The sequence below is a fragment of the Cetorhinus maximus genome, chromosome 21 (assembly GCF_964194155.1).
Source record: "Cetorhinus maximus chromosome 21, sCetMax3.hap1.1, whole genome shotgun sequence".
Lineage (NCBI taxonomy): Eukaryota > Metazoa > Chordata > Chondrichthyes > Lamniformes > Cetorhinidae > Cetorhinus > Cetorhinus maximus.
In genome coordinates this window covers 61,546,265-62,122,980 of record NC_135899.1, presented here as the reverse complement: position 1 = coordinate 62,122,980, position 576,716 = coordinate 61,546,265, and the positions used below count along the sequence as shown (strand labels likewise).

Here is a 576,716-nt window from a genome sequence, read left to right as displayed (position 1 = left end):
TCCAGAGCGCCCTGGATGTCAAGAGAGATAGAGGTGAAGATGAAAAGGAAGAAGTGAACATACGACAGATGCCAGGTAGAAAATACAGTGGAGAATCAGGCTGAATATAGAAGGACCAGAGGGGAAGTGTAAAAACTAATAAGAAAAGCAAGGAGAGAGCATGAAAAGAGACTAACAGCTAACATAAAAGGAAATCCCAAGGTCTTCTATAAGCATATGAATGATAAAACGGTGTTATAAATAAGAATTGGGCTGATTAGGGATAAAACAAAGTAGCTTGCCGGTGGAGGCAGGGGGGATAACGGAGGTATTAAACGAGTACTTTGCATCAGTCTTTACAAAGAAAGAAGATGCTACCCAGTCTAGTAACTGATACACCAGGAGAATTTACAATTGAAAAGGAGGCGATTTTAGAAAGGCTATATTTACTTTAAATTAATAAGGTACCTGGACCAGATGCAATGCATCCAAGAGTACTGAGGGAAGTGAGCATGGAAATTGCAAAGGCATTAGTGATAATCTTTCAGCTTTCCTTAGACATAGGGGACGTGCCAGAGGACTGGAGATTGTAAATGTAATACCCTTCTTCAAAAAGGACTGCAAGGATAAAACTGTCAGTTTGACTTTAGTGGTAGGGAAACTTCTGGAAACTATAGTTCAGGCCAAAATCAATAATCACTTACATGCAGGATAATTAAGGAAAGCCAGCATGGATTCATTAAGGGAAAATTGTGTTTAACTAACTTGCTGGAGTTTTTTGAGGAGGTTGAAAACGGCAACACTGTTGGTGTGGTATGTATGGATTTTCAAAAGGCATTTGATACAGTACCACACAACAGACTTGTGAGCAAAATTTTTGCTCATGGAATAAAGGGAAAGTAGGCACTTGGATAAGAAATTGGCTGAGTGACAGGAAGCAGAGAGTAGTGATAAGTGGTTGTTTTTCAGATTGGAGGAAGGTTTGTAGTGGAGTTCCCCAGGGTTTAGAGTTGGGACCCTTGCTCTTCCTGATTATATATTAATGACCTAGACTGTGGTGTTCAGAGCATGATTTCAAATTTTGCAGATGATATGAAGATTGGAAATGTTGTCAACTGTGATGAGGACAGTCTTGAACTTCAAAAGAACATAGATAATTTGGTATTGAGCAGACAAATGGCAGATGAAGTTCAGTGCAGAGAAGAGCGAGATGATTCACTTTGTCAAGAAGAATATTGAGAAACAGTATAAAATAAAGGGAGAAACTCTATAAAGGAAATGCAGGAACAGAGAGAACTCAGTGTAACTGTACAAAGGTCATTGAAGATGGCAGGGCACATTGAGAGAGCAGTTAGTAAGGCATATAATATCTTGGGCTTTATCAATAGGGGCATTGAGTACAAGAGTAAGAAGGTCATGCTGAACTTGTATAAGACCTTAGTTAGGCCTCATCTGGAGTACTGCATACAGTTCTGGGCAACATACTTGAGGAAGGATGTGAAGGCATTGGAGAGAGTACAGAGGAGATTCACAAGAATAATTCCACGGATGAAGAACTGTAGCTATGAAGATAGATTGGCGATGTTCAGACCGTTTTATAGCGAGGGAATGTGAGAGGAACAGCGGGGTAATTTACAGCGAGAGTGAGAGGAGCAGGGCCAGTTACAGCGAGAGAGTGAGAGAGAAACAGCGTGGCCATTTACAGCAAAAGAGTGAGAGAGAAACAGTGTGGTCACTTACAGCGAGAGGATGAGAGAGAAACAGCGTGGTCATTTACAGCAAGAGTTTGAGAGAACCAGTGTGGCCATTTGCAGGGTGAGAGTGTGAGAGAAACAGTGTGGCCATTTACAGCGAGACAGTGTTAAAGTAACAGTGTGGCCTTTACAGTGTGAGAATGCGAGAGAAACAGCGTGGTCATTTACAGGGAGCAAGCGCAAGAGAAGCAATGCCATTTACAGGGAGAGAGTGAGAGAAGAGTGTGAGACCATTAAAGAGTACGAGAGGGAAAAGTGTGCGGACAGCAGCTGACTGGTGAGTAGGATTGGCGAGTATTTCTAGCCTTTAAAGTAAAAGTAGGTCTTCAGTTTGTGTTTAGGTCTCTAGACTTTTTTTTTCTTTTTCTTAAAGACAGCTTGTGAAGTATAAGATCCACACTGGTGCGTATAAAAAAAAAAAGTAATTATAATAAAGTATGAAGAGTGGGGATACTAGAGTAATTAATAAATTGAATAAAATACAATAGCGATGGCAGGACAGGTGATGTGTTGCTGCTGCAGCATATGGGAACTGGTGGACACCAAGGTGATCCAGAGCGAACACATCTGTACCAAGTGTTTGCAGCTCGAGGAACTTCGGATCCGGATTAAGGATCTGGAGTCCGAGCTGCAGACATTGTGCCACATCAGGAAGGGGGAAAGTTACCAGGACACTTTGCTCCAGGAGGCGGTCACACCCCTCAGGTTAGGTAAATCAAATTTGGTCTGTGATCAGGGACAGGAGGATGTGACTGCAGGTGAAGCAAGTGTGGGGACCCAGGGGGTAGCGTTCAAGGAGTCTCGGCCCCCGCAACTGTCCAACATTTACGAGGTTCTTGCCAGCTGTGTGGATGAGAGCAGGGAATTGCAGGGAGGATGAGCGAACTGACCACAGCACCGTGGTACAGGGAGCCATTCAAGTGGGCAGAGGAAATGGAAGCATAGTAGTGGTAGGGGACAGTACAATTAGGGGGATAGATGCTGTTCTCTGCCTGCCCGGTGCCTGGGTTAAGGACATCTCCTCAGGGCTTGAGAGGAATTTGGAGTGGGAAGGGAGGGATCCAGTTGTCGTCATCCATGTTGGTACCAATGACATTGATAGGACTAGAAAGGAGGTTCTGCTGAAAGAATTTGAACAGTTAGTAGCTAAATTAAAAAGCAAGGTAATAATCTCAGGATTGCTACCTGAGCCACAGGCAAACTGGTATAGGATAAATGAAGTCAAGGAGTTAAATGCATGGTTCAGAGATTGGTATTGGGGGAATGGGTTTCAGTTCATGGGGCATTGGCACCAGTACTGGGGTAAAAGGGAGCTCTTCCAGTGGGACGGGCTTCACTTGAACTGTGCTTGGACCAGTGTCTTGGTGAATCGAATAACTAGGGCTGTACAGAGGGCTTTAGACTAAATAGAAGGGGGAAGGGTTCTGGAAAGGGGATACGTAGGCTTACAAAGCAAAAGGATATGGCCGCCTTGCAGGGAAGCTTTTTAGGTAATGATACCCAGATTGTGACAAACATTTAAAAAAAGAGCAGCAAATAGGGTCAAGGGAAAAAATGGTAAAAAGGCAAAATTAATGCCCCTTTACTTAAATGAGTGTTGTATTCAGAACAAAATAAATTAATTAACGGCACAAATAGAGGTTAAAGGGTATGATCTTATAGCCATTATGGAGATGTGGTTACAAGGAGATCAAAGCTGGGAACTAAATATTCATGGATATGTGACTTTTTGAAAGGACAGGCAGGAAGGAAAGGGTGGTGGGGTAGCTACGTTAGGGAGATGGAATAAGTACGATAGCAAGAAAGGATCTTTGATTGGAAGATGGAGAATCCATATGGGTGGAGGTAAGAAATACCAAGGGAAAGAAGACACTGGTGGGAGTGGTCTATATGGCCTCGAACAGTACCTATACTGTAGGGCAGAGAATAAATCAGGAGATAATGAGGGCATGTAAAAAAGGCAGTTCATTAATCATGGGCGATTTTAATCTTCATGTAGATTGGGAAAATCAAATTGGCGGAGGTAGACACGAGCAAGAATTCATAGAGTGTATTCGGGACACTTTCTTAGAATATGTTGTGAATCCAACCAGGTATCAGACTATTTAGGATCTATTAATGTGTAATGAGGCAGGTTTGATAAATGATCTGAGTAAAGGATCCCCTAGGAAACAGTGACCATAATATGGTACAATTAGCATTCAGTTTGAGAATGAGAAACTTGGGTCAGAAACAACTGTGCTAAGCTTAAATAAGAGTAATTACAACGGAATGAGGGCAGAGTTGGCTGGAGTGGACTGGGCAAGCAGTTTAGCAGAAAAGATAGTTGATGAACAATGGCAAACATTTCAGTAAATAGTTCATGACTCTCAGTAAAGATATATCTCAGTGAGGAAGAAGGATTCAAGGAGGGGGATAAACCAACCATGGTTAATCAAAGAAATTAAGGACAGCATCATATCGAAAGAAAAGCCATACAATGTGGCAAAGATTAGTGGTAAGCCAGAGCATTGTGAAAGTTTTAAAAACCAACAAAAGATGACCAAATAATAAAATAAAGAGGGAGGAAATAAACTTTGAGGGTAAACTAGCAAGTAATATAAAAATGGACAGTAAGAACTTCTTTAAATATATAAAAAAAGAAGAGGCCAAAGTGAACATAGGCTCCTTGGAGAATGAGGCTGGGGAAATAATAATTGGGAACCAGGAAATGGCAATGAGTTGAATAAATACTTTGCTTCAGTCTTCAGGGTAGAAGATACTAATAGCATTACAAAAATACTAAATAATCAAGGGGCAAAAGGAGAGGAGGAAATAAATACAATAACTATCATCAGAGAAAAAGTACTAGGGAAACTAATGGGACTAAAGGCCAACAAATCCCCTGGACCTGATGGGTTGCATCCTAGGATATTAAAGGAAGTAGCTACAGAGATAGTGGGTGCATTGGTTGTAATCTTCCAAGAATCCTTAGATTCTGGAAAAGTCCCAGGGTATTGGAGAATGGCCAATGTAACACTCTTATTCAAAAAGGGAGGGAGACAAAAGACAGGTAACTATAGGCCAGGTGGCTTAACATCTGTCATTGGAAAAATGTTGGAGTCTATTATAAAGGATTTAATAGCAGAGTATTTAGAAATACGTTCTAATCAAGCAGAGTCAGCATGGCTTTATGAAGGGGAAACCATGTCTACAAATATATTAGGATTCTTTGAGGAGGTAACAAGCAGGATAGATAAAGGGGAACCAATAGATGTCATATATTTGGATTTCCAAAAGACATTCAATTATATACCACACATAAGGCTACTTAATAAGGTAAGAGCCCATGGTGTTGGGGGTAGTATATCAGTATGGATAGAGGATTGGCTAACTAATAGAAGACGGAGTTGGGATAAGGGGGGCATTTTCGGGATGGCAACCTGTAACTAGTGGAGTGCCACAACAATCAGTCCTGGGGCCTCAATTATTTACAATATATATAAATGACTTAAATGAGGGAAGTGAATGTACTATCGCCAAGTTTGTGGATGATACAAAAATAGTTGGGAAGGCAAGTGGTGACGATGACACAAGGAGTCTAAAGAGGGATATAGACAGGTTAAGTGAGTGGGCAAAAACTTGGCACATGAAATATAATGTGGGAAAATGTGAGGTTATGCACTTTGGCAGGAAGATTAGAGGAGCTGAATATTATTTAAATGGAGAAAGACTGCAGATGGATGCAGCACAGAGGGATTTGGGAGTCCTTGTGCATGAATCCCAACAAGCTAACATACAAGTTTAACAGATAATAGGGAAGGCAAATGGAATGTTGGTCTTTATTTCAAAGGGAATGGAAGATAAAAATAGGGAAATCTTGCTAAAACTATACAAGGCACTAGTTAGACCACACCTAGAATACTGTGAACAATTTTGGTCCCCTTATCTAAGGAAAGATATACTGGCATTGGAGGCAGTCCAGAAAAGGTTCACTATGTTGATCCTGGGTATGGAGAGATTTTCTTATGAGGACAGATTGAGTAGGTTGGGCCTGTACTCATTGGAGTTTAGAAGAATGAGAGGCAACCTTATTGAAACATATAAGATTCTTAGGGGGCTTGACAGGGTAGATGCTGAGAGGCTGTTTCCCCTTGTGGGAGAGTCTAGGACCAGGGGGTATAATCTCAGAGTAAGGGAGTGCCCATTTAAAACAGAGATGAGGAGGAATTTCTGCTCTTAAAAGGCTGTAGAGGCTGGGTCGTTAAGTATATTCAAGGCTGAGATAGACAGATTTTTAATCATTAAGGGAATTAAGGGTTTTGGGGAAAAGGCAGGAAAGTGAAGTTGAGGATTATCAGATCGGCCATGATCTCACTGAATGGCAGAGCAGACTCGTTGGGCTGAATGGCCTACTTCTGCTCCTACGTCTTATGGTATTACGGTTTTCCTTGGAGAAAAGAAGGCTGAGAGGAGGCATGGTAGAGGTAATCAAGATCCTGAGGGGTATTGACAGGGTAAATAGTGAGAAACTGTTCCCACTCAAGGGAGCATCAAGAAGTAGAGGGCACAGATTCAAAATAATTGTCAAAAGGAGTAAATGTGATGTGAAGAAAAATTTTCTCACTCAGTTCCAGTTGGAGTCTGGAACGACCTTCCTGAGAGAATGGTGTTGTCAGATTCGATCAAGGCATTCAAAAAGAAATTGGGTTGCTATCTGAAAAGAAATAATGTGCAAGGTTATGGGGATAAGGCACAGGAGTAGGACTAGGTAGAATGCTCTTTCAGTGAGCCAGTACAGACTCGAGGGGCCAAATGGCTTTCTGCACTGTAAAGATTCTGTAATAAGTGCAGCAGAGGTTTGAGTGAGCTCAAGCAGATGGGCAGTTGAAGATGGGAGGCAGGCCAGGCGAGTATAAGTCGAGTCTGCACGTAACAAAGCATGGAAGATGGTTTCAGCAGCAGAGATTCCTGAACCAGCAACTTTTCCAAAAGTAGAAGATCGATATATCCATAGAAAAGTATCACTCCAATAAAGTTCATAGGATTGGAAAATCGCCCATTCACACTCACACTTATTAACTTAGGAAATGGTTAAATGTATGATATATTCCATTGTGCCATCAACTTGTCACATCACACCTTTTTCATACAGGAAATACAAAGCTTCATTGTGATGGCTGCATGTTTAATCGCTCCAAAATTATTTCTGCAAAACAAACTCTTTACTTCTTTCATTTCTGCTGCGAATTAAGTCTGATTTTATCCCCTTTGAAATTACACATTGAAACGGTATACACTGATTACATCATCAGGAGAATTTGTAAAGGAAGAGTTACTAATCCTAACACTGTGGAAGAGCTAAATTAAAACCAATAATGAATCATTAACCAGACGTACTTCCACAATCATTACATTTGAATTGAGCATGTTAGTTCAACCTCCTGTGAGTATACTATTCTCTTATAATATGCAGTGAAGTAAGTTATCACTGTAATTAAAATGATGTTATGATAGCACTGCATATCAAACTGTGTGACTGGAGTATTGCACTGGCCTGTGTATCACCAACTGCCACAACATGAGTGCGCTGGCAAAACAAAGCTCCCCAAAATGGAATATTACCACTAAATCAACTGACCCTGTATGTAAAATGGTTTCAAGGATAAAGACAAATGGTTGGGTTCAGATAGAGTAGAGCACTCAGGCTTTGTTTCCACAGTTATATTATAACATCTGAGCTTCCTGTTACAAATGCCAAACACGTATAAACCGGACAACTGGGGGTTTGAAATGGAAAAATAGAATATCTAATGTGCTGTGGAAGTGTATTACCCATGACAAGCAGCCACGTCTCTTGACAAGCTCGCTCAATGATCAGGCAGCTGCAGAAATATATGAAACAGCTTTGATCATTGAACTTCCCAGTTGGAATCGTCAAATTCACTGCAGTGTCCAACACCTTCAAGTTTGATGAGCAAGATATCAGTGAAGCTGTTTGGACCAGTGGGTCAGGGTTTGATTTCAGTTTGATAAACAGCAGCAGAATCCTCAATCAGTGTCGAAGCAGCATCTGCACCATTCTGCAACCAGAGCGTTCATGTTGGGCCCCAGTTTGTGAGGAGCGCATGAAGCAGAAAGCAGATTCCAAACTCTAGAAACAGTGACTGACACATCAATTCAAGAACAACACCAAACAGCAAGCTCTCTACACTCAACACAAATTGCTCCTTAATTGACAGGGAGCAAAGCAAAAAATATATTTATGTCGAGAATCAGCTTTGTAACCTGGATTTTGTACTGAATTGTACATGTTGCTTTGATAAAGCTGCTCCATTGGCACCTTGTTCCATTAATATAATCACAGGCTTTCTTTTCATTCAAAGTAATACTTCAGGCAATGCTCACAAATATCATAAATTTAATTGAGGGCTAGAATGCAAAAATAAAACAAACTTGCAAACAATAAGACATTCAATGTTTCCGCGTTTGTTGGTAGCTGCATGTATGATGACCATTCTCCAGTTTACTGTGCTCATTGTTGGGGGCTGTTGTGATGACTAAGGACTGCCTGATGCCATGTTCACTATTCGTGGATTTCAGTGCTGACTCCCAGTAACATTTTGTTTCATCTGCAGACTTCTACATGGTGCTTTTACGTTTTGATGATATGGAAGCATTGGCTGCATTGAGGTTAGGGTAATTATGGAAATTTAATTAGAAGTCACTGCTGGGCTAGGCAATGAAGGTAAGAGACTTTTTGGACTCTGAATTAGTCTTTCCTCACATCATTTCATTTCAGGACTGCTGGTAAAATGGTCACGAGAACCCAAGACCTAGGTTGTCAATGTATTAAAATGGGACAGTGAAGCCAATTTAGCTTCCATTTTATTATGTAAGGATTTTAGCAAAGCCTCAAAAATGTTATTTTTGTGAACCTTTCTCTCAAATATTTCCTTCTCACTCTCTGTGGCTGAGGGTTAGGGTGAGTGACTGTTTGAGAGGGCAACACCACTATGAAGCCATTGACCAGGAAATTCGATAGCCTTCACAAACTGGCTCATGGATCGCGGTGCACAATTAACACATACCTGGTGCTTTTGATAAAGGCAATGCTCAAATTTGCATGCCGTCTATTAATTTCAATGATTGTACAGCACAGCTAATACTAAGTGCATTGTTGAGTGGCTGAACACCTGAACAAGGGGTGCAAAATCATGACAGGGTAGCTCAAGTTCAAGCTAGCTTGCAACTCTTAAAGGAGAAGTGCATTTTGGCTGGAGCAGAGGCTGGAAGGCATCCTAAAAATGATCTAGATGTGGAAAAGACACAAAAATGGAGCAATATGACTCAGAGGTTCTCTGACCTTACTCTGGAGGACTTGGTGCAAGAGGTAGAGAGGAGGAAAAATCTCATCTATCCACAGGGGGCCAGGAGGTCATCCAGACAAACTTTGTGAAGGCAGTGGGATCAAATATTTGTGACAATCAATGCCAGGACCAATTCCCTGAGAACCTGAATGCAGTGCCTTGAGAATGACCTTGTATAAGTGGTTAAGGTCAGTGGATGTTTCTCTAACTCAACATTAGCGTCACATATTTCTCAATGCACTACATACCCATCATTCGCCTTTCAATAATCCCTACAGTCACCAGAACTCTGTCACTTGAAGCTGAAATCAACATACACAATGCAGTAGTTATGTCCAAGCTGAGTAAGGGAGAGTGTGGAAAAACAGCAACCTAGACTGAGAACACCAAACTGCAAATCTACCAATCCTGTATCCTCAGCGCACTCCTTTGCAGTGGTGAGACCTGGACAACATACACTCAGCAGGAGAAAAGGCTGAACAGTTTCCACTGCTGTCTCACATGTATCCTTGGCATCTCTTGGCAGGACAAGATCACTGACTCAGAGGTCCTGGAGCATAGTAATCCCATCAGCATACACTCATTGCTCAGCCAATGACACCTGTGCTGGCTCAGCCATGTTGATCAGATGGATGACAGCCGAATACCCAAAGGCCTTCTGCAAAGTGAACTGGCCAATGGGTCATGGCCTCCATACCAAGGACATCTGCAAGCTACTGACAAATAGGAGACAGTCGCTGACAGCCGTGACCTCTGGAGGCTGCCTGTTTGGAAGGGCATCAGAAGAGATGAGCAGAAACAAAAGCTCAGCTGGCCGAGAGGAGGGCCCAGTAAAAACAAGGCCAGCAAATCATGCCCTTTCTCAGCCCACTGTCTTCCTCTGCAGCATATGGGGCAGAGATCGCCATGCCAAAGTGCGGCTCCTGAGCCATACCAGATGATGCCTAACATACAGCTGACCAGCACGCCACAAACCATCATCTTACGAGATGGAAGGCTGCCACCAATAATCTCTATCAATTGCAACATACCCAACATTCATAGTTTCAAAAATAAAAACAAAAAGCTAAAAGCTACTGTGGATGCTGGAAATCCAAAACAAAAACAGAATTACCTGGAAAAACTCAGCAGGTCTGGCAGCATCGGTGGAGAAGAAATCAGTTAACGTTTCGAGTCTTCATGACCCTTCGGCAGAACTGAGTATAGTTAGGAGAAAGGTGAAATATAAGCTGGTCATAGTTTCACCTCACCCTCACACACTTATCGCTGCTAGAAGTCTCATACCCGTGCTTCACAGCTTGTACACACTGCCAGCCATCGAACCATGCCAGACGTGTCACTCAATCACATTGTAGCACACTCACTGACACACTTCTAGCACACAACCAGAAGCAGTAGCATGCTGCATGTCCTTACTCCCATGGAAGAGACGGTGCTCTCCATCACTGGAGCTGACATGACTGAAGCCGTGGCCTATTGTGGGGTCAAAACTGTTAAAATTGTTTCTGTCCTCATACCTAATCTTCCTTCTCATGTTTCACTTCCCCCTTAACCCACAATCTCTTCTGGTTTACAGGCTATAGGCGCTGTAAGCCATTGGCAGGCCCACCAGAAAGCCTGCCATCAATGTTAAGAAGCATGGAGGAGTCTTGCCCCAGCTTGGCACAGGACTTTGCGCACAGCCTGGTGCCATCCTTTTCCATCAGCACGTTTGCGGAGCCAACCAAGGTGCAACATCTGATGGTGATTTCTCAGCTTCCACTGCAGCAGAAGCAGAAGCCACCCACCATCTGGGTGGAAGCTCAGGCTAAAGTCGTGCAAGCTCATATTGCTGCCATCATAGCTGTGGATATCAGTGCTCGAAGGGGCTTTGAGAGTCTCACAGCAGTCCGTTGCCAGGATTGGTGATGCATTGCCCCAGGGGAACGGCAGTGACTCCAGAGAACATGAACCTGCTGCTTTCTCCCAGGGTGACACCATTTATCCTCCCTGTAGTAGAAGGATCTGATACCTAAAGGGTTAACATAGGACTGAATACAGTACCACCCACAAGATGATGTAAGAAGGCACATGAGCAAGAGTTAAAGCCAGTCTAGAGATGGGTAGCAACTTGGAAGAACCGAGTATGGGGTCCTCTCCATACCTTTACCCTTTACTGTAAGTATGTACATAGTTCAATGCTGTTAATAGACTTCTTTGTAACTTCAACAAGACTGCTTCGCGGCGTCCAAGCAGTGACATCACGGGTAACCACAACAGAACAGATCACAGGTAGCCATAACAGAACAGATCACAGGTAGCCATAACAGGCAGCCAGAACAGATCATGGTGGCAGCAAGGGATAAAAGTCCACACCCTCTCTAAAAGGCTGAAGAACTCTCAAGAAAAGAACACCAGCAACAGTTCTGCCCTGAAACAACCTCATTCAAGAAGCAAGATATTGAGTAAACTCACCTGAGAAGCTCCAGAGACACGAGAGCCTGGCTGCAGAAAAAAGGCAGAAGTTAAGCTCCAGCAAACATCTCCACTGAATCCTGGTGGAAAAACAGCTTCCGCAAAACAGGGCCAGCAGCCAGCAGCCTGCAGGGTGAGATAAAATCCTTTTAAAGTTCCAGGGAAGCCAGTCCTGTCAACCATTTTGTTTTCTAAATCCAGACAGGCAGAAACTCTGTTTTGCACTTCGACACTAGCCCGAACTCTGACTTGGCGCCCTCCGCATCTGACACCCGAGTCTGGATCATCAAGGGAAAAAAAAAAGATTGAACACGGAGGATGTTTTTTTTAAAAAAAAAACAAATCGGGTGCCTTGTGATTCTCAGCTTCCCAGCCAGCAAGAATTCTGCCCTCATGACCCATCTCCAATCTGCAGCATAGTGTTGCAACTAAAACAACCCTCATCAGCAACCTGACTTGCAGCCATTTTGAGGCTTCCTCTTCCCCAGCGGACCACCGCCGCCATTTTGAATTTTGTGCTGAAACTGCAAAGAGTGCAAAAACCCCATCTTTATTAATACCGGTGGCGCCATCTTGAAATCCTCTTCACTCTTAAAGGGACATCCACACTTTAAAATATTTTAAAGATGGAACACAATTCTTCACTACCACCTCCGATGCGCCTTGCTTATGGCCCTGTTCAATCTCATAATTGGAGTTATTGACCAGAAGACCATAAGATATAAGAGCAGAAGTCGGCCATACAGCCCATCGAGTCTGCTCCGCCATTCAATGAGATCATGGCTGATCTGATAATCCTCAACTCCACTTCCCTGTCTTTTCCCTTGATTCCCTTACTGATTAAAATTTTGTCTATCTCCACCTTGAATATACTTAACGACCCAGCTTCTACGGCCCTCTGCAGTAAAGATTTCCACAGATTGACTACCCTCTGAGAGAAGAAATTCCTTCTCACCTCGGTTTTAAATGGGTGACCCCTTAGTCTGAGATTATGCCCCCTGCTCCTAGATTCTCCCAGAAGGGGAAACAACCTCTCAGCATCTACCCCGTCAAGCCCCCTAAGAATCTTATATGTTTCAATAAGGTTGCCTCTCATTTTTCTAAACTCCAATGAGTACAGGCCCAACCTACTCAACCTCTCCTCATAAGAAAATCCCTCCATACCCGGAATCAACCTAGTGAACCTTCTCTGGACTGCCTCCAATGCCAGTATATCTTTCCTTAGATAAGGGAACCAAAGTTGTTCACAGTATTCTAGGTGTGATCTAACTAGTGCCTTGTATAGTTTTAAATGTTCCTGAGTTATAGCACTGCTGTAGGATTAAATAAAAAGTCAGAGACAGAACAAGTTAGCACATTATTCCACTGGGCCGATTGCAGACAATATCATTGCCAGGCAAGCCATAGGTGAATCATCTGCTAAATTTAACGATGTTTTAAAATCTTTCAACCTTTTCTTCAACTGGAGATCTAACAAGATCTGGGAACGCATCAAATTTAATAGGAGAGTGCAGCAGCCTGGGGACTCTGTCGATTCCTTTATCATTGATCTTTACTGCATGCCAGAAGGATGCGAATATAGTGATCTAAAATCCAAACTCATCCGAGACAGAACCATGGTGGGTGTTTCAGACAACTCGCCCTCCAACCTTCTCCAAGCCAAAGATGACCTTTATAAATAACCATTATAGATAACCAACACAGGACCATTCTCAGAGTGGAAGGCGCTTCATGGGGTAGAAGCGACACCTCAGTCCACCACATCAAGCCACACAAGTGCAGGGACTGTCCGAGCCAGGGTAAGCCATCCCCCAACTGCCCAGCCGAACAACTGTGTCAGCTTGGCGGTGCGAAGCGCACTCACAGGAAGGACCAATGTCCTGCAAGTGTTGCCAAATGCTTCCACCGCCACAGAAAGGGACACTTCAGTAAGCTGTGCCAGCCATGACCTCAGCAGCACACAGACAACCAAGAGCCATCCACAAAGTTCAGGCCACCAAGCCAGAAGACACGCAGCCTTTATTCCTGGGCGACATCAGATGATGCGGCTCTTCCTTCTGGAACACAGATGGTTATTCACTGTGATGTCCAACTTTATGTTAGATTCCAGTGACAGTCCTATTGGATGAGGAACCATGGTTCCAAGGCTGCTGGGTCTGAATGGCGGACACCCAGTCTACGGTACAAGGGGAGTCATTGGTATGATTCAGAAGCCATTGAGGTATGACAACAAACAGATTAAGAAGCTGATGTACGTCGTGCAGAATCAGCCCTTTTCAATCCTCAACAGAGACACCTGCATAGCTCTCGATCTCCTTCAATCGGCAGAAGATGTGAAGACAGCCATAGTCCTCACTCAACCTGAAAGGCATCCTCCCGAAGACCCAACCACCACACACCATTCAAATGTTGACTTTATTTGTGACCTTTCTTCTCTGTTTATGGGGCAGGTCTGTTCTTCTTCATTTCAGATCCCAGAATCTATCCAAGGGCCAGATCAACCCACTGCGCAGGAGGTTACCTCACACCCCAAGTGGAGGTGACACCAGAGCCGGAACAACCTCCAGAGAAACCTCTGCCTCCACCAGCGACCACAGTGCAGAAGGCAGAGATACTGACCAATGCACAGTCCCAATAACTGCCAGCCCATGTGCCAAAATCACAGCATCAGCTGGAGCCAGGTAGCAGCCTCACGCAAACACAACTACACAAATGTGAGCTACTTCTCTACTCATCTTCCATCCACAGGAATGCTCTCCCTGAACGCAGAGAGCTTCCAGATACTGGAAAATGCAGAAGAAGCAGCAACCTGAGGACAACCTGAAGAACACCACTTTGATCAACCCAGAAAGAAATGATCGCCACTCACTACAACCAATCACCGCCACATCAACCAGACCGACCAGGCGTGGTACAGCATTCGTCAATGGATGAAGCGCATGAAGCCATGCCTACATTCAGATACAACCTCGAAACCACCACCACAATCAAGAACCTCTGGAGGTTCCACTCTCCCCACCGGACGGCAAACGAGGCGTGGCAGTGGTACAAGACTTCCAGACCACCCGAATTTCCAATTTCAAGGGCTTGAAGTGGGGTAAATGGTGTAGTAAAAACATTGTTAATGCATGCTGTTAATGTTGCCATGTTAATCATGAAGCAGTTTAGAGTTAGAATAGTTTATAATTGCAACACTAAAGTTAAGTACACAAGACCTATAGTGATGTAAGACTTGAAGCACACTGGAAGTAAACTAATGCCAATCTTTATCCAGGGGATAAAGGCTTTTGAGGGGCGAGGGGGGAAAGGTGTATTAGTAGGATCTGGTACCTAAAGGGTTAACATGGGACTGAGTACAGTACCACCCACAAAGTGATGTAAGAAGGCACATGACCTAGAGCTAAAACCAGTCTAGAGATGGATAGCAGCATGTAAGGAGCTAGTATGGGGTTCTCTCCATACCTTTACCCTCTACTGTAGATATATTCAGCACTGTTAATAAAGACTTCTTTGTAACTTCAACAAGACTGCTTCATGGTGTCCAAGCAGTACACATCATGGGTACTGACAACAGAACAGATCACTCCCATCACTGCCATTCCACCAATGCCCTTGCTATTGCCTGTCAGCCATCCAGCCCATACTGCTGCTGCTCATGCTGAGCTGGTGCCATCCGAAGTTGGGTCTTTTAGGGTTTAGACACTTGAGGTCATCCTCGAAGGTCATCTGCAGTTTCCCCCACTGAACGGCAGCAGCCTCCACCACCCATGCAGAAGCCAATGAGATAAAGGCAAAATACTGAGGATGCTGGAAATCTAATCTTGTCCGACCCATCTCCCGCGCCTCTGCCCTTACAGCTTCCTCTCCCTCCCACAACCATGATAGGGCCCCCGCTGTCCTGACTTTTCACCCCACTAGCCTCTGCATTCAAAGGATCATCCTCCACCATTTCCGCCAACTCCAACATGATGCCACCACCAAACACATCTTCCCCTCACTGCCCCCATTCGACATTCCTAGGGACTGTTCCCTCCGGGACACCCTGGCCCACTCTTCCATCACCCCCAACACCGCAACCCCCTCCCACGGCACCTTCCCATGCAATCGCAGAAGGTGCAACACCTGCCCCTTTACATCCCCCCTCCTCACTGTCCAAGGGCCCAAACACCCCTTTCAAGCAGCGCTTCACTTGCACTTCCCTCAATTTAGTCTACTGCATTCGCTGCTCCCAATGCAGTCTCCTCTACATTGGAGAGACCAAACGCAGACTGGGTGACCGCTTTGCAGAACACCTTCGGTCTGCCCGCAAGCATGACCCAGACCTCCCTGTCGCTTGCCATTTCAACACTCCACCCTGCTCTCATGCCCACACGTCCGTCCTTGGCCTGCTGCAATGTTCCAGTGAAGCTCAATGCAAACTGGAGGAACAGCACCTCATCTTCCGATTAGGCACTTTACAGCCTTCCGGACTTAACATTGAGTTCAACAACTTCAGACCGTGAACTCTCTCTGTCCATCCCTGAACCTTTTTGATCACTTTTTTCTATATTCATTTTTATTTTTTAATTTATTTTTCCCACTTACTTTCATTATTATTATTTTTTTAAATTTATGTCCATTTTTATTCATTGTTTTATTCCCAACTATTAGCCTATTTTCGATCCTTTTTTTCCCATCACCGTCCCCTCCCCCCCACCCCAGCCCCACTAGGGCCATCTGTCACTTTCCAGAGCGCTCACCCAGGCCCTGCCATTGTCACAATCTTGGTGTCAGCATTAGTACATCCTTTAGCCAGTACCACCAATATTAAGTACCCTTTGACCTTTTGTTTATGACATCTTTTGCAACCTCTCATTTGCCTCCACCTATCGCTGGCCTTCTATCCAGCTTCACCTGTTCCAATCCCCTTAAAAAGTATATATTTCAACATATTTCTCCTTCCCTTTAGCTTTGAAGAAGAGTCACACGGACTTGAAACGTTAACACTGTCTTTCTCTCCACAGACCTGCTGAGCTTTTCCAGCATTTTTTGCTTTTGTTTCAGAAGCCACTGAGGTTGTACTGTGCAGGAACACTAGGACAGGCAGAGGCACATAAAAGACATTCAGTAAGGGAATGCACAAGGGTGCTACGCAATGTGGCATAGTTTGATTTATAGAGTTGGTTTGGAATTTTAATTTTGTGGTGGCTTTTATTTTTGCTTTTGACCAATTGAACACTGTGATGAAAAACATGCAAGGAAAGATAAGGTGTGAGACCTTTGGCGAATGGGGAATTGGGGTTGTGTTTGTTGATATCACACTCTGATAAGTCGACCATGGACTGCCCTCCCTGAAAGGGACTGTGTTGGTTGCTTCCTCCCACCCTCAAGTACTTCCTCTTCCTCCTTAGCTGGTCATGGTAGAGCTGGCAGCAAGTCCTGTGCTGGCAAGGTCGTGCAGCATGCAGCAGCCCAGCATGAATCTTGACATGCATTCAGCTGAGTACTACAGGGCTCCTTCTGAGTGGTCCAGGGAGCTGAAGCATTGTTTAAGCTTTTATTTAAGGGTAAGGTATGCTGATTAGACACAAGCACTATACAGCAGTAAGATTGAGTTGAATCCAGTCATCTTTGTCGGATGTGCATCTGAGCCAGACCAAGAGTGACAAAAGATATTGGCTATTCAGAAAATCATTAGATTGATACTGGCACTAGAGAGAAAAATGACAGAGTCACCAGACTGAATGTTTTAATGACCTTCCTCCACTGCAGAATTAGTGTTTGGCATGAATATGGTTTACCACAGATTCTCTTGCATTACTTTGCCGGCCATGTCGTGCTATTTTAAGGAGCAATGTATAACTAGGTGTGGACTGTAGAACATCAATTACTTTTCTGCCTGTCAAAACATTAATGAGGCTTGCAAAGGTCAGAATGCATCCAGTAATCTATGTTATCCTTTACTTCTGCAGTTTGCAAAAGGTCGGGCAACTTTATTACCATCCCAGGCTGAAAACTGTGAAATTATCTAGATTAGCACAAAAGCACATCTATCAATATTAGTCAGCTCCTTGCAAGTGAATATCCTGTTCAGCCTGTCGAAAAATTCACTCAACAGAAACTCCCAGGAAACATCAGTAAGAATTGTCTGTCACAAGATCCCTGGTAAAATTTTGATTCTTCAAAATGTTAACAGATTGACTTTAGTTTTAACTCGACACAGTTAACTTGTGTTGCCTCTTACACACAAGCTGCTTCATATAAAGAGGCATAAAAATCACACATTCTGCTGAAATTCTTTCAGTTAGCAAAAGGAAATACTGTGATTGCTGCCACTTCTATCGTGCCTTATCGTTTTGTAATGTCTCAAAGCACTTCACACAAAGAATGACTTTTAAAGTGACGTGACTGCTAGCAAACAATAGGTATAGATAAGGAGTGTTTTGGGATTTTCAATTTCTGTTCAATTTAACAGTCCATATCACTTTAATTGAATTGCATAGGACAATACCATGGTTTGAACCATATAATATAGTTATGGGTGCCTGCCACTGGAGAAGTTCAATCTCTTTACCACTTTTACCAAAATCTGTTTATATAACATTATGTGTTAATCGCACATGGTATTTGTTGCTGTAGCAACTCAGGCCTATTAGCCATCATTGGAACATTGGGCATGGGAACATAGGACTCAGGAGCAGGAGCAGGTCATTTAGCTCTTCGAGCCTGCTCTGCATTTAATAAGCTCATGACTGATCCAGTTGTGGTCTCAACTCCACATTGCTGTTTGCCTCCGATAACCCTTCACTCCCTTGTTTATCAAAAATCTAACTCTACCTTGAATAAATTCAATGACCCAGCCTCCACTGCTTTCTGGGGAAAGAATTCCACATACCAACAACCCATTGAGAGAAAAAAAAATCGTCTCATCTGTGTCTTAAACAGCAGACCTCTAATTCTTTGTCCGCTGATTCTAGTCTCTCTCACAAGAGGAAACATCCTCTCAGTATCTACCCTATCAATTCCCCTCAGGATCTTATGTGTTTCAAAAAGATCACCTCTCATTCTTCCAATGTCCAATGGGTATAGGCCCAATCTGTCCAACTTTTCAATAAGCTCTCTGATGAAAGGTCATCGACCTGAAACATGAACTTTGTTTGTCTTTCCACAGATGCTGTCTGACCTGCTGAATGTGTCCAGAATTTCCTCTTTTGATTTCAATAAGCTCTCTAGGTTGCCAACAGCAGAGACAAATTACATTAGTGTTACACAGTTTAAGACATCATCATTCAACCTGTTACCATGACAACCACTGCACATCCTCATACAAACTTTTATTACGATATAATTAAAGGCACTCGACCAGGACGTACCGCAAAATGCCACTCAAAAATAAATGAGTAACAAAAACTACGTGCCTCGATGTTGGGTGAGACCATCATCAGGCTGCACTCTGAGTGCTCCACAATGCATGCTCATTATCTAGACTCACTTGTGGGGCAGAATCTTGTGGAGGCAATGGGGGTCTCAGCAGTCGGCTGAAGTGCTGGCGAGAGCCCCTCGTTGCCTCTTTTCAGGAAGGCCCGCTGCATCTTGTTCCACTCAGGCACTTGGCAGGCCAGCAGTGCATCAAGGTCCCTGGGGGCTGTGAGTCTTGCCCGCCAAGAGCTCCCGGCCAATCAAAGGCCAGCTGCTCTATTGAATAGCAGCACCACTGGCGAGGTGATGGGTTCTGCTGGTAGAACACCCAACCCGAGGCCCCTGATTATCGCTGGATCCCAAAGGCCAGAGGTGAGTGGTGGGGAGAGGGGATCACAGCGGAGGGGGGTTGGCAGAAAGGGCAGGAGGTGGATTTCAGTGGCTCCTCCCCATCCCAATGCTGACATTAATTGCCTGCTTAATGGCATCAATTGGCAGCTGGCAGGAAGGCCGTCCACAGGCGCTCCCAGCACAGACTTAATTGGGGTGGATGCGGGAAGGTGGCAGGGCCCCTACCTGTCATCGTCCCGCTTGATTAAACGTTCCTTTCCACCACAGGGAAGGGCACAAGATTCCGCCCATCAAATCGGACAACTTGTTCGAGGTACTGGAAGGTACCCAGCGTCCATGGAATAATATTCTAGGATGGTTTCCGGAGAGGAGGGGAGAAATTCAGCAAAGCAAAACCTGAAGTGAAAGGACCTGTTTGAAAAACCATCTGTGCTCTACTAGAAAATATCTTTACTTATGAAGTGCACGTCTATGCTTCTTCACCGCATTGCTGAAAGGAATATAGACTACCCCAGAAAATACTGACTCTTCTGCATGGCTTTTTCAACATTTAACTCTGACTAAATGATCACCAATATCCACCAAGCATAACCTTCCATTATGTCAATGAAAAGGAAAATCAGAAGAGATATAAAGTGGGGTTCTGACTTGATGGCACCAGTTTTACACTACGGCATAAAGCCCAGATCTATCCTTGTTAGTTCCATTAGAAGTTTCTTTATGACAGGAGTCAGTAAACCTCACTCCTGGCTTTTATTTTTGTTTTCCCAGTCTTCCCATTTTGTTCAGTCACCTGTATTTGCAAACAAGACTGAGTTCTAACAACCTGTCCTCCATGGCTGACAGATGAACCAATGGAGATTTTTCTCGACACCTGTAAAATGGCTCACACTGCCAACTCTCACAGTACCTCAAGAACCTGAGCTAAGTATCAGATAAACAGGAAAAAACACATTTATCATTGAACCCCAATAATCCCGGGTGATAGTTTGTGATTTTGGGAGAGGCTGAAACAGTCACTCTTAGGAACTATTTAAAGGAATTGACTGAAACTGACCATGAATGACAAACCCTGACAGACTCTCTGAAACAGTCAAATCACTGTAGAAGATCCAGGGCTACATATCTAGAGTTTCAAAAAGCCATCAATATACTACCAGCCAAAAGACTCCAAAGTAAGGCTCTGTGTTCTGACAGGTCCAATTTTTGCTGGTAGGGGAAAGGGGGAAGGGCGTGATTCACACGCAGGAAACCTGAACTCAGCAGGTCCATTTGAACTCAGTGCTGAGTTCAAACAGACCCCATGTTGTTTGTTGCAAGGGCCTTGACCTGGTGTGTGGGAATCACAAATTTATGGAGTAGGCCTAAATACTCTTGAAGAGCGGGCATGGTCTGTTTAACAGTCATGATGTAAAGTTATTTAAATCCCCAGCACTTTAAAAATGAAAAAGAACAGGCTGCGGGTGTTGTGAGAGTTAAAAAAAAACACTGTTTTAGTCGTCAATAGCTGTTTGTTGGCATTTCTCTAAGGGCTGATTATGAATGCTTGGCTGATTTCCGAAAGCTACAATTATCTCAGTGGGTCGGGAGGTGAGGGTGGGGGGTCTGAGTACACAGTTTAATCAATAGTTTAAACAGGCTATTAAAGGATTATCTGGCTTTGATGTGGTGTTTGATTAGAAGTTTCTTTGTTTTTATAAAAGATTACACATTTGAGATTAAATAAAAACGTTGAATGGGTTTTCTTGAATGTTTTATTTTTACTATCCAATCTGTACAGTGAAATCTATGTTAGATTTTTACAACTTTATTTTATTTCATCTCCACATTGCTTCTAAAGACTGCCCAGGATAGATACTGGATGAGTTGGCATGATGGTATAAGGGGCCTTGGGGGTTGGGTGGGGGGAGGCATGAGTTGGTATGGGTGTATAAAGGGCCAAAGAGGTGGGTGGGGGCATGAGTTGGCATGAGGCTGTAAGGGGCCATGGAGGATGGGTGAGATGAGGGGTGTGAGGGGTGAAGGCTAGTGGGGCTTAAATCTTACAACACAATTGGGATACAGACTTAGAGAACTGTGACGGGCCTAATAACCCGCCTGCCTCGGCACTTGGCCATCCGTGGCCACCTACGCTCTGCTTCCGGGGTTAGCAAGCCCAACTCCATGCTACATCGCACCCCCCTCCCCACCCCTATCCCCTCCTAACAAGCATTCCCCCCCCCCCACCGAGCAAAGGGCGTAACATTTGGGGGCTTTTCTACTGAGGAGGGTTGCTGCGAGCTGAGAAATTTCCTGACTCGAATGACCCACCTCAATAGCAAAAATCAGGCAATCATGTCTACCAGGCTTCTAGCAGCCGCCAACTTGGAAAAGTCCCCAGATAAGTCAGTCAAGTTAGTGAGTCAGTCTGCTCTGCATCCAGTGGTTTACATTTTCAATAGAATAAGGATTAGATTCTACAATGGGTAACCAATCTGCCAGATTATCATCCAGGCACAAAGATGGAAATTGCCCCCAGTATTTATTTGAACTTTGAGTTCTGATGCAGTCACTGTGGAGCTGTTTGGACGGAGTGACTGAGCTTAATGCAACTGAACTAATATTAGTTATTATCCCAGATTCTTTCAGTAATAATTTCTTTACAGTGTGTTGATGCAGCTCTCTCTGAAACGCTTAGACTCAGTAGCTCCTTCTTCATAAATAAATGAATCAACTACCTGCAAATGAATATTTTTATTAGTTTTGCAGTAAGGCCATTAGGGGGACAGAGATGAGTTAGAAGACCCAGGCATTATTTCCAAGGCAACTCGATTTCAGTTTTCCGAGCAAAACAGATAAAATCACAGGTACCTAAAACATCTGTAAATCCCATATAAAGAAATTGAATTTGACTTATTCAATCACCATGAACCATTGGCTGTGATTATAAGAGAATAGTGGTGCCTTTGTGTACTACGATCCCAAAACACCAGTAAAAATCTGAGTCTCATGTAATAAAACTGAAATTGGAATCATCATAAACCGGTCATTTTTGTCATCATTAGGGCTGAATCCTTTCCACAGACACTACTCTTCCACGTGGTGCTTGAAGTAATGATTTGCACAAAAACGGTTTGTCTGGACCTTTGCCCAAATCATCACCTTCTCCGCCCCAGAGTGTAGCAGATCACCTTGCAAAGAACACAGTTTTAATCATAGTCGTGTCACGTTCAAACCAACAATCACATGTTTGAATGGCACTTATGCCATTGCTCTGTGGTCATAGCTACTAACATATGGCTCATCAAATGGTTTCATAAAGGTCGTGTCCCTTTAAGATATTTCATGTATGCATCTGTACCTATGGACAATATAATTTCTTATGTAACTGTAAACTTCAACCCAGCCAAGGAAAAGTGAAAAGAATGAATTACTTTAATAAAATGAGGAATATGTGACTTTATACATATGTTAGGAGTTTAGCGTTTTAAACATGGTGTTAGTTTTTATTTGATGCAACATTTGTGAGTTGTTTCAGAACAGAACATTGCCATCTGGTGGAAATTATTTGTAGTGGTGTTTATGGTTATCAAAGGTCAAACAGAAGAAATGAAACCATGCACTTAGGACAGGACATCACAAAATGTTTCAGAGCTAATGAAGCTCTTTTTGAAGCGTTGGAATGTAGGGAACACAGCAGCCAATTTTGCACACAGCAAGGTCCCATAAACAGCAATATGACAATAACCAGACAGTCTGTTTTAGTGATGTTGGTTGAGGGATGAATATTGGCCAGAACATCAGGAAGAACTCGCCTGTCCTTCTTTGACACAGTGCAGGGGGATTTTTTTTAATGTTCGCCTGAAAGGTTTATCTTCTCATCCAAAAGATAGCACCTCTGACAGTGCAGCACTCCCTTCGCACTGCCACTGAAATGTCAACCTAGACTTTGTGCTCATGGCTGTTGAGTGGGTCTCAAATCCACAATGTCTGACTGAAAGGTCAGCTTGCTACCAACTGAGCTGCAGATGACACTTGGAATATAGTGAAGCACATGAGGGAGGAAAGAATAGAAGGATATGGTAATGGAGCAAAATAAAAATGGCTGGAAGGAGACCCATGTGGAGCATGTACATCAGCTTGGATCTATAGGGTCGAATGGCCTATGTCTGTATCTAAATACTGTGTAGGCAGGGAAGAAATATAACAGAAATTGAGTAAAAAAGGTAAAGGAACTACATCAAAAAGACTTCCTATAAATCATACTTAGCTTGAAGGCACCACAATCACTGTTAACAGTTGCTGTTACTTATGGGAACATCTAAGTTTGGCTGATTTTCGTAGTATCAGCAAATTTTCATGATTTTGTTTGAAAAGATCCTCTGTAATAATTGAAACTGTATAATAGTTGAGGAGAAAACAGTTTCCCTTTATGCAAAAAAAAAATGACCTTCTCTCATTACTTTTAATATCTGAGGGTCCTGTTAACAGACTTGTTTTAAAACATTGTCCTAATGGCACTTTGCTCTCACTATATCATCTCTTCCCAAAATGTTATTAAAATCTGACAAACAAGTCTGCAGGACACAATATGACAGGTCCTCTGGACCATTTATATCTCTAAACCTTCAAGAGTATGTTCAAGAAAAGTAATCACAGTGGACTGTTATGATGATGTTTATCAGCTGTCTTTTTCCTTTCAAAAAATTCAGACGTTTCTGGTTACTGAAGCTCATGTCAATATAAAGACAGCAGTTTGTGAGAAAGCAGAAAGAACTATCACTTAGAACGTGAAATTGCAGAATACTCAATATGCAAGGAATTAAATGCTTGTTTACTATTCCCTAAAGGAATAGGCAAAAGGAATAATGTGAATTTCTAAGCGTATTGTATTCCCCAACTAATGAATTCATAGATCCTTTTAACAAGCAATTCAATACACAGTACCTGAATGGAGCAGGCTGTCACAGACTTCTCACACAAGTCCATCAGTTTGGTTTGGCTCTTCTGCTCAATTGCCTAGAAAGTATTAACCGCAAACGATGACAGGCTATGGAACCATCTGTTACGGCAGCGCCTCGGTGAGCCGCTGAGTGACTGTGCTGTCTTTGGGAAGGCCAAGGTTTTTGGCCAAAGGGACAGCTGGATGTGCAGAGTAGTGTAGGAGGGCAGAAACAGCAGGACTGCTTGTTTCAGGCTTCAGCCTCTGCAGTGCTGCTGAGTGGCAGTGCAGAGCAGCCGTGCATAGCTAAAGAGATGGAGATGTGATGGGAATGCCTTGGGTCTCTGCCCTCACACAAAAAGCCACGCAACAGAATTGGAACATTTCTGTCCTGTTGCAAAGTGAATCAGACCAAAGACCAAATAAGCTTCTATTAGATGTAGAGGTGAAGGTTACAAGGCTAAGCATTGCTCCACATTGTGTGTCAGTGACCCACTAGGTTTAGTGTTAAAAACAGTCACTATAGGTTGTACATAAACAAATACAGTCACCACATTGTACTGTAGCAAAACCTTGGGTGTAACAAATAATATTTATGGCACTTTCATGAATAGAAACCACACTAAAATAATTTATATAAATTAACCACTCACAATAACATGCTGTTAGTGTAGCTTCCAGATAGAATTATAGAAGAATGAATGAATCATTGTCAACAGGAAAAGAGAAACCAAATTCACTTTGAATCAACCAAGCACTCAGAGATTGTTTGAATAGAGAGCATGTTTGTGCAGCCGGAGAGTTGATTTTCGTAAAACTCTTACACTTTACTTTCTGTGATTAAAATATCGATTAAAAATATCCATGAAAAATAAATTACTTTGTGTCGGTTTGTCCTTCACGGGATTTACAAACAAGGTATCACTTGATTTGGAACTATTTTAACACATTTCAATTTTCTTTTAGAATTAATGTTACAAAGAAAATTCCAGTCACAGGCTGCCTATATCAGCATTCTGACTGTCCAAAACTGTGCTGACAGCTTTTGTGAGCTTTGCAAATGATTCCATATAATATCTACTGTCAAACATATATCATAGCTTCTCCAGACGCTCTTAGTGCATGGGTTGAGTTTATGTTAAGAAAGGATTTGCCAAGAGAGAAGGCCTGGTTGATCCTACCTTGTACTGACTGTAGAATCTTCCAGCATATACACTGCTACCCATATCAGATCACTAGAGAGCACACACCTCACACTTAATATTACATTTGAGAAATTATATCAATAATTCTTGCAAGAATTCCTGGTATTTGTCAGTAACACTGATTGCAGAGATTTGTGGGAAAATTAAAGAGGCTGTTGTTTCATGATGGGACTGGGAGATAGATTAAATGAGTGTGACACAGTATTGCAAGGGTGCAAAGCAGGGATGATCTCAATTATGCTGTTGCCTTTTGTTTTGTCATTGCTTGACAATGGAACGTGAGCAGTAACAGCCCAGTGAGAACAGCCCAGTTCCACAGTTACTAACTGGTATAGTGTTCCACTCTGCAGTGCAGGAATGACAAAAAGTAATATTTAGAGGGACATCACTTGAGAATAAGTTACATATAGACATAACCAAACACTCTTTTGCCAGCCTGATGTTCAAGACTAAGATTTGTTTAAATCTTAAAGCAAACAGCCAGTTCAACTCCACAGAAATTGCAGATGAGAGGAGATTTTCTTCTTTAACATTTGGGAGGTAATCCAGTGAAGTGGACTTAACAGAATTAAAACTGGGTGGGTTCTATAAAGCGCATGTGATTCACTAACAAGTTACTGCCTAAATGGTGAGAACAAAATTCCACCAAAGTGTCCTCAATAGATAAAGTTTGATTAAAATTAGAATATTCAGAGAGTGAGAAACTGGCTAACTCCTGAAAATGGATAGTACGTGATTCATCTGTGCCTGCGACTTGTTTTGCAGGCAACATGTTAAGTTGGTGTTGCCTAGATTTCTACATGATTTCTGCATGCAGCCAGCACAACCCTTGATGTTCATTGGTTGTTTGCATCAGCAGGTAGCCTGATATTGCGAATGGCTGTCTCTACTTAAAGGCAGCCTTCACCACTTAAAGGGGAAGTGTATTGTGGCTGTAGAAGGGATTGGAGTTTAACCCAAATACATTATGTGCTTTGATACTTTGAGAAGTGGTTGATTATGCCAGAGAGAGTGAACACAAAGATCTTCTGACAATACACTTTTGATTGGTGCAAGATGTGACGTGAAGAAGAGACAGGCTATAACATTGGTTTGGGGTGGAGAGGGTGCAGGAGGTCCTCTAGAAATATCTCAGGAGGCAGTGAGAACGCGTATTAGTGAAGGTCAATGCCAGGAATGTTGCTCCAAAAACTGGGCTTGTCAAAGTGAGTGAGCTCGTCTTCAAATGGTAAATCCTGCCAATCACAGCACTAGCCTCATCCACTCACTTTTCTACACCACCATCACATACCTACTAAAATCTCTATCGATCATTCAATTCCTATACTTTGCCTCATTCACGCATTTTGCACACTTACAAGCCTCACATCCTTGCTCCTCGTACACAATGACAACTATTCAACTGTGACAGCCACATCACCCAAGCGTATTGCAGAATACTCACTGACATAATTCCACTTTCTTGCAGAAGGTGGCACATTACAGCAAGCAGCAAAAAAGAACTGGAGGAGGGAAAGCACGACTGCATGTTTTAACCTCCATGGAGGATATAGTGCTGGCTATCAGAGGGAGGGGCATCAATGAGGCCATAGCCATTGGTGGAGCTGCAGGGATCAATGTTGAGGGTATCTGCATATCTAGCCCTCCTTTCCTCCTCCTACCATCCCACTCCTCCCTCATCCCACAATCTCTTTTGACTACTGATGGTGTAAGTGTGATTTCTTAGTTTCTCGCCCCTCACTACAACCCTAAACTTGACCCTTTTTCATTTCAGGCACTCAAGAACAGGAACCTTCCCAGGAGGAAGTGGAAGAAGACAGTGAAGATGAAGAGATTCCTTCCACACTCAAACTTGCACTCATGGCCACCATTTCAAACACACGCGTATTTAGAGGCTAGCACAGAGTAGGGATCTGTGCATGTTGAGATACTATGCCCAAATCCACACAGCCAGTGTGGGGGATGATAGTATAGATGCCAGCTTGGCAAAGGGCAATGTTGCATGCTAGCTCCGCTGCATAGTAGTCAGATGAGAACTTCAATGAGCCAGGCCACGGAAGAAGTGTAATGGGTGGTGCACAAATGCTTGGTGCTCGGAAAACCTACCTTCAATGTCAAGGGGCGTAAAGAAATCCAGCACCAACTTGACTCAAGGCTTTGCACAGAACTTGGAGCCCAACCTTTCCAGTACGAAACAGGTGGTCACCCTCATCAGTATACTTATGGATCCCCCCACAATGCAGCATTTGATGGGCAATCTCACAGCTTTGCTCGTGGCACAGTAAGCATCCATTGCGGTGCGAGCAGCTGCCTTCGAAGTGTTAAGTGCTGCACTGAAGCTTAGATTGCTGCCTTGCAAGTTCAACAGCTGCCATTGTGGCTCTGTGCACCTGTTAAAAGGGATTTCCAATGCATCACAGCAGTCTACCAATCTGATCCCCAACAGATCCGTAGAATAGCTGAGGCGATGCCATGGGAGAGTGGCATTGGCTTTCTGCAGCATGAGCCTGCAGACCTCTCTCGGGATTACAGCATGCTTACTCTGCCAGGGTCCTTGCTGTTGTCTGTCAGCCAGCCAACTGAGAGCCACAGTGACCTCACTTACACACAGTACACAGCAAACTGCAAGATGTTGCTTATATATCCAGCAGCAGCCTGTAAAGTGCCAAACTGGTGAAGGTACAACACAGGACTACACGCATGCTAAAAAGTGAAAGCAGCATGATATAGTCAGAGCTAAACACGCCAACAACCAATGGATCAGATCTAAGCTCTGCAGTCTTGCCACATCCATTTGTGAATGGCGGTGGGCAAATACCAACTAACTGGAAGTGAAGGCTCCATAAATATTTACATGCTCCATGATAGGGGAGTGTTGCACATCAGTTCAAAAGACAAGGCTGAAGCATTTGCAAACATCTTCAGCCAGAAATGCTGGGCGGATAATCCATCTTGGCCTTCTCCTGAGATCCCTAGCATCACAGATGTCAGCCTTCAGACAATTCAATGCACTCCACATGATATCAAGAAATGGCTCTGGATACAGCAAAGGCAACAGGATCTGATGACATTCTGGCAGTAGTACTGAAGATGTATGTTCCAGAATTAACTGTACCCCTAGTCCATCTACCCGACAATGTGGAAAAATGCCCAGGGGTGTCCAAACCACAAAAAGCAGGAAATATCTAATCTGGTCAATGATCACCCTCTCAGTCTACTTTCAATCATCAGCAAAGTTATGGAGGGTATTGTCAACAGTGCTATCGAGAGGTACTAACACAGCAACAATCTTCTCACTGATGCTTAGTTTGGGTTCCGCCAGGGCCACTCAGTCCCAGACCTTATTACAGCCTTGGACAAAAGAGCTGAATTCCAGAGCTGGGGTAAGTGTGATTGCTCTTGACATCAATGTAGCTTTTGACCGAATGTGGAATCAAGGAACCCTAGCAAAATTGAAGTCAATGGGAATCGGGGTGAAACTCTCCACTGCTTGGAGTCAAACCTATCATAGCGGAATATAGTTGTAGTTCATCGGGGTCAATCATCTTGGCCCCAGGACATTGCTTCAGTTGTTCCTCGGCCCAACCATCTTCAGCTGCTTTATCAATGACCTACCCTCCATCATAAGATCAGAAGTGGGATGTTTGTTGATATTGCGCGATTTTCAGCACCACTTGCGACTCCTCAGATGCTGAAGCACTCCGTGTCCATATTCAACAAGACCTGGACAATATTCAGGCTTGGGCTGGTAAGTGACAAGTAACATTTGCACCATGATGGAATACACTCCACGCCTGGATGAGCGCAGCTCCAACAACACTCAAGAAGCTCAACACCATCCAAGACAAAGCAACCTGCTTGATTGACACCCTATCCAGCACTTTAAACATTGACCCCCTCCACCAGCAATGCACAGTAGCAGCAATATGTACCATCTACAAGGTGTCTTGTCTTGGATGGTGTTAAGCTTCTTGAGTGTTGTTGGAGCTGTGCTCATCCAGGCAAGTGGAGAGTTTTCCATCACATTACTGATTTGTGCCTTGTAGATGGTGGGGAGTCAGGAGGTGAGTTACTTGCCACAGAATTCCCAGCCTCTGACCTGCTCTTATAGCCACAGTACTTTTATGTCTGGTCTTGTTCAGTTTCTGGTCAATGGTAACCCCCCTGAATGTTGAAAGTGGGGCTTTCAGTGACAGTAATGCCATTGAATGCCAATGAGATGATTGGATCCTCTCTTGTTGGAGATGGTCATCATCTGGCACTTGTGTGGCACGAAAGTTACTTGTCATTTATCAGTCCAAGCCTAAATATTGTCCAGGTCTTGCTGCAGAAACTTGCCAAGACTCCTTCAACAGCATGTTCTAAACCTGAGACCTCTGTCACCTAGAAGGTCAAGAACAGCTGATGCATAGGAACGCCACCACCTCCAACTTTTAATCCAGACTACACCATCCTGATTTGGAACAAAATCACCGTTCCTTCACTGTCACTGGGTCAAGATCCTGGAACTCCCTTCCTAATCGCACTATGGGTGTACCTACACCACATGGACCACAGTGGTTCAAGAACGCAGCTCACCAACAGCTTCTCAGGGCAATTAGAAATTGGGTAATAAATTCTGGCCTTGCCACTGACACTCAAATCCCAAGAACAAATAACAAAAATGGTACGCGTAAAAGTTAAGATGCACGGTTCACTTGACAGGCACAGTCAATGCTGTCCTTGCCCTGGTTTGAAGTTATACTTGTGGCTGTAGCAGTTGGTGGATTTCATTCTTGACTTCTTTTTGAAGCAAAGACGATTCATAAATTGGTTTTCGCTGAAGTTGGGGTATGGCCTCCTGCTGAGAGCTCTTCTCCACCCTCCTCCCTCTTCCAGCATCTTGTCTTGCTTTGCACTGGTTCCTTCTCCCAGTCATGCTCACTTCCCAGAGGAAGCCCTACCAGGCAACCAATGTCTGGAAGCAACTTACTTTAGCACAAGCTTTAAATCAATAAAAAAATAATTTAGCACCAGTCAGGCACTCCATGTAGATTATTCAAACTTTCGGTTAGTAGAGGAAATCTTCAAAAACAAATATAATTGTACCAGAAAAAAAATAATCCAGTAGCTCATCTGTATGTAGTTCATGATCCCTTTAAATAGTGCTGGTGGGCAGTGTCAATCTTGTTTAATGTGTGTTCAGCCGTGTGAGGTTAAGACAGAGTGTAGATTGGAGCATGGCATTCAAAAATGGCAGTGCTGCCATCAAATCCAGGCTTCTCATTGACTAAGGTTATAAATTAGCTGCTCTGCATGCTATCAGTGGTTGGTATGTATGTGTGTGCGTCGCTAAGATCCAATCAGAAGTTGGCACCCACATCTCAGATAGCACTTAGGAAGCCACGGTGTACATCAAAAAAAATGGGCATTACACAGTCCAATTTCTCCCTCTTCATATTTCCTGAAATCTGTATTATGTATTTGAGGCTAGTTGAAGTCTATGGCACATACCACGCCTGGACATCTGCAGCATTAATTATTGTGAAGTGGTGCATGTCTGTTTAATAAGAGTAGTTTTACATACTTGAATATGGGCCACTAGGCTGAGGCAGTCAACCTTAGAAAATAAACCAGTGTAGGTTCCACAAACAAACACTAGAGCCAAGCCTCATAAATTTCCAAAAATTTGTTGTCCACAAGCCACTTAGTAAGTGTCCCTAGTTCATCACAATACCTTGCAGTACATGGAGTTTTAGATGTGATTCAGTAAATTATGCTTATTGATAAATTGATACTGAACTCAATTAGTTGCACTTTTAGATCTTCCAAAGCAATCAAGGGCCTGAATTGTTGCAGGGACGGAAAGGGTTTCCGGGTTAGCCAAAATGGCGCCAGATTCCCAATTCGGGACGTCCTGCCCCTGAACCTGGCACCCACCATTTTCACCTGGAGGTGGGTGGGGGGGGGTGGGGAATGGGGGCGAGTCATAGTTTGAACATTTGTGGTTCACAGAGATACCTGCATATGTTAAAGAGCAGCTGCCTTCAAACAGGTGCAATTTTCGCTAGTAGGATGTCCAAAACATGACTCGTGGGCCTTAGACATTTGAACAAAAGGTCTAAAGCTACCAGAGTTATTTGAAGAGGTAGGGTACCTTTTCAGATAGTAAGATGCCATTTTGGGTAGGTTCAGGGGCCTGTTTGGGAGAGGCAATCAAACCTTTGGGAGAAGTAAGGTGACCTTTCTGAGAGGCCAAATGCCCATTTTGAGAGGTCAAGTGTCCTTTGGGATTGTTAAAATTAGACATGAATGTGCATAAAAGTAGATAAGCTCCTTGGAACTGTCAAACTGCTAAGGCATTTAAATCTCCAAGCTCTTTTTAATTAAAAATAAACAACCTGCTTTGACTGCTTGCAATTTCACTACTTGTGGCTGTTGACATAAGCCCAAGGGAGTGAGGGGGTGTGAGCAGTGAGGGCTCGAGAGCTGTTTTTGGTTCTATAGTTTTTTTCACAGTTGGGACAATGTCCCAGACCACCGAAGCGCGCCTTTTAAAAAACCCGCCTCAGCACCCAGCAGCCCCTGTGGCTGTCTCTGGGCTCTTAACAAGGGCAGTGGGCCCAACTCAAGTTAGCACCCAACCGCCGCCCCCCCAAACAAAAACCCGAACATTTGGGACACTTACTCCCAAATTGGGTTTGCGGAGTCAGGAATTTTCCCATCTTGGGAGCAAAAATTCAACCCAAGGTTAAAGTTCAAAGAGCCGAACTGCATTGTGAATTACTAGTGTAAGGACCCAGTTATAAGTTGCACTAATGATAATAATCTCAGATAGATACCTGTGAAGTGTAGTGGGGCAGTAGGGTGGGGCATTAAATAGGGTGGGGTAAAGTGGGGCTTCAGACTGAGTAATACCTCCAGCTTTCTGCTCATACAGTGGAATACGTGGCTCCTTTCTTGCATTTGTAAAGCTCTGCTTACTGGCTTCCAGATGCCGCTTAGGTTTTAGCATGTGGAGAGAGCAGGCAGGTCCATTATCTCTGTCAATATTAAATAACTTTGCATTCCCAAAGTCTTTTGCATCAAGACAGAAGTAATAGTATAACTGTTACATTAAACTGACCATTCCTTAGTTTGAATTGCCCATCCCTTAGACCCTAGTTTCTTATGCAGTCACACTTCCCACTGATCATTGGCACCCATGGCCCAAATCTTAGGGTCTCCAGATAGTCGGAGACTGGATGTATTATGGAAGGCGCACTACTGGTCGCCTCAGAAGTCACAATGTGCTGAGTCTATGGGAATTGCTTGGGAAGTTTGAACATCCAATGGGCAACTCCCCTGCTCTCTGGTAACCTCTGAAAAAGTCTCCAACTCTGAGTTTGAGTCGGAGACTTTGGACGGTTCCAACTTACTTACCCAGGAAATGTTAGACAGAAAAAAACTTAGTCTAACCTCGGGTTATTATACAACTGACTCCCCCAATCACTCACATGACACCCCCCCCAACTCCGCCCTCGGCCGCTTGACTATACCCAACATGACCCGCCTTCCCCAACTCCCCCTAAACCCCCACCGAACCAACCTGACTAGACCCTCACCAACAGACTATCCCCTGACTACTCCCTGAATCCCCGGCTCTCCCCTAACTCCCAACTGCCCCCGACCCGATCTTACTGGCCCACACCAAACCACTCCCCTGAACCGACATAACATGACTCTACCATCTGATTCCCCCTAACACCCTGATTCCCCTGACCCAACCTGACTAGCCCCCAATCCAACAACTCTTCCTGACTTGACCCTGCTACCCCCCAACCCACCTACCCATTCACCCACCTGCCACCCTACTCACCTCACCCACCTGGCCATCTCAACCACCTGCCACCCTGCTGCCTCGCCCATCTCACACCATACCCCCATTCCCTATACCATACCCACCATACCCAACCACCTCACACATTTGCCACCCTGCCACTCTATGTACCTGCCACCCTACCCACCTGGCACCCTACTACTACCCACCTGGCATCCTACCTGCCTTCCACCCTGCACCTCACCCAACTACCACCCTACTCACCTGCCACCATAACCACCTACCTACCACCCTACCCACCTGCCACTCTGTAACTCACCCACCTACCATCCTACCTACATTCAACCTTACCACCTCACCCACCTGCCACTCTGCCATGCCACCCACCTGCCACTCTACCCTTTCCCCACTCACCTTACCCACCCTACCTCCTTACCTTCTCTCCGTAGCTTTCAAAGAAACTTTGTGTAGTAATTGTAGCTTTAAGGAATGTAGTGACTGTAGCTTTAAGACTTATTGTGTTGTATAGTATCACGTGACAGTACAAATGAATCAGCTCTAAGCGCCGGGAACCTTAGAGTGGGAGTTATTCTGCTAGTTGTGCAGAGTGGTGGAAGCATGTAACCTGCTGCTGCAGCCTGTAGATAAAGTTTGATGTTTCTAATGAGAAACTTGCCTCGAAAATCAAGTCCATAACACATTGGGACATTTAAATTCTTACTTACTGGAATATGGCAGCCAGTGCCATAAAAAGGGGGGGTATCTTGTCTTCCCCCGATGATCCAGTGCTATGAAGAAGCAGCTCCATTTCAGGTACGCTCCGATTTTCTGGAGAAGCTCGGATCAAAAGTCTTAGCCAGAAATGCGGAGCTCTGGTGTGGCAGAAAAATGTAGGAGCAGAGTAGCAACCTGATGGTGATTACCACTCCTTGGAAGATTCAGGCCATGTTTTCAGCCACTTGGAATTCTTTCCCTGAACCCTTGTGTCTCAACATTATTCTATCCTACTTTAAGGCCCTCCTCAAAACCCATGTTTTTTGACCAACCTTTTGTTCATCCTCCCTTGCATCTCTTTCTTTGGTTTAGTGTCCATTTGTTACTGCACCCCTATTAAATGACTGGGGACATTTTTTTTCTCTGTTAATAATGTTACACCAAAGCAAGTTGTTGTTGTCATTGGTAACAAAACATGCAACCAAAAGTAGCAATGCTGTAAATCCCACAAATCATACTCTATAAGACGTTATCACTATCATTAACAATATTACTAGACTCTTTTTTTAATTAAAAGACTTAAATTAAAAGATTATTGATCCCAAATGCTGGGAAACAGGAATGTTGTTTTATATCTTCAGAATATTTACTAGCCTTAATACTTTTTATACCAGGGGGACCCTTTGAGTACAAAATGATTGAGGCCCCTCCCTCTCACCCGGTTTAATTTGACACTTTCCAGTATTAATGAGAACAGTGATTATTTTTTAATGTTGCATTTTAAGTAAGTTTCAGCATCAATACTGTTTTTAAAAAAAATTAAATCAAAAGAATGATCATTAATCCCAAAGGATCTCCTGTAATTTCTAATTTAAATCATCATTGTGTAAATGGAGTAGCAGATAAAGTCTGACAGTGTGCATGAGTTGAATTATTACTGCTAGGCACTGACCAAGGTTGCTTCAAATACTGATGTGTACATTATTACCTCAGTAATTGCACAAACTCAATTCTCTGGTCACGTACAGAACTGTATGCTTGATGATTCTAATGGGGCAGGGTTGCCCATTCCCTTTCAAAGTTGTGCCAACTGGCCATTGTATCTTCTGACAAAGTTCTGATTGGGGAGCGGTACAAAATATTGAAATGAAACAAAGGATATGCTTTTAGGAACTTCGAGCTGAGAGCGGTGATTGTGCTGCTGAATACAATCAATTTCACACTTACAGAGCATGCCGCCTGCTTTCCATCATCACTGCCGCCAATGAAGGACACACAATTTAGGCCACTTTAGGTTTTGTTCCCTGCGCCTCCTTTCCTGACAACACTGATCCATGCTGGAGTACAGTTCCATTGACATTGGGTCCCCATCAGTAACTTGATCAAATGGTCATTCTTCATATGGGAATACAGACTTTAGCATGCTGTTTGACTATGGGAGGCAGCACTGCCAAGCCTGTTCTTATTCTTAAATGAATGGGGATCATGATTATTTCCCTATCCAGACCAGGAACACAAAGACTAATGTTAGTGCCCCAACTGCTGCTCCAGTGAAATTGGCTGACTCAGTACATGTTTGTAATTGCACTTAGTCTCTATAACTTAGTTGTGAATCTCCTTTGTCACCTAAAGCCTCAGGAAATTCGCTTCCCAACTTTTTCCAACACTTGACCCCTTGTGCAATGAGACTGACTCTAGAAACAGATAAATCGAATCCCATTTTTTAGCAATAAATGGCAGAGCACAGCTCTCTTTTTATTTCCATGATGCTATCTGCATGAGATTATATTACAAAAGTATTTTGCAGCCAGTGGGGAAGGAGAATGCTTATTTTTTTTGATTCTGGGTAGAAACTGGGGACAAAAAGAATCAATTTTAGGGCCATATTGGCTCAGGTGATATGCTGGCACCACCTATAGCAGAAATCAACCCCCCTGAATATGTTAATGACTGACCCAAATTCATCCTCTTGATGCCTAAATGGTGTTCATAGTTTGTGGCAATATGCTGATGTGGCCTAATTTTAAGCAAGCCTCAGGCCTTTGGCTTCTGGTTCGTGTTGCCAGTACATCACCTACTTCAGGGCCAAAAATGAGCCTAGACCAACTTCTAGCCCAATGCTCCTGTGTGTTCCTGAATCTTAGCAAGAATGTAGACACAAATAGAGAACAGCAGGACTACAGAAGAAGATGGGCTTTACTTCCAGGGTTTAGTGCTGTTCCGAGCACTCTTATTTTATATAAAAAAATGTTTAAGGGAAGTTTTAAACAGATAAATTTATTACTTTTTCAGATCTTTTTAGAGCTGCGTAAAGAACTAATGCAGAATTCCCCTGCTGCAGAAGCAAACTGAATGCTCATACAATTATGAGGTTGATAAGATTATTATGTATTGGGACTGCATTTTTAATCTACGATAAAATAAAGATTTTATCTTACCATAAACGTGTCTGAAGTCTGCACGACAGCAAGCCTGGGTAGTTTGATTAAAGAGATTAAAGGGGGCCCAGATTGTTTAGCTGGGAAGAAAGTGCAAGGTGTTTATGCTTGGAGACAATGGCAGCAGCCTGTGTGCTAACAGTGGATAGGCTGAGAGACTCCAAAGTCCCAATAAAGTGTTGAGAATGATGGATTGTAAAGAGTCATGCTTTAAAGTGTTCATTTGGCTCCAAGATGAAAGAGAGTTGGGCACTCATGGATAGCTAATCAGCATCTCTATCTGCATATAAGGCCCATGTGATTCATGTTGACATGGAAATGGGCTGTGAGCGGGGAAGGATTTCGAAGATATCCCTGCAAACTCAAAGACACAGTTAGGCTGTCAGGGCCTGGGAGAGAGAGAGGGCAGCAAGAGGCCAAAAGTCTCTATGGTTTGCCGTGTGGAATTTGGGTGGATGCTTGTGCTTGGATCGAAAAGAGCAAACTTGTGAGGATTCAAAGCAAAACTAGAAAGATTTGCCTAGCTTGTGCTGGCGGGAGGATCTCCGGCAATACACTCACCATGAAGAACAGTTCTGGGGTTAGAAGTTATCAGGCTGAGAAAGGAGAAGAACAAAAATAAGCCCTCGGTAGGTAAGAATCATTTTGGATTGATTCTGGGAGAATTGAATGTCTACTTAAAGAACAGCGTAAAGTTTTCTCAGTTGTGCTAAAAGTGAAAAGGGAAAAGTTTTCTTTTGCGGTTTAACATCTACAAAAATAATGTTTAGTCAATAGTGTTTTATCTTAGTGTTACTGTAAAATGTGAAATCTTGTCCTGTTATCCTTTCATCTATTAACTGGAAGTTCGAATTTCATTATTTTAAAGCTCATGGGTTCTATGGGAATCAGAACAATCTTAAGTATTTAATTCCACATCAGGCCTGGTATTATTTGGGATAACTGCTACGCTTTAGCATAGTTTTGACAAGGAGATATTGATGAATGAGTAATGCCTTTTACCCAAAGGACAGTAACTGGTAATATAATTCTGCTTTGTACTTTGTAAACTGCTGCTTAGAAACTGTAATGCATTAAGTTTCACTCATGCTGAAATAAAAGCCATAACTGTTACCAATATAAAGTCAGCATCTAATAATTGAACAGTATTAAAGTGACTACAAATTTATTAGACAAATTCATTCCCAGGTCTTACCTTGAACCCCCACTACTTTAAGCTTTCGGAAGCAGCTTTAAATGCATAACCCAAAGGCTGTTCAGAAGTCTAAGGGTTCCTCAAAGGTTCAAAGATATGGACCAGGATCTTTATCCTCCAAATTCATGCTTACTTCTATTATAAGAATAATTATTGCCTTCCAGGGTAATCTATTGTAACTAAAGTGCTTTAATACGTTTCTGAGAAATTTGACAGGGCACTAAATAATGCAAGTCTTTCTTTTATTGCAATACATAGAATACTCATGTTTAATCCTAATAATGGATCCCATTATTATACCCAATATTGCTGAGTATGTAAATTGTATCTGTTTTGGTCCCTTTTTATAATGGGCACTGCTCAGCTAATTGTTCATCAAATGGAATCTCTTCAGTATTCATTAGCTTTCTCACAATAACCATCAGCACCCCAAAAATCTCATCCTTTATTTGTCTTAAAACTCTAAGATTAATACAATCCGTCACTGATGTTTTACTTATGCCAGCTCTTTCAAGTCGCCTGAAGTCTCAATCCCATTTATGTCAGTCATAAATTACACTTCAGCCCAGCATTACTGAAACTCAACATTTTGACCTTAATGCCTCAGAAGAAAAAGACTGGGAGCATTCAGGACAGGTGTACTTAGTGGGCCTATTGTTTGTGCAACTGAGGTCTCGACTGGAGTTGCCATACGCTCGATGGTAAACTACAGAGTGACAACTAATGCTCCATTATATTATTCACATGGGATCTTGATGATGGACTGCTCCAAACTAACCAAGTCACTTTCAATATTATCTGCCAGGCTGCATGTCACTTCTCAGAATAGTGCTGTTGCTCGAAAGGACTCTGAGAGGAAGACCTCTAAGGTCTGTATCCTCAAGCAAGTCTATCCTCAAGGGGCATGAAGCACGCTCCCACTCTGAACCAAATGTCACTACTGCCCCTTCTTAATCTGTACTCAAAGACTCATCCAGTACTTCCTCATCAATATCAACATCTCCAGCAATGTGTACAAGGATACTAGTGCTCTCCATGGTGGCGCTCTGGTTTCTCGCTGCTGGGTAGAGAGAACAGGAGATTCATTACAAGTACATACTCATTCAGGTATTGCACTCTCTACTACTTGTTTTCTATAAATTATACTTCTAAACATAACAGCAGTAAGGGCTGAGATACACTGATTAAACAAAGGAAACTTTTTCCTATATAATTTCCCATTATTTGCATAACTGCGACTTTTTAATACCCTTAACTATTGTATGCTTTTCTACACTTTATTGTCAGTAGCATTTTGCATAAGTATATATATATAAATTTAAATTTTCATGTTCATATATATGTCACGTGTTCACACTCTTTAATAATATTGTCCCTTTGCCCCATTCCTCTCAAACAGTCAAGGCTTCTTCCTGATCTCTTGTGGTCTACTGAGCTGCAGAGACAGCTTTGACATTATACTGACGCTTTGTGCTTTCTTTGCGAGCAGGGAGGACCGGCCCACTCCTGTGTCCTGAGTTGCTCCACCATGATATGTACCAGAATTTGCAGAAACATTGGCACTAGAGCCAGATTTGTGCTGTGGCCAATGAGGCACTTTCAGCTGCAATGATGCATTCCACAGCTGAATTCCCAGAGGATAGAGTCTTCAGAAGCAGATGATGATTATTATTGCAGTACAATTATTGGCTGACTTTCTAACCTGTCTCATATCAGATGACAAAAATGTTTAGAACCAGCTATCATTTGTGCTGTCAAAATTATTGTATTTATTGCTTACACATGAGCTCAGCCAGCATAAACAAAAATGTATTATTATTGCCCGTCCATTTACATGAAGCTGAAGTTAATTGACAAAGCAATATGGGCCCAGATTCTGCAGTCAGTAGGGCAGGGATGGTGTTCCTCACTGACCTCAAAGAAACAGTCCACAAAAAAATTAGCAGGTTCTGGAGTGTGGAGTTCCTCTAATTCGAAATAACTTTGAATTTTGCACCATCTGTGGCCTCCCGCAGCTGGCAGGCTGATTGGCCAATCAGATGAAGGATTTGTCACAGATTGCAAAACATGGGGCTGAATTTTGACCCCCGTCGGAGGGGGTAGTGCAGGGGCAGGCGGGAGCAAGCGCGAACCCAATCGGCGCCCCCGATCGGATGCGCGCGGCCATTTTACATGGGCGGGCCTTAATTGGCCTGCTCAGCGTGATGCTTGCCCGGAAACGCTGAGCGCTCCCTGTGCAGACAGGGGGGATTCCTGAGTCGGGAGGGCGGTCTTTTGGGCATGCGCGCGAAAGAGCACAGAAATCTCCCTGAGGTACAGGGAGATGTGTTTAAGTTTAAAATTTCTAAATAAAGTATTTGAAAACTTTTTAAACGTGTCCCCTCATGTGACAGTAGCTGGGACTTATCAATGATTTTTTAAAAATTTTATTGACTTTTTAAACACTTCATGAAACCTCATCCCGCCCGTAGATGAGGTTCCAGGAAAAATGCAAAGGCCGCCTGGCCCTTTGCCTGCCCGCCAAACTTAAGGTTGGACGGGCAGCTCATTTAATTGTTTAAATTAGTTTTTAACCGGCCTTACTAGCCCTTTGACAGTTCGGCGGGCACTCAGCCGAGTCGGCTGCGTGCCCGCTGAACTGAAAATCTAAATGATGCGCGGTGACGTTGGGACGCACGCCCGACATCACCGTGCGCCATTTTACGCATTGGTGAGTGGGCCCCGCCCCCGCTCACCGACCGGAGATTTCAGCCCAGAATTAAAAATCAGGGATTATAATTCAAATTTTAATCATGGCAGATATAGCAAAAAATAGACTTGAGATGCATATATGAGATTAAGGGAGAAACTGAAGGATCATAAACAAACTTTCAAAAAATATTATTTTAAAAATTATATAATTTTGAAATGTTCTCTGGGAATGAGAGTCCACACTTGTAAAATTAAATTTTTAGGGACAAAGAGTTTGTTTGATAGCAATTATGACTTAGTATACTGTTTAATACTCGGTTACACATGATCAAACAATGCTTAACCTTTCCCCAGCAAGACTAGTATGTGAAAAGATGAAGTTCACGTCAATTCACTGATTCTGTGTTGATTGCTTCTATGAAGTCTGCAACAGCGCACCTCATAAAGGTGCAGGATATCACTTCTGGACTTAATATTTGACTGCACATGTGCAAATGTCAGAAATTGCTCTCAGTAATAACAGCAATTGCTGACAGGTTCGTTGTCATTACAACCACAACTTCCAGGCCATTACCTCCTTCTTGTAAGTAGGTGCCCAATCAATTCAAATGAGCTCAATAGTAAACTGAACAATTACACAAGAAATGCAACATCTTGGCCTGAATTTTCGTAAAGCCAGGGGGGGCTTCTTTACTAAAATGGCTGTGGAGGCCTGAATCTGCAATCCCGTCCCCGAGCATAGTACCTACCAATTTTGCGGGGGTTGGGAGTGGGAGCGCGTAGGGGCAGGTGGACATCTGTGGTTCACAGAGGTAGCTATGTATATAAAACAGCAGCTGCCTCCGGTAATGTTGGATTTTCTCCAGCTAGACTTGAAAAACATGATGTGTACAGATTAGTCCTGGTAGGAGCAGGACTAAACTTTCTGGAGTTGCTTGGATAGGTGGGGTGCCCTTTGGAAGAGGTAAGGTACCCTTGTGGATATAGCCAAAGGACAGCTTTGAAGGAGTTCAGGTGCACTTTGGGAGAGGTAAATTGTCCCTTGGGAGAGGTAAGGTGCCCTTTACAATTGTTAAAGGTAGAAATGAAAGTGTGTTAAAAATGCATAAACTCATTGGAACTTTCTAGCTCATTGGAACTGTCAAAAAGAATTGTCAAGCTGTCAAGGAATCTAAAGCTTTTGCCCTTTAAACATTTGGAAAAAAAAAAGTAGTGTTTAAAAAAATTCTGCTTTCTATTTCACTCTGTCTGTTGACATAAACCTGAAAAACTGAGGGTTATCATTACTGGATTAGTGCTGCATGGCTGATTTCACAATCTTCCATTATTACAGTGGGGTGCTTCTAAGTTCATTGTTTGATTGACAGCTCCAAATGGTTATCGATTCTTTGAAGTGGGATTATGAATTCCAATGCTTGTTTTTATAAGGAATTAAAGTAATTTAAATGTAGTCAATGAGTTTTTATCAATTAGAGTGGATTTTTTTTTTTGGAAATAGTGAATTCTGAATAGGCACTTAAGAACGTTATTTTATCACATCTCAGCATGGGTCCTGAGGTCTGCCCATGGTGGGTATTGGGTGAGTTGGCATGGTAGGTGTAAGAGCAAAGGGTGGTCCTTGAGGGCATGGATTGGCATGATTGGTATTAAGTTGGCATAGGGGCTTTATCGGGCCATGGGCGATTGGCGGAGCAGCATAGGCTGGCATGGAGGTTATTTGGGTCCATGGGGGATGGGTGGGGGCATGGTTAGGGCATGGAGAGTGTGTGGGATGGGTGACGGGATGTGAGGGGTGAGGGCTGTTTTATGTTTTATTGTTCTTTTTTAAAAACATCCACACAATGCTAGTGCACCGAGGCAGGCCATCTTTCCAGACTACCCCTATCCAGCAGTGTACGCACTCATTCCACCACAGCTCCCATTTTCACCTGCCATCTCCCCCCCACCCCTCAGAATGAAAATCCGACCTTCCGGGGTACTTTCTCCCAGGCTGGGTTTGTGGAGCCAGGAATTGTCTGCTCTCCTGGCTTGGGGTAAAACAAAAATATTCAAAGGACTGAATTTTATGGCTGACGTGCTGGTGGCGGAGCCCGCACGTCTGCGCTTAAAATGTTGCGCGCTGACTTTGGGCGAGCGTCCCAACATCAGCGCGTGCCATCGCGATATTTAGGTGGGTGGACGCTATGAAGCGCGACGCACGCCCGCCATTAATTAAAGGCCTTGTTAAGGCCCTTAACTCGGCAATCGATGGCGATTTTGAGGAACCCGTGCGAACTTCGGCTCGGCGCACGGGCCCAACGGGCAGGCGGGTAACTGATTTTTGAACAAACCTCATCCATGGGCGGTATATGTGGGCTCAGAGGGGTTGTTAATGTTTTTTCTGAAGTATTTATTGCAGAAAGTGTTTTAAAGTGGCCTGTGTGATTGTTAGCAGTTCAGATCGATTTCCAATAGCTTTCTCTGTACTTTGAAGCTTCAGATCACCAGTCTGCAGACAGTAATCTTTATTGGGCCTGCAGCTTTCCGGAGGCCTCCATTTAGCCTGAGTAAGGGTTCTGACATCTCCACTGGAGGCAGCTCCTCTGAGCAGGAAGGGAGGGACAGAATAAGGAGGAGGCCAGGAGTGGATAATCGGCCTCCAGGGGAGCCACCTTTGGGAGGCCAGGCGTACGCACAAGGGGTGCAGGGCCAAGAGGTTGTCCAAAGTGGAAGGGGCCACAGAAGACGCCACTATCCTGCTGCCAGGGTATACAGGTGGCGAAGCAGCTACCTCAATATGACTGAGGTGCAGTGCCGAAGGAGGCTCCGACTATCAGGGAGGACAGTGAACTATATCTGTCAGATGATTCGCCCTGAGATCTCCCCTGTGTGGGTGGACACCCCATGCCAGCGGCTCTGAAGGTCACAGTTGCCCTCCACTTCTATGCCTGTGGCTCCTTCCAGGACTCGGTGGGTGATCTTTGTGGTTTCTCCCAATCAGCTGTCCACACTTGTGTCAAGCAGGATACAGACACTCTGTTCAGACGAGCCTTGACCTTCATTCACTACCGCTGCGACCAGACAAGTCAGACACAGCGAGCCAGAGGATTCGCGGCCATTGCTGGCTTCCCCCGTGTCCAGGGTGCAATAGACTGTACACATGTGGCCATCAAGGCGCCAACAGGTGAGCCCGGTGCCTTCGTCAACAGGAAGGGCTTCCACTCCATGAACGTGCAGATAGTGTGTGATCACAGGATGCTGATTCTACAAGTCTGTGCCAGGTACCCAGGCAGCTCCCACGACGCGTACATCCTCAGACACTCCCAGGTGCCGGAGCTTTTCAGTGTTCCGGCTCGGCTGAATGGTTGGCTGGTGGGTGACGAGGGCTATCCCCTTAGAAGGTGGCTCATGACTCCTCTCCACCATCCAAGAACAGAAGCTGAGGAGCGGTACAATAGGAGCCACGGCACCACAAGGGCTGTGGCGGAGAGAGCCATCGGTCTTCTCAAGATGTGCTTCCATTGTCTGGACCACTCAGGGGGCGCACTCCAGTACCTCCCAGATCGCGTCTCTGTGATAGTGGTAGCATGCTGCGCTCTGCACAATCTTGAGCTGGAAAGGGGAGGATGCAGTTGACGATGAAGACCTTGACGCAGTGGATGAGGCTGCACATGATGAATCCAGCATTGGCTCAGAGGATGAGGAAGCACAGGGCAATGATGAGGGGCAGCACGATGACCTGCTACTACACCAAGGAGGCAGGGACACCCGGGACACTTTAATCCAACGAATCTTCAGCTAGCTCCACACACATGGATCTGCAGGACCAGCATTGCCTGGCACTTCCACACGTGGCACTTAGGTGCTACATCTTCCACCTCATCAGCTGCAACTAAGGGCTTAGTGCAGAAACATCAATGTCCACTCAAACACTCATGAGATGTCTGTGAAACATACAAATGCAGCACAAAGGAAACACCCTCAGCCATGGTCAGAAATGTGGACTTTATTGCCACCAAAATAAAACACAAACTTCACTCAGCCGTACATAGTGATATTTTTCCTAATCTCGGGCCAACACAAAATCACCGGTGACATACCCATGGAGTGCCTAACGTGCCTTATGCTTACGTTTGCGGGTGCTATGTCTTGGTGCCGCCCGATCGCTAGGAGTGGCTTGTGAGACAGCCTGCTGACTCTGCTGTCCTGTTGGCCTCGATGACCTTGGCGGTTGTCCTCTGGCCCGGGGAGCCTGTGCTGGCCCCGCCTGGGAGGGAGTGGCCAGTTCCAAAACTGGCACCTCCCCAGTTGTCGCAGCCTCAACGGATGCAACGATCACTGGCAGAGGGGCGGAGGAGCTGCTGCCCTCATCCGGAGCGCCCTGAGAGGAGCTCGCAGCAACGACAGGCAGCTGCTGTGCTGATGTGAGGTCACATTGGACCTCCCTGCTCACCGCAGATGGATGGGCACTGAGTTACAACACTTGGTGCCCAGAACATCTCCCACATTGCGAATGACCACCTGTGGCCATTAATGCTGTGAGGGTTTGCAGGTCAGAGCGTAACCCAATCAGAAGATTCTCAATCCGATTGAAGCCCCTCTCCGTGAAAGTCGCCAATCTCTCATTGGAGGAAGCCTGAAGCTCTGTCCTGAGGTTCCTGCCATCACTGACACTCTGCCTGGATTCCTCCACCACAGAGACCAAGTGAAGCACACCCTCATGCAACCCAGCCAGATGCTCCCGCGCACCCTGCCGCTTGTACTGCAGCTGCTGCATTGCTGACATCTCCAGAGGCACATCATCACTGCCGGACTCAGCATGTGCCTGGTCCCCTGCAATCCTCTGGCTGCTAGCGCCATCGGCACTCTCTGCCTGTGCCATCTCCTCCAGCAATTGTGAAGTGCCCTCTCCATTGTGCCCCGTGACACTAGCCGACGTCATAATCTCCACCGATGTGGTAGTTGCTGCGCTGGTGCCTGGCTCACTGAAATGATGTGACGCAAGTTGCAAGTGATGCCCCTCAGGTGTGGAGGGGGGGCTCTGGACGTGTTGGTGGCAGCCATGCGGTGGTGATGCTGAAATTAACAACAGGGACAGTGCATCGGTTAGCGTTCAGTCACTAACACCATTCATCCATTTCCCCCCCAGGCTCATAATGCACTCAACCTTCAAGAACCTAAGGAGACGAACATTGGTGGGGTGGTAAATAGTCAAGAGGAGACCCAAACATTACACGCGTATACAGACAGGCTGGTCAGATGGCTAAGGAATGCCACATGGAATGTTATGAGGATAAGTGTTCGGTTAAGCACTTGGGCAAGACAAACAAGGTACAAGAATGCATGAGTAACGGTAGGACCGTGGGAAGTCACGACGATTACAGGGATCTTGCTGGGCGGACCCGTTAAGGTAGCAGAACAGGAACATCAGGCGTTTAACAAGGTCGAAGCCAGACTTGCCTTTATTAGCCAAGGAATAGAATGTAGGAAAAGGGAGGTCATGTTGCAAGTGCAGAAAACGCTGTCGAGGCCACATCTACACTTCTGCGCTCAGTTGTGACCTGCACTTCATGGGAGGGATGGCATTGGAGTGGGGAGAGTGCAGAGGTACCTGACCTGGATGCATGCTGTCCTGGAGAGTTGCAGTGATGAGGAAACATTGCAAACGCTTGTGACATTTGCCGTGGAGCACAGGAGATTGACAGGTCACATTATTGACCTTCATACTGTTCTGAGGGGCATAGAACAGGTGGACAGAAGGCAACATTTCCCCTTGGTGCAGGGATGACTAACGTGGTGGCATTTATTTAAGTTGAGTGCCATGAGGTTGACTGGTGAGGTGCTGAGGACCTTTTGGACAGAGTATTGTGGGACGCACTGGCTGAAAGGGTGGTGGAGGTACAAACCCTCCTAAGATGCAATAAGTCTTTGGATGTGCAGCAGCGATGCCATGGCATATTAGGCCATGGGGATAGTGGTCACAAATGGGATAAGGTGACTTTGGAAGGTGCTAGAGACGCACATCCTCAAGGGGCCGAGGGACCTTTGTGTATGACCCACATGTCTAACTGTATCAGTCTGTGAATGAGCAGTGTTGCTGCATTAACGATTGCAGCAACCATCAGTGCTTTGGATGGTGGAGAGACAGAGTGGATGGGACTGTGGCCCTCAAATACCTGGCCGCTGCACCCCAGCCTCGCCGACACCTGCCGACCTGGCTGCCTGCCTTCTCCCCAGCTCCATGGCCTGCTCCTCGTACGTGGTGAGGTGCTGCAGCACGGCGTGTCCACCACCAGTCCACTGCCGCTCCTGCATATTCCTCTCAGTTTTTGCCTGCAGAACAGAGAAGAGCATTTATTGGGGCTGGTCGCTCATGTACTCTGCACGCACACGCCGCACCCCAACCACAGTGGCCCATCTGAGGCCTCCAGCGGCTCCTGTCCACACTACTGGTGATCAGTCACCAGAAGATAGTATGGCTGGTCCCAACCTCCTACCCCTAACGGCCAACTTGGACACATTCGGCGTCCATCACTTTGAATAACACACGGGTCTTAGAGTCCATGGCAAGGAGGCGCAACTAGGTGCAGCGCCAAGGCCAGCAGATGGCTCTTGGCCACGACACCTTAAGCCCCCCTTCCACCATCTCATCACCATCAATAAGACATGTGTTGGAGTTCTGAGTAGGTGTCTCGCTGCCTCCCCTGCAGTTTGCCCCCAGACTACTCAAATGCGACAAACACCAACATATGTTGCAGGGAGAACCCATCTTCTCCTCAGCCACTAAGGCTGGTGTAAGTATGGTCACTATCTGTTTGCCCACCCAGCGTGTGCCAAATGCCCAATGCAGTAACGACACTAAGACACTAAGTGGTGGTGGGGGGGCCTCAAAGGCTAAGGCTACCTGCTGGGTCAAATGGCCAAGGCTGACATGGTACTCACCCTTCCAGAGCACAGCAAATCATTGAAGCGCTTGCGGCACTGTGTTCCTGTGCACTGCACAGCATCACGGGAGCTAACAGTCTCCACCACCTCCTGCCACGCCTGCCTGGTCACGTGGGGGGCCCTCCTCCTCCCATCCTCCAGAAACAACACCTCCTGATGGTTGGACACCTCTTCCAGGAGGGCAGCAAGGCAGACATTGGAGAACCGAGGGGTACATTGCCCCCCCCCGCTGGCCTACCCTCCTCCTCCTCTGCCCTGACCTCCTCTGGAGCCTGGTCGCTGGCCATGGTGAACAGCCTAAAGGAGGCTGCCTGGCCTTTCTTTATACAGACTGCCGGATCCCCATTGGAACCGGCGGTCTGAACACGCCCGCCACAGATTTGAATTTCCCGCTGAACATGGGAGTCTGAAACGCGCTGGGCGGGCCTTAATTGGCCCGCCCGCACAAAATGGTGGCGCGGCCCGTTTCACTGGCGGCGATCGGATCCGCACCCGCCGCCGATTGCGTCGAGCCCGCCAAACACAAAATTCAGCCCCAAGTTAAATTGATAAAGACTGTCATCATTCCAAAATACTTCAACATTTTAATCAGAATAAAATTGGAAATTAAGAAAGACAAATCAACAATAGCCCAATTCAACCAAATAATCAAATGGCTAAGACTGTCCATCAGTAGCCACCTCCCTTGATTCAAGATATAACACCAGTCTCTTGACTCAGCTAGTGCTGAATTGGGTTTCATTTTCTGTTTTAATCCCTGTCCAGTTCTTTCAATTGTCCATTTGGCTTAGAATCTGTCATTTTGTGTTAACATGATGTTATTTTTCACTGAATTGCTCTTGAATTCTTCAGGATCAGGGCAGATGGGTCAGATCGATTTGCTTTAATATGCTTTATGGTGAGCTGCCCAAAATGTTGAATGGAAATGGAGGATGTCAAGACTGTATTTTTAAGAATCTCAAACAGTAAACGTCTTTAACTCCTGACCCAAAAGTCAGGTGTTTACATAGCAGACTCCCAATCATTATTCCCCATTCAACTCAGTTGGATGAAAATATTCAGTTCTTATTAAGGTGGTCTGATAAATTTTGGGAAGAAGAGGAAGAAATCTGACACAGGTTTTGCACTGTTATGTGCCCCAGTAAATGGTATTATGAACACCAGGGATATGTATAGGCCTAATTAATATATTCCAGTTTTACAGAATGGACAGTACATAGAATAGTTGATGAGAAAACTAGACTACAATGAAAAAGATACTTCCCAGGATCCCACTTGATAATTGCATGAGTAAATGATATGGGGCAGTAAGTCCGACAACAATTCCTTATTGTTTGGGTTCATAGTCAGTGATCTTTTTATTTTAACAAGGTTGAAACTCCCTCTTTTTTCCAGCATCACAGCATCTCCAATCCTAAGAGTAGGTAAATCTGTACCCAGGGGTCTATCAACATGCTCTGAAGTTAGCCTCTAAGAAGTGTGGGAGTGGATCTGTGGGTGATATTCATTCCCATTTCATTATTTTTCACCTGCGTAGCTCAAGTAATCTCTCCCTGTTGCCTCCCTTCAGCAGCCAGACTAAGATCTGGAATGTGCAGGTTTAATGTTCCATGGCACACATACTTGTACTGTACTTGTATTACATTCTTATATTCACTACTTATGCACAGAGATGGATTCATTTAAAATTTGTTAACACCCAAGCAAAAATAGTGCATAAAAGAATGCATTACAGAGACAAGCACAATGCCAAACTGAAACTAAGAATGCAGTGGGATGTTGAAATGTTATTCCCGCAATAATGGCAACCTGTTGATACCATGAACATTCATTCGCATCGAGTATTTGTGTTCCTAAAAGTAGTTTTGAGATTTCCAAGCTGACGATTACCAATCCTCCCAAAATTGTGAGCAGCTTGGTAGAACTCCGCATTGCCCATCCACAACACACTAAAAGTGGCAAAAGATACTAACGGTAAAAGTCCAATTGCCGCTTAAGATAAGCACTCTTATAGGCCCAGATTTTTGTCCCCAGGTCAGGTTTGCTGAGTCGGGAGATCTCCCGGCTCAGTGCACCCGACCTTTAAAAATGTACGCCTACAGGTGGGATTTTTGATGGCGGGGTTGGGTGGGGAGCGACACTGGAATGAATGCACAGGCTGCAAGTTGCAGAGGCGGCTGGGTGTAAGGCATGCCTCGCACTGTGTTTAAATAAATCAAATATAATAATAAAACAAAAAACATCGCTCCAGCCCTTACCCTCCTCACTCCCCACACACTCCTTATGGCCCATCCATGCCAACACATTCCCCCACCCACCCCCATGGCTCCCTAACCCCCTATGCCAATTTAGCATCCCTCCACCCACCCCCATGGCTCCCTAACCCCGTATGCCAATTTAGCACCCCTCCACCCACCCCCATGGCTCCCTAACCCCCTATGCCAATTTAGCACCCCTCCACCCATCCCCATGGCTCCCTAACCCCCTATGCCAATTTAGCACCCCTCCACCCGCCCCCATGGCCCCTATACTGCCTATGCCAAATTAAGGACTCTCTACCCACCCCCATTGTTCCCATAATCCCTATGCCAACTGATGCAAAGATAATAATGCAGCTTTAAACGACAGCATTGATACAACAGTTCACTTGTTACAGAGTAGGAAGAAATACCAATTAGCTTCATTAGTGGACTTACAATCATAAATAGCATAAAATAAATATAGGGTTGGAAAATTTCACTCAAGAGCCAACTTTGGATGAGCTGAAAACACAAGTAACTCAACCAACTTGCCCGTGATGTCAATGTTACTAATTCCTTGTTGTGTTTTTCCATTCTTCACTATTTAGCTCATTGCCTGTACATGTTTTTAAATTATTAATTTCCCCTAGTGTTTGGCATTTGAAAAGATAATTCCAGTATATTCATAAAGTATTGTACTCACCAAAAGGAAAATAACTTTATGAGCCCAAAGGCTACTGCAGTGTCCTTCAATTGTACAAATACAGTTTCATCACCAGAGTGAAGCCTTCTGCGCTGCCTGTGCTGAAGCCAAGCTCACAGGCTAGGTAAATGGACAGAGCCTTGCAACTGTTATTGATGCTGATTTCTTTTTCTTCATTTAACTTTGAATCTTCATTGTCCTCTCCATAGATTCTGAATGTTTTCTTGCTTATTCATTCACATCTACAGATGTGAACATTCAGCATCAAGGGGAACCAGAAAACAGAAATGAAGTCTCCCCCCGTTTCACAGCTTGACTTAAGATGACTGTCTTGAAAGAGTGACAGCTCAGAAGCAAGTATTACCAAGACAGAAGAACATTCCACTAGCTTTCTTGTACACAACACAATGGTCAGGAATGTTATAGCCAGAGCAGATTAACTTGTCTCTCCTACAAGGAATACTCATGTGACTTATTCAGGAACTTTAGTACTGATAAGTTATTCAGTGTTCATCAGACAGAACTTAAGATTCACATCCATGTGCTGTATAGGATATTGTCTATAATAACATAGTAGATTTATGAAATAGATTATAAAATTAATGGAATAAATTAAATACCTCATGTTCTTCAGGAAAAAAAAATCTATTTTAGACTTTTTTTAAATAGGAAATGTTTCATAATTTATTTTATGAAACAATTTCTCTGAATCCATTACTAACCATGATAGATTATTAGCTCATTACTGTGAAATGAAGACAATGCTTTTGAGTGAAATATTATCCCATTTTGCATGTGCTGATGGCAATTCATCAATTCATAAGCTGTTATGGTCTAAGTTAGGATTAATACAACTAATACCTGTCCTGAAAGTGAACTTGAAACTTAATTGAAGATCTGTTGCCCAGTGTATCTAAGATTTCTTCCCTGTAGTTTTTGTTCTGTTGAATGAGATAGGAAGACAAGAAGGCTAAGGGTTGAGTTCAAAGGACAAAACCTGTTGTATGAAATGAAGATTTACCTTACTATTCACCATTGGAATCTCCTGCATTATTTCAGATAAGCATTTGATGGGATAAGTGAGTGGTCAATTAAAGCTAAAAGCAATGTATGAACTAGAGCATTCTTAAAAGAATAAACACATTTCACTTATGTGATACAATGAACTTGTAAAGATAAAGGACCATTGTCCAAACAGGATGCAGGGGGAAGGGACTTCCAATTAAAATTGCTCAAGGCTACTCCCAGCCTTTACTGATGCTTGATGCACATTTAATCAATTCACTGGATTTAAGACATCAGCCTGAGTATGTAAAATCAAATTTACAAACAAGGCAATTTTTTTCTTCATTCATGGGATTTGGGTGTCGCTGGCTGGGCCAGCATTTATTGCCCATTCCTAATTGCCCTTGAAAAGGTGACGATGAGCTGCCTCCTTAAAATGCTGCAGTCCATGTGGTGCAGGTACACCCATGGTGCTGTTAGGGAGGGAGTTCCAGGATTTTGACCCAGCAACAGTGAAGGAATGACAATATATTTCCATGTCAGAGTGAGTGGGTTGGAGGGGAATTTCCAAATAGTGGTGTTCCCATGTGTCTGCTGCCCTTATCCTTCTAGATAGTGGTCATGGGTTTGGAAGGTGCTGTCTAAGGAGGCTTGGTGAGTTCCTGCAGTACATCTTGTAGATGGTACACACATGTGGAAGGCATGAGAAGAGATTCTTTCATGCCTCATTGTTTTGGGAATTGTTTTGCAAATTGTCTCAATATCCCCCACACAGTGGTGTTTTGTGTTCTCGAACAGTCAGGGGCACAAAGCTGGGAAAAAACAGATTACAATTGCTGAGCTCTAAGGACACAACACAGGCAAGGTGAGTTGAGTAGTCTTTTTTAAATCCAAACATCTAAGGAAAAAAGGCTTCAAGCTGGCTCTTTAACAAAGGTTTTGCTACCAAAGAATGGTTAAATATTATCCTTGATATAACTATTTGGAATGCTGATTTTTCCCAATCTGTATGGTGTTTGATCATTTTTCCCCTCTTTCTAAATTTTTGAGGGTGAGTAATGTTACTGCGGGTGAATGAAAACTTTCGATCTTTCATGTTCCAATGTAAAGAGTGAGAATCAAGCACTTCCGGGTGCAGAACAATGTGCCTTCTACTCTGCCTCAACAACATGCCTCAATCCCATCCTCAGAAGAAGATTCCTATATTGCCTGTATGGATTTGTTATTCATTTCACACAGAAACCATCCCCTGGCACCGAAATTACCAATTAATACTAAATTAGGGACAGGTTTGTGCTGTAGGCCATATACACTGGGAACCGAATTGTGATTGCCAAAGCTCATTGACCTGTTTTTAAAAAAAAGCCTGATCATGACAAATGGGGGTAAATTTCCATAGGGGTTCTTCAGATTATCCCATTTAACTTCAGCAGAAGTTCCAATGAAAAATGGTGTAAACTGTTTACCCAGTTTTTCCAGTGTTGCCATGGTGGTTCTTTTCAAGTTACCAAAAAATGATCAGGAGAAGCACTATTGTTATACAATTGTTATTTGTAGTATAAGGGTTTTCAGCATAGCAAGGGATAATGTGGGGCTGGTAAACAGTACCACCCACAGAATGATGTGGAGAGTCACATGATGGTAGACCATGTGTAGTGGAGTCTGGAAGCACCCAGCATGGAGACAGCATCCAGCACACCTTGCAGATGTATATAGTTATGTGTTACCAATAAACAGTTTATGTTCAAACATACAAGCCTCTATACCTCTTAGTGAGACACCAAACAACCTTACAACTTTCACAATTATGTAAAATCAATCAACATCATTGGACCAATCAGCTATCACATCCACTGGAGGTACAGTGGAACCATAACAGAGCAAGTCACAGGCATGGGGAGTAATCGTGAAGAACTGATAATCCAACCAATGCTTACTGGCTAATTCAGGTGGAGCAAGAGTAGGATGTAGATTGTAGTACACACTCAAATATAGCCCAATAATATGAATAATGCAAACGCACTCTATTTCAAAGTCCATTTTAAATCTAGCAGGGCTATATCTGAAGTAATCAAAATCAGGGTTAATGCATTGGTGAACAGAATACTTCTATTTTGCACTTAACAACTGAGTCAAGCACTCAGATACAAAACACCCCTTGCTCAGGCACTCTATTCAAGTTAAAGTAGCTGCAGATGGTCAAATAGTGAAAGAATGATAAGGAACTTATGAAGTGGAACATTTGCTTCTCGTCATGATAGCGCAATATTACTTTGTCTTTGACTTGGAAGCCATAAGGATTCTGTTTTGTTGATCTGAACAGATAGGAAATTGCACTCAGACTTTTTATTTTCTTGCAGGAAATGAATTGCTGATTGGTAAATATTAATTGGATTAATTGACTAATTAGTTTTGAAGTCATTTCACTTGGATGCATTTTGAAGTTACACATGCTCATTTAGTGTTTTGTTTCTTTTGGTTGTCTCACATTACCGGGCACAACACAAATGGATAATAAAAGCAAAATACTGCGAATGCTGGAAATCTGAAACGAAAACAAAAAATGCTGGAAAAACTCAGCAGGTCTGTAGAGCATTCTGTGGAGAGAGAGACAGAGCTAACGTTTCGAGTCCGTGTGACTCTTCTTCAGATCTAAAAGGAGGTAGAGATGTGGTGAAATATATATTGATTAAGGGGAGGGGGGGTGGAAGCAGTGAAGCTGGATAGAAGGCCAGCAATAGGTGGAGGCAAAGGAGAGATGGCAAAAGATGTCATAAACAAAAGGTCAAAGAGTTGTTAATGGTGGTGGTACTGGCTAAATGAGGTGCTAATGGTGACATTATGAAAGCAAAATGTGATAATGGCCGGACCAGGGTAAGCACTCTGGAAAGTGACAAATAGCCCTAGTGGGGGTGGGGTGGGTGGAGGAGATGGTGGTGGGAAGAAAAGATCGAAAATAGGCTAAAAGCTGGGGATAAAACAATGAATGAAAATGGAAATAAATTTTAAAAATAACAACAATGAAAATAAGTGGGAAAAATAAATTAATAACATTTTTTTTTAATTTTAAAAATAAAAATGAATGTGGAAAAAAGGGGGATGAGAAAGGGGGGTGGGGATGGAGAAGGGAGTTCATGATCTGAAGTTGTTGAACTCAATGTTAGGTCTGGAAGGCTGTAAAGTGCCTAATCGGAAGATGAGGTGTTGTTCCTCCAGGTTGCGTTGAACTTCACTGGAACATTGCAGCAGGCCAAGGATGGACATGTGGGCATGAGAGCAGGGTGGAGTGTTGAAATGGCAAGCGACAGGGAGATCTGGGTTATGCTTGCGGACAGGCCGAAGGTGTTCCGCAAAGCGGTCACCCAGTCTACGTTTGGTCTCTCCAATGTAGAGGAGACCGCATTGGGAGCAGCGAATGCAGTAGACTAAATTGAGGGAAGTGCAAGTGAAGCGCTGCTTCACTTGAAAGGAGTGTTTGGGGCCTTGGTCGGTGAGGAGGGGGGGAAGTAAAGGGGCAGGGGCACCTTCTGCGGTTGCATGGGAAGGTTCCATGGGAGGGGGTTGAGTTGTTGGGATGATGGAGGAGTGGACCAGGGTGTCCAGGAGGGAACGGTCCCTACAGAATGCCAACATTGGGGGTGAAGGGAAGATGTGTTTGGTGGTGGCATCGTGCTGGAATTGGCGGAAATGGCAGAGGATGATCCTTTGAATGTAGAGGCTGGTGGGGTGAAAAGTGAGGACAAGGGGGACCCTATCATGGTTCTGGGAGGGAGAGGAAAGTGTGAGGGCAGAGGTGTGGGAGATGGGTCGGACACGGTGGAGGGCCCTGTCAACCACCGTGGGTGGAAAACCTCGGTTAAGGAAGAAGACACTTGAGAAGCACTGTTTTGGAAAGTGGCATCATTATTTTTTTTAAATTATTAATTATTTTTCCCCCACTTATTTTCATTATTATTATTTTTAAAATTTATTTCCATTTTCATTCATTGTTTTAACCCCAGCTTTTAGACTCGATCTTTCTTCCCACCACCGTTCCCTCCCCCCACCCCACCCCCACTAGGGCCATCTGTCACTTTCCAGAGTGCTTACCCTGGTCCGGCCATTATCACATTCTGCTTTCCGCTCTTAATGTCACCATTAGTACCTCATTTAGCCAGTACCACCACCATTAACAACTCTTTGACCTTTTGTTTATGACATCTTTTGCCATCTCTCCTTTGCCTCCACCTATTGCTGGCCTTCTATCCAGCTTCACCTGTTCCACCACCCCCCCCCCTTAATCAATATATATTTCACCACATCTCTACCTCCTTTTGATCTGAAGAAGTGTCATACGGACTCGAAACGTTATCTCTGTCTCCCTCTCTCCACAGATGCTGTCAGGCCTGCTGAGTTTTTCCAGCATTTTTTGTTTTCACAACACAAATGGATCTGCCTTCAAAATGTCCTCAGGTTCTGTGGCTTCACTTGCTCCTGTAAGTGGGCTGTAAACCTTGCCTTTAAAGAAGTTGTTTGACACTGCCCTATATTGACTTGTATGGTAATGAGGCTTAAGGTCTGGCAATAAATGGATGTCCACGAATTCTGTCCAAATCTTCGAAGGAAGACCAAGTTAACACTACACGAGAGGAGTCTTTATTTGAATTGTTAAGCAGCTTTGTTCCACAATAAGGTGAATGCACAAAGCAATGATTAGAATCCAATGTTTTAACTTACCTCTGCACAATAACATAAGAATAATGAAGATGCCACATTAGAAGCTTTGGTACGTTGCCTTACTGTATTTAAGCAAACTAACTCTTTTACTTCCTGTCCTTCAGCCCAAGGCAGAGAACCTCTCTCCTGACAGGCTTCTGACTTCTTAACTTTCTCACAACACTTCATGCCTAAACTGTGTCACTGGGGCCTGTGTTTCATTTTTTGTAAAAGTTTGAATCTCGTGTCTGATTCCACCCCCAACCCACACCCATAGCAGCTCAACATGGATAGAATTGCTGCCGTGACAACAACAGTTGTCGGAATGTCAAATTATCTTTTACTCCCTTCAGGATGCTGGACCAGGTGCTCCATCAGAAATCTAAAATATACCTAGCAGCCTAGCTGTCCTGTAAATTCAAACTCTTGAGAGCTAAATGTAGCTCAATGGTACCATTTTCAACACATATTACATTAAGGTGCTCCCTCTCCACCATGGAGCCATGGGCTGAAATCTCCAAAATGTGACACTTGTCCTCCAATGAAGTAGGTAATATATAAGAGTGCAGAAGATGCCAGGATGCCGAATTAGTTTAAGGAGGAGATAGACAGATTTTTAATTAGTAATGGGTTGAAAGGTTATGGGGAGAGGGCGGGAAATTGGAGTTGAGGCCAAAATGAGATCAGCCATGATCGCAATGAATGGTGGGGCAGGCTTGAGGGGCTGAATTGCCTACTCCTGCTCCTAGTTCTTATGTTCTTATATAAGCCTTGACCCTCTAGCTACCAGCTAAAATCATTGTTTTTCACATGGAAGCCTGTGCGGAGAGTGTTGGTGATTTATTTGACTATGGGAGCCATCAAGTCTATGCCACAAAATTTACCCTCACCCCCCCTATCTGCATGCATGCAGTTCTAATCAGGAGCGTGACACTTGATTAACTATTCCCTCCTAAATATAATAATCTCATTGTAACACCCAACTGCAAACATACTTGAGACCAACCAACTCACTGTAAACAATGGGTTAAACCTGAGACGCTTTTAGTTTGTATGGCCTCACCTTTTACATTCAACCACTGAGCTAATGTGGAAACTTGTTTAGTATTTTTACCAGAAAAATCAGCAAACAAGCCTTCAATGAGTTTGTATTGGGCTTTATCATTGATTTTAAAGATCAAAACACCCTCCCACGCGCCATCTAATTTTTAGCCAACTTTTATTCCTCAACCGCCATCATTTTAAAAAATGGATTAACTGGTCATTTATCTCACTTCTGTCCCACAAACATTAATCCCAAAACCAACATCACTGAAAAAAAACAAACTAACTGTTCATTTATCTCACTGATATTTGTCAGACCCTGGTGTGCACAAATTGGCTGTGTGTTTGCCTACAAATCACCAGTGACTACACTTTAAAAGTAATTTGTTTTCTGTGAAGCACTTTGGGTGTCCTTAGGTCATAAAAGGTGCCATATAAATGCAAATACTTGTTTTCATTGCTTTATATGTTTATATTGAGGTATGCATACTTCATTTTTATTTACATAATATTGACTACATACTAATTTGCTATTCAGAAATCATCTAAAATGGAGCATTGGGTTCCAAATAATATTCTTCCAAGGAGACTTCAATGAATAGTTGTTCAAGATCTTTCTAGCAAATATTTCTCCCCTTCAATCAGTTCTTTCTTTAATGACGAAAACAGCCTTATGAGATTTCTGATTGTGTTGTAACCATGGAAAAGGAGCTTAACAAGAAACAATTAAAATTCTGGTCTTTTCAAGGCAGTTATATCACTGATGCTCAATTTAGAAGCATGCCTTATTGCTCAAAATTCCATTTACATTATGCAAAAAAAAACCTACCGTAATTCCAGTTGGAAATTCAAAGGAAAAGGAGAATATTCTGAATCAAAGTCACCTCCAGAAGCCCTAAAGTGTATATTTGGAAGCAAAAGTGAATGGCTCGACATCATCAAAGTTACAAGTTCCTCTTTATCGCTGCATCACACTGCTCAATGCAAGGCAGGGGAAGGTGTTGCATTGTCGGGCTAGCTAATGGATTTTGAAAATTCGGAGTCTGTTCAACTGAGGAAATAGGGCAAAGCTTTCAAATAGAAAACAGCTGCCTATATTTTGGTCAGAAAGTTATACAGAAAAAAAATCGAACAAAGATATTCATGTGCTTCTGTGTTGCACAGGCAAATTGAGGGTGGATGAGTGATATTATTTGAAAAGGCCTCTGACTCACACAAGTTGGTTCTATTAATAAAATGTCAGTTAGAAGTTTCAGCCACAGTGGCTTGACATCAAAAATCAATACATTATGAAATGTATTGTGCTTTAAAGAGGCAAAGCCTTTGGAGATAATCCAGAAAAGGTGAGAAAACCAAAAATGTGTGCTTGCAAAGCAAAGCACAGCTTGTTCATCATCTTGCATACAGAATTGCTATCTTGAATAATCAGAACAACGTTAGGTCCTGGCTGGAGAGTAAAATATAATTTTTAGCAAATTGTTTTGCGAACTATGTATAGGGCAAGGGATTTAGGATGGTGTAAGGTTCTGTAACAAGCCCTTTCGATTTCTGCAGGTAATGTGATTTCCAGTTCAAATAACAGCCAAGAGTTTGCTGTTGGTGGTGAAGGAATGACTTTTGCTGTTCACCTCGCGGACAGTTGCCCAGAGACTTTTTGTGGGTTTGTCAGGGGAGATTTCTACTAATCTAATGTTTTATCCAGTGTGATGCCCTCTGCAAGGAATCTGTGGTTCTTGGGAAAAAGGGAAGGAGCAGCGAGACTTTTCAATCAATCAGATTGAACTATCCTCACTGAGACTCGCAGACTACAAACCAGGAAGTTTAAAAAATAAAGCCATAATTACATGCAAATCATTGAATAGGAAGGAAGATTGAGTCATACTGATGGAAGTAAGGGAGATAGAGAAAAACAGGAAAACTAAAACAAAAGTGTTACTTAAAAAAAAACTGCAACATTAATTATCTTCTGAGAGTATGAGACTCCACACTTGTAAAAATTAGGTTTTTCAGGTTGTTCAGTGTCACTTGTTATGCTGCTAAAAACTCACTGACTCCTGAATGCACTAGCCTTATCTTTTATCAGTTGTTTTTAGTATGGGAATAATGGATATGCATGTTTAACTGCACGTGTGTGGATGGCAGAAAATGCTGTGAGAGTTACCCAGTAAAGTGGCTGATAGTCTCACTGTTATTATTAGAGTAAAATCCAGGCCATTGTATTTATGCATTAAAAATCCCAGGAAGCATTGAATATTATGGTTTCAGGGATAATTTCTGTGATAATAAATCACTCGTGTTAATCATTATTCAACTGGATTGAAATGCTCACTGACACAAAAACTGACCACTCAAATTACTTTCATAGAGTGCCAGGAAGAAAAACAATCAGGCAGCACTTATCCACCTCCTTTGCAGAAAGAAACATTGAGAGTGGCAGAGAAAAGGGCTCCTTTCCACTTCTTTCAGCCAGAAAGTGACCTGGGAGAAGACAGTTTACAAAAGTGAGGCAAAAACCCAAACATACAGATTTACCTTCAAACAAGTGTCAGAATGCATCTTAATGACAAAGTATTTTTCAAATATTCAGTTCATAACAATCAATAACAAAACACCAGGGCCAGAATCTTCAGCTCGGCAAGCGGGGGCAGGGCCTGCTCGCTGACATGTAAAATGACGCGCGGTGACATCAGGCGTGCATCCCGACGTCATCGCACTTCATTCCAATTTTCAGTTCGGCGGGAGGGCACCAGAGTCGGCTGCACACCCGCCAAACTGTCAAAGGCCTATTAAGGCCATTTAAAAACTAATTAAATCACTTAAACATAGCTGCCTGTCCAACCTTAAGATTGGCGGGCAGGCAAAGAGCCCAGGCAGCCTTCACATTTTTCACGAAACCACGGACAGGGTGAGGTTTCATGAATGATTTATAAGTGAAATCAAGATTTTCATTAAAATTCATAGGCAAGTCCCAGCTCATGTGACACTTTCACATGTGGGGACATGTCCTAATTTTTTTTCTTTTTCTCTATTAAAATTTTTTAAACTCAAACTGATCTCCCTGAGGCAGCTCTATGTCTCAAGGAGATTTCTGTGCTCTTCTGCATGCATGCACGCGAAAGAGCGCAGACCCCAACTCAGCCTACTCCCCCCGCCCACACAGGGAGCGCTCAGTGCTTCCAGGTGCGCGTCACGCTGGGCGGGCCTTAATTGGCCCACCCACGTAAAATGGCTGCGCGCCCGCCTGCGCCCACTCCCGTCCAACCCCCCGATGAGGAGAAAATTCACCCCCAGGACTTTTTAGGTGCCGGTGTTTCTCACCCCACCACCCAAAGAGATCACAGTAGGCCCAGAGCCTTTTAATGCTTCAATCTGATTGGTTGGCATTGCTGACGTCCCAGCAGCACCAGTGGTTAGGCCCAGGGCTACAGGCAGTCCATAGATTCTAAATCTCAGCATCCAGGACCAGGTAAGTGCTGGAGGGGGTGGGAGAGGGAGGGGGGAGGGGATCTCACAGCAGGGAGGGCGTGAGGCCTGGTGTGGGACGTGGAGAGAGAGTTGGGAGTCTTTGTTGATAGGCTGGGGGCGGTGGGGAGGGAACATCCGCGGGGAACAGGCCTTGGTGGGGGAGCGGGGGTGAGTGCCCAATGTAGAAAGGAGGCCCTTGAGGAAGGTGCCCGCAACACCCCACCCCCCCCCCCCACACTGCCTTTCCACCCAAAGCCTGAAGAGGATGACGTGCCAGGCTTCCCTGACCCCACCCCAAACTCTTCTTGTCGGCCTCAAGATTGAGGCTAGGCAGGGAGCGGCCCTTAAGTGGCTAATAATTGGCCATTCAAGGGCTTCATTTGGGGCAAAGGCGGGTGGGCCTTCCTAGGCCTTGCCTGCTCCCATAATATTGTGGACAGCTCGGGGCGGGTAGGAGGGCAGAGGGAGGCCTGCCAGAGAATTTTATGGGCCCTCCTCTGTCTACAAAGTGGGGGGGTCTGTAAAATTCTGCCCGTGATTCAATTCCTATTACTTAACACAGTTTAATTTGGTTAGTTTACAGCATAATCTGATGACTGAGTTTTTTAGTGGGTTAAAGAGAGCTAAATTATAATTTGAGAAGGAAGAAAATAGATCTTCATTCAGGAAAAAACAAAATCATGGTTACGTTACTCTGGTGTGAATCTGACAGCTTTTATGACTCAGTAAGGGTGACCATTAAAGTCCATTTCCTTCTTTATCTGTGAACAGCATTATCACAAATTGAAATGCCTGTCTGTTCACACCAGCAAAAATAGAAATGTTATTCTGAGCTTAAAATAACGCAGAAGGGATGCTGAAAAAGCACCACTCTGAGCATTTTTGAAATAGAATATGCAGAGGGATGGAAAAATCTTAATCTGTTGGCAGTTCATTTAGAAGGTAAAAAGGATTAGATCTTTGGACATTAAGGGTAAGAAATTGTGATAGTTTACACCCTTTTTCGGGGCACCAGTGCCCTTTGAGCTCCAAATTGGCATCCATTGTGTACCCACACTTTTGGGGTAAATCATGATTGATGCCATATTGGTGAGGGCATCAGTGCAGGTGGAGTGAACGGCCACCAGGAGTTTGCAGAGCAGGCAGGTCATGCTGTCAATAGTGTGAATTGATGATCTTTATGCCAGCGATGCCATTTTAGGTATTAACACTCTAACCAACGTCCTCTCCTAACCTGAACACATGTTCAGCAGCAGGATGGATCCCCCATCTGTGCTATTTAAAGGAATCACCAAAACGTACAGGTTAGTAACTCACTGACATTTTCTGGCTGCTGCTTTGAGTCTACAAGTGTTTGGTGCTGTTTACAGCTGTTTAAAGTTGGGAAAGTCTACAGGTGTGGCAGGAGCTGAATGCGTTTTTGCTGATTCCAAGGTTTCTGCACAAAGCAATTATTTCCAGACACGCCGACATGGTAGGCATCCCTGTTGGAATACAGTGTGACTGTGAGAATGAACAGAGGTCATGCAGAGCAGGACAAGCCACTGGAAGAGGGAGGAGGAGAAGGCTGTCAGAAGATCAAATCCACCCAGGGTGTTCAGGGGGCATTTTTCCAACCTGAATGTCAGCGAGAAACAATGTGAGAAACATCTCTGCTTCGGTAAGGATGTCCACTAAAATCTGTCACCTATTGCAGTTATAACTGCAACCTCAGAGTAGGTTAAGGATCACATTGCCATGGCAAGGATCTTATTTATGTCTGGCTCCTTCCATGCTGGAGCTGGAAGATATTTGCACTATCTCACTAGTGCCAACCACTGTTGTGTATGGGAGATCAGTAAGGCTCTCTACTCAAGAAAAGCTGACTACATTTTATTCTCTCTTGCCACAGAGGAGAAGGCAGAGTGCGTACACAGCTTTGATAAGATTGCAGGCTTCCTCATAGTGCTAGGTGCCAATGATTCCATAAACATCACTGTGGGTATTCATTGCATGTCAACTCTGTGCTATACCTGAATGGAAACTGATGCCAAACCCTCAACATCCATCTGGTGTACGACCAGGGGCAACAAATCATGCAGGTCAATGTCCAATATCCTGGGCCATCAACCACAACAACAACTTATATTTATATAGCGTCTTTAACTTAATTAAAAATCCCAAGATGCTTCACAGGGGCATTATAAACAAAGTTGACACCAAGGGCGGAATTTTCCATAAATGAGACTAAGCGTGGTGGCAGGCGGCTTTGGCAGTGCCCACCCAAACTCGCGCCCGATTCTGCGCTTGGAGCCTCATTAATTATGCAAAAGCACATATCACTCCAAATCACCTGGCAGGTCAAGAGTTGATTCATGCGGCCGCCATCAGTTGGCGGCTTCGAAGGTCCAGGCACCATCTTGAAAGGCCAGTCCAACACACAATCTCACTCTCTCTAGCCCACCAGAGATGTCTGGCAGCCAGAAGAGGAAGGCCACGAGCCTGAAGAAGGCGGCAGCACCTCGCTTCATGCACCAGGCCCCCCAGGCCTTGATCAGAGGGGTGTGGGTGTAAAGTCACACACTCTATCCCAGGGATGACTGCAGGAAGCACAGCAGCTTCACCCCTCTGGCCTGGGAGACCATCGTGGAGCAGGTCAGCGCGGCTGCCCAAAGTGCCACCCAGTGCAGGAAGAGGATAAATGACCTCATCCGCTCCTCCAGAGTAAGTCATCCTTCAACTCCCTCCAATATCGAACTCTCATCATGGCATCATGCACTCAAGCGGCTGCTCTCTTCAGGGATCTCACGTAACCATTAGAGGGGATACATATCAAAACTCATTCTCTTACCGAGACTTTCACATCACCACCACCCCATCTATCATGTTGCTCACACCCCATCCTCTGGCCCTCCTGGAAGGCTCACCACACACCGGGGACATGCATCTCACCCACCCTCTGCTCCATTCCTTCTCATCACACGTCTTTCTTTCTTCTTCATACAGGCCAAGCTGGCACAAAACAGGCGCGAGAGTGCAGGCCAGGGAAGGAATGGCCGACATCATTGCCCTCAGTGAGTTTGAGGAGGCTGCAGCTGAGCTAGCTGGGGAGGACAGGGATCGTTCCTGTGGGGAAGGGGAGATCAGCCTCTCCAACCAACCCAGTATGGATCACTGTTCCATCACCTCACCAAATCCTGACATTCACAGTGAGTCACATGCAGCCTTACATAGCTCATGCTCATTAACTGAAACTCTACTTTCTATTTTCTAGGCACCAGCAGATCGAGGTCCCCAAGCCAGTCCAGCACCAGTGTGAGCCCCCGGACCTCATCTGAGGAAGAAGTTCTGGAAGAACCATCACGGTGCTCACACGCACCCTCCACCAGCTCAGAGACACACACATCGGTGGGGCACAGCTGTAGATTAGGCTCTGCCCAGAGGGGGACACCTCACTGACATGTCCCCACAACAGGCTGAGGCAGGGACAGCCCAGGTCTCTGGCACTCAGAGGGCTACTGGAGACCAGCCGCGCACTTAGTCCGAGTCAGGCGATGGGCCTCCAGAAGCAGCCGCCAAATCAATGCTGGAGATACAATAACAGACGGCGGAACATCAGGCAGAGCTTCAACAGTCACTCGGCAGAATAGAGTGAATGATGGAGGAGTCCATCCGCGTTCTGTCTGATGTGGTGGCTCCGACATGTGAGCGCCTCGAGTTCACCATGGGAAGGCTGGAGACCGCCATGGAGAACTTTGTCCAGCAGCTCTTGCCGGATTTGCGCTTGGCCCTGCACTCCATGGCCACACACCCTGGTGGGTACAATCAAGATGTAGACAACATGGCAATGAGGCACCTTGACTTCCCTCCAGGTGCACATCTCCTGCAGGAGTCAGGATGGGGCCCTCGGGCACCCACAGGGAGGATGAGCGTCAGTCGGACAACCCGGGGGCCTCCTGTCAGCACACTCCAAGGGTGTGCAACCGCCCACAGCCCCCTCTGCCTGTGACTCCATCCACTCCAGCCTCTCAGGCTGCTGAGGGCGGATCTGCCCCTGAGCAGGTGACTCTTATCAGCCCGGGGCCCTCCAGGCCTCGGGCCACCAGAGGACGTCCACCACAGTGATCACAGACATCAGGACGTAGCAGTCAGCAGGCTACCTCCACCTCTGCTGATGCCGGGGCTGCACCCAGGTGTAGCGCTAGAGTTAGGAAAGTTAAGAAAAATTGATGTCACTTTTGGGTCACAGGTATGCTCGATATGTAAAGAAATTGCACTTCTGTTAATTTTTTTTGTTTTGTTTGGTTATGTGAATGTCAACTGAAGGCGTTGTGATCTTGTACTTTGGAATCTTCTTCTTTCCAGACTTGACCATCCTCCCACTCAGTGATAGTGTCCCACAGTGAGATTCACATCCCTGTGATGCCAACCTCAGTTGAACGAGTCTCCACACCCTTGTGTGATGTCAGGGAGACGTGTTTAAATCTTTATTGGAAGTGTATGATGTAAGCATTTCTAACCCTTCTTCCTCAAGGAACACCACTGAGTGAGGGCAGCTCATCAGTATTGATATTCTAGCAGCATTTGTGTCTCCTCAGTGGTGGTGGCAGAAGGAAAGACATACACGGGAGGAGGAGATCCCCAGGCATGTCCACATCTCAGTCACAGCAGTGTTGGCATCGTAGATGGTGGCGAAGGCTTCAAGTCTTCTCTTGCATCGCTCTTGTTCCTCAGTGGGCCCTCAGTTCCCAGAATGAGCTCACTCACAGAGCCCCACAGACCAAAGATCATGGCCTGGTGATTCATGAGACCAGAACGCGCAAGTGTGAATGTGGAACTCGTTCTCACTGCAAGTGGGTGGACATCCCCTGAGATGAAAGAGGATGGCATTGAGGGCTAGGAGAGATGTGGCCATATTCCCTCACTTAACTTTACTCTCCCTGGAACCTGTCAACAATTAACATATCACGGGCACATCTCCCGTGCATTCCTTCCCCTATGGCGTGATCGCACTCATACTGACCCTCTGCAGCCTCCTGAGGTTCCTGGGACCTCCGATGAGCTCTCATCCTCCTCCAGGTCATCCCCTGGCAAGGGGCCACCTCTTTACATTGCCAGATTGTAAAGGGTGTAACACACTATGATGATGCGGAAAACCCTGTCGGGAGTGTATTGTAGTGAGCCACCTGAGCAGTCCAAGCATCTGAAACGCATCATCAGAAGCCCTATGGTCTGCTCTATAAGGGAGCGTGTGGAGCTGTGAGCAGCATTGTACCTCTCCTCGGAATGACTCTGAGGGCGATGCACCAGTGTCATCAGCCAGCGTTTCAGTGGGTACCCCTTATCCCCAAGCAGCCATCCTTGCAGACGTAATGGCTCCTCGAAAATCTCAGGCACCTGGGGGTGACTCAGGATGTAGGAGTCGTGGCAACTCTCAGGATACCATGTACAAACATGCAGTATGTGCTTCCGGTGATCACACACCAGATGTACACTGATGGAATGACAACCCTTGCAGTTTATAAATATTAAGGCCTGCTACGATGGAGCCCGTCTAGCCACATGGGTGTAGTCTACTGCACCCTGCACTCTTGGGAAGCCTGAGATGGTGGCGAAGCCGGTGAATCTCACAGCCTAGCTATCGTTGTCCAGAGCAAACCTGACATAATGATGGGCCTTCCTGTAAAGGGCATCTGTGACCTTCTTTAATCATCAACAGTTACGGACTGCGAGATGCCGCACAGGTCATCTGTTGATCCTTGGGAAGAACCAGTGGCCACGAAATTGAGCGATGTGGTCATCTTCAAAGCCACTGGCAGGGGATAGTCTCCAACTCCATGTGGTGTCAGGTCTTCCTGAAGGATGTGGCATATGTGATGTACCAGAGCTTGGGACAAACGCAGATGTGCACGGCATTGCCTCTCGCTCATTTTTAAATAGAAACTCTTCTACAATAAACCCTAAGTCTGGCGAGTCGCCCCAGTTGTCTGGGTCTCGCCTCCCGACCCTCCTGCTCATGCTCTGCCTCCGCTTGACCATGTCCCTCCTGCTGGAGCTGCACCCGGAGTCACCTCTCCCTCCTTCGCCTCTTCCAGTACATTAGGGCCTGACAAAGACAGCATTGAGCCCTGGATCCATATCTGCTTTTGCCTTCCCTCTGAAAGGAAACATTGAAAACATTAATGATTCAACGGGCAAGAAAGTAAGCTCAGAAGATGACACATTTGCAAACTGGAAGGGTCCGTAATTTTTCCTGCCCTATTTGCGTGGCTGATGCCGCCTTGTTCCTGAGACACTGGCACACACATCGAGGTGACCAAGATGGCATCACGGGTGTAACATTTTGAGCCCTGCATGGGATGCTAAAGTTTCAGAGAGATGAGTGTCCCAACCTAACTCTGTGCTCCAATCTCTGATGTGGCATATTAATGACCAGTCAGTTGCTCATGGTCAATGAGTGGATGCCCTTTGGCCCGTTAGGAGTATCAAACCTGGTGAACATGTGACAGGCCTTCATTGATGGAATGCCATATGTGTTACAGCTGTGCCTCCTTCACTATTGCCTGCATTCCCAAATTCTACATCCCTATGTGTTACTCTTGAGATGCAGCAACTCTAATGTAAAGCCACTGAGTTCTGAGTAGCCCTTTAACAGTGCTCATGAAGCCATTGGCTTTCAGTGGTTTTCATCGCAAGGAGGCCTTCCTCCTTTCTTCCTAAGCAGGCTCCTGCAGCAACAGGAGGTTAGAGGGCAACCCAGAAAGGCCCCTCTTGTGTTTGCCCTTCCCCAGCCTTGCTTTCCTGTTGCCCCACTCACGTTTGCTCTTTCCCCTCGCTGCCATTCCACAGCCTTCCCTCCCCGTTGCTCACCTCGTGTTCTTCAATCCCACCCTTGCCTCACAGGCCACCCCAGTTGAAATGCTAGTTTCTGAAAGTGGAGGCCTGCGTGAGTACCACAGCACAGTGGTGTTCCTCAGGACAATATGGACAAAGAGTAAGAGCAGTCCAACTCTACAGCCCCAGCAGAGCGGCGTTCATCGCAACAAGACCGGCGCAGCGCTGTGGCAGGTAGGCTATGTTCCACTCACCTCGAAGCTACCAGTGAACTGAAGTCCGACTTGTCCGCGCCACCCCTCTTCAAATGGGTTTGAGGCCAACGTAATTTCCCGCTGGCATGATGCAAGATTGGAAGGCATGGCAAGATTCCAGCAAGCAGCTGTTTTAATGAGCTTTCGTGATATGTTAATGAATGCAAATGGCATTCTCGCTACTAGTTGGCGGGATAACTGACCAGCCATAAACTTGCCATCAGGAGAATTGCAACCTATTTTTACCATAGCGGATTTGCGACCTTTTGCCTGGCACCAGATTCTCCACTCCCGCCCCCCCATGAAACCCGCCGCGAGAGGAATGGGAAAATTCCACCCCAAGTCTCATATGAGATGAATTCTCAGATGGGTTCGGGCCCAGAGGACCTCTAGGAGGGCAGAGCTGCCTGCCTGGTGTCAATGGCAAAGGCGGGCAGCAGCCGCATTTGGGGCTGCTGTTGCCTTGCTGATTTGAGCAGGCAGCTCTGTGGAGGGAGGCTGATAATAACTACAACCTCAATTCTTCATTCACCATCAGCCTGACATCTTACCTTCCCTCTATCACTGGCCATCGCTGTGTCCACTTTGCCACAATACAAAAAAAACCACAAAATAAACTTTTCAAACAAATTTTATAAATGAAATTGTGCAATATTGCATTTAAAAGCCAACCAATTATTCTTGTGCATTCCCTTAGTGCCTGTCTTCTGTGTGCCTTTGCCTGTTCTGGTGCTCCTACACAGTGCTACCTCAGTGGCTGATCAGAAGGCTGCTGGCTTTCAGTGGGGGTAGCTGTAGGTGGACTTGGAGGATAACCTCGAGCAACTCTGGGCCTAGGAGGCCCGGCTGCAGACCGCACCATCTCAGTATGGACAGACGCTCTCTGGGCTGGTTGGCTGACAGGCAGCAACAAGGGCATTGGTAGAGTGGCACAGGTGGGAGAATGGATGCTGTCTTCCCGATGATTTTCTGATAGCCTCCGAGTCCGAAAGACCTGGGCTCATGATCTATGCTGTCACCTCAGTGTCACACATAAAATGTTGGAGATGTGGTCCTTTGGATGAAACGTTAACCTGATGCCCTAGTTTTGATTTCAGTTCAGTTAAAATCCCTTGGCACTATTCAAAAAAGATCAGGGAGTTCTTCTGGTGCGCAGCCAACATTCCTCCCTTAATCAAAAAACAGATTAATTCATCTCATTTTGTTGTACACAACATGCCTGTTACATTTGCCAATATAACATCAGTGATTGTACTACAAGGCAACGCATTGTATGTGAACCACTTCAGGACACTTTTGAGAGGCCTGATAACATGGTATATAACTCAAGTTCATTCTTTCTTCCTGACTTCACAAGTTTTCTTTAAACGCAGTGGTCATGCAATTTGTCGATTAGTACTTCTGCAGACCTGCACATCAGCCTGTCCCAACTGTATAATTCTGTACAACTGACAATAGAGGTAGGGGAAGGGATGGGGGCTGCATGGAATCAGAATCCTATGAGTACCTGCTACTCATGGATTAAAAAACATTCACAAATCCACAGTAACCACAGCAAAATCCAAATTACAGTAATCAGATTATCTATGTTGCCTACTCAGTTCCAACATCTAAAAATCCCTTAAAAGCCCTTTTTTTAAAAAACTGTACATTTTGGTTACCTTTGTTCCAAAACCCTCCCCAATTCCTTTTCTCCTTTGCTGCTCAATGTCTACTATTTCAATTTTCTAATGTGTATGTGCATCAAGATGTGTTCCTGCACCTGGTGAGCTCTATAGAAACTGAAATTCAAACTAATAACTCAACAACTTTCTAAAACATGCTTAATACTTTCATAATGACGGCAAAACTGTAGGCTTTAACCCACAGTTCATTGTAGTTTAATTGACGTTTGAGATTCACCAAGAATATCTTCTTCAAAGTATATTAAAACATGTCCACCAAAATAACAAAAAGAAAGGAAATCATCCACTTGTTTCATCCATTTCTAGTCAGATTAAGTACAAATCAGTTACCTATGGAATTATTGCAAACATTTTTGAAGCACACTTTCAAGTTAAGGCCAGCTTGAGCTTGGTCCCATCTTCATTTAGTGTTGCTTATCAATCATCCCTACCATCTCATTGCCTCTTTCCTAGTCCTTCAGTAATTGCTTTTAATTAAAGTATTGCACTTTAGTTTTACAGGAATCACAATGGCTTTATTTGTATTATACATCTCAAACAAACAGCTTGATTCATTCAGGAGATATGTCTTCATTCCTTTGATAATCATGCAATGAAATAACAAAGTACAGGCACCATTATAGATGAAGAATAATGTTATTTCCCTTGATAATTTGTTTTCGCAAGTGATTTTACTTTTGTTCTCTATCCTCAAGTCTCTGCAGGAAATACACCAATATGAAAAAACAGCATGCTCAGATGACCAGCAAACTCGAGGAGGGGAGGGTAGAAAGAAGCCTTAACTGATTAAGCTCCAAATGTTTCCTATTCAATATTTATTGACTGTTCTTAGAGGTGGTATTGAGGTATGTTCTTCCTAGTGATTCTTTTTTTGAAACAGAGTGTTCAGCAGGTAATAGGAGTCAACTGTTTGATATGAACTCAAGTTACATATAGGCCAAACTGGTTAGTGTTTGCAAGTTTCTTTCATGGAAGAGGATTAATGTACAAATTGTTTTCTTTTTTACTGACAATCCAGCAGCTTTCTGGTGCTGATCTAGAATTTAACAAATGTATTCAACTGCATAAATTGCCACAAGGTGGGATTTGAATCCCAACCTCTGGCTTAGCACAGTAGTATAACTGCTATATCACTGTACTCTCAGGCAAAGGACTTCCATGCAATACTTTCCCAGTGTTGTAGCTAGGGTCAATAATTCATTGCTGAAAAGTATCGGCATAAATCCTAGAACCTCAAGGATGGTGAAATTCCTCTTCTTAATAAAAGCTTGGGAGGATTCCAGACTTTTTCCGTAATAATGAAATGGGGGAGAAGCGAATTTACGAGATGTGCAGTTTCTGGGAAAGGGATTTGCTAGTAGATCATTAATGATTTCAAGCAGCTATGTTTATTAATAACTCATTTCCCTAAATAATATATAATTTAACTAAATAATTTCACTCTCCCACTTTTCTTCAATTTCTTTGAAGATCAAGCAAGGCTAAGCATTAAGTGACAAATATCAAAGCTCCATTAGCTAAATTCTGAAAATCAATGTAACTGCTTGCGATTCCCACTGCAGCTTCTGTATAACGTTCCTTTTCATTGAATGTCAATCTCTATTCTGTATGCAATGCTGTAATAGGCCCAAGCAGTACTGCAATATGCATTAACATTGGGGTTTAGTTAAAGGTAGTGCGGTGAATAACCCTGCAAGAGGACAGCCTGATATCATTTCAAAAGTAACAGAATCAATAAGCTACACTTAGCGATGTCAAAAGATATCATGTGTTCAATAGTCTATTTGCTGACAAGTGAAATTTTTATGGAAAAGAGCAGCAAATTTTAACTAGCAGGAGATTAGCTGGAGTGAACATTCCGTGCTTTTTAAGATATAAACTTTGGAAATGAAATGTTCTGCTCATTGCATACAGTATCAGTACAAACATATCTAGGAGATAAAAACAAAAAGCTAAAAGCTACTGCGGATGCTGGAAATCCAAAACAAAAACAGAATTACCTGGAAAAACTCAGCAGGTCTGGCAGCATCGGTGGAGAAGAAATCAGTTAACGTTTCGAGTCTTCATGACCCTTCGGCAGAACTGAAGCATAGTTAGGAGAAAGGTGAAATATAAGCTGGTTTAAGGTGGGGGGGGGGGCGGGGGGAGAGAGAAGTTGAGGGTGTGGTGATTGTGGAGATAAGCAAGCAGTGATAGGAGCAGATAATCAAAAGATGTCACAGACAAAAGGATCAAAGAGGTGTTGAAGGTGGTGATATTGTCTAAGAAAAGTGCTAATTAAGAATGGAAGACAGGACACTCAAGGTACAGCTCTAGTGGGGGTGGGGTGGAAAGACTAACAAAGTTTTAGTTTTAGATTTAAAAATAATGGAAATAGGTGGGAAAAGAAGAATCTATATAAATTATTGAAAAAAAAGGGAGGGGGGAGAAACGGGGTGGGGATGGGGGGAGGGGGAGTTTAAGATCTAAAGTTGTTGAATTCAATATTCAGCCCGGAAGGCTGTAAAGTGCCTAGTCGGAAGATGAGGTGCTGTTCCTCCAGTTTGCGTTGGGCTTCACTGGAACAATGCAGCAAGCCAAGGACAGACATGTGGGCAAGAGAACAGGGTGGAGTGTTAAAATGGCAAGCGACAGGGAGGTTTGGGTCTTTCTTGCAGACAGACCGCAGGTGTAATTATGTGCTCTCTACTCTGCACAAATATGCTGTCACCCTCAGCTAGCATCCCCTTTGTCAGCGGGCTGCAGGAAATGAAAAAAAGAAATTACCTTCAGTTTTCAGGAGTCAAGGGCTAGACCCATGAGGTGGGTCCCTTAACCACCAAGGAAAAGGCTGATAGGCCTTTCTTTTTGGTAGAATCCCCCTGCCTTCTCTTGCATCTGTGGTCTTGTGAGAGGCACATAAATGTATCACATTCCACCTTAGTTCAGAGCCCTATGCCTGGGATACAGCCTAAATTGCAGCTCTTCAAGCACTTTCCCATTGGAAACAAGATTACTTCAGAAGAGCTGAGCATTTTTGGTTGATTGCGCTTTCACTCAAAACTTAGGATTGCACCCTCTGCTGCAATGCAGTGCTCCATTTCCCAAAAAAGCATGTAGTCCTTCAATAAAATAGCCATTTTGGAGACAATGTATGGTGAGCAAAGTCTCCATGTTATTGGTGTGAAAATCATAAGAATTCTAAAGCCATATTCCTACCAACAGCAGTTTTTGCTTCTAAAGTTGTCAGATGTTCTATGGAAGTGGTAAGAATGTGGAACCCCTACCATAGGGAATGGTTAAGTGAACAGTGTAGATGTATTTAAAGGGGAGCTAGACAATCATATAAGGGAGAAGGGAATAGATGGTTACGATGGTAGATTGAGATGAGAAAAGATGGGAGGAGGTTCGAGTGGAGCATAATCACTGTCATGGTGGGGCTGAATGGGCTGTTTCTGTGCCATATATCCTATGTAATACTGTGTAAAGACAGGTCTAATCCATTAATCATTCATTCCATCAAAGCTCTTTCCAGTGAAATGCATTTAATCCATTAGGAAGATGAATGACAACAAAGCTTTTTTTTCACATGGTCATATAGACCATGCAAATTTGTATTCTATGTCAGTGGACAACTAAAATTAGTCTCTTCAGAAACATAGGACCAAATGTCAGTGTTGTAGATCACCTGGTTATCCCATTGGCATTATTCTTTGATCTTTTGTCTGTGAAATACGCAGAGTAATTGTCCTGCATTACCTTCCAACAAAGCTTGGGGATGTAATCAATTCAGTTGAAAGGTAGATTGTAAGTAAAAGCTCTGAGCACCTGAATCAATTGTTATAGCCTGGTCTAAGCCACATGATAAAAAAAAAATGGAACATTTAATATTAATTATCTTGTAACTCATCCTTCCCTGGAGCTATTCCACTCACTTAATTCTGATATCAGTGAATCTAGAGGTTATTTTCCTGATTGAAATTACAATAAAAGTAGGTGAGGCCAGACAAACTGCTTCACAATCATTGGACTTTGTTGATCTTGAAAAAGGAAGAGGTTTAATGACAGTTGAGTTCAGAAGACAGTTACTGGAGAATTCACAGATTGGACTCTGAACTCTCTGAGCACCTCCTACCTGCACAGATTCCAGTATTTCAGACATTTTTCAACACAAGTATAAAAATGGGAAGGGATTGACAAAACAATTTCTGCATTCAGTCAACTGAATACTTAAAATGGTTGAAGCATAAAGAGAATTATTGCAAAATTGCTAAACAAATGGCAGTAATTCTTCAATGTGTGCTTGGAGTACAGGAAGCACAATATCAAAAGGTAATTAATGCTGCAGCACTGGACAACTCCTACCAGAGATTGGCACAAAAGCACAACAAGGAAGAAATACAGTGCTTTGCAATCCCAGACTACAGAAGAAAGAGGATCTAAAAGGAAATTTAGTGGGGAAAAATGCTCAACGGAGGAAAACAGCAAGGAGGAGAGTGAGGGCTGGATTTTCATGATGGAGACAGGTATCAGGAGCCTGGAAAGTTCCGGACCCTGCAAACCCATCTCCTTTATGGAAGCCCTAATGCACCCTACTTTCATGTCAGGGAGGTAGGGGCAGAATGGAGTTTCGCCCATTGCCTCCAGAGCAGGACTGAGGCAGCAATGAGGCGGGTGGATGATGAGACTGGCAGGCTAAAGTACCCATCTCCATTTACTAGCACATCAGCCCAGTTATAATCATGACTATCAGTCCCTCAAGCCTTTAAACCTCACACCTCCACCCATGACCTCATATCTCCCGTCGCCCCTTCATTTGGCAACTGTGTCAACAGAAGGAGCCATCTGTTTTTTCCAGATGGCCTCATTATGAAAAATTGGCTGTGCTCCAAGAATGACAACTCAGCAGGAAACGTCTAGCTTGAAGGAGAGTGCAAGCCTTGTTCGATTGACTTCTCTATTACCTTGTAAGTAGCCTGCTCTTTCTTTGACATGGTTTTCCAATGCTTGTGTGTTTTATACAAGATTAAGAGATCTGAAGTGGATAAAAGCACTTTGAAATTGATATGATATATGGCTATGGTTGATTTACACCTTTAAGAGGTCGTAAGCTGAGTAGATATTTTCGAAGTGTCTTTTCAAAGCCTCTGCATATGTTGTCAGTTTCAGGATCATTTTAATGAATGATAGACTTCTCAATTGGTTCTGTACATAGTGGATACTGGGAGATTACGTATGGAAGATGCATGGGAGGCATGCAATAGTCATGGAGGTCATGAGATGGGTACAGAAGGGGTGTGGGAGATATGGGGGGGCATGGGAGGGATGAGGATGCACGGAGGGGAACATGGTACTTATGGGGGTAGATATGGGGACATGGAAGGATATAAGGGCATGGAGGGTCGTATGTGGCATGGGAGATATGGGAGCATGGAGGAAGCAAGGACGCACGGGAGATATGGGGGGCATGAAGTGTGTGTGAGTGGGCATGGGAGATTTGAGGGAGCATGGAATGGGCCTGTGGAGGGGGTGGGGGTTAAAGGGTGAGTGTTTCAGGGCCTGACAGCCATGATTACAACTGAGCCAATGTCCCCGTCAATGGATATCGAGGGCATCCTGCCAGCCTTGCCATCCAGCTGCCTCCATTGCTACCTTGGGCCTGTCTCCGGAGATGGCAGGCCCAACTACATCCCACCTTTGTCTACCCAACAGGAAAATAGGGAGGGGTGGGGCCTCCTTAAGGCAGAGGAGTTTGCGGGTTCTAGAACTCTCCTGACTCCTAATATCTGTCTCCTTCATGAAAATCGCACCCAAGTAATCTCACAGATTATTGAGAAAAGACGTGTGCAATGAAAGAATGAAAACAATAAGGACAGATAGAAGGAAAGCAAAGAATAGCTGTGGATGAGAAACTATAGCCGCGGATCACTTCGATCATTTTACCTTTATACACATGAGAAGAAACACCAACAAACGGGAAACTTTTTAAGTCACGTAGATTTTCAAAATACAATGTAAGCATACTATTAGGTGCAAGTTGACCAGTGCAGGAATTACATCCGATGGGCATGATGACTTCACACATTTTCTAGGCTCAGTATCATTGTGATTTGGTGCATTTGTTCCAGTCTTGTGACTGATAGGTCACCCACTGGTAGGTGGGAAACAACACGGTACTGCAGGATTTAATGTTGTGCAGAATCTGCATCACTTATACAAACAGGCTTGGGAATTTTCAAATTTGGAAGATAGCAAGCTGTACAACCAGAAAAGAAACCTGGAAAGAGCATAGGAGGGCTGAATTCATCCCATTTGTTGCAAACACATGGTGGGATTCTTTACTACCCATTTAGGACATTGTGTGATAAACAATATTGGGGTACGTTGGTTTAATCTTTAACAATTGGACCTTGGGAACATGAATTGGGAACAATGGGAACCCTACCACTCTGTAAACCTACACAACCCTTTCATGATACTGTTGGTTCATCATCCTCATATCTGCTCTGTCTGAAGGCAGGTCCTTGACTTATAGTAGTCTTTCCTTGTCTCTCTATCCTGTGCCGGTCTTTTCATTTGCCAATAACTTCCTTCAATTTTCAAACCATCCAGCGCTGATATTCTCTTCCTTCCTGTTCCTCTTTTTCCTTGAAATTTTCCCTCCATAATTTCTCTTAGTCCGTTTCCTCTTAAGATGTGCCCTACTCAGACTCCCTGCCTTTTCCTAATTATGTTCAACAAATTTCTTTGTTCATTCCCTCTCCACAACACATCATCATTTGTTACTTTTCCAGTTGAACTGGTCCTTTGCATTCTCCTCCAAACCCAAATTTCAAAGCTATTTAGCAAGTTGGTCTCCTCTTTCCATAAGGTCCAAGTCTCACATCTAAACAAAACAACACTCCAAAACTCAACTCTTTACAAGTTGCTTCTTGAGTTGTTTATTCATATTTCCAGTCAGCAGCCAGCTCTTCTTACCAAATATGACCTTTCCCACTACTATTTATCCTTGTTCTTATTTCTTTGTTGCAACTTCCATCTGCAGATATTATGTTTTTTAAACACTTGAATTATTGCATCTATTCTAGTTCTCTTCCTTCTATGAATATATGAATATTTTTTGGTGATTTCAATATATTGCAGAATCACAGAATCGTTACAACGCAGAAGGAGGCCATTTGTCCCATCTTGCCTGCACCTTCTCTCTGAATGAGCAATTCCCTTAGTGCCATTCTCCCGCTTTCTCCCCATAACCCTGCACATTCTTTCTTTCCATATAACAGTCCAATTCCCTTTTAAGTGCTTCAGGTGAATCTGCCTACACCACACTTTCAAGCAGTGTAGTCCAGAGCTTAACCACTCGCTGCGTGGAAAAGTTTTTTCCCATATTTGCTTTTGGTTCTTTTGCCAATTACTTCAAATCTACCCTTTCATTCTCGATCCTTTCACAAGTGGGAATAGTTTTTCCCTATTTACTCTGTCTAGACCCCTCATGACTGTGGTGTTGCCGTTATTCACTTCCACAGAAACACAGAATCGGTACAGTGTAGAAGGAGGCCATTTGGCCCATCGTGTCTGCACCGGCTCTCTGAGCATTTTAACTTAGTGCCAATCTCCTCCCTTTTCCCTGTAATCCTGCACATTGTTTCTATTTAAATAAGCATCCAATGCCCTCTTGAATGCCTCAATTGAACCTACCTCCACCACACTTCCAGGCAGTGCATTCCAAACCCTAACTACTTGCTGTGTGAATAAGTTTTTTCTCACCTCGCATTTGCTTCTTTTGCAAAACACTTTAAAACTGTGCCGTCTGGTTCTCGATCCATTTACAAGCGGAACAATTTCTCCCTATCTACTCTGTCCAGGTCCTTCATGATTTTGAAAACTTCTTATCAAGTCTCCTCTTAGCCTTCTCCTCTCCAAGGAAAACAATCCCAACTTCTCCAATCTTTCCTCATAACTGAAGTGTCTCATCCCTCGAACTACTCTCATAAACCTCTTCTGCACTCTCTCCAATGTGTTCACATTCTTCTTATAGAGTGGCACCCAGAACTGTACACAATACTCCAGCTGAGGTCTAACCAGTGTCTTATATAAGTTCATCAAAACAGTTCAGCAAGTTAGTTAGGCATGATTTTCCTTTAACAAATCCATGCTGACTCTTCCAAATCAATCCACATTTTTCCATGTGACTATTAATTCTATTCCGAATAATTGTTTCTGGAAGTTTCCCCACCATCGAAGTTAAATTGACTGGTCTGTCATTGCAGGGCAGATCTTTACAATCTTTTTTGAAAAAGGGCGTAATGTTTGCAATTCTCCAGTCCTCCAGCACGTCCCCCGAATCCAGAGAACATTGAAAGGTTATTGCCAGTTCCTCCTCAATTTCCACTCTCACTTCCTTCAATATTCTTGGATGCATCTCATCCAGTCCTGGTGGCTTATCAACTTTAAGTACGAACAGCTTATCCAATACCTCTTCATCATCAATTTTAAACCTTTCTAGTGACTGAGTTTCCTCCTCTGTCACCATGACCTGGGTAGCATCTGCCTCCTAAGTAAAGACAGGTGCAAAGTATTGATTTCACACCTCAGCCATGCCTGTTGCTTCTATGTGCAAATCATCTTTTTGGTCCCTAATCGGCCCTCCTCCTCCTTTTACCACTGTTTTACTATTGATGTGTTTATAGAATACTTTGGGATTTCCTTTTATGTTAGCTGCCAGTCATTTTTTGTAATCCCTCTTTGCTTTTCGTATTTGCTTTTTCACATCCCTTCTGAACCTTCTGTATTCAGCTTGGTTCTCAATTGTATTTGCTTTTCTTCTTTAGTTTAATTTCTATCTCCTTTATCATCCAGGGAACTCTGAATTTGTTTGTTCTACCATTCCCTTTTGAGGGAACATACCTTGACTGTACCCAAACCATCTCCTCTTTGAAGGTAGCCCATTGTTCAGCTACAGTTTTTCCGGCCAACCTTTGGTTCCAGTCTATCCAGCCCAGCTCCATTCTTGCCCCATTGAAGAACGCTCCCCACCAGTTGATTACTCTTACTCTGGATTGACCAATATCATTTTCCACCGTCATCTAAACCTTATGATAAAATGATCACCGTCCCCTAAATGTTCCCCAACAGTTAGTTGATCTACTTGGCCCACCTCATTCCCAAGAACCAGGTCCAGCAATGCCTCTTTTCTTGTTGGACTGGACACATATTGCTGTAGAAAATTCTCCTGAACACAATCTAGGAATGCTTGTCTGTCACTGCCCCTTACACTACCACTATTCCAGTCTATATAGGGGTGATTAAAGTCCCCCATTATGACTACACCAAGATGTTTACACCTCTTTGTAATTTCCTTGAAGATTTGTTCCTCTATATCCTTCCCACTAGCTGATGATCTATACATTGCACCAAGCAATATAATTGCACCCTTCTTATTCCTTAGCTCTAGCCAAATCAATTCTGTCCTTGAATCCTCTGACACATCTTCTTTCTCCAGTACTGCAATACTCTCCTTAACCAAAAATGCCTTTTTTCCCTTTCCTATCTTTTCTGAACACCTTGTAACCAGGAATATTTAGCACACAGATCTGCCCTCCCTTAAGCCAGGTCACCGTTATCGCCACAACATCATAATCTCACAAGGCAATCTGTGCCTGTAACTCCCCAATGTTATTAACTATACTCTGTGCATTCATATACATGCAGTGTAACTCTGATTTAAACTTCATTACTTGCTCCCTTACTCTGACTCCACCTACTAACTTACTATTCTCTATTTTAGTGCTATCTCCCTCTCCCAGCATTCTGTGCACCCTGGTATTACTTTCTAATACTGGTATTACTTTCTAATATTCTCTTCTGGTTCCCACCCCCCTGCTGAGTTAGTTTAAATCCTCCCCGGTAGCACTAGCAAAACACCCCGCAAGGAACTCAGTCCTGGCTCTGTTCAGATGCAACCCATCCGGTTTGTACAAGTGCCATCTCCCCATAGCCAGTCGCAGAGTCTTGGGAATCTAAAACCTTCCCTCCTGCACCATCTTTCCAGCCATGCATTCATCTGTCTTATCTTCCTACTTCTGCACTCACTTGCACGGGGCACTGGGAGTAATCCAAGGATTACTACTTTAGAGGTATTTCATTCCAAGGTTCATGCCTGCTGTTACTAATCCATCTTGTAATCCTTGTAAAACTATGGGCAGCATATTACAGGGGGAAGCAAAGTCGGCGTGGAGCCAACTTGCAGGACGTCAGCTGCCCCACAGCAATAACGCTCTGCAGGTGGGCTAACAGGCTAACAGTGGGATGCCTGCCCCTCACTGGGGAGAAAGCCCCACCCTCGGGAGCTGCTGGCCAATCCAACAGCAGTCCCAGCTGTGCCGAGAGCACATTGATCGGCGCTGCCGGGACTGCAAGCAGGCCCAAGAAGGTCCAATGGATCCTGGGGCCAAGTAATCCTGGGGTCTTGAGTGAGGAGGGTTTGGGCAGTTTAGGGAGGGGAGGGGTGGGAGGATGCAGGTGGTGTGTTTTATAGAGCAGGTGGGTAGGAAGAAAGGGAGGGTAGTATCTTAGGAGCACTGCCCCCACCCCCGCGATGAGCAAAGCACACCACTGAAGACGGTATCCCCTTCCTTCCCACCCTTTTAAAAAGTTTTTTTTTTAAAACTACTGCCTGCCACTCCACCCCAACTATCCATGCCAGCCGTTTTATGGCAGCATATTATCAGCTTGTTAATATGCTCAAATAACCCTTGATTATTTATTTAAATGTGGTGGGTGGGATGCCGATTTCAGTGCCCACTCACCTTCGTATTATGGGGGTGAGCTCAGGGGTGGGCAGGCAAGTGGTGGTGTTCACATCCGCGCTATTTGACACACTCCCTCACTGAAGACATGCCCAGCGGGGGCATGTAAAATCCAGCCCTATAGGCAAATAATCGGCTAATACTGCTGATTTCTCCCAGCTGAAATGATTCCTTGACTTAAAATGATCAGAAGCTTAAAAGTTAAAGAAATTGTGCTGTTTAAAGTTACGGGCAATATTGTGATGTGGAGTTCACCATAGGTCTAATTGGAGCAAGCAACTTAACTCAATTACCTTGTAACTTGAAGCCTTTGCAGCCATTATTCCTCTGCCAAATGGAGGTGTATGCATCTCTCCCTGTATCTTCTCGTATGCGGCTGGCAAGAGTTTGGTGCAAATACTTCTGCTCCAACTTGACATTAATGCATCTGTCCTCTTCTTCCTCCCTTACTCCAAAAGCCAAGATATCTTCGATTCCCTGCAACAGGGAACCCCATTGTTGCAATAATGAAGCTGTTGATGGGAGGAGCGGGATGGGGGGGTGGGTGGGAAGGCAGCAGCATAACAGTTGCACGTACTAAAAACCTAAGTGCAAGTAGCAAATAAAACAAAGAGAAATGGCCGAAAAAGTCTAAGAATTGTTCAAAGGGTTTTCTTTCATGGCTTTAAAGCACCTCAGTCCTAACCAACTCTGGCTGCCCAATCTATATGAGCAGGTACTTCACACTCAGCGGAGCGCATGCACAGATGTCACGAAGGTTTTGTGGATCTCAAGTAATACCATCAGAATATAATTTGAATGTTGAGTTGAAGCCATGGCCGGCATCTCCAATCCATGTTTCCAGTTGGCGTCACCACTTTACTCCTGAAAATCAGAACTGTCTATTGGAAAATATGCCTGGTTATTTCTTGGGCCTTCAAATTACACTGAGCAAATTTTTTATTAGCGACGTCAACCAATTTATTTTAAATGCATGTACTAAATTCGAGGTTAAAGGAAATCATATCACCGGATTAAGCATCAATATATTAATATTTGTGCAGTGTAATTTCAGGGCTTCCTTGTACACTTGTATGGGTGCAGGAAATATCTAGGAAAGTCAGAATATATTGGAAGAGGGGAAACAAACTTCTTAATAGGAAATCCCTGATCATAACCTTCTCTAATTTAAGAGAGCCAAATAATCTATTGTGTACCTGGAAGCCTTTAAGCTCTCAAAAAAGAGATCTTTAATTTAAAAGACATTTTCACTTACGAACATTGAACCTAATCAATTCACACATATCAAAAATCAAGAAATCAGTAATTGCTGAAAAGGGAGATACATTGCCAAAGCTTCACTCATCAGGACAAATGCAAGAATGCCAAATTTCAAATAATCACAACAATTTATACTACAGGAGAAAAAGGTGCTGATTGGCTGGTAAGTCAACTTTGATTGGCTGAGGCGTTGCTATGGAGAAAGCAATGGGGAACTATTGGCTTCCCAAGCTTCTGGGTAATTCAAAAAAAGTCACAAGCCTTGATCATATTCCTTTTGTTTGCAGAAAACGGGTCCCTGTAAACTTTTTTATCCAGAGAGTGGTGAGATTGTGAAATTCATTATCACTGGGAGCGGTTGAGGTGAACAGTATAGAGGTAGAATTAGATAGATTTATATGAGGGAGGATGGAAGGAGACTTGAGTGAAGCATAAATGCTGGCATGGACTGGTTGCACCAAAGGGCTGTTTCTGTGCTATATGTTCTATATAATTTTAAGTAATTAATTGGAAAAGTGTAGGTGGTGAAGGACACAGAGCGGGAGCATGATTAAAATGGCAAGCGATCGGTGGAGCAGAGCCTCAGTCTAGAGTTGTTTATCAAAGTGATTGGCCAATCTGTATTTAGTCTCTCCAATGTACACAAGGTTGCATTGTGAGAAGCAAATTCAGTGTACCAGCTCAGATAAAGTGAATTGCAGTCCCATCCAGGAGGAGTGTTTGAGGTCAGGACAGTGGTTTAAAGAGCAGGTGAAAAGGCAATGAAGCAATTTATCTTACAATTTGCTTTCCCTTCATGCAGTGGCTCCTTCATCTTCAAGGCCTTGACCAATCAGAGTCAGCTTGCCTTGTTTGAATTTGAACAAATCTGGGCAGTTAGCTGATTCATGCTTCATTCTCCATGGCAATGTCTCCACCAATCAGAGGCCACTTGACATCCAATCAGCATTCTCTTCTCATGCAGTATAAATTGTTGCTCCCCCGTTACTGTTGGAAATTCCTTGTGAGCTATCTTGATGAGTGCAAGATGAAAAGCTTCAACAACGTATCTCTTTTTTCAGCAATGCACCAGTTCTGTACTACCAAATGTTTATTTTCCTCTTTGCTTCTCTGCTGCTTCTACTCCTTATTGCTACTTTCTTTAATTTCATACAATCTCCCTCATACTTTTGACATAGACAAATTTTTGGTCTCTTGGGCAATCAAGCGTTATGAGGAGTAAGCGACAAAGTGGATTTGAAGCTGAAAATCAGCTGCAATCTTATTGAATGGTGGAGCAGGGTCTAGGGGCAATATGGTCTATGCCTGTTCTTATTTCGTATGCTCTTACATTTACTTATTTTCCCTTGTCTCTCTATTTCTGCTGTTTCTCTATCTCTCCCTTCACTCTTTCCTACTTCATTTCTCTTATCTTAAAACAATCTTCCAATCCCAGCATTCTTTCATTGCCTATACCTTTTTCCTTCCTTCTCTAAAATGGTTCTATAAATTTTCATTTACCCCTGAAGTGCATCTTATCCCAGCCACCAGTTTTAAATATTTCTAGAATTTCTAATACAGGTTGATTCTTTGCAGTAGCCCTACACATGTTGGATTAATGACATTGACCAAAATTAGAGGCCACAAACATAAGATAGTCATCAATAAATCCAATAAGGAATTCAGGAGATGGTTCTTTAACCAGGGAGAATTGTATGGCAGTGGAACTTGCTACCACAAGGAGTAATTGAGGTGAATAGCATAGGTGCATTATGGGGAAGCTAGATAAATATGAGGGAGGAAAAAGAATAGAAGGATATACTGATATAATGAAGAGTTGGTGGGAGGATGCTAACTTGCAGCATAAGCATCAGCATAGACCAGTTGGGCAATTACCTGCTTTTGTGCTGTACATTCTAAGTAATATGTGATGTTTGTTTCACCCCAACTTCAAGTTTGAGTCAACTTTTTTTTCTGATTTCATCTCATATAGAGAAAGTACAAATATTAGCATTAAAGTTGCTCAGATAATCACAGTAATGTTACAAGCTACAAAAATGCTTGAAATGATTATTTTTAAATGCACATTGATTTCCAATTCTTTTTCTCATGTTTTTCTTTAAGTTTACTGTTTAAATATTAGTTTTGCTCTTTCTAAATTTTATATTCCATTTTAACTTTTCTTTGTTTTTTTCTGATCATTTAGATTTACGCATTAAACTTACCCATTTTTTCTGGACCCCACACCGTCAATAGGTGAATTTTGGTTGGCTGAAAAACCACTGCAAAGTCCAAGTTTTCAGCCAATTGAGGTTCAGGATGTTATAGTTTGAACTGGTGGTTTTATTAAAGCAAGCAAATCAAATCTGGAATGAGGCTGGGTAGTAGCTGAATTCCCCTTTCCAATATAGATCTCTAATTTTATAAATATTATAATCAATGCATTCCCTGCCTATGCAAACTTTCCGTTGCAATTCTAGATCATCAAGCTGTGGTATCGAAAACAGGAATGATTTTAAAATTCTATGCAGTATCCAATAAACTGCATGAGCCAGTTGAAATATTGATTGGTTGGGGAGATCTCCTAGAATACAGAAGACAGGTAAGATTCAGCCCACCACAAATACTTCATCAGTTCACTATCATTCCTGAGGGTATCATAAATTGAGAAGCATCTTGAGTTGAAAAGCTCAGCAATACTGGAAGGCTAAACCTGCAGTACGGTTATGTTGTTTTTATGCAGCTGCAGAAAAGTGCTAAGTTTCAGCCTGGATTTAAACTGCTGCAGCCCAAGGTCCACTCAGAGAAGTGAAGTCCCTCTGTTAGGTTTGAAGCTGCGTGTAAAATAAACTCCAGTGCATTGTCAAGTTGAGAGTGGTCAGGCAGTTCTGTTGAACCTTCTGAACGTTTTATAAATCGAAGCAGTGTTTTATTTGTTCATATTTCGAGAGTATGGACTCGCCCTGCATGCCAAACAGGAAACTGTGCATTGTGCTGCCTACATGTGCAGCTACTGAGAACAAAGTGAAACTCTGCATTAGATAGCATCCACTTTATTTCACAGATGGTTGCTTCATCCCCAGCAAGTGATTTTAAATTGCTTCTCTGCCTATTTAATATATCTGTTGAGATCTGGATCAGTCACATGCAATCTAGGTAAAATAATTCATCTTTTAACTGCTCACTCCTGTACCAGATTAAAATGGACATAGACTCTTTGGTTTTATACAATAAAGAGAAAGGATTTGCATTTATATTGTGCCTTTCATGAACCCAGTATGTCCCAAATTGCTTTACAGTCAATGAGGTGCGATAACAAAATAGAATTGAGATCAATTATAAAATGCACATCAGAGCTAATAGGGGCACCAAGATACTTGATGCCAAAGAGCAATTATGTTGGCAATTAGGCCCATGCAGATACATGATCTAGATAAAGTGCTGGACTCAGGTCAGTTAATTTTGCAACCAGAAAAGAAATGAAAATGGTTCACAACCCATTGTGCATCCAGTTCTCAAAGGTTTAAACTGGCTGCACTCTGTTTCAGTTCAGTAACTTCAAAGCAGTACGAGTGACAGTTACTGTTGCACAATCTCTGAAAGAAGGCTGTGACATATTTTTCTCTGAAAGTGTCTGTTGAGAATTTATTATTTGTGAATTACTTGACATAGTAATGTTACTCATCAGAACATTAATTGTGTGTAACAAGATTGAGACAAATACGGCACATGGCTGTTTGACTACAATTCCCAGTGCCTGTAGGCAGTACCGCATGCAGCTCTCGCCAATTGTGCTACATTGAACTGTTGAAGTTGATGAAGCAATAAATAACTACTGTTTTCCACAATATAATAATATGAAAAGTCTGTGGATTCTCAACAACTGAATCGGAGGCAAACCAGCACACTCCTATGTATTCTACCTTCAAAAGCAGCTTGTTGCAAAACTTTTTTGAGGTAATACACAAGAAATATAACTGAAGCACCAAAACCTTCAACAGAGAAGACAGCAATGAAAGGAACAAGCTGACTGGTGCTCATGTCCTGTTGCGTTTTGTCACTCTTGAGTCCCAGTGAAAATTTTTTGGATGGAGAGTGAAAGGTTTTGCAGTGGGAGACTTCGCATGTTCTGCAGGAAATAATCTCCTAATCCTATATCCTTGCAATTGATAATACAGATCAGATATATCTTAGAACATTCAGTGCATGCACCTGCAAAACTTGTATTTTTACACTTAGAGCCCACAGGCAGATTCGTTTGCAACATCTGTTTTCTTCTCACCACAGAATTCAGCTACCTTTAAAGAGCCAGTCACACACCTGAAGGCTTGCCTTATGTGAGACCTGATATGAAAGGCCAAATGTACCGTAGTGATTATCATATTATGTAACAGAATCTTGCTGCAAATTTGAATTATTCATATACTTAGCATTTTACACAGCCACAGTTCTTGTTGCCTAGCCTTGGGCAGATTTAGTTTATAAGCATATTATATGATGCTGTCTGAAAGTGTGCCCCAAACCAAATTCCACTTCTGAAAGAATTAAATTGAGGAATCTACTGATCATTTTCTGTAATATGGTGATTATAATAACTAACAAATCATTTTGCCATAAAAGTCAAATTTCCACATCACAGTCAGTCATTTTCAATCGTATGATACTTTGGATAAAACTGGACAGAGCTTGCAACTCGCTGCAAAGAGTGCCAGGCTCTTCCCACAGGGAACTAGAGATTTAGTGTTTAGAACCCAGCGATAACAATGCTGTCACTAACATTGCTTTTGATTGCTAGCCAATAGAAATATAATTAACATGCTTTTAATGAAATGATTATGAAAAATGGGGACAGGTCAGTGCTCCCAATCATTATGTTATTCAGTAAATCATCCATATCTGTTGCCTACTGATTTGCCCATTATTCATTATTTAAAGAGATATTGTGTTTTGGGAAAGAGAGTGGACAGTGAAACTGCCATATTTCATATTTGTTCTCAATCTTGTTACACACAATTAATGTCCTGATGAGAACTTTATCATATCAAGTATTTCACAAACAACAAATTCTCATCAAACTTTTCTGGAGAAAAATAATTCACAATTTCACTGAGGAGAGACTCGGCAACTGGAGTGAACCAGCGCATGCTCGAGTTTGTAAAAAGTGAGAGGAAAAAAGTCAAGCTATGTCATCATCACAGGAAAGTTATGAATTAATTGGCTGATGAGTATTGTAGCTTTATATCCCTTTCTGAAAAGACAGGGGGCTAGACTAAAGAGCTGGGAAATGAAAACATTTCATTTATAAAAGCGTTAAATCAAACATCCAGCTAACTTCCCTATATTTAAGTGACATCAACAGAAGGGATCTGAGTAGCTGGTGAATCTTTTTAGTAAAGTTTATTAGTAGTAGCAAGGTTTATTGTCTAATAGATAGAAGAATGGCCTGGAAGCTCTGACCTCTGAAGTGCACATCCTGTGCTATGTGGTAACTCCAAGATGCTTTCCATGTCCTGGAAAACCATAAGTGCAGGTAGTGTCCATGCAGGAATTGTCAGCTGTAGAATCTCAAACTCCCAGTTTCAGAGCTTGAGCAGCTGCAGGCATCACTGCAGTACATCCTTGAGGTTAAGAACTTCATTGATAGGGTGTTAATGGACGTGGTCATCCTGCAGTTTAAGAGCATGTAATGAGAGAGGGAATGGATGACCACCGGGCAGTCAAGAAGACACAGGCAAGTAGTGCAGGAGTCCCTTGAGTGCATCTAATTCTCCAACCAGAATTCAGTTCTGGAAACTAATGAAAGTAATGGTTCATCCGGGGAATGTATCCAGAGCCAAGTCCATGGTGCCATGGTTTGCTCAGCTTACAGGGGACACGAAGAAGGTCGGAAGAGCAATTGTGATAAGAGATTTGATAGTTATAGGAACAGACAAGTGTTTCTATGGCCACAGACATGAATCCAGGATAATGTGTTGCATCTTTGGGCCAGGGTCAAGAGTATCACTGGAGAGCTGTAGAACACCCTGAGGGGGCAGGGTGAACAGCCAGCCATCATGGTCCACATCAGTGCAAATGATATAGGTAGAAAGAGGGATGTGGTCCTCCAGACAGAATTTAGGGAGTTCAGTACAAAATTGGAAAGTAGGACCTCAGAAGTAACCTCAAGATTACTTCCAGTATCATGTTCAAGTGTGTATAGAAATAGGAGGATAAAGCAGATAAATGTGTAGATAGAAGGATGATGCAGGTGGGAGGGCTTTAGATCAGTTCTGGAGGAGATGGGATCAGTACAACTGAGCGGGCTGCAACTAAACAGAGCTGGGACCAAGTTCCCGGGATGATTAGCTAGTGCTATTGGAGAAGGTTTAAACCTGGCTTGTCCAACCACCCTGCGAAGCCCCTCAATGTGGCCCATGGAGCGATTGTTGAAAATGCCAGAAAGACGGGTTTGTGAGTTTGAAGATTTCTGCAGGGGACTGCTCCTCCAATGACAGTCTGTTTCTCTCTCGCATTTGCTGCTGCTAGGGTCACTAACCCTATCAGCAACCAACAGGCTGTGATTAGAGGAGCAGCAAGCGCTGGCAACTGTGGGTATGTGAACATAGAGAGACTCCGGAGCGCGCTGGGCCTCCGCTCACAATGCTTTCCCATGGATCCGGCAGCTTTCTTCTGCTCCTGGTGCTTTGAACTGGCTCTAGCCGCATTCTCCTGGTTATCCCCGCATTCCCCCGATTCTTGGTGCCCCCCTGAGTGGCCACCCACCTTCAGGTGCTGTTAGGCCTCAGGCCTTGCACCAGGTCTCTCTTCCAGTCTCCCACCACCCCCTGCCCGCCTGCCCCCAAGCCAATTGAAAGTGGGTGAGTGAGCTTGTGTGAGGGTGGATAAATGAGCGAGTGTGAACGTGGGTGGGTAAGTGGGTGTGTGTGAAAGTGGCCAGGTTAGTGGGGTTTGTGAGGGTGGTCAGGTGCATGGATGGGTGTGAGGTTGGCCGAGCGAGTGGGTAGGTGTGAGGTTGGCTGAGTGAGCGGGTGGGTGTGAGGATTCCCGAGTGAGTGGGTGGGTTTGAGGGTGGGTGGTTTTGAAGGTGGCTGAGGGGTGTGTGTGTGAAGGGTGTGAGTGCGTGTGTGTGTGTGGTGAGGGGGGTGTGTGTGTGTGTGTGTGTGTATGTGTGGTGAGGTGTGTGTTTGAGGCGTGAGTGTGTGTGTGTGTGTGTGTGTGCGTGTGAGAAAGAGAGAGAAAGAGACAGGAGAGGTGAGAGGGTGTCGAGAGTGTGTGTCTAGCTTACTCCCAGTCTTAGGATTCTCATTCAACCTCACCCCCGCACACCAACATGCACTGTCACCCACTCCCACAATGGGTGGGTGTGAGTGAGTGAGCACCCTGATACTGGAGTGAGCGGGACACACACATTCTCACCCTTTCACACTGTAATGTTGACTTTATTTATTATTCATTTTTTTAACTGTCAATTTATTGTGACATTTTTTCCCAGCAAGTTGTTTCTTTTCATATGCCAGCTTTCTTTTGATATTCATGTTTAATGTTGTCAAACCTTATCTTTCTGAAATTTGCTCAACCACCCCCCAAGTGTGATAAAAATTAAAATGTGCTCCCCCTCCCCCATGCGAAAAAAGTTGGAAAAAGCTGGTTTAAACTAACCTGGTGTGGGTGTGAGAACCAAGAGGTAATAGTAGGTACAAATGTCAAGGTACAGAGAACACTGGGAGAGACAGATAGCACTAGAGTAGGAATTAGTAAGTTATTAGGTGGGTTCAGAGTAATGAGGCAAGTAATAACGTCTAAACAGAGGTTCCTGTGCATGTATGTGAATGCACAGAGCGTGGATTGGTGAGTTGCAGGCACAGATAGCCATGTGAACATATGATGCTGTGGCTATAATGGAGACCTGGCTCCAAGAAGGGCAGGACTGGGTATTAAATATTCCTAAATAAAGGGTATTCAGAAAAGACAGGAAAGGAAGGAAGGGTGGAGGGTTGGCAGTATTGATTATGGAGAACATTGCAATGCTGGACAGAGAGGATGTCTCAGAGGGATCAAGGACAGAATATATTTGGCTAGAGCTAAGGAACATAAAAAGTTGCAATTACGTTGTTCGGTGTAGCCTACAGGCCACCAACTAGTGGAAGGATGTAGAGGAATAAATTTGTAAGGAAATTACAGAGAAATGCAAGAATTATAGAGCTGTTATAATGAGGGACTTTAATAATCTAGATTTGACTGGGATAGTAGTAGTGTAAAGGGCAGAGAGTTCCTAGGGTATGTTCAGGAGAATTTTCTACAGCAGTCTGTTTCCAGTGCAACAAGAAGGGGGCACTGCTGGACCTGGTTCTTTGGACTGAGTGGACCAAATGGATCAAGTGTCAGTAGGGGAACATTTAGGGGACAGTGTTGATTGTATCATAATCTTCAGATTGGCTGTAAAAAAGGACAAGAAACAATCAGAGTAAGAATAAGTAACTAGGGGAAAGCCAACTACAATTGGGTGAGAATGGATCTAGCCCAGATCAATTGGTATCAAATGTTGCCAGGCAAAGCTATAATTGAACAATTGGCTGCCTTTAAAGTACAGTCAGGGTGTATTCCCACAAAAAAAGGATAGGGCAAACAAATCCAGAGCTCCCTGAATGACAAAAGAGATAGAGATGAAGATGAAGTGGGAAAAGTGTGCTTATGACAGGTGTCAGGTGGATAATACAGCTAAGAACCAGGCCAAACATAAATGGTTCAGAGGGGAATTGAAAAAGCAAATAAGGAAAGCAAACGGAGTATATGAGAAGAGATTGGCGTGTAAAATGGAATCCTAAAGTCTTCTATAGGGATATAAATAGTAAACAGGTGATAAAAGGAGTTGGACCAATTAGGGACCAAAAATGGGATTTACACACAGAAGCAGGGGGCATAGCTGAGTTTTTTTTAATTCATTCATGGGATGTGGGCTTCGCTGGCTCGGCTAGCATTTATTGCCCATCCCTAATTGCCCTTGAGAAAGTGGTGGTGAGCTGCCTTCTTGAACTGCAGCAGTCCATGTGGTGTAGGTACGCCCAAAGTGCTGTTAGGGAGTTCCAGAGTTTTGACCAGCGACCCAGTATTAAATGAATACTTTACATCTGTCTTCATCAAGGAAGATGCTGCGCAGATCATGGTTAAAGAGGTGGTACTTCACACACTTGAAGAGTTTAAAATTGATAAGGTGGTGGTATTGAATAGGCTGTGTGTACTTAAAATTGATAGGCAGCCTGGACCAGATGAGATGCTTCCAAAGGAAGTGAGGGAATTGAGGGTGGAAATTACAGAGGCACTGGTCATATTTTTCCAATCTTCCTTAGACTCAGGGATTGGGCCAGAGGACTGGAGAATCGCAAAAGCTACACCTTTGTTCAAAAACGGACATAAAGATGAGCCCAACAACTACAGGCCTGTCTGTCTATCCTCGGTGGTGGGGAAGATTCTAGAAATGATAATTCGAGACAAAAATAAATAGTGGCTTTGGCAAATGTGGGCTAATTTAGCAAAACCAGCATGTTTTTGTTAATGGCAAATTTTGTTTAACTAACTTGCTTGAGTTTTTTGATGAGGTAATTGACAGGGTTGATGAGGGTAATGTTGTTGATACACCATACGTGGACTTCCAAAAGGCATTTGTGACCAAAAGTATAGCTCATGCAATATAAAGGACAGTAGCAACATGGATACAAAGTTGGCTGAGTGGAAGAGAGTGTAGTGGTTAATAATGTTTTCAGACTGGAGGAAGGTGATTCCCCAGGGGTGAATATTAGGACCCCTGCTCTTCCTGATACATATTAATGACTGATGTACAGGGCACGATTTCAAAATTTGCAGATGATACAAAACTTGTAAGTATTGTGTACTATGAGGGGGATGGCATAGAACTTCAAAAGGACATAGGCAAGTTGGTGGATGGTGGAATGGGCACACAAGTATCTGATATAATTTGATGCAGAGAAGTGTGGAGTGATTCAATTTGGTAGAAAGAAAGCAGAGACACAGTATAAAATATAGGGTATAATTCTAAAGGGACCTGGGTGTATCTATGCATAAATCATTGAAGGTGGCAAGACAAGTTGAGAGACCAGTTGATAAAGTATACTGTAACCAAGGCTTTATCAATAGGGGCATAAGAGTACAAAAGCAAGGCAGTTATGTTAAACTTGTATAAAACACTGGTTTGGCCTCAACTGGAGTATTGCATCCAGTTCTAGACATCACACTTTAGGAAAGATGTGAACGCATTAGAGAGAGTGCAGAAAAGATTCACGAGAATTGTTTCAGGGGTGAGGAACTTCAATTATATAGATAAACTGGAGAAGTTGGAACTGCTTTGCTCCAAGAAGAAATGGTTGAGAGATTATTTGATAAAAGTATTCAAAATCATGAGGGGTCTGCACAGAGTAAATAGGGAGAAACAGTCCCCATTGGCTGAAGGATCAAGAACCAGGCACAGATTTAAGGTAATTGGCAGAGAAGCAGTGGCAACATGAGGAAAAACTTCATGCAGTGAGTGGTTAGGATCTGGAATGCACTGCCTGAGTGTGTGGTGGAGGCAGGTTCAATCGAGGCATTCAATAGGGAATTGGATTATTATCTGAAAAGGAAAAATCTGGCAGGGGAGTGGCATTAGGTGAAGTGCCCCTTCAGAGAGCCAATACAGGCATGATGAGCCGAATGGCCTCCTTCTGTGCTGTAACCATTCTATGATTCTATAAATAAAAAAGTGATCTGAAAATAAAACAAAGAATTATATTGCGAATCATAATGCTTAATGTCTCCCTACATGAAGCCCATGAGCAGTTTTACGGAGTGAAGCACTGTTAATAGCATGAACATTCATCAGTCACAATACATAATTTCTTCTCTTTTCCTTTACAATATTTGTGATTATAAGGCAATTCTGATGAACATTCTATAAAAAACATAGCCCCTCATAGTTTTATACATCACATTAAATCTCCTTTTAGCCTCCTCTATTCCAAAGAAAACATGCCCAACCTATCCAATCATTCTTCATAGCTAAAATTCTCCACTAAAATTCTCTCAAACATAGAGTGACATACATAGCATTCTAAAATTAGACTCCAGTCACTTTGATGGGTGGTGGTACAGCTTAAACCAAGTGATACAGTTAAAACACACCACCTGACCCTTAGGAATGACTGCATCAGTGTACCTTCTGCCTTGGTGAGTATGTGTCCAGTCTGATACATCCAATCATTGATAGTCTCAGCTTCGCATTTTGGGCTTTTGAAAACCTAAATGCTCAATTGTTAAAATCTGGCGCTAAACTCAAAATTACCCCACCCTCATTGGCAATGCTTCAGTATTGCACATAAGTGTGAGTGTAGATTACATACTCAAAACCCTAAAATGGGGCTCAAGCCCAGGAGAGGCAAAAGTACCACTGAGGCAAAGCTGGCAGACAGAGGCAGGTCCTAGAATCAGGGCTGCAATGGTGTATTTTTACCACCAGTCCATGCTCTATGTTATTGTGGATAAGCACAGGGTCATAGGATCAACACTGCACAAAATCACCAGTTGCCAGCAATGAAGTGATCACAAGAGGGGCCGATCTTTTGTTCACATCAATGACAGGCGGCTGTACTTGACAATGACATCACTTCTATAACTTGCATTTGATGGAACACCACTCCTCAGTGATTATGGTTAAATATGAAACATAATGGTGCCAACTGATGCAAAACCAATCGTGCCTCCTCAGAATGAACATTGCTGCAGCAGTTGACATTTCAATTGTCCACTCAGTTTACCTAGTGTCTTAGAACTTAAATAGAGTATTATCTCTCCTTTTAAGATGGATAAGTGATGTGAACCACAAAAGACTCTTTAAACACCTGGCACGTTTCTCATCTTAACACCTCTGCACTGTCATCTTTGATTTAGTCACAGGAACCTCGGATACTAGTCAATTTGCACAGAGTGATAGAACCATCCCAAAAGGAACTAAAGCGTTCAATCAAAACGACAAGCTGCACGTTTCAAATGTTTTACCATGTCCCCAATTTTCTTGTCTAAATTTTATGAAATGAGTTTCACTCCCCTCTTTTTAATTGGCATATGGTGTTTTATAAAAGGAATTTGTTCAGCGTGTTCACTAAAATAGTCACACTACCAATCACCATTTTAAGAATTATGTATAATTAGAACCAGCATTAACATTTTCCATTCTGTAAATTTCTTTTCTCAAAATAATTTTGTTCAAAAGTGTTCGCTAAACAGGTTTCACATTTATATATTGGACTAGATTTTAACTTGTTGATGCACTGGCAGCAGGGCAGCCCAGTAGCTTGTGGGGAACATGAAGATTTCAGCCACACATTTGTCAGTGATTTTTTAACCCAGCCACTGTGACATCTGAATTAGGGTTTCCTGGCCAACTCGTGTGAGCAGGTATGATGATAATCTGGGTGAGTGCACTTCAGCTGAAATATTTAAAGGGACCCTGCTAAGAAGAAAGCTGAACGATTGTCCAGGTGTTTGAAAAGAAGAAAAAACTGCAGCAACGAATTCCCGACATAGCAAGTCTGCAACTTGCCTCACTGATGCCCCCCACAAACCCCCGCTGCATTTGTAAGGGCCAGCAGGAGCTTTCTCCTTCCTGCTGATGGGTGAAAGAAGACCACCTCAAAAGGCATTTCTGGACATTACAGGAGAGGTTATGAGCAGGGGTGCAGCCATGCTCCTGGGTGCCAAGAGAAGTTTAATGACCTAATCAGGTCAGGAAAGTTGAGTCCAATGGCATATTCCAGTACATCCTACTGTGCATCTAACCCCAACCTTCACACTCTTCTTTCCCAATCCCACTCTTGCACATCACCACTCACACAAACTTATCTTACAGATGTACCTATCCCTATAGATGCACTTCCACACATCCACCACCGATACTCACCCTCATCTTAATGCAATATCACACTTATCCCTCAGTGATTCTAAACCAAATATTGGAGAGATGAGGACTTCCCAACTACCTGTTGACAGAATTAAATTTCACAGTCAAATGGCACACAAGACTCACTGTCATTTTGAAAGGCCCGGATTAATCAAGGACAGTCAAGAAGGATTTGTCAAGGGAAGATTGTGTCTGTCTGTAAGTTAATTGCTTTTTTTGAGGAGGTGACAAAGAGGGTCAATGAGGGTATCACATTTGAAGCAGTCTATATGGATTTTAGCATGGCTTTGTCAAAACCCCACATGGGAGACTATTCGATAAAGTAAAGGGCCTTGGGGTTCTAGGGCAAGTGGTAAGTTGGATCCAAAATGGATTCAGTAGCAGGAAGCAAGGGGTAATAGCCAATGGGTGTTTTTGTGCAGGGCACTGTACTAGATCCCCTGCTTTTCATGGTATATATAAATGATTTAGATTTGGGGACATGATTAAGAAGTTTACAGATGATACGAAAATTGATCATGTGGTTTATCATGAAGAAGAAAGCTGTACTCTGCAGGAAGGTATTAAAGGATTGATCAGGTGGGCGGAAAAGTGGCAAATGGGAATTTAATCAAAATTATGAGGTATTGCATTGGGGAGAGCAAACAAGGCAAGATAATACACAATAAATGGTAGGATGCTGAACTGCAGAGGAACAGAGGGACCTTGGAGTGAAAGACCACAGATCAGTGAAGAGAGCGTGACATGTAGATAAGGTGTTTAAAAAGACAAAAAAAAATACTTTCCTTCATTAGCTGAGGCACAGAGTATAAGAGCAGGGAGGTTATGCTAGGACTGTATAAACATCAGCTGCAGTACTGTGTACAGTTCTGAACATTTAACAAGTATGTTGCCAAGAATGGAGAATTTTAGCTATGAGGAATAATTAAATAGGCTGGGCTTGTTTTCTTTGGAACAGAGGAGGCTGAAATGAGATTTAATGTGGTGTATAAAACAATGAGGGGCCTAGACAGAGTGGACAGGAAGGACCTATTTCCCTTAGAAGAGATGTTAATAATTGGCTGATTAGAGGGGCGTGTAGTATAAGGGTCTGGCACAAAAGGGGCTAATGTGGGATTGAGTACAGTACCACCCACACAGTGATGTAAGGGAACACATGACCCACACCGAGGGGCCAGTGTAGTGTTGGACAGAGAAGTGTGTAGAAGCAAGCATGGAAACAGCTCCAAGCTTGGACCTTTACTGTACCTTTGTTTATAGTTTCTAGTAGTTAATGAACACTTATTGCTGAACACGCATGGGAACACCGCCACCTGCAAGTTTCCCTCCATGCCACATACCATCCTTTCTCGGAGCTATCTCATTCAGTCACTTGGCAGCACAGAACTTGAATATTGCTAACAGGCCCTTTTAGCCTGCAGTATAAATTGTTGAGATCGTTTGAAATTTGGCATTCTTGTGTTCATCCCTTTGGGTGTAAGATGAAAAGCTTTGGCAACATATCTCTCTTTTCAGCAATATACAACTATACCTCTGTTCCTTCACTGTCACCGGATCAAAATCCTGAAGGATTCTTAGCATCACTGTGGGTGTACCCACACTACATGGACTGCAGCAGTTCAAAAAGGCAGCTCACCAACACCTTCTAAAGGGCTTAGGGATGGACAACAAATGCTGGCCTTGTCAGCAACACCCACATCCCATGAAAGAATATATATAAAAGAAGAGCAACTCAGAAGTCAGAGCTGCTGCTCATTAACTTCTGCTGAAGCCACAGGGGTTACACCACGATGGAGTAATAGAAAAAGAAATTAAGATTTGTAGTTGCATGGTATATGCAAATGGGTGCTTCAGGTATTGTTAGATTGTTTGGTTCCTGTTTAATTTTTCTGTAAGATTAAAATTACTTGTTGGCACCATATTCCTATTTTCCCTACTGCCGGGCAAGTGATCTGAAGAAGAGTCATATGGACTCATAACATTGACTCTGTTTCTCTCTCCACAGATGTTGCCAAACCTGCTGAGCTTTTCCTGCATTTTCTGTTTTTATTCAAGTGCCCTACTCACTTGTGAAGAATAGTAAGGCAAGAGTGAAAGACGAACAACAGGTAACAGGGATATGATTGATTGTAGAACTGCTTGGTGTTAGTGGATGGGGAATAAAGCAGGTTCAGAATGCGCCTGTCGGATGGGATCACAGCTTCAGTTTAATTGCATTGCCGGAATTAGACTATCCCAGGCAGCTATGTGCACTGCTGCTGGTGCCCTTATTACATCACCTTCCTCCTCCCCCTCACGTTGCTCCTCTTCTTCCTCATCCAAAGAGGCAATGCGCTGAGCACCTTCTTCTTCCTGTAACTCTAGTCCTCATTGCTGCTGTACTGTAGATGTCAGCGTACAAGTCGACTTTTGAAGCCTCAATAAATCCCTCCAAAAAAAGGGGGTCGACTTATATGGCGAGTATAAAAGCAAATTGCTGCCATGGGTGTGGATGTTCCCCATCTTTTTGTTCACCATAGGGGGTCTGCTCTTTGTGGGCATGTCTTAAACTCTCACACATCTTTGCAACACAGCCCATAACAGCTGCTTGATCCCTTGCACTCAGTTATAAGGTACCAGGAAGTAAAACATCTTATTATGGGGTGAAAAATTGAGGCTGACTACCAATGTACGTGTAGCAAGTCGTGGCTAAAAAGGGGGCTTGACTTATACGCCGAGTATACGCAAAATCCTGTGCCAGGATGTTCCTGATGGTGGGGTTTCCCATCCCGCCATCCGAAGAGTTGGCAGGAAGACCTCCTCGTCAATGCTGAGTGCCCCACAGCCATTTCACACTCCAATGAGAGTTAATTGGCTGCAGGCGGGAGCTCCACCCCTCACTCAGGAGGAAGTCCCGCCTTAGATAGCTGCCGGCCAAACTGATTGGCTGGCAACTCTCTGGTCCCTGCAATGACAGAAGCTGCAGTGGACAGAAGTGAAATTTCATGAAGGTCATGGAGTCCAAGTCCTGGAAGTACACAGAAAGGTGACTTTTCGGGGTCTCAGGGCAGGGAGGGTAGGGAATGCCTAAGAGGAGTATAGTGCAGGGGGGGATTTGGTTGTTCGAGGAGAAGCCAGGGTGGCAGGGAGAGAGATCCAGCATCCATAGGTGCCCAAAGCTAGAAGGAGCTTCTGATGAATGCCGCCCTCTCCCCACCTGCCCCCCCTTACTCCCGCCCAAGACCTAACCCCGATCATTTTCAGGCTTCCCACACACCCAGGGAATAATCCCAGCAGTCTAAAAATTAAGGCTAGGCAGGAAATGGCCCTTAAGTGGTCAATAATAGGCCACTTAAGGGTCTAAATTGGGGCAAGGAAGGGCGGCCCATCTGAGGCCTCACCCACCACATTGTAAAATCGCTTAATGATCGGGGCGGGCAGGAACCCAGCAAGAAACCTATTTGTGCTATTTCATGCTCCCCCACCCCGCCTAAAGACCCACCAGTGGAGCAGCGTGAAATTCAGGCCATGACTTTTGGGGCCAAAGAAAATGGGGTCGTCTTACGCACTGGGTCGTCTTATACAGCACATTGTGCTAAGTGCATCACGTCATTATCATTCTCGATACCTGGACAGGTGTATACTGGAAAGCGTTCCCAGATCTCTCCATGTACCTAAAGCATAACTTCAGCATTTTAATTGTTGTTAGGTGACAGCTCTTATGATTGGTTGACTTCAACTGTATCTCTGCTGGGCGTCATTGTCTAGGCTCCTAACAAGTGTCATTAGCCAACTCACCAGTGGGTATCCCTGGTCTCCAAGGAGCAAGCTGCTAACTCTGCTTTGAGATGCAAAAAGCTTTAGGAGGGTTTATTGGTGCAGGGTAAAAGCATCAGGGCAGCTCCCCGGGAATCTTGCACAAACATGCATGATGATCTGTTTGTGGTTGCTGACAAACTGCACATTGATGCAGTGGAGACCTTTATGGTTAGCGCAGATTCCAGGGTGAGCTGCGGGCACCTTGATTACCAGATGTGTCAATTGATGACTCTCTGGACCCGTGGGAAGCCAGCCAGAGCCACAAAGCTGAGACCATGCTCATTCTAACCGGCCTCATAGGTTGCAAAATGCACATAATCCCCAGCCCGAGCTAACGTGACTCTGGTCACCTACGAGACGCTTTTGTGGGCAGCAGATTGCAAGATTCTGCAAATATCTTCTGCAGATCTAAGGAGCCAGAGATAAAGAAATTAAAGGTGCTGATACCTTTGACAGCCATTGGCAATGCGTGACCGCCTGGTCCACTTGGTAGGAGGACATCTTCCAGGAGGTTGGAGATGCCAATGATCATCTGATTTGATACTTGAGCCTCCTGAGGCATTGATGCGTGAAGCTGATCATTTGCCTGTCTGTCCTGTGTTGGGGGCACCAGCTCCTGTGAGGTGCACCTCTGTGCTTATCCCCTCTGTCCTGTGGAACAACAGGTTGGAGGAGAAGGCTGTGCTGCTGGTGCTGCTCATCCACATGCTCATCTGTGGTTCAAGGTAAAGCTCCATGCTCAAATGACAGTTAACAGATGGAAAGTGCAGATCAGAAGCACAAAACTCCAAAGTAGCAGAAATGACCTCCATAGTATTAGAAATCACCTCCAAAGCAGTGAAGTACATTCTCAGAACAAGCCCTGTGAGCAAAAGCCTTTCACTTAGACAAGGAAACAACTGTGAGTTTTGAGCACTTAGAGGAATTTTTTTTGCTTGCCATTTGGTCAGCCCCCTCAATTCTTGCTGTCTTCCCACCTTGCTTACACCGACAGGTTCCAGGAACCCCAGGAACCCATGCACTAAAGAGTTAGATTTGAAAAGCCCAGTTCAAATAGCTGCTAATCACACTTAACACATTTAAATTGGCAACCTGCCTCTCCCGAGAGAGTTTCTTGCACGTGGCTGAGCACGCTGTAGTTAAAAGTAAAAGTCGATGGGCAGTGACGGACTTCCTGACGGCACTATTAACTTCAGCGCTTTTCACCAGTCACCCGCTCCCAAACCAACTTGCATTTTCCAGGTAAAACCTCATCATCTTTTAAATCCTGAGGTCTCAAAGTGCTTCAAAGGCCAATGAATTATTTTAAAGTGTATTCACTGTTATGTAGGCAAACATGGTGCTACAATTTGTGCGCAGCAGAGTCCCACAAACTGCAAATGAGAGGAATAACCAGTTCATCTGTTTGTTGTAGCATTACATGAGGAAGGAATGTTGACCGAGGCACAGAAAATTCTGCTGCTCTCTTAGTGCTGTAGAATTTTTCACTTCTACCCGAAAAGGCCTCAGTTTAAGGCCTCAGCTGACAAAGACTACACCTCTGAGTCTGAAGTGCTCCCCATCAGAACTGCGTTTAAGTGACAGCCTAGATTCTGCATACAAATTCTCGATCGGCACCTCAACCCACAGACCCCTGACACACAGGGAATCATTTTAGACTAACTTGCTGGGCAGGAAAGTCACAGGATCGAGTGGAAATAAGACAGTTTTCAACCTCCCAATATTGCTCTCAATTGACTTCAATAGTGAGTAGAATTGGGCCTGGTGAGAAACTAGCTTTGTGCCTGATCCCACCCGTTTCTCAACATTTTTCCACTTAAAAGTGCCTCCAGATGTAGGAGTCATAAAAGCAATATCGCTGTACAATGTTGCTGCAAAAATGGCAGACATGACTCCCAACCATTCTCTCACCACAACACAGCCAAGGCAATGCTTCTTTAAATAGCTAGTGGTACTGACATCATTGGAAAAACTACTGTTCAGTAATTACTGAGTCTCATAATGTGACAAAATGAAATTAAAATCTGTAGATGAAGCCCCAGGGTACTTGAATAATCATGTCTGCATTTTAATTCATCTCCTCTCATGCTCAGTCCCCATAAACAGAAAGAGAGAAAAACACTATGTTGAAGTTAATTCTAATGTTTCCATTTTTCAATGTGTACGATTCGTGGAATCCCATCTTTAGAGTATAATAACGCATTATAGTAAGATGCAACATAAATGAATAATTCTAATGTGATGAAAACTTCAGCAAACATGAACAGCAATTGTACCTCAAAACTAATGGAGACTAATAGGGACCATAGCAACTTATTAAAGTATCCAACTCATTGATTTGAAAATGAGGCTGCTAATTAAAGAAACACTGCCTTCAAATGTTTGCCTGGAAATTGCCACTGGCACAATATTGAAGAATAAACTTAAGGTAAGCCTTGCATTTTGATGGCTTCAAAGCAAGCAGACCTTAACACAGACTTTATCCATTTTCAATACATGGCCTAAAATGCTGTTGCATAATCGTCGCACATTGAAAGGATAAAATCTTTCTGGCTCATAAAAAAACACATGGCAACTTAAGTGCAATCAATAACCGCCAAACTCTGGGAAAGTCAGAGGGCTTGTGGATTGTTTTGCCCTCACATGGCTGCTGTTGGTCTCCAGAGCAAGCAATAAAGTCGTTGCCCTGGTGAATAATGGATCTGTGGCCTCCTTGATATATTTGTGCACAGCAAAATTTGCTGACATTACAAATGCACCCAGTGCTAGTCAGGAAAAAGACAGCTGCATAAAGATTGAAAGCAAAGGTGCCTTTGTCAGTAGCACTTTATGGATTTTAGATGTATGGATTTTTCCTGGAGAATGTCGACACAGCTCTGTCACAGTCTCCCTTCTAAACTTCACACTGGACCAATACGTTTTCTATCAGTCATTCCCAGGAAGCTGAGTCAGTAAGATAAACCCTTTGTGCTGAGTTACAGCAAGATCTACGGCGCATCTCATGTGGTGACAACATTAGGTAATAGTCCTTTCATACTCTTGTCGATCTTCCTTTATCGAGCCCGGTGCCAGTGCAGCACTGAGCATAATCCTCATGAGCAATCAAAAAACCTCAGCTTTTAACAAAAGTACGAAACAGTTTATGTCTAGCTGCAAACTCCAGGTCAGGCTGATTCTATGAGTGGGCTAGCACATAATGCTTTAGCTTTGGAACCAGGTACATTGGACATTTACTCATGAATAACGCACATAACCACCGTAGTATATATCTGAACTCAACTTTCACTCAGCAGCAATTTCAGATGGTTTGAGAAACCGGTGTTATGAGATGCAAGCCCCCTTAAAATTTTATTTAAATATTTTTGCTTCGCAACACCAGTATTAAGACAAGGAGTAAACTATATGGGCTCTTGAGCTTGCTCTACCATTCAGTATGGTCATGGCTGATCTTTGGCCTCAATTCCACTTTCTTGCATGTTCTCCATATCCCTTGATACCCTAAGAGACCAAAAATCTATCAATCTCACCTTGAATACACTGAACAATGGAGCATCCACATTATTGGGTAGATGATGTCAAAGATCACCCCCCCGCCCCCCCCCCCGCACCTCGAGTAGGGAAATTTCTCTTCATCTCAATCCTAAATGATCAACCCCTTATCCTGAAGCTGTGCTCCCTTGTTCTAGATTGCCCAGCCAGGGGAAACAACCTCTCAGTGTCTACCCATGAAGCCTCTTTAGAATCTTGTGTGTTTCAATGAGATCACCTCTCATTTGTCCAAAACCCAAAGAGTATAGGTCCAATTGACTCAGCCTCACATCATAAGACAACCTTCTCATCCTAGAAACCAATCTAGTGAATCTTTGCTGTACCACTTCCAAGGCAAGAGTATTCTTCCTTAAATATAGAGACCATAACTGTATACAGTACCCATGATGTGACCTATCTTATTTCAAGATTTTCTTATTTTTGTACTTCAGCCCCTTCCAAAAAAGGCCAGCATGCCATTTGCTTTTTAAATTGCTTGCTGTACCTGCATGCTAGATTTCATGCTAGCTTTCTGCATTCCTTGTATGTTCCATAGCTTTTTAAAAATATTCTATTCTTACTACTAAATAAATAACCTCACACTTCCCACAATGTACTCCATCTACCTCCTTGTTGCCCACTTACTTAACCTGGTTATATATCTTTGCAGCCCCTTTCTGCCTTCCTCACAGCTTACATTCCCACCTAGCTTTGTGTCATAAGCAAATGTGGATACATTACTCTCAGTCTCTTTATCATTAATATAGATTGTAAATAGCTCAGGCCCCAGCATTAATCATTGCAGCATCTCGCTAGTTACAACCTCCCAACTTGGAAACGCCCTGTTTATCCCTACCTTTTAGTTACTTACCCAATCAACATTAGCTTGCTCTCTGCCCACAGCTGTGTGATTCATTTGTTAAGTTTAAGATTCCTGTTTTGGACTCGAGTATGTTGCTCTTGAATTTACTATGGAATTCAATTATATTATACTGACTTTTTCCCCCAGAAGATCTTTTACGGTGAGATTACTAATTAACCCTTCCTCAGTACACAACACCAGATCTAAAACAGCTTTATCCCTCATTGGTTTTGCGGTATATTGTTCTAGGAAACTGTCATAAAAGCATTTTACAAACTCATCTTCCAGATTACTGTTGCCAATTTGATTTTTCCAGCCTATATGAAGATTAAAAACATCCATGATTAATGCATTTGTTACAAGCTCCAACTATTTCTTGATTAATGCCCAATGGTTTAGTACATACGTGCATACGAATTAGGAGCACGAGTAGGCCACTCGGCCCCTCGAGCTTGCTCCACCATTCAATAATGGCTGATCTGAATTAGGCCTCAACCCCACATTCCTGCCTACCCCCAATAACCTTTCACTTCCTTGTTAATCAAGAATCTACCTAGCTCTGCCTTAAAAAAATTCAAAGACTCTGCTTCCACCACCTTTTGAAGAAGAGAGTTCCAAAGACACACAGCACTCAGAGAAAAAAATTCTCCTCATCTCTGTCTTAAATGAGTGACCCCTTATTTTTGAACAGTGACCCCTAGTTCTAGATTCTCCCACAAGAGGGAAAGAGGGAATATCCTCTCCACATCCAGCCTGTAAAGAGCTCAGGACCTTAAAGTTTACAATTAATTTGCCTCTTATTCTTCTACGAGCCTAACATGCCCAGCCTTTCCTCATAAGACAACCTGCCCATTCCTGGTATTAGCCTATTAAACCTTCTCTGAACTGCTTCTGATGCATTTACATCTTTCTTTAAATAAGGAGACCAGTTACTGTACACAATACTCCAGATATGGTCTCACTAGTGCACTTTACAACTAAGCGTAACCTCCCTATTTTTGTAATCAATTCCCCTCACAATAAATGATAACATTCTATTAGCTTTCCTAATTACCTGCTGTACCTGTATACTAACCTTTTGTGATTCACGCACTAGGACACCCAGATCCCTCCGAATCTCAGAGCTCTGAAATTTCTCACCATTTGGATAATAAGCTTCTTTTTTATTCTTCCAGCCAAAATGAATGATTTCACAGAACACAAGAGCTAGGAAAAGGAGCAGGCTATTTGGCCCATCAAGCATGCCCTGCCATTCAACAAGATCATGGCTGATCTGATTGAGGGCTCAACTCCACTTTCTTGTCTGCCTTCCACTCACTCGCTGATCAAAAATCTGTCTAACTCAGCCTTGAACACATTCAATGACCCAGTCTCCACTGCTCTCTGGGGAAGAGAATTCCATAAACTAACAACCTGCTGAGAGATAAAAAATTATCCTCATCTCAGTCTTAAATGGGGAACCCTAATTTTTAAGCCATGTCCCCTGGTTCTAGGCTGCCCTACAAGGGGAAACATCGTCTCAGCATCCCTCCTCTCAAGTCCCCTCAGGATAATGATTGTTGAGGGAGGGGAGCTATAAATTACCCACACCAACATTTATTTCTGACCCTTTTTACTCCCTAATTTCTACCTATATTGATTCTACTTCCTGATCTTCTAAGCTAAGATCCTTTCTTTTACGGTCCTTGTGTCACCTATTCTTATCAAGGCCAATTTTCCTCCTTTTCCATTCTGCCTGCCTTTTGAATAATAACCCCTTTTTCAGTTTATTTAGGTATATTTCAGAATGTGCTAAAGTCCCTGAATCTTGGTCTGTTTATACTGGCAAAACTCTTCCTATGCTACTGGGTAGGGCACTTTCTCCAGCTGGGGTTTTGCATGTGCTCATTTGTTTAGAATTTACTTTTCTTACTCTGGTGCCAGTAGCTTTCCAGAAGCTAATGCGTGCATCATTGACCAGGGCAGATTATCAGCAGTAAACATTTAACATTGGTGGAGTAGTTGCAACAGTAATTTCTCCCAAATACCATGGTGAAAATGGGGGATTATTTTTGCTGAATGTCCTGAACCAGCCAGGAACAGACTGTCCTCTGGCATGGTTGAATTGTGTTCTGTCATCCATCAAGTCAATTGTCTTGCAGCAAAGCCTGTTTTATCCATGTCTACTATTGGTGGGGAGTCATATCCATTGACTTTGGGAAAACACAGTTAACTCACCCGCAAATTTTTCATAGGCACAACCAACAGGGGACGTTCAATGCCAATACAATGCATTCATAAAATCAGTCCCTCCCTGCATGTTTACTTTTCCTTGATTAGGTAGCAGTTCATTGTATTTCATTCACTGCAAAGCACTTTGGGACATCCTGGTGTTGTGAATGGAGATGTATAAATCCAAGACAAAAACAAAAATTGCTTGAAAAACTCAGCAGGTCTGACAGCATCTGTGGAGAGGAAGACAAAGTTAACGTTTCGAGTCTGTATGACTCTTCATCAGAACGGACTCAAAACTTTAACTCCGTCTTCCTCTCCACAGATACTGTCAGACCTGCTGAGTTTTTCAAGCAATTTTTGTTTTTGTTTCAGATTTCCAGCATCTGTAGTATTTTCCTTTTATCTTAGTATAAATCCAAGTCTTGCTTTTTCTTTCTCTGCCCCTTTTCAAATGATGGCATTGTTCTGTCTTGAGCTTGGGATCTAGATCGGGTTTCTTCAGGGTTTGCCTATTTTCCTAAAAATGCTGCCACAGACTGTTATTCGTAAAAAACATTCTTGTTTATTTACAGATCATTATACATTTGAGTACTGTACATGAGGTTGTACTTGTGCTTCGCAACAGAGCTCAGCTATGTAGTCATGTGACATTGCATCATAGTTACATCAGTATCAGGTGGTCCTGATGTTAACCCTTTATTCTACATTGGCACCCCTCCCCCACCCCCCCCCCTTCCCCAACCAAGTCTTTATCCCAACTATATACATCCTCCTACATCTCCCGCCAAGTCTCAGACTTCACAGGGATATAGTCTCTGTGGTGCCTTGACCAATCTCCCTGATCTGGTTCTGATTTCATTTTGAGGTTGAGGATGAACTGCACTCTCTCATCAATCGATAGGAGTGTCTTCCACCTGGGTAGTTGTAGAGAATATATTTGTTTCTGGTTTCTTGTCCCCATTGGATCTAGATAGTTTGTCCAAGATTCCACTGGTTTCCTTCCCAATGATATCAAGGCTTTTTGGTTCCTTCTGATATTTCTCTGCTCTGTTTCAATTATATAAGATCTCGGCTGTGCAGCTCTTTCTATTACAATGTCTCTTTTCTATTGCTCTCGTATCCACACTCTTTCCCCTGGCTGTAGCACTTTCAAGTCTCGTGCTCTGTGCCTGAAGTTGAAATTATGAGCTTAACTGTCTCTTTGTTGCTCCTCACACATCCTAACTCTCATGATCATCTGAGGTAATGTTAGGTTGGAGTGTTTGTTGTAGAGCTGGAAGTTGTGTTCACAGCCGCCTTCCCATCAACACTTCTGGTGGTGAGAACTCATTTTTTTACTGGTCAAGTTCTGTAGTTAAGAAGGACTAAGTTAATATTTTCATTCCTTTTCATCAATTCCTTGACTGTTTGAACTCCTCTTTCTGCTTCTCCATTCGACGGAGGATACCTAAGTAAACCAGCCACCTGCATGAAACCATGGCCGGGATTTTCCGGTCTGGCCCACGGCAGGATTCATCGCGGGCAGGACAAAAAATTCAACAGACCAACCAAAGGTCTGTTAACTTCAGGTGAGAATTTCTGGTCCCGTGGTGGATGGGACTGGAAAATCATGGTCCATAATCGAGCACAAAGTTGTAGAACGATGGAGTTGGAACAGGGACCAGCAAGATGCTTTTGACAAGATCAAAAATCTCCTAAATTCACCAGAAAATCTAGTGCACCAGAATCCAGAGTTGCCAATAATTGTAGCAGCGGACACATCATCTACAGGCTTGGGTGCGGCTTTGTTTCAAGTTCAAAGAAGATGAACAAAGAAGACCAGTTTACATAAAAGCAAAATACTGCGAATGCTGGATATCTGAAATAAAAACAAAAATTGCTGGAAAAACTCAGCAGGTCTGACAGCATCTGTGGAGAGGAAGACAGAGTTCAGGTTTCGAGTCCGTGTGACTCTTCATCAGAACTGATGAAGACCAGTTTACAGTTTAATTTGCCTCAAGATCTCTCACAGGTATAAAGTCATTAACAAACTGAGGACTGTTGCTTGACAAAACAACATCTGGGATGCCATGAATCACAAAGATTCTTTTTAGTGACGTTATGACTGCCTCTGCCATGGCGCTGTGCAGTCTACTCAGTTCGAACCATCTGGAGTACTCATCAATGACAATGATGGAAACGTTGCCTTTAAACTCGAATAAATCCATTCTCAGGTGCTTCATGACCTCGACGGAAAAGTGGAGTGTGCCAGTGGTTTGCTCTGTTGTTGCCTATTCGATGCACATGTAAGGCAATTCGAGATTAACTCTTCAATGGAATGACCAATGCCCGGCCACCAGACTGACTGTTGGGCTCTTGCTCGGCATCTCACTATTCCCAAGTGACCTTGATGGATTTTCTGGAGGATTTCAAATTGAAGTGTTTTAGGGGTGACTAGTTAAAAACTAAGAACTCATCAATGATTGTAAGGTGTTTTCTCTGTTCAAAGCATTGGCGAAGTATTGGGTTATTAGGAATATAGGCTAGCTATTCATTCTGGCAATACTCTTTTACTGAAGCAGTCGGGTCCAAATGCAGCAAGACCTGGACAATATTCAGGCTTGAGCTGACAAGTAACATTCGTGCCACACAAGTGCCAGGTAATACCATCTCCATCACCCCTTGACATTCAGTGGCATTACCGTCGCTGAATCCCCCACTATCAACATCCTGGGGGTTACCATTGACCAGAAACTGAACTGGACTAGCCATATAAATACTGTGGCTACAAGAGTAGGTCAGAGGCTAGGAAGCCTGCAGCGATAACTCACCTCCTGACTCCCCAAAGCCTGTCCACCATCTACAAGGCACAAGTCAGGAGTGTGATAGAATACTCTCCACTTGCCTGGATGAGTGCAGCTCCAACAACACTCGAGACTTGACACCATCCAGGATGAAGATGCCCACTTGATTGCCAACCCATCCACAAATATTCACTCCATCCACTATCGACGCACAGTGGCAACAGTGTGTACCATCGTCAAGATGCACTGCAGGAACTCCTTAGACAGCACCTTCCAAATGCACAACCACTACCATCTAGAAGGACAAGGGCAGTAAACAGATGGGAACACCACCACCTGAAAGTTCCCCTCCAAGCCACTCACCATCCTGATTTTGAACTATATTGCCCTTTCTTCACTGTCGCTGGGTCAAAATCCTGGAACTCCCTTCCTAACAGCACTATGGGTGTACCTACAGCACATGGACTGCAGCGATTCAAGGAGGCAGCTCACCACTACCTTCTCAAGGGCAATTAAGGATAGACAATAAATGCTGGCCTAGCCAGCGACACCCATAACCCATGAATTAATTTTTTTAAAATTTGGATGCATTTGTCATCCTGCTGTTGTGCTTGTTCAACCTCTTGTAATCTCTTATCTGGGCTGGTAAGTGTTTGGTAAAGAGCGAAGTGAAGTGTATGCCTCCACTTCCTCAATAAAATTTAAATCTTTCAGTTTGACTCCTTCCACTGGTTTTCTTGCTAATGCATCTGCTGCCGTCTGGTACTTCCCTTTGTAACTAAATCGTATCTCACGAGTCTCAATCTAAAACATTGAATTCCAGGCAGCACTTTTGCCATCTCCTTTAGATTAAGAGTAACCAAAGATTTGTGGTCGGTTTCAATTTTAGACCTTAATCCCATAACATAATCAGAGAACTTCTTGCACGTCCATGTGCCTGCTAATGCTTCTTTCTCAATGGGTGCATGCCTTTTATCAATACCTGTGAGTGATCTTGAGGCATAATGAACTGGTCTTCTTTGTCCGTCATTTTAAACTTGAAACAATACTGCACCCAAGCCTGTAGATGCTGTGTCCGCTGCTACAATTGTTGGCAACTCTGGATTGTAACACACTAGAATTTCTGGTGAAACTGGGAGATTTTTGATCTTGTCAACAGCATTTTGCTGGTCCATGTTCCAGCTCCACTGTTGACCTTATCTCAACAGCTGTTGTAATGGCTCATTGATTTCCTCCAAGTTTGGTAGGAACTTGCCTACTTTTGATTGACCACCCCAAGGAACTTTCCTAATTCTGTGATGTTTTTAGGCTATGGGAACTTTCCAATGACTTTGGTTTTCTGCGGGTCAGCAATAATTCAAAAAGCCTGCACAAAGTGGCCTAAGAATTTTATGATAGACTTTGAAAATTCACATTTTTTGTTTTGTGTCTCTTGTAGAACCTTGAGGATTGCTCTCACCTGATGGTCATGTTCTTCTCTTGCTGAACCATGTACAAGAATGTCACCCATATAGCATATTACACCTTCCATGCCTTCCAGGGCCTGAACCATCGTTCTCTGGAATACCTCAGGTGCAGAAACAATTCCAAATGGTAACCTGTTAAAACATTAATGACCAAATGGGCTGATAAAAGTAGTTAGCAATCTGGATCCTTTTACCCAGAGGCAACTGGCAAAAGCTGCTGTTAGCATCCAATTTTGTGAAGAGGGTAATTTTTGCTAATTTGGCAAGACTTTCATCCACTGATGCCATCAGGGGGATCTTGTGCTCCACTGACTTGTTTAATTGAGTCAAGTCCACGCAGGTTCTAATTGAACCATTCGGCTCTGGTGCTGCGACCATTCCAGAACACTACTTTGTCGGTATGGTTACTAGAGGGATGACCCCCTTGTTGTAATATGTGTTCAATCTTGCTCTTGACTTTGTTGAAGAGTGGGTGAGGGACCTTCCTTGCTATGAAGAGACATAGAGGCTTAGCACCCACCCTTGTCTTCAGCTTTCCTAAGCCTGAAAATAGGGATGCAAATTCCTTCCTGAATACATTACTGGACTGCTCATCAGCAATTTCATCAAAGGAACATCACTTTCCCTGTGAACAACTACTCTGTTTTGCTTCCTAAGCTTGGTCTGTCATGCTATTTGTACTACCTTTAGGAGAGTTAAATCTTCTCTCGTTTGTAAGGGATCTGATAGAGGTTCATCTAAGACCCCCAACTAGTATACGATCATGCATTTATTCATCTCTGAGGATCCTGTAGTCGCAATTCTCCATGAACTGGTACAGGTCATTTATGAATGAATCCTTGTAAATCAGCCTCAACTGCAAGCATGCTTTTCTGCTCAATAATGATGACTCCTGGTTCTGTATAACATACAGAAGTTCAGTAATTTCTTTATCCGTGTATCTTTATCTCTCCAAGTGTTGGCCAATTACTTTCAAGTGTAGCCCCTCCTGGATCTTGCAACCGGATGGAGGATGGCTGTAACATCATATTTTTGAGCCACTTTACTTCACCAGATAATTCTGAAACACCTGCGCCTGTATCTAGCTTGAATTCTGTGGGGTGACCATCAACTTCTAATCTAATGCTCCATTAATTATTTTCTGTTTTGTTAACTTCTCCTGGGAAGTTTACTTGTTTTTTTTCCTGTGGCTGTTCCACTTGTTGAATTTGATTTGGCCTTGTTATTTTCTCTTTCTTTCTGTAAGTTACTTGTATTTTTGATCAGCAGACACTTTTAAAGAGTCCTAAATTTCCACAGTCGTGGCCCTTTGCTCCTCCTGCTGGGCATTCTTCCCACTTCTGCAGGATTTTCCCCGCCGTACCGAGAGCATATCAAAATGCTGGCTAGCACACATTTTTCCCAATTTCATGGGCTTTCGCTTCACTGCATGTTCTCTTTTTTTGTCCAATGGCTTCACTCATTTTTTCCCAAAGGAACATCACTTTCCCTGTGAACAACTACTCTGTTTTGCTTCCTAAGCTTGGTCTGTCATGCTATTTGTACTACCTTTAGGAGAGTTAAATCTTCTCTCGTTTGTAAGGGATCTGATAGAGGTCCATCTAAGACCCCAACTAGTATACGATCATGCATTTATTCATCTCTGAGGATCCTGTAGTCGCAATTCTCCACGAACTGGTACAGGTCATTTATGAATGAATCCTTGCATTCATTCGGTTTTGTTTCCTCTTATTAAGTTTCACTTGTTCAATGACCAAATGTTTTTGAACATGGAAGTATGAATACCTGGAGGACTTCATATTAGTTTGAAGCCTCATCGACCTCCCATCTCGCTAGTACATCACCTGTAATAGCCCCTTCTGCATAGAGTAAAGTACTGACCTGATTCTCTTGTTCCTACTTATGCAAACCTAGGCTGTTCTGTATCTGGAGAATCTCTCCCTCCAATTGTCCCAGTGTTGAGCCTGCTATGAGCCTTCAATACTTCGGGAATATTCTGGGAGTACCAATGTAGACTTCTTGCTTGTCCTAAGCTCTTGATCTGTTTCTGCTTCAGTAGTTTGCCTTGTAGATTGTGAGCTGTACTTACAGCTGTCTGGACTCCAGGTCTATGTGTGAGCTTGCATCTGCTGGACTCATGATGCTCCGTTCTCATGTGAGTCTTCAATCTTTTTTTCTTCTTGCCCTTTTTCCAAGGGTTTATATGTCTTTCAGGTCTGCAATCTTCACTTAGAGATTTTCTGAGTCTTTAACGCTCTGTCCACTGCCACCATGTTTTGTATTGAGTTCAGGGTCTAGATGGAGTTTCTTTAGGGTTTGCCTATTTCCTAAGAATGCTACCATAGACTGTTATTCATAAAAAACATTCTTGTTTATTTACAGATCTATATACATCTGAGTACTGTACACGGGGTTGTATTTCTGCTTCCCACCAGATTTCAGTTACTCAATCATGTGCATTGCAATATAAATACATCAGTGGTTACATCAGTACCAGGTGCTCCTCATGTTAAACCTTTACAGGCATTGCTGGAATTTCGAGGTGTCAACCAAAGCAACACCTCTGAAAATCAAAAGATTGTATTATCTCCCAATGTGGTGCTTGACATAGTTGCTGCAGTAAAAATGATAGTGTTCTGGCATAATGATAAAGCTCAATCAAATCAGGGGATACTGTTTTATTAGAGTATTTTCTATTCTGAGTTGATAGTGAAAGTAAGGCAGTTTGTGTAAGAGTCATCATAATTCTGATTTGTCCTGATATTTGCAGTTACTGTGCTTTACAATCCATTTCACAGAAGTCAGGCTAATTTTATGTCGTGTGACCCACTCACAGTATTAGACCCTTGCTGATGCATCCAGCCAAAGAGCAGCCCAGTTAATGCTAGCTATAGAGATGTAGAGATTATTTAAATGAGCAGGCAACACAAAGTTGATATTCCAATCAATGGGTGTGGGTTAATTGCACATCATGACCCCTGTGCAAGTTTGCAGGAACTATCTAATTTAACCCTTCCACCCCACCTTATCCCTATCCCCATGGACTTCACCTTAAATTGAATGAAAATGTAACGCCTCAGGCTGCATAGGTGGCCAAGACACTGGGCATTACCTGAACAGCATCCACAGAATGAGGCCCAATTCTGCACACCAACTTTTCAGAAAATTAAACTGCATAGGAGGAGGAGGTTACTCGGCCCATTGTACCTGTGTCAGCTCTTTGAAAGAACTATCCAATTTGTCCCACTCGGATACTCTTTCCTTGTAGCACAACAATTTTTTTACCCTTTAAGTACTTTGCTAATTCCCTTTTGAATGTTTCTATTGAATCTGCTTCCATCACTTTTCAGGTGATGCATTTCAGCTTGAAATAATTTACAGCATAAAATCAATTCTCCTCATCTCCCCTCTGATTAAATACTTGCATAGAGAACTCAGTTCCCATGTCTGAGAAGCAAATAGATCCTTTTATTAATCTACATAAAAAGAAAAAGGGAGATATGGCTTTTCTATTAATCCCCATTGATAGTAATAGGCAAATTCGAAACTGAAAGACCCAAGAATTCAATTCAACCTAAGACATTTTTTTTTTCTGGAAGTCAGAAATAAAAAGGTAAGGAAAGTGATCTCACTATTGTACATTGAATTTTTCCATTAGTAGAAAATCCGTCAAAGTCAGAATACTGAAACAGCTTGCAAAGCATCCACATTCACCCGAAGCAGGGACATGCCATTTAAGAATAATAGGGATCAGGCTCAAATGAGAAAGCTGCTGATGGGCTAACAACACGTTCACGGAGCAATGTTAACAGAAATCATAAACCAATTCACCAGAGTCAATCCTTTGTCACGAGTGCCTCATTGCTATCCCAGGGAGGCTTTGAAAACACGGTTCAACTTTGTGCTTTCTTGAAGCATTTGACTTACAAAGGTTCAGATGGAGTGCAAGGAACAGCTCTGACAAAAACAACAGAAGCACAAGAAAACACTGTTTTGGTTTGAAACACTGGACATGGTGCTATTATTAATTCACATGCCACATGCTGGCCACGATCTAAATGCATACTCTGCAGCCTTTTTCACCAAGCTTCACTCTGTGTCAAAGCAATTGAAGATATAACAAGCTATACATTCTTGCTTATTGTATTCTAAGAATTTATTGATCTCCAGTGGGACCAGAAACAAGGCACCTTAGGTCCATTTGCACAAGGCTCCAAATGGCTTTTATATTTGTTTATGTTAACCTTCGATTAAAATGGAAGCAAATAAATTTCACTTTAGTTTACATACAAACTTAGCATTCTTGTCATCCATTTTTGTAAACAGCTATATCTCATATCACAATACATGACATGGAGGAAAAGCTTCTTGGCTAAACTGTACAACATATATCTGAAGCATCCTGCTTTTCTTTATGTTAGCCAAAGTCGAGGGTTATTGAGTTCCTATTTTTTTTTGAATCATGGGTTTTGAAACACCGGAAGCGTCATCTTCCTTCTGGAGCTGAAGGAAACGAAAACAAATAGAAGTCCATCCACTTTCATGGTCACGCACATACGGGCCTTTCCAGAAAAGGCTCATTCAGCTCAGTGTCAAAAGCCATTCAAGCACATCAGGCTTCCCATCAATAATCGGGCAGAACTAATGGATTGTTTTATCAAATGTCATATTTAACTTGGTCAGCCTTAGTCCTTTTCTTGTAACTTGCCAATAAACACACTTACCAGAATTAGTGTGTTAAATTATATTTTTAAATATACTTCTTTCTAGGCTACAATCCATGCACAGAACAATATTTTAACATGAGGTAGGGAGATTGCCAGGTAAAACAAGTCACAAGTACTTAATGTATTAGAAAGAAATCCGATCCAAAACTGGAACTTGATAAACAAACCAGAGTTCTGAAGTCAATCCTCTCAGCTACCAACTGCATAAAGACTCTCTATATAAATCATCTCTACAAACTCTTGTAACCAAAACACCTATCAGTATGCCAGGCCCTGATTTACCACATAATTATAAGCATTACTAGAGAATAACTCCATGGATTCAAAATGAAGGATAGAGGAATAAAAGAATTGTGTGATACAAGTGATCAAAATCATAGGCCACAAGAAGACAGATAATGTCAGAACCTATTCTACACCAAATCAGCATGAACAGGAATGCCCTTGATACTTCTTTTCAGTCACCTAAGATTATCCTGTCATATCCACTCACACGTAGATCTTTAACATAATAACTTATATGAATGAAAGTACACAAAACTCTGCAACAATACACACAAAAGAAACAAAATCAGGAAATATACAGCTAGAATTGATAAATGTAGAGCCCCATAATTTAATAGATACTGTAATGATAAACATTGCAATATACTGGCAAAAAAGTAATTCAAAAATGTAATTTGGAAGAGGAGGGGGGAAGAGGAAGAAGGAAAGTTTAGAAAGGTGAGGTTCATCAGTGCTATAGAACATTGCACATTTTTGCTATTTATATCCAGCACCTCAAAAGTAGGAACACCACAGGCTGGATCTAAGGAAAAGCTCTGCTTCAATACCAAACTAAGAGCAGCCCTTTCAGCACAAGTGTTCCATTCAGCTGCCACATAATAGGTACCCTGTGGCTTGTCTGAATGAGACTATCAATTGAGTGCCAGTTAGTGCAAGTCGTTTTTTACAGCTAAGTTTTAACCAATGAGATTTAGCTCAGTAGAAACACAAACTATTTTTACTTATAACTCATACATTTGAGAGAGAGTAACCTTTCTTTCCCATTTTTGGCCACATTAAAACCTTGATTCCATAGCATGTGAATACAGCCACATTTGGAAACACAGAGAATTTTGCATGTAAATCTATTCCTTAACACTAGGAATGAAAGTATTGTCATTCTGGCCCCATTACCACTACTTAATCCCATCTTCTCCTGAAGGTATTTCATTCAAAGTGCTAACCAAATAGCCATTCTTCAGCTTTTAGCCTAGACAGTGAGTGTCTGAGAGTTATCTGACCATAATAGGGTGTCACAGCCAAGCTCAATGCCTTCTTCATCATCATTCAAATAATGTACACTTCCAACGGATGGGGCTGGATAGTAACCAAGGTTAGGAACCCAGGATAAATTTTTCTTGCAATCCAGGGCCTGCTAAAATGCCCCTACTGCCTCAACAGAGATCAGGTAAGTCATCAAAGGCTTATGAGTGAATCTGAGTACTGGTATCATGCACTGTTTCAAAGTTTCTTATGATTGTTTTGTTCTATATCCTTTCTATCAGAGGCTGCCAGTCAGCATGCTTTGATTCTCATTCAGGAAGATTAGCCATCATGATATCATTACTGCAGGTTCAATAGAAAGCCAGTCTCTTGTTGATTACCAAAACTGTTCATGTCCTCGGCTACAGCATGCGGCATTTATCCTGTGCATCACATCTTTACAGGGAAGAACAAGCTGCACAATAAATTCAAGACAATTCTATTTTTGTGGCAAATTTGGACATGAATTGTAACATCATGTAAATCATATAATATGCTTATGGAATAGTAGAAAATTGTTTGTCCTACTAAATTTCAGAGCAATAGAGATCCTATTCCGATACAACTATATTATTTATTCATTTTCTAAATAATACACCCTCCAAAGTTGTAATGTGTTGTGACCTCTTTTCTGCCTTAAAAATTGGAAACAGGGCTCCAGAAACAATAGTTTGTGTTTTTAGTCCTCCTCAGGATACACCTAAGAACTACACTTGAAGAGCAATCAACCAATAATTGAATCTAATAGCAAAGAAGTAGAGAGATTGTGTGAAAGTCAAAAGAAAAGAGTAGTCTTCTCTGGGCAGCAATAATATAACAGATCGAACTGGGTACTGGAGAAGCACATATATGATGAGCAGTCAAAGGAATACACGGAGTGGTTAAACGTTCCAATCCAAAGGTGAACAGAAAGAGAAATGGAAAATCTGTTGTTTCAATTATGGATGGTCAGAAAGATGAGATTGAAAAAAGAATACTGATGATTAACTTGTACCTTTGTAGGCATTACAGCTTAAAGTCCTGGGGAAGCTTGTGAGCAATTTTTTTACATGTTATGTATGTCAAATAAATAATGCATTTTCACTATCTCTATGGTAGGGGGGAGGGGATAAGGGTAATGGAAAAGAAAGACCCAAAAGGAGCATTTTTCTCATCCCAGAATTAGAGCACTATACACAGAAAGTTGTTGATTACTATATTTATTCTGTGGCTGAAGAATAACTCGTGAGTCATATACGTTTGACTTAGAAAGAGAAAAATCCCCTTTAAGTGGATATAAAGGAAGGGTGCAACAAAAGTAACCATTGGTCCTTTGGAGACAGAGGCAGGAGAAATTTTGGCCAGGGTTTTCTGGTCATCAGGCGGGCATGGCGGGTGGGCCCAGGAGCAGTTGGCTCTGCGATCAGGCTCCAAATGCGATTTCTCACTGGCTGGCCAATTAACGACCAGCCAGTGTGAATCTCACACTGCAGTGCTCAGAGCTGCTGGGGTAGGGGTGGGAGGAGGGCACAAGTGGAGGTTTGCGCGAGTGCTCCCAGTAAAAGCTCCCTGAGGCAGCTCTGTGTCTCAGGGAGCTGAAGATTTTTAAAATAAAAAATAAACATATTAAAAATAATGAAAACATGTCCCCTCATGTGACTCTATCACATGAGCAGGGACATGTTAAATATGAGTGTTAAAATGTTTTATGTTTTCTTTTAATCACTGGTTGAAACCACGTCCCGCCCGTGGATGGTTTCACCAAAAATGCAAAGGCCGCTTGGCCTTTTTGCCCGCCTGCCAATCAAATAGTTGGACGGGCAGTGAAAAATTCTAGTCAACTAATTGATTAAGGGCCTTAATAGGCCACTTAATTGTCGGCGGGCACAATGCCAACTCCCACACGCACCCACCAACCAAAATATTGTGCAAGTGCACAGTGACGTCGGGACGCTCACTCGACGACATGTGCTCGTCCGGGTCGGGCGCATCCCTCCCAACGAGAGAAAAATTCTGCCTTCTGAGGAAAATGGCAATGGTGTTAAACAAATACCTTGTGTCGGCTTTTATAGAAGAGATAACAAAAAGCATAATGCAAATAAAGGGGAACCAAGGGGAAAATGAAAGTGAGGAACCTAAAGTAATTAATATCTGTAGAGAATAAGTTCTAGGGCAATTAAAAGGACTAAGAGCTGACAAATCCCCTGGACCTGGTAGCCCACATCCTGGCATTCTAGGTAGCCCTAGAGATAGTGGTTGTGATCTTTCAAAATTTACTATGGTTTAGAATGGCCCATGTAGATTGTGAGATAGCTTGTCAGGACTAAAACACTGGTACCCAACTCAACTGGTGTATTCCAGTTTTGGTTTATATACATAAACCGAAATATTGTGCAAATGCACGGTGACATCAGGACGCTCGCTCGACAACATGCGCTCGTCTGGGTCGGGAGCATGCCCTCCCAATCAGAGAAAAATTCTGCCTTCTGAGGAAAATTTCTCCAACAAAAACTGATTTTACCCTCGACCGTCAATTGAATTTTTCACTTCATCAAACATGTCTGTCTGACTCTGAACTGTTTCAACAAACTCTAATGGTTGTCTAGGCTTTCAGCTAAGCCTCATTATGTATGTTTGGCTGAGAGCCCAGACAGCTATTAGAGTACTAGGACAACTGCTCCACAGAGGAAACATTGTTTGATTTGACAACTCAGGCTCTCCATCTCTGCTGTCAATTTCACATTGTTTGTTTACACAAGTTAAGTGATTCAATGGTTTGTGGTTTTTGATAGTCTAAAGGGCTTGGATGATGGACACTCTATTAGCTTGCAGTGCAAACTTATTTTTCAACATAGGATAAAGTTATCAATGACTTACATTTCTTGTTTTTTTCACACATCACACTATACACTATAGGGTTCAATGGTTCAAGAAAGTGTACAGAAGGTCAATGGGCATAGAAGCGCAATAGCTTGGCATAGTGGGCATGGGGGGGCTTAGGGATGGGTGAAAGGGCAGAGCTTGGCATAGGGGTAATGAGAGGATTTGGGGAGTAGGTTGAAGAACAGAGTTGGCATAGGGGGCATAAAGTGCCATGGACCAGATGGGGAGGCATAACTTGGAATAGGCAGAATGAGGATGACCTTTTGAATTTACTTTTTAAAAGGTCCCTTCATGCAAATAGAGGTTTACAACTCCTCTGAGGGGCTGTGAACCATGACTCTAAAAACCTGGCCCGACTCCATGAAAGCTGCGAAGGAGCATGACATGCCTATCCTCGCAAAGCAGCCAACCAGGTCAGGAGTGCCAGATGTGGGCTTTTGACAGGAATCAGCCCAAACCCTTTAAAGGCATTCCCAAAAATCAGGCATCCTGGGAATGGGTTTAGGAATCCCAGAATCAGGACCCATCTGCCATTTTTGAAGGACTCCTGACTCTGTGAAAATCCAGGCCAATGTTCTCAGTGCTCTTGCTCTACTTTCCCCCCTAGAGCATAGGATACTGGATGAGGTCTGCTATAAACTGGTCGGGCAGTCCTCTGAACCTGTACATTTATCTCATATCCTTCAATCGGTTAGCTGGATTCACTAAACACCTGAGGATACTTGTCAATCACATGATCGTGCAACGTGAATTACGCTTTAACACAAAAAAACCGTTCCAATTTAACTTAAGTGCTGCTAACCAGTTTCTTCCTAAAAGGCTGGTTTTTGACCCTTCAACACAATGATGGGCAATGTTGCACATTGCTCATTACATGTGACTGGAACCAACACACTTCCAACGATGTGAATTTTCTTTCCTCCATAACCTTGTAATTCAATGCATGATATCTCCAGCTGATGTTGACTCAACTTATCAAGATACAGCAATTCAGGAATCACGCTGACTGATGCACCCATGCTGACCTCTATGTTTACCAAAGATTCATGCAATGCCACTTGGTCCCAATGCCCTGCAAATTTCCATTAGACATCCTTGTGCTTCACATTGTATGGATCTCAACTGACTCCGCATTGACCTGCTGCTGTTCGACAACCATATGCAGTGGCTGCCGTTCCCTCCAGCCAGCGGTTTTTCCATTTACCTTCTTTCAACATGCCTTGGTAAGATGACTTTTCTTGCAGCTGTAGCACTCTGCCTTCAGAGACGGACAATTCTGCGCCCAGTGTTGGCAAAAGCACCAGTGATAGGACTTTGTAGTGTCACTGCTACTACTAACTGCCTTCAATGGGGCCTTCAACTTTTTCAGCTGCAGCTTATTTACTTCAGCAGACGATTGGCAGTGGTTCACACTGACTTCTCTCGAGTCACGTTCCACCAAGTCCATGGACAATGCTCTTTGACAAGCTACGTCGAAGGTTAACTTTGGCAATGTCAGCAACTTACTGTGAATGCATTCACTTTTCAAACTGCACACAAATCTGTCCTGCAATACTGTCTCTTGAAAGTCTCCAAAATTAGTACAATTGTGATTAGAAATTGAGTACAAAAATCAAAGCTGGCATTCCAATATCAAGGAGATGCTATATTTCAAATGACATATTAAACTAAACTCCTTTCTGCTTTCTCAGTTGGGTTTAAAAGATCCCATGACATTACTTCAAAGGAAAACAGGGGGGTTTATCCCTGGTATTTTTCCCAATATTTATCTCTCAATCAAAAACATTGAAAAAAGATTTTCTGGTCATTATCACATTGCTGCTTGCGGGAGCTTGCTATGCACAAATTGACTGCTGCATTTCCTACACTACTACAGTAACTATACTTCAGAAATAATTCATTGGCAGTAAACCACTTTGGAATGTCATGAAGGGTGGTATATGAATGCAAGTTCCTTTTTTTCTTTATGATTATGATGTCAAGCTACTGTAAAAACTCGGTTTATTTATTAGTAGCGAGTTAACTTCTGATCTCAGCAAAGTTTATCTAAATCTTAGAGAAACCATCCACTCTTTCCTAAAAGGCTTTACAATCTATAATTTATACCCCCACTAACAATCTTTCCTAATATGGTACATAAATATTTCATTAGTGCAATATTTTATGCAGATAATGAGCTTATTTGGCCAGTCTAAGATCCAAAAGAAAAAGAGAATCAACTTCAAGTACTTTAAGTTAAAAAGACTTAAAATGAGGAATAATTGAAATGATTTATAATTAATAGGGTATGGAAAAAGGAGATGATTTTCAACAATGGAATTCTAAGCACCCATCACTAACATCTCATATCCGCCTAGCTTCAATGAATTAAATTGGTATTTCTATGGTTTAGCTAATCAGACAGGTAGAATTTTTCTCTTTAATCTCCAATGTGCTTTGTTTCTTACTTATGCCAATATATATCCTTCATGTTTTCAGGAGTCAAAGATTTTCTTACTATCTCATAAATCATGCAGTGATTTAATCATTTGTTCTCCATTCATTCCCAGATTGTTCTTTTAATCTTTGTTTATCCACAAGAAAAAAGGCAAGATACGTTTTGATGTTGGCCTACTTCATCACATTAATAGTAAGCAGTAGGTGCAGTGGATTAAGAAACAATCTTTTCAGTTTTGGATTGGGTTGCAAATAATGTAATGAAAGTTTCCCCCTTTGGTGTTTGCTAGAATCCCGATAAGGTGAGTTTGGGCAGATTCATCAGATTTTCCACTTTGCAGGAGTCAATAGTACAAAGATCTCATTAATTTGATAGTCATTAGTTATAAGAATGGCTGAGGGAGGAAATAGAAATGACACCCCGGTGCAATACATCTTAACTTATGAAGTTAAGGTAAAGCATATCATTGGGTGGTGTAGGATGAACGTCAACTACAAATCTCACCTGAGGTGTTGTGAAAGTGGAACAATGTTGAATTCACTATGTTGAAACACAATGTTGAACAACACCAATCAATCTTACCTTGAGAATTACCATGAATAAAGAAGAAAAAATGTGCATTCAGTAAAACAAAGATTAGGTTAATTCATTATTTTGGGTGTGCACAGGTATCAAGATTCAACTGTAGCATGGGACCTACTTCTTCAATTCATACCAGTGTATGAATTTTTTTTTGTCATAATGGTGCACTGTTGTTTGATATATGCTCAACTAAGGGCTTGGTTTATTGAAATACATTGAACAAAATGACCTTCATCTGTTTCAAGTCACTGAATCATGACATTTTCATCTTTTATAGCTTCAAATATCTTCAATAATTCCACTGGAATCCAAAACGGTGAACAGAACCTGTTATTCCATTACCTTTAGGATGCATTTTTGTTTTGGTTAATGGTATAAATGGTTTGCTTACATGAAATAAAATATTTATACAAGCTTGCCATACTGAATAGCATATGACTGGCTAAGTTATTATGAGGCTAACTTACAAGTTAGAAAATATTGCATTCAAGGAGAATCCATCTCATTCCCAGGTTAGTCTGTTTTGTTTCAATTTCCAGGGTCTCATGCATTTTTGAGGTTAGTTATGCAAAAACTGAGGTTTATTGTTCAGAGCGAGCAGTTGTCCAATTGTTTCATGCAGCCCTTTTACATATTGCACTATGGTAATAGAATTGTGAAAAGCAATGCAAAATTATATCCAACATATGTCCAGAGACCAGTGCAGGCCAGGATCTGAAGGTAATGATCAATTAATAACATTCAAGATATTTAGTAGAACATCTTTAGTGTATACACTTGCATACCTAATCATTGACTTTGAGAAATTCATACATGATATCGGCATTAATATTTTATATACAAATGATACTTGATATGGAAGAAGAAATTAATACAAAAATATTTGAACTTTTAAAACATCAGGAACGGTAATTATTCAACAATAGAGTAAATTCAACGAGGAGGCAATCTGATCGCTGAATATTTTGGAGAAATATGTGAAAGTTGATATGATAAGGTCTCACAGTAATTTATTTTATTTACATTTCAAATGAAGATTTTGATTTACTGAAGCTATTTCCCATAATTCTTATTTTAAAAAATGACCCAAACACGTGACTGAGAAATAATGCAATCCTAGGGATGGACTTGTCATGTTTGGGTCATCGTTGACTATAATCCATAATCACCTACAATGTTTATGTCCTTCATAGCACTTCATTCACAATGTTTTTCCAGCACCCCTCCAGCTGCGAAAAATGATGGACATGCAGCCAACAAATCATTCACAATATATTTTAGGATTATCATGAAGGCAGACATGCTATGTAATCCAAGCTTTTGTTTCTACAATCCTCATGTGCATTTCTATGCCCCAAGCAGTCCAAAGTCATTTATACATAATTGTGACAATGTCTTCCCAGGGCCCCAAATAGTTTTGAATCACCGACACACCAATGTTAGGCTCCAAATAGACCCCTGTGCTATTATATTCTATAGATATGATTTAGCAATCTGTAGTGCCATTTTGATGGTTGATAAAAATTGACCAAAAATAGCAAACCATTTTCAAATTTAGTTAGGAATACATTATTTTTATATCAAGTCCAATAATTGGATTCTTTACCGTTAATATTTTTAGTACAGTTCAAAAACAGAATTGCCAATTGGTATTTATAGCCAGTCCCAGTGTGAGCAAATTTGTGATAAAATATCGGAATTCATCCTACACTGCACAACATTATCAAAAAGTTCTGTTTAAACCCGTCTTATTTTTTTAATATATAAAATATATATATACATATAAATATATTACCCAGTTATGAATCTTGCTAATTTTACATAGAAGTGTTGTACTCTTTGCTATTCCCAGGATTTGAAGTACAGGTACAGTGTCTCAAATCCGCTGTCCAAAATCAGGATTGTCTAAAAACTGGACATTTTCCAAATGTGCCATGCATCAATTTTAATTGTGCAAACTAAAATAAAATTAACTTACCTGGGCAATTTGGCTGGGCGCTACATTGTTGCAGTGTGGTGCCAGACCAGTTATTCATTTCACCACTTGCACGTTGGTCTATTCCTGCGCTCCAAGAGACCTTTAATCTCACTTGACGTGGCCTGCCCCAAACTGCCCATGGCCTGAACAGACCAACCCGAACTCCAACAAAATCCGAAATCCAGCACAGCCTCAGTTCCGAGGTGACCGGTTTTGAGACATTGTACTGTACTTCTGTACTGTTGGTGCTTCTGGATGTATAATTAGACCATCTTTGCTTTGGTCCAGAACCTTCATTCATTCTATATCTTTCTACTTCATGACCCAATCACAGAGGGGAGATATCATACCGTGGTTCATTGAAATTCCTGATGCACAGTGTCAAATTGTTACCTTCCACAGGCAGGTTCCAAAGTCAATCTTCAAACAACTAATTAAAAATGAGTCATTTTAATTTTCACAAATTTGTATAATTTATCTTCCTCAATCATTCTTTCTAAACTCACACCTTCAATCTTAGATAAAATTTCAAAGTGCATTACTGGAGCGGTATCAATCACTGAATCAATATGCAATCAGAAATCAGCATTAAGACAGCTTAAGCAGTGAAATATGAAGAGATTGCCATATAATGATAGTTTTTCAAAATGTCTACATAACATTTTAATATTTAATTAGTATGTATTCCAAAAATTCTCAACTTAAATAATTCATACAAAATTTACTTTTGGACAAGGAAGTCGTTAACTCTTTAATTATGATAGCATTTAGTGCAAAATTCTGCATAGGTCCTTGCAGCCGAAGGTAAAGTATCACATTAGTACCAAATGCTGTCACATTTGACAACTGTTATGTACTGTAGACTTATGTCCGACAGGAGTTGGATGGAAGCTGCCCAGACTCATTTCACTTGGGGAATTACCTTCTTTCAGACAATCTATACACAGCACACACTCAAAAGACACCAAACTAAGGACATCTGACAAGCAGTTGTCAGCATCAGCACACTTCCATTTTCATAACAATCTTATTTTTTAAAAAACAGTTTCCAAGATGCAAGCTAGATTAAATCATAAATCCATTCTGAAAACACTATGATGGTTAGCATTCTGAAATGACAGTCAGCCAACTTTGATTCCTTGAGAGGCTTTTTGGATTTGATGCAATTTCTTTACTAACAGGTATTTTCAAAAGTAGAAGTATTATTTGATTTGACGCGACTGTATAATATTTTCTTCAGATTTTAGAGCCATAGATAAGTTACAGCACAGAAGGAGGCCATTCGGCCCATCTTGTCCATGCCAGCCAGAGGACACCCAGGTGCCCTTTCTAATCCCACCTTCCTGCACGCGGCCCATAGCCCTGCAACTTACAGCACTTTAGGTGCAGATCCAGGTACTTTTTAAAAGAGTTTTAAGTTTCTGCCTCTACCACCAACTTGGGCAGTGAATTCCAGACATCCACTACCCTCTGTGTAAAAAAGTTCTTCCTCATGTCCCCCCTACACCTTCTGCGACTTATCTTGAATCAGGTTCATCCCCTGGTTCTAGAATTCTCCATCAAGGGAAACAATTTTATCCTGTCCACTCTATCTATTCCCCTCATAATTTTATACACCTCAATCAAGTCACCTCTCAGCCTTCTTTGTTCCAAGGAAAATAACCCCAACCTTTCCAATCTCTCCTCGTAGCTACACTTTTCCAACCCTGGCAACATTCTTGTGAATCTCCTCTGCACTCTCTCCAGAGCTATTTCGTCCTTCCTGTAATGTGGTGACCAGAACATTATATCCTTACTTTTATATTCTATATCTCTGCCAATGAAGGAGAGCTTTCTTTACAACTTTGTCTACTTGAACTGCTGCCTTCAGGGACCTGTGTACTTGTACGCCAAGATCTCTCACTTCATTTACCCCTCTTAGTATATTCCCATTTATTTTGTAATCCCTGTAACTGTTTGACCTCCCTAAATGTATGACCTCACACTTCACTATGTTAAAATTTATCTGCCACTTTACCGCCCACTCCACCAACCCATCTATATCGTTTTGGAGATTATCGCTATCCACTACACTATCCACTACTCGGCCAATCTTTGTGTCATCTGCAAATTTCTCAATCGTGCCCCCCACGTTCACATCCAAATCGTTAATATATAACACAAAAAGCAAGGGTCCCAACACCGAGTCCTGTGGAACACCACTTGGGACAACTTTCCATTCGCAAGGGCATCCAACGACTATTACCCTTTAAAACAAAAACAGAATTACCTGGAAACACTCAGCAGGTCTGGCAGCATCGGCGGAGAAGAACAAAGTTGACGTTTCGAGTCCTCATGACCCTTCAACAGAACTATTACCCTTTGTTTCCTGTTACAAAGCCAACCTTTTATCCAGTTTGCCACATTACCCTGAATCCCATGGGCTTTTACTTTCCTGACCAATCTGCCATGTGGGACCTTGTCAAATTCCTTGCTAAAATCCATGTACACAACATCCACTGCACTACCTTCATCAACCCTTCTTGTCACTTCCTCAAAGAATTCAATCAAATTTGTGAGGCAAGACCTTCCTTTAACAAATCCATGCTGACCATCCCTGACTAGTCCATACCTTTCCACATGACAGTTAATCCTATCTCTCAGGATTTATTCTAGTAATTTGCTCACCACCGGTGTAAGACTAACTAGCCTATAATTGTTTGGCATTTCCTTTGATCCCTTTTTAAACAATGGAACTACGTTTGCATTTCTCCAGTCCTCCGGTACCTCCCCTGTATCTAGTGAAGATTGGAAAATCATCCTCAGAGCATCTGCTATCTCCACCCTGACTTCCTTCAGCAGCCTCGGAAACAATCCATCTGGCCCTAGTGACTTATCAACTTTCAAGGATTTCAACCCTTCGAGTACTTCCTCTATCTTTATGACTATCCCGTCCAATATCTTGCAGTGTTCCTCCTGGACTACTATACCTACATCCTCCCTTTCCTTTGTAAACACGGAGACAAAATATTCATTCAAAACCCTTCCCACAGCTTCTGCATCTACACACAAGTTTCCATCTTCATCTGTGATAGGTCCCACTTTCTCCTTAACTAACCTTTTAGCATTAATCTATTGGTAAAACATCTTTGGGTTATCTTTAATTTTACTTGTTAATCTTTTTTCATGCCCTCTCTTTGATTTCCTTATTTCCTTTTTAACTTTGTCCCTCCTCTTCCTATATTCGTCTAGGCTATCTACAGTGCTAAGTTCTTTGTGCCTATCATACGCTTTCTTTTTCTGTTTGATCTTCCCCTGTATTCCTCTAGACAACCAGGGAGGTCTAGATTTGGCATTACCACTCTTATTTTTGTAGGGGACATGTCTACTTTGTACAATTAGGATCTCGCTTTTTAGTGCTTCCCACTGGTTTTCCACTGTTTTATCCTCCAGCAGTGCTGTCTAGTCCACTCAGCCAAGTCCCTTCTCATTTCTGCAAAATTTGCCTTCTCCCATTTCAAGACTTTTACTCCGGCTTTATCTCTGTCCTTTTCCATGGTAATGCTAAATCTAACTGAATTGTGATCACTGTCCCCGATATGGTCGCCAACTGTCATCCACTTGCCCTTCTTCGTTCCCCAAGACGAGGTCTAGAATTGCATCTCCTCTCGTTGGGTTTGTCACTAATTGGTTGAAAAAATTTTCCTGGACACACTCCATGAATTTTTCTCCCTCAGTGCCCCTTATATTGTTTGAATCCCAGTTGATATTAGGATAGTTGAAGTCTCCTACTATTATTGCCCTCTTGTTCTTACAAGCAGAAATTTGCCTACATATTTGTTCTTCTATCTCCCTTTCACTATTTGGGGGTCTGTAGTATACTCCCAGTAGTGTGACTGCCCCTTTTTTATTTCTAAGCTCAATCCAGAAAGCCTCGTTTGTTGACCCATTTAGTATATCATCCTTTCTCACAACTGGAATTGATTCTTTAACCATTAGTGTTACCCCCCCTCCTTTTTTATCTCCTACTCTATCGTGTCTGAAGACTCTATAACCAGGGATATTAAGCTGCCAGTTTTGTCCCTCCTTTAGCCAGGTCTCGGTTATAGCAATGACATCCTGCTGCCATGTGTCTACCTGTGCCCTTAACTCATCTACCTTGTTTGTAATACTCCTTGCATTGAAGTATAAACAGTTTAACCCCGTCAATTTCCCTTGCTGGACACTCTTTAAACTTTGCTTCTCCTGTAACTCCATGTCTATCACAACGTCTCTAGCTAATGTTCTACCTCCATTTTTCTGATCTGAGTCTGACCTATCTGATCCTACTCCTGGGATCCCATCCCCCTGCCACACTAGCTTAAATACTCCCCAACAGAACTAGCAAAAGCCCTTGCAAGGATACTGGTCCCAGCTCTGCCTGCGTGCAGCCCGTCCGGTTTGTACAGGTCCCACCTTCCCCAGGACCGGTCCCAGTGCCTCAAGAATCTGAACCCCTCCCGGCTACACCACCTCTCCAGCCACGTGTTCATTTGGTCTATCCTCTTATTCCTGCTCTCGCTAGCACGTGGAACTGGGAGTAATCCTGAGATTACTACATTTGAGGTCCTGCATTTTAATTTATCTCCTAACTCCCTGTACTGAGCTTGCAGGTCCTCATCCCTTAGTTTACCTATGTCGTTGGTACCAATGTGTACCACGACCACTGGCTGCTTACCTTCCCTCCCCAAAATGTCCTGCAGCCGCTCCGTGACATCCCGGACTCTGGCACCAGGGAGGCAACATACCATCCTCGATTCACGTTTACAGCCACAGAAGCGTTTGTCTGTGCCCCTAACTATTGAATCCCCTAACACTATAGCCCTACCACTTGTTTTCCTCCCACCCCTCTGAGCAGCAGAGCCACCCACGGTGCCGTGAACTTGGCTGTTGCTGCTTTCCCCTGAGAGGCCATCCCCCCCAACAGTATCCAAAGCGGTATATCTGTTAGAGAGGGCGATGACCACAGGGGACACCTGCACTACCTTCCTGAGTCTTTTACTGTTCTTGACGGTCACCCATTCCCTTTCTGCCTGTGTAATCTTCACCTGTGGTGTGATCACCTCACTAAACGTGCTATCCATGTGTTATTTTGTTGATAATGATGCTTTATGTTGGTTCTCCTCCTTCAGCTTAGATATTGCCTTTGTTTAACTAAAAGTTACCGGGCCACACATGCCATCTAAATTTTTCATTTCTTTGCATGTTTAAAACTCACCTTCATATTAGAAATTGACATTGTAATTTTGGCCAAAGGGTGAAAACAGGTGTTAGGCTGGTGCAGTGCTAATAGGAATGGAAGCTCATATCGAGCTTGGCTATACCTCCCTTTTCATGGGGTGTGTGGAACATTCTTCATTCCAGGCCTACTCAACTCCCCTCACATCTTTTTCTGGTACATTGATGACTTCATCAGTGCTATTTCCTGCTCTTGTCCTGAACTGGAAAATTTGATTAACTTTCTTTCCAATTTCCCATCTTCCCTCACTTTCAGGTGGTCCATTTGCGACTCTTCCCTGCTCTTCTGCAACTTCTCTGTCTCCATTTCTGGGTATTGGCCATCAACCAATATTCCATTCTCCCAGTTTCTCCATCACATCTGACAATGGCACCTTCCATATCAGCACTTCTGATATGTCTTCCTTTTCTCTCAACTGAGGATTTCCCTCTCTTGTGACTGACTATGTCCGCCCCATTCCCTTCACTCCTAGAGCCACTATAGGGTTCCCTTTGCCCTCACCTTCCACCCCACCAGCCCCAACATTCAACGGATCATGCTTGATCATTTCCACCACCTTCAGCGTGATTTCATCACCAATGACCCTTTCTCCTCCCTTCATATTTCAGTGTTCTGAAGGGACCTTTCCCTGCATGATATCTTGGTCCACCCCTCAATCACCCCCACCTTGCCAAGCAAGTGCAGGAGATGCAACACCTGCCCTTTTACTGCCTCCTTCTCACTATGCAGAGCTCCAAACACTTCTTCCAGGTGAAACAGTGATTTACTTGTACTTATTTCAATTAAGTATACTCTATTCGCTGCTCACAATGAAGTCTCCTCTACACTGCGGACACAAAACGCAGATTGGGTGACTGCTTTGAGAAACATCCACATTCTGTCCAAAAGTGTGACCCTGAGTGTCCAATTGCCTGTCTTTTAATTCTCCAACCAATTCCCACCTTGACCTCCCGCACTTCCAATGAAGCCAATGTAAGCTGGAGTAACAGCACCTCATCATTCAATTAAGTACTTTCTGGTGTTCTGAACTCAACATTGTGTTCAACAATTTCAGACCATAGCTTCTGTCCCCAGTTTTTGGTCAGCAGCCAATGGTGATGTTCCTGCTTTTTCCATTCACAGCTCCTCTTGACCTACCTTTTGTTCCTTTACTTGTCCTATTACCAAGTCCTTTTGCCTTACACCATTATCCCTTTTGTCATTTAATCTCTCCTGCCTTCCATCCTGACATAGGCTTTCCCATTTGTTCTTTCCCCACCTCTCACTTTTTCCTGCCTCTGTACTTGCTTACAACTGATTACATTTCTAACATTTTCCAGTTCTGATGAAAGATCATTGACTTGAAATGTTAACTCCATTTTTCTCCCCAATGATTGTGCCTGATATGCTGAGTATTTCCAGCATTTTCTGTTTTTATTTCAGATTTTCTGCATCGGTAGCATTTTTCATCAGTGTCTTTCCCAATAAGACTAACCTGTTTGATGTTGGTTCTATTTTTTTTATTCATTCATGAGATGTAGGCATTTCTGGCTAGGCCAGCATTTACTGCCCATCACTAATTGCCCTTGAGAAGGTGGTGGGGAACTGCCTCCTTGAACTAGTGGTGTAGGTACACCCACAGTGCTGTTAGGGAGGGAGTTCCAGGACTTTGACCCAGCGACTGTGAAGAAACGGTGATATAGTGAGGAGGGTGTGTGGTTTGGAGGGGAACTTGCAGGTGGTGGTGCTCCCATCTGTCTGCTGCCTTTGTCCTTTTAGATGGTAGCAGTCGTGGGTTTGGAAGGTGCTGTCTAAGGAGCCTTGTTGAGTTTCTTCAGTGCACCTTGTAAATCTAATTGCTGATTAACATAATTTGAACTTGCCTGGGTGTGCTAAACGCATACTGGCAGGTTTAGCATTCAAATGCTGGTTAGATGAAATTTTTGTGGAGTAGTATTTGTGGGCTCCTCACACCCACTTCAACTGAAGGCTCTGGCTAGCACATTGCAGGATGGCTCAGGGATACAGGAAGTGAGCACACAGGTCCCTTGATGCAGCACTGAAGGTCTTGGTGGTGGAGGTCCAGAGGAGAAGGGATGTCCTGTACCTGCAGGGGTGAAAGAAGCCACCTCACCTTCCTCTCTATCTCTCCTGTGGCAGCTGGTGCTGCTCTGGCCTCATGTCCTCTTCCCAATCCTCATTCAAATCAAAGGGGATCCCTAGCAAGATGCTGATGACCAAGCACTCCCTTTCTCCTGGTGACTGTTATATGTTATCAAATAACATGGAATAACATAGTGCTTATTCTTTATTGAAATCCTCAGAGAATGTACAGAATAAACATTTAGTTGTTGGTAACGCAGAACTAGAGTATTGCTGAGAAAAGAGACAAGTCAAAGCTTTTTGTCTTGCACTCATCAGGACACTTCACAAGAATGCCAATGTAAGGGGGAAACAACAATTTATACTGTATGAGAAGAGAGTGTTGATTGGTTGGCAAGTGGACTCTGATTGGTAGAGGCATTGCCATGGAGAATGTACCAATTGATGATGACAGACAGTTAACTGCTAAGCATTGTTCGAAATTTAAATCTGATTGGTCAAGGCTTTGCCCTAAGGAATGAGTAAGCGAATGGCTGTCATTTATTTTGTTTAGATGAAACAGAAGCCACATGTTTTTTCTGTCTGCAAAGAACAGGGCCCTGTGTATCAATATATGTTGCTTCCAGTACATGCAAATGAGCCACCCTGCAAACTCGAATGACAATCTTAAATTGGTTGTCAGCGTAATTCTTAGCAACTGAGGATTATTTAGCAAATGTTGTCCAACCAATCAACACTCTCTTCACCTAGCTTCACCTGTCGCTCAAATTTTTGAGATACCTTTCCCTTCCAGGATAACGTGTGATAGAATGGGCATTTTTTGGGCCGGCATTAAGCCCGCTCATGAGTTTGCACGATATACAGTGCAAAATGATCCGATCAGGATGACCATTATCTTGCAAGATGGCTTTGATGTGCCTTATTTCAGCATCAGGGTTGATGTTTTTTCCTTATATTGGTATTCTTGTGAAGCGCCCTGGTGAGTGCAAGACAAAAAACTTCGGCATATCTCTTTTCTCAGCAATACTCAAGAATAAACATTGTTCGAGTGTTGGCGAAGTCTTGGCAAAGTATCCCAGACAGTCTCCTAACATGTTTCAGAAGTCCTCTTCACAGCTCCAGCTCATGATGCATTCCTTTAATTGGTGAGTATTCCTATAAGCAGTACTTGAAATCGGCTTCAACATTGTATTCACTCCCAATTAGCTGGTCATAGTTAGAAGATGTTAAGTAGTATGTCATAAATGATCAGCTGTCCTTTTTTACTAACAGGCAGCTTGATGTTCATTCTTCATCATGCATAGCTTAGAATTATCAGAATGCAAAGCATGATTTTCTTTAAAAAATTAAAAAAATAAAGTTCAAGATTAAGATCATCAGGTTTTAAGTTACAGCCCATAAGGAACATGAGAGAAGCAGATTTGTTGCTGACATACAGCAGGTTGTGGATAGTTGCAGCACCAGCCACCAAAATGTTGTGCAGCCTCTTTATTGAGAGCAACGGATATTTTAACTGACAATCAGCCATTCAACAAACCTCGCTGAATTCAGCTTCAGCAACTACGACAGGGATTCTTAAACTGGGGTCCACAGACTCCCGAAGGTCTGTAGACACTTTCCAGGGTGTCCACAAAATAACATGAAATACAAGCTGGGGGTCAAGAGTGGAGTCCGGCTGTCACATGTGCAACATAGAGTGGGTTGGCTGTCTCACTGTGGAGTGGTGAGCGCAAGGACAGACAGGCTCAATAGTGAAAAGCAGGCACACCCATCTCACTGATATCTATAAACAAATATCTGTTTTGTTAAAAGGATTATGAAAACTATCTTTCCATGCAGCACCTTCATATCATGTGCATTATAATTTAGATAGCGGGTAAAGTTTCATATTTCCTACTCTATTTGAAGAGTCCTTCAAACAAAAAAGTTTGATGTTGAGCCGAAGGCTACCAACAATTCAGCACTAAATTGTCAATCTCAGTCCACCTAAAATGACAGTTGTGCAAACACAGCACAGTCCACCTCTACCACCTAGAAGGGCAAGGGCAGCAGATGCAAGGGAACACCATCACCTGCAAGTTCCCCTTCAAGTCACACACCATCCTGAGTTGCAAATATATCATTGTTCCTTCACTGTTGCTGGGTCAAAATCCTGGAACTCCCTCCCCAACTGCTCTGTGGGTGTACCTACATCACTTAGACTGCAGAGATCAAGAAGGAAGCTCAACACCACCTTCTCAAGGGTAATTAGAGGTGAGCAATAAATGCTGACCTAGCCAGTGACGCCTGCATCTCATGAAAGAATAAAAAAAGTAGAAGCAGTAAATTGATCCACATGGGTTAGGTCTTTTGAGCTAGAGATGAGGGCACAGTGTTGGGCTACAATAGGAAGGCTTTTAGTTTAAATGAAAAAAGTCCACGATCCAATACTTGCATCTAAAAAAAAAGTCAAAAACCTGATCAAACTATGTTTTCTTAAGATGAAAGAAAATTTACATTTTTCTCAAGGTAATTTGTCTGTAAATTTGTTGTCCATCTCCATGTCTCTGATGAGCTGTGTTACCAGGGCTGTTGTGGTAATTATGGTTTTATCTAAGGTATAATATACCTTTAAGAAGAATGTTTGTTAAGGAAGATCACATGATCTTTAATACCCAATAGGAGAGTAGCGCGGGCTACCTCTGTAGTTAGTAGCGTAGAGATAGAGTTTGAAGTGAAAGTACATGTATAGTTGCTGTTGAGTACCTTTGTAAATAAACTAGAAGTTTTCCACCTAAGAAGTGTCTACTGATCAACTCTATCAATAGTACCAACTCGGCCACCTCTCACAACAGTTGTCATCAGAAAAGTTGGTTGTAGAAGCAGTGGAATGTTCAAGGCCTGTTTGGTAAGGCTACTAAAAGTTTTACAGAGGGTGATGTATCTAAATTTGCTGATGATACAAAGTAAGGTGGAAATGTAAGAATCTGGTGAGTCCAAAACACGGGGACACAGCCTCAGGATATAGGGTCGATTAGGACTGCGATGAGAAGAAATGCATTCACTCAAAGTGTTGTAAATCTTTGGAATTCTCTACCCCAGAGGGTTGTGGATGCTCCATCATTGAATATATTTAAGGCTGGGATAGACAGATTTTTGGTCTCCCAGGGAATCAAGAGGTATGGGAAGTGGGCAAGAAAGTTGAGTTGAGGCACAAAAACAGCCATGATCATATAGAATGGTAGAGCAGCTTCATGGGCCATATGGTCTACTCTTGCTCCTATTTCTTATGTTCGTATCTTCTTAATTCAATTTTGTCTTTTATATTTCCTTGGCTGCATTGTGCTTTATACATTAATTGATTTTGCTTGGAAGATCTCCATAATCCCTCCTACATTCTTACTCATTACTTTTGGTTTCTGTTTGCTTCTATGTAACACCCAACACAGAGGCAAGGATGAGCTATTGGAAGTCCTGACTTCTAACGGCTGAATTATTGAAGTAAAAGTAATTTGTGAAGAATCTATCAATCCAGGAGCAAGTATGCAAAGTTATGTGCACAGTGTGATCACTCCAGCTGAACATGGCAGAGGATTTATGTCTTTGTCATCTCCAGTTCACCAAACAGGCTTCCAGTGTTGTGCCATCTTCTGCATAATGACCTGTGCACAACATCTGGATCAGGGATGGTTCATTCTGTAGTAGCAAAGGCAACCACAGCATCAAGCTTTAATGTCACTGCATCCTGCCAAAGTCATGCCAAGAAAGATCTACACATCAGAAAGACTGCATGCTGTTAACTGTTTATTAATTGGGTGTTTGATTGTATTAACTAGGGATTCACTTGTGCTTCTATATGTGGGTGCAAACTGCAACTATGGTTGCTGGAGGTGCATGCTTGTTATGAGAGTCTCCATAAATAAATGTTTATAAGTGTGTAAAGAGTAGTCATCACCTGGTTATTTGTAATAGACCATTGTTCGCTCATATATCAGGAAAATATTTGGCAAGTAGAAACACTTTCTTCACTTTTACTATGGAAACCTCCAAACAATTGAATAGGACTCCCAGGCCTCACAAGACGGCAGGGTTCTCACCTAACATCAGGGTTCTCCACATCAACCCATTCCTGAAGAGAAAGTGTTTGCAGTCAATTAATGTTCTGGTGGTATCACAACAGAAATACCATGCTGTTATCCAAAAAATGTTGTTCCTCAGTGAAGATACATGGGCGGATGATTCTTGGGAGAACCAGGCTGTTGTCTATAAGCATGACTGCTAAGCCCACTGATAAACAGCAGTGGAGGGCTTTAGACTAGAAGCCTGAATTTCTGTTTTCAGTTCCACATTTGCCACCTCCTCTAACAAGAGAATTCTGCCACATTGTTTGGATGCAAAGAGTGTGTGGAAGAGGTTGTGTAGAATGCTTGAAACAGTACCTCCCAAAGGGTTTTTTTCCGTTTGTTTGTGGGATGTGGGCATCGCTGGCTAGGCCAGCATTTATAACCCATCCCTAATTGCCTTTGTTCAGAGGGCATTTTTTTTTTTAAAGAGTCAAACACATTGCTGTGGGTCTGGAGTCACATGGAGGCCAGACCAGGTGAGGACAGCAGATTTCCTTCCCTAAAGGTCATTAGTGAACCAGATGCGTTTTTACAACAATCGACAATGGTTTCATGGTCATCATTAGACTTTTAATTCCAGATATTTACTGAATTCAAATTCCACCATCTGCCATGGTGGGATTTGAACCCGGGTCCCCAGAGCATTACCCTGGGTCTCTGGATTACTAGCCCAGTGACAATACCACTGCGTCACTGCCTCCCCCAACTTTTCCAAGCAACGTGCACTAAAAATATACAGCACAACAGGACTAGTGTTCTTCACCTGCAAAACAAGCATGAGGCAGCTGAGTGATCACATTGAGTCAGCCACTGACTTCCCTCAAAGGAGCTGGCACCTATACGTTTACTAAACAGTGGCTGCCAGCACCAAACAGGTTAATCCTTCTTCAGTGCATCAGCTTCAGCAGGGTCTCAAACCACCAGTGTTGTGTGTTACTCACATGACCCTGCAGTGCCATTTTGAACAAATTGGCAACTTTGTTGTCCCTAATTCTACTTCCCCTTGTATAGTGGGCTGTAGACTTTCAATTGAGCAGCAGCACCCAATGTTCTTTTATCTCCAGTCAAATGTACAATGTGCCAAGCTAATTGATGGCCAAAATAGGGAGTGGTGTTTACATAGGGAAATTGGGCTCAGGTGCACTAAGATTAGAGGATTTAATAAATTGGACTTCTGTTCAAGATTGGTATGAAAAATTAAATGTCACAGCGGCAGTTGCGCTCCTGACATGGAGGTTGAGTTGCATTATTAGATCAGGAGCTTTAAATTTATGGGCAGAATTCTCCCTTCAGCGAGCGGGGGCGGGGCCTGCTCGCTGACGCGTAAAATGACGTGTGGTGATGTCGGGCGGGTGTCCCGATGTCACCGCACATCATTTAGGTTTTCAGTTCGGCGAGTGCGCAGCCGAGTCGGCTGTGCGCCCGCTGAACTGTCAAAGGCCTATTAAGGCCTATTGAAAAGTAATTAAAACAGGTAAAGGAGCTACCCGTCCAACCTTAAGGTTGGCGGGCAGGCGAAGAGCCCAGGCAGCCTTCGCATATTTTATGGAACCTCATCCACGGACACTGTCACATAAGGGGACATGTTTTAAAAGTTTAAAATTCCTTTATTTCAAAGTTTAAAATTTAAACTAATCTCCCTGAGGCACCTAGTCATGCTGGTCGGGTCTTAACTGGCCTGCCTACGTAAAATGGCGGCGTGCACCCGATCGGGGACGCCAATTGGGTTCCCGCGTGCCCCCGCACAACCCCCCTGACAGGGGGGGGGGGGGGGGGGGGGGGGCGGAAATGCTGTCCTATATATAACCTGCATTATGTCTGACCTGAAAGCGATTGATCCTGACATTTGAATGCAAGGCATTGTATTTCCCTAGCTCTTGCTGTCATCACATTGATAAGCAACAAATTCACTAAAAACAGCAGCCAAGATCAGCTATAATAACTGTGTAAAGGTTAAATAAGGAATATCTTTGAAAAGAATATGTGGCTAGGAAAGTACATACATCATACATAAACAAATATGCGGCCAAGGCATCAGTCTGATTACAGGGTTCATCTTGTATTCAGAATGCACAAAAGGCCACAATGCCATTCAAATCCTTAACTGTATTCCAACCACATAAATCATTCCCATATATCTGTTAATCTCTATTCAGTGCCTCTGACCATGGCATATTCTTTAGCAACCCAGAAGCAGAGATGTATGTTTCAATGCAGAAATTACAGCTAATAGATTGATTTATACTTCTGATTCACAATAAACTACTGAGCAATGTCTTTCAAAATGCAGGGCCCCTTGGTCTCTTTCCATATCACCTAGAAATTCGGCTTTTCCAAGCGATGTTATTTACTGTCAGTCTCATGAAATAAAAAACAAATTGGCCATCCTATCACTGGTGGCCATTTTGGGTAGTGTTTCGAATTACCCTCAGCAGGGCCATCTGTGCTTCTCATTTTGTTTCACCTGGCTATGCTTTAAATGTTATTTCTATCTGTTTCTTCCACATGAGTATTCACTTCAATTACTAAATAAAACTATCAAATCCAAAATTATCACTTCACTGCCCTATTCTACACCCCACCCCAAACCAGATTAACTGACGGTAGGTTTTGCATGACTCTCCATCTATGGTGTCATGTTTCACACAGCTTTGCCCTATCACTATGCCTACCATCATAACCCGGCAGTTTCTCCTCATATCTTTCCTTAAAGCGAGAAATAGAATTTTTAAAATTTAAATTGATTGACTTATTTTTCTATTTCTGATGAAAGGTCATCAACTTGAAATGGTTAACTCTGTTTCTTTCTCCACAGATGTAAGCAGACTTGCTGCATGTTTTTCAGCATTTTCTGTTGTTATTTCATATTATGACAGGATAACTGAAAAATGGTTATGAGTTGAAATGGCAAAAATTGACTTTGTTAATTCCTGAAATGAGAGAAATTAATTAAGATTTTAAAAAAATTCAAGAGATGTGGGCTTTGCTGGCTAGGCCAGCTTTTGTTGCCCATCCCTAATTGCCCTTGAGAAGATAGTGGTGCGCTGCCTTCTTGAATCACGGCAGTCCAGGTAGTATAGGTACACCCATAGTGCTGTTAGGGAGGGAGTTCCAGGATTTTGGCCCAGCCACAGTGAAGGAACAGCAATATATTTCCAAGTCAGAATAGTGAGTGGCTTGGAGGGGAACTTCCAGTTGCTGGTGTTCCCATGTATCTGCTGCCCTTGTCCTTCTAGATGGTAGTGGTCTTGGGTTTGTAAGGTACTGTCTAAGGAGTCTTGGTGAGTTTCTGCAGCGCATCTTTTAGATGGTACACACTGCTGCTACTGTGCGTCAGTGGTGGAGACAGTGAATATTAAAGGTGGTGGATGGGGTGCAAATCAATTGGGCTGCATTATCCTGAATGGTGTCAAGCTTCTTGAATGTTGGAGCTGCACTCATCCAGGCAAGTGGGGAGTATTCCATCACCCTCCTGACTTGTGCCTTACAGATGGTGGACAGTCTTTGGGGAGTCAGGAGGCAAGTTACTCCTCGCAGGATTCCTAGCCTCTTGGTGAGGGAACCAACAAGAGGGAAAAACATACTTGGAAACATAGAACCATAGAAAAGTTACAGCATAGAAAGAGGCCATTTGGCCCATCTTGTCCATGCCAGCCCTTTCTAATCCCACCTTCCTGCACCCGGCCCAATAGCCCTGCAGCTTACATCACTTTAGGTGCAGATCCAGGTACTTTTTAAAAGAGTTTTAAGTTTCTGCGTCTACCACCAACTTGGGCAGTGAATTCCAGACACCCACTACCCTCTGTGTAAAAAAGTTCTTCCTCATGTCCCCACTACACCTTCTGCCACTTATCTTGAATCTATGTCCCCTGGTTCTAGAATTCTCCATCAAAGGAAACAATTTTATCCTGTCCACTCTATCTATTCCCCTCATAATTTTGTACACCTCAATCAAGTTACCTTTCAGCCTTCTTTGTTCCAAGGAAAATAACCCCAACCTATCCAATCTCTCCCCATAGCTACACTTTTCTAACCCTGGCAACATTCTTGTGAATCTCCTGTGCACTCTCTCCAGAGCTATTACATCCTTCCTGTAATGTGGTGACCAGAACTGCACACAATACACCAGTTGTGGCCTCACCAGTGTTTTATACAATTCCAACATTATATCCTTACTTTTATATTCTATACCTCTGCCAATGAAGGACAGCATTCCATATGCTTTCTTTACAACTTTGTCTACTTGAACTGCTGCCTTCAGGGACCTGTGTACTTGTACGCCAAGATCTCTCACTTCATTTACCCCTCTTAGTATATTCCCATTTATTTTGTAACCCCTGTAACTGTTTGTCCTCCCTAAATGTATGACCTCCCACTTCTCTATGTTAAAATCCATCTGCCACTTTACCGCCCACTCCACCAACCCATCTATATGGTTTTGGAGATTATGGCTATCCTCTACATTATCCACTACTCAGCCAATCTTCGTGTCATCTGCAAATTTCTCAATCGTGCCCCCCATGTTCACATCCAAATCATTAATATATAACACAAACAGCAAGGGTCCCAACACCACTTGAGACAACTTGCCATTCGCAAGGGCATCCATCGACCATTACCCTTTGTTTCCTGTTACAAAGCCAACCTTTTATCCAGTTTGCCACATTACCCTGAATCCCATGAGCTTTTACTTTCCTGACCAATCTGCCATGTGGGACCTTGTCAAATTCCTTGCTAAAATCCATGTACACAACATTCACTGCACGACCTTCATCAACCCTTCTTGTCACTTCCTCAAAGAATTCAATCAAATTTGTGAGGCAAGACCTTCCTTTAACAAATCCATGCTGACCATCCCTGACTAGTCCATACCTTTCCACATGACAGTTAATCCTATCTCTCAGGATTGATTCTACTCATTTGCTCACCACTGATGTAAGACTAACTGGCCTATAATTGTTTGGCATTTCCTTTGATCCCTTTTTAAACAATTGAACTATGTTTGCATTTCTCCAGTCCTCCGGTACCTCCCCTGTATCTAGTGAAGATTGGAAAATCATCCTCAGAGCATCTGCTATCTCCACCCTGACTTCCTTCAGCAGCCTCGGAAACAATCCATCTGGCCCTGGCAACTTATCAACTTTCAAGGATTTCAACCATTCGAGTATTTCCTCTATCTTTATGACTATCCAATCCAATATCTCGCAGTGTTCCTCCTGGACTACTATACCTACATCCTCCCATTTCCTTTGTAAACACGGAGACAAAATATTCATTCAAAACCCTTCCCACAGCCTCTGCATCTACACACAAGTTTCCATCTTCATCTCCGATAGGTCCCACTTTCTCCTTAACTAACCTTTTAGCATTAATCTATTGGTAAAACATCTTTGGGTTATCTTTAACTTTACTTGCTAATCTTTTTTCATGCCCTCTCTTTGATTTCCTTATTTCCTTTTTTAATTCGTCCATGCACTTCCTATATTTGTCTAGGCTATCTGCAGTGCTTAACTCTTTGTGCCTATCGTACGCTTTCTTTTTCTGTTTGATCTTCCCCTGTATTCCTCTAGACAACCAGGGGGGTCTAGATTTGGCAGTACCACTCTTTTATTTGTAGGAGACATGTGTATTTTGTACAATTAGGATTTCCACTGTTTTATCCTCCAGCAGTGCTGTCCAGTCCACCTCAGCCAAGTCCCTTCTCATTTCTGCAAAATTTGCCTTCCCCCAGTTCAAGACTTTTACTCCTGCCTTATCTCTGTCCTTTTCCATGGTAATGCTAAATCTGACTGAATTGTGATCACTGTCCCTGATATGGTCGCCAACTGTCACTTCACCCACTTGCCCATCTTTGTTCCCCAAGACGAGGTGTAGAATTGCATCTCCTCTCGTTGGGTTTGTCACTAATTGGTTGAAAAACTTTTCCTGGACTCACTGCATGAATTTTTCTCCCTCGGTGAATTAGAACTCATGCTCACCAACCTGCCTGCCACAGATGCATCTGCCCATGACATTATCGGTCGGAAAGGCCACTGCACAGTCCTTGTGGAGACAAAGTCCCGCCTTCACTTTGAGGGTACCCTCCATCGTGTTGTGTGGCACTATCACCATGCTAAATGGGATAGATTTCGAACAGAACTAGCAACTCAAGACTGGGCATCCATGAGGTGCTGTGGGCCATTAGCAGCAGCAAAATTATACTCGAACACAATCTGTAACCTCATGGCCCGATATATCCCCCACTCTACCATTACCATCAAGTTGAGCATCAACCCTGGTTCAATGAAGAGTGCAGGAGGGCGTGCCAGGAGCAGCACTAAGCATACCTAAAAATGAGGTGTCAACCTAATGAAGTTAAAACACAGGACTACTTGCATGCCAAACAACATAAGCAGCAAGTAATAGACAGAGTTAAGTCATTCCACAACCAACAGAGCAGATCTAAGCTCTGTAGTCCTGCCACATCCAGTCGTTAATGGTGGTGGACAATTGCTCAACTCACTGGAGGAGGAGGCTCCACAAATATCCCCAACCTCAATGGTGGGGTAGCCCAGCACATCAGTGCAAAAGCTAAGGCTGAAGCATTTGCGACAGTCTTCTGCCAGGAATGCCAAGTGGACAGATGCCAGTCTTCACAATTCAATTCACTCCACATGATATCAATGAACAGCTGAAGGCACTGGATACTGCAAAGGCTATGGGCCCTGACAATATTTCGGCGATAGTACTGAAGACTTGTGCTCCAGAACTTGCTGCAACCCTAGCCAAGCTGTTCCAGTACAGCTACAACACTGGCATCTACCCAGCAACATAGGAAAATTGCCCAGGTATGTCCTTTACACAAAAAGCAGGACAAATCCAACCCAGCCAATTACTACCCCATAAGCCTACTCTCGATCATCAGTAAAATAATGGAAGGGGTCAGCAACAGTGTTATCAAGCGGCACTTGCTTAGCAATAACCTGCTCACTGACACTGACTTTAGGTTTTTCCAGGGCCAATCAGCTCCTGACCTCATTACAGCCTTGGTTCAAACATGGACAAAACAGCTGAACTCCAGAGGTGAGGTGAGAGTGGCTGTTCTTGACAACAAGGCAGCATTTGACCGAGTGTGGCATCAAGGAGCCCTAGCAAAACTGGAGTCAATGGGAATCAGGGGGAAACCCCTCTGTTGGTTGGAGTCATACCTAGCATAAAAGATGATGGTTGTGGTTGTTGGAGGCCAATCATCTCAGTTCCAGGACATCACTGCAGGAGTTCCTCAGGGTAGTGTCCTAGGCCCAACAGTTTTGGGCCAAGGACACTACCCTGAGGGCAGCAGGGCAGGTAGGTAAGGTGGTTAAAAAGGCATATGGGATACTTGCCTTTATTAGCTGAGGTATAGAATACAAGAACAGGGAGGTTATGCTGGAACTGTATAAAACGCTAGTTAGGCCACAACTGGAGTACTGCGTACAGTTCTGGTCACCACATTATAGGAAGGATATGATTGCACAGGAGGGTGCAGAGGAGGTTTACCAGGATGCTGCCTGGGCTGGAGGGTCTGAGCTATGAGGAAGGATTGGATAGGCTGATGTTGTTTTCCTTGGAGCAGCAAAGGTTGAGAGGGGACCTGATAGAGGTGTATAAGATTGAGGGGCATAGATAGGATGGATAGGAAGGCATTTTTTCCATTAGTAGAGGGGTCAATAACCAGGGGGCATGGATTTAAGCTAAGAAGTAGAAGGATAAGAGGGAAGTTGAGGAGAATCTTTTTTACCCAGAGAGTGGTGGGAGGGTGAGGAACTCACTGCCTGAAAGGGTGGTTGAGTCAAAAACTCTCATAACATTTAAGAAGTATTTAGATTTTCACTTTTGTTGCCATAGCCTCCAGGGCTATGGGCCAAGTGCTGGAAAATGGAATTAGTGTAGGCAGATCTTTGTTGACTGGTGTGGACACAATGGGCCGAAAGGCCTACTTCTGTGCTGTAAACGTCTATGAGACTTCAGCTGCTTCATCAATGGCCTTCCTTCCATCACAAGGTCAGAAATGGGGTGTTTGCTGATGATTGCACAATGTTCAGCACCATTTGCACTCCTCAGATACTGAAGCAGTCCATGTCCAAATGCAGCAAGACCTGAACAATATTCAGGCTTGGGCTGACAAGCAGCAAGTAATATTCACACCACACAAGTTCCAGGCAATGACTACCTCCAACAAGAGAGAATCTCACCATCGCTCCTTGACATTCAATGGCATTACCATCACCGAATCCCCTACTATCAACATCCTGGTGGTTACCATTGACCACTGGAACTGGAATAGCTATATAAATAATGAGCAGGTCAGAGGCTAGGAATATATATGTTTGAATGCCAACAGATGAGCTTCCTAAAGCTGACTGCATCCATCTCCCAATGGATGCATTCAGGCAAGAGAAGACTGAAAATGGTTCACACACCTAACTTATTAGGTATAGCTTCAAGGAGACCAATCGAGCTCAAGAGAAAACAATTCTCCCTAGTTGGAAGAAAAGGAGTAGGAGAGCGCAGCTAAAATGGAGCAGCTCCAGTTCCTGCTTGATTCCTACTGACCTGAACTTAAAATGCAGCTGTTTGCTGTTTTTTGGTCGGACTCCAGTGGGAGACTCATTAATAAATTTATGTTCCCACGGAATACATGGAACCCCCAACGAAATGTTAAACCGCTCTCGAATGGAGTGCCTGTCGTGAGAACACAAGAAATAGGAGCAGGAATAGAACATATGGCCCATCGAGCCTACTTGGTCATTCAACAGCTGATCTTGGGCTTCAACTTCATTTTCCCACCTGCTCCCCATATCCCTCGACTCCCTGAAAGACCAAAAATCTGTCTATACAAGCCTTAAATGTATTCAACAATGCAGCATCCCCAGCCATCTGGGGTCGAGAATTCCAAAGGTACACAACTCCTGTGTGAAGTAATTTCTCCTCATCTCAGTCCTAAATGCTCAGCCACTTATCCTGAGACTGGGCCCCCATGTTTTAGATTCCCCGACTAGCAGTAACAATCTCTCTGAGTCTACTCTGTCAAACCCCTTCAGAATTTTGTACGTTTCAATGAGAGCACCTAAAAATATATTTCTTACTGAGACTTGAAGGATCAAGAGTGTTGCTCCTCCTCCTTCACACTGACCCCCTTCCCCCATAGCCTGCATACCCTTGCACATCACCATCCCCTTCATGGATGCCCCTTACCGTCAGCAACCTTCTCTTGATGCTGGCAGCTGGCTTCTGGCTGCCTGATTTTCATGCTACCCACCTGCCAGTTGCCACCTTCTGCTGGGATACCCAAAAGGGCCAATCCGCAGCCTTCAAAAGAAGCCCAGCAGTTAAAATATGTTGTGCTTTCTGCCAGGAATTAAAATAGGACTTACAAACACTACTAAAAGAAAGAAGCCCTAATTATGAAAGTTTTCCAGTAATCTCATTCTTTATAACATTTTCTCCCCAAATCATCCTTGCCCTCATCTATAATTGTCTCTTCTGTCTCCTATATCCTAAGAAACTGACTGGGCAGTATTTTACAGGCAGTGGGGAACTGTCAGTGGGAAATGCATACCTGCCACTGCTGTTGCCGCATTGCCATTTAATATTCCCAGGAGTGTTAATTGGTTGGAGGCAAGATTTTCACCCTTCACTCGGGAGGAAGTCCCTCTGCAGAGAGATTGGTTGGCAGCTTTGTGGGACTACAAGCAGTGCCTAGATTCTAAGGTCCAGAGCCCAGAATGGAGGTAAGTGTGGAGGTCTTGCAGCAGGTATGGGAGGGGAGAGCCAGGGATGATGAGGAGAGGAGGTATGGAGGTCATGATGGCAAGGCAAGGTGGGGAAGAGCACCTGGGGATGTGCCAAATCTTAAAGGGGGGCCAGTAATGGAGGCACTCTGCACCCTCCCCCCCACCTTTCCCACCCAAAACCTGCCAGACTTCCCCATCCACTGTCCCTGAACTCCTTCCGATGGCTGAAAGATTGCAGCCAGGTGAGAAATGGTCCTGAAGTGGCCAATAATTAGTGACTTAAGGGCTTGAATTGGGCCGAGGATGGGTGAGAAGGTGGCGGTAAGGCCGCCTGGGGAATTTTACGGGCCTCCCAGCCTGTAAACCCACCAGTGGGGTACTGTAAAATTCTCCCATTAATTTGTATTCTTTCAACTCTGCTCTTTTTTTCAACATTAATAAATACTTGTACCATTCTCCATTGCACAGTTATTAATTTGTTAATTGCTGAAGTAGTTACACTTATCCTGTAACATAGGACCTCTTTCTAGCCACTTTCAAGTTGGCACCTACTGTTTCTCTATGAGATTAGAGAACTCTTCCAGTTCCCTTGATTTCTATACAGAAAGGAGCAAGCAGAATGATTGAGTGTATAAAAGGATTGTGTTATGAGAAGTGATTATGTAAATTGGGTACGTTATCATGATAGATTTCTTTCAGAAAAGTATGTGCATAATTTGAGACATGACATGTAGTAAGTGCAGCATGCTTGGAGGACCAATGTGACTTTGAACCTATGGTTCCCAACATTTTCAACCACTGAGGCTTTCCTTGTGTCAAGTCTAGACCTGATGTCGACTAACTGATAGGTATTAAATGCTCTGATTAGCCTATAACTCTATTATCATCATATCATCGTAGAAAGCAAACTAGGTGGACCTTGGTCTTTTATCATCTGACAGTTCTTATACTCCTACGTAGCCCCCTTTTTATAGGCTGATTAACTGGAGCTTTTTTGCTTCCATTGCAGAATAGAGAATCTTAAGGGTATTGATGTTTGTTACCTTTTACATTATACATGAGATTGGCAAGTGTTGGTTCTGTTTATATATTTTAAAAGTCCATTCTTTAAGAAGAAAATGATGTTACTGTTTTACTGCAGCAGTTAATTGGTGAGTTTTAATTCAATGTGTCATTCTCTATTACAACATTAGTAAATGAAAATTTAAACTTGATGATTAAAATTGTATTCTCTCTTCCCACTGTGGCTTCCTAATATGCTACATTAAACTCTACCCAACAATTTTCTGCTGTAAATCCCTGGTTGAACTTAGCAACAGCAGAAAACTGTTTCTATTAAACCAGCAGGAACTCCATGGGCTGAATCTTGTGGAGGCAGTGGGGGTTTAGGCTGCTGGCTGGAGACCTGGCATGATTCCCACGTTGCCTCTTTGAGGGAAGGCCTCCCGCATCTTGTTCCGCTCAGGAACTTGACAGGCGAGTGGTGGGTCTTCCTCTGGGATCAAGGACCCTGGGAACAAAAGTCCAAACCACCGAAGGCTGCGGCCAACCAGAGGCCAGCAGCTCCATTAAACGGCAGCGCCACTGGCCAGGGTGGTGGCTGCTGCTGGTACGTCACCCACTCGAGGCTTAGGATCATCGCTGGATCCCAGGCCAGAGATGAGTGATGGCAAAACTGGGAATCGCAGGGGAGGGGTTTCAGCAGCAAGGGCAGGGGGCTGGCTCTCAGTAGGCACCCCCGATACTAATGCTGGGTTCCTCTATCAGACACGGAATCCTTTATGCGAGGGACCACCCACCCCCTGCCCCTCCAGGGAGCCCGCAAGCAGCACCGTGGTTCGCTTGTCATGCTCCCTGCATGGCAAGCCCCCTGCCCACGCAGTGAAGGGATGAGGCCCTTAAGTGGGCATTAATTGCCACCTTCCCACCAGACTTAATCGGGGTGGAGACGGGAAGGCTGTGGGATCCCCACCCTCCTGCCTGATTAAATGCTTCCATCATCAAACATGTCATGAGGGCGGGCACAAGATTCTGCATCATATGTGGCTTATGTAATTATCTTCCTTTTCACAAATATGCAAGACGCACTGTGGGAGACTATCTTTGGGATCTAAGTAAAAACAATCTTTTAGGGCAGAGGTTGCAGTAGACACGACATGACATAATTTTCAACTTCACTGCTCGGGCACTAGACTGGTGGAGTGGATTGACACTCTTTATAAAACCATCCAGCTTTTATCTCCATCTGTCTCCGTCGGCCTACAACACTTATATAAAAACAATGGCCCAAATCTTCTAGTCTCCGGATCATCGGGGACTGGAAATGCAACCATGTTGGGACCCTGAGGAAATCCTGACATGCTAACCCATGTGGGAACTGCCCGGGAAGTTTCAACTTCAACAATAGTTACCCAGGAAATGTTAGAAAAAAACCTATTCTATCTCCCAGGTAATTCCAGAACTGACCCCTCAATCACACACACTGACAACCTCCCCCACCAACCCGACTCCCCCACTGACCTTCTGACCACTATCCTGACCCCCTGAGCACCCCCAACTACCCACCTATGCCCCAACTATCCCCAGACCCAACTGCCAGCTCACCCACCCTACCCACCTCACCCACTTATCCACCCTACCCATTCACTCATTCATCCACTCATTTACTCAACTATTCACCCATTCGCTAACATTCAAACTGCACATTTAAACTTACTAAGATAGTGCCATAAAAAGGGGGTGCGCCCTGTCTGCCCCCTGACTCTACTCCGCTGTGACGGAGTTCCCCAAGGCACATTGTGCTCCGCATTTCTGGTAAAGCTGGGTTTGGAAGACCCAACAAGAAATGCGGAGCAGCATCAAGTCGAGGGAAGTTAAAGCTGAATTGCTGCTCCTCAGAAGATCTGGGCCAATATGGTGAGCATTCCCCCAAATAGCTCTGTTGGTTAATACATTGAATGGCTAAGTCAAACAGGCTGAGGAAGCCTGAGGTTCAAGGCCAATTATGTGCTGAATTGGCTTATCTCAGCCAGTGAAATGGTCGGGGTACCACAATCTGGGGCAGAATGACTGGTGCACGTTTCAGTGAACAAGACAAGAGTAGCCACTTGGACAAGCAATTAGTGGATAAGTGCCATTCCTGTAGCAGTACCTCAATTAAGGCTTCAGGAGAGGAAGAGGGGAGTCATTTATAAAATTAAAATAAAATGGCGTTACCGTTGCTTGTTACATTTCATCTTGTTTGGATTCGATGACTACCTCACGATCACAGTGGCTGAGTATGAAAGCACAGTGCTACTATAAATCCATGCAGTCACCATGGCCAAATTTACACAGCGACACTAAGTTATTTTTCAGGACACATTAGTGTTCTGTTTTGATAAGGGATGGATACAACAATTAAATTATACTGGGAGTGTTTGCTCTTTTACATGTAAAGCCATTAATAACATTTGCAACATTGGAGGTCACCAAACTGTTGTAAAAAGGAGTTTGTGATAGAAATATATTTGATGTGCTCTCCTTTTTTTAATGAGGGTGTCATTAACAATGCATGTTGTGTCAGAGAGGGTTATATAAAGTACAATTGTACTAACATATCAGAAATTTACATGGAATTAATGATACATAGGTGTTACTAGCAATACTTTCCTACAAATCTTGCCTCTGGGATTTGAAATCACTTCTAATCCATGCAGATGGGACAACAATCTACCCTCTCTATGAAGGCTACTTAGCATTATAAATGCGATACCATTGGGTTGTCATAATCAAGTTCCCAGAGGGCATGAGCTCATAGCACAAAACAGTCTTCAGATTAACGCTAATTGGCTTGCACCCAGTGAAGTAGTTCACAGTATAAACTTTCTAAGTGTCTGACTTTAATTTGACAGTAATTTGAAATCTTCTGTCAGAAAGTCCATGAATGGAAGAGAAATGGAAATAACTCACCATTGCATATTGCTGAAAAGAAAGTCATGTTGCCAAAGCTTTTCGCCTTGCACTCATTAGGACAAAAGCAAGAATGCCAAATTTCAAACGATCGCCACAACTTATACTACAAGAGTAAAGGATGCTGATTAGTTGGTAAATCGACTCTGATTGGCCGAAGCGTTGTTATGGAGAAAACAATGGGAAACTATCGGCCCCCCAAGCTCCTGGACAATACAAAAAAGGCACAAAGCTTGAACATATTCCTTTTGCTTGCAGAGAACGGATCCCTGCATATAAATGTATGTTGCTTCTAGCAAGCGTTGTGAGCCACATTATGAACTCAACGGATTATCTTAAATTGGTTGTTAGGGTAGCTATTAGTGAACTCAGGATTACGTTCTGAGGGACGCACTAAAGCTTGGGGCAGCCGCCGTAAAGGTGCGACGGGGAAAGGTCGCTGTCTAATGCCTTTCAGCCATAGTGCACTGAGGGGCTGGGAACTGTGTAGACCCCTTGGGCTGTATGACTCACATTGAATGTATGCAATGAATATTACATGTATCACAAATGTATTGAAGCACCTTGGAGTGCAACATGATCTATGTAGATAACTTAAATACCATTGCACTGTCTGACTGTCTGTTATGACCCTTTTGAAACATTTGTAATGTTCCTTAATTGTATTGAAGCACCTCAGGGTATGACATGATCTATGTGGAAAACTTAAACATTATTGCACTTTTTGTGATGGCCATTTTGAAATGTTTTATAATGTTCTTACAGATATTTTGTGGATAGAGTATATTTTTGCAAAAACAAATTCGTACACTCAGGATTGTGAACTCACCATTGATGTAACTGGACATTATGCTGTTTTGAGGTTGGGATTTAAATGTATCATTGAGGTGGTGTAGGAACCAGATAAACTAGAATGAGGCTGACCTGTTTCAGACCCAATTTTATCACGTGGCATTAAGGCGTTGCATTAATGATGAGAGGACAAGGAGAATATCCTTATCGGTGCCTCTTGAAATATCAGAGACAAAGCTTTACAACATTTCTTCCACTGACTGCAGTCCTCTTCTTAAACAATGCAATCATCTGTAACTCTATTACTTTCCCTAAAAATTCAAATTTAGAGTTAACCATCACCTGCTGGCTCCCCTTAATTAAAGAACACTGAATGGGATTCCTGTAGGACATGAATCAAGCATTAAAGCAAAAAGACCATCATGAATTTAACAATAACTGACTATTTTCAAACAAAGCCGTTCAGAGCATAAATTTTATTGGATTTGGCAATAATTGGCCAATAGTAATCAAGTTATGTCCTTCGAGACCACATATTTTCTTGAGTCTTATTGTACTTTCAGCAATCACCAGAGCAGATGTTGGAAATCAGCCAATTTTTCACCGTGTCTGATCTTTTTATCCGCTGAAGTTTCCAGAATGCTGGTTCAAACTCTTTTTGAAGACTCATTTCCTGGACGCGCTCACTTTTGCTCGGTTTGAAATTAAAAATCTTGGCAATATTTTGCAATTAAATGAAAAATAAAAACTGGCACCGTGTATAACAGGCTGCAGATTCACTAGGAGCCCATTTCGTGCTGCTGTCATAGACCAACTTCACTCCCTACGTCTTCATTGTTGATCCTTTGAAAAGCCACAGACTGTAATGAGAATGGGGGCCTCTGGTCATTACACATCTTATTTATTTATTTATTATGGATCTTTATTAAATGCGGTAAATAGTATTAATTCTAATTCAGCTCCTGGAGGCACTCAATCACAGTATTAGCATTAGCAATCATTTATGTTAAGTACACAATCCATATAACCCTCTGAGATATCTGCTCCAGCCCCACAACCTTCCAAGATATCTGCTCTCCTCTAATTCTGGCCTCTTGAGCACCCTCGAATTTAATCATTCACCTATTGGTGGCCATGCTTCAGCTGCTGAGGTCCTAAGCTCTGGAACTCCCTCCCTAAACCTCTCTGCCTCTCTTTCTCTCTCTCGTCCTTTAAGAAACTCCTTAAGACCTACGTCTTCATCCCGAGTCTCTGCTTCTTCCTGAGGTTGTGTGCTCTCTTCTCTTGCAAGGAGTGAAAGCAGCAAGGTATGAGTATTAGCAATAGCTTGGGTGGGCTTCAGGGAATTATAACATTTGTGAAGGCTAATTATGAGGTATGGGTGTGAGAGGAAAATAGGATGATGGTAAATGTGAGTGTCGGTTGTTCAAATGGGGATATGAGGTACCTGGAGAGACAGAAATGAGTGGAGCTGCAAGGTCTGTTATTCTGAGCTGTGCAATAAGTGCTAGGAAAGTACAGGTGTGAGGTTAGGCACCTGAAAGCATTATGCCACATGTTTTTCCTGTCCTCCTGAGGTCCTGGATCCTCTAGGTATCCTGTCCCCAGGCTGGAGGCACTCCTGCTGTTGACTCCCTCGATAACTTGCATGCACACCTGCTTGGCTGGAGAGGCGGATCTCTTCTCCTTGACCTTGGGAGAGCACACATCACTGCAATCTCTCAGATCCTACGGCAGGGCCTCCAGGTAAAGAGTGCGAGACCCTGAGTGTAGCCTTCCCAGGTCACCTCTCCATTCTTGCACTTGCTGTAGCTTCTAAACTCCATGTCCAATTGATCTATTTTAAACCATGCTGTCGTTCCTTCATGTAGAAATCCTTCCTCTGAAAGAGTCAACACCTCATCCCACCTGCCCTCTCTGATGGGCTGGGGATCCCAGAAGCAGGATGCTCATGCCATGGCTCCATTAAAGGGCCTCAGCAAAGCTTGTTGCAGCTGTCAACGGGTTCCCTATCTGCAAATGGTCCTGCCATTTTGGCAGGGGGTAAAGTGCTAAGGTTCTGCCCTTAATTGGATTAGAAAATCTTTGAGTCACTGGGGAATGTAGTGTTTCGAAAATTGCATTGTGCATTTTGCCCACTTAAGGTGGCCATACCCATGTACCAGTAGAGGGAATCTAGAAGGAGAATAAAGGAACATGTTTTAACAGCATGCACAGTTCTGATTCTAAATACTTCTTATTGAATTTCATTTTTATTCCCAAGAACTTCTTAATGACAACAAGGATAGGATGAAAATGTGAAACATTGCTTTCAGGTATGACACTTTTGGAAGCAATTTCTTTGCAAGAGCTTCACAGAGACCACCGGGGTTTCAAGTGAGCAGAATACCTGGCTTAATCTGGACTTTACTGCTTTTTCTGGTTAAATCTGTCAGTCACTATTAAATGAACCAGCTTCTCATATATTCTGTCAAATAAGATTTCGTATAAAGTATATCACACAAACTCATGAACGGGCCTAAGGCCGTCACTTTTGGCCCTGAAAAGTGCCCAGTCTACCTCAGATTACCCTGAAAGGGCAAGATATCTCAAACATTTTAGCAACAGGTGAAGCTATTTCACGCTGCCACCATGCAGTAGCAACAGGAATGGTATTTGCCACTAACAGGATGCTACTGTCAAGCCAAAAGGATGTTCTGCCTATCAGAGTAATATGGCATATGAATGTCAGTTCCAGTGTGATGCTAGGTATGTAGGCTGTACATCCCAAAGACTGGTGGCTCGTATCCAACAGCATGTCCCAGCTGCTGTTCACAACGGGCAAGGTTCAGACCGTACCCAACCAGCCTGTGCTTGCAAAACTCAAAACACAGCGTCCAATATTAGGTGTGATTCTGCAATTGGACAACATTTGCTAAATAATCCTCAGTGTGCTAAGAATTACACTGACAACCAATTTAAGATTGTCAGTCAGGCTCACAGTGTGGCGCATTTGGGTATACTGGAAGCTACATATATTAATACACGGGGCCCTGTTCTCTGCAGACAGAAAGAACATGTACACATATTGCACCTGCTCAGCTAAACAAAATAAGCGACAACCATTCACTGACTCATTCTTCAGGGCAATGCCTTGACAAATCAGGGTCAAGCTGCCTGGTTTAAATTGCAAACAATGCTTGGCAGTTAACTGTCAGCCACCATCACTGGTGTATTCTCCATGGCAATGCTTCTACCAGAGTCCACTTGCCAACCAATCAGCACTCTCTTCACATACATTATGAATTGTTGTTTTCCCCTTATATTGATATTCTTGTGAAGTGTTTGATGAGTGCAAGACGAAAATCTTTGACATGTCTCTTTTTTCAGCAAAACTCAAGTTCTGTATTACCAAATGACTATTCATAATAAACTGTTGCGTGACAAAAGATTGCACATTAAGAGAGTGGGACTTTTCAAAGCTGCACATTGTTTGGTCAATGTGATTGGAAGTAGCCTGGAATGTTGTGGAGCCTTCCCTAAAATCTACTGACAGACAATTTTCTTTCTTTCTAAAATGATCAGGCTAGCATTGACAGCATTTAGCATGTGTGGAAAGTTCAAGTGCAAAGGTCAATTGAGTTTGAGCTGGAAGGTTTTGACTTCCAAGTACTCAGTCTGACACCTTAATATTGAACGCATAGGGTCCACACTGTGTCTGTCAAACCTACCAGTCACCAAACTTTTAATTTGCTCAATCCTCATGCCAACCTAAATGTTTCCTGGTCAAATTCCAATAAGTTTTTTGTTCCCTTATAGTAAAGTCATACTTCTACCAGTGTTTACTGGGTTATGGTTTACAAGTAAAACACTCCAGATATGAGTAGGACTGTAGAAAATCGTTTACAGGCTATTATGTTAAGTGAACTCGCTGGAGAACACAATGCAGAGTATAACTGGATTATTGATTGGGTTGCAAACATGCTGCAATGTTGTACTGGTCGCTCTTACAGTAACGTGCAGTTATCTGAACAGAATGATTCCAATGGATGTGAGCATTTTACCAGTTCATTTAAAAGATATATTTCCTTCTCAGGTAGCCATTCAAATGGAATCGATTTAATTAGGGGTAAAACACTTAACAGTTAATTGTAAGAAATGATAGAGCTCCAGCTACAAAGGAAGAATGATTTAGTTGATGATTCTCTCTGTAAAAAGATTGAAAGGTTAAATCGCAGGACTTTCTAGCGTTATAAAGTAATGTGGCACACAATTTAGTTAGATATAGATTTTTGCTTGTCAGGAATGGTCTGAGCAGAAAGGATGTGAATACTGTGCACGGAAAATTAAAGATCTGAACCTACTCGTCTATGGCTCGGCACATCTTATGAGATAGCTCAACTACTTTACTGCCATGATAATCGTTTCTGAGACTATAAAATTAAATGTTGACAATCATTATTAGCTGAGGTTAACATATCCAACATTGATGATAATTGCAGGCTTACTATGAATTGCTTTGTTTTAAAAAGTTGTTCAAGCTGCAGCATGAAATATAAAGTCTCGCAAAAAAGGAAAACATTAGCTGCAGAATCATTAAAGGTTTTGATAGAGTAAATAAGGAGAAACTGTTTCCAGCGGCAGAAGGGCTGATAATCAGATGAGACAGATTTGAGGTAATTGGCAAAGGAACCAGAGGTGACAAGAGGAGATTTTTTTCTTTAACCCAGCGAGTTGGTATGATCTGGAATGAACTGCCTGAAAGGATGGTGGAAGCAGATTCAATCACTTTCTAAATGAAATTGGATAAATACATGAAGGGGAAAAATTTGCAGGGCTATGGGGAAAGTGCAGGGGAGTGAGACTAATTGGATAGTTCTTTCAAAGAGCCGGCATGGTACCATGGACTGAATAGCTTCCTTCTGTGTTGTGCAATTCTATGATTCTGTGATAAGATTTAGAAGGTAAAGGATGAAAAATTAATTCTAAGTTTATTTTAAATGATCTTTGGTTTTGTTGGTTGTGCATAAGGAAAGGATCCAGTATGAAGGCCTGTCAGAGATTTAATCACAAGTTAGTTATGGCAGCACCACAAATCAGATATAAATCATTTCCCACAAGTATCCAATACACATGCCATATGCTTATAAAAAACTATTTCAATTTAATTAGGTTATTAGACAAAAGAGGCTTAAAAAATTAATCATTGCACTCTTCTGCAATTTGGTTGCAATGCAGCAATAAAGAAGTGTGAATTCTCATTAATTTATTGTGTGTGATGTGGATTCAGAATGCTTATACGCCGTGCACAATTTTTCAAAGGAACATTTTCAGTAATTGGAAAGCAATGTGGCATTATCTGTATGAAAAATGAAAGAAGGAAATGGGTAAGGATTCCTATCGCTCTGTGAAATGCCATTATAAATATATTTACTAGAAATAGTAAACAGGTTTCCTCTTTTCGCTCTTTGTAACTCAACGGCAAATCAGTTTTGAAAGATCATGTTTACAATTTTGCTATTCAAATTGAATGGAGGAACATATACAACATTAGTACACATGGCAACCAGAGGAAATCTTACCTCATGGTATAAAATTGCAGGCAATAGAGCCATAGAATGACACAGCACAGAAGGAGACCAGTTGGCTCTTTGAATCTGCTTCAATAATGAGCTTTCGTTGAACTGACAATTTTAGTTCACCCAGGTAATGTGCAGTAGTGTGCTCAGGATCAACTGGCTGCCTACAGTTTCAAAATCCTTTGATAAAGTTTCAGAGATACAGCCTGGTTATCCAAAGTTGCCAACAGATACTCAGCTGACTGCATATCATTCTCACTCTGCCATGCTAATTTAAAACAACTTAGCTTCCCCTGTGGGTGGCTTCCACTCAACACTGAAAATTATACAAGATTTATTAATCTGCCCCCTTCTGAACAGCTCAATGCTCTGTTTGCTCTGGTCCTGAGTCATACAGACCAGGAAAACGAACTGAGGTTTCTGCTCCTGATTGCCACCAGTAAAATAGGAGTAGGCCATTTAGTCCCTGAAGGTTCTTCTGCCATTCTATTCGAAATGCACATCTGCAGGTATTGTGATCACTCCCACAGTTAAATAATCTGCCAACACCTTCTATCTAGGCTCCCAAAAACAATTTAAAACATCTTCTATGGGTCATAAAAAGACTGGTTCCTTGGAGGAAATATTGGAGGGTCTGTGGCACTTGTGGAACCATTTTCACTGCCTTCAGAACAGTCAGGATAATGGGATACAGTGAGGGGCTTGTGGATGAGATTCAATGATTAAGATGCCTTCAGGGAACAGTGGAGTACTCTGGCATTTTATATTTTCTTCTTCCCTATTTCCTTTTGGACTGAAGTCAATGTTCATTGTTACTAATAAGTATCTCACATTGTCAGATGTTAATCTTAGCAAGATTTGAGCCCTTTTACTAATTATCACTGAGGTTCAGTTGGTACAAGAGAAATAAATTATTGTTATAGTAAAAGTTGTGTAGGAAGACTTTGAAATAACGATGAATCTTGGAATAACACTGGCAACACATCCTGTTGTCAGGCAGAGGTTTCACAGATCTTAACTGCAAGTAGGCAAAGGATCAGCGCCAAGCAGCAGTGAGGAGGAGCTCCCGAGGGCCTTTCTAGTACTGAACGCTTGGCAGCATCGGCAGACATCTGACATCTGGCCATCTTCGCACAGGCTCTCACACACAGAACACATTGCGTGGTATGTGGAGAGCTCAAGACAATAACAAGTATGTGCAAAAGACAAATGAACAAAAAAACACAATTAGTCGCTTGGTGGTACAGAACTTGAATATTGCTGACAAAAGAGACATGTTGCTGATGCTTTCTGCCTTGTAATCATAAAGACAGATGCAAGAATGTTGAATATCAAACGATTGTTTGATTGTTGTGACTATTTCAAATTCGGCATGATCGAGTCATAGAAATTTTTATTTGACCTGATGAGCGCAAGACAAAAAGCTTCAGCAACTTGTTTCTCTCTTCAACAATAAAGAGTGCAATGGCCCAGATCTTCTGGTCTCCAGATCACTGGAGAGGAGATGTAACCCCACCACCACCACCACAACCCCACCCCCCGCCTAAGATGCACCATTGTCCCTTCTGCAGTCCAAACGCATTGCACCATGGGAATTGCCTGGGAAGTCTGAACTTATGGACAATTCTCTTGCTCCCCAGGACACTCCAAAAAAGTCTCTGATCCTGAGTTAGAGTCAGAGACTTCAGACAGTTCCAACTTACTTACCCAGGAAATGCTAGATTGAAAATTTCTAGTCTAATTCCTGGCTAACTATACAACTGACTCCCCTTCAACCCACCCCTCAGATCCCCAACCCCTCAAAGACCCGATTTGATGATCCCCAGCACCCGACTCCCCCCCACCCGACCCCCCCAACTCCCCACCCGACCCGATGTGACCCAACCTCACGACCTGACTCCCCCCAACCCGACCTGACCAAACCTCACCACCTGACTCTGCCCCGGCCTGAACCAACCTCACCTCCCAACTCCCCTGCCCCCAACTTCCCCCGACCAGTCCTGGCCTCACCACCCGACTTATCCCCAACTCTCTGACTTCCCCTGACCCGACCAGACAAGCCCCCACCTGCTGACTCCCCCTAACCCCCCCACCGACTCCCCACCCAACCCCTCAATTCCCCCCAACCTGACCTGATCTGACCTCACCATCCCAGCCAGTTGCAACCCTATTACTCATTTATTCCGTTACTCATTTACCTCACCCACCCTACCCCCTTACCTACCTACACATTCACCCATTCACGCACTCATTCATTCAGACACTAACGCACTGAAAAGCTGTTTAAATGTCCCAGCTTTTCAGTGCATTAGTGAACACCTACCAGAATATGGCAGCTAGTGCCTCAAAAAGGAGACCTGGCTTGTCTTCGCCAGATGATCCAGCGCAATGTGGAAGCAGTAGGATTGAAGGTACCCTCCCCACTTCTGAAGAAGCCGGGATCGGAAGACTCTGCCAGAAATGCGGAGCTCCAGCGGAAAAGTAGGAGTGGTGTGGCACTGACTGCTGCTCCTCGGAAGATTTGGGACAATGTAAGGAAACAAAACACCTGAAAAAGTGTAGTTTAATGGACTTTAATATTATTTTTAGAACATGTGAGTAATAAAATCTCTATTAATGAAATGTAAAAACTTGTAATAATTGATCAGCTTTTGTAGTCATTGATAACAGTCTACTGTCCTAATCCTGTTCAAGAAGGCAGCTCACCACCACCTTCTCTAGGGCAACTAGGGATGGGCAATAAATGCTCGCCCAGCCAGTGAAGCCCACATCCTGTGAGTGAATTTTTAAAAAAATCCATCATTGGAATTCCCAATCTGACAAGAAATCAATTGCACCCTTTGGTTTCTTCAACTTGGATAATAATTTCAAATCTATTACAGCTGTGATTGCAGAAGCTAAGACCTCTTTATCTCTGTTTAAATTCCAGTTCAGATTCTCTTCCCAATCTTTTTGATGTATGTCAGACATATAAACAATCCATGTATGGAACTTGAGCAATAGAATTCTTATGAATTTCTTTTGCCTTATTTTTAAAAAATATATTTTTTCTCATTCTGTAAAATGCTCCAGGTCTTGAACTAAAGGACAGACAACTAACTTGCCAATAAAAGCCAGAACCTTGGCACTGTACAATAGTCCTGAAATATTTTTAGTTGCACCTGCACACCCATCCTGAATTGATACTTGAAATGCTATCCAGTAAATTATGATGAAACCTTACTGGGGATTTTTGCCAACAATAGTAATTTGCATTTATATAGCACCTTTAACGGAGTAAACTGTCTCAAGGTAATTCATAGAAGCATAATCAGGCAAACAAATTGGCACCAAACTAAAGGAGGAGATGCTGAGGCAAGTGAGCAAAGCTTGGTCACAAGTTATTAATCAGTGTGTTAAATGTGGAGAGGCAGAATACCCAAAGCTTACAGCCTCAACAACTGAAGTAGAACCATGTTGGAGATTTGTTGGATTTGCATGTGATGGGGGATACGAATGTTGCAGGCTGGTGCATTCCAAGATCCACAATTACTTGCTGAGGGACTCACTAAAGCAGCTGCAAAGGCCCAAGGGGGGAACGAACACTGTCTAAGGTCTACCTGCCTCAGTATTCCGACAAGCCGGTAACTGCGCAAAAACCCCCTGGGCAGTGTGTATGTCACAGAACGTGTATTGTAAATATCACGTGTAACTACAATTGTATTGCGGTGCCTCAGATTGCAACATGCTGTACAGAAAGAACTTGAATTGCACTTCCGGTAATATCCAATTTGAACAGTTATGCAATGTAATTTTACATTTTTTTTCAAGTATACTTTATTCATAAAACAAAGATATGACCAAAGAGCTGCCATGGGCTGCATGCTGCATTATGGGACCTGTTCAATGGACCATGTTACTTTGAGGGACTTACAGTCAATGTGCCATGACGGGGCTTGTGGTGCTGTGAAAAATCTCTCTCAGTTGCAGGGAAGTGGAGGTGGTTTTCAAAAATAAAATCTGCATGTGAAGGTTTAGTATTTGGAGAGGGTATGGGCCAATAGTTAAGAATGTGGAGCTATATATGTAACACATTGATGTATTTGTTAATCATCTCATGCTATACCTGTGGTTGTCTCATACTGCTATGATTGATAATTAAATAGATGTAATGAAGCATTCATCCATGTTAAGTGATTTTTGCACCACAGGCCGACAATCCCAGAACCATGGCAATAAGATAAAGAAAACAAATGATCTCAATAACTGTTTTTCGAAAATGCAGTAAAACTAAGGTTCAAATCCAAATAAGGAACTGTGGCAAACGGCTTGGTTTCAACTTCAGCGCTCCAAAATTTTCATCAGAACTTTTCTTGTACCCTGCATCTGATCGTCTAATCAATTTACTGGGCGGAAATTTCTGTGCCCATTGGCGTCAGGCATCATGGCGGGTGTGAGCCAACAATATGGCAGGAGGGCCAAAAATAGCTTTCACGCCATCGTGAAACCAGTTTGCAATTGTCCACTCTGCCCGTCAATGGCGGGCCGCGTTTCCCGCTGCCGCATGTCGGGAACTTCATTTTAATACATTTGCGTGTAATTCCTGCTCGCTGGAATCATCCCCCCACACTGGATCAAGTTGCTTTTCCTTGTCTGGCTGACAGTGCGCTGCAGGGGCAAGGGCTACCTGCGGTTTGGGCGAGTTTGGGGGGAAAGGGGTGGACTGCAGTTGGGGTGAGCTGGGGGAGGGGCAAAGGGCTTCACTGAGGTTGAGAGGCATTCTGGGGGGCAATGGCTGCACTGCAGTTGATGGTAGTGCACAAGCACATGAGGGGGTTTGTGGGGGGTGGGGGGGGGATGCAGCCATGCATCAGGGAAACCTTGTAATTAAGTGATTATTCCTCCACAGCTGAGACAGTACAAGCGCAGCCACATTGACATGTGTGGAGTCGAGCCTCTAGTTTATCTGCCCACTCAAGCAATACAGAGGCATGAAAGTGCCACCAAGTGCTCCAGAGCTTTTCACCCCTTGGGCATAAACTGCAAACTGAATGAGCATTTTAGTGAATTGCAAAACAATTGGATGACTGGGCACATGGTACAATCTCCTTGCGAAAGCTGGCTGTGAAACAGGCACTGGTGGAGGCGCTCACAGCCCCTTGCAATGTCATCATTCTGGTTTGGACCAGTCTTCCCCATAGTTCAAGCTAACAATGCAGCCTTGCAGTGCAGGTTACGAGAATGCCTGCTCCTGAGCTGAGAGCACAGCGTGCAGTTCAGTTGGCAAAGCTGCCGCTAATTGATCAGGAGGTGTGGGGCGGAGGTAGGTGGGGCCTCAGGCAGCCATTCAGTGCACTAAACTCTGGCTATTCAAGTGGCGGCCAGCACTCCTTGGGATGCCTACACCCTTACTTAGTACACCCATAATAACTCACGGGTCTCTCTATTTCATCCTGCAGGAGGAGTACATCAGGAGCATGGAACCTGGTGAACTAGCTGTGTTCTTCATGGCTTACAGAGAGTGGAGACAAAGGAGAAGAGAGCAACAGAGACACCTGACTGGGCAGAGGGAGGAGCAGCGCCCTCAGGGAGAAGGGGCGGCTGGGGCTCCCGTGCACGCCGCTGAAAAGCCACAGCGGGTTTTCGCTGATCGGCGCCAAGCTAGACCCAGGGTCTAGACAGGGCGCTTTTCATTCCTGCAGATGACCGAGAACCAGTGTCGTCGAAGACTGCACATGTCTAGGAAACTGGTTGGTCACATCTGCACCTGCTGCAGGATTTAGCACCAAGGGGACATGGAGGGCATCCACTGCCAACGAATGGACTCCTTCATTGTGCCTTGCAATCAGAGGAGTGCAGCGGACATCCCTTCCTTATGTTCCCGAGTTTGCCTTTGCAGCTTCAGCAACTGAGGTATCACCGAGTCCAGAGGCTCCTCAACTGACTCGAACTCAGCAGATTTCTGATCTCCAGCAGTGTTCCAAGTGCCAGAAACCTGGGAAGTCTCTGCCGCCGCCTGCTGGGGATTAGACAATGCAATGTGCTCACCAGATTGTGACCCCAATGTTACTCTAAAGCTTGGTCCCACCAAGGTGCGTGACTCTGCGCTGGTGGAGGGTGTGGGTGAGCGCTGTGATGGATTTCAATGACAGTTTCCAGCAGATTCCTCTTCTGGGCTGTCTTCAGGGTTTGAGTCGAGGACCTGGGTCGTGGGCCCCCTGAGCTGCTTCCCAGATGTGTCTGCAAAAGCAAGGGGTGATAATTAGCGCATGGCAGTGGCCTGTGAAACAGGACGCGTCACTCACAGCACGGTTGCCTGATAGATGTTGCACTGTTGGATCCTCACTTGGTTGAGCACCGCCAGCCTCACTGTCAGCACACAAATGGTCCAGATCTTCGCTGGCCAGCTAGATGGCTGTATTTTCAAAGTCAGTGAGGACCTTGATTTCAGGCATTTCTGCACCAGTCTGTGACCTCTCCCTTTTGGTGTGTGCCAGCTTATCCTGCATGAAGACAGGTGTAGAGAATTTATGCAGGACGCCTGCCAGGCCAGATGATACGTGGTGAGTGGTGCCATGGACAGGATGAGGACAACAAAGGCGTGAGAGAGTGAATGGTGATATCTCTTGAACTGGCAGTGAGTGAGATCCCTATGGATGTGTGATGGGCTTGTGAGTGTATGAGTTGAGAGAGATGAGACAAGTGATTTACCTGGTGGATTGGAGAAGATCATTCGTCCTCTTTCGGCACTGGGTAGCTGTCGTCTTTTGCAGGGCTTTGTCGCTGGCCACCGCTGCCACCACCTCCCATGCTGGGTTTGTTACCTTGCTTGCTGGTCTTCACCCAGACCAGGGGTAGAGGACTTCACGGCAGGCCTCCACAGCGTCCAGTAGGCACTCGAGGGGGGCATGGGTAAATCTGGGAGCAGCATGTTTGCTCCCTTTGGCAGCCATGACTTTGCAGCAGCTTCCTGTCCCTTGAAGAGCGCCAGCTCTTTGCAGGGGCAACCTTTAAACACGGCACCTGGTTTACTGAAGGCCTGAGGTGACGGTGGGGCGGGCGAATGAAAGGACGCTCTGCCAGCGTCTCGGCGTGTTTCCCAGGAATGCATTGTTAATGAGGCGGGAATGGGACCATACGGTGTGAAAAGCCGCCATTGCTGCCAGTGGGTAAAACGTTCTTTTTCCCGCCCGTTACCGCACTTAATGCAAATCTGGGACAATTCCACCCAAAGTGACCACCTGTACCATAAACGTCTGGGCATTCCCAGACTTGATCTCCAGGTTCAACTTGCGCTGTTCTCATTCAGGATAGTGATAGAAGCGCCATAGTTATGCTCACTCTGGCTCAAGGAGAGAAAAGTGTCCAGGATTTCTGCTTCTTATTGCTATCCGGGAATTCCTGCCGTAGAAGTCTGTGTGTATCTGGATGGTATTGTGTGTATGAATTTATGTGGGATGAGGGCTTAGGTTTGACTGTGGTGCCTCCCATAGTCAAATAACTTGCTATCACTGTTCAAGACTCCACATGAGTCTGTGTACTACAGGGTGGATGTGTGACAATAAACCTAGGTTTACCATGTACCATGTAATAAATGAATGCAACAGTATCAAGCCTGAGGATTTACACTGGTTTCAAGTGAAGCATAGTGTCATTTTATAACAAAGTAGCCGCGGTCAGCTGTGTGCCATCATTTAACGTGGGTGGGCCAATTAAGGCCCGCCCAGTGTGACGCATGCCCGGTAGCGCTCAGTGGATGAGGTTTCATGAAAAATGCGAAGGCCGCCTGGGTTCTTCGCCTGCCTGCCAACCTTAAGGTTGGAGGGGCAGACCTGTCAATTTGGGTAATGAGTTTATTAATGGCCTTAACAGGCCTTTGACAGTTCAGCGGACGCAGAGCTGACTCCGGTGCACGCCCACCAAACGAAAGATCGAAATGATGCACGGTGACGTCGGGATGCACGCCCGATGTCACCATGCGTCATTTTACGTATCAGCGTGCGGGCCAGCCCCCACTCACCGAAAAGAAAATTCTGGCCAATTTCTATCCATGTACTTGTGATTGGCTGGCTATAATCTACGTAATCTTTGATGCAAATCAAATAAGTCTCCTGATTTGCTTACACTTTAAACACTTTCTGTTAAAACCATGTCTTATCATGGATCCAACCTTGTAACAGGGCAGTCCTATAGTTAACATGGAAATAAATTACAGCATGGAGATCTGCCCCAGACTATCAAGATAACCCATTACATATATGAGACACCAATAGAGATAAATTGGTCCAACCACATCTATTAAGTAGTAAGGAAATTGTGTTTACTCTGTCAATCAAAGTCAATCCAAGGTGGAATTTGAGTGGCAAATATAACTCAGGGTACTTTAAGGATTTGAGAGCATGAGATGACCATTTCACAAATGACTTAAATTAGCCACAACATGGTCAGCTCATCGGTTTCCCATTTTCTTTCCATGTCATGTTCAAACATATCTGTCTTGCAGATCTTTTCTGGGTTTGTAGGGTTACTCCTTTGTCCCATTATAGTTTACTCTATTCTGTCTGGCCAAGACCAGAACATTGAGAAATGGGATAGTGACATTGTGGTGAGGTAATTTTAACCTAGCCCTCAGGCAGAAAAGCCACAGGATCAGGTAGAACTCTGCTTTTACAGCCCACCCAATACTACTCTCCACTGTGTTCAATGAAGCATAAGATCAGGCTGGGGTATAAAACCAGCATTGTATCTGATCTCGGTTTTCCACCAGACAAGGGGGTAATGGGACCTTGGTGGATACCGTGGCTGATTTTAACTGGCCACCCATTCAATGGAAACCAGGAGGGGAGGGTAAAAATCACCCCTACAATTCCCAGACCCTCTGCTATTTCTGCTCTCATTTCATTCAGGACTCATGGAATAATCCAATCAAGTTCTGGCACTTAACCTCATGTAGCTTAACAAACTTCTCAAATTCTTCCTAGCTATTTATTATAATGTCTGTTATCTTGCTTTTAACCAACTCAATATTTCCAACCCCCTCAATACCCTTCCCTTTCATAAACACTGAAGACCTTTCAAGTATCCCAACCAAGCTCCACTTTTCTACTAACTCACTGCGCTCTAGCGGGTCCCACTGCACATTGAAGGATAAATTTAGATGCATTGTCAGAAAAACTCCCTTTATACAGATTGGCAGCAGGAGTGAATTTCCAGGATAAATGTTTGAAGCCTAACTAGAAGTTGTGATGGATGGTGGTAGGGTTGGTACTCTGCAAGTCAGAGAGCAAATATGCAGAAGGCCCTTCTTCATATTTATCCATCAACTGTATCCTAATCTTCCAGATTCTTCAGTACTGTACTGAGTCTATAGTTAGTGATCAGTCAGAGATTCTACCATTGATTGCACCACCAATTCATATCTCTGGTGCTTTGCAGTTTTCAAAGGGCAGTGACTGAGCTCAGATACACAAAACTCTCCATTACTGGCAATGGGTTGCAAGGAGTTAAGATTCAACCATACAACAGAACAGCTGGATAGTCTATCTTCAGTCAAGTGGTAACACACAGTCTTGCACCATATGGTACAATATACTCTCAATGGATTTAATGCCATGGCCTGAATTTTTCCCTTGTCGGGCACACGCGATTGCTGGGCCCGGGAGCAGTCGGGAAACAGGCCCCTGACGGCCCTTTCACGCAAAAGCGCACTGGAAAGCTCAGCCCCACAAGGGTGGGGACAGGAAGAGGGCGGGTGCCAACATCACCGTGGGTGCTGGCGAGCACTTCCACTGAGCTCCCTGAAGGCAGACAGCTGCCTCAGGGAGCTACAGATCTCCAAATAATAACAGAAAGCACAAAAATGCTGGAAAAAAAATGCACCATTAATGGGCTTAATTGTCCACTTAATTGTCAACGGGCGGGCTTCCAACTGCCACGTGTGCCCATGGTGCCCACCAAGCAAAATATCGCACGAGTGCGTAATGACGTCAGGACACTCACCTGACGTCATCTCGCGCAATTTTATGCCAATTCAGGTTGGGCGCGTGGCTGCCTACTGAACATAAAATTCTGCTTTATGTTTCTGAGTTACTGCTGTTAGCGACTGTTCACAAATATACTCAACTAATCCGGAATCTCAGTTATTTTTTTTGTTTGGACCTTATAGTTTAAAGGTCAAAAGCTCCCACCCCAACTCTACTTCACTCATGGAGGTGTTGCTTGCTAAGGTACAGTATCATCTGTAAATAATTCAGTACAAAACCAGAATCAATAGCCCAAAAGCAGAACAGTGGAAGCATTCAAGCAGGTTAATTGGTTGAGACAGCTGAAAGATGGAGAAGAAATGAAGAGGGCTGAAAGGGACACAAAATAAATGTAAAAGCACAGCCTTAAATAAAAGATGGTCTGGAATTATTATATTTAAAACAATAGAAACACACTTAAAGGAGGCATGCAGTTAACTAACATGCATTTAAGAGATTGTGCAGAGATTCTTCTGCAGCTGTGTTACAGACAGGAGGGGGATTAATTTAAACAGCCCTGATTTCTCCACTCACTACACCTCTGTAAACAGGAAGGCGTTTTGATTTTTGATTTCCCCCTTTATAAGTGGTGGTGTATTTTCCCCAATCCTTCAGTTTTGAAGTTATCCAATCCACTATTAATAAGCACACAGCAAACTCGAGATAAGATAAAAGAGGGTTGGTTTATTTTACACACACACACACACACACACACCCCCCCCCCCCACCGCGGGAAGGTGTTTTGCAACATTTGCCCTTTTTTCATTCATACAATAAAAGAGGGATAAGGGAAAGAAAGGGGTTCATGGCAAAGACCATAATAAAAATAAGAATTATGGTTTCATGTAAGTCCAGAGTCTAGAATTAATGTCTAAGGAAGGTTCTTTTAGGTGGCTTTATCTGGCAGAATTCCTAGCCTTGGTCCTAGGAACTTGGTTGCAAGTTGGGTCAGTTGGAGAGGCAGCAAAGTATTCTTGTATTCTGGGAATTAGTTCACTCTGTAGGTAAAATGCTGGATTCTTTCTGGAAATCGGACTCAGAGAAATGGAGGTCAGAGACAGGCTGCTAGCCTGGAGTCCGGTTTTCTCTTCTGAGGTTAAGCTACAACTGAAGATGGAATCTGAAAGCTGTATAATTAAAGCAATTCAAACAGAGCAAGTCTTGGTCATGTGACAGGGTGGTTTTGGGTCGAGCTATTCAGCTAACGAGGCACACTTGTTAAAACCTATTGTGTTTTGAGCAGGTAACTGAAGAACAACATTAAGCACAACATTAGAGATGAGGATCCCAATAGCTTGGCCGATGTCCAGCGCTTGTTGGTGCAGACACCTCATTAAATAGCCCTTTGTGTTGGCTTGGCTAGAATGTTTTGTAACAACCAGGATGGGAGGAGTGCGCAAATCATCAAGCTCCATTACTCCACAGGCTGTACCATTAAATTAAATGTTTAATTTTCTCAACAAAATGGTCAATCTTTTACCTATACTTCTAGCACCCAGAAAAAAAGGAAAAACTCTGACCAGGTTTCTTTCAAAAAACTCAGAATGATTAATTTATTATAAAACAAAACTCCTTTTAAACAAGTCTCAAGAACTGGTTGACATATAATTGTAATCCAGAAGTGTAACTAACTAACTAACCTTTTAAACTTCTCCAGCACACACACAGACATACATACACAGGCAAACAAAAGACACACAGGTAGTTTCTGCAGAGTCAAGTGGACGGAAAAGAACTTTCTTAGAAAGGAAAAAAGAATGAAAGTTCACGGAGGTTCAATGCCGTCGGTCTGAAGTTCCCTCAGGTGAAGACCCATAGGTATCTGGAAGTTCACCAACGATGCTTCAGGGGGAGAGTACAGCTGGACCAATTCTTCCTGTCTCAGCTAGCAAGTCCAAAATTATGCAGACAAACTACACTCAAATGAGGATGATCTGGCTACAGGTCGAGAACCACACATGGTTTCACAAGGCAGAGAGGAAGAGAGAGCTAGTCAGGGTAGCCTTCTGTTCTCAGCCTTTTCCCAACAAGACTAAGGCAAAGCCACAGGTTCAAACTTAAGGTTTCTTCCCTCTGCCATGCGAGTGCCTTTTTGTCTTCCAGCTTTTCTTTAATTAAGTTATTTGCAGTTCTAAACAAACAAACAACTCCTTCTCAAATACCATATAGCTCAGGTGATTTCATGGTAGTCAGTTCCAAGGTGAACTTATGATCCTTTTTAAAAAAAACTCTTGGATAGCCTCCAAATGTACAAATACTGCCATGTCCTTCCATATTTAAAAAAAAAATCCAGTTTAAAGAGATATGATTCAACAGTTTATACAATGCAAATAGTGTTACATTCCAGGAGTTTGATGGGTTAGCCCTTGTCCACGTTTAAACTGGTCAGAAGTTTCCACAATTACCATCGTGTGGTCAGCTGCGGCCATTTTATCCATCCAGCCATTTGTCCATTTTTAAAACAGTAATAAGTTTATAAAGTAGTCAGGATGATACATATATTTTCCTTCCTGTCTTCTGATCATGACAAGCTGTCACAGTTTAAACTCATATTAAACAAATTAACAGGGCCTCTTTATGGGATTTCAATCAAATATTAGGGGCAAATAAATTTGAATTTCAAGCATTATTTAAACAGCATTGTCTAACTACATTAATAATGCTGCCAGTGTTTCAACCAGCAAGAGCTGACTTTTGCTTTGCAATCTCACCCAAATCATAGGTTTGAGGAACCAGGTTTCCATCAGTAGTGACCAATTCAAATGCAGTTGTGGGTACTGTCAATTTTGTATGCTGACAGATAGTTTTGTTTTATTTAGTTTAGCTTGAAAGAGGAATGTAATTGCGTTCCTGCGCCTTGCTGAGTCACAGTATTTGATTTTCCTTAAGCAGTCTTCTAATTAGTTTGGTTCACAGGATCCTCCATAAAGGTCTTTATTTCATAAATAGTGAATAGATGTTTTTGAGGGGAACACAAATCAAAGGGGTGGCTTTAGAAGGCACCTATTTAAAGTTTGTGTCAGAGCAATCAGTTTTCCCATGGTTAATTCAAAAACACTCTGTTAATTTAACAAATGTACAACAGACACTCTATAAATGACCAATTTCAGACCTATATCTCTTCAATTAATATGGATAAAAAGCAAAACAAACTTAAATCATAAAGCGACTCAGGTTAATTCATTTAAGTTAATTAGTTCAATGTCTGGCACAAAAGCAACGATCTGCAGATTCTGGAAATCTCAAAGAAGAAAGGAAGATGCTGGAACTATTCAGCAGGTCAGGCAGCATCCGTGGAGAGAGAAACAGAGTTAATAGCCTGAATTTCTGCAGCAAAGGAAGGGCATTCACCACTGATCTTCAAGAAAGCTCCCACAAAGATTGAGTGATCTCTGATGAGAATTTTCACTTTCCTAATGGCAGTTTAAAACTAGTTCCAGTCAAGGGAATGTCTCGGCAGTAATGTTAGCAGGCAGATAAGAAGCCAATCAAATTGAAGAATTCAAGTATTAAAGCAAACTTAGAAGTTAAAAACACTTAATTTAAACTTTCAGAGAATGAAATAAATGTATGGCAGTTTTAAGAAAGAAACGGACTTAATTGAAAGAAAGAATTCATGTTTTGCAAAATGTGGAATTTTTCATAATTGTTGAGAAATTTGACATTTCATAAATGCAAAAATCTTTCCAGAGCTAGTAAGGGTGTTTAACAGTAATAATTTAGCTAGTACGCCATTAAATTGGCCTTTAATTGACTCCTAATTTGGTTCACATGTTCACATGTAAAGACCCAGTTATATCTCATTCAGCAAGGCGTAACTTTTTCCAGCATTTTACAAAGAGACCAACAGCATTAGAGTGGAGTAGAGATCTCATCAATTCCTGACTACAATGGAGATTGTAGTAGCTAAGAACCTCGATGCGCACCCCATGGAGCAGCATAGACTCACTGACGGTAACTTGTGCATTTCCACATTATTCTGTGCTCGTCCAAACTCCTGACGTTGTGTCAGTTTCTGTGGAATAACGAGTGCTGAGAGTTTCCCAGTCATTACCACCTCAAAACCCAGGCCAATGTTTCAGGTTGGTGATCTTTCATCACAATTCTAATTGAGACATGGCTGGTTTAGATTTTTATGCCCATTTATTAAAATATAATGACAGTATTAACCTGCCACACCACTATGTATCTGAATCTGCAATCCATTCCAATAGATGCAATAGGTCCATCCATTGTTATCTCCAGGGGTAAGTTAGAAGTCCAGGCAGTGTGTGACAAATGGGTGATATTTGACTCCTGTGGGAGAATTTTCTCCCCGTTGGGGGGGAGGGGGGGGAGTTGTGCAGGGGTGGGCGTGCAGCCCGATCAGCTGGGCGCTGCCATTTTACGTGGGTGGGCCAATTAAGACACACCCAGCGTGACACATGCCCGGAAGCACTGAGCACTCCCTGTGCAGGTTTGGGGGGGTGGGGGGGAAGTAGGCTAAGTCGGGGCCTGCGTTCTTTTGCGCATGCACGTGAAAGAGTGCAGAAATCTCCCTGAGGCACCTCTGTGCCTCAGGAAGATTAGTTTCATGTATAAAACATTGAATAAAGGGAGAAAGACATTTTAAGGACAAGTCCCCTCATGCAAAACTGTCACATGAGCTGGGATATGTCCATTAATGTTAATAAAAAATTTTCCATCACTTTAAAAACGTTCATGAAACCTCATCCCGCCCATGGATGAGGTTCCATGATATATGCGAAGGCTAACTGGGCTCTTCGCCTGCCCGCCAACCTTAAGGTTGGACGGGCAGCTCAGGTCAATGATTTAATTGATTGTTAAATGGCCTTAATAGGCCTTTGACAGTTTGGTGGGCGCGCAGCCGAGTTGGCTGCGCACCCGCCAAATTGAAAATCTCAATGATGCGCGGTGATGTCGGGACGCACGCCCGACGTCATCGCGCATCATTTTATGCCTCGGCGAGCAGGCTCCGCCTCCGCTCACCGAGCCGAAGATTCTACCTCTGAAGTGTAGACAGGGTTGTCTATTCTCTAATGATTTATGATGTATTTAATAGATATGGGTGCCTATGCTTTGGGGGTCCAGCAAGCAGGTTAAGTTCCCCCAAAATGCAAAGAATAATAACTAGAAACAGAAAATGCTGGAAAAACTCAGCAGGCCTGACAGCATCTGTGGAGAGAGAAACAAAGTTAGCGTTTCGAGTCCGTGTGACCTTTCTTCAGAGATCTGAACGGTCATACAGACTCAAAAACATTAACTCTGTTTCTCTCTCCACTATGCTGTCAGACCTGCTGAGTTTTTCCAGAATTTTTTGTTTCTATTTCAGATTTCCAACTTCTGCAATATTCCTTATGCAAAGAATAAGAGATGTTTACCACTGGTCACCTTTGAATCTCTTTGTGAAATACTTCTAATATTACGTTATAACTGGTTACAAAATACCACTAAAAATGTAGGTTAAAACTCCTAAATGGTGAATCCTTTGCTTATTGCATAGAATTGAAGATTACTGATCTGAGGCAAAGTTGGCCAGATTTTTGAGATTTTTCACCAATACTAACTTAAGAACATGGCGATCAGTTAAAGCCAGATAATGTATTGTTAAGGGGCCAGGTAGTTCAGTTGACTAGACAACGAGAGTGTGGTTCAGAATAAAGCTTGCCTTCTCACCTTGCCCCGAAGCAAAATCACAGCTGGTTTGGTTACCGGGAGAGGATGAATGCATTGTTACTTCCCTCTCTCATGTTGTACAAATAAATCTATATAAATATCTTTTGTTACTATGTCTAAACTGATAGATAATTAATTACTCACTCTTTTCATTATTGACACTCATAACTGGAATGACCCATCATATTAGAATGTGATTTGTTGACACACATGGGGTACATTCATGCAGAAAAATGATTCCAATTGAATAAAAGTGAATTTCAATTACAGTTCATGCTTTTTAATCAAAGACCTGATAATAGAATTACTAATTTTATTGCACAAGGATTTGGAAAGCAAACCATGTTTGAAAATATGAAAGCAACCCCAAGGAAAAAAGAAATCACTTCTCCGCCACTGTATCTTCACACAACATAATTCTACTCAGTGACTAACTTCATAGTATTGTACAGCCTACCCCAGCTCCTTGGACTTGTCTTGTTTTATCTACTATACTTGCCAGGAATTTCTTCTCACAATCAGCATGATTGACAAGAAGCCACCATAAACTGCCTCTTCTTGACATAATGCATCTTAAATGGATACATTCTGTCACTTTGTGCTCCCATTTATTGAAATGCTCATAATTTAATGAATTGAAAATTCACTATGGCCCTAATGAGGTAAAAAGAACAGTGTGGAAGTAGGTTTTGAAATTAAAAAGTCCATTAATTTATATTTTTAATGTTTTTTGTGAGGCATGTGGCCATTAGACAGAAAGTGAAAGAAGGACCTTGAAGGATGTTAAAGGAATTGATATATGATCCCACATTCTGACTAAATTAGTCAACATCACCTTGCTTATTGAAGGGGCAGTGTTATTCTGGTTGAAAGATTGATAACATCGTACTGGGTATTTGTGAATAAAGATTCATAATTAATGACTGATAGCATAATGATGACATTAGATGACTGATCAGGTCTGCACCCAATAGCAGTACAATTTTTCAAAATGCATTAAAAATTATAAATGGCCCAAATTGGAAAAGCTTGTACTGTAGCAAGTGTTCAGTCAGTTGTGACAAGCACATAAATGATAAATACAACAGCCGTTTAAAAGAAAAAAGTGTTTTCCAAGTAAGATGTTCCAGGAATTAAGCTGCCTGAAAAATTCTCAAAAAGTCAACAATGCTCCTTTAAGTGCTACTTTAGAGCACTCCCAAAGGTGCAACGAGTTTCTTCAGTGAGCAGCTCAGCCATACAGACAATAAAGGCTGGAGTTTGATCCTTGGGCTGCATTGAATTTGTTGGTCTCAGCCAACATTGGATTCTTCACCTCGAGTTTGGGAGTACAAGAAACATTATTCATGGTTCATTCTCTCGATTGCTGTACATGCTGGAAATAAAGACAAGAATAGGATCTCACACAGCCACGGTACTGCATGGTTGAATAACACACTAGGGTAGAAATTCATCATAAGCTGTTGAATGAGTGGTATCACACCAACTGCCTGATACATGACCTTAAGTGATCCACTGAAGTCAATGGAACAAAATAATGTTTGGCCGTAAATGGGCAGCAAACACAATATGCCCATTTTGTGCTGTTGCCCACGATGATTTTCTACTTTGCAGACTCTCAATGTCGAGATTCACAAACTTGGCCACTGGGGCAGCCACTCCCCATGAGACATTTATTCAATAGTCTCATCAGGAAAGAAGGAACAGGGAGTAAACCTCATGCTAGGTACCTTTTGACTGCCACATTGCATAAAGCTTTAGATTCCTGTGCCAAATTTCAAATACAGTAACTGCAAAAATTCTGTCTTAAAATGTGTTCAAAGAAAAGTCTTTATTTTGCATGCTAAGAAACATCTATCAAAATAAATCCTTGCTTCTCGTCATTTTTTAAGGTCTATGGGGTTATTGGTACATTATGTTCCAGGTTCATGACAGTGAATTTGAGCTCCTGAATAGTTATCCCTTGCACTTAAATATGAGATTTGAATGAAAAGAATCAAATGCAATTCTCATGCTAATGTGTGCTCTACGTGCCTTTTCAAAACATCAAAGGACACTTAATAATAGTGCTCTCAAACTCCAGCTGAATATAGTACTGTAGACAAAGTCATTACTTCCATCAATTTAATCAGGCTTTCCATGCCACTGCCACTCTTCAAAACATTCTATTAACATGACTTTCAGATAATTCCAATGGATGAGGTATCGCATTGGAGTAAGCTCCTATCTTTCGCCTGGTGAGGCCCAAGTTCTTAACAACTAAAACTGAAAGTACGTTTTCAGATGGTGATTAATGTCACATTTATATTTTCTGTAATATGCGAAGCTGCTGCTGATCGGAGCCATATGAATTGCTGGACCAGAAATGGCCAAGGTCCATTCAGTTTACCTTACGCCATCCTGCTAGTCGCAAAATATGGTAATGGAATTATTGATGAATCATCGCAATCAACCTCTATCAATTAGTCCGCAATAGACACAGGCATGATGTGAGGAAAATCTAACTGGTGGAGAGCTTTGGGAATCTTGGTCAGAATTTTCGGGTCGGCAAGCAGGGGGCGGGGCCCGCTCGCCGAGGCGCAGAATGACGCGGGGTGACATTGGGCGTGCGTCCCGACATCACCGCGCGTCATTTAGATTTTCAGTTCGGCGGGAGACGCAACCGAGTCGGCTGCTCACCCGCCAAACTGTCAAAGGCCTATTAAGGCAATTTAAATATATCAATTAAAGTTATTAACTGAGCTGCCCGTCCAGCCTTAAGGTTGTCGGGCAGGCAAAGAGCCCAGGCGGCCTTCGCATTTTTCATGGAACCTCATCCACAGGCGGGATGAGGTTTCATGAAGGGTTTATAAATTAAATACATTTTTTCATTAACGTTCCTTGACATGTCCCAGCTCAGGTGACGCTGTCACATGAGGGGGACATGTCTTAAAATATTTTCTTTTCTTTATTTAAATTTTTAAACCTTAAACTAATCTCCTTGAGGCAGCTCTGTGCATTTCTGTGCTCTTTTGCACGAATGCCCGAAAGAGCGCAGGCCCCGACTCAGGGAACCACCACCCGCACAGGGAGCGCTCAGCGCTTCCGGGCTGTCACGTTGGGCGGGCCTTAATTGGCCCACCCAAGTAAAATGGCGGCATAGACCCAATCAGGGGTGTTGATCGGGTTCGCACCACTCCCGCCTCCCTCCTCCTCGCCCCACCCCCCACCTACCCCTGCACAACCGCCCCGACAGGGGGGAAATTCTCCCCATAGGTCCAAAATCAACTGTTGCTCCCAGGCATGCTACACCTACCATATCATGGCTCAAGTTACTCAGCCCATGACTCAGTTGGTAACACTCTCACCTCTGAGTCAGAACCCAGAATGAAAAAACAGTTCGGTCCAGCGCTCTTATTTCCCAGTTTTTACTGCAGTGCTGAATGTTCAGTGATTTAATTTTGCAACATGGCTTGACCATTGCTTATGAAAGGATGGGTGCATAATGATCCGGGGGACAGGGATGCACATTGACATTGTCTCCACGTTAACTGATCCAATGTCCTTGTTCTTCCTTTCAGCACCATCGGAGCAGGGCCGGGAGGAGGAGCAGCAGAGGCCCCCTCTCACACCTGAGGGCCCTGAAGTCTCACCAGCGTCACACCATCTCTGCCAGGCAGGCACCAGCGCAGATACTAGCACCTCGGTGGGAGTTAGAACATTGGTTAGTGTCCCAGGGCACAGTGGTGAAGGCACTTCATAGTCGCTGAAGGAGCTGGCAGAGACAGAGAGTGCCCATGGTGCTAACAGTCGGAGGACTGCAGGAGACTAGGCACATGCTCAGTCGGTGCCTGATGATGTGCATCTGGAGTCGTCTGTGACGCAGCAGGTGCAGAAAGTGTGGCCGGGTGTGCAGGAGCATCTGGGGGAGATACATGAGGCTATACTTGGCTTGGTGTCCGTGATGGAGGAGTCTATGCGGACTATCGCTGAAGCAATGAGCCACATGTCTGAGCGCCATGTGTCCTCCATGGAGAGAGTGGCGACTCTCACGGAGAGGCTCCTCCAGGAGACTCATCAGGTCGTCCTGGGGATGCACTCTGACCAGCAAGCCCTCACATCAGCATTGACCTCAGCTGGTCAGTGCCAGTGTGGGAAATGGTCTGGGCACCAAGTGTCCCAGCTCGGTGCCCATCCATCCACCTTGAGCAGGGAGATCTGAAATGACCTCACGTCGGTGCAGCAGCTGCCTGTCATCTCTGTGGGCTCCTCTCAGGGTCCTCCAGATGAGGGCGGCAGCTCCTCCATCCCTCTCCCAGTGGCCGTAGCATCCGGTGAGGCTGCGATGACTGGGGAGATGCCAGCTGAAGAACTTGCAGCTCCCTCCCAGCCGGGGCCATCACAGGCTCCACAGGCCAGAGGACGACCGCCAAGGTCATCGAGGCCAACAGGACAGCAGAGTCAGCAGGCTGTCTCACAAGCCACTCCCAGCGATGGGGCAGCACCAAGACGTAACACCCGAAAACGTAAACAAAAGGCACCTTAGGCACACCACGGGTTGATCACTGGTGCTTTCATGTTGGCCCGAGATGAGGTCTTTATGATTTGCTTTGAATTGGAATACCATTGTCATTTTTTTGGCTTAGGTTTGTTTGCTTGTGATATTAAATTCAGATATGTCACCATGGCTGAAGGGGCCTCTTTTCTTCTGCATGTGTACGGTTTCCAAAAATGTTAGGAGTGCTTTGTGGGACATTCAGCTTTATTAACAAGGCCTTTAGTTACTGTTCCTAACCTGGCAGATTTGGCTTTTAGGGATCGAGTATGGAGTCTGCAGCCCAGGCTTGTCATGGTAGTCCATCTGCGGTGTGCTAGCTGAAGGTTCATTGGATTGAAGCCTCCTGGGTGTCCCTGCCTCCTTGCAGCATGCCCGGGTCAGCGTCTACCCCCTCAGCATTCCCCTGTTCATGCTCATCCTCAGAGTCACTGCTGGACTCATCGTGTGCAGCCGCAGCCACTGCGTCTACATCTTCATCGTCCACTGCGTCCCCCCTTTCCAGCGCAAGATTGTGGAGAGCGCAGAATGCAACTACTATCAGCGAGGCACGATCTGGGGGCTACTGGAGTGCACCCCCTGAGCGGCCAGGCATCGGAAGTGCATCTTGAGAAGACCGATGGCTCTCTCCACCACAGCCCTTGTGGTGCCGTGGCTCCTATTGTACCGCTGCTCAGCTTCTGTTCTTGGATGGCGGAGAGGCGTCAATAGCCACCTGAGGGGATAACCCTTGTCACTCAGCAGCCATCCATCCAGCTGGGCTGGAGCACTGAAGAGCCCGGCACCTGGGAGTGTCTGAGGATGTAGACGTCGTGGGAGCTGCCTGGATACTTTGCACAGACTTGTAGAATCTGCATCCTGTGATCACACACTATCTGCACGTTCATGGAGTGGAAGCCCTTCCTGTTGACGAAGGCACTGGGCTCACCTGCTGGCGCCTTGATGGCCACATGTGTACAGTCTATAGCACCCTGGACACGGGGGAAGCCAGCAATGGCCGCGAAGCCTCTGGCTCGCTGTGCGTGGTTTGCCTGGTACCAACAGAAGTGGATGAAGGTCAATGCACGCCTGAACAGAGCGTCTGTAACCGCTTGACACAAGTGTGGACAGCTGACTGGGAGACACCGCAAAGATCACCCACCGAGCCCTGGAAGGAGTCAGAGGCATAGAAGTTGAGGGCAGCTGTGACCTTTACAGCCACTGGCATGGGGTGTCCACCCACACAGTTAGCGGAGATCTCAGGCCCAATCATTTGACAGATATAGTTGACTATCTCCCTTGAAAGACAGAGCCTCCTTCGCCACTGCACCTCTGACATATTGAGGTAGCTGCTTCGCCGCCTGTACGCCCTGGCAGCGAGATAGTGGCATCTAATGCAGCCCCTTCCACCTTGGTCTACCTCTTGGCCCTGCGCCCCTTGTGCCTGCGCCTGTCCTCCCAAAGGTGGCTCCCCTGGAGGCTGAATGTGCACTCCTGGCCTCCTCCCCCTTCTAGCCCTCCCTTTTCCCTCAGAAGAGGTGCCTCCAGTGGAGAGTTCAGCTCCCATTCCCAGGCTATTGGAAGGCTTCCTGAAACCTGCAGGCCCAAAAAAGATTCCTCACTGCAGAGTGCTGGCCTGAAGGTTAGGAGTCCAGACCAAGCAGTTGGTATGCGTTTTGAAGTATTGCAGATCACACAGGCAAGTATCAGTAACTTTGAAAAATCAATATTTGACAAAGCACATTCGTGATCCCAGTGAGTCCTCTTCTTCCCCCGTGGATGAGGTTTATACAAATGTGTCCTACCCGTCTGCCCGTTGCGCCCGTGTGCCAACCCGAAGATTGCACGGGCACCGAAAAATCAGCGTCGATTGGTGAGTCAAGGGCCTTAAGTGGCCGATTAATTAATGGCGGGCACGCAGCGGATATCATCACGTGCCCACCCAACGAAATATCGCGATGGCGCACGATGACGTCGGGACACTCGCCCGACATCACCGCGCATCATTTTACACACGGACGTGCGGGAGGTGGGCCCTCGCACGCCAATGGGAAAATTCTGCCCATGGTGTAGAATTTACATTGACAAGAGTATTTCGGAGTATCAGCAGCAACACAGAAGCCTTGATGTTAAAGTATACATACATGATCTTATCCTTGAGCAGTTGTTCAAACTTTGTAATTGTGAATTTAAAGCTGCTTTTCTGTTGATTGGCAGGTCAGTTCCCAAATAATAAAATTTCACATCCTGGCAGCATCTCAAATCTAAATGGAATAGATTCTTTATGTAAGTCAAAAATCTGCAATATCCATTTTGTGGTATTTCTGTCTGGGGGCAGTCTGTCAGTGGCATTTAGTGCCTGTGATATTATAATGCAGTCTCATGGCATCCTCATGTATATGTGTGAATGATTTCCAATTGTGGCGTAATGCTGGCACTGTCTGTCTTCCCCCAACCCACAGTGCCACAGCCAGCATAAGCCTCTCTCCCCAAACAGTGCTTCAAGTTTCTATCCTTCCTCTTCCGACTCCATTTCTTTCATTCTTTTTTCCCTTCATTGTCAGCTATGCGCTCTCATTTCTTCCTTCCTTCTGTCCGACTTCTACTTCTGCACTGTCGCTAATAGACTGGGCTTGGCCCCTCTCCTCTCTCACCACTCTTACTGCTAATGGAAATGATTGCAGCTGCTGCATGCCATAAATAGGAATTTCCATTTTTGTGAAAATTTCCACAGTACCCAGCAGCTCGAAACCCTTCCCTTCATCCTGTTCATGTTGATATGCAAAGTGACCCCCTCAAATGCTGACTGTGATGGTGAAATAGTTGATGGGTAGCATAACTGAATCCTTCTTGGGCAGGCTTTCACTGATTACCTTAATGAGGCCATGTCCCTTATGCATCCCTCTTTCCTGAGAATTTCTGTGAAGGCACATGATGAGCAACGATACGAGAGTAATGTTGTGCTGTAGTGCTTTGCAATCTCAGTCCAATTTTTCCATTGGCGTGAGTAAATCAAATGACTCAGAATTAGCTGAGAATCCCAGGCAAAATGACCTTGGAGAGGGGACTTCAAGCAGGCACTGAGCTCCTTAGCTGCATATGCAAAAGGGACTAACACCTATTTCAGGCTTGGGTAAAGGATGGCACTTGTTACTCTTTACCCAATATGCTGGGCGGGGGGGGGGAGCGGTGCAGCGTACTTCCTGCCTGTCATATTGATTGTTCAAGAAATGCCCAAGTAGCAGGCACTGCACAAAGTAATTTCTAGCCTCCTATCTAACTTGAGATATTGAAGAATGCGTGCTGTCATACTATCTCTGCTTATATACTACAAATAGATCCTGTAAAAGGAACAAGCGAATCGATTTGATTGGAATATTACCCTTTGGTGCCTGACTTTCAGCTTTGTTTCTTTGTGCACTGTCAGACAGCATTTCAACCAACACTCTCACTGTGAAGCGTTGGATTGGTTTCTGCAGGATCTGAATGAATTCTAAACAACAGCACGGCGCTGCCTCACTTCTTATCTTTGATATAAAAAACACTGCAGAATTATGACAAGTGCATTAGGCATAAAGCTAGTGCCACTGATCTGGTGCCGCTTTACATTGAGAGCCAAATGCTTGCGGGGCCAATGCCACAATAGACCTCATTCAATGTTCTCTTTGTCCTGGCAGTTTTTGAAATGCTGCAAAACATTGAAAACACCGTAACCTCTTGTTATGCTTTGCTTTTCTCTACTTCAAATTATTGCACGTTTTCTTTTCAAAAAGAATTTGAAAGATATACAATTTCACAATATTTTTAACCAGTAAAATACTGTAAATTCCCCCAATTAATTTTGAATGATTTTATTTGACCTTCCTTTTTCCTCTGCAGAGAATGTGAAGAGAACTTACTCACAGATCTTTGCCGATACTGAGTCCAGAATTAGGAAAGTTACAACATTTTACTCTGCATCATATTAGAATTACCTGGCTCTCCTTTGAGCTTCCAGGTCCCTGTATAGTCAAGTTAGGAACTCAATGAATTTTTGGCTGCAATGATGGTGATACCATCATCACTCAGCATTATTACTTTTCAAAACTGATTTTTTTAATTCATTCATGGGATGTCGGAGTCACTGGCGAGACCAGCATTTATTGCCCATCCCTAATTGCCATTCAGAAGGCGGTGGTGAGCTGCCTTCTTGAACCGCTGCAGTCCTTGTGGTGTAGGCACACCCACAATGCTGTTAGGAAGGGAGGTCTAGAATTTTAACCCAGTGACAGTGAAGGAACGACGATATATTTCCAAGTTAGGATGGTGAGTGGCTTTAAGGGGAATTTCCAGGTGGTGGTGTTCCCATGTGCCTTCTGCCCTTGTCCTTCTAGATGGTAGTGGTCGTGGGTTTGGAGGATGCTGTCTTAGAAGCCATGGTGAGTTCCTGCAGTGCATCTTGTAGATGGTACATACTGCTGCCACTGTTTGTCGGAGGTGGAGGGAGGGAATGTTTGTGAAAGTGGTGCCAATCAAGTAGACTGCTTTGCCCTGGGTGGATGTCAAGCTTCTTGAGTGTTGTTGGAACTGCACACATCCAGGCAAGCAGAGAGTATTCCATCGCACTCCTGACTTGCGCCTTCCAGCTGGTGGACAGGCTTTGGAGAGTCAGGAGGTGAGTTAGTTGCCACAGGATTCCTAGCCTCTGATCTGCTCTTGTAGCCACAGTACGTATATGGCTGGTCCAGTTCAGTTTCTGGTCGATGGTAACCTCCAGGATGTTGATAGTGGGGGATTCAGCGATGCCAATGCCATTGAACACCATGGGGTGATGGTCATTGCCTGGCACTTGTGTGGCACAAATGTTACTTGCACTTGTCAGCCCAAGCCTGGATATTGTCCAGGTCTTGCTGCACTTGGATATGGACTGCTTCAATATCTGAGAAGTTGTGAATGGTGCTGATTATTGTGCAATCATCAGTGAACATCCCCACTTCTGACCTTAATTTGGAAGGAAGGTCATTGATAAAGCAGTTGAAGATGATTGGACCTAGGCAGTGATTGCCTGGAATTGAGATGACTGACCTCCAACAACCACAACCATCTTTCTTTGTGCTAGGTGTGCACAGCGGAGAGTTTTTCCCCTGATTGCCATTGACTCCAGTTTTTCTCGGGCTCCTTGATGTCACCCTCAGTCAAATGCTGTCTTGATGTCAAGGGCAGTCACTCTTACCTCACCTCCGGAGTTCAGCTGTTTTGTTCATGTTTGAACCAAGGCTGCAGTGAGGTCAGGATCTGAGTGACACTAGGCGGAACCCAAACTGGGCATTAGTGAGCAGGGTATTGCTAAGCAGTGCTGCTTGATAGCACTGTTGAGGACCCCTTCCATCACTTTACTGGTGATGGAGATTAGACTGTTTGGCGGTAATTGGCCAGGTTGGGTTTGTCCGGCCTTTTGTGTACAGGGCATACCTGGGCAATTTTCCATATTGCCAGGTAGATGTCTGTGTTGAAGCTGTACTGGAGCAGCTTGGCTAGGGGCACAGCAAGCTCTGAACAGCAAGTCTTCAGTACTGTTGCCGGGATATTGTCAGGGCCCATAGCCTTTGCAGTATCCAGCGCCTTCAGCTATTTCTTGATATCACGTGGAGTGAATCGAATTGGCTGAAGACTGGCACCTGTGATGCTGGGGACCTCTGGAGGAGGCCGTAACGGATCACCCAATCAGCACTTCTGGCTGAAGATTGTTGCAAATGGTTCAGTCTTATCTTTTGCACTGATGTGCTGGGCTCTCTCATGATTGAGAATGGGGATATTTGTGGAGCCTCCTCCTCCAGTGAGTTGTTCAATTGTCCACCACCATTCATGGATTGGATGTGGCAGGACTGCAGAGCTTAGATCTGATCCGTTGCTTGTGGAATTGCTTAGTTCTGTCTATCACTTCCTGCTTATGCTGTTTGATGCACAATAGTCCTGTGTTGTAGCTTCACCAGGTTGACACCTCATTTTTAGGTATGCCTGGTGCTGCTCCTGGCATGCCCTCATGCAATCTTAATTGAACTAGGGTTGATCCCCTGATTTGATGGAAATGGGAGAGTGGGGGATATGCTGGACCATGAGGTTACAGATTGTGGTTGAGTACAATTCTGCTGCTGTTGATGGCCCACAGCGCCTCATGTCTTGAGTTGCTAGATCAGTTCAAAATCTATCCCATTTAGCACGGTGGCAGTGCCACAAAACACGATGGAGTCGCGTGGTGGTCACTTCTACCGATACTGTCATGGACAGATGCATCTACAGCCTGCAGGTTAGGATGCTCATCACCTGCCGCAGACCCAGTCTAGGAACTATGGGCAGAATTTTCTGCCTGTCGGCCGGCAGGCCTGACCCAATCTCCGGCGGGCAGGGAGCCAATCCCCGCCGGAGATGCGGATCCCGCCGCCATTTTATGTGGGCGGGCCAATTAAGGCCCGCCCAGCATGACATCCGGAAGGAAGCGCTATGTGCTCCCTGTGCGGGCCGGGGGAGGGGGATTCCCCAAAAGCGAGAGTGTGCTCTTTCGAGCATGCGCACGAAATAGCGCACATCTCCCTGGGGCTAAGTGCTGCCTCAGGGAGATCATTTACACTTATAAAAATGTTAAAAATAGAAAAAAAAATTCCCTAACATGTCCCCCTCATGTGACAATGTCACATGAGATGGGATATGTTCATAATTTACAGAATAACTTTATTAAACTTTTTAAAACCCTACATGAAACCTCATCCCGCCGGTGGATGAGGTTTTTTTTTTTTTCTATTGCCCGCCAGGGCTCCTGACCTGCCCGCCAACTTTAAGGTTGGACGAGCAGGTCCTTTAATTGGTTAAATGATCCTGTCAATGGCCTCAATTGGCCATTGACAGGTCGGCGGGCTCGGAGCTGATTTTGCTGGGCCCCTGCCTTCCTGAAAATTTAAATGGGCCGGGATGACGTTGGGGGTTCCGCCTGACATCATCCCACGTCGGCGAGCGGGCCCCGCCCCCTGCTCACTGACGGCAAAATTCTGCCCACTGTCCTTTAGGACTCAGCCAGCTTGGTCTGCAGTGGTGCTGAGTGACTCTTGGTGAAGTCCCCCACCCAGAGTACATTCTGCGCCCTTGCCACCCCTCAGTGCTTCCTCCAAGTTGTGTTCAACATGGAGCAGCCATTAGTTGGCGGGGCGGGGGGAGGGTGCGGGCCAGGACAATATGCAGTAATCAGCAGGAGCTTTCCTTGCCCATGTTTGACCTGATGTCATGAGACTTCATGGCGGTCGGAGTCAATGTTTGAGAACCCCCAGGGCAACCCTCTCCCCACTGTGGCACAGGACATATCCAGGGATGGTGGTGTCTGGTACATGATCTGTAAGGTATGATTCCATGAGTATGACAATGTCAGGCTGTTGCTTGACTAGTCTGTGGGACAGCTCTCCCAATTTTGGCACAGATGTTAGTAAAGAGGACTTTGCAGGGTCGACAGGACTGAGTTTGCCATTGTTTTATCCAGTCCCTAGGTTGATGCAGGGTGCTCCGTCCAGTTTCATTCCTTTTTATTGACTGAGTGGCTTGCAAAGCCATTTTCAGAGGGCATTAAAAGGTCAACTACATTACTGCAGATCTGGAGTCACATGTAGGCTAGACCAGGTGACCAGGTTTCTGTCCTTAAAGAACATTAGTGAACCAAATGGGTTTTTACGAAAATCGACTTTTAATTCCAGATTTTAATTGAATTCAAATTCCACCATCTGAACCCGGGTCCCCAGGGCATTACCCTGGGTTTCCGGATTACCAGTCCAGTGACAATATCACCATGCCACCGCAGCCCCCACACCTCTGCACATGCCCAGTTAAAAGCAGAAAAACAGAAGCTGCTGTCAGTGATATCCTTCTCCTCCATACTGTGCGCTGTTGCAGTCTCTCAACGCACAGTCAGTGAATTTGCATAAACTTCAAATTTTTATACACATTTCTTGATGAAAAAGAAACAGTGAAAATATAGGCTTGTTTAGTCAGGATTTAGTCAGGTAACTGAGTTTTAGCAGCTTATTTATTCATAATTACTCCTGAAGAATCTCTCTGGCCCTGAAAAAAGACATTTTTAGAAGCATGGGGTCTGATTCTCTCAGAATAAAATTTACAAGTTGCATATTTTAAAAAATAATAAAAAATATAAGTTTGTGAAATTTCAGCTTTTCCTTTATTCCCATGTCTATTATTTAATTTTCTGTATAATGATTAAAATGTAGCTTATATTCAATGCCTTTTCCCCCCTGCTTTGGTGTCTATGAGCATTCTTCAATATAACTGATTGAACAGCCTACCTGTCCTGTTACTGGGCAAGACCTGTCCCCTATCAATGACACCAAATTCAAGAAGGCTTCAGAATAGAGGAAACGTGTCCTTTAGAGCCCACTAAATTTCTGTGGGCAGCTTTTTGAGCTCAACAGTGAGCACCAGCCCTTCACTGACCACAAAATCTGGACCAATGTATCGGAAAAGGATATGCAGCTCTGTATTTTATCATACCTGGTTTATATTTTCTGCATTTATTTTGCTTTCAGATTTCCAGAATTTGTAGTTTTATTTTGTATTACTTTTAACCTCAAAGAAAAAAAATACTAGCAATTATAAAACATTTTAGAATACCTTAAAGTACAGTCACGTTTATCCACTGGACATAATGCCACCGCAGCCCCCACACCTCTGCACATGCCCAGTTAAAAGCAGAAAAACAGAAGCTGCTGTCAGTGATATCCTTCTCCTCCATACTGTGCGCTGTTGCAGTCTCTCAACGCACAGTCAGTGAATTTGCATAAACTTCAAATTTTTATACACATTTCTTGATGAAAAAGAAACAGTGAAAATATAGGCTTGTTTCGTCAGGATTTAGTCAGGTAATTGAGTTTTAGCAGCTTATTTATTCATAATTACTCCTGAAGAATCTCTCTGGCCCTGAAAAAAGACATTTTTAGAAGCATGGGGTCTGATTCTCTCAGAATAAAATTTACAAGTTGCATATTTTAAAAAATAATAAAAAATATAAGTTTGTGAAATTTCAGCTTTTCCTTTATTCCCATGTCTATTATTTAATTTTCTGTATAATGATTAAAATGTAACTTATATTCAATGCCTTTTCCCCCCTGCTTTGGTGTCTATGAGCATTCTTCAATATAACTGATTGAACAGCCTACCTGTCCTGTTACTGGGCAAGACCTGTCCCCTATCAATGACACCAAATTCAAGAAGGCTTCAGAATAGAGGAAACGTGTCCTTTAGAGCCCACTAAATTTCTGTGGGCAGCTTTTTGAGCTCAACAGTGAGCACCAGCCCTTCACTGACCACAAAATCTGGACCAATGTATCGGAAAAGGATATGCAGCTCTGTATTTTATCATACCTGGTTTATATTTTCTGCATTTATTTTGCTTTCAGATTTCCAGAATTTGTAGTTTTATTTTGTATTACTTTTAACCTCAAAGAAAAAAAATACTAGCAATTATAAAACATTTTAGAATACCTTAAAGTACAGTCACGTTTATCCACTGGACATAATGCCACAGCAAAGCAGGATCCCACAAGGTGAAAATGAGATAAATGAACACTTGAATCTGTTTTGGTGGCATTAGTTGAGGTATAGATACTGGTCAGGATACTAAGAGATGTCAGTGCTCTTCTTTGAATAGTACCATGGGGTCTTTTACATCCATCTGAACATGAAAACAAGTCTGAGTTTCTGGTCTCATCTATAAAACTGCACCTCAGAAGATGCACCACCCTCTCAATTATGTATCCTAGCATCAACCTGCATTACATGCTCACATCTAGAAATGTAGTTCATCCCAAAAGCCTCTAATGAGGAACAGAATGCATTATCATTTAAAAAAAACTGAAATAAAAGTAATATAAGTAGTCATTTGGTAGTACAGAACTTGAGTATTGCTGAAAAACGAGACATGTCTAAGCTTTTAATCTTACACTCATCAGGACACTCGCAAGAATACCAATTTAAGGAAAGGCAACAATTCAACAATAGGTGAATAAAGTGCTGACTGGTTGGCAAGTGGCGTTGCCATGGAGAATGCACCACTGATGGTGACCGACAGTTGACTGCCAAGTATTGTTTGAAATTTAAACCAGGCAGCTTGACCCTGATTGGTCAAGGCATTGCCCTGAGGAATGAGTCAGCGAATGGCTGTCACTTCTTTTGTTTAGCTGAAACAGGCACAATCTATGTACATGTTCTTTCTGTCCTTGTAACAATGTATGTAGCTTCCAGTACACGCAAATATGCCACACTGCAAGCCTGACTGACAATCTTAAATTGGTTGTCAATGTAGTTCTTAGCAAATGTTGTCCAATCGTGGATTCGCATCTAATGCTGAACACTGTGTTTTGAGTTTTGCAAGCAAAGGCTGGTTGAGTACGGCCTGTGCCCTGCCTGCTGGAGCATGCTATTTTATACGATTCACCAGTCTTTGGGATATTCGGCCTACATACCTCACACTGGCACTGAAATTCATATACCACATTACTCATTTGTGTGATAGGCAGAATGTCTTTTTGGCTTGACGACAGCATCTTGTTAGTGGTGAATACCACTCGTGCTGCTACTGCATAGTAGCAGCGTGAAACAGCTAACTTCACCTGTTGCTCAAATTTTTGAGATACCTTACCCTTCCAGGATAATCTGAGGTCAACTTGGCACTTTTCAGGGCTGAAACTGATGGTTTAAGGCCCGTTCATGAGCATACATGATACACAGTGCGAAATGATCTGGCCAGGGTAGCCATTATCCCGCAGAATGTGTTTGATGTGCCCTAATTCAGCATCAAGCTTGCATGGTGACCAAATAACTCGGGCCCTATTTACAAGGTTGCCAATAGGGCCCAATCTTATAGCGCGTAGAACTGTAAGGATCCAAACACGTACATTGACCAGCGAAGGTAGGCTTGCGGTAGACCGTGATGGAGGATACCCTGGCAGATTCCTCAACTAGTACGTCAAGGAAGGGGAGTTCATTTGACAGCTCCATTTCAAAGATGAATTTGAGCGCAGGATGGAGCCCATTAAGACATGTTTGGAAATTATTACATGCAGCTGCAGATTTAAATATAGCAAACATATCATCCACATTTTGGAAATATATGAGAGGTAGGAGGTGTCATTCTATCAAAGACACGTTTCTCATGGAACCCAACAAAGATGCAACTGCATTTTCCTGATGAGTGCAAGCTGAAAAGCTTAGACATATCTCTTTTTTAAGCAATACTAAAGGTAATAACTTTCTTTAAAGACCATGTGTTGTAGCATTCTATGAGGTAACCATTGCACATCTAGAAGTCAGGGCATTATTTTGATTAGATAAATAAGTACTTCAACAAGTTGCTCCATTAAACTAATCAACACAATCTGATCCTAGAATTGCCTATACAGTATGTCACTGATCTGAAGAGGGGATGCCAAGCAGAAAGCCGGCAGTTCCCCACAGCCAGAAATAATAAATAGATTTCTCTCTCCTTTGGTCATTCTTGGTCCTCTCAATTGTGCAATTTGCAAAAGCATAGCCCTTGTTTAATATTCCAAGGCAAGTGAATGAGTGTGGGTAAAACCACCAAGAAAATATTGTTCCCAAAGACAATTGGATGAAAACTGCAGTATTAGAACATGCAAAAATCAATAAAGGTCAAGGAATAAGCTTGTGAACTAACAGATGTTGTGGAGATTCTGTGTTGCTTTTGCTGCATTTGTGATAACTTAAAATGTATGGGGGGTCGGTTAGCTCAGTTGTCTGCATGGCTGGTTTGTAATGCAGAGTGACGCCAACAATTCCCGTACAGGCTGAGGTCCTGCATGAAGACCCCGCCTTCTCAACCTCACCCCCTCACCTGAGGTGTGGTGACCCTCAGGTTAAACTCACCACCAGTCATCTCTCTCCACTGAGAGAGTAACCTATGGCCCTCTGGGACAATGGCAGCTTTCACTTTCCCTGCAAGGTAAAATGCTGTCCATGGTGCTGAATCTACTATTTTCATTCCATGGACGCAATTTTAATACTCTAAACCGGTATCCTAGTTGTTCTGTATTTTGTTGGTAATATTAACATGTCCATATTATCTGCATCATAGGAATAAACTTGTCAACTTATATTTATTTTTAAAAGTTAAAATGCTGCGAACGATTTTGGCTCCTGTGAGCCAAAATCCACTATGTTATGCTCCACTGAAACTGCCAGTTTTGCTGTTATCGGCAGCTGTGATTTTGGTAGAAAACTGGTCATGTAATTGAGGTATTTTTCTCGAAGCAGAGACAATGACACCACCACTGCCCAAGAAATGGGTTACACAGGGTCCAATTTCACGCCCTAAATAATTTATGGACAAACATGTCCACAATGCTGCAGGAATTGAAAATAATCAAACCTATCTAGCTTAGAAGTCTTCAGTGAATTGGGTGCATAATTTCAAATATCACAGAATCACAGAATGATTACAGCACAGGAGGCGGCCATTTGGGCCATTGTGTCTGTGCTGACAGTCCTCAGGAGCAATTTACCTACATTTACCCTGCCTTCTCCCTGTAGCCCTGTACATTCTTCCTCTTCAGATAACAATCCAATTGCCTCTTCATTGCCTCGACTGACCCTGCGTCCACCATACTCTCAGACGGTGCATTCCAGATCCTAACCACTCACTGCATGAAAAAGCTTTTCCTCATGTTGCCATGGCTTCTTTTGCCAATTAGCTTAAATCTGTAACAAAAAACAGAAAATGCCGAAAAAAACTCAGCAGGTCTGGCAGCATCTGTGGAGAGAGAAACAGAGTTAACGTTTCAAATCCATATCATCCTCCTTCAGAGCTGAAGAGAAGTAGAAATGTGATGAAATTTATACTGTTTAAGGGAGCAGGTGAAGCTGGATAGAAGGCCAGCGATAGGTGGAGACAAAGGAGGGATTGACAAAGATGTAATGAACTAATGGACAAAGGAAGTGTTAATGGTAGTGGTAAGGGCTAAACAAAGGTGCTGATAGTGGCATAAAGGGAAGAAAGCAGAATGTGATAATAGCAGAACAAGAGTAGCATTGTGTGAAAGAACAACATGGAACAAGTAACAGATGGCCCTTTAAGGGATGGGGTGGGGGGAAGGGGTGGTGGTGGGGGAAAAAAGGATAGAAAATGGGATAGAAGGGGGGATAAAAAAGGGGATAAAACCATGGATGAATGAGTACAAATAAAAATCAGCATCATGCTGAGCCTGAAATTCATTGAGGTGAGGGTGCAAGGGTATGAAACTGAGTCCTTTGCTGAGTACAGAACATTTAGCATTAGAGAGGGGAAGGTCAGAGGGCATGGTGAATACACACCAAGGTTTGACCTTAAATCTGTGCCCTCTTGCTCTCGATCCTTCCGCCAGTGGAAATATTTTTTCCCTATCTACTCTGTTCAGGCCTCTCATAATTTTTAATATTAATCTTAGTCAGGCTCAGAACATAAAGCAGAGGTGAAAGGTTTGTGCATGACCTGCGGCAACAAGCTTAGATATTTTCAAAATAATATATATGACAATTGGGATTTACAGTGAACTAATGTGGCACAAACAAGGATTAAACAAGTAATAACCACAAGTCCTGGAGTCAATGTCAGCAAAATGCACCAAAGCATAAAGGTATTCAAACTAAAGGTCCTTGAGGGAGGTGGGGAATGGAGAAGGGTTTTAGAAAGAATGTGAGTGGATATAGCGAGAAGACCACAAATCAGTTTCGCAATGTCATGAAACCAGTTTGCAATCATCCGCTCAGCCCATCGATGGCGGGCCGTGCTTCCCGCCATCGGACATCAGGAACCTCATTGTAATACATCTGCATATCATTATAAGGCCAGCCCGCCAGAATCATCCCTCACACCGGATTGTCTGCCCACGTCGCTGTGATTGCACGCCGACGTGTCTCACAATAGCGTATATAAAGCGTGCACTTGGCGGACTGCACTTCGAGAGGAAGTCAGATGAGAGTACACAATAACGTTGTGGAGCGCTGGCCGAGTTGCCTGTTGGACTTCCAGGTTGAGGCACGTTGGGGGGGTGGGGGCAAGCACAAGCATGTGTGGGGTCGGAGGGAAGGGAAGCAGCCACGCATTAGGGAAACCTTGTATAAAGTGACCATTCCTCTGCAGCTGAGACAGTTCAGACGCAGCCATATTGACATGCATGGAGTCGGGTCTCTAGCTTATCTGCCCACTCAAGCATCGCAGAGGCATGAAAGTGCCACCAAGTGCTCCAGAGGTTTTCACCCCTTGGGCACAGACTGCAAACTAATGAACATTTTAGTGGACTGCAGAACAGTTGGATGAATAAGCACATTGTAAAATCTCCCTGCCAAAGCTGGCCGTGGAGCAGTAACTGGTGGAGACGCTCACAGATCCTTGCAACGTTATCATCCTGGTTTGGACCAGTCTTCCTCTATGTATCAAGTTAACAGTGCAGCCTTACAGTGCAGGTTAGGAGAATGTCTGCGCCTGAGCTGAGAGCACAGCATGCAGTCCAGTGGACAAAGCTGCTGCCAATCGGGCAGGTGAAGTAGGCGGAGATCGTTGAGGATTCAGGCAGCCATGCAGCGCAGCAAACTCTGGCCATCCAAGTGGTGGCCAGCACTCTCCGGGATGTGTTAAGGGGCCATCAGATTTAACCAAGAGAGGCTCTTAGGATTCCCAAGCTAACCGACATGTCTCTCTCTTCCATTCTGCAGGAGTACAACATCAGAAGCATGGAGCCTGGTGAACCAGCTCCATGCCTCGTGCCGTACAGAGAGCAGAGACAACAAAGAAGAGAGTGACGGAGGTGCCTGGCTGTGCAGAGGGAGGAGCAGCACCCGAAGGAAGAAGGGGCAGCTGGGGCTCCCACACATGCTGCTCCTCCAAAATATAATTTTGGAAGATTCTTTTCTTGCAGAACATATTTATGTTTTAACTCCTACTCATGATTATTAAGATTATTCATAATTGTTGAAAATTGTAACAATGTTTTAGTAGCTAAACGGATTTTAAACTGTTAACATATCACAGAAAAAAAAAACTTTCCAGTTAAAACTAAGGGCTAAAAATTTGCCTGGGCCCCCATTTAGGCAGAAACTTGTTGCTGGTTAAATTGCATGCATTCCAACATAGATGTTGGCCCAAATTTGGCCTTCAGGCCTCATTAACATTTTATTCATGAATTGCTGACACCTGTTGAAACACATCAATTGCTGAGCTGCTTGCCTCACTGGTAGTGCCAAGTGAGGGGGCTGGAGCAGGAAATGGCTGGAGGGGATGGAGGGGGCTTAGAGCAGGGTCAGAGGTTGGGAGGTGTTTGGAATGGCTACAGCTCAGATATTGGATGATTACTATAAACTGAGAAAATAAAACTCAAGCCGTTCATGATGTCACCTGAACCTATCAATCACATTGTTGTCTTGCCTTGGTTGATGTAACCATTATTCTCTCTGATTCTTCTCAATAGTCATTATAACCTCTGATTTTTCTCATTTGATTATCCTTCACATAATGACTTCCAACAATTCCATATTATTCACTGACAGCATCCAGTATGAATTCAGTTAACTAACTGGCAGACTTCAAACATTCAATAAAATGTTTTTGTGCCAGGCTTTTTGAATGTTGGCTATAAAGAGATAGATTAAAGTATCAATGCAATATAATAGTCATCTAGACAAAGTTTGATATCGAGTAATACAAGGAAAGACAGGGTCATGAAGAAATAAAAGGCAAACAGTTAATTCAAATTCCATTTGGTGACTAGAAATGTTCATGACTAATCTTCATTGGAAGCTTCAGAATTCGTTGTTGAGAAAACAACTGTCAGAGCTTATGCTGTTTCTAAGGTTTTTTTGTCAACTTACAAGGTGATATAAAGGCTTTTAAAGTGTTTAGATTCTTATTCCAGCATTACATCTGAAAAGAAAGGTTGACCTTAGAATGTCTCAAAGCAATATGATTACAACTGCATGAAAATGCTTTTAGGATATGGCAAGTGATGGGGCACAAAAGTCCAGAATAACAATAAATCAGGGCTGTAAATACAAAGGCAGTCATGCCTAAAATAACATTGTCTTTGTGTTACTTAGATAGTGTTTTGTCAAATCCACTAGATTCAAAGAAGCTAATTAATATCAAAACTACCACTTGACTCATTTTCTTCTTCTCCTTGATCATGTCACCTTAAGGGAGATTCTGCTTTTCCAAATGTTCCTCAGAGTGTGAATACAAGAAAATCTAACAATCCATGGGATTTCAAGGTGTTTTGACAATTGTTGAATGAGAAATATCAAAGAATGTGTCCTCAAAATGGCATCAATAGTCAGACTGAATGCCAGGAAAGGAAAATATAGATCAGTGCAAACTACATCAGGGTTGAAAAATTGGGCACTGTGGCACCACCAGCGCTGGCACTATAAAAGTCCTGAACTGGAATAAAGCCACGTGCAGTGCTTCCAGACACAGCCGGTATGATAGGGCACAGTGCAGAAGAGATTAAATGACAAAAGGGATGATGGTAATGGGACAAGTAAAGAAACAAAAGGTGTGCCTAGAGGAGGTGTGAATGGCAGGATCTTGAATAGTTGTCACCTGAAAGCAAAACACAAGGAAACAAGAGGGAAAACAACAAATCAGTAGAAGAAAGCAAATCAATATGGGGGCAGAAGGTTCAATTTGAAATTGTTGAACCCAATGCTGAGTCCAGAAGGCTGCAAAGTGCTCAGTCGAAAGATGAGGTGCTGTTCCTCGAGCTTGCATTGAGCTTCATTGGAACACTAGAACTGGCCAAGGGCCGGATAGATCAGAGTGGGAAGAAGGTGGAGAGTTAAAATAACAGATGGCACTTCCTCTTACCTTCCTCCTCGACCAAGACCAAAAACAATTATCAAGACGTTTGCCTGGATTTTCATCCCCGAGACGGGTAGCCAGAGTCGGGAAAATTCCTGGCTCAGCCCACCCGCCTTGGGAGACAGTGCCAGCAAAGATGGGATCTTCATTGCCAGGGGTGCAGGCGGGTGCAGGCTGGAGTTAGGACAGCCGACCCGAGAAGAAGTTTGCTGGCAGCTACAGGTGCTGCCGTGTGCAGAAGTGGGTTGTTTAAAAGGCCTGTCTTGTTACAGTGGGGCTTTGCCCCAGTTAAAATAAAAACACAAAGACTGTCCAGCCCTCACACCTCCTCACCCTCACAACACTCCCCATGCCCCATCCATACCATCTCATTCCCCCCACCCATCCCTATGGCCCCTCATGCCCCCATGCCAAGTTCTGCCCTTCCACCCACCCCCCCATAGTCCCTCATGCCCCCTATGCCAAGCTCTGCCCTTCCACATAGCCACTATGGCTCCTCACATCCTCTATCTACCCTCTATCTCCACAATGGAGCCAGCCAGATCAGAAGTGCCAGGTGTGGGCTTTTGACAGGAATCAGCTTAATGGATGTCTGAGCTCTGGGATGCCAAGCTTCATGATGTATGCCTGACTGAGAGCCCAGACAACTATTACTTTGTTGAAGCACCTGTGCCCCAGAGAAACCACTGTTTGATTGACAGCTCCAGGTCTCTGATCTCTGCTGCCAATTTCACACTATTTGTTTACACAATGTGAAGTAGTTTCAAGGGTTTGTGGTTTTTGATATTGCTACTTCAAAGGGTCTGTATGATTGACACTTTTATTAGCTTGTAGTGAAATGGCTTTCTTTTCAACATAGGAGGAAGTTATGAAGTAATTACTTTTTTAAAGCATTTTATTTTACCCATTCTACTGTCACTACAGGGTTCATTGGTTCTAGACAGTGTATAGTGGGTCATAGGGCATGGAAGTGCTATAGTCTGTCATAGGGAGCATGAGGGGCCATTGGGGATGGGTGGAAGGGCAGAGCTTGGTGTAGGGAGCATTAGGAGGCATAGGGGTGCGTGCCAGGTTACAGCTGGGAATAGGGGGCAGGAGGGACCATGACGGGGTTGGTGGAAGGGCAGAATCTGGCATAGGGAGCCTGAGGAGGACCTTTTAAGCCTACCTTTTAAAAGGTTCCTGTAGTATAAGGGCGTACAGCAAAACAGTACCACCCACACAGTAACATCGAGAGTCACATGATGGTGGATTGTGTTTAGAGGAGTCTGGAAGGAGCCAGCATGTAGACAGCACCCATGCTGTGCTGTACCTTGGAGACGTATACAGTTATGGGTTACCAATAAACAGTTCATGTTCAACCATACAAGCCCCCAGACCCCTTAATGAGACACCAAACAAGTTTACAACAGTCTCCTCATGCAGATTAGGGTTCATGACTCCTCTGAGGGGCCGTGAACCACAACCCTTTAAAAACCTAACCAAACTCCATGAAAATTGTGAAGGAATAGGACATGGCTGTCTCCACAATGGAGCTGGCCAGGGCAGGAGTTCCAGGTGCGGGCTTTTGGCAGGAATCAGCCACATACTTTAAAGCACTCCCAAAAATAAGACAACCCGGGAATGGGGTCAGGAATCCCGAAATCGCGACCGGCCACCCCTTTTTAAAGGGCTTCTGAGTCATCCCGACTCAGCAGAAATCCAGGTCATTGTCTCCAGAACTGTCACTAATCTCGTCTCTTCTACTGAAATTCCATCCGTGGCCTCCAACTTCGAATTCTTGCAACCCAGAAACAGCCCATTTCTTCCTTCTTCCCAGGATCTACTAACAGGGCAGACCTGGTGGACACGTTTGACAGGGCCTTGACCATGTCTGTTCTATTTTCTCTTCCCCTATAGTCTCTTCCCATCTAAATTCATTACCCCTCCGATGGCCTCTGTTACATTAATGGTTTCAACTTGCCTGACCCTAGCCATCTCCTATTCATCACAATGTTTCATGATGGACATCCAATCTCTCTACACCTCCATAGCTCCATTCCTCAACAGGACGGTCTGAGAGCTTTCCACTTCTTCCTGGAACAGAGGCCCAACTGGTCCTGGTCCACCACTGCCCTCCTCCGCCTGACTGAACTTATTCTCACATTGAACAAGCTCCATTTAACTCCACTCATTTCCTACAAATAAAAGGTGCTGCTATTGGTATCTGAATGATTCCTAGCCATGCCTACCTTTTTGTGGGCTATATGGAACATTACTTGTTCCACTTGTCCTCAGGTGATTCCCCTCACCTCTTTTTCCGGTACATTGATGACTCCATTGGGGCTCTCACCCTATACTCAGCATTTTCATCAGCTTTGCTTCCAATTTCCACCTTTCTCTCACCTTCACCTGATTCATCTCAGACTCTTCCCTTCTCTTCCCTGACTCCTCTATCTCCATCTCTGGCAATAGGCTATCAACCAACGTCCACTATAAGCCCACTGATCCCCACAGTGACTTTGACTCCACTTCCTCACATTCTGTTTCCTGTAAGGAATCTATACCATTCTCCCAATTACTCCATGTCCATCTCATTTGCTTCAATGATGCAACTTTTCATACTGGCACTTCTGATATGATTTCCTTTTTCCTGAGCCGAGGATTCTCCCACACCCATACCCAGCCACAGTTGACAAGGCCCTCGATCGTATCTGCTCTATTTTACTTATTTCTGCTCTTACCCCTTCCCAGAATCATAATAGTGTTCTCCTTGTCCTCACCTTCCAGCCCAATAGCCTCCATATTCAATGATCTTCCTCCATCATTTTGCCACTTCCTGCCTAATGCCAACACCAAACACATCTGCCCTCCCCTCCCCTTTCATCACTCAAAAGGGACCATTTAGTCTGCAATACCCTGGTCCACTCCTCAATCACCCCCAACACCCCCTTTCTTACAGCACCTTTCCATGCAACACTGCCCTTTTACCTCCTTCCTTCTCACTCTCCAAGACTCCAAGCACTCCTTCAGGTGAAATAGTGATTTACTTGTACTTCTTTCAATCTAGGATACTGTGTTCACTGCACATGATGTGGTCTCCTCTACACTGGGAGACCAAACAGAGACTGGGTGACCACTTTGTGGAATACTTCCATTCAGTATGCAAGCATGACCCCAAGCTTCCAATCACCTGCCATTTTAATTCTACACTGTGCTCCCACTCTGACCTTTCTGTCCTTGGCCCCCTGCAGTGTTCCAATGAAGCTCAACACAAGCTCGAAGAACAGGACCTCATGTTTCGACTGGGCACTTTACAGTCGTCTGGACTCAACATTGAGTTCAAACTTTTATATTGTAATCTCTGCTCCTATTTTGGTTCATTTTTCTATACGTATTTGATTTTTCTCTCTTGTTTCCATTTTTCTTGGCTTTTAGATGGCAGCTATTCAGGATCCAACCATTCACATCTCTTCTAGGCACATCTTTTGTTTCTTACTTGTTCCATGCCACTCCTTTTGGTCTTGCACCATGAAGCATTTCGTCACTTAATCTCTCCTGCTTTCTACCCTACATTCGGCCTCAACTTTTGTTCTTATTTCCATCTCCTCCCTTTCACTTGCTCAAAACCTATCACATTCCGAAATCTTCGCAATTCTGATGAAAGATCACCGATCTGAAACATTAGCTCTCTTTCTATCTGCACACCTGCTGAGTATTTACAGAATTTTCTGTTTTTATTTCACCATTATGGAGCAGGTGACCAATTTGAACATTGATTTTTAATGTTATTTTTCAAGCAGCCATACGTTAAAAAAAAACGTATTTTGTGTGGATCCAAATCAAATTTGGCGGCATATAATCTATAAGGTGTAAAACAATTCAGCAAGCCAGATTTAGGCATCATTAACTCACGGATATAGACTAGGTGATAAATCTCAGTTGGGTCCTTGATAAGGCAATGAAGTGAACAGTTAAGGATTCAGCCAGTGTCAATGACAAACATTCATGCCAGAATATCAATCCCAGGATTCCCACACTATGCAAAATTGCTAACATTTACAAAGAAAATGCCGCCATTTTCAAGAACCTCAGCTACTATTTTATTGCAATGTGTTTGGGTGTGTGTCTGCTAGATCTGTAAATAGAATTAGAAATATGAAGTACAAAACATTTGCCAAAATAACAGAAAAATATAAACAGAAATGAAAGTAAAGCCAATAATGGGTTAATTTACTCAAGATGTCTCACCATTTATAAAAAGGTCCAAATGGCAAATTTCTCCTTTTCAATCCTCATGCACCAGTTTCGACAAGAATAACAGCATGTATCGTATATAACATCTTTAATGCAGAAAAACACCATCATATTCTGTTATTGTACATTGCCTGACAAATTAGGGTATTTTAACATGAGTTTTTCTGGGCTGAATCAGCCATCAGAATTTCAGAATAATTGTCACACTTCCTCAACGTCCTGGTTTTAACCCAAGGTGTGCCAAAACATGAAATCTCCAGCTTAACGTTGCCTGGGCATGCATAAAGTATGGTTCATGCTTTTGATTAACACAAGCAATAGCTTTTAGCGGGACTGCTGGGCTGATGATCAATACTTCCTGTTTGCATTTAATTAAAGGGTGTACCCAATAGAATCTATGATACATTTTTGTTTACATACCTGCACTCTCTCTGCATGTTCAAACAAAAGACACACCATTAACCCAGATAGCTAAAAGAAATTCTCCTATGTAGCCATTTGCAATTAAATCAACATCCAAATTGATCTTAGTTCAAAGTATCCCTGTATCACTTGGACATGTACCACTGTCTGAACTCTGCATGAAATGAAATGAAACAAACTGCAGTCATGCATTTGTTGACAAAAGTTTATAGAGAGTTTCAAGACTAAAAACATTTCTACTCAATTATTCCAAGATGAATGTTGAAAAGTACTAACCTGTCAATTGTCACCTTTATAAATAAACCCAATAATAAAGAATGAAAATCAACCTTTTCTCTATTTTAAGTTGACAGCTCAGAAGGTTTATTCACCACGAGAACCTCCAGCTCTTTTGCAGCTCATATTTCCCCTGTGTGCTTTTCATTGCCAAGGAGAAGAGCATCATTTTGCTTTCATCCTGGATTGGATGACATCACTCTAGTTAGCCAATGAACTGTATCAGGAACCTTTTACATGCAAGATTCTGAAAATCCTCACTCTATATAAATTTTTTTTAAAACTTCTGATCCCGATTAACTGATGATTATGATTATTCTGGTGGCTTTGGATTTGGAATGTGGGGCTGGATAATTAGGGGCAGGATTTTCAGAGGCCAATGGCAGTAGTTGGGGGGGAGGGGGGGAGGGTGGAGCTGAGGCAGGAGAGCATTTAATTTTGCTCTGCTGGCCAGTGTTCCAGTTTACCAACAACATGCCACCCCTGAACCATTTTTGGGCAAGGTGGATCAGGCACAGATTGGCTAGCCACCTGTAAGCAGCGAGTGCGTTAAGGTAATTAAAAGGCCATTAAGGCAATTGATCAGAGGTAGACCAAGGGCAGCCAGTGGTCCAGAATGACTGAGACCACCCCTATCTACCTGGCTACAGTTGTGGCCGCAGTCTGTCCTGTGGAAGGACACCCCCTCCCCACTGGTGGTCCAGCAACTGTGACCATTTTTACTTCAAATATTTTAAAATTACTAAGAGGGTACCTCAAAATGGAGGTGCTCTCTCTCTCTCTCCCTTACCTGTAACAGCAGCTTGCAGCTCCTTCTGTGCTGGAGGGCCTCCTATTGGCACACCTTCTGTCCATTAATTGGCCAAATCATGCAAAATCAATGTTGGGCGACTGTACTGACAAAGCGCGGGTCGAGAACCGTTCCGGCCTAAAATGGATAAGCCTGCCCTAAGAGTCAGATCCAAACTGAATATTGATATTTGCAACTGATATTTGCCTGAATTGCTCAATATGATTTTCTTTTGAAAAGCTGTAGTTTATCCTTTTTGGGTGTTGGGGGGTTATGGAGTAGCTTTTCTTTCTCAAGCATTACGACACATCTGCATTGGTTTATTCTGGAATGAACAGAGTGGGAACAGGACTTGTCGTGCTTCTGTACAAATTTGGTGGGGAGTGTGGTAGGAACACAGGAACAGAGAAAACACCTCTAAGCCCCACACCATCCTGACTTGGAACTATATTGCCATTCCCTATTGCAGAATCAAAGTCCTGGACCTCCCTTCCCAGCAGTGTACCTGCACCAGATGGACTGCAGTGGCTCAAGTACGTTGCACTCCCTCCAAGATCAGTGCATCCTTCTTGAGGTTTTGTGCCCTGAACCAAACACAGAAGGTAAGTGGTGGCCTTTGGTGACTGTGCAACTGTCCCATAATGGATCTCCAATTTTCAAAACTCCAATAACTACCCATACAAATAGAGAGAGATTAATAGCTACCATCGATTTGCATTAATGCCACACCCTGGGCCAATTAATTTCACAGTCATACATTAGTAATATGATTTTGTCTATTACCATTCTATTTCTTCCGATTTTTCTTCCCTTTCCTTTGTGCAACTCCTGAGAGCAGTGGCTCATGCTGGGATGCAATTCCATGGGCCCTGAGAGGCTTTGAATATCAAGCCTTCATGAGTGAATCCCCACAGTGAGTGCCATTGACTGACTGAACCTGGCATCTTCATGGCTCATATAGCTCAGTTCACACCAGGTGATACATTTACTCAATGAACCACCAAGGGAGATGAGTATAATGATTTTTTTAATAAAATATTCATATCTGGACATTTAGGGTCATTATAGTAATCACAAAAGGACTGCAGTATTTTGAATGAATATTACCATTCATTTTTTACAATCTTACTTTCAATCTGTACAAGTCTACCATATCATTATCTTCTGAACATTTGAACAAATTCTGTATACACATTATTATTTTTTTTGAAAGGTCTGTTAGCACCTTATTTTATTTTGTTCACTTCTTTCTTCAGCAAGAGTAGCTGTTTATGAAGGCTATTTGATGGCATTGAATAGCTGAAGCAATAATTATTCACATAAAAAACTGAAACTCTACGTGCAATCTTAATTTATGCTCACTGTTTAACCCAATAAGAGCCACACAATCGTGATACTTTCAAAATATTGCAACAAGCTGCATGCACAGCGTGTTATTTGATACAGTAGGGGGAAATATTAATAGATGTTCTGGCTAAAAAAACATTTATCGGTAATTTGCTTTAGTTGTAGAATATTCCAATTAACTGTGGCCTGACTTCTAATATTGGGAATCTTGTATAATTGTACTAAATTTGCTTTCAATTTGATAATTAGTTACATAACAGATTATACAAATTAATTATAATGGATAGGTTAAGAACCTGTCCATCTGTCTGAACCTGTGATTGAGTACTGGAATACTGTTATTTGAGACTTGATAAACTCCTATACAGAAAGCCCAAGAGGCAGGCTGACAAGGTAACAGGGAGAACTGCTGAAATGACCGTGAATCTAGACTGGTACCATGAAACCATTCTGAACTTTAAAGATAAATACATACAGCACAGGAGTATACAATTGGCAAAGGTTTTATTTTCTAAAAAAAAATTCTGCAGAAATGAGGACATCTCACGTCCCCTGAATACTGCTGCAGAGATCAGAGCTGCCATCCAGTTCACGTTAAAGTTGGTTACACTAAAGAATATAAATGCTGACTTGGATCACCTGACCTGCTGATAACTCATAGGCTAAAGGGTTGGCCAGTGAAAACAAAAGAGAACAAAGTGTCCATGTTACTAGCTTGCTGACAAAATGGATTTAGTTCACATATTTTCATGGGCCTATTTGATTTGTCTACAATTTAAACAAGTTATAATTTGTACAGCAGTGTTAAGGCAATACAAAAGTTTCCTCTCCTGTGTTTTCACACCCCGCAATAAATAATCTTGTCTTTCTTCTTATAAAAAAGAAAATTAGCTTTGAAGACTTCACAAGGATAACAGAAATCATTAATTGTATATATTTTACTTTAGAAATGTTTGACATCTGAATTATGTTGATTTATGAGACTCAGACCACTGGACATCTTAGTTGGTAACTCATTTACTAGGTATGGAGAACAAATGCAAACCTTTTGTCATTTTATTAGCTGACTATTAATTAACTTGTTCAGAAGGGCATTTTAACAATTTCTGGAAACAGACAGCATCTTGCACTTTCCCCTGATTTATGGGATAATGTGCTATCTTAACTTAACAGTGGGCCAAGTAAATGAGATGTGCCATCACATGGATTAGAAAGTAATAGGAACGTGCCAGCAAATGTAGTAGGATTCTCACAGTCAGAGATGACTTGGTATCTATCAAGCCTTTGTTCGGTTAGCATCAACCAAAACCATAATGACTATACCCTTTGGGAGAAAGGTAAACAGCTCTTAATGGGCACAAAGTGGCTTCAAAATGACTTTTCTGTACTCTGCCTAAATCAACCCTTTGGGGCAGGCCAAATAATCGAATATCATATCCAAGTATGCCTGCAGTACACCAGAGAACTGTTGATATTTGACCAGCTAGCCTGACATAGTAATGGAACTTGGAGGGGTATATCATCACTGGAGCCTGGAATTCTTTCACCGTTATGGACACTGATTAAGTCCATCGCGTTACATAGGATATACAGCATAGAATCAGGCCAACAGGTCCACAGCGGTATTTGCGTTTCACTTGAGCCTTCTCATGTCTTTCCTCATCTAACTCTATCAGCATAATGCTCTATTCCCTTATCCCTCATATGCTCATCTAGCCTCCCCTTAATTGCATCTATACTATTTGCTTCAACCACTCCCATAATAGCAAGTTCCAGCTTCTCACCACTTTTTGGTTGAAGAAATTTCTTCTGAATTCCCAAGCTGATTTCTTGAACATAACTGCACATAATCTTTGAAGATTGAGGACAAGTTAATAAGGTTGATTAAAAAAGCATCGTTTTATAAATAGGGGCAATACATTATAAAAGCAAGAAAGTTATGGTCAGCATTTATTAATCAATAGTTAGGCTTCATTTGGAGTATTGTATCCCATTCTGGACATCACATTTTAGGAAAGATTCAAGGGGGCAGGATTTTCTCTGTGGACTTCTGAACCCCTGCCATGCTCAAATGGAGGTCAGAAACCCGCACCATGTGGGAAACAGTCACTCAATGTGATTTTCCCCAGAGCAGCCAATTAATGGCCAGAGTACGGGCTTACTGTCTGATTAAGAACAGCAAGTGGGTTCTCAAAGCTGGACAGCCAATCAGAGGCATTCCAGCTTGAAAGGCGCTCTGATGGTAGGAGAGGGTGCCTTCAAACGGAGATGCCCTCTCTCCAATTTTTAAATTTAATTTAAAATTTAAAAATTGCTTTAGCAGCGGGGCTACCACTGTTGGGGGATGCGGTGGCCCAACCAAAAGTCCACTGGCTTTTGGCAGGACTGGGTGGTCCCGACAGCGTGCGGGGCCAAAAAACCCCACCCATAATTTTTGACCGTCCAATATTGTTGCCGATTAACTTCAATAGAGTGTAAAATTTGGCCTGGTGTAAACCAGCTACGCACATAATCCTTTCCACTTCCTAACATTTTCCCATTTAAAAGTGCCCCAGAATATAGGTGAAGTCAGGCATTATATTGTTGCATTGTGTTGCTGCAAAAAATAGCACATTCTTCTCACCCCAACACAGCTAAGGCAATGTTTAAATAGCAAATGGTAGTGACATCATTGGAGAAACTAGTGTGAAGTAGTTCTTGAGTCTGATAATGTGACAAAATGGTATTAACATCTATAGATGAAACCCCAGGGTGCTCCAGTATTCGGGTCAAGTTAAGTGCACAATTTAATCCAACTCTCTCATGCTCAGTCCCCAAATGTAAAATAAAACTATGAAAAATAAACAGAAAGAGAGAAAAATTACAATAAGATGTTAAAGTTCATCCCCATGTCTCTATTTTTCAATGCATACCACTTGTGAAATCCCCTCTCTAAAGTGTATTAAAGGAAGCCGCAAGCACAAATAAATAGCTCCACGTGACAAAGTTGTCTTTACTGAACAAAACATCACAGAATTATAGAACAGTGCAGCATAGAGGAGGCCAGGTGGCCATCTGAGTCTATGCTGACTCTTTCAAAGAGTAACTCCATTAGTCTCACTCCCCTGCTCTTTCTTCATAGTCCTGCAATTTTTCCTCCTTCAAATATTTATGCAATTTGCTTTTGAAAGCTTCTATTGAATCTGCTTCCACCACCTTATATGGTTTCTGAATATCCAAGATAAGAGCAGGAAGAGCAAATGTCTTTTTTTCTGGAATGCTGCTCGTCAGATGTAATACAAACAAAAAATCTGTACAAGGTTTTTGGCTCTGCTAATTCCAAAATGTATAAAATGTGATTTTCAACAGCTTTTGATTTCAGATCTGCTGAGTTGTGACCTAGTTCTCTTTTAATGTAAGTGTAAAACCCAGTGGTGTTCTGATAAAATGCTGGAGCTGTTGCAAATGGGTCTCAATTCTGCACAAAATACCCTTGATTTTTCTCTTTTGACTGTAGCTCATTCATGTGGCAAATTACTTAGGGTTACAGTCTGCACTGAGCACACAAGGAGCAAAAGTTCCACAGAAGCTATATTTTTTTTGGTCTGGGCATACAGAAATTGAGTACAAAACCATTTAGCCTGAGATGTAAACTGTAAATGAGGGCTTCTGTGCTTAGCTCTTGTATCTGATGGCCTCTGGATGTGACAGAAGCAGCACTAAGCCATGCCTTTTGGAATATTCAAGGATCTGAATTCCACTGGAAAGCACATCCAGTACACTCCTAAAGAAAATCACACCTCAGATAGAATAGGTTTTGAAAGTAGCGTGCACTCCAAGTTGACAAATTGAGATGGAAAAAATGATATTTGTATTGAAAAAGCCACACTGTGCTTATTGAATTCATTCTACTTTCTAACCACCAAAGACCTTCCTCTATAAAAAGCTACAGGACGTTTAGGTTCCCTATTTTCAGTGGTTCCTCCTTTGTTTTGGATCTTTTCACTAGCATCATTTCACTGGTAAATATTTTGTTTCTTGATAAAAATGTTCTCCATGTAACTGTCTGAAGGAAGCTAAAAAGTACTTCAAAAGAACAATCACAAGGGTATGACACTCAGTTATATAAATATCAGGTAGAATAGAAATGCATTAAGAATGGAGAAAAAGGAAAGGAAATGTTCTATGTCAGAATCATAAACATCCAGAAACCCTACAAGCTATAAACAGAACTAATATCTCTCAAAATGTTTCACTATATGTATTAAAAGGATCAGCAATGTGCGTCACTGCAGCATAGACATCTACAAATAGCCTTTTTGTAATCCTGGCAAAAGGAATAAATGAAAGATCCACAAAATCAGATATATTTACCCCTGATGATATAGAATCAACCCTGACAACGACTGAATAGAATCCATTGTACATGACTGTGAGGAGAGGTACGTGACATCCAGCAATGTGCACGTGTCCAACTCAGAGCATCTCGGTGCCTAGCAACCTGATATATCTGGCTGCATCGACTAGCAAAGTCAGTCATCACTCTGCCTCTGTGGAAATGAGCATCCAGCATAATTTGTTTCTTTTGAAAAAAAGGTGCAAGAATGCCGAAAGGCTTTCACATTTAGATGCTATTTGGATCGATTTCCTTTTAAGCACAGATCTTGGGCACATTGTTACATAAACTAAATGAATGCACTAGCTGTCCTTCTCCAAACCTCACCCCCTCCACCCCACACCCCAAATCAAGAGGTACATTTTCACTGAAGCAAAAGTGTGTACTATCGACATTGTGCAAACTATTCCTGCTCCTTTCTATTTAGCTTTAGCCACCACGTAGAGTTAAAAGGAAGAAAAGTACCAGGAGAATATATGCAATTTTACGTTAATGTTACACCCTTGTCCTTGCTTGTGAAATATTAAACAGGACAGCTGGAGCAGCCAGAGTTGAAATTGTAAGATACGAAAAGTTGTCAGGGATATGATTGGACATGAAGCCTTACTGCCATCCACCAGCACATTCGATACATTCTTCATCAAACGTTGCTTTTTGCAACAAAAGGCATCCAGCCCTCATTGTTACCTACTCCACCACACTGCCACACAGAATTAGATGTTTCAAGGCAGTGGGAGGTGAACTAACTCAATGGGGAAGCATCTCAGGTCACTATGTTTGGTTGACAGTTCCAGGGCATCACTGACCAAAGATTGGAAAAGGTTCTCCTGCCTGACCTCTGGCTGGAGAATGATATACGGCATGAGGAACAAGAAACGGCTGAAGGTACTGGATAGCTCAAAGGCTATGGGCCCTGGCAATATTCCAACAATAGTAATGAAGACTTGTGCTCCAGAATTTGCCGCGCCCATAGCCAAGCTGTTCCAGTGCAGCTACACCACTGGCATCTACCCGGCTATGTGGAAAATTGCCCAGGTATGTCTTGTACACAAAAAGCAGGAAAACTGCAACCCGGCCAATTACCGCCCCATCAGTCTACTCTCGATCATCAGTAAAGTAATGGAAGGGGTCATCAATCGTGCTATCAAGCGGCACCTGCTCAGCAATAAGCTGCTCACTGATGCCCAGTTTAGATTCCGCCAGGGCCACTCGGCTCATGACCTCATTGCAGCCTTCGTTCAAACATGGACAAAAGAGCTGAACTCCTGAGGTGAGGTAAGAGTAACTGCCCTTGACATCAAAGCAGCATTTGACCGAGTGTGGCATCAAGGAGCCCTAGCAAAACTGGAGCCAATGGGAATCAGGGGGAAAACCCTCTACTGGTTGGAGTCATACCTAGCACAAAGGAAGATGGTTGTGATTGTTGGTGGTCGGTCATCTCAGCTCCAGGACATCACTGCAGGAGCTCCTCAGGGTAGTGTCCTAGGCACAACCATCATCAGCCGCTTCCTCAATGACCTTCCTTCCATCATAACGTCAGAAGTGGGGGTGTTCGCCGATGGTTGAACACTGTTCAGCACCATTCGCAACTCCTCAGATACTGAAGCAGTCCATGTCCAAATGCAGCAATACCTGGACAATATCCAGGCGTGGGCTGACAAGTAACATTCGCACCACACAAGTGCCAGGCAAAGACCATCTACAACAAAAGAGAATCTAACCATCGATCCTTGACATTCAATGGCATTACCATCACTGAATCCCCACTAGCAACATCCTAGGGGTTACCATTGACCTGAAACTGAACGGGACTAGCCATATAAATACTGTGGCTACAAGAGCAGGTCAGGGGCTAGGAATCCAGCGACGAGTAACTCACCTTCTGACTCCCCAAAGCCTGTCCACTATCTACAAGGCACAAGACAGGAGTGTGATGGAATACTCCCCACTTGCCTGGATGAGTGCAGCTCCCGCAACACTTAAGAAGCTTGACACCTTTCAGGGCAAAACAGCCCACTTGATTGGCACCACATCCACAAACATTCACTCCCTCCACCACTGACGCTCAGTAGCAGCAGTGTGTACCAACTACAAGATGCACTGCAGAAACTCACCAAGGCTCCTATATCAGCACTTTCTAAACCCATGGCCACTACCATCTAGAAGGACAAGGGCAGCAGATAGATGGGAACACCATCATCTGGAAGTTCTTCTCCAAGCCATTCACCATCCTGACTTGGAAATGGATCGCCGCTCCTTCACTGTCGCTGGGTCAAAATCCTAGAACTCCCTTCCTAACAGCACTGTGGGTGTCCTTACACCACATGGACTGCAGCAGTTCAAGAAGGCAGTGCCACGCCACCTTCCCAAGGGCAACTAGGGATATGCAATAAATGCTGGCCCAGCCAGTGAAGCCCACATCCCGTGAATGAATTTAAAAAAAAGAGGGAGGAAAATGAGATGGAGGAAAAAAGACATTCTTTTCTTAAGAATAGTAATTTCTTAATTATTGAACTAACTAACTAAAGCAGTTAGGATTTAAGAAAGTGTCAACAAAGGGGAATAGAAAATTAAAATCTGTTAAATATTTCATCAGGGATAATGGTATGTGCAAATAACATGGACATGACCATGAATGTAGAGTAGACTTCAGTTAATAGATGCCTTGTTAACAAGAATATTTGGATGTAGAACTTCTGATCTAGTGCCAGTTCTTTCCCCATATGTGTCACAGTATTAGCATAAGAACATTTGCAAAAGTATGGAAATGTTCTCACCACCGGGGTATTGTCATTAAAGGACTTTGTACTTTATTGCTGTGTTCAGTTTTTAAATCTTCTTGGGTGCAATATTAGACTGCAATTTGTCACCTTAATTTGTTTGTAGGCAACTTTTGCTTCATGCTCGAATCAATAAGAATGAAAGATAGGACAGAAAAAGGGATTTCCCAAACAGCCACCCATTTCTTTCGTTCAACTGCTAGTTTATGAACACAGTAAAATATAGAGAAGGATTCCAAGGAGAAAACTACTCATTTGCAACAGGAGTAGACTCAAAGTTACCTCCCATCCAGGAGGCACTGGTTTTATTTTTGAACTGTTTTGTATTTCTCAATACAGTAACTAGACCCTGGCCGACAATGACAGATAGAAATTGGATTTGCCTATTTGCTACAATAATTCTCCAATGTTACAGTAAATTTGCCAAGTTGGATGTATGCAGCCATATCAGTACATTGGATTTAGCACTGACATCCTGCCCACTCTTGTAGTGGCCCATACATTACTCCCTTACGGTCACCACTTATTCCCCTCGCCTCTGCCCCATTAAAAGTGCTAATTCAATTGACAGTTATAAAATCAAAGACTATGGATTGGATTTAGTTCTACCATCGCTGATGGTGGGGCTGGAAGAAGTCAGGAATCTGACGTGGGAAGAATGCAGCCATCTGAACCTGATCATGTAGCGGCAAGCTCATGAACAGAGGGGACACGAGCTTGAACCAGATCACGTGGCGGGCGGTGACGTCAGGAAGCCCATGGTTACCTGATCCCCATGTAGGGGAAGGCGTTATATTTATTAAGGGTGGAAAGCCCTGTGTAACAGCTGCAATTCTGCATGCAGGCTTTCTGAGAGAGGATTGCAAGTGAATTTGTCAGCATTGTGAAATTTGTGCGTATTGCACCAAAAAAAGACTTTTGTAGGAGGTCAATCTAGAAGAAATCACCATCCTCTTAAAAGTTCAATCGGTGTCATCAACAGCTTCAACTGTGCTCGGAGATGTCACAATCCACCCAGCGCATCACCTCATGGTTCAGCAAGAACCCCGCTGCGTGACTTCCTCCAGACCACTCGGGAACATAGAAAGATGCTATTTCCAGCTGATGGCTTCAAGAAACCATCACAAATGACCAAGGCAGCCTGGATGGAATTTGCCGCGCAGCTGTGTCCAGTGCCAAAAAAGGATGAGTGGCCTCCTCCGCACTGCAAGAATGTTTGCCATACACTTCTTCACGGTATGAAAGGTGGGCAGGAAAAGTAAGGGCACTGAATGGCTAAGGGCTAAGACAGGCATTGAAATTTAAAGTGTTCCCCCTCACCAGCTTCCACAATTGCATAGGCCTCGTGCATGTGTGTCACTGGAATCTGCATCTTGCCTCTGCGCCTTACCCAGATTTAGTGGGAATATGAGGATTGGAAAGGCAGCTAGGGAGCCTGACCAGTGGGCATTTAGGCAGTAAAGGGGTCTCCTCAACATCATTGGAAACCTCATTTTCTCTCCTCTTATGCTTGCAGAACTGAAGGGCCCACAAAACCAGGGAGAGGGCCAAGAGTGCCAGAAATTCAACCAATGACTGAGGCACAGCTGGAAGCACTGGGGCAGGGTGGTTAGTCCATACTGGATGCTGAGTTTGGATTGGCGGGCATAGAGATTGAGGAGAAATTGCGCTTACCCATCAATTCTGGCTCCGTGCTATCCTGCTACACCCATAAACGGGAGTAGACTTTTAAATCATCACTCCAGTAATTGTTTTTATGCTTCATTTGCATCCTGCAGAGCGTCAGGAGCAGCCCGCCTGTGTTCTACCTCATGCCTCCTCTGAAGATGACTGTCCAGATGTCTCTGAGGATGCAGCATCCCACCAGTCCCCTGTACCCAGCACCAGCTCAGATACACACACCTCGGGTGGGGAGTCAATCGCATGCCAGCCCGGGGTCACAACCTGGAGAGCACCGCACAGCCTCACAGATGCAGGTGAGCGAGGCAGTGACAGGTGAGGCCACTGGCAGTCGGAAAACTGTTGGATCGATGGCAGAATCTTGCTGTGCCCCCAGCTGGTGTAGGACCACACTCAACCCTTGCTGGAGTTGCTGAGGCAAACGGGGAAGAATCTGGCAGAGATGCCCAAGGCTTTGAGCAGACACGCACAGGCAATGGAGGAGTCTATTCACAGCTTGCCCTCTTCCATGTCTCAGATAGGACAGCACATTGCTTCTCCATGGAGAGGGTGGTGACCTCCATGAAGAGGTGGGCCCAGGAGACCACAGTGGATGTAATTTCAGTCAACAGGAAGCAGGGAGGTGCCGTCTAGCACTGAGGGGCTGGGGAGATGCAGCCTGACACACTTGAGGTTTCTTCCCAAGACACTCCTAGTGCTGTCAGGAGCTCCTCTTTGCCAGTGACCCAAACTCCTCCTCAGCAGTGGCCACAGAGGACTCTCCTGCACTGGTGCAGGATAGTCTTATATGCCCTGGCCCATCCAGGCCTGGGGCTGCCTGAGGATGCCTGCCAGGGTCATTAAAGGCCACGAGAAAAAGAGAGCAGCAGCCTGTGCCCGACACATCTGCAGATGTTGGGGATGCACCCTTGCCACAGCACATGGAAATGTTTTAAGAAATTCACTTTTACTTAGTGTCACATAAAAATGCTGTTGTGCTTTGTCCAGCATGTGCTATTTCATATGACGCTCTCATGATGAATGATGTATTTTATCCTGTGTTGAAGGGGCAGTGGTGGCTTGGCTGCAGATTGAGACGTGGGCCTCTAAGTGATGACAGGGGAAGAGTGAGGTTAGAGCCTCATTACAACAATGTGCTATCCATAGAGACAGGGTAAGGCTTTTGCTTTGAAGTTCCAAAGACGAATCGTATTGGACTCCAAACATTAACTCTGCTTCTCTCTCCACAGGTGCTGCCAGACCTGCTGGCTTTTTCCAGCACTTGCTGTTTTTATTTCCGATCAGCAGTATTTTGCTTTTATTTAAGGCTTCGGTTTGTATGTCACTTAATGGTGTCCAGGCGGTTGAAAGCGGGTCAGTGTGAAGTGTTCCCTTGCCCCCCGTGCATCAACTTCCATAGCTCAGACATCAGCAGCAGGCTGTTTCACTCTCTACTTCCTCATCTTCCTCGTCAGATGAGGGTTCTGTCTCTCCTTCTTCCGTCAAGCTGATATTCTCAGCCTTTTGCATGGCGATGTTGTGCAGTACACAGAACATGGCTATTTGTGAGACCTTCACTGGGTCACACTGGAAAGCACCCCCAGGGTGATCGAGGCAGCAGAAGTGCATCTTCAGCAGGATTGCTCTATGATGGCCCTTTTTGTGCCGTGACTGGGATTGAACCTCTCTTCTGCCTCACTGTGAGGGTTTCCGATGGGCATCATCAGCCATGTGCGAAGAGGGGTACCCCTTATCACCTAGGATCCATTCATTGATCTGTGGCTTTGGCACAAACAAGTGGGGCACCCTTGCGAACGCCAAAGCTGATGGCTGTTGACGGGATAGCTAGCACACATGTATGACTTGCTTCTCGTCATCACAGGTTAACTGCACATTGAGCAAGTAGAATCTCTTTCTGTTGATAAATGCTGCCGGCTGCTCACGTGTTGCCTTGATGGTGCCTACTACACCCCGAACTTGTGGAAAGTCAGCCCTGGTTGTGAATCTCATTGCCCCCTCTGCTGTGCTTCCTCATCCATCCTGAATCTTATGAAGTCTCCAGCCTCCTTGCACAGTGCATTTGTTACCTCCTTGACACAGCAGTGAGTGGTTGCTTGAGATGCCGCAAATGTCACCTATAGACCCCTGGAAGGAACCAGCTTCATTGAAATTAAGAGCTGCCATTGGCACAAGGTGTCCACCATATCCCTGTGGATGCAAGTCATCCTGCATTAAGACACATGGTTCTGTAACTATCTCCCTGGAGAGGTGTAGTTTGTTCTAGCATTGTCTGTCCGACATTTGTATGCACGTCATCCTGGTCCTGTAAGCTCTCAGATGTGCTGGGAACGTGCATCTACCTCTGCCTTGCAGTTGGCTCCCGTCACTGTACTTCCTCCTGATGCTGATGTTGCTGCTGGGCAACCTGCACTGGTTCCTGTGCAGCTCGGTCTTCCTCTGCAGCAACTGAGGATGAAGGAGTACAGGGTGAATGAGTCCCATTGTACCCTGACGTCTAGCTTTCTTTAACAGCAGCTTCTGAAGTGTCCTCCCGCTAGGGACACAGAAATTGATGCCGCTTTGATGAATGCACCCCCTCTGTCCCTTAGCTATGCTCTGCCCCTTTAATTTGTGGATCTAATACCTTTGATTTAAACACTTCCTACCTCAAAACCCCATCCCGCAAGAGTGTCAGATTATCCAGTTTAAACACAGAGAAAAACTCTCCAAGGACAAAGAAAATAAAAGCAAAATACTGCGGATGCTGGAAATCTGAAATAGAAACAGAAAATGTTGGAAAAACTCAGCAGGTCTGGCAGCATCTGTTGTGGTATACGCCAGCATGCCATTATAATGTAAAGGTGCTCAGCAAAGCAAGGGTTGACGTGGGACTGGAGAATAGCACCGCCCACAGTATGATGTATAGAGTCACATGGTATGAGACTGAGAGAATCGTCTAGAGAGAACACTGTGGAGCCAGCCGATGTGGACGTAAAAGCACCATGCAAGACAGTAACCCGGGATCTGTAAACAGTTAAAGATGACCAATAAAGGGTTCATGTTTAAATATACAAGTCTCAAGATCTCATCGTTGAGACATCACCGCGCACCATATTACAACATGGTTGGCAGTGGTGGGATATGAGTGCTATCAGCATAGTACAACAGCATCTGTGGAGAGAGAAACAGAGTTCCAAATTTCTGAAGAAGAGTCATGTTGGACTCAAAATGTTAGCTGTTTTTCTCTCTACAGATGTTGCCAGACCTGCCGAGTATTTCCAGCATTTCTGTTTTTCTCTCCAAGGACAATGCAGTTCCCTGTGGCTCATTCCCCTGCGACTCACAGTGAGTCAGGTACACCAAATTTAAGACACCAACATTCAATGAGAGGGTTTATTGAGGACAGGAGTGACTCGTGTCAGTTTTGTTTGCTTGAGGAGGCTGCATTAAATTGTGGCAAATTCCATTTAAATTGCATGCAAGTGCTCCAATTTGCATAATTATGAGGTTCCCGCTGCTAACGGGCATGTTTCCACATTTCCTAATAAACCTGCTGTCAACATAATCAGGAGCCATTTTCCCGCCGCCAGGGTTCTGACATGTAACATCCCGTGAGGTTCTCCGAGCCTGCCCGACATCTTGCCTGTTGCAGTGGGCTCCAGCCCTATATGTATTGGCATGAAATCAATGGACGTGAAAACTAAACAAGTCTATAATGATGGATATCAGGTGATCCGCTCTGCCAGGTTATAGTTCAAGCTGAAAATGACCACCCGTGTGTTCGTGCTTTATCTAATGGGCGAATGGATAAATGTTAGAACAAAATATGACAGAAAGCTGTCCAAAAGCATAGACAGATTTGCCACTTAATCTGATGCAATTGCCCAGTGAGCCTGAATAACAACACCAGGTCTCAGATTAAACTTAATCAAAGACATAACAGAACTTTCCTGCTTCATTTCTCTCTTTACAGTGAATGCATCATACTCAATATAGATGACAAATATTCATGGCACCACTGAAAAAGTTTTAATTATTTGACATGGACTATAGAAGAATTTAGGGTTATGTTCTTACCATATTAATGAGGCCCCTGGTTATTTATTTCATGTCAGTAACACGCTTGCTAGAGTGTAGTTTTTCTTTGATAAGAATCAAAATATATATTAAAAATATTTATTACATCAACTAGTTGCTCATTAAAAAATAACACGGGGGAGTGTTGCAGTTAACTAATAACCTAACATACCTTACAGGATGTAATGAGGTATGATCTAATTCCTTCTTGTTTCATCTTCTTTTCACTCCTCACCATCTATTAGCCAGACACGGATTTCCAATATCACTGCTTCAATAATGCAAATCTATAATCAAAAGGCTTGCATTAATATAGCACCCTATCACACCTCGGAAATGTCCTAAAGTAGTTCAGAAGCAGTAAATGACTTTGAATTACAGTCAACTGTTGATGCAGCCATTTTGTAGACAGCAAGATCCCACATCACAATGAGATGGGGAGATTTAACGATGATGTTCAGAATTACGAAGGGTTGCAATGGAATAAACAGGAGAAACTATTTTCCTTGGCCGAAGGGCCAGAAACCAGGGGTCACATCTTTAAGGCAATTGACAAAAAGAACAAAGTGAAAAATTAGGAGAATTATTTTTACACAGCAACTTTTGCTGATCTGCAATGCACGGCCTGAATGGTTGGTGGACACAGATTCAACAATAACTTTCAAAAGGGAACTGGATTAAATACATGGAGGAGAAAATTTTTCAGGGCTCTGGGGAAAGGGTATTGCCTTGGGGTTAATTGGATAGCTCTTTCACAGAGCGATGGGCCAAATGGATCCCTTCTCTGCTAAATTATTCTGCGAATGCACAGAGGGGGAAAGGCACTGCATGATGCAATTCTGAGCTCCTAGATGACAGGAATATAGCAGTTCCTCAGCCGTCTCAATTAAGTGAATGTCGCCGACACTTTGAAACCATGTCCTGGTATAAATTCATGCAGCCAAGAAAATAAGGAGAGAAAATTGTGGTGGGGGTTGGGGGAAGGGGAGTGAAGAGCTGCTTAAAGCGTGACTTAAGTACAGATTTGAGGAAAGAAACATATTAAACCAGAGTTTGCTGCAAAAAAAAAAGTGAAACTGATGGAGCACACTGCCATTTATGCACAAATAGTATGGCAACATTAGATGAGGTTAAAGGGACATATCCAAAAGTTGCTGTCTGAGTTGCAGTACTCCACTGGTGGCTTTGTGAAGACTGCGAGACGTAACTTCTGACTAGCGTCGGAAAGGGCTGGTCCGCAGGAATTAGAAGAAATAAATACCTGGTCTTGGAAATTACGTTTCCACTTCCATTCACCGGAGCTGCTTGGGGCCTGCATCGAAAGGCTCTTCACAGGCCCCAGTGAAGTGCAGCTCCAGGAAGGCCACGCCCCCTTTTTTACAGCACTTGCTGCCGTAAAGCAAGTAAATTTAAAGGGCTAGGGAAATTGACAGGCCAAGGGGAGGTAAGTGTCTAAGGTAAGTGGATACCATTTGGGGGAGTGGGGGTGTCCGGGGTGGGAGGGGGCTGGGTCAGAAGTCTGGTGGGGTTTAGGGGGCAGGGTCGGTCAGAGGTCTGGCGGGGGGGGCGGTGGCGGTGTGGATGGCCAGTTGGAGGTCCCGGGGGCTGGAAGGGGGTCCGAGACACAGGGCAGAGGTTGGTCAGAGGTCCAGGAGGAGTCAGTGGTCCAGGGGGTGGGTTGTGGGATGGAAGGAGGGGTGGGGGGTGGTCCGAGGTCTGGGGTGGTCTTGGAGGCTGTCCGAGATCCTGGGTGGGTGGGTGGGTGGGAGTCAGAGGTCTGGAGGGGTCCGATGTCAGGGTGGGGGGGTGTCAGAGGTCCGTGGGGTGGGGAGGGTCCGAGGTCAGTGGGAAGGTCAGTCGAAGGTCTGTGGAGGCGGGGGGGTCAAAGGTCCGTGCGGCGGTCCGAGGTTGGGGGTGCGGTGAGGGGCGTCGGCAGTCGGGGAGGTGGGGGTTCAGAGGTTGGGGGTCGGGGACCTGGGTGCAGGATTTGGGGGCTGTCAGACGTCAGGGATGGTGGAGGTTGGGGTGGGGGGCTGTCGGAGTTTGGGGGCTGGCGGGTGTTGAAGGTTTGGGGTTGGGGGGTCCCGTAGGGTTGGTGTGGGTCTTTACAATAATTAGTCAGAAGTTAGAAGAAGTTTTAATTCTTCTAACTTTTTCTGAGTAACTATTGGTATACCCCCAGAGGAACCATCCGAAGTTTGCCATTTAAACTACATTTTCAGATGGTTCCCAGCGCAGCGCAATCGTCCAGAGGAAGTGTGCGCTTCTGGGCAATTGCCGAGCAAACCTTTACCTGGGAACTTCCCAGATGAATTCCCCAGCACATCTTTGGGGTGCCTCCAAATCTGACCCAGCAGAGCTCGGAAGTTACGGGCCTGCATATTGCTGTCCTGCTTCATCATTAACATGTGCTGAATGTTGCAAAGTTGTTGCATTTGCATAGTAGATACAATCCGTCACAGATAATTAGGGCTCGTAATTATAAGCACAAGTATACTTTTAACGATCTGATAATTGTTAATTACTGCCAGTCAATCTCTCTCAAACTGAAAATGTGCTATTAAAGTCATGGAATAAACCAGAAAATGCTGGAAACTCTCAGCAGGTCTGGCAGCATCTGTGGAGAGAGAAACAGAGTTAACAAGTTAACGTTTGAGGTGAATAACCTTTCCTTCTTTGCTTTTATTGCAACTGTGCAGTCTCGTTCGTTCAGGTTCAGATTTTTTGAGGGACGTATTAAAAATATAAATTTAATATTTGTATTGGTTTCCGTCTTCTTTTTATCTCTCTCTTCAAGCAATCTTTCTTCCCCACACGTATTTTTCTTCTTCGCCTGACATGATATCGAACTCACCCTCCTTCTCAGACCTTCTGCTGTTTATTTTCCAACATTTAAATCTTATTTGTTAAGAAGATATCCTGTTGATTTCTTTGTTCACTCAGGCTCCGATGCCCCATTTCTCTCCAGTGCTGTTATTAGCTTGCACCTCCAGCAACTTTGTGGTCAAAAACTGTTTTGAGTTGAAGGGTGCAGGGGAAATTCCAGCTCATGGGAAGCACAGTTAGGTGTCCTGCTACACCAAGATCTGACCCAATAATTCCTTCACTGTCGCTGGGTCCAAATCCTGGATCTCCTTTCCTAACAGCACAGTGGGTGCACCTACATCACATGGACTGCAGCGGTTCAAGAAGGCAGCTCACTACCACCTTCTCAAGGGCAGCAAATGCTGGCCTAACCAGATACGTCCACATCTTGTGAACGAATACATTTTTAAAAATAAAGCAACTAATTTATGAACATAACATGTGTATATTATATACATGCGTGCTTCAAATTCCCCATTTGTCAATTAATCCCACAATTTAAATTTTACACAATGGATTTGTAAATAACAAACATTTTAAATCCTAAACCATCAGTTCATTTGGACAAACATCATTAAAATGCTTTCAGCTGCAGTGCTCTTTATTAATCTTACTGTGAAAGGCAGCTAGGCCACCAAAGGGTCATATTGGAAAGCATAGGTCACTTGCCAGGCTGAAAGGGCTTCACGCTTTTAATGGATGAGTGTGGCTGTGCAGTGATCTTGTCAATTACACCTAATAAATAATAGGGTATTTCTAGTCTACAATTGATGAAAGTCACTTCGAATGCTGCATTAAAATAGCTTCTGAAGAGTTGCATGACCTCTGTGTCTTGTTTTAATCAAATTTAAATCCCCATTTTGTGTTGTCCTGTGACCAACGAGAAAATTGTAATATCAGATGTATTTGCATTCCAGATAAAAATGCCCCTCATAATGTATTCACACACAGATCGTGAAATGACAAACTTGTCAGTCTACATATGCAAACACCTCTTAGCACATTCAGCATTTAATTTAGGTACCTGCACAGGGAGAATTTGGTGCAGTGTTGTTGTTGCACCCATGACAGAATGGGATGATGCACTTTTATAAAATAATTGAGCAAAGCTGGGAACCTGTTTTGCGGTCAATCATCACGGGCAAATGCTAAAGTGATTCATGTGTTTACCCAAGCACCTTCCCTCACTGCCCACCCTCAGCTTCTGCTCGAGCTGAAGCTGATGGTGTGGAATCTTGGTGCCTTATTTGATCCTGAGCTGATCTTCAAGGCTCATATTAGCCAGTCAGTCTCAAGACAAACCTACTTCCATATATCCATCTCTCTTACCTCCAATGCAGTCAAAACCCACATCCACATCTTTGTACCTGCAGGGTCAGTGCCTTCTATGTTGTTTTTGTTGAAATCCTGAGCATAACTCAGGAAGATGTTTGTCTCTTGTCCCCTCTCCAATAGTCTCACTTATCTATTGCACCTTTCCTTGCTAAACTATGGTGACTCTCAGTCCCCCGTACGCTTATTGTCAAATCCTCATCCTTATTTTGAAATTCCAGTAGCGTTGCTCTACCCTATCTCTGCAACCTCCTCCAGTCCCATGTAATATTCTACAGCCATTGATCTTACAACTCTGACCTGTTGTGGATTAATGAAAGGGCCTTTCACCATGTCACATCTCTCCCCATTTCCAAAAGTCTCTTTAACACACCACCTCCTCCAAGTTCATCACCAGTCACTTTTCTTACCTTTCCCCACCCACCTGCCCTACGTCGGCTCAATGTCTAATCCCCTTGTACCTTGGTATATTTCAGAGAATCATCTAAAGTTATAGCATGGAAGGAGGCCATTCAGCCCATCGATTCCACACTGGCCAACAAATAGCCATCCAGCCTCACCCATAAAATACCACTTTCCAGCTCTTGATCTGTAGCCTTACAGGTTACGGAACTTGAAGTGCATATTCAAGTACTTTTTTAAATATTGTGAGGCTTTCTGCCTCTACCACCCTTTCAGGCAGTGTATTCTAGATCCACACCACTGTCTAGGTAAAAAGATTTCTCTTCGAATCCTCTCCAAACTTCCTACCTCTTACTGTCAATCTGTGAGTTCCTATGCACTCTATCTTTACCCGTCCTAATTTTATACACTTCTATTAGGTTTACACTCTTCCTCCTCTGATGCAAAGAAAACAACTCTAGCCTGTCCAATCTTACCTCATAAATAAAATTCTCCAGTTCAGCTAATATCCTCATAAATCTACTCTGTACCCTTTCAAGTGCAATCACATCTTTCCTACAGTTTGGTGACCAGATCTGCATGCAGTTCTCCAGCTGTGGCCAAACTATTGTCTTCTATCCTCCCAGCTCTTATATCCTATGCCTCATCGAATAAAGGCAAGAATTCTGTATGCCTTAATCGCCTTATCTACCTGTCCAGCCACCTTCAGAGAACTTTGAGAGGTGATCTCATTGAAGTGTACAAAGTTCTTACAGGGCTCAACATGGTAGATGCAGGAAGGATGTTTCCCTTGGCTGGGAGGGTCTAGAACCAGGGGACACAGTCTCAGAATAAGGGGCAGGTCATTTAAGACTGAGATGAGGAGGAATTTCTTCATTCAGAGCGTTGTAAATCTTTGGAATTCTCTACCATAGATGGGTGTGGAGGTTCAGACATTGAGTATGTTCAAAGTAGAGGTCGATGATTTCTAGATACCATTGACATTAAGGGATACAGGGATAGTGCGGGAAGATGGCATTGAGGTGGAAGATCAGCCATGATAGCGGAGCAGGCTCGAGGGGCTGAATGGCCTACTCCTGTTCCTATGTTCCTATGAGGAAACAGGGATAAGGAAAAATAAATGGGCCAGCCAGCATTGGCAATGCCCTGCATAAAGCACAACTAGTTTTGAGAGATTCTGAAAGACCTATGTTTGTATCTTTGGGTGGAATCATCCCAGATTTGCACAAAATGCGGTAGTGGGTGGGTAAAATGTTTTACCTGCCAGCTGCGATGGCAGGCGTTCACGCTGAATCATCCCAAATCCACAGCAATCCTTATACATTCCTGGGAAACACACCGTTTCCATGGCGGGCAGGCTCTGATTCACCAGACATGCCATCACCTCGCCGCTTCATCATGCCGGGCACCTTATCTAAAGTACAGCTGTGCTCAGTGCTTCCAGCCCAGGACTGCAGCAAAGAAGACACGGCCCCGAAAGACAAGAAGACTGCAGCCCTCAAGCACCTTTTGGACGCTGTGGAGGCCAGCTGTGATGTCCTCTACCCCCGCTCTGGCCACAGGAGAGGCAGCAACATTACCACTTCGGCTTGGTAGGCGATGGCAGCGGTGATCAGTGCCAAGCTGCACAGAAAAGGTTGGCCATCTAAAGCAGATAGAGGATGAATGATCTAATCCTGCATCCAGGGTATGGCAAACACCTCATCACTCTAAACTCACAGGCTTAAGCCCTTCACACATTCACTGGCATCTCGCTCACTGCCAGCTCAAGGGACATCACCACCCATTCTCACACTGTTATGACACAGCAGATGGTAAATGCTGAGTTGTTCAAATCCCAGAGGGAAACTTGAAACAACTGTTACAACTAATTTTCAATTTGTACGTTTCGAGATGCGGGCTTTGAATCCAGTAATAATAAGACTACCGAGTCTTAAGAGGTTTTTATAAAACTAAATTAAACATTTATTAATAAAATAAAATATTGTAAGCACATACATATGTCTACAAATTACTACTATAATAACTTCTAAAGCCCCTAATTAAGTTAACTCCCAGTTACAATTCCGTTAAGGCAACAGTAAGACAGAAAGATTTTAAAAGACCCAGGCAAAGTAAACAATACCCTGAACAATCAGATTCAAAGTGAGTGCTCTTAACTTCAGTCCCTGGAGGCAGCAGTTTGGTACAAACAGGCTGCAGGCTTCTCACACTTTCTTTTATTATTCATTCACAGGATATGGGCTTCGCTGGCTGGGCCAGCATTTATTGCCAATCCCTAATTGCCCTTGAGAAGGTGGTGGTGATCTGTCTTCTTGAACCGCTGCAGTCCATGTGGTGTAGGTACACCCACAGTGCTGTTAGGAAGGGAGCTCAAGGATTTTGACCCAGCGACAGTAAAGGAACGGAAATATATTTCCAAGTCAGGATGGTGAGTGACTTAGAGGGGAACTTCCAGTTGGTGTTCCCATCTATCTGCTGCCCTTGTCCTTCTAGATGGTAGTGGTGATGGGTTTGGAAGGTGCTGTTGAAGGAGCCTTGGTAAATTCCTTGGTGAATCTAGCTGCCTCTAATTCAATTAAATCTCTCACACACACACATGCAAGCACTCCACTATTACTCTACTTTACAATAAATTCCGATAACACTATGGAAATTATTATATCAACACACATACCTTCACATGTCAATCTGGCCTCATCTTCTCTGGAGACTGCCTCCTCAGCCCTCACCATCTTGAGGTCGCTTGCACAGATCAACATGCGCCCCCACACAAACCCTGGGATACCCTCCTTCCCCAGTACGGCCCTCGCCCTGCAGCCTCTTCTCTTTCCTGAGGCCACTTCTCCCCCTTCGCCAAGCAAGACCTTGCCCTGCAGCCATTGAAAAGCCACCCACATGTGGCTGATTTAGTAGGTAGACACCTGCCGTGAGCCCCCCTAAAAGTGATGCGGTGCTGTCGGTGAAGCCTGCCACTGATGACCGTGAGTGCTGATCAAAGCAAGGTTGGCAAACAAACTTTGAAGTCCCGAGCGAAGTGCAGCCCGCCAGGTGCATGCCGCCTATGTGCTGTTGTGAAACACATCGGCATGTTTTCCTGCTGACTTGGGTGGGTGATCCAGTGGGGGAGGATGACCTTATAATGATATGCTGATATATTGCAATGAGATTCCCGACGTCCGATGGCGGGGAACGGCAGGCCTAGCGGACGATCGCAGGCTGGTTTCACGCCGTCTTGACACCGATCGCGCCATATTGTCCGCTCATGCCACTGAACAAGCCCGCGCCATTGAGCACGGAAAATCCCGGCCTTTCTCTTTCATTTCCTCTCTTGGCCTCACAGCTGTCACTATTTAGAATGTTTGCACTTTGCAACTGTTCAAATACCACAGCTAATGGTAATCAGGGCCTATTTTCCTGAGAAGCTTTCAAAATTCACAATTTAAAACAATCAATTTAAGATACGGAAAAACACCCGGTCTTTCTCTCAGCCTGTCTCCCAGCTTGGCACCCTCTGAGGTAGGAAATGAATAGCTTTTGTTTAAAAGTTTAGTTGAAACTCTCACCAAATTCACTGCCTAGTTTGCATTCAGAGATATAATTCGACTTTTCCACTCAGTAGTAAGTGAATAAATATTCATCATTTGCACATGATCCAAAAGTACAACAAATATGTAAACAACCACTGCATTCTATTATGTATTAAGTGAATTTGTTTAGTTTCTCTCTCCGCCAGGCCCCTAGTAATGAATTTTAAGGGTAATTTTAACTCCAGGTAATAGCATAAATAGACAAAATTAGATTATAACCAAGGAAGCATTTACATCAATTAAAAACGCTTGCCATTTACCAACAAATGCACAAAAAGCTTAAAGCATACATGCATAATGTTGTGGCAAGTGAATATTGAGATCACACGGCCAACAATAGTGCTGATTATTCATTTTTATTTGCTAATCAAATATGCAATTAGTCACATCTGGATTTTCAATGAGCCACATGTGCAGTAGGCAACGCTGCAATAGATAACCATCATAATTCTAACTCTGAACCTTTCCATTGTGCTAACCTGAAAAATGAAATGACACGGGGTGACGTCAGGATTTCCGCTCGACATCATCCCGCATCATTTTACGCATCGGCGAGCGGGCCCCGCCCCAGCCCCACCCACTCGCTGACCCCAATATCCTGCCCATGGTATCATATCCATTCTGATATACTTACATTTCGTTTGTATGCCCCATTTTCAATGCCTTGGGACTGCCACACGTGATATTATGGAATAAAGGTACAGTTCATGGATGAACATCAAATGGAAACTATAAACTGGAAATCAGCTTCCTGTCCCATTCCATCATTAACATCTCAAGCGAGTTACAGAATATCTAACTGTAACAATTTCCATTTTGGAACTGTTTTCTCTCTCAATGATTCAGCAACAATTCTAAGAAGCAGATCCTGTGCTCTACAGTCTGAAAGCTGTCTCCTTTTACAGATACAGGACCTTAAGTTCAATATTATCCTTCCTACAGCAATCATCTTACAGAAGCCGATAATGTGATTTCTGCTGCCCCAAGTCACAATGATATCCAAATCAGCAAACCTTGCCCAGATGCCTTAGGCTAGCTGATTACTATATTGAAATTTTGCTCCTCGGACTTGAACCGCTGTTAGCTGGAGCAGGATTTTGGGCACTCGTTGAATCTGAGCTACAGTTTGAACTTAAAGAAGAAAGGATATTTCAGAGTGAATGAATACAGAGTTCAAAAATAAACCACCTTTTGAGGTTTAACGGTGGAATAGGAGGTAGTTTGGGGGGGTTTGCAGTACACAGTCGTCGTCACCAAAAGGGAAAAAAAAATGCTATTTTTATGCTCAGCTTTCTCTTTAGCACCTATCATTAACAGGAATGCTCAGATAATCCAGCCATCATTAGTATAAAAAAAGTCTTAGAAAGCTGGCGTACTGTTGATGTGAAGACTCCAATCGCACTTGGTGCCTGTCGTTGCACTGGAGCGGGCTAGGTGCTTCAGGTATCAAGCAGGCTTTAATTCTTCACAACCAATGATACAATAACCAATGCCTGACGTGCTTCAGCATCACTGACCTCGGCAATGACATCATCAACTCCATAGTCTCATGCTGCACTACCATACTCATTTGGATTGGTAGATATTTAAGGCAGAACAATTTTATACCACAAAATAAGTGGCAGACTGTAATGGGTCAATTATCCTTGAAAGGGACTCCTTCATGTTACAGAAAAAAGGCTCTAATACTTCTTGGAAAATATTCTGAGGTTGAATGGTAAATTCTGCCCCATTCATCCTCTAATTCCACTTTTGAATTGTGGCAGTGTATGTGTAGCTCGCACACAGAAAGCAGCTCACAGTTTTTTTTTAAAAATCTGACCAAACTGATAACTCAGACGATGTCAGATACAACAATAAAAATATATTCTGCATCCACAAACACAGAAAACTGTGGCATATTTATATCCCATAAGGAACATACATTTTGTTTTAAAGAAGTGTCACTTAATACATATCCAGGCACTCACTCATCACTCCATCCTCAGAGATCTCTATTGCTTCTTGGCTCCCAAAGTAGTAAAATTCAAAACTCTTCCTATCATTTACAAATTCCTCTTTGGTTACCTCACACTACTTGTGGCCACATTCCAGCCCTTAAGGATCCCCCAACTTTGACACTTACACCCCCCCCTACCCACCTGCTGTGCTACCTTTTGAAATTCTCTCTCTCTAAAGTCTTTTGCATCTGTACTTGCCTTGCTATTTTGTTCCTGCTTTTCAAAGCACTCCAAGAATATAGGCACTTTTCCTCAATGTTTTACTGCTACTTTGTTTGTTCTTTCACATATAATTTTACTGTAAAGCATTCTATTAAGTTATGGGAAATATGCAAATATAAGTTGTGGCATTGCAAACAGTAGAGCTGGTTAGCTGAGATATAAGCAGGTATTGATTGTGGACCAATAATTAGTTTTGTTCAGATTAATACAACTATTACCAATTTAACATAGAACAAGGCAAACTTCCAAATTCACAAAAACACACATGGCTGGTTATTCTCCATGGTATGGAGCTTTCATGGTTCCAGCAATTCAGGAACCATTATATCCCATATAATGATCTTTCTAACAGTACTCATCCTTATAACTCTATCTTGCTCTGAGCCAAATATTCATCCAAATCATTTCTAAAGGTGTCAATATATACACAGCATTAACTGTTTCAACAATTCCACTAAATTTATTGCACTGTAGAGTAAAAAAAAAACTATTAACCTTAAGTCTTGCTGAAGGAATATTAACTTTATCCCAAAATAAATTCTCAATTACAGCTGGAGCATTTGAATTCAGTGAAAGATTTCCCAAGGAACAGAGTAGTAGAGAAGTTAAGTTATAACCTTGATAGGGGAACTGTGCCCAATGGAGTGCATGGTAAAAGGAGACATAAAAGAGGAAAATAGGAGAAAGAATAAAATACTAACAAGATGATTCAATCTTGTGTGCCCCATAAAGATTAGTACTGACTGAGATTGGTGAAAAAGTCACTTGCCGGCTCTCCATCACAAAATGATGCACATATTGGAGGATGGGAACCTAAAAGGAAAAACAAGGAATAGAATTAGCTTTCAAAACACAAGTCTAACTCCATAATTTATCATTAATGGTAGACATGCTGAGCAAAATGGTTAACCAGCAAAACAATGCTACTTTAAAATATTTCCCAGCAAGTTGACATTACTCGTTTAAAACAAATAAAAATGGTATGTATGATCCCATGGGCTGAATTCTTGTTCTCACAGTTAAAAATACAAGGAACTTCTACTACAGGGCCAAGTACTACTTCCTTATCCCGCAAAATCAGAGGCACATCATCCAGGTCTGCATTCATGAACCTCTTGGGCAGCCAGCTATAAAGAAACAAAAATAAAAATACCTGGAAAAACTCAGCAGGTCTGACAGCATCTGAGGAGAGGAACACAGTTAATGTTTCAAGTCTGTATGACTCTTCAACAGTTCCTCCCCGCAGATGCTGTCAGACCTGCTGAGTTTTTCCAGGTATTTTTATTTTTGTTTTGGATTTCCAGCATCCGCAGTTTTTTGCTTTTATCTTCCAGCTATAAAGAAACATTGACAGAGGCCTGGAAGCAGATCATCCCAAAATATTCAACCATTCTCTCAGCTAAACACAATGGTAGATTTTTGTCTTCACTCCCGGGCAGTGTGGAACATACACTCTGTAGCTTCCGAGCTGATTTCAGCAGGATGAAAATCTTTCGGGTTCTATAAGGGTGGATGGTCAACTCGATTATCAACATTGCGATTAAGACAAAGGGTTACACTTCTGGGATAAGCGAGGGGATCCAAAGAAGAAAAATGAAACCTTGAGCCTCATTTTCATAATTAAATGATAGATTTAAGTAATGAGATTTTTTTTTTTCCACTCACAACTTTCTGCTCCAATCTATGCTTTGCAAATATTACTGTGGGATATCCTGAGATTGTGAAAGGTGCAATGTAAATGTTTCTTTTCATTATACTGTTATGACGTGGCAGATGATGTGTGACAGGTGGATCAAGTCCACAAGGAAAACTTTATCATGCGGTCACAACTGTTTTGCAATTTGTATTTCATTTTGAGATACATGCCCTGAATTCAGAAGTAATAAGACTATCATGAATTCAGAGGTTTTTAGAAAACTAAATTAAACATTTATTAACAAAAGAAAAGATTTCAAGCACATACATAGGTCTACAGATTACTATATAACAACTCCTAAAACCCCTAATTAATATGGCTCCAGTTACACCTCCGTTAAGGCAACAATAGAAAAACAAACAGATTTAAACAGACCCAGGCAAAGAAACATGATACGCTGGACAGCGATATTCAAAGTGACTTTTCTCAGCTTTAGTTCCTGTAGACGGCAACTTCTTGCACTTTTACACTTGCTAGATCGTAGGATTCCTTCTCCCTTCTGACACATAGCCCCATCTCCTTTTATACATGTTTCTCCCTTTTTAATGTAAATTCCATTCTTCCCACATGTTTTTGCAACTCTACTTTTCTCATAATATAAATATTTCATAGTACTAATTTTATCAGTAACCTTTGGGAAAAATAAACACTGTTTGGCTTAGCTTTTTCTGGCTAGGTGTAACATCTTACCACCTCTTTGAAATTCAAATTAATCTAATTTATCTAAAAGTGCAAATTTTCCTTACACCTCACATTCTAAAACTTCAGTCATGTTTACATATTTAGCATTTCAAACCCAACTTCTTTTTTGATGCATCAAAGCCTCCAGACCAGCTGTCTCCAATTCAATTACATCCCACACACACATGCACAAAAACTATCCAAACCCCACTATTAACCTACCTTTACAATAAATCACAATGATATTATGAGAATTATTATATTTTCATAACACTACTTAGATGCTAGTGACATTTAATGGAAATTATTGACACTGCACCAACATTTTTTATTATATTGACAAATTATGCATCAGCTAGAGGGACTGAATGGCCTCTTTCTGTTCTTAATGTTCCTATCAGAGACTTCTTTCTGAAGTGATTATTTCAATTGGTCACCAGCCTTTGGATTGACGAATACTGACTAGTTAGTCAGTACCATAAATCACTTTGCTTGTTTCAGTCTGTATGTCAGCGCTGAATGCCCATTATTTAGTGGCTAAAATTCAACTTCTATCTTTAGTGCTCTGGTGCATCGGCAGAAACCCAGAAGGAAATAAACAATAAAAACTGGCAAATCAGAGTTCTGGTCCGAACTGTTTTTTCCTCCTGGGAATGTTGGTGCTCTGTTGGAAGATGAATTCTATTGCAAAAAAGAGAATTCATAACATATTTTCACTTGTTTTAAATGGAGTTTTATTGATTAGGAAGTGTAGCCTTGGTGAGCTCAACATCTTGGTGAGCTCAACATCTGGGTGAGCTTAACATCTGGATGAGCAATTGGCTGCTGGAATTGGAAAGACTGCTAGAAGCACAAGGGCTGAGTGCTTTAAAAATGCAGCAGGCCATCAAAGAAGCATTCAAAGTTAAAGAATCACAAAGCTGTGGTGAAACAGAAAAAAAATAGAAACAAAACACTTCAGCAAGAATTTCAAATGTTTTAAGGAGCGACCTTACAAACAAAGTTTTGTAGTTCAATGCCATATCACTGTAACAGTGTCCAATTATGTAATAAATAAAAACAGAACCTGGTGGAAAAAGTCAGCAGGTCTGGCAGCATCTTTGGGGAGAGAAGCAGAGTTAACATTTCAGGTCAATGACCTTTCAGTTAGAATTATAATATGTTTTGAGCAAGAGGTGGATGGGACAAGGACAAAGGAAGGTCTTTGATAGGAAAGAAGGCAGGAAAGATTGAATGACCGAAGCGTTAGTCTTACAGGGACTAAGGAAATGGTGATGGGGCAAGAAAGGAAACAACTAAAACAAAAGATGTCCTTAGAGCAAGGGTGCTACTGTCTGAAAGCAAACATCCCTGGGTTGCTTAGCTAACTTCCTTTTCTAGGTAATCATTTCATGTCATAAACAGTACAGTGCAGCCACTTCATGTCAATCTCATGATTTATACTTGAATGATTGTCATGGGTACTACACGTTTTGCTACCTTATGTCAACTGGAAAAGAAAGCGGAAGAAAGTCAGAAGCAACCTTCAAATTCTCCTTTTAAACCATTTTTGTGATATTTCCATTGCAACTACTTTTTTAAAGAATGTTGTTGCAACAATGATAACAAAAACACTATTTTGCAATACGTAGCTTCACAACTTGTCACCTTCAAAGAGCTTAGCAGATTTCAATTAGGTTTGTGCAGTGGACTGAATATGAATGAAGCTGTTCATTGATTCATGGCTAGCAGGACCCTACGGTAAAGGCGGCAGGATGTGGCAGTTATGGGTGATCTAAGAATAACTGCATTTTTACTGGACTTTAAAACAAAAACAGAATCCTAATTTGTTCCTTCCACTTTATAACCTGCAAAACAGCTTCAGATACATCCTAGCTTGTGTTCATGCAGGAAACAATTATCCCCATAATTGGGAGAGACTTCAACACATGTTAACCCTATTTACTCCAAGTGTTGAATGCAACGCATTTTCAGTCGATTATGCTGTTGACTAGTTTTGAGATTATAACAACTGATTCACTACAATATACAGTAGATCAATTTAGGACAGTTCATCCTAGTTTGCTCCACAAAGTCAGATTAATTTGTTTATATTTCACTGGTCTAATTTACTTTTAGAAAAGTTCAGCAGTTGTTCCATCAATGTGGAAAACAGAGCTATTTCGTGGCGTAATTTAGCAACTTTCTAAGCAGCATTTGGTCCTATTGACTTTTGGTTGAGAAATGAGGACTTTTTGATGCCCTGAATAGACTCATTATTTCAACTCGCTGTTCATTTGATTCCAATTTTGACAATCATCTTCCCAGAGATTTAACTTGGATGGTTTTTAGACCTTAATATTTTTAAGTAAATTTATCTGAATTGTAGCACAGCTCCTCTACTAGCGTCACAGCTATGGCTCAATTGATGACACACTTGTCTCAGAGTCAGATGGTTGTGGGTTCAAGTTCCTCTCCAGGACATAAGTACAAATCCTAAATTGACATTCCAGAGCTGTATTGCAGAAGTGCTGCACTGTTGGATGTGCCATCTTTCAAATGAGACATTAAACTGTGGCCTTGTCTGCTCTCTCAGGTCAGCTAGAAGATTCCATGGCACTATTTTGTAGATGAGAAGGGGAATTATCCCCAGTTCCCCAGCTAATATTTACCACTCAATCGATACCACAGAAACAGATTACCTGGTCATTATCAAATTGCTGTTTGTGGGAACTCACTGTGAGAAAATTGGTTGCTGCATTTCCAACATTACAACAGTAACTTCAAAAGTACTTCATTGACTGTAAAGTGCTTTGGAACATTCTATAGTCATGAATGGTGCTGTATAAATGCAAATCCTGCTATTCCCCTATTATATAATATGCAGGAATGTTAAGCTGCATTTAGAATGTGTTTTTTTCTCTCTAAAAGTCTCAGATGCTTTCAGCTGACACAATTGTAACTCCTGGATCAGGATTGTAATATGGTAATCTCTCTCTTGACTTTGCATGTTCACTCAAGAACTCAGCAGGCATAATGGCAGCTGATACCAAAAGTAATAAAAGAGATGAAAATGATGGTAATATTTAAACAGAAAAGCTCCAATAAAATCCTACAAGTAAATTATGCCAAATAAGTGTTTGGGCAATTTGTTCAGAGCTGTAACATATTCTCTGTTGGAATGATCATGTAGAACATAGCGCAACCAATATTCAACTTGACATAATCACAAACAACGAAGTGATTGACTATGTGCCATGTAACTTTCCATATAAGAACACAAAAGGATCAATAAAGAGAGCACACTTTATTATTGTTGGATCAAGACTTGTAGAGCATTTGAAATTTTCAATACGACAAAAATGTGGCCGATCAGCACGCAGCATATTGGGTGCACGTGCACAAATTTTGCTCAAAGCTCATTGTGAGCCTCAGGAAATATTCAAATCAGAGGCTTACCCTCAATGTGTCTGGTGTACCTAAGCCCCATTCCGGTTGCTTACTGCCATTAATAATGGGGTCTGAAGGGTGCACCCATGATAGTAATTTTCCCCTACTAGCTCTAACCTTGCATTAGAACCAAACAGCTGACCCTCTCTATCAACGCTGGACGTCAAAAGGACAATTCTTCCACACCTCCCAAAACACATTGACTACTTAGACAGTCATTTATGTGCTGTTGCTACAAAGGATCCCACCCGACAAACAAGGCACACCCACTGCACACCACACCGTATGGGTCGGGAGAAAACCAGAGATATTTAAGTGAGCTTTTTGGGGGAATGTACAGATAAGTTGTTCCAGGTCATATTATCATTCTGTTAGGAGCAGTCTATAAATTTTAAGTTGCAAAGTGATATGTGTGTGTTAAGGTAAAAAGGGTTTCAGTTTCATGTAGGTTTCGTATGAGCCTTGGTGCCTAGAAGTCTAGGTGGACCTGTGGCTGAAAGGCCAGTCTTTTGGGTTTGCTTATGTATATATACATTTTTAATGAGGTTTTACAATCCCTGAAGTTAAAGAAATGGGTTAAAAATAGATTATAAGTTTAGTGGTTTTGGGATTCAAATGCAAAGTGGAAAAGCCTTACTGTTGCCTAGCAACAGTGCACAAGTAACACAGAGATTCAGAGAAAGACAGTGAAGAGTTCAGTGTGTGTCAGAGAATGAAGACAGGGATTTCTTGGCTCTCTCAGAAGAGAAAAATACAAGGCTAGTGGGACAGCAGTTAACTGAATAGTCAGTTATAGGACTTAGTAACGTGATCAGTTCAGCAGTGTTGCTTCTGAAACAGTGGGCAGAATTTTCTGCCTGCTGGGAGGTGGGGGGCCAGACCCAATCTCCGGCGGGCAGGGAGCCAATCCCCACCAGAGAAGCGGGCCCCGCCGCCATTTTACGTGACATCCGGCGGGAAGCGCTATGCCTCCTGTGCGGGCGGGGGGATTCCCCAAAAGCGAGTGCGCGCTCTTTCGCGCATGCGCACAAAAGAGCGCACATCTCCCTGAGGCTAAGCGCTGCCTCAAGGAGATCGCTTACACTTCTAAAAATATGAAAATTAGAAAAAAAAAAATTCCCTAACATGTCCCTCTCATGTGACACACATGAGATGGGACATGTTCATAATTTACATTATAAGTTTATTAAACTTTTTAAATCCCTACATGAAACCTCATCCCGCCGCTGGATGAGGTTTCATGTTTTTTCTATTGCCCGCTGGGGCTCCTGGCCTGCCCACCAACCTTAAGGTTGGACGGGCAGGTCCTTTAATTGTTTAAATGATCCTGTCAATGGCCTCAATTGGCCATTGACAGGTCGGCGGGCGCACAGCTGATTGGCTGTGCCCCCGCCTTCCTGAAAATTTTAATGGGGTGGGGTAACGTCGGGGGTCCCCCCGACATCATCCCGTGTCTTTTTACGCATCAGCAGGCGAGCCCCGCCCCCTGCTCGCCGACGGCAAAATTCAGCCCAGTGAGCTTAGAGTGCAGTTATTTTTGGGTGCCTTGGGGAGAGAGATGAGTTGGGTGAAAAGCATCAAGTGAATGCTGAAGAATTCACCGGAAGAAAACCATCTCCACGTGTGCCAGTCCCAAGCAAGGCGCCTTTGTGTCAAGCTTATGCTAACCCTTCACTGGTTTATGTGTCCATAAAGATATTTCTGGTTTTAAAGGAATATTGGGAAATTGAATCATCTTCTTGTGTTTTTATTAAGATCTTTCCAATCTTTTAATCTGGTGTAATATAGCTCATTTTTCTTGTCCAATAAATATTTTAATCTGTGTTAAAAGGTCATAAAGCAGACTCCTGTGAATTTGTCCCATAACTTTCTTCCACAGTTTCTTAAAAAAAATGTGAGGATCTACCATGCCAGGTTTTACTCTGGGATCTGACTTGACCAGTATTAAAGTCAGCAGAGATCATAATAATTCCAATGCGTAAGAAAAGCACCACAGTTTCCCAGTAAGCAACCTTAAAATAGTTCTCATTAAATGAGCAATGGCAGCTTGGCTCAGTTAGTAGCAACCTTGCCTCTAAATCAGAAGCGTGTGGGTTCAAGTTTCACTTCAGGGCATGAGCACATAACCTAGGCTGATACTCAGTACAGAACTGTTGAATTGTCTAAAGCCATATGCCTATTCTTATTGAGATTCTATGATCTTCTATTCCAAGTAGGGAGTTATCCTGGGTAAAAGATATTCTTCAACCAACATCATAAATGCAAATTATTTTAGCAAAAACACTACTAGTAATGATTCTTCGCTCTTCAGCCAATTACAGACACTGCAAATGACAACTGACATATGTACTTTGCAAATCACACACTGCAAAGGAGTGTAGCAGCCCTTCAGACAATTTGTTTATGTTTTCCATTCGTTATAGGCAGCGACAGTGCTGCCATCAGAGGTGTTGCAGAGCACTAACCTAACTATTGAATTTAGCAGTAATACAAAGTCAACATAAAAGACCTATTAAACTGCCCCATTTAATTTATAATGCACAATATTAAATAAAACTCACTGGGTGGCATTTAATCGACCCGATGGGGGTTTAGCCCACTGGTTGGAGAACCAGCCAGGATCCCCAATCAGTTCCATCGTGTTGGCCCATCGGTATTAAGTTCAGGCACTTAGGTGGCCACTGTGGGGGCCTTTCCTGGGATTCAGGACCCTGGAGGTGGAAGGCCTACCCGCTGAGAGCTGCCAGCCAATCAGAGGATAGAAACTCCTCACTGCAGTCAGTACCACCAGGAATGGTGACAGCTACCAGCAACACACCCACCAGAGGCCCAGGATTGCCAAGGGACACCAGGCCACTGGTGAGTGAGGGCAGGATGGGGATGAAGGGGTGGGGGTCATGGGGAAGGGCATGGGGAAGGCATTCAGCTGCACCCCACCCCACTTCCTGTGGCCAGGTGGCTCAATAGGGTATAGTGCCTGATACTGCCACCTTATCCCACCTCAGACAGGGTTTGCTGGACAGCCTTTAGGTGGCGCAAGAAAGCCACCTCCCAATGGATCAGTCGAACATGTAGGCCTGAATTTTCCCGTTGGCGATTTGGGGGCGGGGCCCACTCGTTGACAGGAAAATGACGCGGGATGAGGTCAGGAGGAACCCCTGACGTCATCCCGCCCCATTTAAATATTGAGGAAGGCAGGCGGACAGCGAAATCAGCTGTCTGCCCGCCAACCTGTCAATGGCCAATTAAGGCCATTGACAGGATAATTAAGGTAGTTAAAGGCCCTGCCTGTCCAAGCTTAAGGCTGGCGGGCAGGCCAAGAGCCCCAGCGGGCAATAGAAAAAACATAAAAACACTGGCGGGATGAGGTTTCATGTCTGCTTTAAAAATGTTTAATAAATTTTACGTGATATTTATTAACATCCCATCTCGTGTGACATTGTCACATGAGGGGGACATGTTAATAATTGTTTTACTTTTCTATTTTTTAAGTTTGTAAAACTTTCACTGATCGTCCTGAGACAGCACTTAGTCTCAGGGAGCAGTGCACTCTTTTGCATGCATGCGCGAAAGAGCGCACTTTGACAGATGGGGAATCCCTCCCCCCCACCGCACAGGAAGTGCATAGCGCTTCCTGTCGGGCAGGCCGCTGGGCAGGCCTTAATTGGCCTGCCCACTTAAAATGGCGGCGGGGCCCACTTCAGCGGCAGAGTTCGGCTGCCTGCCCGCCACCGAGCCGGTGGGGCCCGCCCGCCAACCTAGGGCAAAATTCTGCCCATACCTTTTGGCTTGGAAATTTTTTATGTTCCAATCAATTAGATTTACAGCACCAGTTTTGTTGCTAGATGTTTAAAAACACATGAACTTATGAATGACAAAAGGCTAATTCAGCCCTTGCTGGTCATTCAGTCCAGTCTGTGTTCAGGGTCCATTTTTCTGCCAGGCTATCAAACTGATTGCACTACTCCCTCTGTTCAATCTAATTTACTCTTGAATGTTTGACTAACTTGGAGTTTTTTTGAAGAGGTAGCAGAGAGGGTTGATGAGTCAATGCTACTGATGTTACAAGTTACAAGTTATACTGACTTCCAAAAGGCATTTGATATAGTGTAGCACAACAGACTTATGAGCAAAGTTATAGCTCATGGAATAAAAGGGATATTAGCAGCATGGATACAAAATTACTGAGTGACAGGTGTAATGACAATATGCATGTGGAATATTGATCTTTAATTTCATCAGCTAGACAAATATATATTTAACTTCTTTAGAAGGACTTTTTAAGGCAAGCAAAGACACCAACTAAAGATGGCTGCCACAGGTCACCTGACACATCTGGTATTACAAGCTGGTCAGTTTCAGGAAGTTTCCAATGTGGATTACAATTAAGGCATGCCAAGGCAAACTGTTATGTAATTTCACACCTGTTGATGTTGAGAATTACCTCAAAGATGAAATGCCTGTCGCCATTTGGGGTGAAAGGTTATCGAGGCAGGTGGCAATGTGGAATTGAGGTTGAAATCAGATCAGCCATGATCTTATTGAATGGTGGAGCAGGCTCAAAGGGCCGAGTGGCTGACTCCTGCTCCTAATTCTTATGTTCGTATGTACGTTCGTATTTGCATTTCTATAAAGCCATGTTTCAAGCAAAGCCAGAAAGTCTACCAGGACAATGATTATATAGAAGGTGTTGACATGTTCTTCCTAGCTCATCACAAAGAAGAATGTTCCTTTCAGAAATGATGGCTGGGTCATTAAAGAAACTAATCACCTCGGCCATAATAATAGCCAAGGCCTGTCGAGACATGTACTAATCAATTACCTTCTTAAATCATTATGGGGAGAGATGTCATGTGATTAGAATAGCCATTTTGAAATGTCTTTTATTACAACAGACTGGTTGTTTTTATTAGTCAAAAGAAGAATTCTGCAAATGGAACTGTAACCCCCTCTCTCTCTCCCTGCTCTTCTCAAGTTCAGAGCCCTACCTCTGTTACATTTTGGAAACCATCACAGAGATAGAGAATTTCAATCAAAAGGAACTGCTTATATCATACTGGGATCAACAGACCAAGAATTTTGAAAGACACTTCAAAATCCAAAAGCATTGTTTCCAAGGGCAAAACTAGGACCATCATCAAAAAAACTGCCTCAGTCACAAACAACATCAAAGGAATCATAAACAATGAACTCTACATTTTTGCTGTTTATCATTGAATATTAATTTGTCCAAAATTTAACCTCCTCTGCTGTATAACTTGTAATTTTGCATGCTTGTCTGTGACTGAGTGTGTTGTGGGGGTCAGGACATGGGTTTATCTTTTTAAATACATTTATATCTTTACCTGGGTGGGCTTTTAGCACAACAAAAACTAACCCCTTTGTGTTTAAACTCAAGAAAGCCTGTTGGACTGACTTCTTTGCAATCAACATGTAAATGGGTAAGCACAGACACTGAATTAATTCCTTCATCCTTATAAATGACAAAAACCCTGTTTCAACAAATCAAGGAGTGGGAAAGAAAGGCCAGCTCCTGATACATGTCCTCACCGGTCATAAAACAGAAGTCGGAGAGTAGTGGTTAATAGATGTTTTTTGGGCTGGAGGAAAGTTTATGATGGAGTTCCCCAGGGGTCAGTTTTGGGATCCTTATATTTCCTGATATAAATTAGGTTCACCTTGGTGAACAGGGCACCATTTCAAAATTTGTGGGTGGTACAAAACTTGGAAGCTTTGTGAACTGTGAGGAAGATAGTGTAGAACTTCAAAAGGACATAGACAAGTAGGTGGAGTGGGCAGACAGGTGGTAGATGAAGTTCAATGCAGAAAAATGTGAACTGATTCATTTTGGTTGGAAGAACATGAAGAGACAATATAAAATAAAGGTTACAACTCTAAAGGAGCTGCAGGAGCTGAGGGACCTGGGTACATATGTACATAAGCCATTGAAGGTGGCAGGACAGGTTGAGGGAGTAGTTAATAAAGCATGCAGTATTTTAGGCTTTATTAATAGGGGGGTAGAGTACAAGAGCAAGGAGGTTATGTTGAACTTGTATGAGACACTAGTTTGGCCTCAGCTGGAATATTGCTTCCAGTTCTGGGTGTGCATTTAAGAAGGATGTGAAGCCATAGAAGAGACTGCAGAAAAAAAATCATGAGAATGGTTCCAGGGATGAGGAACTTCAGTTATGAAGATAGATTCAAGAAGTTGGATCTATTTTCCTTGAAGAGAAGGCTGAGAGGAGATTTGATAGGGTATTCAAAATCATGAGCTGTCTGGGCAGAGTACAAAGGGAGAAACTGTTCTCACTCGTCAAAGGATCGAGAAAGTGAAGGCACAGAATTAAAGTAATTGGCATAAGAAGCAAAAGTGATCTGAGGAAAAAACTTTTCACACAGCGAGTGGTTAAGGTCTGGAATGCACTGCCTGAGGTTGTGGAGGAGGCAGATTCAATTGAGGCATTCAAAAGAATTATACTGGTATCTGAAAAAGAAAAACGTGCAGGGCTATGGGGAGAAGGCAGGGGAATGGCTTTCAAGGAATTGCTCAATCGGAGAGCCTACACAATGGACCAAATGACCTCCTTCTACACTGTAACAATTCTGTGATACATTTCAAGTGATTCCACATTTACCAAGAGGAGTATCAGTTTAATCCAGGCTCCCATTTAATCCCCTGAATAGCAGTGGGCTCAGGGATAATCGGTGTCAATTAATACTATTACTAATGAGTTAAATGGACATTACACTGCCGGCGGCCGGGAATCCCACGCCAGCCCCTTCTGGCCTCTGACTTCATTGGGGCAGGTTGTGCCATTACTGGGAGACTGACATGATTAAGTGGGCCCAGTTCCTGCTGCAAAGGCTGGATTAAATTCTGCCCAATGGTTTCAAGAGTCATTTTAGCGTTCAGTAGATGGTTATAATCTATTAGAGTTTTCTTCTTGTGGTCTATCACAGCATTCAAACCCTCTGCGATGAACGTATAACTTTATTTTCACTCTGGGTTATTCATTATTCTGTATCAGTTAATGACGTGCCGCAGCAGATTGCTGAAAGCTCTACGTTCAATAGGGTTCAGAGTGCTTTCCAGCTTTTAATACATCTCAAAACTAACCAAGATAATAAGAACTTTGTTCATTGCAACTCTACAGCAGCAAGCAGTCAGGACCCGCTGTAAACTGGCACCAGACTAGCAACATCATTCAGGCTACTCTCTTGTTGTTTATTCCACAGGTTCTTTGCCCCATTGAAGTGAATCAGCCATTCTGTTGCTACTTAGGAATTATCCAGACTTGTACAAACAAATTCAGAATGTTGAATGGTTTACTGCCTGCCAATGGATCAGTTCCACAAAATACTTTTTGGCTCCAAAATGTTTTATGGTCCAATCAAGTAGATTCACATCTGCCTTCACAGCACCAGTTTTGTTGCCAGATGTTTAACAACACAAGAATCTATGAATGAGAAAAAGCCAATTCAGCCCTTACCAGTCATTCAGTCAAGTCCCTGTTCAGGGTTCATTTTTCTGCTGCACTATCAAACTGATTGCACTATTCCCTGTTTAATCTCATCTTCTCTTGTTTTAAGTGATTCCGCATTTGCCAAGAGGACTATTGGCTTAATCCTAGTCAATAATCTATGGATGAGGAAATAATCCCTTAATTTGAGTATAGTTTGTGGTTTGTGCAGTTTAGAGTTGTGCCCTCTGGTTCCCTTTCCCTAAACATACCTTCTCCTGGCTGCCCAAAAAATTGCCTTTAGTGCATTGATCATATTGAATTCTGTCATGCAAAAGCAAAATACTGCAGATGCTGGAAATCTGAAATAAAAAATAAAATGATGGAAATACTCAGCAGGTCAGGCAGCAGAGGAACAGAGTTAACATTTCAGGTCTGTGACCTTCCACCAGAACTGTTCAGACCTGAAATATTTACTTTGAATTCTGTCATGTTTTTCAAAATTCATTTCACTTGCCTTTTCTATATCTTTCTGTGAGTAAAAGCGTATTATTCATCTTACCACTTGGTCTGGATTTATGGATAAGCTCAACTCACCCTAACCTTATGAAGTTAAATGTACACAAACACACTTATCAGCCGACCACAGTACATGGCTTTTGAAGGGCAATATTGATATAAAATACAGAACGGAAACTGTAACCACTTAAAGCTAAAACTGATTTTGTCAAAAATGTGGCAGAAGTAAATAATTTGTGACTTTACTTCATGATGTAATATCAATTTGTAGAGCATATTTTTAACATGTACAAAGCCATACTGAGCACAATTATTTTAGCACTCGGGGTAGTAGTTTGACCGCAGCAGCACGCAAGGCACTGAGGATCAAAGCAATAATGGACCAGAAGAGGGAGCAGAGTTGGCCAATTTGTGAGACGATTGACATGAAAAACAATATCAAAATAAAGTACAAAAGGCCCAAGCTGGGCTGCAAAAAGAATCAACATCATCAAATCGTCTCCTGCGGTGAGGAGCAATTGATGTAGGTACCTAAAGCTACAACACGTAGGAGCAAAACAACACTTTTCCTGGTTTAATATTTTCTATTCAGAAAAATAAATGTTATAATGACATACTTTAAGATGTTGCTAGAAATAAGGAAATGACTGGATGCTTTTATCAATTTTCATCCATAAAGAATCATGAGATGCTGTAAACCGTGCCAGGTCTGAGGGGAGTGCAGTGGAAGCTTGCTAACTGGTACAGGTAAATGAAATAATAATTAAAATAAATAAAATTAAAGACTAAAATGTCACCCGAGGCTATGGAAAAATTGCTGGGAAGCATAAAGATAACCTGCAGTCCTACATTCGGACAGTAATATGAATCCTCCTCAATTGGGGAAAAGTAGGCAAACAAATTAAACGGTTTTTAACGCCAGAGAATTAAATCCTTGTAACAAAGATAACCATGCTGGAAAATTAACTCAAGCTGATTGGACTCAAAATAAGTCAGCAACATCTTCTGGATGATGTTGAAAAGCTTAAAAACATAAATTAAAATATTAATTAATAAAAGTAAAAAATTTGCCAACAAAACTATGTTCCTATATTTTTTATGGTTGAAGCAGTTTGCTCCTTGAAAATAAAGCAACTTTATAATGTAGTTGTACCCAGTCTACACAGTAGACATTCAGCTCCACTTGTTCTGCAGGGGATTTACCCTTCTGTTCCTATGGCAACAGTACAGAATTAAAAAGCCAGTATTTTAATAAGCACACAAAAAGAAAATCAGTTTGATTAAATTGGAGAATGAATACTGCACATTAAAGCACCTCTCACCTTTTATTGCACTCTCACATGTAAGACTAGAAATTAATGAATTATAAGAAATTAGTATCTGCATCGAAAGAGCAAAGAAATGTTATACGAATAACCATACATTAATTCTCCGTTATTGCCAAGGGTAATTTCTAGATTGTGGTACCTCTATTCCAGAATCATATAAATTTCAGTACACAAGGAGGCCATTCAGCCCATTAACATTTTGTCAAAGTTATCCAATCCCATTACCTTGCTCTTTTCTTCAAGTTATTATCCAATTCTCCAAATATCATATGTGGTGATATTCTAATAATCCTTTGCATGGAAAAATGTTCTAACCTTCCATTTACCCATTTAACATATGCCACTTGTTACCGTTTTCCTGACAGTGGAAATAGTCTTTCACTTATTTATACTCACAAATCTTCTTAAAATATTGAACGCTACTATTAGATCCCCTTAACATTCCCTGCCTCAGAAAAAGCATCCTAACTTTTTATGCCTCTTAATCTCTTATTCATCGCATCATCCAAGTGAGTTATGGTTGCAAAATTTTCAGTTCTCAGATACTCTTTGCATTATAGGGTGCATAAAACTTCTCCATGTGTAGCTTAACCAATGCCTAGTACAGGTCCACCAGTCCACATGATCAGTACCCCAACCAGTGACTTCAACATCCATTCCCTCCATCATCGGTGAATCTTGACTGCAGTGTGTACTATCTACAGGATGCATTGCAGCAACTTGTCAAGGGTTCTTCAACAGCATCCTCGAAACTCATGACCTTCATCAGCTAGGTGCAAGGGAAGTAGGCATATGGGAACACCATCACCTTCATGCCACACACCATCCTGATTTGGACATTGCTGTTCATTCATTGTCGCTGGGTCAAAATCCTGTACCTCCCTAGCTAACAACAGTACAGGAGTCCCTTCACCACACAGGCTGGAGTAATCCAAGGGGGCAACACATCACCAACTTCTAAAGGGCAACTAGGGATGGGCAATAAATGCCTGCCTTACCAGCCTTGCTTTTAGATGGGTAAATGGAAGATTATCATTCTTTTCATGCAAAGGATTACTAGAATATGGGGTGCATATATCTTGCCCACACCCTGTGATTGAATAGTGAAAGAAAATTCATCACTACCCTTTGATTTTCATTCAATGCCCTTATATATAAAACCAGAATCCAATTTTCCCTTTTTACATCGTCTTCGAAATTCTATCCTATTTTCAAAGAGAAGTATAGCTATACTCTTATTTTGTCCTTTCACTCAATTGTGAATTTTACCACCCAAAAATATTTCAATGCCTTACACAGCTCTTGGTTGACAACCTAATTCTTTCACTTCCTGCACATATTAGCACAATCTTATTTTAAAAAGAGCTTAATTTTAACATTTCTTCCTCCTACTCCAGCAACATTCTATGGTCGAGAGACTAACTACACAAATCACTCTCAAGCACCTGCCAATCCAGCCTCTGAAATGGAGGTACCTGTTTTCACTTTCTTCAGATTTGGGCCTTCAATGACGATACAACGCAACCTAACCAACAAAGGCATTCTGTTGTATCAAGCCACTCGGAAAATATTGAAAAAGAATAAACAAGATGGACCCCACCTCGTACTGACCTAGAAACTGGACACAACAAAGGCACACCCTGCCCCGTTGACCCTGCAATGCCTTCCTCGTTAACATCTTAGGACTGGTGCCCAAATTGGACGAGCATAATCATATTCACAGAATCATACCTTTCATTCAGAGTCCCAGACTCCTCCATCACCATTTCTAGGTTATGTCCTGACCCATGACAGCACAGTCCACCAGAAATGGCAGGATAGTGGGATACAACCAGAAGGAAGTGGCCCTTGGAGCCCTTAAAACTGACTTTAGGCCCCATGTAGCATCAGTTCAAACACGGACAAGGAATTCTCCTGCTAATTATCACCTTTCACCCTACCTCAGCTGATGAATCCTCCCTGTCGAACACCACTTGGAAGAAGCACTGAAGGCAGTAAAGAACACAGAATGTTGTCAGGTTGGGGAACTTCAGTGTCCATCACCAAGAGTGGCTTGGCAGCACCAGTACTGACTGAGCTGGCTAAGTCCTGAAGGACATAACGCCCCTTACCAATCCATCTGTCACAGATGCGTCTGTCCATGAGAGTAATGGTAGGAATGACCACTGTACAGTTCCTCATGTTGAGTACACCTACTATCATGTGTGATATCATCATGCTAAGTGGAATCGATTGAGAAGTGATCTTGTCGCTCAAAACTGAGCATTCATGAGTAGCCGTAGGCATCATCAGCAGCAAAATTGTATTCCAACACAAACTGTAATCTTATGGTTGGCATATCCCTCACTCTACCATTACATCAATCCAGGGGATCAGCGCTGGTTCAATACAGAGTGTAGGAGAGCATTCTGGGAGCAGCACCAGACATACCTAAAAATGAGATGCCAACTTCAGAAGCAACACGTGATAGACAGAGCTAAGCAATACCACAACAAATAGACCAGATCAAAGCTTTACAGTCCTACCACATCCAGTCATGAATGGTGGTAGACAATTAAACATCTACAGGAGAAGAAATACACCATCCTCAATCTTGGGGGAGCCCAGTACATCAGTGCAAAAGACAAAGCTGAATTTGTCTAACACATCTTCAGCTAAAGGTTCTGAACGGATGATCCATCTCAGCTTCCTGTTGTGGTCCTCAGGATTACAGATCTCAGCCTTCAGCCAATTCGATTCACTCCACATGATAAAGAAATGTCTATGCTCTCTGAATGCAGCAAATGCCGTGTCCGACAACATTTCAGCTGTAGTGCGGAAGACATGTGCTACAGAACTAACCCCGCCCCCAGCCATGCTTTTCCAGTACAGCTACAACTCTGCCATCTACCCAAAAAAGTAGAAAATTGCTCAGGTAGGTCCTGTCAACAGACAGCAGGACAAATCCAATCTGGCCAATTACTATACCATCAGTCTATATCAATCAACAAAATAATGGAAGGTGTCGTCAACAGTGCTATCAACTGTCACTCCCTCAACAATTACCTGCTCACCAATGCTCAGTTTGTGTTCCACCAGGATCACAGGGCTCCAAGCCTCATTACAGCCCTGGTCAAAACACGGACAATAGAGTATAACTCAGAGGTGAGATAAGAATGACTGTCTTTGACATCCAGGCAGCATTTAACCAAGCGTGACATCAATGAGCAGCAGCAAAATTAAAGTCAATGAGAATCAGAGGGAAAACTCTCCAGGTCAGGTCGCATCTGTGGAGGTAAACAGAGTTAACCTTTCAGGTCTATGATGACCCATCAATTCACATAAAGAGCCATCATCCACCTGAAACACTGGGCTGGATTTTACGGCCACCCACCCTGGGCATGTTTATGGTGGGGGGCACGTAAAATATGTTGGGTCGCTACCCCACTACCTTCCTGCCCACCCCTAAGCTGACCCCCATATACGCTAGGTGGGCGAGTGCCAAAATCGACAGCCGCCTGCCATGTTTAAATGAATAATTAAATGGTCAATTAGACTTATTAGCAAGTCTATTGACTGGGATAATACGCTGCCCATGCCACATACAGTAGGTGTGAGCAGGCAGGTGGAAGTGGGCTGGCCATTTTTTTGCAGCCTCAATGAAAAATGGAAGGAAGGGCACCTTCCATTACTTTGTTGACTGTAAACTGATGGCACAGTAATTGGCCAGATTGGATTTGTCCTGCTCTCTGTTGACAGGACCTACCTGAGCAATTTTCTACTTTGTTGGGTAGATGCCAGAGTTGTAGCTGTACTGGAAAAGCATGGCTAGGGGCGGGGTTGGTTCTGGAGCACAAGTCTTCCGCACTACAGCTGAAATGTCATCAGACATGCCATTTACTGTATTCAGAGTGCATAGGCATTTCTTTATCATGTGGAGTGAATCGAATTGGCTGAAGGCTGAGATCTGTGATCCTGAGGACCACAACGGGAGGCTGAGATGGATCATTCATTCAGAAATTTTCGCTGAAGGTGTGGTAGTCAAATTCAGTTTTGTCTTTTGCACTGATGCACCTCATTTAAGCAGTGCCCTGTGTGCATCAATCACACCCCTCCAGGATGTTGCTACCCCTTCCATTCTCACCACCTGCCCTCCAAAATCTGGCCCACATCCAATCTCCCTGCTCCCCGTTCCTTGGCCTCTCGGATCCCTCCCCACCCTAAAAGTAAAGGACTTGACTTTCTGTGGCAGCCATCGTTTTGGCTGCCAATTAGATTGGCTCACATCTCTCAAGGGTAGAACTTCCTCCCACTGAGGGGTGGAAGTCGCACTCTCAGTAGTTTACCCCTGCGTGTTATGGCTACGGGGTAGAGTTCTTTCTAGCGTGTCAGCTGATGGGTGACTTGCCTTCAGTGTAGTGGAGCAGTCCACCCTCCCGCACCCCACATCGTAAAATGCTGCCCATTAACTCTATTTCTCTCTCCACAGATGCTGCCTGACATGTCGAGTATTTCCAGCATTTTCTATTTTTATTTCAGATTTCTAGCATCTGCAGGATTTTGCTTTTGTAACATTCAGACTTAGGCTGAAAAATGGAGAGTGACATTCATACCACACAAGTGCCAGGCAATGACCATTGCTAACAAGAGAGAATCTAACCATTTCCTCTTGATGTTCAGCAAGATTACCAGCACTGAACCCCCACCATCAACGTCCTGGGGTCACCATTGACCAGAAAATTAACTAGGCCAGCCATTGAAATACTGTGGCTACAAGAGCAGGTCAGAGGCTAGGCTTTTGCAGTGAGTAACTCACCTCCTGACTCCCCAGAGTCTCTCCACCATCTATAAGGCACAAGTCAGGGTGGAACATTCTCCACCTGCCTGGATGAGTGCAGTTCCATAACAACAGTTAAGAAGCTTATAACTATTCAAAATAAAGAGCTGACTTGATCGGCACCCCATCCACCACTTAAACATTCACTCTCTCTATGATCAGTGCAGAATGGCAGTATGTACCACCTACAAGGTGCACTGCAGCCACTCAGCAAGGCTCCTTCAACAGCACCCTCCAAACCCAGAAGTTACACCATCTAGAAAAGCAAAAGCATGAGGTACAAAGAAACAGCGCAACCTGCAAGTTCTCCTCCAAGTCACACACCATCCTGAATTAAAACCATATCACTGTCCCTTCACTGTCACTGGGTCAAAATCCTGAAACTGCCTACCTTAACAGCACTGTGGGTGTATCTACACCACACGGACTGCAGTGGTTCAAGGTAGCAGCTCATTACCACTTCTCAAGGGCAATTAGGGATGGACAATAAATGCTGGCCTTGCCAGTGACTTCCAAATCCCATGAACAAATAAAAAAATAAACTTACAACACAGGAAATTTCTGGAAGGATGTCAATTGCATACAAGCTCAAGATACCAATATGACATTCTGAAAATGCTACCCTTTTCTCCTTTACAGAAGATATTTTAATTAGCTCTTTTCAAAGTATGTCTAATAATGGGACAGCTTGTTCAGTACTCACACAAAGATGTTGTCTATTATATTCACGCTGTCATAGAAAAGACAATGGTATAATGAACCTGTTTAGATCAGCAGAATTGTAGCTCTACACTCAGCCAATAGTCCAGTTCTAGTCCCACATAATACTTGTTAGCAAAATTGAGGCCCATGGGATCCCAGCATGGATAAAAAAAATTGGATTAGAGACAGAAAGAGGGGAGCAGTGAACAGTTGCTTAATCAGAACGGAGGGAATTATACAGTGATATCCCCTGGGATAGGTATTAAGACGATTGCTCTATTTGACATATATTAATTAGTTTGGAGGTATGATTTCAAAGTTTGCAGATGACGCAACATTTGGAAATGTAATAAGCAAGTGAGGATGATCATAAAAGAAAGAACTTATGTTTACATAGCCCCTTCACAGCTTCAGGATATAACAAAGCACTTTACAGTCAATGAAATACTTTTGAAGTGTAGCCACTGTGCAGTGAAGGAAACATGGCAGACAATTTGCTGACAGCAAGATCCCACCAATAGCAATGAGATAATGGCCAAATGTTGATTCACGGTTAAATATTGTTCAGCCCATACTCCCCTACTCTTCTTCAAGATGGTGTCATGAGATCTTTTACATTCACCCGAGAGGAAAGCCAAGGCCTTGGTTTAACATCTTGTCTGACGGTGCAGCACTCCCTCAATATAGGACTAAAATGTAAGCTTAAACACATGTTGCAGACTTCAGGAAGACAAAGGTGAAATGGACAACCATATGGCAGATTACATTTAATGCAGAGAAGTGTGAAGTAATGCATTTTGGAAGAAAAATGAGATGACACAGATGAAGTAAATGGTAGAATATTAAAGGTGATGGAAGAACAGAGAGATATAGGAGTGTAACTACACATGGCTGTGAAAGTGCCAGGACAAGGTGATTACACTGTTTAAAAAAAGCATATAGGATCCTTAGCTTTATAAATAAAAACACAAACGCAAGCAAGTTACAACAAACCTTTATAAATCACTGGTTAGTCTTCAGCTAGAGTATTAAATCATGGCATCAGGTCAAACATGGGCAAGGAAACCTCTTGCTGATTATCACATACCAGCAACACCGCACCGCGCCCCCCCCGACCCCAACCCCAACCCCCAGCTGATGAATCAGTGCTCCTCCATGTTGACCACCACTTGGAGGGAGCACTGAGGGTGGCAAGGGCACAAATTGTACTCTGGGTGGGGGACTTCAACATCCATCACCAAGGGTGGCTCAACAGCATCATTACAGGCCAAGCTGGCCGCATCCTAAAGGACATAGCTGCTAGACTGGGTCTGCGGCAAGTGGTGAGGGAACCAAAAAGGGGGAAAACATACTTGACCTCATCCTTACCAACCTGCCAGCCGCAGATGCATCTGTCCATGACAGTATCGGTAGGAGTGACCATCGCACAGTCATTGTGGAGACAAAGTCCTGACTTCACATTTAGGATGACCTCCATCGTGTTGTGTAGCACTATCACCATGCTAAATGGGATAGATTTCGAACAGATGTAGCAACTCAAGACTGGGCAACCTTGAGGGACTGTGGGCCATCATCAGCAGCAGAATTGCACTCAACCACAATCTGTAACCTCATGGCCCGGCATACCCCCCACCACCAAACCAGGGGATCATACCTGGTTCAATGAAAAGTGCAGGAGGGCATGCCAGGAGTAGCACTATGCATACCTAAAAAAAACCTGGTGAAGCCAAAGTACAGGACTACTTGCGTGCCAAACAGCATAGGCAGCAAGCGATAGACAGAGCTAAGCGATTCCACAACCAACAGATCAGTTCCAAGCGCTGCAGTCCTGCCACATCCAGTCATGAATGGTGGTGGACAATTAACCAACTCACTGGAGGAGGAGGCTCCACAAATATCCCCATCCTCAATGATTCAGGAGCCCAGCACATCAGTGTGAAAGATAAGTGCCAAATGGATGATCCATCTCGGCCTCCTCCGGAGGTCCCCAGCATCACAGGTGTCAGTCTTCAGCCAATTCGATTCACACCACGTGATATCAAGAAATGGCTAAAGGCACTGGATACTGCAAAGGCTATGGGCCCTGACAATGTTCCGGCTATAGTACTGAAGACTTGTGCTCCAAAACTTTTCTCACCCCTAGTCAGGCTGTTCCAGTACAGCTACAACACTGGCATCTACTCAGCAATGTGGAAAATTGCCCGGGTATGTCATCTACACAAAAAGCAGGACAAATTCAACTCGATAAGTTACAGCCCCATCAGTCTATTCTCAACCATCACTAAAGTGACAGAAAGAGTCATCAATAGTGCTATCAAGTGGCACATGCTCAGCAATAACCTGCTCACTGATGCTCAGTTTGGGTTCTGTCAGGGCCACTCAGCTCCTGACCTCATTACAGCCTTGGTTCAAACATGGACAAAAGAGCTGAACTCCTGAGCTGAGCTGAGAGCAACTGCCCTTGACATCAAAGCAACATTTGACTGAGTGTGGCATCAAGGAGCCCGAGCAAAACTGGGGTCGATGGGAATCAGGGGAAAAACTCTCCACTGGTTGGAGTCACACCTAGTACAAAGGAAGATGGTTGTGGTTGTTGGAGGTCAACCATCTCAGTTCCAGGTCATCACTGCAAGAGTTCCTCAGGGTGGTGTCCTCAGCACAACCATCTCCAGCTGTTTCATCAATGACCTTCCTTCCATCATAAGGTCAGAAATGGGGATGTTCACTGATGACTGCACGATGTTCACCATTCACGACTCCTCAGATACTGAAACAGTCCATGTCCAAATGCAGCAAGACCCGGTCAATATCCAAGCTTGGGCTGATAAGTGGTAAGTAACATTCATGCCACACAAGTGCCAGGCAATGACCATCTCCAACAAAGAGAATCTAACCATCACCCCTTGACATTCAATGGCAATACCATCGCTGAGTCCCCCACTATCAACATTCTGGGGATTACCAGTGACCAGAAACTGAACTGGGCTAGCCATATAAATACTGTGGCTACAAGAGCAGGTCAGAGACTAGGAATCCTGTGGCGATTAACTCACCTCCTGACTCCCCAAATCCTGTCCACCATCTATAAGGCACAAATCAGGAGTGTAATGGAATACTTCCCAATTGCCTGGATAAGTGCAGCTCCAAAAACACTCAAGAAGCTTGACACCATCCATAAGGCAGCCCGCTTGATTGGTGCACCATCAACAAACATTCACTCCTTCCACCACCGACGCACACTGGCAACACTGTGTACTATTTACAAGATGCACTGCAAGAACTCACCAAGGCTCCTTAGACAGCTCCTTCCATACCCACAACCACTACCACCTAGAAGAACAAGGGCAGCAGACAGATGGAAACACCACCACCTAGAAGTTCCCCTCCAAGCTACTCACCATCCTGACTTGGAAATATATCGCCGTTCTTTTACTGTTGCTGGGTCAAAATCCTGGAACTCCCTTCCTAACAGTACTGTGGGTGTACCTACACCACATGGACTGCAGCGGTTCAAGATGGCAGCTCATCACCACCTCCTCCAGGGCAATTAGGGATGGGCTATAAATGCTGGCCTAGCCAGCCATACCCACATCCCATGAACGAATGAAAAAAAATTGTACCCAATTCTAGGCATCATATGTTAGAAAGGCCGTCAAGGAGAGAGAGGGAGCAGAGGAGATTTACTAGAATGGTACCAGGGATGAATTAGTTCAGTTATCCAGAGAGACTGGAGAAGCTGGGATTGTTATCCTTAATGGAGAGAAAGTTAATAGACATGTTCAAAATTATGAGGGTTTTGATAGAGTGAATAAAGAGAAATTGTTTCAACTGTCAGGAGGATCAGTAGCCAGAGGACACAGATGCAAGATAATTGGCAAAACAACCAGGGGAAGATGAGGAGAATTTTTGTTAACAGAGCAAGTTATTACGATCTACGATGTAATGCTTGAAAGGGTGGTGGAAGCAGTAACTTTCAAAAGGAATTGGATATCTACCTGAAGGGCTATGGGGAAAGTGTAAGGGAGTGGGACTAATTGGATAGCTCCTTCAAAAAACCAGCACTACCATGATGGGTTGAATGGTTTTCTTCTGTGTTGATTCTGGAAGCAGTCAACCAGTGTAGCTACTTACAGATCGTTCCCTTTCAAGTGATGTATCTTTTCATTCAAAGCACAAATGCAGAGAATTATTTCTGATCAATAAATAGTCACTGATTTAACCTGGTGAATCTGAAGCCCTTGCCAGTTTATTGAGCTGTATTTTGATTTACAAAGCTCTGGACAGTGAATAAAGAAAGTAAGCTTTGGACCAAAGTGTTGATTCTCTCAGTGACAGCTAATTAAAGTCAGATTCTCAGCTATATTCACACCATTCTGCCACTGGACTTCCAGGCACACAGTATATGCTTGAAATTTTGATGATCCGGAGCATTTTCGGAGAAGCTTTATTCAATTGTCTTTAGTTCATGGAACATAGAGAACAGGCACAAGAACAGCAGAGCTCGCTGTGGGCACAAGACTGCAAAATTTTCTTTTCCACTACATTAGTTTATTTGGGAAGAGTGTGTTGAAAAGTCATTACACACGGTTTAGTATTTACATGTAAATAGTATTTACAGCACAGGAAAAGGCCATTTGGCCCAACCAGCCCATGCTGGTGTTTATGTTCCTCTTGAGCCTCCTTCCAACTTTCCTCATCTAAACTCTTATCAGCATAATCTTTCTCCCTTTTATGCTTAGCTAGATCACCCCTCGGCCTTCTCTTTTCAAGAGAAAGAAATCCAACCTGTTCCTGATAGGTATAACCCTGGTATCATCCTTGTAAATCTTTTTTACATCCTCTTGAGTGCCTTTGTACTTTTTTATAATATAGTGACCAGAATTGCACGCAGTACTCCAGGTGTGGTCTGACCAAGACTCAACACAAATATAGCATAACCTCTTTACTTTTCAATTCTATCTGTAAGAACTTGGGGTCTTTAATAAGCAGGTATTTTCTGCACTTTATGGGATTAGCTAAGCAGCATTGATTTTCTTTCTGGAAAGAGGATTTCTAAACATTTTGACCTTTGAACAGTCGTAGTTCAGGCTGCCATGCTGACATTCCTAAGTTGTTGGATGGCGTCCTGTGCACCCCCTTATCTCCCAAGTGCTTAGAAAAGACCAAGATATGACCCCTCAGCGTGATGTAAACTAAAAACTGACCTTGAGCAGGGTGACAAACAGGGTAGGTGGTAACCACCCTAACGTTTGGAGTCCTGAGTTCATGCTGAGGGATCGTATACTGCTGAAGTGTTGAGGAGGTTGCAGTACTTGTCGGTAGCTGCCTTCTTAAGATGGATGAGGAGGAGGAGGAGGATGGTGAGATCAACACATTCTGTGCCAACTACTTGTCTGCTGTCTGGAACCAGGAAACCACAACTGTCACGGGTCGTATACTTTTTCTGTCTAATTAGTTAATGTATCATATCTAAACTGTTGTTTCTTCATAAACTCAATAAACCATCTTAAAATAACTTATGACTAGCCGACTGCCTATTTAGGTATCTGTGGTCCTGAACCCCGACATCTTACATATCTGTTGTAAATGCCTTTAAGGGGTATCAGCATGACATCATTGGAAGGGAAAAGTGTCATGTGATCCAGTCTTAGTTTCACTTTAGCTTTGAGCAGAGCACACTCACAGCTCTGATGCCTTCTAGCTTGACACCTATGTATGACTTTTCTTATGTGCCTAGTCTTAATAAATGAACCGACAACATGTTTATCCAATCCCTTATGAGTGACTGGTGCCCTGAGTCTTGTGCAGTAAATAAGCCCAGGGTATTATATCATTATAATAACATGACATGGTGATCAGCGGTGGTGAGACTGATAGCAGCAAGATTAAGTACAGGTACGACATGGTGAACTGCCTTACGTCGTGCTATAAGGCAGGGGAAGACCCTCGAAGTTTTGGTCAGATTGCAACGAAGTCGCATTGTCGGAGAATGTTGAAAATGCAGCACGGTGACGGTGAAGCAAAGCTTTGGAGACACAGTGTCCAGCTAGTGCTCAAGTAAAAAGCTGGTAAGCAGACGGATCACTCGTTGCGAGATTGCAGTGCATAGCCTGTCAGTTCTGTGAATGGTACAGCACATTAAGAGGACCAGCACCAGGTTAGCTCAGTTGGAAAGGCGAGTGACCAAGGTGTGGGCCGGATTGATAGCGAGCAAGAAAGAGTCAAACAAAACAAGTCATAAAAATCAGGCCAGAGAAGATCGCAATTATAACAGGCGGCTCCAGGAGTTGCTGAACAATAAATTGAATATAAAGCAAAGACACTATATCTCTGTGGTGCAGTCCCACTACAACTTGACTTCCTGGGTGGAGTTTCGGAAAAATGTGCAAAAGTGGCTACAGCACTCATTCCAGGTACTATGGAAGAAGGAAGATCAATGGGATATTGTTAGAATATCCACAAAATTCCCCAGTTTGAATTGGGATGTAGTCAACCTACTAAACAGCCTACAGAGCTATGGTTTCTTCATTCAGGTGTGTCTGAACCAGACAAGCAAGCCATAAAATTTTGCCTAGCAATTGGGAATGTAGGTCTACACAGGCCAAACACATCAGGATTAACAGAAGAAGAGATAAAGGGTCCCCAAAAGACATGGACTACGTTGGAAGACCCATTCCATATACATCGACGAGAATTTATTTCAGTTCAACAACAGGCTACAGAATCCATAGACCATTTTGTCAGCAGATGCCAAGAAAAGATCATATACTGTGATTTTTCAAACACAGAGCTAGCAAACAGAATTGTTGAGTTAGTGATTACATTCATTCCCATGGAAGCATTCCAGAACTATCTGTTAGACAAACCCAAAATGTATAGCAGAGATGTGGACATAAATATAATACAATCCTCGCAGGTCGATAAAGCTTACAGGTCAACCTAAGTACAATCCCAACTGTTGACGCACCAACTAGACCCCTTCAAGTCATGTGGAAGGTGGCCTTCTACATGCGCCAAGGAAATGCCCAGCATTTCATCAATTCTGCAAGGCACCTGGCAGAAAAGGCCATTGGCAGCAACAATGTACTAGAGCAAAGGCTGATTCAGCTACGAAGAGCCGTGCACTAATCCAAACAGACCGGAAACAATGGATCCTTTCATGCAATAAGAATGACCATCCGGTATCCGGTCAGGAGCATATACATGAGATGATTAACCAACCGGAAAATGACAATGATGTGCACGACGAGACAAAGAGTGGTGAATACATGTTTCACAACGCCAATCCCGTGGAAAACAGATGCTATACACTGTATGAAGTGTTTGCCAAGATTTAAATTACCATCCTAAGAAAGTTGGTAACTATTCGTTATTGGTCAAGATTGACACAGGGGCAAGCATCAATATACTACCACTGTGAATTCTAAAATACATGTATCCACAGATGTGGAAGGCCATGGCAAAACCTACTACTGTAAAACTTTATGTATAGCAGTTCACTAATTCCATGTGAAGGATCCATAGTCCTGAAATGCAAGTACAATCAATCTTCCTAGGTGCCACAGATGTTCTACATCGTACATCTAAAGATCCAGCGATTGCAGATGCTGGTAACAATCCATGGAATTAGTCAGACATCTCAAGACAGATAAACATCAAACTACTCCAATCACTTCAGTTCACAACCTAACATTGAAATATCCAGAATGCTTCAACAAAATTGGGAGTTTCAAGAGAACTGCAACATTATACTTGCAGGAGAATGCAAGTCCGTCAATTGATCCACCACGTAAGTATAAAACAGGATTGGTAAAGACATTGTGGGTTCATTTATTAAGAGTAGGCACATGAAAACATTTATACATAGATATAAAGCTTGAAGGCATCAGAGCTATGTGCGCTCTGCTCAAAGCAAAAGTGAAACTAAGACAGGATCACATAACACATTTCCCTTCTAGTGATATCATGCTGATATCACTTAAAGCCATTTTACAATACTAGCCTTCTAGAAATAAATTGCATTGTATGTCTAAATCATGCCTGTGGTATGATACATATCTGAGACAGAAAGACAAATCTGAGACTGATTAACACATAAGCCTACATCCAGAGGCCACATATTTGGCCGAGACCAGTGGTCTGCTGAAAACATGGGGCCAGTGGTAAAACTCACCCAAAAAAACTGCTGGTTCAAAATACTTCTAATAATGCAGTGTATAAATATTCCACCAGCCAATTTGTTCTAGCATTTTGCTGCACCTTTGTGCTTTAGCATATTGGGGTGTTTGTATGAAAGGGCCTCCAAATATTCTTGGTGCTCAAAGTCCCAAAAACTCTTAACCCTACTCCAATTTTGTCAGGCACATCAGAAAGATAGGGTGGGTATCATGTATTGGAACTGCAATGTTCTGTCACCCATTAGCCTCCAGGTGAGCATTAGTGCTGCAAAGAGAATTTCTCGCCAAGTGTATTGGGCAAAAAAAGATTCAGAAATGATTACGTCACCACTTTGCAGCTCACAAGAGGAAAATGTTCCCAGGACTCTCATCTGAAAATGTCACAAAGCACAGTGGAGTCCCAAGGAATAGAAATGAAGTATTTTATGGATAACCCGTTCAACCTCCCTATTAATTTTGGAGTAGATAATTGTCTGGTATAGTACTGACCCGACACATTTGATCCCTGATATCTACTGACATTTTGAAGCTGATTCCTCCCTCTTTTTTCAAGCGGACCTCATTTAAAAACTAAAAAAGACAGAAGATAGACCTTTTAAAGAATGCACAAGAAGCTGAGGAGCAACCAACCTGTGTGTTGTTTATGATAATTGCCAATATTTAATTTCATAATAATATGTTAATGCAAGAAGAAATAGAGGAAGACAAACAAAGCAGCCTTTTGGGCTTATTCCTTCAACAGAGCATTTACAATTTACTCTATTAAATTTAATCACCTGACTAAGATTCAGGAAAGTTTGTTCCCGCCTCCCAATAACGGTCGAACCATTGCAGCCTACATTGCAGATCCTAAGCCAGTCGCTGTTATTGTAGTGGCACTTTCATAGTCTTGGCACAACAGGAATCATCATGTACCACACAGCATTCAGTTATCTCAATCAATTCTTTGTAAGGTATTAATCAGCACAGTATTAAGTAAAGCCTGTTCTGCCCTTGCTGTGGGAGCATAACCCTTGCATTCCAATGGTACAATATATGTAGAATGGCAAACTGCCAGAGGCAGAAGTCATTCTGTTCTGCGAGTGCAGTGCAATAGTTCTGCAGAATTTTAAATGCTACAAGTTACTTTCCTCTTAGTGATAACTGCTGCCATATACTGTGAATACCCAAAATAGCATATGGTTCAGGACTAGCTCTTCAGACTGGCTATTTTGTCCTTTTAATTCTTGCTAGCTGTTCCTTATCAACTCCTTAGCCAACCCTATTTGCCATTTGTTTTTCAATTTATCACAAAAGATTCTATCAAATGAAATGATTTATTTTCCAATTTTTGTGAGTTATTTCCTTCTCTTTTTAAAACGGACTCTCACCTCATGTCTTTCTCCATTCTCCACCTGAGAGGGCACACAAGCAGGAAACCAGTTCCCATGTTTTCACTGAGCTGCAGATGGTCCAAAGTTTTTTTCCGCTGCCACAGCCACACCAAGCTCTCTTGGGGGACTTTGACCATAATTAACACAGGAGACAGAATGGAAATGGATTATCCAGCGTCTCAGATATGAGTAAAAGAAAACGTTGCAAGCGTCTAGCAACCTCAGAATTTGGAGAAATCAGAACTCTTGGATTTGACAGGGAGAGGGAGTCTGGTCCTAGGGTTTGGTGAGAGGGGAAAGAGAGAGCTAAGTAATGAAAGACCTTGATTAATAGGGGTTAGGAGTAGCGGAGGAGGGAGTGGAAAGGGGGATCATTTAACAGCAAGTGGGGCTAGCCCCTAGGGATTTGGAACTCAGAGGATATCTGAGCCCATGCAGCCAGGTAATTAATGTACATTCAATCCAGAACATCCTGACTTTCCATCCTTGCAAACATCATTCCACCACACATCTGCCAACTGATGAAAACCCACAAGCTGGCTGAAACCAATCATGCTGCACCTCACTTACCATTCCATGATGACCTGCTCAACCCACTTACTGCTCACTTTCCTTGTCAGGAATTCCATGTCTGGAGTTCGCTGCCCAAGTTGGTGGTAGAGGCAGAAACTCCAAACTCTTTTAAAAAGTACCTGGATCTGCACCTTAAGTGCTGTAAACTGTAGGGCTATGGGCCAGGTGCAGGAAGGTGGGATTAAAAAGGGCACCTGGGTGTCCTTGGGCTGGCATGGACAAGATGGGCCGAATGGCCTCCTTCTGTGCTGTAACTTTTCTATGGTTCTATGGCCAGGGCCCCTTATGGAGCACCCTTCCTGAGCAAGTTCTACTAGCAGGCATCCTCTGAATCAAGGAATGGAAAAACAGAGAAAGTCACTAAAAAGTTCCTTGTGACAAACCCCATCTGTTGAATGGCAGGATTTGAACTACAACAGTGAAAGTGGTCATTGCTAAGTAGGTTCAGGACAGGCCAGAGCCCCTGTTTAGCCGACCTCCACCGCTGAGGCCTCAGTACAAACCCCTTATGCACTTGTGGAAAGACACAAATAATGCTCTACATTGCCAAGGAGTGTCTCCTCTACAGACTAAGTGGTGGACTGATCACCTTAAACTCAGCAAATTAGGAGGCTATCGGTTAGCTTCAGGGATTTGCATTCACAAAATAAATGAATAAACATCCAGAACAGTGAATGTTTCAGGAGGTTAATGATTGAGATCAACAATGGTTACATGAATTTTAAGCTTTATGGGTAAATAGGTCCGAAAAACAATTAGATGCATTTCTGGAGATAGAAGAGATTGAAGGAAAATGTGACAAAGAAGTTAGCTGCGATTGAAATTAATTGTAATAGATTATCTAACAGTTTGTTTCTAAAAACTAATTGCCCAGATTTTGCAAAACTATCAGCATTCGCCGCATTACTCCAGTGAAACTGACAGAAACCACTGGAGTCCACACATGCGTAGTTAAGTGGGGAAATCCAGGAATTGCTGTCAATGACTTTAAGCTTCTCCAGAGAGTGCGCAATTAGAAGTTACTGAACTTACGAGACCTTCCATTCTTACACTTCTAGCCTCATAGTAAAAGCCCTTTAAAATGTTGCACCTTGTTGAATGAGGTGCAAATGGCTTTCAAGCACATACTAAGTCCACAATTACTGTTAAACAGTCTCACTGGCCCTGAAAGAGTAATCTTATATTTATACTATATTTAAGCTTCTACTATGTTCCAAGCATTTATTTTGCTACCTGTAGAAATTAAAATTAAAAGTGAAGTGGTTCATTCATTTTTAAACTTCTTGTTTGCTGCCTGTGAGAATGCTTCAACATGATTGGCTACTTACCCTGCCTAATGATATTGCTGCTGTTGGATGCCCTGAGGTCCCCTTGACTTGGCACCAAATTCAGACTGACAGCGGAAAAGGGAAAATCCACATCACAGAGATCGTTAGATTTTTAAGGGCAGCTTTCTACTGAGGCCAACGGCAAGTGCTGTTGCGTTATTGCTGACAGCAAAATCTAGCCTATAGAGTATACAGATGAATGATCTTAACATAGGATTTAACAATGCAGTTAACTTAGCATTTCCATGCTTACCTTTAAATCCGCACTGACCTGAAATCATGGATTAGACTGCTGCCCTCTTCAGCTGATGGCAGACTGGTTTCTATTCTGCCTCCAGATTTGCCTATTCTTCAATGTGCAGAGGATAAATTATCATGCCACTTGCAAACAAACTGTTAATTACTTGCCAATTACACTTGCTTTGATTAGCCATGGTTTTTCAGCTAATCAATCTTGAAGTTTGACTGGCCATTTACCTGAGAATATAAACACCTGTCTCAGCCAAATGCCTGCACTCATTAAATCCGCTTTTAATCAGAGTACCAGCTTGCTAACTACGCTCAACACTGTCGATTTAATGGGAGATCCTGCAGCATGAATTATTTAAACAGACATTTTACCACAGTAGTTTCTTTCTTCATCAATACATTCATTTATTACTTGTGGGTGAATTAGTTAGAATTGGAATCTTTGATCAGTTTCTGAATGCTCTTCCCATCGACCCTGCTGCGTTAGTGACAGCTAGAGAGCAGCTATATGGCAAAATGTGGATCTGAGCTTAACCTTTATTGCAATAGTAAACGTGCTTCTAAGGATAACCAAGTCTTGAAATAACATACAAAACATCAAGATATACTGAACCATTGAGAGTGATATTTGAACTCTACTACAAAGTTTTTTATTCTGCACACCTGCTGAACCATTGAGAGTGATATTTGAACTCTACTACAAAGTTTTTTATTCTGCACACCTGCTGTGACTGTACACCTGACCAGCATCTTAAGAAGCCAAAACAAAAACAGAATTACCTGGAAAAACTCAGCAGGTCTGGCAGCATAAATGCTGCCAGACCTGCTGAGTTTTTCCAGGTAATTCTGTTTTTGTTTTGGATTTCCAGCATCCGCAGTAGTTTTTTGTTTTTATCTTAAGAAGTTTATTCAGGATCATGAAATACAAACTCTTAATTAAATTAGCTCTGAACGTCAACCAAGCAATGATCTGTTACAGTGGCCCCTGATTAGTGACAGTCGCTTGGCACTTGTAGGGAGACAGAGGTTCTGACTAAGAGAACATTGAAAATAATGGACAATATCTGATGAAACCCGGTCATTCTGAAAGTGGTGTCATGCCAGGTGGCAATAATTAGTGTTATAATCCCCAGCTGAAGTTACTCCTGGGCAAGCCTGATCCCAGAGTGGAACCCAGCTTGATAGATGCAAACTTTTATTTGTTTGTTTAGATACATGGAGAGTAGCTACTGAACAGAGTCACCAGAGTCAGCTAATGAACTTTTAACAAAAGAATAAAACATTTATTCAATAAGAAAAGATGAACTATATTACAATACCCCTACACCCACAACTATGCCTTTACAGATATATACAGATTTGGATAACACAAGTTACAAAAGCTATCTTATACTTTCATGATCACAGTAAGTACAGAGTCCATGTAAACCAATGGGCACCCTGTGGTCAGATACACCACACTCTGAAACCAAGTGACAGCTGCCACCTCAAACAGATGCTATGGATCTCTCATCAGCTCCCCCCAGATGCTCGTCACTGTGAGCTAACCAGTCTCATTGAATTCCGCCCTTCACTCGAGGGTTTCCAATCACTACTCTCCAAGACCTCACCTTGGAATTTTCTCCCAAACTGACGCTTTCTCTCAGACACCTTCCACAAGGATTCACCTCCAGGGTTTCGAATTCTCCTTCTGATGCTCCCCTTCCCTGGGTCACCACATGCATTCAAGCTGCCTTCCATACACTCTCTCTCACCAACTTCACGTTAACAGTACCACTGCTTCACATGCCCATAGCAAAGAGTTACAGACCTTCAGTTGTCTTTTTGGACCTTCTTGCCTCTTGCAGGCTTCTCTTGCTTTGAATCTGTTTTCTGCAGCTTTTGTCTCTTTAAATCTGAAGAATAAAGCCTTTCTCTCTGCCCCTCACTCTTAACAGGACCTTTTCCAGGTTCCTGTCTTTCCTTTGACTAGAAGGTCTTCTTGGGGCTCTCTCTTCTTCCACTCCCCTGGATTTTGGGGGGTTTTTCCTTAGCTTGGGACTGGCTATCTGTCCCTTTTGCTTCAGTGTCTCCCAGCAGCAACTTCAAAAGCAGCTGAACTCCAATAGCTTCCAAAACAAACTGCTGTTTCTCTTGTGTGTGTGTGTGTGTGTGTGTCCGAAGGAGGGACCTGCCTGTCTGGCCCCCTGTTGCTAGGCAACAGTCCAATTCTTCTACCCTTGTCTGTTTAACTTAGCTTACAGTCGTAAAAAACCTCATTAGAAATGCAAACACCCTTTTAAAGTGAAACTAAAACTCCATTTGACCTTTCTTAAAACACAGATACAGAAATACAAATAAAACTTAAACTTTAAAGCTAAAACTCATTCCTAACACCCACAAATACCAATATAACTTACTTAAACTAAATCTATTTCCTAACATTAGCAAATAGGAAGCTACTGAGGAGGATGGGGAGGGCTCCATCTCAGGGCGGGGGACATCTCATGCCCCCATGATGGGACCACAAGGAGGAAAGGCTGCACCCATAGCCCAAACCACTCCACTGGAGGAGGGGCTCCAGTGGAGGAGGGGCTTCCACCCCCACCGACCACAACTACCAACTTTGGCCCTCATCATTTTTAAATTTGATGCACATCTCTGAGGACTCTTCCATTTTGAGGTGGAGGCACCCCCATGATCTCCTTGCTACCTGAGCTATGCCCACCTCTCATGTGGGGGTTGCCATCCTCCCAAAGCTGTGAGCCCTCCAATTGGGCCTGTGTCCTCAGGAACCGGCCCACCCTCCTTAACTGCAGAGGGCTATCAAAGGCAGCCTCTTTATTGGCCACGTCCAGGAAGATCAGGCAGGCAGGTAGGACTCACAGACCATTGGGATTGGTGTGTTCGTCCCCAGTGGAAGAATATTTTCAATGGTGATAAGATCCCGCGCAATAACTGGGCTGAATCCAAACCAATGGATTACTTTCAAGCACCTTATAATGGTTTGGAAGTTCATCATTCTAATATCGTTGAGTTTGGCACCCAATTACCAACACAGCAATGGAAACTGAGGGCCTTTGGTAAAGGCGAGCAGCAGCTGTGACTGGGTTTACCATTCGCTGATGAGATGGAAAAGGAGGAATCACAGAGGCTCAGCATTGGCATAGGCAGGTACCTATGGGTGGCATCCATGGTCAGCCCCAAGGCTTTTTGGTGCCGCTCTGGAGGTGTTAACCAAGGCAGTTGCTATGAGGCATGAGATATTATTTCTGCCATCAGGCAGGCAAAATCCACCCAGGGACACCAAAAGGGCCAGGATGGAGGTACCTACAGAAGTCAGCAGCAAAGGAGTGACCGGGGTGATGTGGGTCCAGTCATAAAAGGGTCATAAAGGGGTCAATAACTTGATAAGACATGGAAAGGTGAGTGGCAAATAACACCCAGTTGACATGCCTCTAACTCTGATAGAGATAAGCTGAGCAGACTGAGTGCTTATAGTCTTTGCCTTACATTGTCAGAAGAAGTGGCCAGTTGATTCATTGAGAAGTCAGCCACCTCCACATATGGGGCATAAGTGAAAGGGGGGCATGACTGAGCAGTGAACAGCTGGAATAGGTGTTGGGGACCAAGTTGCTCAGGCATCATTGTGTTCTCAGCCTGCAGGAAAAGAGAGCACATAACAGCCCCGAGATGTCACAAATAGGTGGTATTGTGGCTGGACTGATCAACCTGACACTGATGGAGGAGGTGATGCTAGGACTGTGAGGGTGCTATCGCAGATGCCATCATGGCAAACCATCGGCAAAGGAAAGCCTGGGGGGAACCATGAAGTAAAGGGTCATTTGACTGCTCTACCTTCAGGTCAAGGGCATGGAGGAAACTCCTGGTCAGTGCGCAATGTGGCTCGGCAACTACTGGCATCTATGGAGTTGCTTCTGCTGATGACCCAGCTGAGAATCCCGAGTTCCTATCACCACCTTATTGTGTTTCCCTCTGGCCCTGCAGTGGAGCAGTGGCTGAGTACCCCAACATAGACATCACTGACCTATTCGACAGAGAATGGGATGAGGGCGGGGATAATCCACAGAGCCAGCACTGTCATATTAAAACTCAGCACCATCCACCAACGCAGGCACATTCACTTTGGTTAGGCCTAAATCTAACTTAGAACAGGGAGCACTTTATGCAGCACATCACAAGTGAGCGGGAGAAGAAGAGTGAGGCAGAGTCAGTTGTGGATAGTTCCCTCCCACTGTCAGTCACAGCCGTGCTCCTCAGGGCAAAGATGCTAGCCCTTAGGTGCCACAAACTGAAAAAGGCCTTCGTGGAGCACCTTCGTGAGTTCTCGGATTTTGGAGATGCCCAAGGCATTGCAGAGCCCTGGGCAGTCAATGGAGGAGTCCAAACAAAGCACAGTTGTGACTCAGAGATTTGAGCGCACGAGCTCCTCCGTTGAGAGCGGCCAACCTCTTGGAGAATCATTGCAGCACCACCACTCTGAATGGACACAGGAGCAGTGTGCTGACATGCACAGAGAGTCTCAACCTTTCTGTGCATGTCAGCACACTGCCCCTAAGGCCACCTGCAAGATGAAGACTGAAGCCAGGGGCATCTTGACTGGATGCAGATACAAATGGAACATGCTGCCTCCACCTCATCCTTAGCTGCAGCTGGGACACCCCGTAAAAGCAGGCAAGATTATAACGCGCCATGCTGAGAGTTACATTTAGTAGGTCACCTGGGTGAAAGCTCTCCTTGTTTGCTCATTCATTTCTCCTGTAATAATTATAATTCATTATGAAATCAGTCAGACCTTTGTGTTATTGAAGTTTGATGTCAAAAGGGAGGTGAGGGTTAAAGGAGGGTGGGCATGAAATTTCATACCACCGGTCAACATGCCAGTTCCCTGGTTCCATCTTGGCCCCGGGCCATTTAAGCCCTGTTGTCAGAGGCAGACTGGGATTTTTCCGTCGGCTTCCAGGTCCCCGCAGGCGGCAGGGTACCGTGCAGCTGGCTGGACGTGGCTTCCCGATGGCAGATCTGGGAGTTGGTAGTCCAGGCAGGCTTAGAGGCCATCCTTGCCTGCCTGGGTTTAGCTGCAGCTGTAGGGTGCATGAGAAGAGTTCCCCACCCCACTATGGTGGCCCAGCAGCAAGGGCCTTTCCATATTTTAAAAGTAAATCTGTTGGGAGAGAGGGTGCCTCCATTTTTAAGGGCACCCTCTCTCTTTCACTCACCTGCAAAGGAATCCTGCTGCTGCTTCCAAAGGGCTTTCTATTGGTCCTCCAGCTTCAAGAGCCAGTCCACCATACTTAATTGGATGGCAAGCCTGCCCTCTGGCCATTAATTGGTCAATGTGGGGAAATTCACAGGTGAGTCACTGTAGTGCAGGCTTCTGACCCCCATTTGGGTCTGACAATAGGGTCCTGAAGGCAGCCATGAAAATCCTACTCAATGAGTTGTAGCAGACGTGAACAACAGAATTTGTTTTAGAGTCAGGATCAGCTACATTTGAAATTTTAGCACCCATTTTAGGTTTCAGCATTCTTGTGACTACACAAAGCCTCGGGATTTTTTTTTTTGCTTCCTGGACCAATAGAAGGATATATTTACAGTAAGGAGAAGCGGCTAATGCCACTTAATTTATTTAGTCGCATTACACTAGTTGGCTCCTGCACTTAATGAGATGTGATGATGAACAGGAAATAAAGCAAATAAAATTAGATATAGGTGTCACAGAACATCAGTAAGACCAAAGTCAGTGAACTTTAAAAATTACCATTTAGAAAGTCAGCACAGTGAGGAGGTGGTGCTCAATGCACCAGGTATGTAGTTGATATCATCTGGTTCAAAATTTGGACCTTCCTTAATCAGTATCTTCAGTTTCCTTGAAATTGCTGTGCATCATTTTGCAATAAAGAATCTTGCAAGATGAAGATTTATAATCAGTAAGTGACCATTCGCACTTGAGTTCATCGCCACTAAAAGTTTAGGTTCATCCCTGTTAAATGATCATCTGAATTAGACCTAAGACAGATACTGGAATCAGATGCACCCTGGCTTTTCATCTCAAAACATGCACTGGAGGCTGTGTGGGGAATGATAATCAAAATTTACATTATCGAACTACTCCGTCCTTGTGAATGATTGAGTGACATGGGATAAAGTAAAGCCAAGTTGGGAATTTGAGTATTATATGTGTAATAAAATTGGGTAAATGTGGTTCCAATCAGGGGGTTGGCTAACAGATGCTCCCTGTTTCAGTGGAAGGATGGCCAACCCACACAATCAATCAAAAGGATTTCCTTTATTAATGCCATTCCCTGTGTTCAGGTTTTAATTAAGTCAAAATTGGCAGGTGGTTAGGACAATCTTTCTAAAATGGTATGCTAATCAACAAACCAAATGAATTCAACCTCTCCCTGACGGCTACTAAAAGAAATATTTGGAAGGAAGACACTAATATCTTCCAAGATGCGAGCCCTGTTGAAGCAGGGTTGGTGCTGTTTGATCTTCCCAGTGTAGATCATGACTTGAAAGGTTCCCCACAGCTTAACTCAAGAACTTTGAACACAGCCTCAATTCTATACAAAGACCTGAACTGCATGCTTTTTATCATTTACATTGTTTATCAAAAACTGTATGAGAAACACATTTTAAAAGGAGTATTTTACCTCTTGTGGTAGTGATTATATTTTAGTGTTTTAAGAACTGTACTGTATGTGACATATGGCTTCCGCGTGTACATCTAGTTGCAAATAAATCTAGCCATTCGTTTTAATCAGTTTGATTTAACTCTGTGAAACATCACCCTTTGTAGAAGCTAGTGAAAAAGTGGTGGGTAATGCACAAGATCTCCAGTGGCTGATCTCATCATGTGCTAATCTTGGGCACAGTCGCTCAGATTCAGCACATACACAAGTGCAGGTCTCGGTTTGTAGAAGTTTCAGACTGTTTATGCAAAGCACCATTTTGCTCTGGACGCAAGATAAAAGTGTGGGAGGAAAGAACAAATTGTAGCAGAATCCAGCTTTTCCGTTTGCACTGTTTGCGCCTGCACCCAAATACCGGACAGTGTCAGTAGGCTAATTGGCCAAAAAGTGGGGTTGAAGTCAATTCGCGGCAGACAAGTTGGAAACATTTCAGAGCAAGGTATGCAGCCAAATATCCCTGTTCTTAGCTGCTATGATCAATCTGCATCAGACATTATCTTTGCAAACACCAAGAGTTGCACTACCTCAGAAGAAAAAAGACATATGTCTGAGTCATTCTGTGCATTGAAAGATTCAAAAGATAGATTTCATAATGAAAGAAACACCTACATAAACCAGGAAGGTATGGGGCCACAACACAGGGCTGTAACAACATTGTGCCACACAGAAATCAGATGTGCAATTGTGCATTCAATTGCCTCCATGAAGTGTTGTTGATTCCAGCTGTGCTTGTCAGAAGGGAGACAGCGCAGAAGTTCTATATTTCCCAGCAGGGAAAGAGAGGCACAAAATATAGCCTAGATAAATTTAATAACCTGCACCTCCAGCTGAGCCACTTTATTTTCCCAAGGAAGTTTGTAATAATGAGGTTAGACTTTTTTTTTAAACAATCTAAAGAGCATGGAAAACTTTAGGATGAAAATGTGAATGAATCAAGTTCTTTTTTTCTGAAGCCTAGATACTTCTTCTAGGAGGTTCAGTGGTATTTCAGTCAGGAAAGTACTGCTACAACTGGAGTATATTTAGATCTCCACCACCCCACGCCACCACCACCACCACCCACCCCCGCCCACAACCCCTCCTCCTCCTCCCCCCACCACTGCCGCCAACCTTATAATGAAATTTGGTATTGTGCCGATTTGGACCAATGCTTTCGTGGCACCAACCAAAAATTGAGAGAAACAACTTTGATAATCACATCATTCTTACTGAAATTGCTGTGAGTATGGCATCTGTAGAATGGACCCAATAATCAGAAAGATTTACTAGTTACTATTGTAAGAATTTAAGTTCTTTAATAAACTGGTATTTTTCACATAGTATTTAGCTTTTATGAGATTAACTAAACAACTGGTGTAGGTCGTTCAAAGGTGTCACTAAGCAAATGGGGATATACAACCTGCCCGACAACTTGTGAATGTGGAACTGAGCCGCAGACTATGCAACATCTCCTGCAATGTCTATCGCTAGAGGAACCCTGCATTGGTGCAGATCTTGCCGAATTCAACAACAAGGCGCAAAAATATGTCCAGTTCTGGCTGGGCCATGTATAGACTGTCCGTGGACACGATAAGAAGAACTAAACAACACTGATTCTCTCTCTCTAGAAAGGCAATTTCTAAACACTTTGAATTCTAAACAGTCCCTGGAAATGGCAAGGTCACTTGGTTAACGCTGCCATGTTGACATTCCCTAGTTGGTAGGATGGCATCTTGTATACCCGTTTATCTATGCAAGTGTTTAGAAAGGGCCAGGAAATGACTCTCAGCATGATGTAAACTAAAAAACTGAGCTCAAGGAGGGTGACAAATAGGGGAGGAGGCAACCACCCTGACATTTTGAGTACCTGTCCTGTATCCATTGGTCAGAAGAGTTTGAATAGATGATTGACAATGGTTAAGCTACCAGCCCCCAGAAAAGGGGTACATTAACAAGTGCTCAGGGACAAGGGGCAGGCTGGTGAGATGGCAGCGCTCATCAGGCAGCCACCTTCTTCAGATGGAAGAGGAAGAAGAGGAGGAGGGGGAAGACTGAGGGATGAGTTCCCTAACACTTTGACTAGAGAGCAGGATGCTGCTATCACAAGCTACTGTGATCAACACACTGTCTGCCAGTCGTCCATCCATCCTCTGCGATCAGTAAACCACTCTCAACTGTCACGGGTCATATACTTTCACTAATGCATCATATTTAAGTTGTTGCTTCTTAACGAACTATCTTAAATTACTTACAAATAGTCGGCTGTCTATTTTAGGTATCTATGGCCCTGAATCCAAAAGTTTTACTCTATGTCTTCATCACATAAGCCCGTGTGCAAGCATCTACAGAAAGTGGTACTTGTCCATTTTAAAAATTGTTTTGGTAAGGTAGACTTCTTCAACACCCTCCCACCACCATTTGAATTTTCCCCTTAGGCGTCACTGTATTGTTCACACACCCTTGGCTAAAACTCAGACAGGCAACCCTCCCTCTGCCAATAACACTTTTTGTGGGGGATGTAGGGAGTGAGGGAAGAGGCTTGTTGCCCTGATACATTTGAGATAAGAGTGTTTGGTGTATTCTTTAGAAGCAGCACCTTGAAATGGTACATTTTGATAGAAGGAATAAGGAGGCCACCTACTCCTTGGAAATTAAGAGCCTAAATGGGGTGAGAGGTGCAATGGATTCTAGGTGGTACAGATTCAGAAATCACTAAAAGTAGCAATGCAGATTAAGTCATAAGAGGTGTAAACAAAGCACTTGAGGCCATCATGTCCATAAGACATGAAATAGATCATTAACTGTTTCAATAAAAACTTACTGTCTGCTTATTTAAAAATGGGCTTTGTTGGACCAAAAAAAAAGCTGCTACAGGTCACATGATTTGCAAGTTGGCTACAGTTCTGGAAACTTCCAACAGTGATCACAGCTCAACCCTCATTCTTGTGGAATCTCATGCCTACCATTGTGTGGACCCATTACAATCAATGAAACAAGGGAGCAGCAGATGGTCTGTCTCCCCAGCCTGGACTTATAACAAAGAGAGAGCCTTTAAAACTCGTTATACCTACGGAAGCACTAATGACAACCATATATGTCCTAAAGTGAACAATGGATTTTGACCAGAGGCATAGGAACTGATTGTTATCCTGAAACAGACTTATCGATGAGCAACACATGACCTTACCTCCTTTGGCTTTTGGAAAGCTTTAATGTTACATTCCTCGTCTCCCAGGGCAGTTCGCTGTTAAACATCCAGCCTATCGACACCAAAGCCAGACTCCAGGCTGACAGTAAAGCCTGCCTCAAGTCTAAACCTCCTTGAAACCTGGTTCTCTGAAGATTCCTGTTATCGCCTGTAGAGTGAAGTCTCTGTATACCAACCTCATCTTGCAAAATTCCTTTAAAGTTGGTGATGATGCAGCAACTCCTGCTTTCAGCTAGCTGAACCCACCAGAAACTTAATTCCTATGTAAGGAACGCTCACTCAACTCTGACATTTGGGTAAATTAATATCCGTATCTTTGGTTCTTGTTTTTTAAGTTATTCCTAATTATTTTCTTTTCTTTCCTGTTTCCTTCTTCTTGTATGTGCATTTGTAGTTGTGAAGACCACCGCCGGGTTTGAATGTATGAATAAACAATACTTGTGATTTGACCCTAAAAAGAGTTGCTGCGAGTCACTTTAAAATTAACTTCATAAACAGAGAGTTTGGGGAAACATGCCACAGCCTATCTCAAAAATTAAAACACCTCTGCTAAAGGACAGACAGCGAGAAAAATAAAAGCGTTCAGTTTGCCTCTCTCCCCTGACCATAACAAGGAAGAGAATTTAAAGCAGGGAGGTTATGTTAAATTTGTATCGAACCTTGGTTACATCACACTTAGAATATATGCACAGTTCTAGTCTCCCTATTACAAAAATAATTTAGAAGCAATGGAGAATGCACGAAAAAAATTCACAGGGATAATACTAGATCTAATAGGATACAACTATCTAAAAAGCCTGACAGGCTGGGGTTTTTTTCTCCAAAAAAAAGACTGAGAGGTGACTTGAAAGAGGTCTTTAAAATTATAAAGGGGTTCAATCAGGTAGAAGTAGGGAAGATGTTTCCACTTGTGCAAGATTCCAAAACTGGGAGAAAAATTAGTCACTAATAAATATATGGAATTCAGGCGAAAGCTCTTCACTCAAAGAGTGGTGAAAATGTGGTACACGCTACCACATAGAGCAGTTGAGGTGAATAACATAGATGCATTTAAGGGGAAGACAAATAAGTACATGAAAGAGAAAGGTTTTAGGTTGACAGAAGAGATGAAATAAAGCGGGAGAAGACTTGTGTGGTGCATAAACCCCAGCAAAGCCCTGCGGGGCTGTTGGCCTGTTTCTGGGCTGTAATATTCTATGTAATTCTACATAATCTTCCAAAATAGAAAAATTAATTCAGAAAAAATACAAAACAGGTGACAAGCCCATGCTCACCTTCCACTAAACAAGTAACAATTGAGCTAAATAAAAAGAAGCTGCGCAATATTCAAATCTTGCCTTGATCGTACCAGAGACTATAATTTCCTTATAAATAGCTGTAGATGAGTGCCCCAAAATGATGACAATTTTACACAGCATCATTTTCACAGGCTGCAGCTCTGGCATATGCTGCAATGGCTGATCCACAAAAGCTGAGTGAAGATCAGGAAAGTCCTTGCGGCATTTGGGATAGAGTCTAACTGTGGCAATTTTAAAACTAGCTGCACTTGTGATCAGAAAAATTATCTCCTCTTTTCCTTGTCAGGAAGAATTAGAACACACAAGTGAAAAAGTGAAGTATTAATTTATTTTTATACTATTCGCTTTATATTCCATGCAGTTGTTAGAGCTTCATAAACTTGTAATATTTTTTGGTACAATCATTATTCCTTCTGTGGATGTCATTGGGTATCAGCTGGAAGATGATCCTGGCCAGCACCCACTGCTTGCAATGAACAAGTGGGCAACAGAATAGAGTTTGTCTCAAAAGATCAAATGATTTCAAGGTTATAATCTCATTTTGTGGTTCAGATGGTGGTCATAGACTGCTTCAGTTATTCTCACACTGTTTGTGTCATCCGAAGCATGTCATGAAATTATACCCTTGACATCACTCCAATGTGGAAGCATAGCTCTTTCCCACAGAAAGTTAAAGAAAATCGACAGCAAGTCCACCTTCCAGCATCTTCCAAAAGTTAGGTTGGCATTACAAGAATGCTGTTGAAGGTGAAATTTTACCAAAACATTTTTGCCTCCCACTATTAGTTGCACTCCAGTATATTACAGCCCTGGCTTCCTTCCACTTTTCTGAGGATCTCCCAACCTGCTAATCAATCAATGATTGCCCTCTGCTACCTACTAAACACAAGGGCCCAGAGTTTACCGGATTGAGCATCTTACTGTGTAGACCATTAGTTAGATTTTTGTTCCCCTCAACCTTCAGTTCAAAATATTTTTGCCCTGCAAGTTGCTTTAAGTGCAAACTGATAATGGCACTGTGAGGACAATGGGGTATCTGGGAGTTTAAAGAACGGTGGGATCAGCAGACCAGTTCCTTAACCAAGAACTTTAAGGACTGAGAAAAAAAGTGATGGAGAAGGACCATGAATTAGTGTCAAATTAAGTACAGGAAGAGAATTAAAGAGAGGGAAGGAAAGATTGGCTTTAAGCGTTGGGGAAAGAAAGAGTAAAAAAGAAAAAAAATTGAAACTTTAAATTGCAACAATCTGTAACAATTCAGTTTCTGAAGAAAAATGACTTCACAAATTGATCCCTTTACAGGCTAGAGAGATAGATTGGCATTGCAGGAACATAAGACTCCTCATTTGGGTAATTGCCCTGTTAAGTGGCAATCCTAATTTTGTGGCAAGTTTAACGGGCAATTAGACCAAAATCTTCCGTTCTGCAGTCTAAGTTCATTGGCAGGAAGTGAGGGCGAGTTCCGCTGGGAAGGGCAGGATGGCTGATCATGCACGACCTTGCACTGTTCAGCTCATTGCATATGCATCTGCGAGAAGCTCACCAATTTTCACAGCAGAGGCAGGCAGGAAGTCGCCATCCCCACTGTTAACTCATGGGGTGGAAGGTCCAAGCGCCACATTAAAAGGGCACACAGACAGCCTGCACTATTCCTTCCCACCTTTGTCTGGCCACTGCTCCACCCTTCCCCTCTAACCCTTCCTTCCCTTCTTTGGTCATCCTCCACGCAACTTGCACTGCCACCACCCGCTCTCAAGTATAGGCTGGCATTTATAGACACTCCCCAAAGAGGACAATGCAGTGGCGACTCACTGTTAATCATAGAATTCCACCTCATCAGGTGCACACCCCTTATGTGCAGTTATGAATGTGAACATTCTAATTTCTCACTGGCGGGCGACTTAATTTGGAGGGCGAACTTAATTCCGGTGAGGTGGCCTCTTAATGAACATATATGACATGCTAAAGCACACAAAAGGGCTTCCCTACGTTGTTCGTTGGAAAGCTTGACCCGCCTTTAATCGGCCTCTAAAGTCCTAAGATCATAATAGCTAAAGTTCATCCTCCATCGGGAAACTGATTTTTGGCCACCTTCCAAATCAAGCTCCCCTGTCCACCAAGCTTCCTGCTGCTGGCAGGCCCAGAAGAGTCCAGCCTAAATTAATATAACAGCTTCATGAAATTCATGTGGAATTTGATGGAAAACTCACATTTTTGTGAGGGTAATGGTGGGGCAATGCAAAATGGCCAGCAACTTGCAGTGACCTGCATTCAGGGGCATTTTTCGCTCAATCATAAGTTGCTGGAGAATTTATACATCGGTAATCATGACCACTATGAAACTCACTGCTATTTTGGCAGCAAATTCTAGCCCAAAAACCAGGTTTGGTACATCAGCATGATCATCTTGAGAGGCAAGATAGTGCAAGATGCCAACATGCAGAACTGGTTCAGTATTGAATTCTCTGCATGTAATTGTTTCATGATATAATACTCAACCTTGTCTGCTAAACTGCCTGAGCAAGGTAGCAGTAAAATCACATGGAGAGTGGTGCACAAAGATGACCATCCTGAGATCAAAACAGCAAAACAATAGTGCTAATTTTCTAAGTTCATTCTAAATGGAAGGGTGAATGATGTACACAGAGAGAGGGGAGATGGTAAAAATCAAAAGGAGTAATTAACAATGAATTGGAAATGTAACTCAGCCTGTGTAAGAATACTGAAATAATAGTATTGAGGCCAAACTCAGCTGTGTATCTGGAAAATTACTTAAGAACTTAAGAAATAGGAGGATCATTCGGCCCCTTGTGTCTTTTTCACCATTCAATAAGATCATGGCTGAGCTTTTACCTCAAGTCCACTTTCCTGCCTGTTCCCCATATCCCTCAATTCCCTGATGTATATATGTATATATATGTATGCATATATGTACATACAAACCGGAATAAACTAGCTTCAGTTGGTACTTGATTTTTACATGTGGCATGCTGTCTCTTTTCTGTCCTGCAAAGGTGTCATAATCTGGCAATGAGGTGGAATTGTGGATGTCCCTAGCCAAACAAATTTGGGTTGGACTATCCAATAGACGAACTGTGAGAAATAGATTTTAAAATCCAGTCTTAGTGAAAAAGCAGTTTGTACACATGCATGGGCTGACTTTGAAGATGGCTGCATCAACAGGTATTATTGGGCTACTGGGAATGATCAAGAGTCTGTTAGTGAGTATATGGAGCCGCTAGAGATGTACTTCACTGCTAATAATATCCTCAATGTTCCCGATAATCCAGCTATTAATCATGCAGTGGGGGAAGGAAAAGGGCAATATTTCTGACTGAGGCATGCTCAGAAGTGTACAAAATACTCAAGAATTTGCTCACCCCAGTAAAGCCTTAAAGACATACTGATGTCAGACATTTTGTCTCAGCTTGAGCAGCACTAAAATCCCAAGCCATTGGAGGTTGCAGAAAGTTATTGATTTGGAACCAGAAATCAGTTGCCCAGTGAGGAAACTGGAGACTTTATTGTGCCTTTGAAAAAGTTGTCCATTCATTGTCATTTTGGAGAATTTCAACAGAGAGCATTCTGGGAGAGATTTGTGTGTGGTTTAAAAAGTGAATACATTCACAATAAGTTGCTGATATTGCCAAAGTTAATTTTTGACAGAGCTTGCAAACAGCATTGTCCATGGACTTGGAGGAATGTGACTCAAGAGAAGTCAGAGTTAACAATCGCCAGTCGTCTGCTGAAGTAAATAAACTGCAGCTGAGTAAGCAGAAGGCTTTAACAACAGCAGTTCGTAATAGCAGAGGTACTCAAAATTCCTGTTACCAATGCTTAGAATGCACAGAATTGGCCATTTGTGAACAGAGTGCAACAGTTGCAAGAAAAAGTCATCTTGCCAAGGCATGTTGAAAAAATGTAAATGGAGAAAACGCTGGCTGGAGGGAACGGTAGTCACTGCATATGGCTGTCAAACAGCACCAGGTTGATGAGGGGTCGGTTGAGATCCATACAATCCGAAGCACAAGGACATCTAGCGGAAATTTACAGAGTATTGTAGTCCAAGTAGCGTTGGATGGAGCTCCAGTAAACATGGAGGTCAACACAGATGCAGACAGTGTGATTCCTGAATCACAATACCTTGAAAAGTTGAGTCAACATCAGCTGGAGAAATCACACATAGAATTACAAAGTAATGGAGGAAAGAAAATTCCCATAATAGGAAACGCATAAGTTCCAGTCACATAAAATGAGCAATGTGCAAAATTGCCAATCATTGCAGTGAAGGGTGAAAAAAAAAGTTTTGTTTGGAAGAAACTGCTTTACGGCACTCAAGTTAAACTGGAACAAGTTTTTTCATGTAGAAGCAAAACTCACAACGGAAGATGACATGTCTGCCAAGTTCCTCAGGTGTTCAGTAAAAGCTGCAAACTAATTCAAGGGTATAAGACCAACGTTCAGGTCTAGGGGAATGCTAGACCAGTTTATTGCAGGCCTCGTCCAGTACCCTATGCTCTAAAAGAAAAGGTAGAGCAAGAACTGAAAAGACTCGAGACTGAAAACATTATCTCTAAAGTAAAATACAGTAATTGAACTACTCAAGTAGTTGTAGTACCAAACTCAGGTACAGCAGTGTCAGGATATGTGGGGATTATAAAATAACGGTAAATCAGGTACTGGAATGTAATCCAGTGAATACTTTGCCAAACGTGGAGGATCTGTTCATAATGTTGTCAGGAAGTCAGATGTTTCCAAAGGTAGATTTGACAAATCCCTATCAGCAACTTGAGTTAGACAATGGGCATTAAGATTTGCACTAACTGTGGTAGCGGGCAGGTAAAACGATGTTTTACTTGCCAGCCACGATGGTGGCTTTTCACGCCGTATCTTCGCAAACCCACCGCGTCAGTTATGCATCCCCAGGAAACATGCCATTTCCATTATGGGCAGGCTATCATTCGCCCACCATGTCATCACCTCGCCACTTCAACACGCCAGGCGCCATTTTTGAAGTCCAGCCACGCGCACACATCTGAGTGCTTCCAGCCCACGAACGCTGCAAAGAAGACATTGCCCTGAAAGACAAAAAGACTGCAGCCCCCTGGTTCAATGACGCCTTTTGGACGCAGTGGAGGCTCACCGTGATGTCCTCATTCTGGCCGCAGAATGGGCAGCGAGCTCACTAAACCAGCTTGGGAGGCAGTGGCAGTGGTGGTCAGCACCAATGCGCTTCAGAAGAGGACAGACACCCAGTGCCGCAAGAGGATGAATGATCTCCTCCGTTCTGCCAGGGTAAGTCACTCCTCTCATCATTCTCAACTCACAAACCCACCACACATACACAGTGCCCTCGCTCACTGCCGATTCAAGGGACACCACCATTCACTCTCGCACATTCACCATCATTGTCCTCATCCTGTCCATGGGATCACTCGCCCCCCCACACATGCCAGACATACTTATCATCTGGCCTGGCAGGCATCCTGCTTACACTTTCGCCATCACTATTCATGCAGGACAAGCTGGCACACAACAAGAGGGAGAGGTCACAAGCCGGTGGAGGAATGTCTGAAATCAAGGTCCTTACGGACTTTGAAAACAGAGCCATCCAGCTGGCCGGCAGGGATCTGGACCATTCCTGGGCTGACGGTGAGGTCGGTGCTGCCCTACCAAGTGAGGTTCCAGCAGTGCAACATCCATCAGACAACAATGCTGTGAATGATGTGTCCTGTTTCATAGGCCACTGCCATGCACTAATTATCCCCCATTGCTTCTGCAGGCACAGCTAGGAAACAGCTGACAGAGTCCATGATCCAGGGCCTCCAATCAAGCCCTGAAGAAACCTCTGAAGAGGAATCTGGAGGCACCCTCCTTGAAGACCCATCTCAGCGCTCACCTACACCCTCCACCAGCGCAGAGACACACACCTCGTTGGGACCTAGCTTTACAGTAGCCTTGGATCACAATCTGGTGAGAACAGCAGGCGGCAGCAGGGACTTCCTGGAGGTCCGGCATTTGGGGGACAGTTGGAGGACAGAAATTTGCTGAGTCCAAGTCAGATGACATGCCTCTGGACTCGGTCATGTCACAGTTGCTGGAACTGCAAAGGCAAGCTCAGGAACATCAGGAAGGGATATCTGGTGCACTCCTCAGATTGCAAGGCACAATGGAGGAGTCCGTCTGACATGATAGCGCTGGCATGCCAATGCACTGTGGTCAACACTGGTAGAATAGAGGCCGCCATGGAGACATTGGTCCAGGACGTCACTCCTGAACTGCTGCGCGGTTGACTCCATTGCTGATTCCACAGTTGGCCTCCAACAGTGTGAAGGCGAGAAGGGTGCAGGGCACCACGATCTAACTCCAGCTACCCCTTCACCTCAAGGAGTCAGCCGGGGACCCTTGGGGACCCATAGGGTGGAAGATCAGCAGGTGTACCACCCGAAGCCATCATCCAGTTGACTCCAGGAGTGTCCAGCCCATCCGAATCCCCTCTCCCTGTGACCTCAGCAGCTCCAGCTCCACAGGCTGAGGAGGGTGCCACTGCCACACAGCAGGACCCTGGAGGCAGGCTGGGGCCCTCCAGGTCTCAGCAATCCAGAGGACGCCCGCCAAGTTCACAGACAGGGCGTAATGGTCAGTAGGTTGCCTCCAACTCCGCTGTGGATAGCCAGGGAGCACCAAGACGTAGCGGCAGGGTTAGGAAAATTAAGATGTATTCGCACAGCCTGGGCACGGGTCTTAATCACTTGTACATACTATTCACTGTTGTCAATAAACCGCCAAGAATGTCTCCTTGCCTTTGGCTCACTGTTCTGATGAACAGTGTTCTTGTCACTCAGATGTGAAACCTTTCTGCACAGGGTAAAGGCAGGTGTCTCAGACCAGGGCCTCTTCCCTTTGCTTTGTGCAACCTTCAGGCCAAAGTCATGGTCCGGCCTCACACTCCCAGGCCACATTACTGATGTCTGCACCTCGATGGTGCTTGTCATTGCTGACAGAATGTTGTGGGCAGGCATCACAGAGTTCCGTCATTCTCTCTGTGTCCTCACAGCGTCTTTAAGGTAGGGCTGGCCCCCATCTCATCAGCATTTGTGAGCAGTGACGCTGTGCTCCTGAAGGGCTCAGGTGCTGAAGGTGGACAAAGGACCAGATCCTTTTAAAGTTTCATGGCTGTGTCCCCATGATATGACCCTGATCACAGAGCACAAGTGAGCTGCCCCCGGCCAAACAGGAGTCAGACATTCTCAGAGGCTAGGTGAAGGTCTATGGAGTGTCCTCACTGCATGTTGTCATCATCCTCCTGCAATCGCGCAACTATTAGGGCATCCAATGCATCTCCGTGACATTTTCACAGAGGGTATGTGCGCTGTCATAAACCAGACTAAAGTCAAACATTCATAGATTCAATGTGAGGATCTATGGTGTCTCCACACTGCATGTCGTCATCATCTTCCATGAATTTAGCAGCTATGAGGGCCACCTGAGCACGCCTGCCTCATCTGGCCAGTGCGAGGGCCTCATCCCCACAATCATCGCCTTTGAGGACCTCCTCGCCCACATTCCCGTCGGCATCCTGCTCATTGGTGGAGACCTCCATCTCCTCCATCTCCTCTATAGCCAGTTCCTCTCCCCACTGCAGCACCAGGTTGTAAAGGGCGCAGCAGGCGAAGATGATGTGTGACACCTTCTGTAGACTATATTGCAGGGCTCCACCAGACCGGTCCAGGCACCGGAACCCTCATTTTCAGCATCCCAATAGTTTGCTCCTCCAAGCTGCGAGTTCCAGCATGAACCTCGTTACACCTTCGCTCTGCTGCAGTCTGAGGCCGCTGCACGGGTGTCATCAGCCACGTCCTCTGCTGGTAGCCCTTGTCCCTGAGGAGCCAACCCTGCAGCTTCTATGGACCTTGGAAAACTTTGGGGATCTGTGGCCGACTGAGAATGTAGAAATAGTACATACTCCCTGGAAACCGTGCACAGACCTGCAGGATGTGTTTGTGGTGGTCGCACACCAGCTGCACATTCAGCAAATGGAATCCCTTGCAGCTGACCATGTGTTGCAACAGAGATCTGAGTGCCACGTGAGTGCAGTCGATGGCACCCTGCATCAGTGGGAAACCAGAGGTCTGGGCAAACCCAATCGCGCTTGTATCCCAGCTGTCGTAATCCCGGGCTAACTGCACAAGATTCTGTGCCTCATGAAGATGGCATCCGCGACCTCATGGATGCATTCGTGGGTGGAAGCTCTACAGTGTTACTTTGCAGTCTGCGCCCAAGGGGTGAAAAGCTCTGGAGCGCTTGGTAGTACTTTGATGCCTCTGCATTGCTTGAGTGGGCAGATAAGCTAGAGGCCTGACTCCAAACATAACAACGTGGCTGCGCCTGAACTGTCTCAACTGCAAAGAGATGGTGACTTTATATAAGGATTCCTTAAAGCGTGGCCGCTTCCCTTGCCTAAACACTACCCCACCCCCTACATGTGCTTTGTGTACTACCTTCAACCGCAGGACATCCCTTCCACTGCACCCCCCCAACAACTCACCTCAACCGCACGGCACCCCTTGCCCCCCATATCGTGTCTCAACCCCACCCCCCCAAGTGCACCTCAACCTTGAAGTCCAACAGGCGACCCGCTCCACAACGTTACTGTGTACTCACCTCTGAGTTCTTTTTAAAGTGCAGCCCACCAAGTGCACGCCTTTTATATGATGTGAAACACAACAGCACGCAATCACGCTGACATCGGTGAGCGATCCAGCATGGGGTCGGGGGGAGAGGGGGGTGGGGGCAGGCAAACGATTTTGGCGGGCTGGACTTATAATGATGTATTACAATGAGGTTCCCGATGCCCATTGGCAGGAAATGTGTCCTGCCATCAGCAGGCGGAGCAGGCAATCGCAAATTGGTTTCACAGCGTCGTGAAACCGATTTTTGGCCTTCTCGCCATATTGTCCGCTCATGCCACCGAACACGCCCGACGCCAGTGGGCACGGACAATTCCGCCCGATGAGTCTAAGCCATATTTAACTACTAATACACACATGGGCCTATTTCAGTTTCAGGGGCAGCCATTTGGCGTTTCTAAAGCACCCAGAATTTTCCAAGAGGTGATGAAGGCACACAAATGTGAAATGGTTCAAATGGTAGAAAGTTTAGAGCACAAGGTAGACAAAGATGGGTTATATCCTACCAAGAGTAAAGTTCAAGCAATAAGAAACGTGGCACACCCTCAGAATATCTCTGAGCTCAGACTGCTTTCAGGTTTAGTGAATTACTACATTAAATTCATACCAAATTTGGTAACCTTGTGTCCATCGAATGAACTCTTGAAGAAGGGTGTTCTGTGGAATTGGACAAGAGTGTGTGACAAGGCAGTTGCGTAAACGTAAATTAATAGATGGTACAATGCTTGTACATTATGATGTGTCCAAAAGCTGGCGTGTGATGCCTCTTCACATGGAGTAGGCACTATGATCACTCCTGTTGGATAATAGTGAGAAGAGACGGATTGCATTTGTCTCACGCACTTTCAGGGTGGGGGAAATTATGCTCAGATAGAATGTGAAGCATTGTCTTAAGAATATTTCATAAATAATTCTATGGTTATACTTTCGCAATCAAGACTGATCGTACACCACTGACGGCCAATTGAATCCAGAGTCTCCAATACCCACTTTACCTGCAGCCCGAATGCAGAGATGGGCTTTGATTTTGTCTGCTTTTCAATGCAACATTAAGTACAAAACATAAAGGCATTGTAATGCCAATGTGATGTCTAAAATACCAACCCCATCCAAGATAGAGCCCAACAGGGAAGATGTATGTTTCTTTTCACAGGTAGATGAGTTCACAGCAGATGACATGATGGTAGAACAATTTGTAGGGACCCGTATTGATAAGGCTATATGACTATATCACCAATGGATGGCCAACACAGATGCTGGATGTAAAAAACTGGTCATTTTTTATGCATTAGAAAGATTTGTCAGTTGTTAAAGATTGTGTTACATAAGGAGCCAGAGTTGTAAACCTGAAAAGTACAGGTGACAATTGCTATTTGATCTTCATGATCAACAGTTAGGGGTGAGCTTGACACAAAGTCAGCGAGAAGTTATCTTTGTTGGCCAAGATTAACAAAGACAACAGTGAAGCAGTGCTGAGTATGTTAAGCAGTAGAAAAGAAGATGCCAGTGGTACCTTTGCAACCATGGTAATGGCCAGCTAGAGTGTGACAGAGGCTGCACACAGATTTTGCAGAATTTTAAGTGCAACAGCTATTCATTGTAATAGATAGACATTCAAAGTGGGTTGCGGGGTTTCCAATGAATTGAACAACATTTAGCAAAATTCTTGATATTTTGCACAGTTTGCTTGCTGCTTATGAGTTCCCAGAAGAAATTGTGTCTGACAGCAGACCTCAGTTTCGTTCAGAAGAGTTTGAAAAATTCATGAGAATGAATGAGGTAAAACACATTTGACTTCCACCATATCATTTTGTTTAAAATGGAGCAATAGAGCACAGAGTGCAAATTGTCAAGCATGCTCTTATTAAACAAGTGCTAGACACAAATTGGAAGAAACGTCAGTTGTCATTGAATCACAAGCTGGCAAATTCTTTGTTTATTCACTGCAACACAACTCACGTTTCTTCCTACAGAATTAAAAACAAAGAAACTGTGGATGCTGGAAATCCAAATCAAAAAATAAAAAATAAAAAATACCTGGAAAAACTCAGCAGGTCTGGCAGCATCGGCGGAGAAGAGTACAGTTGACGTTTCGAGTCCTCATTACCCTTCAACAGAACTAAGTAAAAATAGGAGAGGGGTGAAATGTAAGCTGGTTTAAGGGGGGTGGGGGGGGGGGGGGGGGGTGGGGGAGTAGGGGGGTGGTGGTTGTTGGGACAAGCAAGCAGTGATATTAGGAGATAACCGAAAGATGTCACAGACAAAAGAACAAAGAGGTGTTCAAGGTGGTGATATTATCTAAAAGTATGTGCTAATTAAGAATGGATAGCAGGACAAGCAAGGTAGCTCTAGTGGGGAAGGGGTGAAATAAGACTAAAAGGGCATAAAAGGTATAGATAAATGATCGGTGGAATACATTAAAAATAATGGAAATAGGTGGGAAAAGAAAAATCTATATAAATTATTGGAAAAAACAAGGAGGAGGGGGAAGAAACGGAAAGGGGGTGGGGATGGAGGAGGGAGTTTAAGATCTAAAATTGTTGAACTCAATATTCAGTCCAGAAGGCTATAAAGTGCCTAGTCGGAAGATGAGGTGCTGTTCCTCCAGTTTGCATTGAGCTTCACTGGAACAATGCAGCAAGCCAAGGACAGACATGTGGGCAAGAGAGCAGGGTGGAGTGTTAAAATGGCAAGCGACAGGGAGGTCTGGCTTATGCTTGCAGACAGACCGAAGGTGTTCCGCAAAGCGGTCACCCAGTCTGCATTTGGTATCTCCAATGTAGAGGAAACCGCACTGGGAGCAACGAATGCTGTAGACTAAGTTGAAGGAAATGCAAGTGAAATGCTGCTTCACTTGAAAGGAGTGTTTGGGCCCTTGGACGGTGAGGAGAGAGGAAGTGAAGGGGCAGGTGTTGCATATCTTGCGTTCGCATGGGGAGGCGCCGTAGGAGAGGGTTGAGGAATAGGGGGTGATGGAGGAGTGGACCAGGGTGTCACGGAGGGAACGATCCCTACGGAATGCCGCCAGGGGGGTTGAAGGGAAGATGTGTTTGGTGGTGGCATCATGCTGGAGTTGGCGGAAATGGCGGAGGATGATCCTTTGAATGCGGAGGCTGGTTGGGTGTTAAATGAGGACAAGGGGGACCCTATCATGTTTCTGGGAAGGAGGAGAAGGCGTGAGTGCGGATGCGCGGGAGATGGGCTGGACACGGTTGAGGGCCCTGTCAACTACCGTGGGTGGAAAACCTCGGTTAAGGAAGAAGGAGGACATGTCAGAGGAACTGTTTTTGAAGGTAGCATCATCAGAACAGATGCGACAGAGGCGGAGGAACTGAGAGAATGGGATGGAGTCCTTACAGGAAGCGGGGTGTGAGGAGCTGTAGTCGAGGTAGCTGTGGGAGTCGGTAGGATTGTAATGGATATTGGTGGACAGTCTATCACCAGAAATTGAGACAGAGAGGTCAAGGAAGGGAAGTGTCAGAGATGGACCATGTGAAAATGATGGAGGGGTGGAGATTGGAAGCAAAATTAATCAATTTTTCCAGGTCCCGACGAGAGCATGAAGCAGCACCGAAGTAATCATCGATGTACCGGAGAAAGAGTTGTGGGAGGGGGCCGGAGTAGGACTGGAACAAGGAATGTTCCACATACCCCATAAAGAGACAGGCATAGCTGGGGCCCATGCGGGTTCCCATAGCCACACCTTTTATTTGGAGGAAGTGAGAGGAGTTAAAGGGGAAATTGTTCAGTGTGAGAACAAGTTCAGCCAGATGGAGGAGAGTAGTGGTGGATGGTGATTGTTCGGGCCTCTGTTCGAGGAAGAAGCTGAAAGCCCTCAGACCATCCCGGTGGGGGATGGAGGTATAGAGGGATTGGACGTGCATGGTGAAGAGGAGGCGGTTGGGGCCAGGGAACTGGAAATTGTTGATGTGACGTAAGGTGTCAGTGGAATCACGGATGTAGGTGGGAAGGGACTGGACAAGGGGAGAGAGAAGGGAGTCAAGATAGCGAGAAATGAGTTCCGTGGGGCAGGAACAGGCTGACACGATCGGTCTGCCGGGACAGTCCTGTTTGTGGATTTTGGGTAGGAGGTAGAAGCGGGCCGTCCGAGTTTGGGCAACTATCAGGTTGGAAGCTGTGGAAGGAAGATCTCCAGAGGAGATGAGGTCAGTGACAGACCTGGAAACAATGGCTTGATGTTCAGTGGTGGGGTCATGGTCCAGGGAGAGGTAGGAGGAAATGTCTGTGAGTTGACGCTCAGCCTCCGCGAGGTAGAGGTCAGTGCGCCAGACAACAACAGCACCACCCTTGTTAGTGGGTTTGATGACAATGTTAGGGTTGGACCTGAGAGAACGGAGTGCAGTAAGTTCAGAGAGAGACAGGTTAGAATGGGTGAGAGGAGCAGAGAAATTGAGACGACTAATGTCACGCCGACAGTTCTCAATGAAAAGATCAAGAGAAGGTAAGAATCCAGAGGGAGGGGTCCAGGTGGAGGGAGAATATTGGAGGTGGGTAAAAGGATCCGTTGAACGGGGAGAGGACTCCTGCCCAAAGAAGTGAGCACGGAGACGAAGACGGCGGAAGAAGAGTTCAGCATCGTGCCGAGCCCGAAATTCATTGAGATGAGGGCGTAAGGGTATGAAACTAAGTCCTTTGCTGAGCACTGAACGTTCAGCGTCAGAGAGGGGAAGGTCAGGGGGTATAGTGAATACCCGGCCGGGGCTGGGATTTGAAGATGGGGTGGGTTCAGAGGGACAGGCAGCGGTGGAGGGTCCTGGATGGGTGTTGGTGTCGATGAGTTGTTGGAGCTTGCGTTCCTTAGCACTTGAGAGAAATAGAAAAAGTTTCTTGTTGAGGCGTCGGATGAGACGAAGAATAAAATGAAACTAGGGGCACGTGCAGCTTTGGAAAAGGGTGCGGCGGTGCTGCTGGAGGGAGAGATCGAGTGTGTTCATATGGTGGCGCATGGCACTGAGTGTGGATCTCAGAATGCGACGGGAACAGCAGTCCGAGAAGCGTTGTATGTCCCGGAGATACTTGTAATCCTGGGTGGGTTCGAAACATGAGGGATGGAATTTCAGTTGAAATCCACATGGGGTAAGTCGGAGACGGAGACAGTCACTGAGAAAGGAAATATGGCTGTGAAAGCGGGTTTTAGTAAACACCTTGTCAAGCACCAGGAGAGAAATAGAAAGCAATGAAGGTGAACAAGGCAGAAGAGAGATACGAAAATCCTGACGGAGAGCAGAACAAAACTTCTTCAAGGTAGGCATTTCTTGAAGAGAAGTGGCAGTCAATTAAACACAGAGATAAAAACAAAAAAACTGCGGATGCTGGAAATCCAAAACAAAAAATAAAAAATACCTGGAAAAACTCAGCAGATCTGGCAGCATCAGCGGAGAAGAGTACAGTTGACGTTTCGAGCCCTCATGGCCCTTCAACAGAACTAAGTAAAAATAGGAGCGGGGTGAAATATAAGAATGCTAGCTGAATTGATTCTTAGAAGACAGCCTAGAACGAGGCTTTCATTGTGCTAAATCTGGCTTCAGCAATCAGTAGATAACAAACAATCCAGTCAGAAAGAGAGTCATGATGGGGGTAGGGTAAGAGAAAGAATTCTAAAGTTGAACCAGAAGGTTAGAGTGAAAGAGCATCATCGTAAGTAGTTGAAGTGGCTACCAGGAAGAGTCATGAAAATATGTGATCCTCACACAAATTTGGTCAAGATGTTTGGTAGTGGAAAGGTTAGGGCTGTACATAGTTGGGATACAAGTAGAGTAGTTCCAATCTAAGTCAGAGTCAGACGGACATGCCAGATGAAATGGAAATTTCAATTGAAGGTCGGGGGGGAAAAAAAATCAGTCCTTGTTGGAGCATATTTCTTCTCAGACTCAGGCCCAGATGGGCCCAGGTCCTTCCCCAAGTTCTGGAAGTTTGGGTTAAGAAAGGAGGCATCCTCTTAGGAATAGGAAACCAGTAAAGTTAGATTTATAAATAAATGAAAAACAAGATATGTGTAGAAGTTATACAGAATTTGAACATTGTGTACTTTATTATTAAGAAGGGAAGAGTGTAATAGTATAATAGCAACCTTTTTTGACCATTTGTGTATGTATGTATATGCAGTCAAACTGGAATAAACTAATTGGTACTTGACTTTACATGTGGTACATTGTCTCTTTGCTGTCCAGCAACGATATCAGATTTGAGAGACAAAAGTCATTGATCTTGGTCTTGAATGTGCTCAATGACGGTGATAGACAACTCTAAAGATTCACAACTGCCTGAGTGAAGAAAATTCTCCTCATCTCAGTCCTAATTCATCAGACCTTTATCCTGAGGTTGTGCCCATGTTCTAGATTCCCCAGTCAGGGGAAAGAGTCTCTTATTGTGTGCCCTGTCAAGCCCATTCAGAACCTGCTATGTTTCAATGAGATCACCTCTCATTCTTCTAAATGCCAGAGAGTATATGGCCAATTTACTTTGTACATTAGAATATTGTTGGAATACTGGGTGTAGAAATCCTAGACAATGGCAGCAAATAAAACTGCACCACATTTATGTAAATAAAATCTAAATTAATAGACACACTTAATTCAGATTCCTCACTGTCTGTGGGATGAGTTAACATTCTCATAAAATGATTTGTTTTAATTGGGGTCTCTACCAAGAAACTAATAAGGACATGGTTTACAAATATATAACCACACAGCTACATTATTTGCAGCACCATTAAGGCAAATGCAGCGGAAAGAGATAGAAATTGGGAATGCACTGACCTGATTTACATGAAGTTGGGTCTGGTGGCAGGTTGTTGTTGTTTGAAAGTTTGTTCTTTGTATAATGTAATTCCATTGTATTGGGTGGTTCATTTTGTATTAAGCCAATTAAGTGAGAGAACACATCACTACTCATGAAAATATTCCCGAGAAAAACCAGTCATTTATACAAATTATTCAGCTTTTTATTGTGGGAAACACTAATCATTAGATTCATGTCAGGAAATTTCAGAACTTTTTATTTTGAGGCTTGCCAACCCAAATGTAACCTCTAAAATGACTGGGATAATTAATCCTGTTTAAATAACTAGATTGAAATCATATGATAAAGAACCGGTGCGACTGATACATAGGTTAGACCACTGAAGTGAAGACAAATGCTCTGTATCACTCGAGTTTACACACAAGATCATTCATGCACCATGTGCCCTAGCCTTAATCCCAAAATTTCAGTGGGGCAACTTCCTACAAAGAGGAAGGGGAAAAATACAGATGGTCCACTTTTCATTTAAATTTGTTCTTTGGATGTGTTATTTATTGCCATTCCTAACTGCCATGAAAGCATCCACATCGTGTGAGATAAGTCACAGTTTGTTTCCCTTTCCTGAAAGACATTATGAGTCTTGCCGGACTGGGGTATCTGTTGGTGTGCCCCATCAGTTACTCTTTTTTCTGCACCCTTCTGTGAGCTGACAATGGTTCAGCAAGGACAATGGGCTATCTGGAACTTCAGCAAAAGATGGGACCATCAGTATTTCGTGACACGAGTGTATCTTACACTACTGTCAATCATTACACCTCGACAGGATGTGATATATTAGTCCCATGACATGTTAGTCGGTAAGCAGCAGAGTAGAGGTTGGGTGTACTGTACTTAGCCTCCTTGTAAATCTACCTGTACATAGCCTTTTCTTCAAATAAAGAACCCACATTATTGTTTCACCAATCCTTGTGTATGATTGGTACACTTACATTCAAAAGAAGAATGTAACATGGTGGCAATTTGTGGTTGCTGAAGATTTTTGATTTTCAAGTACACCATCCATAACATGATGACCAGAATATTGACTCTGAAAGTGAGCAGACATTCAGCCCAGTGAACACCAAAGAATTTATTGGCACAGGGATACCAACAGAAATCTCTGCACCACCCAAATTATATGCTCACAGATGGGGTCAGCATAATTTATATGCAAAACTGGATACCGATGCAGGTGCTAACATCTTTCCACTTCGTACACTGAAATGCCTGTACCCGCAGAAGCGACAAGTGATGATTTGACCAACCAATGCCTAAGTCAGCGCATAAAATGACTCAGATTCCATCCCGGGGAGCTATCACACTACAAAAACTCACCATAGTCACTCTTGATGTTTTATATTGTGGACACCACAAGTACAGTGATCCCCAGGCCTACCGGCATGCAAGGACCTGTCCTTGGTCACCATCCATTGCAACATCAAGACCATGACAAGGACCACAGACCACAAGGAGTAACATTGCAAACCCTGTGTTTACACTGGGAGAAGACAACCTAACTCTGCAACGCAAATCATCAGCTAACAGGCTGAGTGGCACAATTTGAACCAAACATGTATCCTCAGTCCACACGTCCACTCTTAATACTACTGCGGAGCTAATGCGGAATTAACATTCAGCAGACAAGCGTGGACAACCCTCCCCAGTCCTCACTTGTCAATATTCCCAGGAGTACAAGATGTATTACTCGAAAAACAGGGGAAGGTGAAAGATGCCCGTGACCAGCATGTGGGTAACAAATTACCCAACCTGAACGTTGGACAGAAAGTTCGAGTACAACACCCAACCAATGGCACCTGAAATCCAGCCAAAATCGTCAGCATAAGCCCAGAACCAAGAGCACATCAAGTATGAACACCAAATGGCAATGACAGTGCAACGAAACAGATGTCCGGGCAACACAACAACCTGAAACACTAAATAATCCTACTGCAAACAGAACATAGCCTAAAATGCAACAAAAATAAATCACCCCTAACCAACATTCTGAAAACATACAGCAACCTCCAGCAAAGATCACCGTAACTAAAGCTGGACAGATAAGCAAACAGCTGATAGGTTTCAGAGACTTGTAAATTTGATGCTCTGTGTTAAAGTACGCTCAGACACAATTACTGTCATATAAATAGTTTTATTCTTTAAAGGTGAACCTTTAGTTGGAAAAAAGGGGGATGTTGTGATATAATGTACATATACCTTTAAGGGAGTGTGTCTTAAATTACTGCTGAACATTACACCTTGACGAGATGTTATGTATTAGTCCCATGACCTGTTAGACAGTTGGCAAGCAGCAGAGTCACCTTGCAAACCTATTTGCATATAATCTACATTATTGTTTCACTAATCCTTGTGTAATATTGGTACATTTACATCTAAAAGAAGGTAACACAGTGTATCACCCTAAGCAATGAGATTTAATGATCAAGAAAGAAAGATAAAATGACTAAGAAAGGGGTGAATTTAGAGTTGAATCAGGCACACACCAAGAAATAAAGGTAGAGAAAGAAAGACTGGGTTAATAGTGAGAGAAAATAGATTTTTTTTCTCAATCTTACAACTCTAAGAATAATTTACCACCTGAAGGGATGAGACTCCACAGTTTAAATTGTTCTATTTTTTTCCAAATAGGTTGAATGGCATCACATTAACAATTATCACAGTGTTAAAAAAAAACTTGCACTGTTAATTACCAAAATTAACTTTCCGTGGTAAGTTTAATGGGCAATTAATGTGCAAATCCAGCAAGTTCTTAAAAATAACAGGAAGGCCAAGGGTCAGATGCCATTTGTGTGAAGCAAAAGGCAGAGAAGCATGAAGCAACCAGCAATGTCTTAGGATTTGCAAATCATGTCATATCTCTTCATCCCCTGAATTTGCTGTCCAAACTGCACATTAATAGGCTAGCAGAATGAGTGGCAGGTGGAATGTAATACAGAAAATTGTGATATGTTGCATTTTGGCAGAAGAGATAGGGAGAGGCAATATAAACTTGATGGCATAGTTGTAAAGAGTGTGCAGGGACAGAAGGGTCTGGGCGTGTATGCACATTGATCTTTGAAGGTGGCAGCTCATAGTGAAAGAATAGTTAACAAAGCAGATGAGGTCTTAGGCTTCATAAATAGAGACATTGGGCAGAATTTTGCCCTCGTCGGGCGGGTTCGGCGGGATGGGCGGAGGCGGTCGGCAGTCCGACCACCACCGGCAATCAGGGCCCGACCGCGATTTCACACTGGCGGCCAAGTAAGGCCTGCCCAGTGTCAAACACAGCTTGTCACGGGCCGGGAAGGGCCGAGCGGGGGCAGGGGCCTGCTGGCCGCCGGGTCCAATGGCGGTCTGGCGCCTGTTTAAAAATGGCCCAGGCAGCCCCAGAAGGGCTGCCAGGGGAGGACGTCTGTCTGCCGCTGCAAGGATGGAGCCCAGTGTGTCAGCAAACGCCAGGCAGGAGGGCACTCGGCCCCCCGCTTTTCCGATGAGTGCCTTGCAGCCCTCCTGGAGGAGGTGGCTGCCAGAAGGGACACCCTTGTCCGCAGAGATGGGAAGAGGAGGCCACAGCATTCCATCAAGAGGGCATGGAAGGAGGTGGCAGCCTGGGTGAGCAGCCACGACATGGTGTGGCGCACCTGGGTGCAGTGCCAGAAGTGCTTCAATGACCTGCTGTGCTAAGGAAGGCTGAGTACCATGTTGGCATGGGTCAGTGTGTTCAATTGTTTTGGGCTGGCTGCCCTCCTGTGGGGCTCAGGGGTGCTAGAGTCTGAGTTCCAACTATCAATCATGCCAGCGCTGGCCAAGGGGGTGAGCCCTGGCTGCTTTGACTGAGTGCCTAGCGCCTCGAGGGCCACGACTCAGATATGCCCTGCAAGGTGCCCCTCAGCTGAGGTTGGCCAGGCTGCAATGGCGCTGCAGATTGAGAGTGGACTAGTCAATGCTCTTCTATCCTTTCAGGAGAAGGCATGCCATAACAACATTGAGAGGTTGCAGACTGGCGGAAGACCCCCCACACCAACTCATCCGCTCCCGCTATGAGAAGGAGGCCTTTTTGGAGCTTGAGAGGCGCCATGCACCACGGTCAAGTGGCTGCGGTGAGGCAGGGGTGTCAGACGAGAGACGCAGTGCACTGAGGTGAGAATTTCAGCTTGTGCAACCATACTAGTGCAATCTCTTCACTGATGTGAGCTTCAAGCCTGGAGTCCCCATTGATTATTGAAAGACGAGGTTACTATGATGCAGATCTCCACTGTGTCACCAGGGTACCTGGCATGCACAATGACAGTGTGACAACTTCAACTAATGACATGTCCTTCTTCTCCCTTTTAGGTTCACCAGCAGGCGTTCACTCTCGGACTCTGAAGGGCCACCTCTGACACTGGCGGACCACCATGCTCCACAAGCATCTGCGTCACACCCACTCTCTGAACCAGGAGCCAGCGCAGATACCAGCACCTCGGTGGGCATTAGTTTGGCAGATAGTATCTCAGTGCACATTGGTGAGGGTACTTCACATTCGCTTGAGGTGCAGGCAGAGGCAGAGTGGTCAGTGCTCGTGTGTGAGATGGATTGGGCACCCAGCATGCCAGCCAAGTGCTCATCCATCAATGGTAAGCAGGGAGGTCCAGAGTGACCTTAAGTTGGCGCATGGGCTGCTTGTAGTGTCTGCGGGCTCCTCTCAGGGCGCTCCGGATGACAGCAGCAGCTCCTCTGCTTCTCTGCCAGTGACCATAACATCTGATGAGGCTGCGGCGACTGGGGAGGTGCTAGCCATGGCTCTGGCCGCTCCCTCCCAGGTGGGGCCATCATGGGCTCCACTGACCAGAGGACGACCGCCAAGGTCAAGGCCAACAAGACACCAGAGTCAGCAGGCTGCCTCCCATGCCAGTGCCAGCGAGGGGGGAGCACCTAGACCTAGCACCCGTAAAGGTAAGTTTAAAGCACCTTAAGCACAAGAGGAAATGGTCACGGGTGATCTTTTGTTCCCCATTTTGTTTTATTTTTTTAATGGTGTGACTATCAACACCGGTTTTTTCCTGTTTAAGACTATGTGAGTTCCAACATTTAATTAAATTTGCTTTTTGTGCTTTTGGCCTGAGTAGGTGCAGGGTAGGATAGTTTGTAATGCTGAATGTGGGTGGCTCAAACCTTTATTGCACAGGTACTGAGTGTACCTTGGGGGTTGAGGAAAGAGTCATTTCTGCGATTCATGATGGAGGCGGCAGCCCTGGCATGAGGTAGTAGTTCTTATTTGGCAGCCTAGCTGAAGCACCGTTGGATCAAGGCGTCCCTGGTGTCCCTGCCTCCCTGGAGGTTACCAAGGTCTGGCTCCACACCCTCCGCGTTCTCCTCACTGTGCTCCTCTTCTGACTCACTGCTGGATTCATCCTCTGTGGCCTGTGCAGCTGCGTCAACATCCTCTTCCTCCAGTGGGTCCCCCCCTTGCCAGTGCCAGATTGTGGAGAGCGCAGCATGTCATTATCAATGACACCCGCTCTGAGGGGTATTGCTGTGCACCCCCTGAACGGTCCAGGCATCAGAAGCGCATCTTGAAAGACCTATGGTACCACCGCCCTTGTGGAGTCTTGGCTCCCGTTATACCGCTGCTCCGCCTTTGTTCTTGGGTGGCGAAGAGGCGTCATAAAGCACCTTATCAAGGGATAGCCCTTGTCATCCATCCATCCATCCAGTCAGGCTAGAGCACTGAAGAGCCTCGGCACCTGGGAGTGTCTCAGGATGTACACGTCATGGGAGCTGCCAGGATACCTTGCACACGCTTGCAGAACCTGCATCCTGTGGTCACACATTATCTGCATGTTCATGGAGTGGAATCCCTTCCTGTTGACGAAGGCACCCGGCTGACCCACTGGTGCCTTGATGGCCACATGTGTGCAGTCAATGGTCCCCTGCATGCACGGGAACCCAGCAATTGCTGCAAAGCCTCTGGCTCGCTCTGCCTGGCTGGCCTCATCCGTACGGAAATGAAGGAAAGTCAATACCCGCCTGAATAGAGCTTCAGTCATCAACTGTGGACAGCTGATTGGGAGAATCCACAATGATCCCCGACTGACCCCTGGAAAGAGCTGGAGGCATAGAAGTTGAGGGCCACTGTGACCTTCAAAGCCATTGGCATGGGGTGTCCACACACATAGTCAGAGCTGATCTCAGGCCCGATCATCTGACAGATGGAGGTCATAGTCTCCCCTGAGAGGCGAAGCCTCCTTCAGCATTGCACCTCAGACATATTGAGGTAGTTGCATTGCCGCCTGTATACCCTGGCAGCAGGATAGTGGTGTCTTCTCCAGCCCCTTCCGCCTTGGACTTCCTGCTGGCCCTGTGCCCCTTGTGCATGTGCCTCTCCTCCCACAGGAGGCTCCACTGGAAGCTGCATTGGGACACCTGGCATCCTCTCCCTTCTGCCCCTCCCGTCCCCCTCAGAGGAGGTGCCTCAAGCGAAGGCCACAATCCGCATTACCAGGGTAACGGAAGGCTCTCTGATACCTGCAAGGGTCCACATGGTCCGAATTCCCAGGGGGCCTGGAAGACGCCAATGAGTCCAGAAATGAAGCCTGGAAATGCTAAGAATGAAGTCCTGATCAGAGAATAAGCTGCCAAGTCTCAATAAGCCACCAGCTACAAGTTATCTCCAAAACTCCTCACATTGACAATGCTGCTGACCCTTCTTATCCCACCCATGGATGAGGTTTTGTAAATTCTGGCCTGCCCGTCTGCCTGTTTTGCCCGTGCGGCGAGCAAAAACACACATGGGCAACATTAAATCGTCATCAATTAGGTTGTCAAGGGCCTTAACTGGCCTGTTAATTAATAACAGGTGTGGCTTCGGCACCCACCGAGCGAAATATCTCGCCAGTGCACGATGACGTCGGGACGCTCACCCGACGTCATCGTGCGTCATTTTACACTCATGCAGGTCGGGCGTGCACCCACCCACTCAGCAAAAAATTCAACCCATTGAATACAATAACAGGGAAGTCATACAGAGTCTTCATAAAGTTCTGGTTAGACCAGAACTAGAGTATTGGGTCCAGTTCTGGTCAGCACACTTTGGGAAGGTGAAGAGGAGATTGATCAGAATGGTTCCATGGATGAATGAATTTAGCGAAAAGATTAAGTTGGAGAAGCTGGGGTTGCTCTCCTTGGAGCAAAGGAGGGTGAGGGTGCATCTTATAGAGGTGTATAAGATTATGACAGGTTTAGACAAAGTAGGCAAAGAAAAATTGATTCCATGAGCTGATGTTACAAGACTAAAGGACACAGGTTTAAGGTTTAGGACAAATGATGGGGGTCGGGCGTGGGGGGTGGTGGTGGGGAGGAGGGGTAGTGAAGAGGAATGCAGTTAGTGACAATGACCTAGAACTCGCTGTTTATGAGGTTGGTGGAAGTGGAGACGATCAATGATTTTGCAAGGAAAATGAATGAGCCCATCAGAGAAATAAACTTGCAGGGCTACGGGGATAGTGTGGGTAAATGGGATTGAGTGAACTTGATGGGCTGATTGGCCTCCTTCTGCACCATATTGACTCTATAATTCTACAATAACAACATGCATCTCCAACATACCAATGTTTTCCCAAAAAGATATAACCCATTGACTCAGTTGTGTTTCTATAACAATCCAGAAATAACAATTTTCCAGTGCTAGCCCACAAATTACCTGATTTTAAAATTCCATCTCATAGCTTGCCAATTTGGAATTTGAATTTGCAGCCTCTGGGTTTCTGGTGCCATAGTGAGGATGAGGGTACTAGCAGTCTAGTAAAATAATCACGGGGTACTGTACTCAGAGCATAGAGTTAGTTTATGATGGACATTGGCAAGACCGACGATGGTGAAAGATTGATTAAATCTACTTCAAAATGGATAAGAGCAGAAACTTTTCGATACAGTATTTATAGTGCCGCAAATCACACTCTGTGGAAATGTTAATCTTCAAAAGATGACCCCAGCTCCATTGCTCAGACTGACATTTGACATTCTAAATCTTAACTGACATTCTTCCTTTGGGTATCATATGCACACGTTGCTTCATTCATGAGCACAAACCAGAGCTCAACTGAAAGAATTACTTCAACTGTATCTTGCAGAACTATTTGTGTTAAGTGACCATTCGTGATACTAAAACTAGCTCTATCGCCCTTTATGATTTTGTGGCACAAGCAAATATTCATGCTGCCATCTTGGATTGATTTTGTACATAGAAACTCCAATCTTACCTTAGTAACCGTAGGTTTTTTTTTGTACTGTAGCAAAATGTATGCTTCCCTTCAATATTCTTTCAAATCTTTGATTAATTGTTGGGCCAAAATTGTGTTTTGTGATCATGTGTAGGATACACGAAGAAAATCAACAATGATCCAAATTAATTGGAGTGAATATAGATTGCAAAAAGCAAGCGGTTTGAACTCCAATAGAGCAGCCATATTGAAGCTCTTCAGATAAACACTAATTGGAAAAGTGTCTACGTCTCCCTATTTTGTTCAATGGATAATAGTGTCACCATTAGGTGTAATAAGATGGGAAACCAAATGGCATTGTCTAGGCAACCAAGCAGTTCAGATACTGAATGGCTGTATGATTGTGACTCCTGAGAGACTCAAAGTGAGAAAGCAACTCATTTGAGCAGGTTGGGCCTATACCCACTAGAGTTTAGAAGAATGAGAGGTGATCTTATTGAAACAGATATAAGATCATGAAGGGGCTTGACAGGATGGATGGTGAGAAGATATTTCCCCTGTGCGGGAGTCTAGAACTAAGGGACACAGTTTAAAAATTATCGGTCTCCTATTTAAGACAGAATTTTTTTCTCTCAAAGGGTCCTTAGTCTGTGGAATTCTCTTCCCCAGAGAGCATTGGAGGCAGGTTCATTGAATATATTCAAGGCTGAGTCAGTTAGGTTTTTGATTACCAAGGGAGTCAAGAGTTATGGGGGCAGATAGGAAAGTGGAGTTGAGGCCACAATCAGATCAGCCACGATCGTATTGAATGGCGGAGCAGGATCAAGGGGCCGAATGGCCTACCCCTGCTTCTTGTTCTTTTGTTGGAAAGCAAACCCTTCATTTTACATGACCTCTTGGCACCCAACATTGTGAGGATTATCTACAGATCTTTCACCAATTCAAAGGGAAACATCTTAGCACACACCTCTTTCTAAAACTGTCAAATACCATGTGCAATGAAGAGCAAAAAAATCTGAAAGAGAAAGCTATCCAGAATATCATAACCTCTATTTTCTTCCCTGATGTTGATTGATCTGCTGTGTACTTTCAGCATTTTATGTTTTGTGTCAATAAAATATATTGGTTTTACCTTCTTGCTGAGAGCAATCAATTAAAACACACTATATAACAAATCCCTCTCGATAACACTTCAACATACCATGATATAAACACACTTATGTCCATCTCATTAATGGATAAACTGCTTCCAATAACAGCATAATAGAGACTTGGAGCCCGATATTAACTCTGAGTAAGTGAATGGATTTTGAGTAAGTCAAAATCTGGCCCTTCAACTCTGATGTTTATTCTGCTGCTACATCTCGTGTTTTGATGCCTGGACCACTCATGAAGTTAATTAATACCTCATACAGCTCCAGAGGAGAAGATCTCCTTCAGTAAGAAAGACATAATACTTCATTTCTGGGGCAATAAAACATTCACAACCTTGAAATCACCATTAAAATTTCTGATAGATTTCAAATAATTTTTGGAATCTAATTTCTAGTTAACTATTATGAAAGCTATTAAAAAGACAAAAACTATTAGCACCTTTTCAAATCTAATGAGACTGAGCTATTAATCCAGACACTGCTGGGTGAGGAGTTTTATATCACAGCCTATAGATGTGGACTTGTCACCATAATTCCTCAAACTATCCATTCCAATTCTGGAACTTGGACATAGAGTGGGATTAGCCAGGAGTATACAACGTTATTGTATTCTTTGACCATTTAGAAGCACGCTATAGAGTTAAAATGCTGGCTCATACTCAGCCCAACATAAATTTCGGAGGCAAGCCTGCCTCTGCTTAGCCGACTCGTCCCACTTTAATTCGTGTGGGGCAGGACTTCTGTCTGTCTCTGGGAGGACACCCTGCCTTATACAGCTGCCAACCAATTGGAGATCTGCAGCTCTGCATACCGGCAGCACCAGCAGGAGTAGTGGCCACTGCTGGTGCTTCAGGTAGGCTAAGGAGGTGGCATTCAGCGATGGACTCAGACACTCAGGTAAGTCTGGGATCTTGTTGGGGCAAGGTTGACGGGCCTCAGTGAAGGGGGTTGCAGGGGGACATGTTGGGCAGGGTGGGGGTGGGGGTGGTGAGAGGGTGGACATGGGGAAGCAAACTATGGAGGGCAGCCTCCAAATGACAGATGGGATCGGGGGGGGGAGGCACCCTCCCCATCTTTCACTGGCCAGCAGCCTGCAGGGTTAATCCTGCCAAGCTACACGTTGGGTACAGGCCTGTCTTAATTGAACATTAATTGCTTACTTAAAGGCCTCAACTGGACGATAGTTGGGTGACCCAACCAGTGCCTCCCCTGCTGCCTGTAAATCGAGGCAGGTGGCCCGGCAGTGGGCACGTGCCTTAATTTGCAGGTCCACCCGCCTGTTTTGCCACTCATGTGTGGCCTGTAAAATTCAGCCTATGGAGTCATTATGGCATAGAAGGAGGCCTTTTGGCCCATTAAGACCATGCTGATTCTGTAGAGCAATCTAGTTCGTCCCATTCCGCTGCTCAATCCTGTAGCTCTGCTAGTTTATTTCCCTTAAGTGCCCATCCAATTTCCTGTTTGCAGTAATTATAGTTTTGTTAAATGCTGGTCTGTGCCTTTAAGAATATTCCTGCGATGTAAGATCGTATGATCCGTGTAAACCATTGTGTTAAGTAAAGTGACAAAATTTACAGCACGAGAGTGTGAGGGAAACAGCATGGTCATTTACAGCGAGACGGTGAACGAGAAACAACGTGGTCACTTACAGTGAGTGTGTGTGAGAGAAACAGTGTGGTCATTTACAGTGAGAGAGTTTGAGAGAAACAACGTGGTCATTTACAGTGAGAGAGAGAGAAAAACAGTGTGGTCATTTATAGCGAGAGAGTGTGAGGAGCGGGGCCATTTACAGCGAGAGTGTGAGAGAAACAGCATGGTCATTTACAGGGAGCAAGTGAGAGAGGAGCAGGGCCTTTAACAGTGAGAGTGAGAGCAGAGTGTGAGACCATTAAAAAGTGCGAGGGGGAAAAAAAGCACGGAGAGCAGCTGATTGGTGAGAAAGGTTAGTGAGTATTTCTAGTCTTTAAAGTAAAAGTAAGGCCTTTAGTTTGAGTTTAGATCTCTAGACTTTTTTCTCTCTTTTTCTTAAAGATAGCTTGTGAAGTATAAGATCTATACAGGTGTGTATAAAAAATTATTATAATCAAGTATAAAGAGTGGGGATACTAGAGTAATTAATTAATAAATTGAATAAAATATGATAGCGATGGCAGGACGGGTGATGTGTTGCTGCTGCAGCATATGGGAACTGCTGGACACCAAGGTGACCCAAAACAAACACATTTGTACCAAGTGTTTGCAACTCGAGGAACTTCGGATCCAGATTAAGGATCTGGAGTCCAAGCTGCAGACATTGCGCCACATCAGGGAGGGGGACAGTTACCTGGACACTTTGCTCCAGGAGGCGGTCACACCCCTCAGGTTAGGTAACTCAAATTTGGTCTGTGATCAGGGACAGGAGGGACTGCAACTGTCCAACATTTACAAGGTTCTTGCAAGCTGTGTGGATGAGAGTGGGGACTGTAGGAAGGATGAGCAAACTGACCACGGCACCGTGGTACAGGGAGCCATTAAAGCGGGTGGTGGGGGGTGGGGGGGCACGGTGGTGGTAGGGGACAGTACAATTAGGGGGATTGATGTTGTTCTCTGCAGCTGTGAATGTGATCCCAAAGGTTGCATTGCCTGCCTGGTACCAGGGTTAAGGACATCTCCTCAGTGCTAGAGAGGAACTTGCAGTGGGAGGGGAGGGATCCAGTTGTCGTCATCCATGTTGGTACCAATTACGCTGATAGGACTAGAAAGGAGGTTCTGCTGAAAGAATTTGAACAGTTAGGAGCTAAATTAAAAAGCAGAACCTCCAAGGCAATTATCTCAGGATTTCTACCTGAGCCATGGGCAAACTGGCATAGGGTAAATAAAGTCAAGGAGTTAAATGCATGGCTCAAAGATTGGTGTGGGAGGAATGGGTTTCAGTTCATGGGGCACTGGCACCAATACTGGGGTAGAAGGGGGCTGTTCAGTTGGGACGAGTTTCACTTGAACCATGCGGGGACCAGTGTCCTGGCGAACTGAATAACTAGAGCTATAGAGAGGGCTTTAAACAAAATAGAGGAGGGAGGGTTCTGGAAAGGGGATACGTAGGCTTACAAAGCAAAAGGAAATGGCAGTATTGCAGGGCAACTACTTAGGTAATGATACCCAGAGTGTGACAGGAAGGGACAGAGTGTACAAACATAAAAAAAGCAGAAAATAGGGTCAAAGGGGGAAAAAATGGTAAAAAGGTAAAATTTATGGCCCTTTACTTAAATGCATGTAGTATTCGGAACAAAATAAATGAATTAACAGCACAAATAGAGGTTAAAGGGTATGATCTTATGGCAATTATGGAGACGTGGTTACAAGGAGATCAAAGCTGGGAACTAAATCCTCAGGGGTATGTGACTTTTCGAAAGGACAGGCAGGAAGGAAAGGGTGGTGGGATAGCAACATTAGTACAAGATGGAATAATTACGATAGCAAGAAAGGATCTTGGATCAGATGATGTAGGATCCATATGGGTGGAGGTAAGTCACAACAAGGGGGAGAGGACACTGGTGGCAGTAGTCTATAGGTCCCCTGACAGTAGCTGTACTGTAGGACAGAGAACAAAATCAGGAGATAATGAGGGCATGTAAAAAAGGCAGTACATTAATCATAGAATCATTAATCTTCATGTAGATTGGGAAAATCAAATTGGCAGAGGTAGGCAAAAATTCATAGAGTGTATTCGGACAATATTTTGTGAATCCAACCAGGGATCAGGCTATTTTGGATCTGGCAATGTGTAATGAGGCAGGTTTAATAAATGATCTCAGAGTAAAGGATCCCCTAGGAACCAGTGGCCATAATATGGTAGAATTTAGCATTCAGTTTGAGAGTGAGAAACTTGGGTCGGAAACAACTGTGCTAAACTTAAGTAAGGGTAATTATAATGGAATGAGGGCAGAGTTGGCTGGCGTGGACTGGGAAAGCCGTTTAGCAGAAAAGACAGTTGATGAACAATGGCAGACAGTTAAGAAAATAGTTCATGATTTTCAATAAAAGATATATCCCAGTGAGGAAGGAGGATTCAAAGAAGGCAATAAACCAGCCATGGTTAACCAAAGAAGTTAAAGACAGTATCAAATTGAAAGAAAAAACATACAATGCGACAAAGATTAATGGTAAGCCAGAGGATTGAGAAAGTTTTAAAAACCAACAAACGATGACCAAAAAAAAATACAGAGGGAGAAAATAAACTTTGAGGGTAAACTAGCAAGTAATATATAAACAGACAGTAAGAGCTTCTTTAAATATATAAAAAGGAAGAGAGAGGCTAGAGTGAACATAGGCACCTTAGAGAATGAGGCTGGGGAAATAATAATGGGGAACGAGGAAACAGCAGAGGATTTGAATAAATACTTAGCTTCAGTCTTCACGGTAGAAGATACTAATAACATTCCAATGATACTAAATAATCAATAGGCAAAAGGGGGAGTGGAAATAAATACAGTAACTATCACTAGAGAAAAAGTAGGAAAACTAATGGGGCGAAATGCCGACAAGTACCCTGGACCTGATGGGTTGCATCCTAGGATATTAAAGGATATAGCTACAGAGATAATGGATGCACTGGTAACCTTTGTCATTGGGAAAATGTTGGAGTCTATTGTAAAGGCTGTAATAGCAGGACATTTTGGAATACATAATCTAATCAAGCAGAGTCAGCATGGCTTCATGAAGGGGAAATCATGCCTAACAAATTTATTAGAATTCTTTGAGGAGGTAACAGCCAGGATAGATAAAGGGGAACCAGTAGATGTAATATATTTGGATTTCCAAAAGGCGTTCAATAACATACCACACGTAAGGCTACTTTATAAGATAAGAGCCTATGATATTGGGGGTAGTATATTAGCATGGATAGAGGATTGGCTAAATAATAGAAGACAGAGTTGGGATAAGGGGGGCATTTTCGGGATGGCAACCTGTAACTAGTGGAGTGCCACAGTGATCAATTATTTACAATATATATTAATGACTTAGATGAGGGAAGTGAATGTATTATCACCAAGTTTGCGGATGACACAAAAATAGGTGGGAAGGCAAGTGGTGAGGATGACATAAGGAGTCCAAAGAGGGAGAAAGACAGGTTATGTGAGTGGGCAAAAACTTGACAGATGGAATATAATGTGGGAAAATGTGAGGTTATGCACTTTGGCAGGAAGACTAGAGGAGCTGAATATTATTTAAATGGAGAAAGACTGCAGAAGGCTGCAGCACAGAGGGATTTGGGGATCCTTGTGCATGAATCCCAAAATCTAACATACAAGTTCAGCAGGTAATAGGAAAGGCAAATGGAATGTTGGTCTTTATTTCAAAGGGAATGGAGTATAAAAATAGGGAAGTCTTGCTAAAACTATACAAGGCACTAGTTAGACCACAGCTAGAATACTGTGAACAATTTTGGTCCCCTTAGCTAAGGAAAGATATACTGGCATTGGAAGCAGTCCAGAGAATGTTCACTAGGCTGACCCCGGATACAGAGGGATTTTCTTATGAGGACAGATTGAGTAGGTTGGGCCTGTACTCATTGGAGTTTAGAAGAATGAGAGTCGACCTTATTGAAACTTATAAGATTCTTAGGGGGCTTGACAGGGTAGATGCTGAGAGATTGTTTCCCCTTGTGGGAGAGTCTAGGGAGAGAGGGCATAATCTCAGAGTAAGGGGGCACCTATTTAAAACAGAGATGAGGAGGAATTTCTTCTCTCAGAGGGTAGTCAATCTCTGGAATCCTTTACCACAGAGGGCTGTAGAGGCTGGATCGTTAAGTATATTCAAGGCTGAGATAGACATATTTTTAATCAGTAAGGGAATCAAGGGTTATGGGGACAAGAGGAAAGTGGAGGATTATCAGATCAGCCATGATCTCATTGAATGGCAGAGCAGACTCGATGGGCCGAATGGCCTACTTCTGCTCCTACGTCTTATGGTCTAAGTGAACATATAATGAGACAGTGCAAAGAGAGATTTAAACAGGCTTGCAAACAACAGAAGAAGCCCAATTAAATCTACTGTAGGAGAGCCTGAAACAAATTCTGACATTTATTCATTGTTTAACATGAAAGTTGGGGAGACAGAGCCAATATTTGTTGCAGTACAAGTGAATGATAAACCAGTAAAAATGGAAGTAGACACGAGAGCTTCCACTACTGTGATTGGAGAACATACTTTCAAATATTTAAATAATGGTGAACATCAATTAAATTTATAACAAAGATCTGCAAAGTGAAAACTTACACAGGCAAAGAGATCTAAGTAAAAGGTATCAACAGAGTAACTGTCCATTATAGAAACCAATCGGCACAGCTACCCATTATGGTGGTAGTAGGTGAAGGGCCAAACCTTCGTGAGCGAGATTGGTAAAAGGAGATTAAATTAAACTGGTCCGAAATCTTCCAGATGAGAGCAAGTGGGCTACCAGAGCTATTTAAAAAGTATAGCACCATCTTCAAGGACAAATTGGGAAAAATCCAAGGCCTGTAGGCCAAACTTTACATGGATCCAGAAGCAACACCTCGCTTCTTGAAAGTAAGACCGGTGCCATACGCCCTGAGAGAGAAGGATGACACTGAGCTGAACCGGCTAGAGAGGCTGGGTGTCATTAAAGCAGTTCAGTTCTCAGAAAGGGCAGCACCCATAGTCCCCGTCCTTAAACCAGACCAAAGCGTCCGAATTTGTGGGGACTATAAGCTAACGGTCAACAGAGCAGCCAAAGTGGACAGGTAGCCCATTCCAAAAATTGAGGACTAATATGCCAAGCTAGCAGGAGGGATAACGTACACAAAGCTTGACATGAGTCACACATATCAGCAATTAGAGTTGGATTACTTCTCCCGGGAATTTGTCACAATTAATACCCACAAATCGCTGTACCAATAGACATGCTCGCCTTTCAGTGTGTGAAAACCTGTGCCATCTTTAAGAGAACAATGAAAAGTTTACTGCAGGGACTACCCCAGGTTGTAGTCTACCTAGACAATGTGCTTATAACCGGATTCACTGAACAGGAACGCTTGGCTAACCTAGAGGAAGTCCTAAAATGCTTTTTACAAGCAGGAGTGCGACTGAGAAAGGAAAAATACACTTTTCAAGCAATGGAAGTAATCTATTTGGGCCACTGGGTAGATTCTCAGGGGTTACACCCGGTTGAAGAGAAGCAATAAGAGAGACACCTGCACCCAAGAACACCTCTGAACTCAAATCATTTTTAGGAATGATAAATTATGAGTGATTTTTACCGAATTTACCTACAGTTCTGGCCCTTCTGCATTCACTGCTAAGAAAGAAATAACATTGGTCAAGGGAGGCACCCCAAAAAGAAGCTTTTATGAGAGTGAAACAGCTGTTACACTCATCCAATCTGTTTGTGCATTATGACCAGATGAAAGACTTGGTGCTAATATATGATGCATCTCCCTACGGATTAGGAGCGGTACTATCTCATAGAATGAACGACGGCATTGAGCAACCAATAGACTATGTATCCAGGACGCTTACCACAGCTGAAAAAGTATATTCCCGGATTGAAAATGAAGGTCTGTCGATCATTTTTGGTGTAAACAAATTTCACCAATAAGTGCACAGGCGGTATTTCACGATTGTATCAGACCACAAACCACTATTGGGTTTGTTTAACGAGGAAAAGGATATACCTCCCATAGCCTCAGCAAGAAAACAATGATGGGCCCTAATTTTGGCGGCTTATGTATACATCTTTGTACATAGTCCTGGCATTCACATCGCAAATGCCAATGCCCTGAGTCACCTGCCCTTACAAGAGAATGACGAACACGTCCCAGTTCCACAGGAGCTCATTTTACTGTTAAATTTTCTAGATTCCTCACCAGTATGTGCCAGACAGATCAGAGACTGGACCAGTTGGGATCCAGTCCTATCTCAAGTGCGAGACCAAGTGTTACGTGGTTGGTCCCAGAAGCCAGTCTCCAATGAAATGAAACCATTCTTCAAGCGAAGAAATGAGATGAGCAGTCACGATTGCATGCTATTGTAGGGTGCATGGGTGATAGTTCCTCCAAAGTGAAGGGAGCCACTTTTAGCCGATCAACACAGTGCCCCATCCAGGGATCTCCTGAATGCAGCTACCTATGGTGGCCGGGGATGGATGACAGTATTGAAAATGTGATAAAGCACTGTGCGCAATGTCAGCAGCTACAAACGTTGCCAGTGACAGCACCATTGCACCCATGGGAGTGACCTGGTAGACCCAGGGTGCGGTTACACAGACTACGTCGGACTCTTCCTTGGAACCATGTTTCTACTAATTATAGATGCCCATTCCAAGTGGTTAGATGTTTATGAGGTGAAATCACCAACGTTGGGCACTTCAATAGAGTGTCACCGTCCACGGACTACCAGAAGTATTCGTATCTAATAACGGCACTGCATTCACGAGTGCTGAGTTCCAATGATTTATCAGCCTCAACGGTATCACCCATGTGAAGACTGCATCGTACCATCTGTCATCAAACAGACTGGTGGAAAGGGCAGTTCAAACTACAGATCAAGCCCCCACATGACGACAGGATCAACACCTGCAGATTTGTTGATCATTGTTGAGTATTAGGACAAGACTAAGCCTAATATTCCCAAATTTGGAGGGGAAGGTGGAGAAGAGTCAAGGAAACTAAAAAGCTGCACATGACTTGCATAGTCATGAGAGACAATTTACTGTTGGAGAAGCAGTATATGAGAAGAATTTCAGTGGAGGACCGAAGTGGTCACCAGATAAAGTAAGTTCAGTGACCGGACCATTATCATACCATGTGGAAGTGGAAAGCCGGATCACCCATAAGCATGTGGACCATTTAAGAAGAGAGATACCACAACAAGATATGGTTCCACCTGTAACCATTACCGGACCAGTGTTTCCTGTTGAAGATGCTCAACCAAGGACTGACATGTCTGATGTCTCTATCAGAGTGGAAGACACTGAACCGTAAGTGCCCACTGAAGTACCGGATGTTCATGCAGTTCCAGAGAACGTGGCTCCTGAAAAAGAATCTGAAGTCATGGAGCTGCAATGTTCCACACGGATCAGGAACGACTGGAAAGGCTGAACTTGTGAATTTTATGACCTGTGTACATATTATAACGTCATGAGATAAATATACATGTAAATACAACCTGTGTAAATATTATAATGTCATGAGATAAATATACATGTAAATACAATATGTACAGCAAAGTAAAAGGGGGAGGAATGTAGTAATTATGGTTTTGTTAAATGTTGGGCTGTACCTTTAAGAATAGTCTTGTGATGTAAGATCACATGGTCTGTGTAAACCAATGTGTTAGCAGCGCGGGCTACTTCTTCAGTCAGTGTAGAGATAGAGATAGAGTTGAAAGCACACATGTAGTTGCTACTGGCTGTATTGTAAATAAACCTAGGGAAGAATTTTCAGGTCGGCGAGTGGGGGCGGGGCCCACTCGTCAACACATAAAATGATGCACGGTGACGTCAGACAAGCGTCCCGCCATCACCGCGTGTCATTTAGATTTTCAGTTCAGCGGGCATGCAGAGGCCAGGCAGCCTTGCATTTTTCATGGAACCTCATTCACGGGCGGGATGAGGTTTCATGAAGTGTTTTAAAATTCAATGAAAGTATTTTTTAAAATGCATTGGCATGTCCCAGCTCATGTGACATGAGGGGATATGTTTTAAAAGGTTTTAATTTCTTTATTTAGATGTTTAAAACTTAAACTAATCTCCCTGAGGCAGCTCTGTGCCTCAGGGAGATTTCTGCGCTCTTTTGCGCACGTGGCGGCGCGGTACCAATCAGGGGTACCGATCGGGTTCGCGTCCGGTGCCACCCGCCCCTGCACAACCCCCCCGACGAGGGGAAATTTCTGCCCCTAATGTTTTCACTTGGAAAGTTGTCTGCAAAGTTGCCTATTACAAATAGGTGACAAGCCCACACGACAACACTGTTTAAATCATGGCTCATCTCCACTTCCACCACCTTCGAAGGCAGCATGTTCGAGGTCATTACCACTCACTGTGTGATAAAGTTCTTCCTCACCACCCCCACCCCACCCCCCCGCATCTCTTGCCCAAAACTGATAGTCTCCCATAGTTCTTGTATCATCAGTTAATGAAAACAGTATTTTTTTTTTCTTTGTCTACCTTATCTAAACCTGTCATAAACATATACACCTCTATCAAATCTCCCCTTTGCTCCAAGGAGAAGAACCGCAGCTTCTCCAACCTAACCTTATAACTAAATTCCCTCATCCTTAGAAGCACTCTGATGTATCTCCAATGCACCGTCCCAATGACTCTCACATTCTTCCTCAAGTGTGGTGACCAGAATTTGGCACAATACTCCTGTTGTGGCCTAACCAGAGTTCTATAAAGGTTCAGCATAACTTCCCTGCTTTTGTACTCAATACTTCTATATATTGAGCCCAAGATTCATATGCTTTGCTAACCACTCTCTCAATAAGTCCAGTCATTTTCAAAGATATATGCACAGGAATCCCCAATCCTTCTGTCCCTGCATACTCTTTAGAACTGTGTCATTAAGTCCATATTACCTCCCCCTGTCCCTTTTCCGAAGGACCTCACACTTCTCAGCATTAAATTCCATTTGCCACTTGTTCGCCCATCCTGCAAACCTACCTACCTATTGTTGCAGCTGATTTGTATCATCCTCACTGTTTGTCACACTTCCAAGTTTGGCATCATCAACAGATTTTGAAATTTTACTCTGTGCCCCAATATCCAAGACATTTATATAAATAAAAAAGCCACAACTTGCTGTTTTCTGTCCTTAAGCTCATTTCTTCGTTTAAGTTGTCTCTCACCCTCCTATTCCAAGAGCCTCAATTTTGTTAATTAGGTTTTATGTGGTACTTGGTCAAGCGCTTTATTAAAATCCATATAGACAACATCCATTGGATTCCTTTCATCAACCTTCTCCATTACTTTGTCTAAAAATTCAATTAGATTGATCAGCCTTTTACAATCCATCCTGGCTCTCCTTAATTAACTCCAAGTGCCTGTTGATATTTTTTCCCTGATTATTGTTTCTGAAGCATTATCCACCATTGATATTAAACTGACTGGCCTGTAGTTACTAGGAATATCCTTGCACCTTTCTTGAATAAGGGTGTCATATTTGCCACTTTCTGATCTCTGGCACTTCCCCATATTTAAAGGAAGAATGGAAGATTATGGAACGCCCTTAGGCTTTATCCACCCCCCCCCACCCACCCCCCACCACCACCCCACCAACTTTCTTTAGCAACTTGGGATGTGAGCCATCTGGACCAAGCGACTTATCCACTCTAAGCACAGCCAGCCTTTCAAGTACATCCTGCCTTGCAATTTTCACCCCATCCATTACCTCTACCATCGCCGCTTCTCCTGATATTTTGTCAGCATCCTCTTACTTAGTAAATACTGATAGAAAGTATTCATTAAGTATTCTAGCCTTGACCTGTGCCCCACTTTGTCCCTAATAGGCCTCACCCCAGCCCTTGCTACCGGCTTGCTACTTACATGCCAGAAGAAAGATTTTGGATTCCCTTTTATGTTGGCTTCCATTCTATTCTCATATTCTCTTTGTCAGTCATAGTTTCCTCTTCACTTCTCCTCTTAACTTTTTGTATTTGATGTGGTTCTTGCTTGAAGAATTCACCTGATATGTTGTTCACCTTTTTTGTTTCACCATATCTTCTATTTTCATCATCATACAGGGAGCCCTGGCTTTGGTTATCTTTCCTTTCACCCTTGTTGAAATGTACCTAGCCTGTACCTGAAGCATCTCCTCTTAAAGAGCATCCATTGCTCTTTTAAATTTTCCATCAATGTTTGGTTCCATTTTTCCCTTCCTAGATCCCTTGTAATCCTATTGTAGTTTGGCCTCTTCCAATTCAGAAGTTCTACTTTGGATTGTTCCCTACTCTTCTCTATTCCTAATATAACTCAAGTGTTCCCAAAAAGACACTTGGCTCAAGTGGCCTATTTCATTCCCCAGGACCAGATCCAGCAATGCCTCCTTCCTATTTGGACCAAGAAACTTCTAAAGGAAATTCTTCTGACCACATTTCAGAAATTCCTCTCTGCTCACCTTTTACTCTAACACTATCCCAATCAATCCTTGCATAACTAAAGTCACCCAATATCAACATTCTATGGTTCTTGCACATCTCTGATTTCCCTACAGATTAGCTCCTCTCTCTCACTTCTTAAAGGCCAATGGAATACCCCAAGGAGCATGATCATACCCTTTTTGCTTCTCAATTCTAACCAAACGGATTCTGTCCTTGAAACGACCGCACCCCCTACCCAAAGGCATCCTCTCTTGCCAACATTTACAATGTCTTCCCTAATCAGTACTGCCAGCCCTCCTCCCTTTTTTCCTTCCCTATCTTTTCTGAACACTTTGCATCCTTGACTATTAAGTGCCCAGTCCTCACCATTTTAAGCCACGTTTGTTATAGCCACTGCATCATATTCCCACATGGCTATTTGTGCTGGTAGCTAACCAACCTTATTCACCACACTTTGTGTGTTTACATACATGCATTCGCAAGTTATCCTTGTATTTCGCATAGTTCTTTTCAGTCCACTCCTGTCTAATTTGCACCTATTCCTCACCCACCCTCTACAAATTTAGGTTGAACCCTCCACAACCATACTAGTGAACCTCTCAGTCCTATTGAAGTCCTTTTGAATAGGTGCCTCTTGCCCCAGAAGTGGTCCTAATGCCCATGAAACTGAAGCCCGCCCTCCTGCACCATGCCTCAAGTCACACATTGATCCTCCCCATCTTCCTATTTCTACTCCTGCTAGCGCATAGCACTAGGAGTAATTGAAGTCTTACTTTATAGCTTGCCCTTGCTCCTGAAAATCTGACTATAGGACCTCAAAACCTACCTTTTCCATGTCATTGGCACTGATATGTACCAGAACTTCTGGCTCACTCCATGCAGAGTCTCTTGCACCACAGAGTCATAAATTGTTATTTCACAAAAAAAAAAGCCATTCCACCCATCTATGGCAGCTCTTCATTACTCGTATCATTTGGAATTTTTATTTTTTAATAATTATCCCTCTTTTAAATACTATTATGGATTCTACCTTCACCATCGTTTCATCGGGCAAGCCACACTCTAATCTATATAAAGTCCCCTCAGGTCTTTCATTCTTTTGTAAATTTGTATCTTCTAGTTACAAGCTCACCAATCAATGGAAACAGTTTTTTCTCTAAATATCTTGTCAAACCCCTTTATCATTTTGAACACCTCTATCAGTTCTCCTTTTAACTGTTGTTCTAATGTAGAGAACCCCAGTTTTGGTCATCAGTCTCTCATCTTTGTTACTATCTCAGTGAATGTCTTCTGCAACCTTTTTATGGCCTTGACGTCCTTCCTGAAGTTAGACACCAATCACAGTATACAATTCTAATACAGGTAAACCAATAATTTGGATAGGCTTCCCATTGTCTCTTGAGTTAAAATGAATATTCCAACTAATTTTCATGTTTCCAAGCTGGGGGAATCTAGAACTAGGGGGCACAGTTTAAAAGTGAGGGGGCTCCCATTTAAAATGGCAATGATGAGGAAATCCTTCTCTCAGGCAGTCATTAATCTTTTGAATTCTCTACCCCAGAGAGAAGTGGAGGCTGGGTCATTGAATATATTCAAGGCTGAGTTAGTCAGGGTTTTGATCTACAGGGGATTCGAGGGTTATGAGAACAGGCAGGAAAGTGGAGTTAAGGCCACAATCAGATCAGCCATGATCTTATCAAATAGTGGAGCAGTCTCGATGGGCTGAATGGCCTACTCCTGCTCCTATTTCTTATGTTCTTATATTCTTATGAAGATAATATAATGCCTCATGATGCAGCTGAAAGGTTTCCATCGACCTTATGATGCGAGTGTCACACAACATGATGGATAACGGTATTACCAGGTTATTTTTAGTAGTGGGTGGAAGGACTGCTTACCATCTTGTATGGATTCCAATATTTTAAGTTTGAGTATTCTATCAGAATATAATTCTCATCTACTCGATACAAACTGGGGAGCTAGGGTTGCCAAAGAGACACATTATTTCGAGAGGAGTTCCTAACACAGAACCTATTCCATCATTCTCTTATTCCCCTTTACTCTCTGTGCACCTGCAGGATTTCACCACCTTCAAATAAATCTAACACAGACAGGGCTATTATTCTCTGCAATGAACTCTTAAAATGTTGCCCTTGTACCTCAATCACTGTAGCTGTAATGTGGCACAACTCAATATTGCTCAATATAACCTTTTGTTACCCAGTAAGGCAGTGAACAGCAACTGAAATTTACCAACTTCAAGTTCCTAAGATGAAACAGTCCAAAGAACAATATTTCGTCACAGGGTTTCAAGAGGGGCTATTCTGTGAAATAAAAAGTCCTTACTGTAATACAACAACAATATTTTTATGTCTAAAATGGGGCAGGGTAAAAAGGAATAATGGGCTACTATTTTGTTATGGCCCATTTTCAGTCACATAACTGATAAAAATGTGCTTCCAAACTAGAAGGTCCCAGGCTCGATTGAAAGTGGGTATTGGACATCAATGCACGCTACATCTACCTAATCTGCCTCCAGAGGCAGGTCCCCCATGTGGCCAGGTCAAAAAATGGGGCACAACTCTTGTAAGCAGCAGCCATCAGGTAAATCCAAAAGGGCAGTGCTCCTCCCAGTACCCATAAACCCCAGCGCTGAGATAATTCCTTTAATTTCATAATTCATAATTTTCTTATTAAGTTTCTGTGAATGTTTCATTTCATATTCCATTGTTCCACAGTTTAAAGTGCTCTGCTTATTCGCTTGCAATTATGGGAATCTCTTCAATCCCTACCCATAACAATATTTTCATTGCCTGAATGATGTAAATTATTTATCATTTTGGAGTAAGAATGAAAAACAAAAAGTAGGTTCATATGAAATATAAATGCAAACTGTAAATTTGTTAAATTTGCAGATAATGTTGAAATGGGGAGAGTAAGGAGTCAGAGGATGCAGTTGACAATTTGTAGAAGAATTTAGGCCAGTTATGCAGCCGGTTAGGCAAATGATAAATTAAATATAATACTATGGAATGGACAAAAAGATGAGTGAAATGAATTGCAATGCAGAGAACAGAATCCACACAAAGATTTTGTAAATCGCCTAAAAGAATGATGGGCTCTCTATGCCAAAACATTTGTAGATGTGTTTGTAAAGTTAATATAATGTTGGGCACCACAGCCAGAAGAGTGGAATACAAGTCAAACAAAGGTCATACTGAGGCTTTGCATTGCACTAGTCAGATCTCACATGGAATATTCAAGTGCAGCTTTGGTTGCCACCTTTCAACAGGGAGATGCATGCTTTGAATTAGCATAGGAAAGAGAATTGATAATCCCGAGTATAAAGAGAATGAGCTATGTAGAAAGATTTGAAAGTCTAAATTCTATAGACAACCTCATTGTGCTGTGTAAAATATTAAATAGTGTAGACACGGTGAGCCCAGTATATTATTTAAAGATAAATCAAACCAGTAGGACCAGAGGCTATGGATTTAAATGACTAAGTAGCAAACTAAATCTTTGAAAAAGCCTTTACTCAAAGTTATTGGAAACGAACATCAAGAAGTTTGAAGCCATTTAAGCCTCCAATTCTGATCTTTTGTTGTCTTTCATTCACTCCTGTTGGGCCAATACATTAAATTTAAAATCTCCCTCCACATCTTCAAATACCTCCATGTCCTTATCCCATCTGATTTTCACAACCTGTTACAGCTTTTAAATCCTTTCCAAAATCCTTCACTCTTCCTACATTTGATGACAAACCCTTCAGCTGGTTCATCTTTATTCTCTGGAATTCCCTTTAATTGCTTTTCTTTTTTATCTACCCAAAAAAAAATCTCAAACTCCATCTTTCTGATTAAATTTTCAGTCACTCCTCATCTCTCCCTCCACAGATTAGCATCTGGTCCTTCATTCATTCCTCTTTATTTTTTCTAACCCCCTCTCAGCCCCATGAAATGTCTTGGGATATTTTCTATGTTAACTTTACTATATAAACTTAAGCTCCTGTATCCAAACCCTTGACTAAGTAATTTGTAGTAACTTCAATGCCAGAAGGGTAAGCTTAGTGGGGTCAAATGGTCCTTTCTTGCCCTTGTCTTTTTCTGATGTCCTATGAATCACACCCTCTCCTCCAATTGACTAAATAAATGAGAATGCACTGCTGAGAACAGACAAAAATAGAAATATTCACTTTAATGACAAGGAAGAATATTAATGCAATCTCTTTTATCTGGATTAGTTAAGGAAGGAAGACGTCGAAAGCTTTTGATGTCAATTATATTGTTTGCATAATTGACCTTGAGTTCTACCAAGACAAATTTCTTAAATGACAGGTTGGACTAGAGTGGAGTTAATGAATTGTAAGCACCCCCTGATCTAATTCAGAGAAACGTAATTGAATGTTTTGTCAGAGCTCCAAGGAACACGGTTTCAGATTCAAGGTTCAGTTCTTTCCCAGTTGGTTTTTACCAGGCATCCTGACACTGGAATATTCAGGACCAGGTGTGTCTGGCTGCTCACATCAAAAGACCAGCTCAGTCACAAGTTTGTGATCCAAAATAAGGGGCTCCTATAGCTAGATGGCTAGAGTGTGGTACAGAATGATACTAACAGCTGGAGATCAATCCTTGTAATGGCTGTGGTAGTTAATGAAAGGCCTGCCTCCTTGCCTTAACCATCCTTGATTCAGAGTGTTGCCCTCAAGTTATATAACTATTTGTCTCTCTCTCTCTCTCTCTCTCTCATCTTTCTAACAGCGGAGAGAGATGCCTATGGTCCTTTGTGAACTGTGGCTTACCTTACCTAAAAGGCTCCTGAAGGCTGCAGAAACAAGGCTATAAATCTTGAATTTCACTCTTTCAACTTTGGTCCTATTTTGATGGAAAAGCATCCAGTTGCCTCGAGAGATTCCCAACAACTGTGAGACTCATGACCACTAGAAGTAGTTGAGGCAACATTTAAGGGGAAGCTAGATAAACACGTGTGAAAAAGGATGGACCAAATGAGCAGCTTCTGTGCTGTACATTCCATATAATTTTAAGCAAATTCCTTGCAAACTCCCAAATGAGTACCATAGATAGAAGGAGAAGTGTAGCAAAGCTCCTGGCCTGGCCTGTCCAGTTTGCATAGCAAGGTACCTCCCTGATGCAGGCTGTCCCCTGACAAGGTCTTACACCAGAAACAGGACGAATCAGCCTCATCGTCTATGACAGTAGTAGCAAAAACTAGAGAGATACTGTAGTTCCATATTACAGTTCAAGGTCCAAATGTCAGTCATTGCAATTTTGAGCAGAAAAATGCCTTTAAATATTTGCTGTGCAGTGCTCTGATCTCAATAGTTGCTGTGTCTGCACAATCCCTTGAAATCCAGCTCTTTTTGATATTCTTCCATTAATAAAGTGCAAATTGCTAGCTGGCAGCTAAACATGTTTTCGACCAGTGAACAACAGTGCAATCAGAAATGTTCCTGTTGCTCCCCAATAGCTCTTTTGATGAGTGTACCATTGAGTGTAACACTGATCTGTGCAGCTCAGGGCAGTCCCAGTTTGATCCTTTGAATTTGGTGAGTAGCTAATCTCAGCCAGAGCAGCACAGGCACCACAACTGGTCCCTTAGGAGACAGTGAGGAAATAATTAAGTCAACGTTCCTAATCCTGACAATGATTATCCAGCCATCCTTGCTGCAAAGTGCAAATGTGAACTGGACTGCATGTAACTGTGATGCCACCCCTGTCCTAATAGTTTGCCATTCTTCACAGGCTAGGTTCACATACAAAAGAAGGCCACTTGTGTGAGCCAGCAGAATGCAGCCAAGGCCCATGGAATTTCTCCCCACTATCGTACTTAAGGAAAGCAGGAATAAACATTGGGATGAGGGCGTACTGACCAAGTGCTCCAATATTAGCCTGGATTTTTCTCTGTTACCCCAACCAAAATCGGGCTGAATAGTGGTGGGAATGGAGGGAAAAGTGAATCAGGAAGGCATACTGCCACTCACCTACCTATGTCTGCATTTTCCTCCCTCTGCCCCCAGTGTTTGTGCTGTTACTCCACCCAATTCATACAAATTACAACAAGGTGGCTCCATATGTCTAACTGCTACTATTTCCACAATGCCAAGGATTCCACATCCAGGAACAGCTTGGATACAATCCCTGGGCAGTGGTGAAAGGCCACCTTGGCATCACTCTGAGGTGGGAGATAGCCCCATTCTGGACACCTTACCCTGTGTTCTATCAGACTGTATTTTTTTATCTTTATCAGCGTAGTCCAAGGCCCAACATTTAAATGTCCCTTTGAACTTTAACCTGGCCCTGCTTATTCAATGGCCACAGGTGGCTTCCAATCGGTGGCAGTTGTGGGCTCTCAGTTGCTGGTGTCAATCCCATCCTGCATACATTAAAATTCCTGGCCTGTGAAAATGGGTCTGGTTTTGGCGGGATTGGACTGGCAGGCAGAAATCCTTGCTGATCCATCTGAGCAGTGAAGAGCAAAATCTTACCCTCCCTGATCGAACATCATGAAGGGCCAGAAAGCGAGAAAGATCTGCTTGCACAAGCAATACTCTAGAGATAACACCAAAATAATTCTAATAGTGTAGTTAAAGGTTGTTTATTCATGCGTTGCTGCTTAGTTGGTTATTAAGCAGCAAAAATGCTATCCTGTGCTTGTTTAGGGAATGACAGCTGCAACTAATTATATTTTACTCAGGGTTTAAACTCAGTATATGCTATAAAATATTTGTGGGCTTCCACTAAATTAAAAGTTTTGAATAATTCTAGGGCAATTTCCTTCCTTACTTTTACATAGCAAGGACAGCAGATTGTGATTCAGCTCCTGATTCTCCTCACTTAATTACATTGATGAATTTTTCATTCAGTTACTGGAGATTTACTAAAGGTGCAATTGGTTCTGTTTCACTCCTGAGGTCAGTAAGGATGAGCGCTGTATTCCAACTTACCGTAACTTCAGGATCTCCCCCGGCACTGACCCCTTGCCCCACACCCCGCTCCCTTAGACATTCACATTTTGCAGTGAAGGACCACAGATAAATTTATAACAACTTGGATTTATATAGTACCTTTAATGTAATGAAACACCCCAAGGCACTTCACAAAGCCATTATAAAACAAAGGAAATATAAGGGCAGATGACCAAAGGTTTGGTCAAAGATTTGTGCCTTAAAAGAGGAAGAGAGGATTAGGGAGGGAATTCCTTAGTTTAGCACCTAGGCAGCTCGAAGGTATGGCTGCATATGATAGAGTGATTAAAATCAGGGGCACTCAAAAGACTGGGATTAGAGATAGGGAGGGGGAAGGCCATGGAGGGATTTGAAACAAATATGAGAATTTTTAAATCGAACCTTGTTTAATCAGGAGCCAATGCATATTAGTGAGCATAGTGGTGATGGGTGAATGGGATTTGGTGCAAGTGAGGGCAGAGGCAGCAGAAATTTGGATGGCCTCAAGTTTACAGAGCATAGAATATGGGAGGCTGGCCAAGGGTGCGTTAGAATGGTCAAGTTGAGGGGGGATAAAACAGGCATGGATGACCGTTTCAGCAACAGAAGAGCTGAGGCAGGGACAGAGTTGGGCAATGTTAAGGAAGTAAAAATAGGCAGTCTCATTGACGGGAAGAGGGATGCCAAGGGATAGCATATAAATGAGAATTAGGGGGAGGCTGAGGATAGATGCTTGGAGGACGCCACAGAAAATGGTGTGGAAGTGGCATTTGAAGGCAATTCTCTGGCTACAATTAGACAGATAAGAATGGAACCAGGCAAATGCAGTCCAACCTAGCTGGACAGTAGTATAGAGGCTTTGGAGGAGGATGAGCATGATCAAAGGCTGTAGACAGGTCGAGAAAATTAAAGGATAGTTTGCCTTTGTCACAGTCACATTTGACGTTATTTATGACTTTGGTAAGAGCTGTTTAGGGACAGAAACCTAATTTGAGAGATTCAAACATCGGAGTTCTGGGAAAGATGGGATCAAATGTGGGAGGTAGCAACATGTTCAAGGACTTTGGAGAGGGAAGGAATGTTGGAGATGGGATGGTAATTTGCAAGGAGTGAAGAGTCAAGGGTTGGTTTTTTGAGGAACGGGGCGATGATGGCAAATTTGAAGCAAAGAGTTAACATTGTCAGCTAACATGGGAGCTAGAAAGGGAAGTTTGTTTACTGGGAATAGGGTCAAGAAAGCAGGAGGTGAGTCACATGGAGATCATGAGCTCAGAGAGGGCATGGGGGAGATAGGAGAGAAACGAGAGAAAGATGCAAGTTCAGGGTTTGGGCAGAGGGGAGTCTTAGAGGAAGTTTGGTCTGATGAGCTAGGAAAAGGGTCTTAATCTTGGTGACAAAAAAAAATCCATGAGCTTTTTGCACTTATTGTTGGAAGGTGGAGGAGACAGGGGAGAGGGATCTCAGTAGACATTTGCAGTAGACAAAAACAACCTTTGCATTCCAGAATGATCCTGAAATACTGAGAAGTTTCAGCAGACAAGAACTGGACCCACTAGTGCTTAATGTGTTCCAGTCAGATCTGACAGTGAATGGTTAAACCAGTTGTCCGCCATATCTGTTCAGATCTGCCTCCCTTGGATTTACTGAAGGATCGTATCAAACAGCATGTCCCTTCCGCAGTTCACAACAGGCAAGGTACAGACCATACCCAACCAGCCAGTGTGGCACATTTGCGTGTACTGGAAGCTACATGTATTAATAAGCAGAGCCCTGTTCTTTGCGGACAGAAAGAACATGTACACACATTGCACGTTCAGCTAAACAAAACAAGTGATAGCCATTTGCTGATTCATTCCTCAGGGCAATGCCTTGACCAGAGTCAACCTGCCTGGTTTAAATTTCAAACAATGCTTGGCAGTAAACTGTCGATCACCATTAACTGGTGCATTCTCCATGGCAACACATCTACTAGAGTCCACTTGCCAACCAATTGGCACTCTCTTCTCATACAGTATAACGTTGTTGCTTTCCCTGACATTGGTATTCTTGCAATTGTCCTGATGAGTGCAAGACGAAAAGCTTCGACAAAATGGCTTTTTTCAGCAAAGCTCATGTTCTGTATTTCCAAATGACCATCATTCATTTACAGCGCTATGTACATCTTAGGAACCCTGCATGAGGTTGGATTTCTCCTTCCTCCAGATAGTCATAGGTCATTACATCATAGTTACATCAGCATCAGGTGCTTCTAATGTTAATCCTTTAGTCTACACAGTTCAAAACCTAAAATAAGTTACTCTTCGTATCTTCAGGGCTCATCTGCCTTCTCTATTTTGAAGCTGGAGCACCACCTGCATTTGCCTCTTTGGCAATGACGGGAATCACAGCAGAAGCCTAGCTTACACAAATAATGACACCTAACCCAGAAAGCTGGAATGGTCAGAGCAGGGTTCACTCAACAGGCAACATTCACACCCTAATCCTTCCTCACAGTGGGAGGAAGGGAAACATGGCGCATACTTCTATATTATGAGTGTAAATACATGGGTTGAGGCTTTGAACGCTATTAAGGTTTTAGTTTTTTTTTCAGGATCACTTTACAGTCACCTCATGTTTCATCTATATGGAGAGGATTACTGAAGCCATTAATGATACAGCTCTAAGCAAAGGCTAATTAAAATTTATCCTTCAATAAATATTCAAACACTAAATGAGTCAATACATGTAAATAGTCAAGAGAAGATCAATTCTGCATCATACAGCAATATTTTTGTATCATTAATGCACCAACCAGCAGATAAAACCTTTTCAAAGTCCTGATGGGGTCAGAAGTTATCCACTCTCCTGAGAAAGAATGGGTTGAGGAATTTGTCATTTGTTGGCAAGGCATTGACATCATAATGGCAATCATGTCCAGATTGTATATTATTTCTCCAAGTTTCATTCAATAATTTGGGAAGTGTGATTACCTCCAGTTTCCCTTCGTCTTCCTGGATTATTTGTGTGTTACGGTCCATTAGGTACCAATAGCTCATTGTTTCTTTGCCCAAGTGGCCATTATTGATGAGTGACCCAGACGGAGAGAAGAGCAGACTGCTCCAAAACAGTTGGCATCACAGCCTAGTCATTCATTCATTGAATCGGACAGTAGAGACGAAGGCCATTTGGCCCATCATGCCTGTGCCATATTTTTGAAAGAGCTATCCAATAGGTCCTATGCCCATGCTCTTTCCGCATTGCCCTGAAAACATTTCAGTATATATCCGTTTTTTTTTTATTTGTTCATGGGATGTGAGCATTGGTAGCAAGGTCAGAATTATGTTCTCCATCCCTAATTGCCCTTCAGAGCTCCCTTTTGAAAGTTAATATCAAATCTGCTTTAATTACCCTTTCAGGCAGTGCATTCCAGTTCATAACAACCTGCTGCATATAACACCTTCTTCTAATTCCACCGCTGGTTCTTTTGCCAACTTGCTTAACTCTGACTGTCTTCTCACCGAACTTACATACACAAAAGAACTTCCCAACTGATAGTAATGATTCCCATCGTCATCCAGTGGTGAGTTTTCATTTCACTAGGCAAGGGCTTTGCAGAAAACTGTAGCACTCAACTTCTGATCAACTTGGATCCAATTAATTTCGCAGTCTGCAGAATAAACCTGGAATCCTTTGATCTATTTGCCTTTGCTCACTAGGCCATCAGCCACATGCAGGAACTTTCAATGGTATAAAAAGATAAGATTTGATTAGCTGCCCAGCACTCTCTCCCCTTAGTTTTCCTAATCAACGCCTTCAATGGAAAGGAGCATAAGGGTGGGTTTTCTGATGAGATGCTGATCTGACATCGAGCATTTACAGCCCTGCCAATTAAAAGTTCGGCCCGCCCATAGTGTTTTAAGAGCATGACCTTCTCAGAGCAAAACAAAATGGCATATTTTTATCACTTAGAAAGGGAGATAACCAACAAGCACCAGTCCTTTAGACATAATTCAGAAGGATTATGATCCCTGCAACCTCTTGCTATAAAACTTGGAGAAGCATGTTATAAAGCATTGGTTATTGAGATCTCAGGAAGGAGTTGGGGGTAAGTTGCTTATATTCTGTCAACATTTCAATGTTGACCAATATCTTCTCAGTCCAGCTGGTAAGGAGGCCTCGCTGGAACTGGAGAATGAGGTGGCCAAGTGTACCAAGTATCTGTGGGAGAGCATCTGAGTAAGAGCGAGCATAAGGTTTAGATTAATAGCAGAGAGGGGCAAGGAGCAAACTAAATTAGAACTTCTGAATTGGAAGAGGGCTGACTTCAATGGGATGAAAAAGGATCTAGCCAGGGAAAAGTAGAGAATATGACGGGTGGAACTTAATGCAGGTGATGGCAGCCTGGAAAGCTGGCGAGAACCCCGCATCACCTCATTTCAGGCACTTCACTGAGCAGTGCTGGCCCTTCCGGGGGGGTGGGGGGTGAAGTAACCGCCCACTGAGAGCTACTGGCCAATTAGAGGCTGCTGGTAATACATCCACCAGAGACCCAGGATTGCTGAAGGACCCAGGCCACAGGTGAGTGATGGCAGGAGGGGAGGTCGCGAGGTGGGAGTCATCGATTGGGGGCCCTCTCAGTGGGCCCTCCCTTCCCAGTGCCTTAATCAGGCACTGTGTGCCTTTTAATAAGATATCCCCACCCTACCCACCCCACTCAGAAGCCTGCAAACAACACCGAGAGAGTTTACTTTTCGGGCTCCCTGCATTCAGACCCCACCTGTCACTGGGAGAATAGCAGCAGCGGTAGAATGATGCCCTTAAGTGGGCATTTATTATTCTCTCTTGGGATCTAAGCATAGCTGGCATAGTTAGCATTTATTTCCTATTCCTAATTGCCCTTGAGAAGCTGGTGGTGAGTTGCCTTTTTGAACTGTTCCAGGATTCTGGCCAGCAACAGTGAAGGAACAGTGATACTGTTCCAAGTAAGGATGATGTGAGACTTGGAGGGGAACTGGCATGTGGTGGTGTTCTCATGCGTCTGCAGTCCTTTTCCTTCTGGATGGTAAGAGGTTACGGGTCTGAAGGATCTGTTGAAGCAGCCCTGGCAAGCTGCTGCAGTGCATTTTTTAGAAGGGACACACAGCTGTCACTTTGAACCAGTGATGGAGGGAGTAAATGTTTAAGGTGGTGAATGGCTGGTCAGTTTAACATCAGTGAAGAGGAAGGTTTTCAAGACAATAATCAGGGGATAAACAATTAACTGGCACTTGAAGAGGCAGGAGTTAATTAAAGAGAGCCAGCATGGATTTGTAAAAGGTAGATCGTGCTTGACTAATTTAATTTAATTATTTGATGAAGTAACAAAGAAGGTTGATGAAAGGTTTTGCAGTAGATTTTTAGAGAGAATTTGACAAAGTACCACACCAAAGGCTGGTTATTAAAATTGAGACTCATGGAATAGGAGGGTCAGTATCGGCTTGGATAAAAAAAATTGTGAGGCCTCAAGGCCAACCCAGACATACATAACTGTAAGCCCGAAGGGAATGAAATAGTCATCCTTAACAAATGTAACTATATCAACAAAATGCATACTGTCCTTAATGACAGGTCCAAATTTGTCCAAACATGAATTGGCTAAATGGTTGGACAAGTTGCTACAACCAGTTCTGAGCAAGTTTTCCACATACACGGTCACCTTTACGAAGATCATGCAGGACTTGCATATCAATGTCGTGTCCATGTGCTCATTTGACATTGCTAGCCTATTCACTAATGTACCGCTTGAGAAGCGATAGACATTTGCACCATATCACTATATCTTGGTGATCTAGAGGTGCCACCATTGTCTGAATCTGTATTCATTGAACTTATAAACTCAGCAACTTGCGCAGTTGAGTTCAGTTTTAATGACATCATGTCTACCGCAAGCCCACTTTCACTGGCCAATATACGCGCTGGGGTTCCTACAGTTCCATGTACTATAAAATTGGCCTTATCAACAACCTTGTAAATAGGGCCTGAGCCATTTGCTCAGCATACAAGCTTGACGTCGAAATACGGTGCATCAAAGCTATCCTGTGGGATAATGGCTACTAGATTATTGCTCACTGTATATTGTGCAAAATCAAGAATGGGCCTAAGGCCACCAATTTCCGACCTGAAAAGTGCCCAGTCTACCTCGGATTACCTGGAAGGGTAAGGTGTCTCAAAAATTTGAGCAACAGGTGAAGCTAGTTGTTTCATGCTGCTACTATGCAGTATCAATACGAGTGGTAATCGCAACTAACAGGATACTGCCATCAAGCCAAAAAGACATTCTTGCCTATCGCACAAATGAGTAACGTGGTATATGAATTTCAGTGCTGATGTGATGCCAGGTATGTTGGGCATACATCCAACAACTGGTGGATCATATCAAACAGTACATCTCTTCGGCTGTTCAGAACAAACATACAACTGACCATACTCAATCAGCCAACAGTAAGGATGATACCAATTGTTGTAATATGCCTTTAAGTGGTTGCAGCATGACATCACTAGAAGTAAATGTGTCATACGTTCCAATTTTAGTTTCACTTTCATAGAGTACACACACACACAGCTCTGCATCTCTGAAGTCTTCAAGACTTATGCCTCTGTATAAATGTTCCCATGTGCCTCATCTCAATAAATGAACCCACGATGTGTTTGCATAATCCTTATGAGCAATTGGTGCCATCATCAAATAACGACACCAATCGACTGCAATAGGACATAAATAGGCAGAATAGGCAGACAAATGGCAGATGGAATTTAATACAGAGAATTGTGAGGCTATGCATTTTGGCAGAAGGGACAGAGAAGGTTAATATCTATTGCACAGTTTTAAAGGGTGCGCAGGTACAGAGGGACCTTGAGTTTGTGTACACTGATGTTTGAAGGTGGCTGGATCCTGAGAGAGTAGTTAGCAAAGCAAATGGGTTCTTGAGTTTCATAACTAGAGATATTGAGCACAAAAGGAGGAAGTTGTGTTGAATCTTTATAAAGCTCTGGTTAGGCCACAATGAGAGCATTGTGTCCAGTTCTGGTCACAACACTTTATGAAGATGTGAGGGCCCTTGACAGGGTGCATAGATCAGAATGGCTCTGGGGTTGAAGAAGTTTAGCTACAGTGTTAGGCTGGAGAAGCTAGGGTTGTTCTCCTTGGAACAAAGGAGGTTAAGGAGAAACCTGATAGAACTGTACAGGATATGACAGGTTAAGATAAGGTAGACAAAGAAAAGCTGTTCCAATTAGTTGATAGTGCAAGTACTAAGGGAAACAGATTTAAAGTTTTGGGCAAGAGATACAGGAGGAAGTTTTTTCTATGCAGCCAATGGTAATGACCTGGAATTCACTGCCTATGAGGGTGATGAGAGTGGAGGCAATCAACAATTTTGAAAGGAAATTGGATAGGCACTTGAGAGAAACCAATTTGTAGGCTACAAGGATAGAGCATGGGGATGGAACTGACCAGATTACTCCATGGAGAGCCGGTATGGTTTCGATTGGCCGAATGGACTCCTCCTGCACCGTAATGACTCCAAGAGAAGTATTATCTACGTTCAAGTTTGCAGAATGTTAGTCTCCCCTGCGTGGGAGTAGTCGATGTTGTTCCTTCCACAGATTTCGCCAGCAGAGAAAAGCTAAGAGCAACATAGTTACTATCTTTCATGTTACGGGGCTTGTGTAAATCTGAAAGAGTTGACCTCTTTGGGGGAGAAATGCAGCTTACAGATGAGGTGTATCTTGCACCTGTAAACATTGGTTTGCAATCTGTAACATTCCATATGGACCGGAAATGAGCCATACAAAATGGGTGTCTTTTAGTTGTCCGGGAAGCCTGCCCGAAATAGGCTGTTTAAATATGCAAATTGGGGTACAATGTCTATTGTTGGACCCAGTTTGTGAAATATAAATGCATATGGGTAGAGCAGGCACCATGCATGTTATGCCTATAGCAGCTACATTAGGTTTTTGGCAATCTAACCAGCAGTCCTTTTAAGAGGCAGCTGGAGGACAGTCAAGAAAAAGGTCCAAGGAGTTTTCAGTTTTTATTTTGACGGGCTTGGGAGAAGCAGGAATGCTCCTCCTGGGTCACAAAATAAACCCCAGCCTCCCAATGCAAATTTGAAACTAGGTTTGTGCTTCTCTCACTGTTGGTGTGCCTACTGTCAGCTGGTCCCAGAGTGGCAGGAATGGTTATCCTATACTTATCAGTGTCTCACTGTGCGAGGAGTTTCAATCCAAATTCTAGTGGGCGTAAATCAACAGAATGAATCCAGAACTTAGTATAGTCATTAATCTTATTGAGAAAAATGACTGATGTAGAACATGAAAATGAAGCATTGCAATCTGAATCAAGGTAGTGTATGATGAACTTTACTCTGCACTATAATGTCTGATTTGGGAGGTGCTTAATACTGATTCAAGTTGTTAGAAATGCAAAGGGGCTATATTCTCTATTTTAATGTTTGAATATATTTCTTTCTACAAGGAAATTTGGTAATTTCCCATCATCAGTTATGAATAGGACTCACCTTCATTTTTAAGGGCAAATTCCCTCCTTAAATTCCTGGTCTCAGATACTGCAGCAGAAAATCAGAGGCAGATTAAGAGGATGGAATAACAAAACTCCTAATTTGTGATTTTTTTTTCCTTCTGCATCTTTCCTTTTTCCATTATTATGTTGCAAGACCCCAGCTTCTCTGCTCTCTTCATTCATTCATAAGTGGAAACATGCCCAAGGAATCTGGAAAATAATTACACTGTGGTGATTATATTGTTTTGGGGGGCGCGGTGCGGAAGAGATGAAAATTAAGCCTGTGTTAAATGTATCACTTTTCTTGAGCGACTTGGAAGTTGCTGTGAGGATGGGCACATCAGATTTTATGTAGGAAAAATGAGCTGGCTGGTTGAACCAAATGGCTTTTCTCTTGTGCACTTCTCCTCGTAACTTCGAATTCTCGAGACACTAGCCAGTTGTGAAATTCAATATAATCCAGAAGAAACTGGAAGCAAGCACCTTGTGTAGATTTGGGAGTGTCTCAATTCTGCAGGCAAACAACAAGAGACAGCAATATCTGAAATGTGCTGTGGCACTTTAAAATCACATTACCCCAGCCCGCACTCAAATTTGCACTTTTTCTAAAAGAAAGTGAGAGATAATAGACTTTCCCCACTCCAGGCACAATAAAGATGCTTCAGCAGAAAAGATTTAATTTAGGCAGTGTTGCACAGCAGACCTGTACAACTGTTGGAATGATGCCTACCCGTGCAGTATTCATAATGAAAGGACAATGAATCCATGTTGCATAGCCTCAGCTGTGGCTTTCTGCAGCTTTCATTAAACTTGCACTCTACTTCAATAAATTATTCAGATGAGCCAAGAAGCACCAACCCTTGGGCGATTGGTATTTGCAGGAAGTACTGTAGAGAAATTGCTGTAAATTGCATAAAACCTCTCATTTTCGGAGCCATCTGTGCTCCGCTCCCTTCTGAGGGCTGTCAGATCTTGTAACTGTTTGCCTTTAAATGGATGTGTACCCTGTGTAAATATAACATAATGTGCAACAGCTGAACTATTTGACATGACGGGTTTAGTACTAAATTGTCCTTATGGTGGTAGGCCTGTGGATCAAGCCAAAATCAAAAGGAGCCCAGGAATCTCTCACTCCGCCACACGACTGATCTTTCAAATAACAAAATATGGGCTGGAGATTTATGGAGATGTTTCTGATCCCTGAGTGTAATTGTGCTGGATATTTGCATAGGGAAAGGAGTTACTGCTGTTGTTCACCACAGCAGCAGAGCAGATTAAGCTCCGAGGAACTTCCCAGCCATGGAGACAGGATGCTGTGGTGTTGAGGTCTCAATCTTGGGTCACCATGAACACCAGCCTTTCGTAAAGTGGGAGGGGCCCAGTCTGTTGGGTTGAGATTGGCTGCAGAAAATAAAACTTGGCTGGTCAGAAATATTCCATTTGAAGTCCGATGGAATTCCAGAGCTCTTGAAAAACTACGACACCATTTTTCAAGATGAATTAGGAAAACTGAAGGGCATGCAAACTAAAATGCATGTCGATCCCCAGGCAGCACCATGTTCCTTCAAGGCCCAGAGCAATGCCATATTCACTAAAAGGAAGAGTGGAAGCAGAGTTGTGCAGGTTGGGAAACCTGGGAATAATTCAGCCTGTCCAGCTTTCTGAGGGGCCGCATCCATAGTCCCTGTGTCAAGCAGGACCAGACTATACATATATGCGGTAACTACAAATTGACAGTCAACAAACCAGCAAAGTTAGACAAATGCCCCATTCTTAGAATCAATGATTTGTACGCCAAGTTAGCAGGAGGCAAGTCATATACAAAACTAGGCATGAGTCACAGTGAAGAAACTGCTACATTCATCATGCTTGTTGGTACATTATGACCCAACTAAAGAGATTGTGTTGATGTGTGTTGCTTCTCCTTACAGTTTTATCACATCAAATGGAGGACAGATCAGAAACACCCATTGGCTACGTTTCAAGAACACCTTCCCAAGCAGAAAAGGGCTACTCCCAGTTGGAAAAAGAAGGATTATTGGTTGTATTTGGTGTCAAGAAGTTTCACCAATATCTACATAGGTGACATTTTACAATTGTGTCTGATCATAAGCTGCTGACAGGTTTGTTCAACGAAGACAAAGCAATTCTGTCTATAGCTTCAGCAAGAATCCAACGTTGGGCTTTGACGCTATCAACTTACGCGTACAGGTTCAAGTATTGCCCTGGATCGTATATAGCCAATGCAGATGAACTTAGTCGTCTTCCATTACCGGGTAGTCTTATCTGATACACCCATCCACAAGAATTAGTGTCATTGTTAAATTTCTTGGATTCATCACCTGTATGTGCCAAACAGATCAAGAATTGGATGAACAGAAACCCAGTACTGTCAAAAGTCAAAGACTTTATTTTACAAGGATCGCCAAGAATACTTGTGTCTGATGATTTACAACCATTTTATTCCAGAAACACTGAACTGAGTTGACAAGATGGAATTTTGTTGTGGGGTTCAAGAGTCGTGGTCCCATCACAGAAGAGAGTCAACCTTGGCAGAGCTTCAGAGTGCACACCAAGACATATCGAAGATGAAGATGCTGGCGTGTAGCTACGTCTGGTGGCCAGGAATAGACAGTGACATCAAGAACATGTTTAAACACTGTTCCCTTTGCCAGTAACACCAGAAGCTACCTGCTTCAGCTCCTCTTCACCCATGGGAATGGCCTGGTCGACCTTGGGTTGACCATGTGGGGCTGTTTCTAGGCACCATGTTCCCACTAATCATCGATGCACATTCAAAATGGCTTGACATCTACGAAGCAAAAACGCCAACTTCAGCCGCAGCTATTGAAAGGCTCAGTCATTCCTTCAGTATACCATGGCTTACCTGAGATTATTGTCTCTGATAATGGAACAGCTTTCACCAGTGTGGAATTTCAGAGATTCACGGACCTGAACGGTATCCGGCACATAAAGACCACTCCCTGGCATCCTTCATCTAATGGTCTCTCTGAAAGACCTGTCCAGACCTTTAAAGCTGGTATGAAGAAGTTATCTGGAGGTACTCTGGAGGTCTCACCTTTCCAGATTTCCCCTAAATTACTGTACAACACCACATACTACTACAGGCTCAACACCATCAGAATACTGATGAAACGCTGTTTGCATACGCGTTTACACTTGGTGTTTCCAAATCTAGAGGGGAAAGTGACACAGAGCCAGAATAAATTAAAAATTGAACCACGATCTACACAGCAAGGCTTGTACGTTCCATGTAGACAACCCTGTGAGTGTGCATAATTTTGGAAGTGAACTCTGCTGGACTCCAGGAGCCATCATTTCAGAGACTGGTCCATTATCTTTTCAAGTGCAAGTCGAAGATAAAATTGTACATAAACGCGTTGATCATATTAGGGTTAGAGAAATATCCCAACGAATGCAAGATCAACCTGTGATTCATATTTCGCCGCCCACTTCTGAGGTGTGTGATCGTCCTAGAGCTAATATTCCAGACGTATCTAACAAGTTGCCAAATGCAGAACTACCCAGTTCCAACGATGTATCTCCCAGTGCAGCTCCAGATCGCATTAATCCTGTTCAGGGACCTCCTTCGGTACAGCTACATCACTGAAACCGTCTCCACCAAGCTCCTCAAAGACTTGATTTGTAGTCACCAGAGACTGTACAAATGTTTGCTGGTTTTTCTGACTTTTTTTTATTGTAAATTTAAGAAACTTAAAGGGGGAGGAAGTGTAGTAACTAGGTGTATTGTTCCTCCCACCTATCAATCACTCATCATGTGATGCAATTACGGGGGCTTCGACCAACAAGTTTATTGCACAGGTAATCCTGTGGGCGGGGCTTCCGATGGAAAGATCATGTCTAGCGTGCAAGCACCTCTACATCTCTCCTAATTAAAGTTTACCCTTTTCTTCAACAAACCTGCTGCTCCTTCAAGTTATTACAATTAATGTCAAGTTTGTTCTAGGCAAATTTATTCTACCTCACTCTTATTGTGGTATTCTTCCCATGCAACTGTTCCCTATTCTGATCCAGCTACTCCCCTTTCCCATTTTCCCACCACAGAGAAGTAGGTTAAGACAAAACTAACTTTTGAACACTTAGATGCTTCTTACAATTAGGATAGTTTGTACTTTTTAACTTCTGCATTCAGTTCTCTTCCTTACAGATTTGTAATTCTTACAGATTACATCTCTCTCCAAAAATATCCAATTTTTACATTAACCTGTCAATCAGACAAACCCAAAGTTCTGATCTGCAGCATGGCCTGCAACTAACCTGTATTAATTTCAAGAATACAGAGGAATCACAACTGTCTAGTTTTAAATGGCTATTGGCTATGTTTTAATGTACAAGGTATCATGTTCTGTTCACAGCAAGCAACATCACTGGAGATACACTAATATATGTTAGTTATGCTGCTGGAGGGACAAAGCTTTGAGGTGCTGACTTGATGCCAGGAATGAAAGAATTAGATACAGAGCCCCTGATATTTATGGGAAACAAGGATTGGGGCATTGGGAATGGAGGTTTAATGGCTTGGGAACCTGGAAGTTCGTGACAATATAACAAAGATTTTGTGATATGTCCATCACACTTTACCATACGTATTATTTTCTGGTTAAGAAAAATGATAAACAACAGAAAAGAAAGCTAATCACTTTCTGTCAATTTCTTCTCATGTTATGGATTTGCAAGCATCCGGCAATCTACATAAAAAATGGCTCAACTATCTCTGATCTCTTGGTAAACCTATTTGCGACAAATGAAACCTCAAAGCCTTAAAGGGCACTCCATCTTAGACGATGCTCATGATTGGCAGGAAAGAACAAATTTATATAGCATCTTATCACATGTTCGGGATGTCTGAAAGCACTTTTCAAATGGGTGCAGTCTCGATAGTCAACTGTAACAGGCAATGAGTAAACAACAAGGTCCCACTAACAAGAAATACATGAATGATTATCTAATCTCTTTTGACGCTGTATGATCGAGAAAAGTGAATTGGCAGAGGTTCAGGGGAAATCCCTATTCTTCTTCAAGTTGTGTCATGAGATATTTTTCATCGACCTGAGCAAGAAGACAGGGTCACAGGGTTAACATGTCAACCAAAAAACAATGTACTATGCTGAAGTATCACTCTAGATTACATGCTTGAATCCGGAGTGGGCTTTGAACCCACAGTATTCTGATTCAGGCAGTTTCAGTGCTATCAAATGAGCCAAGTTGACAGCATAATACATTGTGTGTTACGAGGTATAACTTTATACTCCTATAAAGTACCATTTCCTCCAATTTACTATGAGCAACACCATGGGAGATTTACTAGCATTTTAAAACAAAGAAAACACTCAATTAATAAAACATATTGAGCGATGTGTTATTCAAGACTTACTTACAAATGGAATGATAAAAGGTATTGGATACAAAAATTACATTTACACTGAATTTACATAATTTAATTGACAATATCCTACTATGCTGCTTTAATCTGAGGTAGTGTGTATTAAGTATGTGTTGAGCATGATGCATTTAGCTGTATTATTCAACTGAATAAACAATAGGTCATATTAGTAATAGTTCACTGTCTCATAAAAGCTTCTGAATTATCTTTTGAGGATGAATAGATGATTCAATGGCTTTCCTCATTTAAGAATTAAATGCAAGCACTCCATTTCTGCCTCATATAAGATACTATTCTCTTAGCTTTTACATTCAGGTGCACATTTTATGACTTTTCAGGAAGCGATACATTTACTGCCAGTTTGAAAAGCTTACAACAAAAATGTACGATACACTTAGTTAAAATAAATCTTCAGCTTAACGACATGCTTTATAAATTCGGACAGCTAATGGGCCCTGTGTTCAAACCCATTGTTCAAAAGCTTAAATATCCTGAAACCATGCCTCATGTTTTATTGCCAGAATAATGTTTCTTTCTTCTTACGGATGATGAGTTGAAGACATCAGCTTGTAGCTGAGATTCAAAAAAACTATCATAAAAGGAAGGTTCATCAAAAAAGGGGGCCATGCAAACCTCATCACAATTTAAAGCCTGTAAATGTTAGAATTTTAAGATGAGTGCATACTTGCTTGGCGACATTTCCTTCATTGATCTAAACCAGGGATCTACTTTGAGATGGATTGTGTTTAGTTGTCATCCATGTCGGCTGTTTGTAAAACACGAATTAGAAAGGTGACACACTGCAGTGGAGATCCAACTTGTGCTAATGCACAGTGACACTCAGGCTTGTACCCAAAGCAAGTTTGACCATGTCAGTTGTGCCTTTGCTGGAAGGTGCCAAACATTGGCCAGAAAAAGTTCTACTAAAAAACTTGTGCCACTCGTGTGGTTAGCAACTGGTATAGAGCAACACTGGCCAGAGTCTTGCATGTATACCCTCCATGTGCTAGGCTCCGAAAGATGAAAAAGGGAAATAAGAAATAAACTGACTAAATAGAATAACTGTTAAAACAAAAATAAAAATAATGATGATAGGATCACTGACAGTGCCATAATGCACTCTCACCTACTTGGTAAGCTATCTGGGAGATTGTTTTGTAAGATGAGAATGCCTCTTTAATTGGGTCTATTAATGTTGTGTTTATTCTTGTAAAATCTCATTTGTCTAGTAATGATTATTTCTGGAGTGATAATTAAGTACATGGCTCCATGATGCTAGTCGCATACTAGCTTCTGCTGGGGAGGGCAAATACAGCTCTAGGGACTTCAAAAAGCACATTTTGTACTAAGCACAACAATTGCTGGGCTATTCATTATGCTAGAGATTTATTTAAAGGGGCACAATCAACACTACTTTCAAAAGCTCCTAAAAGAATTTGGATTTGTACAGCATCTTTTATACCCATAGAACATCCCAAAGCGATTCAAGCCAATGAATTGCTTTTGAAATTAAGCTGCTGTTGGCATTAGGCAATGCACCAGCCCATTTGTGCATAGCAAGATTACACATACAGCAAATGGGATAAATATGATCAGATGGTAGTGATGGCTCATGGACGAATATTGCCCGGCAGCTTTGGTGACTCTAGAGAACCTCTAACAACAAAGAAGTCATTCTTAAAGTGATAGTGTTGCAGTGATGTATAACATTGAAACATCAGCACACTTTGTGGTCTTGGTGTGATATGACACCATTATTCGTTGGGTGAAAGCCCTCATTTGTACATTTGGTATCAAGTGAAAGCCACGTGTTTGGAAATGGGGACATTGGAAGAAAGTTGTGCAAAGCTGCTCTCTCATTCCTCTAGCAATAGGCACACAGGAGTATCACAAGGGCACCGGAATTCAAAAGTGACAAACTGGTACTTCAATTGTACTGATCCTTAATCAAACCCCATCTGAAGCATTGCATTCAGTTTTGATCATCTAATCTCAGGAATGGTAGATTGGCTTTGGAGTGGGATACAGAACAGATTCACCAATATGATACTATGGCTTAAAGGGCTAAATTACACCAATAGGAATAACATTGATTTGTATTCCCTTGAGTTTTAAGGATGCACAGTGACCTAGTTGATGGGTAAAAATAAGAAAAGGCATTCAATAGGATAGATACACAGAAATTATTTCCTCTGGTTTGCGGGGCGTTGTGGGGGTGGGGGGGGCGCGTGGCAGGGAACCCAGAACAAGAGCAAATTACCTTGAAATTAGAGCTTGATCATATAGGAGGGATATCAGGAAGCACTTTTTCATGTAAAGGATTATGGAAATCTGGAACTTTCTCTCCCAAAAAGCTATGGAGGCTAGTAATCTTCAAAGTTGAGATCAATAGATTTTTGTTGGGTAAGGATAGTGTGGACTGTGATGCAAAGGGTAATTGGAGTAGAGATACAGATCAGTCATGATTTAGTTGAATGGCGGAAAGGCCTGAGGGTCCGAATGACCTACTCCTCTTCTGTGATCTTTTGCCAACCCTTATCCATGAGAGCCATCTGTTGCAATGAGAAATCTAGGGCAAGAAGAACAGAATGGATATGTGTAAATGTTTACGGTTCCCCCTATGCAACGCTTCAGTTTATTAAATGTGGCAGTAACCGTCCATCTGTTCTGCCAGGGATGTCATTTTAAGCATTGCTGGATAGCAGAAATTGAGGCTGGGGTTTTCCGATCCTGCCACGGCAGGTCCCACCGTGGTGGATGCGGCGAGCCAGCCAAAAGCCCATCAACTTCGGCAGCACCAGTAAACCCCACTGGTAGACAGGGCTGGAAGATCCCGCCCTAAGATTTCTATCCACCTGAAGCACTGCACCAGAAAAGACCATTAATCAAGTCTGAAATTCTGAAATTACATTTCCTTTTTAAACAAGTGAGGGAACATCAGTCCTGTTCCGTTCACATAACTGCTTTGCCTTTTCTTCTGGCAAAGGAATGTTATAAGGCATATCTAGTGATATTACTTGGGAAAGAGAGAGAAATATATTCATAATGGTAGAACCATTTTGGCAATGTCAAGGTGAAATTTATGTTGGGTCACATTGTGCTGTAGCAGGACACGGACATAAGAGATACGAACAGGAGAGGGCCACTTTGTTCAGGGAAACTCCACCATTCAATGAAAGCTCCAACATTCAATAGGATCATGGCTGAACCTTCTACATCAACTCCATGTTCCTGTCCAATCCCTATACAGTTTCTGGGATAGAGAATACCAAAGATTCACAACCCTCTGAGTAAACAAACATCTCCTCATCTCAATCTGTAATGGATAATTCCTTATTCTGACATTATGACCCCTACTTTAGACTCTCCAGCCAGGGGAAACTGCCTATCTGCATCTACCCTGTTAAACCTTCTAAGAATTTTATACATTTCAATGAGATCACCCCCTCATTCTTCGGAACTTCAGAGAATATAGGAGCATTTTACTCAACCTATTATCATATAATAACGCTCTCATTCCAGGATTCAATCTAGTGAGTGTTTGTTGCATCTCCTCTAAGGCAAGTATATTCTTCCTTAGGTAAGGAGACCGAAGCTGTACACGGTACTCCAATTGTGGTCTCACCAAAACCCTGTATATTTGCAGCAAGACCTCCTTCCTCTTACATTTCAATACCCTTGCAATAAAGGCTAATGCACCATTTGCCTTCCTAATTGCTTGCTGCACCAGCATGTTAACTTTATGATTTGTACAAGGACCCACCAAAATCCCTCTGAATAACAATATTTACTAGTCCCTCAACTGTTTAAAAAAAAACATTCTGCTGATCAAATCCGTCTACCAAAGTGGATAGTTTCACACTTCCCTACATTATACTCCATCTGTCACCTTCTTGCCCAATCACTTTAGCCTGTCTATATTCCTTTACAGTCTCTGCTTACTTTCCCATCTAAATTTGTATCGTTAGTAAACTTAGATGAGGAACCCAAGTGCAATATGTCCATGCCATTGATGTAGATGCTAAATAGCTGAGGCACAAGCACAGATCCATGTGGCATTCCATTAATAACACTCTGCCATCCCTAAAGTGACTCCTTTATTCCTAATCTGTTCTCTGTTCCTTGACCAATTTTAAATCCAGGCTAATATATTACTCGCAGTCCTATGAGCCATTTGTTAGACTTGCCCCTACGCCCTTTAGCTGAAAGTATGTTTTCCCACAAAGTTGTTAGAAGTGTGGCATAGTGAGAGAAACATCTGGGATCTGAATGAACAAGGCAATGAATTGGGTATCTCTTTAGCCAATGAGATTTAAGGATTATGAAATAAAGATAGGAAACAATGAGGAGGGTGAATTTAAAATGTCAAATCAAGTACAGAAAGAGAAGACTGAATTGAGAGAAAAAAATGAGAGAAAGGTAAAGTTGGAAGAAAACAATGTTAAATTTGAAATTTTTAGAGTTTACCCAAAAACTTCAAAAGCTGAAATAATGAGACCCCACACTTGCAATAATTCATTTTCTGAGCCAGAGAGGTTTAATTGGCAGTCACATTGTTAAAAGGTTACTTAGGTTTGTAATAGTGTCATGTGGTGCAGCAGCAACACCCCTACCTCTGAGCCAGAAGCTCTGGGTTTGAGTCTCATTCTTGGACTTGATGATCATGGAAATTGCGTTCATGATGTGCCCAAACAGGTTGATTATCAACCTGCAAATCCATCCAATACGCCTAAGGCAGGTGGTAAGAGTGTGAGTCTGTTGGTCAGCCAAAACCTTAAGAACTCAATGGCAAACCACTGCAGCACCTTGCCAAGAAAACCATGGACCAACACATGGAAGTCCATGGTCACCAATGCCCTCTTAGGTCATGGTACATGAGGGGAGAGAGTTTTTTTGACAAGATTTAGCTTTCTTTGATGAGTTTAATGGGCAATTACAGCAAATCCTTAAAAAAAAGGAGGCTAAGGATGAATTGCCTCTTTCATGCACATAACAGTGAAGTGGCACAACTCAGAAAGCAACTTTTTGATATTCATGTGTAACTGTGCATTTGCTCTTTGCCTCAAGTTGCTGTAAAATTTACCCATAAAGAGACAGTGCCATGGACCTTGCCATTACTTTGACAGCAAATTCCAGCACATCAATTCTTCACTGTTGGAAAAATAATTTAATAAATTGAGATGTACTGATGAAAGGCGCACACTCTGATGTTGCAACATTAGATACTACTGATGACCAGAATATTATCATTTAACCTCTAGGGCCTGTAGACATAAGAGCCTCTTTTGAAAGGAGACTCGGAGTGTGGACAGCTCCAACTGAATCATAGTAAGTTTACGGCTCAGATGGAGGGCACTTGGCCTATCATGTCTGCGCCAGCCAAAAAACTGAGCCACCCAGCCTAATCCCACTTTCCAGCATTTGGTCCATAACCCTGCACATTACGACACTTCAGATGCACATCCAGACACCTTTCAAATGAGTTGCGATTTTCTGCCTCTGCCACCCTTTCAGGCAGAGAGTTCCAGACCCCTACCATCCTCCAGATAAAAAATATTTCCTCATTTGCGTGGCGGTGTGGGCAGGAAGTCGCGCACCCCACCATCATATTCAGGCACCATATTTAAAAGGCACCCGGACAGTTATTCATTCACCACGTGTTGGACCTCGGAGCAGGACATAGCAGGCAGGAGCCAACCCGTACTGGCCCCAAAGTTCATCACTGCCTCGCTGGACATACTGTTGACTGCAGTGGAGGACAGGAGGGGCATCCTTCACCCAAGGAATGGGAGGAGGAGGGGGAGGAGGCCCAACTGTCTCACCAGCCCTGCATGGGAGCAAGTCGCCAGTGTGGTGAGTGTCAACTCCACACATAGGAGGGCCACCCTGCAGCGTAGGAAAAGGATGAATGGCCTCAAAAACACCGCCAGGGTAAGTGAACCCTCTACTCCCCATATTCACTTCACTGATTGGAAACCGGGACATGGGCCTCAATGGCAAGGCCGCCATCTGTGCTGCCCATGCATAAAAGCCCTTCGCAAGTTGCTAGGTTGCTGCCTCACAGCCCCACTGCAGTCCATGTGGTCTGCAGATAAGGAGGCAACTGTGATTCACTGACAGTTAACCAAGGGCTCAAATTTTGTCGGCAGGGGGTTATTGGCATAGACGGCTACTGTAGATGCTGCTACTGCCATGCCTCTGTGCCCTTGGGGACTAGCAGCAGTGCATCTTTCATATGGCACACAGTTACAATGGGTTGGTGGTAAAGACTGGCAGCATGTGAACGTCACCTGCATCACAAGTGCTCACTAACCATCTTTTTCCTTTACGCAGGACAAATTAGCGCACAACAGGCACAACAGAGAGAAGACGGAAGGGGGTATATGCCTAATCTCCACCCACATCTCCGCTCCCTCACACAGTACGAAGAGCGGGCTGCCGAACTGGCAGAGAAGGACCATGACTGTTCCTGTGGAAACGGCGAGGCTAACCTCCCCCAGCCATCCAGTGAGGAAGCATGCTTAATCTTTGCACATAGAAACATGAGGGTGATGCTCGGTGCAGTGTAGGAGGCAGCCCGTACAGTCACACATTCTCTCCTCTTTCCATTACAGGTACCAGAAGGAAGAGGGGTAGGCCAGACCCCGAACCCAAGTCTATCTCGAGCTCCAGCCCGCAGAGGAGGCATCAATCATTGCCAGAGCCCTGGGGGCCATGTGCTAGAAGCCTCCCATGCACATTGTTCCCTTGTCCTACACTGCCTAGTCCACTTGTCCCTTGTCAGAACCATATATTAGGGTTCCCCTTCAGTTGTCCAGTTGAGCTGACCTACATCTCCACCCACCCGATGACCCTCCTCCTAACCAGCATTTTGTGAGCTGAACATCGATGGAATGGACCATGCCTCAGCAGCAATGGCGCATGTTTCCTTCCAAACATGCTCCAACACCTTCTACTCTCCACCTGTCTCTCAGAATTGATTTTATTATGACACAGCCAATGGTAAAGGCTGAGTTCCTCAAATCCCAGAGGAAAACTCGAAACAACTGTCATAACCCATTTTTGTAATTTGTACGTTTCGAGAGGCAGGCTTTGAATTAGTAGCAATAAGACCACCAAGTCTCAAGAGGTTTTTTATAAAACTAAATTAAACATTTATTAATACAAGAAAAATTGTAAGCAAATACATATGTCTACAAAATTACTACTATAATAGCTACAAAAATCCCCTAATTAACCTGACTCTCAGTTACACCCCCATTAAGGCAACAGTAAAACTCAGATTTAAAAAGACCTCAGGCAAAGCACATTTGACCTTACAAATTCAAAATGAGGTTCCTTGCAAGTTGGTTCCTTGCAAGTTGGAGACGTAGAGGCTTGTTAGGTCTTAAATGCCTCTGCTTTACGCACACAAAGTCCTTTCTGTTTATATCTAGCTTTTCCTTTAAATGTACATTTTCCATTGTATTACTAGGCTTCAAACATTACATCTTGAAATTCCACCAATTTCATTAGTAAACTGAAAAAAATACACACATTGTTTGGCGTATCCTAGCTAAGTGCAAGATTTCATTCATTCCTTTGAATGCTTTATTTAAAAAATGCAAATTTCCCCCTTGACACCTACATTTCTAAACTTCCCCATGTTTATCTAATACTATTTCAAACCTACTTCTTTCTATACAAAGCCTCTAGACCAGCTGGTTTTAATCCAATTAAGACACACACATAAACACAGACACCACTAACGCTATTTAAAAAACTAATTTCCAATAACATAATAGACATTAATCCCTTCATGACAATTCCAAAAATTTGCCCACTACAGAGGTTAAACTGACAGGCCTATAATTATTCGGTCTATCCCTCGCTCCCTTTTTAAACAAAGGTACAACGTTAGCACAGCTCCAATCCTCCGGCACCACACCCACATTCAGTGACGATTGGAAAATGATGGCCAGCACATCTACCATTTGATCCCTAACACAGCTGGGGTGCATTTCATCTGGACCTGGTGATTTATCCACTTTCAAGGATGATAATCTCCTTAATACCATGAACCTCCACCGGCACTGGATTTACAGAACAAAACCTGGAGGAACTGAGTACACTATAACCTCTCCAGTCCAGAAATCTGAAGCCTGGAAACACCAGTTGTCCAGAAATTTTTTGAGAAGAACCAAGCAACTCATGGACTCACCACACGGCTGTTTGGGCACTGCCACATATTGAGAAAGCATGTATGGACCTGATCTTTGGATGGTGGGTGATGGGGGATCCAGTGACTAGTGGCCCAAAGAAATGCAGTGCAAGGTTACAAAGTCATTCGATTTCACCTTCTATGCTATCTCTGTCTCTCTCTGTTGGTCTACTTCTCCATCTATCAGTCTCTTTCTCTAGTTCTCTCTGTTGGTCTCTCTCTCTCTCTCTGTCAGTCTATTTCTCCATCTCTCTCCCTCTTGGACTCTTGGAGCAGAAACATGGAAGATACGGTATTTGGATAAGTAACACAATTTTTATTAGTGCTTTATCATCTTTTACTTGTGTTTCAAGGTAATATTTATTCTATGCTGTTTACCAGTTCACAGGCTTGTAGTTAGGCATTCTAACGTCATTCTATCATCCAGAAAATTTCAAAATCCAGAAATGATCTGGTTCCAAGCATTCCAGGTGGGAGAGGTTATAGGGCGGAATCGTCCCAGATTTACACTAATGCTATCATGGGCAGGAAGAAGGACGTTTTACCCATCAGCCGCAATGACACCTTTCGCGCCGCATCGTCCCATTCCCACCTCATTAATTATGCAGCCGCAGTAAACATGCCATCTCGCTGGTGGCCGGCCTCAGATTTGCTCACCACGCCATTACCTCATCGCTTCCTCACGCAGGGCGCCATATTTAAACTGCAGCCACACCCTCACTTCTCAATGCTTGCAGCCCAGGACTGCGGTGCTGAAGACATGGCCCCAAAAGCCAAGAAGAATGCAGCCCCACGATTCAGTGACACATCCCTGGGACGCCGTCTGGACACCATGGAGGTCCTTCACCCTGCTCTGGCCACAGGAGGCCCACCAGTCTCACCACTCCAGCTTGGGAGGTGGTGACAGAGATGGTCAGTGCCAACGCTGCATAGAAAAGGTCAGCCATCCAGTGCAGAAAATGGATGAAAGATCTCATCCATGCCACCAGGGTAAGGCAACCATCTCAACACTCTAAACTCACATACTCACAAGGCCATCACACATTCACTGGCTTCTCACTTGCTGCCTGCTCAAGGGACACCACCACTCACTCTCTCACACACACCCTCACATCTCCCTCTAGCCCCATCTCCTCTGGAGACTGCCTCCCCAGCCCTCACCATCACAAGGCCACTTGCACAGATCAATATGTGCCCCCACATAACACCCTGGGATTCCCCCCTTCCCCAGTACAGTCCTCGTCCTGCAGCCTCTTCCCTTGCCTGAGGCCACTTCTCCCCCTTCCCCAAGCAAGCCCTAGCCCTGCAGCTGTTGAAAAGCCACCCCTGCCTTAAGCTGGTCTGGTAGTTCGAGACCTGCCTATGAGCCCCCCCTAAAAGTGATGTGGTGCTGCCTGCGAAGCCTGACACTGATGACTACGAGTGCTGCCCGAAGCAAGGTGGGCAAACAAACCTCGAAGTCCTGAGCGAAGTGCAGCTCGCCAGGTGCACGTTGCTCATGTACGGTTGCGAAACACGTCCCGGATGATTTAGCATGGGGGAATGATTCCAGTGAGCAGGGCTCATAACGAGATGCTAAAGTATTGAAATTAGGTTCCCGATGTACATCAGTGGGAAACACGGCCCACCATTGACGGGTGGAGCGGACAATCGCAAACTATTTTCACACGATAGCATGTAACCGATTTTTGGCCTTCTCGTCATATCGTTCCCCCCCCACACCCCCAATCCCACCTCAATCACCATGATGCCCGATGCCAACGGGGCCAGAAAATTCCGGCCATAGTGTACTAAGTGTCAGTTTGATTCGGTGGTACAATTCTAGCCTCTGGGCTGAATTATTTGCCTGTCGGGCCGGCAGGTGGGGAGCCGATCCATGCCGGAGAAGCGGGCCCAGCCGCCATTTTAAGTGGGCAGGCTAATTAAGGCCCGCCCAGCGTGATGTCCGCCGGGAAGCGCTATGCACTCCCTGTGTGGGCGGGGGGGGGGGGCGGATTCCCAAAATGTGAGAGTGCGCTCTTTCGCGCATGCGCACATCTCCCTGAGACTGAGTGCTGCCTCAGGGAGGGCGCTGAAAGGTTTTCAAACTTTAAAAATAGAAAAATAAAAAAATCATTAACGTTTCCCCCTCATGTGTCAATGCTACACGAGATGGGACATGTTAATAAATTTCACAAAAACTTTAATAAACTTTTTTAAAACTTACATGAAACCTCATCCCGCCTGTAGATGAGGTTTCATGTTTTTTCTACTTCCCGCCGGGGCTCCTGGCCTGTCCGCCAACCTTAAGGTTGGACGGGCAGGTCCTGTAATTGTTTTAATTGTCCTGTCAATGGCCTCAATTGGCCATTGACAGGTAGGCGGGTGGACAGCTGATCGTGATGTGCCCCCGCATTCCTGAAGATTTCAATGGGGCAGGATGACGTGGGGGGATCCCTCCAATGTCATCCTGCGTCATTTTCGTGTCGGCAAGTGGGCCCCGCCCCTTGCTCGCCGACGGAAAAATTCAGCCCTCTGATTCAGGGGTTTAAGATCCACACCAGTTTATAATCTGTGCAGCACTGAGGGAGGGCAGCAATGTCACAGGTATTGTCTTCCAGATGAGATGAAGAAATCACAAGAGTTCATCCCGCTGTCCTGGCCAATATTTATCCTCAACCAATATCACCAAAATAAATTAACTGGTCATTTATCTTCTGCTGTTTTGCTGGACCTTGCTGTGTATATTTGGTTGTTACATTTGTCTACATTACAACAATGGCTACCCTTCAAAAGTAATTCGTTGACTGTTAAGTGCACTAGGATATTCTGAACATGTTAAAAATACAATATCAATGCAAGTTCTTTCCTTAAGCTGCATTAAATTCAGCTGTGCTCAAACAAGCCATAAGGATAGCTGGCTTTGGATATGGAGATAAGCAGTTCATATAACAGAACGGATATAACTTTACATCTGATCCATGCTACACGTAACCTTAGAGACCATCATACTAACACTGGGTGCAGGAAATGCATAATGTTCAGCAGCAACATTCCTCAGCCTCTTCCCCTCAAAAAACACATCCTCTATCTGACACTGTTCACTTACAGTGAAGACCTTTTCTACATTCACAAATGGATAATTATTGTAATTAAACAAAAAGTGCATATTAAATCCATTGTATTCGAATTAACACACAACATCCCGCCACATGGCTTCTTATCAGAAACAAACCAGCTGTTTAGGCCTTTACTTTTTAATTCTTTCAACTAGTTTTCAAACATATTGTAAATTTATGTGAATATTAAACAGCTACAAGAGCAGAAATGAAACTTGGCATTTGTCTTGAACAGATACATTAACAGGTACTGTCATAAGGCATGTTGGCACGTACAGCACTAGAACACACATGCACTAATTGCATTTACCAGATGGCTCTTCTAACACGACTGTTAGCATAGCATGATTAAACAGGGATGACATTTATAGGTTTCCACTGTCTTATCATTATGACTGTGCTGTGCAGTAAATGATGCTGCAGTACCTTGAATAAAACAGCAACCCATGTAAAAAGCCGGAGCATGTTTTATTAACAAAGTAAAATATTGCATTTTGTTTCGGTTCAATTCCCAACAAAAAATGATTAGGAATTCAGCTTTTGAGCTCAAGGAATTGCTATGCCAGAATTTCCATAGGTTGTGTTTTAGGTGTCCATTAATCATTTAAGAAATTGTGGTTGGACATCTGTGGTGTTCAACATGCTTTATGCCAGCAAGAACCGTGCAATGTCAACACAAGAAAGCTCTGTGGAAGTGTTACACATGGAGAATTCAATGGAGGCTACAAAGCATCTCTTTAAGCTGTTTACACTGATAATCAGAGATTTAAAAAATCAGATTCCTGCCTAAATGTAACCATGGAAATGTGTTGTATTGCACAAAGGAAGAGTCATAGAGTCAATTAAGGCACAGAAGGAGGCCTTCAGCCCATCAAGTCCATGCCAGTTCTCATCAGAGCAATCCAGTCACTTCGTACTCCCCCATTCAATTCCCACAAATTTATTTCCCTCAAGTGCCCATCCAATTTCCTTTTGAAATCATTGATTGTTTCTGCTTCCACCACACTTGTGGGCAACGAGTTTTATGTCATTACCACTTGTTGAGGAAAAAGTTTCTTCCTCACGTACCCCCTGCAGCTCTTGCTCAAAATCCTAAATCTGTGCCCCTAGTCCTTGTGCCATCACCCAAAAGGAACACTTTTTCCTTGTCTACCTTATCCAAATCTGTCATAATCTTGTACACTTCTGTTAAATCTCCCTTCAATCTCCTTTGCTCCAAGGAGAACAACCCCAGCTTTTCGAGCCTAACCTTGTAACTAAAATCCCCCGTCCCTGGACCCATTCTGGTAAAAGTCTTCTGCACCCTCTCAAGGGCCCTCGCACCCTTTGTGAAGTATGGTGACCAGAGCTGGACACAATGCTCCAGTTGGGGCCTAACCAAAGTTTTATAAAGGTTCAGCATAACATGCATTTGTACTCAGTATCTTTATTTATAAAGCTTAAGATTCCATACACCAGAGAATGAAAGTCTACCTCTCCAAACCAGATAACTAACACAGAATTGCAGAATGGTTACAGCACAGAAGGAGGCCACAGGGCAAGAGAAATGATTGTCATATTACTTTGAGATTCAAGCCCAGAAACATTTACATTTCCTATACTAACTATCAACATACTATTTTGAGTGGAAAAGCCCCCAGCACAATCTCTATACCTTTTCCATTGATTTCATCACTGTCCCCAGCCACCGTCTCAGTCTTAACCAGACAGTTTGTAGTCTATGTCCTATTCAAACCTGAGCTGAACTTCTGACTCCATCACAAAGGCAGCCTACTTCCTACTGCACAACACTGCCAGCCACATATTCTGTTGAAATCCTCATCATTTTCTTTATCGCTTCCAGAGCAGCCTCCCATCCTCCACCCTTCACAAACCTTAGCTCATCTAAAATTCCGTTTCTCATTCCTTTCTCACACCAAGTCCAGATCACCCATAGGCACTGTCCTCACTGACCCCTGAAATTTCCCAATCCACCTTTGCCTCAAATTTATAATTCTCATCATGTTCAGATCCCTTCATGCTTTCATCCGTCTCTATATCTGTAACATCCTCCAGATGTACAACATTCCCTCCCTCCAGAACTCTCTGACTCTGGCCTTATTTAAAATTTATTTGTTCATGAGATGTGGGCGTCACTGGCTAGGCCAGCATTTATTACCCATCCCTAATTACCCTTGAGAAGGTGGTGGTAAGCCGCCTTCTTGAACTGCTGTAGTCCATGTATTGTAGGAACACTCAGTGCTGTTAGAAACGGAGTTCCAGGATTTTGACCCAGCGACAATGAAGGAATGGTGATATAGTTCCAAGTCAGTATGGTGTGTGGGTTGGAGGGGAACTTGCAGGTGATGGTGTTTCCATGCATCTGCTGCCTTTTGTCCTTCTAGGTGGTAGAAGTTGTGGGTTTAGAAGGTGCTGTCGAAGGAGCCTTGGTGAGTTCCTGTTTTCCTTCCCCCCCTCCCTTCACGCTACCATCGACCTTTCAACCATCTAGGCCCCACACCCTAGATTTTCCTCCCTAAACCACTCCACCTGTTCACCTTGCACTCTGCCTTTGAGAAATCCCTTAATACCCAGATCTTTAACCTTGTTTTTTGTCACCTCTCCTAATATCTCCTTTTTTAGCTAGGGAGGGGGTCCATTTTTTGATTACACCTCTGAAAAAGGCATTGAGAATTCTTTCTGTATTAAAAGCACTATATAAATGCAAGCTGTTGTATTTATTAATGGCAGTTCATTCAGAATGAGGGGCAACTTTGTACTGTGAACTTTTACCTAAGAACTGGGTCAAGGAACATCTCCAACTGATTTCATTTTGAACCCTTCCTTTACAATTCCAAGAGCTGAATTTTAAGTGGGGTGGGGGGGGAGAGGGGCTGAGTGGGTGAGGGCTGCTCACCCGCCTTGGAAGGAAAGTCAACTGGCAGCTGATGCATCTGAAAGAAGCGGACATAATGTGCTGCTGGCAGGCTAAACAGGCAGGGAGTGGGGCTTCCGTACCTCAGTGGGAGGAAGTCCCATCCTCAAGAGTTGTCAGCCAATCTGATTGGCTGGCAGCTCCAGCAGTCCCTGCAGCGTCAGAAGGCACAAGAGGGCACTGCTGTGACTGCAAGGAGCCCCATGAAGAAGAGAAGATGGATGCTGGGAAAGTATCAGGCATACTGGCGTGGGCAGTATTATATTCTGGTCAACTCCTTTGGTTACAAGCACAATTGCCCATTAGTTATTTATTTAAAAATGGCGGGTGGGCTGCCAATTTCCATGCCCACCCATCTGCTATACTGGGGCAAGAGCTTGCGGGGGCGGGGGGGGGGGGGGGGGGGGGAGTGTTGGGCTGGAAAATGGTAGGCTTTCCAGCCTTCATATTTTGCATTCACCCCCACCAAAAACACATCACGCCCGGGGTAGGGTAGGGTTGGGACATAAAACTCAGCCCCAAAAGAAACTCATTCCACCAGCCTGCCAAGGATTTGAAAAGGAAACTGTGCTGGCCACTGTAACCCCAAATTTTCTTCCCTATCTACTTCTTTCAGGGGAGAAAGACTCCTTTTCTGATTACATCTGCAGTTACTTCAGAGCCACAGTGAAACAAACTTAGGGCTGGGCTTTCACCTTTGGGACAGGAATTGCGAGTCACAATGATTCCTGATGTCGGGATCCTGCCTCCTGCCCAGCAATGCCCACTCATGCTATTTTCATGGCAGGGTGGCAGGTACCAGCTGGGTTCGGGCCCAAGGCAGGAATAGAGGCGGGTAGGTGCTGAGGCAGCAGGTTAGAATCCCTGCTTCTGTTCACTGGGCATCACCTCAGTCTATACATGAGTGTTGGGCACCCTGGCATTCATCCCTCTCAACCCTCAAATCCACTTACTGCCTCCATACACCCCATGGTCCTTCCATATTCCCCATGCACCCGCCATCCTCCCATTATTCCCCATCCCCATATCCCTATGCTTCCTTCATAACCCCCATACTGTCCCATGCCCACTCACCTAGTATCCACTATGGACAGAACCCTAGAATAATGAGCCCTAGAATAATATTGGGCAGTCACTGAGATGCTCATGAAACTGTCAAAATGAACTCCACTTCAAAAAAAAATCTTATGAGTTCATAAAACTGTCAATGTAAACAAAATTCACAGTCCCTTTGACAACTGTATCAATAACCCCTGCTCAGCTGAACCCAAGTGTGGCTTGGAACTCAACCAAGCATTCATGCTGAGATTCCATTACACAACTGTGTCAACATAGCCTCCAGAGCTGAAACATTACTGCTTCAAAGGCTGAACAGATGGCTGACTTGTCAATCAAAGAACTCAGGCATCTGTTCCACTGCTTCAAATGCTGAACATATGGCCGGCCTGTTAATCAATGCAAAGATAAAAGCACAAGTTGTAATTGGCACAGTAAAATATGAATCTCAATAAAGAGCACTTTATTCACTGAAAAAAATTAACTGCATCTGAAGACTTCTCCATTTTCACAATGCTGGGCAATTTAATGGTTACTGTATTGCCAATCACTACATTAAAAGCATAGTTTACTTACCATACAGCATTACATTTTGACGTATGAAATTAGCAACAACTTTTAAACCTACCTGTCAAAAGGCTCCCATCTCCAGAACAGGGATCCCCCAAGGTGTCTGAGGTGGTGTTCAATATGTCTCCTTTCAGAACCCAGCCAAATTCCATGAAAATTGCAGAAGGTTTGAAATCACCATCCCTGCAATGGAACTGCTAGTGTTGGAAATGCTGCATCTGGACTCTCAGCCCACACTCTTATCCTGTGCACTTAAAAAAGTACCATACACTAGAATAGGGGTGAGAATCCCAGGATTGGGTGCTGCCCACCTTGGGATTGCCCTGCCTTGGGACAGCAAAATCTGGCCTAGTGTTTGAAGCAGTGCAAGGTGGACAGGCAATCCCAGATAATTGTTGACATTATTCTAAAGTAAAAAAGGGAAGGCTATCAGGAGGCCAATCCTTTTTTGCATTGAATTATGACATTCACTTTTACAAAACATGTTGTTTGTTTGAAGCAATACCAGTTGAGTCAGTTTTGATTCAGTGCAGAGGTTAAAAAAAGATCTATTTTGGAATAAAAATCTGGCTTCCAGCTATACTCAGCTACTACTAGTTGAGAGTCAACAGCATCAATTTCTAGCCAGGCCAACATAAGGATTATTTAGTATTTTTCAAAGTATTTCCTTCTGACTTGCTGATGATGCCTCAGTTTTTTTACAGTATTGTTTGGGTGACTGTACATAGGGGAAACTGATGAGTATTTTGGCCAACAGCTAAACATGGGGGGGAAGCACTTAAGCTTTTTTCTGTTCACTACTGAAAGGTTAGGTTTCTCTGTTCCTTGTACGGATGCCCTCCTGCTGAAACCTTTCCCAGAGATTTTTAAGACATGTATGAATCACAATAAAACACAAATAAAGGCAACTAATGCACCTCTTTTTTTCTTTCTTGAGACCCAAAACTCCCGCTTAATCTCAAATAAAAGACTGGTCAAGATCAGGCCAGACACATTTACCCCAGTCTGATCAAATTAATATTTTTATGGGCACGCCATTGCAAAGAATCTATCACGAGATAGCATTACAAAAGCCACAACCCTCTGCCCTCCTTGGACCTACGGGAGCTCTTCAACCAAGTGGAGAAGATTCCAGTCATTGTACTTAAACAAAGGCCTACGGAAACACATTCAGGTGGTAGAATTCTATAATCTAATCGCAGTGTATACAAATAGCCTCAATGCACCCATACTTTCCCCTCTAACATTGAATCAATGAAGCACACTGCCTATCCTCCTCTCATCTTGCCGCTTCACCAAATGGTTTCTAGCAGCAAGGATCATGGTGGTAGAAACATATATGAGGTAGAGGTTGGAGTGGCTGAACACAGTTGTACACTGACAGCATCTTAGCCAATGTAACTAATGTCTTAGCCTCATATCCCAATATCTTTCATTAAAAATATAATCAGAGATTAGCTTGCAGTTAAAGTAAAAGCTGAACTATTCCTAAGCAAAGGGTATGTCTCTCATGATATCCCACAAATGTACTTGCAAGCCATAAAATCACGGAATCACAGAATGGTCACAACACAGGGGTGGCCTTTTGGCCCATTGAGCCTATACTGGCTCTCTGCAAGAACAATTTGCCTTTACCCGAAAGCCCTGCACATTTCTTTCCTTTGATCTAATTCCCTTTTAAATGCCATGATTGAATCTGCCGCCACCACAATTTCAAGCAGTGCATTCCAGACCCTAACCACTCGCTGCATATAAAAGCTTTTCCTCATGTCACCATTGCTTCTTTTGCCAGCTACCTTAAATCTGTGCCATCTGATTCTCGACCCTTACATCCCCATTTGGACAGTTGGGGCTAGCTTCAATATGTTTCAACTCTGTCACCTTCAAGTTACACTCCGTGAAAATTGTACTTTGCCTTAAGATCGATGTATATCTTTCTTCTTTCAGAGTAAAAAAAATCTGAAAAGGTCAGATTTCTGATCTCAGAATCGAAGATTCAGAAGATATGCTTTGTATTGCACCATTAAATGAAAGGCTTCACTGTAAAGAAAACTCTTTTTCTGAGAAGAAGCAAAAGAGAGGAAATGAGTAGAAATAGTATAGACCTCTCTTATTAATGCAAAGGGCACCTCCAGTGAAATAATCAGGAGTGGCATTTGTGGTGTCTGTGGAGCTGTACAAAGCCAATTGCTTTTTTCTTGCAGCTCAAGGCCAGGAAATACACAAGCTTTGCTGCAAAAGACCAGTACAACATCGTAAAATTCCTACCACAGGCTTTGGAAACCCCTTCGCAGGTTACATCAATTTGTTGTGCAATACAACACTGGATATAAAATGTTAGCAACATGGAGACCCTTTAATCCTGGTTGAAAGAGGGAAAACAAAGACAGGAAGTCATGCAGGCCATTTTTATTCTCTTCCTAAGGGCACGTCCTATAATTGGCAGAGGCCCACGTTTTAGATAAGAAATGGTACATGTTGCTAGGGGAATCATGAGAAAGGAAGCACTTTAAATATATTGTGGTTTTAAATGAATAAAAAGAATTTAAATATAACGCATTGGAAACATGCTTATCCTGAAATGTATTATCTCGACTGATGCTGCCAGAGAGGTAATCTTACTGGCTTTTCGCAAATGCCTTTAGAAGTCAGATGATGAATTAAGAATTCGCTATGCGTTTCCAATTTTCTGCTTGGCCCCAGCAAGTATAATGATATGGAGATTAAATACAAGGAGAGCTACACCACAGAATAGATTATGTGCAAGAGCTCTAGATTTGCATTGTGCGGACTTGAAAGATTAATTATAATTCCACCACTTACAGTAGATCTTCTTGATACAACGGGCTCTTTAGTTGAGCATGAAACCCATTTTAAATAATTAATCATACTGAACATGGGGGTCTTGAGTGTTACTTGGTCACCCCTAGCCAAGAGTGAAAGGATGGTTTAACTGGAGATTTGGGATTCCTTTTTTTAAGTAACAGTTTCAGATTTGGATTGAAAGTATTGGGTAAAACTAAACAACAACAACCTATATTTATAAAGTGCCTTTTTAACATAATGAAATGACCTAAGGCATTTCATAGGAGCATTTTAAAACAAAAACACACCAAGTCATATAAGGGGATGTAACGTCAGATGATGAAAGCTTGGTCAAAGTAGTAGGTTTTGAGGAATGTCTTAAAGAAGGAAAGTGAGGTAGAGGCGCGACGAGGTGTAGAGAGAGTATTCCAGAGCTTGGAGCAACTGAAGGCACAGCCATCAACCGTGGAGCAGTTAAAATCAGGGAAGAGTTAGAGGAGGGCAGATAAAGAAGGAAAAGACTTGCATTTATATAGCACTTTTCACAAACACTGGATGCCTCAAAGCAATTTAAAGTCAACAACATACTTTTGAAGTTTATCTTGAGGCATTGTGGGACTGGAGGAGATTACAGAAATGGTGGGGATGAGGCCATGGAAGGATTTGAAAACATGGATGAGAATTTTAAAATTAAGAGTTACTTGACCGAGAGAAAATCTAGGTCAGTGAGCGTGGTCTTAGGTGAATGGGACTCTGAGTTTAGGGCAGCAGAGTTTTGGATGACCTCAAATTTACAGAGATAGAATGTGGGAGACCAGCCAGGAGTTTTTTGGAATATGAGAGTCTAGAGGTAACAAAGGTATGAATTAGTGTTTCAGCAGCAGATAAGCTGATCAGGGGTGAAAGCAAAATACTGCGGATGCTGGAAATCTGAAACAAAAACAGAAAATGCTGGATAAACTCAGCAGGTCTAACAGCATCCGTGGAGAGAAAAAAACAAAGTTAACGTTTCGTGTCCATATGACTCTTAGTCTTACGGACTCGAAACCTTAACTCTGTTTTTTCTCTCCACAGATGCTGTTAGACCTGTTGAGTTTTTCCAGCATTTTCTGTTTTTGATCGGAGGTGAAGTCGGATATGTTCTGGAGATAAAAATTGGTGGTCTAGGTGGCAACACGACTAGGAAGTCAGAAGCTCATCTCTGGCAGAAGCAAGGCAGAGATTGCATAAGAATTAAATCATTGCGTCATACCATTCAAGCAACAAAAATAAAAATCTGAATGAACAAACAAGATCTGCTTAAAGGTAAAGTTAAAGGGGAATTCTGATGGTGGAAAAGAAAAAAAACTTTTGCCAATGATTTCAAAAGGGAATTGACTATCTACTATCTACTTGAAAGAGAGAAATTTGCAGGACGACTGGTAAGAACGGAGGGAGGGGGAGGGCAATGCCACTCGGATAGCTCTATAAAAAAGACAGCATAGACACAATAGGGTGAACGGTCTTCTTTGAACATGCTTTTTCTATCTTGTTTGATACCTATATTTGAACAGTGAATGCAGATTACACTATTAGAACTCACTGACCACACTGTAAAGGGATTGAATTATCAAAAGCCAAACAACTATTAACCCAATCATGTGCGCATTAATTAATTTCCCTCACGTGGTCAGGTACACTAATCCCTCATAATCTCTTCTCCATAGCATCAAGGTTTAAACATTAAAGCTGTTGAAAATACAGAATACTAATGAGAAAGTTAATCATAATTCTTTACAAATGGTGATAAGTCACACTTTATCCTTGCCTTAAAAGATGGTGGTAAGAGTGAAATTCACACTTCTATGGGCTGCCCTTTGGAAAATGCACCATATCCTAAGACGTTGCATCCCACATGAATGGCAACAACATAGGTAGCAAAAGGGTAAAAAGATCATTTGAATTTATTCAAGGAGATACTCTGATGCTTCAATTCGATGAAATCTATTTCAAATAGAATCATAGAATCTTACAGTGCAGAAGATGGCCATTCAGCCCATCGTGCCTCTGTCGGCTTCCTTGAAAGAGTGACCTGCGCGATATTTCGGTTGGCAGCATGCCCGCCAACAATTAAGAGCCTGTAAAGGACATTAATGTATTAATTAAAAGCTATTTTTTGTTGCCCGTCCAACCTTACGGTTGGCGGGCAGGCGAATCGGCCAGGCGGCCTTTTGATTTTTTTAGTGAAGATATTGATCTTCACTATCAATACGACCAGTTAATACTAACCGTTCTATGGGTAGATTTCGGTTCAAGTTCTGAAGCACAGTTTGCAGCCTGGGGTAAGCTACTTTGTTCTGTTCAAGCACAAATATCAGGGTTTCTAGTTGCAAAGTCTTCTCTTCTGTGACGGCGGGATGAGGTTCCCGCAATTAAATAAAAAATAAATGTAAATTTTTGGGTCGAATTTTTATTCTGTTTCTGTTAGCGTGAGCGAGCCCCGTGTTGGGGCAATTTTTTTCAGGTTTTAAAAAGCTTTATTTTTGATTTTAAAATTGTTCAGATCCCTGCCTTCAGGAAGCTTTCAGTGCGCGCTCCCCCCGCGCCCACGCAGACTTTAGCACTTGTGCTCCTCCCGCCCCAACCTCGGCAGCGCTGAGGTTCTCGGCGCGCCTTTCACGTTGGCTGGGGGAGCAGCAGGTGCACACCACGGGGCCATCCACCCAGGTGACTCCAGGAGTATCCAACCCATCCCACTCCTCTCTTCCCATGACCCCAGCAGCTCCAGATCCACAGGCCAAGGAGGGTGTCACTGCCATATAGCAGGACCCCAAAAGCAGGCCGGGGCCCCCCAGGTCTCAGCTCTCCGGAGGACGACCGTCAAGATAATCACAGACATGGCGTAACAGTCAACAAGCTGCCTCCAACTCTGCTGTGGATGTTCAGGGGGCATCAGGACCTAGCCGCAAGGTTAGGAAGGTTAAGATGAGGAAGCTCTTTTAAAGCCAACCAAATAAACTAAATTAACAAAATGAGGGAAAAAATAAAACACAGCCCCTAAGTTAGGGTCACTGCAAAAACAAAGACAAAATTTAAAGGAAACTTACAACATCAAACCAAAATGCGATTAACGGGGTCGATAAAACACCCCAGTCCCTGTGGTGCCCAATGGCCACGGAAGGCCTCGACGGTGCCGGCAGATACCGCGTGCTCTCTCTCCAGGGACACCCGGCCGCGAACGTAGCCGCGGAAGAGGGGCAGACTGTCGGGTCGGACAACCCTGTTGCACAGCTTGGATACGGGTGTTAATCACTTGCGCTTAACGTTCACTACCGTAAAATAAACTCCCAAGAATGTCTCCTTGCCTATGGTTCCTTGTTCTGATGAGCAGTGTTCATGTCACTCAGATGTGAAACCTTGGTTCCTGCACAAGATAAAGGTGGGTGTCTCAGTCCAGGGCCTCTTCCCTGTGCAGTGCTTATCTTTCAGACCAAAGTGATGATCCGGCTTCACACTCGCTGGACACATTAGTGATGCCTGCACCTCAATGGTGCTGGTCATTGCTGCTAGAATGTCGTAGGCAGATGTCACAGAGTTCCGTCATTCTCCCTGTGTGCTTTCAGCACCTTTGAAGTGGGGCTGGTCCCCAACCTCTTCAGCATCTGTGACCAGTGATGCTGTGCTCCTGAAGGTGTCAGGTGCTGAAGGGGGAAAAAGGATCAGGTGCATTTAAAGTTTCACACTGCTTCTCCATATGACCCTGATCACAGAGCACAATCGAGCTGCCGTCCGCCAGACAGGAGTCAGACATTCACAGAGGCTATCTGAAGATCTATGGAGTGTCCTCACTCTAGCAACTATTAGGGCCTCCGCTGTGCCTCTAGGACATGAGCTTGAGCACTGAGGGTGTGTGTGCTGCCATCAGCCACACAGGAGTCAAATGTTCGCAGATGCAGGGTGAGGATGTCAGGGCTGTCCCTATGCATCTCGTCATCATCCTCCATGAATCTTGCGGCTGTGAGGGCCTCCCGAGCGCGCCTGCCCCTTCTGGTCAGTGTGATGGCTTCATGGCCGGCATCCTCGCCTTCGAGGACCTCATCACCGTCATCCCCTTCGATGTCATCTTCATCAGAGGATACGTGCAGCTCCTCCATCTCCTCCTTATCCAGGTCCTCCCCCCTTTGCTGCACCAGGTTGTGGAGCTCACAGCAAGCAACGATGATGCGCAACACCCTCAGTGGACTGTATTGCAGTGCTCCACCAGACCCGTCGAGGCACCAGAACCTCATTTTCAAAATGCCTATAGTTTGCTCTACCAAAATCCGGGGTGCAGCATGAGCCTCGTTGTACCGTTGCTCTGCTGCAGTCTGAGGCCGTTGTACGGGCGTCATCAGCCATGTCCGTTGTAGGTAGCCCTTGTCCCTTATTATGACACAGCCAATGGTAAAGGCTGAGTTGTTCAAATCCCAGAGGGAACCTTGAAACAACTGTCATAACCCATTTTTGCAATTTGTGTTTTGAGATGCAGGCTTTGAATTCAGTAGCAATAAGACCACCGAGTCTCAAAAGTATTTTTTATAAAACTAAATTAAACATTTATTGAGACAAGAAAGATTGTAAACACATACCAATGTCTACAAAATTACTACTATAATGACTACAAAAACCCCCTAATTAGTCTGACTCTCAATTACATCCCCGGTAATGTAAGAGTAAAACTCAGATTTAACAGACCTCTGGCAAAGCACACCCTGGACAGTCGTATTGAAAATGAGTTTCTTTCAGCTCTGGGTCTTTGCAGCCAGATTTGAAGCTCACAGGCTTGAGGCTTCTCCCACTAGTTGGACCAGGGAATCATGCACAGACCTGTAGGATGTTTATATGGTGGTCGCACACCAGCTGAACGACCAGGTGAGCGGAAGCCCTTGCAGTTGATGTAGTTGACTGCATGTTGTCATGGAGATCTAAGCGTCACGTGAGTGCAGTCGATGACGCCCTGTACCTGTGGAAAACCGGAAATCTGCACAGATCCCTTGTTTCCTGGCTTTCCTGATCCTGTGCTAAATGCACTAAGTTCTGTGCCTTCGCGAAGATGGCGTCTCTGACGTCATCATGGTCACTTTCATTGCCACTGGCAGTGGATGTCCTCTATGTGGTACCAAATCCTGCAGCAGGTGGCATATGTGACCGACCAGTTCCCTAGAAATGCACAGTCTTCAGCGACACTGGTTCTCAGTCATCTGCAGGAATGACAAGCGCCATCTATAGACCCTGGTTCTAGTGAGGTGTCAATGAGCGACAGCTTGCTGTGGATCTTCAGTTGCATGTGCAGCAGACCCTGCTGCCCCTTCAGCTTGAGAGGGGTGCTCCTCCCTTTACCAGGGCAGGCGCCTCCACCGCTCTCTTCTCCTTCTTCTCCTCTGATCTCTAAGTCATGAGGCATATCACTAAATCACCAGGTTCCATGATCCTGATGTTCTCCTCCTGCAGGATCAAAGAGAGAGATGCATGGGTTAGAATGGGTGTACAAAGAACCTCTCTTGGTTAAGTCTGAAGGTCTCTTCTCGCATGCAGGGAAGTGCTGACCACCATTTGCATGGTTAGTGTAGTGCATTCATTGACTGCCCAAATCCTCACCCACCTCTGCCCGACTCCACTTGACCGATTGGCGGCAACTTCAGCCAGTGGCTGCATGCTGTGCTCTGAGCTCAGGCACAGGCATTCTCCTAACCCGCACTGCAAGGCTGTGCTGTTAGCTTGAACCATAATAGATACTGGTCCAAACCTGAATAAAGACATTGCAAGGGGCTGTGAGCGCCTCCACCAGTGACTGCTCCATGGCCACCTTTCGCAAGGAGATTGTACAACTTACCCAGTCGGCCAATTGCTCTGCTGCCCCCTAAAACACCCATTAATTTGAAGTCTGCGCCCGAGGGATGAAATGTTCTGGAGCAGTTGGTGGCACTTTCATGCTTTTGCGTTGCTTGAGTGAGCAGAAAAGCTCCAAAGGCCCAACTCCAAGCGTGTCAATGGAGCTGCAGCTGAACGGTCTCATCCGTGGAAGATTGGTCACTTTTGACAAGCTTTTCCAAATGCGTGGCCACTTCCCTCACCACCCCCCACCCCAGCATGTGCTTACGTATTTCCTTCAGTCTGTCTGTGCTGCCTTGCCCCCCACCACCCCAATTTGACCTGCACTGGAGCCCATGACCTGGCATTGCACTGAAAGCCAGCTGGGAAAAAGCGACTTGCCTGTGCCCCCCACGAGTGCCTCTTCCTTGATGCCCTACAGGCGATGCTCGCGAGCGCCGCGCAAGGTTGTGTGCACTCACCTCCGAGTTCCCCTCAAAGTTCAGGTCGCATGTGCACGCCTTTTAAAGGCAGTCGTGAATCACGCCGGTCTGAAGTCACGCCAATGTGGGCGGTAAATTTAACGTGGGGCATGATTCTGGCGAGCAGGGCTTATAATTAGATGCAAATGTATTAAAATGACATTCCCGACATGTGGGGGCAGAAAATGCAACCCGCTATTGCCGGGTGGAGTGGATGATCGCAAACAGGTTTCACGACGGTGCAGAACTGGTTTTCTACCTTCTCGTCACATTGTTTCCACGCCCCCCACCACCACCCACCCACCCACCATGACAACCGCACCGATGGGGCTGGAAAATTCCGGCCCAACTTTAAAATTCAGATTTGGATCTAAATTTCTACTAGCCCAGAGGTGATGCCAAATATAACTCGTAATGTAATCTGGAATATGTAGTGGAGAAGGAATGATGAATCATCAGGGATTTGAGATAAAACTCTCAAACTAAGGCACTCTCCATAAATATTCAAAACCAAAGTGTTCAGAAATTCTTGAAGCAAAGAAGAAACTTCAAGAAAGCAGTTTGCTGAAGACATAGCCGCCTGGATTTTAGACCTCAGCGTCAGGACCACAGAGAGGTCCCAAGCTCCCTCTTGCTCACAGTAAGACTGGCTCAGTAATCTTTCAGAAAGCGGCCTCCTAACTGGCCACCTCTGCGCTTGCCGTCTTGTGGGCCCCTGATGCTGCAGACCTAGTCAGAGGGCTGGCAGCTCTGGAGCCTTGGCAGCCACACTGGGAGAGGGAGAAGCTGCTCCTGAGGCAGGCCGGGGACCGTGAGAGCTCCTCAAAGTGGAAGCGTCCTCACCGGGCTGCACAACAGTGAAGCAGTAAACGACGTCCTACAGGCGATGCTCGCGAGCACTGTTCAAGGTTGTGCGCGCTCACCTCCGAGTTCCCCTCGAAGTTCAGGTCACGAGGATGGTCCGCAGATTCATCCGGAAGGACGGAAGACCCTTCCACTGGATCAGGGTTGGCCGCAATTACGGCTTTTCAAGCTTGCAGGTCCATCAATGGGGTATGGAGCCTTTGGCTCTGATAACCCACCCCTCTCCAGCTCCCCGCCCCAAGCCAGCTACAGGCAGATCACCTCTAAGGAACTGGCGGCCTCCATACACTGCGGTGAGGTGGGGTGGGACGGTGGGGTGGGGCAGTGGGGGGAAATGGATTCACTCCACTGTTAATGGCAAAATGCCAGTGAAACTGCAAAAATCGCACACAACGTGGAGTGGGCAGCCAATCTGATTCCCAGCCCACCCCTGGGAAAGTTCTTTGGCAGTGGGAATGCATCAGCGAGCCACCCCAATGCAGCTCCCCCTATTTTCCCAGCTCCCCTGCCTCCAAGCCAGCTATCATGGAGTCGGGAAAATTCAGCCCATCATATTCAACCAGTCAGCTTGGGAAGTTGTGGCAAGTAATGTTTGACTAACTCTCATCTTCCTAACTACAGGAATTGGATTCTTTCCCTGAAATGAAGTGATCCAAAATGTAGCTAAAGTGTTGTTTGCTATGTGTGAATTGACTGCTGCGCTATTTACACTGAAGGAGTGGCTACACTTCAAATCTACTCCATTGTCTCTACGGTGCTATATAAATGCATGTCTTTCTTTCCTTCAAAAGTATCTATAAGTCTGACCTCAGAGAAACTGAATTCTTTTAGTGTGATCTAATAAGTGGGGCAAACTGCAAAGGAAACATTCTCAGAGATGGCTGTCTTTGGATAATGTACTGCTGGACATCAGTAAAACTGAAACTATCTTTTCTAATGACAACATTCATCAGAACATCGAGCATAAGGTAAACACTGCAGAGGCAGACAGACAGTGCTGCTGAAGGGTAGACACCACAATCTCCCTGTGTGAGCACAATTTGGAAGTTACATCCAATTTACACCTGTTTGCTTACTAATATCAGTTCAATTTACACCTCAAATTCCTAAGCCACTAAAGAGGGTCTGGACAAATTTTCCCAAGAACAAGCGTAAAATCTTGCAGAAATTTAGGTGTAACATACGAAAACACAAGAAATAGGAGCAGGAGTAGGCCATATGGCCTGTTGGATGGTGGAGCAGGCTAAATCCGATCATGGCCGTCCGTGAGCTTCAACTCTGCTTTCCCACATGCTGCCCATGTCCCTTCACTCCCCGAGAGACAAAAATGGACATAAGGTAACTTATGCCTGAATTTCCTCGAACCCTTGCACCGAAAATCAACTTAGGCTGCAATAATGACGTTTTTGGGAGGGAAAATTGACAGGAAATTCTGGGCCCTCTTCTCCACCTACTGCCAAATTCTGAGAAAGACAAGAAATTCACAAGATTGAAGAATATTGTAGATGATGCTGTCACCCTACAAAGGGTAAGAATCTAACTTTGGTTAAGCTCCCTTACTTGGTAATTCCACTGGCATTATCTGAGCAAACAGCAGGCCAAGAAAGAGGTAAAAACAAAGAAGGCCGGAAATACTCTGCAGGTCAGGTAGAGTTCGTGGCGAGAAGCAGAGTTAATGGGCGAAATTTCATGGCCCCATTGTGGCCGGGGCGGGGCCAGAAAATGCAGTGAGCCATTCAAAATGTCACTGACCAGCGGGATCTTCCGATACCGCTGGAGGAAATGAACATAAAAGTTCGCCCAATGTTTCTGATCAATGACGTTTCTGATAATGAAGACCAGCAACCTGAAACATTAACTCTGTTCTCTCTCCACAGATGCTGCCAGACCCGCTGAGTATTTCCAACGTTTTCTGTCTTTCTCTCAGATTTCCAGCATCTGCAGTATTTTGTTTTTGTAGGCAAAGAAAAATGTCTGCCAAGTTTAAAAGGATTGGTAGTCTTCAAGAAAGCTCACCTCTATGGGGCACCCTTCATAACTTCAGTGGGCTGCAAAACAATAAAATATTGTAGCTTGTTTAACAGGCAGAGGAATTTCATTACCAAATTCTTTAGCTAGGTGCTCTTTGATTTATAATGCTGTATTACAAAACTGAAAAATTAACTTTCACAAGAGGAATGTATACCCCAAAGCATAAGAAAAACACTGGTAGTAGTTGTAGTTGCAAAAATGATTTCAGTAACATTGGTTTTTTTGTAAGGATTCTCCAGTGAATGGTTAAAACACTGATCATATAAGCAATTCTGCATGATTCCAAACATAGGCTACAAATGTATGGTAGATGCTTTTTTAATCAAATATTTACATTATTAAATTAATAATGCATGTGGTTGAGGCTTTAAGTACTTCATTAAGCTTATTGGTTAGTATGGGGAATATTTATACACTAAACACAAATATTTTTGAAGCACTCGCTTCCATTTTTGGCCAAATTCAAATCTTCGGTGTTTCATGAACTTGCAGCCCTTCCTTTCCACATTTTCATTCTGTACTGTTTAACTTAAGCATACAGCATATCCATTTAGCTTTCCATGGAGTGATGCAGGATACAGCTGCAGATTTCAAAGCAACCTACCAGTATGAGCAGATAATCCACCAAGTAATTCACTTTTCTACATGGCATATCACATTTTACACTGGAGGAAATCTAGCCCAATGTGAATTTGCCATCATCCATAGAATAAGACTCACACAATAACAAAGATTTGCCTTTTCTTCGTAACCTCAGGGTGTTCCAGAGCAATTTACAGCCAATTAAGTACTTTTGAGGTGTAATCACTGCTGCAATGGAGAAAATGCAGAAGCCAATTTACACACACAAATTTCCCACAAACAGCAGTGTGGTAATAGCCAGAAAATGGGTTAAAATTTGGATTTTCAGGCACAGGGATCGTAATGTGATTACCCCGTGCCCAATTGAAGTGATGCAGGCAGTATGCAAACTTCATGCTGCCTTCTCATCGCCACAATTGTGGTGTGCGGCCCAATGCTGTACACACTGCTGACTGGCTGCAGGTTCAGCAGGAGGCCTAGGTATGTGCGAGGCTAGCATGAGTTAAAGCTAGCCTGTATCTCTTGAAGGTGAGGTGTATTCTGGCTGCAGCAACTCTTGGAACTGTCTGGCAAAAGTGTTTCCAATAAGGAAGAATGTGTCGATGAAGCAACAGGCCAGGGAGAGGGTTCCCGGGTTCTCTGTTAATGCACTGTAGGCCCTAGTCCAAGAGGTGAAAAGGAGAGGGGTCATAAGGTTGTTAAGGCACACTGCAAAGGGAATGGGAGCAGGTAGCCCAGGAAGCCAATGCAAGGAGTTTGGCCTTAAAGACTTGGCTGCAATGCTGCAAAAGGTTCAATGATATCGCAGAGCAATTAGTACATTTTCAAGTGTCATATACTACCTACCACACCAACAAATTCACACAGCATATGTGCCAATGGACCATACCTCTATCACTCACCCATCAGCAATCTCTAGAAATTAGGACTCATACCCAACATTCAAAATCTCATCTCGGCCTTACACACTTACCACTGCTGCCAGTCTCACACCCACATCACACAGCTTCCACATACTTCTAGCTATTCAGCTGTGACAAACACATCACCCAAACAAATTGGAACACAATCACGGAGACTCTTTCTCTTGCAGGAGGTGGCGCAAAACAGGTGGAAGCAGCAGAGAAACGGGAGGGGAACAGGCATGGCTGCATACCCTCACATCCTTGGAGGAGTCTCCGCTGTAAATTATTGGGTCAGCAATGAGAGGTGGTCACAGCCGGAACCACCAAGAACATCCAGGATGATTGTATGTCTTGCGCATCTTCTCAATTCCCACTTCACCCTCGTCCTGCAATCTGCTATGAAGTGCAAGCTGCAGATAGTTTTATCACGAACCTCTTTCTGTCCACTCATCCACCTGTCAGTCATGCTAACCCCCACTTCAGCATTTACACTTTCAGGTACCCAAGAACTGCAACCGGGCCAGTGATTGCAGCCACTTGAAGGGCATGACAAGAGCATACATCTGACGAAGAAGCATCGTCACTTAATCCGACACTTACAGCCTCAAGCTCAGACATTAGCAATGTGCATACTTTAGAATGTGTCAGCTTCCTGAAGAGAAAGGTTGCAGATGAGTTCTGGTGCAGAGAACTCAGATGAGGACTTGGATGGGACAGTATACAGAAAAAAGCTAATGGGAATGCACACAGCCATGCCTGGTGCATTGGTAGGCCTGCTAAAAAACCTGAGTCACTGTCAAGGATCATGGAGGAGTCTGGCTCCAACTTGACACAGGATTTCATTTAGAGCTTGGAGCCCAGCTTTTACAGTATGGCAATGGTGGCCAACACTACGACAACACTCACAGATTCATCAGTGATGCAGCACCCAGTGGCTGAGCTCTCAGGTTCCTTTCCAGCACAGACAGAAGCCACCCAAAGCCTGAGTGCTACAATAGAAGCTTAGACTGAGGTTATGAGTTCTCTGCTTGTTGCCATACAAGGCCAGCTTGGTTCCATCCTGGCTCAGACTGCTGTCATTAGGAGACGTTATGATCCCCAGCTGAGGTTACCAATGGACAGGCCTGATCCCAGGGTGGAACCCAGCTTGATAGATCCTAACGTTTATTTGTTTGTTTAGATATGTGGAGAGGGGCTACTGAACAGAATCACTAGAGTCAGCTAATGAACTTATAACAAAAACATAAAACATTTATTAAACAATACTCCTTTACCCATAACTATACCTTTACAGATATATACAGGTTTGTAAGGGTAACACAAATTACAAAAGCTATCTTATACTCTGATGTTCACAGTCAATACAGTTCACATAAACCAAAGGGCACTCTGTGGTCAGGCATACAACACTCTGAAACCATTTGACAGATGACACCCCAGGCAGATGCTATGGATCTCTCCTCAATTCCCCCCAGACTCTTGTCACACCGGTGAGCCAACCAGTCTCACTGAACTCAGTCTTTCACACGAGAACTTCCAATCTCCACTTTCCAAGAACTCGCCTTGGAATCTTCTCCCAAACCAATGCTCTCTTTCAGACACCTTCCTCGACAGTTCACCTCCAGGGTTTCAAACTCTCCTTCCGATGTTCCTCTCCCCTGGGTCACCACATGCATTCAAGCTTTCTTCCATGCTCTCTGTCTCTCACCGACTCAGCTGCCAACAGTACACTGCTGCTTCATATGCCCATAGCAAAGAGTTACAGACCTTCAGTTGTCTCTTTGGACCTGCTGACTTCTCACAAGCCTTTATATTGCTTTGACTCTGCTTTCTGCAGCTTGGAGCTTGAAGCCTTTCTCTGCCCCTCACTCTTAACTTCACTTAACATGACCTTTTCCAGGTTCCTGTCCTTCCTTTGACTAGAAGGTCCGCTTGGGATGTTCTCCTGCTCACTCTCCTGGATATTGGGTTTTTTTTTGCTTTAGCTTAGGACTTGCTATCTGTCCCCTTTGCTCCAGTCTCTCCTGACAGCTACTTTCAAAACCAAACTGAACTCAAACAGCTTCCAAATCAAACTGCTGTTTCTATTTTCTTGTCTGTGGGAAGGACCTGCCTCTCTGGACCTCTGTTGCTAGACAACAGCACAGTTTCTCTACTCTCGTTTGTTTAACTTAGCTGCAACAGTCATAAAACTCTCATTAGAAATGCAGGCACCTTTTAAAGTGAAACTAAAACTCAACTTGACCTTTCTTTAACACGTAAATACAGAAGTACAAATCAAACTTAAAAATTAAAGCTAAAACTCATTCCTAACACCCACACATACAAATATAATTTACTTAAACTATCTCTATTTCCTAACAGAGTACAGATGTCAGTGTTCAAAGCACTCCAGCAGATTACTAGGATTGCCAAGGGGCTGGCCCAGAGGAATGGCAGTGGATTCTTGGTGAACCAACTTGCTGTCCTCTTTCAAGGGGCCTTGCAACTCTGCCTTTGACCATACTGTTGTCTCTCAGCCAGCCAGTCCTGATCGCTGCCATACAAACAATCTGAAGCTGTGTCTTCAAGCTCCAGAGTTGCTCAAGGGCTATATCCAATGCAATCTGCAGTCCCCCCCACAACTTCCACCAACAGTTCTGGGGTCACTGGGATAGCAGCACCAGGCAAAGGCACCCACAAGGCAGGCATTAAGGGAATGCACTAGGGTGTTTAGTTCAGTTTTCTATGTATTATTGGAAATGTTGTTTTATGAAGGCCATGGGGTCGCAGTGGGAAATACAGCACAGAAACAGGTCATTCAGCCCAACCAGCCAATGCTGGTGTTTGTGCTCCACTTGAGCCTCCTTCATCTTTTCTCATCTAAATCTGTACCATGTAATAGACATCCATGACCATAGCAGATGGTTAGCACAATATGGCCATATAAGAGTTAGGATGTAAATTGAGAGGACTGTACAGCACTCAAGCGTCAATCCAAATTATGCAGTTAAGTCAACAGTTGGGCTCAATGCCACAACCTTCTTATTTAGAGCCAAAAGTGCAGGCGACTTACCAAGCTGTTGCCTGAATCCAACTTACATGAAGGGTTGATCCAGAGCCAGGTCAAGAAACCAAAGTTTTTTGGAATTTGACGCCCTGTAGCTCCTCTTCCTGCTGTCTTGGAGGAGGGAAGTTCCATTACCTCGCTATCAGTTAGAGCCTGACCTACTGTTCAAAGACCAAACTGGCCACGGAGTAATAAAAAAATGAATTTTTGATGCTCCACTAGCCATTGTCATTTTCTAACCTTCCTTTCATTAAACCAGAAATGAATGACTTTCCCTGAAGAGACACTACAGGTTCAAACGTTTTATTTAAATTTTACAATTTTGAATTAGAAAATTTAAAGAACATTTCTGTGCCATGTTATCTGAATGAAATAAGAGTTCTATCATGAACACAGAAACAAACAGAGGGCGCTGGTGAGAAGTGACTGAAGCATTCTGCAGCCACCACCACTCAGGAGGGAATTGAGGAGAAGGACTCTTGCAACTCAACAGGAGGAAGAGCATCCAACAGAGGGAGCTGGTGAGAAGTGACTGAAGCATTCTGGGAGAAGTCACCGCAGCCACCCCGACTCAGGAGGGAATCGAGGAGGACCCACTGTCAAAGAACGGTCTCCACCTGAACCGATCTGGGACCGATGTTCTAGCGAAAAGGGTAAATAGGGTGGTCAACAGGACTTTAAACTAGAAAGTGGAGGGGGGAAGGGAAGGGTAAAACTCCAAGAAGTATGACTAATGGGAAACAAAGCAGCAGGTTAGTGTGCGGGGGGTGGATTCAACTTCATGGAAAATTATGAAAAAACTGAAAAGAAAGGAGAGCCCAGGAGAGGCTATTAAAGTCTCCAGAACACAAAATAGGACAGAGTGTTTGGAAAGGGCTAGGAATCTAACTTAAAGCACATCAGGTAAAGGGTCAACAATGAGAAAGGGGTCGGGAAATGCAGGACTGAAGCTGTTGTATCTGAATACACGCAATATACGAAATAAGGTAAATGAGCTTGTGGCGCAGATTGAAATTGGCAGGTATGATGTGGTGGGCATCACGGAGACATGGCTGCAAGGGGATCAGGACTGGGAGCTAAATATCCAAGGATATACATCCTATTGAAAAGATAGGAGGGTTGGCCTAGGGGGTGGGGTTGCTTTGTTAGTAAGAAATGATATTAAATCGATAGCAAGAAATGACGTAGGGTCAGATGATGTAGAATCTGTGTGGGTAGAGTTGAGGAACCGCAAAGGTAAAAAAAACCATAATGGGAGTTATGTCCTGGCCTCCGAACAGTAGTCAGGATGTGGGGCACAAGATACACCAGGAGATAGGAAAGGCGTGTAAGAAAAGCAAGGTTACAGTGATCATGGGGGATTTCAATATGCAGGTAGACTGGGAAAATCAGGTTGGTAGTGGATCCCATGAAAAGGAATTTGTGCAATGTCTACAAGATGGCTTTTTGGAGCAGCTTGTGGTGGAGCCCACTAGGGAACTCTAGATTTAGTGATGTGTAATGAGGCAGATTTGATAAGGGAGCTTAAGGTGAAGGAACCTTTAGGAGGAAGTGACCATAATATGATAGAATTTACCCTGCAATTTGAGAGGAAAAAGCTGGAATCATATGTAACGGTATTACAGTTGAATAATGGCAACTACAGAGGCATGAGGGAGGAGCTGGCCAGAATTGACTGGGAGATGAGCCTAGCAGGAAAGACAGTGGAACAGCAATTTCTGGGAGTAAATAGGGAGACACATCAAAAATTCATCCTTAGGAAGAAGAAGCATACTAAAGGCAACCATGGCTGACAAGGGAAGTCAGGGACAGCATAAAAGCTAAAGAGAAAGCATACAATGTGGCGAAGAGCAGTGGGAAATCAGGGGATTGGGAAGCCTACAAAGACCAACAGAGGACAACTAAAAAGGAAATAAGGAGGGAGAAGATTAAATATGAGGGTAAACTAGCCAGTAATATAAAAGAAGATTGCAAGAGTTTTTTTAGATATATAAAGGGTAAGAGAGAGGCAAAAGTGGACATTGGGCCGCTGGAAAATGACACTGGAGAAGTAGTAGTGGGGAACAAAGAAATGGCGGAGGAGTCAGTAGGTACTTTGCGTCAGTCTTCACGTTGGAAGACACAAGTAATATCCCCAAAGTTCAAGAGAGTCAGGTCACAGAGGTGAGTATGGTGGCCATTACCAAGGAGAAGGTGCTAGGAAAACTGAAAGGTCTGAAGGTGGATAAATCACCTGGACCAGATGGATTACACCCCAGAGTTCTGAAGGAAATAGCTGAAAAGATAGTAGAGGCGTTAGTGGTGATCTTTCAGGAATCATTGGAGTCAGGGAGGGTCCCAGCGGACTGGAAAGTCGCTAATGTAACCCCCCTGTTTAAGAAGGGAGTGAGGCAAAAGATGGGAAATTATAGGCCGATTAGCCTGACCTCAGTCGTTGGTAAGATTTTAGCGTCCATTATTAAGGATGAGATTTCAGAATACTTGGAAGTGCATGGTAAAATAGGGCAAAGTCAGCATGGTTTCATCAAAGGGAGATCATGCCTGACAAATCTGTTAGAATTCTTTGAGGAGGTAACGAGTAGGTTAGACAAAGGAGAGCCAATGGATGTTATCTACTTGGACTTCCAGAAGGCCTTTGACAAGGTGCCGCACAGGAGGCTGCTCAGTAAGATAAGAGCCCATGGTGTTAAAGGCAAGGTACTAGCATGGATAGAAGATTGGCTGTCTGGCAGGAGGCAGAGAGTGGGAATAAGGGGGTCCTTCTCAGGATGGCGGCCGGTGACTAGTGGAGTTCCGCAGGGGTCAGTGTTGGGACCACAACTTTTCACTTTATACATTAATGATCTAGATGAAGGAACTGAGGGCATCCTGGCTAACTTTGCAGATGATACAAAGATAGGTGGAGGGACAGGTAGTATTGAGGAGGTGGGGAGGCTGCAGAAGGATTTGGACAGGTTAGGAGAATGGGTAAAGAAGTGGCAGATGGAATACAACGTGGGGAAGTGTGAGGTCATGCACTTTGGTAGGAAGAATAGAGGCATAGACTATTTTCTAAATGGGGAGAGAATTCAGAAATCTGGAGTGCATAGGGACTTGGGAGTCCTAGTCCAGGATTCTCTTAAGGTTAACTTGCAGGTTGAGTCGGTAGTTAGGAAGGCAAATGCAATGTTGGCATTTATTTCGAGAGGACTAAAATATAAAAGCAGGATGTGCTGCTGAGGCTTTATAAGGCTCTGGTCAGACCACATTTAGAATATTGTGAGCAATTTTGGGCCCCGTATCTCAGGAAGGATGTTCTGGCCCTGGAGAGGGTCCAGAGGAGGTCCACAAGAATGATCCCAGGAATGAAAGGCTTAACATATAAGGAACGTTTGAGGACTCTGGGTCTATACTCGATGGAGTTTAGAAGGGTGAGGGGGGATCTGATTGAAACTTACAGAATACTGAAAGGCCTGGATAGGGTGGACGTGGGGAAGATGTTTCCATTAGTGGGAGAGACTAGGGCCCGAGGGCACAGCCTCAGAGTAAAGGGAAGACCTTTTAGAACAGAGATGAGGAGAAACTTCTTTAGCCAGAGAGTGGTGAATCTATGGAATTCATTGCCACAGAAGACTGTGGAGGCCAGGTCATTGAGTGTATTTAAGACCGAGATAGATAGGTTCTTGATTGGTAAGGGGATCAAAGGTTATGGGAAGAAGGCGGGAGAATGGGGTTGAGAAACTTATCAGCCGTGATTGAATGGCGGAGCAGGCTCGATGGGCCGAATGGCCTAATTTCTGCTCCTATGTCTTATGGTCTTATTCCATGTTATTTTGAGATTTTTTTGAATGTTAAATTTTATGCCACGTGTGCCCCGCTGAAGAGGAAAACTATACACCTGAGTCTCTTGCTGAATCTTGACCCACAAGTGCCCAAGAATTGTTTGGATGCCTTGTCGTTTCATTTCCCTCCCTTTAGGGAGAGATACATTTGGTCAGTAATGAAATGCATGAAATCCCAATTAGCAGCTTGCCTCCTATCCAGCCATTAGTGAGATTTAACAAGGGTTTTTATGCCCAGTCTGTTACAATCACATGCTCACCTTTTGTTGCGTTAATTGCACCTCTGGAAGGTTTAACTCCACCTCGCCAACTTTACCCGCATAATTAATAAACTGCTTTTGAATTTATTATCTGGAATATGTTTAGAATCATGGAATCATAGAATGTTTACAGCACAGAAAGAGGCCATTTGGCTCATCGTGTCTGCGCTGGCCAAACAAGGAGCCACCCAGCCTCATCCCGCTTTCCAGCATTTGATCCACAGCCCTGCAGGTTACGGCATTTCAGATGCATATCCAGACACCTTTTAAATGAGATGAGGATTGCTGCCTCTACTACCCTTTCAGGCAGCGGGTTCCACACCCCTACAACTCTCTGGGTGAAAACATTTTTCCTCATCTCCCCTCTAATCCTTCTACCATTCGCTTTAAATTTATGCCCCCTAGTCACTGACCTCTCTTCCAGTGTAAAATGTGCCTTGCGTGTGCACATGCAAAGATGCTTGATCAAATCTAAGAATCTTTCTATTAGCCTATACATATTTGACGGTTTCCCGTGTTTAAAATTAACCTCAAATCCTTTTATCACTATTGTGATGGGAGTCAGTTTCTCTCATCTTTGTTCATTTACGCTTCTTCTGCCAGGTTCCCTGTTGGGATCTCTCCCTGTCTGCCAGTGTCGACTGTGGAGCTGCAGGCATGTTCGAATGAGGAAATCTAATGGAAGAGGTTGGTAAAACTGGAAACAAGGAGAAAAAAAACAGCGTGTCTCGGAGTCCGTCTCTCCCAGAGGGCCTTAGGGGCGATGGAGTTGGTGGAGGGGACAAAGTTTCCCTCACCTTTCTCTCAGGATCTCACTCTCTCAAAGTCATTCTGTTGGATTAAGGGAGATCTGTGACATTGACAGGGGTTGAGCTCATAAAATTAAAGATAAAAGTGTAATTTCACATTAATGTATTCTGTTTTGACTAGAAATAGCTTAAGTTACTAAAGGCATTGTTGCTGCACTGAGTAGATGTATGTCAGGAAAGGAGTGATCATTGGCATCAATGAAATTATTTGAAACGCCAAAGTTATTTTGCAATAAACACCTTTTCAAGGGGTGTATTATTCGCAATTGCACTGGAATATGTTTAACATTCGTGCTATACACAAAACAGAGAGTATTCCTTCAGGACATAAGTAAGGTCTAGGAGAACAGCAGCAGCAATGATAGTGACCAGAGAAAGGAATTAAACAAAAAAACAATCCACTTCCAAATAAATTACTTCCACTAACAAACAGGAAAGCAGGAAGCAAAAAAAAAATACTGCTATTGCTGGAAATCAGAAAAAAATGCATAGAAAATGCTGAAAACACTAAGCAAAGCAGACAGCGTCATAAAGAATAGAAAATATTAACATTTTGAGGGGGTGAAGGGGTTAGATAATGGTGGCTGATTGGGAAAGGGAATGGCAGCTCAAGACAGAGGACATTAAGGAATTGGCAGTTGAGGGGAGGTGAGGATTGAAAGGGATAAAGGGTCACAGCTTAGCAGCGGGGCAGCATAAGGGAGGGTAAGAATGGGAGAGACAGATTCCGGTGAAGCAGATGAGGGAAATGGAATAAAGGGGAGAGCTGAAGTGAGGGGATTAGTAGCAGGATACACATCAGGCAGCAAAGGGTTAGGAGATGATGTTCTATTAGACATTCCAATGCTAAATGACAACAATAACTTGTAATGATTACCTGGCACACTATTACACAGTGCTGTATCATCTTTTTCCCCACAAATCACACAAATTACACAGAGAAAAATATCTCTGCCATTTATTTCCTTCAGGATTGAAATTTCTAATGCCCAATGTAAGATTTAAAATGAAATTTAAAACTGCATAGTTTTCTGGTTTAATGCCATGATTAAATATGTTATGTTCTTTTGATGCTTTCGTTAATGTTTTCATTAAAGCATCAGCCTCTCTCAAAAGCCCATGTTTGAACATGGTGTGACTCTGCTGGTTAAAAGCAGATTGTGTGCAGCCTGAGTATGTTCAGTATAGGCCAATTTCTTAGGATGCATCAGTACCATTTGTGAATGCACTTGTTGGAATACTGAGCTTTGCCTTCTACTAGCATCTATTTAGCTGTTTCCCAAAATTATTTAAGAAAGAGACAATTTTGAAAAGCTCTATTCAGGTAAAATGTATCCAGAGAGAGAGAGAGAGAACAAAAAAGGGGAAGGAGAGCATAAACAGTTACAGACTACTGATTATACACCTTATTACTATCCAGTTAGGGACCAATAATATTTAAAAAGAAATCTGAACACCTCATTTTAGCCAATAGGACTATGCCAAAGAGTTCATGCTTTTAAATTTAAAAAAGACAAACTTTATTGTATATAAAAGACTCAAAAACAAGCACTATTAACTTAAAAATATGGATTTTAACTACGCACTTTATTTTTATTTCTTACTTTCCCCAAGAATTCTCTTGGAAAACACATCAATCTTAAAGTTATATACACCATAAGAATGCCATCGTTCTCTGGAGACTACTTTAATTCTCCTCAGCTCCAGTTATTCTCAGAGGTAAGACATTCATTTATTACCTCTTGACTGTAGACACATCAGTCCCTTGTTCTGCTTACTTTTTCAAGACTTCCAAGCTAATCTGCTGGATGCTTTCTTTGTCGCAAGATTCTGTGGGGCCCCCTGTAAATTCTTCTTCACTAGCTTCAAACTAGGTAAAATTGCCCATCCTCTGTTCCCTCTCAAAAATCAAGCAGAGAATAAGCCTCACCTGCATTACATACAGTCAATGAAGAAGTTAATTTTTTTAACTTTGTTTACAGTACAGATCTATCTAACTGTCATTTACTTTGACTATCTTCTCTCTGTGAGCTGCAAACTGCACATACCTGTTCTAAGCTGCAACTACTGAGGTTAGACATGGCTCTGCGTCTCTTTATATAGCCTTAGCCAGTTTCAGTCTGTCCAGAACTTTTGGTTTCCAAACCTCAGGTTCAGCTTTTGTTTCCTTAGAAGGCGAGGGGCCTGTGGTTTTTCACCACCTGCCCTTGGGAAGAGTAAGGGGAGAGCAAAGGATAGGTCAAGGATGGGGTGAGTGGCAGTTAAGAAAGGATGAGGGGAGAATACAAACATTAGGGAAGTGTTGTGGTCTCTGATGGTCTGCTGCCACCATATATGTTGAGGATCTCGATGTCTCTATGCTAAGCAAGATATTGAGACTGGCAAGGGCTCTGGTTGAACACAATTACATGAACTTTATTACTAGCAACAACTATATACAGTTCTGCACAGGCCTTGATCTAGCCTGGGTCCTAACAATTACATAGACTGATTACTTGCCTGACTCAAAAGATATACATACTGATACAGAGTTGCAGGCAATAGTGAACATCGCAATAGAGATGACTGAACATCTAACATGGAGGCTGTGCCTTTTATCCTCCAGCTTTTACATGGTGATGTCATAGTGATGTCACTATGCAGCTTCTTAAAGGTAAATGTCATTGTTTTTATTGGCATGCATACAATATCACAACAGGAAGTTCACAGAATTAGAAATTGGCTAATGATTGGCGTAAGGAGCGTGCCAATGGAAGTGAATAGATAATATGGAGGCAAAGCGGTAATGGAAGTAATGGGAGCAATGCGAAGAGGGCAGGATGAGCAATGGCGCAAGGCCGTTAGGAAGAGATCCATAGAGGGCTGCAGAGCACACTTTTCCTGCAACTTGCATGAATAATGCAGCGTGAAGCCCTCTGTGGCTACTTTCCCCGATACACCATTGACCATCCAAAGACCATGCAAAGAGAGCAGAAGGAAAAGGCAAAAAGAGAGAAGCAGAAAAGGGCAGAAAGAAAAGCAAAAATAGTTAAGTGAAGAGAGAAGAGCAACAGAGAGAGAGAAACAATAACATGAACACAAGAAGGAGGTGATATTCTCTGACTTACTGCTTGCAATGCTTGGAAAATGGACTAGTTTTTTAAAAATAGTTTCACCCACCATCTTGAAATTCTACTAGCTGAGAAAATTAACATTAGAAATAAAGGTTGCTATATAATTAGACATAAAAGTAATTACAGAAATAATGAAAAAGAATAATTAAGCTTAGCTCTACAGCTGGATTTTGGACATTTAGATTTCTAACAATATATTATCAGTTGGGAGACTGTGCCTCTGTAAAACAAGGACTGAAGTTCTTGCATTTTCCCATTGACATCACTTTCAGCTGAAGTGACTCAACAGGGTAGCTGGTAACTCCCAGCATCTGTGCCTACAAATCCCAGAATTGTTTTTAAAGATTTGACAGCAAGGCTGATCATTCACAGTGTGTGCCAGGACTTTTGCAAGCTCTGCACCCTCCCCATGCAGTGATGGAGAACTAGCAGCACACAGCCAGAAAACTATTACTGCGCTGTGAAGATAAATATGACTTTTTTTGTTAGTGTTACGCTATGAACATGAAATGTAAGCTTTTGGAATTTTTCTCAGGTGATCTTTGACAGGACGCAAGATATGACTGATATAAGGAAAACAGTGGCATAGCAGTAACGTCACTGGACTAATAATCCAGAGGGCCAGGCTAATGCTGTGAGTACATGGGTTCAAATCACACCATGGCAGCTGGTGGAATTTAAATTCAATTAATTAAATCTGGAATGTAAAGCTAATCTCAGTAATGGTGACCATGACAACCATGATCAATTGTTCTAAAAACCCATCTGTTTCACTAATGTCCTTTAGGAAAGGAAATCTGCGATCCTTACCAATCTGGCCTACATGTGACTCCAGATCCACAGCAATGTGGTTGACTCTTAAGTGTCGTCTGAAATTACCCAGCAGGCCATTCTGTTCAAGAGCAACTAGGGGTGGACAACAAATGCTGGGTCAGCTTGCCAGTGATACCCACATCCCATGAAAGAATAAAGAAGAAAAAAGTATACAAAGGTTCATTCCCCAAGCATGGTACTCATACTCTCAGCATGGTTTTTACAGACGATGTGCAGGCATTGAATGTAATTGTCTGGGGCCTCTAAACACCTTTTATTCTCTCTAAACATTATTGCATTGTCTCTATACCTTACACACTCTAATGAATAGAAAGAATTACACAGCCATAGATAAAAGCAAAAAACTGCAGATGCTGGAAATCCAAAACAAAAACAAAAATACCTGGAAAAACTCAGCAAGTCTAGCAGCATCTGCGGAGAGGAACTCAGTTAACGTTTCGAGTCCGAATGACACTTCAACAGAACTAAGTAAAAATAGAAGAGAGGTGAAATATAAGCTGGTTTAAAGGGGGGAGGGGTGTGGGACACGTAGAGCCAGTGATAGGTGGAGATAACCAAAAGATGTCACAGACAAAAGAACAAAGAGGTGTTGAAGGTGGTGATATTATCTAAAGGAATGTGCTAATTAAGGGTAGAAAGCAGGACAAGCAAGGTACAGATAGCCCTAGTCGGGGTGGGGTGGGGTGAAGGAATTGAAAAAGGCTAAAAGGTAGAGATAAAACAATGGATGGAAATACATTTAAAAATAATGGAAATAGGTGGGAAAAGAAAAATCTATATAAGTTACTGGAAAAAAAAGGAGGGGAAATCGGAAAGGGGGTGGGGATGGAGGAGAGAGTTCATGATCTAAAATTGTTGAACTCAATATTCAGTCCAGAAGGCTGTAAAGTTCCTAGTCGGAAGATGAGGTGCTGTTCCTCCAGTTTGCATTGAGCTTCACTGGAACAATGCAGCAGGCCAAGGACAGACATGTGGGCATGAGAGCAGGGTGGAGTGTTGAAATGGCAAGTGACAGGGAGGAGAGGGGAAGTGAAGGGGCAGGTGTTGCACCTTCTGCGATTGCATGGGAAGGTGCCGTGGGAGGGGGTTGAGGTGTAGGGGGTGATGGAGGAGTGGACCAGGGTGTCCCAGAGGGAATGATCCCTGCGGAATGTTGCCAGCGGATGAAGGGCTTGGTGGTGGCATTATGCTGGAGCTGGCGGAAATGGTGGAGGATGATCCTTTGAATGCGGAGGCTGGTGGGGTGATAAGTGAGGACAAGGGGGACCCTATCATGTTTCTGGGAGGGAGAGGAAGGTGTGAGGGTGGATGCGCGGGAGATGGGCTGGAAACGGTTGAGGGCCCTGTCAACCACCGTGGGTGGAAAACCTCGGTTAAGGAAGAAGGAAGACAGGTCAGAGGAACTGTTTTTGAAGGTAGCATCATCAGAACAGATGCGACGGATGCGAAGGAACTGAGAGAATGGGATGGAGTCCTTACAGGAAGTGGGGTGTGAGGAGCTGTAGTCGAGGTAGCTGTGGGAGTCGGTAGGCTTGTAATGAATATTGGTGGACAGTCTATCACCAGAAATTGAGACAGAGAGGCCAGGGAAGGGAAGTGTCAGAGATGGACCATGTGAAAATGATGGAGGGGTGGAAATTGGAAGCAAAATTAATAAATTTTTCCAGGTCCAGACGAGAGCATGAAGCAGCACCAAAGTAATCATCGGTATACCGGAGAAAGAGTTGTGGGAGGGGGCCGGAGTAGGACTGGAACAAGGAATGTTCCACATACCCCATAAAGAGACAGGCATAGCTGGGGCCCATGCGGGTACCCATAGTCACACCTTTTATTTGGAGGAAGTGAGAGGAGTTTAAGGAGAAATTGTTCAGTGTGAGAACAAGTTCAGCCAGACGGAGGAGAGTTCCCATCCACCACTACTATTCGGACTCGAAACATTAACTGTGTTCCTCTCCGCAGATGCTGCCAGACTTGCTGAGTTTTTCCAGGTATTTTTGTTTTTGAATTATACAGCGACATGGTCCTGAAGTGGCTTTTTCCTCCATGTTACAGTGACAAATGAGTTCATAGATGTAGCTAAGGTATGTGAGGGAAAGTGAAATTTATTTCTTCACCTACATGAAGTGGGGAAGGGAAACAATATTTACTTTCCAGAAATCAGTCGAAGAAGACTTCTTCACTCCAAGCACATCTCTTGAAAACCTCTTTCCAAATTCTTTCAGCAGAAATAAGTACCCTGTTCCACCCTCCCTGCAACAATATAAGCTCCAGCACACAACACCACATCCAGTTGTGCACTATATTAATAATGGGTACAGTTAAAACATCAAAAATAAATGTATCATTTAGTGATGAGTGAATGTATAAATTATAACCAATAATGTAGTTTTCTGCTCACTTAGTATTTATACTAAAATTACTAGTTCTCTTGCAGTAAAAAGTGTCAAGGTTTTCAGTTCTTGATGGCTGCTATCAAAAATGCTGCGGTCAGGAATCCTGTTCGCACCACATCCTTTCCTCACCATTAAGAACTATTTCTTTCTCAGGCTGAGAAATGGAGTTAAAAGGTTCTGTTGTTCACATCAAGCATCATACTGCAATGGAAACCTTATCGCAGGTCGCTCACTTCTCAATAACTCAGCGTGTGTGCCACTACCAAACAGAAAACAGGCGCCCTCAGATCAATAGCAAGCTAAACCTTTCTTAAAGCTTGAAGCTCTTACTATCTAACAAAATGCTGAAGAGGGATAACATAGAGGCAGACTACCTTAGAATGCTATCCTTTCATTTGCGGGACCGAAGCTTCAAATCAGCACAGCCCAATAGGATGAAAGTCTCCTGGTTGTCCCAGGGATAACAAGGATCTTAACTGAATGACATTTGGGCAGTTGAAATGCAGTTCCCAGTGGGTTTTAATCCACAGCATGAACCTGCCTTCAGATGTGACATTAAATTGCCATTCTCCCTCAGAGCCTAAAGCAATCACAATGGAAAGGAAGGAGAACAGATTCTTTCAGGCTTAGGTCTGAAAGACAGGACTTGAATGGTGCGTGTGTAGATATTTAAAATAGAGGAGCAACTTCAATTTTATCTCACCAACATCCTTGCTAAGGCTTGATCCAGTCACTGGATAGATGGAAAAATGTTCCATTTCTGCATGCTCCATCTTAATGAACACAAGCACCGATACAAGTACACATTCACACTGCAGAATGCTCTCTTTGGAATGGAATACTGTTTCTTTATTGAGCCATAATAGGATTAGTATTTTTATGGGAAAGTGTTTGTCAATAAATAGCAGAACAGACTGTTTCTGTTTCAATATTCAAATGCATTCACACCTGAATGGTTCTTCTCTGTGCTAACAATAGCACATTAGCTGTGTTAACAAAGGCACATTTGGCAGAAGAGATTGTTTTACTAAGAGGAGATGATGTTTTCAGTGTGGAAATCAGTGTAACATAAATAAAGTGAAACCTTGCTTGGTGGCTTTTGCACTGTGTTTTTGAGGTTTATTTTTCAGCTAGATGGTGCAGCATCTAATAATTTCAATATTTTTTTAAAAATGTAACACTATTGTGATGCCATATATCTTCACAACAGATGCAACTATTACTGTAGTTTACCTACATCAAATCAACTTTACCACATGAAGGGCAGAACTTTAAACTTTTGACAGGAGCAGGTAAATAGAAAAATAGGGAAGTACAGAGCCAGAAAAGACTGCATCTCACAGAAATACCATTTAATGCATCATGTACTTTATTTTGTTGCATTGACAGTGAAATTCCTAGAACCACTCTTCCACCAAGTTAACTGTTAAGCTAATTTAACATGCATTAGCATTCTTCCTAAATTGGCAGGCAGAGCTGCTGTCTACAATGTGCGTATGCAGAGAGAGCTGTGGCTTCGTATTCTCGCCTACCTACAACCACAGTATGCATCCAGGCAGCAACGTATGTCACTGGTAAATCAAAAAGGAAATTCAGGAGAATCTTCTTTACCTAGAGAATGGTTAGAAGCTGGCTACCAGAAGGAGTAGGTGAGGCAAATAGCACAGGGAGGGGAAGCTCATAAGCACAGGGGGGGGTGAATTGGAGAGAGAAAGAAAGAGAAGGCCATGCTGATAGGGTTAGATGAAGAGGGGTGTGAGGAGGTGCATGTAGGGCAAAATCCTAGTTGGGTCCAATGGGTTATTCTGAGCTTTAACTCTACTTGACATTTGTCAGAGGATCCAGCCGAGAATTGGACCCTTGCCCAATGAATCTGTTTATCTAATGAGTAATTGAGTCTTATAGACCAACAGGGTCCAAAGTTTAACACTCTATATTGGTTCAGCTGATCTCTGATGGGACGGGGAGGCAATGGTGTAGTGGTATCGTCGCTGGACTAGTCATTGACCCAGGCCACGGCAGTTGGTGGAATTTGAATTCAATAAAAAAAAATCTGGAATTTAAAGTCTAATGGTGATGAGGGGTGTAAGGAGTGGCATGATAAACGATTGTTATAAAAACCCATCTGGTTCGCTAATGCCCTTTAGGGAAGGAAATCTGCTGTCCTGGCCTACATGTGACTCCAGACCCACAGCAACGTGGTTGATTCTTAAATGGCCTAGCAAGCCACTCAGTTGTATCAAACCACTGCAAAGCCTCAAAATTGGAATGAAACCAAACCCATCAGGCACTGGAAACGACAACAGCAAACACAGCCCTGTCGAGCTCACTAACATCTGGGGGCTAGTGCCTAAATTGGCAGAGCTGTCTCACAGATAAATCAAACAATAGCCTGACATAGCCATCCTCATAATGTCCCAGGCACTACCATCACCATCCCTGGTATGTCCTGTCTCACCAGCAGGACAGACCTTGCATGGTGGTGGCTCAGTGGTATACAGTCGGGAGGAAGATGCCCTGGGAGTCCTCAACATCAACTCAGGACCCCATGAAGTCTCATGGCATCAGGTCAAACATGGGCAAGGAAACTTCCTGTTGATTACCACATTCTTCCAAGTGTTCAACATGGAGGAGACTGAGGGTGGCAAGGGTGCAGAATGTACTCTGGGTGGGGGACTTCAATGTCCATCACCAAGAGTGGCTTGGTAGCACCACTACTGATTGAGGCTGGCCGAGTCCTAAAGGATATAGCTGCTAGACTGGGTCTGCGGAAGTGGTGAGGGAACCAAGAAGAAAGAAAATCATACTTGACCTCATCCTCACCAACCTGCCTGCTGCAGATGGATCTGCCCATGACAATATCGGTAGGAGTGACCACCGCACAGTCATTGTGGAGACAAAGTCCCGTCTTCACATTGAGGATATCCTCCATCGTGTTTTGTGGCACTACCACCGTGCTAAATGGGATAGATTTCAAACAGATCTTGCAACTCAAGACTGGACATCCATGAGGCGCTGTGGGCCATCAACAACAATGGAATTGTACTCGAACACAATCTGTAACCTCGTGGCCTGGCATATCCCCCACTCTACCATTACCATCAAGCCAGCGGATCAACCCTGGTTCAATGAAGGTGGTCATGCCAGGAGCAGCACTAGGCATACCTAAAAATAAGGGGTCAGCCTGGTGAAACTATAACACAGGATTACTTGCATGCCAAACAGCATAAGCAGCAAGTGAGACAGAGTTAAGCGATCCCACAACCAACGGATCAGATCTAAGCTCTGCAGTCCTGACACACCCAGTCGTGAATGGCGGTGGACAATTAAACAAATCACTGAAGGAGGGAGCTCCACAAATATCCCCATCGTCAATGATGGGGGAGCCCAGCATATCAGTGCATTTGCTACAATCTTCAGCCAGAAGTGCCGAGTGAATGATCCATCTCGGCCTCCTCCAAAAGTCCCTAGCATCACAGATGCCAGTCTTCAGCCAATTCGATTCACTCCACGTGATATCAGCAAACAGCTGACGGCACTGGATACTGCAAGGCTATGGGCCCTGACAATATTCCTGTAATAATACTGAAGACTTGTGCTCCAGAGCTTGCTGCACCCCTAGCCAAGCTGTTCCTGTACAGCTACAACACCGGCACCTACCTGGCTATGTGGAAAATTTCCCAGGTATGTCCTGTACACAAAAAGCAGGACAAATCCAATCCGGCCAATTACTGCCCCATCAGTCTACTCTCGATCATCAGTAAAGTAATGGAAGGGGTCATGAACAGTACTATCAAATGGCACTTGCTTAGCAATACCCTGCTCACTGACGCCCAGTTTGGATTCCGCCAAGGCCACTCAGCTCTTGACCTCATTACAGACTTGGTCCAAACATGGACAAAAGAGCTGAACGCCCAAGGTGAGCTGAGGGTGACTGCCCTAGACATCAAGGCCGCATTTGACCAAGTGTGGCATTAAGGAGCCCTAACAAAACTGGAGTTAATGGGAATCATGGGGAAAACTCTCCATTCGTTGGGGTCATACCTAGCACAAAGGAAGGTGGTTGTGGTTGTTGAAGGTCAATAATCTCAGCTCCTGGACATCACTGCAGGAGTTCCTCAGGGTAGTGTCTTCAGCCCCATCATCTTCAGCCACTTCACCAATGACCTTCCTTCCATCATAAGGTCAGAAGTGGGGATGTTTGCTGATGATTATACAACATTCAGCACCATTCACGACTCCGCAGATATTGAAGCAGTCCATGTCCAAATGCAGCAAGACCTGGACAATATCCAGGCTTGGGCTGACAAGTGGCAAGTAACATTCGTGCCATACAAGTGTCAGGCAATGACCATCTCCAACAAAAGAGGATCTAACCATCGACCTTTGACATTCAGTAGCATTAACATCACTGAATCCCCCACTTTCAACATCCTGTGGGTTACCATTGACTAGAAACTGAACTGGACTAGCCACATAAATACTGTGGCTACAAGAGCAGGTCAGAGGCTCGGAAGCCTGCAACGAGTAACTCACCTCCTGACTCCACAAAGCCTGACTATCACCGACAAGGCACAAGTCAGAAGTCCTACTTGCCTGGATAAGTGCAGCTCCAAAAGCACTCAAGAAGCTTGACACACGTCCAGGACAAAGCAGTCCGCTTGATTGGCACTACATCCACAAACATTAATTCCCTCCACCACTGACGCACAGTAGCAGCAGTGTGTCCCATCCACAAGATGCACTGCAGCAACTCACCAAAGGCTCCTTAGACAGCACCTTCCAAACCTACGACTACTGCCATCTAGAAGGACAAGGACATCAGATAAAAACATCTTTTGATTATCTGCTCACACCACACCCTCAATGTGTCTCTTCCCCCCCCCCCACCCACCTTAAACCAATTTATATTTCTCCCTTGTTGAAACTATGCTGCAGTTCTGCCGAAGGGCCATGAAGGCTTGAAACGTTAACTGATTTCTTCTCCGCCGATGCTGCCAGACTTGCTGAGTTTTTCCAGGTAATTCTGTTTTTGTTAAGGACATCAGATAGTCACTCAACATCCTACTTGGAAATATATCACCGTTCCTTCACTGTCGCTGGGTCAAAATCCTGGAGCTCCCTTCCTAACAGCACTGTAGGTGTACCTACACCACATGGACTGCAGTGGTTCAAGGCGGCAGCTTACCACCACCTTCTCAAGGGCAACTAGGGATGGGCAATAAATGCTGGTCAAACCAGCAAAGCACACATCCCGTGAATGAATAAAAAAAACACTGGGCTGCAACAACCAGTGTTAGTTCATCTGGATTATGCAAAGAAGGGAAAATCACCCAAGGTTCATAGGATGGTATTGTCCTTCTCCCAACTATTTTGTCAGGTGTTCACAAAATGATGGTTTCCATAGCAGACCAGTTTTTCCACAAATTGAAACCTCCACCATTATATATGCTGTGATAGAGATAGCAGCCCCCAAAAATGCATATTCGTTCTGCAGGACTCCATTTTTTTCTAGGGCAGTTATTTGAAATGTTGAACATCTGCCCAGCCTTCATAATGGTAAATATTACCAATGGGAAAGCCCGTGGGTGGAGACTGGGGCAGGAATTCCCTGCACTGGAAGTTCCCACTTCCCCAGCTCAGTCAGATCTTGGCATTGGACTGGAAGATGTACATTGAGTGAAATGAGAAGTGGCAGGAGAAATCCAGATCTCAATGTGTACAATCCTAATGTAGCTGCTGGGATTGTGGCCTGCGCATTTTTAGGGCAAGCATGTCCAGAATTAACAATACCTTGTTATGGTGTTAATGGCTCCCAGACATAATGTGAGTCGTCCATCACATTACTGCGAATAGGCTAAAATGGATAGTCAAATTTATTCACAAATAGAATTTAGAGTCAGCAGGGTATAGAAAGCTACTCAAAATACAACTCTTAAAACTACAGTAAAATGTTTATTATCCAGCATGCGCAGAGAATAGGTGGTGCTGGTTAATCAAAAATGCCAGTTAACGGAGAGTTCCATTTACAGCACCAAACTTGTAGCATGAGTGAATGTGCAAGCACTCAGGAAGTAAAGATTATTCTTTTTACTCCTAATTTTCAACAGTACATTAAAACATAAATTAAAGTATAAAATAATACAGTATATACGTATGGGTTCCAGATAACACTTAATTGCTTCCAGTCGCTGACTGGAAAGTGACAATTCATATTAGGGGCACACCAAAAATTCTGGTTAGCAGAGAATTCCTGTTGGTAGAGTGCCGGATAACACAAAATTTACTGTATAAAGATGGACTCAGTTCAAAACAGTCTTAAATACCCTTCTCAGCAGATTTTTTACACAGCTTGATAAGGACATAACTCATGGACCATTTAGTGGATTTTCTTGGCACAATGTACTGTATTAATGATTCATATGACCAATCCCAAATTAGAACTACCTTTAGCTAGAACTATAGATACTAACAAAAGAATAGTACATTTAGTGACTGAGCTATTAATCAAGCAAGAGCTAGGTTATGGAGAATACTACTGCATTAAATGAGCAAGTACGCTTTCATTATCTGTTTACCACACCATGTTAATGCTGTGATAGTAAAATTTAGTCAGCCACTAAGCCACTCTAGGCTAGATTTTTCTTATCAGTGTAATCATCAACAAGCAAGAGCCCAACCATCTTCCCCAACTCTGAACAGCACTATCTTTGCCAACTCCCTCATCATCAACCATCTTTGGGGTTACCAGTGACCATAAGCTTAAATGAACTTGCCACATTAAACATCATGGCTACAACAGGAGGGCAGAGGATGGGTACTCTATGACAAATAGCTCATCTGCCGACACCTCAAAGCCTCTCTGCCATTGACAAGGCTCAAGTCATGGTGTGATGGAATACTCACCACTCATCTGGAAAAACACAAGACTCATGAAATTCAACATCATTTTTAGCAGAGCAGTTTGCTTGATCTGTGCCCTGTCGATGCAGTCAATATCCAACTTTGTTGCTACTTGTGAGCTGCAGCTTCTGTATGCAGGATATAGAGAATGCACTGCAGTGTCCCACCAACTTACTACAACAGCATCCACAGTGCTATGACCACTATCATCTTGAAAGATAAAATCAGCAATAATGGAGAAATGGCATCGCCTCCAGGTTCCCATTACCATCATTATATCACCGTTCCTTCCTCATCGCGATCCTGGAATTCTATATCTAACACTATCAAGTGAGCACCATCAGCACAAGGACTGCAATAGCTCAAGGAGAGGGCCACCAGTGCAAGCTTCTCAGGGTAATTAGCAAGGAGCTGCAAATGCAGTATTACCCACATCCCTTGCTGGATTCCTCTTTCAGCTTTTTCACATGTTACATGGATTCACCACAATGCTGGTTGATCACCTTCATATCAACAATCTTGTTTTTTGGATTGGGCGGGTGGTTTTACAGCCGGATGCTCTTCCTGCTGCGAGCCCCCCCTCATTTATCCGGGCTGGTGCCAGCACCAATATACACTGGCTTGCCTGCACCAATGGCTTGATTCTTCTGTGGCCAGTAAGTCCAGGAATGGATTTAGAATGGTGGGCCTTCCAGCTCAGGCGCAGGAACACTACTAATTGCACCACTCAGACTCCACAGTATTACCCACATCTCAGAATAAAGCAGTAATGGAAACAAAAATTGACAGTGTGAGCTTTCTACCCTTCTGACGTAGTCTGTGCACATCTAGTGGTTAGGTCCATTCAGATATTTTCAGCAGACACCCAGCAATATTGCGGCCTCTGTTCAGGAGTTCACCAGTAAGATGGCAGCATATTGGGGGGTGTTGTGGTGGCAGAGTTTAAAGGGGTGGACAACCTCCAAAAGGTCATCCATATTACTGCCTTCACAGAGGGCTCCGTAAGAAAGCAATATGGAAATAGCCATCCGTTATCAACTTGTGTGTCTGTTTTGCCTGTTCTCCGCAGATGTTCTTAATATTCAGTGCTAACTAAGACAGAGAGTATAGGGAGGCAGGATTTGTGGCATCACACCATCAATACCATTTCATTTAAATATACCCACCTATGTTAATGTAGGGGCTTTTGGTGAATAATAGAAAATTGGAACAGTTGTAAAAATAGATAGGGATCTGGCAGTAGGCATTTTCGCCCAACTGTCCACTTCTGTACTGCCACCATAAAATAAAGACAAATCCCTCCCCCTGAAACCTGACAAGTTAAAAATTAAATAATGTCGACTATGCCTCATGGACAACAAGGCTCTGGTCTCCGTTATAAATTTTTGAACAGGAAAGGCAGTTTCCATTTTAACTGTGCCTATTTAAAAAAAAACACTAGACAAGAAAATGACTGATATATTCCTGTTCAGTGAGCTCTCCTTTTCCCACATGCCCCTATTCAGGGGTCCCTGTGGGAAGTCCATGTGGAGCTAAATTCATTAGCACATGTTTCAGGGTGTGAACCTACTGGAGGCTGGAATCACACACCAGAAGAGGCAGGTTCGAGGACCCGATGTAAATTAGTCCTCGAGCCTCACTGTCTTTTGGCCAGCACATTGCGGGTGCCAATCGGCATCCCCACGCAGCTTACTGATCAGTTCCTGATTAATTTAGGCCAGTTCATATGCCGACCATAAGGCTCAATTAAGTTCCAAGTGGGAACCAGGGTGAGGTTAAATCTGGGACAACACTGGTTGGGGGGAGAGCACTCCTGCTCCTCCTAGCTCCACACAGGGTTAAGTATATATACAGAAAATTACCTGACTAGAGCAGCCTCCAATGCTCCCCTTAAGGCTAGCTGTAGAACCGGGGGAAAAAAATAGTCAGGGTTTGTCCTGTTAACCCTGTGGGGCACCTAGACAGCTAAGCTGATACCTGTGTAAACCATTGGTCCCGGTTGAGACTCCTGCCTCAAGACACAAGGTTCTGGGTTCAAGTCCCGCTCCAAGGCTTGAGACATAAATCAAGGCTGATACTCCTGCGCAGTGCTGAGGGTGAGTTGCACTGTTTGAGGTGTTTTCAGATGAGATCTTAAACTCAGGCCTCACCTGCCTGCCCAGGTGGGTGTGAAAGATCTCATGGCATTATTTGAAGGAAAAGCAGGGGATTTATCCCTGGTGTCCTGGCCAATACTTGTCCCTAATCAACATCACAAATAGATAATCTGATCATTACCACACTGCTATTTGTGGGACTTTGCTGTGCACAAATTGGCTGCTGCATTTTTATAACAGCGGTTACACTTCAAATGTACTTCATTGGGCTCTAAAGCACTTTGAGATGTCCACTGGTCATGAAAAGCACAATATAAATGCAAGTCTGCCTTGTTTTTCTTTTACACCCCTACCCAACAACATCACCACCACAACTGAAAGTGCACAGTTAATATTAAGTTATATTTTCGATGTTCAAGTTCAGGCTGAGGACTTGCCTAATGTCAGGGAAAAGTCTGTACATTTCAGTAATGTAGCATATGAATTACTGCTCTGTGTGGATGTGTTAATTCCTCAACCAGCCTCCGGCTGAAACAAAATACTGACTTCTGGTGCAAAGAATGAAGCAACTTGCAAAGTGGGATTCCACATTTTCAAAATCAGATATGCCACTTCCAGAGGCAGCGCTGTAACACAAATGAGGCATTTTTGGAAGCATTCCACTGCTCATCGTGTAACTTCTCTAAACTCCACACCAGTTTAGCTCTATCACATAGGTGCAATATAAATACATGCCTTTTTTGTGACACTGATCCCGACCAATGTTTTATTGGGAGGTTTTGTTGGACAAGTGACACACTACATGAAGATAAACAGAAGTCTTTAGTTGAACTCAGTCTCTGCCACTCCATGTCTAATTGACCCTTCAGTTCAAAAGATTCCGATAAATGTACTGAATACAACAGCTTAAAATGTCACAATCAAATTCCTCATAAACATCGACGCCAACACAATTCACTTTTGAACAGCTAACTGAATAGCAGAGTATGATACCATTGACACAGCCTTAACAGTAACTCCATTGTAATTTATATGTTCTCAAATATGATAGCTGATTTTGACCATTTTGCCAACAAAAGCTTCTCTCCAAAGTTACCTTCATTAAGTGTTGAAAGGCCATGACATTCACCCGAAACAAAAAGAAACCCTGAATATTCTACAAACCCTCGAGGGTCATACAAGCTCTCGTAGCAGTGGAATAAACTTGTATTAGTTACTCAAGCCCAAGGGAAAATAGGTCTAGGAAATGCTAAGAGAGACCTTTCGCTGTAATCCAAGATAATGAAACACATGCCACCTGTGAATCACAAGGGGCAACAGATTCTGAGTCACAGTGGTACATGCTGTCAATCAACCAGGCCAGAATTGAAAAAATGTAAATCATCTATTAGGACAGGTCAAAAATAGAACTCCTGCAGCATAACAATGAGAAAAGTCTTTCTCAAAACCATTTTAATCTACCTGTGCTCTTTTGTCACCGACCGCACAAACACAATGCTTGATAAAGTTATTTCTATTGTCAATGATCTGTACACATTAACCCATAAACACACACAAGGACAGCTGACAATTACCACTCAACTCATTTGGAGGAGACATTAAACCGAGGTCCTAATGCCCTCTCGAGGATTTAAAAGATCCCATGGCACTATTTCAAAGGAAGAACAGCAGTGTTCTCCCCTGTGTCCTGTTAATACTTATCCCTCAACCTACATCACTGAAAAACAGATTATCTGGCCATTAACACGTTATGGTTTGTGGGATCTTGCTGTGCACAAATTGTTGCCAAATTTCCCATTTACAAGAGTGATTGCCTATTTTAAAAAGAACAATCTAATTGGCTGTGCAGCATTTGGCATGTTCTTAGCTCATGAAAGGCACAATATAAATATTCCTTTCTTTGAGCATCACAGTCACTTCAATGAAAGAAAAAACATATCTGTACCTCACACCCCATTTACGTTGCAGCAATGCTTTAAGCGGAAGTCTGACCTTCAGAGGTGGTTCTAGTGCATAAATGAGGTGATGCAATTGCATCACAGGAATCACAGCCCACCTTATGTTGTGTGTTGCCAAGTTGTTCTAGCTAGACACAATGCACTGCAACCTGCAGTCACTTCTTGGCTTTGGGAGTCAGCAGGATCAGCAATAGCAATGCAATTTTTAAACTGATCTGAATGGACTGTCCCCTGTGTTATGACCGATGCAGTTGGTAAAGCGGAGTTATTTAAAAATCCCTGAAGGAAGCTTTAAACAACTGTCATAACCTATAATTTTAAGTGTTATATTTGAGATGCGACTTTAAATTCAAGAATCAGACTATCAGTTCTCGAGGTTTTACATGAACATAAATAAAACATTTTATTAATTTACACAGGTTAAAAATAGATATATACACATGGCGACAAATTACTACTATCATAACTTTTAACAAACTCCCAAACTAATCTCCATTAAGGCAACAGCAACCCATAGACTTTGAGCAGACACCAGGCAAATGCATTTTCACCTTACAAATTCAAAATGAGGTTCTTGTCACTTTGATTCCTGTGGAGCCAGTTGGAGATTTGCAGCTCCCTTTTCATCTTACATTGCCTCTGCCCTGCACACCCGAAAATTAGTGAAGTTATACCTACCAGCTCCATTGAATGTTAATTCTCATTGTTATCAACAGCCTCTGAACTAAACCTCTCTAACCATAAAACCCCTTTCATAGTACCAACTTTATTAGTAATATAAACAGATGGCTTGGTAGCTGGTAGAAAGGCATCAGTTTTCACCCCACTTCTTGAATGCTCTATTCAAAAAATGCAAATACACTCTACCGCTCTGTTTACATCTCAAACTAGTACATATTAAAGCACCCAGACTAGCTGGCTTTAATCCAATTAAGACACACCCACAGATTAAACCTCTATTTTAAAAGAAAAATATTTTCCAAAATATTATACACATTAATAGCTTCAGGACACCTGATATTATAACTTTGTGAATTTGCCTCAGTGGTGGAGCTGATGCTTTGAATCCACTTCTTGGTATAAGCAGAACTTGGAGCACCAGAGCCTTTCACACAGAGAACCTCTTCCACTAGAACAAACACAGCTGCATCTTATAACACACTGGCAATATAGCACTGCCTGGAAACAACCCTGCCCTTGGAGACACTGGAAATGCTGCCACAACACAAATATACCCTAAGGGAGTTCATGTCTTCTGATCCACTCCATTACAGCAACATCTGCTGCAAGGGCCCATTGCTCCGCTCCTCTAGGTCATCGAATATGATACCTCTGAGATCACTGCCACTGTTCTTCCCCAACACCACACACTATTGCGAAGATTGCTGCTACTTTATCCTTGGAACCATCAGCATCTTCTACTCATAAGTTTGTGAAAACCTGAAACTCCAAGGGTTAGCCCAGTTGAGTTGGCAGCCCTCTCACCTCTTTCATCAGAATGTTATGGGCTCAAGTCTGTATTCCAAGAGTTGAGCACATAATATAAGCATATACTTCAATGGAATGCCAAAAGAGTGTTGCATTGTCAGAGTGCCATCTTTTGAATGAGGTGTTAAACTGATTTCTCAACTTCCAGCTATAGAGAGGGCTTTGAACTAAATAGTGAGGGGTGGAGGGGGAGGGGTCATGTGAGAGAAGATCTGGAAATTTAAAGAGAAAGAACATGGGAATAGTGTGGGGTAACAATACAGGTAACCAGAGTGTGACAGGAAGGGACAGACATACAAACATAAGGGTACACCAGCAAATAAGGTAAGAGCAGGAAAAATGATTAAAACAATAGAATTAGAGGCTCTTTGTCTGAATGCATTCATAACAAGATGGATTAATTGATAGCACAAGTAGAAATAAATGAGTATGATATGATAGCCATTACAGATACATGATTACAAAGTGACCAAAGCTTGAATATTCAAGAGTATTTGACATTTCAGAAGGACAAGAAGAAAGGAAAAGGAGGTGGGGTAGTTCTGTTAATGAAGGATGAGATCATTACAGTAGTGAGAAATGATCTTGGCTCAGAGGATCAAGGTGTAGGATGACTTTAGGTAGAGATAAGAAATAGCAAAGAAAAGTCACTGGTGGGAGTAGTTTATAAGCCTTCTGACAGTAGCTACACTGTACCACAGAGTATAAATCAAGAAATAATGTGACCTTATAAGAAAGGAACTACAATAATCATGGATGGTTTTAATCTTCATTTACATTGGATGAATTAAATTGGCAACAGTAGCCTGGAGGATGAGTTCATAGAGTATATTCAAGATAGTTTCTTAGAATAATACGTTCTGAAACAAACCTGGGAACAGGTTATTTTAGACCTGGCAATGTGTAATGAGACAGGATTAATTGATGACTTCATAATAAAGGATCTTCTTGGTAACAGTGATCATAACGTGGTATAATTTCACATTTAGTTTCAAGGTGAGAAATGTGGGTCTGAAACTAGAGTCTCAAGCTTAAATAAAGACAATTACAAGGTTCTGAAGATAGAGTTGGCCAAAGTGGAATGGGAAAATAGGTTAAAAGATAAGACAGTAAAGAAGTAGCATGCATCTAAGAAGATATTTCACAACTCTCAACAAATATATTCCATTGATAAAGAAAGATTCTATGAGAAGGATGAGAAGGGTGCACCATCCATAGCTAACCAAGGAAGTTAAAATTGAAAGAAAAGGTGCAAAATGCTGCAAAGATTAGTGTTTGGCCAGAGGATTGGGATGACTAAAAGAATAATAAAGAAGGAGAAATTGGAGTACGAAGGAAAATTAGCCAGAAATATAAAAAGACAGTAAAAGCTTTTACAAGTATATAAAAAAGGAAAAGAGTAGCTAAAGCAGGTGTTGGTCTGTTGGAGCGTGGAACTAGGAAATTAGTAATGGGAAAGCAAAGAAATGGCAGAGACTTCGAACAATCATTTGGTATCTGGCTTCACAGTAGAAATTAGAAGAAAGTCAAGAGGCAAAAGGAGGGGAAGAAATTAAAACGAATCACAATCACTAAAGAGAAAGTACTAGGAATCCTAAAGGGACTAAAGGGTGACAAAGTCGCTGGACCTGATGGCCTGCATCCTAGGGTCTTAAAAGAAGTGGCTGCAGAAAAGAGGAGGAATTTCTTCTCTTAGAGAGTGTTAGTCTTTTTAATTCTCTTCCACAGAGAGCAGTGGAGGCTGGGTCATTAAAGTAAGGCGGCATGGTACATGAGTTTCTATTTGCATATTGGTTCCCTTGGACTACATAACTTTACATTTACAGGTCTTGCTTCTATGGTGCAGAAACAGCATCACAGCTGCAAGTGTCAAGAATTCATTTGGCAAAAAAAAAATCAAGATTGAGTCAAATAACAAGTTTCTATAAAATTAACCACCATAGTTGACTCAAAAATACAAATGATGAAATGGAAAGCAATCAAAAACCAGTTGGGTTTAAAACAAAAGCCCAGCATAAAAGATCAAAGGAACTCAGGAGAAAACATAGATATGTAATTATGCTACACTCGAATGCCCTCTCTGCTCCCAAATGTGTATCAGTTTATTACAGGCTGTGCCCATCGGCTAAAGAACTGCACACACATTTTTTCTGCGATTATGGTGTTTTAAAATGGAAGTAAAATTTAGCCCAGAATGGTAGACATAGCAGGGAACAGTCATTCTTCTGATGTTATATTGTAATTTGTTTGAGTGACATTTTTTAATTTTTATCCTCAGATCTGCACTGTATATTTTCTATTTCTTTGAATGCATTTTTTATGGTATGAGCTTGTCACGTTAAAAATTGAAAAGCTTCTTAAATATGATGGGCTTAATGTACATGAGTGATGGCTCGACAGCTTGAAACTTCAATTTTCATATTTAAAGAAGGAATAGGAAGGTATCTGTAATGGCTATCATACCATTCTCATTTATTTCTACTTGTGCTATCAATTAATCCATCTTGTTATGAATGCATTCAGACAAAGAACCTCTAATTCTATTGTTTTAATCATTTTTCCTGCTCTTACCTTATTTGCTGGTGCACCCTTATGTTTGTATGTCTGTCCCTTCCTGTCACACTCTGGTTACCTGTATTGTTACCCCACACTATTCCCATGTTCTTTCTCTTTAAATTTCCAGATCTTCTCTCACATGACCCCTCCCCCTCCTCACTATTTAGTTCAAAATTTCAGAAAGCAATTTCAGTGCTTTCTTCAGGCCTTGATTGCTTACACTGATTTCCACTTATTTGCATCCATTTTACGTTCCAGCATTTGCTAATAAGATTGTCAGGAAATTTGCATGTAAACAGACAATAGACACATGATCGGGTGTAATTTTGGGTGTAACTTTCTGATTGTACTTCCACCCCATCGAGATTTTCCAGTGTTTCCTACTAACTCAGATTTTTTTTTACATGAGCGATCAACCTCATCACAGGATTCTTCTCTGTAATGATTTCAGCCCTTATTTCTTCAAGGCCAGAATTGGTCACAGTGCTCAAAGCACAATCTGACCAGGGCACTGTACAGTTTGGTCATGACTTCTTCTGACTGATTACCTACTGAATTTGCTATGTAGTTCAATACTCTATTGATGTTGGATGGTTGTAGGCTGGGCTAATGTTTGCATTGAAGCAGTTTATGCTCAATTGCAATCTTACTGTGGCAGGTATAAATAACTGTGCAATAGATAGAAGGACTGGGAAAGAGGAGGGAAAATAAATAAAATTCTTGCTTTTATGGTTTGAGATTTTACTCTTGCTGTTTTTCGCATATTCAGAGTCATGGGTTACTCCTGTGGCTAAACCTTTGTTCCTTGTAATGTGCCTTTACCAAGGCAGTAATTAGATAATGTGTGCAGAGCCTACGGAAGGAACAGGAAATCTTCATTACTGAATTTCTACATGTTGGCTAAGTCATGCCTGATCTCGGTTGACTTCATAAGCAGCAGTATGAGTACTTCACTACAATGTGGTATAGGTTATAAGCTGCCAAATAGATTTATTAAAATGGACAAGTGAATAGAAGCAATGATATGTACTATAGATTTAGCATAGTTACTGACTTAACTATCCCACTTTGGAAGACAGAAAATAACAAAAAGTCCCATCAGTATCTAACTGCAAACTGAGCTGCCGAGGACGATGTCAAATATTAAATTTTACATAACAGTCTAGTCTATCTACTCATTTCAAACGGCCTCAAACAGACTACTCAATGTGAACAAGACAGATTTAAGAAATGTTTTTCAAAGAAAAATGACAGGGGCCAATGAAATTTAAATATGAGTTTCTCAAATTCAAAAAGCAGCTGCCAAACACATATTCAAACAAAGCACACAAGTTGTGTTGGATTTGGATTGGGATGGTACAGCCCCCCTCTGAGGTATGTGGCTGGACTTCTATTCTGGTGCTTCTGTGTATCAAAGCAAATCTAGCTTTTAATTTTATTTATACAACAACAAGATGAAACTGTGATGCATCAAAAGCAATTATGCTTCATTTTGTCATACTTGTGTTACTGACATGTATTTTTAAAAAGTCAACAGTTTTACTCATTCTTTTACTATTCAGTTATACATGTATAATATGTTGAAGTCTCACATCTGGCTTGTAATTCATGGTGACATCATGTTTACTTCAAGCACATATTCCAGCCATTCAAGCTGCTCTTGATCATCTCAAAGCAAAACTGCAGCAAATCAGAACTGAACATGCATGGAGTATGCAAATCAAAAGCAAGTAGAGCGGTTTAAAAAAAGCAAGTTAGTGGCCTAAGTAGTGAGTGTTTTAATGGCATAACATCCCTATTGTTTCAAAACAATGTGTCTTGTGACAGCTCATGCACTGTGCATGGTACCAAATAGGCACAGTGTGTGCAACTACAGAACGTACATTTCTGCGGGTGGCATAAGCCATTTTACAGACTTGACAGAGCCATCAAGACATTACGTGAATAATGGGTGAGGATCCTTTCAAGTATCCACCTTCCTCCAGTTTTCTCCTGCGCTATCTGGAAGGTGATAGCTGATGTTGCAATGTGGATGGTGACAACCATCTAGCCTTTTTTGATCCGCGAGTCTAGACATTGAGGTAGGGGTTTCCCAAAACTGTAGAATCCCAACACATCTACTGAGTGGGACTTTTACCTATCAAAAGGATACAGTCCCACCCTGACCAATTGTGCTATTGCATTAAAGGGAAAGCCACATCAGGGAGAAAAGAATTGAAGGGAATGCTGCAAGGGTGAGATGAAGTAGGTGGGAGCATAAACACTGAGCTACTGGACCAAACGGTCTGTTTCTATGCTATAAATTCTATGTCAAACTGGCTCTCCCATCACTCAAATTGCTTGTCTTGGTTTTCAAATATTGGCTCCTACATAAATGATGGAGATTTGCCATGTTCAAGGACTGGCTCCTCTATTGTTGTCAGCAGACAACTTACTCCATTAACATCATTGAGCCAAGAGCAGACTGTGACAAACAATGATGCTACAGAAGCCATTTGGAGTGAATATTTACTTTGACTGGATTATATTAGCACAGGGGAAGAGTTTATTGATGGCTTCAAATAAGAAAAAGCCAGTTGTTTCTGACTGCATTTCTATTGTTCTGGACCTGCACTTATTTTAATCAATTAACTGGTTAGTTCTTATCCAGTGTGGGTAGCAAAACATTCAAATCAAACACATTATCACATCAGACAATTTTATATGGAAGACTTTCAGTCCTTTAATCCATTGCAGTGCCTATCTAATAAACTGATAATGGAGTTAGGCACTGACGGCAGGTCATCTCCACATTCATATTTGCATACCAAAATAAGAGCAGATGTAGACTATTGAATTTTCCAGGTCTGCATGGATTACTTGGAAAACTGCAATATTGGATTTTTACAAAGAAATTACCTCACAGAAACAGGTCATTCAGCTTAATAGGTTTTTATGTTCCACATGAGCCTCTTTCCCCTGCTTAGTTCATCTTGCCCTATCACCATATCCTTCTTTTCTTTTCTCCCTCATGTACTTACCCAGCTTCCCCTTAATGCACCTATCGTATTTACCTCAACGACTCCAAGTAGTAACGAGTTCCACACACTCACCACTTGCTGAATAAAAGAAATTTCTTCTGAATTCCTTATTGGATTTATGTGTAACTTTATCATACTTATGGGGCAAGATTTCACCCCCCCCTCAGCGGGGGGTGGGAAGTGCGGGAGCGGATGTGAGCGGGCGGGCTTCCGATCAGTGCCCCTGGTCAGGGTCACGCGGTCATTTTACGTGGGCGGGCCAATTAAGGCCCGTCCAGCGTGACGTGCGCCAGGAAGCGCTATGCACTCCCTGTGTGGGCGGGGGGGTGGGGGGGGGGGGATTCCCTCAGCCGGGTGTGCGCTCTTTCGCGCACAAGTGCTGCCTCAGGGAGATCGGCTCCAATTTAAAACTTTGAGTAAACATTGGAAAAAAATTTCCCTGCCATGTCCCCTCATGTGACACTGTCACATGAGTTGGGACATGTCCATAACTTTTATTGTAAAATATTCTGCATTTTTTAAATCACTCATGAAACTTCACCCCGCCCGTGGATGAGGTTTCATGTTTTTTCACAAGCCCGCCTGGGCTCCCGGCCTGCCCACCAACCTTAAGATTGGATGGGCAGGTCCATTAATGAGTTCAATTGGTTTTTTAATGGCCTTAATAGGCTGTTGACAGGTTGGCGGGCGCGCATCCGAGTCGGATGTGCGCCCGCCAAACTGACAATCTAAATGACGTGGGGCGCGTCATTTTATGCGTCGGCAAGCATAAACCCCTGCTCGCCAACCGGAAGATGCTGGCCATGGTCTTTAAGATTCGGTCTGCCCCCAAATCTACTCGATCAAATCTATTTACAATTTCAAAGACTTCTATAAAACCACCTTTCCGTCTTCTCTTTTTTAGAGGAAAAAAACCCCTAACCTGGCTGCCAGTGGCAGCCTGAGTTCCAGAAGCATCCTTGTCATTTTTGAATTTTCGCCATTGCCTCTATGTCCCTTTGTGTTATATAAAGACCAGAAACTTGCACATTACTCTAAATGTGGCCTAACTGTCTATATAAGTTTGATATAACTTTTCCCAGATTCTTAGTTCATCCGTGAGTAGGATGTCCCACTGACATCAAATGCAGGGTCTATCGCCTTTCATTAGTGAAAAGCATGCATTTCCTGTCTGCATTAAAATGCATGGCATGACATTTCTAAACAGAGCTAGCAATTCAGGAAGAAGATTTATATGCATGACCAATGATCACTATGAGCAGAATTTTCACCTCGGCGGGCGCGCGCCCAACCCGCTTGAATATTAAATGACACGCGATGACATTGGGCGAGCGTCACGCCATAGTTCAGTTGGCGGACATGCGCAGGAATCGGCAGCGTGCCCACCGACAATTAAAAGGCCTATTAAGGCCATTAAAATATCAATTAACTTAAATTTTCCGCTGCCCGTCCAACCTTACGGTGAAAAGGCCAAGTGGCCTTTGCATTTTTTTGGAAACCTCGTGCACGGGCGGGATGAGGTTTCCAACATCAAATAAAAATAAAATATTTTAAATTTCATTTTTAACATGTCCCTACTCATGTTGACAGAGTCACACGAGGGGACATGTTTTATAACATTTTTAAAATCTTTATTTACTAATTTTTAAAACTCTTCATCTCCCTGAGGCAGCCCAGTGCCTCAGGGAGATTTTCAAGCGCTCACTCGCGGGCATACGCAAAGTTCCCCGCCCGCCCACCTCCCCCACCCGCCCACCTCCCCCACCCGCACAGGCAGAGCTGCCGCTCGCGTTCCACACTGGGCGGACCTTAATTGGCCCACCAGCGTGAAATCGCGGTCCAGCCCAGATCATGGGTGGCTTCCTGGCCGCACCCGCCGAGCCCACCCGACAAGGGCAAAATTCTGCCCTATATGTGACATTCTGACTCATAACACAGCATGGATTGATGTCAGTTTGCAAATAGTACCTAATGGATTATTTACGGAATTTTCCATCTTGATTTCAGTATTGCTGGTCTGCATTGTTAAAGGAGTGAGGTTACTTTGATGGACTGGGATTTGGCAATGCAGTTGCATTGTTCTGTGCTTACATGCAGCAGTGGTCTGTTGCCCCGTCTCTGTACAAGCCATCTCCAACAAACAAACACTGGTGTTTGTCAGATGTAGTAGGAGTTCATTGCTACTTTCTGTTGTGTTACAGAGTCTTAGAGGTCTACAGCACAGAAAAAGGCCCTTTGGCCCATCGAGTCTGCGCCGGTCAACAAGTACCTAACTATTCTAATCCAATTTTCCAGCAATAGGCCCATAGCTTTGTATGCTATGGCATTGCAAGTGCACATCCAAATACTTCTTAAATGTTATGAGGGTTTCTGCCTCTACCACCCTTTCAGGCAGTGAGTTCCAGATTCCCACCACCCTCGATGAAAAAATTCTTCCTTACATCCTCTCTAAACCTCCTGCCCCTTACCTTAACTCTATGCCCCCTGGTTATTGATCCCTCCACCAAGGGGAAAAGTTGACATTTATTATCCATTGTTCTCCTCATCTTGATCAGTGAGGTGACAGGATACTTTACTGAACTAGTAATCCAGGGAATGTAAATATAAATCCTACCATTGCACTTTGAGAATTTGTATTCAGTTTAAAAAAATATGGAAATAAAATGCTGGTGTCAGTAAAAGCGATCCTGTTACAAAAAAAACCCTCATGTCCCTTGGCTAGTTTGGGCAGGATATGTTACTCCTGTCCCAGATCAACATTGTTGACTCTTAAATGCCCTCTGAAGTGGCCTTAGTTATATCACCATTAAGGATGGGCCATAAATGCTGGCTTTGCCAACGACACCCTTATCATGTGAAGGAATAAAACAAAAGAATGAAATTAAGGAATATAGGCAATGATGGGACTGCAAATCCAGGCTGACACCATAAGCTTTCAAGAAGAGATAAACTTGATTACATTTCATTGCAGAGCATTTATAGCAGATATTTTTCAAACAACTCCTAATTTCTCTTGCCTTGGCAAGGTATTTTACTTTGTCTCAATAGCAGGGCGGCCTCCTGCTGCCCATGGTGAGAATGATGCTGTTAAACTATCAGGCTTTCATCTAGAAGTAAACACTCCACTTTCAAATGAATCTGGTGCACTTTATTTATCTTTGTTCTCAATACAAATGCTGACCATTTATATTGTACCAATGGGCACAGTAAAGGATTCGTTATTCAGAAAGTAGTGTGGTCAGAAAGCAGTTCTGCACTCCGGCAACACATCGCAGTGCACATGTAGGTATTTATGGCATTTGGTATGAGATGCCGTGAAGCATCAGATCCCCTTCCCTACAATGGCAGGCCCTACATCGGGAAAGGTAGGTCACATGTGATTGAAAAACAAAGGACAGCCACTTTTGGGTAGACAAGAAAAGAAGGCTGTTTCATTTACAACAGCAGTGACCGGTGCAGGAAACAGAAATAATGGGCAGAATCTTCTGGCTGGCGTGCAGGTGGTGGAGCCCGCACGCCAGCGCTTAAAATGTCGCGCGAGCGTCCTGACATCAGCGCGCGGCATCGCGATATTTCAGTCGGCAGGCACATTATGCGCGCCCGCCATTAATTAAAGGCCTCATTAAGGTCCTTAACTTGCCAATCGTCGACGATTTTGAGGGGCCCATGCAAACTTCAGTTTGGCGCACGGGCCCAACGGGCAGGCGATTTTTTTTTTTTACAAACCTTATCCAGTGGCGGGATGAGGTTTGATTGCGGTTGTAAAAAGGTTTAATAAAATTTTTGCTTATTTCATTAACATGTCCCATCTTTGTGACATTTTCACATGAAGGGGACATGTTAATGAATTTTTATTGTTCTATTTTTTATATTTGCCAGCCTTTCAGTGATCTCCCTGAGGCAGCACTTTGCCTCAGGGAGATGTGCGCTCTTTCACACGCAAGCGCGAAAGAGCGCACTCTGATAGTTGGGGAATCCCTCCCCCACCCCCCCACCGGGAGCGCATAGCGCTTCTCATCGGGCAAATTGGCCCACCCACTTAAAATGGCAGTGGAGCCCGTTTCGGCGACGGCAATCGGCTGCCCGCCTGCCGCCGAGCCGGTGGGGCCCACCCGCCCATCAAGGGCAAAATTCTGCCCAATGATTTCAATGTAGGTAAATGAGCTCATCTAAAAAAGGATAGAACAAGAGTACTTTCTAAATGATGAAAAGTTAAAAACAGAGGAGAACCAAAAAGACTTGAGGGCCCAGGTACTAAACCATTAAAATGTCATGAAGAGATACAGGAAATAATCCAAAAGGCTAATGGAATGCTGGCCTTTATGTCTAAAGAAATAATATACAAGGGGGTAGAAGTCATGCTTTAGCTGTACAAAGCCCTAGTTAGATGACATCTGGAGTACTTGTGAGCAATTCTAGGCACATACTAGGAAGGATAGACTGGAGCAAATGAGGGTAGGTTTACCAGAATTATTGGACTCCAAAGATTAAATTATGTGGAGAGATTACACAAACTAGGGTTGCATTCCCTGGAATTTAGAAGGGTATGGGTAATTTGATCAAAGTTTTCAAGATGTTAAAGAGAACAGATAGGATAGATAAAGAGAAACTATTTCTGTTCATTGCAGAGTCAAGGATTAGGAGCTAATTTAAATTTAGGCACTGGGACTAATTTAAAAATTAGAGCCAGATCTTTCAGGAGCAAAATTAGGAATCACTTAGTCATGCAAAGGGTGGTAGAAGTTTGGCATTCTCTGCCACAAATGGCTTCCACAAATGGATGCCCGCTCAATTGTAAAATTTAAATCTGACAATGATAGACTTTTTAATCCAAAATTATTACAGAATGTGTAGCGGGCACCTGAAGTTAGGAGTTACATTCTTCTATGCAACATAAATGCACTAATCATATGACAAGGATTAGTAAAATAATAACGTTAGTCCTTTATTTGAAGATAAGACTATATATATATATATATATATACCATGTTCACTGGGAGACTATGTACGCATATCTGATTTCCACTACTGTTGCCATATTCTGAGTACAGAGTCACGAGACAAGTACATCACATCCTGCCCTGGTGGTAGTGATTGACAACAGTTTAAGATATGGTCCCTTAAAGGTACATGTATATCATATCACAACATCCCCCTTTTTTCTAAACTAGAGGTTTATCCTTAAAGAATAAAGCCATTTACAATAAAGCCCTGTCATGCCATTTGGTGTTCCTACTTGATACGATCTTGATTCTGGGCATATGCTGATGATTTCTGCAGATTCCATGTGCCATCAGTTGGGTGTTGCACTCGAACTTTTTGCCTGATGCTTGGGTTAGGTAATCCTTTACCCAAATGCTGGTCGTGAGCATCTTTCATCTTCCTCTGTTTTTCAATGAATGCATCTTGTACTCCTGGAAGTATCAACAAGTGATGACTGGGGAGGGTTGCCTGCACTTATCTGCTGATTAGTAATTCCACTTTGATTCTGCATAACGAAGAAGTTTGCAAGTTCGGAATGGGTATACATGTTGGGTTCCAACTATGCCTCATAGTCTGTCGATCTTCTTCCAGTGTAAGCACAGGGTTTCCAACGGCTCCTTGTGATCTATGGTCTTCATTATTGTCTTGATGAAAGTAATGACAGAGCAGATGGCAGGGAACACATCCCTGCCGACTCGAGCAGCCATGTTGCCATTTTACACTCTAACGAGCATTGATTGGCATAAAGCAGGACTTCCACCATCACTCGGTTGTAAGTCCTGCCTTGGAGAGCTGCTGGCCAATCAGGTTGGCCAGCAGCTCTCCACTCCCTCCAGGCACAGTGCTCCAGTAGTCGGGAGAGGCACTGCAGGGAGCTGGCTGGAAATAGGTCCCAAGACCCAGAGGACAGGTAAGTGGCAGAGGTCGCAGGGCGGGGAGGTTAGGCAAGGTCTGGGGAGTCACAAGGGAGGGGGGGATGATTGGAGTCTTGGGCAATAAGCTGGGGAGAGGGGCCTCCCCCCGACCCCCCTGCCGAGATCAAGCTCAGTTTATTTCCGGCCTTCCCCCCCACCGCCACCGCACACCACCCCCATCCCCGTGCAGTCATCCGCCTAAAAATTGAAGCTGGGTTGGAAAAGGCCCTTAAGTGGCCACTTTAGGACCTTAATTGGGGCAAGAGCAGGCTTCACAACTAGCGCCCTGCTCAGCACTCTGTAAAAACCTGCTATCAGGTCGGAGCGGGCGGGAACCCAGTGGGAATCCCGTCCATGTAATTTCACTCTACCCCCTACCTCAGGACCTGCCAGGGATGAACATAAAATTCTGGTCTATGGATGATGACCAAGGACAGGTGCCTGCACACCTTTAAGCCTGCGATCACTGGACCCATTGTGTCCACAACAAGATATCTAGGGTGACCAGGGCGAGTTGTTGTAGCGACACTTGCATGTTATGGATCACAGGAATGGAATCTCTGGGCCACTATCTGCGATGAATTTGGCAGTGATTGGTTGAACCATCACTTGCCACGCCTGTGGGTACATATATTTCAAAGTACAAAGAGGCAGGGTGTTTGCACCTGCACCAGTATCTAGTTTTAATAAAAGTTATGATGTCTTTTCATATGTGGGCATATAATCTGGATAGAGGCAAAGGCTTCAGTTGGTACCACTGTGCCAATACATTTTTGATGTTCAGCATGTGGAATGTCGGCTCACTGTGTATCGATGGTCTGGTTATCTTCATCAACTGACCATGAGACTTGGCTAGAAGTTTCATGGAATTTATTTTGACAATGTCCGTTATGAGCTCTCGTTTTTTTAAGAATTCTTTCATGGGATGTGGGCACTGCTGGCTATGCCAGCATTTATTGCCCATCCCTAATTGCCCTTGAGAAATTGGTGCTGAGCCGCCTTCTTGAACCGCCCCAGTCCAGGTGGTGTAGGTACACCCACAGTGCTGTTAGGGAGGGTGTTCCAGGATAGTGAAGGAACAGCAATATATTTTCATGTCAGGATGGTGAGAGGCTTGGAGGGAAACTTCCAGGTGGTGGTGTTCCCATGAATCTGCTGTGCTTGCCCTTCCAGGGGGTAAAGGTCATGGGTTTGGAAGGTGCTGTCGAACCAGCCTTAGTGAGTTGCTGTTTATTGGAATGGTGCATCTCTGGCCTCTAGTTGTGGTTTCCTGTGACGTTCCAGCTATTAGTTCCTGCGATGGCACTTCCAATGTCCTCTGGTGCCACATGCCTTTCATAAAACTTTAAAAGCTGGGTAATTTCTGGGCACATGTATGAGGCTGCATTGCCTACATTGGTCCCTAGGCTTGCTTGTATTGGTTATTGTGCAAATGGTGGATGAATTATGCATCGCCTGTAGATTCTATCTACCCAAGAGTATGGCTTCATACTTGTGTCCACTTTGCAGTGGTGTTTCCGTGGTGTAACCTTTGGGTTGGTCCAAGAGGTGTTTTTTTGAAATGTTTCTATCAGGGTAGATATTATTGCAAGCTCAATTTTCTGTCAGCTAGCACTGATGCCACAATGTCACCACAATCATGCCCCTTGTCTCGGCATCTACTTATGAATTGTTCAATGGTTCTCTGTCAGTTGTTACCTAAAAAAATACAATTCCAAATGGTGTATTCTGAAGTTCAGCTTCATTCGTAATTGATCTTTGGGTGTTGACCATTTTTCATCTGGATTTTAAAGATTTTCGTTCGACAAACCTGAAGTGTTCACTTTGTGGAAGCCTTCATCGCCTATAGCAATTTTAATCTTAATGGCTTGTTTATCTGGTTTGGAAATATTGAGGTCCAGATTCATTATCAGAACAAAGTAAACTCGAACAGGAGGTCCGCGGCCTTCCAACTGAATGTTGGAGATGTTGTGGTCATCCTGTGATTAGTTTGCAGGATTAAGAAGATTATGTGGCACAGGAATAACCATTCAAGCTTTTGGGTTTTTTTTTTACAGCCCTTCAGAGCTTGGTTTGACTCCCTGAGCTGCAGTACCTTAAGTGGCCACCATCTTAGATGCTCATAGGTTACTGCTTGTTTTCAATGGTGGTGCTATTCAGCTGTTTCTGCCTTTCCTGAAGCTCTGCCACAAAACAGTGCTTTTTAGTGTGTAAATAGACTGCAGACTTCAACGGTACAAAGGAAAAAGACTTTTTCTAGCTGTTAGGAAATATTGGGAGCTATTACTGTTTGGAGTCTTCCTCCTTAGCCCAGTCTTGAGTATTTAATCTTTCCCTGGTCTCCTAAAGGGATGGTCTGCAGCAGCAATGGATTCCTCTCTTTGTGGAGTTCTGCTTAAAACCATACCCCGCACCCCACCTCCCCGAGTCAGCTTTTTAATATCTATGCCTGCACAAACTTCACAGTAGGTATGCCTACACGAATTAAGCTCTCCAAATTTGAACAATCTTACTGGGATCTGGTGCCTGCTGGCTGGAGCAAGGTGCGAAGGTACAATGTGTAGGATCCCTTTACACATGTTGAGTTCATACTTGATGGTTATTCTGCTTCTACACCAGTTGATCTGCTGCATTTGAAAGGGTTGAGGCTTGCACACTCCTCAGTCAAATCTTCAAAAATCATGCTGCCACCATGTTACATTCTTCTATTTGTTGTAAATGTACCAATCATATGATAAGGATTGGTAAGATAATAATGCGAGTTATTTATGTACATGGTTTTATCTTCAAATACAGTGTTCACTGCAAGTCTATGTAGGCACATCTAGCTTCTACTGCTGCTGCTCTGTTATGAGTACAGAGTCATGGAACTACGACATCACATCTTGTCTCAGGATAGTAATTGGCAACAGTTTAAGATATGCTACCTTAAAAGGTACGTGTACATCATATCACAACATTAGGTTATGGATCAACCACAATCTCATTGGTTGGCAGAACAGTTTTGAGGGGCTAAGTAGCCTGTTCCTAAATTTCTATGCAACTAGGACAGTCACAGATGCTTTCCTGTTGCTATTGTTATAGAATCTTTTGGCAGATTTCCACTACTTGTTATTGATAATGGAATTCTATGCACATGGATAAAGGTTGCATTGAATTTTTCTGCAAAGGGCAAAGATCAAAATCTTCACTCATCATTGGAACAAAGCACAGAACCCATCTCAACCCTCCCATACCTGGCCAACGCTAAAGTATGTGCACCAAATAGGTGGAATCCCAGCCTACCTCAGGCCAGAGCCGTTTATCAATTGCTCTCCATGGTTATTTTGTGTTCTGTATATGAATTCTTCAAATAATACATAAAAATTCAACAGTGGCAGGACAAGTGATCCTCTTCATGAGGCTCTCTTTATTAACTAGGGTAGAATTCAATGTCATGCTTAGTTTTCAGAGTTAAACTAAGAGTGACTGTAAAAGCTGATGCACAAGCCTGCCATTATTTGTTAGTTGTGGTACCGGTGCACAAGCTCCTTCCCTGTAAATTTAGAAGGCATTCTAAAACACAAATCAAGTTATGGCCAATTTGACATAGGAGAGGAAGCACGAGGAGCCGATTTCAAACCCAATCAAGATTCCAGACGCAAGACATTTCCATAATATATGATTTATAGGCAGTTTATCTCTAACGTTAGATACAAAAAATTAGCAAAAGTTATCCATTCTCAACCACTGACAGTCGCACTTTGACGTTTCAAAGTACCATTTTACCATAAAGCCTGTTGTAACGACAAAAATAATCAGCAAATTAGTTACGTTATCTAGTTATCTAATTTGAGGTGCCAACTCCTAGAAAGGTGTGGCTTCAGTTGGATGCACAGTGAATTTAGGATCTTGGGCAGTGAGGGAAACACATCAGGTGTGGGTCATACACTTTCCCAAGGGACCAGATATGGGGTGACTTGCAGCATTGTCACAATGCTCACAACTACATTAAATAATGAAAACAATCCATAAATTGTTATTCATGGGATGTGGGCACCACTGGCTGGGCCAGCATCTATTGCCCATCCCCAGTTGCCCTTGAGAAAGTGCTGAGTCACCTTCTTGAACCGCTGCAGTCCATGGAGTGTAGGTACACCCACAGTGCTGTTGGGGAGGGAGTTACAGGATTTTGACCCAGTGACAGTGAAAGAGCAGCGATATAGTTTCAAGTCAGAGGGTGGGTGGTTGGAGGGGAACTTGCAGGTGGTGGTGGTGTTCCCATGCATCTCGGCCCTTTTCCTTTTATGTGATAGGAGGTCACGAGTTTAGAAGGCAGTGTCAAAGCAGCCTTGGCAAGTTGCTGCAATGCATTTTGCAGCTGGAACACACTGCACCCATGGTGGAGGAAGTGAATGTTTAATGAGGTGGATGAGTGCTGATCAAGCGGGCTGCTTTTTCCTGGATGGTGTTCAGCTTCTGGAGTGTTGTTGGAGCTGCTCTCATCCTGGCAAGTGGAGAGTATTCCATCACACTCCTGACTTGTGCCTTGTGGATGGTGGACATGATTTGGGGAGTCAGGAGGTGAATTACTCACCACAGAATTCCCAGTCTCTGATCTGCTCTTGCAGCCACAGTATTTATGTGGCTGGACCAGTTCCGTTATCTAGTAGTATTATTTTAGTGTGTGATTCACCAGGATAGATGAGAGAAAGATCATTTTCTGCACTCTCTCCTTTCTATCTCTCTGAACTATAGACATTAAAGCAATAGTATAAGATGAATGAAATGATTCATGGAATAGAGAGTTTTGGAAAGCTGCAAGCACCTAAGCCATTTCCACACACTTCCTAGTGAATGGTTTGATGCCTTTGAAAAAGATCCCTTGCCTCTTTTCTGAAGAATACATATTATAGGTCAGAGAAAGGAAACTTGGAAGAAAAGGAGGTGTAGGGTAAAATATCATAAAATGGGTAGGATCAGTTTATAAATATAGCTAAGATCAGTTTCTATATAGTCTCTCCAAACGTCCAAATGAAAGAACTTATTTAACCCCCACACAACCTCATGACACACAATGAAGTACAAGTGTTTTCTTCCAGTGAAGTGAGGTTGGTTATAGGGGGAAGGATAATTCTATCAGAGCATGTATATGTAAAACAAAAACAGAATTACCTGGAAAAACTCAGCCGGTCTGGCAGCATCGGCGGAGAAGAAAAGAGTTGACGTTTCGAGTCCTCATGACCCTTCAACAGAACTGGTAATGCAGCCCTCATTTTAAAGTCAGGCGTTCTGTTCTTATTTTTGCACAACATTTTAAGATAATTCAATTTTTAGTAAATAGCAACACAAGACAATTTGAAAAGCAAAGAAATAGAAGAGTTGGCGCATTGGTGATTCTCTGCCATTGCAAAAATTCAGAAGTCCAGCCCCCATTTTCGCCAGTAGGAAAAAGGAGTGTTACTCACACAGACGAGAAACCCAAACACAGCTGGGATCTTTGAACTCAGTGTTGCATTCAAACAGACCCCATTTTTGCTGTAGCCAGGCACTTAATCTGCAGTGTGGGTGTCACGAATTTATGGAGGGGACGTAAATGCCTTTGAAGGGCAAATGTAAAACTGTCAAGCTGTCAAGTTATTTAAAACCCCAGCCCTTTAAAAATTTGAAAAAGCAGCCTGCCTGTGTCAGTGAGAGATGAAAGAAAATCTATTCTAGCACTTACAATAGCTGTTTGTTGATATTACCTCAAGGGCTATCACTATATCGTTATTAATGTTTAGCTGCTTTCCAATTATACCAGCAGGGGGCTGTAAGTTCACAGTTTGATTGACAGATCAAAGAGATCATTAAACAGTTAGCAGTTTTTGATGTGTGCTTATGAATATAAGTTTGTTTGTTCTGATAAAGGATTGAGTAGTTGAGGATTTAAAAGTTTTTAAAATGGGCTTTCATGAACGAGAATGCTTTTTATTCTAGTGAAAGCTATAGTAGATATTTAGATCTTTATTTTATTTCATCTCAGCATGGCTCCTGAAGTCTGCCTAGAGCGGATACTGGGTGAGTTGGCATGGAGTGTTAAGGGCAAACAGTGGTGGGTGGGAGCATAAATTGGCATGACCTAGCTGTCAGGGGATTAGACCTCATATATATTTTATAAAAAAATATAGAGTATTATCATGGCTAATTTATAAAATCTTTAAAAAACTGGGCAAAGGCTTCAAAATGACTGACGCCATGGCAGGCTATGACTCAAATAAAAGAAACTTCCTGGCATTCAGAATAACTGCCACCTCATTATCTCTGAAGAGATGCTAATGACGACTGTGACTGCAGACATCCAATCTAAGGCAATTGTACAAATACAATTTACATTTCGAAGGCTAAGGCCTGGCCAATAGAGATGACCAGTCTGATAGGACAAAGGACCCCGAAGCTTGTTTTGAAATTATAAATAATTGAAACATTAACCATCTCAAGAATCCAGACAAAGGAATATACATCCTTTGTCCAAACTGAAGTGGGTATCACATTACCCCCCGTATCTGGGAGAGCGAGTTACCCTGTCTTCTGAAGCTGCAAAGCAGACTTCCATCTTCCATCCAGCAAGCAGCAGCTCAGAATAAGGGCTTGGTGCAGGTGAATGCCTAACCCTCATGTACACTGTTTCTACTGGAACTTCTGTACCAGTGCATAAATTAATAATTTATCCCTACGTGCCTAACCCATCATGAAGTCAGCTCTACTGGAAAAGTGAATTATCCAGCATCAGTCTTCAACCTGCTGACTCTGTGAAAGAATACACTATTGGGCTTTCATTCTGGACTCATGTAAAACAATAATTCTTTATTCTGTGGTTTTTGCCCTTAAAACCCCTTGTACCATCTTGTAGATGGTACATACTGCTGCCAGGTGGAGGGAGTGAATGTTTGTTGATGTGGTGCCAATCAAGTGGGCTGCTTTGTCCTGGACGGTGTCAAGCTTCTTGTGTGTTGTTGGAGCTGCACTTATCCAGGCAAGTGGAGAGTATTCATAACACTCCTGACTTGTGCCTTGTAGATAATGAACAGGCTTTGGGGAGTCAAGAGGCGAGTTACTCGTTGCAGGATTCCTAACCTCTAACCTGCTCTTGTAGCCACAGTATTTATATGGCTAGTCCCATTCAGTTTCTGGTCAATAGTAAGCCCCAGAATGTTGATAGTGGGGGATTCAGCGATGGTAATGCCATTAATTATCAAGCAGCCATGGTTAGATTCACTCTTGTTGGAGATGGTCATTGCCTGGTGCTTGTGTGGTGTGAATGTTGCTTGTCACTGGCCAGCCCAAGCCTGGATATTGTCCAGGTCTTGCTGCATTTGGACATGGACTGCTTCAGTATCTGAGGAGTCGCGAATGATGCTGAACATTGTGCAATCATCCACAAAGATCCCCACTTCTGACATTATGATAGGAAGAAAGTCATTAATGAAGCAGACAGAAATGATTGAGCTTAGGACACTATGCTGAGGAACTCCTACAGTGAAGTCCTGGAACTGAGATGGTTGACCTCCAACAACCACAACCATCTTCCTTTGTGCTAGTTATAAGGCCATAAAATCATAAGACGTAGGAGCAGAAGTAGGCCATTCAGCCCATCGAGTCTGCTCCACCTATCAACGAGATCATGGCTGATCTGATAACCCTCAACTCCACTTTCCTGCCCTTTCCCCATAACCCTCGATTCTCTTGCTGATTAAAAATCTGTCTATCTCAGCCTTGAATATACTTAACGACCCAGCATCTACAGCCCTCTGTGGTAAAGAAATCCAAAGATTGACTACCCTCTGAGAGAAGAAATTGCTCCTCATCTCTGTTTTAATTGGGCATCCTCTTACTCTGAGATTATGCCCTCTTGTCCTAGACTCTCCCACAAGGGGAAACAACCTCTCAGCATCTACCCTGTCAGCCCCCTAAGAATCTTATATGTTTCAATAAGGTCACCTCTCATTCTTTTAAACTTCAGTGAGTACAGGCCCAACCTACTCAACCTGTCCTCATAAGAAAATCCTTCTGTACCCAGAATCAACCAAGTGAACCTTCTCTGGACTGCCTCCAATCCCAGTATATCTTTCCTAAGATAAAGAGACCAAAATTGTTCACAGAATTCTAGGTATAGTCTAACTAGTGCCTTGTATAGTTTTAAAAGAGTTCCCTACTCATTCATACTCCATTCCTTTGAAATATAGACCAACATTCCCACTCTCATCCACACAGCTTGCCAGAACCTTGTAACTGTTGGACATTTGCAGGGGCTGAGGCTCCTCGAACACTGCCCCCTCGGCCCCCACACCTGCTTCACCTGCAGTCACTCCCCCCATTTCCCTGATCACAGAGCAAATTTGAATTACCTAATCTGAGGGGTGTGACCGCCTCCTGGAGCAAGGTGTCCAGGTAACTTTCCCCCTCCCTGATGTGGCGCAATATCTGCAGCTCAGACTCCAGCTCCTTAACTCGGATCCTAAGTTCCTCGAGTTGCAAACACTTGGTAAAGATGTGTTCACTCTGGATCACCTTAGTGTCCAGCAGCTCCCGCATTCTGCAGCAGCAACACATCACCCGTTCTGCCATCGCTATCATATCTTATTCAATTTATTAATTAATTACTCTAGTATCAACACTCTTTACACTTTATGATAATTATTTTTATACACATATCTTATGCTTACAAGCTATCTTTAAGAAAAAGAGAAAAAACGACTGGAGATCTAAACACAAACTAAAGAATTTTACTTTTACTTTAAAGACTAGAAATACTCACCAACGCTACTCACCAATCAGCTGCTCTCAGCACTCTTTTCCCTCTTGCACTCTTTAATGGTCTCACAGTCTTCTCTCACTATTAAAGGCCCTGTTCATCTCTCACTCTCGCGCTGTAAATGACCCCGCTGTTTTTCTCTTACTCTCTCGCTGTAAAAATGACTCCAACCAGTGGAGAGTTTTCCCCCTGATTCCCATTGACCCAGTATTGCTAGGGCTTCTTGATTCCACACTCAGACAATGTGGCCTTGATGTCAAGGGCAGTCACTCTCACCTCACCTCACCTCTGGAGTTCAGCTCTTTTGTGCATGTTTGAACCAAGGCTGTAATGAGGTCAGGAGCTGAGTGGCCCTGGCACAACCCAAACTGAATGCCAGTGAGTAGGGTATTGCTAAGCAAGTGCTGCTGGATAACACTGTTGATGAGCCCTTCCATCACCTTACTAATGATCGAAAGTAGGCTGATGGGGCAGTAACTGGCCGGATTGGATTTGTCCTGCCTTTTGTCTACAGGACTTGGCTGGGTAATTTTCCACATTTCTGGGTAGATGCCAGTGTTGTAGCTGTACTGGAACAGCTTGGCCAAGGGCGTGGCAAGTTCTGGAACACAAGTCTTCAGTACTATTGATGGAATATTGTCAGGGCCCACTTTGCAGTATCCAGTGTCTTCAGCCATTTTTTGATATCATGTGGAGTGAATCGAATTGGCTGAAGACTTGCATCTGTGATGCTGGGGACCTCCTGAGGAGGCCGAGATGGATCATCCACTCAGCACTCCTGGCTGAAGATTGTAGCAAATGCTCCAGCCTAACCTTTTGCACTTTTGTGCTGAGCTCCCCCCATCATTGAGGGTGGAGATATTTGCGAAGCCTCCTCCTCCAGTGAGTTAGTTAATCTTCCACCACCATTCATGACTGGATTTGACAGGACTGCAGAGCTTAGATCTGACCTGTTGGTTGTGGAATCACATAGTTCTGCTTATTGCTTGCTGCTTATGCTGTTTGACACGCAAGTTGTCGGTGTGTTGAAGTACAGGTTGACCCCTCATTTTTAGGTATGCCTGGTGCTGCTCCTGGCACGCCCTCCAACATTCTTCATTGAAGAGTTTGTGTTGAGTTATTAATAGAAATTTGATCACACCAAAACTGAAGGGTGGGAAATCAAAATCAAAACACCCTTCTTTTTACGGATGGGCGGTGTGAGGAGAAATCAGGGCTGTTCAAATTAATCCCCCTCCTGTCCGTAAACACAGCATTAAGTTGGAACGATGGCTATAAGGGGCCATGGGGGGTGGTGGAAGGCATGAGTTGACATGGATGGGGCATGAGGAATGGGTGGATCAGGAGAGAGGGCTTGATGACCATATACTTAACAAAACAATTTGGACGAAGTCCCAGAGAAGGGAAGCGGACAGCCTGTGACCTTCTCTGATCTGCATCCGGAGGGTGATGGACCTGACCATTCCGCTCCCAATCCCCCGCCCCAAGAGTAGAAATCGCACCATTTGGTGCACTTTCTGCCCCAAGGTGGGTGCACCGAGTTGGGAAATTTCCTGACTCGAGCTCCCCGTCTTGGGAGTGAAAATCCAGCCCACACTGTCTAAGGAGCAGGAAACAAAAGACTGAGGCATTACAGAGCTGGTGGGATGGAGTAATTCCTGCATGACATGCTTATATAGTCAACCTAATAATTGTGAATATACAAATTTAAAATTCAAGCATCGACATGAAGCCATGCGGCACGAAATTCGGACCTGTACTGTCCATCGTTTGGGTGCTGTTTATGGTCCAAATGGCATCTGAGACACTTACATACACTTTTGTGTGAGTTGCTTGGGATGCCATATCGATGAGGGCATTAGCACACGTGCAGTGACACCCAGCAGAAATATTCAGAGCAGGCAGATCAGGACATCAAAGTGCGTAATATGGATTTGGCACTAGCACTGCCATTTTGAATCTCAACTCTCCAGCTATTAACCTTGCACAGCTAAACATGGATTCAGCAGCAGGAAGGACCTCCACCAGCGTTATTTAAAATGATCAACTACTTACAGGTTAGTTGCTGGTTGATTTCTTCTGGTTGTTGCAACAACTCTCCACTTGTTTGGTACTTTCTATATTTGTTTCAAATTACAAAAGTCTACAGGGAATGGTGTGACAGGTGCTTACAGAATTTTTGCTGACTTCAGGCTTCTGCACAAAGCAGTTGCTCCCAGGTATGGTTGAACTAGTAGGCATTCTGCTTGGAATTCAGCATGATTTGGAAAATGTGCAGAGGGCACAAAGAGCAGTACAAGCTGATGGAAGAGGGAGGAGGGGGAGGAGGGGGAGTAGGGTTCTCAGCAGGAGGCTATTCTGCCCAAGATGTTCAGGGGGCAATTTTCCCACCTAAACCTTAGAGACAAACAGTGTGAGATGCCTGTGCTTCAGTAACATGAACTAATTTAGCAATCACTTTCATGCTGGGAATGTTGGGCTCCAGGCTCTGCATAAAAACCTGTACTAAATTGGTGCCACCCCCCTCCCTGCTCCTTTACACTGACCATAGGCTTCCTGACTGGCTTCCCACTGCACCAAACATTTAATTATGCATACCTATTAGCCTTCTTCCTTACATTGTTCCATGAAAATGCTCATCTGAGTCCTCTGCAGCAGAATGTATGTGCAACCTCACCCTCCAGCGAGCTGGCACCTGAGCTATCCATGCCCCCGTCCTGGCTGCAGGCCACTCATGTCCTGTCTCTCACCACCTACAAGTCCTTCTATGGTATCCTTTAAATTATGCACAGTGTCAGTATCTGAGTTCAAGTGACATTGCTATGTTCTCATCATTGCTGTTCCTCCGCTGTCTGGTCAGATTGCACCTTTTGCACATCTGAAAAGGAGAAAGGCACAAGGCTAAGCTTGTGATGCAGGGATGGTGGGGTGGGCGGGGGGCGGGGGGGGAGCGATGTCAGGGAAGTAAAAGGTGCATGCTTACACCATCTGCAGCTTGAAAAATCAGAAGAAAGTGTGTGGGATGAAAGGGTAGTGGGATGCAAGGAGGAGGATTAGGTTTGAAGATCTTCAATGGCTGCACTCCCTTCATTGTCTGTGGCCTCAGCAATGGGTGGCCCAATAATGGCCATCACCATTTCCTCCATGCAAGTTGGACACACCTGTGCACCTGTCCTCCACCTGTTTCTGGTACCTCCGGTTGTGCACCACATTGTCCTCAAGAGAGAGAGGGAAGTGTATCAGTGGGTGTTGTGCAAAATGTTCAGGGAATGTGGCTGTCCTGGTTCAATAGCTGGCAGTGTGTGCAAGCTGTGAAATGTGGTTGTAAGCTGTGAAATATGGGTGTGAGATTTGCAACAGTACTAAGTGTGCAAGGGTACAGCATAACATATGAATGTTCAGTATGAGCCCTGATTGATAGAGATTGTTGGTAGATGAGTGATGAGGCTGTTGTGAGTTAAACAGTATCAGAAACTAGTAGTGCAGCTGGGCATTTTAAGATGCATTCAATAACCTTAACCACTCATCGGAAGTTATTGAACATCTTGCGGCACTGCATCCAGGTCCTCAGGTTTGACTCCAGGCTTTAATCTCCATGACTATCTACTGTCACTGTCCTTTGAGCACATATCTGGTGGGTCTCCTCCATCAAGTCTCCGGTGCAGCATCCGAAAATCTTGGTGCCCATTCTCTCCCATGTTTCATTCTTCTTCTTTCCCACATCAGAACCAGTTGCAGTATGACTTCTAACACCTACTCCAGCCACAATGCTCCTCCTCTTTAAGTGGTGCAGCTGGTTTTAAGTAGTGCAGGCTACCTTTAAGTGCTGCTAGTCGCTCAACTATGGGCCCCCTTCTGAAACATTCAGCAACTCAACACTGTCAGTGCTAGGTGCAAGCTGCAATTATGTTCATCAGCAGGCAGTAAAACACTGGTGGGCTGTCTGCATCATGTTGAACGAGAATGAGTTAATCACACATCACAATCCCTATACCAGTTTTCGGCGGCTATGGAAATTAGCCCCCATGATATCCACAAGCACACAAACTCCTATAGTGTATTATAACTCTTATGACTGCAGAAACTGAGGAATTTATAAATGGCAAAATTGACATGCCCAAGTTTGTATTAGAAACTGCTTTATGTAAACTTGTCCTGCAGCAACTCCAACATTGGATGCAGACTGTAATAATGACAAAATTACTTAGGTAGTTTCCATTATAAATATGATCAGAATTTATATTATAAATATAAGAGCAGAATATATAACTTGAAATTGAGGACTCAATTACATTAGCTAACCCTGGTCCAATTATTCCCTGTTCTCTGACCTCACTTGGTCTTCTTCAAAGCTATGGAAAATGTTATATATAATTATACACACTTGCACAAATATAACATAAACACTCTTTACCCCTCCCTCCCAGAGCCTGGCATTATGGTATAATAGATTAGGGAATTGATGAGGTGTGGTTGTTTGTGCCAATCCCCTCGAGGCAAAAAATTGCTGATTTCCAATTTTGAGAATAGGCATGAAAATCAGTTCTATAACAAGTATCTGATCCACAATGACAGTTTTACATCAATGTAGCAAGTTGAGAATCCACCTCATGCAGTTTCAATTCAGAGGTGCTCATGTCTTGAAATAATAGCCTGCATGGGAATTAGGGAGAGAACTGGCTCCTCTCAGTAAAAAGCTAAAAGTCATATTGGTAAGGCAAAGGCTCACAATTGATGCCTCCATTGGTGTTCTCAAAGGATTCAATAGAGGAATTACTGACAGGAATAATCTACTGCGGTGTGCTAATTAGCAGAAATTCCCTGAAGGAGGATTCCTACCCCTTCTCCAACTCTGCAGCAGCTCGGAATGAGAGTCAGATCTGTCCCTGAAGCAATTCCCTGGAAATTACAAGGACCTCATCCTCAAAAGTTTTTTTTTGACACCATGAATTACATCATTGATGTTGTTTGTGTAAGCAAGTGAACAAAAAATAAGTTTTGCGAACAATTTTTCATGATGCTGGTTTTAAGTGAAGATTCTATCAGTGGTGAATTTGGCAAATTAAAAGTTGAAAGAAACACATCTTAAAGGAGTGGTGTATGGCATTATATCTCACTGAATATCATCATGAGGGTGACATGATAATTTAATCGCAGCAAACCTGATTTGTTCTGCAATTTTATCTTTCCTATTCAAGCTTTAATGTCATAAGATTTAACAGTACAAATCCTGTGTTGTAAAAGTTTGCACTGCAATGTGAAGTTTCTTCAGTGGCAACACAACCCGGTTGTCAGCACAAGCTTCTTTTCAGGTCTAAACCTGTCCAAAAACTCCACACTGAGGTGGTAACAGCATTTTAATTGTGCAATAATAAACTGGAGATAACCAAATTCTGCGGAAAGATGAAATACCTTCAACTCTCTTGTACTGACTTTGAACTTAGCCTACATTTTGTAAATATAGGTGTTCGAGAATCTAACAAAGCGGAGAGTAGGTGCCACAACCTCATCATCATAATCTCCTTACAAATGTCACTACCACTACTAGCCTGGTAATCTTTTGTTCCAGTAAATTAAATGCTCAAAGGAACAGATTCTCTTCACTTAGTTTTCAGGCTCAATCTGTAACTAGTTATTTTGAGTACCAAATCCCTCTAAAAATAAAGATGATTTTAAAAAATCTTTTAACATGATAACAGCAGGAAACTTAACAAAATCTCTCAAAAGAAAGCTGGTGCCCAAAACTGACAGCTCCATTTATGTTCTGACCATATTGCAGTAAAAACAGGCACAATATGGAGACTATGGCAAGCAGGTCTACAAGATTGAGTTTTTTGGGTAAAAAAATTCTCCGGTTCTGCTCCTTTTCACTTAGCAGCACAAAAGAGGATCATAAGCTTCTAGAAACCCAGTCAATGGCTGGCAACAATAAATTGATTAAATTGATAAATTGAAGAGACTGATGAAATGTTGACATGTGTCATGGCAACATTTCAGCAGTCTCTTATCAAAAGAAAAATACCAGGTTTCAAAGAGATCATTTTGGTTTGATGCTACCTTTAAATCTTGAAGATAATAATTGCAGGTCAAGATCTGCTCTTTATATGCTGATGTTTAATTGCAGATTTGCAGTGCTATGATAATATCACCAAATTGAAGGCACATGCAGCAAAAAGAAAGCAGATAATCCCTTTAAATGGTGCTACTTTGAGGCTGTTTTCACCTAAATCATCCTTACTAATCAGACTACGGATCGCCCTGCATCCTCACATCAAGGATAAAACTCATGAAACAGCAGCACAGCAAGTGGCAAAGCAGACAGAACAAACAAGCCTACCTTGATTTTGCATTTGAATTTCCTCTTCCATCTCCAAATAGATTATTTGAAAGGTTGTTGAGTGCTAAATGCATGCGATGGCAAAGCACCGGTCTCATGATCATTGAATTTGCAGCACAGTCCTATCAAGTCAGGAAATGCTAGTGAGGAGAGGAAGGGGGAGTGGGGACCACAGCAAGGGTTTTTCATAGTGAGAAGATTGCCGCTTACCTCGTGGTGGAACACTCCCAGCCTCCCGATTACAACCTTAATTCCACTTTCATGCCTGCGAGGAAGACTGCCGGCTGTGCTGCGTGAAACACCAAATCCTCCCTCAGGGGACTCGCTAAATTGGTCTCGCCTAACCTCCGAATGGTTTGACTTCAACTAGGTGACAATGTGTTCTGCAGCTGCTGCACTGCAGCGGGATGGGTTAACAGAGATCCATGCTTCACAGCAATAGACACTGATAATGGAAGGAGCGGGAGTACATTCGGGACAGAAGAAATGCCTTAGCAACAGACCTGCAATCTTAAGATATTGGTGCAAACAGACAGCCGTGCCTCTGATACACAATATCCGGCCTGTTTGCTGTTCACCTCATCTGAAAATTCTTTATTTTTGTGTTGTAGAATCCATTCCTGGGTTAGACAGGCATTCCAGATTCTAGCAACATCATCAGCTGCTTTGCCTGCCATATATGGTCATTCTCCTGTGCACAGGATTTCCATGACAGCTAATAGTTCCATCAAGTCTAATGTATTGATTATACCAGCAATTTGTCAAATACTGTGTTGCCTTTCACCATAACACTAATGTAGAGGTGATCAGGGAGCAGAGGGAAAATCCCAGATACTGTCTTTAATCCAGTATCAAATAGATTAAAGGAGAATTCAACCCTCCTATTTTCCTTTTGCTGCTGATTGACCTACTGCCTTTGCTATCTCTTCTGTGGTGCGCTTCCTGCTCTGTGCAGTTTAACTCTGCTGAAATTGTTTGAACCGTCTATGATTTAAAGTGTGCCAGACCTTCATCATGCTATTAGAAAGATGGTTCATAATCAGCACCGAGGCAATCAGCAAAAGTGCCTCAAATGAGACCAATAGATGAAGTCGGGTATATAGTGTTACTAAATCATGTGCCACTGTAGAAATTGAGACTTACTGCACTTAGAATGTTGCCTTCAATTAGTTTATTTAGTTCCATGTATTTAATTTTTATTTTAAATATTAATGTTGCCAATTTCATTTGTTTAATTTACATATTTTTCATCCAAGGTTTGCAACAGGCATTTTTTTAAAATTCTTTCATTGGATGTAAACGTCACTGGTAAATTCAGCATCTATTGCCCTTGAAGGTGGTGATGAGCTATGTTCTTGAACCACTGCAGTCCACCTGGTGTAGGTGCACCCACAGTATTGTTAGTAAGGGAGTTCCAGGATTTCGACCCAGTGAGTGAAGGAACGGCATATAGTTCCAAGTCAGGATGGTGAGTGACTTGGAGGGGAACTTGTAGAAGGTGGTGTTCCCATGGTGTCTGCTGCCTTTGTCCTTCTAGATGGTAGAGGTTATGGGTTTGGAAGGTGCTATCAAAGGAGGATAGGCGAGTTGTTGCAGTGCACCTTTTATATGCTACACGAGATTGCAAGTTCTGTATATCATGGGACCGATACAGAGAAAAGGTGCCCTCTGGTCTGCTCCAACTGTGTATCATAACTCCCTAATATGCCACTGTGAATATCCCATTCCCAACATTATTCACCATCACAAGCTGTCAGTTTGATGGTAATTTGCCAACATTCCTTCCAGAAAATCAATATCACCGGGTAACAGATTAATTGTTGTCTGTAATCATATTAACCATATCACAGTAATTTGCTATGTGAAGCACTTTAGCACTCATGATATGGCACGATATAAATGTTTTAATAATGATTCTTGAATTATGGTCAGTTTTGTGCAGCAAAATTATCCATTTTAGGGACTAGATCAAAACTAAGGACACTGAAAGGATGGGGGGGGGGGGGGGTGGAATTGTTTATTCCTCCAGGATATTTCCATCCAATTATTCTCTTTATCTTCCACAACATCCTCTGCCACTTATGATGTCTGCAACTTAATCCTGCATAGCTTCTCCTCTCCTCCAGATTTTCAGAGGTTGATCAGGCCTCCATAATAATCTGGTTAGCATTCCCACTACCTGAGTACTCTTTATTTTCACGCTGGTCTCCATTCAGATGTAGCATCTATTTAAAACATTACCCTTTCATGTTCTATCAAATACTGGCTTACTGATCTACATTAAAAGCAATTTTGATTTTTATCTTAGACAAACAAAAAGGATTTAACTCGCCTCTGTGACTGCTGAAAGTTAATTGTTTACTGTTAATGTTACTACTTATTCACCTCTTGCACTATCAGCTTCCTTATGCATTTTTGATCATTGTTTGCAGTGGAGGACAACTTCAAAATAGAGGAAGTCTTTCTCTGCACCACATGAAACCCAGGAATTAAATGCTGGTCCTTTTCCTATTTTTTGTAAATGTCGGTTGTTTATGACATTCATAATATTAATTAAAGTAATATTAGCAAAACCAACACCTAGATCTTCAAGCATTAAACAGCTACTAAGACCACAATATGGTGGGCATGTGTATGTTTCCAGCCTGAATTGTGCTACTCGCCAAATTGGGAAAAAGACAAAATTAAAGGGTGCCCCATGCCCATGTGTGAACCAGGCAATAGCTCCTTTGAATATGCAAATAAGGGGCCTAATGCCTGCTTTGGAGACCCACTGTAAAATTGGTGTGTCAAGGCAACTGGTACTGTTATAATATAATTAATCAAATTTATTTTTTGGGATGAGAACATTTTCAAGCTCGCTTTAAATTGGACAAGCTCAATAAATTGGACAAATGTACAGAAGTATGTTTTGTTTATTCCTCAGAGTGTGTAACTGGTTAAATAATCAATGTCCAGTTGTGGACATTATTAAATTCCTGCCAATTTATAGAATAAGGTTTAACAATCTTCAACATTCTCTGATCCTCAGAATAGCTTTGAAATTATGTGATGGTGAATCCCTGTAACCCAGGTTAAAACCTACTTCAGTATTGTGACTAGTACCAAAAGTGCATTGTTATAATTTTACTTCACATCCGGATAAACAAACAGGAGACTAAAAGAAACTTAAGTCATCACTGCAGAATGTTGAAGCTGATGACAAAAGGGAAGAGTGTTTATTTATATCCACCCGTCGCTAGCTGTAATTTTCATTCTCAAATTCCTGGATTGGAATCAGCTAGAATGCATGAGTCATGACATTGTTGTGGGAATTTGGCAGCCAAGTTAGTAATTATGCACTTGGTTTCACTTGACGAATATACAGGTGGTATACAAATCCATTTCTAATTCCAGCAGTTTCATTTAATGTCGGTACATGGATGGATGAACACAAGCAAATTGTTTCCAGGATATTTTGAAAACACACAACATGGAAATCATACTTGGCACGTTATTGTTGAATAATCATAGGAAATATATAAATCGATTTATTCACTGTATCAATGCATTTGGTAACTTGGTTAATGGATTTTAAACTGGATGACTGGTTCACGCCCAAGGTGTCACCTATTTGGAGTGTAGAAAACATTTGTATCAAGGAAAGTAAGGATATCTGGTGACCTCCATTGCCATAGGATGCTGTGTATAGTGCTTTAGACATCAATTTAGTAGTTCACACAAATGTATTATCTGTTTTCATGCTGGTGTGAAACTCTTTCAGAGGGATAATAAGACTACACAGCTTGAATCTGACGGGACAACAAAAATGGTGCCCTTGGCAATTAAAACTTTTTCCTTACTTGGAACGGTAAAAAGCCATAATCATAGTAATTTATGTACCTTTTTAGATAATTGCCAGGTATTTTAAGCTACATTGAAAAACTGTAAGCCATTTCCCTCACAAAAACCACTTATTAAGATAAACAGCATTGAAAATAACATATCAAGCAGATTTTCTTTATACAAGAAGGCTTGGCAATAAGGGTAAAGCATCCCCCATGGAACAATTTTCATGCCAGCATAAAAAGTGGGAATATTAAAATTGTACATTGAAACATAACTCTGCAAATGCGGTGGCAAAAATTCCAACTCCACTGAAAATAATCTCCAAACTAAGTATAAGACTTGCATATTGATGACTAAATACTAGATGGTCTCCTGATGGGAGTAAACACACTGTAGCAATTACACACCTCTTGTATTACTTATGTTATTCTTTGATGGGAATATTCCATGGGGTCTTGAATTAAAAGCAATCAGCTACTACTACAAAAGATGAGTAGATGTTTAGATTTAACAGTAGTGACAAGGATAAAGAAAGCATATTGTTAAAATGATTGAATATTGGACCTTTTGATGTGCATGTAGTAGTGCACTGTTGTTATTTTTGTGAATCATGTCAGTAATAGTTGGCAAGTGTACCATAACTGGAAAGGGGCTGCGCAAAATTGTAGTGCCCAGCTGGATGGCAGATATTAAATTTGAATTTTGCACCAGGTTGCAGTAACTGTGTCATTATTTCGTACCAAAATCCGAGCATCCCACCCACCTGCCTCGTTAAACACTGCCTGCCTCACCTGTGGCAGAGTGTGCGGACACGGCATTGGACTTTTTAAGTCACCTCAGGGCCCACAACTCAGGAGTGGAAAATAGTCATCCTCAGTCCCAAGGGGCTGCTGGGCCAGCATTTATTGCCCATCCCTAGTTGTCATAGAGAAGGTTGGGGTGAGCTGCCTTCTTGAGCCGCTGCAGTCCATGTGGTGTAGGTACACCCACAGTGCTGTTAGGGAGGGAGTTCCAGGATTTTGGCCCAGTGACAGTTAAGGAATGGTGGTATATTTCCAAGTCAGGATGATGAGTGACTTGGAGGGGAATTTCCAGGTGGTGGTGTTCCCATCTATCTGCTGCCCTTGTCCTTCTAGATGGTAGTAGTCATGGGTTTGGAAGGTGCTGTCTAAGGAACCTTGGTGAATTCCTGCAATGCATCTTGTAGATGGTACACACTGCTGCTACTGTGCGTCGGTGGTGGAGGGAGTGAATGTTTGTGGATGTGGTGCCAGTCAAGTGGGCTGCTTTGTCCTGGACTGTGTCAAGCTGCACTCATCCAGGCAAGTGGGGAGTATTCCAACACACTCCTGATTTGTACCTTGTAGATAGTGGACAGGCTTTGGGGAGTCAGGAGGTGAGTTACTCGTCACCTCCTAACCTCTGACCTGCTCTTGTAGCCACAGTATTTATACAGTTAATCCAATTCAGTTTCTGGTCACTGGTAACCTCCAGGATGTTGATAGTGGGGTATTCAGTGATGGCAATGCCATTGAATGTCAAGTGTCGATGGTTAGATTCTCTCTTGTTGGAGATGGTCATTGCCTGGCACTTGTATGGCGTAAATTTTACTTGTCACTTGTTAGCCCAAGCCTGGATATTGTCCAGGTCTTGTTGCATTTGGACATGGGCTGCTTCAGCATTTGCGGAGTCGCGAATGGTGCTAAACATTGTGCAATCATCAGGGAACATCCCCACTTCTGATCTGATGATGGAAGGAAGGTCATTGATGAAGCAGCTGAAGATGATAGGGCCGAGGACACTACCCTGAGGAACCCCTGAGGAATTGTCTGCCATTGTGGTTAAGGCTAAAGATCCCTCATTGATGGATGAATATTGGTTTTAAAATCCAGTGTTAAACTGGGCCAACATTAAGTTCCAACACCCATGGAAGAGTACGAATCCTTATTCAGTCAAAACTTGGTACAGCAAAGGGAATTCAAGTTCAAGGCAATGTAAAAGAGGGGGTGAAGTCTAATTTATTTGGAAGTCAGAAGTGATACTCTATGCTCTAAGCAAAAGGACTTCAGTGGAATTATGCCGCACGAGGAAACAAATATGAAAAGTTGGCCACAGTCTAGCGTAAGTTCAATCGTGTCTGTGGCCGAACCCGAACGGGTGGCTGGGAAACTATTTCTAAAAGTGAAAACAGGTATCAGGACTGAAGACAGCCTTGAGGACAATAATGCCATGTGTGACTTTGAAGAAATACAATAGCATTGCTCAAATCAGAGAGGTGGAAGAAATATCAGCAGGAATTCCTCTTTGGTTTGCACCTCATCAGTCAGTATCTAGAAACCGAATGATTTGCCAGCAAGCAGAGGGATTGACTTCTGTGTGATCCTGATGCACCTCTCCCAACTTAAGTTCTGATTTTGATGATGCAGATATTGCAATATTTGGGCCAATTATTATTTGCTTGAGATTTTGTGGTAGATGTGGGGACGGGTTGGGGGTGGTGGTGGTAGTGATCAATATAGTATTTGTATATTGTTACTGAACACTGATAGGAGTAAGTGCACCTCTCTTGTATCACTTGTGTTGTACTTTAATTGGAACATTCTAAAATGGTCTGGAAATAAAAACACTTAATTGTTACCACAGAGACATGAATGGTTATTTGGCTTAACACTATCCAATTTTTGAAAACAGAATGATGCTTTGGAATTCCTGGTATTTTCAAAATGCATCCATGCACATGGAAGGATATGCACCATGGATCCAAAATGTTTTATGTTACCCAGTTATGAAATGGCTGAATGTAGTTGATACTAAAAGCTTTTGCCCTCTTTCAGTGATCATGAACAGAAAATAGGGAAACTTCCGATGCCCTTCATTCACTTCCATTAGGGAAAATTAAAACAAAATGGGTCTGCAGGAATAAGGAACCCAAGCAAGGCAGTGAAAGGTTATCGGGGGTAGGTGGGAATATGGAGTTGAGGTGAGAATCAGCTCAGCCATGATCTTATTGAATGGCGCAGCAGGCTTGAGTGGCCTACTCCTGCTCCTAATTCATATGTTTGTATGTAGGAACCCAAGTATCTCTAAACAGCTTAAGCCCTAACTTTTATCAAACATATATAATGAACAGATGTTTTTGTTTTACATTAAAATACATGAATTCATGCAGTAAACATAAAGAAATATTATAGAGCATCATATAGTTTCCAATGTATTTTTTTTTGTTCATGGGATTTGGGCGTTCCTGGCTAAGCCAACATTTATTGCCTGCCCCTAATTGCCCTTGGTCAGAGGGCATTTAAGAGTCACATGTAGGCCAAACCAGGTAAGGACAGCTGCTTTCCTTCCCTAAAGGACATTATACATGGCATTGTATTATGCAGTGGAATATTATATACAGAGTGACTGAAGTAATGTCTAGTGTTACCATAGAACCAGCTGGACACACCTCATAGGTATTAGGTCCTGCATCACAGTCAATTTTTTATAGCCCCTTTTGACGTCTATCAACATACCTCTCCCACGGTCTGTTCATTTAGTATAGGATTTTTTGGAAAAAGATTTAACTAAAAATGAACTATATAATTCATTGAACAATTAGGAGACAAGTTAAGTCAGTTATATATTTGTGGTTCTGCTGGCGCTTCATTCTTGAGAATCCAAAGGCTGGAAGTTAGTTCTTGTTGCACCAGTTTTACAGACATAAAACAGACAAGAGAAACGATTCATTCCAATATCTGAAACATCATCCAACCTGTAATTGGTTCAGGCCATCAGTAGACATATACAAATATTATGCAGCAGCATATAATTTCTACTGTTATGCATTTATATTATGCAGCATTGTGTTGTGCAGTGCAATATTGTAGAAGCCGCCTAAAAGAGGTGGTAGGTCTATTAGATATGATAATTAACATGCTCCACAGTGCTTCTGCTGGCCATGATCAGTCTCTTTCCTATTGTGTCCATCCTACCATCCTGTGTCTTATTCAAAGAACAGTGCCAGTGAGTCAGGCAGCCTGAAATTAAGTATATTCAGTCATCAGATGAGCTGCCTGCTGAGGTGATAAGACCTGAGTCTCATCCGAGTCAAATTCTTGCAATTCTCAGACCTCCACCTTCAGGTGCGGGGATTGTTTCTTATGCCCATTTGATGTTTTAAAAATGGCCAGTGGTTTCTGGACCACAACATCAGCTTCACTACTCAACTGAATCACTATTCAGTTACTCTGCCCTTAACTATTTTTGTTTACTTGTACAAGATGCTGCCCACACTTTAACACAGTTCTGTTAATCTCATTGTTGCAAACAAAGAGAAAAAAGAAAGTTTGCTTTCAAGGTCGCACAGATTGTACAGTAGAAAGGGCACCATAGAGTCAAGAAAGCTGAACAAAGTTGCGTTCTCTATTAGTTCATGATCTTCATGTAGGGTACTGACATGTGCATCTGCCTTCCCTAAATTCTTCACTTAAACTGACAGCTTACAAACCATATTGCCAATGTAATCAAAATCTGTATAAAATGCAATGGCAGTCAGCACAACCAGTGTCCAATATATTCATATAGCTTCAGTTGCCAAGTGGTGCAGGTTGAATGTTTCTGTGAGAAAAAAACAAATGGATGTTGGAGTGAGGCCCTGCTTTTGTCACTTACTTGGCTATCAACCGGAAAATAACATAAGATCCTGGAGGTCTAAAATCAGCACTGTGACTGTAAAATCCTTACTAAGCTGCTGTTTAGAATATTTTCTTACAATGCTTTAGAGGTGAACTTTCCAATTGTCAAGGTGGCACCCACATAATAGGGAATGAAATACTTCTGTCCACCAACTTTCTTCATCGTGCACTCCCACACTAGCAGAGGTTAGGTGCGGACTAAAATATTCCTTCACTCTGCTAACATTGTGCACCTCAACTGCAGCCGTAGAGGAGTAAACTCAATGGCATAAACCAAGCCAACCTAAGTCCTGCTATCTAACTTGATGGAAGAACCTAATTGTGAGAACCAGTTGCTATCAATTGGCTACAGCTCAGAAGTACCTTTTTATGACTCTACTCAGAACAAGAACAAATCTGACCATGATGATGCACATGGTTAAATAGCACACACCACTCACAATCTAAATCTCACAGATGAAGAACAGGAGTTTGGACAGATACTGGGGTTCTGCAGGCACCTGTAAACCCACATCCCGGTAAGCCAATTTCAGGAAAGTATAGAGGCCAAGTTAATTGTTTTAATTGTGAATTAGACAAAATGAACTAGAAATCATCCAAATCAGGATATTTCGAGCTCAGAGTCCCACTGTGCTCTCTTCCTTGCACCATTCCGTTTCTGCACAAAGCTTTAGCAATCATTTATTATGAAAGTTGAACCTGAAGTTCCCAGCTTTGCCAGTACCACATGACCACTGTTCTGCCAGCCACCATGAAAAAAGAGACTAATAAATTGAATATCCACAAGAAGAGACCCACACAGAGAAGCATTTTGTTCTACCAGTATGTCTTTATCACCATATTACAATTCACCTTCAAGCTCTATAGTCTGTTACGGCCATGTGAGGAGGGGTACAAATGACTCCCCTTTTCTACTGCTCCAAGTCTGACCATAACAGGGTGTTTTTGTGGATTGATAAGGATAAAGCTATTTAGTCAATGTCTGTGCTTGACCATTTATGTGCTGATTACAAAGAAACTAGGCTGGCAGGCTTAAGTTTAAAATAAAAAGGATTTAGTTTTTATTGAGTTAAAAACCCACACAGGTAAAAGATACTAAAAAAAATTTAAAAAGCCAAACCCACGTCTCGACCTTTGCAACACACACACACACAAGCATGCAAAATTTACAATTTCTACAGTATGGAGTTACTTTTCAGCTCAAAGTAAAATTTGATGCTAAAAGATAAAAAATTGAGAGTGAGAGTTCACTGTTTATGAGTCTTTCATTGGTATCTGTAGCTGTGGCAGATTTTTTCTCCATGTAATTTCAGGAGTTGAAGCCCATGTAAACTGTAATTGCCAGAGGCAATTTATTTTTAAAGCATAATCTGGTTTTTCCAAATGTCAATGATTTTTGCACTGGAGGTTTCTTTCGATGGGAATTCTCTCTGTGCTGGATTTCAAACTGTCAAAGAGATCTTGAAACTTGGGAGAAAAGTGAAGAGGGAGAGTATCAATGCCTCATCAGCAGGTTTCTTCCAGACTATTCCTTAGCAGCTTACATGTTGTAATAAAAGAGATTTCAAAAATGGTTATTCTAGTCACATGATCCCTCTCCCCATAATGATTTCAGAAAGTATTTGCGTAGCTCATGGTTGGACAGACCATGGCTATTGTTTTATTGCCGAAGTCAATAGATTCTGTAATATCCCAGCCATTAACTTCTGAATGATCCATTATTCATCTTGATGAGATAGGAAACACCTTTCCATATAGTGTAATGAAAGTATAATAATTCTCACAATATCCTTGTGATTTATTGTAAAAGTATTGTGGGGTTTGGATAGTTTCTCTGTGTGTGTGTGTGTGTGTGTGTGTGTGTGTCTGATTTAATTGAATTGGAGACAGCTGGTCTGGAGACTTTGACTCATCAAAGAATCTAGGTTTGAAATGCTAAATACAAAGCCTTAGAATGTAAGGCAAGGAGAATTTGCATTTTTAGATAAATCAGGGCAGTTTGAATTTCAAAAAGAAGCTAAGCCAAGCAGTGTGTTTATTTTTCCCAAAGGTTACTGAAATATTAGCACTATGAAAAGATTTATATTATGAAAAAGGTAAAGTTCCAAAGGCATATGGGAACAATGGAATTTACATTAGAAAGGAGAAACATGTATAAAGGAGAGTGAGGCTGTGTATCAGGGAAGGCATTGTAAGATCTAACAGAAGTGTGAGAAGCCTCCAGTATTTGTGTATTAAGCCTGCTGTCTACAGAAACAGAAGCTGGGAAAAGCCACTTTGAATTCTACTGTCCAGGATATTGTGTTGAGTTGCCTGGATCTGTTTAAACCCTTTTTTTTTACTGTTGCCTTAATGGGGGTGTATCTGGAAGCCAGATTAATTATAGGTTTTAGGAGTCATTAAAGTAATAATTTGTAGACCTATGTCTGTGCTTGAAGTCTTTTCTTTTGTTAATAAATATTTAATTTCATTTTCTAAAAATATCTCTAAGTCTTGGTGGACTTGTTACCTCTGAATTCAGGGCACACATCTCAAAACTACAAATTTCAAAACTGTTGTGATAGCATGATTAAGTTTTTCTCATGGATTTGATCTGCCTGGCATACATCATCTGCTGTGTCATAACAATAGCTATTATCCTGGTAAACTTCTGTCTCTGCTTGAGAGGTAGCCTTAAGGAAATGCAAATGTGAGGTCCAGTACAGTTTCAGTAACTCTTTTGAAATGGTTATTGACATCAGCAGGTGTGAAATTCCATAGGAGGATGTTTGGGCATGTCTTAATTGTATCCCACATGGGAATCTTCCAGAAAACTAGTCAACTTGTAATACCAGAGGTCAAGTGACTTGTGGCAGCCATCTTAAGTCTGTGTCTTTGCTTGCTTTTTAGAAGTCATTTTTAAACAGCTCAGCTGATGAAAATAGGTATTAATATCATACATGCATAACTCACAACTCATGTCAAGTCTCTGGACACAAATCTTTATGGGGATCGTTTTGGGGAAAGGGTAATAACAGGTCCTTAGTGGATGTTTTACTATGAATACCTGTTTAATAGTCTCAATTCAGCTCACAGTTTTGGGTGAATTACTGACTACCATGATTTAAACATGCCTGCATGCATATTTTTATTCTTTCATGGGATGTGAGCATTGCTGGCAAGGCCAGCATTAGATGCTCATCCCTAATTGTCCTGGAGAAAGTGGTGGTGAGACAGAGGTGGTGGTAAAAAAAGAAACCTGCGCATTTAGCACTAAAATGCAATTTTTCTGGAGAGATATATGTAGCCTTCATGCATACACTTTCACTGAAGGTGTGGAGTAAGTTGGCTGATCAACAATCACATGACTCAAGATGGCACAGGGATGGAAGGTCAGGGCTCACAGGTTCTCAGTGGTGGGGCTGGAAGTCCTGATGGTGGAGATACATTGGAGGACAGATGCCCTGTACTCACAAGGGTAGGATAGAGGCAAATCATATAGCCGATGTGGGAGGAGATTGTCAGACGTGACAGCCAGAAGCACTGGCACCAAATTATGCCTGCAGAGCCACACACAAAAAAAAACAACAAATTAATGATTTGACACTGGTGTTCATGGTAATATCCCACCTCAGAAACCGACTGCTCAGTAACCCCACCATCCCAGCGTCAAAACGTCAATTCAATGCTTCCACCATCTAAATATACACCGACATTCTCACAACTCACAATATTGCTTCCTTCACAGACACACACACACCCTAATACACTTATTCACTGTTGTTTTCAGGACAAGATGGCACATAGCAGGCACTAGCAGGACCTGATCAAACGAGGGAAAGCATGACTCCATGGAGATAACTCCCCTTATATAGGAGTAATGCTGATGTTAAACAGGAGGGGAGTAGCAGATGCAATGGTCACCAGGAGATGCATCTAGATGCACTCTAGGTAGTGGCCACTCTAGCTTCCCTACATATCCAGAACTATTCCTGACCCCTAATCCCCCAAACCTCTCCTTGCTCATAGTCTCATCACACGCATCCTTGTAAAGTGGTCATGCGTGCCCTTACTTAACCCTTCCAGCTTCAGGCTTCCAGGGACAAGATCCATCCCCATGGAGGAAGAGCCACCTCACATAATCCCTACCCAGCCTGGAGGATGCCATTCAGTCTACCCTTGTTGCAGACACCAGTTCGGGGGACGGCACCATATGTAACTTAAAGGCTAGGGTAGAAAAGGAATCCTCAGTGGCATGCACTGGGCATTAGTGCAAGCAGCAGCCAATCCAGGTGGTAGGGACATCACAAGTGCCACCTTGCCAAAGGGCAAGGTTACATAACCAGCTCTGCTGCAGAAGAGTCAGATAGGGACATTGCAGGACCAAAGTTTCAAAAGAAGGTTTAATAAGCCAACAGCTTGGTAGGATGGACCCAGAACCTAAAAGCCTACAGGTTGTGGCCTACAGGTCTTCTGTATTGTGTTGTTCATAGGAAAAGGGCTGAAAGGATGGGTGCAGGTGTCGGGCTTCTGGATGGATCCTCATTCATAAGGTAAGGTACTCTGTTAGGTAGAGGATCTCTCTCAAAAGCAGTCTTCAATTAGATGGCAGCGAACATTGCTCCCAGGTGAAGGCCATCTACTTTCAACCCTCTTCTACTCTCCTGGTCCATTTAATCTTCCTCTCCACCTCAATTTCTTCTTCTTCCTCCTATTGTAGGTCCTGAGCTTGGCCATGTGGCTGATGGTAAGAACTGTCGTCTTTCATGATCAGAAGATTGTGGAGCATGCAACCTCTTCGCCACACTATCACTCTTGCCCCTCTCTCCTCCAGTAGCTGGTGTTTCTCTATCTGACCTCACCTTCTCCTGAACTTACTCCAGGCTGAAGAGAAGCCCTAGCAAGATTTCCCATGATCACCTTTCCTCCTGATGATTCCCATAAGGTCTCCAAAGGGCTACAGTAGCACAGCACTCATTTCAAAAGTTTGAGATGGTTTAAAATCACCAAACAGAATCTCCTAGGCTTAAACCCTGCCAGAATGGCAAGGCCATTTTTGGGTTGGTAACATGATTAATTAATTAGTGCAACTTGAAGCCTTCAGAGAATTTCCAGAATATATGTTGATGGAGTGTTGGTGAATTCTTGACAAAGCATCCCGGAAAGTTTCCTGATGTGTATAAAGTTCCTTTCAAATGCAGTGTAACGTCAATCTCAATCAGCATGTGAACAATAAGAGCTGAGCATTATTTTAAGTGGGATTGGAATCCAAACCAACTCTTGTTTGGCTAGTCACTATTACAGGCGTAAGACAGAAAAATGGCATGCAGCCTATTTAATGAGTGTTAAGACCAATTAAGCTGGTAATCAGAGGCTTAATCATCCTCAGGGGCTTGAGGATTCCCTGATTTAATTAGTTCTATGTTTCACAGGCTCTGTGACAAAAGCTAAGTTATTTTCAAAAGTTTGAGATGGTTTAAAATCACCAAACAGAATCTCCTGGACTTAAACCCTGCCAGAATGGCAAGGCCATTTTTGGGTTGGGAACATGATTAATTAATTAGTGCAACTTTCCATGTCTCTTTCTTAAAGCATCTTAATTATCATCCTATCGTGGGTTCCCTGACCAATCAGGAAGGGTGGGTGGCATAAACAAGCAATGAAGGATCTCTGTTTAAAAGGAGCCTGACAGGACTCACAATGGTAGTAGTGATTACAACATACAGTATATAAGTGGGAAGGAACAAAGACCTGCAGAATGAATGGAAGATGTGGAAAGGCTGCCTCCTTATTCACAGGCTCCTCCTGGAAGTGTTGATTGATGCAGTGTGAACATGAAGAGAAGTCCTCTTTCCTGAGGATGCTAGGCATAGGCAGGCCAGCCTCACTAAGCAGGTGTGGCTACAAGTCACAAAGGCTGTGAGCAATTGAAGCGTGGTGCAAAGGACCTGGATCCAGTGCCAGAAGACGTACAGTAAAATTTCTACTATTCCGTATGCATGGGGAATGGGTTAATCAAATAGTTAATCAAAAATGCTTGTTAGCCAACAATTCTGTGTTTTCAATGAATTAGAAACCTCCCAGGTGATCTCGTGGTGATGCACCTCTCGTGGTGGTCTCACAAGAGGTACGGGAGTGGAGCGTGTGAACCTAGTGAGCGATGCTGAGGGAACATGGTGCTGCAGAGCAGTAGGCGACTGAGACCAGAGCGAGGGCAGACAGCAGATAACAACAATCCATTTGAATCCAAAGAATTTTCTGCCTGTTGGGTGGGCGGGCCCGATCCAATCTCTGGCGGGCAAGGAGCCGATCCCCGCCGGAGAAGTGGGCCCCGCCGCCATTTTATGTGGGCGGGCCTTAATTGGCATCCAGCGGGAAGCGCTATGCGCTCCCTGTGCGGGTGGGAGGGGGATTCCCCAAAAGCGAGAGTGTGCTCTTTTGTGCATGCGCACAAAAGAGCGCACATCTCCCTGAGGCTAAGTGCTGCCACAGGGAGATCGCTTACACTTTGTAAAATATGAAAAATAGAAAAAAAATTCCCTAACATGTGCCCCTCATGTGACAATGTCACATGAGTTGGGACATGTTCATAATTTACATAATAACTTTATTAAACTTTTTAAAACCCTGCATGAAACCTCATCCCGCCGGTAAATGAGGTTTCATGTTTTATCTATTTGCTGCCAGGGCTCCTGGCCTGCCCACCAACCTTAAGGTTGGACGGGTAGGTCCTTTAATTGTATAAAAGCAAAAAGCTGCGGATGCTGGAAATCCAAAACAAAAATACCTGGAAAAACTCAGCAGGTCTGACAGCATCTGCAGAGAGGAACACAGTTAACATTTCGAGTCCGTATGACTCAACAGAACAGTTCTGTTGAAGAGTCATATGGACTCAAAACGTTAACTGTGTTCCTCTCTGCAGATGCTGTCAGACCTGCTGAGCTTTTCCAGGTATTTTTATTTATTTATTTATTTATTCCTTTAATTGTATAATTGATCCTGTCAATGGCCTCAATTGGCCATTGACAGGTCGGCGGGCCTGCAGCTGATTTTGCTGCGGGCCTGCCTTCCTGAAAATTTAAATGGGGCGGGATGACGTTGGGGTTTCGCCCCTGCTCGCCAACAGCAAAATTCTGCCCCATGAGTTTGACAATTTTTAGTATCTGTGAGAGAGTGGGACTGACGGGGAACAAATGTTAGCACCTGCTTCTAAGAGATGAGAGACATCTCCAATCAAAAAAACAGACCTGACTGAAACTCCGATTAGTAGAGAATTCCGGTTGGTAAAGTGCCAGATAACACAAAGGTTACTGTATAATAATCACATGAGGTCAAGCGATGAGTGTCCTGCATCACTCATCTGGCAGCTATCACTCTCTCACTTCCCTAAAATTTTCCTGCACAGCACTCCTCTGATCAACACCTTGCTATCACACACAATCCTTTCCTTCAACTCTCCTCCTTCAATTTCTACCTCAACAGACAACACTCTCACTCACCTTCATCCTATTGCTCCCATTCCTCACTATCACCTTCCTTAAGTATTCACACTCCATCCTTGATAACTCAGTTCACTTCTCAAGTAACTGTCTGCCTGTTCTCACTGCAGGAGTAGAGACCCAACAATTCCAGGGAGAGATAGAGAACCAGGTTGGGGTTGCGGATGAGGGTGGCTGTGGGTAACTGCAGCTATGGCCACCATGATTGCAAAGGAGGAAGAAGCCCTGGAGATCAACAAGATGGTGCCAGTACAGGCTGTTAAGAGATGGGAGTGGTTCAGAGACATGGTAACAGCATTAGACATAATATTGACACTTGGCACTGAACTGTCACCTATGTTGAATCAATGTCATTAATATATTAAATGTCATGATCTGCACTAGGCTAACTTGAAACCCAATCTCATTTGCGTTCAACACTAACTCATCTTTCATTTCCCATGATGGTGCTAGGGGAGCCCGAGGAGTCCTCCGAGGTTGCACTGTCACATGACTCCTGCACATCTTACACCACCACAGATACACATACCTTGGGGAGTCCAGCATTTGAGTTATTGGTGATAAGCACATTACATGTGAGCAGGAGCTGGTTCTGGAGATAGGGACAGCAGTGGACAGTCCCTGTCGGAGGGGGTAGGACACTTAAAGCTCAGCTAGACACTGATGCTGATCCTCAGGGGTCATACACTAAATGGGGTATTTGTGGAGCAGCCATGGCAAATGTGTACGTATCTGTCAGAATTTCCAGAGGCAGTGTGCATCCTTGTGTAGAAAATGAGTCCATCTCTAGTATGAGTGTTGTAATGTTTTGGGCATTTGCACTGTTGACTACCTCCATAGAAAGAGAGGCTAACCTCAAGAGAATCTGACTCGGCAGGACACTGTGCACGATGGCTACTAGTTTGCACAATATTGAACAAAACCTTTCCTTGGTGTCTGAACTCCTTACTGAGGTTAGCAGGGAAGTGCAGGTGGGCCCTGATGGCGAAGATGCAGAAAGGGCTCATGGCAGCGGGGGCTTTTCTTAAGGCACCCCACCTATCAGCCCTCGCCCTCCGCCCCTCAGACAGAGCCACACGCACTGCCTCCTGCTCCAACAACTGAGCACAGGTGCAGGCTCCAAAATCCAGAGAATGCCCTCCCGGGGGCATTTTGTGTTAGATCAGGGGGATGAGCAGTCTGCATCTAGCTGTTGAAGCCACAGGAGTAGCACCATGTATAAGTAATAAGGTATAACGAAAAGGTCGAAGTTGCACAAAAGAATTCACTTGGGTGCTTATTACATTTGTTACTGTTCCCTTGATGCTCTCTAGCGTGTTTATGTGAGCTACTCATTGTCACGTTACCTACTTTGTTGCATCTCCCATTGGAATAAAACTGACCAGAGTAAATGAATAGTATAAGCAGATATGACAAGGGGGGGAGGCATAGGTGACTGTTGGGAGGAGGTTTGGTGGTGGTGGTGGCAGGGTGTAGTTGTCCAATGGTCTTGATGGAAAGCTTGCAATGCTGCAAGTACACTTTTGTAGTGCTGTGCTTGGATGAGGATGTCACAGGCTTCACTAGCATGCAGATCTGTAGGGCCTGTAGCCATCAACAGCATGGCACATCGTGATGCTCTTCCTCCAAGCATATGGGGTGTTTGCCACCTTCCTCTTGCTCCTCTCTGCTGTGCCAGATTGTGCAGGGCACAGCAAACCATAACAATCCTGGAGACCCTTGCTGGGGCACATTGAAGGGCACCTCCAAGTCTGTTAAGGCAATAGCACCTCATTTTGAGCAAGCCAATGGCTTAGATTGAGATCTGCTCCTGTCAGCACGAGCCTTTCACTGTGGCTAACCACAGGCTTGCCGAATTCAGCCTTTATATTGTTACTATAAGGTCAGTTTCATTGAACACTGAGTTCCCACTGTGCGCTCACCTGCCTCAACCTAGCAAGGTGCAGACAGGCACAGCAAGGAATCCGTGAGCTGAGCGGGAAAGAACAAATCCAGAATGAGAATGGCTCATAATTGCCTTTAACTGCCTTGACCAGCTTCCTGCCAGACCCAATGCCTCGGAACCCACCTTGGGGAAAGCCAGAAGCGAGTGGGATGATGATCCCAACATCGATTTCAGAGGATGTAACTCACCACATGCACTGGAACCTGCCTCCACTTGGGTGGAGGAATTCCCCACTGTCTCTGGCATACACCAGACCAAAAATCCCTTCTGACACCATTAGCGCTTCTATTCAAGACTCCATTAGATAACGCGCGAAGAGACTGCATTAGCAGCAGCCTCCTCCAAAAACCTCCAGCATAAACACTACCTTTCTGGTAGCAGCGATCAAGTTCACACTGCATTTAACGTCACAGTGGGGGATTGTTTCAGTGGGAGTTCTGCTGCTCATCTTCTCTAATAGCAATAGAAGCACTGCAGAAACCTGGAAAATAGCCATCATCCCAGGACCTCTTGTTGAAGTTACATGAGGAGAACTCATCCTGTGGAAATTCGCCACCTAAAACTCACCAGAGCACAGATTTTAACAACCTAATTTGCTTTCATATCATGGTTTAAAAAAATTCAGTCATGCATCTGGTGATGTTATTAGAACCATAGAAAAGTTACAGCGCACAAAGAGGCCATTCAGCACATTGTGTCTGTGCTGGCTGAAAAAAGAAAAAGTGCTGCCCATTCTATTTGCACCTTCTAGCACCTGGTCCATAGCCTTGCAGGTTACTGCACTTCAGGTGCAGATCCAGTTGCCTCTTAAAAGAGTTGAGGGTTTCTACCTCCAACAGCAAACCAGGCAGTGAATTCCAGATAGCCACCACCCTCTGGATGAAGAGGTTTTTCCTTATGTACCCTCTAATCCTTCTACCATCACCTTAAATCTATGCCCCATGGTAATTGACCTCTCCGCTAGGGGAAACAAATCTTTCCTGTCTACCCTATCTATGCCCCTCATAATCTTGAACACCTCAATTAAGTCGCCCCTCAGCCTCCTCTGTTTTGAGGAAAACAACCCCAGCCTGCCCAATCTTTCCTCATAACTGCAATTTTCAAGCCCTGGCAACATTCTTGTAAGTCTCCTCTGTACTCTTCTTCAGACCAATTATGTCCTTCCTGTATTGTGGCAACCAGAACTGTACACAAAATTCCAGCTGTGATCTAACCAGCATTTTATACAGTTCCAACATTACATCCCTGCTTTTGAATTCAATAACTCATCCAATAAAGGGAAGCATTTCATATGCTTTCTTAACCACTTTATCCACCTGTCCTGTCACCTTCAGGGATTTGTGGACATGCATTCCAAGGTCTCTCATTTCCTCTACACCCCACTGTGTATTCCCTAGCTTTGTTTTCCCTCCCCAAATGCATTACCTCACACTTCTCTGAATTGAATTTCATCTGCCACTTTTCCTCCCACTCAACTAAACATTGATATCATTCTGGAGGCAATAGCTATCCTCTTAATTGTCAACTATATGGCCAAGTTTCATATCATCTGCAAACTTCCTAATCATGCCTCCCACATTTAAATTCAAATCATTAATGTGTACAACAAATGGCAAGGGACACAACACTGAGCCCTGTTTCATTTTATTTTCTGTTTACCAAGCAAATGTAATACTACACAAACATTTTAAAAGTCATTACCGTCTGTTACAAGGTTCCAATTTTTGGAGTGAGTCATTGTCCCAGGATAACTCAGGCTCTGTGATAATGTACTGTTTTCAGAGACATTTTTATTCATACAATATGGTCCAGAGTTAAAAACAAAACCAGTTAACTAAAACTATAAACAAATGAAGTGGAAACGTGAAATATAGCTATCGTTTACAGCAAAGAATTGATCTGAACAGACAATGATCTTCTAGAGAGAGCTGTGATGTGAATAGAAAGATAATATATCCTCAATAGAGCATATGTTTAACAAGGGATATTGTACAAAGAATAACTTCAGTTTAAAAATGTAAATTCAGCCAGCACATGAGCAGCAAATCCCATGTTCAGAATATACCTCTGTCTGCAAGTATCTGCATTCCATTCATCTAGTCACCTCACCTTCAGCTGTACAATTTTCCTTGTTAAATGAATGTTCAACAATAACTTGCACTTATACAGAGTCTTTAATGTAGTAAAAAGCCAAGCGCTTCACAAGAACATTATCAGGCAAAATTTGATGCAAGTCACATTTAGAGATATTAGAGCTGGTGAATAAAGGCTTGGTCACTGAGACGAGGAGCAATTTTAAAGGAAGGAGGAGGGCAGAAGTAAAAAGGCGGAAAGGTTTAGAGGAGGAATTCCAGAGCTTGGGGATAAGATAACAGAAGGCACAATCATCAATGGAAAGGTGAAAGTCAAGGATGCCCAAGAGGCCAAAATTGGAAGATTGCAGAGAATTTGGAGGGTTGTAGAGCTGGAGGAGCTTACAGAGACAGGGAGGGGCAAAGTCAGATTTGAATATAAGAATAAGAATTTTACAATCTAGACATTACTGAACTGGAAGCCAGCGTGAATCACCAAGCTAAGGGGTGATGGGTGAATGGAACTTGACAACATAATTTTGGATGAGCTCAATTTTATGGAGGGTGGGAAAAGATGTCATATTCTTTCTTTTAGATATAAATTACAACCTGGAATTGGGCCATTCAACTAAATCGGTTTGTATTGATATTTATCCTATTTAGAAGCAGCAGTTCTAATTCCATGTCCACATTGTGTTCCAAACCCCTTACTACCTTTCAAATCTCCCATCTTATTCTTAATTACGGACATGGATTTTGTTCAACCACTAACTTCTGTTGTGCACTCCACAGCCTAACAACCCTCTGTGTAAATAGGTTTCCCTCAATCTCTCACATTTAATTTATGCCTATGTTTTCCCCTTACAGACTTCCAAACAATTGGAAACATCTGCTCTGTGCCATCGATTCATATTGGAAACATCTGTATGAAATGGCCTGTCGTGCTTGTGTTCCAGAACTAGTCATGCCTCTAACCAAGCTGTTCCAGTACAGTTTCCTTTGTATTTATACTTCCTCATACCAGGCAGCACATGGTGATTGTGCTGCACCCTTTTGTATTGCCTCGGCATCCTTTATATAGAGAAGCAAAAATTACACATGGTACAAGCTAAATGTGGCCTTCAAGATTTTATACTGGTTCACCTAGTTTCGACTTTTATTTTCTAAACTACTTGCTACACCACATAAAAAAAATTCTATTAGCTTGCTTGTAACCATATCCATTTGACGTACTGCTGTTTTTAATGTCTTATGAATCTGAACCACCAAATTCTTCTGCTCTTCTATATCACACAGCCTTCTCTCCAAATATGAGTCTTAGCTTTAGCCAAAGTTAATCATCTCACATTTACCAAAATTGATTTTTGTCAATTCTATCAGTTTAGGAACATCCCCTTGCAGCTTTCTTTGGTCCCTCAGAATTATTAACTATGCCTTCAAAGTTAGTATATTCTGCAATTGAGGTTATCGTTCCCTCTAGCCCTATATTGAATCACTTGTGTATACACTTGTGTATACAATGGAAGACTGCTATCCATTTTTGACTACTCTTGAAAATCAGTCCTTAACTCCTACCCTTGGTTTCCTCCTTTCTAACCAGTTCTTAATCCAAATTTTCTACCTGTAATTCCTTGTGCCTTAATCTTCTCCAATGGACTCACATGTTGTACCTTGTCAAGGATTATGTCATGAAACTAACATATTTTTCATAATATTATTGTGGGTTATCGTAAAGTAGGTTTGAGTGTGAGTGTGCATGGTTCTGTCTGTGTGATATAATTGAATTAGAATCAGATAGACTGCAAGGTTGAAATTATCAAAAGGAGTTAGGGGTAAAAGGCATTTGAAATGTGAATGTGTAAACATGGATGAGGGCAGCATGTAGGGTGTGAAGGAAATTTGCATTTTTAGATTTGTGAAGGGGTTGTTTAGGTTTCAAAGGGGTGATAGGATGTTTACAACTAACAAGATAAGCAAGGCCAAGGAGTATGTTTATTTTTCCCCAAAGATACCAACCATATTGGAAACATGAAAGATTTTTATATTATGGGAAAAGAATTATAGAACAATGGGATTTACAGATTAAAGAGAAAGAAAACACATATAAAGAGGGATGGAAGACTATGTAGGAGTGTGGCTATGTAAAATGCTGAAAGGTGCACAGTGTAACAGACCAGTAGGAAGCCTCTAGCCACTTTTGCAAACATCTGCCATGTCCAGTAACTAAAATTGTGTTAAAAAGCCTTTGGAATTCCAATGTTGAGTGGGTGCATGCGGTAACCTTGCTAGATTGCCTGTCGACATTTAAAATCTACTCTGGACTGTTGCCTTAAAGAGGGTGTATAGTTAGGAATTGGGTGAATTAGTTTCAGTATTAAATAACTGTGCTGGAAATCTTTTTAGAGTCATAGAGGTCTACAGCGCAGAAAAAGGCCCTTTGGCCCATCGAGCCTGCGCCAGTCAAACAAGTATCTAACTATTCTAATCCCATTTTCCAGCACTAGGCACTAGCCTTGTATGCCATGGGATCACAAGTGCACATTCAAATACTTCTTAAATGTTATGAGGGTTTCTGTTTCTACCACCCTTTCAGGCAGTGAGTTCCAGATTCCCACCACCCTCTGGGTGAAAAAATTCTTCCTCACATCCCCTCTAAACCCCCTGCCCCTTACCTTAAATCTATGCCCCCTGGCTATTGATCCCACGGCCAAGGGGAAAAGTTCCTTCCTGTCTACCCTATCTATGCTCCTCATGATTTTATACACCTCAGTCATATCCCCCCTCAATCTCCTCTGCTCCAGGGAGAATAATCCCAGTCTATCCAATATCTCCTCATAACTAAAACTCTCCAGCCCAGGCAACATCCTGGCAAACCTCCTCTCCACTCTCTCTAGTGCAATCACATCCTTCCTATAATGTGGATTCCAGAACTGCATGCAATACTCTAGCTGTGGCCTAACCAACATTTTATACAGTTCCAGCATAACCTCCCTGCTCTTATATTCTATGCCTCAGCTAATAAAGGCAAGTATCCCTTATGCCTTCTTAACCACCTTATCTACCTGTCCCGCTACCTTAAGGGACTGGTGGACATGCACACCAAGGTCCCTCTGATCCTTGGTACTTCCCAGGGTCCTACCATTCATCATGTATTCCCATGCCTTGTTTGTCCTGCCCAAGTGCATCACCTCACAATTATCCGGACTAAATTCCATTTGCCACTGATCAGCCCATCTAACCAGCCCGTCTATATCTTCCTGTAATCTAAGGCTATCCTCCTCACTATTTACCACCCCACCAATTTTCGTGTCATCCGCGAACTTACTGATCAATCCTCCTACATTCAAGTCTAAATCGATTATATATACCACAAACAGCAAGGGACCCAACACCGATTCCTGTGGAATCCCACTGGACACAGGCATCCAGTCACAAAAACACCCCTCGACCATCACCCTCTGCTTCCTGCCACTCTGCCAATTCTGGATCCAATTTGCCAAATTGCCTTGGATCCCATGGGCTCTTACCTTCGTTATCAGTCTCCCATGTGGGACCTTATCAAAAGCCTTGCTGAAGTCCAAGTAGGCTACGTCAAATGCATTTCCCTCATCCACACACCGAGTCACCTCTTCGAAAAATTCAATCAAATTGGTCAGACATGACCTCCCCTTAACAAAACCATGCTGACTGTCCTTGATTAATCCCTGCCTCTCTAAATGTAGATTAATTCTGTCCCTCAGAATTGCTTCCAATAGTTTCCCCACAACTGAGGTTCGACTGACTGGCCTGTAGTTCCCTGGTTTATCCCTTTCTCCCTTCTTGAATAATGGTACCACATTGGCTGTCCTCCAGTCCTCTGGCACCTCTCCTGTAGCCAGAGAGGTATTGAAAATTATTGCCAGAATTTTTGTTAATAAATGTTTTAATTTAGTGTTTAAAGTCTCTAAAGGTGTTAGTGGGCTTATTACTTTTGAATTCAGTGCATAAATCTTCTTGTAATAAATAGAAATTGCAAAATCATTGTGATAGCATGGTCAAGTTTCCCTTGTGGATTTGGTCCACATCACCTGCCATAACACTGTCTGAAAATCCATGTACCCCACATCCACTGCATTTTCCCCATCCAAATCACCTCCCCAAAGAATATTAGGTTTGTGCAGCAGAATTTTCCTTTTTAAAATCCAAGTTTGCTGCTTCTAATTATTTTCTCCTCGTGTGGAATATCATCCAGTTCCGTTTCTCAGATCTCATTATGCAGCAGGCAGTCTCATTCCTGAAGACTACATTCAATCTTTTATTGAGATTTGGTTCCCCACTCTCAGAATTGCCACACTGCTTTTTACTTTGTTACAACTAGAGCATGCAAAGTCTTTTTTGTCATTCCTTGGGGTCCTATTCTGTGATACAACCCTGGATTTGTAGGCTGTAGTCACAGTTCTGGCTGTGCATCTTCCACTGGCTGAGTATTGGGAGGAATTGGATTGCACCATTGGTCACAAGGTCATAATGTGATTAGCTCTTTCACGAGATCACCTCAGGGATTTGAAGGTTTGGTTAACAAACCATTTCTCTAGATCGTCAGAAACAACAAGCAGAAATCAACCCCTTATCAGCAATGTTATATTCACCCTGTCTAGCCATAATTTACCCCTTATCAGCAATGTTATATTCACCCTGTCTAGCCATAATTTACCCCTTATCAGCAATGTTATATTCACCCTGTCTAGCCATAATTTACAGATATCCTCCAGTTCTATGAATCATTCTCTGTAAGCACTATATGGAACTTTCTGCAACTTCTCATTTTTTGCCTTCAGGCATTAAATCATTAGCAGCAAAAATAGAGCACTTTATAGTTTCATAGTTTTCACTATACATTGGATCTGTATACTTTAGCTTAAGTGATGGCATGAACCTTTTAGTCCCCAAATATCTTTTGCTAATACTTCAAAAGTCCATCTGAATCCATCTATTTCAACCCTTTCTTTAAAATTTAAAGTCAGACAGATTTTGAAGAAATAATTCCCCAAACAGTTATGGGCTAGACTAACTGTACACTCACTTACCAGAATTCTAATGGATAAGCCACATTAAGTGCTGTCTCCTGTTCCTTGTGTCTGCATTATGGCTCTATGTATTGCTCATCTGCCTTACACTTTCAGAGTTTCTTTTTGTTCCTGAGCTCGTTGTGCTCACTGCTCTTTACGTATCAGCACATCTATCTATCATACACATTCATTTACCTTTTCTTCAGCTGCCAAATAGCCTAATTTTAGCTTTGTCTACATTTTTGAGCTCTTGGCAATGTTTTTAATTACTGCCATTTGTTACGGCTCAACTTAACTTTAAATGTAAACAATTTCAATAGCACGTGAGCAAAGTACTAATGCCATCTCGCTACCAGTTATATATATTTTTTTAAAACTCTAGACAGTCCCATTGGCAAATCCTCACTGACCAAGTGTGTGCCTTTGCTTACCCTATAATCTAAGGAATTGCAGCAAGCCAGGGATCAATTAGAAAACCCGAAACAAAAACAGAATTACCTGGAAAAACTCAGCAGGTCTGGCAGCATCGGCGGAGAAGAAAAGAGTTGACGTTTCGAGTCCTCATGACCCTTCAGCAGAACTGAGTATAGTTAGGAGAGGGGTGAAATATAAGCTGGTTTAAGGTGGGGGCGGGGGTGGGGGGAGAGAAGTTGGGGGGGGTGTGTGTGGTTGTAGGGACAAGCAAGCAGTGATAGGAGCAGATAATCAAAAGATGTCACAGACAAAAGGAACAAAGGGGTGTTGAAGGTGGTGATATTATCTAAGAAAATGTGCTAATTAAGAATGGATGGCAGGACACTCAAGGTACAGCTCTAGTGGGGGTGGGGTGGAAAGGCTGACAAGGTATTACAGTTGTAGATTTAAAAATAATGGAAATAGGTGGGAAGAGAAAAATCTATATAAATTATTGAAAAAAACAAAAGGGAGGGGGAAGAAACGGGGTGGGGATGGGGGGAGGGAGTTTAAGATCTAAAGTTGTTGAATTCAATATTCAGCCCGGAAGGCTGTAAAGTGCCTAGTCGGAAGATGAGGTACTGTTCCTCCAGTTTGCGTTGGGCTTCACTAGAACAATGCAGCAAGCCAAGGACAGACATGTGGGCAAGAGAGCAGGGTGGAGTGTTAAAATGGCAAGCGACAGGGAGGTTTGGGTCTTTCTTGTGGACAGACCGCAGGTGTTCTGCAAAGCGGTCGCCCAGTTTGCGTTTAGTCTCTCCAATGGAGAGGAGACCGCATTGGGAGCAACGAATGTAGTAGACTAAGTTAGGGGAAATGCAAGTGAAATGCTGCTTCACTTGAAAGGAGTGTTTGGGCCCTTGGACGGTGAGGAGAGAGGAAGTGAAGCGGCAGGTGTTGCATCTTCTGCGTGGGCATGGGGAGGTGCCATAGGCGGGGGTTGAGGAGTAGGGGGTGATGGAGGAGTGGACCAGGGTGTCCCAGAGGGAACAATCCCTACGGAATGCCGCCAGAGGGGGTGAAGGGAAGATGTATTTGGTGGTGGCATCATGCTGGAGTTGGCGGAAATGGCGGAGGATAATCCTTTGAATACGGAGGCTGGTTGGGTGATAAGTGAGGACAAGGGGGACCCTATCATGTTTCTGGGAGGGAGGAGAAGGTGTGAGGGCGGATGCGCGGGAGATGGGCCGGCCACGGTTGAGGGCCCTGTCAACGACCGTGGGTGGAAAACCTCGGTTAAGGAAGAAGGAGGACATGTCAGAGGAACTGTTTTTGAAGGTAGCGTCATCAGAACAGATGCGACGGAGGCGAAGGAACTGAGAGAATGGGATGGAGTCCTTACAGGAAGCGGGGTGTGAGGAGCTGTAGTCGAGGTAGCTGTGGGAGTCGGTAGGCTTGTAATGGATATCGGTGGATAGTCTATCATCAGAAATTGAGACAGAGAGGTCAAGGAAGGGAAGGGAAGTGTCAGAGATGGACCATGTGAAAATGATGGAGGGGTGGAGATTGGAAGCAAAATTAATAAATTTTTCCAGGTCCAGACGAGAGCATGAAGCCGCACCGAAGACTGCTGTCATTCGGATTACTGCTGATACCATTTGCACTTGGGTGAGATTCTTCAACTTTGGAAAGTGGCAAAATAAGCACTCCCCTAAATCATGATTAATGCTAGAAACTGCCAGATTTCATAAATAATAGGTGGATAAGCGAGTCAGGCAACAAACAGAAGGAAGCACCATGAAAATTCCCACCCTCACTTTTGGCAGAGTCCATCATGTAAGCACAAGAGACAAGCCTGAAACCCTTACAAATAACTCTTGCCAAAAATGAACTGGAGACAATATAATCAGCATTCACCCAAGGTGAATAATAGGTGCTTATGACCAACCAGCTTGGTTCATTCCACAGGAAATTATAAGCAGCTGAGTGCAACAGGCAAAATAAAGATTATGGGCTGAATTTTGCGCTTGATGGGAGGGCAGCCAATCACCGCCATCGAAACGGACCGCGCCGCCATTTTGCACGGGTGGGCCAATTAAGGCCCGCCCAGCGCGTTTCAGACTCCCATGTTCATCGGGAAAATTAAATCGGCGGCGGGCGTTTTCAGACCACTGGTTCCAATGGGGAACCGGCAGTCTGTATAAAGAGCGGCCAGGCAGCCTCCTTTAGGCTGTTCACCATGGCCAGCGACTGGGCTCCAGAGGAGGTCAGGGCAGAGGAGGAGGAGGGCGGCAGGCTGCAGGGTAGGCGGGGGGCCATTGCTCCCCTCGGGTCTCCAATGCCTGCCTTGCTGTCCTCCTTGAACAGGTGCCTAACCATCGGGATGTCTTGTTTCCGGAGGATGGGAGGAGGAGGGTCCCCCATGTCACCAGGCAGGCGTGGCAGGAGGTGGCGGTGGCTGTAAGCGCCCATGACGATGTGCGGCGCACAGGAACCCAGTACCGCAAGCGCTTCAATGATTTGTTGCGCTCTGGAAGGGTGAGTACCATATCAGCCTTGGCCATTTTACCCAGCCTTAGCCTTTGAGGCCCCGCACCTCCCCCCAACGTCTTAGTGTTGTTACTGCATTGGGCATTTGGCACACGCTGGGTGGGCAAACAGATAGTGACCATGCTTACATCAGCCTTAGTGGTTGAGGAGAAGATGGGTTCTCCCCATAGCATATGTTGGTGTTTGTCGCATTTGAGTAGTCTGGGGGCAAACTGCAGGGTAGGCCGCACGATACATATTCAGAACTCCAACACATGTCTTATTGATGGTGATGAGATGGTGGAAGGGGAGCCTCAAGGTGTAGTGGCCAAGAGCCTTCTGCTGGCCTCGGCACAGCACCTAGTTGCGCCTCCTTGCCATGGGCGCTAAGACCCGTGTGTTATTCAAAGTGATGGACGCCGAATGTGTCCAAGGTGTCCATTGGGGGAGGAGGTTGGGACCAGCCATACTATCTTCTGGGGACTGATCACTAGTAGTGTGGACATGAGCCGCTGGAGGCCTCAGATGGGCCACTGTGGTTGGGGTGCGGCGTGTGCATGCAAAGTACATGAGCGATCAGCCCAATAAATGCTCTTGTCTGTTCTGCAGGCAAAAACTGAGAACTATATGAGGGAGCGTCAGCGGACTGGTGGTGGGCACGCCATGCTGCAGCGCCTCTCCACCTATGAGGAGCAGGGATGGAGCTGGGGAGGAGGCAGGCAGCCAGGTCGGCAGGTGTCGGCGAGGCTGGGGTGCAGCGTCCAGGTATTTGAGGGCCACAGTCCCATCCACTCTGTCTTCCCACCATCCAAAGCACTGATGGTTGCTGCAATCGTTAATGCAGCAACACTGCTCATTTACAGACTGATACAGTCAGATGTGTGGCTCATACACAAAGATCCCTTGGCCCCTTGAGGATGTGCGTCTCTAGCACCTTCCAAAGTCACCTTATCCCATTTGTGACCACTATCCCCATGGCCTAACATGCCATGGCATCGCTGCTGCACATCCAAAGACTTAGTGCATCTTAGGAGGGTTTGCACCTCCACCACCCTTTCAGCCAGTGCGTCCCACAATACTCTGTCCAAAAGGTCCTCAGCACCTCACCTGTCAACCTCATGGCACTCAACTTAAATAAATGTCACCACGTTAGTCATCCCTGCACCAAGGGGAAATGTTGCCTTCTGTCCACCCATTCTATGCCCCTCATAACGGTATGAAGGTCAATAATGTGACCTGTCAATCTCCTGTGCTCCACGGCAAATGTCGCAAGTGTTTGCAATGTTTCCTCATCACTCCAACTCTCCAGGCCAGCATGTATCCAGGTCAGGTACCTCTGCACTCTCCCCACTCCAATGCCATCCCTCCCATGAAGTGCAGGTCACAAATGAACGCAGAAGTGTAGATGTGGCCTCGACAGCGTTTTCTGCACTTGCAACATGAGCTCCCTTTTCCTACATTCTATTCCTTGGCTAATAAAGGCAAGTCTGGCTTCGACCTTGTTAAACGCCTGATGTTCCTGTTCTGCTACCTTAACGGGTCTGCCCAGCAAGGTCCCTGTAATCGTCGTGACTTCCCACGGTCCTACCATTACTCATGTATTCCCGGACCTTGCTTGTCTTGCCCAAGTGCTTAACCGAACACTTATCCACATAACATTCCATGTGGAATTCCTTAGACCATCTGACCAGCCTGTCTGTATGCGTGTGTAATGTTTGGGCCTCCTCTTGACTATTTACCACCCCACCAATGTTCGTCTCCTTAGTTTCTTGAAGGGTGAGCGACTTATGAGACTGGTGGGGAAAGGGATGAATGGTGTTACTGACTGAACGCTAACTGATGCACTGTCCTTGTTGTTAATTTCAGCATCACCACCGCATGGCTGCCACCAACACATCCAGAGCCCCCCCCTCCACACCTGAGGGCCAAGACTTGCAACTTGCGTCACATCCTTTCAGCGATCCAGGCACCAGTGCAGCGACAAACACTTCGGTGGAGATTATGACGCTGGCTAGTGTCCCGGGGCACAATGGAGAAGGCACTTCACAATCGCTGGAGGAGATGGCATGGGCAGAGAGTGCCGATGGCAGCCGGAGGACTGCAGGGGACCAGGCACATGCTGAGTCCGGCATTGATGATGTGCCTCTGGAGATGTCAGCAATGCAGCAGCTGCAGGACAAACGGCAGGATGCGCGGGAGCATCTGGCAGGGTTGCATGAGGGTGTGCTTCAGTTGAGCTCTGTGGTGGAGGAGTCCAGGCAGAGCGTCAGTGATGGCATGAACCTCAGGACAGAGCTTCAGGCTTCCTCCATTGGAGATTGGCGACTCTCATGGAGAGAAAGTCTTCAATCGGATTGAGACTCTTCTGATGGGGTTACGCTCTGACCTGCATTAGCCCTCACAGCGCTAATGGCCACAGGTGGTCATTCGCAATGTGGGAGATGTTCTGGGCACCAAGTGTCACTGCTCGGTTGGCGCAGCAGCTGCCTGTCGTCGCTGCGAGCTCCTCTCAGGGTGCTCCGGATGAGGGCAGCAGATCCTCCGCCCCCTCTGCCAGTGACCGTTGCATCCGTTGAGAGTCCGACAACTGGGGAGGTGCCAGTTCTGGAACTGGCCACTCCCTCCCAGGCGGGGCCAGCACAGGCTCCACGGGCCAGAGGACGGCCGCCAAGGTCATCGACGCCAACAGGACAGCAGAGTCAGCAGGTTGTCTCACAAGCCACTCCGAGCGATGGGGCGGCACCTAGACGTAGCACCAACAAAAGTAAGCATAAGGCACATTAGGCACTCCACGGGTTTGTCACTGGTAAGTTTATGTTGGCCCTAGATTAGGGAAAATATCATTATGTACGGCTGAGTGAAGTTTGTGTTTCTGACTGTGGCTGAGGGTGTTTCCTTTGTGCTGCATTTGTATGTTTCACAGACATCTCATGAGTGTTTGAGTGGACATTGATGTTTCTGTACTAAGCCCTTAGTTGCAGCTGGTGAGGTGGAAGATGTGGCACCTAAGTGCCACGTGTGGAAGCGCCAGGCAATGCTGGTCCTGCTGATCCATGTGTGTGGAGCTAGCTGAAGATTCGTTGGATTAAAGTGTCCCGGGTGTCCCTGCCTCCTTGGTGTAGTAGCGGGTCGGTGTCCTGCCCCTCATCATCGCCCTGTGCTTCCTCACCCTCTGAGCCACTGCTGGATTCATCATGTGCAGCCTCATCCACTGCGTCAAGGTCTTCATCGTCAACTGCATCCCCCCTTTCCAGCGCAAGATTGTGGAGAGCGCAGCATGCTACCACTATCACAGAGACGCAATCTGGGGGCTACTGGAGTGCGCCCCCTGAGCGGTCCAGGCATCGGAAGCGCATCTTGAGAAGACCGATGGCTCTCTCCACCACAGCCCTTATGGTGCCGTGTCTCCTATTTTAGAGCTCCTCAGCTTCTGTTCTTGGATGGCGGAGAGGCGTCATGGGCCACCTTCTGAGGTCACCCAGCAGCCAACCATCCAGCCGAGCCGGAGCACTGAAGAGCCCCGGCACCTGGGAGTGTCTGAGGATGTCGGTGTCATGGGAGCTGCCTGGGTACCTTGCACAAACTTGCAGAATCTGCATCCTGTGATCATACACTATCTGCACGTTCATGGAGTAGAAGCCCTTCCTGTTGATGAAGGCACCGGGCTCACCTGCTGGCGCCTTGATGGCCACATGTGTACAGTCTATTGCACCCTGGACACGGGGGAAGCCAGCAATGGCTGCGACGCCTCTGGCTCGCTGTATCTGACTTGCCTGGTCGCAGCGGAAGTGGATGAAGGTCAATGCCCGTCTGAACAGAGCGTCTGTAACCTGCTTGACACAAGTGTTGTCAGCTGATTGGGAGACACCGCAAAGATCACCCACCGAGCCCTGGAAGGAGCCAGAGGCATAGAAGTTGAGAGCAACTGTGACCTTCAGAGTCGTTGGCATGGGGTGTCCACCCACACAGTTAGGGGAGATCCCAGGGCCAATCATCTGACAGATATAGTTGACTGTCTCCCTTGACAGACGGAGCCTCCTTTGGCACTGCACCTCAGTCATATTGAGGTAACTGCTTCGCCGCCTGTATACCCTGGCAGCAGGATAGTGGCGTCTTCTGCCGCCCCTTCCACCTTGGACAACCTCTTGGCCCTGCACCCCTTGTGCCTATGCCTGGCCTCTCAAAGGTGGCTTCCCTGGAGGCAGAATGTCCACGCCTGGCCTCCTCCTTATTCTATCCCTCCCTTCCTCTTCAGAGAAGCTGCCTTCAGTGGAGATGCCTTCAGTGGAGATGTCAGAACCCATACCCAGGCTAAATGGAGGCCTCCAGAAAGCTGCGGGCCCGATAAAGATTACTGTCTGCAGACTGCTGAGCTGAAGCTTCAAAGTACAGAGAAAGCTGTTGGAAATCAATCTGAACTACTAACAATCACACAGGCAAGTTTAAAACACTTTCTGCATTAAATACTTCAGAAAAAACATGAACAACCCCTCTGAGCCCACATATCCCACCCGTGGATGAGGTTTGTTAAAAAATCAGTTACCCGCCTGCCCGTTGGGCCTGTGCACCGAGCCGAAGATCACACGGGCTCCTCAAAATCGGCGTCGATTGCCAAGTTAAGGGCCTTAACAAGGCTTTTAATTAATGGCGGGCGCGTGTTGCACTTCATAGCGCCCACCCACCTAAATATCGCGCTGACGTCAGGATGCTCACACGACATTTTAAGCGCTGACGTGCCGGCTCCGCCACCCGCACATCAGCCATAAAACTCTGCCCTATAAGGGTTGACAATATCCCAGCTATAGTACTCGAAATTTGTGTCTCAGATTAACCCCACAACACACTGCCCCACCCCCCTATACCTTCATCATTCGTGGATCAAAATCCTGGAATTCTCTCCTGAAGCACAGTCAACACAAAAACCACAACAGTTCAAGTAAAAGATCATCACTACATTTTCAGTGCGATTTGGATGGGCAATTAAAATACAGCTTCACCAGCATCATTCACAACCAGCAAACAATCAAGCAATGGCACACCATAGACTCAGAGCAGTTTCAGGCTTATCAAATCTCTCCTCAGAAAATATCTCACATCTGCTGCTCTAATTTGCAATGCAAATGAGGTCAGTTTGTTGGTAACGAGCCACTCAACTTGGCTTTGCTCCTGGTAACAGCACACTTCTTCATCTGTTGCCAGGTATGGGATACCCAACATTAAACCAATCCGTAACTTCCCTCTGTGAACCTGGCATGCATATCTTTTCTGGAGAGTGACCCTTAACTCCAATTAGGGCCAATCACTTTTTGTGCAACCTGCCTGCAGCAAGACATCCAGATTCTCAGTTATCAAGAAGTCCATTTTTATGTCACCGCCATAATTTTGCCTCTCGTGGCTAGCTGCCACACTTTCAGAACTGCTACCTTGCCAGGTTTTGATCATCCCCAAGCTGAGTTTGCTACAATCCAAGCTCTCTGAGCAGGTTTTTCCCATTGTTGTAGGGTGGCAGTAGGTTTTTGGCAATTGTCCCCCACATAATAGTCACAGGTGTGCCTGAGCCACAGCCATGCTTGCTGGGTGGCAAAAATCAGAGCTACATCTACTCTGGTGTCCTTATATGTCAAAACAAGAAACCCACAGCAGTAGGGAGCAGGAACAGATCCTGGTAGGTGAAACAGCTTAGGAGAAAATTCACCAGGGGCTAGTGTCCTTTCCCAGATCTTCTGAGCAGGACAGAGGTGTGGCCCAACCACAAAAAGAAAAAGCACTTGAAGCACACCCGAGAGTATATGAGGTATTGGAAGACCCACCAAAGTACCATGTTGGAAAGTATGGAGTTTAGCATATATGCAGTTTTGTTGTACAGCATTTCCATGAAGTATATTTTGGAGAATTTAGCTACCTCCATGAGCACTGGCATCAGGCGGCCCTCATTAAAGGAGTCTGTTACCAGTCTTTGCAGCTTTGCAGAGGCGCAAAAGGCTGCCAGCCACACTCTGGACTCCACCTCGAGCGCTTGCATAAGATGGGTAGACTGGTAAACCACCTTGAGAGGAAAGTCAAAGGTGTCATACATCTGCAGTCTGCTCTCCTGCCAATCTTTGGGAGTGAAGAGCTGCAGATTCATAGGAGTGGTGGTGGCACTACGGCAGCAGTATGTGTTCCTCTCTCTGTTATAAGCACATCTTCTGCCTCATCATTCACTCAACCAATGACGTAGTGCTAGAACATTGTCTGGGTCAGGCTTCCCCAGCAGTGGTCACTGAGCCATAGTCTGAAGTTGTGTCCTCATGGCCTTGCGCTTGGACACAACACTAGCCAGGAACATCTCAAGGGTCCCACAGGATCCTTCAATTAGCTCTTCTAGGGCTAGGGCAGTACAGTGATTAATGATCTGAAGGAACCAACTGTGTTTGGATGCACAATAACATCCATCATTTTTGGCACTTTCGCCTGCGGTGTGTTTGTAGAGCAGTTTACGAGGCTGCCTTCTTAAGGGAGTAATTGGTATAAAAATTGGTGGAATTACTTCAATGTGAAAGAATACAGGGCTAAGCCACTAGTGATTGCAGTTTTCAGAGCTGTTAGTGCAAAGTGACTTGGTTTCAGTGTTCGGGGGAGGGAAACTGAGAAATTCAGTAGAACCATTGTGCAATAATTCATCCCTTCACCTCTCGATGCAAGGCTGGTGCTAACTCTCCTGCCCACATTTCAACTTCATGCTCAGCCAGCAGTTCCTCATGAGATAGAAACTCATTATGTGCATTTGTCTCCTGGAACTGTAATCCTCAAACAACTATATTGTGCAGGATGTGGCAGGGCAGAATTATGTGGGAGACTCTCTCTGAAGCATATTGCAGGATGACACAGTCCTGTCAATACACCTAAATCTTTGCTTTTGGAGCTCTGCTGTGAGCTTGATGATCCTAAACATGGCGGCATGGCTCTGGTTATATTTCAAGTCCATCAAGTAGCAGATTCGGATCTAACAAAGAACACGTACCCTCTGAGATCAATCATTTTATCTTCACTGGACACCGTAATAGAAGAATGACTACTGCTGCCCATGAAGAAACTATGCCCAATTAGAAAAAAGCCAAATTACACAGCATTGAAATGCTGTTGGGCATTGTATAGCCAACAGACAAACCAACTGATCTTCTTATATTAGTCAACAAGAACTAGACTCTAAAGATTATTAAAAGCAAAAGTCCTGCAAAATGTTCAATATGTGATTGAATCCATCTGATTTATGATCTAATATCACGAATGTTTATTTTAAGCTGTAGCTTACTACTTCCAGTAATAATCTAGTGCAGACTTTCCTCCAACATGATGTATTGAGCCCACAATTAATCACTATTGTGCATTTGATACACACCTTGATAAAAGCTAGCTTGTGAACTTAAATCCTATTGATCGTTTTAAATTGTGAAATAGAGTTCGAACTACAATATTTGTTCATATTAGTACTGTCTGAAACTCAGGATGTGATTTTCTTGTAATTCCCACAATGGATTTGCCAACTCAAATATTATGCAGGCTATTTGTTATTGTTCATTTTTTTTAAAATTCTGCATTTTGAGAGATATCTCTGGTCATTGAAATACTCTATTCCATTAATAAAGACTCCTCATTGGATAGTTTTGGGATCTTAAACATAGATTTCACAATCTGCAATATTTTGCAGGCTGCAATACTCAGAAATGTGAAATTTTATTTGATATCATATAAACTTTCTCATTGAGATTAAACTTTCACCATTTGAAACATGCTCAGACTAACCAGAAGGAAAGCAATACTCTTCCCTGTCCTGTATAATTCTCCCTTCCTAAGGATTCTACCTGAAACATTAACCCATCTTTCCAGTATTTTCTTTTTTTCTGACATTCACTGTTTTTGATTCTGTTTCCATTTCACTAACACCCCTTTTGACTGTTTATCTTAGACGGCCCCTTTAAATCATTATTTTATTTTCATTACAGAGAAGTACAGGTCTGAATATTGCCCAGAGATTGTCCAGTGTGCGCACAATGTATAGCTGTAATATTCTTATTTGATCATTGTTCTAAAAGTGGCAAAGGACAACTTCAACAAGACAAATTTGGGTATTTTATTTTTCATCTGATATGATGAAACCAGTATAATGAAAAGAGTAATTAACTAAAAGGCAGCAGGGCAGTGAAGGGGTGGTGGGGTGGGGGAGAGGGTGGGTAGTGATAATGTCGTTGTACTAGTAACCCAGAGACCCAGGCTAATGCTCTGAGGACATGGGACTTAAACTCATGTCACCACAGTATTTGGAGGAATTTGAATTCTGTTAATAAACCTGAATTTAAAGCTGGTCTCAGTACTACGGTGACCATGAAGCTATCATCAATTGTTGCAAAAATCCATCTAGTTCACTTAATGTCCTTTAGGGAAGGAAATCTGCCATCCTTACCTGGTCTGGACCACATGTGATTCTAGGCCCACAGCAATGTGGTTGACTCTTAACTGGCCTCTGAAATGACTGAGCAAGGTCAGTTCAAGGGCAATTAGGGATGGGCAACAAATGCTGGCCTTGCCAGTGACACCCACATCCCATAAAAGAATTTATAAAAATTAGTAGATTTTTTTCCCCATCAGTAATTATTTTGTTGTTAGTACAAAAATTAAATTTTAATTTTGTGTTACAGATGTAAGTGTAAAACTACAATGAGAAATTGATAGATTAAGTGAATAGGCAAACCTGTGACAAATAGATTTCCATGTAGCCAAATGTAAGGTCATCCACTTGGACCTAGAAAGGATAGAACAGGATACTTTCTAAATGGTGAAAAGTTAGAAACAATGGAGGGCCGGGGGGTCCAGGTACACAGATCATTAAAATGCCTTGAGTAGTTCCAGAAAATAATCTGAAAGGCGAGTGGAATGCCAACCTTTATATTTAGAGGAAGAGAATGCAAGGAGGTAGAAGTTATGTTTCATCCATACAAAGCCCTGGTTAAACCACAGCTGGAGCACTGTGAGCAATTCTGGGCACTAGGAAGCACATATTGACCTTAGAGGGAGTGCTGCATACATTCACGAGAATGACACCTGGACTCTTAAGGGTTAATCTAGGATGGGAGATTAAACAAACCAGGGTCACGTTCCCTGGAATAAAAACAAAATATTGTCGATGCCGAAAATCTGAAATAAAAACAAAGTCCTGGAAAAACTCACCAGGTCTGGCAGCATCTGTGGAGAGAGAAACAGAAAGCCAGTTCCTGTTCTGAAGAACATGCAGATCTTGACTCTATACTATTCTTTAAGGCATGCCTTGTGCTGATAGCCGAGTCTCAAATCAAAAGACAGTACTTCCTAAGCACTGGTTGGGATTTGTTCTCTCTTTTCCTCCAGGCTGTGCTGTGGTTGGTTAACTCCATTTCTCTCTCCACAGATGCTGTAAGACCTGCTGGGCTTTACCAGCACGTTCTGCTTTTATTTCATGTTCCCTAGAATTTAGAATGTTATGGTGATTTGATTGAAGTTTTCAAGATATTAAGTGGAACAAATAGATAGACCGGGAGAAACTATTTCCGCTGGATTGAAGTCTAGGACTATAGGCAGCACAGTCAAAAAATTAGAACCACATCTTTCAAGAGTGAAATTGGGAAAAGATTTTTCACATAAAAGGTGATATAAGTTTGGAACTCTTCTGCAAATGGCAATTGATGCTAAATCAGTGGTTAATTTTAAAACTGAGATTGATGGGCTTTTGTTAATTAGCCAAAGGCAATAAGGGATAAGGGGCAAAGGTGGGTAAATGAAGTTAGGTCCAGATCAGCCACAACCTCATTGAATTGCAGAAATGTCTCGAGGGACGAAAAGATCTATTCTTGTTTCTATGTCCCAATGTTCCTATATTAAAAAAGGACTGCAGTGAAGCTGCCTTGTATCCAATGCTTAAACTGCACTTTGTCAGAAGGTGAAAACAAAACAATACATTATTTTAATCTCCCCTAACTTCCTTTAAGATAGCAAAATGAATATATACAGCAACCCGGGGAGCTCATAAACAAAGGGATTACAAAACAAAATGGCATGGAAATTGGTCCACGCCATTTTTTTGATGCAAGGGGCAGAGGGAGCAGCAGAAACTGGTGAGAGGCAGGCACATCTTCACCCGCTGAGCCCCACAGAGGAGACTGTATTGCAAATCATGGGGGTGGCTCTGATAGAGCCTGTGGCAACCAGCATCGTCAAGGCCATAGAGGCTGATGGTGCGTTACTGCCTTATGCCCCTTCTCACCTCCTTCCTCACCCTCATCTTGAGGTCTGACATGAAGTGACAGCCGCAGATGGTGTGAATAAGAATATCTTGCTTTCCTCTCCCCTCTCTTGCCTCACCTCAACCCTCCCCTTCTGGTTTTATGTTATCAGTTACCAAAGAACTGCTGCCTGACCAACGACAGGATAGCCTGGAGGAAGTGGGAGAACAACTCCATACCAGTGCTTAGGAACTACCGTGTTTTGATTTGACACTCAGATATCAGCACACAGCATGCCTTAGAGAGTAATATACAGTCAGGATCTGCATGTGTTGAGTCATTGGGCACTAATGAGCTACAGCCAGGCACAGCGGAATGGATAGCGCGAGTACCAGTGCACTGGATGATAAGGTCTGCTATAGAGGACTCAGATGAGGACTTTGATACAGTGGCATACAGGAGAATGGCTGATGAGGATGCACACTGAGATGCTGGGTGCAGAGATGGGCCTGTCAGACAGCCTCCTATCACAGTCAAGGAGTATGGAGGAGGCCAACTCCAACATGGCAGAGGGCATCGTGCAGAACTTGGAGCACATCCTTTTCAGCATGGAAGTGGCGGCAATGACAGAGCCAACTAACCTAACCTTGGTATAGTGTTTGGTGGCTGCTGCCTCAGCTTCCACTGCAGCACAGGTGGAAGTCAGCCAACGTCTCAGTGCTGCAGTGGAAGTTCAGACAGAGGGCAAGAGATCTATGCTTGCTGCTATGCAAGTTCAGGCTGCTGCCATCATGGCTGTGGATCTCAGCGCTCAAAGGGACATGCAGGCTCTTGTAGTAGTTCAGCAATCTGTGCACCACCAGGATTGTGGCAGTGTCATCCCATGGAAGTGGCATCCTGGAGCATGAACCTACTATCCTCTCTCAGGATCTGAATTTCATACTCAAAAAAACAAGTATTACAAATATTGGGAAATCTGGGGATGTTCTCCTTAAAGAGAAAGTTGAGAGGAGATTTGATAGAGGTTTTCAAAACCATGAGGGGTCTGGGTAGAGTAGGTAGAGAGAAACCGTTCCCATTGGCAGGAAGGGTCGAGAACCAGAGGACACTGATTCAAGCTGACTGGCAAAAGTAACAATGGCGACATGAGAAAAAAAAACCTTTCTTACAAATGAGTGGTTAGGATCTGGAATGCACTGCCTGAGACTCTGGTGGAGGCAGATTCAATCATGGCTTTCAAATGTGAATTGGATCATTATCTGAGGAGAAAACATTTTCAGGGCTACAGGGAAAAGGCAGGGGAATGGGACTAGCTGAGTAGCTCTTACAGAGAGCCAGCACGGACACAACAGGCCAAATAGCCTCCTCTTGTGCTGTACCCATGCTATGATTATTACCTATCAACACAGGAATTGCTAAACGAATAAAGGGGTCTGTCTAGTCATCCTGGTAGTTGCAGGAAACAACAAAGATGGAATTGCTGACTAATCAAAGTAATCAGTCTCATCAATTAGTCAACAAGGGACCTGGACAAGACACAAGGAAAACCTTGAAAACCAAGACAAAATAGTGGAGAACATTGAGAAACATGGAAGGGTGCAGGAGATGAGTAACTCTCAGTGATTCTACTTACTATCCCTATAAGTGTGTCTATCAGCATGATTATTTTTAACACTTGGCTTCACTTCATGACATCTGCTGTGATAGAGCCCCTGAAGTCTTCACATTCATTATAGCCTAAATAATTAATCCTAGCTGTTCATATTCATACATTCATTAAAAACCTGTCAACATCATTTATGTTCTTATCAACCTTAACAGTTCATTTTTTGGTCCTGAACTCTGCTGGTCAAACAGACGAAACAAACTAAACCTAAAGTAGAAAGGTAATATTTTTATCCATCCTTATGAATACCAGTTTTACTCAATTTGTTTTAACAATACAATAGAAGCAGGTTAATAACTTTAAAATAAGACACATGGACACTTGAAGAAATCACAGAACAAGCGCACCGAAAATAGCCCACGGGGGATTTTGTTGTGCCACTGTTTAGAAAGCTTAGGTGAGATAAAAAGGTTTTTGTAAACTATTTTCTCTACTTTCTACGCCATGTTGCATAACATTTCCAGGCTATTGATCTAAAGGCCTCCATCTGTGGTACGCCCACAACAACTTCTACAAGCTATGCAAGAGTTTTGTGCTTAACATTTTTTTAATTCTTTCATGGGATAGTGGGCATTATTGGCAAGGCCAGAATTTGTTGCCCATCACTAATTGCCCTTGATGAGGTGCCAGCGAACTGCTGTAGTCCATGGGTACTCCCACAGTGCTGTTAGGAAGAGACTTCCAGGGTTTTTTTTTAATTCATTCATGGGATGTGGGTGTCACTGGCTAGGCCAGCATTTATTGCCCATCCCTAATTGCCCTTGTTCAGAGGGCATTTTTAAGAGTCAACCACATTGCTGTGGGTCTGGAGTCAAATGTAGGCCAGGTAAGGATAGCAGATTTCCTTCCCTAAAGGGCATTAGTGAACCATATGTGTTTTGGCAACAATCAGCAATGGTTTCATGGTCATCATTAGACTTTTAATTCTAAACTTTTTGCTGAATTCAAATTTCACCATCTGCCGTGGTGGGACTTGAACCCCGGTCCCCAGAGTATTAACCTGGGTTTCTGGAATACTAGTCCAGTGACAAAACCACTATGTCACCGCCTCCCCAAATTTTGATCCAGCAACAGTGAAGAAACAATTTTCCAAATGAGGTTGGTGTGTAGCTTGGAGGGGAACTTGCAGATGGTCGTGTTCCCATGCATCTGCTGCCTTTATCCTTCCAGGTGATAGAAGTCTCAGATTTGGCACTGTTGAACAAGCCTTGGTGAGTTGCTGCAGTGCATCTTGTATCTAGTACACACAGCTGCCAGTGAAATCAGTGATGTAGGGAGTGAAGGTTTAAGTTGGTGAATGGAGTGCCATTCAAGTGGACTGCTTTGTTCTGGATGGTGTCTTCTTGAGTGGTTTTGGAGCTGCACACATCCAGATAAATGGAGAGTCTTCCATCACGCTCCTGACTTGTGCCTTATAGATAGTGGACAGGCTTCGGGGAGTCAGGAGGTGAGTTACTCACCTCAGAATTCCCAGTCCCTGACCTACTCTTGTAACTACAGTGCTTATATGGCTGGTCCCGTTCAGTTTCTGGTCAACCCCCAGGATGTTGATGATGGGGGATTCAGTATTCAGGGAGTATTGTGCTGTCGGACCGGCAGTATCTAAATGGCTGGGGGCATCTTGAGGTAGTGAAAGACTCTATGGGATGAATCTTGCCCTTGGATGGCGGGCAGGCCCCACCGGCTTGACGGCGGGCGGGCAGCCGACCCCCGCCACTGAAATGGGGCCCGCCGTCATTTTAAGTGGGCGGGCCAATTAAGGCCCGCCCAGTGGCATCACCAACGGGAAGCGCTATGTGCTTCCTGTGCGGGGGGGAGGGAATCCCCAGCTGTCAAAGTGTGCTCTTTCACGCACGCGCGCGAAAGAGCGCATTGCTCCCTGAGGCAAAGTCCTGTCTCAGGGAGATTTGTGACATTGGAAAAAACTTTAAAAATAGAAACAATAAAAAATTATTAACATGTCCCTCTCATGTGACAATGTCACACACAATGGGACATGTTAAAAAAGAACACATACACTTTATTATTTTTGTTCAAAACGGACATGAAACTTCATCCTGCCAGTGGATGAAGTTTCATGAATAATCTGGAGCCCGCTGGGGCTCCTGGCCTGCCCGCCAGCCTTAAGGTTGGCCGGGCAGGTCTTTAATTACTTTAACTAGCCTGTCAATGCCCTCCCTAAAAATTTAAAAGGACCGGGATGACATCGGGGATTCCTCCCGACGTCATCCCGTGTCATTTTCCCCTCGGCGACCGGGCCGCGACCCCAAATCGCAAAGGGGAAAATGCTGGCCTAAATACAAATCATTATTTTTTCCAACACTTGTTTCTTTTCTCGTTCACAGGGCAGTTCTACGTAATGATGACACCGCAGGATGTCTTGCAGATGGGAGCACAGTGAATGATTGCCCCTTGAGCACATCTGCACTCCCCATTAGTCCAATAGGCCTTATTGTGGGGTGTTAGTTGCAGTTCGGTAGGTCTGAAAAGTCTTCATAGTCATACGTAGGTTAACTGCAAGTCTTATTCACTCTTAGAATTATTTACAAATATACAGTAAAGGGTACAAGCTAGGAGCTGTCGCCATGCTTGTTGGTACACACGGCTCTGTCCAACACTCAGCTGATGCTGGGTGCAGGTCATGTGCTCTCTTACTTCACTGTGTGGGCGGTACTGTACTCAATCCCACATTAACTCTATATGTGCCAGACCCTTATATTACAGGCTTAACCTGCTCAACCTTTCCTTCTAGGACAATCCCTTCATCCCAGGAATCAACCTAGGAAACCTCCTCTGAACTACCTTCAATGCAAAAGAATTTGTTCAGTGTTTGAAATTATGTTGTAAGCTCTGTCTCCAATTCCATCTGCAGCAAATCGTGTTCTAATAACTTGCTGTGCTTAAAAATTCTTCTTAAATTCTTATAGTAGTAATTCTAAATTTATACTGATTCACTACCAGTCTTTCATGATTCACTTTTTAAAACCTTTCATTATCACGAAAACTTCTACGAGTTGCCTTTTTAATCTTTCAGGTTCCATATAATAAAGCCAAATTTTTAAATCCCTTCTTTATAACTATAACTTCTCTTTCAAGTGATTTAGGGGAGATGTTGGCATAGTGCTAATGTCATTGGACGAGCAATCTAGAAGCTGAGACTAATGCCCTGGGGACATGGGTTCAAATCCCACAGATTGCAGTTGATTAAATTTAAATTCAATTAATTAATTTTAAAAATCTAGTCTCAGTCAGGGTGCCATAAAGCCATTACTGATTGTTGTAAGATCCCATCTGGTTCACTAATGTCCTTCAGGGAAGGAAATCTGTTGTCCTTACCTAGTATAGCCTATGCGTGACTTCGGACCCACAGCAATGTGGTTGACTCTTAACTATCCTTTGAAATGCCCAAGCAAACCACTTAGTTGTACCAAACAGCTACAGAAAAGTCAAAAAGAAATAAAACTGGGTGGACCACCTGGCATTGAATTAGACACCGGAGTCAAGGGTTATGGGGAACAGACAGGAATGTGGAGTTGAGGCCACAATCAGATCAGCCATGATTTTAATGAATGATGGAGCAGGCTCGAATGGCCAAAAGACCTATTCCTGCTCTTAATTCTTGTGTTCTTCTATTGAAGTGACAATGGCGCACCCAGTCCTGATAACATTACAAAGTCCACTTTACTAACATCTGGGGGCTTGTGCCAAAATTGGGAGAGCTGTCCCACAGGCTAGTCAAGCAAAAGCCTGATATAGCCATACTCATCGAACCACACTTTACAGCCAATGTCCCAGACAATGTCACCACCCCTGGGTATGTCCAGTCCCGCCGGCAGGATAGACCCACCAGAGGTGGCAGCACAGTGGTATGCAGTTGGGAGGGAGGGAGTTGCACTGGGAGTCCCCAACGTTGCTCCAGACCCTACGAAGTCTCATGGCATCAAGTCAAACATGGCCAAGAAAACCTACTGATCACCACCTATTGTCCTCCCTCAGCTGAAGAATCAGTACTCCTCCATGTTGAACATCACTTGAAAGAAGCACTGTGGGTGGCAAGGGTGCAGATTGTACTCTGCATGGGGGACTTCAATGTCTATCTACAAAAGTCAATAAGTAGCACCACTGCTGACTGAGCTGGCCGAGTCCTGAAGGGCATAGCTGCCAGGCTGAACTGCTCAGGGAACCAACTGAGTAAAAACCTACTAGGCCTTGTCCTCACCAATCCAATTGTTGCAGATGCATCTGTCTATGACAGTATTGGTAGGGGTGACCACCGCACAGGTGGTCTTATCTTCACAAACTCCATTGTGTTGTATGGCACTACCACTGTGCTAAACATGATAGATTCAGAACAGATCTAGCAACTCAAAGCTGGACATCCATGAGACACTATGGACCATCAGCAGCAGCAGAATTGTTCTCAACCACAATCTATAACCTCATGGCCCGGCATATTCATCACCCCACCATTATCATCAAGCCAAGTGATCAACCCTAGTTTTATGAAGAGTGCAGGAGGGCAATCCAGGAGAAGCATCAGGCGTATTTAAAAATGATGTGTCAGCCTGGTGAAACGATGACGCAGAACTACTTGCATGCCAAACAGTGTAAGCAGCAAGCAATACAGAGAGCTAAGTGATCCCACAACCAACAGATCAGATCTAAGCTCTGCAGTCCTGCACATCCAGTCGTGAACGTTGGTGGACAATTAAACAACTAACTGGAGGAAGAGGTTCCACCAATGTCCCCATTCTCAATGATGTGGGAGCCCAGAACATCAGTGCAAAAGACAAGGTTGAAGCATTTGCAACAATCTTCAGCCACAAGTGCTGAGTGGATGATCCATTTCGACCTCCTCCTGAGAATTCCAGCATCACAGATGCCAGTCTTCAGCCAATTCGATTCACTCCACGTGATACCAAGGAATGGCTGAAGACATTGTATTCTGCAAAGCCTAGGACCCTGACAACTTCCCACGTAGTACTGAAGACTTGTGCTCCAGCTCTAGCTGCAGCCCTAGCTACGCTGTTCCAGTACAGCTACAACACTGGCATCCACCACACAATATGGAAAATTGCCGAGGTATGTCATGTCCACAAAGAAAAGCAGGACTGATCCAATATGGCCAATCACTGCCCCATCAGCCTCCTCTCAATCATCAGTAATTTAACAGAAGGTGTCGTCAACAGTGCTATCAAGCGGCACTTACACAGCAAGAAGCTGCTCACCAATGTTCAGTTTCAGTTCCTCCAGGGCCACTCGACTCCTGACTTCATTACAGCCTTGGTCCAAACATGGACAAAAGAGCTGTACTCAAGAGGGAAGGTGAGAATGACTGCTTTTGACATCAAGGCAGCATTTGACCTAGTGTGGCATCAAGGAACCCTTGGTTAAATTGTCAGTGGGAATCAGGGGGAAAGCTCTCCTCTGGTTGGAGTCATACGTAGCACAAAGGAAGATGGTTGTGGTTGCTGGAGGTCAGTCATCTCAGCTCCAGGATATCACTGCAGGAGTTCCTTAGGGTAGTGTCCTCAGCCCAACCATCTTCAGCTGCTTCAGCTGTCTTTCCATCACAAGATCAGAATTGGGGGTGTTCACTGATGATTCCACAAATTTCAGTCCCATTGCAGCTCCTCAGATACTGAAGCAGATGGACAGCAGTGGTTTAAGAAGGTAGCTCACCACCACCTTCTCAAGGGCAATTAGAGATGGGCAACAAATACTGGCGTTGCCAACAACGCCCACATCCCAGGAAAAGAATAAGAAAAGTGATTGCTCATTGTATCCTTTGAGATTTTAACATTCTTCCCATATTGGGGCCCCCAGAACAACAACATAGCCTTAACAAAGTAAAACATCCCAAGATTACACACAACAGTCCAACTGTGGCCTAAATAATATTCTGTGTAAATTTAATGTATTTTTTGGAATTTATATTCAATGCCATTATGGTATGAAAAACTATTTAGCTGTTTATGTCCTTTTATGTTTGGGTTCGCACCTTTAAAACTCTATGTCTGCATGCTGAGAATTCTCTGTTACTCATCTCTTAAAAACCTTTAACCTTGCGCTGTTCTTCTTCTCTAAAATGTAGCACCTCTCCTTTCCCTACATTAAACTGCATCTGCCATCCAGTTGGCCATGATTAACTTATTTACACCCTCCCACAATCTTCCTCATAATTTTCCATGCCCATTAATTTGGTATAATTAGCAAATTTTAATCTTCCTCAGTGCCTATTTACATACAAATCATGTATCTAATTGGAAACAAGAGAGGTTCCAGCACATTGCGCCAATCTGATAAACACTCAACTATTTCTATTCATTGCTCTCCAGCCACCTCTCACTATGTGATCTCATTTCCTTTGACTTTCAGAAATTTCTTATGTGACATGCTATTGCACCTTCTGAAAATCCATATATACCTGAACCACATTTCCTTTTATTTATGTGCTTAAAAGATCAGTTTACATGAGTCAACTTCGTCCTGTTCTTTGTAAACTTATGTTGACTTTCCTGATTAACCAATGCCTTTCTAAGTGCGGAATTTTACAGCCCCTCCCACTGGTGAGGTTTTCCAGTGCTGCTGAAGTCAATGCACTTAACGGTCCCGCCCCTGCCACAATGGGGCTGTAAAATTCTGTCCTAAGTGTTCATTAATTTCATTCCTTATTGTAGACTCCAGCATTTTACCCACAATCGAGGCAAAACTAACTGGCTTATCCCTTTAGCCTTTCTTGAACAGGCATGTAGCATTTATCACTCTTCAATCCTTTGGCATAAATTCCCATTTCCAAATATTTTTGAAAACATGATAGTCTTCAACCATCACCTGCTCAACCTCTCAGTATTCTGGGATGCATATCATCTGGCCTCTTGGATTTTTCTACTTTTATTGCTATTAACATTAATACAATGTCCTTTCCAATGTTTAGATCTAATAATGGCTCATTCACATTCATGTCATATACTTCTACTATTAGATTGAAGACTCCCTCTTGACTGTATGGCATTATAAAAGCTGGAGTTTCTGTCCCAATACATAAAGTAATGTTGAATCTTATAAAGGAATCCAATTTAAAACAAGAGCTTATATAAAAATTGACAAAATTGTCTTTAGCATCTGTAAGTGGGTAAAGGAAAATTCTCAGACAACTTATGAACAGACAATTAATAGCACTGAGTTTCTATAAAAGCAAGGGTACTAGTAATACACTGAAAGAGAAGGATAGGTTTTTGAGAAAGTAGCCTTGGGAGATACTTAATGGAGGCGATGGGATCTCGACTGCTGACTGGAGAGCTGGAGAGAGCCCCGTGTTGCATCCTTTTGGGATGTCCAGCCCTCTGAGTCAGTGATCTGGGCAGCAGCAGGCATTCCCCAGGATCCTCGACCCTGAGGGCAGAAATCCCATTCCCCAAAAGCTGCTATTCAATCAGAGGCTGGCAGTGTCATTGCTGGCAGCATCGCTAGGAAAGCAGTGGTAGCTGCCGGCAACGCACACGCCCGAGGTCTGAGATTGCAGAGGGACCGAAGCCACAGGCGAGCAATGGCAGGATAGAGGTCATGTGGGAGGGTCTTTGGGGTTGGCCCTCAGCAGGCCGCAGCAGCACCCCCCAACCCCATCCTGATGCTGGGTCCCTCAATCAGGCACTGAGTGCCTTTGAATGAGGGGACCTCCACCCCCCGGGAGCCTTTTTTTATTCTTTCATGGGATGTGGGTGCCGCTGACTAGGTCAGCACTTATTGCCCATCCCTACTTTCCTTTGACTGGATGGTGGCGAGCTGCCTTCTTGAACCATTGCAGACCATGTGGTGTAGGTACATCCACAGTGCTGTTAGGAAGGGAGTTCCAGGATTTTGACCCAGCGACAGTGAAGGAACCAAGTCAGGATGGTGTGTAGCTTGGAGGGGAACCTGCAGGTGGCGGTATCGCCATCCATCTCTGCCCATGTCCTTCTAGGTGGTCGAGGTCACAGGTTTGGAAGTTGCTGTCGAAGGAGCCTGCAAGCAACCCCATTAGGGTTTGGATTTTAGGCCTCTTGCGTGCAAGTGCCCCCACCTGCCCTTGGGTAAATACCAACGGCAGCAGGGTGAGGCCCTTAATTGGGTATTAATTGTCCACTTAAAATCCTCAAATGGCAGCAGGGTGGGAAGGCCGTCCCTATGTATTCCAGCCTCCTGCTTAATTGAGGCAAAAGCAGAATGGCTGATCGGTTCCCACCTGTCACCCTCCCACCCAATTATTATGCAACCCCACCACCAAATTCACCTCAGGGGAGGGTATTAAATTCGACCCCTTGTTTCCCAAAACACATTGCACTGCGTAGAAAATGATAAGTTTGCATTTATATAGTGCTTTAATTACTTGGAATGTACAGGACAAAAACAAACATTTAGCCCCAATTGAACAAGTTATCTGTCTTCATGGTAGAAGACGATAAAAGCATTGCAAGAATACCAGGAATTCAAGAGGCAAGATGGAGGGAGAGCTTGGGACAATTACTATCACTAGAGAAAATGTACCAGGAAAACAAATGAGACAAAAGGTTGACAAGTCCTCTGGATCTGATGGCCTGCATCCTCGGTGTTAAACAGAACGGCTGCAGAGATAGTAGATGTATTGGTAGTAATCTTTCAAAATTCCCTAGATTCTGGAAAGGGCCTAGTGAATTGGAAAACTGCAAATGTAATTCCCCTATTCAAGAAAGAAGGGAGACAGAAAGCAGGAAACTATAGCCCAGAAGGAAAAAACAGTTCAGACCAGTACTCTTATTTCCCAGTTTTTACTGGTGTTCCATTTTAAGGTATACAAGCCCAGTTTGGGCCAGCATTCTTATTTCCCGGTTTTTACTGTTTTTATCCTTCTGGGAGGCCAGTTAGCCCATCATCCATCATTGCAAAAATGCTAGAATCCATTATTAAGGAAGTAGCATCAGGACATTTAGAAAATCATAATAAAAATCAAGCAGAGTCAACATGGTTTTGCAGAAGGGAAATTGTGTTTGAAAACTTTATTAGAGTTCTTTGTGGATGTAATAAATAGGGTGGATAAAGGGAAACCAGTAGATGTATGGTATGTGGATTTCCAAAAGGCATTGGAAAGGTTACTGCACAACATAAGGGCTCAAAGTGTTGGGGGTGATACATTAGCACAGATAGAGGATTGGCTAACTAACAGAAAACAGAGTTAGAATAAATGGGTCATTTTCAGGTTGGCAAACGGTAACCAGTGGAGTGCCACAGGGATCAGCGCAGGGCCTCAATTATTTTCAATTTGTATTAACGAAGGGTCAGAGTGCATTGTAGCCAAATTTGTTAACAATACAAAGATAGGTTAGAAAGCAAGTTTTGAGGAGGACACTAAGGCTGGAATTTTCCAGCTCCCCAACAGCTTGTTTCCCTGCGGCGGGGCAGGCGAGCCATTGAAATCTTCATTCACATCGGCAGAACCGGAAGATTACGCTGGCATGAGGGGCTGGAAAATTCCAGTCTAAGAGTCTGCAAAGAGGAGAAAAATAGGTTAAGTGAGTGGGCAAAAATTTGACAGATGGAGTATAATGTAGGAAAATGGGAGGTTATCAACTTTGCTAAGATGAATAGAAAAGCAAAATGTTATTTAAATGGTGTGTGATGTAGTGTGGCCGTGTCACCTATTTGTAATAGAGTTGATCTGCCGACAACTTTCCAAGTGAAAACATTAGGTTTATTTACAATAAAGCCAGCAGCAACTACGTGTGCTTTCAACTCCATCTCTATCTCTACACTGACTGAGGAAGTAGCCGGCGCTGCTAACACATTGGTTTACACAGATCATGATCTTACATCACAGGACTATTCTTAGAGGGACAGTCCAACATTTAACAAAACCATAATTACTGCATTCCTCCCCCTTTAACTTTGCTGTACATATTGTATTTGCAAGTATATTTATCTCATGACATTATAATATTTACACAGGTTATGAAATTTACAAGCTCAGTCTTTCAGGTGGTTTCCTGATCCGTGTGGAACATTGCAGCTCCATGACTTCAGATTCTTTTTCAGGAGCCACGTTCTCTGGAACTGCATGAACATCCGGTACCTCAGTGGGCACTTACGGTTCAGTGTCTTCCACTCTGATAGAGACATCAGACATGTCAGTCCTTGGTTGAGCACCTTCGATAGGAAACACTGGTTCAGTAATGGCTACAGTGAAATCATATCTTGTTGTGGGATTTCTCTTTTTCTTAAATGGTCCGCATGCTTACAGGTGATCCGGCTTTCCACTTCCACGTGGTATGATAATGGTCCAGTCACCAAATTTAATTTACCCGGTAGCCACTTCAGTCCTCCACCGAAATTCTTCACATATACTGCTTCTCCAACAGTAAATTGTCTCTCACGACTATACAAGTCATGCGCAGCTTTTTGGTTTCCTTGACTCTTCTCCACCTTCCCCTCCAAATTTGGAAATATTAGGCTCAGTGTTGTCCTAAGACGGCATCTCATCAACAACTCTGCAGGTGTTGCTCCTGTTGTGTTGTGGGGGTCGTTCTATAGTGAAAAATAAAGTGTGCAAGCTTGGTCTCCAACGGATCACCTGTTAACTTCTTCATATTGATCTACAGCAGCTAAAATTCTTCCAGATAAGGCCTTGGAAGTAACTTGTACCTCTTTGATTCTATCTTCAGCATCATCATCCAGCAAAGGGACTGGAATAATATCAAAGTAGGCACAGTACGATAGTTTGTTTATTGCCTCCTTTGAGTGTTTATAGGTGCTACCAGCCACCATTTTACTGTCTTTTCGAAACGTCCTTTCTTTTTGCCTTCTTCTTTTTACCACAGAGTATAGTCTTGTCTTTATTTTGACTTCACTGCCGGCCAGACTTCTCTCAGTTGAAATCTCAACTTGTCTTAGTTCAGTAGTTGATTCGCCCAAAACTTCATTATCTGCTCGGCTCCTAGAAAACTGTCTGATTTTTGTTTTCAGAGTCTCTTTGACTTCATTTAGCTGATTCTTCTGCTCTTCTGTCTCTTTTTAGTATTTGTTTGCTGCCTCCTGGAAACTTGAACATTGTTGTGTCTTCCCTGCCACCTTATTCTTCAGTTTGTTCAGAGAGGTGCTGAATTCTTTCTGTTTCTCTTTGTATTGTTCCAGGGGCACAAACTTTGACCTGAGGGAATCTTGTCGTGTGTGGAGGTCTTTCACCAGGTTTTCCTTTTCCTTGCGAAGGTTATTCACTTCGTCTTGAACTCTGTCATTCAGCAGGGTCTCCTCAAGTTTCTTATGCTGTTCTTCCATGTTTCAGTTTGAGACAGACTGCATTTCCTCAGGTTGTTGAGTACTTACTCACTCCTTTTTCATCCTGTTGCACTCCCTGGACTCTCCAGGCTCTTTCTGCCATACTTTGCGTTGTTCCTTTTTCAAGACATGAGCTCCTCTAGCTTCCTTTTGAAATCTCACTGGCCAATCAAGGTTGATTTCCCTTAACCAGTTTCACCCTAGAAGGCTTGGTCCTCTGTCTCTCAATACCATCACTGTGCCAATTAGTTTCTGTAATGCACAGTTACTCTGCTGATACCTTTTACTTGGATACCTTCACCTGTGTATGTTTTCACCTTGGCAGATGTTTGTTCCAAATTTAATTGATGTTCACCATTATTTAAATATCTGAAACTGTGTTCTCCAATTACAGTTGTGGAAGCTCCCGTGTCTACTTCCATTTTTATTGGTTTATCATTCACTTGTACTATGACAAATATTGGCTCTGCCTTCCCAACTTTCATGTTAAACAATGAATAAATGCCAGAATTTGTTGTTTCAGACTCTTCTACACTGTAGATTTCATTGGGCTTCTTCTGATGTTTGCAAGCCTATTTAAATCTCTCTTTGCAATATCTCATTATATGTCCACTTCTGCGACAAAAGTAACATTCTACTTTTTTAAACTGCCAATCACTAAAAGACTGATTGTTTCCACATTGATTAAAGTTGTTCTTCGATTAAGCTGCTAAGCTATTTCTTCTTATTTTTCAGTCAGCGGAGACTGTTTCCCACTTCGCGGCAGAGTCTTGCTTTTTTGCACCACTTTTGGCTGACTGTTCCCACCAGATTTGGAGGACGGTGCCGTTTTGCGCCCCTGATATTGCTTGTGAATCTCTTACAGCGCTTTCCATGGCCAGCACTATTTCTAACGCCCTCTTAAAATCCAGATTCACTTCAGCCAGCAATCTTCTCTGAATAGCGTCTTCTTTCACACCACACACTAAACGATCTCTGAGCAGGTTGTTCAAAGTCTCACCGAGCTCGCAACGTTCCATTAGTTGCTTGAATTTCGCCATGTAGCTAGCAATTGTCTCACCGGAACCTCTGCATCTCGACTGAGGGCTTGGGTTGAAAACGTCCCTTCACAAGGTCCACCAATTCTCCGAAGTTCTTTGAATCTGGGGCATCGTTTGCCATCAAACTTTAGGGGCAGGTTTTTCCAGTCGGCAAGCGGGGGCAGGGCCTGCTCACCGACGCGTAAAATGACCGGGGGGATACATCGGGCATGCGTCCCAACGTCACCCCGCGTCATTTAGATTTTTAATTTAGCTGCGCGCCCGCTGAACTGTCAGTGCGTGAAAGAGTGCTCTCCTGATTGACGGAATCCCCCCGGCCGCACAGGGAGCGCATAGCGCTTCCTGGCGGACATCACGCTGGGCAGGCCTTAATTGGCCCGCCCACTTAAAATGGCTGCCCCCCCCCCACCACCACCACCCCCCACCGGACCGGGGGCGCTGATTGGAAGGCCTCCCGCCGGCGCCAGCTCCCGCACTTCCCCTCCCAACAGGGGGGAAAGTGTTGCCCTAGGTTTTGCTCCCGCAAGTACTCAAGAAGATCGCTCACCTCTTCACTTCCCCCGTGATTTTGTTCGCTTGAAAGAAGAACGCGAAACATTCTAAATATTGAGACCGATTGCCTGTGGCTGGCTCAAAGGGATCGATTCTACCGAATTGTGGCATTTTGGATGAGTATATCTTCTGTTATTTTAAACGGACATTGATACTCACAATCGTTGGGCGAGGTACAGTACCAATTCCGATTTATCTTGATTTATCCTGATTTATCCTTGTCGTCAGTTTGTGGTAGTGTGGGTTTGTCATCTATTTGTAATAGAGCTGATCTGCAGACAACTTTCTAAATGGAAACATTAGGTTTATTTACAATACAGCCAGTAGCAACCATACATATGCTTTCAACTCCATCTCTATCTCTGCACTGACTGAGGAGGTAGCCCACGCTGCTAACAGATTGGTTTACACAGATCATGTGATCTTACATCACAGGACTATTCTTAAAGGTACAGTCCAACATTGAACAGAACCATAATTACTTCAGTGTTTGACTACAAAATGTGGTACAGAGGGATCTGGATGTCCTTGTACATGATTCACAAAACGTTAGACTGATGGCACAGCAAGTAATTAAAAAGGCAAATGGAATGTTGGCCTATATTGAACGGGGGATGGAATAAAAAGGTAGAGAAGTCTTGATACAACTGTATAGTTTTGGTCTCTTCATTTAAGGATGGACATACTTATATTGGAGGGGGCTCAGCAAAGATTCACTAGGCTGATTCCTGTGATGAAGGGATTGTCTTATGAGGAACGGTTGAGCATGTTGCGCCTATATTCATTGGAGTTTACAAGAATGAGAGGTAATCTCATTGAAATATATAAGGTTATGAGAGGGATTTACAGGCTAGATTCTGAGAGGATGCTTCCACTCGAGGGCAATCTAGAACTGGGGACACAGTTTCAGAATAAGCAGTCTTCCATTTAAGATGCGGATGAGGAGGAATTTTTTTCTCTCAGAGGGTCTTTAACCTTTGAAATTCTCTACACCTGAGAGCAGTGGAGGCTGGATCATTAAATATATTCAAGGCTCAGTGACACAGATTTTTGATTGACAAGGGAGTCACGGGTTATGGGGGGCAGGCAGGAAAATGAAGTTGAGGCCATGATCAGATCAGCCATGATCTTATTGAATGGTGGAGCAGGCTCGAAGGGCCAAATAGCATACTCGTGCTCCTATTTTTTCTGTTCTTAAGATCATGCCCAGCCCTCTTCAACCAGCCCTTAACATACCCCCAAAGCACATTATAGCCAATACATTGTTTCTAAAGTGCAGTTACTGCTATTGTTTAAGCAACGGTAAGAGCCAATTTATATGCAGCAAGTTTCCACAAAAGGCAAATGAATAAATGAGCAGATAATTTGTTTTTCATGGTGTTGGTTTTGAGAGGAATTTTAGCCAGGCCACTGGGAGTGCTACCTACTCATCTTCAAATAGGTATATTAATATACACCTATTCAAATAGTACCATGGGAACCTTTGCATCCATCATGAATAGACACTTATGAGGGGAAAGACTTTCAGTTCTTCCCATTGTAGTATAAAAGCTTTAAGTGATTTCCAGCAGTTACTTAAAATTCACACTTTTTATAATAGAAACATTAAATCAAAAGGACATAAAATTGATGCAGTGGATGGTAGTCAGTGGCTTGCATCGGCAAACAGAGAAAATTCTCTAGCAATGCAATATAGTCTATTTAAAAGTAATGGTGTTGCCATGGTGTCTTGGAAAACAATGTTACTGTGACAGTGTTCCAGAGCATTGTGAACAATTCCACAGTAGCCTGTGGTGAAAATTTTGATAAGGGTAATAAAGAACAAATATCAGAGTGTTATAACCCATCAACCTGCAGAATTAAATGATTATGTAGTTTTCCCAGATTTTAGTACAAAAAAAACAAGAGGCTATTGCATTCAACCAGTCTAACACCTTTTGGTGAATTAACCCCGCTTACTCACTGTGTATTAGCATCCATTATTTCCAAATCAAAACAGTAGAGCTTGCCATGTTCTGCTCCATTGCCATTGTCTGCAACGGCCATCGCAATTTTAAATTATGGTCAGTTTAGTGCTGTCAGCCTATGGCCATTTGGTTTGAATTTGAGAATGCCACGGGTGGTCCTAGGTCCTAGGTGTCCTAGGCCCAACCATTTTTAGCTGCTTCATCATTGGACTTCCCTCCATCATATGGTCAGAAGTGGGGGTGTTCGCTGATGATTGCACAATGTTCAGCACCATTCATGACTCCTCAGATACAGAAGCAGTCTATGTCCAAATGCAGCAAGGCCTGGGAGACATCCAGGCTTGGGCTGACAAGAGGCAAGTAACATTCATGCCACATTGCCAGGCAATGACCATCTCCAACAATAGAAAATCTAACCATTGCCCCTTGAAGTTTAATGGCAATACCATTGCTGAATACCCCACTTTCAACATCCTGGGGGTTACCATTGACCAGAAACTGAACTGGACTAATACTGTGACTACAAGAGCAGGTCAGAGGCTAGGAATCCTGTGGTGAGTAACTCACCTCCTGATTCCCCAAAGCCTGTTCACAATCTACAAGGCACAAGTCAGGAGTATGATGGAATACTCTCCACTTGCCCGGATGAGTGCAACTACAAAAAGACTCAAGAAGCTTGATGGCATCCAGGACAAAGCAGTCCGCTTGATTGGCACCACATCTGCAAACATTCACACCCTCCACCCCTGATGCACAGTAGCAGCAGTGTTTACCATCTACAAGATGCACTGCAGAAACTTAGCGAGGCTCCTTAGACAGCACCTTCCAAACCCACAACCATTACCATCTAGAAGGACAAGGGCAGCAGATACATGGAACACAACCGCCAGGCAGTTCCCTTCCAAGTCACTCACCATCCTGATTTGTAAACATATCGCTGTTCCTTCACTGTCGCCGGGTCAAAATCCTGGAACTCCCTTCCTAATGGCACTGTGCGTGTACCTACACCACATGGACTGCAGTGGATCAGGAAGGCAGCTCACCAACACCTTCTCAAGGGAAATTAGGGATGAGTAATAAATGCTGACCCAGCCAGCGAAGCCCTCAAGGTTATGAGAGCTAACAGGAGGAGAAGACCTTCATTCCAATGATTTGATCTAAATTCAGGTTCCAGAGGTCCAGTACTCAGTCTCTTTATTTTAAATATATATGCTCTCAGCCCTGGTTAATGCTGGTAAATCTGCACTTATTGCCCGTCCCCAGTTGCCCCAAGTTAGTAATGGCGAATCTCCTCATTGAATAATTGCAGTTCTAGTGTTGATAGGGAATTCCAGGATTTTTGAGACAGTGACAATGAAGACGTGGCTAAATGCCCAAGTCAGAATGATCAGAATGATTTCTGATATGTCAGAAAATTTGGAAATTACGATGTTCCCATAATCTTCCTGCTCTTGTCATTTTGGTTGCAGGGCTGGGAGGTACTCTCAAAGTAAGCTAAGTGAGGGTAATATAGGATAAAAGTAAAGTAAAAGATAATGCATAAAATTTTATCTATTACTGATTATATTACGTGGCCTGAATAGAAAGATCAGTAGAGATACGAGTTCTAAGCATACGGTTCTACATTGTGAATGTTCTGTGTAAATTCAACTGCCTCAAAACATCAGGCTGCAAAACTCCTGCCAAACAGAATCCCCAAGGTCCCACCCCATTAATTTTATATATGATATTCAAACGCTAACAGAGACAGAAATAAACTGAGATGATGAAAAGTTTGACACTTTTTCTTATAAAGGAAGGATTTTGATAGCAATCTTTTATTCTTTAAGAGAATAATTCATTAGGGAGTGTGCTATTGTCCTCAACCTTTGTTGCCGACCTATACCTGCTGCACCCAAGTGGTTACTTGTTTCCCAAGGTCAGGACAATGGATCAAGGCATCTACTGTCTGCTAACCAGAATGTTGTTTTTCAATCTATTAACCTGACTGCCACAGTGTATGGTCCAAAAATTATAATCAGAAATTATAGCAAAAATACACAAATCAAAAATGAGTAGAGCAGAATTGTATTGCCAGGGTTATTACTTGAAGTGTGCGATCTCATTTTGCAAAATAAAAGCCAATCTATTTCATACTCTGAGCTCTCCACATCTCAGATACCTGGAAATCACATTTACCATCCAAAAGAGAAACCCTTTGCAAACAAAACTACCATGAAGACTGAGATTGGAGGCACCTAACTGGCTAAACATCCACAAACTGTCATGGAAATGGCAAGTCATAGATAGCAGCTGTAAAGATTGGCAGCATGATAAAGGGAGAAATATATCAAAGGTAAAACCAGCGGTATTCTTTTCATTGACCAACATAAGCCCTTTGCAAACTGATCAAATATCTTTCTTTTAACTTCAATGTTCAATTACAGATTTTCACCTTATAGATCTGTGACCTAACTTGCACAAAGTTCCGTTAACCCATCACTCCTGTACTTGCTGATCTAAATTGGCTCCCGGTTAAGCAACACTTCAAAGCATTTTAAAATGCTCATCCTATTTTTCGAATCCCTCATGGCCTCACCCCCTCCCTATCTCTGTAATCTACTCTAGGCCCATTACCCTCCAAGATATCTGAACTCCTCTAATTCTTGCCTCTGGAGCAACCCCAACTTTAATCACTTCACCATTGCTGGTCGTGCCTTCAGTTGTCAAGGCCTTAACCTCTGGAATTCCCTCCCTAATCCTCTTCGCCTCTCTACCTGTATCTCCTCCTTTAACACATTCATTAAAACTTATCTCTTTGACCAAGGTTTTGATTGTTTGCTCTAATACCTTCTCGTTATGTTCTACTTTGGGGTTGCTTTGCTCGCAAACTGGTTGCCCACTATCTATCAGCAGGTGAGTTGACTACAATATACTGCAGACACAGAGCCCAATGGGAAATGAAGCACATGCTATTTACTTACACAGGCAACAGAGCATGAACATGATGTGTACTTCTCCAATCAGACCCAACTCTAGACTAACATTAAAACGGTAGCCCGGGTTACATGTGGTCACTCTGTTTGCATTCTCCTAAAGGTCTATTACACCTCAGATTACCACATTTCTTATGTGGCTCTATGTCATATTTTGCTTTATAATGCTCCTTGAAGCATCTTGGGACATTTTATTACACTAAAATCACTGTATAAATACAAGTTGTTTCTGTTATAGAGGTTCGCCCTTCATGGTATGAGGTGAATATTTGGTGTTAACATCGGTTCAGACAAGGGCCGGAATTTTCCATGCCCGCTGGGGTTGGGCGTGTTCGGTGGTGTGAGCGGACAATATGGCGTGATCGGTTTCACGGTGGGGTGGAAAATGTTCATGATCGTCTGCTCAGCCCGCCAATGGTGGGTCACGTTTCCTGCCATCGGATGTCGGGAACCTCACTGTAATACATCAGCATATCATTATTAGGCCTCGCCTCTGCTGGATCGTCCGTCCATGTCGGCGGGAAAGCACGTTGGTGTAGAACAGTCTTGACAACTGTGACATGCAGAAGTCGGGACTTACCCGCCAGGGCCTTGTTCACATCACGGACATCCGAGGAGCAGAAGATGCTGGAGCCCGACAAGGACGGCACACTGGAGGAACGTCCATGACATGCTGGGTGGATTCTCATGGACATGGCTCTGCTGTGAAGCAGCTCATGGAAGGTGGAAAGTCACCATTGATGCTCACAACGGGTGATGGTCGAGGGGATGGGAGACGAAGGGTTAGGCTCAGCTGGGAGAGGAAGAGGTGTTGGGACAGGTGAGGTTGGGGGAGGAATGAAGGTGTCAGGACGGGGTGAGTTTGGAAGGGATGGAATAAACATGTCAGGATGGGGTGAGGTTGGGAGGGGGGAATGAAAGTGTCGATGAGGGAGGTTGGGGGTGGCAGGGAGAACCGGGGGAGGAGTGGGTAATGGGGGAGAAGATGGCAACTGGGGAGGTAGGTGCAAGCGAAGGAGTGTGGTGAGGTGAAGCTGTCAGCAGGGAGCAAGGAGTGGGGAGCAGGCAGGTTGGGTGGGGAGGGGAAGAAATGCGGAGAGGGGAGGGTATCCGGGGAGGAGAAGGGCATGAAGAGGGGAGGGAGTAAGGGTTGAGGAAGAAGTAATGTTGGAGGAAGGAGGTGGGAGTAAGGCTGGAGGAAGAAGTGAGACTGGAGGAATAGGTAAGACTGGAGGAAGGAGTCGGGAGGGGGAGGGGAGAGGGCAGAGGGGTGGCTGAAAAGGTAAGGGTGGAGGAAGGAGTCAGGAAGGTGGAGGGACTGTGGAGGGGGGTCCAGGGGGTGGGAGGACTACGTTGGGGGGGAAGGGGTGCGAAGGGGGGAAAGGGTTCCGGAGGGGAAGGAGTTCTGGGGGGGAAGGGGTTTCATGGGGGAAGGGGTTTCGTGGGGAAAGGGGTTCTGTGGGGGAAGGTGAGGGTTCTAAGGTAAAGATGGAAGGGATGCTGAGGGTGGTTGGTGGGAACCCGGAGGCTGGCACGGAGCCTGGGAGTGGGAAGGAAGAGGTCGGGGAGGTGAATGTGGGTGGGGGTGGGATTTTCAGGAAGGAAGGGAACATACATGTTCACTGGACATCCCTGAAGGAAAAGGGTTGTGGCTGGTAGGTAACAGAGAGGAGGTGGAAGGTGATGCCGGGGGTTGTCAACTGTGACGTGGGAAAGAAAATGGGTGACTGGGGCAGGGTAAAGAATGGGGGAGCAAAAGTAAAACCAAATTAGCACCCTGCTGTCCAAATCAAAAGTGAAACGACTGCCTTGGTGGGCGAGATCAGGTGCTCTGTGGGAGTGTGATCAGTGGGTGGGAGGAGATGTAGGTCAGCTTAGATGAACGACTGAAAGTGAAGCCCAGCAGGCTGCATTGAAAATGCTCAGGACATTGAGATGAGTGTGAAACGTGAAGGACCCATGTGCGTGTGAACGTGCTTGCACGAGGCTCTGAATGGCCATGCCACAGACAGACTTTCCCTTCCATAATCATTCGTGGACCGGCTGCTCCGACTGCAGTGACGGGTCTTCCGGGCTGCTTATTCCCACCTCTTCACTGGGGGAGGAGTCCTCTTGGCTGCAGTTGACGAATTGGATGGAGCTGAGGGTCGGGCTGGCTGAGGGTGCTGGTCCTTTGGCAGAGCTCCCTGTGAACCAAAGTAGAGATAAGTAGTCCGTAGCAGCAGAATCAAAAGCAGGAGAAAGAGCACTCACGGTTCTGTTGAGAGAGGGATGATGTGGTGCAGGATCTGGTGAGGACATGGATACCACTGACCTCACCTTCACTGCAGACGGTATCCATGTCCTCACCAGTCAGCGTGATGGCACACACCTCAAAGTGAGTGAGGGGCCTAATGTGGGCCACTCCACCCCCCCTGATGTGGGACCTCTCCCTGCTGATGTGAGAAGGCTTCTCCTGCGTGGAAACAGATGGAGAGAGTGTGAGCAGGACACATGGCACTGCGTGGAATGTTTGTGTGGTGAGTGGAGTCATGGACAAGATGAGGACGCGAGCTCGAGAGGATATGAGCCTGATGGAGATGTGAGGGTGTGTGCGAGAGTTAGTGGTGTTGTCCCTTGAGGTGTGAGATCCCTGTGGATGTGTGATGGGTTTGTGAGTGTGTGAGTTGAGAGTGCTGAGAAGCGTGAGTTACTCTGGTGGAACAGATGAGAACATTCATCCTGTAGTGGCACTGGGTAGCTGTCCTCATTTGCAGGGCATTGGCGCTGACCACCACTGACCACCGCCTCCCAAGCTGGTTTGGTCACGCCACTGCCCATCCTGCGGCCAGAGAGTAAAGGACATCGTGGCAGGCCTCCATGGCATCTAAAAGGCGTTCTAGTGATGCATCGCTAAACCTGGGGGCTGCAGCCTTTTTGTCTTTTGTGGACATTTTCCCTGCAGCAGTTGTGGGCTGGAAGCACTGAGATATGTGCACACGGCTGGGCTTTAAATATGGCGCCCAGCTTGATGAACCGGTAAGGTGATGGCAGGTGGCCGAATCGGAGCCTGCCCGCCTTGGGAACGGCGTGTTTCCCGGGAATACTTAAATAATGTGGTGGGTTTGGGATGATCCTGCCATCATGGCCGATGGGTAAAATGTCGTTTAACCTGCTCGCTACTGCAGTTAGTGCAAATCTGGGATGATTCCGCCCAAGCTATTTGTCACAATGCAACATCCCATGAGTTTGTACATCTGGCCAAGATGTTCGATGGCACTCTGCCCATTATAAAAGTATATAAGGGGTGTGCAAGGGTCCAACATGGAGAGCAACATGTACATGCACATTCCATGTCGCAACTGCACTGCCTGTCTCACTGGTCAGGGATGTTCATTAAGCACCCAGGACATTCACTGGAAACTACTTTCAGGCTTATGGTCGCTGTAAACCAGGAAGCCCAATGGCTGTTTTGGGCCCAATTGCTAAATGAGTCTGCAAATGACTGTGAAAAGCATAGTGGAAGCTGCAGCCAGTTTCTTCAGGCTCTCAGTAGCCAAGCCAACAGCCTTGAAAGGGACCCTTGGTCAGTGCCATACAAAAGGTATGTTATAAATTTTTTCATTGCACTATTGTGGAACCAGCATATGTAGCTCCTCCCGGCTTCATGTTCAAACCATAGCCACAACCGGCACAAGTGGCTCATTGGTACAGTCCTAATGAGGCTGGCTATGCAATTTGCCATGGTCCTGTGCCAGCCTCATTTGTTGAGTTTCACCATGATTGCTTCTCAATATAGCTGCAATTCAATTTCTGTAAAGTGATTTGCTGCACAATTACAACAATTTTGCAACAGTCCTAGAGACAGTGAAATTATTAGCTTGTTAGCAAATCATTTACCAAGACATTGGTCTAAGGCTGAATGTAAGGCAATATTGTGGAATGATTTATTCTCCAGCCCAGTCAGCTTTAACATCTTAAATTTTCTTTAGAAATTAATAAAGGGAAGAAGAGCTAGCATTGAGGACGATGGAACAATTACCTTCCTGGTATTAACCTCGAGTTACAAATACTAGAAGTAACGATGTCTCAATTTTTTACATTGTGTCTCCTCTTTCATATGCACATATTTTCTTTCCAAAAGCCATACTTGCTGTAGAAATTTTAAATCAAATATTTTAAAGCAGCATTTATTATGGGAAAACTTCAGCTAAAATGTAAATATTCCCTTAATTATCAATTTTTTGATAAGCCAATTAAACTGATCTTAGAAAAAAAAATTCATTCATTACTTTTTAAAAATTCATTCTTGGTATGTGGGCATCGCTGGCAAGGCCAGCATTTGTTGTCAATCCCTACTTGCCCTTGTGAAGGTGGTGGGCTGCCTTCTTGAACCACTGCAATCCATGTAGAGTACAGTTAGGAAGGGAGTTCCAGGATTTTGACCAGCAATAGAGAAGGAACTATGATATAGTTCCAAGTCAGGATAGTATGTGGCTTGGAGTGGCACTTGCAGGTGGTGATGTTCCAACATATCTCGTAGAATCATAGGATGGTTACAGCACAGAAAGAGGCTATTCAGCCTGTAGTGTCTGTGCTGGTCCTCTGAAGGAGTAATTCACCTAGTACCACTATCTTGCCTTTTCCCTAAATCTGCAAATTTTTCCTTTTCAGATAATGATCCAATTTCCCCTTAGGAAGCCTCAATTGACCTTGCCTTCATGACACTCATAGGCAGCGCATTCCAAATTCTAACTACTCGCTGTGTGAAAAAGATTTTCCTTGCATGTCTTAATGGGCTCCATCCTGTGCTCAAATTCACCTTTGAAATGGAGCAGTCAAATGAACTTCCTTTCCTTGATGTATTAGTTGAGGAATCTGCCAGGGGATTCTCTAACACGGTCTACTGCAAGCCTACCTTCACTAGTCAATACACACATTGGGATTCTTACAGTTCCACACACTATCAGATTGGCCTTATTGGCAACCTCGTAAATAGGGCCCGAGCCATTTGCTCACCATGCAAGCTTGATGCTGAAATAGGGCACGTCAATGACATCCTGCGGAATAATGGCTACCCTGATCAGATCATTTTGCGCCGTATATCATGCAAACTCATGAAGGGGCCTAAGGCCATCACTTTTGGCCCTGAAAAGTGCCCAGTCTACATTATATTACCCTGGAAGGGCAAGGTATCTCAAAAATTTGAGCAACAGTTGAAGCTAGCTGTTTGATGCTGCTATTATGCAGTAGCAATACAAGTGGTGTTCGCCACTAACAGGATGCTGCTGTCAAGCCAAAAAGACGTTCTGCCTATCACACAAATGAGTAACGTGGTATATGAATTTCAGTGCCAGTGTGTTGCTAGGTATGTAGGTTGTACGTCCCAAAGACTGGCGGATCGTATCAAATAGCATGTCCCTTCCACTGTTCACAACGGGCAAGGTACATACTGTACTCCAGCCGGTGCTTGCAAAACTCAAAACACAGTGTCCAACATTTGATGTAATTCTGCAATTGGACAATACTTGCTAAATAACCCTCAGTGTGCTGACAACCAATTTAAGGTTGTCAGTCAGGCTCACAGTGTGGCGCATTTGGGTGTACTGGAAGCTACACATCTTAATACACACGGCCCTGTTCTTTGCATACAGAGAGAACATGTGCACACATTGTGCCTGTTTCAGCTAAACAAAATAAGTGATAACCATTCGCTGTTCATTCCTCAGGGCAGTGCCTTGATCAATCAGAGTCAAGCTGCTTGGTATAAATTTCAAACAATGCTTGGCAGTTAACTGTCAGCCACTGGTGCATTCTCCATGGCAATTCCTCTACCAATCAGCATCCACTTGCTGACAAATCAGCACCAAAAGCAGCTGTCACATGATCAGAACCCCACTTGTGGAAAGCTATGATTATAAGCTTGTCTGTTTGTTACAGCAGTCTGTAGAATACACTGATAACATCCAGAAGAAGACTGCAGAATGTAACATTGTGTCTCTCTCCCTGTTATTCTCAAGTTTGGACCCTATTTCTGTTACATCTTGGAATACATCATGGAGATAGAAAATTTTAATCGAAAGGAGCTTAAAATGTCATAGCATCCACTTTGGAAAAAGATGAAATGCAGTTTAAAAGAGACTGTCTTCAAGACCACTAAAGGAACTTCGGAACACATTTTTTTTCTTACAGACCTTAACTCTTCTCAATTCCACCTCCTCCACCATGTAACTTGTTCTGTTTTGCATGCTACGGTGTGTATGTATATCACGAGATTTGGGCCGTGCTTTTACCTTTTTAATAAACTTGAGCAGGTTTATAACAATAAAACTAACTCGTTACTTGTTAACTCAATAGATCTGGCTGGCATACTAATTCATATAGCTTTACATATGGTCAAGTACATACTGAATTGGAAATAAGTCACACCTTTTTTAAAAAATCAAACTCTGTTATGACCAACCTCAGTGGAAAAGAGAGAAATTTATACACCCCTCCCAACTTGGTCGTAACAGCCCAATCTAATGCCTTCACATCTTTCCCAAAGTGTTGTGCCCAGAACTGGATGCAGTACTCCTGTTGAGGCCAAACCAGTGTTTTATATAGGTTTAACATAAGTTCCTTGCTTTTGTACTCTATGTCCACATAGATACAGGACAGGATGCCATGCATTTCACTAACTGCTCTCTCATCCTGCCCTGCTGCCATCAACGGTTTATATACATGTACACCTAGGTCCTTCCGTACTCACTTTAGAATTGTAACTGTAATGGCTCAAAGGAGCAGACAGGTTTCAACAAGAAACAGCTAAACTTTATTAAAGAGCTTTTTAGGTGCTATATGCTCAATCAGGACTCATGTCAGAAAGCCCCACTCCCCGGATTGCCCGCCCTTAGGGCTCACTGATCAGAGCCTTGAAAAAATATCACATGACCCTCTGATAGACAGCAGGAGGGGCTATACCCTCAGTTATTACATTTCCTCCCCCTTTAGTTTTTTGCAATTTCTATTAACAGGGAAACATTTGAACATTCAACAACATATACATATATACAATTTCAGGTGATTAAAGACAAAGTCTCTGAGGTGCTCTCCTTATACGGGTAGAGCAGTGTAGCTCTACCACTTGAGGTTGTTCAACAGAATCGACAGGATCTGGAACTGCAGCATTGGAACGTGGCAGTTCTGGGTTTGTCAACTCTACAGGGACATTGGATATGTCTATTCTAAGTCAATCAGACACCTCAGTAATTGACGGTTCAACATTAATCATAGGTGGAATAGTTGGTTGTTGGAATGACTCATGGGCATGAATATTATCTACATGCTTATGGACGATTCTATCTCCCACTTGTACTTGGAAAGATAATGGACCAGTCTCTGAGACAATGATTCCAGGAACCCAACAGGGTCCACTGCTGAAATTTCACACCAATACCGTGTCACCTACACTGAATGTGCGAGCTTTACTGTGGATATCGTGGTTCAATTTTTGATTACTCTGATTCCACACTACCTTCCCCTCTAAATTTGAAAGCACTAGGTGTAATCATGTACGTAGGTGGTGTTTCACCAATAATGCAGATGGTGTTGGACCCATAGTCAAGTGTAGTGTTGTATGATAACTGAAAAGAAAGCGGGAAAGTTGAGATTCCAGAGTGCCTTCCAAAAGCTTTTTCATAACTGACTTAAAAGTTTGTACTGCCCTTTCAGCTAGGCCATTCGATAAGTTGTTTAAGGGGCTGTTTAAATATGTCTGATTCCATTCAGATCCATAAATTTCTGAAACTCTGTGCTGGTAAAAGCAGTGACATTATCTGAAACGACAATTTCAGGTAGGCCATGTATGCTGAAACTGTGAATTAGCTTCTCTATAGTTGCGTTTGATGTTGTGACTTGACTTCATATATATTCACCCATTTAGCATTACAATCAACAAGAACATGGTACCCAAGAATGATCCTACGTAACCAATATGTAATTGAACCCAGGGTCGATCAGGCCATTTCCACGGATGCAGGGGAGCCAGAACAGGCAACTTCTGTTGTTGCTGACAGTGGAGGCAGTGCTTGACCAAGTTTTCAATATCTTCATCAATGTCTGGCCACCATAAATAGCTTCGCGCAAGCATTTTCATTTTTGATATGCCCGGATGGGCACTAAGCAGTTCTGTCAATAGCAGCTGTCTGCCTTGCATTGGGGCCACCACTCTTGACCCCCACAACAACATCCCACCTAGGCAGCTCAATTCTGTCTGTCTGACATGGAATGGTCTCAATTCTTCAGACACAGGTAAATTTGGCCATCCTTTTAAGACAAGGTCCCTGACTTTCTATAATGTTGGATCTCTGTTGTCCAATTTCTAATTTGTTTCGCACAAACAGGCAAAGAATCTACAATGTTCAATAATAGCACTAATTCCTGCAGAACGGGAGTATGCACAATACTGTCTGCCAATGGGAAACAACTGAGTGCATCTGCATTTGCAACGTGTAAGCCAGGATGGTACATAAAAGTACACTCGTACGTAGATAATGTCAGAGCCCATCATTGTATCCTTGCTGATGCTGCTGGCGAGATGGCCTTGTCCTTGCTGAATAAACCCATTAATGGTTTATGGTAAATTTGAGACATCCAATGCTTTTCATTCTAGCTCCTTGAGCTCCAGTGTCGGGTTAGCCTGTCTAGTCTGATTCTAGTCTTTTCTTTCTCTGTTTGCCACAGAGTTTTGCCTTGTCCTTATTTTTGATTTCACACTTGGCCAAGTCTCTCTCTGGTGAAATCTTAACTTGGTTCAGCTCAGTAGTTGAGCTACCCATGGCTTCATTATCCACTCGCATCTTGGAAAGTTTTACGACTTTGCCTTCTAATGCCTCTTTTGTTCCATTCAGCTGATTCTTCAGCTCTTCAGTCTCTTTCTTGTATCTCTTGGCTTCCTCCTGGAACATTGAACATTGTTGTGTCTTCTCTGCCAACTACTTCTTCAGTTTGTTCAGCATGGCACTAAATTCATTTTGTTTCTCCAGAGGAACCAACTCTGACTTGGGGGGTCCTTACAGAATGTGAAGGTCCTTTGATTCTCCTAACTCATCCTGAAAGACCATGTTGTATTTTCTTAGAAATTCTGGAACTCCATCAGATTTGAGGTGAAATATCTCAGACCAGCCGAGCTTGATCTTCTGTAACCAGTCTCGGCCCAAAAAACTGGGTCCTTCTCCTTATTATTACAGGCAGCTGGGCTGTCTGTTGTTTGTAAGAAACTGGGACTTTGGTGATGCCCTTTATCTGAATGGATTCTCCCACGTATGTCCTTAATTTAGCAGTTGTTCGCTCCAGGTTTATTGGCTGTCTACCTTCATTAAGGTAATGAAAGTGTGCTCTCCCCCACCATAGTTGAGGCACCCGTATCCACCTCCATTATTAGTGGCTTCTCATTAACAAAGATAGGTTCGGTTTTCACAGCTGTTACGTTATACAGAGAATAAATGTCAGTGTCGGCAGCTTCAGGTTCTGCTGTATTCTTTAATTCAATAATGTTGGTTTGCTGTTTTGCAGACTGCTTCAGCTTTGTCTGGCGTTGCCTTACCACGTGTTCTTTCTTATGGCATTAATGGCATTCTGCCTCCTTGAATTTACAGGTGTATGCTCCTGTACCATCACGTCTATAACAACTTAACCTTGGAGTCGCTGCTGAAGTGCTTCTACTCGGCTTTTTCACGTTTCTCACAGCAGACATTGCCTCTCATTTCGCTGCTCTGTCTCTGGTTTGAGCGCCACACTCAGCAGTAGGTTCCCACCCCACATGAAGAACAGTGCCATGTTGTATGTGTTGCAAAGGCTGCGAGTCTCTCGCAGCACTTTCCATGGTGAGGGAGATTTCTAGGGCCTGCTTAAAGTCGATGTCGATCTCGGCGAGTAAACAGCGCTGTATGGCAGTTATCCTGAACTCACAAACTAATTGGTCCCGCAGCGTATCATTTAACGTGTTCCCGAAGTCGCAGTGTTCTGTTTACTGCTTGAGGTTCGCTACTTGGGTTGTGATGGACACTCCTGGGGCCCTAACTCTGGAATTAAATTAAAAACGTTGCATTATTACAGATGGCTTCGGCTGGAAGTGCGTTTTCACAAGGTCCACTAATTCATTATAGGGCTTAGAATTGGGCACGTTCAGGGCCATCAGGTTGTGAATGAGGTTGCATGTCTCACTGCCACATACATTCAAAAGGATGGCTTTCTGCTTTTCCTCTGCAGTAATTTCATTTGCTATGAAATAAAATCCAAAGCGCTCTACACACTGGTTCCAGCCTTCCATAGTCGCATCATAAGGATCAATTTTGCCAAAGAGTGACATGACTGGTGAGTGTTTTTTTTTCTTAAAATTCAATGTGCTCACAGCAACAGGGCAAGGCACAGAGTCAGAGCTAACTTTACCCTTGTCGCCAAATGCAATGATTCGACAGAGCAGACAGGTTTCAACAAGAAACAGCTAAACTTTATTACAGAGAGCTTTTGAGGTGCTACACGCTTGATCAGAACTCTCATCAGGAAGCCCCATGCCCCGGATTCCCGCACTTAGGATTCACTGGCCGGACCCTTAACAGAATATCATGTGAGCCCTGATAGACAACAGAAGGGGCTATGCGCTCAGTTGCCACAGTAACCTTTATTTTATATTGTCTCTCTGTGTTCTTTCTCCCAAGATGAGTCACTTCATACTTCTCTGCTTTAAAATTTATCTGCCACTTTCCGCTCATTCAACCAACCTGTCTGTCTTCTGAAGTTCTACATGGGCAGGATTTTGCCCTTGGCGGGGGTGCTCGGCATCTACGATTGGCTCTGCTCCGTGATTTCACTTGGGAGTGCCAATTAAGGCCTGCCCTGCGTGGATCGCGAGCGGCCCTGAGGCACGCGCTTTTTTATAAAGCTAATAAAGACAGTAAAAATTCAATAAAACATGCGACTTGTTTTTAATTCCAAAATAAAGTTTTTATTTAATGTTTATTTGCTTTAGGAAACCTCATCCTACTCGTGGATGAGGTTTCCTTAAAAATGTAAAGGCCGCTTGGGTTGGGTTGGACGGACGGCGTAAATTTGAATTTAATTAGCTTGTTAATGGCCTTAATAGACCTCTTAATTATCGGCGGGCACGCAGCTGACTCCGGCATGTGCCCGCCAAACGAAATATCACGCGAGTGTGTGATGACGTTGGGGCGTACGCCCGACATCATCGTGCATCATTTTACGCTCGGGTGCGTTGGGCGTGCACCCACACGCTGACGTTAAATTCTGCCCCATGATTCTCCTCATGGTTCACAATACTTTGTATCATCTACAGCTTTTAAAATTGTGCCCTGTACACTGAGGTCTAAGTCAACAATATATATCAGGAAGAGCAGGGGACCTTAACACTAATCCCTGGGGAATTAGGCTATAAATCTCCCTCCTGTCTGATAAACAACCATTCACCACTAGCCTTTGTTTCCTGTCACTCAGCCAATTTCGTATCCATGTTGCTACTGTCCCTTTTATCCCATGAGCTCTAACTTTGCTCACAAGTCTGTTGTGCAGCACTCTATCAAATGCCTTTTGGAATTCCGCATTCACCTCATCAACAGCACTACCCCCATCAACCCTCCCTGTTACCTCATCAAAAAACTCAGCAAGTTACTGAAACATGATTTACCCTTAATAAATCCACGCTAGCTTTCCTTAATTAACCTGCATTTGCCTAAATAACTATTAATTTTGCCCCAAATTATTGTTTCTAGAAGCTTCACCACCACTGAGGTTAAATTTACAGGCCCGTAGTTACTGGGCTTATCTTTACATCCTTTCTTGAACAATTGCGTAACATTTGCAATTCTCAGTCCTCTGGCACCACCCCTGAGTCTGAGGAAGATTGGACAATTGTGGCCAGTGCCTCCACAATTTCCACTGTCACTTCCTTCGGTATCCTTGGCTGCATTTCATCCGGTGCTGGTGCCTTGTACGCCAAGGTCTAGGTCAATAGTATATATCAGAAAGATTAGGAAGACATCCTACCCAATACTTCCCCCTTCTTCCTTGGTAAAGGCAGATGCAAAGTATTCATTTAATACCTCAGCCATGCCCCTGTCTCCATACATAAATCCCCTTATTTTGGTCCTTTTTCAGTCCTACTCCTCTTTTTACTACCCTCTTGCTATATAATCCTATAGAAGGCTTTTGGATTCCCTTTTATGTAACTACTGCTTTGCTTTTGCTATTAGCTTTTTCTGTTCCCCTCTGAACCTTTTGTATTCAGCCTGGTTCTCAATTGCATTATCCACCTGACCTCTGTCATCAGCATATTTTTTCTGCTTCATCTTAATCTCTATCTCTTTCATCAACCAGTAGCACCAGATTTATTTTCCCTAACTTTTCCTTTCCTGGGAATATGCCTTGACTGTACCTGAACTATTCCTTCTTCAAAAGCAGCCCATTGTTCAGTTGCAGTTTTGCCTGCTAATCTTTGATTCCAATTTACCTGGGCCAGATCCATCCTTACCCCATTGAGTTGTCTTTCCCCCAGTTAATTATTCTTATTCCAGGTTGTTCCTTGTCCCACTGTAGAACCAACTTAGACCTTGTGATACTCTGATCACTGTCCCCTAAATGTTTCCCTACTGACACTTAATCTACTTGGCTCACCTCATTCCAAAGAACTAGGTCCAGGAGTGCCTCTTTCCTTATTGGACTGGAAACATACTGCTGTAGAAAATTCTCCTCCACATATTCTAGGAACCTTTGTCCTTTCTGCTCTTTACTCTACAATAATCCCAGTCAATACTCAGATAAATAAAGTCCCCCTTAATAACTGCGCATGGACTGGCCAGAGAATGACCGCAAATGCACAGTTTGTTGATTTCACGCATGTGCCAGCCAGGAAAAGGCCGCACATGCGCAGTTTTTCCATTTTCATGTCTTCAAGCCGGGAACTGGCCCTGTGCACATACACAGAAGAAAAAGAAGAAAAGTGAAACAGTGTGAAACTGCACGTCAGGGCACCTGAACAGGAGTGCCATTGGAAGAAAGGTGGCCCAAGGAGCAGGACATGGCAGGGGGACAGGGAGAAGGCCCCAAACCAAAAGGAAGGCCCCAAACAGGGGAGTGGGACAAAAAGCGGCCCTAGAAGAAGGTCCCAAGTAAGAGACAAGGACAGAGATCAGAAACAGGTCATGTTAAGTAAAGTTAAGAAAATGGAGCAGATCAATAGGCTCCAAATTAAAAACAGAGACCTGCAAGGAACAGACTTGAAGCAAAGTGGGCTCAAGGGAAGCCTGAAGATCTGAGGAGGCAGCCGAAGGTTGGTGACTCTTTACTGCAGGCCTTTGGAGAAGTGGTGTTCTGCTTGGCAGGGCCGAAGATATGAAAGTGTGCTTGGAAGGTGAAGCTTGAGTGAATGCAGAGATCCAGGAAAAAAGAAGCTCAGAAGGGGAAATTAAAACCCTTGGGATGAATCCTGGTGGAAAACACCTTAGTGAGAGTGACATTTGGAGAGAATTCCAAGGCAAGTCCTTCGAATGTGGAGATTAGAAACCCTAGTGAGAAAGATAGAGTTTCAATGAGATTGGTTGGTTCACAGTATAACAAGTGTCTGAGTGGTTTGTTGAGAAATCCACAGAATCTGTTTTGGTTGCACCTGTCATTTACTTTGGAGTGTGGTGTGTCTGTCCACAGTTCACCAGTTGGCTCACATGTACTTCATACTTACCCTGAATATTAGAGTATGAGATATATATGATAAATTGTTTTATCTTTCCGAATTTGTATGTGTTTGTAAAGGGATAGCTGGGGTGAAGGAATATTTGAATCATTTTCTCGTGTTTTAATTGAGATCTTTCCAGTCTTTTGGTCTGGTGTAATATAGTTCATTTTTCTTGTTTAATAAATGTTTTATTCTTTGGGCAGAAATTTTTGCTGAGCGGGTGGGCACAAGCCTGACCCGCATGAGCATAATAACGCGTGATGACAACAGGCGAGTGTCCCGACCTGATCGCGCACTCACACGATATTTCGGTTGGCGGGCAGGAGTTGGAGCCGCGTCTGCCATCAATTACAAGGCCGGTTAAGGCCATTAAAAAGGCAATTAAGGTAGATTTTACGATGTCCGTGGGATTCCTTGCTCGTCGCATGGGCAAAGCGGGCAGGTGGGCAGCCAGCATTTTGCAAAACCTCATCCAAGGGGTCAACAGCATTGCCAGTGTGAGTAGTGAGGAGTTTTGGAGATAGTTTGCTGCTGGTTGCTTATTGGTACTTGGAAACTTCACCTCTGTTCAGGTCTTCATTGTTAACACTTCCAGGCTTCATTTCAGGACTTATTCGTATCTCCAGGGCCCCCGCAGGATTCAGACCGCGTGGAACCTTCCAGGAATCAGACCACCTTCCATTACCCTGGTAGTGGGGATTGTGGTCTCTGCTGGTGGAACCTCCTCTGAGGAAGCAGAGAGGGGCAGGAGGGAGAGGAGGCCAGGTGTACCAATGCAGCTTCCAGGGGAGGCACCTGTGGGAGGAGAGGCGCAGGCACAAGGGGCACAGGGCCAGCAGGAGGTTCAAGGCAGAAGGGGCTGCAGAAGGCGCCACTATCCTGCTGCCAGGGTTTACAGGCAGCAATGCAGCTACCTCAATATGTCTGAGATGCAATGCCAAAGGAGGCTCTGCCTCTCAAAGGAGACCATGACCTCGATTTGCCAGAAGTTTGGGCCTAAGATCAGCTCCGACTGTGTGGGTGGACACCCCATGCCAGTGGCTCTGAAGGTCACAGAGGCTCTCAACCTCTATGCCTCTGGCTCTTTCCAGGTCCCAGTGGGGGATCTGTGTGGAGTGTCCAAATCAGCTGTTCACAGTTACATCAAGCTGGTGACAAAAGCTCTGTTCAGGCAGGTAATGACATTTATACTTTACCATATGGACAAGGCCAGCCAGGCTGAGCAATCCAAATTGCTGGGTTTCCCCGCGTCCAGGGTGCCATTGACTGGACACATGTGGCCATCAAGGCGCCAGCGGGTCAGTCGGGTCCCTTCATCAACAGGAATGGACTCCACTCCATGAACATGCAGATAGTGTGTGATCACAGGATGCTGAATCTACAAGTCTGTGAAAGGTACCCTGGCAGCTCCCATGTCGCTTACATCCTCAGTGCTCCAGCCTGATTGGATGGATGGCTGCTGGGTGACAAGGGCTATCCATTGAAAAGATGGCTTGTGACGCCTCTCCACCACCCAACAGCACAGGCAGAGCAGCGTTAGAATAGGTGTCATGCCTCCACAAGGGCGGTGATAGGGACAACCATATGCCTGAACTGTTCAGGGGGTGCCCTATGATACCCCACAGAGCGGCTGTCACTGATAGTGGTTGCATGCTGCACTTTCCACAATCTGACACTGGCAAGGGGGCATCCACTGGAGGAAATGGATCTTGACGCAGCTGCAGAGGCCACAGATGATAAATCCAGTGGTGAGTCAGAAGAGGAGCACGGTGAGGAGAACACTGAGGGCATGGAGGCAGACCTCGGTAACCTCCAGGGAGGCAGAGACACCAGGGACGCCTTGATCCAACGCTCCTTCAGGAGGCTACCAAAGGTCTGCTTAATGCCAGGGCTGCTGCCTCCATCCCGGATGTCTGAAACGACCCTTTCATTTGCACCTAAAGCCCATTCAATGCCTGTGCAATAAAGTATACAGCCACTCATGTCCAGCATTACATACTGGTGTACCCTGCATCAAAAATAAAGGTGAAACACACTCAAGCCATCAGAACAAAAGCAAATTTAATGTTATTGTCACATTGAATGCATAATCACATTTCCATTCCTGGTGTTGATGTCCATGCCAGCAGACATATAAACCAAACATAAATGAACAGAAAATCACCTGTGAACTGCCCCGCTTGTGGTCATGGTGCCCCACCCCTCACTGGCACCAGCATTGGAGACAGCCTGCTGACTCTGCTGTCTTGCTGGCCTTGATGATCTTGGTAGTCGTCCTCTGGCCAGTGGAGCCTGTGCTGCCCCCACCCCAGGAGGGATCAGCCAGTGCTATGGCTGGCATCTCCTCAATCATCACAGCCTCATCAGATGCCATGGTCACTGGCGGAGGGGCGGAGGAGCTGCTGCCATCATCCATAGCACCCTGAGAGAAGCCCACAAAGATGGCAAGCAGCTCATGTGCCAATGTGATGTCGCTGTGGACTTCCCTGTTCATCATTGATGGATGGGCACCTAGCTGGGATGCTTGGTGCCTCATCCATCTCCCACACTGGCATTGACCACCTGAGGTCATTGCCTGTGTGAGGGCTTGCAGGTCCGAGCGCAACTCCAGGAACCCCTGATTCTGTCCCTGGAGCTGCCTCTCCTTGACAGCTGCCACTCTGTCAATGGAGGAGGCAGTGCGCTCGGCCATGAAGGTCAACGCAGTGCTCAGGCTCCACATGGACTCCTCCACAACGGAGACCATGGCATGCATACCCTCGTGGATCTTCGTCAGATCCTCCCTCACATCCTGCTGGACTATTTTTGCCGCCTAATGGATAACTCGAGAGGCTCATCATCTGCCTTTGACTGAGCATTGCCCTGGTCCCCAGCAGTCCTCGACTGCCGGCGCCCTGGGCATTCTCTACCTCCATCTGCACCTGAAGTGAGTGTGAAGTGCCCTCACTAATGTGCACCGACATTCTTGCCTCCGAGCTAATGCCCACCGGGGTGCAGGTATCTGCGCTGGTGCCTAGTTCAGAGAGCAGGTGTGACACAAATGAAGGCTGGTGGCCCTCCGGCATCAGGGGTGGCTCTCCGGGGTCCAGAGAGTGAATGCGTGCTGGTGAACCTAAAAGGGAAAACAAGGGCATGCCATTAGTTAAAGTCATCACACTGTCACTGTGCATGCCAGGCACCCTGCTGAGACAATGGCGATCTGTATCATGGTGCCATCATCTTTCAGTGATCAATGGGGACTCCAGGTTCGAGGCTCCCATCAGTGAAGAGATTTCACTAGAATGGTTGCACAATCTGAAGCGCTCAGCTCTGTGCACTGCACTCTTACCTTCATCTGGCACACCCGCCTCTCCATGCCAGGTTTCATGTGGAGCATGCCAGCTCTCCAGCTCACGGCCAACCTGCTCGAACCTGGTCAGCAGCAGCAGATTGGGTGGGCCTCCCCCTGTATGTGACCTCTCTGATTGGTTATGGCTCATCTTCTCCTGAAAGGACAGAGCAGCATTGATTAGTCCATTCTCTACCTGCAGTGCCATTGAGCCTGCCAACCCCAGTTGAGGAGCATCTCGCAGGGCACCTCTGAGTTGTGGCACTCGAGCTGCAAGGCACTCAGTCCAAGCAGCCAGGGCTCACTCCCTTGGCCAGCTCCAGCATCATTGACATTTGGCTCTCGGACTCTAGCATCCCTGAGGTCCACGGGGTGGGGGTGGCCAAAACTTAACACTTCTGCACACTGACCCATGCTAACATGGTAGTCACCCACCCTGAGCGCAGCAGGTCATTGAACCTGTTCCGGCACTGCACCAATGTGCGCAACACCACGTCATGGCTGCTAATCAGCACTGCAACCTCCTCCCATGCCCTCTTTGTGAGATGTGGTAGCCTCCCCCTCCCATCTCTGGGGATGTGTCCCCCCTGGCAGCCACCTCCTCCAGGGGGACTGCAAAGCATTCATCCCAGCGGGGGGCTGAGTGTCCATCTAACCTGCCCTCCCGCCTGGCGTTTCCAGTCACACTCGACTCCCATAACTTGAGTTTGCTAATACAGAACGGGCATTTTTCCATGGCAGCCTTCCAGATGCTGCTTGTGCCATTTTTAAACCACCCGCCAGGTCGCCATTGGACCCAGCGGCCAACAGGCCCCCACTCGTTTCATGGTGGGCCTTGGCTGGCCCGCCAGCGTGAGATCGCGATTGGGGGCTGATTGCGGGCGACAGCCCATTTCCTGGCTGATCCTGGACCCACCAACCTTGCCTGCCCACTGAACTAAAAATTCTGCCCTTTGTGTTAAAAGTTCATCAGCAGACTCCTGTGAATTTGTTCAGTAACTTACCTGCACGGTTTCTAAAAAAAAAATGAATGTTAGGATCTATCAAGCCAGGTTTCACCCTGAGATCTGATTTGTCCAGTATTAACATCAGTTGGGATTGTAACATGGCCTATAGACTATACCAAGCAATGTAATTGCACATTTTTTGTTCCTTAGCTCTAGCCAAAAAGTTTCAGTCCTTGACTCCTCTGGGACATCCTCTCTCCAGTACTCAATGTTCTCCTTAATCAATACTGCTGCCACCTCTTTTTCTTCATTTCCTATCTTTCCTGAACACATTGCATCCAAAAATAGTTAATACCCAACCTTGCCCTTCTTTGAGCCTGGCCTCTGTTATCACCGCAGCAGTGTCCTTTAGGGAAGGAAACCTGCCATCCTTACCTGATCTCGTCTATATGTCACTCCAGACCCACACAATGTGGTTGACTCTTAACTGCCCTCTGAAATGGCTTAGTAAGCCATTCAGTTCAAGGGCAATTAGGGATGGACAGCAAATGCTGACCTTGCCAGCGACACCCACATCTCATGAAAGAATAAATTTTAAAAAATCATATTTGTCTGTGGTTATCAGTGTCTGCAGCTTACCAATGTTATTTACCACACTTGGCGCAATCATATACATGCAATATAAGCCTAATTTAGACTTCAATTCTTTCCTTCTTATGCTGAACCCATCTAATAGCTTAGTATTTCCTACTCTAGTACTATCTGTCTCTCCCAATATTCTTTGTACCTTGGTATTCCTCTCTAGTGTTACTTCCTGGTTCTATACACTTGCCAGGTTAGTTTAAATCCTCCCCAGCAAATTGCCCCACAAGGATTGGTCCCGGCTTTGTTTAGATACAACCCATCCAGCCTGTGCTGGTCTCATCTCCCCCAGAACTGGCCTGATCCCAATGTCCCAAGGATCTAAAGCACCCCCCTACTACATCATCTCTCCAGCATTGCAATTATCTTCTTAATCCTCATATTTCTGTACTCACTTGTGCGTAGTATCGGGAGTAATCAGAGATTATACTGTTGAAGTCCTGTTTGCTAATTTCCTACCTTGTGAAGGACCACATCCCTCTTGCTAGCTATGTCATTGATACTAATGTAAACCATGGCCACTAGATGTTCACCCTCCTCCTTCAGGGTGCTCTGCAGCTTGTCATGCCCAGCAAAGGTATGTCATATTGATAACTTCAAACAGGGACTGTGTTCATATGGGAGCTTCTGGAATTGCCTTTTTTTTTTTAATGGACACTCATAATGTGGCTAAGATGGCTGCTGGGGTCAGATAACTTTTGCAATTTCAACATAGGCAACAAAGCTTCTGGAAAGTTTCTAACTGAACCACCCCATGTGGAGGATTCCCCCTTGAATGGGCATGGCCAGATATCACCCCTTTGTGGAAGTCACACCTGCTATTGTTTGTAGTTTACTCCAAACTCAGAATCAATGGACTTCCAGACTCCACATCTCCAAATTTGCAATTTAACAAAAGATAACTGCAGAAAACAGTTATCCACAAGTAAGTGTGAAAGACCACCATCCATCCCCCATTGTATAATAATGACTTTCAGCTTTAAGCCATTCCAGGTGGGCAAAAGCAGTATTGGTCATGTGACTGAAACTAGCTGGAACTAACAAGTTTTTATATGAAGATCCACAAAGACCTTGGCTGTCTGCAGAGAACCCTGGAAGCCACAGCAGCTGCAGAAAAGGCAGTGTCATCTTTGCCTTTCAAACCAGGAAGCTATAAACTCTAAAAAGCCTCCCAGCTTGATTCTTAAATGTGAGTCCAACTGTAAAGAAATTGGACCCCCAATATGAAAACCACAAGCGCCTAACTTTATAACATGCTGAATATTCATCTCTTTGAGGGAATCCTGCAATATTCCTGATATCACACTCCAGCTATCTGAACCCATCTAAAATGTTACTCAAGAGTGGAAAAGACACCATTCTTTAATGGGGCTGCAATGACTGTTCTCCTACAATGAGCCAGATACATGAACTATAAACTATTAATTTAGATTACCAGTTGTAAAAGTATACTATCCTCTTTAACTATATCTTTCTTGTATGTTCGGGCGTGACTGATATAGCATCTAGTCTTTTGGGGTGAATGTGTGAATAAATAATCCTCTTTATTTAAGCCTACGAAAGTTTGCAGCTATCATTCAAATTGAGCACATTCTCAAGGGGGCTAAGACACGCACACACACCTACCTTTCCAAAACCACACTGATTTTGGATAGTAAGGAAAGGGAATTGGGGGAGTTTATCGCTCCTCCCCTACCCGTAACAAGCTATTCAAAGACCAACCTTGACAAAGCATCCTGGGTTCCCATCTGCGGCCACTAGGCATCTGTTGTCTTTGCCTTTCCAAGTGCTAGAAGTTGCAGGTTGGAAGGTGCTGTCAAAGGAGGTTTGGCAATTTTTTGCAGTGCATCTTGCAGACGGTACACACTGCTGTCACTGTGCATCAGTGGTGGAAGGAATAAATGTTTAAAGTGGAAAATAGGTCGTGACTAAGCGGGGTGCTTTGGCCTGGATGTTATTGAGCTTCTTGAGTGTTGTTGGAGCTTCACTCATTCAGGCAAGTGGGGGGTATTCCAAAACACTCCTGACTTCTGCCTTGCAGATGGTGAACAGGCTTTGGGAAGTCAGGAGCTGAGTTACTCACCACAGAATTCCCAGACTCTGGCCTGCTGTTGTAGCCACAATATTTTTATGGCTGGTCCAGTTAAGTTCACGACCATTCACGACTGGGTGTGGGCAGCAGGGCTTTGATTTGATCCATTGGTTGTGGGATTGCTTTGTTTTGTCTATCGCATGTTGCTTCTGCTTTTTAGTATGCATTAGTTCTGTGTTGTAGCTTCACCAGTAGCTACAACTTCTAATGTCCAAAAAAAAGCAATTAAGCAGTACTTATTTCAGAATAATATTAAATTTACTTATCAAATTTCCTTTCCGTAGCTTCAAGGTATTCTTTTAACAGCAAGCCTCAATCTGTCTCAAACGATGCAATTGGGCATTTTATATCAATGTATATCAGTGAAAGAGAGTTTTCAAACACATGTGTGAAAACTGAGCACGCAAATGGTGCATCAACAGGAAAGTTAAAAGGCTTTTGCATCCTCATCCTGTGAAAATTTGGCCGTTTCTTTGCTTACTCCGGTAGACTTTGATAGAAACTAAAGATTACAGTTTCAAATTGGCATTATTTAACTTTATTAATAACAGACACACCTGTGAACAGCAGCAACTGTAATTGAGGTTTATTTATTGATAGAAAAAGGAAATAAAGAATGTGTGTAGAGAATGAATTGCGGTTCATTGATTTTGAAAATTCAACTGTGAAAACTCTCTCTCTTCAAGGTCATTTTGAGACTTAAGGACAATTATTTGGAAAGTATAAATAATGAACTTTTGAGCATCTTATGGGGTAACTGGTTTATGGAATTTTATGTTATAACTTTATACATTAGCAAACTAATAATGCATTTTTATACTTTTGCACTCCAGGCACATAGCGGAAGATTCTGTCAGAAAATTGTATTACTCTAGTCCATGACTTTCCCTCCATTAATTTTAAGAAGCAAAATATTCATGCTTAAGTTCTTTAAGACAGGAACTGGTTGATGCTGAGGAAAAGTATTGGGGAGTGCCTGATCAGTATCTGACAGGTTAGGAGAGCCAGCTGGACAGAAACAGATGGTAGGTTGGTGCCTGATAGTTTGAATGGGATCAGTAGTGGTTTGGCCAAGGCTGTTATTCTTGCTGCCACCCCTCCCTCCATCAGTTCCCCACAATCCAGTACTCTCCATATTGACAAATTCTGTCATCCAAATGCTTTAAAACCACTTCGCCAACAATATCGGACTTCAAGATTTCCCCTTCTAAACTTCCCAAATTCCCAGATCACAGAACCCTATCTCAATGCTTATAAACTTACAGACCATGTTCCTGTATTTTGGAATAAAGAGCTGTCCCCAGTGCTCTCAGGTCATGAGACCTCTCTGCCCATTGCCTCCTCACACAGATTTCTTTCCACGCGATCTCAGATCCCAGAGCCTGCTCTAATGTTTCTTCCTCCCCTCTGCTGAGACGCCGCAGACCATCTGTGAAACACGATTAGATCCTCAAGATTTCATTCAAGTACTAGATTCAGTGCTATCAGATTTCAGGGCCACCCGCAAAGCTATTGTCAATGTCCCTTTAACACCACTTGGCATAACACCTCTGCCTATAGCTCACCATGAACAAGACCGAGTAACTCACCTCCTGGCTCCCCAAAGCCTGTCCACCATCTACAAGGCACAAGTCAGGAGTGTGATGGAATACTCTCCACTTGCCTGGATGAGTGCAGCTCCCACAACACTGAAGAAGCCTGGCACCATCCAGGGCAAAGCAGCCCACTTGATTGCACCACATCCACAAACATTCACTCCCTCCACCAACGATGAACAGTGGCAGCAGTGTGTACCATCTACAAGATGCACTGCAGGATCTCACCAAGGATCCTTAGGCAGCACCTTCCAAACCCACAGCCGCTACCATGTAGAAGGACAAGGGCAGCACCATCACGTGCAAGTTCCCCTCCAAGCCACTCACCATCCTGACTTGGAAATATATCGCTGTTCCATCACTGTCGCTGGGTCAAAATCCTGGAACTCCCTCCCTAACAGCACTATGGGTGTACCTACACCACAGGGATTGCAGCGGTTCAAGAAGGCAGCTTACCACCACCTTCTCAAGGGCAATTAGGAATGGGCAATAAATGTTAGCCCAGCCAGTGACATCCACATCCCGTAAATGAATTTTTTTAAAAAAGCAAATTCTGATACTCTATATAAATGGGAGTTAGCATGCAAAACAGTGTAGAGGCAGTAACAAATGTGACAATAATGCATGCTCCCCATAAAAACTGCTAAAAACCTACTTGTTCCCTGTTGGAACAAATTCCAGTGGTCCTTTTAATGACCCTGTCTAGGCTTCTTTACCTCAACTGATATTGGGCAGAGCATACATAACAGTTACACTGTCCACTGGTGTATGAATAATGCATCAGTGTCCTACTAGTATCAATAGGTCGCAATTTGCATTGCATAATGAGACATCTGCCTGTTTCCAGTAAGAGTCTTGGTAATCTATCAGAATGGTGCTGGACACAACAGCAGTGCAAATGGAGCAGTAAGTTCCCACCCGAAATTGACCATACCATCACTCCGTTCTCACCAAAGAACAGGGATGCAAACTGGGGCCAGTTTGTCCAATTTTAAGCATGATGTTTGCTTAGCAATGCATTTTTAAAAATCATAAAAATACAATAAGTCAGCAATAAAGAGGTTAAATGAGACAATACAAGATTGAGTAAATTTTCTCTTCTAATCTTGCAACTGAACAGAACCAGAGGAAGTCCAATATTTGAGGAATATCCAAGAGGTTATAAATTTTAAATCCTTTTTGAGGAAAGTTGTGAACAATGCATTTGAACCCACTGGAAACCCTCAGCTCTGCTCCCTTTGAACACTGTTAATGAGTAATAAAAATATTATCAAACACATAGAGGATAAGCCACGGAAGCAAACCTTTGAAATGCAGTTCTGACTCATGACCTGTCATGGCTTAGATTAGTCTGTTCTTCCATTCACTTATAATAATCTAAGGCAAAGCAGAGGATTGAAAGTATCTCATGCTTAGTGACAACTTATACTAAGCAGCTTATGAAGCTTAAATTGTTAGAATGAAAATCTTATGCTACAGATATAAAATATGCAGTTTTTAAAACTTTTTTTAAAGTTCAGTTGGCCATAGCTAACTCAAATGTAACAGTCAAGGATTTTAATAATCACCTAGATACAAGTACATGTACACAGCCTATAAAACTAATTATTTACTCTTCCTGATCACTTGGAAGTCTTATTGTTTCACATGGAGTTAATTGACTAAGAAGCTGTCTCACAACAGCACGAGCTGGAAAATAAAGCCATGTTATCCTAAGTTGACCACTGCGTTCTTTACCCTTACCTCCATCCACTCCAATTGGCTTTTACAACACGCGGTCTGCTTTGTCAAAATACTGGAATGGTGGAGAGGAAATAATGCTTCAAAATAGGAGGAAGTTCTAGATAGCCACTACTAAATTTATCAGAACTTTTAATAACAACAAGTCATGCTGTAGAGATGTTTGGTGGAAAAATGAGTCATTCATATTTCTTAGAGTTTTAGGTCCTTGATTTTCACTGTGAAAACTAGCACAATGGGACAATCTGCTTATTCATTATCTGTTGGTGAAGCCCAAGGTTTATTCCTTCTCTGAAAGGGGTAATCTGCGGAAGAAAATGCAAATTGTTTAGAATATTGCTGTTTGCAGTTACATAAACATGTAGGTAGCTCAGAAGTAGCGTGAGGCAGATGATTTAATATCTGCATCTGTTGATTTGCTGAGAAAATGTCTGTTTTCTAATGTTCTGCTTACCTTCAAATACTCACCGCTCACTCTTTATCCTTCCATTTGCCACAATATCTCTGCTGCCTTTAAACTGCTCAAAGAATCCCACATGCTCACCTTTGATGCTGTTGTGCTCAGTAAAATCTTGAATCTCTCCAATCCTGGCCTCTTCCCTTGTTATGATCCTCATTTTTACTCCCTTAAAATCAAGAGGCACAGACACACCACATCTGGCTGGACCACATCAAGCACTATCAGGGGCTGAATTTTCTGGCTGGCGGGGGGGGCAGAGTGGGAGCGGGCGCGGGTGGGCGGGGACCCGATCGCCGCTCACGATCGGGTCCGCGCCGCCATTTTACAAGGGCGGGCGGCGGTGGGAAAGGCTGCTCGCAATGGCCGGGCGAGGGGCTTTGCAGAGGGGCAATGGAGGTGACACAAGCCCGGAATGTAGGCCACTGGGGCAGGCCAAGCCGGAGGGTAGGCCACTGGGGCAGGCCAGGCCCGAGGGTAGGCCATCGGGGCAGGCCAGGCCGGAGGGTAGGCCACTGGGGCAGGCCAGGCCGGAGGGTAGGCCATCGGGGCAGGCCAGGCCGGAGGGTAGGCCGACGGGGCAGGCCAGGCCGGAGGGTAGTCCATCGGGGTAGGCTAGGCCAAAGGGAAGGGCGGGGGGGCCCGTGTGCCCCTCATTTTTCAGATGACTGCCTTGCTGCCCTCCTCAAGGAGGTGGCAGCACGGTGGGAGGTGCTGGTTCCCCAGGACGGGAGGAGGAGGCCCCCTCACATGGTGAAACTTGCCTGGGAGGAGGTGGTGGAGGTGGTGAGTTCCCGCGATGTGGTGCGGCCCACCTCGATCTAGTGTCGCAAGCACTTCAATGACTTGTTGCGCTCGGGCAGGGTGAGTACCATGTTGGCATTGGTCATGTAACCCAGCAGGCAAGCTTTCCCCAACCTGCTGCCCCTGACACCCCTACCCCCATCCCCCAAGTGTGAGTGTAGCAACTGCATTGAATCATTGACAGCATGTGTCCTTTGCTGGGTGGGCCAGCAGATATTGCCCATGCTGAGGTCACCCTGAGAGGGTGGTGAAGAGATGGGTTCTGCCCCCGCAGCATGTGGTACACTGAGACCCACATTACTGTTTTGGGGGCAACTTGGAGGAGCTGTACCGAGGCGCTCTGCTTGAACTGCAGGACATGTCAAAGTCAGGGTGACGGCAGCTGGGAGGGAGCTTCAAGGTATGTGGCACCGATCGATCTGCTGTCCTCTGCGCTCCACGTGCTTGCGCCTCCTTGCTATGGAAGGGTATACCGTGTGGTGCCTAATGTGATGTAGGCAACATTTGGCCAAGGCAGGGGTGGCGGGGGTGGGGAACAGGCCTAGCATCTTTGTGTGAGTGTTCGGCAGCAGTGGGGTGAGGAGGCACTGGAGCCCTGATATGTCCCACTCTGGTTGGGATGGGCCGTGCACAAAGTGAGTCCAGGTACAATTTGCACAAATCAACACTCGTCTCTCACTTTCAGGAGAAGAATGCCCATAATGCGGCAGAGCGTGCGAGGACTGGTGGCGGCCAGGTGCAGATCGCCATTCTCAGCCGGTCTGAGCAGGAGGCCCTGAATCTGGAGAGGCGCCCTGCGCCCAGGTCCACTGGTGTCGGTGAGGCTGGGGTGCCATGGCCAGGTATTTATGCCCAACAGTGAGGTCAGCATTGTTCCCCCAACAGCCATAGCACTGCTGAATGTTCAGTGATTTAATTTTGCAACATGGTTTGACCATTGCTTATGGGAGGATGAGTACATAATGATCCGGGGGACAGGGATGCACATTGTCATTGTCTCCACGTTAACTGATCCACCCACTGTCCTTGTTCTTCCTTTCAGCATCAGTGGAGCAGGGCCAGGAGGAATAGCAGCAGAGACCCCTCTCACACCTGAGGGCCCTGAAGCCTCACCAGCGTCACACCATCTCTGCCAGGCAGGCATCAGCACCGGTACTAGCACCTCGATGGGAATTAGAATATCGGCTAGTGTCCCGTGGCACAGCAGTGAGGGCACTTCACAGTCGCTGGAGGAGCTGGCAGAGACAGAGAGTGCCCATGGAGCCAGCAGTCAGAGGATTGTAGGGGACCAGGCAAATGCTTAGTCGGTGCCTCTGGAGTCATCCACGATGCAGCTTGAGCAGGAAATGTGGCCGGGTGTGCGGGAGCACCTGGGGGAGATACATGAAGCTATGCTTGGCTTGGCCTCCGTGGTGGAGGAGTCTACGCAGACTATCGCCGAAGCAATGAGCCACATGTCTGAGCGCCATGCATCCCCCATCGAGAAAGTGGTGATTCTTGTGGAGAGGCTCCTCCAGGAGACCAATCAGGGCTTTCTGGGGATGCGCTCTGATCAGCAAGCCCTCACATCGGCAATGACCTCAGCTGGTCAGCGCCAGTGTGGGATATAGTCTGGGCAGCATGTTTTCCAGCTCGGTGCCCATCCATCCACGGTGAGCAGGGAGGTCCAAAGCAACCTCACGTCGGTGTGGCAGCTGCCTGTCGTCTATGTGGGCACCTCTCAGGGCGCTGCGGATGAGAGCGGCAGCTCCTCCACCCCTCTCCCAGTGACTGTAGCATTCAGTGAGGCTGCGACAACTGGGGAGATGCCAGCTGTGGAACTGGCAGCTCCCTCCCAGGTGGGGCCAGCACAGGCTCCACAGGCCAGAGGACAACCGCTAAGGTCATCAAGGACAACAGGACAGCAGAGTCAGCAGGCTGTCTCAGATGGCACTCTGAGCGATGGGGCAGCGCCAAGATGCAGCACCCGTAAACATAAACATAAGGCATCTTAGGCACACCACGGGCTTATCACTGGTGCTTTTGTGTTGGCCGGAGATGAGGCCTTTATGATTTTCTTTGAATTGGAACACCATTGTCATTTTTTTGGCTTAAGTTTCTTTGCCTGTGATATTAAATTCATACAAGTGACCATGGGTGAGGGTGCCTCTTTCCTTCTGCATGTGTATGGTTTCCAAAAATGTTTTGAATGCTTTGTGGGACATTCAGCTTTATTAGCAAGGCCCTTAGTTACTGTTCCTAACCTGGCAGATTTTGCACTTAGGGATCGAGTATGGAGCCTACAGCCCAGGCTAGTCCTGGAGGTCCATCTATGGTGTGCTGGCTGAAGATTCATTGGATTAAAACCTCCCGGGTGTCCCTGCCTCCCTGCAGTATGCCCGGGTCAGCGTCTACCCCCTCAGCATTTCCCTGTGCATGCTCATCCTCGGACTCACTGCTGGACTCATCGTGTGCAGCCGCAGCCACTGCATCTACGTCTTCATCGTCCACTGCGTCCCCCCTTTCCAGCGCAAGATTGTGGAGAGCGCAGAATGCAACCACTATCAGTGACAGACGATCTGGGGGGTACTAGAGTGCGCCCCCTGTACAGGCATCGGAAGCGCATCTTGAGAAAACCGATTGCTCTCTCCACCACAGCCCTTGTGGAGCCGTGGCTCCTATTGTAACGCTTCTCTGCGTCTGTTCGTGGGTGGCGGAGAGGCGTCATGAGCCACCTTCTGAGGGGATAGCCCTTGTCACCCAGCAGCCATCCATCCAGCCGAGCCAGAGCACTGAAGAGCCTCGGCACCTGGGAGTGTCTGAGGATGTAGGCGTCGTGGGAGCTGCCTGGGTACCTTGCACAGACTTGTAGAATCAGCATCCTGTGATCACACACTATCAGCACATTCATGGAGTGGAAGCCCTTCTTGTTGACGAAGGCACCAGGCTCACCTGCTGGTGCCTTGATGGCCACATGTGTACAGTCTATTGCACCCTGGACACGGGGGAAGCCAGCAATTGCCACGAAGCCTCTGGTTTGCTGTATCTGGTTGGCCTGGTCCCAGCGGAAGTGGATGAAGGTCAATGCCTGCCTGAACAGAGCATCTGTAACCTGCTTGACACAAGTGTGGACAGCTGATTGGGAGACACCGCAAAGATCACCCACCGACTCCTGGAAGGAGACAGAGGCATAGAAGGTGAGGGCAGCTGTGACCTTCAGAGCCACTGGCGTGGGGTGTCCACCCACACAGTTAGCGGAGATCTCAGGCCCAATCATCTGACAGATATAGTTGACTATCTCCCTTAAGAGACAGATCCTCCTTCGGCACTACACCTCAGACATATTGAGGTAGCTGCTTCGCTGCCTGTGTACCCTGGCAGCGGGATAGTGGCACCTGCTGTGGCCCCTTCTGCCTTGGTCTACCTCTTGGCCCTGCGCCCCTTGTGCCTGCGCCTGTCCTCCCAAAGGTGGCTCCCCTGGAGGCTGAATGTGCACTCCTGGCCTCCTCTCCCTTCTAGCCCTCCCTTCCCCCTCAGAGGAGGTGCCTCTAGGGGAGAGTTCAGCTCCCATCCCCAGGCTAAGGGAAGGCTTCCTGAAACCCGCAGGCCCAAAAAAGATTCCTCACTGCAGAGTGCTGACCTGAAGGTGAAGAGTTCAGACAAAGCAGCTGGTATGTGTTTTGGAGTATTGCAGATCACACAGGCAAGTTTCAATAGCTTTGAAAAATCAATAATTGAGAGAGCACACTCACAACCCCACTGAGCCCTCTTATCCCGCCCATGGATGAGGTTTATACAAATGTATCCTACCCGCCTGCCCACTGTGTCCTTGCGCCAACCTGAAGATTGCACGGGCGCTGAAAAATCGCGGTTGATTGGAGCATCAAGGGCCTTAAGTGGCCCGTTAATTAATGGTGGGCGCACATCGGAGAGCATCATGCATCCGCCCAACGAAATATCGCGATGGCGCGTGGTGACATTGGGACGCTCGCCTGACGTCACCGCGCGTCATTTTACGAGCGTGCATGTGGACCCCAGCCCCCCACGCCAACGGGAAGATTCTGCCCCAGGTCTCTTTCTCCTCCGCCATTGCATGAGTATCCTGGAGAGCAGAAATAACCCCTCACCTAATTTTATGCACAAGCTGGGACGAACTCATGAATTTCTTCGTCACTGAGACAGATGCCATCCATTCACCTGCCATAAACTCTGTACCCTTGTTATGGATTCAAACCCCTTCCCTGGCTACTGTCTCAGGTTGAAGCAGACGGACCTCAAGCTCTGTGTCTTATTTGACCCTGAGCTGAGCTTCAGACTCCATGTCCCCGGCATTAAAAAGGCTGCCGACCACCACATCCATTACATTGTCCCTGCCTTAGTCTATCTGCTGTTCTAACAATCATCAACATCTTTGTCACCTCCAGACTTAATTATTTCAGCGTGCTCCTGACTTGTCTCCCATTGTTGGTTCTCTGTAACCTTCAGCTCATCCAAAGCTTTGCTGCCTATTTCCTACTCTCCAGCAAGTGCCACTTACCCCATCACCATTCACAGATCTCCAGCTGGAGTTGTGGGATTCAGCAACAGGACCTCATTTTGATCACTTGCTGGATGATTGTGCATGAAATTTGTGCATATTATAAATGGCCTGATGTGGTCATTAATACACAATGGGCCAGAGCTTCCATGGAGTGGCGATTATAGTTGGATTGCCAAACTACTCCTTTTTACTTACATGAGAATGGAGCTTTTTTAAATTTGTTCATGGGATGTGGGCATCACTGGCCAGGCTGTCATTTATTACCCATTCATAGTTCAGAGGGAATTTAAGAGTCAACCACATTGCTGTGGGTCTGGAGTCACATGTAGGCTGCAGATTTCCTTCCCTAAAGGGCATTAGTGAACCAGATGGGTTTTTTTACAATAATCGGCAATGGTTCCACAGTCATCATTAAACTTTTCATTAGACTAGTTCCAGAGTTTTATTGAATTCATATTCCACAATCAGCTGTGGTGGGATTGAAACCCGGGTCCCCAGAGCATTACCCTGAGCCTCAGGATTACTAGTCCAGTGATAATACCACTACGCCATCACCTCCCCGGCATTTTGAGCTGCACATTTTGAGCCAGACCTTCCAACTTGGGCCGGGTGAGAAAAGTGCAGCACAGGGGGTTCCCAAGGCCTACAGTCAAGTGCAGTACAGGCAGAGGAAAGGAAGCCATGCCCCCCTTTTTACAGTAAAGCAGGCAAGTTTAAATGCCCCAGCCACTCTGAGAAGCCAGGGAGAAGTGAAGTGTGTAAGGTAAGTGGGTAGGATTGGCGGACACGGGGATGGTAGGATTGGTCAGGAGTGAGGCAGGTGGTCAGTGGGGAGGGGTTGGGTGGGCAGGGGTGTCCAGTCGTCAGCGGTAGAAGTCAGGTGGTCAGTAAGGGGTATGGTGGTCAGTGGGGGGAGAGGTAGGATGGGTCGGCGTGTAGGGTTGACACCGAGGGGGATAGGGTGGGTCGAGAGGATTGGGGAGTCAGTGGGGGGAGTTGGGTACTCAGTGGGGGGGGGGGGGGGGGGGGGGGTTCGAGTGGTCAGTGGGGGGAATCAGGTGGTCAATTATGGGGTAGTGGGGTGATTGGGGTGAAATCGGAGTGGGCGATTGTCAGGGAGTCAGGGAGGGTTGGGTGGTCATTGGGGCGTCAGGTAGGCAGTGCAGGGGTTGGGTGGTCAGTGGGGGTGGGATCAGGTGGGTCAGCCAAGGAGCTGGGGTGGCTCAGGGACTAGTTGGAGGGTTGGGAAGCTAGCTGGAGATGGGGTGGGTAGTTGGGTGGGATGGGGGTTATTTGGGGATGGGGAGTGTAGTCAGGGTGTAGGGCGTAGTCAGGGGTTCGAGAGGGTAATCAGAGGGTGTGGAGGGTATATGGGGTGTGGGGATGTAGTCAGGGTGTAGGCAGGGATAGGCAGGGAATAGCGACGGTAGTTGTGTGGGGGGTGTAGCTGAGCGGGCAGGGAGTGTCGTTAAATTGTGGGATGTAGTCAGGGGGTTAGTCAGGGGTGTGGGGAGGGTAGTCGGGGGGATGGGGGGTAGTCGGTGGGGGGCATCATCTGGGGATGAGGGGGTCAGTACTATAGTTATCCAGGAGTTAGAAGTGGTTTTAATTTTTTTAACTTTCCCTGACTAACTATCCTGGATGGTTCCCAATGCAGGGTAATTGCCCATCAGAAGTTTAAACTTCCCGAACAATCACTGTGTAGTCCTTGCGTGGGGACTTTCGGGGGGTCCCCCAGCGCATCTTCTAGGACACCTCTGGGGTACAACCCTCCAGAGATCAAAAGCTTTGGGGTCAATGGTAATGTAGCACCCATACAGACTATGATTGAGGCACAGTGCTTCCAGCAGAGCTGCTCAAAATTGGCTGATTATAAATAAGCGCTTTATAATGAAGTACAGTGTATATCAGAGACACGGTTATAACAGTGAAGTTTATGATGAGGGAGTTGTATAAAGCAGAAAATAGAGACTGTGATACCTGTGGAGCAAATGATTTATCATTCATAACTGCTCAGGGATTAGCACTTGTAATGTTTCAGACAGTTTTATATTGAATTGGAGTATTCAAGTATTATGTGCAGTACCTGTAGACATGCAGGTTTTGTCAGGAATTGAATCTTGTCTTGCCAACACAGATGCAATTAGTGTCTGATAATCTAAAGTAGCTATTTAAAAAAACAGAAACTTTCTTGATCAGACCTGTGCTACAGCAATCCATGGGTTCATGTTATTTGAACAATTTTATCATGCAACCTGCTTAATCATTGAAATAATCACTTACACTTTTACAGGTTACATTCGAATTGGGCAATTAATCTAAATATGAAAACTGACTAAATCTAGATAAGTGGAAATCCTTTTAGGAAGAATTTCATTATATTTCTTTTCAACAATTCAACAGGAAAAACCAATGATTATAAATTAATGAATGCCTGACTTTTCATAAATTTTTATTCCATGTGGTAATAGCTTCCATCCCAGTCAAGGCCGTGCTTTGGGAAATAATAATTTTTTTTTATATTTTATTGTTATGAACCTAGAATGGCCCATTTTCAACACTTTCATGATTAAGGATTTTCTTGAGTTTGAGAAGCTTTATTCCATATGGCCTTCTTCCCAACAGTTTTATTGGTGAAGCATTCAATTGCTACCCAATAGGCACAGTAGCTGTTACATTACAATAGAGTATTGGACTTCTTTTCAGACTATCTTGTTTGCTGTTAGCAGTAGATTTAGCAGTGGAGTACTGGAACCCCATTCTGAAGCAATTGGATTTGAATCCAGCAGTAGATTTCCACTGGTGAGTTGCATCAGTTTTCAGGCTGGGACCAAGACGACATGCCTCCTTGTAACAAATTGATCTGTCTTAAGAACAATAAAATTTCACAGGAAGAGCTATGGAGCTCCTCAAAACTTGGACTTTGTATGGAAATGCACTTAAGACTCCAGTTGAAAAATCTAGATGAAGGGTAAAATCACCAAGGTACTAAACAAGGGAAAATTAGCAAAAAGATTAAAATTACACTTTGCAAATAGTAATTGAAGTTCATAAAATCATTGCACATTGTATTTTCAATATTCCATGACAGATTACTATATATTATGGAATAAACAAAACACTAGATAAGTTAGACGTGTAAAACACTAAATATACTTGATTTTTGTTCCAAAACACAAAATAAAATCCCCTTGCTAATAATCAAGTGATAATACAAAACTTAATAGTGTGCATTAATCTGGGCATCAACCCAGTTGGCTTCATCTCTTTGGAACACAATTCCTATTCTGGTAAGACTGAAAAACGCTCATCTTTTCATCTATCATCATGCAGGTGCATATCACCGCAGCAAAGCACACAGTGCAGGTTCATAGTGCTGCAAAGCTGATCTAGGCTGCAGACTTCCTCACGGACAAAAGTTGGCATAGCTCATTGAAATACACAGTAAGATTGCATTATACTATTCTTGGCAACCAAACGAACATTGCATACAACAAGTCACGGGTGAGTCTTAACTTCTTTCAATTGACCGTTGGGATGGCAAAAAGCCTTTGTTTTTCACCCCTGCCATAAACTTTACACCCTTATCACTGAATTACTTCCTGCTCTAGCCACAAGCCCAGACTGAATTAGGCCGTGCAAAACCATGGCATCCGACGGGGGGCCAGAGCTAAGCCTCAAACCCCACATCCTATGCTTCACCAAAACTCCATATTTCCACCTGCACACATTGAAATCCCAGCCATCGCTGAAACATTCATCCATGGTATTGTCACCTTGACGTGGTTATTTCAATGCCCTCGGTGGAGTCATCCCATTCTTCATTATCCATAAACTTCTCCAAAACTCAAATACCCACACTGCTTCTTTTCACTCCTATTTTAACTCACCAATGCTGGTTCCTCATCACTGCACTCCCCCACCCACCCCAACTTAACTTTCAAACTCTCTTCTCAACATCATCCCATGGATGATCCACCCTACCTCTGCAATTTCCTAGGATATTATATCCTCTCCAATATCCTTTGGTCCTCTGACACTGTCCTTTTGTGCACGTCCCTTCCTTTCACCACAACATAAGTGGTGGCAGGGCCTTCAGCCATCTCAGCCCTATTCTCTGGAATTCCTCACCTAAACCTTTGTGTCCTTCCATTTTTCTTGCCACTTTTTTAATAAATCTACTCAAAAGCAATTTTTTTCAATCAGGGTTTCAAGCATCCTTGCTAATTTCCCCCTCCCAATGCTTAGCGTCCAGTTGCTCATTTCCATTGTCAGCAAATGTTTTTACATTAAATTCGCTGTATGAATTCATGCTGTGTGTGTTAGCTTTCATAATTAAATCATGAACAATGTTAGAGGTCTTGGACCAGAGAACATCGTAATGAAGGGAATGTCAGAAGTGTTGCTTTAGGTAGCCTTATAATATCAGACTTGAACTATAAATAGTAGGTAACACAGAATTAAACACTTTTTATGCCATAGGTGAGGGGGCCTTATACAATGTGCATTATACTGGAAAGCCTCAAGATGTCCCCCCGAATTCCAATGTGTTTTCCTATAGTAATAGACAGAGCTATATGTTTATAAAAGCAAAAAACTGCGGATGCTGGAAATCCAAAACAAAAATAAAAATACCTGGAAAAACTCAGCAGGTCTGACAGTATCTGCGGAGAGGAACACAGTTAACGTTTCGAGTCCATATGACTCTTCAACAGAACTAAGTAAAAAGAGAAAAGAGGTGAAATATAAGCTGGTTTAAGGGGGGCGGAGAGGGTGGGTGGGACAGGTAGAGCTGGATAGAGGACCAGTGATAGGTGGAGATAGCCAAAAGATGTCATAGACAAAAGGACAAAGAGGTGTTGAAGGTGGTGATATTATCTAAGGAATGTGGTAATTAAGGGTAGAAAGGACAAGCAAGGTACAGATAGCCCTAATGGGGGTGGGGTGGGGTGGGGTGAAGGAATCGAAATAGGCTAAAAGGTAGAGATAAAACAATGGATGGAAATAAATTTAAAAATAATGAAAATAGGTTGGAAAAGAAAAATCTATATAAATTATTGGTAAAAAAAAAGGGGGGGGTGGATCGGAAAGCGGGTGGGGATGGAGGAGAGAGTTCATGATCTAAAATTGTTGAACTCAATATTCAGTCCGAAAGGCTGTAAAGTGCCTAGTCGGAAGATGAGGTGCTGTTCCTCCAGTTTGCGTTGAGCTTCACTGGAACAATGCAGCAGGCCAAGGACGGACATGTGGGCATGAGAGCAGGGTGGAGTGTTGAAATAGCAAGCGACAGGGAGGTCTGGGTCATGCTTGCAGACAGACCGAAGGTGTTCTGCAAAGCGGTCACCCAGTCTGCGTTTGGTCTCTCCAATGTAGAGGAAACTGCATTGGGAGCAACGAATGCAGTAGACTAAATTGAGGGAAGTGCAAGTGAAATGCTGCTTCACTTGAAAGGACTGTTTGGGCCCTTGGACGGTGAAGAGAGGGGAAGTAAAGGGGCAGGTGTTGCACCTTCTCCAGTTGCATGGGAAGGTGCCGTGGGAAGGGGTTGAGGTGTAGGCGGTGATGGAGGAGTGGACCAGGGTGTCCCGGAGGGAACGATCCCTGCTGAATGCTGTTGCGGGGGTGAAGGGGAGATGTGTTTGGTGGTGGCATCATGCTGGAGTTGGCAGAAATGGTGGAGGATGATGCTTTGAATGCGGAGGCTGGTGGGGTGATAAGTGAGGACAAGGGGGACCCTATCATTTTTCTGGGAGGGAGAGGAAGGTGTGAGGGCGGATGCACGGGAGATGGGCCGGACACGGTTGAGGGCCCTGTCAACCACCGTGGATGGAAAACCTCGGTTAAAAAGGAAGACATGTCAGAGGAACTGTTTTTGAAAGTGGCATCATCAGAACAGATGCGACAGAGGTGAAGGAACTGAGAGAATGGGATGGAGTCCTTACAGGAAGCGGGGTGTGAGGAGCTGTAGTCGAGGTAGCTGTGGGAGTCGGTAGGATTGTAATGGATATTGGTGGACAGTCTACCACCAGAAATTGAGACAGAGAGTTCAAGGAAGGGAAGGGAAGTGTCAGAGATGGACCATGTGAAAATGATGGAGGGGTGGAAATTGGAAGCAAAATTAATAAATTTTTCCAGGTCCAGACGAGAGCATGAAGCAGCACCGAAGCAATCATCGATGTACCGGAGAAAGATTTGTGGGAGGGGGCCGGAATAGGACTGGAACAAGGAATGTTCCACATACCCCATAAAGAGACAGGCATAACTGGGGCCCATGCGGGTACCCATAGCCACACCTTTTATTTGGAGGAAGTGAGAGGAGTTTAAGGAGAAATTGTTCAGTGTGAGAACAAGTTCAGCCAGACGGAGGAGAGTAGTGGTGGATGGGGACTGTTCGGGCCTCTGTTCGAGGAAGAAGCAGAGAGCCATCAGACCAGAAGCGGTTGGAGCCAGGGAACTGGAAATTGTTGATATGATGTAGGGTGTCAGAGGAATCACGGATGTTGGTGGGAAGGGACTGGACAAGGGGAGAGAGAATGGAGTCAAGATAGCAAGAAATGAGTTCCGTGGGGCAGGAACAGGCTGACACGATCGGTCTGCCGGGACAGTCCTGTTTGTGGATTTTGGGTAGGAGGTAGAAGCGGGCCGTCCGAGGTTGGGAGACTATCAGGTTGGAAGCTGTGGAAGGAAGATCTCCAGAGGAGATGAGGTCAGTAACAGTCCTGGAAACAATGGCATGATGTTCACTGGTGGGGTCATGGTCCAGGGGGAGGTAGGAGGAAGTGTCTGCGAGTTGACGCTCGGCCTCTGCGAGGTAGAGGTCAGTGCGCCAGACAACAACAGCACCATCCTTGTCAGCAGGTTTGATGACAATGTCAGGGTTGGACCTGAGAGAACGGAGTGCAGTAAGTTCAGAGAGAGACAGGTTAGAGTGGATGAGAGGAGCAGAGAAATTGAGACGACAAATGTCACGCCGACAGTTCTCAATGAAAAGATCAAGAGAAGGTAAGAATCCAGAGGGAGGGGTCCAGGTGGAGGGAGAAATTGGAGGCGGGTAAAAGGATCTGTTGAACGGGGAGAGGACTCCTGCCCAAAGAAGTGAGCACAGAGACGAAGGCAGCAGAAGAAGAGTTCAGCATCGTGCCGAGCCCGAAATTCATTGAGATGAGGGCATAAGGGTATGAAACTAAGTCCTTTGCTGAGCACTGAACGTTCAGCATCAGAGAGGGGAAGGTCAGGGGGTATGGTGAATACACGGCCGGGGCTGGGATTGGAAGACGGGATGGGGACGGAGGGACAGGCAGGGGTGGAGGGTCCTGGACGGGTGTTGGTGTCGATGAGTTGTTGGAGCTTGCGTTCCTTTGCACCTGAAAGAAAGAGACAAAGTTTCTTGCGTCGGATGAGACGAAGAATAAAATGAAACTGGGGGCACGTGCAGCTTAGTAAAAGGGTGCGGCGGTGCTTCTGGAGGGAGAGGTCGAGTGTGTTCATAGGGCGACGCATGGCACTGAGTGTGGATCTCAGAATGCGACGGGAACAGCAGTCCGAGGAGCATTGTATGTCCCGGAGATACCTGTAATCCTGGGTGGGTTCGAAACATAAGGGATGGAACTTCAGTTGAAATCCACGTGGGGTAAGTTGGAGACGGAGACAGTCACTGAGAAAGGAAATATGGCTGTGAAAGCGAGTTGTAGTAAACACCTTGTCAAACACCAGGAGAGAAATGGAAGGCAATGAAGGTGAACAAGGCAAAAGAGAGATACGGAAATCCTGTCGGAGAGAAGAGCAATATTTCTTCAAGGTAGGCATTCCTTGAAGAGAAGTGGCAGTCAATTAAACACTAAGATAAAAGCAAAAAACTGTGGATGCTGGAAATCCAAAACAAAAATAAAAATACCTGGAAAAACTCAGCAGGTCTGGCAGCATCTGCGGAGAGGAACTCAGTTAACGTTTTGAGTCCGTGTGACTCTTCAACAGAACTAAGTAAAAATGGAAAAGAGGTGAAATATAAGCTGGTTTAAGGTGGGGGGAGGGGGCGTAGAGCTGGATAGACGGCCAGTGATAGGTGGAGATAGCCAAAAGATATCATAGACAAAAGAACAAAGAGGTGTTGAAGGTGGTGATATTATCTAAGGAATGTGCTAATTAAGGATAGAAAGCGGGACAAGCAAGATACAGATAGTCCTAATGGGGGTGGGGTGGGGTGGGGTGGGGTGGGGTGAAGGAATCGAAATACGCTAAAAGTTAGAGATAAAACAATGGATGGAAATACATTTAAAAATAATGGAAATAGGTGGGAAAAGAAAAATCTATATAAATTATTGGGAAAAAAAAAAGCTGTATGTTTCTTCTGAAAGGAATAAATCAATCTATCTGTGTTTTCACACCCAAGGCATTCTTGCATTTGATGAAGGAGTACAGTAGCCTATGGTTATGGTAATAGTAGCCCAGAGGCCTTGACTTCAAATCCTACCATAACTGGATTATGAAATTGAATTCAATAAGTATGGTAAACTGTGGATTGGTACCAAATAACAAACCATGAAAGCTGTCAGATTGTTTGAAAAACCTTCAGGAAGGAAACCTGGTGCCTTTATTTCCTCCAGGCTACATGTGACTCCAGTCCCACATTGTAAGGTAGCTCTAAGAGGTGAAGTTTACCCCTAAAACTAGAAGGATTGGGGTGTTACAGACAGAGTGAAAGAGAACTGCTGAAATCTTTGTCCCCTTCCCAATCAGTAAGTTTTTTGAAAGGAATATGTGTGTGTGTTTTAAAACCCGAGTGTGTCGACGATTTGAGTAACCAGCAACAGGCTTTTTGTGGGTTTAAATAAAGACCATTGTTTACTTAAGCTCTCACGCTGAAATCAAATGCTATGGCACCCGCACACAATCACCCGCACACAATCACACGCACACAATCACACTCAAGGAAGGTACAGTCAAAGGGAATAGAGCACTTTTACAGCTTATAAAGGAAAGAACAAGGAAATGTTTATTTATCACTTTAATGTGATTTCGAAGAACAAGGTGCAGGCCTGGTGCTAGGTTTTCTTCACACCTGAAGTACATTTAGGTGAGTTCAACAGCCACAGTCATTTACCAAAGATGTTTACAGGATTTTCTGCTGGTCACAAAGTCAGTTTCTTGTAGTTTCTTTTTCAGGAGGTCAGTTTGCTGTTTTGATGGACCCGCAAGTGGAACAGGGTTGGAGATCTTATGACATTACAGCCTTCAGATCTTTAAAGCATAGTTGTTACTGCCTTTTCTTCTGTGTCTCCCTCTCTGCACAGCATTTAAAGATTAAATAGGACAAACATGGCTGCCCCACCATATGACTCCTCACAATTGTGGTTTCTTTGCCAAATATGGTGGTGTTCTTAAATTGATGAGCCACATTCCGCGTGATTGTATTAAGACATCCATGTTGACTGGTCAAGATAATTAATCCTTTCAAAAGAACTGGCAGTGCCTTTTGATGGTCTTCCAGGATACGTGTAATTAATACCTTGTAGTTTGGAATTACCTGCTTGACTGTCTTCTGTGGGTAGCGCGGCTGTGAGTCAGTACACATGTCAGGTTAGCTAACTTCCAACAGCCCATCACAGCACATTCCCCATTTTAAAAGAAAACATCAATTCAAAAGATTCCACATTGAATAAAGTTCATATTTTAAAGGTTAGGAATATGCCATGCCTTTACTGGGTATGACAGACGTCAGGCAAAAATGTTTAACATCTCAAACCTCAATAAACTCACCTTCAAAAGCAAGGAAGCAATGCTAAACTTTTCTAAAACACTGCTTTGGCCCCAGCCTGAGTATTGTGTTCAATTCTAGATTCCACCCAACAGGAAAGTTGCTGGGGTCTCAGAGAGGTTGCAGAGGGGATCTACTAGAATAGCACCAGGGATGAGGAACTGGTGAAGCTGAAGCCTCAAGACATCCCCCAAATTCCAAAGTTTTTTTCCAATAGTAATGAAAGGAACTAGAGAAGGCTGAGGGGAGATTTGATAGCAGCGTTGAAAATCATGAATTATTTTGATACAGTAAATAAGGATAAACAGTTTCCAGCGGCAAAAGGCAAGAGGATACAGATTTAAGGTGATTGTCAAAAGAACCAGAAGTGAGAAAACTTTCTTCTGCACAGTGAGATGCCGTGCTCTGGAATGCACTGCCTGAAGAGGTGGCGGAAGCAGATTGCATAGTAGCTTTCAAAAAGGAATTCAATAAGCACTTTAAAAAAATACAGGGGTATGGGGAAAGAGCAGGTCAGTGGGACTAATTGAATAGCCCTTTCAAAGAGTCAGTACAGAGATGATGCTTCAGGCATCCTTCTTTCGTGCTTTATCATTAAATTGATTCTATGAATTGCTTACTGCCAAGTTGATCTGTCCATTTCAGAAATTTGTTATAAATAAAAGATTTTTTAAAAAAAATATGTTGTATAAATTTTATTTAGTCTGGTCTATTCTAAGTCTGAACAGAGATTCAACACCACTTGTGCCCTTAGCTAAATCACCCTTTAAATCTCTCCAGCTGACTTTGTCCACTGTACTGAAAATCCCATTACCTCAAATTAAAGTTGAAATGAATAAACTCATGCAGTGTAACAAGTGTAGAGTTTAATAACTTGTCACTGGAGCTGGTGTATAAGTTCCAGTTCCTTTAGATTTTCCTGTTCCGAATACGTGTGGAAGTTGAAATCAATGTTATTTTGTAGTCTTACTGCAAACTGCCAGAAACACACACTGTCAGATTTAGGTTTTTCCTGGATTGCCAACTTGAAAATGCATTCATAGCAGTGATGAGCCATAGGGAGAAATTGAGTATTAAAAGTTATTCAGCTGTATAATTTTCAGGCCACTAACGGAAGCAGTGATGTAAATAGAGTGAAATGAAATAGAGAATTAATTCCAGTCTATACACCTGAATCATACAGGAAACTATTAAACAGAAAAATGAGATTATCCCCTCTAACAAGAGGAATAGTGAACACCAAAAGTTATAATATACAACATAAAAAAATGGGGGAATTTTAACTGGAGGTGGGATTTGGGTTTGGGTGGGCTGGCGATGCAATCACAGGGCAAGTGCCAAACATACCTCACATTAGCAGGCATTTTAACTCTTGGGCCTCATCTACATGTTGCTGGTCAGTTGCTTGCCCAAAATGCGCAGAAGGCAGCAGCTGACTGGTGAGCAAGAGACATTCACCTGGTACCAAAGGAAAGCTCATCAGCAGGAAGGTATAAAGGGGTTTTAAAGAAGGTTCTTGTGGGAAGAAAGCCCTTTCTTCAAGCTCAGTGGTCTAAAATTTCCTTATGGAGCTGTTGTGCTCCTCCAAGCCTCATGCTCAAAGCGAGAAAAAAATCTTACCTTACTTTAAATGTACCTCTTCTTGCTTGTCTTCACCTGGCAGAAAAAGCCAGAGTTAACTATCTGGGTTTTACACTTTCCTGCTGGTGGGTTTAAAGGCAGGGGGGCATGTTAAATTCAGCAGGCTGTTGCCTAACCTCTCACCTTTGTCCCCACTGCAATTTTACCAGTGGCAGGGCTGGCATCAGGTCCCGATGGCAGTTGGCTAATTGAGGCTCTAGAGTGTGCAATTAATCCCCACTTAAGGACATCACCTGTAAAAGCTGGGATTTAACCAACAATGGAAGAGGCCCACGCCAATTGCCAGCCTAGCAGTTGTCCCTGTGTGGGCTTGTTGTGGGTAATGAGGCATTCTTACTTAATGGGACCCCCCGGGCTCACCGGAGGTCCCCCAAAGTGCTACCCTCACCGGGTTCCCCTCCCACCATCGCATCTCAAACCCCACCCACCCCCTTACAACCCACCCCTCACCCCTCTCGCTCGGGCCTGCCAACTTAGCATCCAGCGAGACCCTTAAACTCTGACCCAAATCCTGATCCAATGCCACACACCTCTGTTCTAAAGTGCTAGACAGCTACCGGCCTCTAACTGGCTGGGAGTTCACAGAAGCGTGACTTCCTGATCCAAAAGGGCGATAGTCCTGCCTCCAGCCTATTAATGGCTGTTAGCTGGCTGCGGGAAAGCCGGTGTTCCCTTCAGCGGCCTTAGGGAATCTGGCGCCTCATATAATTCAGCTAAATATTTCTGTCATCAGACCCCAATTTGCATATTCTTTATTTTCAGGCAGGCGCCTTTGCCACCTATTAAGAAGAGCAGGTTAAAATCAGGATCAGGGTGAACCAGGCATGGACTCGGCAGGTAAGCCATCTGTGGTACTTTAACTGTTCACCGCCTCGTTCCTGGCAGATGGGGAGGATTAAAATCATCCCCCCATGAAACACTCAAATCATGTCTCAATTTATTCTAGACTCCAACGATAATTCAAATCTAATTTCTGATCAAATGCAAAAATTTTACAGCAGTCCATAAGTGTTAACTGTGTGGGCGGACTTTAATGTGACCTTACTGTTTTATATAGAAAGGTGGTGGGCTCTATAATAAAGCACTTTACACAATAGGATTGCAAATAGTTATTGTTGTATCAACCAGATGGAGTTCCTATTTACTCTCCAGGTTAAGCATTTGGCACGCTGGACAAATCATAACATTTGTTTTACTAACTGATCAGAATTTGTGTTTATTCAGCAATTTAAGGCTTCAAGGGGTTGTTTTAGAAATGCATGACAATAATAGGAACAGATATTTTTCAACTGAAACAGCAGGGTTACCATTATTTTGTCCAAATTAGTGTTTCTTCCAATCTGCCCAATTGCCAAGCTTTAATCGTTCCCTTCTGTTTGAAGATGAAATGATGCTTATGACAATTTATCTGCAAGGGAAAACATTCACCTTCAAAAACAAATAACCATTTTAACAGCACTTTCTCCATATATCCTTTTAAAATGTTTATCAAAGTGCGTAGCAACTAAAATATTGACACGGGCAGAGCCTTTCTGCAAGAGGGGAAAACTGCATTCCCCAGTCAATCAGCATCAAATAGGAATCTTTGTTTGGAATTGAACTGCACCCTTATTTGCGTTAAGATGAAGTTCTATTGTCTGCTATTCTAACAAAAGAGTTAATCAGTTTTACTTCAAAGGGATTATGCTTTTGTTAAAATAATGGATTAGTTACTGATATCATACAGCACAATTTCCATTCCCTATAGCCTCTTTCACAAACTGATCAGAAATGTGTGTCTATGTCATTAATATTAGACATACGGAGACAGGTCTTGTAACTAAACCCTTTTAAGATATCAAGATATATAAATGGTATATGCAAAGTACATGCAAACACACGGGGCAGAGTTTTTCTCTGAGCGGACAGGCGCGCACCTGACCCGCTCGAGCATAAAATGACGCACGTTGATGTCAGGCGGGCGTCCTGACATCATCGCGCACTCGTGCGATATTTCGGTTGGCGGGCGCACACGGGAATCGGAGCCACACCCGCCATTAGTTAACAGGCCAGTTAAGTCCCTTGACAACCCAAATGACAGCGATTTAACGTTGCCCATGTGACAATGTCAGGGAGGGCGGGCAGGCGGATAGGCCACAATTTGCAAAACCTCATCCACGGGCAGGATAAAAAGGGTCAGCAGATTTGTCAATATTAGTAGTGAGGAGTTTTGAAGATAACTTACTGCTGGAGGCTGGTGACTTGGCAGCTTACTCTCTGATCGGGGCTTCATTCTTAGCATTTCCAGGCTTCATTTTTGGACTCATTGGTGTCTTCCAGGCCCCCTGAGGACTTGGACCGTGTGAACCCTTCCAAGTGTCAGACAGGCTTCCCTTACCCTGGGGATTGTGGTCTCCGCTGGTGGCACCTCCTTTGAGGATGAAGAGAGGGGCAGAAGGGAGAGAAGACCAGGTATCCCATTGCAGCTTCCAAGGGAGGGACCTGTGGGAGGAGAGGCGCAGGCACAAGGGGCACAGGGCCAGCAGGAAGTCCAAGGTGGAAGGGGCTGGAGAAGACACCACTATCCTGCTGCCAGGGTTCACAGGCGGCAATGCCTCAATATGTCTGAGGTGCAATGCTGAAGGAGGCTTCGCCTCTCAGGGCAGACTATGACCTCCATATGCCAGATGATCGGGCCTGACATCAGTTCTGACCATGTGGGTGGACACCCCATGCCAATGGCTCTGAAGGCCACAGTCGCCCTCAACTTCTATGCCCTGGCTCTTTCCAGGGGTCAGTGGGGGATCTGTGTGGAGTCTCCAAATCAGCTGTCCACAGTTATGTCAAGCTGGTGACAGAAGCTCTGTTCAGGCAGGTATTGACTTTCATTCATTTCTGAATGGACGAGGCCAGCCAGGCTGAGCGAGCCAGGGGCTTTGCAGCAATTGTTGGTTCTCCTGCATCCAGGGTGCAATCGATAGTGTGTGACCACAGGATGCAGATTCTGCAAGTCTATGCAAGGTACCCTGGCAGCTCCCATGATGCTTAAATCCTATGTCACTCTCAGGTGCCAAGGCTCTTCAGTGCTCCAGCCCGGCTGGATGGATGGGTGGATGGATGGCTGCTGGGTGACAGGGGCTATCCCTTTAAAAGGTGACTCATGACACCTTTCCGTCACCCAAGAACAGAGGCTGAGCAGCATTACAGTATGAGTCATGCCTCCACAATGGCGGTGGTAGAGAGAACAATAGTTCTTCTCAAGATATGCTTCCAATGCCTGGACCTTGCAGGAGGCGTATTGCAATACCCCCCAGAGCAGGTTTCACTGATAGTGTTTGCATGCTGCGCACTCCACAATCAGGCACTGGAAAGGGGAGACCCACTGGAGGAAGAGGATCTTGACACAGCTGCACAGGTCATAGACGGTGAATCCAGTAGTGAGTCAGAAGAGGAGCACGGTGAGGAGAACACTGAGGGCGTGGAGGCAGGCCTTGATAATCTCCAGGGAGGCAGGGACACCAGGGATGGCTTGATTCAATGCTCCTTCAGCTAGGCTGCCAAATAAGAACTACCACCTCATGCCAGGGCTGCCGCCTCCATCATGAATCGCAGAAATGACCTTTTCCTTGGCTCCCAAGACTCACTGAATGCCTGTGCAATAAAGATTCGAACCACCCACACCCAGCATTACAAACCATCCTACCCTGCACCTACAAACTAAATGAAGCATACTCAGGCCAATAACACAGAAGCAAATTTAATTTTATGTTGGAACTCACATTGTCTTGAACAGGAAAAAAATCAGTGTTGATAGTCACACCATTAAAAAAAAACAAAATGGGGGAACCAAAGATCACCCGTGACCATTACCTCTTGTGCTTAAGGTGCTTTAAACTTACCCTTACAGGTGCTATGTCTAGGTGCTCCCCCCTCGCTGGCACCAGCATTGGACTCAGCCTGCTGACTCTGTTGTCTTGTTGGCCTTGATGACCTTGGCGGTCATCCTCTGGCCAGTGGAGCCTGTGCTGGCCGTGCCTGGGAAGGAGCAGCTAGTGTCACGGCTGGCATCTCCCCAGTCGTTGCAGCCTCATCAGGTGCCACGGCCACTGGCAGAGGGGTGGGGGAACTGCTGCACTCATTTGGAGTGTCCTGAGAGGAGCCCACAGAGACAACATGCAGCTTGTGCACCAATGTGAGGTCACTCTGGACCTCCCTGCTCACCATTGATGGACGGGCACCTAGCTGGGATACTGGGTGCCCAATCCATCTCACACATGGACACTGATCAGCTGAGGTCAGTGCCTGTGTGAGGACTTGCAGGTCCGAGTGCAACCCCAGGAACCCCTGATTCTGTTCCTGGAGCAGCTTCTCCATGAGAGTCGCCACTCTCTCCATGGAGGAGGCATTGTGTTCGGCCATGAGGGTCAACACAGTAGTCACACTCCGCATGGACTCCTCCATAACGGAAAGCATGGCACGCAGGCCCTCTTGATCTCTGCCAGATCCTCCGGCACACCCTGCTGGATGTCCAGCATCTGCTGCCTAATGGACGACTCCAAAGGCTCATCGCCAGCCTTCGACTGAGCATCGTCCTGGTCCCCAGCAGTCTTCTGACTGCCGGCGCCCTGGGTACTCTCTGTCTCCGCTTGCACCCCAAGCAAGTGTGAAGTGCCCTCACCAATGTGCAGCGAGATACTATCGGCCGAACTAATGGCCACCGAGGTGCTGGTAACTGCGCTGGTGCCTGCTTCAGAGAGCAGGTGTGACATTGGTGCTTGGGAAGAATGGTGGTCCTCTGGGGTCAGGGGTGGCCCTTCAGGGTCTGGAGAGTGAATGCCTGCTGGTGAACCTAAAAGGGAGAAGAAGGGCATGTCATTGGTTAAAGTCATCACACTGTCACTGTGCATGCCAGGTATCCTGGTGAGACGATGGAGACCTGCATCATGGTGCCCTCGTCTTTCAATGATCAGCAGGAACTTCAGGTTTGAAGCTCACATCATTGAAGGGACTGCGCAAGAATATTTGAACCGTCTGAAACTCTCACCACAGTGCCATGCACTCTTACCTTCGTCTGACACCCAGCCTCACCACGGCTGCTTGACTGAGATGCATGGCGCCTCTCGAGCTCCAAGGCCTCCTGCTCATAGCGGGAGAGGATGAGGAGGTGGTGGGGTCCTCTGCCAGTCCGTGACCTCTCAATATTGTTATGGGATGTCTTCTCATGAAAGGATAGAAGAGCATTGACTAGTCCACTCCCTATCTGCAGCACCACTGCAGCCTGGCCAACCTCAGCTGAGGAGCAGCTTGCAGGGCAGATCTGAGTCATGGCCCTCGAGCTGCAAGGTACTCAGTGTTATGACCGATGCAGTTGGTAAAGCGGAGTTATTTAAAAATCCCAGATGGAACTTTAAACAACTGTCATAACCTATAATTTTAAGTGATATGTTTGAGATGCAGCTCTAAATTCAGGAATCAGACCACCAGTTCTCAAGGTTTTACATTAACCTACATGAAACATTTTATTAATTTACACAGGTTAAAATATATATACACATGGCTACAAATTACTACTATCATAACTTTTAACAAATTCACAAACTAATCTCCATTAAGGCAACAGCAACCCATAGACTTAACCAAACACCAGGCAAAGTATTTTCACCTTACGATTTCAAAATGAGGTTCTTTTCAACATGGAGCCAATTGGACCAGTTGGGGGCTTGCAGCTGCCTTTTGATTTCACATTGCCTCTGCCCTGCACACCCGAAAACTGCTGAAGTTATACCTACCACCACTGATTGAATTCAATTGTCTCTCATTATCTTACCAGCCTCTTTGAACTTCACCTTTTAACAATAAAACCCCTTTCATAGTACCAGTTTTATTAGTAATATAAACATATTGCTTGGTAGCTGCTCGAAAGTGAAAGATTCCACTTCTTGAATGCTCTATTCAAACAATGCAAATGCACACTATCGCTCTTACACATCAAAACTAGTACATATCAAAGCACCTAGATTAGCTGGCTTTAATCCAATTAAGGCACACCTGCAGACTAAACCTCTCTTTTAAACGAAAAATATTTTCCAAAGTATTATATACATTAATAGCTTCATGACACTCAGCCAAAGCAGCCAGGGCTCAGCCCCTTGGCCATCTCTGGCATGACTGACAGTTGGCACTTACATTTTAACACCCCTGAGCTCCACGGGGGGATGGCCAGCCCAAAACCATTGAACACACTGACCCATGCTAACATGGCACTCACCCTTTTTGAGCGCAGCAGGTCATTGAAGCACTTCTGGCACTGCGCCCAGGTGTGCCGCACCACGTCGTGGCTGCTCACTCAGGCTGCCACCTCCTCCCATGCCCTCTTGGTGGAGTGCTGTGGCCTCCTCTTCCCATCTCTGCGGACAAGGGTGTCCCTTCTGGCAGCCACTTCCTCCAGGAGGGCAGCGAGGCATTCATCGGAAAAACGGGACCAGGGGGTTGGGGCGGGGTGGGGAGGGGGTGGGGTGCAGGGGAGTGACCCCCTCTGACCTGCCCTCCCGCCTGGCATTTGCTGACATACTGGGCTCCATCCTTGCAGCGGCAGACTCACGTCCTTCTCTGGCAGCCTTTCTGGGGCTGCCTGGGCCATTTTTAAACAGGCACTGGACCGTCATTGGACCCAGCGGCCAATAGGCCCCTGCCCCTGCTCAGCCCTTCCTGGCCAATGACGAGCCACGTTTCACACTGGGCGGGCCTTAATTGGCTCACCAGCGTGAAATCGTGGTCGGGCCCCGATCGCGGGCGGCATCAGATTTCCAACCGCCCCTGCCAAGCCTGCCCGACGAGGACAAAGTTCTGCCCCATGGTACATCTATCGACATAACTGACAGTTGTCTTTAGGAACATAGAAAGGATACAACTATACAGCGGTTTCAATGTTGTCAAGGGGACTGCACGATCCAGATTCCAAAACCAAAAATAGAAATCTGCTTTGATATTTCCCTGCCAATATAACTTGCTTCTAAAGCAAGCCTGGAAAATATATTTTTTTGTGGAAAGCACATTCTGTGCAATAGCTCGTCCGACAGCTCTGTGCATATCCACCCATTCCCCCCGCCACAAATGACTCTCCAAACTCAGCCCTTTGTGTTCAAATCTGCCTCCCACCTATAATATTCTTGATCTTTTTGTGCTAATACCAAATATTTGCTGGGTCTGCTGAGGTAAGTAAAACATTGGCCTGTAACTTCCCCCTTCCCCACCGTCGTATTTGTGGGGGGGGGTACCCCAAAGATGGGCTGGGGAATCCCTCTGGGAGGTTCCCAGGTAAGAGTTTGCACAGCAATTGCCCAGAAGTGCTAACTTCCGCTGGACTATTGCGCTGCGCTGGGAACCATCCGAAAATGCAGTTTAAATCGCAAACTTTGGATGGTTCCACCGGGATTATACCAATAGTTACCCAGAAAATGTTAGAAGAATTAAAACCTCTTCTAACTTCTGAGTAACTATTGTAAAGATCCAGACCAACGCCATTGGACTCCCCCCGCAACTCCACCCCCCACCCTCCCCACAGGTCTCCCCCCCATGCTCCCCCCACCCCAACCTCCGACAACCCCACCTCCCCTCACTGACCTTGGAACCCCCCCCTCCATGCACCGACCTCAAGCCCGCCGCCCCGACCTTGGACCCCTCTGACACCCCCCACTCAGGTCTCAGACCTCGGCCCAGACCGTTAAACCCTCAACCAGACCTCAGACACCCCCGACACCCCCTGCCCAGACTGCGGACACCTCCCCCCAGACCTTAGACCCCCCCCCTGACCTCCAGACACCCCCTACCCTCCCCGACCTCCAAACATCGCTACACCCACGCCCTCAGACCTCGGATCCCCTGAACTTGGATCCTCCTCGACACCTCCAGCCCAGACCTCCCGACGCACTCCCCCCGACCTCTCGACCCCCCGACTTCCGGACCCCCCCAACCTCCGGAACCCTCCCCCCAACCAGACCTCTGGATCCCCCCACTACATCCAGACACCCTGCCAAAGATATCTGGACCCCCCCAACCTCAGAACCCCCTTGATACCCGCTGCCTATACTGCGGATGCGCCCCTCCGCGACCTCCAGACCCCCCAAACGCTGTTTACTTACCTTAGACACTTACCTTCCCCGACCTGTCAATTTGCCTGGCCCTTTAAACTTACCTAGTGGAGGCTGGTGCCATTAAAAAGGGGGCATGGCCTCCTTGAATATGCTGGGCTACACTTCGCTGGGGCCTGCGAGGAGCCTTTCGATACAGGCCCCAAGCAGCTCTGGTGAATGGAAGTGACAATGTAATTTCCAAGAGCAGGTACGTGTGCCTTCATTTCTTCTAATTTCTGCCATCCAGCACTTTCCGACGCGAGTCGAAGGTTATGGCCCATTAACTTTATTGGAATATCTCTACTGTGTCTACACCTTACCATGGGTCCTACAAGAGAGAGCCAGATCATGGAACATTGCATCACTTTGTGTGATGATGTGTGCTGTGCCTCATTAGCATATCACACAGTCCACACATATACTACATCTGCCCCAAATCTCTGATTCTCACCATTATACTATATCTCCCCTAAGTCTCTGGTTTCAATTTCTTTTTTATAGGAACAACTGCTGTGGCAGTTTCACTTGTCTACCCAAATGGGTCCTCAGCTACTTTGGAAGAGACTGGGGATTTGAGTCCTCTGGGTGATCTCTCAGGCTCCACTGGACAGAAGGGGGATTGACAGATGATACTGGTTCACCAATCTTATTGTCATCAGGATTAGTAGATGAATTCAGCATCTCTGGTCTGTCCGATTGTGTAGATGACGGCTTCGACTGTGTAGAAGTTGCTTCTGTGTGGCGACTAGTACACATCTGTTCTGTCTCACCGTGTTGTTTGGATAAGGTAGGACTGTGGATGTGGTGTCTGTTCAATCACTTGTCCATAGCAAGCTTAGTCTCAGATCCAAACTGGCTCTCCTGGTTGGAGGTCTGGTAGGTTATATGCTTTATGACATTTGTGATAGTTCCACATCTGGTCTGAACGATTATGATCCTCATTCTCCCTCACTTTTTCCAAGTCATCAGTTAGTACACGTGTGTGTATGGGAAAGTAAGGAGTGGAGTTCTCAGTCTTCTTCCCATTAGGAGTTCACATGGTGCTAAACCATTCTGGAGTGGAGTTGAAAGATAGCCCAGAAGTACAAATTGGATATCATTGTTCTTCAGCAATGCTTTCACTGTATATGCTCCTCTTTCAGCTGCATCGTTGGCTTGAGGGTATCTTGGTGAACTGGCAGTATAGACAATTCGTACAATGCTGTGAACAGTTTATTCATTGGCAAACGGTAGTCTATTGTCTGAGATTACAAGGTCTGGGATTCCATGTGTTGCAAATACCTTGTGCAGCAATGTAGTCACTGCTTCGGAAGTGGGATTTTACAGTTGCTTGCCTTTTATCCATCCAGAGTAGTATACTATGATCAAGAACATTTTACCTCTATGCTCAAAGAGGTCCATCCCAAGATTTTCCCATGGCCTTGATGAAAAGGAAGACAGCATTGAGGGTTCCCTTGACTCCTGACGATGAATGTTGCAAGTAATACAGCTTGATATCATCTCTTCCAATGATTTTGAGAAATCTGGCCACTAAAGAGAATATCTTGCTCCTACTTGACATTTTGTGATGCCCAAATGTCCTTGGTGCAATCATTGTAGTACATTGAGTCTCAAAACTTTTGGAATGACCATTCTCTTGTCAGCCATGAGTAGATAATTAACTATACTGAGGTGTCCTCTTTGATCATAGTACTGTCTGAGAATGGAATCATCTCTGATTTCATTCAGTCGCTGACTTGTTGCTGGTAGAGTTGTGGCTGTTCTTTGTGTGTAGGTCTCTACCTTTTCAACAAGGGCTACATCACCTTGTTCAGGTCTTGCCACTGGGATATGGTACAAAGCATCTACTGTGGTCTGCTGCTTTCCTGAAACATACTCTGCTTTGACGTCAAACCTCATCATCCTCAGCCTGAATTGTACTTGTGGTGGTATTTTTGCTAACTCCTTTGAATTTAAGTGTGTCACTAAGGGCTTGTGGTCTGTCTCTTTCTTCCTCTATTGCTGCATATCTCTGTTCAGTCTACATTTCCCATCTGTCTGTATCTGAAAGAGTATAGCTCCTGGTCCTGTAGACTATGCATCTGCAGCAATGATAGGGGCAGTTCTGGGTCATAGTGAGCTAAAATATCTGGGCCAGAATTTTCCCGTTGGCATGTAAAATGGTGCACGGTGACATCGGGCGTGCACCCTAACATCACCGCGCGCCATCGCGATACTTAGGTGGGTGGGTGCGCGATGTTCTCGGATGCATGTCCTCCATTAATTATTCATGTAGTTAAGGCCCTTGAGGCAGCAATTGTCTGCAATTTTTCGGGGCCACAGAAGACTCCACTATCCTGCTGCCAGGGTATACAGGCGGCAAAGCAGCTACCTCAATATGTCTGAGGTGCAGTGCCGAAGGAGGCTCCATCTCTCAAGGGAGACAATCCACCTCCAACTGTCAGATGATAGGCCCTGAGATCTGCGCAAACTGTATGGGTGGGCACCCTATGTCAGTGGCGCTAAAGGTCACAGCTGCCCTCAACGTCTATGCCTCCAGCTCCAGCTGCAGGCTCCATACTCGATACTTGTGCTAAATCTGCCTGGATAGTAACATTAACTAAGGCCTTTGTCAATAAAGCTCAATATCAAACAACTCACTCATAAAACCATGGGTTCCCATCCATCTGCAGAAGGAAGGAATCACCCTGAGGCATCGCAACATATCAAAATTTATTGAGATAACAAACGTAACTTCATAAACCAAAAAAAGTGTTGGACACCACACCAAGTCTTTAATGAACCACTATGGGCCAACATAAAAGCACCAGTGAGAAACCCATGGTGTGCCTAAGGTGCCTTAAAAATACGCTTACAGGTGCTACATCTAGGTGCTGTCCCCTCGCTGGCACTGGCATCTGAAACAGCCTGCTCATTGTCCTGTCCTGTTGGCCTCGATGACCTTGGCGGACGTCCTCTGGCCCGTGGAGCCTGTGCTGGCCCTGCCTGGGAGGGAGCTGCCAGTTCCACAGCTGGCTCTTCCCAGTCGCCATAGCCTCATCGGATGCCACGGTCACTGGCAGAGGGGCGGAGGAGCTGCTGCCCTCATCCAGAGCGCCCTGAGAGGAGCCCGCAGAGTCGACAGGCAGCTGCTGTGCCGATGTGAGGTCGCTTCAGACCTCCCTGCTCACCGTAGATGGATAAGAACCGAGCTGGGATACTGGATGCCCAGGCATCTCCCACATTGGCAATGACCAGCTGAAGTCAATGCCAATGTGAGGGCTTGCTGGTCTGAGCACATCCCCAGGAAGCCCTGATTGGTCTCTTGGAGGAGCCTCTCCATGCGAGTCGCCACTCTCTCCATGGAGGACGCATGGCGCTCGGACATGGGGCTCATTGCATCGATGATGCTCTGCGTGGACTCCTCAAGCACGGGCACCATGTCATGCATAGCCTCATGTATCTCCGCCAGATCCTCCCACATACCCTGCTGCACTTCCAGTGTTTGCTGCCTCACTGACGACTCCAGAGGCACATCATCAGCCACCGACTGAACATGTGCCTGGTCCCCAGCAGTCCTCCGACTGCCAGCGCCCTGGGCACTCTCTGTCTCCATCCGCACCTCAAGGGAGTGTGAAGTGCCCTCACCACCATGCCCCGGGACACTGGCCAAAGATCTAATTCCCACCGAGATGTTAGTATCTGCGCTGGTGCCTGCCTGGCTGAGATGGTGTGATGCTGGAAGGAAGAACAAGGACATTTGATTAGTTACAGTGCAGACAATGTCAATGTGCATGCCGGTCCCATGGATCATTATGAGCTCATCTTTCCATAATCAATGGTCAACCCATGTTGCAAACTTCAATCACTGAGCATTCAGCAGTGCCATGGCTGCTGGGACACACATGGTGACCTCAGTGCTTGTCAAACATACCTCCCCTTGGCACCCCAGCCTCACCGTCACCAGTGGACCTGGGAGGCATGGCACCTCTCCAGATCCGTGGACTGCTGTTCAAAAGGTGTCAGGATCGCCGACTGGGCCTGGCCTCCACCAGTCCGCATCTGCTCTGCAGAACTGTGTGCAGTCTTCTCCTGAAAAGGAGAGAAGAGTATTGATTAGTCCAGCCTGTACCTGGATTCCCAACCAGAGTGGGACATTGCAGGATTCCAGTTCTTCGTTACCCTGCAGCTGCCACTCACGCAAAGAAACCAGGGCTGACCACCCCCTTGCCCAAATGCTACCTCCTTCACATGTGGCACCACAAGGTGTCACTTTGCAAAGCAAGGAGGCATAAACATTTGGAGCACAAAGACCAGCAGATGGATCTGTGCCCCGCCACCTGGAAGCTCCCCTCCCAGCATGTTAGCATCCTGACTTCGACATGCTTCCCAGTTCCAGCACTCTTTCTCGGTGCAGATCCTTGAGTTTCACCCCCATTCTATACTCTGGGTTTCAGTGTCACGCATGCTGTGGGTGCAGAACCCATCCTAGCTCAGCCCTCTCAGGGTGAACTAAGCATGGGCAATGTCTGCTGGCCCACCCAGCAAGGGATAGATGCTGAGAAGGATTCAATGCCGTTTCTGTACTCAGAGTTGCAGGGGGTGCGGGGTGGGAGCGGTGGGGGAAGGGTGACGGCTGCATTAAGTGACCTCAGCCAACATGATACTCACCCTTCCCAAGCACAGGAAGTCATTGAATCTTTTACAGCACTGGACCCATGTGCACCGCACCACATCATGGGAGCTCACACTCTCGGCCACCTCCTCCCATGCACGTTTGGTCAGGTGGGCCCCGCTGGCCTATCCTCCGGTCTGGCCTGCCCGCTGGCCTACTTGCATGCTGCACAGTAGTCCTCTGCTGTGCTCTTCTGCCAGCCATTGTGAGCAGCCTTGCAAAGGCTGCCAGGCCTTCATTTAAACAGCCTGCCGGGTCGCCACTGGGCACGGCAGTCTGTTCATGCCCGCCTCCGTCCGCCCGCTTTCCTCGGGAGTCGAGAAATAAGCTAGGCGGGCCTTAATTGGCCCGGCCACGTAAAATAGCAGTACAGACCCAATCACGGGCGGCACCCGCTCGGCCTGCCTGACATGGGGAAAATTTTCCCCCTGGTCTTTTCATAACAGCTGACGTGTTGACTCATTGACAGCAACTAAGTTGAGCAAGAACTTTCCAACTTGGTTTACCGTGCCCATGAATCTCTGGAGCCCAGTCACATTGTGAGGAGCTGGAAACTCCTTGATTGCTTTTGTCTTCTGTGGGTCAACTCTGACACCAGATGCATCCATAATATGCGAGAAGCAGATTATGGAAGATAAAGGGGCCATTCTATCCCCCTCACCAGATCCCGATCTCCTCATCGCCCCTAGGCCACCTATTATACTGACTGAGAGGCCTCTGACCTTCCCTCAAATCAACCCCAGGACCCAACCACACTTCTTTGATTGGCAGCCTCCTCCATTGGCACCCCCTCCCCCATCCAGCACCTCCTCTTGCCCAATGGCTCTCTCCCTGGTGGGTGTACCAACGTGTATTTTTTTTTTCCTTTCCTCTCTCTCTCTCTCTCTCTGGTCCAGCAATTTTCAATGTGTTTCTTCATACATCCTTTTGACAAGGTAAAAGGTGCACAAGTGTCGTTTAAATGGAAAACAGCAAAGCGAAGGCTCATGATAACAATTAGTTATAATGTTTGTGACTGAAACAAGGAGCCTGTGAGAACTTGTCCTACTCTTTGGGTCTACACAAGCATCTATGTTCCTTTCAATTGCTTAGGAAAACCCTTCTTACATTGCTTAAATGTTACCAACAATCTTCTTTATTAATTGTTTTTGTTATTTTACTTTATATTTCTCCTCCTCACCAGTCTCCCTCATGATTTGGAATAAATATTTGCACAAGTAACAAACTGTATAATGATGACTGTAGTAGACACCGGAAAACCCTTTTAACTTGTTGCTGATAAATGTTTTTTTCTTGTTTAAATGCTGTTGAAAGGGTTTTAAGGTTTATATTGAAGGAAAGTATTGTTCTATCACTTTAATTTGAAAGATGCCAGACTCTCTTTAAAATGCTGCAACTTTCAGAGGCACGGTAGTGGGTGATGCATCTGTACTGAAATAAAATGGGCTTTACGCGCTTATAGTTGCTTAGTGGTAAGTAATTTGCTGATCTGGGTGCAAACAAAATCTCCCACACTTGAGGTACATTTGCTAGTTTAAAATCTAGCTTCCAGCTGAAAATGTCTATGTTAGAACCAAGTGTGCAAATGAAAATAGACAAGGCATTTTAATACATATTGCACAGTAAAGTTAGATCAGAGTAGAGGATGTTTGTGATCAAATTAAGCCTTGGTTCAGTTTTTTAAGAAAATGTGGCAGAAATATAATTGAAACAAAAGTCATGTGGTTTGTAAATGCTGTCTTCAATCATTGAGTGTCTTTGCCAACTCTGATTGGACATATTCCAGGAGATGTCATCACATGACCGCTTATCTTCAACTGTCCTGCCCACAGACTCCTGGTATGAGTCACCCAACATATCAATCATCATGAAGCCCTGCCTACCGAAGGCTTTTCAAGGTGTCCCAGTTTTGACTTTGGAAAATCTGGTCACCCTAAAAAAGGGGGAAGTTAAAAAAACTGGAAATAATAGTGGACTCGGGTCTGAAGCAGCAGCCAAAATGCACAACTAAATGGACACAAGGAAAACTCAAGTTATGTAGGCCAAGTTACGTAGCAATTAACATGGCACATAAAACCTGGTAGTAAAGAGGGAATAGATAGGAAACAATAGGAAGATGATCATTGTTAAAGCCAGAGGTCCCAGGGAGAGATAAAGTTGGCTGGAGTTGGCACAGAGCATTGACAAAATGTTGTCCATGTTCGGAGGCAGGTGTGGCAGACAAGTGCAACTCCGAAGCTATTTGAAGGTTAGAGTTTCAGATGTTGAACTGATGGAGGTCTAATGAGAAATTGAGGATTAAGGAGTTGTGCAGAATCAGTTACAGGGCAAAATGGCAAAGTTGGAGTCACCGTAAGATCCAGAAGTGACAGAGAAGTACATTTTGACCGAGGTGATAGAAACTCTGGCTGAGGACAGTCTGTAACTGAAACCGAGAAACCAATAGAACTGCAGTAGCAAAGAATAGCAGTATTGGGGGGAGAGCAGTGAACTGATCAAAGTTGCTTTAAAATACTAACAACTCAGGTCAGAGACAAAAGCTGAGTCTTAGGGTGTAGTCCAATGTAATCCATTGCTGAAGCATAGTTTTGATGTCCAGAGAAGTTCCTGGATTTGGAAAGCAATTTTGAGAAAAAATCCAGAGCTCACAAAAACAGCTGTGGTGTGGGGTGGAGGTACTGTTACTAAAAATTCGGATTCACAAAACCCCAACAAAAATTTGTCAAGCAATAAACTGGGCGGTGAGAGGAAAGGTAGGGAGTAGTTGACTTGGAGGAAACAACCTGAAAAAGTAGTTGGATAAAATGTGTACCAAGTTAAATTGATAGTACATGAATTGAAGGCAGACACGTGCAAGGTGCTGCATAATGTGAGGGAAATGAGGTGCCATGCCATGAGTTAGCTGTGGAAATGGGTGAAAATGAAATCGAAAACAATTTGAGGGTGAGAGTAGATTCAGCACTTAATCACAGCAGAGCTGCAATAAACAAAAAAATTGTTAAATTATATTGTCTGAGTAAAAATCAAAATAAGCCATTTTCTAGAGCGGCACAGTGACCTGGCTAGACCAAACCTTGACTGGCGAGCTTAGTTTTGGTCACAAAATATATAAGCCACTGAGGTAATCCAGAGAAGGGTCTCTAGGGCATGGCGGTTGGAATTTTATTCTTCTAACGGGGCTCTCAACAATGGACCCAAAAGATGGATACAATCCCACCTCAGCCATTTTCAAGACCCACGGCCACATTTTACGGGGGTCAGGTATCTAATTGGTTGCCGTCTGGGCTGCCATCCCTATTGTAACAAGGCTAAGGCCTCACACTCTATATTTTTATAAAATATATATATATCCTCTTAGCTACTTTCTAAAATTTTAAAACTGGAACAATGACCTTTCAAAAGGACTGAAGCTATGTCTGGCTGTGGCGTTCAAACAATAAGAGTTATTTGGCAGTATCATAGCATCTTGCGCCTTGTTATCTCTGAAGAGATGCTAACGACCCCTGTGAACTGCAGAGACCAAATTGGATGGGAATTATATAAAGGCCATCTAAATTTCATAAGCCAAGCCTACTAGTCCTCTAGGACAAAGAGCCCTGCAACCTTCTTTCAAATTCTTAATGGTTGGAACATTAACAATCTCAGGAACCCAGACAAAGGAATATACACCCTTTGTCAAAGCCAAAGTGGAGAGGTGGGAGTCATGTGACATGACCCTCACCCAGCTGGGAGAACAAGTTATACTATCTTGCTGCACAGCAAATTAGCCTGCCATCTTCCATCCACCAAGCAGCAGCACAGAAGAGGAACGCTGTGCAGGTTTGAATGCCTAGCCCCCATCTACACGGTTTCCACTGGAACTTCTGAACTTATATACCATTGCCTACAAGACTAATTCATCACTGTGTGTCTATCTCATTGTGGAAGTCATCTCTACTAGGAAAGGTAAATTATCCAGCATCAGTTTCTAGCTTGTCATTTTCTGTGATGGAATTCACAATTGGACTTTGATTCTGGACTCTGGACTTGTGTTAACCAATAGTTATTTGCTCTGTAGTCTTTGCCCTGTAAATCTTTCTTTCTCTATCCATCATATTGTATGAACGCACAGGGGGCTGCGAAGTGACACCCCTCTCGTGTTTTGAGTGTGTGCGAACAAACTAATCCTCTGATTTCACCCTATCTCAAGTTTGCTGTGGGGTTATTAATAGAAATTGGATCACACCAAAACCAAGGGGTTGGGAAACAAGTCACCACTTATAAAGGGAGAAATCAAAATCAAAACACCTTTCTGTTTATGGACGAGTGGTGAGAGGAGAAATCAGGGCTGTTTAAATAAATCCCCTCCTGTCTGTAACACTATTAACAGTGGCCGCTGGTCTGCCAACCAATCAGAAGAACGGCAGCTCAAGAATCTCAGTGGTGCCACAGGGAGCTGTAGCTGCTCCTAGGACTGCACCTGGAAAAGATGCCACCCTCCCAACAGATACCAGGTAATTGGGCTCCAGGAATGCTGCCGCTAGTCAGGCAGGGCACAGTGAAAGGTGGGAGGAAGTTGGTGAGGACAGGCAATGTTATTGCCTTGGGGATGGCCATTGCTGCTGGGGGCCCCTCCATGGGTAAAGAGGAACCCAAATAGAAGGGCCCCACTCCCTGAGTCCTTTGGGAAGCCGCCAGAGGTCGACTGGTGGCCTCCCCATGTGAAAGAGGGCCCACCAGCTGCTTGTAAAATACTACTTAAGTAGCTCAATTGGCCTCTGTGTGGAAGGGCCATTTTCCGCCTTCCCAACCCATGGAAAAATGGCATGACTGTCACCTCACCCCTGCCATCCTGTGCCATTTTACAGGCTCTCCCTGCCCCCCAGCCTGTTCCTGGAAGGCTGGTAAAATCCAACCCGGCTTGTAAATTATGTGAAGGACTAGAAAACCTGGAACTCCTTGGTTTTAACGTGGGGGAGCTTTGTTGAAGCATGAAGTATGTTAAAAATAACATAAATAAGATGGGGGCATCACCGCTTTGTTAAACCTAATCTATAACATAAGGGGCTGTAGGTATTAACTACTACCTTCTGGTTAAGGTGGTGGAGACAAAATCTCTTAGGGCTAAATCTTCCGGTTGGCATGCGGGGGCGGGCCTGACACACCGACACGTAAAATGATGCGCGATGATGTCGGGCGAGTGTCCCGATGCCATCGTGCGTCATCGCGATATTTTGCTCGGCGGGCACGCACCGGAGTTGGCTGTGTGCCCGCCGAAACGTCAACGGCCTATTAAGGCCATTAAGAACGTAATTAAAGCATTTAAGAATGTTCCCGTCCAACCTTAAGGTTGGCGGGCAGGCGAAAACCCCAAGCGGACTTCATGTTTTTCAGGAAACCTCATCGACGGGCAGGATGAGGTTTCCTGAAGCTTTTACAAAACAATTAAATAAATTTCCCCAGCTTTATAAACATGTCCCAACTCATGTGACACAGCCGCATGAGGGGACATGTGTGAATAAATTTTTACATCATTTATTGAAGTTTTTTATTGCCTATTCAATCTCCCTGACGCAGCTCCGCGCCTCAGGGAGATTGCTGCGCTCTTTCACGTGCATGCGCGAAAGAGCACAGGCCCCGACTCTCCCTCCTCCCCCAGCCCACACAGGTAGCGCTGAGCGCTACCGGCCACGCGTCACGCTGGGCGGGCCTTAATTGGCCCGCCTACGTAAAATGGAGGCACGCAGCCAATCGTGGGTGGCGATCGGCTCCCACCCAGCCCACCCGCCATAAGGAAAATCCAGGCCTTAAATTTTAAATGACATAATGAGCTCAGAAGGGCAAAATGGTTTTCTTCATCTATCTTACGTAAACAGGCAGATGGGCAACTGATCCTCATATCCCCATCAATGCAAGTCTGAAACCAGACTGAAAACAGCTAAGCTATTAACTCCCCCTTATTCCCTCTGGGAAAGAATAAAGAATCTGGTCGCTGCTTGGCAGCAGGTTAACTACCATTAAAGGGCTATAAATAAAGTATTCAACACATCAGAAATAGAAGCAATCATTGTAACGTTAACAAATTCCTGTTTACTGCTCTTTAAGAGTTAAGTACTAGTGACAATTTTTTTGGACTTATTCTACATGACAGATTGGCAGTGAAAGTAGAGGGAAACATTATGGGAGGAGGCGTAAGAGTGTAAACCCTTGTTACTGCACAATAATGATTAATCATTTTACACATTATCATTGCCAAAGGTTTAATAGCCTCTACGTTTTGACTGCAATCTCTGTATCTCTCTTTCTGTCCACATGCTTATCACATAACCAATTAAGGTCTATTTTCCACAAGAATTTTCAAGTATTAGGTATTTAAGGAGAAGTAATTAAATGCTGATCACTTCTTAGGAGCCAAAATGATTACTTGTGCTGTATTTTAGTGGAAAATGCTGCCCATTTTTGCAACATGTAAAAATCCTGAATTATATTATTTTTAATAAATTGTATTTCACCAAAGGAGTGATGCTACAAATATAGAAAATAGATTGTAATTATTTATTATGAGCAGAAATTTTGTGGTAAGTATGATCGCCTTGACCCTGGAAATTATAGCATCTGCTGTCAGAACTGATGCTTCAGGCAATGCCATGAGTTTCTGGTGTTACTCTTCTGGCTATTTAGAGTATTAAGTGCCAATTTCCACTAATGCCTCTCTCTATGGAGCTGACTTCATAGGGCAGTTTTGGGCAGTAGAATAGATCCTTTGGAACCAGAATGCGACCAGACTACAATTCATTCTGCTTGTGATCAGAACAGTTTTCACTGAAACATGACTCTTATCTCGGCATCAGAGGAGAATAGGATTTCAGGGCTTATTTTGATCATTGGCTCATGCACACACACAGAGCTTTCAAGCCATAAAAAGTAAAAACTTGAGCAAAGATTTTAACTTTACTCATCAGACAAGCTGTGTTCAGTCCAAATAATGAAGGGTATGGACAGCGTAGGTGGGGAGAAACCAATCCTGTTGGTGGAAGGATCACAAACCAGAGGACACTGATTTAATGTGACTGGCAAAAGTAGCAACAGCACAAGAAGAAACGATTTTACGCAACAAGAGGTTAGGTTCTGGAATGCGCTGCCTGAGAATGTGGTGGAGGCAGATTCAATCGAGGCCTTCAAAAGAAAACTGGATCGTTATCTGAAGAGAACAAATTTAGAAGGCCATGGGGAAAAGGCAGGGGAAACGGGAAGGTGAGTTACCCTCGCAGAGTGCAGCAGGGACAGAATGGGCTGAATGACCTCCTTCTGTGCTGGGACCCTTCTCTGATTCAAGCACACATGCATTGACAGCCATTCACTCTGACAAATAAAAATCAGGAGCAGGAGTCATTTCTAATAGTTTGGAGGCAGCTGAGAAAAAAATCAATTGCTATTAAAAGCAAAAAAAATCAGGTAAATTATTAGTTTAACCTGAAAACTAAAACACAGCCTGATAATGCTGAAGTATGCTGCTCAAGAGGCACTTTGATCAAACATAAATACGAAACTGCTTTGTAAAATTGCCATACATGTTGCATTTACTACAACAGGTGGTCAGTTCCAGTATCACAAGGAATCTTGAGGGAAACTGTTTAAATGCATAACTTAGGCGGATAGAGCTTCTGCCCAACTTTCCGCATCAAAACAAAAAAGGCCTCATCCAATTGCACCAAGAAATAACAAGGAAATTGGCCCCCCAGCGTCTTTCCAGCATCAGAGGTCAGAGGAGATGAGGTGGGAGCAGCAGCAAATCTGGCACCTGACACTGGCCTAGCCTCTTTTTACAATGCCGAGATTCCAGGGGTTTGTGGAACTAACAGCTGACTCTGCCCTAAGGTCGCAAACTGTGATTAAATGTATTCCTGGAGGTTTCATCGCATGACTTGTCCCCAACACTCCAGCCATTAGTCAGCCAACACATTCATCCTTGCCTCCCTATGCCAATTGGAAAGCAAAAAGATTCAAAACCTAATTGAATGGTGCTTGACTGTCAGCCAAACAGCCTTTTTCCCCCATCTTCAATATTTTTATACCTGGCCAAGAGAAAAGTTCAAAGAAAATTTAAAAATATATATTTTTTAATGTCCCAATAATTTTTCTCCAGGACTGCACACAGCAGTGTCCTGGAGATTGATCTTCAATTCCTGGAGATTCCAGGCCAACTCTGGAGGGTTGACAACCCTACACTACCCCCCAAATGAATCCTGCACGGCCTGATCTTTGGAGCAGAGGCACAGTGTTACCCCATTTCCACTCTGTCATGCCTTGACCACCAGACACCTGCTTCTTCTAATGCCCAAAGTGGTTTAATCTTGGTGCTGCACAGAAGGGTCACAGGACTAAGGTGGCCGTCATCTGAGGGCAGCTGTCACATGACATGGAGCTGCTGTTGGTGGCGTCTTTGGAGGATTACCTAGGCAGCCAAACCTCCCACATTCCACTGCATGGTGCTCTGAGCAAGAGAGCTGAAGGACTGCTGTGCTGAGAAATGCAGCATCACGTGGCACCAACTCCTGGTTTGGTCCTGTCATCCCCTTCACTGTCATTGTCCTCCTCCCGTGCAACCCATTGGTGTAGTGAATCTGCACAAAGGGAGGGAGATGGCAAAAATGGATGAACAATAAGAGGCAGAAGGTAAGGGAAAATTGTGGCTATCCGGAGGCACACAGGAATGTCAGAGCGATAGTGCAGATGCCCAGTCAGTAACAGGGCACTGGAAACATGCTGCTGACCTCACCATCTCCGAAGGAAAGAGCTGATTTGGCCTCAAAGCGATGAGGGGTTTAAAGGCGGGGAATCCCTTTCTGGATTGGAGGGTAGTCTGCACCAAGTTCTCCTGCAAAGAGGTAAATAATGGAGAGTAAGACTGGTGATTGAGGAGTGCATGGCTAGTAACATAGGAGAGGTGAAGTAATAAATATAGGTGTGTGAGTGCTAAAGTGGAGGAAGGAGTTTTAGGACAGTGCTGGGCAATAGCGGGGTTGTGTAGCTATGGTGAAACAGAGGGAGGCTCCTTTAAACAGACAGCATTGTAAAGGGTTAATAGTGAAAAATTTGCTTTAAGAGAAAGTGTAGAGTGCACTGGTGCCCAGGGTAAATAAAGAAATTAAGCTAGTGTGCTGTCTGTTGCCTTGCCTGTTCCTCTTGAATCTGGCACTTCTTATGGCACTGTTCAGCAATCCTGGGAGTGAGGGAATTGGCCGCCAATGCCATAGGAACATAGGAAATAGGAGCACGAGTAGGCCATTTGGCCATTCAGCTAGATCATGGCTGATCTTCTATCTCAACGTTTTGTCTCCACACTATCCCTATACCCCTTGATGTCTTTAATATCTAGAAATCTATCGATCTCTGTCTTGAACATATTCAATGACTGAGCCTCCACAGCTCTCTGAGGTAGAGAATTCCAAAGGCTTACTACTCTCTGAGTAAAGAAATTCCTCCTCATCTCAATGCTAAATGGCCTACCCCTTATTCTGAGACTGTGTCCCCTGGTTCTCAACCACCCCCCAGCCAAGGGAAACTGCATCAATCCTGTTGAGCCCTGGAAGAATTTTGTATGCTTCAATGAGGTAACATTGAGTGCCATCTCTCTCCAAGTAGACCCAGGTGATAATTCTGGGTGACTTGGTGTCTATCACTCCTGTCTTCAATGCTCTCCAGGAGGGCTTCGAGGTCAGTATCAGTGAAATTGTACATTCTTCTCCTCCGGTTGTGCTATGCTCACTGCACTCCAGGAACAGATGGTATTTGAATATTCATAAATCTGTCTGAGTGTAATTAAACTTTCGGTTGGACATGCAATGAAGTAATGGGATGTAGAAATGAATGAGTCAAGTGCTGAACTGTTCTTGCCTCAACTTCTTACCTCCTAGTGAGTTGCTGAAAAGCACAGGCTGAACAGAGCATTTAAAAGGCTGCACAGAAATTTCCTGCTGGTTCAGCTGCTAGGTGTTTTACGCCAAATCTTTCACCAATGAGAATGCACATGAAGCATGCCCACATCTGCCATGACAAAACGGCGCCGATTCTGAGGAAACACTCTTCAGTCGTACCTCCAAAATAATCCTTAACCCCCAACCCCGCAAACACATCGATTACTGCTTCACTGTAACATTGCACTTTTAATAACCCATTTTAAAACAGCATTGGCTATTTTGGCTTCGTTCTTGTTGAATTCTAAGCAATTTTCATAAAATTATAGAATCTCACTGCACAGAAAGAGGCCATTTGGTTTGTCATGCCAATGCCGGCTCTTTGGAAGAGCAGTCGTGCTTAACCCCACAACCTTGCTTTTTGTCTGTAACCCTGTAAATTCCTCATGCTGAGTCATTATATCCAACCCCCTTTTAAAATTCTTTATGGAATCAGTTTCCAGCACCTTTTCAGATTGAGCATTCCAGATCCTAACAAGTCTTTGAGTGAAAGTATTTCTCCTCATCTCCTGTCTGGATCTTTTTCCAATGATTTTTGACCTATGATCTCTGGTAATTGACCCAGTCATCATCATTTTGAAAACCTCTATTAGGTCACTTCTTAACCTTTGCTTTTCCAAGGGAAGAAGTATTAACTTTACCAACCTCTCCTCGTGACTGAACTCCGTCATCCATGAACCCTAATAAGCCTCCTTTATCCATTCTGATGTCCTTACATCATCCCTGAAGTATGGTGCCGAAAATTATCCACAAGAAGAGGCCTAAACAATGATTTATTAGTTCTAGCATGATCTCTTTGCTTTTATATTCTGAGGGGGTGTTTTACAGCCCTCTGCCGGGTGTGTTTGAGGCAGGGGACACGTAAAATAGGAAGGGTGGCTAGCCCACCTCCTTCCTGCCCACTGCACCGAGCTGTCCCCCATAATATGGTGGGCGGGTAAGGCATCAGTCAACCAATTAATGACCAGTTCAAGGCCTAATTCTGCCTCCGCTGCCATAATACAGTGGGTTGTGAAAGGCAGAAGAAAGTGGCCAGCCTGCTCTTTCACCATCTGAGGTGAAAAGGTAGGAAGGAAGGGTGAGGGGGGGGTGGGGAGGGGAGGGGTGGGAGGGGAGGGTACCTCCTATGTGGATGCGTACAGGGGCACACCCCCAAGACGGTACTCTTCCTTCGTGCCTGCGTCCAGCCTCCTAAACCTGATTCCCACTAACCCCCCACTCCCCCTCCCCGACAAGTCCCCGATCCCTCCCTGCCCAAAATGATGGACATGGTTGAGTCCTGTCCCCACCTTTTCTTCATCTCAGGGACTAAGTGTGGTCCCAGCAGCAGCCACTACTGTATTTTGGCGCTACAGGGACTACTCAGCTGGCCAATCGGATTGGCGGACAGCTCTGGAGGGTGGGTCTTCCAGTTCCTGAGGGGCAGAAGTCCTGCTTTCACCAACTTAAATCCACCCCCACCAACTTTTCTATTGGGAGGGGCAAGCAATACATCCCCACCACCCTCCATAAAATTCAGCCCTGTATCTCTATTTATAAATTCAAATAACTTATATGCTTTTTCAACCACCTTATTATCAACTTGGCCTGCTGCTTTTAAGGATTTGTGTACTACATGGACACTAAAGTTTTCTGCCAAAATTGTGCCATTTTTAGTATACTGTCTTCCTGTATTAATCCTCCCAAAGCACATCACTTCACACCTATTTGCATTTAACTCCATCTGCAATGCTTCTGCCAATTTCATAATCTTGGCTATGTCATCCTGACATCTACACTTATCCTCATCATTAACTACTATGTTGTCAAATTTTGTATCTGCAAATATTATGATTCTTTTCACTTCACCAAGTTCGAGGCTGTTTGGAAAAATTGAAAAGAATAACACCCAAAATTGACCCTTGAGGAACATCACTGCAAAGCACCTTCCGGTCTAAAAAAAACACCTTCTGCTTCCTGTCACTGAGTCAATTCCCCTTCTATACCGTCATTTTTCCTTTAATTTCATGGGGCAGAATATTGAGTTCGGTGGGCGGACGCGCGCCCAACCTGGCCGAGGTTAAAATGACGCGCGATGACATTGGGTTGGCATCCCAATGTCCTCAGGTAGTCCCTTGATATTTCATTCGGTGGGCACACGCCGGAGTCAGCAGAGCACCCGCCGACAATTCAAAGGCTTATTAAGGCAATTAAAAAGGTAATTAAATTCAAATTTACTCTTACCCTTACAACCTTACGGTTGGCGGGCAGGCAAAAACACCAAGCGGCCTTTGCACTTTTTAGAAAACCTCATCCATGGGCAGGATGAGGTTTCGTAAGGCAAATAGAAATAAAATTTAAATTTTACACTTGAATTAAAAACATGTCCCTGCTCATGTGACAGAGTCTGATGAGGGGACATGTTTTATGACATTTTTAATTTGTTCATTAGTTTTTTTAAACAGCGCTTCATCTCCCTGAGGCAACTCCATGCCTCAGGGAGATTGAAGTGGTCTTTCACATGCGTGCGCGAAGTTCGCACTAGGCCCACTCGCCCTCCTCTCCCCGCCTGCACAGGTAGCACTGAGCGCTGCTGCTCGCATTCCACGCTAGGCTGGCCTTAATTGGCCCAACAGCGTAACATCATGGTGCGGTGCCGATCACAGGCGGCAATTGGCATCCGGACTGCCCCCACCCAACCCCACCAAGCACCGTCGCCAAGGGCAAAATCCTGCCCATGGATCTCCATCTTCTCAACATACCCCCAGTGTGGCACTTCGGCAGATACCTTTCAAAAGTCCATATATTCAACATCTACTTCACTACCTTGATTAACTTTCCCTGAATTCAATCAAGTCACTCAGACATGGTTTGCCTTTACGCTGGCTCTCTTTGATTAACACACACCTTACCAAATAAAAGTTTATTTTGTCCTTAATATAGGTTCCAATAACTTTTCTACAATCAATATTAGACTGGCTGGCCTTTAGTTTGCTGATTTACCCCTCTTCCCTTTGTTGAACAGTAATATAACATTAGCAACCCCCAGTCTTTCAGCACTACTCCTATACTTCAATGATCTTTAGTCCAAGGACTTTATACACAACAGCAACTGGGCAGAAAAGATATTGTTGGATTGAGAAGGTTGTTCCCAAATATTGGAACTAGTAATGCCCATTTCCAAATTGAAAAGAAAACTTAAAATTCACCACAACGTTCACCTTCCAAAAAAGATTTTACGTTGAAATTACAACACCAAAACTAAATGTTTGGACCAATCAGCCCTTCTTGGGATCCAGGTTTCACATTCCCACCCTCTTCTCTTAACGCCTTATTCTCCCTTTCTAACCTATTCTTAAATATTGCTACACTCTCTACCTCAATTGCAGTTCAAAATGTTTCTCCTGCTCTCTGTTCTAAGTATGCATTTAATCTTATGTCGATGTACCCTCAATCTAGATCCCTCAATCGCTGGAAACAATCTCTTTCTATGCTCTTTGGTCCCAACTATCCATAGTTTTAAACACACTATCAAGTCACCCCATAATGTCCTTAACCGGTACAGAAAACAGCCCCCATGTTTTTCAATCCTTTTTTTGGATTTGTCATTCCTCATAACAGGCAGCATGCTAGTGAATTAGTGTTGTACCCTCTCTATTGCTTCAATATCCTTCCTATAGTGAGGGTCCCAAAACTGTACACAATACTCCAGCTTTGGGGAAGGCTTTATGTGGATTCAGTATTATACCTAATTTTTTGTATTCTATATCTCTAGACATAGGGCAGAATTTTTAGCTGAGCGGGCGGGTGTGCGCCCAGCCAGCTCGAGCGTAAAATGACGTCAGGCAAGCATCCCGACGTCATCGCGCACTCACGCGATATTTCAGTCGGTGGGCGCACGCGGGAGTCAGCAGCGCGCCCACCGACAACTAACAGGCCTATTAAGGCAATTAAAGTAATATTTAAATGGAAAATAGAAAATGGGCGGGATGAGGTTTCCAACAGGAATTAAGGATACAGTAAAAATGTTCAAATCTCATTTATAACATGTCTCTGCTCATGTGATAGAGTCACATGAGGGGACACGTTTTTAACATTTTTGAATTCTTTGTGTTTTTAAAAATTTTCAGCTCCCTGAGGCACCTCTGTGCCTTCAGGGAGCTTTCAGTGCGCGCACTCCCCTGCGCGTGTGTAAATTTCTGCGCTCGCTCGCCCTCCTCCCGCCCCCACCCAGGAAGCGCTCAGTGTTGCAGTGCGCGATTCACACTGGCTGGCTGTTTATTGGCTGGCCAGCGTGAAATCCAGGTCATCGCGGGCAGCAGTTGGCTTCTCGACCGCTCCCGGGCCCGCCCACCACGTCCACCCGACGAGGGAAAAATCCTGCCCATAAAACCAAATATTCTAAATTAGCCTCTTTTAAAGTGGTCCTATCCACTTGAGTGCTGCACAATTCTTATGTTCAAATGGCATTTGTCTTTTAATACAACTAACTTCTTAGCTCACAAACATTGGAACAAAAACTCCCTGTGGATAATGTTAAAGACAGATGTTACAACAACTGTTGTCTGCATAAGCAATATGCAGACCCAAACTGAGCACAATTCTTTCAATGCACCCTGTCACATTTCATTTCTATCACAGTACAGGCTACAATAACACATGATTAATGTAACAGCTTCACCTACATGAAGGGATCTAGCAATTCCTAAATTCAAAGGCCTGCCATTGATTTTACAATGCACCCAACTAAAGGGTGATTTCTTCATTTTGAACACGGAAACTTTTATTTGATCCTTTCCATTGTTAACATTTTATGGCGTTCATTAGGGGAGCTTGCATTTTTGATACTGCATTGAAATGTGATGCAGTCAATGAAATTTTACTGCTGTGAAATTGTAATAATGCAATTATTCCAGGATGTTATACATGAGGATAGATGGGAAAGATGTGACATACAGGAAATAGTCCATAATGTATGCAATGGCGCATTCCGGTCACATTGCAAAAACATATTTTACTTCTCTTTTTAAAAGTTCATGAAACAATCATTTACAGAATGTAAAGCAACTGCAGCTAGTGGGAGTTAGGCCTGCACTGCTGTGGAGGCAGCATCACTCTCTGGCCCTTCCCCTCACCTCACCAGTGTAAAAAAGTGCACAATTCTTCTTCATTTCAGCATTTGTTATCTTTGCATTCCAGTCCATGGATCTGGACTCTGGGTAATAATCCAGAGCCAATCAACAAGGATGAAGTAGGAGAAGAACATAGGGATAATCATAACATAATTCACCAAGGCTCCTTAGGCGGCACCTTCCAAACCCACGAACACTTTTATCTAGAAGGACAAGGGCAGCAGGCACATGGGAACACCAAAGCCTGGAAGTTCCCCTCCAAGTCAGTCACCATCCTGACTTGGAAATATATCACCGTTCCTTCACTATCGCCGGGTCAAAATCCTGGAACTCCCTTCCTAACAGCACTGTGGGTGTACCTACACCACATGGACTGCAGCGGTTCAAGGTGGCAGCTCACCACCACCTTCTCATGGGATGGGCAATAAATGCTGGCCCAGCCAGCGAAGCCTACATCCTGTGAATGAACTTTATAAAAATTAGCCTAAAGGGTAGATCTTCCAAGTCCTGAAAGGCAGATGAACAAATGTTTCTCAAAGTGCTACGTATGGAACCACCTTGCTACCAATATCCCCTGTAAATTATTTTCATAGCGCATGGCCTGTTCATTTGAAAGCTCAGTGCATTTAAACCTTTTTGTATTGCTGCAGACTTTCAGTATCTTAACGAAGAAAACTTGAGAGGTTTGTTTGGTGCCTTCTGGGTTTCTGCACAGCCCCAAACATGCATAACTTGCATGGAACATTGATTGGAATCCTTTTTTATATTTCTTTGTTTCATGTATATAGTTCAGAGCCAGATTGCCACTCTGCTCCTAGAGCAGAATATTCTGCCTGTCGGGCAGGTGGTGCGGGAATGGGCACGCGTGGGCGTGGACCTGATTGCCGCCTGCGATCGGGTCCGCACCACCATTTTACGCGGGCGGGCCAATTAAGGCCCGCCCAGCATGAATTGCGGCTCCCGAGGACAGCGGGAGTGGGCGGGCGGTGGCGGGACTGTAATGACTGCCGGGTGCAATGGCGACCACGCGGCCTGTTTTAAAAAGCTGCTGCAGCCTTTCAAAGGCTGTGAATCATGGCCAGTGGAAGGTCTCCCCAGAGCGCTGCTGGTGAGCAGGCCAGGCAGGAGGGTAGGGCAGGGGGGCACTGTGCCCCTCATTTTTCCGATGATTGCCTAGAGGTGGCAGCACGGCGGGAGGTCCTGGTACCCCAGGGTGGGAGGAGGAGGCCCTCCCACATGACCAAACGTGCCTGGGAGGAGGTGGCGGAGGTGGTGAGCTCCCACGGAGTTGTGCGGAGCACCTGGATCCAGCGCTTCAACGACCTGTTACGTTCAGGAAGGGTGAATACCATGTTGGCATGGGTCACTTAACCCAGCAGATAGGCTTTTGCCCCCTGGTGCCCCCCATCAAGGGATGTTAGCACTTCCCAGGCAATTGCCATGCAAACCTTACCTGGGAACCTCTGGGAGGGGGAGGGGGTGTTGGGGTGGGAGGGGGTTCGCCAGCGCATCTTTGGGGTACCCCTGTTCCATTGCCCTGGAGCTCAGAAGTTACGGCCCATGATCTTAACTTAAAGACGTGAAATAATGGGTATCAAATTTTTCTGAGGTTACCAACCGGGCCAGCTGTAAACTGCTGGCAAGAATGGAAGAGACTAGATGACAGCAAATGGGTTATGAGAATGGGTAGTTAGTTAATGGGTAGAAAACAGAAAAAAATGAAGGCATATACTTTGAAAAGAATAAAAAATTATGTATATTTCGAAATGGTTATTTTTTTCACTTTGATGGAGGACCAAAGGGTGTGGGACTACATAGGCAGGTTAAAGAAAAAGTCATTAAAGCCATTAATTGGATTTACATTGTAGGGAAAGGAAAGTACGAATAACAATACCTAGGCAACATGTGAAATATTGTGCAGTTTTGAGCTGTTCACTATATGCAAGGGATTTAATAACCCTTGAAAAATACAACACAGATTTACCAGGAATGAGCAAGCTGTGTTACATGAACAGGCTAGACCATAAGAAATAATGCCTCAGTTGCCTGTATTCAGATGCCTTAAAGATTAATCTGCACCTAGTTTCTTGGTATGACATCTACAGACACAGCTGTGTAATCCTGTTGCAGTTGAGCTAAGGAAATATCTTCATCTTCACTGCCTGGACAGTAATCCAGCAGGGCAGACCAATTGCCTTTATAGGACCCACCCAGTATTTATCACGGTTGATTTCAAATGTGATTTTAATGATTCATATTTGCTTTGAACTAATGCTGGTAGTGACTCCTCAAAAAGTAATTTTCAGAATTTGAAGCCTTACAATCCTTCAAAGTCCCAATATATGCATGGAATGAAAACGAAATGCATGAGAAATAAATATTTTTAAATGCATCAACAGTTTCATTATTAAACTTGTAAAGATTATGTACATTCCCAACAAACGTTCTATTCTGCTATAGCCTGTTGGCCATTTGACTTGTTGGAAAAAATCCAATTTTCCACAACAAAACACAAGTCAAACTTCTCAATGCCTACAGCAAGCTATGCTTTGTACCAGATATCAGTTGGGTTTTCGAGCCCAGTTTCCTTTCTTAAAGGAACAATCCTCTAATTAAACCTCACTGCATACCCCCTCTGCAGGCTGTAAGATCAGAGATTTTAACTAACTGCCCCTTAGCTTGAAAAAGTAATTTCAAATTTAGAGATCCTTCTGCCTGAGGCCATGAGTTAATTGTGATCTTCTCATTTGGATATTTTTCACATCATTAAAACATATCCTGGCAATCTGGCAGGTACTCTTACTGGATTATATTCTACTGCCCAGCATCCCTCTCGATTTTTGATATTGTGTATTGGTTGTGCTTCCAAGAATAAAGCCAACCCCCTTGTCCACACAACATGGGTTCACTTCTAATTCTCTAAAGCACCTCCAGCTTCATCTTTTTTATTGCAACTCCATTTTTCCCAAAATTACACCTGTGGAGCTACTGTGCACTGACTTTTAAAGATCAGCATTCGAATTCCCAGCTTGTTAAACAACTCAAAACAATGTGCAATAAACATTCATTAAATGGCATACAGTATTGGTACAAAATTAATGTGACAAAATTTGGATTTGTAGCGTCTGTTTTTCTGGCACCATGGGGCGAATTTTCTCCCCGTTGAGGGGTTGGATGGGAGCAGACGCAGGCAGGCGGGTAGCCGATCACCGCCCTTGATCGGCTGCACGCTGCCATTTTATGTGGGCGGGCCAATTAAGGCCCGCACAGCGCGATGTGGACCCAGAAGCACTGTGCGCTCCTGTGCGGGCAGAGGGAGGAGGCTGAGTCGGGGCCTGCGCTCTTTCGCGCATGTGCACAAAAGAAAGAAGAAATCTCCCTGAGGCACAGAGCTGCTTCAGGGAGATTAGTTTGATATTTGAAAATTTTAATGAAGTAAAAAACAATTTTTAAGACATGTCCCCTCATGTGACAGTGTCACATGAGCTGGGACATGTCAATGAATTTTATTAAAGATTTTTATCAAACTTTGAAAAATCTTCATGAACCCTCATTCCGCCCATGGATGAAGTTTCATGATAAATGCGAAGGCCGCCTGGGCTCTTCACCTGCCCACCAACCTTAAGACTGGATGGGCAGCTCAGCTGACTAGCTTAATTGGTGTTTAAATGGCCTTAATACTGACAGTTCAGCGAGCACGCAGCAGACTCCGGTGCGTGTCCCGCCAAACTCAAGATCTGAATGATGCGCAGTGATGTCAGAATGCACATCCGACGTCACCGCGCGTCATTTTACGTGTTGGAGAACGGGCCCCTCCCCCACTCGCCGACCCGAAAATTCTGGCCTATGGGTGCTGTTTTGCCTTCAAAATAATACCTGCAGTGCTTGCTCACACTTCTGGTGCTGGCCATGCTGGATGCCATTTTGGTGAGGGCATTAACATCTGCGAGTACCTACATGAAGCATAGAGAGTAGGCAGATTAGGCAGTCAACCTGAGTGCATTGCTGGCCTGATGCCAGTGCTGCCAATTTGGAGCTAACACCCTCCCTAACCTCGCACAGCTGAATACAGGTTCAGCAGCAGGAAGGATCCCCCACAAACGCTTTTTAAATGAATCATTAACTACTTTCTGGTTAGTTTCTGATTGACTTCTACTGGCTCTTGCTGCGATTTGGCACAGTTACTGTAAAGGTGATCTGGGAGCAGGAGGTAGAAGAGCAGAAAGGGGAGGAGGAGGATTGGGAGAAGGAATGGATGAGACAACCAACACAGCCCTTTTCTGGCCGAGCTGTCCATGAGTGACTCATCCGCCTGGTACCAGTGAACACAACCCCAATTCCCCATTCACCAACAATCACACCCCACCTTCCTCCTGTTACTGGCCATCACAGCATCCTCTTGACCACACCACAGAAATAAAAGCCACCACAAAACAAACATTCCAAACCAAAGTTGTAAATCAAACTAAGCCATATTGCATACAATGGTCCACTAAACACCCTTGTGCACTTCCTTTGTGCCTGCCTTTCATGTGCCTTTGCATGTCCAATGCTCATAGTGCTACCCTAGTGATTGCAGCATGGCTGGTGGAAGGCTGTTGACTTTCAGTGGGGGAGGCTGCAGATGGCCTTGTAGGATATGTCCATGAGCAGCTCTAGCCCTCGAAGGCCTGGCTTTGCACTGTGCCACCTGTGCTACCAGCAGCAGCCTGGGCTGACTGGCTGACAGGCAATGGCAAATACATGGTGAAGTGGCAGGGGTGGGAGCACGAATACTGTCATCCTGAGAGAGGACATCAGGTTCCTGCTCCACCATGCCACTACCACCCCCACAGAGTGATTCAACAATCCTAACGATGGGTTAGAGGGCAGATTGCTGACTGCTGTGATACTCTGCATGTCCCTTTGAACACAGGTATCTTCAACAATGATGGCAACACTCCCAAATTTCAATTTTGTATTTGAAATACAAATTCAGTTTGCATGCCTGCAGTCTGAACTTCCACTACAGCACTCAGGTGTTGGGTGGCTTTTCCTTGAGCTGCATTGGAAGCTGAGACATCGGCTAGATGATGCTGCATCATGATTGGGTCCACAAGTGTTCTCATGGAGTTGGCCAACACTTCCACACCAGAGAAGATTGGCTCGAAGCTCTGGGCAAAGCCCTGTGCCAAGTTGGTACCAGACCCCTCCATTCTCCTTGGCACTGGCTTTCTGGCAGGCTTGCCAATACAGCAAGCATTTCAGTGTGCATACCCGTCAGCCTTCTTCTGTAGGTCGTATCATCGAGGTCCTCATCTGATCCTGTGCAGCAGAATTCATGTGCAACCTCACCTGTTGCTGAGCTGGCACCTGAACTACCCTTGTTTCCTGCCCCGGCTGAAGCCCACTTGTGTGCAGTGTCTCACCATGTGCAGACCCTCCCTCTAAGCATGTCCTCTAAAATACATGCAGTGTCAGTATCCGAGCTAATGGCTGCGTGTGTGGGGATGACTCACAGTGTTTCTACATCTTCACTGCCTTCCTGCTCTTACATCTCTTTCTCTTCCACCACTGTCTGGTCAGTTTGCAGTTTCTTGGGTGTCTGAAAAGAGAAATGCACAAGGATAGGGTTGCGCTGAGAGGAAGTCGGGATTGGGGGATGGGGGCATGTGAGAGATGCTAGTGGGGAAGTACGATGTACTTGCCAATGCTATCTGCGGCTTGTATATCAGAAATAAGTGTGGGATGAGGGTGAAGTGGGATGTGAGAGGGAGGAGTAGGTATGAGACACTATCATCTTCGATGGTTTCAGTCCAGCCTCAGTCATGGACTCTTTAATGATTACTAGCACCATCTCCTCCATGAGGATGAGGACAGCCAGCTGTGCCAGTTCCCCTCTGCTTAGGTGCTGCCTCTGGTTATGCACCTCCCTGTCCTGCAAGAGAAAGGAAAGTGTCTCAGTGAGCATTGTGCAATCTGGTTGGTTGATGTCGCTGTTGTGGTTGAATAGATGCCAGCGTGTGCAAACTGTAAGATGTGGGTATAAGGCTTGAAGCAGTGCTAAGTGCATGAGGGTAAGAAAAGTTCCAAAGAAGAGTCATATTGGACTTGAAATGTTAACTCTGTTTCTCTCTCCACAGATGATGCCAGACCTGCTGAGTTTTTCCAGCACTTACTGCTTTTTATTTTACTTTAATATTATGAAACTTCAAGAGTTCAGCGCTGGTCAGAAGGTCATAGTGAAAAATCACTGAGGTGATAAGGAGAAGTATGTGATTGGAGTTGTTGTAAAGAGACTAGGTGCATGCACATATCTAGTGAAAATTGGAGAAAGTCAGTGTCATGTAGATCATTTGCTTGAAATCTGATAAATGGAGATCATGATAAACATCCTACAGTCCAAATTCCTCCTCCAAAATGAAATTCAGAAAGAAAGTGAAAGTCACAAAGAAACTGAAAGTTTGCTGGTATCACAAAATCCGCCAGTAGAACAAAGTGAACCAGGGTCTTTGATTAGGGCTAACCAATCAGTCCCAATCATTAAGTAGAGTTGGTGTTCAAAGTCAAAGTTCAGTTTTGACACAGTCAGAGATGTTGAGCGAGCAGAGTCAAGTTAATCGAAATAGAAGAAGATAGCAAGACAAAAAGAGAAGGAAGTCAGATTGGTGAATTGAAAGTGTGTAGGTAGAAAGAAGGAAATTGTTCTTTTCATTACTTTTTGTCAAATGATGGTACTTTTGATAATCATATACTGGTGTTAGGGAAAAGCAATTTTTTAAAACATGTAAATCACTCTGGTAGTGTCAGTTGCACTTGGTAGTATTTGGTTGTGAATACAGTAAAGCAAGTATGGAACCAATCTGTTAAATTTCAGGTATTGTCAATGTTGGTTTAGTAAATATTGATTTTGTCATATTGTATCTGGGAAATTATGTACGTGTACCATTTTACATTTTAATATATAAGTTGTATTTTTTTAGGCGGGAGTGTAGTATATTGCAGAGCTGCCGTCTCTGCTGTCCTCTCTGTTCTGTTGTGGAGACGTAACTAAGGTTAGTTCAATAATGGCTGCCCGAAGTTAAGAATTTGTTAGTCTTATGCAGTGCAACGCACAACATGCTCGAATTCTTATGACATCCACTTTACTACCCAAATACTCATTTCCAACTGTATGATTCATCTGTGGGCCTGTACAGGGTGAATTTTCCAGTTCACACTCCTGGCAGAAAATTAATGGAGGGACATCATGATTGGCACACCCATAATTTTCCAATAGGCATAGCCAGTAGGTGAGACACCCTGTCTACAGTGTGAGAAGAGGCTTTTTTATCTTCACGAAAGAAGAATTTATACACTTCAATACCGTTGATTTTTATTTTATGTTTTCAGTTTTGAAATCATCAGTTTGATTTGAAACTCCATAGATTTGAGAAAAATATTTTTAATTCACAGATTTTGTGTATCACCCTTATCAGGGCTCATACCGTTATTGGGGTTCATCTTACTGAGAACTGAACTATATTGCAAGTCATAATGGAGAGAAGAGATAGATGATTCTTGCAACAAGAGGTTTGTTTAGCCCCACATTACAACAAGGATACAATGTAAACATTTTTTCTGACCATTTTCTGTAATAAACAAAATGAGCCTCCTGCTCCCAGGATGTAATATTGAATAGAAAATGAGATGAATCCTGATTGCACTTCCATACGTCATCCTGAGAAATGTTGCTCTCCTCTTGTGCTGAAACTTGCCCGCATGTGTAATAAATTCAAAACCCCATATAATTTAAATATGAAAAATAAATAGGACTGGGACCAGCAGAAGCTCTTAATGTAGCATTGAGAATTCATCTGAGACTTGAACATCTCACGTTTAGAAAAATACATGTGACAAGCATCATGCATCATTTTCACATAACACTGCAGGTAGGCTTGTGATTAGGAGTAAGACAGCAAGATGATATTGGATATCACAAGATATTAATGTGTGTGGATGAGTGCCTTATGAGGCTAATCATATAACAGTTTAATACATATCAAGATTTGGCCTACCTCAAAAAATAAAAAAGAGCTACAGACCTTTCTCTGCCCCTATGCTCCTTAAACCACCTTTTCTATGACATACTGTTCATGGGCCAGAATCTCCGGGTCGACGTGCAGGGACAGGCCTGCTCGTCGACGCGTAAAGTGACAGGCGGTGACATCGGGCGTGCATCCCGACGTCACCACGCGTCATTCCGGTTTTCAGTTTGGCGGGCGCGGACCAGAGTCAGCTGCGCACCCGCCGAACTGTCAAAGGCCTATTAAGGCCATTTAAGAACTAATTAAACCACTTAACGGAGCTGCCCGTCCAACCTTAAGGTTGGCGGGTTGGCGGGCAGGCGAAAAGCCCAGGCGGCCTTCGCATTTATCATGAAACCTCATCCACGGGCGGGATGAGGTTTCATGAAGGGCTTACAAATTGAGTAAAAATTTTTATTAAAGTTCATTGACATGTCCCAGCTCATGTGACACAGTTGCATGAGGGGATATGTCTTAAAAATATTTTTTTGCTTTATTAAAATTTTTAACCATCAAACTAATTTCCCTGAGGCAGCCCTGTGCCTCAGGGAAATTTCTGCATGCTTTCGTGCGCATGCGCGAAAGAGCACAGGCCCTGACTCAGACTACTACCCCCATCCACACAGGGAGCACTCAGCACTTCCAGGTGTGCGTCACGTTGGGTGGGCCTTAATTGGCCCACCACACAAAATGGCGGTGCGCAGCCGATCGCAGGTGGTGATCGGCTGTGCGCCCAGCCGCGCCCACTCCCACTCAGCCCCCCTGATGGGGAGAAAATTCTCCCCATGATGTTTCTTTCTGGGAGACTTTTTGAAAATATGGTTACTGTAGCTCCATCCTTAAAACCTGCACAGCATTTAAAGCTGTACCTACCTGACATTTAAATCAACCATAGACAACAATTCAACATCATCAGACCAATTTGGACCGATCCAAGGGCCAAACCGAACATAAAATTAGGGACTTTGGCAGAAAAGATTATTTAAGATGCATGATAGCTTCAGGATTAGAGAAAAAGACAGAAGCTGATCAAGTGAATACAGTACTTTATTCTGTTGGTCCAAATGCTGATGATATTATTGCAAGGCAAGGAATAAGCAAATCCTCAGATAAATTTTCTGAAGTTCTAAGATCAGTTGATACATATTTTAATCCAAGAAGCTACAAAATTTTAGAGAGAGTGAAATTCAACAAATGTGTCCAACAGCCTGGAGCACCGATTGGCTCTTTTGTACAGATTGGCTGAAGGCTGTGGCTACGGTGACCTTAAGTCAGAACTCATAAGGGGCAGAATTGTTGTCAGAGTGGCTTACGATACCCTTTCAGACATATTACAGGCCAAGGAAGATCTGACTCTCGAAAAGGCTGTCCAAATAGTCAGACAGCCCGAAATCCGCCAATGCCACCAATCCATTCACTGACGAAAGCAAGCCATGGTACAGAGCAACCCCAATTGTCCAGCTAGTAAAGCAGCAAAGGGCAGCGAGATTCCAGGCCAAGGAAGGCAATACCCAAACCAAGCACAAAAGGATGGATGACCATATCAGCACTGTGGAGCCAAACAACCTCACAGGCAAGAGCAATATCCAGCAACCCCAGTGCAGTATTTCAACTGCAACCACCTGAGATAATTTGGAAAGCTATGCAAAGCTAAGACACCCAGTGGGGTGGAGGATCCCAAGCCAATCCATGAGACTGAGGTACCACACCAGGAAGAGACCCAAACAGGCCTGGAGGAATCTGACTTCCGATCATAGGTATGATGTTCGAACCACTAAGGTATAGTGACAAGCAGATATTCAAAGTCATGTACGTCATCCAAAATCAATCTTTTTCTCTCTTGAGCAGAGATGCCTGGGTTGCCCTTAACCATCTTAAAATGGCAGAAGACGTCAGCTACATCAGCTACACAGAACTGCAAATTCCCGAGGGGCCTACCAGTAGAGACTCTTGACTGAGATTTCAGCTCTGAATTGTCTTCATTCTGCCCTGAGCTGGTTTGTCCAATTTCTTTCTGGGCGGCAGAAACTCCTCTTTAGACATACTAGCTAAACCTTCAGATTATTACCACTGTACCTCGAGTGGAACACACACAGGAAAATGACCTGCAACAGAAGAATGAGCCCCAAACTCAGGCTCCAACAGTTGCTGTCACACTACCTGTAAGCATCACAGCACAGACAGTGCAAACTCCAACTAACATGCAAAGCCGCAAGACAATGCTGGAGCAAGGAGCCAGCGACCATCAACTCTCCAGAGCATTCCTCAGTGAGGCATGGAGACACATAGAAGAACACAGTGCCGTGATAAAAGCCAAATTAAAGGTGAGCCCACCGGTGAGGAACATCCAAATGACAGGGAGAGCCACCTTCAACTTCCACAAAGATCACGACGGAGCACATAGAAAAAGAAAAACTGGGTTTGCACCACAAAGGAACGGAATGAACATTATCTCCAGAAAGAATGGGACAAGCCAGTGGTTCCTGAGCAGATGAGGAGTTAACAAAGAGAAGTTCAGCTCCAAGGAGCAGAAGAAGCATATCAGAAGAAGACAACCAAGTACCAGAAACACAGACTTCAAAGTAAACTCAGGATCAACAAAGGTTACCCAAATCAACAGAGTCTACCACTCTTCCAAATGTGACCAGAACAAGATCTGGAAGAATTGTCAAGCCTCCAGACTGTCTGAATTTATAAAGTCATAGACTTGAGGTGGGCAGTTGGTGGGTGTGGGGTGGGGTGGGGGGGTGGGGGTGGCGAAGAGGTAGCACAATTATATTGTAAATACATTGAGTAAAGACTTGGGGAGGTATACTATAAAAGTATCCGGCAAAGCAAGGGTTAATGTGGGGCTGTACAGTCTCGCCCACAGTGTGATGTAAAGGGACACATGACCTGAGACCAGAGTCAGTTGTGGACTGGACAGAGACCTGTGAAGAAGCAAGCATGGAGTTAGCTCATAGCTTGGGCTATACCCTTTATATACGTACATAGTTATATGTTATCAATAAACAGTTAATGTTCAACCATACAAGCCTCAGAACCTCTTGGTGAGACCAACTGAACAAACAACATACAACAGCAACTCCCAGGCTGGAGATTCAGGAAATGTCCTGATTTTACACTCAGGGCTCTTGACAGAGATTCTCTGACCGAGTTAATGTATCGAACACCAAGCGCACTGCCATTTAAAACATAAATGGAAGCAGTAAAAACTGAACTAAATTCTAACACACCTTCTCAGCTTTCTTCTTTCTGGCTTGTATTTTGGCTGTTATGATGAGCTGATGTTTATTTCCTTATTCAGTACACATTTACACCGAGGCCCATTTCCATTTTCAAAGTAATTGGTTTGCTGTGTACAGCTGTTCCCACTGCTGTGACTGCAGCCTTGAATTTGCATTGTGTTTGCATGCTATCCACAGATGATACTGAGCCCTGTGTTTAATGTGTTACCTTAATCATTTGGGACAGAATCTTGTTTTATCCTCTGAGAATATTACAGCACATAAATTGTAGGGTTTTTTTTCCTTTTAATGAATACTGAAATCCCATAAATGGATAAAGGCCCCGTTAGTAACACTCATTTTTCTTCCTAATGCATTTTCCCACAGCATCAGGACCTATATGGGCAGAATAAAATTGATCTTTAGTTTTTTGAGGGATAGAGGCAGGGGGTGCTAAAAGGATTTTTACCAGAATGTGCTTTGTTGCGGCAATTTGTACTAAATGTGTGTTCAGCTATTTCATGTTAGGGTGTTTTTTTTCAGCTTGACAAAAATTAAAACCATGGGGTCATAGTTCTTTCCCTTGGTAATCACTCAGCCTGCTCCCTCTGTCAGCCAGCAGCAGCCCCTGTTAGAAGCCTCCAAATGCCACAGTAACAGTTCTGAAAATGGGTTGAATGTCTTTTTCGTAACATTCCTATCAAGAGCCATGAATTTCAATCACAGTACAGGGTGCTATGATATTAAATATTTGAGAATGGATGCTGAATTATAGTTTGGCAATTACTCAAATACATTAGAAAACTGTAAAACATTTCCATCCTCTAACTTTGTATAAAAACGTATAAATTTTAAAATCCTTGTGTGTTAACAACAGTTATCTATTTATATTTAAAGATAAACTATGGCTGCAAAGTATTTCTTTGAGTGGAAGATACAATTATGCACTGATCATTGTGAATCCTAAACACTTAATTTTTTACTATCAATACTTGGGGCTTAGGCCCTGAAATTCTTGGGCAGCCTTTAAGGTGGCAGTCAGAGTTCCTGCTGGGAGGTTGTGCAGGTGGGAGGTGGTGCAGTGGCATCTAGAGTGGAGCCAAAACTTCTATTCACTCACTGGCATAATTCTTAACCCTGCCACTAATTCTGGTATAACTGGCAGGGTGGTTGGAGGGGAGCTTGCAGATAATTCTGACTTCTCCAGCTTTGGTTACACTCTGACATCACACATATTACAGGCCCCACGAATGTTAGATACAATTATAGCACTCAACTGGCATTGCCCTCTTTCTGCTATGTACCACCAATTAGAATCTTGCTAAAACCAAAACCAAGGAACAGTACCCATATAAAAAACATGAGTAAAATGATTCTTACAGTATTTGGTGATATTTACATACTGGTGCGTGGTCCATTGCCTGTACCATATTTCTTTCCAGTGGTCCAGTGAAGTGTTTGTCCTACCCTTCAACCTAACCGTGTGGCCAAATGCTCACCCAGGGGAATAGCAGCTGGTGGTCGGTAATTCTATGGTGCTGCAGCCACAGCAGGATGTATGCGACATGGATCTTCCATGCTGATGCCATCAGTGCACCAAGACCCAATTTTGCCACAATTGGAAAATTAGAGCTGTATAGTCTTCAGATGAAGAAATGCTTATCATGCAGCTCATTATGTGTGACAGCGACTGAACATACATTGTGCTGTTAAATTATGTTAGCAGAATTCACTGTTTGAAGCCCTTTAAGATCTTAATGAGACCACAGTTTCAGCTGAGGCTTGATTTCTCTAGTGAGAATTCAAGGAGGACTTTTCCAGAATGTTTCCCACAGGTTTTTTTTTTCCCCTTTGGCTTTCTTATTCCCCTAGGAGTTGGAGATGCCAGTGCACAAGGTTGCACTGTGTAACTGAAAGCACTACACTGGACCGAAAAGCATTTTTTCATTCATCCTTTACTACTGTGTGAGTCACTCTCGTACATTCAAGTAGCTAGTTAAAGAACACATTATTTTTATTCATTCACAAGATAAGAGCATTGCCATCAAGGCCAGCATTTATTACCCAAATCCAAATGCCCCTGAGAAGGTGGTGGTGAGGGGCCTTCTTGACTCATTGCAGTTCATGCCTGGGATTTTCTGGCCCCGTCACGGGTGGGACCCGCCGTGGTCGAGGCGGCGCCCCCCCAGCCAGAAGCCCATTGACTTGCGGTGGGACCGGGAAATTGCGGCGACAGGCGGGTGCGGAATATCCCACCGCATGTGCGGGTGCACCAGAGTGCTGTTAGGAAGAGAGTTCTAGAATTTTGATCCAGCAACGACAAAGGAACAGAAGTATTTTTCCAAGTCAGGGTGGTGTGTCACTTGGAGGGAAACATCAAGCTGGTGGAGTTCCCATGTCCCTGCTACCCTTGTTCTTCTAGGCGGTAGAGGTTGTGGGTTTGGGCAATTGTGCCAAAGAAGGCTTGGATAGTTGCCACAATATATTTTTTGGCTGGTACACACTGTTGCCACTGTGCAGTGGTGGTGGAGGGAGTGAAGATATACTTAAGTGGTGGATGAGGTGCAAATCAAGTGGGCTGCTTTGCCCTGGATGGTGTTAAGCTTCTCAAGTGTTGGAGCTGCACTCATTCAGGCAAGCGGAGAGTATTTTAGCACACTCCTAACGTGCGCTTTGTAGATGGTGGAAAGAATTTGGGGAGTCAGGAAATGATTCACTCACTGCAGAACAGTCAATTTCTGACTTGCTCTTGTACCCACAGTGTTTATGCAGTTGCTCCAGGTATGTTTCTGTTTAATAGTGGCCTTAGGATGCTGAATTTTGGAGATTCAATGATGTTCATGTTATTGAATACAAGGGAAGGGAGTTAGACTCTCTTGGTGGAGAGAGCCACTGTTTGGTATTTGTGGGTGTGAATGTTACTTGCATCAGTGGAGGTCTTGGAGCAAGTTATCCAGTTGCCTTAGGTCTAAAGGAGGAAGGAGGCAAAAGAAGAGAAAAGATCAAAGACCAACCATTTCACCCAATAGAATACAACAAAAAACAATTACAGTAACATGTATTATCCTACATATACTGCTTCTTATTTTTGTAGAAGATTACTTCTTATATACATTTACCAATATGTATTTACTTTCCTGGGCAAGAGAAGTCAGGTTTCAGCATAGTATTTTGGAAGCCTGCATGCTGTATTCCTAATTCTGCTCACATAACATTTTCCCTTTGGATGCTTCTCTGCTAATTTCTTCTTTCCACTGAATTATTTTTGTGAAGCTGGTGAGTAAACTGTGGAAAATAACTCAAAAGGGGCTGAGCTGCTGAACAGTCCATGGCCCATGTCGAAAGGTGCTAGGTTCAGATTAACAGCTCATCCATCATGTGAGCTGCATAAGACAGGGAGAGGATAGCCATGCAGCCAGTGAGAGCTCCATCGTCAACAAGCCTGTGCTCAAACAGATGTTTCCCTAGCTGTCGCAGCCAGTAATTATTTGATAAGAAATTTCCATATTTAAAAGCAGCATGAAGCATAATTAGTAAAGAGCTTAAGCTCTAAGTATGAAGGATCGACTATAATAGATATTCTTCATGTTCCGAGCCACATACCTGTTGTTAAAGGGGCATTGGTATTCTGGTTAAGTGAGAGGGATGTAATTCTACACGGCTACGAAACAAGAGATACAAATTGCGTTGATTAGTGATGCAATGCCCCTGATTGAACTAAAACAAAATTAAAATGCTTAAAATTAAATTAAAAGGCCACATTACCATCTGCTGCAGCACTTTTGTGTGGTTCATCTACTGCAGTGAAAACTTTCCAGATGGACATTTCCTGTCAGACAAAAAGGCAGCCTGCATGTGGAACCAAGATTTTCACAGTGAACTCTTTCTGGCTATCTTAAGATCTAAGATCTGCGGTGCAAAGTGTTAACAGATGTGATATGCTAATGCATGACATGGTTGATGATGTATCACTGACACTAATAGGTCGTGTGTTAGACTCTCAAGGGAGAGGCTGGAATCGTGCCTAAGAGCTATGTGCCCGCTCTGTAACCTGTTTAGAAGTATTACTAATAAACAGGTGTTAAGCAGATACCAGAATATGTTTACAGTCTGTCCAAGAACCAAGTCCCATGCCGAGGGTCCAAGACAGAAGGACCCAATCTCAGAACATGGTGGCAGCTCAGAACATGGTGGCAGCAATGGAGACACCAATGTAGAAGGCGCATCGGCATTATTGAAGGAACCGCAGAGTGAAGAAACCTTTGAAAGCAGCTCGAGAAATGTCAGCGTTAGAAGGAGGCACGCTGGAGAGATGTAACGACAACCTTAACTAGTAAGCAGTCCTTGCCCTTGCCCCACCTGTCTGACTGCCTCGAGGGCCTGCAGAGAGGCCAGCAGTAAGAATTATGAAAACGCTATTTTCTCTGGTGCTGAGCAACATCAGGTTTTCACGGAAAAGAGCCAAAGCTCCAAGTTCGTTCCTTTCTTTATGTAGCAGGTCCAGTAGCAGATGTCATTCTCTTAAGGCAGGGTGTGCAGGAGTCCACCACAAATTTTGACTACATTGTTAAAGCCTTTGATACCTTTCTATATTCTGCCACGGAACCCTGTGTAATGCGGCCCCAACTCCAAGCACCAAATCGGGCTATAATTCAAATTGATTCTGAGGTTTCATATGACTCTGTTGACTGGGCAGGCCCATTGGCAGTGTCCGCACCCACAAGGAAGCCCCCCAAACTGCAATAAAGAGGGCGGAGACGTGGTGGCATGAGAAATAAGCATAGGCATCAGGACTGCCCAGCAGGGGAGCAGAATGCTTCCGCTATGGCAAAACTGGACATGTCAGGCTTTTCCGCAAATCCAACTATTTTAATCAAAGTCGCAGACCAGCATATATTTATGAAACACATGCCTTCCGAGAAATGGAAAATCCAGAAAACGACAACCCTACAGAGTTCCTAGGGAACGTAGATAGTCTTAATCCAGACTACTGGTCAGTTACAATACAAATTTAAGGCTTTGATAGAACTTTTAAAATTGATACTGGAGCAGCTGTTAACATATTTGCAGATGACCTTGACTGGCTTTAGCCAATGACCCTTTATTCATCAGACATCAAGTTACAGGGTGAGGACAATTAAAGGCAGGATTAATGCTCCTCTTAGCAATAAGGGGGGGACAGATTGTTGATTCTCTCTGGGGAGAATTTTCTCCCCGTCGGGCAGGCCAATCAGGAGCGGGCGCAGACGGGCACGAAGCTGATCGCCGCCTGCCATTGGCTCCACACCGCCATTTTACGTGGGCAGGCCAATTAAGGCCTGCCCAGCGTGATGTGCACCCGGAAGCGTTCAGCACTACCTATGCGGGCAGGGGCAAGAGGGAGAGTCGAGGCGCACGCTCTTTCACGTGTATGCGCGCGAAAGAGCGCAGAAATCTCCCTGAGGCAGCTCTGTGCCTCAGGGAGATTAAGCCCAGTGCAAAAGATGTTAAAAATAAAAAAATAAAATTATTCAGGCATGTCCTCTCATGTGTCACATGAGTTGGACATGTTTATGAATTTTAATAAAAAATTTTATTTAATTAATAAGCTCTTCATGAAGCCTCATCCCGCCCGTGGATGAGGTTTCATGAGAAATGCAAAGGCCACCTGAGCTCTTCGTCTGCCCGCCAACCTTAAAGTTGGATGGACAGTCCTGATAATTGCTTTAATTAGTTTATTAATGGCCTTAACAGGCCTCTGACAGATCGGTGGGGGCGTAGCTGACTCCGGTGGGTGCCCGCCGAACGGAAGATCAGAATGACACGTGGTGACGTCAGGACGCATGTCATTTTACACGTCGACGTGTGGGGCCCGCCCCCACATGCCAACCAGAAGATTCTGCCCTCTGTGTTCTTCACAATCAGTGTACATCCTTGTTGAGCAGTGATGTTGGCATACTTCTAAGAATTCTAGAAAAACCAGATCATGCTCATCATTTGAGCGACTCGCTGTCTTTCATGCAATAATCATCAAACTTTTATTTGGATGCAGTGGAAATTCAGCCTTCAGAAGCTGAGGAGCTTTATACACTCAGCAGTAATTTCCTTTCTTTCACAGAGACACCATCCACTAGACCCAGAAAAGACAAGGAAGTTATGAATCTCTTAGTATTTCACAAAATAAGGCCAGAGGTGGAGGATGCAGAAGGCACTGCAGCAGACGGTGACCATCCCCATGAAGACCTTCTGGATCTGAATTGGCTCTTCCTAGGGGGTGATGAGGTAGAATCCCTTGCAGTACTGAGTGATCTCTTGGAGGATGAGGCCCTGGAGAATGATCAGTCCTACCGTTGATGAATGCAGATGTCTTTTTAGGAGAATCAGCTGTGCTTTTAGTGGATGAGCAGCAGTCAGATCTTAGTTCCATTGAATCTACTGATGTATTGCCTACCTTATCTCCTGTTGTTCATGAACAATCTTCCACAGAGAATGCTTTTGCCCAAGTCCAAATTAGAGTCCATAGCGGATCACACTGATCAAGAGCTGGCACTTTCCCAGGGTGAAAGTCAGCTGGCTCCCATACTTCATTCCCAGCTGAAAGCTTTCTTCCCTTCAGAGCTGGAGGTCAGCACAGAAGCTGCAGCAGGATCATTAACACTTCTGAAGCTGCAGAATCCTGCACAGCAATCTAGTCCCTGAGTTAATTATCTACAGGAAATTCCTCTTATTACAGAAGATGAGGCTGTCTTGTCCCCACATTCTCAGCAATTCTTCCCATTGCCCAGAGTGGAGCAACCTCATACAAAGGGAAGTGTGGCTGTCTTACTACTGCCTACAGGAAGTAGACGGTCCTCCCGAAATATCACTGGGAAATCATCTTTTTCAATTCCTGACAGTCTTATAGGAAGTTGGTTGTTTTTTCCTTTGTTGTCTAAGCTCAGTGAAATCTCAAGTCTTCAATACCTTTTCAGCCTTTAGTGCAGCAGTTGATGATACAGCTGTGATAGTCTTCCCAGGAGTTGAAGATCATTTCTCTTCTGAAGGTTCTTCCCAGAGTCCTTCAACAGAGCAACAACTTCCTCAAAGTGTCCTGAGTTCTTCTCTTCTAGTCCCAGGGGATCCAAAGATCAATTCTCTCCAGTCTTCTCTTTTGAGTGAGTCTTTTATTGAGAAATCTTCATTGTCTTTGCAGTTCAGTCACCCTGAAACCTTCCCAGCAATGCTGACAGTGCTGCTGATAAACTGTTGTCCTATTCTGCCGATGATGATGTCCTGCCAGATGCAGAAGAAAGCTTTCATGTCTCCAAGACGTCTTCCCTAAGGGCTGAGAATACTGAGGAAGATTGAAACCCCCTGCTCTAGATCTGGGTCCCACAGAGGTGTGTGTCTCTGCCCTGGTGCAGTGACTTGGGGAGGGAAAGAATGGGAGTTGGAGTTGAGTAGAATCAGCGGTTGCAAAAAGGAAATTACATAAATGCAATGTTAATCCTTAAAGACATAGGGCGGGATTGTGCCAGATTTGCAGTAAGTGCAGCAACAGGCGGGTAAAACGACGTTTTGCCCGTCGGTTGCAATGACGGCTTTTCAAGGCGTATCGTCCGAAACCCACCGCATTAATTATGCATTCGCGGGAAACACACCATTTCCATGGCAGGCGGGCTCTCATTCACCCACCATACCTCGCTGCTTCATCACGCCGGGCGTGATATTTATAGTCCAGCTGCACGGACACCTCTCAGTGCTTCCAGCCCACAACTGCTGCAAAGAAGACATGGCCCTGAAAGGCCCCCAGGTTCAATGACGGGTCCCTTGAGCGCCTTTGCGTGCAGTGGAGGCTTGCCATGATGTCTTCTACGCCCATTCTGGCTGCAGGATGGGCAGTAGCCTCACTAATCCGGCTTGGGAGGCAATGGCAGCGATGGTCAGCGCCAATGCCCTGCAAAACAGGACAGCCACCCAGTGCCTCTACAGGATGAATGATTTCATCCATTCTGCCAGGGTAAGTCACTCTTCTCATCATTCTCAACTCACACTCACAAACCCATCGCACATCCACATCAAGGGACAACACCACTAACACTCACACACACCCCCACATCTCCATCAGGCTCATACCCCCTCGAGCTCGCGTCCTCATCCGGCCCACGGCTCCGCTCACCACACAAACATTCCATGCATTGCCATGTGTCCTGTTCTCACTCTCTCCATCTGTTTTCATGCAGGAGAAGCCTGCTCACATCAGCAGAGAGAGGTCCCAGACTGGGAGTGGAGGGGCCCACATTAGGCCCCTCACTCACTTTGAGGAGTGTGACATCACGGTGACTGGTGAGGGCATGGACCGTGCCTGTGGTGACAGTGGGTTTGGCGGTGAACACTCGTGTGAGGATCCTATACCACATCACCCCTCTCTCAACGCAAGTGTGAGTGCTCTTTCTCCTGCCTTTTGACTCTGCTGCCATGCACAAATTATCTCTACTTTGGTTCACAGGGAACTCTCACGAGTGACCGATACCCTCAGCCAGCCAGTCCCTCAGCCCCATCCACGTCCTTACCTCCAGCCAAAAGGACCCCCCCTCCATTGAAGAGCTAGAAATAAGCAGCCTGGAGGACACTTCACAGTGTTTACCCACACACTGCACCAGAGCAGAGACACACACCTCTGTGGGACCTAGATCTAGAGCAGGCTCGGGTTCACAATCTGGTGGTCACATGTCCGCAGCAGGAGGAGGCTGTGTGACCACGCTCCCCGGCACTCTGCTGGGGAAGAGGCATCTGTGAGGTCCAAGTCGGATGACAAGCCTCTAGATGTAGTCTTCCAATTCATCCTGGAGAGTCAGCAGAAGGCATGGGAACATCACGGAGAGCTGTTGGAAGCCCTCAGCAGAGTGGCACACGAGTTGAGGGTGTGCGTTCTCCTGCTCCCTGATGAAGTGGTGCCCACATGTGTGTGTATGGAGGTCTCCATGGAGATCCTGGTCCAGCAGAACGCTGAGATGTGTGCAGACCTGCACTCCATAGCGGAAATAGTGGCAATGCAAGAGGGAAACGGGGCACCTTGACGTCGCTCCAGGTGCTCCTTCCTCTCAAGGAGTCAGGCCGGAGCCCCGGGACATCCAAAGGGGAGAGGAGCGCTAGCTACGCCTGGGTCATCCAGTCAGTAATCTCAGAGGCTGTCCTCTCCCTTGGAGTCCCTTTTGCTTGTGAGCCTCTCAACCTCATCCTCTGTCACTGCAGAGGGAGCAGCTGGCCAACGAGTAGTTCTGGAGGGAGAAGTGTGTGAGGCAGGGCGTTTTGGAGCCTCAAGCAAGCACTGTCCTACTCATGTGGAACTTTCCCATATCACACTCACCTCAATGTCATGAGCATTTTGAATGCTGCCTGCTGGGGTTCACTTTCAGTTGTCCATCTGAGCTGACCTGCATCTCCGCCCACCCAATGATCACACTCCCATGCAGCACCTGATCTCGCCCACCACAACTCTCGTTTCACTTTTGATTTGGACTGCATGGTCTGGATCCGGTTTCTTATGTGCTCCCCTAGTCACCCTTTTCCTTTCATCCATCACTGCTAAGCCCCCTGGCATCACCTTCCACCTCCCCTCTGTGACCTGCCAGCCACAACCCTTTTCCTTTGGGGATGGCCAGGTGAACGTGTATGTTCCTTTCCTTCCCGAAAATCCCACTCCCATCCACATTCACCCCCACCGACCTCCTCCTTCCCACCACCAGGGTCCGTGTCTGCCTCCGAGTTACCAACAACCATCCTCACCCTCCTTTCTACTGTCGAACCCTCACCCTTCCACCCTACCACTTCACTCTGCGCTCGGTCATTCCTACTATTACCTAATACCACGCCCATCCTCAGTTCGCTCCCCAGCAGGCAGTCATGGACCCATCAGACCCCTCCCTTGCACATTCACCTGGACATCACCCCCTCTGGACCTCTTCCGTCCTCCCCCTGAACCCCTTCTCCCCTCCGGAGCCTTCCCCCCGGAGCCCCTTCCCCTCCAACCCAGGAACCCCCACCCTCCTTATTCCTCCCACCACCCCAGACTCCACCCCCGCTTAGACCTTCCCTCTTCCTGCCTCCCTCAGACACCCTTACTTCTTCCGCCACCCTTAGTCCATCCTCCCCTCTTAACTCCCTCCAGCCTTACCTCTTCCTCCAGCTTTACTCCTTCCCCTTCCTGACCCCTTCCCGACCCCTTCCCCCACCCTTACTTCTTCCTCCACCTTTACTCCCTCCCATCACTGCACTCCTGCCTCCCCCAGACTCCCTCCCCTCTCCGCACTCCTTCCTCCCCTGGACTCCCTGCCCTCTCGGCACTCCCTCCTCCCCCTGGATTTCTTCCCCTCTCCGCACTCCTTCCCTTACACCTGCCTCCCCAGTTACCATCTTCTTCCCTGTTACCCCCTCCTCCCACCATACCCCCTCCCCCCATCCCAGCCTCACCCCCCTGACATCTTCGTTCCCCCCGTCCCAACCTCACCCTCTGACACCTTCATGCTCCCCCTCCCAACATCACCCACCCGACATCTTCAATCCACCCTCCCAACCTCACCCCCCGACAGCCCCATTCCCCCCTCCCAACCTCACCCCCTGACACCTTCATTCACCCCCTCCCAACCTCACCCCCCAACATCTTCATTCCCTCCTCCCAACCTCACCCCCCCGACATCTTCATTTCCCCCTCCCAACCTCAGCCCCCGACACCTTTATTCCTTCCTCCCAACCTCACACCCCCGACAGCTCTTTCTCTCCCAGTCGATCCTAGACCTTCCTCTCCTACCCCCTCGATCTTCACCCATTGTGAGCATCAACAGTGACTTTCCAACTTATGTGAGCTGCTTCGCAGCAGAACCATGTCCAAGAGAATCCACCCAGCATGCCATGGACATCCCTCTAGGATCATGTTGCTGTCGGGCTCCAGCATCTTCTGCTCCTCCAATGTCCGTGTTATGAGCAAGGCCCTGGCGGTAAGTCCCGAATTATGTATGTCACAGTTGTCAAGACATGTTTTGCAATGGCGTGTTTTCCTGCCGACATGGGCAGATGATCCAGCGGAGGGGGGGGGGGTGGGATGAGTCCTGTGGACTGGCCTTATAATGATATGCTGGTGTATTACAATGAGGTTCCTGACATCCGATCATGGGGAACATGGCCCGCCATCGACGGGCTGAGCAGACAATGGCAAACTGGCTTCACAATGCTGTGAAACCGATTTTTGGCCTTCCCGCTAGCTTGTCTGCTCATGCCACCGAACACGCCCAACGCCAGTGGGCATGGAAAATCCTGGCCATAGTTTCACATTGTTAAAAATTAGGATAGTATACTTGGGAAGAGTTTCAGTATAAAGAGCTAACAAATGGGATGTGCTATAGTATGATGTAGATGATGGTTTACCACTGACACTAGTCAGTTGTGTGTTAGACTCTCAAGAGAGAGTTTGTAATCATGCCTAACAGCTACACACCTACTCTGTAACCTGTTTAGAAGTAGTACTAATAAGCAAGTGTTACCGCAGATATCTGAGTACAGGCTATCTCAGAACCAAGTCCCATGCCTAGAGTACATGACAGATGGACACAATCTCAGAATAAGATCAATTGAAAACTCCTTGAAGAGGTCATTCTAACTGCACATTTATCAATGTTAGTTTCATTCTTTTGCACTGCGGGCATCAACAATTCCCACAATCCTATGTTCTGATGTCGGTATTTAATCAGAAATTCACAAGTAACATGAATTACTTTCATATGTAAGAACATAGGAATACTTGGCAACCAGAAAAGATAATTTGACCAAATTAACTTGAGATCTTATTGCTATCACTCCAACATATTCACCTTCTCAATATGTTACTCAATCCTTTTTTCCATGCAGAAACATGTTTGGCTGCCTCATGAAACCACTTTACTTTTTACTACAAAGATTTTCCCTAGTAACTTATTCCACAAGTCTATTACTCTGTGGATGGATTTATGTAGTATTTGAAGTTCTTGCTTCTTTAGCCTATGCAAAAATGGTATATGATATTTTATGGCATGCAGGTGTACTTGAAGGGGCTTGTGAGCTCAGTTGGCTAGATGACTAGCTATGCGGTTCAGGATAATGCCAAAAGTACAGGTTCAATTCCTACTCTGGCTGAGGTAGACTTGGGATCTTCCTTTTTGCCCTACCTATGCTTCATGCTGTTACAAAAACATACTTTATGTCAAATAATGATGTTTAAACTACTGGCTGGAAACCCCAACTGAACTTTTAAAAACAAAGACTTTTTCTAAAACAGAGACTAACTGTGACTTAAGCTCACAGCCAAAGATGGCTACCTAATTTGCATTACTGTCCCCTCCACATTCCAATCCACTGAGATGGAGACATCACATCTGCAAAGGTCCATAAAGATAATGACCTCAGGAGAATACGAGTGAGCCACATATCCTGTCCCCGTTAGCAAGACATTAAGGCAATGATCTGGGATATTCAACAGGCGGTTCCCAGATGTGAACTCGTCAAGCTAAAATGGGAATATGCTTTAAACCCAATCACTTGAACAATGGAACTCTGACTGAGAGAGGGGGATTCCCAGGCATGAACTGATTAGGTTACAAGGGGGAATACACTGCTAATGACTTTGAATCATTGGGTGACAGTCAAGTGACAGGCCCACCCTTTGTGTTTTAAAGCTTCTGCTTTCTCTGCAGCAATGGGACAAGCAGCTAAAACATTGATGAGAGAAGATCCAAGTCGGGCTCCTCCTTCCTTCCTCTCTCTCTAACGTAACTTACAAGCCTTTGAACACTGCTTACTGACCATGACCACCCAGGGACACCCCTGCTGCAGACAGAGACTTCTTGAAGGAAATCAAACTTGCACTACTGTCTCCAAGAGAACAGCCAAATCAGCCGCCTACGTCTCTTAAGCACCATGAAGCCAGAAGCATTAGGACCACTGAGGGAATGTCGCAAGGATATTGAATTCAGCCTGAGGTCAGCCGAGTCACCAACTTCCACTGACTGTGTACCCCTTTTATTTCCCTGGACTCTAATTTTATTACTCTATCCTCCCCCAGTCAATGTGTGTGTGAACTTCGAGTGTGTGTATGAAAGTTGGAGTGTATTTTATCTTGTTTACTTAGATTGAGTTAAGCATAATAAGGCTTTGTTTATCTTTGTTAAAACCCAAGGAAACCTGTCTGACTGATTCTTTTATGATCACAGCGTGTAACCAATTAATAATGCACTAAATTGGCAAGTATATTCCTTTAAAAAAAACTTGTTGTGCTCAAACTCGACCCCTCCTCACCTGATCGTGACAATGTGGAGTTGTGCCTCTCAAGCTATATAACCTCTCTCTGCCTCTCTCTCATAGAGTTGCTTAGAGTCCCTCATGGGCTATGTATAATTACCTACCTATCTAATGTCATAGGACAGGTAATCGATAGGCCCAGGCTAATGCTCTGGGGACATGAGTTCAAATCCCGCCATGGCAGCTAAATTAAAATTCAATTAATAATTCTGGAACATAAAGCTAGTCTCAGTACCATGGTGACCATGATAGCTATCAGCAATTGTCGTAAAAACCATCTCATTCACTAATGTCCTTTTGGGAGGGAAACCTGCCAACTTTACCTGGTCCGGCCTACATGTGACTCCAGACCCACAGTAAAGTGGTTGACTCTTAACTGCCCTCTGCACCTCAGTTCAAGGGCAACTGGGGACAGGCAACAAATGCTGGCCTTGCAGGCGATATCCCATGAAAGAATTTATAAAAAAACCTAGGTGTACTTGACCAGATTGGAACCTAGTGGGAAAGGGTCTCAGGTGGTCTTGCATATCTGCAAAAATGAGCAGATATCAAAATCATGGGTGTACAAAAGTTTTTAAGGCCCATTCATAATTTTTCCTATTATTTTCGGTTGGCAATTAAGCTTTTATGAGCCATTGTGCCAGTTTTTCACTTGCCTCCATCTCACTTTCCTGGTACTACTGAGTTTTCCAATGATAATCCAATCAGCTGATGTATTTTAGCAGAAAGGAAGAAGAAGCTGTGGAGACTTTGTCAGGCAGGTCAGGCCGCCTGAGAGGTGCTATATGCCCTCCCAGCAGACCCACATTCGCATCTATGGACAGAGGTGACATTACTTTGCTTTAAAAGAAAGACTCACACTCATAAGAGCACCTTTCACAACTCCAGGATGTCCCAAAGCACTTTACAGTCAATAAAGCACTTTTGAAGTGTTGTCACTGTTGTAATGTGGGAAACATAGCAGCTAATTTGTACACAGCAAGTTCCCCCAAATTGAAATGTGATAATGATATTCTGCATCCCAGAGTGTTGAAGGGGGTTGCTTTAGAGATAGTGGATGCATTGGTGATCATTTTCCAAAATTCTATAGATTCTGGAATGGTTCCTGAAGATTGGAAGGTAGCAAATGTCACCTCACTATTTAAAGAGGGAGGGAGAGTTTCTACAGGGAACTACAGACCTGTTAGCCTTACATCAGTAGTATGGAAAATGCTAGAATCTATTATAAAAGATGTGATGAATGGTTACTTGGATAATCATGATCTGATTGGGCATAGTCAGCATGGATTTGCGAATGGGAAATCACGTTTGATGAACTTGGAATTTTTTGAGGATGTTATTAACAAAATTGATAAAGGAGAGTCGATAGACGTCATATACTTGGATTTTCAGAAGACTTTTGATAAAGTGCCCCACAGGAGGTTGATTAGCAAAATAAAAGCACATGGGATAGGAGGCAATATCTGGCATGGATTAAGGATTGGCAACAGGCAAAAAACAAAGAGTAGGAATAAATGGATCATTCTCGCATTGGCAGGCTGTGACTAGTGAGGTACCACAAGGATCAGTGCTTGGGCCCCAGCTGTTCACAATATAGACCAATGATTTGGATGTGGCGACCAAATGTAATATTTTCAAGTTCGCAGATGATACAAAGCTAGGGGGGAATGTGTGTTGTGAGGAAGATGTAAAGTGACTACAGGAGGATTTGGACAGGCTTACTGAGTGGGCAAGAACATAGCAGATGGAATATAATGTGGAAAAATGTGAGGTTATCCATTTTGGTAGAAGGATCAGAAGTGCAGAGTATTTCCTAGATGGTAAGAGATTAGAAAGTGTAGATGTACAAAGGGGCCGGGGTGTCCTCGCCCAAGTCACTGAAAGCTAACATACAGGTAGAGCAGGCAATTAGGAAGGCTAATGGAATATTAGCCTTTATCACAAGAGGATTTGAGTACAGGTGTAATGAAGTCTTGCTTCAATTGTATAGAAGCTTGGTTAGACAGCACCTGGAGTACTGAGTGCAGTTTTGGTCCCCTTACCTCAGAAAGGATATAATTGTCATAGAGGGAGTGCAACGAAGGTTCACCAGCCTTGTTCAGGGGATGGCAAGGACTGTCTTGTGAAGAGAGATTGGGGAAACTGGGCTTGTATTCTCGAGAGTTTTGAAGAATGAGGGATGATCTCATTGAAACATACAAAACACTTAAAGGAATAGACAGGGTAGATGCAGGTAAAATATTTCCTCTGGCTGGTGAGTCTAGAACCAGGGGACACAATTTCAAAATAAAGGGGAAGCCACTTAGGACCGAGATGAGGAGAAATTTCTTTACTCAGAGGGTTGTGAATCTTTGGAATTCTCTACCCCAGGGGGCCGTGGAAGCTCAGTCATTGAGTATGTTTAAGGTAGAGATTGATAAATTTCTGATTAACGATAATGTAAAGGGTTATGGAGATAGTGTGGGTAAAGTGTTCGATCAGCCATGATCGTATTGAACGACAGAGCAGGCTTGATGGACAGAATGGCCTTCTTCTGTTCCTATGTTCCTAACGGCCAGGCAATCTGTTTCAGTGATGTTGTTTTGGGGATAACTATTCACCAGGACACTGGTGATAAACCCCCTGCTCCTTGAAAATTTTGCCCTGGGATCTTTTACATCCAGCAGAGAGAGCAGACAGGGCCTCAGGTTAACATCTCATCAAAAAGGCAGCAATTGTGATAATGCAGCTCTCTATCAGTTCTGCATTGGAGTGTCAACCTAGATTTTGAGCTCAAGTGCCTGGCATAGGACTTGGACCTATAACCTTAGGGCTTTAGAAAATATTATGCTTATGAGGGTCCCTTCCTGAAGCAGAGTGTGCCAACAGCTCCCCAGTAGTATCACTAAGGGATGTAAGTACCTGACTAAACATGCTGGAAGGTTCTTTCTTATACTCAATCACAGCCTTTTCACGCTTTACATGGTACCGCAGGAATGAAGGCAAACCAGGATGAGCCAGCTTTGCCTGTTATGTTGCACTGCCAAGATGCCACTACCCATTTCTGCAGAGCCTGGCACATTAACCTGGCAATGATGCGGGCACCTGTCTTCTGGGGATCAGCAAGGAAATGCAAGGAAGTAACAATTAGCTATGATGTGGAACTCAGCTGCACTTCCTTGCAGGCACACTGCAATGCTGGCTAGTAGGATGCGGTGTTGGAGATGGTACAAGAAGATAACCCTGCTCATAAACAACATTTGCAGCATCTTGATTTCCACAGTTATTAAAAAGTGGCTCAAGTGCTTGGGTGCATTGTCATTTTTCTCTAGATTCATGTCTGCAAATGCAACCCCCAGTCCCTTCATTTTGGCCCGCTACTTTTTAATTCCTTCCCCATTCTTTCCTAAAAGCTGCTACAATGCCTTTTAGAGCTCTCCTAAAACTTTGACTAGTTGCTCCCCTCCCACTCCCCCAACTCTGAAAACCATATGTAACTGTCTCAATCCCTTATATGAAACCTTCCTACATCAACACCAGTGGCATCCCAGGAGGACCTGAATTTACACCTGGATTTACGAATAATTATGGGAACGCGCTTAGGCTGAAGATTGAATGCTTTTTGCACTTGAGATATAGGTGGCTATAAATGTAATGCAAACCAAATTGAAAATGCAGAGAATAAAAATCATGCGGCTGGCATCTGATTACTGACTCTGGCAGCAGATCACCCACCCATGGCACTCTGACAGAACTGTTGTGGTGATAAAGAGGAGCCCAAAAATTTAGAGGCCAGGATTTCCAGGTCGGCGAGCGGGGGGCAGGGCCTGCTCACCAAGGCGTAAAATAGAACCATAGAACCATAGAACACTACAGCACAGAAAACAGGCCATTCGGCCCTTCTAGTCTGTGCCGAAATATTATTCCGCTAGTCCCATTGACCTGCACCTAGTCCATAACCCTCCAGACCTCTCCCATCCATGTATCTATCTAATTTATTCTTAAAACTTAAGAGTGAGCCCGCATTTACCACGTCAGATGGTAGCTCGTTCCGCACTCTCACCACTCTCTGAGTGAAGAAGTTCCCCCTAATGTTCCCCCTAAACCTTTCCCCTTTCACCCTAAAGCCATGTCCTCTCGTGTTTATTTCTCCTAATCTAAGTGGAAAGAGCTACTCGCATTTACTCTGTCTATACCCCTCACAACTCCCGACGTCGCCCCGCCCCATTTAAATTTCCTCTGCGTGCCCTCTCTTAAACATCCCCCCCCGACGGGGGGAAAACTCTGCCCAGAGATAATTGCTTTAAAAAAAAGGGAATGTGGAAAAAAATAATAAAAATGCACTCTGTTTAAAAACGAACATTTACTTCTCTTTGAGTTGGCTTTGCCTTTCTGTGCGAGTGGGAACAGACTAAAATACCTGATCCCTGGGGATTACCATTGCAAATTCCCAGCAGCACTATACAAAGGAACCAAAGTGTTGCACATACAAGATATTTTAAAGTTAATCACAGAATGCATGTATGTCAAGGACTTAATACTGTACTGCAATTAAAATGAGAGTTGATTGGTAAGGGTAAAATCAGCCATGCCATGTGATGTCAGAGCATCTCACCATTAGCATTGTGCTTAATAGGAATGCTGATGGTGAGACTCTCCCTCTTTAAAATTAGTAATGGTAGTGTGACATCCGCTATAAATGGCATGCTACTGGGCAGATTCCCTCATTAAAATGATTGCTGGTGTAAGGATCACTCATCAAAATAGATTTTGATCGTAATCATCCTAGTATAAAAAGGCACTCTTCCTATCAACATATTTTTTCACCCCATTAGTTTGTATTAGATTTAAACCTGCATCTCAGGGGTGAAAAAACATTGCTCCAGCTGTCTACATGAGCCTACCTCCTCTGCCCACATAATTATTTAATGTTCGTGGAAATTTTGCACAATAAATTTAAAAAGGGGTCACCAGGCTTTTTCGAACCAAGATTTTTAATGTCTCACTTACAAGGTAGAGCTCACACTGATTACCATGATTACAGTATAAATGATATTGTGCTGTTGGAATCTTCAGACATGAAAGAACAATGGTGCTCTTTTGATTATGATTTTTTCAAACCAAAAGGCTCATCACTAGTTTTGAGAACGTGTCAGTGAGACTCAATTCTTGTACAGCAGGAAAAGCCTACGCCAACAATTCAGTATCTTCAACTCTAGGAAGATCTAATTCACCTTCTACCATCTTGATAGTCATGTGATACAATGCTAATGGAGGTGTTGAATAATCATAGCAATTAATCCCTATCAATTAATCCACAACAGACTTAGACGAGATATGAGAAGCTTGAGGTGGAGAAATTTGAGAACTATGGGTTCAAAGCTACCTGTTCCTTCTAAGCATGTTACACTTACCACATCATATCTCAAATTACACATATAATGTAACTCAAATTTCTAAAAGAAATCTATCTAATTTCCATTTGAATAAATCAATATTAAATGCTTCTATCAACTCCTTAGGGAGCCTGGTCCATATATTGACCACTCACAGAATGAAATATTGATTCCACAGATTCATTTTCGAATAACCCTCAGCCTTTCAAAAGTAGGCCGTGTGCTCTGGTTCTGCTGTCCTTGACCAGACAAAATAGCTTGCCCTTGTCAACAATATCTAATCCCTATAGAATCCGAAGAACAGCCATCATGCAAACTCCTAACCTTCCCTTTTTCAAGGTGAGCTAACCCTTTATCCGCTGGAGGATAGTTTATGACATTTTGTTGTGTTTCTTTTTTTTGTGACGTTTGTGTTTATCAAGCTGAGAGATGCTGATGCTGTGCAGTGAAACAATTTCCATTTCAGGTACCCAGTCTCCATGCAAACGCTCACAAGTTACTAACAGCATGATTAGATATGTACCAATCCCCCTTCTACTCTGTCCCATTCTGTTTTATTGTTTAATAAAATGACCATGACCTCGAATGTTTTTAGCAGCATGTTATCACTGCAGACTTCTGTATACAAAATAGTTAAAATCCTATGCAAGACACTTAGCCAGGAACATAATCAGGGAGAAATTCAGCCCGGACAGCATGCAAAGTGAGTGGTATTGGATCGGCTGCCATTATGTGATATTAAATCCCATGGACATCCCAGACTGATAATATCATACATAATAGAGGGCTAATGCAATACCGTCCATCTCTCATTGCTGCCCAAGGCAAGTTTCTACCCCATGGCTTTTTAAAGATGAAAGATACTTAAAGAGTTTCATTTATCTCTCCAGGTTATTTTTTTTCAATATACTCAGTCAAAAGTTAAGGCAACAGTTCCTCACCTAACCTGTTACCCCATCCTGTCAGGTTAGTTGCAGTGACAGAAGCAACAATGAATCTATCCCATTTCATACTGCCTGGAAATGATTGCCAGACTTCATGTGGACAGAAGCACACGTTCACAATTTTATTTCTAAAAAGAAAAATCACCTGTTGAGAGATATAGCAGCATTGCTCCGCTTTTCTCTACAATCTGTAATTTAGTCATTTAGAGCATGTATTTTCTTCTTAATTTTGCAGATTTTAAGCAGTAAAATCAGGACAGCTGCGATTTTACCAAGTGAAGAAAAATCACTCCGATAATAGAACTCCTTAAACATAAAGCAGCCTAATTTTATTACTCTTCCCTTCAACAGCTTTATCTCTGTTGTTATGGATTTATGCTAAATTTTTGTAAGTATTATGGCTCAATGATAGATTCCATCTCATAGTGTAAAAATATACCAATGAATTCATGTTCTACCTTCACAATAGCACAGATGGCATTTGGGCATATAATCCTCTGCTTCTTGTTAACAGAAAGCCAAAACCTTGAAGACAACGAGCCAAACTGCCACTGAACATTCTACACCCTTCAACATTTTTTTGAAGCTCAGAAATGTGCCGTTTGTAATCAAAAGATCCAATCACATAGGGCAGGATATTTCACCCAGTGTGCGGGCGCATGCCCGAGCATGAAATAAAGCACGTTGACGTCGGCCAAGCGTGCCGACATCAACGCACACTCTCACGATAGTTAGGTCGGCGGGCGAGCGCCAGAGCCGGAATTCACCTGCCAACAATTAAAAGGCCTATTAAGGCCATTAAGTTGTCCAGAATTTTTCACTGCCCATTCAACCTAATCGTTGACGGGCAGGCGAAAAGGCCAAGCGGCCTTTGCATTTTTTAAGAAGCCACATCCACGGGCGGGATGAGGTTTCCTGAAGCAAACAAAAATAAAAATTGACACTTGAACTAAAAAGGTGTCCCTGCTCATGTGGCAGAGTCACATGAGGGGACATGTTTTATGACATTTTAATTTTGTTCATTAGTTTTTTTAAAAACAGTGCTTCATCTCCCTGAGGCCTCAGGGAGATTGAAGTGCTCTTTCATGCGTGTGTTTGCAGATTTTGCACTAGGCCCGCTCGCACTACTCCCCCCACCTGCACAGGCAACGTGCTCTACACTGGGCGGGCCTTAATTGGCCCGCCCACATAAAATCGCAGTGTGGTGCCAATCGCGGGTGGTGGTCGGCTTCCTGACTGCCCCTCCCACGCATGTCGAGCAGCCCACCAAGGGCAAAATTCTGCCCATAATTTGATTTCTGTGCAAATCAAAAGCATCCAATTAGACCAGATTTTTTTTCACATGATGCAACATTAAGACATTAGAGGATATGGTCTACAAAATACTCAGTAGAAGCACTGATGCAATTATAAAGGAATAATCAGATTTATAAATTTAAGTAACTTCATATTGAGAATGTAGTTATGCTTAATTATAACATTTTATCCCTACATTTTAACAAGGTCACAGGATTACTGAACAGTTAACTGGCTTTAGGAAGTGAGCTCATTTATCCTAATAGGTGCCCTATTGCCAACACCCCACATGGCTACATACTAAATTATTATCATTTTAGCCAACCAACACTTTGGGCAGGATTTTCTCCTGGGCTTCAGGACGCCAACATCGGGACTACAAATGGGGGTCTTGAAACCACACTTGTGTGCGGCCTGGGGAATTATTTTCCTATTGAAGAAGGCGGGCAGGCCCCTGATGCTGCCAGTACAACCAGAGAAGGCATAAATTAAAAGTAACAATTCAGAGGGCCCAAGCAGGCAGGCCTGTCAGAACAGAGGAGAAACCCCTTCAAGAGCAGAGTTTGGTTTGTGGGTGCGATCTTTGCTGCGGACAATCCCCTCATTGGGGTTGGAGTCTCCAGATCCAATGATCTCCCAACCTCCACTGAGGTGGCATCCTCCAAAAATGCCAGTGAGTCATTTAAATCAATTGGGGCCTTAATTATTTAAATTGGCTATTTCCACTGTGAGGTGGAATCTGTACATTGAATCATTCAATATACAAATATATTGGCCTAATGGTGCAGGCAGTCGATCGACATTCCTGCCTGTCACTGGGAAAATTTACTGACGGCAGAAATGCATCGGGAATGCGTTCCCAACCTCCAGGTCGTCCACCTGGGTTGGGAAATTTCTGCCCTTTGGAGTTCTGCATTTCCTGTAACTCATTTGCTTGTCTCAGTTACATAGTAAAGAGTTCTACAAGTTCTCCCTAAAGTGTCTCAGTGGCCTGAAATCAAAAGTCTCAAAGAAATTACAGCTCTTGCACCGGTGATGTTTTAAGTTCTCCCTTGGATCAAGGTAAAAGCTTTTTTGACACTTAATGAGACAGCATTTTTATGGAGAACTGACTCACAGTGTATTGAAGGAAACTGGGGCTAAATTCACCAGTCGCCAAAATGGGATACATGGATTGTGCTCTGCAATTAACCTACAACCATTAACTGCGAAACAGGCAGCACATGAACTTCATGCTGCATGATGCTTTTAATGATTTCAGTGCTCAGCTAGTGCTGATTTCATTTTTGAGTTGCTGGCTGCCTGAGCAGGGGACATATATTGTGAGTGGCTGGCACCAGTTAAAGCGACCCTGTATTGCTTAAAACTAGCTTGCACCTCTTGAAAGAGAGGCACACTGTGGCTGCAGCAGGTTCTGGAAGTCCTGTGGGCACTGAATCAGACCTGGGAAAGACAGAAGAATGGGATAACATGGGGAACAGCAGGGTTTTCCAACATTGCCAGCTATTCAGTCATGAAGCCATATCATCCAATTAGATTGCACAGCGCTCAATGGCACACTTCCCTCTCTCTGGCAGGGCAAGATGACACAAAACCAGAGGCTGCAGGAGCTAACCAAAGGGGACAGGTGAGCCTACATGTTCTGACCCTCCTGTAGGAGACAGTGCTGGCCACTATTGGAATGCCTAATGCTGAGGCCGTGTCCAGGGATGGGCTGAAATAGTTGAAGATGATGGTATGCTCCTACCTAATCCTGCTTCTCACATCCCACCACCTCCTCGTCCATATAAATAGTAGAAAGTTCCCTTCTGATTTACAAGCTGCTTATGGTGTAAGAATGCACCTTTTTCTTTCACCATCACCATCGCCACCGCCACTCCAACACCCCCCCCCCACCGCCCCCCCACCTCCACCCCCCACCCCCCATCCCTCGCATCACCACAACCTCATCCTTGTGTTTTTCTCCTTTCAGATATTCAAGAAGTGCAATGGAGGAACAGCAAGAAGAGAGCAATGATGAAGAAACAGCAAACAACAATAATGCTTGATTTTACACAAACAGCTACCAGCTCAGATGTATTGCTCTGATACCCTGCACGTTGTAATCCACAGCTCCTGATGGCATTAATCTGACCTTGCATGACAGCACTGCACAGTATTTAGAGGATAGTACAGAGGTGGGAGCTGCATATTCTAAGACACTGGGCACAAATGGCCAGTAGCCAGGGCAGGTGCCAGTTCACCAGAGGACAAGGTCACATATGGGTTCTGCTGCAGAGGACTCAGATGAGCACTTTAATGGGGCAGCCTAGAGAGGAATGGAGATGGTGACATAGTGGTAATGCCACTGGACTAATAATCTAGAGACCTAGGATAATGGTCTGGGGATGTAAGTTCAAATCCCACCATGGCAGCTGGTGGAATTTAAATTCAATTAATAAAGTCTGGAATTGAAAGCTAGTCTCAGTAATGATGACTCTGAAACCATTGTCGATTGTTGTAAAAATCCAACCCACCACTAATATCCTTTGGGAAGGAAATCTGCTGTCCTTAACTGGTCTGACCTATATGTGACTCCAAACCCACAGCAATGTGGTTGACTTTTAACTGCCCTCTGAAATGGCCAAGCAAGCCAATCAGTTTAAGGGCATTTAGGGATGGGCAATGAATGCTGTGTCTAGGAATATGGAGGAGTCCAGCAGCAAATTGACAGAGGGCTTTGTACAGAGCTTGGAGCCTGTCCTTTCCAACATAAAAGTAGTGGGTGACTCCATCAGCACACTTGTGAACTCAGCCATGATGCAGCATCCCATTGCCAATGTATCAGCTTCCAATGTAGCACAAGCAGCTTTCACCCAACCTCTGGGTGCTGCAATGTAAGCATAGCATGCTGTCATGCAAGGTCAGATTGATGCCATCAGGAGCTGTGGATTACAACGTGCAGGGTATCAGAGCAATACAGCAGTCTGTCCTCCGACACATTGCTAGAATTACTGAGGCACCATCTCAGGGGAATGGCAATGACTCATTTGAACACAAACCTGTTGTCCAATCTCAGGAAGACAGTATTTGTCCATGCACCAGTGCTATTCTGCTAATGCCTTTGCTGTTGCCTGTCAGCCAGCCAGCCCACATTGCTGTCACCCATACCGAGTTGGTATAATTCTGAACCGGGCCTTTCTGGACCAAAACTGCTCATGGTCGTCCCGCGAGGCCTATTGCAGTCTCCTCCACTGAAAACCAGCAGCCTTCCAGAAGCTGTGCTGCAGCCACTGTGGCAGTATTCCATTGGAGAATTAGGCCAGACAAGGGTACCTGCAAGACAGGCACTAAGAGAAAGTACAAGGGTGATCAGTTGAGTTTTGTATGAAATATGTCATGAGCTCATTTATAAATTTGGTTTTGAATGATTATTTTGTGGTGGCTTTTATTTTTGCATTATGCTAAGAGGACACTGTGATGGTCAGTGATGGAGGGAAATTGTGGGTTATTTGGTGAATGGGGAATTAGGCTAGCAGTTGCTGGTATCATGCCGGGGTGAATTCTCCATGGACAGCCTGGCCAGAAAGGGGTTTAATTGCCTCCTTTCTTCCTCTTTGTCCGTTTCTTCCTCATGATCCTGCGCCTCAGCTCCCCCAATATAGCTAGTGACATGGGCTGTCCCCTCATGATGTCAAGGTTGTCCAACGTACAGCAGACCACCACAAACTTTGACACATGCTCAAAGTACTTCAGGGCTCCTCCAGAGAGGTCCTGGCAGTGGAAGCATTGTTTCAGCATGCCAACTGTCTGTTCCATGACATTTCATGTGACCACATGGCTTTCATTGTATGCACGTGCACGTATGCATGGGTTGTGCACCAGGGCCATCAGCCATGTGATCAATGGATAGTCCTTGTCATTAAGTAGGCGGACTGCAGAGAATGATGGCCCAACAGCTGCCATGACACTGGGCACTGACCAGCACAATTTTATGCGTATGGTCACACATCAGCTGAACAGTGATGTTGTGAAATTTCCTTTCAGTTGCAGTACAGAGCAGAGTTAATATGCGGTGCTCGATAAAAGACATATTTGTATCCAGTGGCAAAAGCCTGCAATCCTATAGCGAAGCCTCATGTTGACTCCATCTGCTTCACTCTAGCCAGGGAAAACGAAATGTAGATAGCTCACAATGCGAATGTCAGTGACTCCCCGCCCCACCCCCACCCATACAACAATGGGCAGCAATATCGCCGCCTCCAGCCTAATGCATAATAGATCATCGTCATAGCCACCTTAACAGCCACTGGCAGTTGGCCAGCTCTGAGTTTGCAATTATGGCTGCAGCAGGAAGCAGATTTCAAAGGGGGCAAATTACCGAAGTGCAGGTGTCACACACATTGTTATTCAATGTGAGACTAATAGGAAAATTGCTCCCTGACACCCTGAGTGGATATGGCCTCCTGCTGAGAGCCCTTCTCCCCCTCCTCCTCATTCCCTTTCCAGCAGCTTTCCTGCTCTGCGTGGCTTTTGCTCATTCTCCGAGTAATGATGTATTCCGAGGGAAATGCTTACTAACGCATCCATGTCTGGTAGCATCTGGTTTGTGCAGAGGCTTTGAAGTCAATAATAACTCCCTGAGCACCTGCCACACCGCCTCCTGTAGACTTTGGCAACTTTAAACAATTATAGAAAGCACATACACTTGTAGAATCAAAGCAACGACCAAAAGAAACCAACCGTTGACTAATCTATAAGTAGTTGATAATCCCATTAAATAGCATATTCAGCTGCCCGGTTTAAGAGGGGGCATTAGCTGAAGCGTTGAGATCCAAAAGTGTGCTGTTGGCATCAAGTCAGCATTGCACATCACAATCGGAGAGCTCGGCATGCTTTTGGTGGCCGTTCACTTCGCATGTTCTAACGCCCTTGCCTGGCATCCAGCATGACTTGCCCCAAAAGTGTGTGTGCATGCCATGAACACTATTTTGGACATCAGCCACAAGCCTGGCACCTAAATCTTGGGCACGACCAATCTGAATTTCATGCTGAATGTATTTACATTTTTATGTTCATCTTCTCCTTTTGAAGAGCAATATTACAATTTCAGGAGTTAAATAGCTTTGTGCAATAGGTGAATAGGTAAGTCCTGAATTGGGACAAGTTAGTGACAGGCTGACTAACTAATTGCATTTCTTTAGACAATCATGCAATATGTGACAGCCTTAACCTTCAATTAAGAATTTCAGAATGAACTGTAACTGTTGTGATGGATACTTGACACCTTTCACAACTGCTGTATGTCATCAAACTCATTAAGATTCAAACAGGAAAGTCAGGTACTGTGGCATGGTAAGTATTGCTTACATTGCAGTGTATTTATACATATTCAGTCAATGTGTTATGATAGATCCATTCCAAGCCTGCTGATAGCTGCAGTCATTTGACTTAGGAAGAGTTGAGAGGGTGCATGAGCTGAGGTAAGTGATGTGTTAGACACGTGCAATATATTTCAACTGTTTTAAACAAGTGTCCTTTATTCACTAATACATCTATGTATTGGCCTTTCAGTATTCCTACCACTCTCAATGAATGCAAGAGTACTGACCTTTTACTGAAGTACTGGAAAGTGCTGGGAAATTGAAACTGAATGATAAAAGACCACAGTAGAAATTCTCCAGCCCCAGTTCTGAAATGGCAGGAACGGAGTACTGTGGACTTTACAAGGGATTAGTCAGGATGTGGCAACGTGACGCTCGGTAGCTGCTGATATGGGCACTGAGATTTGTAAGTATTCTGTTAAAAGCCTTTATGGAGGCATGAAGTATGTCTGGATTCAGGAAATGGAGCCTACCACCAAGAAGTGAAGCAATGCAGCATCACATTTAGAGTGTAAGCTCTTCTGCATGACTTGTGTGTGAGGTGGACTGCGCTGTTTAGTCCCTTCCCTAGAGGATAACATTGCTGCATTGTTAACACAAGGTGACAGCCAGGCTCAGGTCTGGGTGCATTCATTATCTGCGAGGCCAGTAAACAGATGTGGAGGAAGGTGGCAAACATTAAGGAAGCAGCCGTGGTAAGCCTAACCAATGGTATCATTTACACAGTGTGTGATCCATGTATGCAAGCCACAAGCTGCTGCCAGGCCAACTGTTACACATTTACAGCTGGCTCCTGGAAAAATAGAGCAGTGCAGAGATACTGGGCAGCCATGATTTGTTCCTGGTGCTAGTCAGCAGCAAAAGAGGTGAAAGTACTGGCTACTCTGACCCATGCATCAGTTACTTGTTTGATATATTTGGGGGCAGCACAATGGATGACTGTGCGGATTATCCCTTTGTTGGTCTGAAATGTTGAACTACATAGTACAAGTCATCATCCGAAAACACATCAGGTTCCACATCCAGCTCGATCTCGCCGTCCTTCTACTGCCTCTAAGTTGTCAGACTGGATGAGCTGAAATTTCCTTCAACTTAGTGTTGGGGAAACAAAGCCTGCTGTACAAAAGCAAACTACTGCAAATGCTAGAAATCTGCAATAAGAACCAAAAATACTGAAAATACTCAGCAGGTCAGGCAGCGTCTGTGGAGAGAGAGTTAACGCTTCAGGTCAATGACCTCTTATCGCAACACAGGCCTGGAAAAGTCATCAATCAGAAAACTTAACTTTGTTTCTCCTCCACAGATGTTGCCTGATCCATTAGGTTGGTTTTCCCAGCCCTGTGAAGTCAGGGTTGGAGGCGGGGGGAAGTGCTGCTGGGAAAATGCAGGGGTGGCTCCCTGATGCATTCCTGCCTCTGAGGGACTTTGCCAGGGGTGCACTGGGAATAGAGTTGGCTGCTGCTTTTACAGAGGAGGGCAGACAATTAGTCCAGTTAAAGTCCCATTGAGGTGCCATTTTGCAATGGCATTAATATTTTACGGCTACCTCCACCTTTTGAGGAGGCTGGCAGCCCATTCAAAGCACCCTCCCAGCTGAAGGCCAGGGGCCCATCGGGAGCCAGAGTCTCCCTGCCCCAATGACAGGTCCACAGGGATGAATAGCAACAGGCCCGTCGGTCACTCATGTTGCAGAGGGGTTTCCCCTCCACCCCGATGGCCCTACTGGCTTCAGGCCTCTATATTTGAGGACTCCAATGCTGGCAGCTGACCTATCTTCCTTGGCTGCATCCACTTCTCCTAGTGGAGCTGCCAACCCAACATCGATACAGGCCTTCTGATTGGTCCTTCAGCCCTGGGCATCCACCAATCTTTAATAGGATGGCAAATGCGGAGGCAGCCAATTAGGAGGGCAAGTGTGCTGACTATGTGGACGGGCTTTGATTGGGACCCCCATATTGGCTCCCAATGACCGCTGGAAAATCCAGCTAATTCTCTCTGTCCTCACTATAAACTCTGCTCCCTAAACACCAACTCCATCCCTCTCCAACAACTGTCTGAGACAGAACAATACCATTTGCAACATTGGTGCTGTATTTTACTACAGAATTAGCTTCTGACCATGTATTGACATCATTACCAAAACTGTCTATTTCCACCTCTGCAACATTGCCTGACTCCATCCCTATCTCAACTCATTTAATGCTGAAACCCTCACCTATGCCTTTGTTACTCCTAAGCTTGATTCTTCCAATGCTCTTTTGAACCACCTCCCATCTTCCACCCTTCATAAACTTAAGTGCGTAGTAAACTCTGCTGCCCACATCCTAACTCACAACAAGACCCATTCAACCTTCCATATGCAGCAAGACCTGGACAATATTGAGGCCTGGGCTGATAAGTGGCAAGTTACATTCAAGCTACACAAGTGCCAGGCAATGTCCATTTCCAACAGGATAGAATCTAACCAGCTCCCCTTAAGATCCAATGGTATTACCATCGCTGAATCCTCCACTATCAACATCCTGGGCCAGAAACTGAACTGGACCAGCCATATAAATACTGTGTCTACAAGAGCAGGTCAGAGGCTTGGAATTCTGTGGTATGTAACTCATCTCCTGACTTCCCAAATCCTGTCCACCATCTACAAGGCACAAATCAGCAGTGTGATGGAATACTCCCCACTTGTCTGGATGAGTGCAGCTCCAACCTCATTCGAGAAGTAGACACCGTCAAAGATAAAGCAACTTGCTTGACTGGCATCCCATCCACCACCTTCAAAATTCACTCCCTGCACCATCGATGCACAGTGGCAGCAGTGTGTACCACTTACAAGATGCATGACAACAAGTCACCAAGGCTCCTTCGACAGCACCTTCCAAACCCGTGATCTCTACCACGCAGAAGGACAAGGGCAGCAAATGCATGGGAACAACACATCTGCAAGTTCCCCTCCAATCCACATGCCATCCTGGCTTGGAACTATATCATCGTTCATTCATTGCCACTGGGTCAAAATCATGAAAATTCCTTCCTGACAGCACAGTGGGGGTACCTACACCAGATGGACTGCAGCGGTAAAAGAAGGTGGCTCACCACCACCTTCTCAAGGATAATTAGGGATGGGCAATAAATGCTGGTCTAGCTAATGACACCCACATCCCATGAATGAGTAAAAAAAGCTCTCATACTGAAAAAACTCCGTTTTTTCTTTATTCTTTCATGGGATGTAGGCATCACTGGCAATGCCAGCATTTGTTGCCAATCCCCAAATGACCTTGAACTGAATGGCTTGCTTGGCCATTTCAGAGGGCAGTTAAGAATCAACCACATTGCTGTGGGCCTGCAGTTGTATGTAGGCCAGATCAGTCAGGTTGATAGATTTCCTTCTGTAAAGGACATTAGTGAACCAGAAGGGATTTTACAACAATCAATTATAGTTATCATTATTGAGACTAGCTTTATATTCAAAATTTAATTGATTGGATTTGAATTCCACCAGCTTCCAGGGTGGGATTTGAACCCATGTCCCCAAAGCATTAGTTTAGGCCTCTGGATTACTAGACCAGCGACATTACCACTATGCCACCATCTCCCCCTTGAATGAAACCTATTCAAAGATTTTAAATCTCTTGAGTGGCTAATCCCTTATAAAAATAAAAACATTTCTGCTCAGACCCCACATCAAAGACATCTAATCCTTTAATAGCCTCTTTAAACCATCAATGAAACTGTGAACTCAGAACCCTCTGCTGAGATAATTGTAACTTTTGAAACTCAGCCAAACATTCATAATGACATAATAATAGCCATTGGGAAATGTCAACAAAGATCTCTATTGATACTGCATGAACAGATGGTAATGTTATTTCTCTAATATACTAGATGGCCTGTCAATCAAAGAATCCAGCAGAGTTTTCTCATGTTTAAAGAGCAGGGGGTTTAAAAAACTTCAGATCAAGACATTTAAACAAACATGATCCACCATTCAAGAGCATTTACGTTAACTACATAAATTCGTGACTCCCACACTGTGGGCTAAGGCCCTTGGACCAGCCAAAATGGATTCTGTTTGAGCTCAGCACTAAGTTCAAATGGCTCTGCTGAGTTTGGGTTTCCAGCCTGTGTGCGTCATACCTCTCTCCCTCCCCACTTCGGGCAAAATTTGGATCTGTTGGAAATAGGGGTGGGATTTCCACATTTGAATCCCGCCCCCAATTTTAAAGGTCCACAGAGTCTTCCCAGCCCCATGAAAATCTGGCCCATAACTCAGATCCTTGACACCATCAGGAAGCATGGGAGAATCTTTGGCTTTTCACTCTGCAATGGAAGCATCTGAAAGATCATCTCATAGAGGTCTATGCTTAGTGTAGAACAGGTGGCTCAGGTTCATACGAGTAAAAGGTCATTTTAGCATTGATATCAGAAAGGATTTCTTCATCCAGAATCTTGGAATCAACTTCCAAATGAAACAGTAGAGGCCAAAACCCTGGTATTATTTAGGAAACATTCAGATGGCACACAAAAGGAACATTAGGCTTTCTCTGAATGGGTGAGCTAAGAAGAGCCAAATCATAATCCTTATCTATTAGTATCCTATGATCTTGCAAAAATTAAAAAGTTGAATTAACTGGTAGCCTTGATTGTCACTGACACTCATGTTCCTATGGTGAAGGTTGCATGTGGGCATCTTGCTGCAGATGGCACAGATCTTCAAGAGGCTTTGTGCTGATGTGGAATTTGCAGAACCAACAACACACACAACCCCTACCTGCCTCCATGATCATTGGCAAATAGGTGTGTCAAACCATCAACTATGGGTGGTAATATCATGGTAGGTATGGCCAATCTGACTCTGATGCCTGCTGATCTCCATGGAATGTCTTTTTTAGCCTTCTACCACTTAAATCACACAGTACTGTGGATCAGATGCCTTCACAACAAACATCAAGTTTAAGAGGGAAAAGTTTTGCCAAAGGGTGCTTCATTTGGTGTGGCTTCCAGTTAAATGCTGTGCACATGCTGAAGAGGCAACAATGCTGATATTATGGGAGACACCTTATAGGTTCTATCATCATTAATGATTTTCCATTTTGCTGTGATATGTGTACCAATAAGCATGATCCCATAATTCCCTTGGATCCAGCAGGGGGCACTGGTTGGAGATGGGTCTACAACATGGTAGCTGGATAAGCTGACACTCTACAGCCTGTGAAAGTGGCTCATGTTGGAAATATGGGATCAGAAAAGCACACAGAAAGATTTTGCTGCTTTTCTCATTTCTCAAACCTTCCACCCCAGCCTGATCTGGAAACACAGGAAAAAATACATCAATTATCAGCTGGAAATGAATTAGAATCAAATTGTTTGCTTCTAGCCCTTTAGATTGATATTTTAATAACTTCTCTTTTATAATGGACAGAAAAATCAATGGGAAACACTTGCTCCCTAAGACTAGAAATGTAAATGGTCTTGCTAAATGCCTGCATTGTCTTGATATGTGTAATATCCAGGCTCCCGCACAGAATGAGGAGGAATGGATATTGTGGATATGTAGCCTGTAGGGAAATCACCACGGGGCATGTTTGCAATGGGTCCCCAATTGCCTGAATCCTGCCAGTGAGTGATACCAATGCTGTATCACCAGGAATATAACAGTCAGCAACTAATCCGGGAAACAGGCTGACCATGCAATCATGACCTTGGACGCCAGCCATCATGAAACAAAAGTTTAAAAAACCGATGAGGAAAGCATTTTATAATCATTTCTTCAATTACAGTTGTTCCAAAAATATGATGGCAGTGACTTTTTGGACAGTTACTTGAGGACAGAGCAATTATAGGATTTTATCCTAAGCAACTCATTTAACTATTAAAATGAGGAGCGACCACTTTGATGTCAGCTATTCAATTAAATGCTGCACTTGGTTTTTAAAGAACAATGCCTTGATGCAGCACTACGCCAAGGTGATACTGAGCTCAAGATCACAACACAAACTTAACACTAATTAAGTATTCAGGAAGGCTAACACACCTAAAATGTTCACCTATTTTTCTCTTTACAGCTGCTGTCTGACCTGTTTTATGATTTCAGCATTTTCTGTTTTGACTTCAGATATCCAATCTAATGCAGTTTTTCTTTAATTATAATACAGCACAATGGACAATAATTAGGATTCTTAGCATATTTGGTGTATCTGATTCATGTTTTAGGGGGTTAGGGATCATGTACATTTTAGAACAACACAAAAGAAGCTTTAATATTCCCTCACCCTGTTCTGTGGCTGGCTTAGAAGTACAAAGATGCTTTGTGCACACAGTGGAAAAAGCTCTATCCCCTGATTCTCTCAGCTTGGTGAGCACAAAATTAGCCCAAAATTATATTTTTTTATATAATGAATCAAAACAATGATGCCATGTTAACAGTTAATTAATGGCATTTTGAATTGTTCATGAAGTCATAGGTTAGCACACTTACACACTGCAGTAAAGAATGGTGAAATGTAAATGTTATGGTTGGCTGCTTCACAACAATTTCCTTTGTTCAGGATAAAAAGGCTGCTTCTATATTCAGTCCAAGTCTCTTGTGCCCTTAAACATGCTTCTTATGGATTTGATTGCACAAGTTTAACAATCAATCTCCAACTATGTCAAATTGTTTATTGGTGATAACATAGGATGCCCACCTTGTTCTGCAGTCTCATCTAAAAGGTGGTAACAACCATGTCATTGAGCCAATGTGTACGAGCTAAAACCATTTGATAGATTTACTTATGGGTTAATTAATACATAGAAGCGATAATCTAGAAAGAGATAAACAGAAAATGCCAGAAATACTCAGCAAGTCAGGCAGCGTCTTTGGAGACAGGAACAGAGTTAACGGCCTGG

General features: G+C 43.9%; 1 long non-coding RNA gene across 1 annotated transcript; it reads right to left on the bottom strand.

The window, feature by feature from the left end:
- Positions 1–149,009: 149,009 nt before the first annotated feature.
- On the bottom strand, positions 149,010–405,738 carry LOC144695904 (uncharacterized). The gene is made up of 3 exons (XR_013580028.1): positions 405,549–405,738; positions 222,297–222,340; positions 149,010–149,392 (listed from the first exon to the last, which is right to left on the bottom strand). It is a non-coding gene; the product is annotated as an uncharacterized LOC144695904 (long non-coding RNA).
- Between the last annotated feature and the right edge of the window lie 170,978 nt (positions 405,739–576,716).